The following is a 566,323-nucleotide window of genomic DNA, read 5'->3' on the forward strand; positions in this document are numbered from 1 at the left end:
GCACTTTAGCCTTTTGGCCCCATGCACTGATCAAGCAGGCTCATTCATGAAAAGTCGATCAATATATCAACTTTGCATAAATGGGAATGGCCATACATACTGTAGATTAAAATTCACTCCTGCTTAACTGGGTGAATTTCAATCCATGTATGGCCAAAACAATGAAGAATTTTACTTTTTGTGGTGCAGAGTTTAGGATAGTTATTTTATTTATTTATTTTTTTGCTTTTTGTGGGTTTTTAACGAGCTTATAAAAGGCAATACTGAAAAAAGGGAATCTCCCCCATATGGGGTTTTCAGGGCAGTGGGGTGGAAATGCGTCAAGATTCGTACACCATCTTTACCTAAGCGCTTGAGCACTGTGTATTATTGTGTACAGTTACACTAGTGATGTTGTTGTTTTTATCCTTTGTACTACAGCTCATGTTTTGACCATTCCTGTCCAATTTTTGATACTTTGTCATATTAAAATTCATAATTAATGATACTCCATGTAGCATGTTCCAATCTTTTTGCTGCCCTGAAAACCCCATATGGGGGGCATTCCCTTTTTTCTGACATTATCCGGGGTGTGCAGCTACTTTCTTTTCTCCCATAAGTGTCTTCCCCTTCTACATAAAAGGCAATACTGAATATATTCAAAGCTGAATATTTCCAGTCATGTCTTGTAAGAACAGATTTGACAAACTGGGCAAGTGTAATATTTTTTGGCAGCAGGAGCACATCTCATCAATGGGTATATAAGTACTTAGCCAAAAAGGCACAACAGAAAATGCCCTCAAATGATCCCAGTTTAGTCACCCAACAATTATCTTATTTAAAAGTAAAATTATTCTTATTTTCTGTAATTTGATGTGTTTTTGAAAAATTACAAGCACAAAGACCAGAGTAGATGTACCCAGGGTGGACTTCAGACTATGATGAGATTTGAATAATTGAGTTTATAGAAAATCTTCATTTCAGAACCTCCACTCTGGACAGCACCATTTGGCACTGCAGCACAAAACACTTGGCTATGTACCAGGAATCTTCACATAATGCAGTAGCAGACCGTTCCAATGGCACACTTGAAAGCTTTGATGAACTTTCTAAGAAGCTGCTGCAATTGTCCTTCATGTATATAGAGAATTATATGTAAAATGCCGTTAAAGTGTTTCCTTTTTATGTAGATTCACTAGCAAGGTTGTGCCAGGTCCTTGAACAGGGTAGAACTCAAAAGTCATAACACTTTGCTAGTGGTATTTATAAGACAACTGTATGATCATTAGAGGTATTGCATATCTTATGTACAGCACAGTGTACAGAGTATAGAGCATGGTGTATACTGTATAAAGTAGAGTGATGTGAAGTATGTAACAAAGTGGAGAAAATGGAATGTGGAAGCCTAGAACATGCAAAATACCTTCCCGTGGGCAATAAGTTTAAAAGGCTAAAAACAGAACATATGTGGCTCATTGCTAAAGTTACAAAAATGATAAATAATAAGAAAAAAGCTTTTAAAAAATATATATAAAAATTAAGGAACACTATCATTGTTTAAATGTTACAAAGAATATAACAGAATATGTAAAAAGGAAATCAAAGCTGTAAAAATTTAAAATAAATGAAACATTGCAAAAGATAGTAGGAAAAAACACCCAAAATTCATAACGTCTTAGTGCTGACCATACGCACATATGCAGCCTCGGCTTTAAGGGGTTATACCGGGATGATGCCTGTAGCTGCAGGCATCATACCGGTACCGTTTTTTAAATCGGTCTGTCGGCTCTTTAGAGATAACAACTGATGCGGCTAAAAGCCACTCGCCTGTTATCCCGAAGGACTTCCGCCGCGCTTCCCGGGCCTCCTGTCCCACCGGGAGACCTAATCCACTTCTGCCAGCTAGAGTGAGACTGGAAGGAAGCTGGAAATGGCTTCCATCAAGTCTCCTATGTGTAGACATGGAAGCGACATCACAACGTCACTTCTGGTTTATTCGGCTGCCAACGGCGGCAAATAAAAAATAATTACCTCCTTTTTCTTTAAAGCGTCGCCTATGGAGATTTTAAAGGAATATATTCTAAATATATATACTCGCACTAGAAGTAAAAAATATGAATGTGTTAAACCAAATAAAAATAAAATTGCAGCTGCTGTACACAAAGTGCTATACACTCGACAAATAAAATGAAATGAATATATTACAGTGCTCACAATAGTGTAAATAATATATCAGAAAATAAAGTGGAAATAATTCAAAGGTAAGGGAACATCTACCGTATATATTTGGGAATGATGTGCTCCAATTCTGGAGGTTGGAGTATGATCGCACTTTTTCAATTGGAGCATGTCATTCACCAAGATATGGACATTCACTTACTTATGAATTGTTTTCACTTTATTTTCTGATATATTATTTACACAATTGTGAGCGCTGCAATATATTAATTTTTTTTATGGACATTTTTAGCTACCGTAGTTTGTCGCCATTCCACGAGTGTGCACAATTTCAAGGCATGACATGTTAGGTATCTATTTACTCAACGTAACATCATCTTTCACATTACACATTACACAAAAAAATTGTGTTTGAAAGACCGCTGTATATAATATTCCGCTATATATAATATTTGGGGGTTCAAATCATTTTCTTGCAAAAAATACGGATTTTAACTTGTAAGCAACAAATGTCAGAAATAGGCTTAGGCATGAAAGGGTTCAAATATATTAATAGTAAATAGGTCAGGTCTGAGCAAGTAGGCCCTTTACAAAATAATCTAGAGTGGGTGACTTGGGACAAATAGAAGGGAAATTTAAATAAATACTTTCTTCAACACTGTGTATACAAAGGAGCATGGTGGAGCTCATGTCCATAATGGGGATGATGTTGACAAATGATCCACAATGGCTCAAAAGTGATATGGTCTAGAAATATTTAGACAACACAAAGGTGGATAAAGCACCTGGACCAGATGGCATACACCCACAGATCTCATTTTTAGGAACTCGTTAATGACTGGAATAGTAATTACCACTGGATGGTCGTAAGGCCAATGTGGTGCCTCTATTTAAAAAGGGGGCAAAGTCTTTACCAAGTCTTTACCAAGTAACTATAAACCTGTTAACTGGATCCCGACCGGCGCACGCTGATGTATGTAGGCAGAATGGCACGGCTGGGCAAATGGGCATACCTGTATGTCCCTTTGAATTTGCCGGCATGCCATTGCATGTGCGCCGCCAATGGCGCGCGCGCAAGCCGGGAGCTCCGTGAGTAGGATTGCGGGCTCGATGTCAGTGGGGATACCTGTGATTGTCTCACAGAGAGGAAGAATGGGGTGATGCTAATGTAAACAAGCATCTTCCTGTTCTTACTAGTGACAGTGTCACTGATCATAGCTCCCTGTGATCGGGAGCTATGATCAGTGATGTGTCACAGCTAGCTCATCCCCCCTACACATCTATAGGACACACTTAACCCCTACAGCGCCACCTAGTGTTAACCCCTTCACTGCCAGTTACATTTGCACAGTAATCAATGCAATTTTAATCGCACTGATCGCTGTATAAATGTGATTGGTCCCAAAATTACGCCAAAATTGTCCGACGTGTCCGCCATAATGTCGCAGTCATGATAAAGATCACTGACCACTGTCATTACTAGTAAAAAAAAAATACCATAAAACTATCCCCTATTTTGTAGACGCTATAACTTTTGCGCAAACCAATCAATAAACGCTTATGGGGATTTTTTTTTACCAAAAAATATGTAGAAAATTACGTATCGGCCTAAACTGAGGAAAATAAATGTTTTTTTATATCTTTTTGGGGGATATTTATTATAGCAAAAAGCAAAAAAGAATGCGTTTTTTTTTCAAAATTTTCGCAATTTTTTTGTTTATAGCTACAGAGATGATCAAATACCACCAAAAGAAAGCTCTATTTGTGGGGGGAAAAAATATGTCAATTTTGTTTGGGAGCCACGTCGCCTGGCCGCCCAATTGTCAGTTAAAGCGACGCAGTGTCGAATCGCAAAAAGTGCTCTGGTCTTCGGCCAGCAAAATGGTCCGGGGCTTAAGTGGTTAAACTTCTATAGTTGGGAAGATATTGGAGAGTTTAATAAAAGTCCACATAGATGATTTCTTGCTTCTGTGGAATATTTTGTACAGCTCAGCAAGATAGAGAACGTGTTGGGTTCATCAGTTATTTTCTTGGGGTAGCCCATAATCCTTTCACACGATCCCTGCTCATAATTCAAGTAAAAGCCTAAAAAGACACCCCCGGACTGTTCCATGTCAGCGGAAGTGGAGAAAATGCTATGTGCCTGGTTGTGTGTGCCCTAATCTCGGGCTAAAGTAGCTCCTTTAAAAAAAAAAGTAAGGAATGCCTAAGCATGAAGTAAGAGGTCCTTTTAACACACAAAGACAAAAAAAAAAGCTTATTTGAGCTGATAAGTACACATTTATTCTGTTTCAGGTACACAGTTCTAATCTTTTCTTCTTAATCATGAAAATCTGCCTATTCAAGGCCAGAATGAGATTTATGACAATCCATCTGTGCCCTGTGAAAATCATTAACCAACACAACTCTTTATTGTCTGGAACTAGAAGAATGATAAGATCTTAAGCACAAGCATGGTCCTTACTTTGTATTTGTGTAGCTATCAACCTATCAAGGGCTTAGAACATACTGGTGTCAAAAGGGAACTCTTGGTGCACAAGTGCCTCGTCCCCTCCCAATTTTAGTCCTGACAGTATACAACATGCTAAGACAAGCACATTGGAAGAGCACTGCCAGGAGATTCTTGGGAGAACTTGATGCTGCCAGCCTGATTGTTCAAATTTTTCCTGCAACAACCAGATTGTTTCAGTGCAGAAAAAAAATTGTTTTCATTGCTTTTTTTACAGGTTTTTTTATTGCTCTGTAAAATTGAAAGCCGTGTACACACGGGGCGGACTGTCTGGCCAACTTAGTCTGTCAGACAATCCGACGGACAGTCCGTCATACTTTCGAATGAACGGACTTGCCCACACACGGCACTTTTTGAGCGGACTAATACGGCGGGCTAAGTCCGCCATACTATCCGCCCTACTTTTGAAATGAACGGACTCGCCCACACACGCGGAGGAAAGTCCGCTCATTTCCAGCGCGTCTCCAGGTAGGCGGGGCCCGCGAAGGAGACGTCGCTGACCCCGCCGCCTGGTATGGACTTAAAGGGGAACCCCAACGCCGAAAAAAATCGGCGTGGGGTCCCCCCCAAGTCCACAACAGACCCTTGTCCGAGCACGCTACCCGGCCGGCCAGGAAAGGGGGGCGAGCGAGCGCCCCCCTCCTGAGCCGTACCAGGTCGCGTGCCCTCAACATGGGGGGTGCCTTGGGGAAGGGGGGGCCGCGCGGCCCCCCCACCCCAAAGCACCTTGTCCCCATGTTGATGAGGACAAGGGCCTCTTCCCGACAACCCTGGCCGTTGGTTGTCGGGGTCTGCGGGCGGGGGGCTTATCGGAATCCGGGAGCCCCCTTTAATAAGGGGGCCCCCGGATACCGGCCCCCCACCCTATGTGAATGAGTATGGGGTACAATGTACCCCTACCCATTCACCTGTGAAAAAAAGTACAAAAAAAACACAACACAGGGTTAAAATATTTTATTGCACAGCTCCGGGGGTCTTCCGTCTTCGGGGGTCTTCTCGCCGGACTCCTCCGCTATCTTCTTGTAGCTCTTTTGCTAGCGGAGGAGTCCGGCTTTCTTCCTCGCCGCCGGCCTCTTCTCCCGACTTCGGGGGTCTTGTCCCCCTCTTCGGTTCTTCTGCCGGGCCACCACGCCTTCTTATAGCTCTTTTACAGGCGGTGGCCCGGTCTTCTGTCGCCGCCGCCTTCCGTTCTTCTTCTTCTTCTTCTCCAGGAGATGTTGCCTCGACGATCTCTCTGGCCGGAATGCCAGGCCCGCACTCCGCTGCCACTTATATAGGGACAAGGGGCGGTGTCACATGGCTTTATGTCACATGGGTTGGTCACAAGAAGAGCTACAAGAAGATAGTGGAGGAGTCCGGCGAGAAGACCCCCGAAGACGGAAGACCCCCAGAGCTGTGCAATAAAGTATTTTATCTCGTGTGGTTTTTTTTTGTACTTTTATTTTTACAGGTGAATGGGTAGGGGTACATTGTACCCCATACTCATTCACATAGGGTGGGGGGCCGGTATCCAGGGGCCCCCTTATTAAAGGGGGCTCCCGGATTCCGATAAGCCCCCCGCCCGCAGACCCCGACAACCAACGGCCAGGGTTGTCGGGAAGAGGCCCTTGTCCTCATCAACATGGGGACAAGGTGCTTTGGGGTGGGGGGGCCGCGAGGCACCCCCCCATGTTGAGGGCACGTGGCCTGGTACGGCTCAGGAGGGGGGGCGCTCGCTCGCCCCCCCTTTCCTGGCCGGCCGGGTAGCGTGCTCGGACAAGGGTCTGTTGTGGACTTGGGGGGGACCCCCACGCCGATTTTTTTCGGCGTTGGGGTTCCCCTTTAAGTCCATACCAGGCAGCGGGGCCAGCGACGTCTCCTTCGCGGGCCCCGCCTACCTGGAGACCTGCTCGAATGAGCGGACTTTTCTCCGGGCGGGAAAAGTCCGCTCATTTCAAAAGTACGGCGGACTGGCACACACACGGGCGGATTGTCCGCCGAAATGCGAGTCCAGCGGACAGTATTTCCAACATTCCGAAATACTTAGTTCGCCAGACTGCACGCTGAAAAAGTCCGCTGAAGCCCACACACGAGCGGACTGTCCGCTGAAATGTGTTTCGGCGGACTAAGTAGGCCAGACAGTCCGCTCATGTGTACGCGGCTTAACTCTGTGGGAATTAAAGCTGGCCATGTGGATTATCACTTCTCATCCCTTATGTTTAGGCCTTGTCCACAAGGGCGTACTCAAGGCCATGCTTGCCTGCACAGGATGCAGAGATGTTCCATTCATCCACATGCATTTAATCCTATGTGCAGTCAAGTCAATAGGAAACGCAGTGTGGGTTTACCGCCCAATCGTAGACAGCGTGAGTACCTGTGCATCTTGTGCAGGCAAAACATAGCCCACATACAGTTGTATGCTTTAGTGTGAATGAGGTCTAATGCCCTGTACACACGGTCGAACTTTCTGACGGAAAACGTACGATCGGATCGTGTTGTTGGAAAATCCAATCGTGTGGGCTCCATCAGACTTTTTCTGTCGGAATTTCCAACACACAAAGTTTGAGAGCAGGATCTAAAATTTTCCGACAACAAAATCCGATCTATTAAATTCCGATCGTGTGTAGACAATGCCGACGGACAAAGTGCCACGCATACTCAGAATAAATTACGAGGCGAAAGCTATTGGCTACTGCCCACTTTATAGTCCCGTCCTACGTGTTGTACGTCACCTCTTTCTGAACGATTGGATTTTCCAACAACTTTGTGCGACCGTGTGTATGCAAGATAAGTTTGGGCCAAAATCCGTCTGAATGTCCGACAGTGTTTATGGGGCATTATACTAAGGATTGTAAAGCAAATACAGGCATACCCCACTTTTAAGCACACAATGGGGTTTATTTATTATAGCTGGAGAGTGCAAAATGTAAAAGCTTGCTGGGACTTTGCAGGTGTTTCATAGAAATTTTTCAATACACCTTGTAACTTAAAGGCTCAGTTTACCCTTCAAAAAAATGATGGCAAATTTTCGCAGGTAAGAAAAATTTGCATTTTTTTTTTAAGTACGCCTACAGAGCATCAGTAGATCACAGGTGCAATGTCAGGCTCCTGTCTTTCTCTAGCTTTGTGCCCGTATCCCCCATACACAGGCTGTTACAAAGCTAGAGGAAGAATGAATGAACTACGAGCGTGCTGAGCAGCGCATTCACAGCCTATTCAAACTACAAGTATATCTGCTACGGTGACAGAAAATACCTAGATTGATAGTTTTTTTCATTCACACATTTCTGTGAATGAATGATACAGCTGTGTGGCTGGAGCTCTGCACAATCGCACTGTGTTCAAAAAGTGACAGCGGGTATGAGGAAAAGATCCTCTGTCTGCTGTAACAAAGAGGGGAATGCTGGCAGTAGGTGTATAGGAGCATGTAGCATGTTACACCCTAACAATGTGTGTAGCATAAAACATGTTTCTAAAGGTGAAAAGCTTTCTTAAAATAGGAAGGGCATATTTGAAAAACTTGGTGTTCAATTTCATATAATACACCTTTTTCATTGATAACTCTGGTTGCCCCTCCCATCAGAATTTTACACATACAGTATCAGTAATATATCAGTATGATCTTTAATACTGATCGCAGTGATGGGGCCTGGGAAAATTCTAAATGCGTTTCTCAAGTAAGTTGAATTGCTTCATTAGTAGCTGTGAAAACTGTATCATGTTGGATTGGTAAGTGCCACAATTGCAATCACATACATCGCTTATAAATACTACACAATAATACATAATCTTCATTTATATATCACTTACAGGTAAGTTGAACAATCAATAGAATGCCAGGGGGGGGGGGGGGGGGTCCAGTTCTCCTATAACCCCCCAGGAGAAAGCCCAGGGAAAGTCCTAATTGCCATCAAGACATAACACTTACAGGGAACAGCTGGAAGCCCCAAGCATTCTATTGACTGTTCAGCTTGCCTGTAAGTGACATATAAATTAGGATTTTGCGTCATTGTGTAGTACATATGAGATATATGTTGCTGCAACTTTGGTACTTACTTATTCGTTTTCACATCGCTCGATGAAGGTGGTCAACTGACTCAAGAAATGCATTGAGAAGTTTTTCAAATGTACCTAGTGAAAGTTTCTTCTTCTGTACACCGTGCAGTTGATTTACTAAAGGCAAAGAGACTGTGAACTTTGCAAAGTACAGTTGCACTCTGCAAGAGTAGATGCTCCAGAGTAAATGAGCAGAAGCTCTGCGTACTTCCAACATTCAATCATGTGCAAGCAAAAATAAAGTTTTAATATTTTCCTTGCATGTGATTGGGTATCCTTTGCAAAGTGAAGCTTTACCTCATTTACTAAGCTCTGAAGCAACTGCACTTGCAGAGTGCAACTACATTTTGCACAGTCGATTTGCCTTTAGTAAATTTGTCCCTGTGCATGCAAACCCCCCCCCCGTAATCTCTTCTTTTTTTTTTTTTTTTTTTTTTGCATGTGTGATTGGTTTCCTTCTTTTCCAAGAAGTGTGCACACAGCTTGAAGTACCATTTCAGGCATCTGTAGCTCTGCTTTAGCCTTATCAATTATGGAATACAAGACAAGATGGCCCTAATTGTCTTCCACAACATATGGTAGTGCACTTCCATGCTTTCTGATGTACTGCTTTATGAAAAATACCACAGGTCCAATTTTCAGTCCATTGTGGTGCATTAGCAGCCCATTCAAATGAAGTGACTGCTTTACCTCAACGCATGTGACTTAACGCACATCAATGCTGTGACAGACTGAGGTGGACCCTTCCAGTCTGTTCAGTGAGATTTAGGCTGCATTCACACTGGGGTGGCGGGTCCATTAGTGGTAAAGCACTTCTAGTATTAGCAGCACTTTACCGTTGTTTATGCTGCGCTTTTTGGGCGCTAGTGGGGGCGCTTTTAGCCCCCAAGAAGGGGTTAAAGCGGAGGTCCACCCTAAAATGGACCTTCCGCTCTTTGGATTCCTCCCCCCCTCCGGCGCCACAATTGGCACCTTTCAGGGGGAAGGGGGGTGCAGTTACCTGGATAATCCAGGTAACTGCACCCACTTCCGGGCTAGCTCTCTGCGGAAAGGGGCGTACATTACGCCCCTTTCCGCAAGTGCCCGCCCCCTTCCGCAAGTGCCCCGCTGCCTGCTGGGAAACACACAGATCCAGGAGGCAGCGGGGACCGTCCTCATTGCGCAGCGCGGCTCGCGCATGCGCAGTAGGGAACCGGGAAATGAAGCCGAAAGGCTCCATTTCCTGATTCCCATACCCAAGATGGCGGCGGCAGCACTCGAGTGTCGATCTAGAGATCGGCTTCGGGTGCCGACATCGCGGGCGCGCTGGACAGGTAAGTGTCACTATTTTAAAAGTCAGCAGCTGCAGTATTTGTAGCTGCTGACTTTAAAAAAAAAAAAACGCGGAGTCCCGGCGGACTCCCGCTTTAAGAAGGGGTTAAAAGTGCTTGTGTTGCTGCGCTTCCAAAACACTTTTCAGGTACTTGGGAAGCACTGTCCATTCATTTCAATGGACAGGGGTGGTGCAGAAGTGCTGTATATACCGCTCCCGCACCACCCCAAAGATGCTGCTTGCAGGACTTTTTTTCCTGCCCTGCAAGCACACAGCTCCAGTGTATAAGCACTTGGCTTCCACACTGGGGAGGCATGAGAGGCAGTTTTCAGGCACTATTTTTAGAGCTAAAACACCTGAAAACTGCCTCAGTGTGAAAGGGGTCTAAAGCAATGACCTGTTGGACACTAACATGCTAATCAAGCTTTATTCCCTGTATGATTTTAAACATTCTAGAAAGAGTAAAAGTCACAAGGTGGGGCATTCATATAATATGGATGTGCAGAAGCATTCTACTGCACTGAACTTGATAACTTTCATGCACCGCACTAAAGTAATGTCCAATGATAAGATAATTGTACTGCATCCATCGTCCCCGTACTTTGTTCTCATTTATAGTTGCTACTTCTCCCAGGAAGTGATTTCAAATCAAAAAGCTGATCTAGACCTTTACTCTTATTAAAGTGGAACTTCACTCTCCCAATCATCATTCCTGTTTTTTTTTGCCTAGGCAAATGATGTCATACATCCCAGCAATGTTCAGGAGAGGTTTTCTTAGCTAAGCACACCCTCCCGTATACATGCCTAAGCCAAGGGCAAAATAGATTCCAGGAAGTAAATGCTACACGAATCATTTGCCCTTACTCACTTACTCAAGATGGCCATGGCCAGAAGTGCCAGGGAGGGTGTTTTTCAAAGTGATTTCTCAACAAATTAAAGCATGTAGACATAGATGGACGGGGGAGGATTGCTTTGAATATTACAAATAAGTTAAATTGTGTTTTTGATTTTTGGTGCTCAGATGCCATGAGGATCCACTTTAACTAGTTGCTGACCGCCGGCCGTCAAATGACGGCCAGGCGGGGGCACCTATTGTGGCGGGAGGCCGTCATATGACGGCCTCCCGTTTAAACAGGGAATGCGCGCGATCGTGCGCGCGCATCCCTGTTTCTTCGGTGGCGGCGTGTCACGGAGACACCGCTCGCCACCGAAGGGGGTGAACAGCCATTCGTTATGGCTGTTTACCACGTGATCGGCCGTGATGAAGTCACGGCCGATCACAGATGGTCACACCCCGAACGTGCACGGCGCATGCGCGCGATCGCGAGCGCGCTGCGCGTGCACGTCGGTGGCGGCGTGTTCCCCGGGAACACTGCTCGTCACCGACGCTGGTAAACAGCCATTGGCCGGCTGTTTACCCACGTGATCGGCTGTGATCCTTTCACAGCCGATCACAAAAATGTAAACAAACTGCGGTAACGGGATGTTACCGGGTTCTCCTCCTCACACACCGATCGTGTGTGAGGAGGAGATTGCGGTAACATCTCGTTACCGCATACAGTGTACACCAATCATACTGATTGCCCCCCCCCAATAAAGAGGACCTGTCACCACCCCTCATAGTACCTGTCAATCACAGTCCATCAGAGTACCTGTCACAGTCCATCAGAGTATTTGAGTACCTGTCACAGCACATCAGAGTACCCGAGTACCTGTCACAGCCCATCAGAGTACCTGTCAGCCCATCAGAGTACCCGAGTACCTGTCACAGCCCATCTGAGTACCCGAGTACCTGTCACAGTTCATCTGAGTACCCGAGTACCTGTCACAGCCCATCAGAGTACCCGAGTACCTGTCACAGCCCATCAGAGTACCCGAGTACCTGTCACAGCCCATCAGAGTACCCGAGTACCTGTCACGGCACATCAGAGTACCCGAGTACCTGTCACGGCACATCAGGGTACCCGAGTACCTGTCACGGCACATCAGGGTACCCGAGTACCTGTCACGGCCCATCAGGGTACCCGAGTACCTGTCACGGCCCATCAGGGTACCCGAGTACCTGTCACGGTCCATCAGGGTACCCGAGTACCTGTCACGGCCCATCAGGGTACCCGAGTACCTGTCACAGTCCATTAGAGTACCGAGTACCTGTCACAGTCCATTAGAGTACCGAGTACCTGTCACAGTCCATCAGGGTACCCGAGTACCTGTCACAGTCCATTAGAGTACCGAGTACCTGTCACAGTCCATTAGAGTACCCGAGTACCTGTCACAGTCCATTAGAGTACCGAGTACCTGTCACAGTCCATTAGAGTACCGAGTACCTGTCACAGTCCATCAGGGTACCCGAGTACCTGTCACAGCCCATCTGAGTACCCGAGTACCTGTTCCAGTCCATCTGTGTACCAGAGTACCTGCCACAGTCCATCTGAGTACCCGAGTACCTGTCACAGTCCATATGAGTACCTGTCACCGCCCTTCAGAGTACCCAAATACCAGTCACCAAACCATCAGAGTACCTGTCACCAGGCCATCAGAGTACCCGAGTACCTGTCACCAGGCCATCAGAGTACCCGAGTACCTGTCACCAGGCCATCAGAGTACCCGAGTACCTGTCACCAGGCCATCAGAGTACCCGAGTACCTGTCACCAGGCCATCAGAGTACCCGAGTACCTGTCACCAGGCCATCAGAGTACCCGAGTACCTGCCACCAGGCCATCAGAGTACCCGAGTACCTGTCACCAGACCATCAGAGTACCCGAGTACCTGTCACCAGACCATCAGAGTACCCGAGTACCTGTCACCAGACCATCAGAGTACCCGAGTACCTGTCACCAGACCATCAGAGTACCCGAGTACCTGTCACCAGGCCATCAGAGTACCCGAGTACCTGTCACCAGGCCATCAGAGTACCCGAGTACCTATCTCCAGCCCATGTCTCATAGAATATACGTTGGGGTGTTTGCTTTCCAAAATGGGGTCATTTTGTGGGTAATTTCACTGTCCTGGTGCTCCAGGACCTTCAAAAGTGTGATGGGTAGGAATGAAATGAGATGTGTCATTTATGCTCCTAGAACGCCTGAACATACTACTTCAATGTTCGGCCTCTCTATGTGGCCAGGCTGTGTAAAAGTCCTACACATGTGGTATCGCCATACTCAGGAGGAGTAGCAGAATGTATTTTGGGGTGTAATTTTTGCTATATACATGCTATGTGTTAGAAATATCTTATAAATTGACAATTTTGTGTAAAAAAAAAAATGCGTTTAAATTTTTTTCCACATATTCCAAAAACTTCTGGAAAAAAATTAACCGTTCAAAAGACTCATTATGCCTCACAGATTATACGTTGGGGTGTTTGCTTTCCAAAATGGGGTAATTTTATGGGAAATTCCATTGTCCTGGTACTCCAGGGCCTTCAAAAGTGTAATAGGTGGTTGAGAAATGAGATGCGTAATTTTTGCTCGTAGAACGTCTGAAGGTACTACATCAATGTTAGTGCTCTGTATGTGGCCAGGCTGTGTAAAAGTCCTACACATGTGGTATCGCCGTACTCGGGAAGAGTAGCAGAATGTATTTTGGGGTGTAATTTGTTGTATGCATATGCTGTGTGTGAGAAATAACCTGATAATATGACAATTTAGTAAAAAAAAATAAAAAATCTTCATTTTGCAAAGAATTGTGGGAAAAAATTACAACTTAAAAAAACTCACCATGCTACTTACTTAATACCTTGGGATGTCTACTTTGTAAAAAGGGGTCATTTGGGGGGTATTTGTACTTTCCTGACTTGTTAGTGTCTCAAGAAATGAGGTACACCTGATGTACTGAAGGCCTGATCAGAAGTGATCAATTTTCAGTGATTGGCACCATAGTTTGTAGACTCTATAACTTTCACAAAGACCAAATAATATACACTAATGTGGGTTATTTTTACCAAAGATATGTAGCAGTATAAATTTTGGCCAAAATTTATGAAGAAAAATTACTAATTAGCAAAAATTTATGACAGAAACGAAGAAAAAGGCATTTTTTTCACAAAATTTACGTTTTATTTTATTTATAGCACAAAAAATAAAAAACCCACTAGTGATTAAATACCACTAAAAGAAAGCTCTATTTGTGTGGAAAAAAGGACGCAAGTTTCATATGGATACAGTGTAGGATGACTGAGTAATTGTCATTCAAACTGTGAAAGCGCTGAAAGCTGAAAATTGGTCTGGTCAGGAAGGGGGTGTAACTGCACTGTACTGAGGTGGTTAAAGCGGGGTTCCACCCTAAAGTGGAACTTCTGCTCATCGGAACCCTCCCCCCCTCCGGTGTCACAGTTGGCACCTTTCAGGGGGGCGGGGGATGCACATACCTGTCTAAGACAGGTATTTACACCCACTTCCGGGCATAGACTCCCACAGGAGTCTATGCTTCTTCCTGTCCCAGCGCTCTGTCTGCTGGGACACACACGGGTCCCAGAGACAGCGCGGACCATTCCCATTGCGCTGCGCGACTCACATATGCGCATTAGGAAACCGGGAAGTGAAGCCCCAACGCTTCACTTCCTGATTCCCTCACCGAGAATGGCGGCTGAGAGCCAAGCGATCGATCGGCCTCGGCTGCCGACATCGCTGGACCCCGGGACAGGTGACTGTCCATTTATTAAAAGTCAGCAGCTGTAGTATTTATAGCTGCTGGCTTTTAATAATTTTTTTTTTTTTTCCAGCGGACCTCTTTAAATCCTGAGTTTATTTTTTAAGGGGCAGTACTTACATTCAACAAGAAGTGTTTTTCTTTGTGCTGATGGCTGCTCTCTTAGTTGAAATCTTCTGTCCTCTGCCCCCAATCCCCAATACCGTTGCGGCAGGAATCTTCTGGTGCTTCAGGGGTTAATATAGCTGCTGGACCTGTCAAAGACACTCATCATATGTGTTGACTAAGCCCGCCCTTTCTGCCCCCCCCCCCCCCTTCTACCATTTACAGATGTTGTACTATCACTTCCATCATATAAATGTACAGGCCTTTCATTCATCTGCCCATCCCCCATTCATTAAGCAATTTTTGTTACTTAAAACTATAGTACAGCATTTATGAATGGAGAAGGATGGGTGAAAAGGGCAGCCATAGCCCTCATTCTTGATGATTGCCTATGACTGTTCTAGGGGCACCAGAGGATGATTTTTTTTGGAGGGGGTGGGGGGTCAGAGGATTTCAGAATCCAACAAAGACAGCCAGAAACAGCGCAAAGGACACTTCTGATTGGATGTAAGTACTGTCCCTTGTGCTGATTAAGAATAGGATAAGGAATGGTTAAAATATCTCTTATTTTAACTTCCTATTTAGAGGACTTAGCCCTTTCCTGCCTTTCCAGTAGGAACAACCTGATGTTAAAGGAGACATCTCTAAACTAAGAGCAAGTCTTTCTTAAGCCCCATACTCACTATCAGTTTTTCTGCTGAGTTTTTCCTTCAGGTTTACCAAAATCATGTAGTGCAAGGGCCTGCCTGATTGCATACAAATTGGAACTCCTAAGGTTTGACCTCATATTATATGGTTTTGGTAAATCTGAAAGAAATACTCAGAAGAAAAACTGATAGTGTGTATGGGGGTTTAGACTGTTTTCACTGCGGTGAGTATCTTCATTGGAAGGCCTCCTTCCTGTTCCGGAGATGTTCCCTCATTTTCAACACCAATTACAGGGGTTATCAGGACAAATGAAAAAGACAATAAAAAAAAAAAACAAACAAAAAAAAAAACTTTACCCTTCCCTACACTATCAAAAATGTAAAAAAAATAAAAAGATTATGTAATCAACTTGTCTCTAGTACAGCTCCCAGACCCTTTTATTATTGTCTGTTTATAACAGCAATTACAAAATAATGTCCTAAGTACCTGTTTCCAGGGCTGGACTTACCATTGGGCTTGACTGGGCTCAAGCCCATGGGTCCCACCCAATAGGGGGCCCCGCCGAGATACATAACCGAGTGTACTTGGCGCGGCTCCGCTCACAGTCACGCCCAGTCCCGCTCTATGATGGACATAACACAGAGACTGGGCGTGACTGTGAGCCAAGCCAAGTACACTCAGCTACTCTCGGCTCCGCTCGGGACTGCGAGAGGACCCGAGAGCCGCCGAGATATGCAGGACTCTGTATCTCAGCGGCACCATTTTTAAACTTCAAGACTACAATGACAAGGCTGCAAATGACACTGGACAAGGCTGCAGATGGATGGGCAAGGCTGCAGATGGACACTGATAAGGCTGCATTGATGGGCATTTAAATGTACGTTTTTTCCTTAAAATTCCCTCCTAAACTTGGGGTGCGTGTTATACGCTGGCACGTGTTATAAGCCAATAAATATGGTAATGTATAGAAGGTAGGGCCCGAAAGTGACTCAAGCCCAGGGGCCCCCACCACCCTAAGTCCTGCCCTGCCTGTTTCCATCACTACCTGTTGCTTCTAATACAATGACTGGCTTTTCATATATTAACCAGTTGAGATCCGCGCTATAGTCAATTGACGGCTACAGCGCGGATCTCCTTTTCTGGGACTACGTCTATTGACGTCGTCCCGTGTACGAGCGGCCTGCGCGCCCCCTGAGGGGCGCGCGGCGCACTCTGTGATCGGCGAGTCCATGAGACTCGCCTGATCACCGATCCGTGCAAGGGGTCGATCCCGACCCCTTATCACGTGATCAGCTGTCAGCCAATGACAGCTGATCATGTGATATAACGGAGCTGGTAATCGGCTATTATTCCTCCTCGCGCTGACAGGGCGAGGAGAAAAAAAAAAAGCAGATCACCGGCGGCCGTGATCGGGACATCAGTCCCGATCACGGCCAGCCCTGCTAGCGACCACCTGCCCCCTGCCAGTGCCCACCTGCCCCCTGCAGTGCCCCACTTATTAAAAGTAAGTGTCCCCATCAGTGCCACCCAGCTGTGCCCACAGTGCCACCCAGCAGTGCCCACAGTGCCACCCAGCAGTGCCCACAGTGCCACCCACAGTGCCACCCAGCAGTGCCCACAATCTGCCTCAAAGGTGCTGCACCCCAGTGCCGCCCATCAGTGCCCAGCAGTGCCGCCCATCAGTGCCCAGCAGTGCCACCTATCAGAGCCACCTATCAGTGCCACTTATCAGTGCCCATCAGTCCCATCTATCAGTGGAACCTATCAGTGCCCATCCGTGCCACCCATCCGTGCCACCCATCCGTGCCATCTTATCTGTGCCCATCTTTGCCCATCAGTGCCGCCTTATCTGTGCCCATCGGTGCCGCCCTATCTGTGCCTATTAGTGCCGCCTTAACTATGCCTATCAGTGCCCACCAGTGCAGCCTATCAGTGCCCACCAGTGCAGCCTATCAGTGCCCACCAATGCAGCCCATCAGTGCCCACCAGTGCAGCCTATCAGTGCTGCCTAATCAGCGCACTTCAATGAAGGAGAAAAATGACCCGTTTGCAAAATTTTATAACAAACTATTAAAACATGATTTTTTTTTTTTGCATCTTTTTTTGTTTGTTTAGCAAAAAATAAAACTCCGAGCTGTAACTAAATACCACCAAAAGAAAGCTCTATTTGTGGGAAAAAAATGATAAAAATTTCATTTGGGTACAGTGTTGTATGCCCGCGCAATTGTCATTCAAAGTGCATCAGCGCTGAAAGCTAAAAATTGGTCTGGGCATGAGGGGGGTTTAAGTGCCCAGTAAGCAAGTGGTTAATAATTGAAAAAGCCATAAAAAATAATAGTGAGCGTTTTTAGAATACGGAACAAACCAACAGAAAATGCTGATTCATTAAACTTCTTTCTATTCAAGCTCCTATTTTCTTGGAATCAAATTAACATAAATACAATAATACATTTAAATAAATAATACAAAATACAATGGATTGTATATCTGTATATAGAATCATTGTATCATGTAGTGTGATTTGCATCCCCTTTTTTTTAAATTTGTGTTTGTTGTGAAGTGCGATAGGGCTCCATATATATGGTGTGCCTTTGGTGCATGGTTACATGTACTGCTCAGCGGCCAGTTGTTACAAGACATACTGACTCAGCCATAGGACCTTACGGAAGATTAATGGATTGCATAATATTGTAGCTGGTAATAGTTCCAACTGTACACCTGTTATCAGGAGACATTTATGGTTTGGTTGCTTTGTAAATGATTAACTTGGCACACCATTGTCTGGAACTTTCTCCAGCTAGTTGGCATTATGGAGAACTGTAAAAAAAAAAAAAGTTTTATATTTTGAAACCCTCCTAAGAAAAAAAAAAAGAGCCTTCATTCCGTTAACAATAAATCAAATAAAACTATGTATTCAAGCTAATGCTTTGAGGCCAGCTGCGAAATATGCTAAGTATATATAAGTATATGTATATGTATAAGTATATGCTAAGCATAAGTATATGCTATAAGTATATACAAGTACATATAAGTATATGCTAAGTAAAAAAAATAATAATAATAATATAATGGCAGATGCTTTATGTGGAATAATAAAGGCATCCACAAACCAACATAGGGGCAAACCTTTTCTAACATTTGTTGCTTACAAGTAAAAAATATTATTTTCTGCTAGAAAATGACTTGGAGCACCCAAACATGATTTTTTTTTTTTTTTTAAGCGGAGACCCTAGAGAATAAAATGGTGGTGGTTGCAATATTTTATGTCACACCATATTTGCACAGTGGTTTTTCAAACACATTTTTTTTTTAAAATACACTTTAATTAATAAAAAAAACAAAAAAAAACTAAACAGTAAAGTTAGCCCAATTTTTTTGTATAATGTGAAAGAAGATGTTACACCACGAGAATCGTGATCTTTATTCTAAGCAAAAAAATTGTGATTCTCATTTTAGCCAGAATCGTGCAGCTCTACTCTGTATTATTGTACCAAATTCCTTTGATACCTAAATAAAGAAAAAAAAAGGGTATTCTCCAGCTATGTAGCCTGCACAATAGAAATTAGCCTCAGAATTATTTGCTCAATTCTAGTGGACACATGGCCTTCCACTATACAAGTCCTGTGCACTGCTAGAGCTATGGGTGGATTAAAAGTAGTGGCAGCAAATGTGTGTTCGTGACATCGCTACTGGGCACTTCCTACTAAAGTAGGTGTAATGGGAGAGACTACAGGGAGGAAGCATATAAGGGTGACAATATTGTAACTTTATTCAATGACAGTGTGAATGTCACCTTGCCTACACTATCTTTGCGCAATAGCTGGATAGAAATGTAAGACTGATAATGCAATCCTTTAAAAGATTATTCACTTTAGAGTGGTATGAGCAAGCATATATATAAATTAAATTTTCGGGTTGGCATACACTTTAACTGCAAATAATAGCTTTTAATCATCATTTGCTAAACAATATTATTTATAGAGCTTTTACATTCTGAAACACTGTGAGTGTTGCAATTGATTCTTTATGTAGAAATTAAGATCTAAAATGATGCAATTATATAAAAAAAATGAACACTCCATTAATCATAAATATGTATACCCGTATGTTTGCACTTAAAATTGAGATATACTGTGGTAACTATTATTTTTTAGAGCTCTTTTACGCGGTGGTCAACATTAAACGCGATTTCAGCATGATCTACACTCTGCACATTTAGTTCTAAATTTAATTAGTGAATGCTATTTTTTTATAACTGGATTTGAATGTCCTTCGGGCCACCTGCATTTTTACTTACATTTCTTTTAATGTACTGATATATAGACAGAAATGTATTTCATTGATGAAGTTTAATGCATTGCAAGCCATTCAATGTCATCAACAGTTAAGAAAGTTAATGTTGTGTACATTATGTAAAAGCAAGCATTGTAATGAAAAAGTCATTAGAAAAGTTATACAGTAAAAAAAAAAAATATATAGATATATATTATATATATATATCTATATATATATATATATATATCTATATATATATATATATATATATATATATATATATATATATATATATATATATATCTCTATCTATCTATCTATCTATCTATCTATCTATCTATCTATCTATCTATCTGTCTATCTATCTATCTGTCTATCTATCTATATATATCTCTATCTATCTATCTATCTATCTATCTATTTATATATATATATATATATATATATATATACATATACATATATATATATATATATATATATATATATATATATATATATATATATATACATATATATAAATGTATATATTTTTTATTAACAAAGAAAGTGCTAGGGTGGACAAAATATAATCACTGAATTTTGTGACAACAATGCCTAAAGTGCCCATAAATGTGTAGAGTTTATAGTGAACAGGTTATTTTTATGCAATCTTTGTTAATAATTGGAACCTGTAATGATTCTCTCTGATCAGCTGATGATTATGGGTTCAGAAGTATCTCAGCAGGGATGGAAGATGTGATTTTTTTTTTTACATTGCATTGTTGAGTATATGTGGTTGTCCTACAAACCTTCCTGTTGTACCCCAAACAATAGATTGTCCATTTTTGTTAAATTTTATCAGCACTGCTGATGGCCAGATTTTCATACTTCGCTAAAGTACTAGAAATCTTGGGCTGTCTGCTCTGCCTATGTATTAGCAGATTCAATCTCCAGGCTGGGTTCACACTATTGCGAATTGGATGTGGCTTTCCCCGTATCCAATTTGCATAGCAGGAGATTGTGACCGGCTCTCTATGGAGCTGGTGAACATCTCCGCAGCGGCTCCGGTGTGAACTGCACAGGAGTCCTGTGTGTCTTTTGGTCGGTTTTAGGTCTGAATTCAGCCCAAAATTCAGGCTGAGAAATGCCCAATGTCCATTTCACAGGTTTTGCCAACATTTAAATGGACCCACCTATAATATGTGTGTATTTATTCTTCCATCCTCAGGGCCTGTACATGGTGCATAGTGTAGTCCACCCCCCTGTGTGATGATGTGTTGTACCTGGTGCCGGTGATGTGAATCTGGATGGTGGCTCTCCTGTTCGGCAGGCTGGCTCAGTGCTATATACTGAACTGAGAAGTCTCCTATAAATACATTGCTGAGACCTTTCCTGTGTAAACTGAAGGAGCTCTATAAACCCGCCCATTACACACATTGTCTGAGCTTATCACTACTACTAACAACTGTGAGCTTCCACCTTTGGACCGCCTAATATTAGTTCATTGATTTATCAGATGACTTGCAGTATACACACCTCAGCATTTTTCCATTTTTATTTCCTTTTATGTAAATGATCTTTATATCCTCTAAAAATCACATGTAGACCAGTGCGTTCTTTTCCTTGCTACGTTGCTTCCTAGGAAATATTAAGCATGAACAAGTTTTTTTTTCCCTGTATCTAAGGGCTAGAAATCTTGGGCTTCTATTAACCACCGTAATACTGGGCACTTTCACCCCCTTCCTGCCAAGGTCAATTTTCAGATTTCAGCACTTGTCGCACTTTGACAATTGCAAGGTCACACAACACTGTACCCAAATTCAATTTTTATATATTTTTTTGAGACAGATAGAGGTTTCTTTTGGTGATATTTAATCACCACCAGGGGCGTTGCTAGGTCTAGAAAAGATACGGGGCTAGAGCCCATAGCAGCGAGGTAAAGAAAGTCATACGCTTGTATAGAATATACTTGTGTGTTTGTGTGTGTGTGTACAGTGCCTTGCGAAAGTATTCGGCCCCCTTGAACTTTTCAACCTTTTGCCACATTTCAGGCTTCAAACATAAAGATATAACATTTTTATTTTTTGTGAAGAATCACCAACAAGTGGGACACAATTGTGAAGTGGAAGGAAATCTATTGGATATTTTAAACTTTTTTAGCAAATAAAAAACTGAAAAGTGGTGCGTGCAAAATTATTTGGCCCCTTTACTTTCAGTGTAGAAAACTCACTCCAGAAGTTCAGCGACGATCTCTGAATGATCCAATGTTGTCCTAAATGACTGATGGTGATAAATAGAATCCACCTGTGTGTAATCAAGTCTCTGTATAAATGCACCTGCTCTGTGATAGTCTCAGGGTTCTGTTGAAAGCGCAGAGAGCATCACGAAGACCAAGGAACACACCAGGCAGGTCCGTAATACTATTGTGGAGAAGTTTAAAGCCGGATTTGGATACAAAAAGATTTCCCAAGCTTTAAACATCCCAAGGAGCACTGTGCAAGCGATCATTTTGAAATGGAAGGAGTATCAGACCACTGCAAATCTACCAAGACCTGGCCGTCCCTCTAAACTTTCAGCTCAGACAAGGAGAAGACTGATCAAAGATGCAGCCAAGAGGCCCATGATCACTCTGGATGAACTGCAGAGAACTACAGCTGAGGTGGGAGAGTCTGTCCATAGGACAACAATCAGTCGTACACTGCACAAATCTGGCCTTTATGGAAGAGTGGCAAAAAGAAAGCCATTTCTCAAAGATATCCATAAAAAGTCTGGTCTAAAGTTTGCCACAAGCCACCTGGGAGACACACCAATCATGTGGAAGAAGGTGCTCTGGTCAGATGAAACCAAAATCGAACTTTTTACCCACAATGCAAAACGATATGTTTGGCGTAAAAGCAACACAGCTCATCACCCTCAACACACCATCCCCACTGTCAAACATGGTGGTGGCAGCATCATGGTTTGGGCCTGCTTTTCTTCAGCAGGGACAGGGAAGATGGTTAAAATTGAGGGGAAGATGGATGCAGCCAAATGCAGGACCCGTCTGGATGAAAACCTGTTGGAGTCTGCAAAAGACCTGAAACTGGGACGGAGATTTATCTTCCAACAAGACAATGATCCCAAACATACAGCAAAATCTACAAAGGAATGGTTCACAAATAAACGTATCCAGGTGTTAGAATGGCCAAGTCAAAGTCCAGACCTGAATCCAATCGAGAATCTGTGGAAAGAGCTGAAAACTGCTGTTCACAAACGCTCTCCATCCAACCTCACTGAGCTCGAGCTGTTTTGCAAGGAAGAATGGGCAAGAATTTCAGTCTCTCGATGTGCAAAACTTATAGAGACATACCCCAAGCGACTTGCAGCTGTAATCGAGCAAAAGGTGGCTCTACAAAGTATTAACGCAAGGGGGCCGAATAATTTTGCACGCCCCACTTTTCATTTTTTTATTAGTTAAAAAAGTTTCAAAAATCCAATAGATTTCGTTCCATTTCACAATTGTGTCCCACTTGTTGGTGATTCTTCACAAAAAATGAAAATTTTATATCTTTATGTTTGAAGCCTGAAATGTGGCAAAAGGTTGAAAAGTTCAAGGGGGCCGAATACTTTCGCAGGGCACTGTATATAGATATACAGTATATAATATTGGTACATATCTGAGTGTGGATTCCCCCTTACATAAGGGTCCCCAGAGAGCCCCCTCCCACTTACATAAAGGTCCCCCAGAGCCCCCCTTACATCAGGGTCCCCAGAGAGCCCATCCTTACATCAGGGTCCCTAGAGAGCCCCCTATTTACATCAGGGTCCCCAGAGCCCCCCTCATTACATCAGGGTCCCCAGAGAGCCCCCCTTACATCAGGATCCCCAGAGAGCCCCCCTTACATCAGGATCCCCAGAGAGCCCCCCTACATCAGGGTCCCCAGGGAGCCCCCCCTACATTACACCAGGGTCCCCAGAGAGCCCCCCTTACATCAGGATCCCCAAAGAGCCCCCCCCCTTACATCAGGGTCCCCAGAGAGCCTCCCTACTTACATCAGGGTCCCCAGAAAGCCCCCCTACTTACATCAGGGTCCCCAGAGAGCCCCTTCCTTACATCAGGGTCCCCAGAGAGCCCCAGGGCTCAGGAGTTGGCTACATAAAGAATGCAGGGCTCAGCTGTGCCTCACCAGTGCCCAGGATTGCAGCCCTACCTGTGCCCAGCACTGCACCCCCCCCCCCCCAATATAGTGTCCACTGTCCCTTGCACCCCACCCCACTGCACCACACCCATCCAGCCCTGTGATAATGTCCACAGGCTGGGTGCCTGCATTCATCGGTGGCGGGCCAGGTGCCGACCCATGCCCTAGAGATTCAGGGCTATGGGCCCCAGATTCGGGGCTATAGCCTCAATAGCCACCCCCTAGTGACGCCTCTGATCACCACAGTTTTTTTTTTTTGTTTTTTTTTTTGCTAAACAAACAAAAAAAAGACTGAATGTTTTTAAAAAAATAAAAATGTTTTCTTAGTTTCTGTTATGAAATGTTGTAAATAAGCAATTTTTCTTCTTCACTGATGGGCACTTATAGGCTGCACTGATGGGCACCAATGAACCTGCATTGATGGCCACTGATGAGGCAGCACAGGTGGGCACTGATGAGGAGGCACTGAAGAGGAGACACTGATGGGGCTGCACTGATGGACACTGATTGGTGGCGCTGATAGCAGCACTGATGGGCACTGATAATCAGGGCATGGATGATCAGTGCCCTGATTATCAGTGTAAACAATGTACTCACTGTGCCCTGTAAGACTTGCCAGTTATCAGCTCCCCTTTACTCATATAACCAGCAAATCTGTTTACATGGCAGTATTTACAGTCAGCTTAAAGCGGACCTTCGGTAATTTTTTCAACTTTCCATTTATTACATCTTCTGCTCTTGTTGTTTTAACTTTGGATTATAAAATGTTTTTTTTCTGCCAGTCAATAACTTATACAGCTCATGTCCTGTTTCTTGACTGGTCTTTAGCCTAGGCTAATCATGCACAGCTCTCTCTCTCACTCTCGTGAGAGTTTGCCAGGAAGGGAGGTGGGACGAGTCATAAAAGGGCCAATGGGAACTGCAGGGCTGCAGAGCTGGAGGTGTACCTCTGTGTGTCTGTGAAAATCTAGGAAGTGAACAGGCAGCAGGTTCAGCTGCCCACAGTTAAAATGGTTGCAGCCAGACTTGGAGGGAGATTTCTGCAGCATATTTGACAAGTACAGAATCACAGTATATATAAAATAATATGCAAAGTGGTTTAAGGGAAGCTTCAGAATGGCAAAGATGTTTTTATCACAAATTATGTGAGCAGACTGCAGTTCCTCTTTAACCTCCCTGACCGTATTCAGGGCACGGGGTGGATTTTCTTTTTTTTTTTATTCTTTATTTAAATTTTTCACTAATGTTGAATACAAAACATAACCAAGTATTAAAAGAAAACCATAGGACCAAAATACATTCATGCCCTTCAATTTTTCACATTATCCTAGTTTTCTTTCTTTACTTCTCAAATTCTTCTAAAATAGGGTTTTCTGGTAACTGTATTTTAGCTATTACTTCTATATATCTTATTATTTCTCTCCAAAATTCTTTAATCTTGGGACAGTCCCACCATATATGGGCCAAACTTCCCGTTTGTCCACAATTCCTCCAGCATTTCCCAGGTTGTCTCTCCTGGTACTTTGCCATTATATCTGGGGTCCTATACCATCTTACTAAAATTTTATAATTTGTTTCTATCATCTTACTGTTTTCCGTGGATCTGTGAACCATCTTCAATATTTTTTCTATATTTTGGTTTTCACCCCGTGCTCCTAACTCTTCTTCCCATTTTTTAATGAAAATTGGTACCTCCGCTTCACATTCCCATCTCAAGACCTTATAAAACTGGGCAATGCCTGCCCTTGGGGTTTTCCCCTCGCATATCCGCTCCAAAGCAGTCAGATTTTCTCCATCTCTAAGGGGTTGTGGTAGTCTTGAGACGAAATGTCTAAGCTGCAGGTATCGCCACTCATTCAAATCCATCCAATCATTTTCTTTCTGTAATATTGCTAGTGTTTTCAATTTCCCCTCTTTAATTATGTGTCGTAATTGCATATTATCTTGTTTTATCCATTTCCCTCCTATTGTACTTTTACCAGGTGAAAAAAAATCATTGTCTTTTTAAGTATATTAAAGGGGAATTATATTTCCACTTGTTATGTTTGTGTATTCCCTCCCATACTCTAAACTCATTTTTTGTGAACAAAGGTGTTGTCTCCCCTAGTGATCTATATTTTAAAGGAGTCCAAATTTCTCTACCTAAATTTGTGCCTGATAGACTATGTTCTATTTTTCCCCATCTTTTTTTACTTTCAAATTTTGCCCATTCCACCACCCGTGTTAACACTGCTGCTTCGTAATATTTTTTAAAGTCTGGGACATTCAGACCCCCCTCGTCTTTTCCCTTTTGCAAAGTCTTCAGTGGGGTTCTAGGTTTCTTGTTGTTCCAGATAAATTTAGAAATTAAAGAATTTATAATTTTAAAATATAAGGGGGGGATATATATTGGTAATAGCTGAAATTTATATAGAATTTTAGGTTGAATAATCATTTTTAAGGCATTAATTCTTCCCAACCATGACAGGGGCTTTGTTCTCATTCTCCTTATTTCTTCTCTCAATTCTTCTAAAAGGGGGATATAGTTTATTTGATATATTTTTTCTATTGATGCGGTCAGTTTAATCCCTAAATATTTAATTTCTTTCTGCCATAGAAATGGGAATTTTCTCTCTCTCTCTCTCTCTCTTGTCTAATTCTTCTCTCAAATTTATATTTATGTTTAAGATTTCTGACTTGCTTGGGTTAATTTTAAAGTTAGATAATTCCCCGTACTCCTGTAAGGCCTTTAACAAGTTTGGCATGGAAATTCGTGGGCTAGATACATAAAACAGAATATCATCCGCGAATGCGGCTGTCTTATGTATTTCCCCCTCTATCTAAACCCCCTTTATATCTGGGTTTCTCCTTACCGTCTCCAGGAGTGGCTCCAATGCCAGAACGAACAATAGGGGGGACAGCGGACACCCCTGTCTAGTCCCATTGTTCATTCTGAAGGCTGTTGATAGTACCCCATTAACTCTTACCACTGCCTTGGGGCTGTTATATAGTGCCTTTATCCACTTCAAATTTTTGGGTCCAAACCCCATTCCCCTCAGGGTACCCATCATGAATCCCCAGTCTACTCGATCAAAAGCTTTCTCAGCATCTATTGATAGGAGTAGACTGGGGGTTCTACTCTCCTTCATCCTCTGAAGCAACAATATTGACCTTACTCCATTATCTTTTCCTTCTCGCCCCTCAATAAATCCCACCTGATCTGCATGGACTAAACTAGGCATCAACTTCTTTATTCTAGCTGCCAATATTTTTGCGAACAATTTAACGTCCGTATTGAGTAATGAGATCGGTCTATAATTTGAGCATATTGTATTCTCTTTTCCCTCTTTCAATATCGTGGAGATTGTCGCAGTGGAGGCCTCCTCGCTCAGTCCATATTTTGTACCTAGTCCATTATAATATGCACATAGAATTGGAGCTAATATGTCTCCAAACTTTTTTAGATATTCTATTATATAGCCATCAGGCCCTGGACTCTTTCCTCCTTTGGTCTCTTTTATTGCCTGTATTATTTCTTGGACTGAGATTGGATTCTCCAATTCCTGCACCAATTCCCCCGGTATTTTAGGGATATTTGCTTGAGGTATATAATCTTTAATTTTTCCCCTTCTCTTCATCTCTTGTTTTTCTGTCTCTTTATTTCTCACGGAATATAACTGCCCATAATATTCTCTAAAAACTTCTGCTATTTCCTTCGTTTTATAGACCGGCTCTCCCTCGTTATTTAATATTTTCTCTATATAATTCTTCGATCTTTTTTTCCTCAATATCTTTGCTAAGATCTTACTATTTTTAATGCCGCTATAATATCTCTCTTTAGTAATCCTATTATATATCGTCCTCATTTCCTGTTCCATTAATTCCCCAAGTTCCTCTCTTTTAATAGCCAGTTTATGTAATAGGTCCACTACCTGTCCACTTTCCCTGCCATTTGCCTTTTTCTGGTCTTGCTCTAATTCTTGGATTTCCTCCCTCAACTCCCTGCTCTTTTTAATACCTTCTCTCTTCCTATTTGTACCTAATGAAATATATATCCCTCTTATATAAGCTTTATGTGTCTCCCAAACAATATTTTCCATATTCTCTCCATTTAAATTAGTGGCGAAAAAAAACTCCAATTCCTTTCTAATTATTTCCTCTCCCTTCTCATCCAACAGTTCCCTATTCAATTTCCAAGAGAAGTGAGGTTTCTGAAATCCTGGGATTTTGATCTTCAGGCATATTGGAGAATGGTCAGACAATGTTCTAATTCCTATATCTGTGGATATCACCTCATCCAAAACCCTGTGTTCCACTAACCAGTAGTCGATCCTAGTATACGTCCCGTGTACAGGGGAGTAGAACGAGTAGTCTCGTATCCTTGGATGCATAGTTCTCCACACATCCATAAGCTGATACTGATACAGCCTATGTTTTATTATTCTCCTTTGCTCCTTCCCAATCCCCTGTACACGGGACGAACTATCCATTTGCGGATTCATACAAAAGTTCATATCTCCAGCTATGATTACTCTTCCTCTCTTAAAATCCCATAATTTCTCCAATATTCCTTTCAGAAAAACCGTTGGACTTCTATTTGGGCAGTATATGTTAGCGAGGGTATAGTCTACTCCCCATAGTTTCCCCTTCAGAAAGAGGAATCTACCCTCCGGGTCCACTAATCTTTCTTCTATTTTATGGTATACCTCCCGTCCTATACCGATAGCTACCCCTTTTGAGTTCCTTGAATAAGAATCTCCATAAAACCATACCGGGAGCCTAGGAGAATATATTCTAATCTTGCTTTCATAAGATAGATGGGTTTCCTGTAAGAACACTATACCCGCTTCATATTGTTCTATTTCTTTCAAAATTTTAAGCCGCTTGCTGATTCATTTAGCCCCCTAAAGTTATATGACAAACAATTAACTATGGACATAGATTTTAGTCAGGCTGATTTTCTCACTTTTCTCACTTAGCGAGGTTCTCTGCTGTCGGGTCTTCTTTCTTCCCCCGCCCCTCCCGCCCCCCCTCCCAACCTCCTCCCAACCCTCCCAGACCCCGCTTTGGTCCTTGTACCTATATCCAGAATATATCCCCATCCTGGAATATGTACCTCACCCCTTGGGTTGAAGCTCCAAGCCCGGCATTCCGTGTCCATCCTCCCTCCCCCCGGCCATTAAGGCCAGGTAGACATAAGGGGGGGAGAGGAGGGAGCAGATAGTCCGGGGAGGCTCTCCCCGTTTCCACCCGTACCCACATTAACTTTTCTTTACTTTACATCTCCAATCTCGTTTCTTTTGTACTAAATTACACCAGCCCCCCTCCCCCTCCCCCCCATCCCCCCTATACATTAAGCTCTCTGCCATATTCCCTCTTCAATTAGTCTTTCTTCTCTTTCCGGTCGCTCGGGTATACTAATGGCTGGGATCTGTAACTTTGTGCAAAAGTCCTGTACTTCTTCCAGAAATTTCAATCGGGGTGGATTTTCAACACCAAAAGTGGTAACCCTGAGCCTCACTCCGGATTGCATCGCAGGATCCAGGTACAACAAATTTACCTTGTCCCCAGGATCCTGCAATGTCCTCCCTGCTCTGTGTGCGAGCTGTCCTCCACTCCATTCATCACAGCACCAAGCCCTGTTCCCTGACTGTCCTATGAGGCTGCAGGTTCCCTGACCCTCTGTCTGGTCAGTGCTGATTGGCCCTGTGCTGATCACATGCACCCTCCCAAAACGAACTTGCTAGCAACACAAACCAAACTGAATATTCGCAGAGTGCCCCCAAGTATCTGTACTATCAGGAGATGGATTGGGGACAGTAAAAGAAGGGGAAGACCAGAGAGGACAGGATCAAAGATCCTTCTTACACAATGCAGAGGGTTAACCCCTTAGGTTTCACATTGAGTATAACAAGCATGCTTTACTGCATATACAGACTGATTTTACTGTTGTGGGTTTCGTAACACTATGGGGTTGATTTACTAAAGGCAAATAGACTGTGCACTCTGCAGTTGCCTCAGAGCTTAGTAAATGAGGTAAAGTTTTACTTTGCAAAGAATACCTAATCACATACAGGAAAATTAAAAAAAAAAAACGCATTTTTGCTTGCACACGATTGGATGATAGAAGTCAGCTGAGCTTTTGTACGTTTACTAAACTCTGGAGCAACTGCTCTTTTCAAAGTGCACAGTCTATTTGCCTTTAGTAAATCAACCCTTTTAGCTCTTCAATTAGGCCCCTCTCACATTGGGGTGCTTTGCAGGCGCTACATCGCTAAAAATAACGCCTGCAAAGCACCCTGAAACAGCCACTGCTGTGTCTCCAGTGTGAAAACCCCAAGGGCTTTCACAATGGGGCGGCGCGCTTGCAGGACGGTCAAAAAAGTCCTGCAAGCCCCATCATTGGTGCGCTGTAGTAGCGGTGTATTTACAGCTCCTAAATTGCCCCTTCCCATAGAAAAAAATGGGGCAGCACTGCAAACCCGCCTGCGGGTGGTTTTAACCCTTTTTCGTGTGCTAGCCGGGGTTAAAACTGCCCCACTAGCGGCCGCATAGCGTTGGTAAAATGACGGTGAATCGCAGCTAAATATAGCGCCACTTTACTGCAACTGTCCCAAATTTCCCGGGACATTCCCAGGATTAGGACCCTTGTCTCAATTTAATTTTGTCCCGGGAAATGTCCTGGGAAATTCGGTTTGTCCCGTTTTTTTCGCCGCCGGCCACTAGAGGTCCGTGACTGGTGGGGGCAATGTCTCCGCCGGCTGCCATTTTAAAGAAGAACAGAAGCTGGTCTACAATAGAGATGCTGCGGTGCCGCCCCCTGCCAGTGTCTGTAAAGTGTATGGAAAGGGGGGGAAGGTGGGCGCAGTTCAATCCCTTTCCGCATGGCAACGACGGCATCTGGATGTCAGAGGCCAGTCAGAGTCTGGATGTCGGGGGCCAGTCAGAGTCTGGATGTCAGAGGCCACAACTACTCATATTGCACATGACATATGTACACGCCCCACCGCTGCATTTGCAGCTTAGGGGGGTGCAGCTGAATGGCTGCAAGAAATATGGCTCAGCCATTTTGCCCCCCCCCCAATAAAAGTGTAAACGAGTGTGTGTATAGTTACAAATTGATTGGTCTTCTGCTCCTTCACTGACAAAATATTTACAATGTATTGCAATTGTCTATTAGACTTTTTTAATTGTGTTAATTCATTACCCTGTAATAGATTTCAGTATTTTAAGGTAGAGTACGGAGCGCAGAATGCTAAGGTGGTTTTCCAAATAATGCTAACATGTCTGAGTGCTGAGGAATTTTCGTATTTAGTTCAATGTTTTATAATTTGAAGGGTACTTTCACACTGGGGTAGTGAGTCTGTTAGCAGTAAAGCACTGCTAGCTGTAGCGGCGCTTTACCATAGTTTTAGCTGCGCTTTTTCGGCTGCTAGTGGGGCGCTTTTAACCTCCCTGGCGGTATGATTCATTCTGGTTTTAGGTGCTGAAAGCGGTACAATTATTTTGCATGGAAATTTGGCGTTTTATATTGTAGTCCTGTAATTCTTAAGAATAACTCTCTTAAATCTGTTCAAACCAGAGTCTAGTAGACATCCCGGGTATGATAAAGTTTGTAATATAAGAAAGAATAATAAAAAATATTCAATAATGTAATCAAATCCAAAAACACTGAAATTTGCTCATTTGCAGAATTGTCGCTGTCATTAGATTTAGTGTTTGATGACGAATTTCCCCACAAATCGCTATCACTCAATTCTGCAAGTGATTATAATTTATTATCGCTGTTTTCTAGTTGGTCTAAAATCACTTTTGACATAAAGGGACACTTTTTGGTTGCTATGGACAATCTCCAAATTCCAGGTAGAAAAAGACTGTATTTAGAATATAAAAGTGCATGCAGGGCACTGCACAGACCACTAGGGATAAAGGGGGTGTGTATTTTTTTTTTTATACAGTACTGTAATCTGCAAGATTACAGTACTGTGTGTGCCAACATTGTAAAAAAAAAATCCGGGACACTTTTTTGGCTGTAGGCGGAATTGTATTAGAATTAGGGGGTGGGGCATGCAGTTCTAGGCGTTGGATAGGAAAAGGTGAAAATGCGGCGTGCGCAGCGCACCATGGTGAAATATGGGTGTGGTTTACGCAAAATAATGGGTGTAGCTTACATGGGCGTGGCTCAAAAGGGTGTGGTTAGAGTCTGAGATCAATGCGGGATGGAGAGGGAAAGGGGGGGAGGGATGGAGAGGGAAAGGGGGGAGGGATGGATGGACAGCAGCCCCAGATCCTACACCACAATAGCAATATTAAGGCCAGGTAGACATAAGGGGGGGAGAGGAGGGAGCAGATAGTCCGGGGAGGCTCTCCCCGTTTCCACCCGTACCCACATTAACTTTTCTTTACTTTACATCTCCAATCTCGTTTCTTTTGTACTAAATTACACCAGCCCCCCCTCCCCCCTCCCCCCCATCCCCCCTATACATTAAGCTCTCTGCCATATTCCCTCTTCAATTAGTCTTTCTTCTCTTTCCGGTCGCTCGGGTATACTAATGGCTGGGATCTGTAACTTTGTGCAAAAGTCCTGTACTTAGGGTTGCCACCCTTTGTTCAAGTCAAACCCGAACACTTTAGCGGCGCACAGAAAAGAGTCCCCCTTTACATCAGAGTCCACAGAGTTCCCCTTTTACATCTGAACTCACTGTAAGGGGGGACTCTGCAGACTCTGATGTAAGGGAGAACTCTGGGGCCTCTAACATAAGGGGTGCTCTGGAAAACCAGATTTGAGGGGGAACACTGAGAACTCTGATGTACGAAGAAGACTCTAATGTAAGGGGAAACACTGTGGCCTCTGGTGTAAAGGGGAACTCTGATGTAAGGGGTGCTCTGAGAACCCTGATTTACATTTGTGTACTTACTCAGAGGCAGGGGAGAGAAGGGGGGTGAGACTTCAATCACAGACAGGGATGGATGGTGAGCTCACTCACCCTTTGGCAGCACCTCTCATCCAGATGTATCTGAGGCTGCTTGACTTCAAATTTCCGGCCCCAACTTTCCTTTTCTGAGGCACAGAGCCAGGGAATTGAGTGAGAGAAGACAAAGAGGGGTAGGGGTGGGGTAAGAGTGTATCAGACACTCTCAGCTGAGACAACTGCAGCCAGCAATCCTGCTGGGAAGCCATAGTCCAGTCTAAATAATGTGTCCGGGTTTCAGACAGTCAGAAACCCGGACACATGATTCCAAACCCGAACTGTCCGGGTGAATCCTGGACAGGTGGCAACCCTACCTGTACTTCTTCCAGAAATTTCAATCGGGGTGGATTTTCAACACCAAAAGTGGTAACCCTGAGCCTCACTCCGGATTGCATCGCAGGATCCAGGTACAACAAATTTACCTTGTCCCCAGGATCCTGCAATGTCCTCCCTGCTCTGTGTGCGAGCTGTCCTCCACTCCATTCATCACAGCACCGAGCTCCGTTCCCTGCAAGCGTTGTGACGCACGGGGACGGAGAACAGCGCCAAATTCAAAAAGTAAAACACACAAATTTCTGTGTTTTTGATTTGATTACATTATTGAATCATTGTTATTATTATTATTATATTATTATTATTTGATATAATTATTTATAGTTATTTATTATATTATAATTTATGATTTTGTGTTTCAAACTTTATCATACCCGGGATGTCTACTAGACTCTGGTTTGGACAGATTTAAGTGAGTTAATCCTAAGAATTACAGGCCTACAATATAAAACACCAAATGTTCATGCAAAATAATTGTACCACTTTCAGCATTAAAAATCTGAAATAATCATACCGCCAGGGAGGTTAAAATGTTACTAAACCCAGGAGCCTGCATTCACTACATCTGGTCTCCCGCAGTACACAGAACATGGGAATGCACTTATTTTAGTAAATATAAACCACTAAATACCTTTTCTCATCAGCAGTTAGAGCAGTCTTGTGACATCTATCAGTGTCCGGCTGAGCATTGGTTAAAGCTTGTAGGAGGAATTTTCATTCTCCTCCTCTGACTGTCCTATGAGGCTGCAGGTTCCCTGACCCTCTGTCTGGACAGTGCTGATTGGCCCTGTGCTGATCACATGCACCCTCCCAAAACGAACTTGCTAGCAACACAAACCAAACTGAATATTCGCAGAGTGCCCCCAAGTATCTGTACTATCAGGAGATGGATTGAACAGTAAAAGAAGGGGAAGACCAGAGAGGACAGGATCAAAGATCCTTCTTACACAATGCAGAGGGTTAACCCCTTAGGTTTCACATTGAGTATAACAAGCATGCTTTACTGCATATACAGACTGATTTTACTGTTGTGGGTTTCGTAACACTATGGTGTTGATTTACTAAAGGCAAATAGACTGTGCACTCTGCAGTTGCCTCAGAGCTTAGTAAATGAGGTAAAGTTTTACTTTGCAAAGAATACCTAATCACATACAGGAAAATTTTAAAAAAAAACGCATTTTTGCTTGCACACGATTGGATGATAGAAGTCAGCTGAGCTTTTGTACGTTTACTAAACTCTGGAGCAACTGCTCTTTTCAAAGTGCACAGTCTATTTGCCTTTAGTAAATCAACCCTTTTAGCTCTTCAATTAGGCCCCTCTCACACTGGGGTGCTTTGCAGGCGCTACATCGCTAAAAATAACACCTGCAAAGCACCCTGAAACAGCCGCTGCTGTGTCTCCAGTGTGAAAACCCCAAGGGCTTTCACAATGGGGCGGCGCGCTTGCAGGACGGTCAAAAAAGTCCTGCAAGCCGCATCATTGGTGCGCTGTAGTAGCGGTGTATTTACAGCTCCTAAATTGCCCCTTCCCATAGAAAAAAATGGGGCAGCACTGCAAACCCAGCCTGCGGGTGGTTTTAACCCTTTTTCGTGTGCTAGCCGGGGTTAAAATTGCCCCACTAGCGGCCGCATAGCGTTGGCAAAATGACGGTGAATCGCAGCTAAATATAGCGCTACTTTACTGCAACTGTCCCGAATTTCCCGGGACATTCCCAGGATTAGGACCCTTGTCTCAATTTAATTTTGTCCCGGGAAATGTCCCGGGAAATTCGGTTTGTCCCGTTTTTTTCGCCGCCGGCCACTAGAGGTCCGTGACTGGTGGGGGCAATGTCTCCGCTGGCTGCCATTTTAAAGAAGAACAGAAGCTGGTCTACAATAGAGATGCTGCGGTGCCGCCCGCTGCCAGTGTCTGTGAAGTGTATGGAAAGGGGGGGAAGGTGGGCGCAGTTCAATCCCTTTCTGCATGGCAACGACTGCATCTGGATGTCAGAGGCCAGTCAGAGTCTGGATGTCGGGGGCCAGTCAGAGTCTGGATGTCAGAGGCCAGTCTGGATGTCAGAGCGGACTAGTATGGATGTCGGGGGACAGTCTGGATGTCGGGGGCCAGTCTGGATGTCAGAGGGGACTAGTATGGATGTCGGGGGACAGTCTGGATGCCAGAGGGGCCAATCTGGATGTCTAGAGGGGGGCTAGTATGGACAGGGGAGGGCTGGCAGCCTTAGGCCTGGGGGGCAAGTCCAGTCAAGTGGCCCATTGAACCACCGAATCAACTCACCATCCATGCCCACCTGGTTTTATAACGGATGATTATAATGGGGGAGGGTGTTAAAGTGGTTATAAATCCTTACAAACCACTTTGACCGACAGGTAAGCCTAGATTAAGGCTTACCTGTAGGTCCAAGAAATATCTCCTAAACCTACACGGTTTAGGAGATATTTACCTGAAGGTAGGCGCACTGGGTAAGCCGCAGATCGCGGCGATATGCCGCGAGTGTCGGCTCGCGCGCAAGTGACGTCATCACTGCTCCGGCGAATTACAGCGCTGGAGCAGCAAGACCCACGGAGACCCACCAAGAAGATGGACGCTCGGAACTACAGGGGACAGCGGTGACTTCGCTGGCTCCTGTGTCAGGTAAGTGACACATAATGCGATGCATAGTAGTCCATTATGCTTTACCTTTGCAGGGAATGAAAGAGGAAGTAAACCCATCACAGTTTTCTTCCTCTTTAAGTCCGCTGGTGGGGGGGTGTTAAGTCCGCTGGTGGGGGGAGGGTGTTGAGTCCGCTGGTGGGGGGAGGGTGTTAAGTCCGCTGGTGGGGGGGAGGGTGTTAAGTCCGCTGGTGGGGGGGAAGGTGTTAAGTCTGCTGGTGGGGGGGAGGGTGTTAAGTCCGCTGATGGGGGGGAGGGTGTTAAGTCCACTGGTGGGGGGGAGGGTGTTAAGTCCGCTGGTGGGGGGGAGGGTGTTAAGTCCGCTGGTGGGGTGGGAGGGTGCTAAGTCCGCTGGTGGGGGGAGGGTGTTAAATCCGCTGGTGGGGTGGGAGGGTGCTAAGTCCGCTGGTGGGGGGAGGGTGTTAAGTCCCCTGGTAGGGTGTTATGTCCACTGGTGGGGGGAGGGTGTTAAGTCCGCTGGTGGGGGGGAGGGTGTTAAGTCCGCTGGTGGGGGGAGGGTGTTAAGTTCGCTGGTGGGGGGGAGGGTGTTAAGTCCGCTGGTGGGGGAGAGGGTGTTAAGTCCGCTGGTGGGGGGGTGTTAAGTCCGCTAGTGGGGGGGTTTTAAGTCCGCTGGTGGGGGGAGGGTGTTAAGTCCGCTGTTGGGGGGAGGGTGTTAAGTCTGCTGGTGGGGGGGAGGGTGTTAAGTCCGCTGGTGGGGGGGTGTTAAGTCCGCTGGTGGGGGGGAGGTTGTTAGAAAAAAAACACGCTGCCACTGCCAAAATTTTTAATTGTCATGATGACTAACTTTTCCCATTCTGTGAAGGTTATTACAGATACCTTACTTCAGGCTGGGGAGCGTTGATTGAGAGCACTGGAGACATTGTGCCAGGTCCTTGCCACTCTTCGGGGGTGGGGGTGATGAAGCAGGTCTCGTCTTCTCTGCAGACTGCAGCTACCCACTCCTCCCAGCAGGTCACGTGCGACGAGACGTTCTTGACGCCGGGCGTCCCCTCCCCTGACGTGCCACACACACTTGGCCTGCCTCTGAGACTCCTGGGAGGTGGGAGTTGTAGTCTGCTGCGCTCACACCTCCAGGAGCTTTAGCGCAGCTGGACTACAACTCCCACAATGCAGCGCAGGCTGGGCAGCAGCATTGAGCCAGCCAATCGGCGGCGGCTGCGGCCAGAGTTACGAGAACTGTGTGACCCAGCCCGCCCGTCAAGGCATAACAAAAAAAAAGAAATGAACAAACAGCCAGCGGCCGTTTTAAACATAATCTAGGCACCGGCCTGGGGGGAAATTTCCACCCTGCCCCCCCGGCCCAGCCCGCCCCTGAGTATGGATGTCAGAGGGGGCAGTCTGGATGTCAGAGGGGGGCCAGTCTGGATATCAGAGGGGGGCTAGTATGGATGTCAGAGGGGGCAGTCTGGATGTCAGAGGGCCAGTCTGGATGTCAGAGGGGGGCTAGTATGGATGTCGGGGGCCAGTCTGGATGTCAGAGGGGCCAGTCTGGATGTCAGAGGGGGGCTAGTATGGATGTCGGGGGCCAGTCTGGATGTCAGAGGGGGGCCAGTCTGGATGTCGGGGGCCAGTCTAGATGTCGGGGGCCAGTCTGGATGGCAGTCTGGATGTCGGGGCCAGTCTGGATGTCAGAGGGGACTAGTATGGATGTCGGGGAAAAGTCTGGATGATAGAGGGGCCAGTCTGGATGTCAGAGGGGGCAGTCTGGATGTCAGAGGGGCCAGTCTGGATGTCGGGGGCCAGTCTGGATGTCAGAGGGGGGCTAGTATGGATGTTGGGGGCCAGTCTGGATGTCAGAGGGGAGCCAGTCTGGATGTCGGGGCCAGTCTGGATGCCAGAGGCCAGTCTGGATGTCAGAGGGGGGCTAGTATGGATGTCAGAGGGGGCAGTCTGGATGTTGGGGGCCAGTCTGGATGTCAGAGGGGGGCCAGTATGGATGTCGGGGGCCAGTCTGGATGTCAGAGGGGGACTAGTATGGATGTCGGGGGCCAGTCTGGATGTCAGAGGGGCCAGTCTGGATCTCAGGGGGGGCTAGTATGGATGTTGGGGGCCAGTCTGGAGTTCACAGGCCCGAAGCTTTATTGAACTGCCGAAGGATACATAGTGCTGGGGGGGGAAGGGGAAATCTTCAGACCTCCTCTTCCTCCTTAAAGTCCATCAAGTGATAGTCTCTGAGCAGACTGTGAATCCGTCTGCGACAGTCCTCGATGTACATCCTCTCCCTCTGGTGGATGAGGCGCTTTCTGGCACACCAAACAGCGTCCTTAGAGCAACGCAGCACCCGCCAGGCACTATCAATGTCCTCCTGTAAATGAGTTCCACAAAAGAGTCCGTTCAACACACCAAAGTGTGTGATAGCAGTCTGTGGAACAAAGTCTTTGAGATCAGGTTCCAGAGCCCTCAACAGGCCCTGTGCAAAGGGACACTCCCAGAAAACAGGCAGAGCAGTTTCCTCCTGGATGATGCAAAAGGGGCAGTGTCTGTATCTGCACAGGGTTCTGGCATGCATGAATGTCCTGAGTGGCAACCCCCCTTGAATTGCCATCCATGCCAGATCTTTGTGCCTGTTGGTGAGTCTCTTTGAAGAAACATTCCTCCAGACCACTTTACAAGTGGCTGAAGGGAGGCCTGGAATAGTCTCAACAATGTCCGATGCTCTAATCAACTTGTGGATAGTTTTTGGCTTCCACAAGTCGGGCTTCACTCCATGTAGCCCCAGCTCCTTAATAAACTTGAAAGTGTCCAAGTAGTACCAAGGAGTGTGCCAGTTGTAGGGGATGGAGCTGTCCCATTTGTCCCATCCAAGGGACCTCCAAAGAGGCAGGAGGAAAAAACGGGACATGGAGTTACCACCAGAGTCTACAGTTCTGTCCACCAAAGTTCTGCAGATGCAGTTACAGGCAAAGAACACCCTCAGTAGAGTGGCCCTTGAGGGGTTCCTTGAACATAACCGCCTGCTTTAATCTGTGCATTTTGGAGCTCTCTGATGGGGCACCTGATGTAAGGAGGCACTCTGCTGGGGAGCGCCTGATGGCATCTGGTGGCTGGCAACGTGGCCAGTGGCTCCCACTGATTCTGCATTATGGTGAGTTGAATGATTTCATTTTATATTACAATGTAATTATAGAAATAATGTGCTTCAATCATCCTGACACCATACCAGTCATGGCGCCAGGATGACTGAAGCGCTAACACCAGGTATTTGGAGTATCTTTATCTGCTGATTGTCAAACTCTGGAAAACACATATTGCTATTGTGGTGTAGGATCTGGGGCTGCTGTCCATCCATCCCTCCCCCCTTTCCCTCTCCATCCCTCCCCCCCTTTCCCTCTCCATCCCGCATTGATCTCAGACTCTAACCACACCCTTTTGAGCCACGCCCATGTAAACCACACCCATTATTTTGCGTAAACCACACCCATATTTCACCATGGTGCGCTGCGCACGCCGCATTTTCACCTTTTCCTATCCAACGCCTAGAACTGCATGCCCCACCCCCTAATTATAATACAATTCTGCCTACAGCCAAAAAAGTGTCCCGGATTTTTTTTTTACAATGTTGGCACACAGATTACAGATTACAGTACAGATTACAGTACTGTATAAAAAAAAAAATACACACCCCCTTTATCCCTAGTGGTCTGTGCAGTGCCCTGCATGCACTTTTATATTCTAAATACAGTCTTTTTCTACCTGGAATTTGGAGATTGTCCATAGCAACCAAAAAGTGTCCCTTTATGTCAAAAGTGATTTTAGACCAACTAGAAAACAGCGATAATAAATTATAATCACTTGCAGAATTGAGTGATAGCGATTTGTGGGGAAATTCGTCATCAAACACTAAATCTAATGACAGCGACAATTCTGCAAATGAGCAAATTTCAGTGTTTTTGGATTTGATTACATTATTGAATATTTTTTATTATTCTTTATTATATTACAAACTTTATCATACCCGGGATGTCTACTAGACTCTTGTTTGAACAGATTTAAGAGAGTTATTCCTAAGAATTACAGGACTACAATATAAAACGCCAAATTTCCATGCAAAATAATTGTACCGCTTTCAGCACCTAAAACCAGAATGAATCATACCGCCAGGGAGGTTAAAAGCGCCCCACTAGCAGCCGAAAAAGCGCAGCTAAAACTATGGTAAAGCGCCGCTACAGCTAGCAGTGCTTTACTGCTAACAGACTCACTACCCCAGTGTGAAAGTACCCTTCAAATTATAAAACATTGAACTAAATACGAAAATTCCTCAGCACTCAGACATGTTAGCATTATTTGGAAAACCACCTTAGCATTCTGCGCTCCGTACTCTACCTTAAAATACTGAAATCTATTACAGGGTAATGAATTAACACAATTAAAAAAGTCTAATAGACAATTGCAATACATTGTAAATATTTTGTCAGTGAAGGAGCAGAAGACCAATCAATTTGTAACTATACACACACTCGTTTACACTTTTATTGGGGGGGGGGGGGCAAAATGGCTGAGCCATATTTCTTGCAGCCATTCAGCTGCACCCCCCTAAGCTGCAAATGCAGCGGTGGGGCGTGTACATATGTCATGTGCAATATGAGTAGTTGTGGCACACTGGTGCGCAGTTTAAAGTAAAGTAAACGCTGTTTTGTTTTTTTCCTTATCTGCAAAGTAAAGGCATATTGTGCTAGTATTACATCGCATACTAGCACATTATGTGAAACATACCTGCAAACTAAGCCCTTGTTGTCACCGGTGGAGGCCGCATCTATCTTTGCTGTCTTTCTTCCGGGTCCAAGGACTCCGGCTGTGTGATTGGCCGGAGCCGCATGACGTCACTCCTGCATGTGGGAGCTGCCGGTCACCGCACTGGCCTCTGAAGAAACGGCATGGGTTGCCCTTCCTTCAGAGCGCATGTGCCAATAGAGACATCGGCGACGTATACAGTAAATATCTCCTATACAGTGCAAGTTTAGGAGATATTTACAGTACCTATAGGTAAGCCTTATTATAGGCTTACCTATAGATACAAACAATACAGGGAGGTTTACTTCCTCTTTAAGGGGTTGAAACAGGTTGTAAGTAGGCCATATAACACCTCCTCACTGCATTGTCAAATGCCCTCTGAAGAGAAATCTGAATGCAGATTGTTCCTCAGAGGGCACAACATGTGTGGTGGATGGCTGTAATTTCCCATTTAACCCCCCTAGCGGTAATCCCGAGTCTGGCTCGGGTTAGGATTTTACTAGCAGGAGTGGTAACCCCGAGCCTGACTCGGGATCGCATCGCTGGATGCAGAGGTGGACACAGGGAGAGTTACTTACCTTGTCCCCTGGATCCAGCGATGTCCTCCGCGCTGTGTGATCGAGCTGTCCTCCGCTCGATTCACAGTGCCGAATGCCGCCGAGCTCCGTTCCCTGCGACGTTTCGGTGCACGGGAGCGGAGAACGACGGCAAATTCAAAAAAGTAAAAAGACACAAAACACACACAGCACTGTAATCTTACAGATTACAGTACTCTATTAAAAAATTACACACCCCCTTTGTCCCTAGTGGTCTGTGCAATGCCCTGCATGCACTTTTATATTATAAATACTGTTTTTTCTGCCTGGAATTTGGAGATTGTCCATAGCAACCAAAAAGTGTCCCCTTTTCAGTGTTTTAGGATTTGATTACATTATTGAATAATTTTTATTATTATTTATTATATTATAAACTTTATCATACCCGGGATGTCTGCTAGACTCTGGTTTGAACAGATTTAAGAGAGTTATTCCTAAGAATTACAGGACTACAAAATAAAATGCCAGATTTCCATGCAAAATAATTGTACCGCTTTCAGCACCTAAAACCAGAACTAATCATACCGCCAGGGAGGTTAATAAACATCATTCACATTGGTAGACATTTTAAATAATATGTGAACATTACAAACATCTATCACTTTGCATAGGGGTCAATTTACTAAAGGCTAATAGGCTTTTCATAAGGGAAGTTGCACTGTACAAGGGAATTCCCCCCAGAGCTTAGTAAATGTAGTGCAGTTTCATGTTGCAAAACATACCCGATCACTTGTAGGAACATTTTTAAAAAACTGCATTTTTGCTTACACGTGATTGGATGATGGTAGTAGAGCTTCACCTCATTTACTATGCTCTGGCACAAATCTCCTTGCAAAGTGCAACTTCCCTTGTAAAGTGAAAAGTCTATTTGCCTTTTGTAAATCAACCCCATGATGTCCAGAGTGTATCTGTGCAGAACAGACTAGGCCTTTATTTAATGCCTATGACCCATGCCCAATATAAATATCTTCTTGATAGCATGCCAACTCTACAGATTGTCACCTCGCCCATTTAATTCCATTTACTGCCCCATATAAAACAGATTACTTTTACTGAAATTACTGCTTTCAAAAAGGACTCCAGAATAGTTAGGAACTTTGAATGGGCCTACTTATTATAGGCCAAATATCCATTGGGCCATCTGCTAATTTTTAAAGCAAAAACAGCCAGAAACTGCAACTGCACTTCCAAAAATTTTAGAAGTTACATGAAATGATTAAAATATTAATTTTAATCATCATATTGCTATTTTTTTTTTTTTACTAATGGACATTCTAATAAGACAATATTGTATCTTAGTAGAAATTATGGCAGAAACTTGGCATGTGTATGGGCAGCCTTTGTTCTTCATGAAGTCCACTAAGTTTTGTCTCTTACACACAATAACGGTGTTAGTGTCCCACCTTGCACAACAACCAAACTGTGGAGAATTGATAGGACACTTTAAACAGTCCCAACCACTCCACTCCAAGCCTCCCACCCCTGCTCCACCAACTGATGGGTGCTGGGTGGGTTTGTGGCCTACTAACAATTACATCACCAGAAACAAAAGTAGAGCCACTCACCTTCTATAAGATCAGAATAAACTGAAATGTTCTCCAGTACAAGGGTGATCCACCTACTTCACTCATGCGTTTCACTCCACTAAGAGTTTAGACATAGACTCCATGCAGGGCCGATCCTAGGGTCACAGACGCCTGGGTGCAGAAATATCTCTGGCACCCTCACATGGATATGGTCATCTTACTAACTCCTCACAGTGGCACTATTTGATGGGCACAGCGACAGTATTTGATGTGGCACTATTTGATGGGCACAGTGGCAGCATTTGATAGGCACAATGGTAGCTTTTGATGGGCACAGTGGCAGCATTTGATGGGGCACAGTGGCGGAGTTTGTTGAGCACAGTGGTTGCTTTTGATGGCACAATGGTTGCGTTTGATGGGCGCAGTGGCTGTGTTTTATGGCACAGTGCCTGCGCTTAATGGGCACAGTGGTGGCCTTTGATGGCAAAGTGGCTGCATTTGATGGCACAGTGGCTGGGTTTGATGGGCACAGTGGCTGAGTTTGATGGGCACAGTGGCTGAGTTTGATGGGCACAGTGGCTGCGTTTGATGGCACAGTGGCTGCGTTTGGTGGGCACAGTGTCTGTGTTTGATGGCACAGTGGCTGCATTTGATGGCACAACTTACTTGTAGAACAGCCTGGTGGCAGAATGAACAGGGTTCCGAGCTTCCAGAACAGACAGTGTCAGCTTGCAACACCAGGCTCAGACAGCGGCAGCAAACAGGTGCAGTGCAGGTGGACAGCATGCTCAGCTCAGTCACTCACAGGCAGGCAGCTCCCCTCCCTCTGGCTCTGAGCCACGCTGTCTGAAGAACTTGGAAGAGGTGGGCGGAGCTAGTTTACTAGGCACGGAGTGCTCTGAATGCTGGGGCGGCCCCGGCCTCTGATGTCACTATTTGCTAGACACCGGGCAGCAGGCGATTCTAGCAACCAGTGCAGCGTGCAGCAGGGGCAGCCAGCCAGGGCAGGCATTGTGGACAGGATGACTGGGTCTTGGGGCTGCACCGCTGCTAAGACAAATGAGTGCCACAGCACTGGCGCTCCTCCTCTGCAGCAGCTTGCAGCACCGGGGTACCCAGGATCGTCCATGACTCTATGACTAAGTTCTAGCGGTGTGAAATGTGTATGAGGAGCAGGTAAATTACCCTTGTACCGAATATCAAAAATAAAATCTGTAGCACTGCCCCTTGGGGACTGCTTGGAATTACCTGCTCATCTGCACTGCTATGACCCTGTGAACATTCCAACCCATCTGACACTCTGAGTTCAGACATCCTGGTACCGCTGTAAAGTAATGAATCCGACAACTCAGGGTATTTAGATTCTGATAGTATTTACTTGAATCAACTGGAAAGGGTGGTACGCAACAAGGAGGTAATAAATCTGCTGCGCTTTAGTGTTCACAGCGCCAACTCAGCAAAATAATTCCTCTGAAAGTCAAGAAACAAGGTAATAACAAATATGCCATGTTATAAACACTTCCTTTAAGAGGTAGTAATTTCCCCCTTGAGATGAATACAACTAAACAGACTAGACTAACTCTAAAAAAAAAGGTAACCTGGCTGAGCTACAACGGTTCTAGTAATGAGAGCTCAGGCCTAGAGATGATGGTACAAGGGCCCTTGTGTAACTCTAATGTCCTTGTTGCAGATCTGATTTTCTTCACTGGTACGTTGGACCTCCTTAATTGTAATCCATTTAGGTGTAATGGGGTGTATTAAGTTGCTTGTAGAGGGTGAAGTTAAAGCACTTAAGCATTGCAATACACTAAATTCAGGAAAGTGTTCATAGGGTGGATGTGTCTGATGCAAAGTGTCCCAGTGATACTGTGACAAGCAGTTAAAAGATGGGCAATCAGCCCTTTCACCGACAACCAGGTAGATGTGATGTCTTCCGAACAACTTCTGGGGTAGCGATGCTTCTACGGCGAATCTGCCACTTTGATCTTCCTGTTTGCAGCTTCACACACCGACTGGCTGGTCACTGTAGTGATGCGGTAAGGATGTCCCATGGCAACCCGCGGAGCTAGGTCCTTCTGGCACAGGTGGGCAGATGTTACACCATGTGGTAGGCCATGACCTCTCTCTCTGCACAGAGAGGTCCATCTCGTATCAGGCCCAGGAGGAAGAGAGCGACGGGCGGGTCTCTGGCTTCTTTTATAGCTCCTCCAAGCAATCCCTCTGATGGTAGCAAAGATCTCTGGGATATGTGGTGCAGATGCATAGGCAGACAGAACAGTTATCAGTCTGATGAACTACCCATCCCATAGTTCCTTTAACAGGACTCACAAATGTGTGTGTAATTTAACATCACAATTTTACATTGGGACATGCAATGCATAAAGATACCGTATGATTGCTGTACTTTGCAATTGTAATTCACATCACTACAAATCTTTTCTGGGCTTTTAGAAGATGAGCGACTGTATGGTTGTTTTTGGTACTATAAATAGATGTGTTAAAAATGAAGGAGATAATATGGAATAAAAAAATTACTTTATACCCAAATCATAAAAGTGCTTTTTCATCCCTTTAAATAAAAAATAATGTGTGAAAATTGCATGGAAAATGGAGCAAGAATTATTTTTTCACTTTTCAATAGACTGATAGACTTTAATTTTTTTAAGAACATCAGTAAAAAAATATATAATATACAAAATTATAGGTATCATGTTTTAAATAACATTGGTGCATTTTTGCACATTTTATAATATTTAATTGCAGAATATAATTTTTTGCAATATACAGTGGAAATAATGTCAGGTTTCTGTGATGTAAAAAAACGAAACAAAGAGAAATCATTTCAGAACTTTTTCCACCTTTAATATGACCTATAAACTGTATAACTCAGTCACAACAAACTGAAATCTTTTAGGTGGAGGGAATTAAAAATATCAAACTAAAATTATATGGTTGCATAGGTGTGCACACCCTATAACTAATACTTTGTACCTCTTGATTTTATTACAGCACTCAGTCTTTTTGGGTATGAGTCTATCAGCATGGCACATCTTGACTTATTTGCCCACTCTTCTTTGCAAAAACACTGCAAATCTGTCTGATTTTGAGGGCCTCTACTGTGCGCAGCCGTCTTCAGATCACCCCACAGATTTTCAATTGGATTCAGGTCTGGGCTCTGGCTGGGCCATTCCAAAACTTTAATCTTCTTCTGGTGAAGTCATTCCTTTGTTGATTTGGATGTACAGTACAGACCAAAAGTTTTGACACACCTTCTCATTCAAAGAGTTTTCTTTATTTTCATGACTACAAAAATTGTAGATTCACACTGAAGGCATCAAAACTATAAATTAACACATGTGGAATTATATACTTAACAAAAAAGTGTGAAACAACTGAAAATATGTCTTATATTCTAGGGTCTTCAAAGTAGCCACCTTTTGCTTTGATTACTGCTTCACACACTCTTGGCATTCTGTTGATGAGCTTCAAGAGGTAGTCACCTGAAGAGGTTTTCACTTCACAGGTGTGCCCTGTCAGGTTTAATAAGTGGGATTTCAAGCCTTATAAATGGGGTTGGGACCATCAGTTGTGTTGTGCAGGAGGTGGATACAGTACACAGCTGATAGTCCTACTGAATAGACTGTTAGAATTTGTATTGTGGCAAGAAAAAAGCAGCTAAGTAAAGAAAAATGAGTGGCCATCATTACTTTAAGAAATGAAGGTCAGTCAGTCCGAACAATTGGGAAAACTTTGAAAGTGTCCCCAAGTGCAGTGGAAAAAACCATCAAGCGTTACAAAGAAACTGGCTCACATGAGGACCGCCCCAGGAAAGGAAGACCAAGAGTCACCTCTGCTGCGGACGATAAGTTCATCCGAGTAACCAGCAGATTAGAGAACAGGTCAATGCCACACAGAGTTCTAGCAGCAGACACATCTGTAGAACAACTGTTAAGAGGAGACTGTGTGAATCAGGCCTTCATGGTAAAATAGCTGCTAGGAAACCACTACTGAGGACAGGCAACAAGCAGAAGAGACTTGTTTGGGCTAAAAAACACAAGGAATGGACAGTAGACCAGTGGAAATCCGTGCTTTGGTCTGATGAGTCCAAGTTTGAGATCTTTGGTTCCAACCACCGTGTCTTTGTGCGACGCAGAAGAGGTGAACGGATGGACTCTACATGCTTGGTTCCCACCGTGAAGCATGGAGGAGGAGGTGTGATGGTGTGGGGGTGCTTTGCTGGTGACACTGTTGGGGATTTATTCAAAATTGAAGGCATACTGAACCAGCATGGCTACCACAGCATCTTGCAGTGGCATGCTATTCCATCCGGTTTGCATTTAGTTGGACCATCATTTATTTTTCAACAGGACAATGACCCCAAACACACCTCCAGGCTGTGTAAGGGCTATTTGACCAAGAAGGAGAGTGATGGGGTGCTGCGCCAGATGACCTGGCCTCCACAGTCACCGGTCCTGAACCCAATCGAGATGGTTTGGGGTAAGCTGGACCGCAGACAAAAGGCAAAAGGGCCAACAAGTGCTAAGCATCTCTGGGAACTCCTTCAAGACTGTTGGAAAGCCATTTCAGGTGACTACCTCTTGAAGCTCATCAACAGAATGCCAAGAGTGTGCGGAGCAGTAATCAAAGCAAAAGGTGGCTACTTTGAAGAACCTAGAATATAAGACATATTTTCAGTTGTTTCACACTTTTTTGTTCAGTATATAATTCCACATGTGTTTATTCATAGTTTTGATGCCTTCAGTGTGAATCTACAATTTCCATAGTCATGAAAATAAAGAAAACTCTTTGAATGAGAAGGTGTGTCCAAACTGTTGGTCTGTACTGGGTGCTTTCGTCGTTGTCACGCCGAAAGATAAAGTTCCTCTTCATGTTCAGCTTTCTTGCAGAAGCCTGAAGGTTTTTTGCCAATATTGACTGGTATTTGGAACTGTTCATAATCCCCTCTACCTTGACTAAGGCCCCTGTTCCAGATGAAGAAAAACAGCCCCAAACCATGATGCAGCCACCACCATGCTTTATTGTGGGTATGGTGTTCTTTTGGTGATTTGCAATGTTATTTTTGTGGCAAACATATCTTTTGGAATTGGAAAAAAAAAAGTTAAACTTTGGTTTCATCAGACACATTTTCCCACATGCTTTTGGGAGACTTCAGATGTGTTTTTGCAGAATTTAGCTGAGCTTCGATGTTTTTCTTTATAAGAAAAGGCATCCGTCTTGTCACTCTACCCCATAGCCCAGACATATGAAGAATACAGGAGATTGTCACATGTACCACACAGCCAGTACTTGCCAGATATTCCTGCGGTTCCTTTAATGTTACTGTAGTTTTCTTCTCGTCTTTTCATCAATTTTGGAGGGGCATCCAGTTCTTGGTAATTTCACTGTTTTGCCATATTTTTTCTACTTGATGATGACTGTCTTCACTGTGTTCCATGGTATATCTAATGCCTTGGGAATTCTGTTTTACCCTTCTCCTGACTGATACCTTTTAACAATGAGACACCTCTGACGCTTTGGAAGCTCTCTGCAGAACATGGCTTTTGCTGTAGGATGCACAATGTCAGGAAAGACCTACTTGAACAGCTGAACTTTATTTGGGGTTAATCAGAGGCATTATAAATGATGGCAGGTGTGTACTGACTCCTATTTAATATGAGTGTGAATGTGATTGCTTAATTCTGAACACAGCTACATCCCCAGTTATAAGAGGGTGTGCACTCTTATGCAACCACATTATTTTATTTTTTTATTTTTAACCCCCCCCCCCAAGTTTGTTTTCCAACTGAGTTATACAGTTTATCAGTCCCATTGAAGGTGGAAAATGTACTGAAATTATTTATCTTTGTCTCATTTTTTTACATCACAGAAACCTGACATTTTAACGGGTTTGTAGACTTTTTATATCCATTGTATGTGGAATAGAACATATTTGTAGTCTATTAGTAGAAAATTATAAATAAAATATTAATTAAATTAAAATAATAATAAAATTATAAATAAATATTTACAGTATACTTTAAGTTTAGTCACTTACAGTGCCTTGAAAATGAATTCATACCCCTTGAAATTTTCCACATTTTGTCATAAAAAACTTAAATGTATTTTATTGGGATTTTATGTGATAGACCAACACAAAGTGGCACATAATTGTGAAGTGGAAAATGATAAATAGTTTTCATTTTTTTTTGCAAATGAATATGTGAAAAGTATGGCGTGCATTTGTATTCAGCCCTCTTTACTCTGATACTCCTAACTAAAGTCAGTGGAACCAATTGCCTTCAGAAGTCATCTAATTAGTAAATAGAGTCCACCTGTGTGTACTTGAATCTCAGTATAAATACAGCTCTTCTGTGAAGGTTAGTTAGAGAACCTTAGTGAATAAACAGCATCATGAAGGCCAAGGAACACACCAGACAGTTCTGGAGAAGTTTAAAGCAGGGTTAGGTTATAAAAAAAATATCCCAAGCTTTGAACATCTAACAGGCACTGTTCAATCCATCATCCAAAAATTGAAAGAGTGTGGCACAACTGCAAACCTACCAAGACATGGCTGTCCACCTAAACTGACAGGCCGGGCAAGGAGAGCATTAATGAGAGAAGCAGCCAAGAGGCCCATGGTAACTCTAGAGGAGCTGCAGAGATCCACAGCTCAGGTGGGACAACTATTAGTCGTGCACTCCACAAATCTAGCCTTTATGGAAAAGTGGCAAGAAGAAAGCCATTGTTGAAAGAAAGCCATAAGAAGCCCTGTTTGCAGTTTGTGAGAAGCCATGTGGGGGACACAGCAAACATGTGGAAGAAGTTGCTCTGGTCAGATGAGACCAAAATTTAACTTTTTGGCCTAAAAGCAAAACGCTATGTGTGGCGGAAAACTAACAGTGCACATCACCCTGAAACATGGTGGTGACAGCACCATATTGTGGCATGCTTTTCTTCAGCAGGGGCAGGACCGAACTTTCCGGCAGAAAAGGTCAGACTGAATCATCCCGTCGGATATTACGATCGTGTTGGGCTTCATCTGACTTTTTTCTTCAAAAATTCAGACGGACCTAGTAATAGAGCATGTTTCAAATCTGTCCAACTGAATCAATTTCTATCAGGAAAAAAAGTTTGTCTTTATTGAGACTGGGGCAGAGGTTCACCTTCCAGCAGGACAACTACCTAAACATACAGCCAGAGCTACAATGGAATGGTTTAGAGTCGAATATATTTTTATTAATATTTTGATAAAGCAAAATAACATGACATGAGTGAGAAACAGGAGATCAGTATAGAACGTATATAACATAGATCATATAATAAACATGTGGCAGTAGCCATCTCGGATGAGGAAGCAGATAGTCATCACCCAAGTCAAATATTGAAATCGGAATGTATCACAAAACTAAACATTATAACCATGTGAAAATATATATTGGTATAATATAGAGAGAAACAGACGTAGGGTGGGGTAGAAAGGAATAGAAGAAGAAGGTAGGGGAGAGGGAGGAAAGGGGGGAGAGGACAAGGAGGGGAATGCAGGCTAGCTGCAGGAGAGGGGAGGGTAGAAGGAGGGGTGCTGAGCAGACTTGGTGCAAGAAACCCACGTGGCGGAGTCAGGAGATAAGTCCGGGTTGGTTGTGAGGTGCTAACCTCACTTTCAGGGAGTCAGAGGTAGAGTAGTTGATCCAAATAAGCCAAAGGACCTTAAATTTGTCAAAGGTGTCATTGTCTAGGGCTATCATCGCCTCCATGCACATGATGTCATTGACCATGGAAAACCAGACTGCCAGGGGTGGAGTGGTAGTAGTTTTCCAGAACAGGGGTATAAGTTGTCTAGCGGCTGATAGGAAAAAAATGCAACAGGGTGCCCTTTTGAGAGACTATCGACCCTGAGAGCACGGACAGTAAGGCTATTTCTGGGGTGGGCGATAATTTCCGGTTATATAGGCTGTTGTATATGGCAAAAACCTGTGACCATAGGGGTTGTGTTGCTGCACAGTCCCACCAGACATGTAGATAACTTCCCTCCGCCACGCCACATCTCCAACATAAGGGAGTGTTGGAAGTGAATAAGAAGTAACGTTATATATCTAAAGTTCTACACATTTGTTGGTACAGCCGAACTCAGCCATATTGATGTTTGCATGACACATGTTTAGAATGTGTAGAGGAATGTGGCAGAATCTGCATAGCAAAGGAGTTATCTTCAGCCCACCTGGTGTACACAAAGCTTCAAAGAGATTGATGACGAAGACGGCCCAGGGCACATCAGATGCATACTGGCCACAAAAGCCAAGTATGGCAGGGCAGTCAGTAATATTAGGAGGGCTGTCATGTGAACACTGATTGGTCCAAACCAAATGGGACTGGCAGTAGGGTGTGGTATGGCTGAGGTATGTTTAACAAAAAGGATTGCAACCATGAGGTGGCCCTTTTTTTATTCCATCAGGAGACCCAGTCATGAGGATCGATAAGTATAAGGCTTATATTGCACTGTGATTGTATGCTATGTATTATTGTAACTTCTACTGATACTTGATGCACGTTTTCTTATTTCCTTGGGAAATAAATGAGATTTAATTGACCTTAGCCCGTGTATTGATTTCATAGCCAAGGGTGGTAGCATTGTGGTATTAACAATAACATGTGCTTGGCGTAATAGATTGATAGATTAGCTAAACTATAGGGACTAGCAAAGGAATACATAACTGATAATAGTAGTACTAGATTGAATTGATCAGTTACTTCATTTGGCACCCCAGAAGGCGTGTAAAACGTATTTTTACACAGAATCCACAAAAATCTAAGGTATTTTTGTTTGAGTCCCTGTAAGCACAGATGCTCAAAGCCACCCAGAACTGGAAGTCATCTTTAGTGTGGACAAGATTGGCGCTGGCTCGCGAATTCTGAAACCACGCTTGGATGAGCAGGAAAATTCTGTGAGATATTTCACTGGTATAAACGCACGCGTAAAACCTGGTGAGAACTGTGACTGATATATATATATATATGTACGTATTGTTGTGTTTGCAAACTTGTAACCAGAGGGCAAATTGGCGCACTGGCGAGATAAGGGACTGATCATCCCTGGTTATGTGATATAACCGCTGATTGACAGGATAAATCATACAATTTTGAGGGAAAAGTGGAAATATCCACGTGATTGTGAAAAAGCTTTCTGTCCCAAAAAGAAATTCCCTATGACCTGCTATCGTATAGGAGGGCATTGAATAAGAGTGTGTTCTCCTAAAGAAATTCGTGGGTAAACGGATTTGTATTTGTTTTTTTGTTTTTTGTTGGCTGTATTTGGAGTGGGACTACAGGTCAAAGCTAGCTTCTAAACAGCTTCATCTGTGTATTTGGGTGTTTGGTATCTGTTTGTTTAGTGTATTGCTAATGCACAGTGTTGGTTAGAGAGCGGCAGGAATTACCATACATCTTTGAGGAAAAAGGAAAAGTGGAGGAAGTATAGGTTTTTATTTCTACACACGTGAGAGTGAAATAGCTCTGGTCCAATAAAACCAAGGCATTGATTAAGAGTGTGCCTTGTGTCTTGTATGCTGTAGAACCACAAGTCACTGGAAATTTAAACGGTTCGTATCTATTTTTTTTTTTTTTTTGTTCGTTTGTTGGTAGGAATCTATCTTTGTGGGGGTTATATAGTTGTTTGTCTATTGTATAAGCAACTGGTGGAGCAACCTGGTGTGGATAGGCTAATTAGCATATCAATGGAAGCCATTGAAGGTTTCATTAGCAAGCATGGTGGGATTGGATTTCAATTTACTCACGAAAGTAAATTAACATATCAGTTTAATGAACTTTTAAAACAATGTAATACACATAACAGTCGCATATTTAATAAATCAAAAAAAGGCAGGAAACAGAGAATGGCCAATGCCTTATGCATGTTAATGAGAATGAAAGAAATTGCGGAACAAAAAGAATTAGAATGGTTTGCTGATAGAGAAAAAGTGATGGAACAGGTAAGTGATATATCAATGAGGATTGAAAAGGCTGATGCGGATGCTTGTAGTCGGATTAAACAATTAGTGGCTGAGAAATGTGTATTGCAACAGAGATTAGATGAATTAGAACAAACGTGTAAATTAAGAGAAAGTTGCATTGCCTCTTTGAATCAAAGGGAGGCTGAGAATTTGCAGGTTATCACAAAGCTTAAGGCACAAGCAGCCATAATGGAATTATCCTCCAAGTGTGCAATAGTGGAGGTACCCTCCACACATGCTCAGTGTATAGAAAAGCTAGAAGTGAAATATGAAGAAAACCCGTATGCTATTATCACTGCAAATGATAGTAATGTGATGGGAATCGATGTGGAAGAAGCAAATAAAGGTGGGATAACTGCACTTGAAATTGACTCAGGAGTTGACACTTCGGATGACTCCTCAGACAACGAAAGTGTAAAGTCTGTGCATTCCAATCGCAGTAATATTATCCAGCAATGTGGGTTTCCAGCGCCATATGCTAAAAAAATGGCCTATGCAGGGAAACCAGAACTAAAATGTTTTTTGTGTAAAAGGGGGGTTCACATTTCAAAATATTGTCGGGCGGCGAATAATGATATCGAAAGGAAATTATACCCGAAAACGACCCCAAGGCTTCAGGTGTGTTATTCAGCAAGGTGGGGTAGCCATCCAAAGCATGGAACCCATAGTAATCAAACCCATTTCCCGTGTAAAACGCAAATGCGGGGTCTAGAAACTAAAAAGCAATATGTAAGACAGTTGCTTAGAGTCAAAATGGAGATAGACGCATGGTTACTCAAATATAGCACTGGGGAAACAATGTTAGCAGAACTTAGTGAGCTGCAAGTATGGTAAGAATATTCTGGTCAATGTTTCCCGGCTATGAAAAAGGTTTGATGTAAGTTTCAGGTTCAGAATATGATAGAGGACCTTTGGTAGGTCAGGTATAAAAGATAGCAGCCAGGACAGATTACACAGTTCTGAAGGAGAGATAAAGAATGACAGTTCACACCCTAAGCACAGCCAGCAACAAGACTGCATGAACATTCCAATATTTGCGCCCTGGGCTAATCTACCATTTTGGCTTGTATGTAATTGGACACAAATGGCATTGACATTTTTCTTGGGTAATATGGCAAAGATTTCCAATACCACTGCGTAGTATAGAAAGGTATGGCAACTATATTGCATTAATGGGAAAGGCTTTGGGGACTTAAAAAGTCAATTGTCATGATAATTGTGTGTAATCACTGTCTTTGTGTTTTCTTTTTCCAGAGACCAGGAAGAAGTTAAACTGGTTCGTATACGGACATTTGCATTTGTTTGCAGGTCTCTCAAAGTGAGAACAGTGGGAAAAATATAACAGAACAGGGGTTAGGTTATTGTAAATGCATAATCGATTATCACATGGTACCATGAGCTCATTAGTTAGTAATTGTTTGCAAACAATGAAAAATAAATAGTACTAAAAAGAGTTACAAATGAAGCTAAAATGTTGTGATGATACACATGCTTTGTCTTGGTTTTCGTTTTCCCCATTAACTAATTGTATTTCAGATTGGAATAAGCACTCTTTGCAGGAGGAAAATCCATGGATGTTGTCAACTAAAAGTTGAGTGTTTGTCATTGTTGTATGATGGTTGTCTTGTCGTATGATGGTTGTCTTGTCATGTTATTTGTGTGATCATGGCCAGTTTTTTACGTTTTTTACATTTTTTTTTTATTTTTATTTTTTATTTTATTTTTTTTTTCTTCTAAAAAAAATTTTTTTTTTTGATATTGGTTCAGTCCTCTATGTTAGTTATATTTTTATTCAGGTGGAAAAGTAGTAGGTCTAATCCACCTGAAAGGGGGGGAATTGACAATGCCCTCAGTTAGAACCAGTCACCTGAAAAGGGGTAGTGCATACATCGTAAAGATACAGATAGATGCATTGTTTTTTTAGTTTGTAAAATTTGAAGTTTTTGAGAAGCAACACTGACGTTCAGTTTTAAACGTTTTTTGATCATACCATGGGGATCCATTTTACAGTGGGTGTCGCCTAAAGAGGTCATGGTTGTTTGGATAGTTTGGTCAGAGTTGCAGAAGCCAGGAATACTGAGGTCCTGGGCTCCAAGGAGGGAACTATAAGTAAACATGGTAAGCGAGCAGATATTGTGGATAAGAATTTGATACTGCTCTTGTTTTTCACTTCCAGAATCCAAGTGGAGCGAGAATTGGAGAGGCTTCTGGAACATGGATGACAGATGATCATCTGGTTGGCAGTTTGTCTGTGCCACACCATACCACAAATTAGTTCCGATAAACATCAGGAGAGAAGGAAAACTGAAAGATTCAGATTAATACCTGTTTTTTCGTATGGACAATTTGGTGCTAATGCTGAATCTGAAAGACTGTGCCTAGCAAGAGAACTTGTGAAATATTTTTGCTGAAGTCTCTCCTGATGAATGCAAACATGTTATTTATACATGTGCAATGGGTTGGAGGTTGGGGAAGAGTTATGACACATCCAATCCGTCAAAACATGAAAATGTAAAATATGTGTTTTTTTGTTGGAAGGAGGAATTGAAAGAAGAAAGGTTTTAATGTATTACATGTATTGGTGTAACGGAGTTAATATGGTGCAGGTACCCAGGAGGCATACTGGCGATTATGCATAATAAGGTAGCTGTTGGTCAGACTGAAGGGTGCCAGGTGACACATCAATGGGTTGAAAACTTCCTCGTAGGGGTGGTGTCTCAATCCTAGCAGTCCTAGAGAGAAGCTTTCGGTTACAGGACATGCGGGACACCAGAACTAGACATGAGGAAGATACGCCCGGTTGGTGTCTCACCTGAGAGGTTGAAACCCTGCACAGATAATGCCAGTGAATACACACAGGAGCATGCTCTGTTAAAATGAAGGGAACAAACGCTGGCTACCAGGGTACCGTAGGACTTCACCACATGGTGCTGCAACATCTCATGGTGGTTGACAAAAACCTATCACCCTATATGTGCTGAGTATACACTGAATCAGGTGCGGTTATTGTACCAGTGACTTACTCCCAGAGTAAGTCAAGTCAAGTCCATGCAGGAGGCTGCATCAAGTCCATGCAGGAGGCTTATTTCTGAGGAGTAACCCGAAAGAAGAGGGATGTATTCAGCACTATATTGGGGGGGGGAACCATAGCTGGGATGGGTGGTGTTAATGGAGGGGACATCAGCCTCCTGAGGAACAAACTCACAGCCATAGCTTCAGAGAAGGAGCGTGACTTTGTTAACCCAGGAGATTGGTGGTATCCTTGATAACATTCAATGAAGTCACAGAAACACTCAGGTTAGAGTGGCTCCGGATTTTGTCAACCATGTTGAGTGGTTGGTAGGGAGGACAGAAACCTGTCATTGGCTCTGGCGCGCACTCTGTGGCAGGTGGAAATATCAGCCAACATCAAGCTGATTGTACTGTCTCTGTATGAAGGGGCAGTGGCCTGATGAGTTAGCATCACCGCTCAGTAAGATTTTGCCAAAACACGTTGCTTACACTAATCCAAAGTAGTGGTCGAATGCCTGTATGGGTGGTGCTAAGTTGGATTGTGAAAGGTGTTATGCTGTATGTTCTCATATACAGAAGTGCAGACTTGGTCTGTATATTTGGTGGCATCAATGGGCTTACTGACTGGGGACTCTATCTTGTTGCATTTGAGGCTATATCACACATGTGATCAGAGAAGATGAACGCTGGAGGCAGGTTGATATTTCCCTTTGTCGGAAGCATGACCATGACGTCCTTTGTAGGCCAGGTCAATACATGGGGAGGAACGAATAATGTTGGGAAGTTATTTCTCTCTGTATTCTGGATGGAGAGGTCATTGCTGGGCAGAAGGCACCCAGGTATTATTTAGGACATAGGCGAGTTTTTGTTTCTTTGTCCTAAAGATACCGGTGTAGTGTTAGTCATGGAACTAGAGGGTTCCTTGAACCTAAACATAGGTAGAGGTGCATGGTATACAATGGGCATGATCTCTGAAATCCAGGCACAGGGGTGGAATTGTGTGGGTTTGGTAATTGTTGTAAACTTATATGTGTAGTTAAGCGATATTTATCTAGAAGGGTCTCCCATTTGTCTATGCAAGTTGAGGGATGATTTGACGGTGAGCTCTCTGTTTACAAATTGGAGACGTTGCTGCCAAGTCAGAGCCCTGCAACGCCGCTGCGAGCAAGCCTGCCTAATCCCGACCCATAGTTACAGTAAAAGGTTATAGGAGGTTGGGAGCGGGGTGCGTAAGTCATATATATGTATATATTACGGTAATAAGTTGATTTATGTTCGTGGTATAGTGTGACCTATGGGTATTGTAGGCTAGTAATATGGGCAAGAAAGGCCCTCCTCAAGACTCTGGGTCTGAAAGCTGGGTGATATGTTGCTCTGAATGGGTGCTGGTGAATGGTGAATGAATGGACACCCCTTGCCTGTACTGCCGTCCTGAAGATACCCAAGATACAGAATGGTGACATGGAAGCTGTCGCTGAAGAATGGTGGAGGTGTGTCACTCAGTGGCAAAGCGGCACGTGTTGGGAGACATCACATGGTAAAACAATTATGGACTGCGCCATAGGACCTGCTTCTGCACACGTTGAAAACACAGCGTGGTAAGACAATTGTGTACTGTTCCATGAGAGATGTCTCTGGAGCGCTCGTTGAAAACAACCATGCGTTACACAAGCTAAGGACTGTGCTACAGGTACTGGTTCGGAAGCACATGTTGGGGAACCACACACGTTAAGACAGTTATGGATTGTTCAAAAGGAGCCGTGTCTGAAGAAGGGTGGTATGCGCCTTTTAGGCGCAAAGCGGAATATGTTGGAAGTGAATAAGAAGTAACGTTATATATCTAAAGTTCTACACATTTGTTGATACAGCCGAACTCAGCCATATTGATGTTTGCATGACACATGTTTAGAATGTGTAGAGGAATGTGGCAGAATCTGCATAGCAAAGGAGTTATCTTCAGCCCACCTGGTGTACACAAAGCTTCAAAGAGATTGATGACGAAGACGGCCCAGGGCACATCAGATGCATACTGGCCACAAAAGCCAAGTATGGCAGGGCAGTCAGTAATATTAGGAGGGCTGTCATGTGAACACTGATTGGTCCAAACCAAATGGGACTGGCAGTAGGGTGTGGTATGGCTGAGGTATGTTTAACAAAAAGGATTGCAACCATGAGGTGGCCCTTTTTTTATTCCATCAGGAGACCCAGTCATGAGGATCGATAAGTATAAGGCTTATATTGCACTGTGATTGTATGCTATGTATTATTGTAACTTCTACTGATACTTGATGCACGTTTTCTTATTTCCTTGGGAAATAAATGAGATTTAATTGACCTTAGACCGTGTATTGATTTCATAGCCAAGGGTGGTAGCATTGTGGTATTAACAATAACATGTGCTTGGCGTAATAGATTGATAGATTAGCTAAACTATAGGGACTAGCAAAGGAATACATAACTGATAATAGTAGTACTAGATTGAATTGATCAGTTAGTTCAGGGAGCTACGGATGGGAATATCTTATGAAGAGTTTGAGGGTACCTGTACAATCAGGAGAGGAATTTAAAAATTTTTTCCTGGGTATAGCAGGATTTAGAGGATTTATGCGTAAAGTGGAATGATTTTTGCCAATCCACTAAAGAGAGATCCCTGCCCAGGTCTGTAGACCACTTCCTGGTGTAAGAAGGGGGTTGAACGTGTAGCACTGCATGTTGTAGTGAGTACAAAGAGGAGAGTAGGTGTCTAGGTGTTACTGAGAGAGAGCATAGTTGTTCGAATCCCGTTAGAGGTCTGTGAATTTGGGAAGAGGAGAACAAGTCAGAACAGAAGGAGGATATCCAGAGTTACCTCGGGCACCTGGTAAAACGGGGGTACCTAAAGAGGGATCCACAAATGAACTTGCTACAGGCCATGTTGATTGGGAGTATGGGCCTATTGTATTGGACCCCATACCTTGAGGCAAGGAGGGGTGGTCACAATGGAATGGTTTATATCAAAGCATATTCATGTGTTAGAATGGCCCAGTCAAAGTCCAGACCTAAATTCAATTGAGAATTTGTGGCAAGGCTTGAAAATTGCAGTTCGCAGACGTTCTCCATCCAAAATGTGGAAAATTTCAAGGGGTGTGAATACTTTTTCAAGGCACTGTATGTAGAAATACAAAGCCTTAAGCCATAGACCGGCCAATATTCAATCAATCTATGGGCAGGTTGGTTGTACACAAGTTGATCCATCAATCTACTTGTGTACAACCAGCCTTTTGGGTTTTCCCAAACAATCATTGTTGCTGATCATTGTATTCTGGTGGGGAAGGCTCCCCTCTGTCAGAATACAATACCACAGTGGGAGGGATTCTCCCATCCACATCAAGGGTGTCAATGGAGGATTCAAAGCATTTTGTTTTTCTTTCAACCTGTTGGAGTGCATACAGTATTGTTTGGACTGTCTTAAATCTAGTACACACGGGCCGAATGTCAGGCGACATCGGCCGGTTCAACAGAAACTGTCCAACATTCGGCCCATGTGTACTGCAGTCAGGGGCATGACCGAAAAAAGGTCGGCCGACCGGCTCCTGGTCTGCGCTCTCAGGCAGTTCTTGTTCAATTTTTAAAGCACACAAAATAGGTGTTTAAAGTGGTTGTAAACCCTTACAAACCACTTTGACCTACAGGTAAGCCTAAATTAAGGCTTACCTGTAGGGCCGCGTACACACGGGCGGACTGTTCGCCCAACCTTGTCCGCTGAACAGTGTTTGGGCGGACAGTCCGCCCGTGTGTGGGCTTTCAGCGGACAGTTTCAGCGGACAGTTGGACGGACAAAGTCTTTCGGAAATTCCGAAAAACTGTCCGCTGAAACTGTGTTTGAGCGAACAGTCCGCCCGTGTGTAGGCTACTTTCGAAATGAGCAAACTGTTCCCGCTCGGAAAGTCCGCCCATTTCGAGCGCGTGTACAGGTAGGCGGGGCCCGCGAGGGAGACGTCGCGGGCTCCGCCGCCTGGAATGGGCTTAAAGGGGAACCCCAACGCCGAAAAAAATCGGCGTGGGGGTTCCCCCAAAGTCCACACCAGACCCTTGTCCGAGCACGCTACCCGGCCGGCCAGGAAAGGGGGGCGAGCGAGCGCGCCCCCCCTCCTGAGCCGTACCAGGCCGCGTGCCCTCAACATGGGGGGGTGCCTTGGGGAAGGGGGGGCCGCGCGGCCCCCCCACCCCAAAGCACCTTGTCCCCATGTCGATGAGGACAAGGGCCTCTTCCCGACAACCCTGGCCGTTGGTTGTCGGGGTCTGCGGGCGGGGGGCTTATCGGAATCCGGGAGCCCCCTTTAAGAAGGGGGCCCCCGGATACCGGCCCCCCACCCTATGTGAATGAGTATGGGGTACAATGTACCCCTACCCATTCACCTGTGAAATAAAGTACAAAAAAAAACACAACACAGGGAAAAAATATTTTATTGCACAGCTCCGGGGGTCTTCCGTCTTCGGGGGTCTTCTCCTCGGACTCCTCCGCTATCTGTGTGTAGCTCTTTTACTAGCGGAGGAGTCCGGCTTTCTTCCTCCCCGCCGCCGGCCTCTTCTCCCGACTTCGGGGGTCTTGTCCCCCTCTTCGGTTCTTCTGCCGGGCCACCGCGCCTTCTTGTAGCTCTTTTGCAGGCGGTGGCCCGGTCTTCTGTCGCCGCTGCCTTCCGTTCTTCTGTCGCCGCCTTCGGTTTTTCTGCCGGGCCACCGCGCCTTCTTGTAGCTCTTTTACAGGCGGTGGCCCGGTCTTCTGTCGCCGCTGTCGTCGCCGCATGCGCCGTAGACAGAGGCGCGCAGGCACACTGAGCGCAGCATTTCCAACAATGGAGCTGCCGCGCGCGTCGGCTCCCGTGCGCATGCGCAGGAGTGACGTCATCGCGGCTCTGCCGAATGACAGCGGCGGAGCTGTGAGACCCCACCGAAAAGATGGATGCGCCGGACTACAGGGGACAGCGGTGACATCGCTGGCTCCTGTGTCAGGTAAGTGACACATAATGGGACATAATGGGACATACCACAAAGTAGGGAATGGAAACTTAAATGGAGACACGAAACACGTCCTCCTCGTGGGGCCACTAGCCTAGCAGCAAACATACTATGAAGCGGTGTTCCTAATTTTTATTTTTTTATTTTATATTTATATATTTTTTTGTTATTTTTTGGAGCACCAGTATCACTGAGATTGCAGCACCTATCCTATTAGCGTTTGTTTACAGTAATTGGTGCCATTTTATACATATTCTTACTTGCACTGTATGGGTATATGTTGCTAATGCATTTTCAATGTTGGGGTTTATGTTAATATTTTGTATAGCATTGAGCACCCCTGCACTTCAATGTTGGTTTTCACACCTTAATTTAAATATTAAGGATTGCGCAGTTCTATTTCTTCTTTTCTCTAAGTCATTCATATATAGTAATTTTTGGTATATATTTTGAATTGCTGCATGACACAATTTCTTGTTTTTTCACTGTAGCGCAGATTTCCTTTTCTGTTCTATAAGATAAATACTGCATTTAACTAAATCATACAAAAAAACAGAGCACAAAATCATCAAAGGTATCAAATTACAACAAACATGATCACAGTAAATGGCCACTGACAAATGACGCAGCAATCACTTGTAAACAAACCGGCATCATATCTGGAAAGATCAGGTGCAGTAGCGCTGTGGGCTGGATCTGTAGTGCCCACAGTGCTGTGACAATTCCAGCATCATCTATCCATCCATGCTCAGCCATCCATCCCTAAAAAGCAATACTCATCCATGCTCATCCATCCATACCTAATCAGCAATACTAATCCATGCTCAGCCATCCATCCATACTCAGCAATACTCATCCATCCATACTCAGCAATACTCATCCATCCATCCATACTCAGCAATACTCATTCATCCCTATTCAGCAATACTCATCCATGCTCAGCCATCCATCCATACTCAGCAATACTGATCCATTCATCCATGCTCAGCCATCCCATCCACCCTCATCCATACTCAGCCATACCCAGCCATACTCAGCCATATCCAGGCATACCCAGCCATACCCAGTCATACCCAGCCGTACTCAGCCATACCCAGCTGTACTCAGCCATCCCAGCCATACTCAGCCATACTCAGCCTTACCCAGCCGTACTCAGCCATACCCAGCCGTACTCAGTTGTACCCAGCCATACCCGGCCATACTGAGCCATACTCATTCATGCTCAGCCATCCCCATCCACAGCTCATCCATCCCCATTCATGCTCATCCATGCCACATCAGTTCTCATCCATTCCACATCCATACCACTAGAGTGCCTCCCAAACTTGTAATAGGTAGTCAAATTAGATTTGAATCTTATGCCCCTAGAACACCTGATGGTGCTGCCTGCATGTTGGGAATCTCTATGTGGCCAAGCTGTGTAAAAGTCTCCCACATGTGGTATCGCTGTACTCAGGAGGAGTAGGAGAATCTATTTTGGGGTGTAATTTTTGGTATGTAAATGCTATGTGTTAGAAATATTGTATAAATGAACAACTTTGTGCAAGAAACTGCGTTTTCATTTCCTTTACACATTTTCCAAAAACTTGTAGAAAAAAATGACATGTTCAAAAGACTCATTATGCCATACAGATTATACATTGGGTTGTTTTCTTTCCAAAATTGGGTCATTTTTGGGGGCGTTTCCATTGTCCTGGTGCTACAGGGCCATCAAATGTGTAAGAGGTAGTCAAGAAATTATATGTGTAATTTATGCTCCAAGAACGCCTGATGGTGCTCCCTGCACATTGAGCCCTGTATGTGGCCATGCTGTGTAAAAGTCTCACACATGTGGTATCGCCATACTCAGGAAGAGTAGTATAATGTGTTTTGAGGTGTAATTTGTGCTATGCATATGCTGTGTGTATGAAAAATAACCTGCAAATATAACAATTCTGTGAAAAAAAAGGGAAAAAAAACTTGATTTGCAAATAATTGTGGGAAAAAATTACAACTTCAAAAAACTCACCATGCCTCTTACTAAATACCTTGGAATGTCTACTTTCTAAAAAGGGGTCATTTGGGGGGTATTTGTACTTTCCTGGCTTGTCAGGGTCTCAAGAAATGAGCTAGGCTGTCAGTACATCAGGTGTGATCAATTTTCAGAGATTGGCACCATAGTTTGTGAACTCTATAACTTTCACAAAGACCAAATAATATACACCGATTTAGGTTATTTTTACCAAAGATATGTAGCAGTATAAATTTTGGCAAAAATTTATGAAGAAAAATGTACTACATTTTATAACAGAAACAAAGAAAAATTAATTTTTTTACCGAATTTTCGGTCTTTTTTCTTTGATAGCGCAAAAAATTTAAAATCCATCGGTGATTAAATATCACCAAAAGAAAGCTCTATTTGTGTAAAAAAAAAGTCAAAAATGTCATATAGGTACAGTGTTGCATGACTGAGTAATTGTCATTCAAAATGTGAGAGCACCAAAAACTGAAAATTGGTCTGGTTAGGAAGAGGGTTTAAATGCCCAGTGATCAAGTGACTAAAGTGGTTGTAAAGTCAAACACTTTTTTTACCTTATTGCATTAAGGTTAAAAACCTTTAAAGTGCAAACTCGCCTTGCTTTTTTCTTTTGCAAAGGAATTAATGTTTGTCAGTGACCACATGGAGTTGGCTGGTTGACAACTAAAACTCATACAGCATCAGAAGCAATACAACTATGGCTCTAACATGCATTGCTAACATCACAGAATGATAAAGAATAAAAAGCAATGTGGCTAGTAGTGACTAGCCAAGAACTATTGTTTGTGTCGTCTTTTGCACATCTGTAAGCCAGTGTGTGTGTAGTAAAATAAAAGAAGGACAGGGATGTTTAAAAGTAAATTTGGTTAATGCCTGCCCGTCCACTGTAAAAACCTTCAGTTTGCTTAGAGCAGAGTTTCTCAACCCGGGTTCCATAGTACTATAGGGTTCCTCCAGAGGTTGCTAGGGCTTTCTTAAGGCTGGGTTCACACAAGTGCGAATTGAATAAGGGTTCCCCCACATTGGACGGTGACAATCAGAACCCGCGTAGCCCATCCTGTCAGTGGGGAAGAAGACATGTGAATGCAGAGGGGATTTCTAAGCCCCGGATCCATGATGTGACTATAGCAGGGTTCAGAACGGGAGATCAGGTCAGTGGGACTGGGGGGGGGGGGGGGTTTGGGGGCATGAGGAGGGGTCCTGGGTAAGTTCATCTTACAGATTTTCTGTGGAGGTGAACTTACACTTTAGGGAGCATTCTTCCCACTGACACTAATGTATCATGAGTTGTAGATATCGTTATTTTGACCAGAAATGTATTTGAAGGGTTCCTCTGTGTTGAAAAGGTTGAGAAAGGCTGGCATATTTAGACTTAATTCTTTACTTGAAGATCCCCTTTGTGATGTTATCAGTAATACTGAGCTTCAAGGAGACTACTCAAGGTTCTATTAATAGTATCTATATCAATATTTAAAGAGATTGCAAACAGTAAAGTTTACGCACCCAAGAGCCACAGAATTCACCTTTTCTTTTGCATTGTTTTAATGCTTACCTTTGTAGAACATTTTAAATTATCCATCCAAACCCTGACAAGTTTCTATTGTTTAAGACTGGAGAAAAGATAATTGTGTTTGTAAATGGTAGATACTTTAAAGGACTTTAGACAAGAGATGATCATTGTCCAGTTCAACAAATATGGCCAGATCAGTTGTGGCATCTATTTGTACATTCCAATGGAGGCATCCATTTGTTCTCAGAGGAAAATGTATTGGTTGGATTTTCCAAGATGACCTTTTTCTGTTGCCCCAGAGTTAGTCCCTGCTTAATGCATAAACAGGCATACTTTTTAATACATATGTACGCCATTTTTTTGTATATATCATTCATTTTTATAAAATTTATATAAATGAACAAAAATACAAATATAAAACAGATCTGAAAAATGTGAATCCCATAAAAAGACCTAAGTACTTTTTGTCAGAAACGCCCAATGTTTTCCCCAATTGTATTTAATACATATAGTTTGTGTGTAAATCTTCTTTTCTGTAGAATGTCCCACACAATCACATCCAAAGCTTCGGTGGCTCCAAGCCATGGTACGCCCAACTTTGAAGGTCCTTTCTCAAAAGGGCCTCCCTAGAGAAGCAATGAAGATAAGTGGACCTGCAATATCCATCCAATCCTATTGAGGGGAAATTCCTATTATCCACTGCAACCTGAAGTTAGGAAGTGAACTCTGGAAAACCTGTCCAGAAAAAGGCAGAGAGCAAAGATTTGGCAACTAGTGTTGTCATTGGTTTCCCTGCCACTAAAGACCTGCTATTGCTGGCTTTCCATGCCTTGTTCTGCACTGTGTCTCTGTGTGGAGGTGGATATCTTGGTAGAGTCAAAGCTTTGCTCATGTTTCCTTTTCAGAGCCTCCAGCAAGGGGAACAGTGAACAGCACAGTAGTGACATCTTCCTGCTACTCTAAAGCTAGGCCTACACTGCTTGAAATTAAGCTGGTCCAATAGGGACTTGACAAATTTCGATCAGTGGCTCCCCCACTCAAGAGAAATCGATTGTTTAACCACTTCCTGCCCAGCCTATAGCAGAATGACGGCCAGGAAGTGGTTACGTTTTCCTGACTGGGCATCATATGACGCGCGGCAATTGGTGGTGTGGTGTGTCAGTCTGACACACCGCAACTCTGATCTAGGTAAAGAGCCTCTGACGGAGGCTCTTTACCACATGATCCGCTGTGTCCAATCACAGCTGATCACGATGTAAACAGGAAAAGCCGTGTATCGGCTGTTCCTCTATTGCATCTGACAGACGTGAGTAGAGGAGAGACGATCGGCTGCTCCCTTGACAGGGGGCGGGTCCGCACTGATTTATTATCAGTGCAACCCTCCTGAGGATGCCCACCCAGGACCACCAGGGTTGCCCACCATTGATGTCCACCCATGGCCACCAATGATGCCCACCCATGACCACCAGGGATGCCAATCAGTGGCCATAAATTATGCCAATCAGTGCCCATATGTAAGTGAATACTAATGCGCAAACCACACAGGGCAATCAATTCTAAACCTAAATACAGTAGCTGCCAACAAAAGGAGGTGTTCATACACTATAGAAATTGAAGGTAATAGGAAATGTGGTGCTTATTAAGCCTGGAAAAAAAATATATAAACTAATAAACTATACAGTAATGATAACTGTAAATATGAAATATGTACACCAAAGGGCTACATACATGAAGTGCAAATATAACGCTAAAATCTAGCAGAACAAACAATCACAATAAATGCAATATCCAAGTAAAGTGCCACAGACGTGACTTTTTCAAAGGGTTTCTTTGAAAAAGTCAGATGGACAGTGACGCAACGGAGAGAATGGAGCAGATTGCAAGTTTTTTCTGTTTTGTATGCTGTATTTTCATTACATCAACTGTAAGTTACTACTGTTTAAAATAAAAGTGTGAGCTTTAATACTACTCTATGGAGCCCTCCTCTTATTTTTCATGTTACTGAGTGGTGCTAGCCTGTTTGATCAGGGATTCCTCCTGAGTGATCAGGGATTCGTAGCTACCAGGGGACTGTCTGATCAGTGCGGATTGAGCCAGCTTTGGCTTACTAAAGCCGCGTACACACATAGCCGTCTGTCCGACGTACTTAGTCTGGCGGACTTCCCGCCAGACTGTCCGTCGGACTTTCCGAACGGGCTACTTGCCCACACACGGCACTTTTTCAGCGGACTAATACGGCGTACTAAGTCCGCCGTACTATCTGCCCTACTTTTGAAATGAACGGACTCGCCCACACACGCGGAGGAAAGTCCGCTCATTTCGAGCGCGTCTCCAGGTAGGCGGGGCCCGCGAAGGAGACGTCGCTGGCCCCGCCGCCTGGTATGGACTTAAAGGGGAACCCCAACGCCGAAAAAAATCGGCGTGGGGGTCCCCCCAAAGTCCACAACAGACCCTTGTCCGAGCACGCTACCCGGATGGCCAGGAAAGGAGGGGCGAGCGAGCCCCCCCACCCCAAAGCACCTTGTCCGCATGTTGATGAGGACAAGGGCCTCTTCCCGACAACCCTGGCCATTGGTTGTCGGGGTCTGCGGGTGGGGGGCTTATCGGAATCCGGGAGCCCCCTTTAATAAGGCGGCCCCCGGATACCGGCCCCCCACCCTATGTGAATGAGTATGGGGTACAATGTACCCCTACCCATTCACCTGTAAAATAAAGTACAAAAAAAAACACAACACACAAGATAAAATAATTTATTGCACAGCTCCGGGGGTCTTCCGTCTTCGGGGGTCTTCTCGCCGGACTCCTCTGCTATCTTCTTGTAGCTCTTTTACTAGCGGAGGAGCCCGGCATTCTTCTTCGTCGCCGCAGCCTCTTCTTCTGACTTCGGGGGTCTTGTCCCCCTCTTCGGTTCTTCTGCCTGACTGTGACATCGTAAGGGGGCGGGGTCACCATGTGACACCAACCCATGTGACATCAACCCATGTGACACCGCCCCTTGTCCCTATATAAGTCACAGCACGTCCCTGGCATTGCGGACGGAGAGAACGTCGAGTCAACATCTCCAGGAGAAGAAGAACGGAAGGCGGCGGCGGCGGCGACAGAAGACCGGGCCACCGCCTGTAAAAGAGCTATAAGAAGGCGTGGTGGCCCGGCAGAAGAACTGAAGAGGGGGACAAGACCCCCGAAGTCAGAAGAAGAGGCCGCGGCGACGAAGAAGAATGCCGGGCCCTTCCGCTAGTAAAAGAGCTACAAGAAGATAGCGGAGGAGTCCGGCGAGAAGACCCCCGAAGACGGAAGACCCCCAGGGCTGTGCAATAAATTATTTTATTTTGTGTGTTGTGTTTTTTTTTGTACTTTATTTTACAGGTGAATGGGTAGGGGTACATTGTACCCCATACTCATTCACATAGGGTGGGGGTCCGGTATCCGGGGGCCCCCTTATTAAAGGGGGCTCCCGGATTCCGATAAGCCCCCCACCCGCAGACCCCGACAACCAACGGCCAGGGTTGTCGGGAAGAGGCCCTTGTCCTCATCAACATGGGGACAAGGTGCTTTGGGCTGGGGGGGCCACGCGGCCCCCCCTTCCCCAAGGCACCCCCCATGTTGAGGGTACGCTGCCTGGTACGGCTCAGGAGGGGGGGCGCTCGCTGGCCCCTCCTTTCCTGGCCGGCCGGGTAGCGTGCTCGGACAAGGGTCTGTTGTGGACTTTGGGGGGACCCCCCCCGCCGATTTTTTTCGGTGTTGGGGTTCCCCTTTAAGTCTATACCAGGCAGCGGGGCCAGCGACGTCTCCTTCGCGGGCCCCGCCTACCTGGAGACCCGCTCGAAATGAGCAGACTTTTCTCCGGGCGGGAAAAGTCCGTTCATTTCAAAAGTACGGCGGACTGGCATACACACGGCCGGATTGTCCGCCGAAATGCGAGTCCGGCGGGAAGATTGGAGTGTAAAACTACATTCTAAGTCCGCCGTACTTTCGGGTCAAAAAAGTATGCCGGAGGCTACACACGGGGGGATTGTTTGGCGGACTTCAGTTTGCCGGACTTTTCCACCTGCTTGTTTGATCATGTGTACGCGGCATTACTCTGCATTGAGGTCAGAGGCTGAGGGAAATAGTATCCACATTGGACAGAGCTTGATAGATAGAGTGTGGCACTTGCACTTTACATCAGATGAATTGATCTGCATGTTGGGAGTCAGCACCTGTTTTGGAGCTTATTTGCACCTTATTAAGAGACTGTTTATTTACACATTGGACTTCTCATTTATTTGCACTTGGATTTTTTTTTTTATGCTCTATTCCTAGTCCTGAATTATTTGTTCTGAACTGTCACTTGCATTTTGTTTGGATATTGCACATACTTTTGCACATTTGATAGTCCTAAATTATTTGCTTTAAATTGTCACATGCACTTTATTTGGATATTGCACATATTTTGCACATTTGTCATTTGTACTGTACTATTGTTAGTTCAGAATTGTTATTTGCCTTGAATTGTCACTTGCACTTTACTTGGATATTACATTTATTCTGATTGTTTGTTCTGCTAGATTTTAGCGTTATATTTGCACTTCATGTATGTAGCCCTTTGGTGTACATATTTCATATTTACAGTTATCATTACTATATAGTTTATTCGTTTATATAGTCTTTTCTAGTTTGCCCTTGAGTAAGCACCACATTTCCTATTACCTTCAATCATAAATGATGCCAATCATTGCCCATCATAAATGCCTGCCAGTGCCTCCTCATCAGTGGCACCTATCAGTGCCATCTATCAGTGTTCATCAGTGCCAACCATCAGTGTCCATCAGTGCCCATCAGTACCACCTATCAGTGCCCATCAGTGCCACCTATCAGTGCCCATGAGTGCCCCCTATCCATGCTCATCAGTGCTGCATATCAGTTCCACCTATCAGTGCCCATCAGTGCTGCCTATCAGTGGACATCAGTGCTGCATATTAGTGTCACCTCATTGGGGCCACCTCATCAGTGTCCTTCAGTGCATTTTCTTTATTTCCAAAATTTTATAACAAAAACAAAGAAAAAAATTATTTTTCCAAATTTTCAATCTTTTTTATTTGTTTAGCAAAAAATAAAAACCCATGTGGTAATCAAATACTACCAAAAGAAAGCCCTATTTGTGGGGAAAAACGTATACAAATTTTGTTTGGGTACATTGTTGCATGACCACGCAATTGTCATTTAAAAAGCAACAGTGTTGAAAGCTGAAAATTGTCCTGGGCAGGAAGGGGAGAAGTGCCCTGTGTTGAAGTGGTTAATCGACTTTCGTTGAATGTATACGTTGGAAAATTTTCAGTTGCTCAGTAGATGCAGCCAATTAGTGTCCGTATGCAATGTCATGGTGGGATTCCTCCATCCACCTTCTTTAATCTCCTAAAACTAGCAACCAGAGTCATTAGTATCTTAAGCCCCTTAGACACGGGGTGAATGTCGCGAGACAAAGGCCGGTTAAACTGTCCAACATCCGGCTTGTGTGTATGTCGGACATGCATGCTGGAAAACCAGCAGCCAACCGACTCCACAGGGGGGGGGGGGGCGTCCCCCTGTCAGAACATAACAGCTCAGCGGGGGAGATCATTGAACTAACCACGCATGGTTAGTACAGCGATAGTTTTTTTTTCATCCAACCCGCGGAGTTGAACAAAAAGAAAAACAAATAGTGTGTACCTGGCTTTAGGCTGGCCATAGTTAACTTGTTTTTTTGGGGGTTTTATTCATCAGCCAGTAGGCAGGTGGAAAAAAATGAAGAGATTTACCCATCCACACAAGCAAGGTGGATGGAGGAATTCTCCCTGCTGTGCTATTGTATTCTGACAGTGGGGCTTTCTCTGCTGTCAGAATAAACTCATTATCAATGCAGTCAGTTGGCCACAGTCGCTGATCGAATTAAAACTTTCCAGCATTCCTGTTTGACATAATTTGCTTGTTTGATCGACTTTGTTTGAGCTGGAGGGGTCATAGATGGATGCAATTATAAAGGGGCATAGACCACCAACTTTTGATCTATCTGTCAGGAAAACTAAGTTCATGACCCAGCTCAAAGAACTGTGCACCGAATTGTTTTCAGATGCATGGGGGTGCAGTTAAGAATACAGTGCGTTTAGCTGGTGGGTGCGATAATGTGTGTAAATTACACGCATTCCTGCATATACAGTATGTGAACCTAGTCTTATAGACAGGGCCGTCTTTAAGGCAGGGCAAAAGGGGCAGCTGCCCTGGGCCCTGTCATTGTTGTGGGACCCAAAATAGCTGCTTCATACTTACCAACTATCCAGGTTTAAATTCCCTTGTCCCTTGAAGTTTTTATTCCTGTGCTGTGTCCCAATATGTTAGTGTGCAGTGCTGGTATTAATGCTGCCCAGCTCTGCCCTATTGTTGTGTGCAGATGACTCACCTGCAGATCCTTTACATGTAAATAACCAGCATTCTTATGTAAATAGCGGCGTCAATACTAAGTAAATAGCTGCGGGCAGTGGCATTGCTATGCAAATAAAGGCGGCATTCCTATGTATATCATGCTCCCCTGCTGTGAGGAGGTGATGTGCTGTAACCTCTAGCAACTAATCAGTGAGCCGTAACGTGTGCTGTAACCTCTAGCAACTAGTCAGTAAGCAGTAATGATATGCTGTAACTGCTGGCAACCAATCTCAATTGCTGCCTGATCTGATACAGAAAACTGATTTTAAGTCTAGCTGCTAGTTATTGTATGTCTCAGAGTAGGTGGAGAGGGAAATTGCATGGGGGTTCCCCAAGAACAATTTTTCCCATGGTCCAATCTATATTAAAGACGGCCCTGCTTATAGATGTAGCACCCTGATGTTTAGGCAGGGTTGCTATTAAATGTATTTGCCAAGTGATAGTTGCCTTGGCCAATTGATAGGAAGTCAATTGATTTCACCCTAATTCTGGAATTGCTGCACTTCTTTCTTCTGTCACTAGATGGCCAGGTATCTGCTAGCATTAGCTAACATAAGGGCATTGCAAAGACAGATTAGGAATGAATGGGGTGTTTCAGCCAATGGGCAGGGATTTTCTTGGATCCCTTGGCCTGCTAGGAGAGCCTGTTTATTTGGGTGGAGTCAGGTGATCAGGGTTCTGTGCCACCTGGATGGCTGTCTGGGTGGATGTGTGTTTTATACCCCCAGGCTGCTAGGCCAGAAACCTAAGGCCTATCTCGGGGACATGTGGCCATCTGAGAGCCTATCCAGAAGTAGTGCAGGCTTGTAGTCCAACCAAAAGTAACGGTTCCGCCGGCCGGGGAACCAGTTGTGGTCAACGGTAGAGGGGAATCTGACACCAGAAAGGGACCAGCCACCTTGCTACCAGAGACCACAGTGAGTGAGCTGAGGCAAGTACCAAAGCAGGCTTCTCGCCAACTGGTGAAGAAGTGGGAAAGCATCAGCAAGTGCCAAGTCAAGGACCCAGTGGGACAGCAGAGGTGACACTTGTGGAGTGCAAACCAGGGAAGCAGGGGTGAAGCTTGAGGAGCATCTGTGCGTGGCAAACCTGGGACCCAGTTGTGACGCTTTTGAATAAGACACTGAGTGCTACAGTGAAAGAGCTCAGGGGATCCAGTGGCTAGTGGATCTGAAGTCTAGTTAGAGAGACTGAGAGCACGTTGAGTGAAGACCCATAGTGAGTGAGTGTGGGATAAAGATGAATACCTTTACCGTTAGTAACAGCTACAGAATTGTTGCCATAGGACACGGAAAGTCCTACCTATACAGAAGTGGTGCCTGGCTGGAGGCCTTCACCTGTGTAGCTGTCTACCTATAGAAGTCTCAGACTCTGCCAATTAACATTGCATCTACATAAGGGTGCCCTGCCCTAACTTGCTCTCCCACAGTTCTGTTTAAGAGACAATAAATCTCTTTGCATTCAAAAAGTGCCTGTTCATCTTAAATTACACCCACCATGCCTTGTAACCCACTCTACACAGAAGGATGTCAGCTGTCCTTAACTCGGGAGATCACCATTGGGCTTCAAGGGCCCCGGGACTTTGCTACATATAATATTGTGAACTTACACAGTGCTTTACTTACAGTATATTCTCATCAGCCCTTGCCCTCAAGGAAATTCCATTCTAAGGTTTCTATCTTACAAGGATACACATAAAGACACGTACTAGGGCCAATTTAGACAAGAGCCAATTAACCTACTTATGTTTGGAGAGTAAATCTTCCTAATGGAAACACAGACAGCAATAAAAACCTGACCATGGATTGAACTCCTTATCATTCTATTCAAACCTAAATAAAACATTTTGCCTTTAATCTTTAAGCATTTTAATGTATCTTCTTCCATTATTATTAGTTTATTACACATACTACGGCAATCTCAGACAGGAGCCAATTAACCTACCGGCATGTCTTTGGAAGTGTGTAATTATTATTATACAGGATTTCTATAGCGCCAACAGTTTGCGCAGCACTTCCCAACATGAGGGCAGACAGTACAATTACAATACAATTCAATACAGGTGAAATCAGAGGTCCCTGCTCGTTAGAGCTTACAATCTAGGAGGGAGGGTCAAGAAATACAAAATGTAATAAGGGAGGGATGAGCTGATGGAGAAAATAAAAGTACAGTTGTTAGGTGGAGGCAGGTTAGGCTTCTCTGAAGAGAATTTCAGGGACTGTCTAATAGCAAAAAGAATGGGAGATAGTAGGGGGTAAGGAGTTCCATAGGATGGAAGAAGCTCTGGAGAAGTCCTGGAGGTGAGCATGGGAGGAGGTGACAAGGGAGCTAGAGAGCAGGAGGTCTTGGTAGGAACTAAGAGAACGATTTGGTTGGTATTTTCAGAGTACTTGAAGGAAACCTATACAAGCACATAGTAAACGTGCAACCTCTAAGCAGATGGTGTCCTGGCCAGGATGTCACCATTGGGCTAATTTGTGCCCAGGAAACCTTTTTTAAACAGTCCATTTACACCACTGAGCTGTCACAATGCATGTTACAGTATCTCACAAAAGTGAGTACACCCCTCACATTTTTTGTAAGTATTTTTTTATACCTATTAAAATGACAATATTGAAGAAATTACACTTTGCTAAAATGTAAAGTAGTGAGTGTACAGCCTGTATAACAGTGTAAATTTGCTTTCCCCTCAAAATAACTCAACACACAGCCATTAATGTCTAAGCCGCTGGTAGCAAAAGTGAGTACACGTGAAAATGTCCAAATTGGGCCCAAAGTGCCAATATTTTGTGTGGCCGCCATTATTTTCCAGCACTGCCTTAACCCTTTTGGGTATGGAGTTCACCAGAGCTTCACCAGTTGCTACTGGAGTCCTCTTCCACTCCTCCATGATGACATCATGGAGTTGGTGGATGTTAGAGACCGTGAGCTCCTCTACCTTCCGTTTGAGGATGCCCCACAGATGCTCAATAAGGTTTAGGTCTGGAGACATACTTGGCCAGTCTCAGCTTCTTTAGCAAGGCAGTGGTTGCCTTGGAGGTGTGTTTGGTGTCGTTATCATGTTGGAATACTGCCCTGCGGCCCAGTCTCTGAAGGAGGGGAACCATTCTCTGCTTCCGTATGTCACAGTACATGTTGGCATTCATGGTTCCCTCAATGAACTGTAGCTCCCCAGTACCGGCAATACTCATGCAGCCCTAGACCATGACACTCCCAACACCATGCTTGACTGTAGGAAAGACACACTCTTTGTACTCCTCACCTGGTTGCCACCACACACACTTGACACCATCTGGACCAAATAAGTTTATCTTAGTGTCATCAGACCACAGAATTCCAGTAATCCATGTCCTTAGTCTGCTTGTCTTCAGCAAACTGTTTGCGGGCTTTCTTGTGCATCATCTTTAGAAGAGGCTTCCTTCTGGGAAGGCAGCCATGCAGACCAATATGATGCGGTGTACAGTGTATGGTCTGAGCCCTGACAGGCTGACCTCCCCACCCCTTCAACCTCGGCAGCAATGCTGGCAGCACTCATACGTCTATTTTCCAAAGATAACCTCTGGATATGACGCTGAGCACGTGCACTAAATTTCTTTGATCGACCATGGCGAGGCCTGTTCTAAGTGGAACCTGTCCCGTTAAACCACTGTATGGTCTTGGCCTCCGTGCTGCAGCTCAGTTTCAGGTTCTTGGCAATCTTCTTATAGCCTAGGCCATATTTATGTAGAGCAAAAATCCTTTTTTTCAAATCCTCAGAGAGTTCTTTGCCATGGGGTGCCATGTTGAACCTCAAGTGACCAGTATAAGAGAGTGAGAGGGGTAACACCAAATTTAACACACCTGAGACCTTGTAACACTAACGAGTTGCATGACACCAGGGAGGGAAAATGGCTAATTAGGTCCAAATTGGACATTTTCACTTAGGGGTGTACTCACTTTTGTTGCCAATGGTTTAGACCTTAATGGCTGTGTATTGAGCTATTTGAGGGGACAGCAAATTTACACTGTTATACAAGCTGTACACTCACTACTTACTTACATTGTAACAAAGTGTCATTTCTTCAGTGTTGTCACATGAAAAGATATAATAAAATATTCGCAAAAATGCGAGGGGTGTACTCACTTTTGTGAGATACTGTATGTGTATTGATGCAGTGTTAGCACTCAATGTAAAGGACACCCCAATGCAGCTTAAAAACGCATGCCTGCCATTTTCACACACATTTCAACTCATTTGTTTTTTAATGTTTTTTTTTAATGCACCTCAGCACCTCAGCACAATGTGCGTCATCGTATGACAAAGTGTGTGTTGCAGCGTTGTGATGTATTTTACACAGGCTATTTTTTCCTGCATACAGTATGTTTGCAATGTAATTTCCAAAGGGGAAAAAAGCTCTATTTTATCCTTCACCTAGGTTACCAAAAGAAGAAAAATGTTAAAATGTTATATTGGGTAAAATGGCAGGAAAATGCACTTTTTTTTTCTAAGTTGCGCTATTTCCACTTTGCACTGAAAGTGCACTTGGAAGTGCAGTCGCTCTAAATCTAAGGGGTAGATCTGAAATGAGTGGAAGCTCTGCTGATTTTATCATCCAATCATGTGCAAGCTAAAATGCTGTTTTTTATTTTCCTTGCATGTCCCCCTCGGATCTACAGCGACTTTACTTTCAAGTGCACTTGCAGTGCAAAGTGGATTTTCCTTTAGTAAATAACCACCTATGTGTCTTATGGATGCATAGAGTGGGGCTCAGGAGCGAGCACCCACCAGTGCCACCAAAGCAAGCAGCACTGGCCGATGAGGAGGAGCCAGGAGCGACGGCAGGGGACCTGAATAGAGGAGGATTGGGGCTGCTCTGTGCAGTGGTTTTGGTAAGTATGACTTGTTTGTTATTTGTGGATGAGAAGTAGAGGAAGACACAAGGGAGTGAGTGTGGTGGGGGAGTACAACTGATATGTAGGGTTATGGGAAGTGGGAAGGGCATGTGTTTCATCTTTTCTTATACCTAGTGTCTATCACAAATTATCTTGTACAATTATTTCTACTGTCTCTAGTAGTTCATAGTTCATGTAATACTGAGGCAATTTATTACTTTGCACTGTTTCAAAAATTGATAAGGGCCCACAAAAGATAGTGACATACCCAGATTGTGGCATCAGCAAATTTCAGGAAAGAAGAATAAAAAATACAATGACATATAATAGTAGATCAGATTAAAACATTAAATAACATTAAAACTGGCCTTCTTGGTATTATGGATGAGAAATTATGGACACAGTACACTAGTATATTCCTAAAAGATGCTTATGGTGTGCAAAACAATAGTCCTTTAATGCAGGGGTGTCCAAACTTTTTTCAAAGAGGGCCGGATTTGATGAAGTGAACATGTGCGAGGGCGGACCATTTTGCCTGACATTCTTTGAATCGTTAAAATACGGTCTAAGTGTGTTCGTTCGGGCTCTAATACACTGCCCAACAAGAATTCTCTTGCCTTTGTGGCTGTGTGTGGGAAGAAATGAGCTTGGGCGTATTTGTACATACTGTATTAATTGGCGTATAACACACACCTTCACTTTAAGAGGGAAGTTTCAGGAAAAAAAAATGTTTAAATAAAGAACTGTGAAGCAACATAATGGTCAGTGCCCACCAATGCAGCCTAATCAGTGCACATCTTCAGACCCACCTTTGCCAGGAACACACCCACCACAGCCAGGAATGCACTCACCATAGCCAGGAATGCCCCCACCATAGCCAGGAATGCCCCCCCCCATAGCCAGGAATGCCCCCCCATAGCCAGGAATGCCCCCCATAGCAAGGAATGCCCCCACCATAGCAAGGAATGCCCCCACCATAGCCAGGAATGCCCCCACCATAGCCAGGAATGCCCCCACCATAGCCAGGAATGCCCCCACCATAGGTAGGAATTCCCCCACCATTGCCAGGGACGCAGCACCATTGCCAGGGACGCAGCACCATTGCCAGGGACGCAGCACCATTGCCAGGGACGCAGCACCATTGCCAGGCACGCAGCACCATTGCCTGGGACGCAGCACCATTGCCAGGAATGCCTCCCCAAATGCCTCACCATTGCCAGGAATGCAGCACCATTGCCGGGAATGACTCACCATTGCCAGGAACGCAGCACCATTGCCAGGAACGCAGCACCATTGCCAGGAACGCAGTACCATTGCCAGGAATGCAGCACCATTGCCAGGAACGCAGCACCATTGCCAGGAACACAGCACCATTGCCAGGAACACAGCACCATTGCCAGAAATGCACTGACGAGCGCCAAAGGAGAATCTCCTGTTTACACGGCGGTTTCTTTAATAGAAAGTCCCGCCTCCTTTGATGGACAGAACAGTCGTCCAATGGCAGTGCAGGAGAAGGACTTCCTATTACAGAGGCCGCCCGTAAACAGGAAATTCTCCTGTGTACGGCACTCGGTCCTGTCCTCTCTGTACCTTCCGAAGCATATATATCTTTTGTGGCCCCGGCGCTGGGAGATCGTCGGGGGCCACAAAAGATATGTATGTCCAAATAACCAGGCGGGCCGTTCAAAACCGGGCCGCGGGCCGCAATTGGCCCGCGGGCCGGACTTTGGACATGCCTGCTTTAATGGATGCAATCCACTGCTCCTACCTTAACCCAGTGAATAGCACTAGTCAATAAAATAATTCTGTATAAGATTATACTGTATATGATAATTGAAATTATTCACTTAAACATTACAAAATGTGGAATGCCTGGAATAAATCAACATACACTAATATAAACAGTATTCAGTAATTGTAAAGGGGTACCTTAAGGACCAGACCCATGGGCTTGGTACTATATGATATTTGCATTGGAGTAATTATCGTTCATTAAGGGGGCATAAGAGACAGATGGAGATCAAGGATGCAGATTGAGGGGCTTTAAAATGGCTATTATGAGTGGAGAAAGTTGTTTTCTTGAGTTCTTCTGGGTTTTACAGTATCTCACAAAAGTGAGTACACCCCTCACATTTTTGTGAATATTTTATTATATCTTTTCATGTGACAACACTGAAGAAATGACACTTTGCTACAATGTAAAGTAGTGAGTGTACAGCTTGTATACCAGTGTAAATTTGCTGTCCCCTCAAATAACTCAACACACAGCGAATAATGTCTAAACCGCTGGCAACAAAAGTGAGTACACCCCTAAGTGAAAATGTTCAAATTGGGCTCAATTAGCCATTTTCCCCCCCATGTGTCATATGACTCGTTAGTGTTACAAGGTCTCAGGTGTGAATGGGGAGCAGGTGTTTTAAATTTGGTGTTATCGCTCTCCCTCTCTCATTCTGGTCACTGGAAGTTCAACATGGCACCTCAAGGCAAAGAACTCTCTGAGGATCTGAAAAAAAAGAATTGTTGCTCTACATAAAGATGGCCTAGGCTATAAGAAGATTGCCAAGACCCTAAAACAGAGCTGCAGCACGGTAGCCAAGACCATACAGCGGTTTAACAGGACAGGTTCCACTCAGAATAGGCCTCGACATGGTCCACCAAAAAAGTTGAGTGCACATGCTCAGCGTCATATCCAGAGGTTGTCTTTGGGAAATAGACGTATGAGTGCTGCCAGCATTGCTGCAGAGGTTGAAGGAGTGGGGGGGCCAACCTGTCAGTGCCCAGACCATACGCCGCACACTGCATAAAATTGATCTGCATGGCTGTTCTAAAGATGATGCACAAGAAAGCCTGCAAAGTTTGCTGAAGACAAGCAAACTAGAGACATGGATTACTGGAACCATGTCCTGTGGTCTGATGAGACCAAGATAAACTTATTTGGTTCAGATGGTATCAGGCGTGTATGGCGGCAACCAGGTGAGGAGTACAAAGAAAAGTGTGTCTTGCCTACAGTCAAGCATTGTGGTGGGAGTGTCATGGTTTTGGGCTGCATGAGTGCTGCCGGCACTGGGGAGCTACATTGAGGGAACCATGAATTCCAACGTGTATTGTGACATACTGAAGCAGAGCATGATCCCCTCCATTTGGAGACTGGGCCGCAATGCAATATTCCAACATGATAACGACCCCAAACACACCTTCAAGACGACCACTGCCCTGCTACAGAAGCTGAGGGTAAAGGTGATAGACTGTCCAAGAATGTCTCCAGACCTAAACCCTATTGAGCATCTGAGGGGCATCCTCAAATGGAAGGTGGAGGAGCACAAAGTCTCAAACATCCACCAGCTCTGTGATGTTGTCATGGAGGACTGGAAGGACTCCAATGGCAACCTGTGAAGCTCTGGTGAACTCCATGCCCAAGAGGGTTTAGGCAGTGCTGGGAAATTATGGTGGCCACACAAAATATTGCCACTTTGGGCCCAAATTGGCCATTTTCACTTAGGGGTGTACTCAATTTGTTGCCGGCGGTTTAGACATTACTAGCTGTGTGTTGAGTTATTTTGAGGGGATGGCAAATTTTCACTGTTATACAAGCTGTACACTCACTACTTTACATTGTAGCAAAGTGTTATTTCTTCAGTGTTGTCACATGAAAAGATAGAATAAAATATTTACAAAATTACTTTACTCAAATTTACTCACTTTTATGACATACTGTATAATGGACTGAATTCTGGAGTCCAGAGACTTCAGAGTCTTAGATGGGGTGAAGTCTTTAAAGAGGAAGTAAACCCTGATGGGTTTACTTCCTCTTTTTTTCCCTGCAAAGGTAAAGCATAATGGACTACTATGCATCGCATAGTAGCTCATTATGTGTCACTTACCTGACACAGGAGCCAGCGAAGTCGCCGCTGTCCCCTGTAGTCCGCCGCATCCATCTTGCTGGTGTCGTCTCGCAGCTCCGACGAATGACAGCGGCGAAGCCGCGATGACGTCACTCCCGCGCATGCGCACGGGAGTCGCGTCTCGCAGCTCCGCCGCTGCCATTCGGCGAAGCCGCGATGACGTCACTCCCGCGCATGCGCACGGGAGTCGACAAATTAGGCAAATCCATTCTTGGACTTGCCGCATTTAGTGCGCCTGCGCGCCGCTGTCTACGGTGCATGAGCCGTAGACAGCGGTGCCCATTTTCGGGCAAATATCTCCTAAACCATATAGGTTTAGGAGATATTGCTTGGACCTACAGGTAAGCCTTAATCTAGGCTTACCTGTAGGTCAAAGTGGTTTGAAAGGGTTTACTTCCTCTTTAACCCTGTGTCCAGGTCTTGACTGAAACCAGCAGGCTGTGTGTGCAAGTACGCACAGTCTTTAAATCAAAGGACTGTCTGCAGTTCAGGGCTCCACCTGGAAGACAGGAGGTCCCCTGCCAGGAGGCCAGGGCAAGGCACAACCCAGCACTGGACAATATACTATACTCTGTGCCTGCTGTTGTGTCTGGTAGTTCAGGAGGCAGATCTTTTCAAAGCATCCCATTAGTTGAATTTTATGACATTGTGCATATTTTACATGGCATGCAGCATAGATTACAATGTCTTGTGTTGAGCCTACCCTGAAGCTGTACTTGTTCAGAGTATGTGCAAGTCTTCATTGACGTTTGGATGAAACGTATATATATATATATATATATATATATATATAATGTAGTATTATTGGATTGGGTTTGAATATATGCCTTAAGAGAGATTCTGAACTCACAGCCTTGTATGGTGCCAGTGGTCACCTGACTGAGGGTTTTTGCCTCAGCGACAGCGTTTCGCTTTGGTTTGAAAAAGTAATAACCTTTGCTAGCTAGCCTCTGATCATTTCATGTGTAAGAGCAACGGTCTCCAACCTGTGGCTCGCGGGCCAAATGTGGCCCTTTGCTAGCCTTTATCTGGCCCTGGGGCACTATTTTTCCCATTGACACCAAGAGTGGAGCATAATTCCTGCCACTGACACCAACGATGGGGCACTATTCCTCCAACATGATATCAATGATGGGGCACTATTCCTTCTACTGACCAAAGACACTGTGTAATGTGTATACTCCCACTGACTACAAAGCCTGTGTCATTGTTTATTCCCACTGAATCCAGGACAGTTTCTACCCCCCACTAACCACAATCTGGCCCCCCTAAAGTCTGAAAGACAGTAAAGTGACACTTTGTTTAGAAAGTTTGGAGATCTCTGTGTAAGAGCATCAAACTCAAAGGTAACAACCAACTTTCCAAAAGCAGATATAGATTGCACTATGGATTCATCATTATGCTGTCCATGTTGCCACAATAAAGATTCTGCAACCATATTTGCTTTAGGAATTTTTTTTTTTAATAAAGTGAGATTTGTATCATGCTTGTCATTTGCTACCGGTAAAGTACAGGAAATATGTTGCCCCAACAGTGAATAAGTAGAGCATGTTTTCTAGCAGTAGGCAAGTTCCCCCGATTAGCAACAAGTATATAATTCTCAAATAACCTGGATATGGATTCAAATCTGCAGGTTACTCTAGAGCAGTGGTCTCCAAACTGCGGCCTGTGGGATGGATGCAGCCCTTTGCTTGCCTTTATCTGACACTTGGGGTAATATTTCCCACTGACATGAGGCACTATTCCTTCCCCTGACACCAACAGTGTGGCATAATTCCTGCCACTGACACTAATGATGGGCCACTATTTCTCCCACTGACACCAATGATGGGGTACTATTCCTCCCAGTAATACTAATGATGGCCCATGTTCCTCCTCCTACTGACCACAGGCGCTATATAACTGACTACCAACCCCGAGGCAATGTTCATTCTCACTAATGCTGGGCCCAGGACATTTTCTTCTCCCCACTGGCCACAATCCAGCCCCCGTAATTCTGAAGGACACTAAACTTTACTTGAAAAGTTTGGAGACCCCTTATCTAGAGGTAGAAGAGACAATTCTGTTGTGTCTTGTAGTCTGGCAGGCAGAGCAGTTATAAAATGCTTTATTTAAAAGCTCAGGCATCTATAAAACACATTCAGCCTTCTGAGGTATATTATAACATGAACAGGAACTGGATAAAACTTGTACAGAGTGTAGAAAGTATTATAGATGATACTGGGGAGGATGTTCATTTTGATTGTCCGTTGACCTGTGAAGTAAGATTTGACATTTCCTGTGCACTTCAAAGTGAAACTTTCTCTCTGGGTCTGAGTGGCTGGGGATTATATCTCCCTATTGAGCCACAGATTGGCCATGGTCGCCTTCCCGTTTTGGTTTATTTATTTATTTAATTGATTCTATCAGACTGATACTTTGAAGATTCTCTCTGCAAGCAATAAATATCCGGATGCTCCCCATTCATTCATTATTGAGGCTTTCAATTTGTTTGTTATCCTATTTGGTTATCATTGATTGAATTATCCCTTGAATTCTCAGCGGTATTACATATGTCATTGATATTTAAAGCTCCTGAAGAAACTCGTCAATGAGTGAAACATGTCGAGCATCATATCATAGTGAGTTCTAAAACGATTCTTCAAAATCCTCATGTACTGGATGGATTTGTATATGTGATGGTGTTTTTTTAGCAAAATCTGTTAATCTTTTTTTGTCTGCAATAAATTTCTAAGATTTTTTATTCATAGTTTATTGTGTGTGATCCCTATATGGTTCCTTCTATATTATGTAATTCAAGATACCGTTAAAAGTCCAGTGAGGTTGGTTACCTCTTCCCATGTTCTATTTTCAATATTAAATATTTGGGATGTGGTATTCGTTTTGTTTTGGTAGCTTCACTTCGTTATTTAAATATAGATGATACTAGTGACATCTTCAGACCAGAGGTATGAACGCCACACCTGATAAATATAAAGTACGCCACAGTGTGGAGCCTGCAGTGTCTCATGAAATTCTTTCTGCATAACATTGCAGAGAGCACTCCATGATTAGAGGAGAGGCCAGTCACATGACCTTGACCAGTACCAGGACTGGGCTTGCCAAATCTGACTTTTTTTCCACATCGTTTAATGTAAGAGAACCTTTGCTTGTTTCAAAGTCCCACAGTAATTGAAGTGCTAAACACATTTGTGAAGAACACAGATGTTCTTAACAATTGTACACTTTTTTTAAAGTCACATTGCTGCTTTATAATCACTAATCAAGTGATGCTTCCATAATCTGATCAGACTTAAAGACCCAGTGTAACAACAAATTTAATTTCTTCAAGAATATAGATTGACTTGCTCAAGTCTGGTGTCCTTAAAGCTGATACTGCAATAGTTTTTTTCATAGTTAGGGTCAGAACACAATGTAACAGTGAGCTGATGTTGAGTTTCATTCTAGGTCTCAAGTGTATCTTTCAGTTTTACATATGTATGGTCTACACCAGTGGTCATGAATCCTGTCCTCAGAGCCCACTAACAGGACAGGTTTTATGTATTGCCTTGGGGAGATGCAGACTAGAATACTGCAATCACTGAGCAGCAAATTATATCACCTGTGATGTATTTCAGTTATCTTGCAAACCTGGCCTGTTAGTGGGCCCTGAGGACAGGGTTGATGACCACTGGTCTAAACCAGCCATTCTTAACCAGGGTTCAGTGGAACCCCAGGGTTCCTCCAGGGGTGGATAGGGTTTCCTTGAGCTGTGGTTAACTGACCTCCCATTTTATGGTGCCTGTATAGTTCCAGGCCCAATGCCACCTGGCAGAATCAGCATGTCCCTAGGGCTTCCTTGAGCAGTGGTTAACTGACCTCCCATCTTATGGTGTCTGCATAGTTCCAGGCCCAGCATGCTGACATAATCTGAGCAGATTATGGAAACATCACTTGGTTAGTGGCATTTGTTCCCAATGACCGCCATGATGGACTAATCTTAGCAGGGGTTCCGCGAGACCTGAAAATTTGTTCAAGGGTTCCTCTGGGTTAAAAAAGTTGGGAAAGGCTGTTCTATACCTTTCACTGCAATTATTGGATTTACATTCTGCAGACATAAGAAGGCTTCAAGCCAACATTTTTACACATACATGTCCATACAGGCATTGACACTGTACTGGAGAATCTTCACCCTTGCCTGGGTACCACAGAGGTGTTAGATATATTTTTTATATCTGCAACATCCCCTTTAGGATAAACCTTTGCAGTACAAACTAATACTATTATGAAAAATATGAGGAAAAATGAAGTTCTCTCCAGTAAAATCCATATGTCGAAAGATGTAAACTCAGAGATAAACTTTATAAGTAATGATTCCGATAAAAGGCGAGCTTGATTCTACCTTCTGCACCCTCTTGTTGGACAGGTGTAAACCTTATATTTTACCAAAAAAGTCGAGATATACATATAAATTCAGCTGCCCTATCTCTGCCTTGTCTTGATTTACACTGAAGGGATACTTTCCAACTGTTTCATAGTTGGAGGAATTGTCTCTGTTTTGTAACTGAATCCCTCTGTCCATCTTTCCTCCTCAGTTGACCCTCTCTTTGGCCAGATGCACAGATCCCTATAAAAATGTATTATTTGATTATCAAAAGTGTTCTATTGTGCTCAACATTTTTATATAACCTTTTAACTATTATATTTGTTGCTTTGAAAAGCCAAAAATAGGTACTTGGGCTGTGGTTTTAATACCCAGCTGCAATTTAAGATGGACACAGGCCATGCTAGTACACACTGACTGATGCGGCATAACAAAAATGATATGTTCTGTGGGCAGTACAGCCGCTGCCAAACGCAACCCATTCAAGAGAATGGGGCTACTCCACAATCATACCTTGGACATTTCTGAAACAGGAAAGAAGGACAATCTTTAGCATAAAGTAACACAGGCAGGTAACACAGGCAAAGGAAACAAAGGACATTCACCCTGCCACACCCCCAGTTAAGCGGCCCATGTAGATTTAAAGTGGAAATAAACATTCCATAATCACCTCTTTTCCAATAGTATTATGTACCTGAGGGGTCCTACACCGGCATCTTCTCCCTAGGTCCTTCAGGTGCAAGTCTCTGGTCATCTTGATTCTTTGGTGCAGGATGCTGTACTCCTCCCACACAGGAACCATGCCAGTGATGTAAACTGTAACAGGTAGGTAGGTTTATCGCATGTCTCTTCTGTAATAAATAACACGCCTGCTTGTAAGATTTTTAATGTTGCCTTTAATTTCACTTTAATAAGCAAAAATGAATTGGCTAAATTCACAAGTGTTTTTTTTTTCATTGTTATGTTTCCTTTATACTGGCTTTTTAAAACAATAATGTAATAATAAAAAGAATTGTGTGAATGATTTAGTGTAATGTAACACTTTAGTAGTTAAAAGAGAAGAATGGGTTTAAGTAAAAAAAAAAAAATGATATGCACCTAGCTGGATGCAGAATTGATCTGAGGTTGTATCTGTCCCCCGCTGGGGATAAGACCAAGAACTGAGTGATCAAGATCACTAATCACTCAGTTCTTGGCATTCAGACTGCAGAGAACTGGGGACTGTCTTTCAGCGGCTCTCTGACCTGCCCCTTCAGCAGTCAATGGAGTGCTGGGCTGTGGAGATGACGGGAAGGGTTGGCTCAGGCTCTCAATGATCACTGAGATGCTGAGCCAGCTGCCGGTCCAGGCACCTGGGTGGAACCCAACCATAAGGTTGGGATCTTTTCAGAGCCTGGACCGGCTCTGTGCCATTAGCCGACAGTGGGCTTTAGCCTGCTGTCGGCTGAAAATGGGTCACAGGAGTGCAGAACTAACTGCACTGCTGTGATCCGTAGAAGTACAGCTAAAAAAGTGTTGGCCATACTTCTTCTTTAAGTATTGCATTTATTATAGAGTTTTACACATTTGTCCAAAATGAGGGCCAACTGAGAAGTCAAGAGAGACATGGTAGGGATTTGGTTCTAAAAGAGGGACAGTCCCTCCAAAGGAGGAATTGTTGGGAGGTATGCACAACTGTCCTGAAACCATGTGTAATGCACATGTTTGTGCACGCAGTGCCGCCTCCTTTCAAAAGTTTAAATAAGCCGCGAAGAGGTGAAATATCAAGATTTGTGCTGTTTAAACTAAATGCAATGGATTCTAAGGTCTGTGGGGACCTTAAACATTCCAAAACTTCTTAATTTAACTAATGCAAAATAGACATGTAAATGTCACATGGCTGTGTGTCAGACATGTATGTATGGTTCCTATACATAAGCATGTATAAATACCATGCTTTATTTATATGGGCATGTTTAATCACCAGTAGGTAGGTTAGTAAGAGTTAAATGCATGTCATATTTTTTCTTAAAAGCACAAAGGAAATGTAACTCCACCTGTTGTTGTCTTAGTAACAATCACTAATGTTAATTTACTCACCTTAAGCAGTACCAAAGGTCACAGGTTTAGTACTGCTACGTGAAAACCTGCACTCACTAAACGCCCAACAAATCTCTTCTGGAGAAGTGGCTCGGTAATGTATATCAAAAACACTATTAAAAAAATCATGTAATAAGAACGGGTATTTAAGCAGAAATACATCATACAACTTGCATGCAGGACTAAACAATCATTCTAGTTTTGCACACACAATAAAGGCATCCGTGTCATCGGGAGTAGAGATGAATGAACTTGCATAGCCCGTTCCTTACCTTCCTCAGGCCTTATGACCCCAACAGCAGCTTCACCCAACAGTTATACTTCCAGTACACCACCAGGAAGTCTGTCCGAACCTCCTCTCCCGTACATTCACAGAACGCTTTATATTCTGTGATCCCATCAAAAAAATTGAAAGCCCAATTCTTGGACTCTTTAACCACTTTAAGACCGGGCCTATTTTTCAAACTTGTTGGTTACAAGTTAAAATAATTTTTTTTTAGCTAGAAAATTACTTAGAACCACCAAACATTATATATATTTTTTTCTTCTACCCATGAGAATAAAATGACAATTGTTGCAATACTATTTGTCACACCGTATTTGCACAGTGGTCTTAGCCCTTGTACACACGGTCGGACATTCCAACAACAAAATCCGTCGGATTTTGTCCGACGGATTTTGTCCGAAACTTGTGTTGCATACACACGGTCGGACAAAGTTGTCGGAAAATCCGATCGCTCAGAACGTGGTGACGTTATTTCGTTACGACGGGACTACGTTCAGGCTAGTAGCCAATAGCTTTGGTCTAGGAATTTGATCTGAGCATGCGTGGCACTTTGTCCGATCGGAATTCTCTACAAACGATAGGACAAAGTCTCATCGGACCATGTTGTCGGAAAATTTTTTTATAGCCCAGCTTTAAAATTTTGTCGGTCGGATATTCCGACGGAAACAGTCCGATGGAGACCACATACGGTCGGATTATCCGACAACAAGGTCCGATCGGACCTTTTCTGTTGGAATGTCCAACTGTGTGTACAAGGGCTCACAAGTGCACTTTTTTGGGGAAAAATTAGCTTTTTTGAATTAAAAAATAAGACAACAGTCAATTTTTTTTTTTTACATTGTGAAAGATGATGTTAAGCTGAGTAAATTGACACCCAACATGTCAAGCTTCAAAGTTGCGCTCACTTGTGGAATGGTGACAAACTTTTACCCGTAAAAATCTCCTTATGCGACGTTTAAAAAATTCTACAGGTTGCATGTTTTGAGAGGTCTAGGGCTAGAATTATTGCTCTCTCTCTAACGATCGCGGCTATACCTTACTTGTGTGTGGTTTGAACACCGTTTTTGTATGCGGGCGCTACTCATGTATGCGTTCACTTCTAAATGCAAGCTCGGCGGGACGGGGCGTGTTTAAAATCTTTTATTGTTTTTCTTATTTATTTTAACTTTTATCTTTAAATTTTACACTGTTATTTAAAAAAAAACAAAAAAAAAATGGTGTCACTTTTATTCCTATTACAAGGAATGTAAACATCCTGTGTAATATAAAGAAAAGCATGACAGGACCTCTTAAATAAGAGATCAAAAAGGCCTCAGATTTCATATTCACACTAAAATGCAATAAAAAAATTAAATTAAATTAAATGTCATTTGAAAAAATAAATCAAATAATATGTTGCTTTAAAAGCTAAGCTGCAAGGCAGAAGTGACATTTTGATGTTGCTTCCTCCCTGTAATGGTATGGAGATGGGTGGGGGCTATCTTCCCCTCACTCATCTTCATACCTAACAGGAGACAGGACATGATCGCTGCCGGCAGCTCCGGTAAGCTGCGGAGGGCCCCGTAGAACGGCGGGGTCCCTCCTTCCCGCCACCGATAAAAGTGATCTTGCAGCGAATCCGCAACAGAGACCACTTTTATCTGAAAGCGGACCGCCCACTGAAGAAGAGGATACTGGGATTATGGTAGCTATCTGCTGCTATAACAACGATATCCCTCTTCAAACAGCTGATGTATAATGACGATGGGCAGTCCGTAAGTGGTCAAAATTATCCCTTATGCCCTGTACACACGGTCGGACTCTCTGGCGACAAAATCCGTCTGATTTTCTCCGATGGATTATGACCCAAACTTGTCTAGCATACACACGGTCGCACAAAGTTGTTGGAAAATCTGATTGTTCTGAACGTGGTGGTGTAGAACACGTACGACGGGACTATAAACGGGCCAGTAGCCAATAGCTTTCGTTTCGTAATTTATTCTGAGCATGCGTGCCACTTTGTCCATCGGAATTGTCTACACACAATCAGAATTTAAACGATCGGATTTTGTTGTGGGAAAATTTTAGATCCAGCTCTCAAACTTTGTGTGTGTGGGAAATTCCGATGGAAAAAGTCAGATGAAGCCCACACACGATCGGATTTTCCAGCAACGCGATCCGATCGCACATTTTCCGCCGGAAAGTCCAACCGTGTGTACATGGCATTATAGTGGAGCTGTGCCTGCACTGCACAGGTTAACTGCTTGTTTTATCCAGGGGAGAGAAGAAGCACTTTAACTAAGCTGATCCTCTGCTCCCCCTGCAGGCAGTGCTCCCCCTCATGATCTAGAGGTTGACTGCCCCTTGGCATAATCACGTCCAGTGCAGGGCACGTTTTCAAGACCATATATTGGTCTTGATAACGTCATGACCTTAGACATCTGAAGCATGGGTGAGAAGACACCTCAGGGGGAGGGGAGGACTGGTTTGTTTTGTACTGTCAGCGCAGGTAATTTTAGGCAGGCCTATGCTTTGAGCTAGGCCTGTTTGTTTTGATCTGGGGGCAAGAGAGTGGTTTAGTGTAGCAGCAGGTGACTGACATTTGCTTCAGCTGTTGGGCGCCTCCTCTGGTTTTCAGAAGGTTCTGTAAAAGAGGCAGAGCAGAGAGCTGGAGACACATGGGGTGTATGTGGGAGCCCTGACCAATCCCCAACTAGGATTGGCAGGGGGCAGGCCTATATATACTCTTGGTCAGCTTGTGGTGGGAGGAGTTGTTGGGTGGAACAACTGAATGATGGAGTGTTAGCCCTTGTACACACGGTCGGACAAAGTTGCCCTTGTACACACGGTCGGACAAAGTTGCATACACACGGTCGGACAAAGTTGTCGGAAAATCCGATTGTAAGTAACGTGAAGACGTTATTTGGTTACGACGGGACTACGTTCAGGCTAGTAGCCAATAGCTTTGGTCTAGGAATTTGATCTGAGCATGCGTGGCACTTTGTCTGATCGGAATTCTCTACACACAATCGGACAAAGTCCGATCGGATCATGTTGTCGGAAAGACTTATAGCCCAGCTCTAAAACTTTGTCCGTCGGATATTCCAATGGAAACAGTCCGATGGACCCCACACACAGTCGGATTATCCGACAACACGGTCCGATCTGACATTTTCCCCCGGAATGTCCGACCGTGTGTACAAGGGCTTAGACTGTCATGGTCTGAGGGAACCCACTTTCTGGAGGGGAGGGGGTGAACTCAGGCCTGGAGCTCGGGAGCTGGGAGGGAGCCTTTCTCTGTCATTGAGAGGTGTCCTGGAACAGGAACAAGAAAAGGACAGTTGGGAGGACTGCCAGGAAAGTCATTCAGGAAGGATCTATGCCGGGGTCAGTGAGTGAGAAGCAGAGTGAGAAGCACAGTGTGAAGCTCTGGGAGAAACATGCCAGGATTTGAATATGGAGCCAGAGGGAGAGATTGTGGTGTTGTTTTGGAGTCAAGTCGTTGCAGCCACAAGGGCTGGCAGGATTTGCATTGGTCGTGCTGGGATCAGTAGTCAACCAAGTGTCAATTAGCACATTTATTCTTCTCAACTAAACGGTTGCTACCTCTAAGGGTACTGCAGACCCATGCCTTTAAAGGGCTACTAGGAAAATGTTAGGACTTATTCAGAGTGAGGACTAGCCATGTGCTAACGGTAACAGGAACCTAGATTCGGACAGTGAAGTGAAGCAAGTGATCTCAAGTAGTGTGCTGGAGGAGATGTGCAGAGGAAGAGACTGTCAAATTTAGACTTAACCAACATTTATTTCATTGAGAAGTATTCATCATTTGGGCATCCCATGTCCCTTTTCCCATTCAAGTTTAATCCCCTAATTAAAACAACAAAAACAAGCAAGAGACTGTTCATTGTCTGGGAAAGTGTTTCGAAAATGAATGTCCGACCAGCAGGGTGAAATGTGTGGATGTTGAAACACGTGGCTACCCCACGGCGGCACCACTACACAAGGCATGTGGGAATTTCATATTATTAAAAATTATTTTCTTTTCAGCCAGCAGAGCTGTAATTTTCTTTAAAATTCAATACAATATGGCAACATGGTAGTGTACAGAATGTCCCCAGAAATGTAATTTCCTACCTGATTTTCCCAGCAGTCTGTAGTAAGATACAAGTCATATTCTAGGCAATAGTGTTAAATATTTTCTAAAGGGATGCAGACACTGCAGCTTTTCTCATTAGAACACCACCAAGTGATTTTAGTGAACCAGACCCTCCCATTAAGAACCTGTATCTAAAGGACATGGTGAAACAAGAACAGGGCAAAGCTCAGAGAAACAAAAGGTAGAAGTCTACTATAAAGCCAGTCCCTGCAATTGACATAGATCACCCAGAGGGGATTGTTTTTTTCTCAACGAAAGGAGTTATTCTTTAAAAGTAAAAAAATACCCAGCTGAAAGCAGTTTCTGCTTTTTTATAGGATTAGCAATCTATGGATACAAAGATAAACTAGTGTAAAATATATGCTTGATATCTATGGATCATCAACAAGTGATACATGCTGAGTCGGCAGAATCATGTACAAAAAAGGTGAGTTCAACACCATCTAGTGCCTGAAACCATTATTGTCACACACTCCTTACAATTATGTCATAATGGCTGAAATGCATAGTGTTCATAATTTCAGTGGACAGTTTAATGTTTTGAACATTTATTACTGTAATAGTTTTGCAAATGTGCCCATCTTCTGCAATAGCCAATTGCATAATAGTGTTCCCATTTGTCTGTAGGTTAGATCTAGTTGTTATTATCCATTAAAATTACACTAGTTTTGCCAAATAAAAAAAAATAAAAATCAGATCAACTTTATACAATCAGTTTAGGATTGTATACTGCACATCTTTACCTGTTTTTGCTTTGTAATATTGGCAGACAGTGCACTGCTGCAATGCATTCAGTGCAAAGTCAACTTCAGTCACATGATGAATTCGTATTGTTGGAATATACCGTATTTATCAGCGTATAACTTGCACAGGAGTATAACACACACATTCATTTTAAGAGGGAAGTTTATGAAAAAAAACATACATTTTAACTAAGGAACTTTTAAGCAAAATAAGGTGCCCATCTGCAGCCTCACCATTGCCATCAATGCAGCCTGATCAATGCCTATCTACAGCCTCACAAGTGCCATAGATACAGCCTCATCAGTCCACATCAATGCAGCCTCACAAGTGCCATCAATGCAGCAGGCTCACCATTGCCATCAATGCAGCAGCCTCACCATTGCCTTCAATGCAGCAGCCTCAACATTGCCATCAGTGCAGCCTGATTGATACTCATCTGCAGCCTAGAAGGGACAGGGAGAGGGATGGGATGAGCGCAGACAGATTACATACAGTAAGAATCTCCTATGATAGATAGAACAGTGGTCCAATGGCGGCGCAGGAGACGGGACTTCCTATTACAGAGGCCGCCAAGTAAACAGGAGATTTTCACTGTATGTAATCTGATGGCGCTCATGCCCCACCCCCCTTCCTGTCCCCTCCGAGGCAGCTAAAATTGAAGTATCAGCATATAACACACACGCATGCTATTTGCACCCAATTTTCAGGGTGAAAACGTGCGTGTTGTATGGCAATAAATACAGTAATAACAATGGGGTTAAGAACGTTTTATCCCGTGGATACACTTACTATAACATATGCCTTAAATACACTACATTCAAGTTAGGTTCACATTATTGTATGTCGGGAATGCGCACTAAATCGTGCGTGTTCCTGACATGCAAAAGAAACACGCTGCTATTTAGCAGACACTTGGGAATTCCTAAAGGCACCCCCATGCATCAACAAAATGCACGCAATTGGTGCGACACAATTTTAAAAAGAGGGCTGGGGACTTCTTTCCCTGTGTTTCTGAGAATAGGGCAGCCTGTTGAAATTAAGAGGCTGTCCTACTACACATGCAGAACCATGCCTTAATCATACAAGTCTTAATTATAATAAAACCTAAAACCATTTTAATCTAATTTTATAAAGTCCTCACTAAGGCGGGGAAACATGAAAGCGAAATGACAGAAAATCTGTTTGGTTTGGTATAGAGGTGATTTGCTGGAAATCACATCAGCAAAACCAATTTGCCAAAGTGAAATGGTAAAGTGTTCCAAGGCACAATCAACCAGTTTACTTCTGGTCCCTCCTAATAAGGAAGTATTGTGCTTCCTTATTAGGATAACACATAATGTATCTTACAGGGGGTCTAAAAGATGTGACTAGGGCTGAAACGATTAATCGATAATAATCGATAATGAAAATCGTTGTCAACAATTTTCATTATCGATTAGTTGGTCCGCACCATGTGATCCGTGAAGGGGTGAGAAAACCCGAGACACCGGAGGGGGGGAGGGGAGCACTGAGAGGAGGTGGGGCATTGACACCATGTGAGAGGGGAGGAATGTCTCATCTATACTTGGGGGACACGTGTGTGTGTGTGTGTGTGTGTGTGTGTGTGTGTGTGTGTGTGTGTGTGTGTATATATTTCTCCCCTTTTTCAGTTTTTTTTTAATCCGATTAATCGATTAATGGAAAAAATAATCAGCCGATTAATCGATTATGAAAATAATCGGCCGATTAATCGATTATGAAAATAATCGTTAGTTGCAGCCCTAGATGTGACCCATTGGATCCTTCCCTCTGGGACTGGGAGTGGGGATCTGTGCCTTTGCGTGGTTGCCTCTTATTGGGGGAGGGGAGACAGTGTTAATTCAGCTCTAGAGTGAACTAATAAGAGGTCTTTAGACCATTTTTTACCAGGTCACTGTTACGCCAGGCAGAATGGGCCCTCACCTGAGCAAAAAACGGTCAACCATTGATTCAATTAAGTCAGTGGTTCCCAACTCCTGTCCTCAGGACCCACTAACAGGCCAGATTTTAGGTATTACCTTGGGGAGATGCAGACTAGAATTGTTAGGTGTGACTACAGCAAGTCACCTACTCATCAAGTTATGTTACCGTTTCCCAATTATTATTAGAGTTCTTATCTAAGCAAAGAGACACGGAAAGAAGTTCTCAGTATTTCTGCTCAGAAGACTGCACCCAACTCTGAGACTCTTTATTAACACAGGTCTCTTATATACACAAAAGACAGGCTTTCAGGAATGTTGAAACACAACAACAATTTCCATAAAAGGCAATTCTCTAGGCGTCTTCTGCTTTTAGAGCTGATGTGGCAGATGGTCCTTAAGATAAGGTTTCCTCTTATGTGTACGTGACTGCACCCACCCGGACTTAAGGATGATGTGTCTTTAAGATACTGAGAATGAAACAGACAAGATAAGCATTTAGTAAAACATACTGTCAACCATCTTGGTTTTCTTATACCTTGATCCTCACAATTTCCCCCTTTGACATCACCCTTCCCTCTTACCCTGGGTCCACCTGAACAAGTTCTAGTCGGCCTATGTCCAAAGTACTCTCCCTGACCGCGAGTTGTCAGAGGGGTATACACCCATCCCCCTGGATAGTACCAACATCTAAAATTCAGGAAGAGTGGCCTTTCTGAAAGATGGGTGATGTCAAGAAACTAAATCCATCTATCTTATCCAACTTATCAACTTACAAAAGTTCCATCTTTTCTACAGCATTTACCTTGGCTTTCTTGCAAAAACACATAAACAACTTAAAACACAAATAAATGAGAAATATGAATATAAGCACTACTATAATCGTCATTGCTGCCTTCTTGAACCAAGAAAATAACCCTGAGAAACTAAAAGTTCCACCAAAAGGATCCCAGTCACGGCCAATATTACGGGCCTTCTCCTGTAGATCCTTTACTTCCATGCGGTGTTGTGCAATGATGTCATAATAATCGGGTACTTCGATGCTGGTGTTATGTATCCAAGTACAACATTCATAGTCTTCTGTGGTCTCACAGAGTCCTGTTAATGCTGCACTCATACTTTCAATCGCTAACTCATGTAATTCTATTTGTTTTGTGATGGCTCTGGTCTCTAGATTTAACTTAGTAATGTCATCAGAGTTTTTCTCCAAAATATCATTAATTATTCCAGTCTAGTTATTTAGTCGCTTCATTAAGTCTATACCCCATCCTGTCCAGGACGGGAACCAAGCCCATGCCATGTCCTGCTCTAAAAATATTTCTCTTTTGCTACGATATCTGAGGGGATATCTGGGGTGCATACTAGCTTCTAGTAGGTGATCACCTCGTTCATCACCCACTACTCCCATTACTGGTACCAAACTTGCGAGGTAGCACCATCCCTGAGCCCTTCTAGGTATCCAGGTATAACACTTATCCCCACAACAGATGTATATATTGTTTCCTAAGGCTACTGGACTTGAACTGATGTTACGTCTATAACGAGAGGTGTATCCATAGAGGGAAAGGTTGGACACTAACCACCTAACCTTATTATCCACAATGTTAGTGAGGAAGTCAGATAATGTCTGGTGTGTACTGGTATTACTGGGGTAGAAGCTTCCATTTAATACGACAATGGACAAGTTAAACTTGCTGTCTTGGCATTCTCTATTTCCTCCCGTTGTGTTCCCTAGGTTGAAACACCAATCAGGGGGAAAGGCGAGGCCATTCGATTTAAACATTACTGTCTTGCTGGTATTTGTTCCAATTATGTTAATGCTACTGTTAGCAAGATCAGTATAATTTATAGGAACTGCCATCAGTGGTATTTTAGCCGTGCTGGGGTGTAATTTACTGCAAACCCAACATTTCTCATATCCTGACTTCCGAGCATAAGCATATTTAAACTTCAGTAATAACATTTTTTTAGAAAATCCTTCATCCTTGCGAATTTCATTCTGTGAGGCAACCAAACTATTGGCCAGGATTACTGAAACAAAAAGAATAAAAAGATACATGTTGTCATTTGCCAACTGGCTCCTTTTTACAGTGTGAAGCGTGGATCCAGGTAGGTTTCCCTTCCAATTTCACTGAGGTTGCTGTAGTCAATAGCACCTGGAAAGGACCCTCGAACCTTGGTTCCAGTGTCTTCCTGGTATGTTTCTTTACATACACATAGTCTCCCGGTTGTAAGTCGTGAGTACCTGTGACAGAATTAGGGTCTGGAAGAGAAGAATACACACTCTTGTGGATTTTAGTTAGACGCTGTTGCAATTGTATCACATATGTAGTTAAACTATCACATTGCAATTGCATACTTTGAGGAAAATATAAACCTAATCTGGGTACACTCCCAAAAAGTATTTCATATGGGGATAACCCGGTATTTCCTGTTGGAGTGTACCTAATAGAGAACAAAGCTAAGGGTAGACACTCAGGCCATGGTTTATTTAACTCTTGCATGGCTTTTTGTATTTTTAGCTTTATTGTCCCATTTACTCTTTCTACTGATCCTGAACTCTGTGGGTGGTAAGGGGTGTGGAAACTTTGTTGAACCCCTAACATTGCCATCACATTTTGCATTATTTCTCCCGTGAAATGTGTCCCCCTATCCGATTCTATTGTTTCTGGGAGACCAAACCTAGGTATCAGCTCAGTAATCAGTTTCTTGGCGGTGGCTTTTGCCGTAGCTGATTTCACAGGATAACTTTCTGGCCAGCCTGAAAATAGGCAGATGCACACGAGAACAAATTCAAAAGGGCCGCTCTTGGGCATTTGTATGTAGTCAATTTGCAGTCTCTGAAAGGGATATTGGGCCCGGACCTGATGTTTACGTGGGGTTTTCACTCTCTGTCCTGGGTTATTTAACAGACAGATTTGGCATGCAGCACAGTAGTTCCTTGCAGTACTACTGAATCCAGGGGCTAGCCATCCTTGGCTTACAATCCTATACATAGAATTGGAGCTGACATGAGTGGGCAAGTGGACAGCCGCTGCCATTGCGGGGTATAGAGAAGCGGGTAGACATATTTTTTTTCCCTCTCTCCATACATTGTCAAGGCCTGGTGCAGCTCCCTCCTTAACCCAACGGTCCTTCTCAGTAGTCCCTGCTTGTTCCTGTAGTTCGATCAGCTGCTGCCATGTGGTTTCGGGCATACTCACCTGTACCGTGGCTAAGGTCTCAGGGCTTACTTCCCCTAGAGCTGCCTTCTTTGCAGCTAAATCTGCAAATGCGTTTCCTTTTGCCTCAGTTGTTTTTGCGCTCGTGTGTGCCGCTATCTTCATAATGGCTACTCTTTTAACTTTTTGAAGATTGTTCAGGACTCTTTTGATTCCTTCACCATGTTTAACAGGTGTGCCTGCTGCTGTAAGGTAACCTCTAGCTTTCCATATGTGGCCATAATCATGTGCCACACCGTAGGCGTATGCAGAATCAGTGTAAACGTTCCCTTCTTGTCCCTCTAAGTGTTCTAAGGCTTTTTCTAAAGCTGTTAGTTCCGCTTCTTGTGCAGACATGTGTGCTGGTAGTGATTTTGCCTCAATTACCTGTGTGTCCGTTAGCACAGCATAACCTGTGTGATATTTACCTTTGTCATCGGCAAATCTACTACCATCTATGTACAGTGTGTGTTCTGCATTTGCAATGGGTGTGTCTGTGACATGTGGGAACCCCGTGGTCTCTTGTTCCATAAGTTGAAAACAATCGTGTTCATCAGATGTTATGTCATGAAATGAAAGTGTGTCAGAATCCTGAGTTTCTTGTGCTGTGCCTTCACCATTACTCCCCCCTGTCAAATCTGTCTGTAAGGGTAAAAGTTGTGCTAAGTTAAAAGAAGTGCATCGCTGGAAGGTAACATTGGGAGGTAGGAGCAAGGTGCATTGCAGACGCAGCTGCCTCGCCATTGATATGTGTTTTGGCTGAACCTGTGACAAGATGGCGTGTATGTCATGTGTGGTATGTACCACTACAGGATTGTCTAAGACAATTTCTGAGGATTTGTCAATGATAATTGACACTGCTGCGACTGCTCGTACACAGGACGGTGATCCTCTAGAGACAGGATCGAGAGCCGCTGAGAAGTATGCTACCGGCCTTTGTTTGATGTGTTGTTGTGTCAACACCCCTGTTGCGTGTCCCGTGATTTCAGCAATGTACAAATGAAATGTTTTGGTATAGTCAGGAATCCCGATCGCAGGTGCCGAAATTAGTAACTTTTTTAAGGTGCTAAAAGATTTATGACCTGCTTCTGTGAGTACATAGGGTACTATTTTCAAGCAATCATATAATGGCTGCATCAGAGAACTGGCATGTGGTATCCATTGTCTACAATATGACACTATTCCCAGAAACATACGAAGTTGCTTAAAGTTGCGTGGGACATTCATTTGTCTTATGGCCTGGACTCGTTCTTCAGTGAGGTGTCGAGTCCCCTGGGATATACAGTGGCCCAAAAAGACAACCTTTTTCTGGCATACCTGTAACTTAGTTCTATTCACTTTGCACCCTTTTTCAGCCAGGAATTGTAACAATGATAGAGTGGCTTTTAAACAAGTATCGTTATCCGGACAACATAACAATAGGTCATCTACATATTGCAACAATACACAAGTGTCAGGTGGTTGCCATTCCCTATTTTTACTTTTAAAGGTTTAGTCAGTGGGGCATCGGACAAAAGACCGTCATAACCACTTATGGGTATGGTGTCACGGGAGGTCATGTGTGGAGGGACTACTGAATCAGATAATAAGCTGCGTGATGCTCCTGTGTCAACTAAACAAGGAATATGTTTACCTTCCACCTTCATCAACATGTGGAGCATTTTATTCTCTGATTCAGCTAGGACTGGGGCAAGTCATGCTGTCGGATCGTCCCTATCGTTGGTACGCCTCTGTCTGTTGTCCCTCGTGTCTCTGTCCGTATTTCCTTCCTGTTCGTCTTTTATTCTTTTCCTACAGTCTCTTTTTATATGTCCCACCTTGTTGCAGTAATAACAGGTAAGAGGTTTACGGGAGGTATTCCCTCCTTCATTGACCCGGGCAACAGTGTTAACTCCCGGTGTCCTTCTGGGTTTAGTTTCTGCTAAATCAGCCTCTATGCCTTGTGCTTTCTGCAACAATGTTCCTCTGTCCCGTATGGCTCTCCATTCGGGAGTACATGCCTTCAATTTGTCACCTATTTGGGGTACTAGTCCTTCCATAAACTGTCGATTGAAAGCCCTAATGGTGACGGGTAAGGCTAAATCTAGACCTTCGTCAGCCATCATGCTTTCCATGTTGAGGTAAAATTCTGTAACAGTCTGACCTGGGGCCTGTTTTATGGGCGCTGTCGAACCCCTTTCCTGCTGTTTCCCTTGGCAAAATTCTCGTAACTGATTAATAAACAGGGGTCTAGAGTCTATGTGACGGGGGTGTATTCCTGGTGGATCTGCCGCTGGATCCCCTTGTGGTCTATGTGGAGCAATTTCATTCATAAATTGATTAAACATCGTCAGTGTCATTTTATGTCTACACAAATCTTCCCCATCTTGCCAAGCTGCTTCATGTGTGTCTAGTAATTGTGTCACGAATCTACAGAATGCGGCAGGTTTTGCTACGGGATCAGGAGCATTCTGTATTAATGCCATAAGAGTGTCAGCCGACCAAGGTGTCCATGTCCTCAGAACGACTTGTCGAGTCACTGTAGGTGGCTGTCCTGCTTGACCCGCATTTGGATTATTTACTTGTATTACCCTAGTCCGACTGTGGACTGGAGCTACGGGCTCTGGTCTTTGAGCTCCGCAATGTACACATTCCTGTGCCCAGTCTGTATTCTGGGTACCGCATACTCGGCATACCCATCCTCTTCCTCTTAAGGAAGGATAAAGTTTTGGTCTTTCATTACCCGGTTTGGTAGTGCTATAAGGAGGTGGAGTACCTTCCGTTTCTACTCCATCCTCGGGAGCTGAAGGGAGACTCTTGCGTCGGACCTTCATGTCCCATCCACCCTGTTCATGACAATACCTCCATCCCTCCTCTTTAGCCCTGTTGGAAACCTTAATTAAACATTGTATTTGTGATACCCATCTGTTCTGCAGGACCTCTCCCTGTCTGTCTCTCTTTATATTCTCCCAACCTTCTACACTTAGCCCATTTTCTCCATCCATTCCAAATTTCTTGAGAACTCTATTCGTGCCCTGTGCCTTGTCCTTCCCATACAACATTGTAATTATGTCTTTAACAGCATAACATTTCTGAGATTCCTCCTGGGGTTTACCATGTGTCTGGCCCATTTTGACAGTCTTGCCTAGGTGACGTTTGGATCACTTACTAAGTGTCTCGTTGCCTTCTCCTCCTAGGGTGCCAAAATACTAAAAACCTCTCCTGGATGAGATTTCTGAAATCGAATTACTTTATATGCTAGCCAACTGACAAATATTATGACCAGACTGACGGCTACAACATATACAAGCATTCCTTTTGGTGGCCAAACACATATAACTAGATCTCCGGACTTTGTGGAGACCTTATTCCCTTCCCATTACCATGGAATCTCTCAGCATTCGTTTCTTATTCCTGCTTTATCGAGGTAGTCAGGACTTATACTTTCAACCCGTTTTTAGGCTCATGAATCAAAAAGCGTATATCAAACTTAAGTGTCGGACCCCCAAAGTACTCTTACGAGTTAAAGGCGCATTCCGTTACTCATTGGGATGATATATGTTTCAATTCACACCATACAAACAGGGCTTATCTCAGTCACAACAGACAGATGACAAGGAGACAGACAAGAAACAACGGTAACATAAGTCAAATATTAAATTCAAGACTCGCTTACTACAGAGGTTGGTTTTACCTGAAGAACAATTCAGACAGATCAGGTGGGCACAAATCTAAGAAGCACAGAGTTTATAAGAAAATAAAGCTTTTCTTACCTGCGCAGGTTTTGTCTGTGGTTCCTGATGTGCCCGACCTCTTCGTTCCGTCCTTATGTTCGTTCGCCTCTTGTAGTTTCTTCAGCGAGTCCCTGTTCGGGCGCCAAAATGTTAGGTGTGACTACAGCAAGTCACCTACTCATCAAGTTATGTTACCGTTTCCCAATTATTATTAGAGTTCTTATCTAAGCAAAGAGACACGGAAAGAAGTTCTCAGTATTTCTGCTTTTAGAAGACTGCACCCAACTCTGAGACTCTTTATTAACACAGGTCTCTTATATACACAAAAGACAGGCTTCAGGAATGTTGAAACACAACAACAATTTCCATAAAAGGCAATTCTCTAGGCGTCTTCTGCTTTTAGAGCTGATGTGGCAGATGGTCCTTAAGATAAGGTTTCCTCTTATGTGTACGTGACTGCACCCACCCGGACTTAAGGATGATGTGTCTTTAAGATACTGAGAATGAAACAGACAAGATAAGCATTTAGTAAAACATACTGTCAACCATCTTGGTTTTCTTATACCTTGATCCTCACAGAATACTGCAATCACTAATCAGCAACTTATATCACCTGTGATGTATTTCAGTTATCTTACAAACCTGGCCTGTTAGTGGGTCCTGAAGACAGGAATTGAGAACCACTGAATTAAGTGGATTCTGCATTATTTACTAATCTCTATACCTTCTGGTCCCCAGTAATCCAAAAAAGTATAAGAATGCAGACAAGGAAACTTCTCCTTTTAGGTGAAGTTCTACTTTAATCACTGAGGAACAACAACCTGTGTGTTAAGCAACACCCTGTTAGTCCTGAGAAAGTGGTTCAGAGCCATAAAATGCATATATCTGTGTTTTGTGTTATCATGCATTGTATATATAAGTTGCAACAAGGATATTATAGTTTGCTATGGGGGGGGGGGGGGGGGAGATGGGAAGTAGAACTGAATCAATCAATTCCGAAAAAGCTGAAAGGGAAAGTTATGTCCACTCCACTTCAATGGACACAAGGATAAAATAAATTAATTATAAATTAATGGTTAAGTGGTATTATGTCCCATCCAAAATGCATAAAATGAATCATGACTTACCGTATATACTCGAGTATAGGCCGACCCGAATATAAGCCGAGGCCCCCAATTTACCCCCAAAAAAACTGGCAAACTTATTGACTCGTGTATAAGCCGAGGGTGAGACATGCCTGTCCATCCCTGTGTGTGTGTCCGTCCCTGTGTGTCCGTCCATCCCTGTGTGTCCGTCCATCCCTGTGTGTGTGTGTGTGTGTGTCCATCCATCCATCCATCCCTGTGTGTGTGTGTGTCCATCCATCCATCCATCCCTGTGTGTGTGTGTGTCCATCCATCCATCCATCCATGTGTGTGTGTGTCTCCATCCATCCATCCCTGTGTGTGTGTGTCTCCATCCATCCATCCATCCCTGTGTGTGTGTGTCTCCATCCATCCATCCATCCCTGTGTGTGTGTGTGTCTCCATCCATCCATCCCTGTGTGTGTGTGTCCATGTGTGTGTGTGTGTGTGTGTGTGTGTGTGTGTGTGTGTGTGTGTGTGTCCAGCCTACCTGTGTCCCGAGCCTCCGTCCCGTGCCTTGCCTCCTTGCCTCCGTCCCGTGCCGTGCCTTGCCTCCTTGCCTCCGTCCCGTGCCGTGCCTTGCCTCCTTGCCTCCGTCCCGTGTCGTGCCTTGCCTCCGTCCCGTCCCGTGCTGTGCCTTGCCTTGCCTCCGTCCCGTGCCTTGCCAGGATCGCCGCTCTTCGTCGGCGCCTCGGCGGACATACTACAATTCGAAAGCCGCGCCTCCGCCTTCGCCTGTGATAGGCGGAACACTGAATTTCCCAGCAGCCTGTGTTCCGCCTATCACGGACATCGTCTCATCCTCGTACTACGGACGAGGATGAGACGATGTCAGTGATAGGCGGAACACAGGCTGCTGGGAAATTCAGTGTTCCGCCTATCACAGGCGGAGGCGGAGGCGGAGGCGCGGCTTTCAAATTGTAGTATGTCCGCCGTCTGTCTGCTCGATACGCTGATCGAGCAGTCAGACGGCGATGACTCGAGTATAAGCCGAGGGGGGCACTTTCAGCCTCAAAAAAGAGGCTGAAAATCTCGGCTTATACTCGAGTATATACGGTATCACCTCTATGCTGGAGAGAATGCGGGAAGGAGGGAACTCATGCCCATACATGGTGGCAGTGTAGCTCAATTCAGTCATATTGGGAAGAAGTGCTGGGCCTAATTAAAAAGATTGATGGGACAGAAATAGAACTGCATCCCTGGAAATGCCTGTTTCATGCAACCGGGGGCCCTAGGGAAAAATACAGGGCAGCACTTACTCCATTCTTGCTGAATGCAGCGAAAGCATTAATCCCAAGATGTTGGAAAATAAAGGAAATACCAGAGATAGGGGAGTGGTTTAGAGAAATAGATAGAATGAGGACTATGGAAGAATTAATACATCTTTAAAAGGGAGTAGGAACAAGATTTCCGGATACTTGGAAGAACTGGTTGGAATTTAGAAAGTCCACGACTTATTCGGGAATTATGGGGGATGGAGAGAGCGCCTAAGGGTTTGTCGCTGGACGCTTCTACTCCATTACCCATGTTTTTTTTTGGGGGGGGGAGGGGAGGGGGGAAGGATATTTTCCTTTTTTTTTTTAAGATAATAGACACATAAATTTATGGAAGAAGGGAGTGGGGATAGAGGGAGAGGAATTCCCACCTTACACATATTACATATTGACATTAAGAAAAATAGTCACGGGGAAGAGGAAATAGTAAGGTCAAGATAGGATTTATAAGGTCACAGGGGTGTAGAAAATTTGTCTCCCCCCCCCCCCTTTTATTTTTTTATTTTTTTTCTTCTCTTTCTTCTCACTATGGAGGTATAGTAAGGATCGATCCAGTCAGGTACCCAATGTAAACCCTTTCTCTTCTTGTTTTTATATGAATTTTGAAAATATTCAATATCATTATGAATGTTATGTAAAGCGATTCGTAAAAGTATGTACAAGAAAATTTTCATTGTTTTTTGTAAATGTGGAAAATTAAATTAAAAATATTTAAAATATATAGTTTGCTATAGCATAGTCAGTCTCACACAAGTTATTAGTGTGTAGTGTTGAACTTATATTAATTATATGAATTCTGAGAATATTTTTATCATTATGTAGTCAAATCTTATTTTTGTATATTTTTTCGTTTGCTATTTTTGTGTAAAAAAAATTCTTATGCTAGATTTTAAAATCCTTGAAACTATGAACATCCTAACTAAAGGGGTGGACCTGATGGTCCAAATGAAACTGAGACCCCATTCACTCCCAAGCTATTTGAAGATTGTTTCCTGAAGCACTTCAATGATCTTCAGCGGGATTCCCATATTATTCAGTGATGTCCACTTACAGTACATCTAAGCATCATGTCACTTGAAGATGGATAAAGTACTGGAACTTCTTTGGGGCAGAGTCATGAGTTTCTGGACCCTACAGACTATAATAGGAGCGCGTAAAAATGCATTTTTTTTAAATCTCTGCCTCCTCCCAGTAACTAGCTTTTCATCATTAGCTAAAATAAGCCGTGATCAGGGCAGGACTTAGGGTGGTCGGGGCCCCTGGGCTTGAGTCACTTTCGGGCCCTACCTTCTATACATTACCGTATAACACGCGTCTGCGTATAACAGGCATCCAAAGTTTAGGAGGGAAGTTTGAGGAAAAAAAACCTTTACATTTAAATGCCCATCAATGCAGCCTTGTCAGTGTCATTTGCAGCCTTGTTGTCATTGCAGTCTTGAAGTTTAAAAATGGCACCGCAGAGATACAGAGTCCTGTGTATCTTTGCGGCTCTCGGGTCTGCTCGCAGTCCCGAGCGGAGCCGAGAGTAGCCGAGTATACTTGGCGGTACAAGGGATGGTCAGAGACTGCAGACATGGTACATGGGATGGTCAGAGACTGCAGACACGGTACATGGGATGGTCAGAGACTGCAGACACGGTACAAGGGATGGTCAGGGACTGCAGACACGGTACATGGGATGGTCACAGACTGCAGATATGGTTGAGCTCAGTGTACATATATATATAGTATTGCAGGACTGTGACACTCTATATAAACTGGTTCTGCAAGATCAAGTCAGTAATTCTTCTTTGAAAAGTGCAACCAAGTGACAAGGCAGCAGCACATTTAATTTCCAAAATAAAAATTTTCTTACAAACAGTGATCTGATCAGGGTTAGTGGAGGACAGTAAACAGTTAATGGGTCTGTGAAACTTCTAGCCTGAATCAGCAGGAAATCCTTCACAAAAACATTAAACTATGCAGCACATAGAGAGCTCTGGCTAAATAGCTGAGCTGAAATGGTTAACAATCAACCAAGTGTGACCTGTCACTGGACACACAATGCTGGGGGGCTGCAGGGTCTTCCAGAGATCTGATCTGTGTGCAGCTATAAAGAAAAAACAAAGATTACAGAGGGAGGGGGAGGCTGATCAGTAACTTTGCACTGTATAAAGACACATTTCTGGACACTGACCGGCCAGCATTACATGTGACTGTGCAGCACTCCCCACCATCTTCTTCCCATTCAGCCAGAATGATGTGTGTGCTCAGTGCTGCAGGATCTTCCTATAGTCATACCTTCCTCTGCTATGTCCTCCTGGGGCTTCAGGTACTGTGTATCTCCCTCCCAGCTCCCCATTCACCACCTGTGTAGTCCAATATGGCGGGCTGGAGAGGGGGAGGGCAGTTACACTCTGTCTGCTGCAAAATACACTGACTTGCTCCTCCAGCCCTCGCTGTTTTCCTCAGCCCCGCCCCCTTTTCACAGCACAGCCCCACCCCCGCATCTCTCGCTGTTCCAAATCTCCTAGGCTAGCAGCTGACAGTGTCCCTCTGAGTTACAGGTTCAGCTATGTATCTTGGCAGGGCTGCGGGGCCCCCTATTGGGTGGGGCCCCTGGGCTTGAGCCCAGTCAAGCCCAATAGTAAGTCCGGCCCTGGCCGTGATGGTAATAATGTCTGGGAAAAGATGGTGTCATAATTAAGATTTATATTCTGTCAGAGCATGGGCACATTCCACAGGCCTTATCTCCCTGATATATATATATATATATATATAAAAAACTTCCAGTATGGTCCTTTTCGTCATCAATGGTAGAGTGAGTTGGGGATGGAGTTGGATCCAGCAGATTATTATTATTATTATATGGGATTTATATAGCGCCAACAGTTTACACAACACTTTACAAAATGTTTACGCAGCGCTTTACAATACTGGAATATTATGACCTTGGCTATATCCAAGAGCTCCAAGAATCTACTCATTCAATAAAACACATATAGAATTCTAAACAGATGTTATTATACGTTGGCTCGTCCATCTTATCCATCAACCTGCTTCCGCAGTTGTTCCCAACTGGGGACATTGGCACACATATGGTGGTCATGTTCAAAGGTGTGTAGACTATTGCCCCGTACACACGATAGGACTTTCCGATAACAAATGTTGAATGTGAGCTTGTTGGTGGAAAGTCCGACCGTGTGTATGCTCCATCGAACATTTGTTGTCGGACTTTCCGCCAACAAATGTTGGCTAGCAGGTTCTCAAATTTTTCGCCAACAAATCTTTGTTGACGGACTTTCCAATTGTGTGTGTACACAAGTCCGTCGCACAAAAGTCGGAATCAAGTACGAGTCGGAAGTGCTCAGTCTTGTAAAACTAGCGTTCGTCTTGTAAGTCACTACGTTCGTAATTATTGGCCAACATTTGTGTGACCATGTGTATGCAAGACAAGTTGGAGCCAATAACCTTCGAACGAAAATCCGCGGTTTTGTTGCCGGAAAGTCCGATCATGTGTACGGGGCATATGGGCATATGAGTTCGGGTTTATGCTCTTCTACACACATTGAGGAGTTATCCCGCCCGGAGCGGCAACTAGTGCCACATCTTTTTGCAGCAACCAAACTTACCAAAGTGAGAGCCTGGAAAACCCCAATTCTCATTTTCGAAGCAGTCAAGCATCATATGACTGACTTCGTGGTCAACGAAAAATTGACGGCCGTTTTACTTGACTCCCATGAAAAATCCCTCAGAGTCTGGCAGCCCTGGATATCATCACGCTTTGATAACCTCCTTATGTCAACCTGAGGACTAAAGTCCACAGTTCCCTGAGACCTCTTTATCTTTGTCTCTGCTTTCTTTTCTTTCTGGAATCTTCCCCTTGTTTCTAGCTCACCAGCCTTTCTCTTTCTTTAATTCTGTATTTCTTTACTTTGCATGTAAATCTATAAGGCCTTTAGATTGTGGCCTGGTTATGACATACTTGAGCTTGCAACTATTCTCTGTTTATTTTTTTTATTCTACTCTCTCATTGTGGATTTGCAATTTCTTTGGCTTGATATTTCAACTAACCTTAGAATCATCACTCCATCCAGATGGAGTGTACCTTTCCTTATTATGACGTTGTGACGTTCTAATTTACTTGCTTTCTTGTACGAATCCTCGTCAATGTTATGTTTGCAATACATGTGTACAGACTGTATCTTATGCAATTGTCATCCTATCGACTCTGTTGTGTATGTCTTAAAGTGGTTGTAAACCCTTACAACACACTTTGACCTACAGGTAAGCCTAGATTAAGGCTTACCTGTAGGTCCAAGAAATATCTCCTAAACCTACACGGTTTAGGAGATATTTGCCGAAAGACAGGCACCGCTCCGTAGACAGCGGCGCGCAGGCGCACTGAGTGCGGCACCATCAACGGCGAATATGCCGCGCGTGGAGGCTCCCGTGCGCATACGTGGGAGTGACATCATCGTGGCTTCGCCGGATGACAGCGGCGGAGCAGCGAGACCCACCGAGAAGATGGATGCGCCGGACTACAGGGGACAGCAGGGACATTGCTGGCTCCTGTGTCAGGTAAGTGACACATAATGGACTACTATGCGATGCACAGTAGTCCATTATGCTTTACCTTTGCAGGGAATGAAAGAGGAAGTAAACTCATCAGGGTTTACTTCCTCTTTAAAGACAATAAAACCTTTTGTAAAAGATTTAAACTGTCATCAAATTCTTAGATTGAGTGTTGGCAGCTCTGCAACACTGTATGCCGTCTAAAGTTTGTTTGTCCTATCACAACCAGCCAGCAGGGACCGCACCTCCATAGAAGAACACCAGCTAAGCAAAATATACAAAGGCCTTTCACTTAAGCTCAAAGGATTTTTCTAAACAGGCCAGTGGGACTTTTAGGAGAAACCTCTTAGCAGAAATCTTGCAATCAGAGCTCTAATGGCATCGTAAACAGCATAGGGTTGCAAATAAGCTACACCATAAAACAAGCTTAACAGACCTCAATGCTGGTCCTAATTGACCGTCATAAACCATTTAGAGTTAGACCAATTCAAAGTTAAGTCTGGCTTTCTTTGACCCCAGATTGCCCTTTGAAACATCCCATAATATACACAATTTTCATAATTCCTATTATAATTGGGATATCATTATAAAACATGTCTACACCACTATCTAAATCTATCCCCCATTTTTTAGACGTTATAACTTTTGCGCAAACCCATCAATATACACTTACTGCGATTTTTTTAAACATTTTTTAACATGTGTGCAGAAAATACAATAATTTGTGGACAGGTGGTTAAAGTGTTACTAAACCCACAACAGTAAAATCAGTGTGTATATGCAGTAAAGCATGTTTGTTATACTCACTGTGGAACCTAAGGGGTTAATCCTCTGCATTGTGTGAAAAGGCTGCTTGATCTTGTATGCACAGATCCTTCTCTCCCTGTACTGTCCCCCTGTACACGTCCGGATAAGACAGAGCCTTTGGAGTCACTCTGCACATGCCCAGTTTTGTGTGTGTAGCACTGACCCCCGAAGGAGCGGCTGAATTTTTCTGGGCTTACCGATTACCTCCTCCAGCTCGTACTTGTTGTCCTTGTCTAGGGGTTCCCAGGGTTGATAACCCAGTAACTGTAGAAACCCACACTTGAATTCCTTGTTAGAATTTTTATTTTGCATAAAACGGTTGAACAAACTCAGTCTCTAAATTGGGAATAGAGGGTATCAGGGTAGAGTTTAGCTCAGGTGATTGAAACTATTGACTTCAATAAAAGTCTCTCTCTATGTACACAATCCAGGAAACAGCCACTTACAACTGGACTCTTTAACTGTTGGATAAATCCTTAAGTTTTGGGTTGAGCAGCCAACAGGTAATTCTAGCTTTTCAAAGTCTTTCACGCAGACTTGGTTGGAAACTTGGAAACTTAGTTACAACTGGAAGGGTAGAAGTAGGAACTTTTCTTAATGTACCAGAATCTTTCAGCAGGTCCGGCGATACTGTAAGAATTAGGGATTCAATCAATGTCCATGGCAGCTCAACTTCCAAGCTCTTACCGAGCAGCCAGCCTTGTGCGTGGCTCTCTTACCGAACAGTCCTCCCCTGGTCGCATGTAGAGTTGCTGGGCCTCTCCAAAATCGGAACACCTTAGAATCTTCCTTCCAGTTTCTGCGCCTCGAACTAGCCAATTTTGAGGCTCGGGAAATGGATGGATCTGCACCCCAGGCCATGGGCCCTGGGGGCTGGTCAGGTGGACCAGGACCACAGAGTCAGCAACAACTTCAAACCCCGAACCACGTGACTTTGGCACCTTAAGTACCCCTTCCCGGATTACGCAGTGAGACAAACTCCCACTGATTGGTTCCAAGACAGAGATTGGTACCCAATGCGTCCAATCAGACTGTGTTCTATAGCCCCCCACAGGTGTACAACCCCACCTATGACCAGGCAGAACTTCTATACAGCCCAGCCAAACTGAAGCCAAAGTACAATTTAGCACAATTAGCCCCAAAACTCATTACAGTTTTGGGCAAAAAACTAAATTTAACATATAGCACGTACTCGTTAGGAGTACCGGCGCTACATGTGTATTGCTAGAGAGGATTTTTTTTCTCGGGAGAGTGCATGTGATCAGCACAGGGCCAATCAGCACTGTCCAGACAAAGGGTTAGGAGCCTTGCAGGCTCACAGGACAGCTCAGTGCAGTATGAAAACTCCTCCTACAAGCTTTAACCAGACACAGATAGAAGTCACAGGACTGCTATATACTGCTGATGAGAAAAGGTATTTAGTTTATATTTACTAAAATCATTGCCCATGTTCTGTGTACTGTGAGAGATCAGATATAGTGAATTCAGGGTCCTGGGTTTAGTAACACTTTAACCGCTTGCTGACCAGCCGCTATCATTATACTGTGGCAGGTCGGCTCTCCTGTGCAAACCACCATAGGTGTATGTCGGTCTGTGCAAGGAGGATAGCAGGCATGCGTGCGCCGTGGGAGCGTGCCCGCAGGTCCCCTGGACTCAATGTCTGCCGGCGACCCGCGATCTCTGTGTACAGAGGCAGAAGGGGGAACTGCCTATGTAAACAAGGCAATTCCCCATTCTGCCTAATGTCAGAGATCTTCTGTTCTCAGTGATCGGGAACAGTGATCTCTGTCATGTCCCAGTGAGCCCATCCCCCTTACAGTTAGAACACACCCAGTGAACACGTAACCCCTTGATCGCCCCTAGTGTTTACTGCTTCCCTTGCCAGTGTCATTTTTACATTGATCAGTGCATTTCTATAGCACTGATCAATGTAATAATGTCACTGGTCCCCAAAAAAGTGTAATTTGGGGTCAGATTTGCCTATTGCAATGTTGCAGTCCCACTAAAAATGGCAGATTTGCCGCCATTACCAGTAAAAACAATAAAAAATAAATAAAAGTCCCTAAATCAATCCTGTAGTTTGTAGATGCAATAACTTTTGCACAAACCGTTCAATATACTCAATTTTTTTTTTACCAAAAACATGTAGAAGAACATATTTTGGCCTAAACTGATGAATACATTTGTTTTTTATGTATAATTTTTGGATATTTTGGATATGTATTATCGCAGAAAGTAAAAAAATATTTTTTTTTTCAAAATTGTCTGTCTTTTTTTGTTTATAGTGCAGCAAGGTGCAGAGGTGATCAAATACCACTAAAAGAAAGCTCTATTTGTGGAAAAAAAGGAAGTCAATTTTGTTTGGGTGCAGTGTCACACGACCGCGCAATTGTCAGTTAACCACTTTAGCCCCGGAAGGATTTGCCCCGTTAATGACCAGGTAATTTTTTGCGACACGACACTGCGTTCCTTTAACTGACAATTGCACAGTTGTGTGACGTTGTACCTAAACAAAATTGACGTCCTTTTTCCCCCCACAAATAGAGCTTTCTTTGGGTGGTATTTGATAACCTCTGCGGTTTTTATTTTTTGCACTATAAACAAACAGAGCAAAATTTTGAGAAAAACATTTTTTTTTTTTTACTTTTTTCTATAATACATATCAAAAAAAATATATATATATCTATATATATATATATATATATATATATATATATATATATCTATCTATCTATCTATATATATATATATATATATATATATATATATATATATATATATATACAGTGGTGTGAAAAAGTGTTTGCCCCCTTCCTCATTTCCTGTTCCTTTGCATGTTTGTCACACTTAAGTGTTTCGGAACATCAAACCAATTTAAACAATAGTCAAGGACAACACAAGTAAACACAAAATGCAATTTGTAAATGAAGGTGTTTATTATTAAAGGTGAAAAAAAATCCAAACCATCATGGCCCTGTGTGAAAAAGTGATTGCCCCCCTTGTTAAAACATACTATAACTGTGGTTGTCCACACCTGAGTTCAATTTCTCTAGCCACACCCAGGCCTGATTATTGCCACACCTGTTCACAATCAAGGCATCACTTAAATAGGAGCTGCTTGACACAGTAAGGTCCACCAGAAGATCCTTAAAAGCTACACATCATGCCGAGACCCAAAGAAATTCAGGAAAAATTGAAAAAGAAAGTAATTGAGATCTATCAGTCTGGAAAGGGTTATAAAGCCATTTCCAAAGCTTTGGGAATCCAGCGAACCACAGTGAGAGCCATTATCCACAAATGGCGAAGACATGGAACAGTGGTGAACCTTCCCAGGAGTGGCCGGCCGCCCAAAATTACCCCAAGAGCGCAGCGACGACTCATCCAAGAGGTCACAAAAGACCCCACAACAACGTCCAAGGAACTGCAGTCCTCACTTGCCTCAGTTAAGGTCAGCGTTCATGCCTCCACCATCAGGAAAAGACTGGGCAAAAATGGCCTGCATGGCAGAGTTCCAAGGAGAAAACCACTGCTGAGCAAAAAGAACATCAAAGCTCGTCTCAATTTCTCCACAACACATCTTGATGATCCCCAAGACTTTTGGGACAACATTCTGTGGACCGATGAGACAAAAGTGGAACTCTTTGGAACAGAGGCGGCTCTAGACTTTGTGAGGCCTTAGGCAAAACTTAGACATGAGGCCCCATTCACGCCCATAATGGGAAAAATATTATAAAAACAATAAAAATTAACTGTATAAATGTGCATATATTAACTTAAATCCTATGAACCATGAATTCACAGTTTCTATAAATTTGTCTAACCAATTATTCTTTAATCAAATATTAAACATATGGTGGGTTGGTGTGTGTATATATATATATATATATATATATATATATATATATTATAAATATATATGTTACACGCACACAGATATAGATCAAATTGTGCAGCTGCCTGCTTATTATGCTCTGTGATGGTCATAGACTGCGGAAAATTATACAGGAGATGGTCAGAGCCTGCGTGTGGACAATGATATAGGAGATGGAATATGAATCACAAAAATATCTGCACAGAATTATATATCTTTTGGTAGAGGAAACATTTCACATATGTGTGTGAATAGATGTTTGCCTGGCGTTAATTTTGAAAGCAGAATGAGCAAGATAAGTAGCAAGATAAATAATTAAAATAATTAAAATTAAAAATAAAATAAGCCCTCCAGTTTGAACAACAGCCAGCCTCATTAAATGGCATTCAACTGGAATGTACATGCCCTCAGCCTGTCATTCAACAAGTAAGGAGAAGGGCACAATGATGATCCCATCCAGTGGTGGCTGGCGCTCAAAATTTTTGGGGGGGTGCAAACAAACTGTGCCATCAAACGCAGCCACTGTGCCCATCAAACGCAGCCACTGTGTCATCAAACGCAGCCACTGTGCCCATCAAACGCAGCCACTGTGTCATCAAACGCAGCCACTGTGCCCATCAAACGCAGCCACTGTGTCATCAAACGCAGCCACTGTGCCCTCAAACGCAGCCACTGTGTCATCAAACGCAGCCACTGTGCCCATCAAACGCAGCCACCGTGCCCATCAAACGCAGCCACTGTGCCCATCAAACGCAGCCACTGTGCCAATCAAACGCAGCCACTGTGCCCATCAAACAAAGCCACTGTGCCATCAAAAGCTACTAAGGTCCAAAGAGAATAAGAGAACCAACCTTCAGTATGGTGGAACTATTTTAATCCTATTGATCCAGGCAAACCAAAACCTCAGTAAAGCAGATGACAAGTTATTTTTACAATATGGGAAAATAAAACTGTACATGATACATGAACTATTATTAATTTGAGAAAAGAAGCATTTTGCCATGAATGAAGAAGCTACTCCAAAAATTGATAATATGACCTAAAGCCCATGCAGAGATAATATAGTCTTTGACTTGGGGGTGCATTGTTGTAGTTATATATATATATGCACTATATTATATATATATATATGCACTATAATATATATATATATTATAGTGCATATATATATAAAATATAGTGCATATATATAAAATATAGTGCATATATATATATATATATAAAATATAGTGCATATATATATATATAAAATATAGTGCATATATATATATATATAAAATATAGTGCATATATATATATATATATATATATATATATATATATATATATATATATATATATATATATATATATGCACTATATAATATATATTATATATATATATATATTATAGTGCATAATATAATATATATATATATATATATATGCACTATAATATATATATATAAAATATTGTGCTTTCGGCTAAGTCAATGCTGTATTCTAACTTGACATTACATTGGAGCAAGTACAATTTACATTATATATATATATATATATATATATATATATATATATATATATATATATATATATTACAGTTATAGACACTACCTACCCCTGCTCCTCGCCTTGCTGACTAAAGGTGGCAGGATTTAGAGAAGCAACACACAATGCTCTCTCTGTGCCCTGCAGTGCAATCTGGGAGTTGTAGTCTCTGCAGAGCCCAGGCACCAGACGGCCATGTTGAAGACTGTGTGCCTGTGCTCTGTGGGAGAACTACAATTAGGGTTGCCACCTTTTCTTCAAGCCAAACCCGAACATTTTCACGGCGCATGGCAATTTTTTTGTAGTACATGCTATAGGATTGTAAAATACCTTGGGTTACCCAAAAAGAGTAGTAATGAAGTGTGCTACAGTGAACTGTGGCTATAGCCAAACTGCATTAACAGTGGGGGGACTTAAAGGGGCATGATTAAATAAAACAAAAGCATTTAGTGTACCCATAAAAAATGATTTGATTAATAAAAGAAATGTCAGTGAAAATAGCCTACCTTAAAAGTGGACACTGTCAGCCAGTAGAGCAGAGGACGGTGTCAGTAGAGCAGAGGACGGTGTCAGTAGGGCAGAGGACGGTGTCAGTAGGGCAGTGTCAGTAGAGCAGTGGACGGAGTCAGCAGGGCAGAGGGCAGTGTCAGCAGGGCAGTGTCAGTAGGGAAGACGACGGTGTCAGCAGGGCAGTGGACAGTGTCAGCAGGGCAGTGTCAGTAGGGCAGAGGACAGAGTCAGCAGGGCAGTGGACAGTGTCAGCAGGGCAGTGTCAGTAGGGCAGAGGACAGTGTCAGTAGAGTAAATGGTGTCAGTAGGGCAGTGGACGGTGTCAGTAGGGAAGTGGATGGTGTCAGTAGGGCAGTGGACAGTGTCAGTAGGGCAGTGGACAGTGTCAGTAGGGCAGTAGACAGTGTCAGCAGAGTAAATGGTGTCAGTAGGGCAGTGGACGGTGTCAGTAGGGCAGTGGACAGTGTCAGAAGGGCAGTGGATGGTGTCAGAAGGGCCGTGGAAAGTAACAGATTATATATCAGACAGTGCCTGTGCCCCCCCAATAGAGACCTCCATTACAGCGAGACAAAAAAACCTTACCTTCCAGGAGCCGCTGCAAAGATGTGTGTGTGTGAACCTGTTAGGGGGCGGACTCTGTAATACCATGCCTTCTCCTGCAAAAGCGTCCCTGGTTGCTAGGACACCAGTCTAGTGGCCCTCCATTCACTGTCTCTGGCGGCATCGTTGCTGGCGGCTGGGTGGGAGAAAGAGAGTGCACAGACAGTGCAGTGTGACCTGGCTGCAGGACATTAGCCCCGCTGGAGCAGGGGAAGAAGGGAGGAGGTGCGTGCTGTTTGGGGGTAGCTGACAGAGGAGCAGGGGGTAGCTGACAGAGGGCGCTAGCTGACAGAGGAGGGGGGCAAACAGAGAGGAGGGGGGTGGACAGAGAGGGGGGCTGAAAGAGAGGAGGGGGGCCGACAGAGGAGGGGAGCTGACAGAGAGGAGGGGGGGCTGACAGAGAAGGAGGAGGGCTGACAGAGGAGGGGAGCTGACAGAGAGGAGGGGAGCTCACAGGAGGGTGGCTGAGAGAGAAGGGTGGCTGACAGAAAGGAGGGGGGCTGACAGTGAGGAGGGGAGTTGACAGAGAGGAGGGGAGTTGACAGAGAGGAGGGGAGCTGATGGAGGAGGGGGGCTGACAGAGAGGAGGGAAGCTGACAGAGAGGAGGGCTGGCAGAGGAGAGGGGACTGACAGAGGAGAGGGGACTGACAGAGGAGAGGGGACTGACAGAGGAGAGGGGACTGACAGAGGGGGGGGCTGACAGAGGGGGGGCTGACAGAGGAGGGGGGTCGACAGAGAGAAGGGGGGCTAAAAGAGAGGAGGGGGGCCGACAGAGGAGGGGAGCTGACAGAAGAGGGGAGCTGACAGAGAAGAGGAGGGCTGACAGAGGAGGAGGGGGGCTGACAGAGAGGAGGGGGCTGACAGAGAGGAGGGGGGCTGACAGAGAGGAGGGGGACTGACAGAGAAGAGGGGAGCTCACAGGAGGGGGGCTGACAGAGGAGGGGGGCTGACAGAGAGGAGGGGGGCTGACAGAGGAGAGGGGGGCTGACAGAGGAGGGGGCTGACAGGGAGGAGGGGGGCTGACAGGGAGGAGGGGGGCTGACAGGGAGGAGGGGGGCTGACAGGGAGGAGGGGAGCTTACAGAGAGGAGGGGAGCTGACAGAGGAGGGGGCTGAGAGAGGAGGGGAGCTGAGAGAGGAGGGGGGCTGACAGAGAGGAAGGGGCTGACAGAGAGGAAGGGGGCTGACAGAGAGGAAGGGGGCTGACAGAGAGGAAGGGGGCTGACAGAGAGGAGGGGGGCTGACAGAGAGGAGGGGGGGCTGACAGAGGAGGGAGGCTGACAGAGGAGAAGGGACTGAAAGAGGAGAGGGGCTGACAGAGGAGGAGGGCTGACAGAGGGGTGCTGACAGAGGAGTGGAGGCTGCCAGAGGAGAGGGGACTGACAGAAGAGGGGGGTTGACAGGGGAGAGGGGACTGACAGAGGGGGATTGACAGAGCAGAGGGGACTGACCGAGGGGGGCTGACAGAGGAGGGGGCTGACAGGGGGGCTGACAGAGGGGGGGTTTACAGAGGAGAGGGGACTGACAGAGGGGGGGCTGACAGAGGGGGGGGGCTGACAGAGGAGAGGGGACTGATGGGGGGGGTTTACAGAGGAGAGGGGACTGACAGAGGGGGGCTGACAGAGGGGGGGCTGACAGAGGAGAGGGGACTGACAGAAGAGGGGGGTTGACAGAGGGTGGGGGCTGACAGAGGGGGGGGGCTGACAGAGGAGGGGCTGACAGAGGAGAGGGGACTGACAGAGGGGACTGACATAGGAGGGGGCTGACAGAGGGGGGGTTGACAGAGGAAAGGGGACTGACAGAGGGGGGGCTGACAGAGGAGAGGGGACTGACAGAGGAGGAACAGACAGAGGAGAGGGGACTGACAGAGGAGGACTGACAGAAGAGGGGGGTTTACAGAGGAGAGGGGACTGACAGAGGGGGGCTGACAGAGGAGAAGGGACTGATAGGGGGGGGTGGTTTACAGAGGAGAGGGGACTGACAGAGGGGGGCTGACAGAGGAGGGGGCTGACAGAGGGGGGGTTGACAGGGGACTGACAGAAGAGGGGGGTTTACAGAGGAGAGGGGACTGACAGAAGAGGGGGGTTTACAGAGGAGAGGGGACTTACAGAGGGGGGCTGACAGAGGAGAAGGGACTGATGGGGGGGTTTACAATCGAGAGGGGACTGACAGAGGGGGGCTGACAGAGGAGAGGCGACTGATGGGGGGGTTTACAGAGGAGGGGGGGCTGACAGAGGAGAGGGGACTGACAGAAGAGGAGGGTTGACAGAGAAGGGGGCTGACAGAGGGGGGGCTTACTGAGGAGAGGGGACTGACAGAGGAGGGGCTGAAAGAGGAGAGGGGACTGACAGAGGGGGGCTGACAGAGGAGGGGGCGACAGAGGAGAGGGGACTGGGGACTGACAGAGGGGGGCTGACAGAGGAGGGGGCAACAGAGGAGAGGGGACTGACGGGGGGGTTTACAGAGGAGAAGGGACTGACAGAGGGGGGCTGACAGAGGAGGAACTGACAGAGGAGAGGGGACTGACAGAGGGGGGCTGACAGAGGAGGGGGCTGACAGAGGGGGGGTTGACAGAGGAGAGGGGACTGACAGAAGAGGGGGGTTTACAGAGGAGAGGGGACTGACAGAGGCGGGCTGACAGAGGGGGGCTGACAAAGGAGAGGGGACTGACAGGGGGGGGGTTTACAGAGGAGAGGGTTCTGACAGAGGAGGGGGCTAACAGAGGAGGGGGCTGACAGAGGGGGGGGTGACAGAGGGGGGGGTGACAGAGGGGGGACTGACAGAGGAGAGGGGACTGACAGAGAAGTGGGGCTGACAGGGGGGGCTGACAGAGGAGAGAGGACTGACAGGGGGGGTTTACAGAGGAGAGGGGTCTGACAGAGGAGGGGTCTGACAGAGGGGGGCTGACAGAGGAGAGGGGACTGACAGAGGAGTGGGGCTGACAGGGGGGGCTGACAAAGGGGGGACTGACAGAGGAGTGGGGCTGGCATGGTGCTGGGAGAAAAGAGCCACTGTGACTTGCAGCGTTTATGATTCATTAGCCTAGCGCTGCATTGACAGGGGCGAATGGATCGGGGGACTGACTCACCGCTGTCGCCATTCACCATTGGCAGTGAGACTGCCAAAAATCATTAGCCTTGCTGGAGCAGGGGAAGGAGGGGGGCCCGGGAAGCGCGCTGCTTGCGGGAGAGAGAGCGAGCGCATGAAGAGCAGGCTGCATTTGCCGATCGGCACAGCCACACTTTTACTGGGGGAGAGGTGCCTGAGGTGGGCGGAGGAGAACGCTCACCACTAAAGCCACACAGGACAGGAGCTGTCAGGGGGGCAGGTGCTATTTTAGAGTGTATATCCAGTGACGGAGGTCGCGCTGCTGGAGGGATACAGGATGGAGCGCAGCTACAGGGGTGGGGGGCTATGCTGTTGGTGGACTGGAGGTATGATAAACTCTCACCTCCCACACTGGCTGGAGCCTATGCTGCTGTGTCCGGGTTTCAAGAGCAGAGAAACCCGGGCACAGCTGTCAAAATCCGGACTGTCCGGGTCATTCCCGTACAGGTGGCAACCCTACAATTCCCGCCATGCACTGGGGCCGCCGTTGCTGACTTTAGGGGAAGGGCTAGGACACGGAGGACGGCGCTGCAGCAGTGGAGCCTGCTATTGGACGCAGGCAGACTGACCATGCCCACACCATGTCGAGTGACTGTGGACATTAGTGTTATCCCCCCCCTCATCCACCAACGCGGAGCGCAGCGATGGATCAGCTCACTCTGCACCACAGCTGTGTGCAGCGTGCCCGCCGCCCACTCCACCTGCCGCTTGCAAATCCCAGTCCCAGTGTCCCACACTGAGACACAACAGCAGCACAACACCTGAAAGGCAAATTAGGCAATTGCGCGACGGCGAGGCCCTTTCTGTAGGCGAGGCCTAAGGCAATCGCCTAATTTGCCTAATTAAAGAGCCGCCTCTGCTTTGGAAGGTGTGTGTCCAAGTATATCTGGCGTAGAAGGAACACTGCATTTCATAAAAAGAACATTATACCAACAGTAAAATATGGTGGTGGTAGTGTGATGGTCTGGGGCTGTTTTGCTGCTTCAGGACCTGGAAGACTTGCCGTGATAAAAGGAACTATGAATTCTGCTGTCTACCAAGAGATCCTGAAGGAGAATGTCCGACCATCTGTTCGTGTACTCAAGCTGAAACGAACTTGGGTTCTGCAGCAGGACAATGATCCTAAACACACCAGCAAGTCCACCACCGAATGGCTGAAGAAAAACAAAATGAAGACTTTGGAGTGGCCTAGCCAAAGTCCTGACCTGAATCCTATTGAGATGTTGTGATATGACCTTAAAAAGGCCGTTCATGCTCGAAAACCCTCTAATGTAACTGAATTAGGACAATTCTGCAAAGATGAGTGGGCCAAAATTCCTCCAGGACGCTGTAAAAGCCTCATTGCACATTATCGCAAACGCTTGGTTGCAGTTGTTGCTGCTAAGGGTGGCCCAACCAGTTATTAGGTTTAGGGGGCAATCACTTTTTCACACAGGGCCATGATGGTTTGGATTTTTTTTTCACCTTTAGGCTGGGTTCACACTGCTGCGGGGGGAGATCCGGATGTGATTCGCACCGCAAATCACATCCGATCTCCGTAGTGATGCGAGTACAGCCATACAGATAGTATGGCTGAATTCGCAGCGCTCCCGCAGCAAACTCGCACGGGACCCTTTTTTTGGTCCGCAACAGAATCGGATCGCATGGGGGTTCACACCATGCGATCCGATTCCTGTGCGAGTCGGCAGATCGCACTGCGATATGCGGACGGATCTGGGGGTGTCATTAACATAACATTGACACTCCCAGCCGTCCGCATAGGGCAGTGTGAACTGCCGGCGGGAGGTGTGCGATGCGGGAAAACGCAGCGGATTCGCGGCGTTCCCGCATCGCAGCGGTGTGAACCCGGCCTTAATAATAAACACCTTCATTTACAAATTGCATTTTGTGTTTACTTGTGTTGTCCTTGACTATTGTTTAAATTGGTTTGATTTTCCGAAACACTTAAGTGTGACAAACATGCAAAGGAACAGGAAATGAGGAAGGGGGGCAAACACTTTTTCACACCACTGTATATATATATATATATATATATATATATATATATATATATATATATATATATATATATATATAAAATGTATTCATCAGTTCAGGCCGATATATATTCTTCCACATACTTTTGGTAAAAAAAATTGCAATAGGTGTATATTGATTGGTTTGCGAAAAGTTAAAGCATCTACCTTAAAGCTTCGGCCTTGGTACTTCTGGATCTGTCGCCAGCTTTTGATACCATTGACCACTCTATACTTATGGATAGGTTGAAGATGGTGGCGGGAATAGATGGTATAGCTCTGGCATGGGTAGCCTCGTTCCTGCGAGATAGGGTTCAGAGGGTAAAGTTGGGACCATTTTATTCCTCCAATAGTTCCCTGTCTTGCGGGGTCCCACAAGGATCGACTTTATTTCCAGTCCTGTTTAACATCTATATGAGGCCGCTGCTGTACATCATTCGCCGTCACAATCTCCCGTTCCATGTATGTGCTGACGACACCCAGATCTACTTCAAACTATCCAAGAAAGGGGAGGATCGGGTGATGCTGGCCTCCTGTCTGGAGGAAATCCAGTCCTGGATGGGTGCCAATTATCTAAAGTTAAATGGCACCAAAACTGAATGTATCATCTTTAGTAACCAAGTGTATCCCAACTTGTTCCCGTTATGGCCGGGATCTTTAAAACCTTTTTCGATTCCGGCCACTTAGGTCAGGGACCTGGGTATCATCTTTGACTCTAGGTTGAACTTGCGCCCTCAGGTAAATCAAGTGGTGAGTTCATGTCACTTCTACCTGAGACTCCCGAGGTCGACTTTTTGCTATTTCGCAGATTCTGATAAGATCGCCATGGTCAATGCCATTACCAGCAGTCGATTGGACTACTGTAATGCCCTGTATTTGGGTTTGCCTGCTTGTACCATTTACAAGCTCCAGTTGATTCAGAATGCCACAGCAAGGTTACTGATAGGTGTTGGTCGCCGTGACCACATCACTCCATCCTTTAGACCCCTTTCACACGGTGGGCGTTTTGCAGGCGCTATAGTGTTAGAAATAGCACCTGCAATCCACCCTCAAACTGCTGTTCCTTTGTCTCCAGTGTGAAACCCCAGAGGGCTTTCACACCGGAGCGGTGCGCTGGCAGGACGTCAGGAAAAGTCCTGCCAGCAGCTGCTTTGGCAGCTCTGTATTACCGCCGGCAAAATGCCACTATTGCAGCGTATTGCAGGCGGTTTTAACCCTTTCTTGGCCGCTAGCAGGGGTAAAAGCACCCCCCTATCGGCCGAAATGCGCTGCAAATCCGACGGCAAAACTACGCTAAAAATCGGCGTTTTACCGCCGACGCTATAGGCTCGGTGGTGTGAAAGGGGTCTTAGAGCCCTGCATTGGCTGCTCGTGAAAGAACGGGTTCTGTTTAAAACTGGATGCCTTGTCCATAAGGCACTGCATGGACTTGGCTCCAGAGTATCTGAAGGAAAAATTTGTCAACTATGTGCCTACCTGATCCTTGAGATTGGCAAACTTGGCCATACTGAAGATTCCAAAATGTAGAAAGAAAACATGTGGAGGGAGAACGAGTGAAGTACAAGGAGCTGTATTCTGGAACTCCTTGCCTCTTAAACTAACACTTGAGAATGACTTTTTGAAATTTCAAAAGAAATTGAAAACCGTACTTTTTGTACAAGCTTTTGGAGTCACCTAATTTTTAATTGGGGTGTGATGGACAGACTCCCTGGCTTTTATTCTGTATCTTGCTATGCTGGTTTGTTGGTTTTCTTAAGGTCTTTTAATGTCAATGTTCTTTTGTTTTTGCGTATCTAAGCCTTCGGGTAAGACTGCGTAGGTTAAGCATTTTAATAAATACAAAATAGGGGATAGATTTCTGGCATTTTTATTATTATTATTTTTTATTTTTACTAGTAATGGGATCTGCAATTTTTTAGCGGGACTGCGACATTGCGGCGTACAGATCGGACACTGTTTTGGGACCATTGACATTTATATATTGATCAGTGCTATAAATAGCCACTGACTACTATGTAAATGTCACTGGCAGGGAAGGAGTTAACACTAGGGGGCAATCAAGGGGTTAAATGTGTTCCCTCGTGTGTGTTCTAACTGTAGGGGGGGTGGACTTAGTAGAACATGACAGAGATTGCTGTTCCCAATCACTTGGAACAGTAGATTCCTGTTATGTCACCTGTCAGAAGGGGGAATCGCCTTGTTTATAAAGGCAGTTCCCCATTCTGCCTCTGTAACAGGTGGTTGCGGGTCGCTGGCAGACATTGGGTCCGGCCGACCAGTGGGCACGCTGCCACAGCGGGCGTGAACCGCCATACAGCTACGGCGATTTTCGCAGGAAATCCGATGTTCTATAATTTCTCCAACCCATCAGAAACTCGAACCACGTCACTTCTGGTTTATTTAAACCCTTAGTAATTGGAGATTTTGATGAATTGGTGGTTGGATACAACACCGACAATCAAATAGAGTCCGGTACAGGAAGATTGAGCTGTTTTGACAGCACAGCGGCTAACGAGGACAAAGTTGTCGCCACCTTCACATTTTGTTGGCTAATATCGGAGCGGAGTAAGAAACTCCACTCATAATATCCCGCACCGGACTCTATTCGGTTGCCGGTATTGTGTACAACCATCAATTCGTCAAAAACGCCAATTACTGCTGGTCTAAAGAAACCGGAAGTTAAGTGGTTGGAGTTTCTGAAGGGTTGGAGAATTGGACAGAATATCAGCGAACATCAAGTCCGCCCCACGCCCTGTGGACACACCCCCACAGTGGGCACAAACCGCCGTACAGCTATGGCGATTTGCGCAGGAGAGCAGATGTTCTGTCAATTTCTCCAACCCATCAGAAACTCCAACCATGTCACTTCCAGTTTATTTAAATCCTTATTAATTGTAGATTTTGATGAATTGGTGGTTGGACACAACACCGACAACCGAATAGAGTCCGGTATTGGAAGATTGAACTGTTTTGACAGCACATCGGCTAACAAGGACAAAATTGTCAACCCCTCAGAGGCGGCCATTTTGTTGGCTAATATCGGAGCGGTGTAAGAATCTCCGATCATAATATCCTGCACCGGACTCTATTCCGTTGCCGGTGTTGTGTACAACCACCAATTCGTTGAAAACGCCAATTACTGCTGGTCTAAAGAAACCGGAAGTTAAGTGGTTGGAGTTTCTGAAGGGTTGGAGAATTTGACAGAACACCAGCAAACATCGAGTCTGCCCGACCCGTGGATATACCCCGAACCGGCCTACAGCTACGACGGGCTGGAGAATTTCATAGAACACCCGTGGGCACGCTCCCTGGCCTGGTCATAAAGAGGAAAATCCTTTCCGGGGCTCACGTGGTTAAATGGCTTACTATTGATTTATCAGTCTCTTCGGTTTATTAAGCATACGCCATATTGCTAACGAGTTAGTGATTCCTTGCATGACATTTTTATTTCATCAAGTGTGCAGTCACAGCACCAGGGACCCCCAGGCCATGACTTCCACAGAGGGCTGTATTGCACTGAGAATGAACCTAGAAAGGGTGATGCAGTGAGAAGTAACTTATAAACAGAAGAGGTAACCCGTGACTGCACTATACTGTGTGAGTGGGATCTGAGCATGCGCAGAGCCACAGCGGCGTGATTTAGGCATGCGCACAGCCACCGACTACAGCGCCGGGCTCTGGGCATGCGTGGTGTCCGCTCTGCGACCAGCGCCTGCATCTGAGCATGCGTACTATCCACTCAGCTACAGGTCGCCGCTCATCTCTGAAGATTCGCTGTTGCGGTGATGACTGTATTGAGCGCGCAGCGCAGCCTACCTTGCCGGTTTCCTTGTTATGATTTTCCGGGCCTCTCATTGGACGAGGATGGGAGAGGGGCGGCACCCGTTGGCCGCTGTCTCCAGTCTTTGGTAGAGCTGGGTTAGGCTGGTCCAGGCGGAGGAGGCAGGTCAGTGACTGAGGTATGGCCGGTGTGTGATCCGTGCAATGACTGAGGAGCGGAGGGGAATGTCCTGCCAGTCAGGGCTGGGAATGTGTGCTCTGTGCTCCCCTCCATGGGTGACACCCGGGTCCTATGTGTGTGTGTGTGATGGCGAGTGGGGACACTTCTCATCTCTGCTGTCAGCACAAGTGTGTCTGTGAGCAAAATGTATGAGTGGAGTGGAGAAGGGTTAGCACCCCTGTCAGGTTTTACTGCTATCCATGACACCAATAGTAACATTCCCCCTCACTTCCTGTCCTGGTGACACCGCTTTCATTACACAGGAAGTGAGCTAAACGCTCCAATGGCAACACTGATACAAAAATAAAACCCCTCCCTTTTTTTTTCTTTTTTTTTTTTTTTTAATAGGTGATATCTGGAACTCAAGTCAGCTCTTTTTATTGTTGTCAGTTTCCCTGTTGCAGATTTTTCCTCACTTCCTGTCTGGTAAGAAAGATGCCACTAGAACAGGAAATGAGGGGAAATCTTTCTATGGAGCTCCGGATAGCAGTAAGACCTGACCGTCTCTTATATATGTGATTTGTGGGGATGAGCTCAGGCGTGTTCGCATGGAACACGTGCAGAGCCCGCCAGGAAGTCGGTGCAGTGCTGCGCTAATCACAGGCAGCGAGACATTGCCCCGATGCGTGGCTGCAGAGATTGGGCGATGTCTCGCTGCCTGTGATTAGCGCAGCTCTGCACCGACTTCCTGGCGGGCTCTGCACGTGTTCCATGCAAACACGCCTGAGCTCATCCCTAGCGATTTGAGGGCCGGTTCAGAACACCCCTTATAGTAGAACGCTGTCACTGCGAGGCCAGCTGTTCAATCAGAATATGTAACGGAAGTGACGCTCTGTCACCGCCATCTTGGTACACCTCGCACTCGGCCGCAGTCAGAAGGTGGAAAGCGGACATCTTTTTACACCCAGCGGAGTCCTGCCTTTCACACTTATTTTTGCCAGTAAACTCTACTTATATAGTGAAATACAGTATTCTGAACTCTGTCTGACTGTTTAGATGTCGAATTTTAAAAGCAGCGGCTGATCTTGCAGGTTTGATAATCTGACAGAACACGCTGCTTTTTAAAATTCAACATCAAAAGAATCCGATGGATTTCTAAATACTGTGTGGGCGGAGCTCCTCACATCCACACTGTTTTTGAATTGTGACTCCCGCCGCTGTCACTTGGCTTCAAGCGATTATACTGGGATGATGAAATAAGAGAGGGGAATAGATTTGGCGCTATACCATTCCTAATTCAAACTAAATGAGTAGAGGAAAAAATATGCATAAATTTTCCAGCGTTGCTGGCAAATATTTTAGAGTAGAAATTTAAAAATAAAAATAAAGATAAGAATAGAAATAAAAATAAAAGAGTAAGGATATAAAACTCTAAAATAATACTCCTATGTATATGTTAATCAATCAATCTCAATAGTCCATACAGAAAATATATATAAACAGATATACTATTCCTTAAATGCAAATATTAAAGTGCAAGTGACAAAAACCAGTGTCTTTTGTTTAAATGCAAAAAAACAGAACAAGTGTCCAATCATGAAGTAAGTGTCCAAACATAAAATGGTATGTGATAAAAAGTCTGTGAAGAAAAAGTGAAAAAAATGATCAAAACTTGATTATAAAAGTTGATGGAAAAATGTAAAAATTGATATAAAAAATTAAAAAATGAGAAAAAAGGGTAAGATGATGACAAAAAATATAATAGTAAATAAAGGTGAAAAATAGATGATAAAAATTGATGATAAAAAGTGAAAAAGTATGATGGTAAAAAAACACAGTGAAAAAAACAGTGATAAAAAATATATAAATAGAATCAGGTGGTAAAAGAATCTTCTATGTATGGGGGAGGGGTGGAGGGGGTGACTTCAATTTCTGTTCCCAGTGCTCGGTGACCACTTATGTAATTTGCTCTCACCAGAGGTATGACCCCATCCAGGGTGGATCAGCCTTCACAGTATAAGCCACTGTGTCGCTTCCTGGCCTGCCTCTGCTGTGGTGCTGGGGAATCCCTCGTTCCTCCGTGGGTATATTGTGCCTCGTTTACATATAACAGGGAAGAGGCATATCCATGGTGTAGTATGTTTAAAGTATAAATTTATTTAGATCAACATAAAACTACTCACAATCAGTAAGGTAAAATCACGTTTGTATTGCTGTATGTTTAAAAAGTCCCGCTCGGCTTCCTCGCCGTCTACGCTGAAGGTGTACGCTGTCTGGCCACGCCCTACGCGTTTCGTCATACAGACGTCACGGATCCCAGAGACGGCGGGGACCATCCTTATTGCGCAGCGCGACTCGCGCATGCGCAGTAGGGAACCGGCAAATGAAGCTGCAAGGCTCCACTTCCTGATTCCCATACCCAAGATGGCGGCGGCAGCAGCACCCGAGAGACGATTGAGAGATTGGCTTCGGGTGCCGACATCGCGGGCGAGCTGGGCGGGTAAGTGTCATTATTTTAAAAGTCAGCAGCTGCAGTATTTGTAGCTGCTGGCTTTAAAAAAAAAAACGGCGGACTCCCGCTTTAAGCCCCGAACCAATTTGCAGCCAAAGGACCAAGCCCCTTTTTTGCGATTCGGCACTGCGTCGCTTTAACTGACAATTGCGTGGTCGTACGACGTGGCTCCCAAACAAAATTAGCGTCCTTTTTTCCCCACAAATAGAGCTTTATTTTAGTGGTATTTGATCACCCCTGCGGTTTTTATTCTTTGCGCTATAAACAAAAATAGAGCGACAATTTTGAAAAAAATGCAATATTTTTTACTTTTTGCTATAATAAATATCCCCCAAAAATATATAAAAAAATTTTTTTCCCTCAGTTTAGGCCGATACATATTCTTCTACAAATTTTTGGTAAAAAAAAATCGCAATTCGCGATTATTGATTGGTTTGCTCAAAAGTTATAGCGTTTACAAAATAGGTGATAGTTTTATAGCATTTTTATTCATTTTTTTTTTTTTACAAATAATGGCGGCAATCAGTGATTTTTGTTGTGACTGCGACATTATGGCGGACACATCGGACATGACACATTTTTTGGACCATTGTCAATTATACAGCAATCAGTGCTATTTAAATGCACTGATTCCTGCATAATGACACTGGCAGTGAAGGAGTTAACCACTAGGGGGCAGTGTAGGGGTTATGTATGACGTGATGTGTGTGTGTTTTTTTTATTTTTTATTGTAGGGGGACGTGGCCTGGCATGGGACATCACTGATTGTCTTTCCCTACACAGATGATCGGTGACAGCCACAGTAGGAAGCACGGGGAGAGGTGTGTTTACACAGACCTCTCCTTGTTCTTCAGCTCTGTGACCGGATTGCGGGACACGAGCGGCGATCGTGTCCACTGGTCCCGCGGCCATGGTCACGGAGCTCAGGACCGGTTCGGGAGCTTGCCACCGGTGGCACGCTCCCGACCCACGGCTGAGCACTTAAAGAGCAACGTACAGATACGTGCTTGTGCCCAGCCGTGCCATTCTGCCAACGTACTTCGGTGCGAGGCGGTCCTTAAGTGGTTAAAGAAAGTTTAAAAAATATATTTCCAGTGGTAAGGCAGCGCCATCTTAAGTATTGTTTCCTGAGTCCACAGTAGTGTATTTCTGCCCTTACATTGAGCACTTCATAGTTTCATAGTTTCATAGTTAGTAAGGTTGAATAAAGACACCAGTCCATCCAGTTCAACCTGAGTGAGTGTCTACAATAGACCCTATCCCTGTACATTGCACACTCACATTGGTCCCTACCCTCAAGGCACGCACAATCCAAGGTCCCCATTCATATACTAGGGCCAATTTTGGACAGAAGCCAATTAACCTACCTGCATGTCTTTGGATTGTGGGAGGAAACCGGAGTACCCGGAGGAAACCCACGCAGGCACAGGGAGAACATGCAAACTCCAGGCAGGTAGTGTCGTGGTTGGGATTTGAACCAGTGACCCTTCTTACTGCTAGGTGAGAGTGCTAACCACTACACCACTGTGCCGCCCGTACTGTACTGTTAACCAAGCCTCCTTCTAAATCCAACGTTTCTTTGGCAACCCTGCTCATAGCTGACTTGTTTTATTTCATAGTATTTACTTGTGCCGATTATCTAGTGTTTGCCTGTGTCAGATCAGCTCTGAGTGATTATGCAGTCTAGTGGGATATCAGTGTTGTGCTGTAGGAAGTCCTGATAACAGACAGACAAGCACACAGAGTGTGCTGTATGCAAATCAGGAGAGATCTGGGCATGCTCAGTGATGTCATTCTAAAGAACAAAAAGGATTACAACAATACTAAGCAAGTAAGGCAATATCTACAAGCAGTGTTCATTATGGTTTTTTATGCTGATTTACATGGGACAACGTTGTCCACTTTAAAGCAGAGGTCCACCCTAAAGTGGAGCTTCCGCTCATTGGAACCCTCCCCCCCCCCTCCGGCGCCACAATTGGCACCTTTCAGGGGGGAGGGGGGTGCAGGTACCTGTACAGTACAGGTATCTGCACCCACTTCCGGCGTAGATTCTGAAGAAGCTACGCCCCTTTCCGCAGAATCTACGCCCCTTTCCGAAGGTCCCCCGCTGCCTGCTGGGAAACACACGGATCCCAGAGACAGCGGGGACCATCCTTATTTCGCAGCGCGACTCGCGCATGCGCAGTAGGGAACCGGGAAATGAAGCCGCAAGGCTCCACTTCCTGATTCCCATACCCAAGATGGCGGCGGTAGCACCCGAGAGACGATCGAGAGATCGGCTTTGGGTGCCGACATCGCGGGCGCGCTGGGCGGGTAAGTGTCATTATTTTAAAAGTCAGCAGCTGCAGTATTTGTAGCTGCTGGCTTTAAAAAAAAAAAAAAAAAAAACGGCAGACTCCCGCTTTAAGATAGGAGATCAATCAGCCACAGGTCGAGGAACCCCTGTTAGGCTCCTCTAACATGGGCGCCTCCATTTGACGGACTCTGCTTACTCAGCAGAGAGCTCGCTCCGCTGATCCCTGCTGATCGGGAGGATGACAGGTCTGTCTCGGCTCACTGTTTCCTCTATGGGAAAATCGGATGAAAATGGACCGCCTGTCCATTTTTCATCCGATCCACCAGATGGATGGAAAATAGGACCACCATCTGTCTGGATTTGGCAGACAGGATCGGATAGCAGCGGGTGTCAGCGGACATGTCACCACTGATATCTGCCGCTCCATAGGAGTGAATAGAGCGTCCAGTGAGGTTCCACCTGAAAAACCGACAGGTGGACCTGTTTGGTCAGCCCTTGTAAAAGGGGCCTTGGTATGTGGGCAGCTATCAGCTTTGTAGGTGTCAGTGGTGATGGCGGTGTATGTTTCAGCACATCAGTTTCCTTCTTTTTTTGTCCTTCTTTTTTGTTAACTTTATCATAACTGCACAACGTGACACTTCATTTGAATCTTCACACCACAGCACAGTGCATTGCACTTCTGTGTGGTGAAACATGATGCAGACCTGTGCGCTGCGGTGACTGCTGTTCATACTGTGAGGAAAAATCTCATTGCGATTGAGCATTAAGGCCCCTTTCACACATTGATGTCCGTTTTGACGGACTGCGCTTGTTCAGCGGGTGTTTGCTCCATTGATCCCCGCTGGGACGGCGGATGACAGATCCGTCTCCGTCCATTGTGCAGGGATGGACCTGTCAGAGCTCCGCTCTCCTCTATGGGGGATCGGATAAAAACGGTCCGCATGTCCATTTTTATCCGATCTGCCGGACGGATGGAAAATAGAGTTTCCATCCATCTGGATTCAGCGGATCTGAGCGTAGGGGATTGGATGTCAGCAGACTTGTCACCATTGACATCCGTCACTCCATAGACCTGCATGAAGCATCCGTTCGGGTCCACCTAAAAAACTAATAGGAGGATCTGTACGGTCTGCATGTGTGTGAGGAGCCGAACTGTATTCTGTCTTATGACAGAATGAGTGGAGTTCATAAACCTGAAGATATTGGTTTTTTGAAAAGCATTATTTTTGATTTTGCAGCATAATAAATACTGGAATTACAGTGTAGAATATTACCGGATGTTGACTAAATACAGGCATGTGTCCATATTAGGGCACTGACATCACCACCATCCCGCCCCTTTGTTTATGGGTGCTGTGTGGTGGGGAATGACCCGGCCTGTAGCTGATTGGACTAAAAGGCACAAAGTGGAAGTTCAGTTAGTAGTAAATCCGGAGGACACCGGAGCTCATTTTTGATTACCAACAAAACGCACTCCAAAGACATGCTGGTAGGTTTATTGGCTTCTGTCTAAATTGGCTCTAGTATGTGTAAGTATGAATGTGAGTTAGGGAGGGCAGGGACTGATGTGAATGTACAAAATATATAATATAATATATGTGAAGCACTGCATAAATTGATGTAGCTATACAAGTGCCTGTAATAAATAAAAATAAATAAAACAAAACAAGGGGTAGCATTACGGAACTAAAACTACATCTGTCTGTGTATGGATGCAAACACTGGCATGAGCCAGGAAGATCCGTAGAGCCGATGTGTCTCTCAAGCTGTCATTGATTTTGACAGATTGGCTGCACAGAACACCTGTCACTGCTCCGTCACATAACTACCACCCCCCCCCCCCCCCCCCCCCCCCTGCATGGAGATATGGCTCTATGTACCTTAGTGAATGAGGCCTTATGCCCCATACACACTATCAGATTTTCTGCTGAGTTTTTCCTTCAGGTTTACCAAAACCATGTAGTGCAAGGGCCTTGCCTGATTGCATACAAATTGAAACTCCTAAGGTTTGACCTCATATTATATGGTTTTGGTAAATCTGAAGGAAAAACTCAGCAGAAAAACTGATAGTGTGTATGGGGCTTAAGAGTAACCAAAACGATGTAATAAGCTGAGAAACCTAAACGATCCCTTCAAATCAGACCTGCCATTACACTGCATAGTTGATGGCAGAACTAATAAAGGAGATTGTGCAATCAGATTGGATAGTGTATGGTCAGCTTTTGATATTTTATGCATTTGGCCCATTATTAGATGTAGCTCTCAGATTTTCTTGGTTTTAAAATGATCATCATTTTCATCCTGTTGTATTAGGAAGCCTTTCTGGAAGAAGACTTCTGGCTAAAGCCCATATTTACTCAGCATGCTTGTAAATGAACAATGAATGGACAAGCATCACCATTAGGTCGTTTGAAGTAGAACTAAAGGCAGGACTTTGTTGTTTTTTTTTTTTTTTATAAAATAAAAGGGGTTATAGTCCTTGTGAGGTTTTTGTTTCCCTTCACATTCTGTCCCATAGCCAAAATAGGAAGTGAGGGATTCCCTGGTTGTCCCCATTGGAAGATTTCTCCTCTATTCCTGTAACGATAACAAGTTTTGGGAATTTCTTTCAGTTTCAGTGAGAATGGTAAACAAGACGTATAGAGAGGGTGACTCTCCAGGGGCACAGATGGCAATAAAAACTTGACAGGTGTTCTAACCCGTATCCACTCTGCAAATTTTATTTTAAGGCCTCATTCACATAAGTGTACCTACCTGTATCCGTGCCAAGGCCATCTTTGTCACACGAGTTGCACAGTTTGATCCCATGCATCCACATGCTGGCAATCCATTCAAGTCTTCTGGGATGCAGTGGTTGCATGGACACAGTCGCTGGTCCTGATTTGACAGCCGTGCGATGTGTGTCCCCGAACACAGGTAGTCTGCCTTCAGGAGGTTGAGGTCCATGGAGCTGCTGAGTCCCTGTAGACATGAATGGGACTGCTTGCATGCGGATGCTTGGAACGTATGGGTATCCCTTGCAGGCAAAGACAGCCCTTTGCATGGGTGACTGGCTAGGTACGCTCGTGTGAAAAAGGCCCTAATATACTCTAAAGTGGTTGTATAGGCTGAAGGTTTTTTACCTGTGAAACAAACCTGTGTAGGTGTTGGGTGTTACATGGTTACATAGTAGGTGAGGTTGAAAAGACACAAGTCCATCAAGTCCAACCTATGTGTGTGATTATATGTCAGTATTACATTGTATATCCCTGTATGTTGCGGTAGTTCGGATGCTTATCTAATAGTTTAAAAAAAGACTATTGATGCCCCCCGCTGAGACCATCGTCTGTGGAAGGGAATTCAGCATCCTTGCCGCTCTTACAGTAAAGAACCCTTTACGTAGTTTAAGGTTAAACCTCTTTTCATCTAAATTTAATGAGTGGCCACAAGTCTTGTTAAACCTCCTTCCGCAAAAGTTTTATTCCTAATGTGAGGTCACCAGTCACTGTATTTGTATATTGAAATCATATCCCCTTTCAAGTGTCTCTTCTCCAGAGAGAATAAGTTCAGTGCTCACAACCTTTCCTCATAATTAATATCCTCCAGACTCTTTATTAGCTTTGTTGCCCTTCTCTGTACTCGCTCCATTTCCAGTACATCCTTCCTGAGGACTGGTGCCCAGAACTGTTATACGATGACCCCTGGTAACTCAAATTGCATTGCATCAACACACTATTTATTATGCCGCGTACACACGGCCGGACTTTGTACCGTCCAAAACTCAGTCGGCATTTCCGACGGAAAAATTAAGAACAGGCTCTCAATCTAAAGTCCGTCGGAAATGCCGACAGAAAAAGACCGATGGGCATACACATGGTAGGAAAAGCTCCTATCAGACTTTTTCCATTGGAAATTCCGGCCGTGTGTACGTGGCATTAGAGTGCACGATTAATCGTTAAGAATTGAGATTGCAAATCTTTCCCCCCCTCGAGATCTTAAGTATTTTCCCGGATCTATGCAGAGTTCTCTGCTCAAGCTGACAGCTGTAAAAAAACAAACAAAAACAAAACATGCAGTTTTCCAAATTTCACACATTCCTCAGCAGCTGAGTTAACTATAAACATTGTATTTCATTCTTTTAGATAAAAGGAATGAACTTCAATCTGTAAAGGAGGGAAGTTTAACCACTTAAACACTAAACCTTTTTTCTGACACTTGTTGGTTTCGAGTTAAAATCATATCTTTTTGCTAGAAAATTACATTTATATAGGTTTTTTTTTTTTAGCAGAGCCCCTGGAGAATAAAATGGTGGTTGTTGCAATATTTTATGTCACACTGTATTTGCGCAGCCGTCTTTTGAATGCAATTTGTTAGTATAAAAGTACAAAATGAATTAAAAAAAACAAAACGGTAAAGTTAGCCCAATTTTTCTGTATAATGTGAAAGGTGATGTTACGCCGTGAGAATCGTGATCTTTATTTTAAGCAAAAACATGGTGTTTCTCATTCTTCCCAGAATCGTGCAGCTCTACTATTTCTATGTAATAAGTTATTTCTTTCTTGCAAAAAGTTATTAAAATACAACATATCATCACAACATGGCCACATGCTAGCCCATAATGTATAAAAACATGATAGTGGTAAGAGTCAGATATTGGAAAAAGCCTACATGTTACGCAGTATAAGCCGCTTCTTCGGGACTGCAGTCTCAACCTCTGACTAGATACCTAGTATTAACAAACATATATGATCAATGCAAAGGAAATTCAGTGAAAACAATTCAATACAATTCTGCTTTTTTTTTTTTATTATTGTTTTGCATTGAATTTCCTATGCATTGATTATATGTGTTTAATACTAGGTATCTAGTCAGAGGTTGAGAGAATGCAGCCCTGAAGAAGCGTCTTGGACTGCATAACATGTAGGCTTTTTCCAATATCTGACTCTTATCATGTTTTTATACATTATGGGCTAGCGCATGGCCCTGTTTTGATGATATGTTGTATTTTAATAACATTTGGCAATAAAGATATAACTTTTTATATATAGTGTGTTGATGCAATGCAATTTGGACTACCATGGGTCATTGTTTGTTTCACAATAATACAATACTGGGTTGATGACCTCATGGTACCTAGCTGGTTTAGCATGCCCCCCCCCCCCCTCCTCCCTTTCATTTGCCCTTTCCATATATCACTCCATTATTACTATTAAGACCTTCTGTGTGCAGCAGCCCCTCCTAATACCTGAGCCATTTGTTCCCGCTATTGTCGATCACAGCCAGTGAGCCAATGAGGAAGGAGCCAGGCTGAGCCTACTCGGGTTTCCCCACAGCAAGCTGCTTGCTATGGGGGCACTCGACAGGAGGAAGGGGCCAGGAGCAAAGAAGAGGGACCTGAGAACAGGAGGATCTGGGCTGCTCTGTGCAAAACTACTGCACAGAGCAGGTAAGTATAACATGTTTGTTATTTTTTGAAAAAAAAAATCTCCCTTTTTAAAAGCTGTATTTCTGCAAAAGGCACCTATTTTATTTTATTTTATTTTATTTTAGGGGTGCACCGAATGGGTTTTTTGGTGCCGAAACCGATACCGAAAATGAAAAATACACTAGGCCGAAATCCGATACCGAAACAACATATTTAAAAAAATAATATTTTTATACAGGAGATGGTCAGAGACTGGGGACGTGGTACAAGAGATGGTCAGAGACTGGGGACGTGGTACAAGAGATGGTCAGAGACTGGGGACGTGGTACAGGAGATGGTCAGAGACTGGGGACGTGGTACAGGAGATGGTCAGAGACTGGGGACGTGGTACAGGAGATGGTCAGAGACTGGGGACGTGGTACAGGAGGTGTCCCCCATTGCAGCCAGAGTGTGCCCCCTTTTTTGCAGCCAGTGTGTCCCATATTGCAGCCAGCCTGTGAAGGGGAGAGGAGAGCCGCCTACGCCGCCTGTTTGATTACAGCGCCGGGAACATCACAGCTTTCATTTCAATAGCTGTGTGTTCCCAGCCGCGCCGTCACACACGGCCCCTCCCCCTTGTCCGGGCACTTTGATAGACAGATCATCTGTCCAATCCTGCGGGTGATCTGTCTATCAAAGTGCCCGGACAAGAGGGAGGGGCTGTGTGTGACGGCGCGGCCGGGAACACACAGCTATTGAAATGAAAGCTGTGATGTTCCCGGCGCTGTGATTAAACAGGCGGCGGAGGCGGCTCTCCTGCGCTACAGGACACCCCCATGATGGGCGGCACCAGGGGCGGGGCCGGAGCCCCACCCAGGCCACGCCCCATTTTTGGCTCCATTATCGGCTGTTTTTCTCTTTCGGTAAATTGCCAAAAAGGGCATTTTCGGCCGATATGTTTCGGCGGCCGAAATTTCGGTGCATCCCTATTTTATTTTTTAAATATTTATAGGGGGCACATTTCTAGTATTGACCTCCAAATGGGTCGCCTTCTCTCCTACTCACTCCCTCTCTTCTGCCTCTTCTGTGTAAATATTCACGCTGTGCCCTTCCCTTTTATTATATAAGTAGCCAGTAAATTGATTTTAATAATCCACTAATAATAGAAACTTACTGCTAAAAAAAAAAAAAAAAGAAAGAGAGATTCCGACGGAATGTGTCTGATCGGACCGTTTGGTCGGATATTCCGACTGTGTGTGGTCTGCATCAGACTGTTTCCGTCGGAGTATCCAACGGACCAACTTTTTCAACTTGCCGGTAAAATTTTCCGACAAAATGCTCCGATCGGACATACTCCGATCTTGTGTAGAGAATTCCGATCAGACAAAGTGCCACGCATGCTCAGATCAAATTCCAAAGCTATTGGCTACTAGCCTGAACGTAGTCCCGTCGTAACGAAATAACGTCATGATTTTCCGACAACTTTGTCCGACCGTGTGTATGCAACAGTTTCGGACAAAATCCGACGGATTTGGTTGTCAGAATCTCCGACCGTGTGTACAAGGGCTTAGAGTCTAGACTAGCCTTTCTCAACCTTTTCAACACAGAGGAACCCTTGAAATAGTTCTCCGGTCTCAAGGAACCCCTGCTAAAAATTAGAGATCTACAACGCATGATGCATTAGTGTGATGGTCAGTGGGAAGAATGGTCCTTACACTTGTGGTCATTGGGAAGAATTACCTCCTTACAGATGGCTAAAAGATGAATGGTGTCAGTGGGAACTTATCTGAGAGGCAGAAATGGCCCAATGCTGAAGGAACCCCTAGCAACCTCTGGAGGAACCCTAGGGTTGCACGGAACACTGGTTGAGAATCACTGCTCTAGACTGATGCAGTCTGCATGTTTAAGCACATTGTATACATAATGTATGCTGTGGAACAATTACAGAAAGATTATAAATCTATTTTTAGAATGCCATGGAAAACTACCTATGTCTTTTGCTTGCTTGCAAACCAATAATCACATTTTACTCAAATTTAACCTCTTGTGAAAATCTAACCTCTTGAAAACAATGGACCATTTGTAGACAGCACTGCCTGGTGATGTAGTGCCCTGGGACCCAAGCTTTATCACTCTCGTCAACATGGACGCATGATTGGGAGAACTATTAAATCGCTAGTTTTACTCTTTTAATAAAAATAAGAAGGGGAGCCAACTCACAAGACTCCCCTCCCTTCAGTCCTTGCTGCATTTAACTTAAAGCAGTGTTTCTCAAATCCAGTCCTCGGGCCCCCCCAACAGGTCATGTTTTCAGGATTTCCCTCAGATGAAACGGCTGTGGTAATTGCTAAGGCAGTGAAACTGATCAAATCACCTGTGAAAAATAATGGAAAACCTGAAAACATGACCTGTTGGGGGGGCCTGAGGACTGGATTTGAGAAACACTGACTTAAAGCGATATTAAACAAAAGAAAAAAAAATATTTTGCAGCTTACCAATCATTAGATGTGGTGGCTGCATTCATTTTATTTATTTTGGCTTTTCCCCTGTTTTTCTCTGGTGATCTGCCCAGTAACACACCTCCTCTATTAGAGTGCCTCCACTCTGGATGAAGGAGCACAGGGGACACCTTTTTTGGACAGTGGCACTGTCAGGGTGGGGGAAGGGGGTGCTAGTTAATACCAGATAAAAATAGAAGAAAGAAACCCTAAAGAAGAAAACAAATGCAGCCAATACTTCTAAGAATTCTTAAGCTGCAATGTCATATTTGCTTTTGGGTTTAATACTGCTCGAAGTGACCCCCATCTTCCCATGCTTTTTCCAGGTGCTGTAATGGCCCAACATTTTAAAACTACACTATGAAGTGGCAGAGACTGTCGCCACACTGACCAATCCGAATCCTTTTGTGCCTCCTTTCTTCTTGGATGACGTCCCAGAGCAAAGAGAAGATTCTCATTGGTCAGCACGGTCATGTGGCCAGCACTGAAAAAAACCTGTTTGATCCTTTGCCTGCCCCCTAGCTCATTTTATCCTGCGTTTCAGAGAGCATTAGAAATGTATGCCAGACTTCTGACACCCATGATGGGGACCCAGTAGGGGGTCAGACAAAATAAATAAAAATGATGTATATAACTGACTATAACCATACAGTCATAGAGGATAGCAACATTACAACTAAAGTTTTTTGTTGAGCCATTTTTTTCAGTTTGACTCAAGTATGTGATTCACAATTCCAAGCAACAGTCAGAAGTCACATTCTACCACCGTCTGCCAACATAACTTGAGCATGAGATGGCAAAAATAGATCAGAGTTATGAGATTAGAATGGGAACAGGATATATGCTGTAATGGTAGATGGATTTTCTTACAAGGAAGAGGACAGCTGCATGCTTGCCGGGTATTAGCCTATGTAGCAATGAAATGGTTAAATCCGTCTTTAGTGACATTGCTATATAACACACACATACAAGTCGTATAGCTGCAATAGCCAGTGTAAAAAAGCTTGGGATGGAATCAAAACACACTGAGCTTGAAGGAACAAAGTCATTGTCAAGCCAACCATAGACACTTCAAATTTGCTGAACAGATTCAAACCATGTATTGGCAGGCAACTTGGGTAAAACCAGCCTGCTGGGTTTTACATGCGATTATCACTAGCCGCTGTTATAGCCTTTAGCGTTAATTGCTGTGTTCTCCATCCTGACACACCCAGCCCCCCCCCCACCGGAACACAATGGCTCGTGGAAGGGATTTCCCTTGGCAACGCTGTTTGCCGGCCTAAGCCCTTGTACACACGGTCGGAGATTCCGACCAACCAAATCCGTCGGATTTTGACCGAAACTGTTGTCGGAAAATCCGATCGTTCAGAACGTGATGACGTTATTTCGTTACGACGGGACTATGTTCAGGCTAGTAGCCAATAGCTTTGATGTAGGAATTTGATCTGAGCATGCGTGGCACTTTGTCCGATCGGAATTCTCTACACATGATCGGAGTATGTCCGATCGGAGCATTTTGTCGGAAAATATTTCCGGCAAGTTGGAAAATTTGGTCCGTCGGATATTCCGACGGAAACAGTCCGATGCATACCACACACAGTCGGAATATCCGACAAAACGCTCTGATCGGACACATTCCGTCGGAATCTCTGATCGTGTGTACAAGGGCTTAAAGGGCAACTCCACTTTTGTGGGGGAAAAAAAAAAAATATATATATATATCATATACAATTGCGACAGAAGTCATATTGTAATTGAATGTTATTCAAAATGACTTTTCCTTTTTCAATCTGCAGTGCTGTAATTTTCTGTGAAATACAATGCGGTATGGATACCTGGAGGTGTTCTGTATACAGAAGGCATTCCAGATATGTCATTTCCTGCTTGTTTGGCTCACTGACTTTCCCAGAAGTCTGCATTAAGATACAAATCAGATTTCAGGCATCCCCTGCAACAAAACAAAAAATCATTTTTGGTGAGATACTCCCAATCGGAATCACATCTGTAGGGATGCAGGCCCAGCAGTTTTCCTCATCAGATCTTTGCAGGTGCAGCACCTGATTGATAATTATGAAACCACTCCCACTAAACTAACTTACCACATGGACATAGACAAATGCACATGGATTTCTTCAGAATAACAAAAGGTAGGAATCTGCAACGGTTTGTCAAAATCCTTGCAATGTACACCAATCACCCAGAGGGAAATAGTGTTGTTTTTTTTTTTTTTTTTTTATGGAGTTACTTTTCCAAGTGATACTAAAGACTTTTTTTTGTTTTAAAATTAAAAACGTTGTTATACTCCCCTGCTCTGTGCAGTGGTTTTGCACATGTCAGCCCCGATCCTCTTCTCTGGTTTGTCGCCTTCCTGGCTCCTCCCTCCCGCCGAGTGCCCCCACAGCAAGCAGCTTACTATGGGGGAACCCAGGCCGAGCCACTGCTCTGTGTGTCCATTCATACATGGAGCCGCGGCTCAGCTCTGCCCCCTCTCCTCCTGGCTCAGTGACTTTAGTTGACAGCAATGGGAGCCAATGGTGCTCACTGCTCTCCCAGTCGATGAGGAGGGAGAGTCCTGGATGGCCGAGGCCCTCATGCACATGGCTGGATCAAGATGGGGCTCAGGTAAGTATTAGGGGGGGCTGCTGCACACAGAAGGTTTTTTATCCTAATGCTTAGAATGCATTTAGAGAAAAAAACCTTCTGCCATTAGAACTACTTTAAAGTGGAATGCCTTAGGGTTGATTTACTAAAGACAAACAGACTGTCCTCTTTGAAATTGCAGTTGCACTCCTTTTCTCCAGAGATCAGTAAATAAGGTGAAGTTCTGCTGATTTCCATCATCCAATCGTATAAGCAAAAATGCTGTTTTTTTTTTTTGTTTGTTTTTTTTCCTTGCGCTTGATTGGATATTCTTTATAAAGTGAAACTTCACCACATTCACTAAGATCCTGTGTAAAATTAGTGCAACATCACTTGCAAAGTGCGCGGTCTTTTTTTTGCATTTAGCAAATCAACCGCTAAGTTTTTGTTTTCTTTTACCTCCACCTGTATTAAATGGGGGGGAAAAAAATAAAAAATAAAGTATTTTTAAAGGAAATTGTAAAATAGGTTAAAGGGTATACAGTGGGGAAAATAATTATTTGATCCCCTGCAGATTTTGAAAAGTTTGCCCAGCCCCCAGTGCCACCCTTTTAATTACCTGAACCCGGTCTTTACAGCGACTAGGACGAGCACACAAGCTCCAGCCGGTGTTTCAGGTCCATTGGCTCCTACTGCTGTCAATCAAATCCAATGATGTCCTGCTGTTGTGTCAATAGATGCAGCAGCAGGACATGGGAGCGTGCCCGCACGAGTGCCCCAAGGGAAAGTGACTCTAACGGGGCACTCGAGGACAGGAGAAAGAGGAGTGCCACTGATGGAGCCTAGAAGAGGAGGATAAGGGCCAATCTGTGCAAAACCAACTGCACAGAGGAGTTAAGTATGACATGTTTGTTTTAAAAAAAAACTAAACAAAAAACACAAACCTTTTAGTTATCCTTTTTAAATGATAAAGACAGAATATGAACCAAAAATCCAGAAAAACACAAAAGTTGTTATACATTGAGTTGCAGTTCAGTGAGTAAAATAAGTATTTGATCCCATACCAACCAACCATAATTCTGGCTACAGAATGTGCTCATGTGGTACACAGATTAGTCCTGTCAATTTAAGAAGGTTCTCCTAACAACAAGTCTATATGTGTATAAAAGACACCTATCCACAGAATCTTTCTTCCATTCACACATAACCATCACGGGCAAGACCAAAGAGCTGTCCAAGGATGTCGGGGACAAGATTGTAGACCTGCACAAGGCTGGAATGGGCTACAAGACCATTAGCATGGAAGCTTGGTGCTAAGGAGACAACTATTGGAGCGATTATTTGCAAATGGAAGAAATTCAAAATAAGCATCAATCACACTCAGCCTGGAGCTCCATGTAAGATTTCACCTCGGGGTCATGAGAAAAGTGAGGGATCAGTCCAGAACTACACGGGAGGATCTTGTGAATGATGTGAAGGCACCACAGTCACCAAACAAACCATTGGTAACACAATATGCCTCCATGGATTGAAATCCTGCAGCACCTGCGAGGTCCCCTCCTCAAGAAGTCACATGTACAGGCCCGTCTGAAGTTTTCACATTTAACATCTAAATGATTCAGCAAAGAAAGTGCTGTGGTCAGATGAGGCCAAAATGTAGCTCTTTGGCATTAGAGAGACTCGCTGTGTTTGGAGGAAGGAAAATGCTGACTATGACCCTAAGAACAACATCTTAGTCAAGCACGGAGGTGGAAACATTTTATGCTGTGGGGCTGCTTCTCTGCTAAAGGTACAGGCCGACTTTGCCACATTGAGGGGCCAATGGACGGGGCCCTGTATTGTAAAATCTTGGATGAGAACTTTCTTCCCTCAGCCAGAACACTGAAGCTGGGTCCTGGATGGGACTTCCAGCATGATCCAAAACATACCGCCAAGACAATAAAGGAGTGGCTCAAGAAGAACAACATTAAGGGCATGGAGTGGCCTGGTTAGTCTCCAGACCTTAATCTCATAGAAAAATTATGGAGGGACCTGAATCTTCGAGTTACCAAGCGACAGCCAGGAAACCTTAAGGATTTAGAGAAGAGGTATAAAGAAGAGTGGACAAAAATCCCCCCCTGAGAGGTGTGCAAACCCGGTAACCAACTACAAGAAACGTCTTACCTCTGTGCTTGCCACACTGTATAAACTCTTAACACATTTCCCCTATTTGCTCCCTTTTAGTCTGGTAAATTTCCCATTGAAAGCATTTTTATTAAATCTGTTTGAAAAGTGCAAAAAAAAAAATAGCTTTTTGTCCAGCCAGAAATTTTGTGGGCTGATAACTGCCTGTGTGTTATCTGCCTCTGGGCAATTATCAGATGGACTACAAAACACCACCAAGTCCAATCCCCACCTAAGGTTGCCACCTCATCCCTTTAAAACTGAACACATGAATTATACAGCTTCTGAGGCTAATTTAATGCAGATAAGGCACCAAGTGAGTTTAATTACCACCTTGATAAGCCACGGAACCTGTGTAAATAATGTGTTCAGTTTTAAAGGGGTGAGGTGGCAACCCTATCCCCACCCCCCACTCGTTATGAAAAAGAGAAGGAGGTGTTATGTAGTCCTAACATGCTCCCTTTCCTAGGCTGGCAACACAGGTCTTAATGGCAGGATTACCAAGTTAAATTAAAGGAGAAACGTTTGAAAAAAAAAAAAATCAAATGCAGCTACCACATCTAAGGACCGGTAAGCTGCAATACTATCAATGTTTTTTCTCAATTTTATATACACATTAATGATATGCCTCTTGTAGACCGTGACCGTTTTCAAGTGCTCTAAAGCCTTAAGCCCCATACATACTATCAGATTTTCTGCTGATTTTTTGTGTTTTAGATTTACCAAAACCATGTAGTGCAAGGGCCTGCCTGATTGCATACAAATTGAAACTCCTAAGGTTTCACCTATTATATGGTTTTGGTAAATCTGAAGGAAAAAATCTGCATAAAATCTGATGGTGTGTATGGGGCTTTAAAGTTTTTGATCCATTCTATGCATTAAGGTTAAAATACCATCTGTTGCAGAGGGTTCCCCCCCATCCCCCCTATACTTACCTGAGCCTGGACTTGATCCAATTATCAAGCAGCAATTCTGTCCCTCATCACTGGGCAGAATGCTAGCAGCGGGAGCCATTGACTTCCGCTCCTGTCAATCAAATCCTATGACAAGGGAACAGGGTTGGGGCAGAGCCCTGCTGTCTGTGCTAGATGCAGACAGGGAGGCTCGGGAGGGGGCCCACACGAGTGCCCTCATAGAAAGCGACTTTCTATGGGGGGGGGGGGGGGGGCATGTAGTTGGGAAGAGGAGACAGAAGTGCAGGCGGGCGGACCCTAGAAGAGTAGGATCGGGGCTGCTCTGTGCAAAACCATTACACAGAGTAGGTAAGTATTACCTTTTTTTTTTTTTTTTTTTATTGAGGTATAACATAAAAACAGGGTGTACAGGCACCGAGAGGACAATAAGTACATTCGTGAGATAGGCTAAAACTGCTTACATGTATATCTCTCATGTTGCCTTTGAACAGAATAATGAAATAAGCAGTGAACCCAATAATTGGAGAGGAAAAGAAAAAAAAGAGAAAACTAGAAACTGTTAGATTCAAAACAACACAAATGTGGGGGTTGTAATATCATTAGACCAGATTATAGCAGCGTAATGCAACCGTAAAGGTAAGTACCGTACGTTTTTTTTTTTTTTTTTTTTTTTTTTAAAGAGAAGCATGGCTTTTTAAATAAAATCATACTCGCCTAGATGGCTTTAGCACCGGTATCATCTGCAGCTGTTCCCCGCTGCCTCTTAAGACCAGTAACTGAGAGATCAAAGACTGCTGATCGCTCAGTTTTCTGTCTTCAGCCTGCAGAGAACTGGTGAATGTCAGTCTCTGGCTCTCTGCTCTACCCTCCAGCGCTCCCTGGAGCTCTGGGCTGTGGAGGGGGCGGGAGCGACTGGCTCAGCGTCTCACTGAGAGCCTGAACCAGCTGCCAATCCAGACTGGAGACGGGACAGGTGGATCCCGACCATATAGTCGGAATCTTTTCAGGGCCTGGACTGGGTCTGTGACATCAGCGCACTTTAGCTTGCTGTCGGCTGAAATTGGATCACAGAAGTGCAGAACTACTGGCACTCCTGTAAACCATAGGAGATGTATAGCCAAATAAAAGCTTTGGCAAAAGGGCTCCTTCATTATCCTGTTATGAACCATGTCCATTTTAAATGAATTCCTGCAGCTCTAATTACTACATTGGCTTCCTAAATGCACAGAAAAAGGTATTGGATTTTTTTTCTTTTTGTTTTTAAATGATGGCTGTTATCCACTCCTGTCATTTTTGGTCCGTATCCTGCATCCAACTTGTAGACACATGCTCCTGGGGGGTTCTACTTTAACTTTTGCAAAATGAATTCTAATAAATAAGGTAAAACTATGTTCACTTTGAAAATATACAATCATGTGTGCAGGGAAAAAAAATGAATGTTTGCTCCTATGTAATGCTAGCAATGAATACAGACTTCATATTATCCACTTTGTAGAGTAAAGGGTCACTGAGCTCAGTAAGCAGTCTGTATTAATAAATCGGCCTCATTGTCTATAACCTGTTTGATATGTGGTTTCAGCCGGATTAATCCATCTATGAGCGGCTTCAATCCAGTGTGTCTGTTCTGAAGGAGAACACTAGGTGTGTACAAATCATATCCACAAATGATGTTTTAATAGGATATTTACTCTTGTGTTCCTAGGGTAGACACAGATATTATTGTTACTTCCATACGATTCTCGGTTAGATATGATGTAGTAATGTTGTTTTTTTTTTTAAAGTCATTGGCTGGGATTGTAAATCTCAGCTCCTTGTCTGAGCTGAACCTTGTCCTCTCTCAGCATATTGAGCTGTGGCTCCAGCAGCGGCATAACAATGAAGTTGGCAATAATAAGAGCCAGCCTTTCTTCAGCAGTGCACAAAGCAAGTCCAGTGCTGCTTGAGTTTCATCTTTTTCTGTAGCGGTGTTCTAATTATTCTGAAAAAGTGATGTTAAATTGATACTAAACACACTGTTCAAAGGGGAATTTCAGTCATTTCATTTTTCCATCTGTTAAATCTTCTGCCCTTGTTGTTGTAACTTTGGATACTAAAACATATATATATTTTTTTTTCTGCCAGTAAAAATACCTTATACAGCCCACTTCCCGTTTCTTGTCTGGTAAAATACCTAGGCGTATGAAATTATGTATAACTCTCACGAAAGTTTGCCAGGAAGGGAGGGGGGATGAGTCATAAGAGGGCAAATTAGAGCTGCAGAGCTGGAGGTGTGCGTCTGTGCAAATCCAGGAAGTGAACAGGCAGCAGCTTCAGCTGCCCACAGTTAAAGAGGAGGGTCACCCTCAAAAAGAAATTACATCAAAATGTTCCTAAAAATCTGAATAAAAAAAATAATATATATATATATATTTTTTTTACTTATCAGAAATGGCTGTTGCTAGGCAGATTGTTCTAATCTGCCACTTCCTACACCACGGTGATCTTCAGTCTTCTCTCCTCCTTGTGTTGTCTTCTGGGGAATGTGGTGCGCTGTGTTCTGGGAACTGTGTGTGTCCGACAACACAGCCGGACATTAACAAAGCACTGCAGGACCCGCACATGCGCAGTAGAAAATGGGCAGTGAAGCCGCAAGGCTCCACTGCCTGTTTCCCTTAGTACGAATGGCGGTGCCGGGACCCGATAGCCGAGGGACGGGTCGGCCTCGAGCGGCCGACATCGCGGGCGTCCCTGGACAGGTACGTGTGCTTATTAAAAGTCAGCAGCTACAGTGTTTTGTAGCTGCTGATTTTCATTTTTTTTTATAAAAAAAAAAAACATTTTCAGCTGGCCCACCGCTTTTAAAACGATTGCAATAAGACTCGGTGGAGGGAGATTTCTGCAGCATATTTGGCAAGTACAGAAGAATTTGCAGTATTTATAAAATAATATGCAAAGTGGTTGGAGGGAAGCTTCAGAATGGCAAAGATGTTTTTATTACAAATTATGTGAGAAGATTGCAGTTCCACTTTAATTTACATTGCCTCTTCTATTTCTATATGTGGATGATGGCACTCTAATTTTTATTTATTATTATTTTATTTTTTTTAGTAAATAAAAACATCTAAAATACCTTCTTTCCTAATTGCTATACAGCTGTCACATGACCCAGCTGTTTCTCAGCCTGTCTTCAGGGAAACATAAGCATGAGGAGCTTCTAGTCTTCTGCTGCTGGTCACATGTTCAAAAAAAAAATGTGTTTGGAATACAGAGTAAAAATAAATATCAACTGTTTTAAATGGTCATACAAATATATATTTGAAATCCAATCTTTATTATTTTGTGGAAATAACATGGTGTGAGTGGATTTCTGTCAGTCACAGGCTGTGTCATGCCCCTCCAGCTTGTGTCTTAGAATAAGAGGGAGGTGAAGTCGCCATTAATCTACATGTCATAAAAGATCTTGCGAGCTACCAATAATAATATATTAGGCTAAAAAGCCTTAAAGTAGCATTCTGATGCAAGGAAATGTAATAATACCTTTCAGCTGCTGACACCAGTCACACTCCCATATGTTTTGTTAACCTCCTTGGCGGTATCCCCGAGCGTGACTCAGGTTTGATTTTTTTTTTTTTCTTGCAGGAGCGGTAATCCCGAGTCACGCTCGGGGTAACATTGCAGAGCTGTCCTCCCCTGTGATTGCCGACGCGATCGCTGGCGAGATCACCGGCATCTCACTTCCTGGTTCCGTTCCCTGCGAACAGCAGCGGCGCATGGGAGCGGAACTGGGCGGGAATTTCAAAAAAGTAAAACAACACAAGCACATAAAAAGAGGAGATACACTGTAATCTGAGAGGATTACACTGTATTATCTCTTTATCTGACTGATAACTGTACAGTGCCCCTTGCCTCCAATAAAATAATCTAACATGGCATCAAAAAAGCGCCACTTCGCTACAAAATCGCCTTTGGACCAGCTGAGTGACAGCGGCAGCGACATAGAGTTGCTCGCAGAACTTAGCGATAGTGAGTCGTGGGGAGAATTGTCGTCTGACACTGACACGGATCTGACAAGTGACAGCGGTGATGATCCTGCACCTGACCTCAGCGATGTGCGCAATTTTTGCCCTATCCACTGCGATACGGACCAGGTAGCGCCGCCAAGATTCCCCTTCACTGGATCACCTGGGATGAAGGTAGATGTTGAGCGTGACAACCCTCTGGCATACCTGCAATTATTCCTCACTGAGGAGGTAATTGAAAAAATTGTCACAGAGACAAATCGCTACCAAGAGCAGCAATCCGCTACACTGCATGCCAGGTTTTCCCGAAGCAGAAAGTGGGAACCGGTGACCAAAGAGGACATCTGGCAGTTTCTGGGACTCATTATTCTTCAGGGGGTGGTGGGGAAACCGCTCCAGAAATGGTACTGGACCACCAATAAATTACTGGCCACGCCGTGATGTCCGAATACCGTTTTTCATCACCCTCATCATGAAGTATTTCCACTTCACAAACAATGAAGAGTTTGATGAGGCAACGCATCCTGCACCCAAACTAAAAAAAAATCCCGCCAGGGAGGTTAAACTAAACAATTATATATAAATGCATTTACATGTAATCTCCCGCCCCCATTGTGTTTAGCTGGTTAGTGAGCATGGAGGAGGAGGAAGGAAGTTGCCTGCCATTTACCACTGTGTATACACCCACATGTGTGACTCTCTAGTCACGTGGGCTTGCTCAGATGTAATGGGGAGGAAATGTTCAGCATAGAAACCTTTATCGCCTCTCTCCCGCTGCGCTCCGGTGCCCTCCGCTGTTTTCTGGAGCTGTCGGCGGAGGCGATTGAGGGGAAGATGGCCCCCACCCATCTCCATAACAATGCAGGGCGGAAGCAACGTCAAAACGTCACTTCCGCCCACAGCTCTTAAAGGGCCATTTTTATTTTATTTTTTTAAATGACAGATTTTTTTTTTAATTTTTTTTTTAATTTTTTTTTATTTTATTGCATTTTAGTGTAAATATGAGATCTGAGGTCTTTTTGACCCCAGATCTCATATTTAAGAGGTCCTGTCATGCTTTTTTTCTATTACAAGGGATGTTTACGTTTCTCTTGTAATGGGAATAAAAGTATATATATATATTTTTAACCACTTTCAGACCGGACCATTTTGCTGGTAAATGACCAGAGGTCTTTTTACACTTTGGCACTGCGCTGCTTTAACTGGTAATTGCGTGGTCATGCAATGTTGTACCCAAACAAAATTTGCGTCCTTTTCTTCCCACAAATAGAGCTTTCTTTTGATGGTATTTGATTGCCTCTGCGATTTTTATTTTTTGCGATAAAAACGTAAAAAGACCGCAAATTTTGAAAAAAAATGATATTTTCTACTTTTTGTTATTAGAAAAATCCAATAAACTCAATTTTAGTCATACATTTAGGCCAAAATGTATTCAGCCACATGTCTTTGGTAAAAAAAAGTCAATAATTGTATATTTATTGGTTTGCGCAAAAGTTGTCACATCTACAAACTAAGGTACGTTTTCTGGAATTTACGCAGCTTTTAGTTTACGACTGCCTATCTCATTTCTTGAGGTGCTAAAATGGCAGGGCAGTACAAAACCCCCCCAAATGACCCCATTTTGGAAAGTAGACCCCCTAAGGAAATTGATAAGAGGCATGTTGAGCCCATTGAATATTTTATTTTTTTGCCTCAAGCGATTGAATAATGACAAAAAAAAATATATATTTTTTTTTTTACACAAAGTTGTCACTAAATGATATATTGCTCACACATGCTATGGGCATATGTGAAATTACACCCCAAAATAAATTCTGCTGCTTCTCCTGAGTACGGGGATACCACATATGTGGGACTTTTTGGGAGCCTAGCCGCGTACGGGGCCCCGAAAACCAAGCACCGCCTTCAGGCTTTCTAAGGGCGTTACAGTTTTGAAGGCCATAAAATGCCAAGATGGCACAAACCCCCCCCAAATGACCCCATTTTGGAAAGTAGACACCCCTAAATTTAGGGGTACACTAGTGAGACTAGGTAATAAATGGCGGGTGCCCTGAAACTATAAAAAAATAACTAACCAACCATCGTCACCTGTAACAGTTATATGGTGATCACTGGTGAAAGGGTTAACTAGGGGGCAATCAGGGGGCTTTATGCGGTAGTATATGGGGGTCCCTGGCGCTATAAAAAGCTGCGGCGAACCTAAATACCTACCTGCCTAACTAGCGTCACCTGTGACACTAATACAGCGATCAGAAAAACGATCGCTTATTAGGCTGGGTTCACACTGGAGCGATGCGGGAACGCCACGAATGCGCGGCGGGTTCCCGCATCGCATGCCTCCCGGCGGCAGTTCACACTGCCCTATGCGAACTGCTGGGAGTGTCAGTGAAATGTTACTGACACCCCCAGATCAGTTCGCATATCGCAGTGCGATCTGCAAACTCGGATCGCATGGTGTGAACACCCATGCGATCCGATTCTGCTGCGGGCCAAAAAAAGGGTCCCGTGCGAATTTGCGGCGGGTGCGGCGGGTGTGGCGGGTGCGGCGAATGGCTGAACTCGAATCGCACAGAGATCGGATGTGATTTGCACTGCAGTGCGGTGCGAATCACATCCGTTCTCATAAACCGCTGCAATGTGAACCCAGCCTTAGTGACACTGGCGACGGGGGGTGATCACGGGGTTAAACCTTTATTGGGGGGGTTAGGGGGGTACCTTAGAACTAAAGGGGGCTAACCCTAACTGCCCTAACAGTTATTAGTCACAAATGACACCCGCCGGGTGATCAGGGGGTTAAACCTTTATTAGGTAATAAATGGCGGGTGCCCTGAAACTATAAAAAAATAACTAACCAACCAGCGTCACCTGTAACAGTTATATGGTGATCACTGGTGAAAGGGTTAACTAGGGGGCAATCAGGGGGCTTTATGCGGTAGTATATGGGGGTCCCTGGCGCTATAAAAAGCTGCGGCGAACCTAAATACCTACCTGCCTAACTAGCGTCACCTGTGACACTAATACAGCGATCAGAAAAACGATCGCTTATTAGGCTGGGTTCACACTGGAGCGATGCGGGAACGCCACGAATGCGCGGCGGGTTCCCGCATCGCATGCCTCCCGGCGGCAGTTCACACTGCCCTATGCGAACTGCTGGGAGTGTCAGTGAAATGTTACTGACACCCCCAGATCAGTTCGCATATCGCAGTGCGATCTGCAAACTCGGATCGCATGGTGTGAACACCCATGCGATCCGATTCTGCTGCGGGCCAAAAAAAGGGTCCCGTGCGAATTTGCGGCGGGTGCGGCGGGTGTGGCGGGTGCGGCGGGTGCGGCGAATGGCTGAACTCGAATCGCACAGAGATCGGATGTGATTTGCATTGCAGTGCGGTGCGAATCACATTCGTTCTCATAAACCGCTGCAATGTGAACCCAGCCTTAGTGACACTGGCGATGGGGGGTGATCACGGGGTTAAACCTTTATTGGGGGGGTTAGGGGGGTACATTAGAACTAAAGGGGGCTAACTCTAACTGCCCTAACAGTTATTACAGTCACAAATGACACCAATGCAAAAAAAAAAAATGACATTGGTGTCACTGTGACTGGGGGGCAGGGGTAATTGGGGGGGTGATCGGGGGGTAAAGGGGGGGTGTGAGTGTGCCTGGCATGTTCTACTGTGTGTGTAGAGTGTTGGTGCAACTCACCGATCCGCTCTCCTCCGTGTCGGAACGAAAAATACCGACACGGAGGAGAGAATACATCACTTCCTCTCCTGTGTTTACATTACAGGAGAGGAAGTGATGTCACGGGGGATTTCTATTCGTCGGGAGCGATCGCGAGGGGGTGGCCATGAATGAATGGCCGCCCCCTCATCCCGGATCGCTCTCGAAGGAATGCCGACCGCCGCAGGCACCGGGCGGGGGGCCCGATCGGGCCCCCCACCCGCGGGCAGGCAGGGACTTATATATACGCCCATATGCCTGCCCGTGCCATTCTGCCGACGTATATCGTCGTGCGGCGGTCGGCAAGTGGTTAAACAGTGTAAAAATAAAAGGTAAAATAAAAAACAAAACAAAAAAAAACACCCTTCTTAACTACGCTACATCCCAATGAGCTTGCATACAGAAGCCATTTTGTCGCCATTCAATGAGTGGGTGCAATTTTGAAGCGTGACATGTTGGGTATCAATTTACTCGGCGTAACATTATCTTTCACCATGTAAAAAAAAAATTGGGCTAACTTTAACCTCCTTGCGCCCGCCCTATAGCCGAATGACGGCCGTAGAGCAGGGGCTTTCGTCCGGGAGGCCGTAGAGCAGGGGCTTTCGTCCGGGAGGCCGTCCCTGGACGTCCTGTTATTAACTTCCGAAATGCGCGCCGCCGCGGGCGCGCATCGGGGAAGTTCTGTGTTTGCCGTGTCTCCCGGAGACAGGCAAACACAGATCGCTGTACACGGCCAATCACAGCGGCCATTTACAGTGCGATCGACGTGTCCAATGTGAGATGATCTCATCTGTAAACATGTGAGATGATCTCATATGTCAACATATGAGATCATCTCTCAGCGCCGCTCTCCCTCCTCACACAGAAAGCGTGTGAGGAGGGAGAGATGAACGGCTGCAGCGGCCGTGAGTGTAAAAAAAAAAAAAAAGTTAAAAAAAAGTGCCATCCACCCCAGTGCTATTTGTCGTCAGTGCCATCTGTCGTCAGTGCCACATAGTGCCATCTGTCGTCAGTGCCACATAGTGCCATCTGTCAGTGCCACATAGTGCCATCTGTCAGTGCCACGTATCAGTGCCACGTATCAGTGCCATCTGTCAGTGCCACGTATCGGTGCCATTTGTCGTCAGTGTCACGTGCCATCTGTTGTCAGTGTCACGTGTCATCAATGCCACTTATCAGTGCCATCTGTCATCAGTGTCATGCGTCATCGGTGCCACGTATTAGTGCCATCTGTCATCGGTGCCACGTATTAGTGCCACGTGTCATCAGTGCCACGCATAAGTGCCATCTGTCATCAGTGCCACGTATCAGTGCCATCTGTCATCAGTGTCGCGTGTCATTGTCCTGGTGCTCCAGGGCCTTCAAAAGTGTAATAGATAGTCAATAAGTTAGATGTGTAATTTATGCTCCTAGAACACGTGATGGCACTCCCTGCATGTTGGGCCTCTCTATGTGGCCAGGCTGTGAAAAAGTCCCACACATGTGGTATTGTAATACTCAGGAGGAGTAGCAGAATTTTTTTGGGGGTGTCATTTGTGGTATACACATGCCATGTGAGAGAAATAACCTATTACAATGACAATTTTGTGAAAAAAAATGAAAAATCTTAATTTTGCAAAGAATTGTGGGAAAAAAATGACAACATCAAAAAGCTCACCATGCCTCTTACTAAATACCTTGGAATGTCTACTTTCCAAAAAGGGGTCATTTGGGGGGTATTTGTACTTTCCTGACTTGTTCGGGTCACAAGAAGCGAGATAGGCCACCAGTACATCAGATGTGATCAATTTTGTGCGATTCGCACCACACCTTGTAGACTCTCTAACTTTCACAAAGACCAAAATAATATCCACTAATTTGGGTTATTTTTACCAAAGATATGTAGCAGTATAAATTGTGGCCAAAATTTATGAAGAAAAATTAATAATTTGCATAATTCTGTCACAGAAACAAAGAAATATGCGTTTTTTTTCAAAATTTTCGGTCTTTTTTCATTTATAGCGCAAAAAATAAAAACCCCAGAGGTGATCAAATACCACCAAAAGAAAGCTCTATTTATGGGAAAAAAGGACAAAAAATTCATTTGGGTACAGTGTTGCATGACTGAGTAATTGTCATTCAAAGTGTGAGAGCACCGAAAGCTGAAAATTGGTCTGGGCAGGAAGGGTGTTTAAGTGCCCAGTAAGCAAGTGGTTAATGTTGCCTTATTTTTTAATTAAAAAAAGTGTATTTTTTCCAAAAAAAAGTGCGCTTGTAAGACTGCTGCGTAAATACGGTGTGACAAAGTATTGCAATGGCCGCCATTTTATTCTCTAGGGTGTTAGAACCCCAAAACATTATACATTTTTTTTTTTCTAAGTAATTTTCTAGCAAAAAAAAACAGTTTTTAACTTGTAAACAACAAATTTCAGAAAGAGGCTCTGTCCTTAATTGGTTAATCATTAGAATTGGTTGGTGATTGTACAGTTACTTGTCAGCACAGATATTTATTTCTCTACCACTTTTGGAAACTTTTTTTTTTTTTTTTTCTTCTCTGGGAGTGGTTACCTAGTTTTGACAAGTACCCACTCCCCTTTCTTCTCAGATCCCCTAGAAATCCGTCCCCTCTCCTTCCCTGGCCACAAGCTCCTGGGACATGTCACAGGTCCCAAGAGGCTGCAGGTCCATTCACAAGGCACAGAATGAATCGCTGTGGAAAGCTGGTTATGAAGCCGCACAAAGTCACAGGGGGCTTCCCACAAGCAAAATGGTGGCACTGGGATCCGAAGACTGGCAAAGAACTGGTCCAAGTGTTCGTGGCGCTGGATCTTTGGATTGGTAACCATGTTTATTAAAATCAGAAGCTGTAGTATTTGTAGCTTCTGACTTTTATTATAATAAAAATATAATAATATTATATTATAACTAGGAAGAGCTAGGTCAGTTACCATTAGAGTACTGGGCAGCTCGGAATTAGACTATATCATAAGTTGATGGAATTGTTTTGTATTGATTGTACTACTAAAGGTAGGGTCTCGTTAACTACTTGCCAACCAGCTGCCACATTGCCGGAGCCGATGCGTGCGATCGCTCCACAGAGAGGCAGAGCGGGGATCTGCGAGGGTAAACAAAGCAGATCCCCATTTTGGCAATGGAGTACAGAGAAATCGTCTGTTCCTAGTAAACAGAAACAGCGATTTCTCTGTACTCAGTCAGTCCACTCCCCCCACAGTTAAAAAACACCTCTCTAGGACACACTTAACCCCTTGATCGCCCCCTAGTGTAAACTCCTTCCCTGCCAGTGTCATTTATACATTGATCAGTGGCTATTTTTTTTGTGTAATAATATCACTGGTCCCAAAAAAGTGCTAAGTGTTCAATCTGTATTGCGCAATGTTACAGTACCGCTAATAATCGCTAATCGCCGCCAATAATAGTAAAAAAAAAAAAAAAAAAAAAAAAATGCCATACATCTATCCCCTATTTTGCAGATGCTATAACTTTTGCGCAAACCAATCCTATATATGCTTATTGAGATTTTTTTTTATCAAAAATATGTAGCAGAAAACACATTAGTCTAAATTGATGAATAAATTAGTTTTCTTATGACTGTGTGTTATAGCAAAATGTAAAAAAAAATTTTTTTCAAAATTGTCTGTCTTTTTTTTTTTTTTTTTGTTTATAGGGCAAAAAATAAAAATCGCAAAGGTGATCAAACACCTCCAAAAGAAAGCTCTATTTGTGGGAATTTTTTTTTTTGGATGCAGCGTCGCATGCCCTCGCAATTGTCGGTTAAAGTAACTCAGTGCCGTATCACAAAAAATGGCCTGGTCATTAATGGGGTAAATCCTTCGGGGGCTGAAGTGGTTAAAACAACCTGAATGGATTCACAGAAGCCTTGCTACAGTTTTGTTAAGGTTTCCGACTCTTGTCACAGATTCAGGTATTACTGAAAGCGGACCTCCAGTAATTTTTTCAACTTTCCATCTATTAAATGTTTTAACTTTGGGTAGTAAAACATTTTTTTTCTGCCAGTAAATATCTTATACAGCCCACTTCCTGTTTCTTGTCTGGTCACTAGCCCAGGTTTATACACGGCTCTCTCTCTCACTCTCCTGAGAGTTTGCCAAATTATGTGAGCAGACTGCCGTTCCTCTTTAAACTGTTACTAAACCCAGTAGAGCTGCCACGACGCGTCGACGTAATCGACTACGTCTACTAAGAAAATACGTCGACGTGCGTGCAGGGCGTCGATGCGTCACAGTGGGGGCAGTGCTTAGCATTTACTGCTCCCCTCCGTGCCGCCGTCCCCCTCTCTTCTCCCCCTCCGTGCCGCCGTCCCTAGGGGTGCAACGGATCGTCACCGATCCGTGCGCACATGCCGCGATCCGCGGAGCGTCGGCCTTAGGAGAGGCCGCGGCTTCGGCCTAGCTCCGAAGCGGCGGCCATCTTTCTACACCCAGGCGTTTACAATGTGATCGCTCCGATGGAGCGATCACTTGTAAACAAACCGGCGTTTCTCTCTCCCCTCTCTGTACTGATCTGTGCAGTGGAGGGGAGAGGTTGGATGGATGCAGCCATCCCTCCATACCCTGCCAATGCAATACTCTGCCCTGCAATACTATACTATACTCTGCTCTGCCCGCCAATGCTCTGCAATGCAATGCCCGCCAATACTCTGCCCTGCCCTGCAATGCCCGCCAATGCCCTGCAATGCAATGCCCGCCAATGCCCTGCAATGCCCGCCAATACTCTGCCCTGCTCTGCAATGCAATGCCATACAATACTCTGCCCTGCAATGCCCTGCAATGCAATGCCATACAATACTCTGCCCTGCCCTGCAATGCCCGCCAATGCCCTGCAATGCAATGCCATACAATACTCTGCCCTGCCCTGCAATGCCCGCCAATGCCCTGCAATGCAATGCCATACAATACTCTGCCCTGCCCTGCAATGCCCGCCAATGCCCTGCAATGCAATGCCATACAATACTCTGCCCTGCCCTGCAATGCCCGCCAATGCCCTGCAATGCAATGCCATACAATACTCTGCCCTGCCCTGCAATGCCGCCAATGCCCTGCAATGCAATGCCATACAATACTCTGCCCTGCCTGCAATGCCGCCAATGCCCTGCAATGCAATGCCATACAATACTCTGCCCTGCAATGCCCGCCAATGCCCTGCAATGCAATGCCATACAATACTCTGCCCTGCCCTGCAATGCCCGCCAATGCCCTGCAACGCAATGCCATACAATACCCTGCCCTGCAATGCCCGCCAATGCCCTGCAATGCCATACAATACTCTGCCCTGCAATGCCCGCCAATGCCCTGCAATGCCATACAATACTCTGCCCTGCCCTGCAATGCCCGCCAATGCCATACAATGCAATGCCATACAATACTCTGCCATACAATACTCTGCCATACAATACTCTGCCATACAATACTCTGCCATACAATACTCTCAAGGTTATCCAAAGGATTAATTAGCTAATCAAAAAAAAAAACAACTAGATTCATTAAAAAATAAAAATAAAAAAAATAATCGGATAGTCGTTGACTAATTGAAGAAATAATCGATAGATTAGTCGACAGCCAAATTAATCGTTAGTTGCAGCTCTAAAACCCAGTAATATGAAAATGGTTCATCCTCCCCAGTGCCCACAGCTTATAAATATTCTTTTTACATTACAATACTGCCACTATATACCCTTTTGGCTGATCTGTATACCACGGTCACGTGATAAACTGCATGGTCTATGCAAGTGCTGAGAGCTCAGGTAGGAGGAGATTTCCACTACAGCCTGTGTCCTCATGCTGTTATGGGAGGCGGATCATCCATCAATCAATCAAGATGTGACATCCCACACACTGTGTTCTTTTTTTAGTTACTGTGCATGGAGGAGGGAGGGACTGGGCTGTTTTCTAGGATCTGTGTGATGTCAATATCGTGACCTGAAAAGCTTAGCTCAATCGGGAAATAGTCCCTACTGCAGTGGTCATCAACCCTGTCCTCAGGGCCCACTAACAAGCCTGATTTTAAAAATAACCTTTGGGGAGATGCAGACTAGAATACGGTATGGTATTGCACAGAGTGGCACCAAAAGTCCTCTTTTCGGGTCCCCCGCCAGCGCTTCTGGCTGCTCCTCGTGGTGCCACCATAGGAAGTTGCTTCCTATCATGACACATCTGCAGCTCAATCCTGAGCCACACTGCCTGTGTTCCTTGTTACCTTGTCACAGGAATTAACTGACAGCAGCAGGAGCCAATGGCTCCCGCTGCCTCAACAAGGCCTATGAGAACAGGAACTGAGAGGGGAATGACTGCAGACAGGCACAGAGCCGGTTTGAGGGAGGGCTCGTAGAAGTATTACGGGGTGAGGGGTGATACTTTTACCTAAACATTTTTACCTTAATGCAAGGAATGCATTAAGGTTAATACCATTTAGGCTTTAGAAACACTTTTAAAGATTAATTTCAGGCAGGGTATATTTTTACACGGTTACATTGGTACAAGCTGGACCAGTGCAACTATGTATGTGCAATATGTGGCCGAAGTCTCCAGATCGTAGAGGGGACCATGCTAGGGCCCCTACTGCTGACGCGTTTTAAATGATTCTCCTCCTTTCTCAGAGCCTGACGAACCGCTCTCTGTAAACCCGAGAGATGGCTGTGTGTGAAAATCCCCAATAAATCAGCAGTTTTTGAAATACTTAGACCAGCCCGTCTGGCACCAACAACCATGCCACGTTCAAAGTCACTTAAATCCCCTTTCTTCCCCATTCTGATGCTCGGTTTGAACTTCAGCAAGTCGTTTTTACCACATCTAGATGCCTAAATGCATTGAGTTGCTGCCATGCGATTGGCTGATTTAGCAGTTTGTATTACCAAGCGATTTAATAGGGGTACCTAATAAAGTGGCTGGTGAGTGTATTTGTGATCCATGGATCCCACCTCTTGTCAAATTTCACGGTGGTGTAATTGAGGGTACAGGTGAGCCTATCACTAAACATAATCTAGTTAAAGTGTTACTAAACCCACAACAGTAAAATCAGTCTGTATATATATGCACTAAAGCATGCTTGTTATACTCTGTGGAACCTAAGGGGTTTATCCTCTGCATTGTGTAAAAAAGCTGTTTGATCCTGTCTTCTCTGATCATCTCTTTATTCCACTGTCCTCAATATAACTCTTGATATTTCCAGAGCTGGCGGACAGGCTGTACATTCTCCGTTTGGTCCGTATTGCTAGAGAGTTTTTTTTTTTTTTTTTTTTTTTTTTTTATTCTTGGGAGAGTGCATGTGATCAGCACAGGGCCAATCATCACTGTCCAGACAGAGGGTCAGGGGTCCTGCATTCTCATAGGACAATTGTGGGAAAATGAAAACTCCTCCTACAAGCTTTAACCGGACACCGATAGAGGTCACAAGACTGCTATATACTTCTGATGAGAAAAGGTATTTAGGAGTTTATATTTACTAAAACGATTGCATTTCCATGTTCTGTGTACCGTGGGAGACCAGATATAGTGAATGCAGGGTACTGGGTTTAATAACACTTTAAGCTTGCGTTTGACTTATTCAAGTGGTATCACAGGCCACTGCGACCGTTTTCACTATCATCCTAGCTCAGTGATGGCGAACCTTGGCACCCCAGATGTTTTGGAACTACATTTCCCATGATGCTCATGCACACTGCAGTGTAGTGGAGCATCGTGGGAAATGTAGTTCCAAAACATCTGGAGTGCCAAGGTTCGCCATCACTGTCCTAGCTGCTAAAGGCTGGCCATGCATGATACAATTTTCTCATACAATTTTCCTTTAGATTTACTAAAACCATATAATATGAGGTCAAACCTAAACACTTTCAATTTGTATGCAATCAGGCCCTTGCATTACATAGTTGAAGGAAATTGAACAAGGAAAATTGTATAATGTATGAACTGCTAAAGTCATATACAAAAGCAACCACCTAGAGTTCTTTGGAACCTCGGGGGGCGGGGTGGGGGTAATTTCCGGAATAACGCCAATTCAGGAGATCTGAAAATATATACCCCCGTGACCCCTGTGAATGGATGAGGCCAAAGATTCTGATCCAAGATCTGAGTACTTTGGGCAGGGCTCGACAAAACCCGGGCGCCAGGTCGCATTGGCGACTAGAAATAGCGACCTCGCGCCTGGGGCAGCACAGCTGGGGGTATCCTGTCTGTGGACCCTCCCAGCGTGATCGCGTCGGGCCGTTCCGCCGGCGGCCGAAAATTTAGGCCGCGGCTTTGAGGCCTTCTGCGGTCCTATGATTCCTTATGGAATCTGGCGCCCTCTTGTGGTCACCGTTGGTATGACAAACCAGCAATGCTAATGACTGTTTTATATTACCTGCCTCTTCTTCCCTTTATTTAGAACCCCCTAAACATTATATATATTTTTTATTCTAACACCCTAGAGAATAAAATGGTGGTTGTTGCAATACTGTCTGTCACACCGTATTTGTGCAGCGGACTTACAAGCGCACTTTTGTTGGGAAAAATAATTTAGTTAATAAAAAAATAAGACAACAGTAAAGTTAGCCCAATTATTTTTTATATTAGGAAAGATAATGTTACGCCGAGTAAATTGATACCCAACATGTCGCGCTTCAAAATTGCACCCGCTCATGGAATGGCGACAAACTTTTACCCTTTAAAATCTCCATAGGCGACGTTTAAAAAAATTCTACAGGTTGCACGTTTTGAGTTACAGAGGAGGTCTGGGGCTAGAATTATTGCTCTCGCTCTACCGATCACGGCGCTACCTCCTATGTGTGGTTCGAACACCGATTTTATATGCGGGCAGGACAGGGCGCGTTTAAAAATTATTATTTTTTCTGCTTATTTTAACTTTTTTTTTTTTTCCACTGTTCTTTTAAAAAAAATGTTGTGTCACTTTTATTCTTATTACAAGGAATGTAAAAATCCCTTGTAATAGAAAAAGCATGACAGGTCCTCTTAAATATGAGATCTGGGGTCAGAGAGACCTCGCATCTCATATTTACACTAAAATGCAATTGAAAAAAAAATTGTCATTTGAAAAAAAAAAAAAAATGTCCCTCTAAGAGCTATGGGCAATGACTTGGAGACGGGGGGGCGGCGACGGCGCTGCTATCTTCCCCTCACTCGTCTCCATGTCAGGCCAGGGACAGGTCCGGATCGCCGTCACGGACCTGGCTCCTAACTTTTTAAGCTGGCTCCTAGATTCCAAGCAAATTTGTCAACCCCTGACTTTGGGGCATTGCCGCCAGATGTGGTACACGGTCCCAAGTTTGCCACAATGCCTAAAATAGATGAGGCCTTCAAGTGCATTTTTGCAATTTTCCTGGGCACCAGGTACCATCTTAGGAAAGTCTTATAGTTCGATTCTATCAATGACGTGTTGAGTGAGACTTTGGATTGGTCGTTGGCGATTTCCTGCCATTGGGTAATTCTAATGAAATGTTCATATCAGTTTCCCAGAGCGTCATATAGGGAAGCTTGCAGTTCGGGTCAATCGGGATAAGTATAATGGAGAAATACGGCCTTTCCAATTATTGTTTTTTAGGGCATAGCTATAACTATTTTTATACCGTAGTTTTACACTTCTCAAGAACACAGAGATAAAGTGGAAAGATTTTTTTATTTTATAAAATTTGCTCCGTATCAGCAGAATATTGCACTTTGGTAATGGGAATTGTGCACTTGAATTTTAGTGTGCTTTTGGATAGGGGTGCTACTACTTTATTGTGATATTTTTGCATCCCATTGTTGTCTGTTGGGACACGCGGCTGCACGAGCCCAGCTCCTGTGTCCTAATATGACAGGCAAGTTCGGGTCATTGAGCGCACACATAGGGTGAGTTCAGGGACTCACACAGGCACGTCATATTGGGATGCAGCAGCTGTGTCAGTGCAACCACATGTTTCAATAGACTTCTATGGGACTGCCAGCTACAGGAATGACCAACGCCTGGCATCCCTGTGCAGGCAGAACACTGTTTGCATGACACATGGAGAGAATTGGCCATGTAAATGGGGCCTTAGTTGCTCTATTCTGGATCCCCCAGCAAGGTTTTCTTGTTTGAGGGGGCTGTGCAGCTGTGTTTGCCCATAATTAACCCTGTCTGTACTGTACAGCCAGGTTTTCAATATCAACTAGATGTAAACACTATTGAAGAAATGGATTCTGGACAGCCGCACTTCGATAAAAGAAGCCTTTATTATAATGAACAGTCAACGTTCATGTGACAACAGAAGCAGGACAAACAGTTGATGCGTTTCCAGTGTTAATTTAGTTGACTAAAACATTTTAGTCGACTAAATGAATCCTATTTTAGTCAACTAAAATACGACTAAAACAATTGAGATAACTAAAATACGACTAAAACTAAAAGCCATTTTAGTCAAAAGACTATGACTACAACTAAATTGCAATTACTCAAATGTACTGGAGATTTTAGTCAACTAAAATGTAGTTAAGAGGGATTCCGCCCAAAAAAAAAATATTAAAAGCCAGCAGCTATAAATACTACAGCTGCTGACTTTTAATAAATGGAAACTCACCTGTCCCGGGTTCCAGCGATGCCGGCAGCCGAGGCCGATCGACCGCTCGGGCCACGGCTGCTGCCGCCGCCATTCGAGGTGAGGGAATCAGGAAGTAAAGCGAATCGGCTTCACTTCCCGGTTCCCTACTGCGCGAGCGGCGCCGCGCAATAGGAAATCTCCGCGCTGTCACTGGGACCCGTGTGTGTCCCAGCAGACAGCGCGGCAGGGCAGGAAATGGTGTAGACTCCCGTGGGAGTCTATGCCCGGAAGTGGGTGAAAATACCTGTCTTTGACAGGTATCTCCACCCCCCTCCCCCCTGAAAGGTGTCAATTGTGACACCGGAGGGGGGGGGGGGTTCCGATCAGCGGAGGTTCCACTTTAGGGTGGAATCCCGCTTTAGTTGACTAAAATGTACTGGAGATTTAGTCGCGTAAATACGACTACAACTAAAACAATTGCAGAAGACTAAAATGGGACTAAACCTAAAATGCCATTTTAGTCCTAAGACTAAAGTTAACACTGCACGGTTCACATCCTTGTTCCTTAATCATAGCTATTCATTACAATAAAGGCTTTTATCGGAGAGCGGCTGTTCAGAATCCATTTCTTCAATATTGCTCGTGCTGAGCCTGCACCTGGCTTTTGGAGGGCGTTTTGTTCAGTACATCACCTGGAGCAGTTCACTCTTTTGTAGATGTGAACACTATCTGTCCTTACAAAGTGTTAAAGGTGTAGAGGCTGGATTCCTTGCATTGTATATTAACCACTTGCCTACTGGGCACCCTCTTCCTGCCCAAGCCAATTTTCAGCTTTCAGGGCTATCGCTGACTTTTTTTTTTTTCACACAAATAGATCTTTCTTTTGGTGGTATTTAATCACCACTGTTCTTTTTTATTTTTTGCTAAAGAAACAAAAAAAGACCGACATTTTTGAAAAAAAAAAAATAATTTATTTATCGGACATCATAGGACACAGAGTCTCAAGTAATTGCTTGGTGGGTTATAGGCCTACCTTCAGGTGTTGACACTGGTATAACCAATACAGGAAGTTGACTCCCCTATATAACCCCTCCTCCTTCCGGAAGCACTCAGTTTTTTTCGCCTGTGTCTAAGGTGTTGGTCACGAGTGAAGATGTGCTCTGTGGAGCTCCAGGAGGGATCCATGCTGTATTTAAAGAAACCTCCACAATCAAATCCATCCTCACCACTGAGGCCATAGGATGGTACCTGGACCTCGATGCAAGAACGAGGTTTTGCCTGTAATGCTTCTCTTTGAGAGCTGGACCCTAGGAACCAGGGCTCTTTTTGGTCTTGCTACATTTCCTAAAGTTGTCCTGAGGGGTGCTATACAAGGCCCAAAGGAGCGGAACCCCTTTTAAAAGGGCCCCAGTCTTTGAGCGTGTTTAAACACAGCCCACCGTGATGGGTGAAAGTTGAATCTGTCTGTTAAAGGTAAGGGAAGAAGCTTTGCTTTTTCCTTCAATATACCTTATATGCCTTATAAATGTCTCCTCTATAAGGAGTAACTTACACTACCTATGATGCGTCTTAGTGCAGCTCTGTCTCAGAACATGTGTGGTCCCAGCGGCAGAGGGGGTTCTTACTTAAATTGATCTTGTGGGATTTGGTAAAAAGTACAGCAGTTGCTAATACAGAGATGTGTATAAACTTCTATATGGGCGGTGGCTGATTGGTTGACGCAGCTGCTTTAGCTGCATGGTTTAATTACAACCCAGCACTTCCACCTAGTAACATTGGGGAAACACCCTATGCTTCTGTGGTTTAAAAAAAATATATATATAAATCTGCTGACAGAACCACCCCTCCCCTTCCCCTCCCCCTTGTAGAGGTGTATAGTATGTTCACCTTACTTTGTGTTGGCCATTCAGGTCCCTAGCAGGGCCTGAGAACGCAGAGGATCATGTCCGCAAGGTCACGTGGCGCTGTGTATGGATGTAACGTCCACACACACACACAGCACTCGCTGCATAGCTGAGGGGAAGCGCTGAGGATGCCAATCGGGTTCCACCTGAGGCTTAATATCACAGACACTCTCATTTCAGAAAGACTTTTGAACTGAAGAGAGGCAGTCTGTCACACTAAGAGACACCAGAGCGCTGGGCACGTAAGGGTGTAAACAGGCATTTCCAGTGTGTACCTCTGCTTGTGCTTTGCACTATGTCTTCCAGACCTACCGTAAAGGTACCTAAGGTGTCACCCCCCAAGCGCTGGGAATCCCAGTTATGCCTCCATACTGTCTTCCTCTTCGGAGAGATCAGACATGGCAAGCCAGAGTGAGTCATTGGAAACTAGCGGTGGTGCAACTGCTTCACACACTTCAGCCCCTGTAGAGGTGACTGAAGATGCATTTACCTCTGCCTTTCAAGGCTTAGAAAGAAGATTAGCAGCTTTAATTGCATCCTCCATCGAGTGTATAGGAAGCGTCCTAGATCCCCCTCCCCCACCTTAGACTCTTTACAGTCAGTGGAGGGCCCAAGAGAATTATGGGGACAGGATGGGGAATTGCCCTCAGATGATCGGGAGGAAAGACATGCGATTATTTCTCTGCGGAGGAAACAATACTTTAAGTTCCCAAGGATCCCTACTTCACAATCTGAAGTACAGAGGCTTGCAAAGATGGTTCGCTCTACTTGCATGCTACCCCTAACAGAGTTAGCTGAAGGGCAGGTCCCTTCCTTGGGTTCTTTGAAGCCTTTACAGCCTTTACATGCGTTTCCCGTCCACGCATTACTAAAAAAGCTTATTTATACCGAATGGGATCATCCGGATAAGCATTTTTTCCCTTCCAAAGAGACTCGCAAAGCTCTATCCTATGGAAGAAAGATTCACTAAAAGATGGAAAGTTCCAGCAGTTGACGCTGCGATTTCCAATGTGAAAAAAAAAAATAATAATAATTTTTTGTTTTAACTTACACAGTGGACAATGCGCTTATGCTTAAAGATCCAACAGATAAGAAGTTGGAAGGTCTGTTAAAATCCCTTTTTTTTTCTTAGCATGTACTGTTGCTCAGCCTGCAATTGCAGCTATAGGCATCTGTCAGTCCTTAAAGGACCAGTTCACAGATGAGCTCCCTGCACAACAAGCACAGGAACTGGCCGAGCTACCTAAAGCATTATGCTTTGCTGTAGACGCTATGAAGGATTCTATTCACCAGGCATCACGCCTTGCGTTTGTACTTGTACATATGCAAAGGACCCTTTGGTTAAAGGGCTGGTCAGCTGAGACGCCTTGTAAGAACCTTCTAACTAGTTTCTCTTTTAAGGGAGAACAATTATTTGACGATAGTTTGGATAAATACATTCAAACAATTTCCAGCGGAAATAGTACTCTTTTGCCAGTCAAAAGAAAATATAAGCGTCTTTCATTTAAACTGTTTGGCCTCTGCCATCAGACCAGGCATAAAGGAAGACCTGGGGCTACATGTCTGCAAAGCACAATACAAGACCTCCTCATGAAGAGGCATCTCCCCTCACCAAGGTGGGGGGGGGGGGGGGGGGAGAGACTTCTGATGTACTCAGAAGTCTGGCAAAGGGAGATTCAGGACAAATGGACTCTCTCCACAGTGTCTCTAGGATACAAGCTAGAGCTTTGAGAGTTTCCACCATCTCGATTTCTGAGATCAAACGTTCCCAAGGATCCAGGGAAAAGGCAATCCCTGTTGCAAGCATTAGACCGATTATTGGCTCAAGGGGTGATCAGACAGATTCCCAAACAAGAGCAAGGTTTGAGGTTTTACTCAAACCTAATTACTGTGCCAAATGGGGATATCGGACCAAGTCTAGATCTACGTAATCTAAATCGGTTCCTGAAAATCCGCTCCATTTGCATGGAGTCAATCAAGTCAGTCGTTTCCATCCCGCAAGGAGAAAAACTTCTGGCGTCCATCGACATCAGAGATGCATAGCTGCTTGTCCATATATTTCCTCCTCACCAGAGGTTTCTGCGGTTCAAAGTAGAACAAGCATTTTCAGTTAATAGCCTTGCCCTTCGGGCTTACTACAGCACCTCGGGTATTCACTAAGGTTTTAGCCCCACCTCTAGTCAGGTTAAGGGCACAGGGCATAACTGTCTTGGCTTACTTAGACGATCTATTGTTAATAGACCAGTCAGTGGCTTGCTTGAAGCAAGGTGTAGCCATCACAAGCAGTTACCTGGAAGGTTTGGGTTGGATTCTCAACCTTAAGAAATCCTCCTTAAAGCCACTAACAAGGCTGGAGTATCTGGGCCTGATCATAGACACAGCCCAGAAAAGGGGTGTTCTTGCCTCCTGCAAGGATCAGCTCCATACAGGAGCTGGTGAGGATGATCAGGTCGAAGAGAAATCCTTCAATTCGCCTTTGCATGAGGTTGTTAGGGAAGATGGTAGCTTCATTCGAAGCAGTTCCCTATGCTCAATTCCATTCGAAACTGAAAGCAGTATTCTGTCTGCTTGGAACAAAACGATTCAAGCTTTGGACTTGCCAATGTTGCTGTCCCCATGAGCGTCCCAAACCCTCAGTTGGTGGTTACTATCTTGGAACCTGCTGAAGGGAAAGTCCTTCAGATCAATTATCTGGAAGGTAGTAACGACAGATGCCAGCATTTCAGGCTGGGGAGTAGGAGCCTTGCCCATCGACATCCTAGAGATTCCGGCAATGTATCTGGCTCTAGAAACCTGGACCTCCAGGCTAAAGAATTGTCCTGCCAGGATCCAGTCCGACAATGCTACAGCTGTGGCATATATCAATCCACAAGGGGTCACCAAGAGTCTCTCAGCTCAGAGAGAGGTGAACCAGATTCTAACTTGGACAGAAGAGAATGGTCTCTTCCCCCCAAGGTGTTTCAGGCTGTTTGCCAAAGATGGGGGACTCCGGACGCAGACCTTCTAGCGTCCAGATTCAACACTAAGCTAGTCAACTTTGCATCCAGGACAGGGGACCCACTCGCATACGGAACAGATGCGTTGGCGACCCCGTGGGATCAGTTTTTACTGATCTATGCACTTTTCCCCGATTCAGTTGCTACCTCAAGTTCTTTGCAGGATCAACCTGGAAAGAAAATCGGTAATACTGGTAGCACCAGCATGGCCCAGAAGGTCATGGTACGCAGAGATTGTAAGGATGGCAGTGGGGGGTCCAGGGCTCTTCCCACTAAGGCCAGACCTGCTATCTCAGGGGCCGATTATTCCATCCTACTTTATGAACCCTAAATTTAATGGCTTGGCTATTGAGACCCACATTCTGAGTAAACGTGGGCTTTCCAGGTCAGTTATCTCTACTTTGATTAATGCTAGGAAGCCAGCTTCTAGAGCTATATATTATAGAGCCTGGAAAGCTTATGTTTCCTGGTGTGAGTCCAAGGGTTGGTACCCTCGAAGATATATCATAGGCAGAATTCTTATCTTTCTACAGTTAAGCGTAGAGATGAAGTTGGCCCTGAGTACTATTAAGGGCCAAGTCTCAGCCTTATCAATTTTAATTTCAAAGACTGCTTGCTATGCATTCTTTAGTTCAGGGTTTCATGCAAGGAGTGCTGCGGATTAATCCGCCAGTTAAATCGCTCTTAAGCCCTTGGGACTTAAATTTAGCCTTGTCAGTGTTACAAAAACAGCCATTCGAACTGTTGCAGCATAGTTTCATAGTTTGTAAGGTTGAATAAAGACACCAGTCCATCCAGTTCAACCTGAGTGAGTGTCTACAATTGTCCCTATCTCTGTACATTACACACTCGCATCGGTCCCTACCCTCAAGGAGCCCACAATCCAAGGTCCCCATTCATATACTAAGGCCAATTTTGGACAGAAGCCAATTAACCTACCTGCATGTCTTTGGTTTGTGGGAGGAAACCGGAGTACCCGGAGGAAACCCACGCAGGCACAGGGAGAACATGCAAACTCCAGGCAGGTAGTGTCGTGGTTGGGATTCGAACCAGCAACCCTTCTTGCTGCTAGGCGAGAGTGCTACCCACTACACTGTGCCTACTAGTGTCTTCACTATCTGTCATGCTCAGAAACGTGTAGGCCTCTTCACTAGTGTACCTTCAATTTGCCATTTTGGGCTCTAAATTTTGTGGTACGCTAGTGAAATTCACAGCTAAAAAAAGCTGACTGTTAGCGACAGATTCAAACGCTACCAAAAAAACTGTTAGCGATCGCAGGGATCAGGCCTGACTTTGCGAACGCTGCAGTTATGTGTTTAGTGTTTTGTAAGTGACAGTGATCGATCGATGCTGCACTTGGGTGGGCTGGGCTGGGCAGAGGGGAAAAACGCAGGTGCTAGAAGCTATCTGGGCTGATCCCGCTAACACTGCATTTTTGGGAACCCTAAACTGCTGGGGACGCTAGTATAGATCAGATCAGATATTGATTTGTTCAGATACTATACCACTAAGGGAGGTGTGTACTGCGTGCGTGGGTGTTAGCGGTATTGGCACTAACTTGATGATACCTGGAGTGACGTAGACCCTATCTGACCATAAAACCTAACTTAGTCTAACGCTTTAGACCAGGCATGTCCAAAGTCCGGCCCGCGGTCCGGTTTTGAACGGCCCGCCTGGTTATTTAAACATATACATCTTTTGTGGCCCCCGGCGATCTCCCAGCGCCGGGGTCACAAAAGATATATAGTCCTGCTGCCTCAGAGGGAGGAGGCAGGACGAGTGCCGTGCACACAGGAGGAGAATTTCCTGTTTACACGACAGCTGTAATAGGAAGTCCCATCTCTGCCATTGGACGACTGTTCTGTCCATCAGAGGAGGCGGGACTTTCTCTTAAAGGGGCCGTTGTCTAAACAGGAAATTCTCCTGTAGGATGTGTTTGGCTCTCGTCCTGCCCTCCATGGCTGCACTGATGGTAATGGTGGCTGCATTCCTGGCAATTGCAATTGTGGGGCTGCATTCCTGGCAATGGTGAGTGAATTCCTGGCAATGGTGAGTGAATTCCTGGCAATGGTGGGTGAATTCCTGGCAATGGTGGGGCTGCTTTCCTGGCAATGGTGGGGCTGCGTTCCTGGCAATGGTGGGGCTGCGTTCCTGGCAATGGTGGGGCTGCGTTCCTGGCAATGGTGGGGCTGCGTTCCTGGCAATGGTGGGGCTGCGTTCCTGGCAATGGTGGGGCTGCGTTCCTGGCAATGGTGGGGCTGCGTTCCTGGCAATGGTGGGGCTGCGTTCCCGGCAATGGTGGGGCTGCGTTCCCGGCAATGGTGGGGCTGCGTTCCCGGCAATGGTGGGGCTGCGTTCCCGGCAATGGTGGGGCTGCGTTCCCGGCAATGGTGGGGCTGCGTTCCCGGCAATGGTGGGGCTGCGTTCCCGGCAATGGTGGGGCTGCGTTCCCGGCAATGGTGGGGCTGCGTTCCCGGCAATGGTGGGTGAATTTCTAGCAATGGTGGGCGCTGCGTTCCTGGCAATGGTGGGCGCTGCGTTCCTGGCAATGGTGGGCGCTGCGTTCCTGGCAATGGTGGGCGCTGCGTTCCTGGCAATTGTGGGTCTGCAGATGGGCACTGGCCCTTATTTTTCTTCACAGTTCTTTATTTAAAATTTTAATTTTTTTTTTCCTGAAGCTTCCCTCTTAAAGTGAAGGTGCGTGTTATACGCCAATAAATACGGTGTATCCAAATAATACACTTGAGTTCATCTCTTCACCACACACAGCCACAAAGGCAAGAGAATTATTGTTGGGCAGTGTATTAGTGCTCGGACGAACAGACTTGGACCGAATTTTAATGATTCAAAGAATGTCAGGCAAAATGGTCGGCCCTCGCGCATGTTCAGTTCATCAAATCTGGCCCTCTTTGAAAAAAGTTTGGACATCCCTGCTTTAGACTAACGCTTTACAATCTCTTTAATTACAGCTTTATTGAAATATCTTAATTTTTGACAAGTTATTGAAATGTCTACATAGAGGATATAACTTTTTTGGACCTTTAAAAAATGTTGATGCTTGCACAAAAGTTAAAGGAGAAATAGGGCCAAAGCTCGTTTGGCCCTACGTCTCTTGTGGATCATTGGAGTGCACTTAGTTCTGCACCTCTGTGACCCGTATTGAACTGACAGCAGGCTAAAGTCTGCTATTGGCTGACATCACTGAGCCGGTCCAAGCCCCCGGAGAGATCCTGATTTTAATGTCTGGATCCACCCAGATCCCTGACTTGCAGCTGGCTCAGACTCTCAGCGCTTCAGTGAGAGCCTGAACCAGCCGGTCCCGCACCCTCCCCAGCCCAGCGCTCCAGTGTGCTGGAGGGGCAGAGCAAAGAGCTGGTCACTGACGGCCACCGGCTCTCTACTCACTAAAGACTGAGAACTGAGTGATCAGCGTTCTTTGATTTCTCATCTCTCTCTCTCTCTCTCGGTGTGGAGGAGGCAGGGGACAAATGCAGCATCGACTTTGGTGAGTATGACTGTGTTTTTTTAATTCCCGCACTTCTCTTTTAACCACTTCAATATGGGGCACTTATACACCTTCCTGCCCAGACCAATTTTCAGCTTTCAGCACTGTCGCACTTTGAATGACAATTGGGCGGTCATGCTACACTGTACACAAACTACATTTTTTTTTAATTTTGTTCCCACAAATAGAGCTTTGTTTTGGTGGTATTTGATCACTTCTGGGATTTTTATTTTCTGCTAAACATAAAAAAAGACCGAAAATTTTGAAAGAAAAAAATGTTTTTTTTTGTTTCATTTACAAAACCTTGTAAATAAGTAAGTTTTCTCCTTCACTGATGGGGCTGCACTGATGGGAACCTATGAGGTGGCACTGATGAGGCGGTATTGATGGGCATTGATAGGCGGCATTGATGGGGCACTGATAGGTGTCACGAATGGGTACTGATAGGTGGCACTGATGTACTGTAATGGATGTCGCTGATGGATATCAATCAGTGCCAAACAATAATGCCTGCCAGTTGGTGATGCCCATTCTGGTCACTGATTTGGCATCCATTGTGGTCACTGATTGGCATACCTGGTGGTCCCAGTGGCGTCCCTGGTGGTCCCGGTGTGGGCATCCCTGGGGGGGCTGCGCTGATAATCGGCACAGACCCCCCCCCCCCCGGTCAGAGGAGCAGCCGATCGGCTCGCGCCTGACAGACGCGAGTGAGGAAAAGCCGTTTACCGACTCTTCCTGTTTACACTGTGATCAGCCGTGATTGGGCACGACTTATCACATGGTAAAGAGTATCCATCAGAGACTCTTTACCTAGTTCGGTGTTGCGAGGTGTCAAGCTGACACCCCACAACAATGATTGCCGTGATGCGTGCCCCCGGGAGCGTGTAGTGGCTTGATATCCTGCTGGACTTCGTATGACGTCCGGTCAGGATATTGAAACCACTTTGCCTCCATCATTCTGCTATATGGAGGGCAGCAAGTGGTTAAAGAAAGTATGTGGCTGTGAATATATTGTGTAGGTTTGCTCTGAATTCATTATGACCAACCGGTTAGAAGCAAGCAAGTTTAAGATAAAGCAGAAAGATCCATCGTGTTTTGTAAATAGTAAAGTGACGTTCAAAGCAAATATATGACTAATGAACTTTTTTCACACTGATACGTTTTTTTTTTCTTCCATTTTTGCCTTACCAAAAGCATAAAAAAAATGCATGACCATAAAATCCTATGGAAAGCAACTCAAAGCGGTGGTACCTTTCGGGGGAGTGAATTCCTGTTTTTGACATGTACCCGTTCCCACCGCTAGGCCATTCAGAAAGCACAGCGCGCTTCACGCACGCACAGTAAGGAAGTCGCAAAGCTTCACTGCCAGTCACCCTTACAAGGAATGCCGGCGGCAGCACCTGAGAACCGATTGGAAAATCAGCTGGGATGCCAACATTGTGGGATCCCTGGACATGTAAGTGTCCTAGTATTAAGTCAGCAGCTACAGTATTTGTAGCTGCTGACTTTTAATTTTTTTGATGGGGGGGGGGGGGGGGGGGGGGCTGGAGCTCCTCATTTAAAACATCTTAGAAGTACCTGAAGGTTTACCACAGTTGCTTCAGTACTCAGGCAAATGCTCCCGATGCTTCACCCGATACCTGGGCAGTCAGCGGGGACCAGTGCGTGGGGGAGTTGCAAGCTTCTCCTCCCCTGGATTTCAGGGGCTTTAGTGAAAGCAATACAGCGGTGATCGGTGCTTGTAACTCCCCCACACACAATCACTGCTGACTGTCCCCACATCCTCCTCCAGTCCCCCTCCATGCCCCCACCATTCTGCTGTCCCACTCCTTTTCTCCTCCGTGTCCCCCTCCATTCTTCTGTCCCCCTCCTTTTCTCTTCCGTGTCCCCCTCCTTTCTTCCTCTGTGTCCCCCCCCCCCTCCTTTCTGCTTCTGTTCCACTCCAGTTTTCCTCCGTGTCCCCCTCCATTCTGCTGTCCCTCTCCATGTCCTCCTCCTTCTTTTTCTATATGAACAGAGTCAGTAAACACTAACTCTGTCCATTCACATAACTGAAACATTGTAACCTCCTGTGATTACGATGACTCGGTTTATAAACGGAGAGTCTTCTCGCCATTCATTTTCAGTGCAGCTGAGGCTGCAGAGAAAGAAACTGGGGAATCTCTATCCTCGGTCTCTTTCTCTGTCTGAAGAGGGAGATATCAGGGGTGTATTAAGACCCCTGATATCTCACCAAAGCCCCCCAACAGGGCTGATTAAAAAAAAAAGTATTGCAATAAATAAAAAATTGTAAAAAAAATAATAAACACACACACTGTGAACCCCCCCCCCCCCCTTAAAAAACAAACAAAAAAAAAACACTGTAACGTGACATTAAAAAAAAAAGTATCGGTAATCGGTGAGTACTTGAAAAAAGAATTGGTACTTTTATCAGTCTTAAAAAAGTGGTATCAGGACAACCCTAATCATAACCTCCCAGCATTGGTGTCCGTGAGCCTCTGTATTGGAGTCATTGCAATAATAGCCCCTCAGCATTGTGCCAATGAGTGCAATAATAACCCTCAACATTGATGTCACTGTGACCCACGATAAATGCTTAGTGGTCCCCGCTCAGGCTAACAAGGTTGGAAGATTTAGATGCCGCTGACTAGTGAGGGCACGGGCTGGGGAGAGGTTCATTCAGAGCCAGATCATGCTGCAGAAATAGGAAGAGATAGCCGGCCGCCGCAAACCTTACCCGGCCAGAGCAGTTAGCAGGTAAAAACAGCCTCAGGTCGATTCATCCAAGCCTGGCCTCCCGAGGAGAAACATGTTGGGGACATAGTTTGGATGAATCAAGCTGAGGCCGCTTTGACCTGCTAACTGCTCAGGCTTTTTGAGGTATGCGGCAGCCAGGCTATTTCTTCCTATTTCTACATTGGTGTCAGTGGACGTAATAAAATCCCCCATCATTGGTGTCGGTGAGGTATAAGATATGCATATTTAAATCCAAGGTCACAATGCAATTAAAGTCATACCTGCAGTTCAACTCGAATTGCTTTGACGTGGTGAGGGGTTTTTATGTCTGTTATAATGAGCAAGCAACCTGTTGTTTTCAGCCCAAGATGAGGCTGGCACAAGGGACACTTAAACATTTCCCCTCTTGTGCCAACATGTACTGGCAGGCAATACAAGCCTGAACTTTTATACAGTGTTTGGAACAATCTAATGCTTTTAGCTAACTTCACCAAAAAGGATAACGGGAAGAGAGGACGGTATGTCTGTTTTTTTTTTTATACAGTGTATATAAATGAACTTGCTGAAAGCCGTGGGATGGGTGAGATACACCGAAGTGTCACTGCTTGAACGATATAGGAAACATTAGACACTGAATTTATAATGTAACAGCTTGGAGCTTGTTCTTTTCGCCTGTGAAGTGCTGAGACAGCTGCCTTGTATGGGTGGAGCAATGAGCAGAACAAGTCATAGGTTATTGGGGAGGCAGAACTTTATCTCACCTCTGTGTTCTCCTTGAGTGTTGTGTGCAGTGCTCTGTACAATGACTGTTTACTGATCATCAGTTTAACAATCTCTTGGCTAACCATGCTGTATTTGGTAAGCCCTGCTTTTAAGGATAAGGAACAATGTCTTTTTTTTTTTTTTTCTTTAAAAGGCACATAAAGATGAATTTCCTTCTGGTTGCTCATGGGGATACACTGTCTTAATTTATTGCATGTGTCAGCCTCTCATTCAAAATATGATGCCTGAAGATGAATAAGCAGTGCTGGCAAGAGTATTAGAACACTCTTTGATTAAAATACGATTTTTTGTTTTTTTCTAGGTCCCTGCCTCAAGAAGACCAAGTGGCAGAATACCAGCTTAACATTCACAGCCTCTTGCACTGGTGCTCCTGCATTCTGATTTTCAGGATCACAGTAAACTCTGAATGACTGTTCATAGAGCATTCTGATAAAGCTGCTTGTTTTTGTAGATACATTTTTTTTATTTTTTATTATTGCATCTCTATACTGTACCTGTTTTTTCTTTGCTGCTGTGAAACCCTTTTTTATTGAAACTGGAGGCCTTAGAAGTGGCTCCTTCTTTCCTCAAGATCTCTCTGATTTTTACGTGATGGTTCCGGAGCGTGATGTTAGGCCCAATAGTTTGTGATGTCATCCCTGACCCCACCCTGCGAGGGCAACTGCTCAACACCCAGATTTTTTGTTGGTGCCCGAGATGATGAGACAGACTTCCTGGAATCAAACATGAATCCTGACGAGGTTGATTTCTATGAAGAAGAGGAAGATGAGGATGAGGAGGATGCGGTAAGGAATGCAATACTTTTTATTATCTAAACATGAGAGAGACTTTGTTATTGCAACTATGTCCAAACAGGGGTGAACTGACGATTTGGCCCTGGGCCACTAGGGGGCCCCATCAGGGTTGCCAGCCTCAGTAAAACCAGGGACAGTATGTAAAAATCAGTGTTCTGTTTTTTTTTTTTTTTTTACATCTGTCTCTGAAATGTCCCTTACCGACATCCTTTTGGTCTAAAAATCCTGAGATTATAGCTGCCCCACCTCTCAAGTACCTTGTCAGCCAATAGAAACATGTCTGTGTATACTGTTTGTACATGTATGTGTATACTGTGTGATTGTATACTGTGTTTGTGTATACTGTGTGGCTCCATAATCTCCTATTGCCCGGGGGCCCCATGAGTTGTCAGTCCGCTCCGTGTCCAAAAAAAAAAAATATATATTTTACTTAAACGAGTTTTAAATCACATTTATGGACCCATTGCAAGCAGGAAAGGAGATGAATAGAAGATATTTAACACTGAGAATGACATATCAGGAGGCAATATTGTTCTTTCCACAGGTTACTTTCTGTTCAGTAATCCCATAAAATCTGTTGTTTTGTTGCCTCTTTTGTCTTCATCATTAATTTTTTTTTATTCTTAACCAGTTGCCGACCGCCGCACGACGATGTACGTCGACAGCATGGCACGGGCAGGCATATTGGCGTACATGTACGTCCCTTGCCTCCCGCGGGTCGGGGGCCCGATCGGGCCCCCGCCCGGTGCCTGCGGCGGTCGGTTTTCGTCCGGGACGAGGGGGCAGCCATTCATTCATGGCCACCCCCACGCGATCGCTCCCGACGAATAGGAATCCCCCGTGACATCACTTCCTCTCCTGTAATGTAAACACAGGAGAGGAAGTGATGTATTCTCTCCTCCGTGTCGGTATTTTTCGTTCCGACACGGAGGAGAGCGGATCGGTGAGTTGCACCAACACTCTACACACACAGTAGAACATGCCAGGCACACTCACACCCCCCCTTTACCCCCCGATCACCCCCCCAATTACCCCTGCCCCCCAGTCACAGTGACACCAATGTCATTTTTTTTTTTTTGCATTGGTGTCATTTGTGACTGTAATAACTGTTAGGGCAGTTAGGGTTAGCCCCCTTTAGTTCTAATGTACCCCCCTAACCCCCCAAATAAAGGTTTAACCCCGTGATCACCCCCCGTCGCCAGTGTCACTAAGGCTGGGTTCACATTGCAGCGGTTTATGAGAACGAATGTGATTCGCACCGCACTGCAGTGCAAATCACATCCGATCTCTGTGCGATTCGAGTTCAGCCATTCGCCGCACCCGCCACACCCGCCGCACCCGCCGCAAATTCGCACGGGACCCTTTTTTTGGCCCGCAGCAGAATCGGATCGCATGGGTGTTCACACCATGCGATCCGAGTTTGCAGATCGCACTGCGATATGCGAACTGATCTGGGGGTGTCAGTAACATTTCACTGACACTCCCAGCAGTTCGCATAGGGCAGTGTGAACTGCCGCCGGGAGGCATGCGATGCGGGAACCCGCCGCGGATTCGCGGCTTTTCCGCATCGCTCCAGTGTGAACCCAGCCTAATAAGCGATCATTTTTCTGATCGCCGTATTAGTGTCACAGGTGACGCTAGTTAGGCAGGTAGGTATTTAGGTTCGCCGCAGCTTTTTATAGCGCCAGGGACCCCCATATACTACCGCATAAAGCCCCCTGATTGCCCCCTAGTTAACCCTTTCACCAGTGATCACCATATAACTGTTACAGGTGACGCTGGTTGGTTAGTTATTTTTTTATAGTTTCAGGGCACCCGCCATTTATTACCTAATAAAGGTTTAACCCCCTGATCACCCGGCGGGTGTCATTTGTGACTAATAACTGTTAGGGCAGTTAGAGTTAGCCCCCTTTAGTTCTAAGGTACCCCCCTAACCCCCCCAATAAAGGTTTAACCCCGTGATCACCCCCCGTCGCCAGTGTCACTAAGGCTGGGTTCACATTGCAGCGGTTTATGAGAACGGATGTGATTCGCACCGCACTGCAGTGCAAATCACATCCGATCTCTGTGCGATTCGAGTTCAGCTATACAGATAGTATGGCTGAATTCGTGTCGCACCCGCCGCAAACTCGCACGGGACCCTTTTTTTGGTCCGCAGCAGAATCGGATCGCATGGGTGTTCACACCATGCGATCCAAGTTTGCAGATCGCACTGCGATATGCGAACTGATTTGGGGGTGTCATTAACATTTCACTGACACTCCCAGCAGTTCGCATAGGGCAGTGTGAACTGCCGCCGGGAGGCATGCGATGCGGGAACCCGCCGCGCATTCGTGGCGTTCCCGCATCGCTCCAGTGTGAACCCAGCCTAATAAGCAATCGTTTTTCTGATCGCTGTATTAGTGTCACAGGTGACGCTAGTTAGGCAGGTAGGTATTTAGGTTCGCCGCAGCTTTTTATAGCGCCAGGGACCCCCATATACTACCGCATAATGCCCCCTGATTGCCCCCTAGTTAACCCTTTCACCAGTGATCACCATATAACTGTTACAGGTGACGCTGGTTGGTTAGTTATTTTTTTATAGTTTCAGGGCACCCGCCATTTATTACCTAGTCTCACTAGTGTACCCCTAAATTTAGGGGTGTCTACTTTCCAAAATGGGGTCATTTGGGGGGGGTTTGTGCCATCTTGGCATTTTATGGCCTTCAAAACTGTAACGCCCTTAGAAAGCCTGAAGGCGGTGCTTGGTTTTCGGGGCCCCGTACGCGGCTAGGCTCCCAAAAAGTCCCACATATGTGGTATCCCCGTACTCAGGAGAAGCAGCAGAATTTATTTTGGGGTGTCATTTCACATATGCCCATGGCATGCATTAGCAATATATCATTTAGTGACAACTTTGTGAAAAAAAAAAAAAAAAAAAAAAAGTTTGTAATTTTCCCGCAACTTGTGGCAAAATATAAAATATTCCATGGACTCAACATGCCTCTCAGCAAATAGCTTGGGGTGTCTACTTTCTAAAATGGGGTCATTTGTGGGGGTTTTGTGCCATCTTGGCATTTTATGGCCTTCAAAACTGTAATAGGTAGTGAGAAGTGAACTCAAAAATTTACGCCCTTAGAAAGCCTGAAGGCGGTGCTTGGTTTTCGGGGCCCCGTACGCGGCTAGGCTCCCAAAAAGTCCCACATATGTGGTATCCCCGTACTCAGGAGAAGCAGCAGAATTTATTTTGGGGTGTCATTTCACATATGCCCATGGCATGCATGAGCAATATATCATTTAGTGACAACTTTGTGAAAAAAAAAAAAAAAAAAAAAGTTTGTAATTTTCCCGCAACTTGTGGCAAAATATAAAATATTCCATGGACTCAACATGCCTCTCAGCAAATAGCTTGGGGTGTCTACTTTCTAAAATGGGGTCATTTGTGGGGGTTTTGTGCCATCTTGGCATTTTATGGCCTTCAAAACTGTAATAGGTAGTGAGAAGTGAACTCAAAAATTTACGCCCTTAGAAAGCCTGAAGGCGGTGCTTGGTTTTCGGGGCCCCGTACGCGGCTAGGCTCCCAAAAAGTCCCACATATGTGGTATCCCCGTACTCAGGAGAAGCAGCAGAATTTATTTTGGGGTGTCATTTCACATATGCCCATAGCATGTGTGAGCAATATATCATTTAGTGACAACTTTGTGTAAAAAAAAAAAAAAAAAAATTTTTTTTTGTCATTATTCAATCGCTTGAGGCAAAAAAATAAAATATTCAATGGGCTCAACATGCCTCTTATCAATTTCCTTAGGGGGTCTACTTTCCAAAATGGGGTCATTTGGGGGGGTTTTGTACTGCCCTGCCAATTTAGCACCTCAAGAAATGAGATAGGCAGTCGTAAACTAAAAGCTGTGTAAATTCCAGAAAACGTACCTTAGTTTGTAGATGTGACAACTTTTGCGCAAACCAATAAATATACAATTATTGACTTTTTTTTTACCAAAGACATGTGGCTGAATACATTTTGGCCTAAATGTATGACTAAAATTGAGTTTATTGGATTTTTCTAATAACAAAAAGTAGAAAATATCATTTTTTTTCAAAATTTGCGGTCTTTTTACGTTTATATCGCAAAAAATAAAAATCGCAGAGGCAATCAAATACCATCAAAAGAAAGCTCTATTTGTGGGAAGAAAAGGACGCAAATTTTGTTTGGGTACAACATTGCATGACCGCGCAATTACCAGTTAAAGCAGCGCAGTGCCAAAGTGTAAAAAGACCTCTGGTCATTTACCAGCAAAATGGTCCGGTCTGAAAGTGGTTAAAGAGTTTTTTTTTTGTTTGTTTTTTAAATGACAACTCAAAATACCTTATTTACAGTGCCAGGTATTTCAATTTTTAAAAAACACAGCTACTGCACATTAGATCTCGGTGTAAGGAAGGGAATTACATATTTTTTTACCTATTATTTTAAACAGCTAGTGGCAGGAGGGGCGTGCAGTAGATGGCTAACACTGACACACTTAGCTGATGAGCAGAGAAGGAGGGGAAGAGACAAGAGCTGCGGATGATGGAGGCACATAAAGTGACCATGGTAATCGGGGATCAACAGCCATGATTTTCATGGTCAGTACACAGAGGGGGACACAGAAACTGGCAGGATCACACAGATTTTTTTATAGCTTACAGAGGGACAAATGACACGGCACAATCACTGTGCTGTATAACATGCTGTAAAGGATCAGAATTTTTTTTTTTTTTTCGGGTTAGTTACAACCACTTCAAGTAAGGCGCATGAACATTCCAAAAATAAAGAAAAACCCCAACACGGATCTCTGGCCTCTTTTTTGTCTTTAATGGCAACTTGCATAGAGCAATAGGCTGCTGGTCAAATTATAAAGTTGTACATTTCTGTAGCTGTATAGTATAATGTAATTTTTTTTGTTTTTGAAGTATAGAGGTCTTTTAATATGTTCATATTTCTTGCAAATTTAAATGTTTTGTCTAAAATAAACTTAAAGTTGTAAACCCAGAAATTTGTCCCACCTTGAATATACAGGGCATACCTTAAAGTGGTTGTAAACCCTTACAACCAACTTTGACCTACAGGTAAGCCTAGATTAAGGCTTACCTGTAGGTCAAAGAAATATCTCCTAAACCTACACGGTTTAGGAGATATTTGCCAAAAGATAGGTCATAGACAGCCGTGCGCTGGCGCACTGAGCGTGCTGCAGTCAACAGCGATATGCCGCGAGTGGCGGCTCCCGTGCGCATGCGCGGGAGTGACGTAATCGTGGCTTCGCCGAATTACAGCGGCGGAGCTGCGAGACCCACCGAGAAGATGGATTGGTCCGGACTACAGGGGACAGCAGTGAGTTTGCTGGCTCCTGTGTCAGGTAAGTGACACATAATGGACTATTATGCGATGCATAGTACTCCATTATGCTTTACCTTTGCAGGGAAAGAAAGAGGAAGTAAACTCATCAGGGTTTACTTCCTCTTTAAAATGGAAGTAAACCCTTCCAAACAACTTTGACCTACAGGTAAGCCTAGATTAAGGCTTACCTGTAGGTCCAAGTAATATCTCCTAAACCTATATGGTTTAGGAGATATTTGCCCGAAAATGGGCACCGCTGTCTACGGCGCATGCGCCGTAGACAGCGGCGCGCAGGCGCACTAAATGCGGCAAGTCCAAGAATGGATTTGCCAAATTTGTCTACTCCCGTGCGCATGCGCGGGAGTGACGTCATCGCGGCTCCGGCGAATGGCAGCGTCGGAGCTCCGAGACGCGACTCCCGTGCGCATGCGCGGGAGTGACGTCATCGCGGCTTCTCCGCTGTCATTCGTCGGAGCTGCGAGAGACGCCACAACCAAGATGGATGCGGCGGACTACAGGTGACAGCGGCGACTTCGCTGGCTCCTGTGTCAGGTAAGTGACACATAATGAGCTACTATGCGATGCATAGTAGTCCATTATGCTTTACCTTTGCAGGGAAAAAAAGAGGAAGTAAACCCATCAGGGTTTACTTCCTCTTTAAGGGGTCAATTGATAAACATTAAAAGTAGAGTTTTTTTTATTTATTTATTCTATTTAACTTTATTTCCTAGATCATGTTACTGTGTTTCCTCTATAAAGCCCAGGAATGCCTAAGTAAGGGCTGGCCTAAGCCGAAACAAGACACATATCCGGGTAACATTACTACAGCTATTGCACACCTCCCATCCCATTTGGAATGAAGTGTGTTGTCACTCAAGTGTCTGATCCACCTGTGGGGAAGATCAGGTTCTTAAGTGACAGTGCTCTCCAATCTGAGTGACCTGGAAGGGAGGGCATGTAATAGCTACATCACTGGCACCTGTGATCCACTGCTGCTTGGCATAGCCCACGACTCCAGCATTGCTGAGGTGTATAAGCTTGGTGCTGTTTATGCCATGCCTTAATCCTCAGCCCCATCAACCCAACATATTTGTGATGATAGAAGTGGTTTCATACTTAAAGCAAAACTTTACCCATAACAACTTGATAAAAAATGTTTTTCGTTAGCAAGAAACATACATTCCACATTAATAAATATGCTGCCACAATTGGTGTGTGCTGTAAACTGCCTCCAGCATTGTTCCTGTTTCTTCTTGCCGGACGCTACCATTTTGCTGAAGCCCATAGACCCTGACCGGCAGTTAAACATTAGGCTGTCAGCAGATCAGGCTCTAGTGATCAGCACAAGGCCAAAAATGGAGAGCAACGCATGTGCAGAGCAGGGTGAGACAGGGTGTTACTGGATTTTTGCATACCTATACCTGCAAAAGGGCCCAGGCTGAAGTGATCTAGCAGGACTTCTGACTAAAGTTCCACCTTAACTTGACTTACCAGAGATGAGACTTTTAGAAAACATGCATTACATGCGAGTCAACTAATTGGTAATTTTTTAAACTAAAAGCAGTTTTTTGTGGTCAGTCCTGAAAAATAAATTCAGTTCAGTTTTCTCTCCTAGGTAAGAATGGCGGCGGAGGGAGGGGCAAAACCAAAAATGAAAAATAAAATGTTAAATTAAAAGAAAAAATTGCATTTTATATTGAGGAAGGGACAGAGTGTGGGGAGGTAAAGTGACTCTGAGGAGTGAAGGTCTTCTTTCACTTAAAAATACATTTTAATTATGACTGTATTGTGACTGGAGGGTTCTCCTCGCTTCCTCTGCTCAGGAAAGCCTTTTTTTTACTGCGCAAGAAATAAAGGAGCCTCTGCAACACAGTCATTGACTGCAATTAAACCTGACAGCATATTCCATACATTGTGGAAGCTGAGAATTGCTGTAGTAGTCTCCTCTAAAACAACTGTCAACTACAGGGTCAACCCTTGCATATAGCCATGCAGTCTGTTTACCTAAAAAAATGAATTCCAGTATGGAGTTTTTATAGTTACATTGGTTCAGCTTGGACCAATGTAAGTATGCTTTTGCCCTACCTGTGAGATCCATGTGGAAGCTGAAAATCCCTGTAATATTTTCTGCTTCTACTGGTACTTCACACTGGTGCAGCTTTGGAATCGTACTACTTCAGTGAGATTTGCACTGCCGATTTCATTGCAGCTTGTGACTTAATTTAACAGAAGTCTATAACAAAAGTCTCAATGAAATCGGTGAAAAGTAGTACTGGAACCTTTTTCATAATCGTTGTAACATGAGTTGCGGCAATATGAATGGTTCCATTGCTGGCAATTAGGTGTGATTTGTCATGTGATTTGGAAATAAGGCTGCAACTAACGATTATTTTCATAATAGATTAGTTGCCCGATTATTGCTTCGATTAATCGGGTTAATCACCGTAAAAAAAAAAAAAAGTGGACCAAATTGACGTTCATTTTCAACCACAGTGACGTGAAAATTTGGAAATAGAAATCTTTCATTCAGCAAATGTACAAAGATTTTTCCTCTGAATATTGTCACCTGAAAATTGATCGGTGAGGCCAGCATAAGGCTCGGTACACACCTATGCAGTTTTTGCTTTTGATCTGTTTCTGCAGTACTTTTTGCTGTGCGTTTTTGATTTTTGCGCACGTGATTTTACTGTAATTTGCGTTCTTTGCATTTTTTTTTGGGGCAGATTAAAAAACACAAATTGCTGCAAAAACGCATTATTCTTTTCTGCAGCTTCTCCATTGAAGTATATTGAACCAAAAAAGCACCGTTTTGCGTTAAAAGTCCCTGACCCTTTCCAAATATGCAGCGGCTGAAAAAAGCACAGATATGAACGTGTCCCATAGGAAACCATGTAAATGAACTGTTTCTACAAAAAGCACCAACAAACATATAGACGTGAACCAGGCCTAAGCCCTTGTACACATGGTTAGAGAATCTGTCGGAATGAGTCTTATCGGTCTGTGTCGTCAGATAATCTGACTGTGTGTGGTATGCATCGGACTGATTCCGTCCGAATCTCTGTCCAACCCAATTTTCCAACATGTTGGAAATATTTCCCGACCAACTGGGCCGGACGGACCTACCTAGGTGGGCATGAAGCCATAGACTAACATGGACAGCCGTTTTTAAGCTGCAAAAAAAGCTCAAAAAAGTGGCTGTAAAAACGTCCGTGTGCATGAGGCCTTAAGCTGTAAAAAAAACCCAGGACCAGTGCGTTCCGTGGCGTGGAGCTAGAGCTGTAAAAACGCGAATCGCGGGAAAACGTGCAAAAACGCGCATAAACGCGCAACATATTTTCTTTGTTTTCTGAGTGCTATAGCCAAGAGATGTGTTTCTTAAAAAACGCTACTTAACGCTAACGCTAAAAAACGCGCAAAAACGCCAATGCAAAACGCTGTAAAAATCACGTTTTTAACAACAATTTTTCCAGGCATCGGAGCTAGCTTTGCAGCCAGTTTTTTTAAAACGTCCGTGTGCATGAGCACTCATGCAGAATGTACGCAGACCTATGTTGTTGTGAATATTGAGGGGATCTGCCCTTCCCAATGGGTGTGAAGATGTCTTTGTTAAAATAGATCAATTTTTCACCTTATGCTAGGAGCCTAGACACTACACTGAGAAAATTATTACTGTATGTATTTTATTTGGTAGAATGTGGAGGGATAAGAATTGCTGTCAGGTTTAATTGCAGTCAATGCCTCCGTTGCAGAGGCTCCATTTTTTTTTTCTTGTGTGGTTAAAAAAAATTCTTTCCTGAGGACAGGAAGTGAGGGGAAATCTCTCCAGCCACAGCAGAGACATAATTAAAATTTGAAGCTAAAGGAGAACTACAGGCAAATGTTTTTTCTTTCATTTGGATAGAGTAAGAGAGAGCTATATAACGCCTATCAGATTTCTTTTTTTTTTTTTTTTGGACCATCTGTGTTCCGTTTCATAGATTTCCCTTCTTTTCCTGTCCCATTTCCAAACAGGAAGTGAGAGGAAATCCCTGAAAATTCAGGGAATTCCTTGGGGACCCCCAGGTCACCAGACTAGTGTCCCCATTGAAGATTTCCCCTTTATTACTTTTCTGGGGACAACCCAAAATTGGGTTTTTCGTTTACTTTTACTTTCAATGATAATGGTAAATGGAACAGAGAGGATGAATCTCCTTAACGGGGGCACAGACAGCAATAGAAACTGATAGGGGTCCTAATCCATCTCCACTCTATCCAAAAAAAAAAAAAAAAATAATAATAATGTTTTGCCTTTTATTTGTACTTTAAAGCACACCTTTACTCCTTAGCCCTTGTACATACGGTCGGAGATTTCGACAACCAAATCCGTCGGATCTTGTCCGTCGGATCTTGTCCGAAACTGTTGCATACACACGGTCGGACTAAGTTGTCGAAAAATCCGATCATTCAGAACGTGATGACGTAATTTTGTTACGATGGGACTAGATTCAGGCTAGTAGCCAATAGCTTTGATGTAGGAATTTGATCTGAGCATGCGTGGCACTTGGTCCGATCAAAATTCTCTACACGTGATCGGAGTATGTCCGATCGGGCCAGTTGGTCGGGAAATATTTCCAACATGTTGGAAAATTGGGTCCGATGGATATTCCGATGGAATCAGTCCGATGCATGCCACACACAGTCGGATTATCCGACAACACGGTCCAATAGGACACATTCCGACGGATTCTCCGACCGTGTGTACAAGGGCTAAGAGTTACTTTACCTCCCTGCACTCTGTCCCTTGCTCAAAATGAAATGGCTTTTTTATTTATTTTTTTATTTTTTTGATGTGTTTACATTTTTTTTTTTTTCATTTTTGGTTTGGCTTCTCCCTCTGCCGCCATTCTCGCCTAGGTAAGAATAATGTGTTCTGGCTCCCTGGCTCCTGCAGACTCCTGGATAGCAGTTAAACACAACAGATGTTCTATCCTTTCCCCATTCTATCCAAAACTAAAATAAAATGCTTTAGGTGTATATAGACTTTAATAGAGAAGTGTGGACTTTTTTTTTTTTTTTGCAGAATTATACTTGCCAAGCTATATGCAGGTCCGATGTTGCATCTGTCCCCCACCGGCTCTAACGATGAGAACCGAGTGATTAAACACTTTTTAGTCACCGGCTCTCTGCCAGGATTCAAGCCGGAGTAAAAGTAAAAGTGTGGACACCCTGTGTTTTATGCTGTAGAGGCTGATCCCGGAGACAACTGGTAGATTCTTTTGGTGTATTCGTAGACTGGTGATCAATTGGATTATAATATCCACCCTATACCTACACCTGCTTCACCTTTACTTCCCTGCTGCACACCATCTTTATCCACAGGAGCTCCTCTGCCTGTTGGCTTTGCTCTGCATCAACTCGGCCTTTAAATTTCTGCACATAGAGCTTTGCCTCCAATGTGGATTCTTATCGATCTACGGCCAAGGATCTAACCCAGCATTATCTATCAGTTTTGATATCGAGCAGAATCCCTTCACTTCACCCACCTCATCTAGTTACTGATTAATTGGATTTTGAACCCCTGGATCTGTTAATTCCCCACAGACATTTTTTGTCACGTTTCTATTGTGGACTGGGACAGTTTGTCATCAATTTCATCAATCAGCAACATTCCCCTAATGGGGATCTAGGTGTGTGTGTAAATATGGAGGCATGAACATTGTGACTGCTAGTCTGATCTGTCAACGTTGTCATTTTTATTATGAAATGGTGAAGGTTATGTGGTTTTATTCATGTTTATTAAATAAAGCAATTTATATTTTTTCTACTACCTGCTATTTTTTACTCCATGATGATGCTTCATACTTGATGTGGTGAGAGATTGTTTTCACTTATTAGACTACTGTTTAGGGATTTGCACTTTTAGGCCTCATGCACACAGACGTTTTTACAGCTGCTTTTTTGAGCGTTTTTTGCAGTTTAAAAACGCCTGTCCATGTTAGTCTATGGCTTCATGCCCACCTAGGCGTTTTTGAGCTGTAAATGGCATAGGCGTTTTTAAGCTGTAAAAAAAAAACCCAGGACCAGTGCGTTCTGAGGCTCCAGCGTTAGAGCTGTAAAAACGGCAGATGTCGGCAAAAGGTGTTTAAACGCGAATTAATGAGGCTTAACGCTGTGTTAAGCCTCGTCCGGCGTTTCTGTCTCTATTCAAAAACCAATGGTTCCCAAGATGATCCGACTTGCGGTGCGACTTGTGTGCTGAGAATCTTGAAGGGGAAGTGGAAATTAAAAAAAAAAAAAAAAAAAATTGCGTGAGGTCCCCCCCCAAGACGATACCAGACCCTTTTGTCTGGTATGAATCTTGAGGGGAACCCCCCACACCAAAAAAAAAAAACAGCGTGGGGGTCCCCCCACGATCCATACCAAACCCTTATCCGAGCACTCAGCCCGGACGGTCAGGAAAGGGGATGGGGACGAGCGAGCCCTCCCCCCCCCCCCCCGAGCCGTACCAGGCCGCATGCCCTCAACATGGGGTGGTGGGTGCTTTGGGGAAGGGGGGGCCCTGCGGCCCCCCACCCCAAAGCACCTTGTCCCCATGTTGATGAGGACAAGGGCCTCTTCCCGACAACCCTGGACGTTGGTTGTCGGTGTCTGTGGGCGGGGGGCTTATCGGAATCCCGGGAGCCCCCTTTAATAAGGGGGCCCCCAGATCCCACCCCCCACCCTATGTGAATGAGTATGGGGTACATCTTACTTTTTTCCCAGGTGAATGGGTAGGGGTATCAATAAAAAAACACACATACAGGTTTTTAAAGTAATTTATTAATCAGCTCCGGGGTCGTCTTCCGACTTCGGGGGTCTTCTTCTGACTTCTCCGCTCTGTTTGGCCTCTTCTCCTGCTCTCTGGTGTCTTCTCTCGCGCTTCTGGGCTCCTCCACTATCTTCTTCCAGCTCTTTTACAAGTGGAGGAGCCCGGTCTCCTCCGTCCTTCTAACTTCTTCCTCCTTCAGTCTTCTTTCTTCTTCCGATGTTGACATGACGCTCTCTCCCGCTGTAAGGGCTTGTGTGACGTGTAAGGTGACTTATATAGGTATGCGGCGTGGTCACCGGGTGATGTCACACGTGATTCCGCCCCTTATGGCGTCACAGTCCCGGCATGCCCCGGGGCTTGATGTCATAAGGGGCGGGGTTGCCGTGTGACATCACCCAGTGACCACGGCCCATGCCTATATAATTCGCTGTACAAGTCGCACAAGCCATTACAGCGGGAGAGAGCGTTGTGTCAACATCGAAAGAAGAGGCAAGAGGGAAGATGGACAGAGGAGACCGAGCTCCTCCGCTAGTAAAAGAGCTGGAAGAAGATAGCGGAGGAGCCCAGAAGAGCGGGAGAAGAGGCCGAACAGAGCGGAGAAGTCGGAAGAAGACCCCAGAGCTGATTTAATAAATTACTTTAAAAACCTGTAGTGTGTTTTTTTTATTGACACTTTTTTTCCCCAGATGAATGGGTAGGTTTACGATGTACCCCATACTCATTCACATAGGGTGGGGGGCCCCCTTATTAAAGGGGGCTCCCGGATTCCGATAAGCCCACCGCCCGCAGACCCCGACAACCAATGGCCAGGGTTGTCCGGAAGAGGCCCTTGTCCTCATCAACATGGGGACAAGGTGCTTTGGGGTGGGGGGGGCCCCCCTTCCCCAAAGCACCCACCCCGCCATGTTAAGGGCATGCGGCCTGGTATGGCTCGGGGGGGGGGGGGCGGCGCTTGCTCGTCCCCACCCCCTTTCGTGACCGGGCGGGCTACGTGCTCGACTAAGGGTCTGGTATGGATCGTGGGGGGACCCCCACGCTTTTTTTTTTTTTTCTCGGTGGGGGGGCGGGGTTCCCCTTAAGATCCATACCAGACCGAAGGGCCTGGTGTCGTCTTAGGGGGGGAACCTTGCGCAAATTTTTTTTTTTTTTTTTTTTTTATTATTTCCGCGGGGTTCACCTTCAAGATTCTCAGCACACAAGTTGCATCGCAAGTCTGATCATCTTGATCAGACTTCTGTTACGACTTCTATTCAAATCAATGGGCTCCCATAGGGAACCATTGGTTTTTGAATAGAGACAGAGAAACATGGCTGAAAGCTAGCGCAGCTTAGCGTGCATTGAATTCAATGCACAACATGGAAAGAATTGTTTTTAATGCTGCTTTTTTCCTGGCGTCTGTACTAGCTTTACAGCCTGTTTTTTTTTAAAACGTCCGTGTGCATGAGGACTTATATTTATTTTTTATTTGTTTTGAACAGATAACACAACAATTAGTAATCCATCAGAGTTTTACAGCTTTATAGTGGTTCAGGATTTATTCACTTATACTGTCGTATACTCTCACCATGTTTGGGGGATATTTAATTATACAGATTATTGGCAGCGCCAACATCCCCATTTTTTTTTTTTGTTTTTTGTTTTTTTGTTTTTTTATTGATTACTTATGAAATGTAATCTAGCAGGTTTGATAGCTATCATCTAAAGCAGGGGTGTCAAACTCCATTTCATTGTGGGCCTCAGCATTATGGTTGCCCTCAAAGGGCCGGTTTTATCTGTAAGACTCCCTATTCAGTATCCAGAGCACCCCACACACCCTTAAAGAGGAAGTAAACCCTGATGAGTTTACTTCCTCTTTCATTCCCTGCAAAGGTAAAGCATAATGGACTACTATGCATCGCATAGTAGTCCATTATGTGTCACTTACCTGACACAGGAGCCAGAGATGTCACCACTGTCCCCTGTAGTCCGGCGTATCCATCTTCTCGGTGGGTCTCGCTGCTCCGCCGCTGTCATTCGGCGAAGCCACGATTACGTCACTCCCACGCTTGTGCACTGGAGCCGCTACTCGCGGCATATCGCTGTTGACCGCGGTGCCTGTCTTTCGTCAAATATCTCCTAAACTGTGTAGGTTTAGGAGATATTTCTTGGACCTACAGGTAAGCCTTAATCTAGGCTTACCTGTAGGTCAAAGTGTGTTGTAAGGGTTTACAACCACTTTAAGTCACAGCTCACCCTCTTTACCTTGTGCTGCTGCCAGGAAGAAAATGGGAGCAGAGCTGAGAAGCAAGAAGTGACGGGTCTGGAGGAGGACCAGGAGAGGGCTGGCGTCAGCTGCTGCAGTATACTGAATGCTGAGACCAGGGGAGGCAAAGATGAGGGGGGGTGCTGCATCTGCACAGAGGATGTGTTTGAAGGAGTTCTGTCTTCCTCTCTGCTGCCAATTGCTGAAATGAGGTGGGGACAGAAACAATGGGTTGCTGTAGGTGCAGGGAAGGTGCAGGGGCCACGTGAAATGGCCACGGAGGGCCGGATTTGGCCTGCGGGCCTTGTGTTTGACACATGTGATCTAAAGAATCCTTAGGATTTAGATGTGAAGTACAATGTGTTGGTTTCACTGGCATGTTAGATAACAAACTGATGGATTAAGCAGAAATCTTGGACTCTGGCCTCTAGTTTGCCATTTCAAAGGAGAACAAGACTAGTGTTGACAGCTTAAATTGTTAGCAATGTGCCAGTCCAGGGATTTCCTACTAGAGAGCTGCTTGAGGGTTACATTCATGTTGCATAGTTCAAGGACTTCCCAGGGCTTTTAAATACTTTTTTTTTTTTTTTTTTAATAAGAGATGTTGCACTCACTTGCTTCCACACTGGCTAATAGACGATTCCTTCAAGATAAAATGGATTTATCATTACAGGTAAAGTTACACATTACAGGTATATGGATCAGAGCTGTCACCTGGATTGTCTGTGTACAACATTGTGAAAGTCTGATTACTCTGTTATAGTTGTATACACTAGTTCCAATTCATTTTAAACTAGAGATAAACACTAATAACTAACTAACAGCCAAGCAAGCATGTTTATGTAGTATGCAGACACTGGCCTGCCTTGTATTTGAGGAACAATATTTAAAAGCTGTGTTGGCCCTGGGTTGTCTGTACCCATCAGGGGTGTCCCAGTCATTTTCAAATGATGTTCTGAGCTGGCAGTGTTTGTCTGGATTAGGTTATAACCATCTTGTATCTCTGGATACCTCCTGCTGCTGTCATTTACTATTGCTTCATCCACTTAAGACCAGGCATTCCCTGACACTTTTGTTTACATGTAAAAAGCAGCTTTTTTTTTTTTTTGCAGAAAATATTTGGAACCCCCAAACATTATATATTTTTAGAAGAGGCCCCAGAGACTAAAATGGTGGGTTTTGCAATTTTTTTATGCCGCATGGTATTTGCTTTTTTTTTTTTTTTTTTTTATTCTTTATTTTTTTATATATACTCTTGGTAAAAAAAAACACACTTTCATGAATTTTGTCGCACACGAACACAATGGGGTTTATTTACTAAAGGCAAATCCACTTTGCATAACAAGTGTACTTGGAAGTGCAGTCACTGTAGATCTGAGGGGGACATGCAAGGAAAATAAAAAAAACAGCATTTTTGCTTGTACATGATTGGATGATAAAATCAGCAGAGCTTCCCCTCATTTAAGATCTTCCCCCTCAGATCTACAGCGACTGCACTTACAAGTGCACTTGCAGTGCAAGTGGATTTCCCTTTAGTAAATCAACCCTTATATAATGCCCATTTTTTTTTTTTGGTAAAATATAAAAAATGGTGTTACATTGAGTAAATAGATACCTAACGTCATGCTTTAAAACTGCACGCTCGCAGAATCGCGCCAAATTATGGTATTTAAAAACCTCCATAGGCAACGATTTAACGCTCTATTCACACTTATGCAACTTTGGACAAGTTGTTCCCCATGTTTTTCCAATGATAACGATTAGGGCTGAAACAACTAATCGATTAATCGATTATGAAATTAATCGATTACTATTTTCATAATCGATTAATCAACCAGTAACATAATGAGGTTAAAAAAAAACTAAAATTAGCCCTTTATAGTACAAAAAGAGCAAATAATCGCTACTGTAAATATTACTTTCACAGTTCTACAGTAAAAAAAAAAACTCCTTACAGTAGTGATTATCTTTTTTTTTTTTTTCTACTATAAAGGGCTAATTTTAGTTTTTTTAACCCCATTATGTTACTAAACGTCTTTGACCTAGTTCACATCTATGTGTTTATTGGTGCTTTTTTGCAGAAATGCACTACAGTTCATTTGCATGGTTTCCTATGGGACACGTTCACATCTGAAAGGGTCAGGGACTTTTAACGCAAAATGGTGCTTTATTGGTTCAATATACTTCAATGGAGAAGCTGCAGAAAAGCATGTAATGCGTTTTTGCAGCAATTTGAGTTTTTTAATCTGCCCCAAAAAAAGGCAAAAATGCAAATTGTAGTAAAATCACGTGTGCAAAAATCAAAACGTACAGCAGAAAGCACTGCAGAAACGGATGAAAAGCAAACTGCATAGATGTGCACCGAGCCTTATGGTGGCCACATGGATCAATTTTTGAGATGAGAATATTCAGACGAAAAAATATTTGTACATTCGCTGAATGAAAGAATTTGGTTTGAAATTTTCACTTCTTTTTAACATTCTGTTTTTAAAATTAATGTAATTTCTGAATGAAAACCACATACACTGCCTGAAAATTCCTTTGACTAAGAAGTTTTCTATTATTTCCAAATTGTCCCGTCACTGTGGTTGAAAATGAACGTCAATTTGACCCACTTTTTTTTTTAAGGTTATTAACTGATTAATCGATTAATCGAAACAATAATCGGCCAACTAATCGATTATGAAAATAATCGTTAGTTGCAGCCCTAATAACGATTCATATATGTGTATGTATACTTAAAGCTGTAGCAACTTCATGCACTACTTTGTTCCGACTTTCATGCAAATTGAGGGCCATAGACTTCAATGTTAACCACCAAAAGTTGCATGAAAGTTGTCATATTCAAGTTGCACCCAGCCAAAGTTGCGTCAAAGTTACACCAAAGTTGCACTCCAAAGTTGGTGTAACTTTGGAGTCATACAAGTGTGAATGGAGGCTAAAAGCTTTTACAGGTTACCAGTGGACAGTTACACAGGAAGCCTGGTGCTAGAATTATTGCTCTCGCTCTGTAAATGCCTTACATGTGTTGGGAGATCGCTGTTTACGTATGTGTGTGGGACCAACGCATGTGTTTACCCTTGCGTGCAAGCATGTGGGATGGAGGTGCTTTAAAAAAAAAATTTAATTATTTTTTATTTTTACACTGTTTCTTAAATTGAGCGGGTGAGGTGTGACTGCATGTTAAAGCAATCCAATGGCTAATTAGCCTCTAGGATGGCCTTTAAAAAAAAAAAAAAAAAAAAAAAAAAAAGCTGAGAGCCCACAGAAAAAAACAATGGGATGATGCCTGTAGCTGCAGGCATATTCCCGGTATACCACTTGAAAGCCACAATGTAAACATACTTATTGCAGTCTTCAAGTGGACTTCTATTACTACTGAGTTATACTCGACATGCTTTCTGATCATGGTACTCGATCATACTTCTCGATCATACTTCACCACAGACTTGTTGATTTCCCAATGATGTAGTCACCCGCTTGACAAGACATACACTGGCACAGGAGCCTACCCATCATCTCATAGACTTCTATATCACACACAATAAAATGTAACATAGATACAACCATTTGTACTTACTGGCTAAATAAAGTCCAATAACCACATCACCTCCATGTCGTTTAATTAAACAGAGTATCTTAATTACTGTCAGTGAGACTATCAAACATTTGACAGTTTGCTCATTTAAATTGATCGATATATTCTACATTGTTGTATACACATTGGAACACAAACTTAAATGTTTGCCTTTTTGAAGATAAAGAGAGAACTCGCTCTAGGCGTCTGTACCTGAATAACACCTTCCTTGCCAAGGGTGCTGGTTCGGTATGTCGAATGCATATGAGCAAATAAAGATCTGGAAAGCCGCATTCCAAAAATAGTTGTTTCCTTTATTGTAGACACAGTCCGTACAAAAATCTGATTCAAATTGCAAATGCCTAACGCGTTTCCCACCACTCTCACTGGTGCTTAATCATAGCTTTGATTTGATGATTAAGCATCAGTGAGAGTGGTGTGAAATGTGTTAGTGGTTTGCAATCTTAATTTGTTTTTGTACGGACTGTATCTACAATAAAGGAAATTACTATTTTGGGAGTGCAGCTATCCGGATCTTTATTTGCTCATTTGCCATCTTGAAAGTTATTAAACGGAAGACCCCCAGGCTGGATGGACTACCCGTGGAGTACTATATGGCCCACGTGGACCTGCTTGCCCCCAGATTAGCTCAGTTGTACCGGGCCGGTCTTTGACAGGGCTCCCTGCCGCCCTCTGAGAGAGGCACATATTGTTCTCATTCCAAAGCCTAATAAGGACCATAAGTTGTGCGCATCTTACAGGCCAATAGCACTCCTAAACTGTGATTTTAAAGGAATGTGGGAGATGCGCTGAGGGCACCCCTGTCAAACTCCTGGTCTCCCCACACCCCCTTATGGTTGAATCCTAACCTATGACAATTCAATACCATCCCTGACCCACAGGCCTGGGCCAAATACAAAACATTAACACTGGAATATATTATCACCAATGGAGAGCTTACTCCCTTTCACGTATTGTGCACCAAATTTGAATGTGCCTGTGGGGGCCCGTTTCAGGTATCTTGAAATCTTGCATGCCTATAGATGTTAGTTTTTGAGTCAACCGGTTATCCTGGAGTATTCTGAACTTGAATCCACCCTTCGGGTAGAAGACCTGGAGAAACCTACGTCTCAGGTTTATGGGTCCCTGCTGGTTGCTGCCATCCCTGAGCTGTCCTCCCTCCACAGGGAATGGGTGGTAGACATACCGGGGTTGGATGAGGATGATTGGAGGGGGATCTGGGATTTACCGTTCTCCTCTCTGGTTTCAGCCAGGGATAAACTGGTTCAATACAAAATAGTACACCGGGTTCATTACACACTCCGCAGGCTGCACCAGATGTCGCCGGCACATTCCCTGGCGTGCTGGCGCTGCTCCTATCAGCCAGGGGACTTCTTTCACATTTTCTGGGCTTGCCCAGCAATTGTACACTATTGGAAGGAAGTTCTCCAAGTGATCGCTAAGATAACCAAGACTAGTGTCCCTGAGGATCCTAAATATTGTCTGCTGGGGCTGGTGGAGCAAATGTCAATCCTCAGAGCTAGAAAGATACTAATATCTCTACTACTGTATTATGCGCACAAGGCCGTTACGATGAGCCGGAAGCAGCCATCTTCCCCCTCTGTCAGGTTCTGGAAGGCTCTAGGGGAACGCCAGTATGCCCCTTTTTATAGAGCCACCTACTACGGGCAGGGGTTGCCCACAAAAGTTTGTAAAAGTGTGGACCTGTTGGTTGGATGACAATACTACGGCAACGGATGCAGTAACTACTCCCTAGATTAACATTATGCGTATAATGTGATAGCAGATTGACCCAGGTATTTTCATGTCTTGCTATCCTACCATTCTAATAGTAAGCACAGAGTCTCCTGCAGTAAACCTCTCCCCACATAGGGGTATAGTTAGTTAAGGTTGTGTTTGTTAATGGTCTGACCTGCTGCGGCATGTTGCTGCTGCCAGAATGGGCCGGTGTGTTACAAGTTATGCTCCGGTGTGGTTCTCGGCTGCACTGGAGGAATCCCCCCTGCGTGGGTAATGTTTGGCCCCTGTGTGGGCAAGTTTGTATGTCAATGAAAAACTTAATAAAAATGATTTTGCAAAACAAAAAAATATGCAGCATGTCCCCTTTAGCCTCCCCACATCTTCAGCACAGGTCTGAGGACGTTGGATACCATTTATTCACTTCATCCTGAGTGGCATACCATTGTGAAAGTAGTTTATATGAATTTTCCTGCAACCTTATGCTGATGGAGCACTTGTGGGCCAAAATGCATGCATTCTGCCACTGTATGTCGGAGAAGTGCGTTTGAAGTGTTTTCTCCCACTGATCCCTGAACCTGTCTGAATCTGTGACCTCATGCTGCTGGAGACATGCATACATGAGTGAGGTTGTTTTCTCAATAGCTTCACTTTTGGAACATATTAATTCAAAGGAGGTGAGATCTCTTGTCATCTCCTTCTTTCTTATGGGAGCCAGTATGTAGTGACAAGCTTGTCTATAGTTCCAGAAGGCTAATGCAGAAGGTGAGAGACTACCCAGCAGACTATCGCATGGGAGAATTTGTCCAGCCTGTGTAAAATGTGAGGCCAAGAGGAGAATTATGTCCTAGGGAGAAGAGTTTGGTGCCCATACCCGGGGGGAAGTCTCTGTTATTCAATACCAACGTCAGAGGCCCAGGTGAGGTAGCAATCTGGTAATTTGATGCAGCTTTATGAAAAACTTTAATGGTCACGCTAATGAGTGGATGTTGTGTAAGTTCTGGAGGACATTTTGCCCATGGTATCCAAGGTGGGTATTTTAGTGGGGTATTTGATATGCTCTACTCCAGGGAAACCCAGTCCTGGTTTCCAGCATGGCAATGCCAGTCGATCCTTGCCAGATGTGTAGCGTAGGAATAATATGCGGAAACGTATGCGTGGCTTTTTGTGGGCCCACAAGAATTTCCAGAGGATGATTGCAGCTGTTTAAAAAAGATGGCCGGAACATCGACAGGCAGTGTGTGGAAAAGGTAGAGTAGTCTTGGGAGCATAACCATTTTGATTATGGCTGCTCTACTGAACCAGAAAAAAAAATTTGAAAGACCATTTAAACAGATTTATTTCAATCTGACGTAGCATAGGTCCGAAATTCTGCGAGAAAATCTCACTAAACAAGGGCGTAAGCCGTATTCCTAGATATTTGAGTGCTCTTGGTACCCACTTGAAGGGATTGTTTCGTTGTGCTTGTATCAGGACATCGGTGGGGAGGGTGAGGTTCATAGCCTCCGATTTATTGTAGTTGATCTTCAGGTGTGAAATAAAGCCATAGATGGAGAAGGCATGCAATAGATTGGGAATGGACGTATGTGGATGCGTTAAGAAAAATAGTAAATCGTCTGCATAGGCAGCCGTTTTGTACATTTTAGAGCTAACTTTAAAGCCCATGATTGAGCGAGTTTTTATTGACTATGCAGATAAATGGTTCCAGGGATAGTATAAAAAGGAGGGGGGATAGTGGGCATCCCTGTCGAGTTCCATTCTTAATAAGAACTGGCTCAGACAGGGTTCCATCAGTTTTTAATTGCGCTGTTGGGCTCTGATACAGGGAGGAAATCCAGGAAAGCATACAAGGTCTTAAGCCTATATAGGAGCATGTAGCCAGTAAATAGTCCCATGCAACCCTATTGAAGGCTTTCTCCGTGTCAGTAGACAGGAGAAACCCCTCGAGACCCGTGCTATGGCACAGATGGATTAAGTTCAGTGTCTTGGTTACATTACCTCTGGACTCCCTCCCTGGTATAAACACGGCTTGTTTCGGACCTATTAATTGGGGTAGGAAGGTGCATAAACGGTTCGCTAATATTTTGGCAAGTAATTTCAGATCTAAATTGAGTAGGGAAATGGGCCTATAACTAGCGCAATCCGTGGGGTCCTTTCCTGGTTTGAGCAGCACCGTAACATGTGCCATCAAAAATTTATTTGGGATTTGGTGTGGGTCCATCAAGAAATTAAGCATGTTTAGAAGTGGGGTCTCTAATAAGTTGGAGAATGTCTTGTAATAATGGGCCGTAAGCCCGTCCGGGCCAGGACTTTTTCCAGGTTTAAGGTTTTTAATTGCAGTCAGCAGTTCCTCTGAAGAGATCGGACTCTCCAAAGACTCCGCATCTTCTGGGGAAAGTTTTGGCATACCGCTTTCCTATATGATTTGCCCTCTGTCTCTTTGGAGCTCCCGAGGTTTACTATGTGGATGTGGGATACCGTAGAGCTTGGAATAGTATTGATGGAAGCTCACAGCTATCTTGTCTGTTTGATTGGTTAGGGTGCCTTCTGCTGATTTAATTGCCAGGATATTATTACTTAAATAAGCCTCTTTCAGAGCTCTAGCCAGAAACTTCGCCCCTTGTCCCCATGCTCGTAATAGATTCACTTTTTTTGGAAAAGGGCGCGTTTACTTTTTCCATCAAGCAATTCCTGGGTCTCTTGTCTTGTCTCCAGAAGTTCTTGTGCCACTTGTAAGTGTAAGGACCTCTTTTATGTTGAGACTCAAGAAGTGCTATTCTGGACAATAGTTTCCAAACTGCTTCTCTGCTTCCTTCTTACGGTGTGCCCCCCCCCCCCCAATCTGATGAATTCTCCTCGCATTACGCACTTGTGTGCTTCCCAAATTGTTAAGGGTGAGAGCTCATCTGTGCTATTGTCTACGAAATAATTACGCAGTCAGTTATCTTGGGGAGTATTTCCATGTCTGTTAGCAGAGAGGAGTTCAGCCTCCACATGCAAGGTTTAGGTCGCAAGTTAAATCGTTCAAACGCGAGATGGGCATGTGATCAGAAAAAGTTTGTAAACCTATATGTGCTTCTTTTAAATCTAGAAGGTCTTTCTGCGTAATGAAAATATAATCGATACGTGTGTATTTATTGTGAGGAGCAGAATAACAGGTGACGTCTTTACCTGTGGAAGTGTCTTGTGAAGGATTAAGTGGTATGTTAAAATCTCCGCCTAACAGGATACATCCTGTGACAAAGCTTTTCAGTTCCTCAATCAAATGTCTACAAAAGGGGATATGTGCCTTATTTGGAAAGTAAACATTGGCTAGGGTCAGTGGAATTGTTCTCCATGTCCCCTTCAGGAACAAAAATCTGCCTTCAGGGTCTGATAACTGCTGGGTAACCTCAAAGCCTGCCATTTTGTGTAGTAAAATTGTAACCTCGTTAGTTTTGGCTTAGGGATTAGTGGCATGGAATGCCAAAGAAAATTTTTCATGAAATAGCTTGGGAATTTTATTAGCCTGGAAGTGTGTTTCCTGTAAAAAAAACAAACAATGGTTTTACCTTGTTCAATTCCATGAGTAAAGAGTTGCGTTTCTCGGGAATGTTCAGTCCTCGAACATTATGTGATTTCAGTGTAGGACCGCGGCCTAATGATGCGTAAAGCCATGTCTTAGATTCGCCTCTCCTTTCCGGCGACCTCCTAACCTGGAAAAAAGTAGAGAGATAGAGAGAGAGGAAAAAAGCAGTAGAGATGGAAAAGGGGTTGGTGTGGGGAAAGGGAAAAAACAGGGGGAGTTTCCCTTGATGTAGGGCCTTATTCAGGGGAGAATATTTTACAGAGATCTGCCTGCAATTATCTTGTCCGCAAGCTTTAAAGTATGTTGCTGGCAGTACCTGTGCTGCAACCAACAGCACAGCTCTGCCCACTTGTGGGGGTAAGGGGGAGGAACTCCACTTACGGAATGAATGTGTAGATGTGAACTTCGCTCAGTCCACCACAATCGTGTGGGCTGTAAAATTGGTTTTCAGATATCAGAGCTATCATCAGGGGATCCCACAGCCCTAAAAAACGTTCTATTCTGAGAGGCAAAACATATTTTCTCTGACATAGCCATATATGGATGAGACCATCCACACCTTAGGAACATTAGAAGCTAAATAAACAGAAACGTTACGTCGGCCTTAAATTGTGACCACTACAATAATAACAACAGTTATAAATGCAGCAGGAACATCAAAAACATGTTGGTAAAACGTCTTCCGGAATGATGGCTCCCTGGGTAGGCATTTGTATAGGGGGAGAAGGCATAAGTCCATATCAAATCCTGGGTGAGAATCCAGTGGGACCACAGAGCCATAAAACCTCCCTGGGGTTAAAAAAAAAAAGGGAGGGGTATGGGATGGTGAATGAAAAGCATGAGACTTTTGTCCATCTATATCTAGAGTAAGGAGCAATGCCCCTTTATATTGTCCATTGTCTGTCTATAAAGTTGGTGGTCAGTAAGCCCTAGCCACATCCCCCTTCAGGTCGGCTTTCGATGCATGTACATCTGGCTACTACGGCAGCCGGGGACAAAAAGTGGGGTGTGTGTGGGGTGTGTGTGGGGGGGGGGTGGGCATATAGAGTCAGAGTTATAAATGCCCCAAGGGGTTCATAGGTCAACCGCATAAGCAATAAACGCTTTATAGTAGTAACCCAGGTTTCTTAACATAACTTGGATATTAACCGGGCAATGACCTGGGAAAGGGTCCAAATAGCACAACGGTCCAATGCAGTGATAAGTCCCCCCACACTTCGATATGGAGTCTGATATCTCCTCATGGCAGAAAAGAAAAAAAGAAAACATGACCTGTCATGCTGGTCTGCGTTATTCCTTCAGGTTTGGTCACTGTTCTTCAGTTGTCTGGTGGCATGCGATAAGCGACCCACATTTGGGTTTCCCTGTTTGCCCACTCTGCTTTTCTTCAGCGGGGGTTTAGTCGGTGAAGAGCGGGGTGTGCTGACAGGGCTACGATCCGGTGGGGGGATTTTGAACTCTGCATACCAATCTGCCAGATCCATACATGGGATGTATAAATTTGCACAGAAATCAGGGAGTTCATCTGGCATCCATAGGACAAATTGCTTCCCGTTTGATGTAACCTGTAATGCGAAGGGAAATCGCCACTTGTAGACAAATCCTTTCTCTCTAAGCACCTCTAACAGTGGACGCATCGTCCTTCTATTTTGCAGGGTAATGGGTCCTGGAATAGTGCGAGTGTACTTTCATTAAAAAGGATTCGGTCATTTTTCCGTGCTTGATTTAGAATCTCTTCCTTTAGCGGGAAGTTCTGGAGGCAGCATATGATGTCTCTGGGTGGTGCAGAATCAGGGGGTTTCGCTCTCAGGGCCCTGTGAGCTCGTACAAACTCAATGGGGGATCTATTGGCTTTTCCAGGATGTTGTTGAAGATCGATCGTAAGGCAGAGAAGGTATTTGATCAGAGTTGACTGTCTCTGGGACTCCCCTCACTCTGATATTATTCCTTCTGCCTCTAATATCGAGGTCTTCTAAGTGTCTATTAATCTCTATCAGATGTGCTGAGTGGGAGGCAGCCGTGGATTCCAGTCTGTGAATGGCTCTGTCTCTCCTGCTCTCTGCCCTTTCTAAAGTAGACATCTTTTCAGTCGGGGACAGGAGATCAGCCTTCAAGTCCGTTATGGCTGTAAATAGGGTATTCTTTATGTCTGTGTCTATGGAAGTCATGTCCCCCAGCATCAAGGGATGGTCAGGGTTTCCCAGCCCGCTTACCAGATCCTCAGCTGCAGGCTGAGAACCATCGCTGAGTTCTTCCTCCTCACCTCGTGCCTGCGCCATCTTGAGCGGTGTGCTGCAGCCTGTTCGGGTCTGATTTAAGAAGATGTCCTGGATGCCCTGGGTGTGTGAGGAAGCTGAGGGTCGGTGTGCTCGAGTCCCGGTGTTGTCTCGCCAGTCTGCTCATTGTAAGCGCGAAAGATGCCAAAGAAGGGGCTGTCGGGCTGCGGGTCTCTCTGGGAGCTCAACAATCAGGCGTCCATTCCCTTCGCGTGCCAAGCCACGCCCCGAGATTATTATTATTTTTTTTTTTTACCAAAAATATGTAGAAGAATATATATTGGCCTAAATTGAGGAAAAATGATGTTTTTTTAAATATATTTTTGGGGGATATTTATTATAGCAAAATGTAAAAAATAATGTGTTTTTTCCAAAATGGTTGCTCCTTTTTTTTTTTTTATATTGCAAAAAATAAAAACCGCAGGGGTGATCAAATACCACCAAAAGAAAGCTCTATTTGTGGGAATGGAGCTTTTTGTTTGGGAGCCATGTTGCACGACCGAGCAATTGTCAGTTAAAGCGACGCCGTGCCGAATTGCAAAAAGTGTTCTGGTCAGGAAGGGGGTAAAATCTTCTGGGGCTGAAGCAGTTAAAATCCAGTAATACACTGTCTCACCCTGCTCTGCACATGCTCAGTTGCTGCCCATTTTTGGCTTTCCGCTGAAAATCAGAGGCACTAGAGGCCGATCTGGTGACAGACTAAAGATTTACTGCTGTGTAGGGGCACTGGGCTTCAACAAAATGGCAGCCTCTGGCAAGAAAAAACAGGAGCAATGCTGGAGGCAATTTACAGCACACACTAATTTTGGTAACATAATTATTAACGTGGAATGTATGTTCCTTGCCATAGAACATATGTCTTATCAAGTTGTTATGAGTAAAGATCCGCAATCATGGAGACCTTGTGGGAAAATGGCCTGCCAGTGACATACAGCCTTTCATTTTCTTCTTGTAGCATCTTTGCTCTTGTATCGTACATATAATACATGTAACCACATTTGTGGGTCCCTTTTTTTTAGATTTGTAATAATCATGGGAATATTTTTTCTATGTGGTGTTGCCAGGGGATTGTTAGGAAGAAATTCTTTGCAGTGTGTTCTAGTTCAGCATGAGGTTTGCATATTTGACTCTATACACATCTACACAGAGGGCTGCAACATAGAAAAGCTGGAGCATTTTTTTTAAGATATAAAAATATTTTTGCGAAAGCCTTGAGGCCCTAGTCATGTCATTGTGTTCATAGAAAATAGGTGTAAATGATAATGGATCATGGCAAATGGTATTGCTATTACTATAACCATACAGCAAGAAGACATATATGATACAATGTTAAATGTTTTCAGTGACAGGTTTACATTAGTATAGCAAAAATGCACACAGAAATAAATAGACACAACAAGGGAGGCTGGCAAATGTCGATAGCAGCCTACAGAACAATAGGAGTAAGAAGATAATACAATCCATTTTGATTGTTATCTGCTGACCAACATCACTAATTACACACAGCCGTATCTATGAAGTGCTTTTTTTTTTTTTTTTTTTATCTTCTAGCATTGCTTGTATATATGACTACCCCAGCCATTTAAGAAATAAGGCAGGCCATAGACGATGCAAATTTAGTTCCTGCAAACACAGGTTGCAGGAAAGCAGTTTACAGGATTCCCCCAGGAATCCCTCCTGCCGGGACAATGTATTTTCCAAGTGGGGCAGGTGTGGGAAGCCGTCCCCGCCGGGAGAAGACCGTGATTGTTGCTAGCGGCTGTAGCAGGCGTGTGTGATAATTGCAAGTGAATATGACAGGATGGTTGAACCCAAGTTGATTGATCGATCAACTTGGTACATTCCACCTGCATGGTTTAGGAGCTATCCCTGTATTGCATGTGCCGATGTCACGCGGCCGTCGTACGTGCTGTTGCTTCAGTTGTACTGTGCCATTCCCGGCGTCTCCCGCGCATGGGCGGGAGTGAGGTCATTGTGGCTCCGGCCAATCACAGCGCTGGAGCCGCGATACTCGGAAGTAACCTCCGGGATAGATGTCGCTGGCCGAAGGGGGAGACGAGGACGGCTGCGGGGGCTTCGTTCTCGTGTAAGTAATTCATAATGAGCTAGTATGCTATGCATACTAGCTCATTATGTCTTTATCTTGCAGGGTGTTTTTTTCTTTTTCCCCAGGAAGGTTTACAACCACTTTAATGATTTGAATCTTGGCAGTTTCCTACTGATCCGGCTGAGATTCAAACCGTCTATGGCCGGCCTAAGATGTAAAACTTTTAATTGGGTTGATTCTTCCTTATTTACCTTTTTTGTATCAATAATTTTTATTGAGTTTAGTTGACAAACAGACAATCAACAAATATACAGTATATTGTTAGCAGTGTCATCATTATTAACGTTGGCGTTCCTCGATTCCTATATTCCCTGCAAACTCGTATTGCATTATATTCTTCTAGTATCAATAGTCAAAGTATTAGGTAAGAGGTAGCGTATTAACATGTTGTTGCACAAGGTTTCAATGAATACCCGCTTGCGATCACTTTATTTTGTCGCCGTGGACATTCTACTAGTTGGTTTTGTTAACCCCTCATTGTTTAGCTATCACTTATTTACCTTTTTTAAGAGATGCATTTGTTCTTACATGCTAGCCCTTTATAATGGAAATAATGATTTATTCTTCCAGCCTCCAGAACGTCAGATTGTGGTGGGAATCTGTGCCATGACCAAAAAGTCCAAGTCTAAGCCCATGACCCAAATCTTGGAGCGCCTCTGCAAGTTTGATTACATCACTGTAGTGATTATGTCCGAAGATATCATTCTGAATGAACCTGTGGAGAACTGGCCTATTTGTGACTGCCTGATCTCTTTTCATTCTAAAGGTAACCCTCCCCTGCCCTTGTCTCTCTCCAACAGCTGATGTCATGTTGTCACTGCACCTGACAGCTTCTGCTGAGCTAATTCATTGCAACTTCAAAGATAAACCACCCTTTTCAATAATTAAATGCTTTCTTCCTGCTCATGAGTTTAATGAATGAAATGTTAATGAGGGGGATATCTAGCAACAGCCTTTACTATACCCTATTAAACTGTGGCATAATGGCTGGCTAAACATATACATAGTGCATTCATGTTCTGAGGGTAGAGCGGTTTTTATTTTTTTGTGCATTTATAGTTTACGTGAGCAAAATATTTGGGTTTAGTATGTAGTAAAATCTAAAAGTGTACCAGATTGTTTAAAGGGTAATGCCCTGTACACACGGTCGGACTTTCCGATGGAAAATGTGCGATCGGATCTTGTTGTCGGAAAATATGATTGTGTGTGGGCTTCATCTGACTTTTTCTATCGGAATTTCCGACACACAAAGTTTGAGAGCTGGATCTAAAATTTTCCGACAACAAAATCCGATCGTTTAAATTCCGATCGTGTGTAGACAATTCCGACCGGCAAAGTGCCACTCATGCTCAGAATAAATTATGAGATGAAAGCTATTGGCTACTGGCCTCTTTATAGTCCCGTCGTACGTGTTCTACGTCACCGCGTTCTGAACGATCAGATTTTCCAACAACTTTGTGCGACCAAGTTTGGGCCAAAATCCGTCTGATAAAAATCAGACAGATTTTGTAGTTGGAATGTCCGACCGTGTGTAACGCCACTTTTGTGGGAAAAAAATTAGCAAATAAAAAAAGAAATAATATAGCATATAAAGTGCCTTAAAAAAGTATTCATACCCCTTGACATTTTCCACATTTTGTCATGTTACCACAAAAAACATAAATGTATTTTATTGGGATTTTTTGTGATAGACCAACACAAAGTGGCACATAATTGTGAAGTGGAAGGAAAATGAATGTTGTTTTTTTACAAATAAATATCTTAACACCCCTTTCACACCAGGGCGTTTTGCAGGTGCTATAGCGTTAGAAATAGCGCCTGCAATCCGCCCTAAAGAAGCTGCACGATTGTGTGTCGTTTGGAAGCCCCAAGGGCTTTCACACTACAGCGGTGCGCTGGCAGGACGTCAGAAAAAAGTCCTGCCAGCAGCTTCTTTGGAGCGGTGAAGGAGCGGTGGGTTTACCGCTCCTCCACCGCTGCTCCCCATTGAAATCAATGGGGCAGCGCTGTAATACCGCCGGCAAAATGCCGCTATTGCGGCATATTGCCGGCGGTTTTAACCCTTTCGCAGCCGCTAGCGGCGGTAAAAGCGCCCCACTAGCGGCCGAAATGCGCCTCAAATCCAGCGGTAAAACGCTGCTAAAAATAGCGGCGTTTTACCGCTGACGCAATGGGTGGTGTGGTGTGAAAGGGGTCTAAAAGTGTGGTGTGCATTTATATTCAGACCCCTTTTACACAGATACCCCCTAACTAAAATCTAGTGGAACCAAATGCCTTCAGAAGTCACTTAATTAGTAAACAGAGTCCACCTGTGTGTAATTTAATCTCAGTATAAATACAGCTGTTCTGTGAAGCCCTCAGAAGTTTGCTAGAGAGCCTTAGTGAACAAATTGCATCAAGAAGTCCAAGGAACACACCAGACAGGTCAGGGATAAAGTTGTGGAGAAGTTTTAAAGCAGGGTTTGGTTATAAAAAAAAAATATCCCAAGCTTTGAACATCTTACAGAGCACTGTTCAATACATCATCCGAAAATGAAAAGAAAAGAGTATGGCACGACTGCAAACCTACCAAGACTTGGACATCCACCTAAACTGAAAGGCAAGGTAAAGAGCATTTATCAGAGAAGCAGCCATGGTAACTGGAGGAGCTGCAGAGATCCACAGCTCAAGAGTGGCAAGAAGAAAGCCATTGTTGAAAGAAAGCCATAAGAAGTCCGATTTGCAGTTTGTGAGAAGACATGTGGAGGACGCAGCAAACATGTGGAAGAAGGTGCTCTGGTCAGATGAGACCAAAATGTAACTTTTTGTCCTAAAAACAAAATGCTATGTGTGGCGGTAAACTAACACTGCACATCACCCTGAACACACCATCCCCACCGTGAAACATGGTGGTGGCAGCATCATGTCGTGGGGAAACTTTTCTTCAGCAGGGACAGGGAAGCTGGTCAGAGTTGATGGGAAGATGGCTGGAGCAAAATACAGAGCAATCTTAGAAGAAAACCTGAGACTGGGGTGGAGGTTCACCTTCCAGCAGGACAACGACCCTCAACATACAGCCAGAGCTACAATGGAAAAGTTTAGATCAAAGCATATTCATGTGTTATAATGGCCCAGTTAAAGTCCAGACCTAATTCCAATTGAGAATCTGTGAAAATTGCTGTTCACGGACGCCTTCCATCCAATCTGACAGAGCTTGAGCTGTTTTGCAAAGAATGGGCAAAAATGTCACTCTCTAGATGTTCAAAGCTGGTAGAGACATCCCCAAAAAGACTTGCAACTGTAATTGCAGTGAAAGGTGGTTCTACAAAGTATTGACTTTTTTTTTATTTGTAAACATTTTTTTTACAACCACTTAGGATTTTTCTTCCACAAGATAAAATATTGCCACTTGTGTCCATCATGCCGTTTCTAAGCAGTGTTTGTGAAAACTGTTCAGTTCAAGTACCGGTAATTGAGAAATACAAAACACCACCACTGTTATTTTTTATTTACTCCATTTAATGAATTTGAAGATCAAAGGGACGACCTTTCTCTGGTCTCTCTTCTGTGCTCCTGGCCCCTCCTCCTGTTAAGTGCTCCCACAGCAAGCAGCTTGCTATGGGTGCATCCAAGCAGAGTTGCAGCTCCATGTGTCCATTCAGACATGGAGCTGCGGTTCAGCCCCACCTCTCTATCTCCTGATTGGCTAACTGACAGCAGTAGGAGCCAATGGTGCCACTGTTATGTCTCAGCCAGTCAGTAGGGAGAGTCCCGAAAGGCCGAGACACTCATGGACATCGCTTGACAGAGATAGGGCTCCGGTATGCATTAGGGGGTACTGGAGGGTGGCTACTGCACACAGAAGGATTTTTATCTTAATGAATGGAATTCATTAAGATAAAAAAACCTTCTAACTTTACAGTCACTTTAAAAGACTCCCATATTTACACAGTTGTATTTAAATTCTAAAACATATTCTGCAAGCATGTCAATATAAATAATTCCCCAGGAATCAAAGATGGAAATAATGCTTATTGGAGTATTGTTTATAGTTTTACATTTAATGTAAAGAAAAAGAACAAAAAGTCTATTGCATTATAGTTTACCACCTCAAGAACATATGTCCTGTGACATGTATTTTTATGCTAGGTTGTAATTTAAACATATTTCCATACTGTCGGCACATATTTATCTCCCTTTCTCTTCTTTGATGCTTTTTAGGATTTCCACTTGATAAAGCTGTTGCTTACTCAAAACTGCGTAACCCTGTTCTCATCAATGACTTGGATATGCAGTATTACATCCAAGACAGGTAAAATATATTCGGTGCCAATAATAGGTCAGCATATTTTGTACTGTCTTTAAAGAATTCTAGGCATGGTATATTTGTACATGGTTACATTGGCCCAAATAGAATACATTCCACACCTGTCCAGCCTCCTGTGTTCAGAATGCAGCAGAGTAGCTGCTCAGCATGGAGCCCAGAAGGAAATGGATATCACTGGGGTAGCAGTGGGTACTTCACTGATTTCCAGCTTCCAGGTATGGTGTGTACATAGTTAACTCTGGTCCATGTTAGACTATAATATTTGTGTAAAAATAGACCCTGCCTGGAATGCCTCCTAAATGAAAGGATTTGTGTTTTTAAAAACAGTACTGAAGTGTTAAATGAGGCATAATACATGTTTTCAAGTTACTCATGATTGTTTCATTGTCGTGTAAATAGTGGCAAATTAGTGATTAGATCTTTTAATAGCTGTGTGCCTGGTGACAGCCTGCATGGGTCATGCACAGAGTATGCTTGTAGTGTACCAGTTGTTGGTGTGGCATGCTTTTACAAATAACATAACAGCTATCTTCTTTTTAACCTCAGTAAACTGCTAGAAAGCAATATTTGGTTGCTGTGAGAGGCTCTTTGCTTTTGATCCCTGTGAATCCTGGATTAGGCTTGGCCATTAATGCATGAAGGGCATCTTGGTTGTGGTGGTATTTCATCACCTCTGTGGTCTTTATTTTTTGCGCTTTAAACAAAAAAAGACCGACAATTTTGAAAAAAAAAGACAATATTTTTTACTACATTTAATACATATCCAAAATAAAAAAAAAAAGCAAAAAAATCTAATTTCTTCATCCAGTTTAGGCCAATATGTATTCTTCTACATATTTTTGGTAAAAAAAAATCCCAATAAGCGTATATTGATTGGCTTACACCAGGGGTGCCCAACCTTTTGAAGAATAAGGGCCACTCAAGTGACTTGGTAACCAGTCACGGGCCACAATGAGTGGAGTGTGTGGACAGCAGGTCCGTGTACACTCCGCATATGCAGAGCGGACACGGACACAGCCCACTCTACTCTATGGGCCCACCGATCCGCCCAGATGGAAGGGGACAGATCCCCTTCTGTTTTTTTTCTTTTAGCGGATCGGATTGAAGGTATGCAGGTGTAAACAGACACAAGTCTGTTTACATTTGCCGCACCTTAGAGGTGAATAGAAGGTTTGATTGGGTTGGACCGATCATGTGAAAGGGGCCTAAGGCTGTTTCCACACTTATGTGCAGTGGTCTACCCAGAGCAGTGCATCTCTGGCTTTCCTGTGGGTTAGCTGCACTTTGCCATAAAATTCTATTATATCCTGCAGGTGTTGTGCACTTTCTAAAAGTGCACCAAACCCATAGGTAATAACAGAGGTCTATGGCTCAGTGCAGTTTGAAAGCAGCCCCATAACCACTGCAGAACAGATATGCCCATATATACACTGTTATGATAGAATTAAACATACTTTTAATAACGGTCTTCAATTTGGGTATTGCCAGCTGTTGCTGTTCCAGGTAGTGTACATTTGGTATCATTCCGGCTGTGACAGGAGGTGGCGCTATACAAGAAGCATCGTCTTATGTGGCTCTGCTACGCAACCGCTGGCTTCCTCTGCCATCGGCTTCATTCACAACACTGCTGCTCTGGGATGCTGGGTCGGGAACCCGCGATCTGGGCTTGCCAACCAGCTCTGTTCCCGCTTACAAGGAACAGAAGATCTCTGTGTACTTCTCTGTCAGAACGGGGGTCTGCCTTGTGTACATAGGCAGATCCCCGTCCTGCCTCTCTGTGGAGTGATCGTGGGTGGCCAGCAGACTTTGGGTTCGGCAGGCCCTCTTATTGGCTCCTGCCCCCTGCAGCACACGCCCACCCACAGTATTTATTGCACAAAATTATGTACAGGTACGTTGTTTCGTGTGATAGAGCCACCCTGCCACAGTATATATGCGATGGGGGGTATTTAAGTGGTTAATGTATACACGTGCACTTTGTACCATGCTGTAAGCAGTAAGCTGGGCTTCTTTTTCTCAATGTGGGGTTTATTTACTAAAGCTAGAACATGCAAATTCAGGCTCACGTCTGCGTATTAACCAATCCGTTTCTAACCTCACCTTGTTCAATTTAAGCTTTGGCAAAAAAAAAAAACCTTCATTAACTCTTTATTTACTATCAAATTGAACAAAAAAAAAGGTTAATTACCGTATTTATTGGCGTAAAAAACACGCATCTCAACTTTAGAGGAAAGTTTCAGAAAAAGACCTTCAATTTTAAAATAAGGGTCAGTGCCCATCAATGTAGTTTGTCAGTGCCCATTAATGCAGCCTCTAATATGCCCACCTGCAGCCTCTAACATGCCCATCTGCAGCCTGATCTATGCCCATCTGCAGACTCTAATGTGCCCATTATTGCAGCCTGTTTAATGCCCATCTGCAGTCTCTAGCATGCCCATCATTATAGCCTGTTTAGTACACATCTGCAGCCTCTAATGTGCCCATTATTTCAGTCTATTTAGTGCCCATCTGCAGCCTCTAACATGCCCATCATTGCAGCCTGTTTAGTATCCATCTGCAGACTCGCCTTTGCCGATGATTGCAGATGTGCCAGTGCTGGATTACACTGATCCACGATCTCCTGTGTATCCGGTGCTCAGTCACTCACAGTCCTGCCCGGCTTATGTGATGGACAGAACAGTGGTCCAGTGGCGGGCCAGGGGGTGGCACAGTGTGTGACGGAGCGCCGGATACACAGGAGATCGCGGCTGTGTGCAATCCAGCGGCACTCGTCCCCTCCTTCCACCCCTCAGGGGGAAAAAGTGCATGTTATATGCTGATAAATACGGTAAAAGGCTAATTTACTAAAGCTGGAGAGAGCAAAATCAGGCTCACTTCTGCAGAGAAAACAATCATCTTTCAAGTTTTTAGTGCCAAAGCTTATATGAACAAGTTGAGATTAGAAGCTGATTGGTTTCTATGCAGAAGTAAGCCTGATTTTGCACTCTCAAGTGCCATTTATATATATATATATATATATATATATATATATATATATATATATATATATATATATATATATATATATATATATATATAAAATATAATATAATTTTTCTTATTTGATAGTAAGTTAAAGTTATTGGACCCCTTGCCTAAAAGAAGTTTGAATACTTACCTTTTTAAAGCGTATGTATAGGCAAAACTTTTTTTTTTATATTTCCTTTTTGATTGAGTAGGGAAGGATAAAACCCATATCAGGTTGTCTTTTTTTTTTATGCCTGTGTTGTGCTATGGAAATTTCCCTTCACTTCCTATCCTGGAGATTCAACAGGAAATTATAGGAAGTCAAGCCAAAGTAAGGGAAGTTCTCATCTAAGAAAATGGTCAGTGGACCGTCTGTTCTTGTTGGATGAATAACCTCACTTCATTATCTCATGGCAAATGTAACATTTTAGATTTCCTATCAAGTTCTGTTTGGATGACAGTGGCTGCCAGGTCACGGAGGCTTGTTAGGGGTGTTGAGGCAATCAGTGTAGACACTGAGATTGACTGTCACAGTAATCACAAGATTGGGAGCCAGTCCTACCTGCTCCTGATTGTTGCTATGTGATTAGGTGTGCGGTCACAGCACTGAGGGCATGCAATTGATTAAGCTTTCAGAGCTAAAGAGGTATGTACAGTATTTAATGCTGCAGCACAGAATGAGGCCCACCTTTGTGCTGCCACAGGTGGGTGTATATAGACAGTGGGAAGTGGTTAATCAGCGCAATGGGAATGATTCTCCTTAGGCAGCTCTTCCAGGAGTGGTGGCTGAAGGTCTGCAATTTGCTTAAATAGGGACTGCGCGTGCAAGGAGGAAGTGCAAAAAGCGGAACATCAAAAATACGAATTTCATTTTATTTAGGCTCTTATAAAATTAAAACGGGTTTTGGTGGTTCATAGCGTCTCCCTTCATCAGGGCTTGGACTGATAAATGATCAGAGTGGCTCTGAAAGTTCAATGTGGTGACGTGCCAGCACTGAGAGATAAATGCAGCCGGGCCCAGGGGGTTGGTAGTAGGGGTATTCTTTCACCCTATAATATTTTTATGTAAAGGTGAACTAACACTTTAAACTTGCATTTCCTATGAAGGTTATCATGTATTGTGAGTAGCTGAAAAGGGCTGAGAATCATCAAAGGGTGTGAGCTGCTGGTCAGTCTTGTTCACTAATCTGTGTTCTGCTTTATTCACTAAGCAATCGCAGGAAAAAAGCAGAATTCCTTCAATCACTTATATAAAATATGGGATGTTATGTAAGTAGTAGCACAATGCACAATGTCTGTAATGCTGTGTAAAACCTGACTTGTCTGTCAACTCCTCATCCCATAGGAGGGAAGTATACCGAATTTTGCAGCAGGAGGGAATTGATCTTCCTCGCTATGCTGTACTCAACAGAGACCCCGACAAGCCAGATGGTGAGTTTGATTTTGCAAATAGCCATGGCATGACTTTCATATTTACAAGGTACAAATATGGTGGGCTTAGGTGTGCTGATTTTAGGCAACATGAAGCCATTTGTCTTCATACTTTGTTTTATTATACATTTACAGTTTGGGGTGCAGTCCTTAAGGTACAAAAATAATGTTCATACTTCACAATTGACAAAGCACAGAAGAAGTAATTCACTCCCTTCTCTGAAGTTGAAATTTGCGTTGACTGCTTCCTTACTAAAGAAAAACGAACTAGCATCCTTACTAACAACCACAATAAGTTCCTCAAAAGTTGGAATCCTGTATCGCCATCTGACCTTTTCCATGGCAGACCTAACCACCGCATGCCAAAGCTTTTGTGATGATTTGAATATATCCTACATCATGCCGGTCTTCAGTTCTCTGCTTTGCCCCTCCAGTGCTCACTGGAGTGCTGGGCTGTGGGGGAGCTGGCTCAGATTCTTGGGTGGATCGCTGAGAGGATGAGCCAGGTGTTGGTCCAGGCTCCTGGGGGATTCCCAACTATATGTTCGGAGCCTTTTCAGAGCCTGGACCGGCTCTGTGACATCAGCCGAAGCCCGCTGTCGGCTAAAAACAGGTCATAGGCGTGCAGGGCGAACTGCACTCCTATGATCCATAAGGGAAGTATAGCCAAAAAAGCTTTAGCCATACTTCTCCTTTAACCTACTCGTTAGTAAGGATGAGCTCAGGCGTGGTCGCAAACAGCACACGCAGAGCCCGCCAGGTAGTCGGCACTGTGGATCGCTAATCACAAGCAGTGAGACGTTGTCCCGATGCGCGGCTGGAGAGATCAGAAAATGTCTGACACTTGTGATTAGCACTTCCCAGTGCCAACTTCCTGGCGGGCTCTGCACGTGCTGTTTGCGAACACGCCTGAGCTCATCCTTACTCATTAGATGATGTGCAGATGCCACATTAGGCGGTATCACTGCCTTCTTATTTAGACTGTACTGATGTTATTCCCTCCATATCCTACTATACCAACTATACATAAATGATGACAAATTACTGTATGTATTATCCTTTGTTCAACTGATGACTTGTTGTTATTTCATATGCTTAATTTGTGGACATCTATCTACATATAATGCTTGTTTTATTTTCTACGGTAAAACCAATAAACACATTGAAATTAAAATGAATGCTCATACCATCATGCAAAGATCCTATTTGAGTTAATTAATTGACTATTATATTGTTGTTGTGTGTTTATGTACCTGTTTGTAATTTTCATTAATTCAGATACAGGTTAATATTTTGAGCACAGAATATGTTGACTGTTATTACTGTTTCACAGAGTGTAATCTAATAGAAGGCGAGGATCAGGTAGAAGTGAATGGAGAAATCTTCCCAAAGCCATTTGTAGAAAAGCCAGTAAGCGCAGAAGACCACAACGTATATATTTATTACCCCACGTCAGCAGGAGGTGGAAGCCAAAGGCTTTTCAGAAAGGTATGCCACTTTTGATAATTCCATATAAGCTTAAAAAATCTCTTTCATGTGTGCTGCCTGTATACTGGCCATATCTTTCCACAACTTCCTGGATTCTTTGCATGACTCCTGGACAAGACCTCCTATTTCTTTTGGGTGGAGCCGGGAGGTATTCCCAAACCTCCATACTAAAGCCTTGTACACGCCACTATTTTTTTATTTATTTTTTTGTTCAACCCAGCGGGCTGAACAAAATAAAACGGACAGCTCAGTTCGGAGCCGCTGTACTAGCAATTTGATGTTAGTACAGCGATCTCCCCTGCTGTTCTATTGTGTCCTAACAGGGGGACTCCAACCCCCCACTCTGGTCAGAAAACTCCGGTCAGTGCTTTCATCCATTGGCTGAGAGTGGTTATTGGGAGCCAATTGGCAGATTTTTTTTGGTAATGCCCCTACAACAGAAGCCGGCTGAACGACCGGTTTCTTTCGGACTGGCTGCAGTACACACAGGTTGAATGTCGGCCGGTTTCCATAGACATTTGACCCGCATGTAAGGGGCTTTAGGCCTATATCACCTGAGCACACACCCTGCTGGTCCTCCAAAAAACCCAGACATTGGGTTGGAAATTCTGTCCCACCCAAGACACTATGGAATCTCCAAACTATGGAGCCCCATCCAGGAATTTCCAAACCTGAAGTTTTCTCCACTCAAAACAAAGGCTCCTTAGTTCTGCACTTAACAAACGTGCAAATCATATGTCCTTTTCTTGACCAATTCTGCATTGACAGAGCTTCGTACTGTCACACTGTATATAGTAGTTGGGCATCATGCCAAACATACTGGAGATGTATGGGTTTTGCTTTTTTTCCCCATATTCATACTTGCCTAGGTGGATGCACTGAGAACCGAGTCATTTAACATCGAAGATGGCTCCGTTCTCTCACCTCCCCAAGCAGAGAGCTGCTGACTGTCAATCCGCAGCTCTCCTGCTCTGCTCCGCCACACTCACTAGAGCGCTGAGCTGTGGAGGGGAGGGGAGCGGCTATCTCAGCGGCTCGCTGAGAGGCTGAGACTATCATCAGTCCAGGCACCTGGCGGATCCAGACTTCCAAAGTTGGGATGGCGCGGTGCCTGGACTGATCTGTGTGACGTCAGTGGACTTCAGACCGTTCTCTACTGAAACAGCTCACAGGAGTGAAAAACAAATTGCACTCCTGTGACCCTTAGGAGAAGCCCAGCCAAACAAGCTCAGACTGGACTTCTCCTTTTAAGGCTGATAAAAAAAAGCTGCTAAATCAGTTCCAGGAGATACAGTGTACTCTCTGCATGTAAATTCATGTGCATTACATAAAAAAAAAAAAAAAACACTTGTTCTGGTTATCATTTAAAATACTATACACTGCTGTAAAGGCTTGTTCACACCAGGCTGCGGCCGTCTTTTTGAACGTCACCCCAACACACTACCACTATGCACTGCAGCGCAACAAACTGTACAATGTGCATTGCAGTGTTCTGCAAAAAATGCTGCAAGTCCTATTTTTTCATGCATTGAGGTGCAATGCACCTCAGAGCATGAATGTTTGTGTTGCAGTGCAAGGCACGGGCCCCTAATGTTGGATGTGTTCTTTTTGGATGTTTTTTTAGTTTTTTGTTTTTTTTTTCAATACAGATTGGCAGTCGTAGCAGTGTTTACTCCCCAGAGAGCAGTGTTCGCAAAACGGGATCCTACATTTATGAAGAGTTCATGCCGACTGATGGCACTGATGTTAAGGTACAGCTAAAGGATCTGTCTGACTTGCAGTCTCTATTTTTGTTTTGCAGTAACAGAGTGACAAATGTAATCTGCTCATATTTGTTAGGTATACACTGTAGGTCCAGATTATGCCCATGCAGAGGCCCGCAAATCTCCAGCTCTGGATGGGAAGGTGGAGCGTGATAGTGAGGGCAAGGAGATCCGCTATCCTGTCATGCTCACTGCCATGGAAAAGCTTGTGGCACGGAAGGTCTGCTTGGCATTTAAGGTTTGTATCTATTTTATAAGCTACGAATTAAATGCTGTTTTACCTTCTTCCAAATTATTATAGGAGTTTTAGATTCCATAAATGTGCATGTTATACTTGTAAATTTGGCACCATTTATTCAGGATGACATAAAATTGCAGGCCATTTCTGTATGCCTGGATATGCACTTGTCTATTGTACAGCTTATGAGCATTATAAATCGTTTGAACAGCAGGAAGTTGTCAGTATGGCTGACAATTTCTTAAACTGCTTTGCTATACTCTGCATTTTTACCATAGGCAATGCTTGAATCTGGTATGTCGTTTGTCAGACATGATGTATACATAGAATAATCCACACCTGTTTAATCATAACTTTCTGTGCTGCAACAGTGCATAGATCGAGATGTATACAGACACATTATGAAACGAATGAAGCCAATATTAACCTCATAGAACAGTGCTAAAGATTTAACCTTTCTATTAAAGCGTTTGTTAACCCCAAAAAAATAAATACAGATCCTGGTCCCTTAAACCAGATTTAACAGCACAGTGCTTGTGCTGTGTAATCTGCCCCCCTCTAAACTGTAAAAAACTTGCCTGAACCTGTCACTTCCTGTATCCCTGTACCGACCACGATAACCAGGGCTGGTCAGTTTGCATCCCTCCGTCATCTGCAGCCTGCTCTCAGCTCTCCTCTCTGCCCCTCACCCCCTTCTCCCCGCCTGTCAGCTCTGTGTCTGCCCCCCCCCCCCTCATCCCCACCGCTATTAGTACAAATAAAAGTTTATATATGGCCACTGCCAGGCCCTCCTATTATAGCCTGGTATACCACACTGTATAAATCTTTTATGAAAACGAGCATTGTAAATACTGATTTAGCGTGATTTTCAGGCCAATCACGTGACTCCCGGACGATTTCTAGAGCTACTACAGGAGAGACTAAGCGGCCATGTGATCTCCCCGGGTGACACGCGAGCCATGTGACCGGCCTGAAGATTGTTCCAAACGGGTATTTACATGCCTCGTTTTTATAAAAAAACTTCTACAGTCTGCTTTGCCAGGCTCTAATAGAGGGGGCTGGCATTGAGTGTCATATCTGAGTTAACAAATGCTTTACTAGTTTATTGCTGTGCTATATGAGGTTATTGTTGACTTAATTTGTTTCATACGTTTTTGGGCTATTAAGTACAGCATCTATTGTTTGTAATTTTCACTTATTTTTTGACTATCATGCAAATTTCCAGTCCTCAAGGCACCCCAACAGGTCATGTTTTCAGGATTTCCATTATTTTGCACAGGTGATTTGATCAGTTTCACTGCCTTAGTAATTACCACAGCCATTTCATCTGAAGGAAATCCTGAAAACGTGACCTGTTGGGATGCCTTGACTGGAGTTGAGAAACACTGGCCTAGAGCACTGCCGTTGGCAGCTACAATCTAGCCGCCAACACTGCTGCAGACCAAAAGCATCAAAGTGAATATAAAAAAAGTGTAGCGCTATGTTAGAAAAATTGCCACAATATGAATATAACCCCCTGTGGATATTATATATAGTGATATAGACCTGAACCTCTATAATACATAATATAAAACTTGTATAAATGATCTGTAAGGAATAAAATAAACCATATATAAAACACCCAAAATAAAGTGAATGTGTGTTTATATATTCAAACAGAAAAGTCCTGAAAGTCCTTTAGTGTATATTGCTAAATTTGCACAAAGTTATTCAAATCCGAGTGACTTCATACGATGTATAAACAGATGTAAATGTTCATAGAAGATAATACGATGTATAAACAGATGTAAATGTTCATAGAAGACAATCCAAAACTTGATTCTCTAAAGCAAGAAAACACCACCACTGCCACCGTTGTAGGGAGGAGGCTTACCAGATAGTTTGAACCTGGTGAGGCATACACCACCCAAGTCAAACAAGCTTTATCAATTAGATGAATCCGTCAGATAAATTCATATCCCAAAATCCCCAAAAGCTGACACCATACATTTCCCGGACGCCAAATGGGGAGTAAACATTTTGGAGTTTCACATGTAAACCATAAAAATTTGAAAAGTCACATAGCTTAATCCCGTTTTAAAATTCTTTTAATGTAAAAAAAGTAAATTACTCACATTTCCATAATTGTAAACAGCATATAAATTGATAGTAAAGCGATGTCTATTGGTAGGTTCACCCTACGAGTTTCGACTCGCATAATCATCATCTGGGGTGTGGACCCCCCCAAACACCATCGCTTAAATAGGAACAATGACCCCAAAATGCTCTAAGTACCACCAAATTGTCATATGATATCACTTCCGGTATGAACTCCGGAAGTGAAATCCAGTGGTGTGAAAAAGTGTTTGCCCCCTTCCTCATTTCCTGTTCCTTTGCATGTTTGTCACACTTAAGTGTTTCGGAACATCAAACCAATTTAAACAATAGTCAAGGACAACACAAGTAAACACAAAATGCAATTTGTAAATGAAGGTGTTTACTATTAAAGGTGAAAAAAAATCCAAACCATCATGGCCCTGTGTGAAAAAGTGATTGCCCCTAAACCTAATAACTGGTTGGGCCACCCTTAGCAGCAACAACTGCAACCAAGCGTTTGCGATAACGTGCAATGAGGCTTTTACAGCGTCCTGGAGGAATTTTGGCCCACTCATCTTTGCAGAATTGTCCTAATTCAGTTACATTAGAGGGTTTTCGAGCATGAATGGCCTTTTTAAGGTCATACCACAACATCTCAATAGGATTCAGGTCAGGACTTTGGCTAGGCCACTCCAAAGTCTTCATTTTGTTTTTCTTCAGCCATTCGGTGGTGGACTTGCTGGTGTGTTTAGGATCATTGTCCTGCTGCAGAACCCAAGTTCGTTTCAGCTTGAGTACACGAACAGATGGTCGGACATTCTCCTTCAGGATCTCTTGGTAGACAGCAGAATTCATAGTTCCTTTTATCACGGCAAGTCTTCCAGGTCCTGAAGCAGCAAAACAGCCCCAGACCATCACACTACCACCACCATATTTTACTGTTGGTATAATGTTCTTTTTATGAAATGCAGTGTTCCTTCTACGCCAGATATACTTGGACACACACCTTCCAAAGAGTTCCACTTTTGTCTCATCGGTCCACAGAATGTTGTCCCAAAAGTCTTGGGGATCATCAAGATGTGTTGTGGAGAAATTGAGACGAGCTTTGATGTTCTTTTTGCTCAGCAGTGGTTTTCTCCTTGGAACTCTGCCATGCAGGCCATTTTTGCCCAGTCTTTTCCTGATGGTGGAGGCATGAACGCTGACCTTAACTGAGGCAAGTGAGGCCTGCAGTTCCTTGGACGTTGTTGTGGGGTCTTTTGTGACCTCTTGGATGAGTCGTCGCTGCACTCTTGGGGTAATTTTGGGCGGGCGGCCACTCCTGGGAAGGTTCACCACTGTTCCATGTCTTCGCCATTTGTGGATAATGGCTCTCACTGTGGTTCGCTGGATTCCCAAAGCTTTGGAAATGGCTTTATAACCCTTTCCAGACTGATAGATCTCAATTACTTTCTTTCTCAATTGTTCCTGAATTTCTTTGGGTCTTGGCATGATGTGTAGCTTTTAAGGATCTTCTGGTGGACCTTACTGTGTCAAGCAGCTCCTATTTAAGTGATGCCTTGATTGTGAACAGGTGTGGCAATAATCAGGCCTGGGTGTGGCTAGAGAAATTGAACTCAGGTGTGGACAACCACAGTTATAGTATGTTTTAACAAGGGGGAGGCAATCACTTTTTCACACAGGGCCATGATGGTTTGGATTTTTTTTCACCTTTAATAATAAACACCTTCATTTACAAATTGCATTTTGTGTTTACTTGTGTTGTCCTTGACTATTGTTTAAATTGGTTTGATGTTCCGAAACACTTAAGTGTGACAAACATGCAAAGGAACAGGAAATGAGGAAGGGGGCAAACACTTTTTCACACCACTGTATATATGTCTTTCTTAATCTCCATATATAGTATTTAAACCATCCAGAGATATTCAAAAATGATTACAATAGATTCTTATAATATATTATGTATAATGAACAGTAGGGATGCACCGAAATTTTCGGCCGCCGAAACATATCGGCCGAAAATGCCCTTTTCGGCAATTTGCCGAAAGGAAAAAACGACCGATAATTGAGCCGAAAATGGGGCGGGGCCTGGGGGCGGAACTCCACCCCGCCCCTGGTGCCGCCCATGATGGGGGTGAATAGCGCAGGACTGATGCAGCCTGCGATGCCCCTCTGCAGTGAGGAGAGCCGTCTGGTTGAATAGAGCGCCGGGAACATCACAGCTTTAATTTCAATAGCTGTGTGTTCCCCGTCGCACGCCGTCACACACAGCCCCTCCCCCTTGTCCGGGGAACCTAGATAGACAGATCACCTGTCCAGATTGGACGGGTGATCTGTCTATCAAAGTGCCTGGACAAGGGGGAGGGGCTGTGTGTGACGGCGCGCGACGGGAAACACACAGCTATTGAAATTAAAGCTGTGATGTTCCCGGCGCTCTATTCAACCAGACGGCTCTCTTCACTGCAGAGGGGCATCGCAGGCTGCATCGCAGGCTGCATCAGTGGGGGGCATCGCAGGCTGCATCAGTGGGGGGCATCGCAGGCTGCATCAGTGGGGGGCATCGCAGGCTGCATCAGTGGGGGGCATCGCAGGCTGCATCAGTGGGGGGCATCGCAGGCTGCATCAGTGGGGGGCATCGCAGGCTGAATCAGTGGGGGGCATCGCTGGCTGCATCAGTGGGGGGCATCGCTGGCTGCATCAGTGGGGGGCATCGCTGGCTGCATCAGTGGGGGGCATCGCTGGCTGCATCAGTGGGGGGCATCGCTGGCTGCATCAGTGGGGGGCATCGCTGGCTGCATCAGTGGGGGGCATCGCTGGCTGCATCAGTGGGGGGCATCGCTGGCTGCACTTATCTCTTTTATCATGTCGCCAGTCTCTGACCACCTCCTGTACCATGTCGCCAGTCTCTGACCACCTCCTGTACCATGTCGCCAGTCTCTGACCACCTCCTGTACCATGTCGCCAGTCTCTGACCACCTCCTGTACCATGTCGCCAGTCTCTGACCACCTCCTGTACCATGTCGCCAGTCTCTGACCACCTCCTGTACCATGTCGCCAGTCTCTGACCACCTCCTGTACCATGTCCTCTGTCTCTGACCACCTCCTGTACCATGTCCTCTGTCTCTGACCACCTCCTGTACCATGTCCTCTGTCTCTGACCACCTCCTGTACCATGTCCTCTGTCTCTGACCATCTCCTGTACCATGTCCCCAGTCTCTGACCACCTCCTGTACCATGTCCTCTGTCTCTGACCATCTCCTGTACCATGTCCTCTGTCTCTGACCACCTCCTGTACCATGTCCCCAGTCTCTGACCACCTCCTGTACCATGTCCCCAGTCTCTGACCACCTCCTGTACCATGTCCCCAGTCTCTGACCACCTCCTGTACCATGTCCCCAGTCTCTGACCACCTCCTGTACCATGTCCCCAGTCTCTGACCACCTCCTGTACCATGTCCCCAGTCTCTGACCACCTCCTGTACCATGTTCCCAGTCTCTGACCACCTCCTGTACCATGTTCCCAGTCTCTGACCACCTCCTGTACCATGTCCCCAGTCTCTGACCACCTCCTGTACCATGTCCCCAGTCTCTGACCACCTCCTGTACCATGTCCCCAGTCTCTGACCACCTCCTGTACCATGTCCCCAGTCTCTGACCACCTCCTGTACCATGTCCCCAGTCTCTGACCACCTCCTGTACCATGTCCCCAGTCTCTGACCACCTCCTGTACCATGTCCCCAGTCTCTGACCACCTCCTGTACCATGTCCCCAGTCTCTGACCACCTCCTGTACCATGTCCCCAGTCTCTGACCACCTCCTGTACCATGTCCCCAGTCTCTGACCACCTCCTGTACCATGTCCCCAGTCTCTGACCACCTCCTGTACCATGTCCCCAGTCTCTGACCACCTCCTGTACCATGTCCCCAGTCTCTGACCACCTCCTGTACCATGTCCCCAGTCTCTGACCACCTCCTGTACCATGTCCCCAGTCTCTGACCACCTCCTGTACCATGTCCCCAGTCTCTGACCACCTCCTGTACCATGTCCCCAGTCTCTGACCACCTCCTGTACCATGTCCCCAGTCTCTGACCACCTCCTGTACCATGTCCCCAGTCTCTGACCACCTCCTGTACCATGTCCCCAGTCTCTGACCACCTCCTGTACCATGTCCCCAGTCTCTGACCATCTCCTGTACCATGTCCCCAGTCTCTGACCATCTCCTGTACCATGTCCCCAGGGGGGCATCGCTGGCTGCATCAGTGGGGGGCATCGCTGGCTGCACTTATCTCTTTTTTATCATGTCGCCAGTCTCTGACCACCTCCTGTACCATGTCGCCAGTCTCTGACCACCTCCTGTACCATGTCGCCAGTCTCTGACCACCTCCTGTACCATGTCGCCAGTCTCTGACCACCTCCTGTACCATGTCGCCAGTCTCTGACCACCTCCTGTACCATGTCGCCAGTCTCTGACCACCTCCTGTACCATGTCCCCAGTCTCTGACCACCTCCTGTACCATGTCCCCAGTCTCTGACCATCTCCTGTATAAAAATATTTTTTAAAAACAGTCATTTTCGGTATCGGTGCTGTTTCGGTATCGGTTTCGGTTTTCGGCCTAGTGTATTTTTCATTTTCGGTATCGGTTTCGGCACCAAAAAAACCATTCGGTGCACCCCTAATGAACAGGCATCCATATTTTGACATTAACATCCATTCGAGATATAACCACTGTTGCTGCGCTGTCATAAACATTAACCAAGCCTCACCATAAAAATGAGGCTTGGCTGTGTATAGAATGCGCTATTCTAGCCCTGTCATAAACCAAGCCTCGATATAAAAACGAGGCCAGATATCAAACACCCGCAAACCAGACCTCACTATAGAAACTAGGCCAGGCCACACTGCAACTACAAACCAAACCTCGCTCTGAAAGCGAGGCCAGACAACATGCCACCCGGGGAACCAAGCCTCACTCTCAGAGCAAGGTGCGGACCTCCCGGCGTGTGCTTAATGCTCTCAAATGTAAACAAAACATATTACACGTAGACGGGCCGGAACTTGGCTGTCCTTCCGCAATTAAATGCGAACCCTTTATCTCCAACAATATAATCAGAAGATGCCTGTCCAAATAGAGATGCCATTACAAATAAAAAAGAGAATTCATAAGAGATAAAAAATGAAGTAAAATTTAAAATATTCTAATTATGATACTTATACAGAAAGGGGTCTTTATTTTAACATCAGTTAAAACATTAACTAATCAAAAATAAATAATCCTAAATTCAATATATTATACATTAGGGATATCATAACAACATAATCTTAAACTCAGTCTATTGTACATATCATGTAGATATTACAATAAAGGCTATTAATGTGAAAAGGGTGATAAAACCTTCATAGTTAAATATATGATAATCATCCCAGAGTGTGTGTGTGTATATATATATATATATATATATATATATATATATATATATATATATATATATATATATATATATATATATATATATATATATATATATATATATATATATATATAATCTCTATCTCAGAAAAACTTTTTTAAATCATATAGTAATGTAAAATCATTCTTTGAAAATGCATACAAAAATTTTATCTAATGCCAAAAAAATACAAATAACAACCAATTGTTAAAACCGCAAAGTTTTAAAACGACTATTAATTTTTACGCTCCATTAATAAAAGCATTTATGTCCCACTCAATATTCGTCCCAAAGCCTATGGCTACCGATAAATAGTATAGATGTAAGAGTTACATTAAGTAATGTTCACCAGTAAGCTATTACAAGTTTGCAAACCTAAAATGTTTTATTTTAAAACAAAGAATTTTGTTTAGTGCATTATAGACAGTACTGTATTGTATGTTTTTTGTACCTCCTAGCATATGATTAATTCTTCATATTTGTCATTTTCAGCAAACGGTTTGTGGTTTTGACTTGCTAAGAGCCAATGGGCACTCATTTGTTTGTGATGTCAATGGTTTCAGTTTTGTGAAGAACTCCATGAAATATTATGATGACTGTGCCAAAATACTGGGGTATGTTACTATTGCTTTGTTTTCTTTGTAATTATTCCCATGCTTTCTTTATTAGTTTGTAACACAATGCAGATTAATCTATCATTGTAATTTAAACTATGTACTATAGTGTATTTCCCCATGCTTTTGGTTTCCTTCCTGCACTGTGCACATCCTTTAAGGCAAGGATGTCCAACCTTTTGACTTTCCTGGGCCACATTGGAAGAAGAAAAATTGTCTTGGGCCAAACATAAAATACATTAAAGTGGATGTAAACCCATTTTTTTTTTTTTTTTTTTTTTTTTTTTTTTTAAATTAAGGCTCGCACCTTTTACAGTATAGGATTTCATGTCATCTGTGCCCAGTCTTGCCAATAAGAGTTAATCCAGATCTGAGCAAATCCTCTTAGCTTTTTTTCAAACTGATACAGAGAAATAGGAGTCAGTTCTTCCACCTTTCTGTGAGTGACAGGTGATTTACATATCACATGCAGGAGCCTGAGAGAGGCATTCTGTGTACTTCAGATCCCCTCCACCTTTCTTCTCCTGCTCTCCCAGGATTGGTTGCTCCACACCTCAGCATGATTGGGTATGCTGAAGTCGTGTGGTGACTTTTCTGGGTTTTGACTGGATGTTAGTGATCATAAGTGAGCAGAAGTTCAGTGTAAGAAATACACAGGAGAAAATTCATGTTGACAAGGGGAGTGTAGAGGAGAGCTGGGAATCTACTGACATCACGACTCCACCCACCGAATCTGCAGTTTTTCGGGTCTCATAACAGACAGAGGGGAGACATTTGACAGATGAGGATACATGCAGGAGGCATGTATATCCTTATAGATAACCATTATGGCAGTAGTTTAGAAAGGATGAGAATGAGTTTACATCCACTTTAACAATAAGGATAGCTGATGAGCAAAAAAGTCAGGCAGATCACAAGTTAAAATGGGCCCCAGGCATGCACACGGGAGTCCCTGTTTACAGCTCGGGGCCCTGAAGGAACAGCACGGGTATGCTCCGGTGACGTCACTGGCTGCTTCTAAAGTAAATATTTTCTAAACCGTGTTCGTTTAGGAAATATTTACTGTACCTACAGGTAAGCCTTATTATAGGCTTACCTATAGGTAAAAAATCAACCAAGGAAGTTTACTCCCACTGTAACGATCACTGATATAGATAATATAGCTGAGTAATAAAACTTCATAAAAATAAATAAAATTAGTGCGATATTTGACACTTTTTGATAAACTGACACATCAATATCTGGTTCGATGGATGGAGTAGCAATTTTCAATGAATTTTCAAGGTGTTTATCAGACATTTTGATTCTAATTTTGCCCTTGGTGTGCTTCATCCTTGAAAATAGTTGCTCACAAATATACAGTAAACAGAACAAGGGTGCATACACGGTTTCAGGCAAAAAATGGACACACCCGGTCCAAGGTGCTAATTCCGGCTCATCACCGTTTTTTGTTTTTAATACATGTCTTGCTTATACGTTTACATTATTTCTTGCTTTGACCATTTCATGATCAGATGTTTTAGCATTTAACTGCTTGCCGCCCGCCCACACTCAGATGACGGTGGGGCGGTGCAGCTCTTGTTCTGGGCCGCCGTCATATGACGGCGGCCCAGAACAGCAGCTCCCGCGCCTGCGTGGGTGCGCATCGTGGCGATCGTGGCCGCGCCGTGTTGCTTGGACGTGGCGCGACCCTGATCTGAGTAAAGAACCATGTGATTGGCCGTGTTCAAACACAGCATCTTCGTTCTACAGCATCTTTTGGATTCAGGTGTGCGATCAACTGTTTATTCTCTTCTTCACAAATATACAGTGCCTTGAAAAAGTATTCACACCCCTTGAAAGTTTCCACATTTTGTCATGCTACAACCAAAAAACGGAAATGTATTTTATTGGGATTTTATGTGATAGACCAACACAAAGTGGCACATAATTGTGACGTGGAAGGAAAATGATAAATGTTTTTTTAAAATGTTTTACAACTAAATATGTAAAAAGTGTGGAGTGTGTTTGTATTCATCCCCCCTGAGTCGATACTTTATAGAACCACCTTTCACTGCAATTATAGCTGCAAGCTTTTTTGGGGATGTCTCTACCAGCTTTGCACATCTAGAGATTGACATGTTTTCCCATTCTTCTTGGCAAAAATAGCTCAAGCTCTGTCAGATTGAATGGGAAGCATCTGTGAACAGCAATTTTCAAGTCTTGCCACAGATTCTCAGTTGGAGTTAGGTCTAGACTTTGACTGGGCCATTCTATCACATGAATATGTTTTTGCTCTAAACCATTCCATTGTAGCTCTGGCTGCATGTTTAGGGTCGTTGTCCTGCTGGAAGGTGAACCTCCACCCCAGTCTCAAGTCTTTTGCAGACTCTAACAGGTTTTTTTCTAAGATTGATCTGTATTTGGCTCCATCCATCTTCCCATCAGCTCTGACCAGCTTCCCTGTCCCTGATTAAGAAAAGCATCCCCACAACATGATGCTGCCACCACCGTGTTTTACGGTGGGGATGGTGTGTTCAGGGTGATGTGCAGTGTTCGTTTTCTGCCACACATAGCGTTTTACTTTTTGGCGGAAAAGTTTAAAATTTTGGTCTCATATGACCAAAGCACCTTCTTCCACGTGTTTGCTGTGTCCCCATATGACTTCTCGCAAACTGCAATTGGGACTTCTTTTAGCTTTCTTTCAGCAATGGCTTTCTTCTTGCCACTCTTCCATAAAGGCCAGATTTGCGGAGAGCACAATTATTAGTTGTCCTGTGGACAGATTCTCCCACCTGAGCTGTGGATCTCTGCAGCTCCTCCAGAGTTACCATGGGCCTCTTGGCTGCTTCTCTGATTAATGTTGTCCTTACCTGGCCTGTCAGTTTAGGTGGACGGCCATGTCTTGGTAGGTTTGCAGTTGTGGCATACTCTTTACATTTTTTGGATGATGGATTGAACAGTGCTCTGAGATGTTCAAAGCTTGGGATATTTTTTTATGACTTACCCCTGCTTTTAACTTCTCCACAACTTTATCCCTGACCTGTCTGGTGTGTTCCTTGGCCTTTATGATGCGGTTTGTTCACTAAGATTCTCTAACAAACCTCTGAGGACTTCACAGAAAAGCTGTATTTATACTGAGATTAAATTATACACAGGTGACCTCTTTTTACTAATTAGGTGACTTCTGAAGGCATTTGGTTCCACTAGATATTAGTTAGGGGTATCGGAGTAAAGGGGGCTTAATACAAATTCACGCCACACTTTTCAGATATTTATTTGTAAAACATTTTGAAAACCATTTATCATTTTCCTTCCACTTCACTTAATTATGCGCTGCTTCGTGTTGGTTTATTACATAAAATCCCCAAAAAATATATTTACACTTTTGGTTGTAACATGACAAAATGTGGAAAATTTTCAAGGGGTGTGAATACTTTTTCAAGGCACTGTAGGTGGTCACATAAATAAGGCGTGATTGTGAAGAGTGGGATATTTTTCGTTGGGAAGATAAAACTGATACAAGTCCTGTAAAGAGACACTGTCAAATGTTTCTTCGCCCACGTGTGTTTTCTAATTGAAAATGCATTTTTAAAAATAAAACCCCTGCCTTAGGGTCTTTGTATGAATTTTCGGAAAAGGTGTGCACATTCCAGCAGCAGCTGAACATCACCATTGAACTGCAGTAGATTGTGCCAATGCACTTTGCATTGGCACAGATGCTTGAAGTCTAATTCATAAATGTTCAGAAATAGGTGACAACCCTGCAGCTATATTCATTCGGTCTTGGAACTCTAGGGAAATAAGTGCCTGTGCCTATACTTTGTGCAGGGATGTGTTCCCTGACTGCCTTTATGTATTTTGTATTACTTTAATTTGTGTGTTGTCTTGCAAAGCATTGTACTAGGGCTGCAACTAAAGATTATTTTCATAATCGATTAGTTGGTTGATTATGATTAGTTGATTGTTTTCATTAATCGGTTAATAAACTTAAAAAAAAAGTGGTGTATCATTTAGTTAATATGTAAAGTTTAAAAAAAAGGCAACTTATCCACTGGGCACTCAAACCCCCTTCCTAACTAGACCAATTTTCAGCTTTCAGCGCTCTCACATTTTAACCACTTGGCGCCCACACTACGTCTATTGACGTCATGGGCTTTCGGTGGTTGTATCTGAATGAGGCCACAGACATCATTCATATATCAGCGTTTTCAGCCGGCGATTCCCTGCACCATAAGAACGATCATAGCGGCGGGACGCCCCCCCTCTCCCGCTGCCCTCCGGTGCTTGTACCGACTCACCGCTTCCATCGGTGAGTCGGTCACAGGATCTGCCAGCCCCCGCCAGTCACTATAGAGATTTCCGGCGGACCAGATCGTCCCCGGAGTCTCTATGATCGTTCGGAGGCCGGGCGCGATGTTATGACGTCACGCCCGGCCTCGGTATTCAAATTAACGGCGCCGATTTGGCAGGGAAGCCAGGATCGTTTTTTTTTTCTTTTTTTTTTTTAAATTATTCCCAGCCTAGAGGTGAGATGTGGGGTCTTATTGACCCCATATCTCACTGTAAATATGTTCGATCGTGCCATATTCCTATTACAATGTACTACAGTGTATTACTTGTAATAGGAATAAAAGTCATCAATTTTTTATTTATTTTTTTTAAGTGTAAAACTAAAAAAAATAAAAATAAAATTAACAATAAAAAAAAAAAAAGTAAAGCGCCCCTGTCTCCGTAAGCTCGCACACAGAAGCGAACGCATACGTAAGTCCCGCCCACATATGAAACGGTGTTCAAACCGCACATGTGAGGTATCGCCGTGAACGTTAGAGCGAGAGCAATAATTCTAGCTCTAGAGTTCCTCTGTACCCCAAAACATGTAACCAGTAAAAAAATTTAAAGCGTCGCCTATGGGGATTTTTAATTACCAAAGTTTGGCGCCATTCCACGAGCGCGTGCAATTTTGAAGCGTGACATGTTGGGTATCTATTTACTCGGCGTATCCTCCTCTTTCACATTATGCAAAAAATTGGGCTAACTTTACTGTTTTTTTTTTTTTTAAAGCATGAAACTGTTTTTTTTCTGAAAAAAACGTGTTAGAAAAATTGCTGTGCGAGATAAAAAGTTGCAACGACCGCCATTGTATTCTCTAGGGTCTTTGCTAAAAAAAACATATATAATGTTTGGGGGGTTCTATGTAATTTTCTAGCAAAAAAATTAGGAATTTTAAATGTAGGAGAGAAATGTCAGAATTGGCCTGGGCGCAAAGTGGTTAAATGACAATTACTCAGTCATGCAACACTGTACCTATTTGAATTTTTTGTTCTTTTTTTTCACAGACATAGAGCTGTCTTTTGGTTGTATTTAATCACTGCTGGGTTATTTATTTTTTGCGCTATAAAAGAAAAAAGACAGAAAATTCCTTTAAAAAAAAAAATTAATTTTTCTTTGTTTCTATTATAACATTTTGCAAATTAGTAATTTTTCTTCATATATTTTGGCCAAAATTTATACCGCTACATATCTTCTGTGTATATTATTTGGTCTTTGTGAAAGAGTGCACGAGCTATGGTGCCAATTTCTGAAAATTTATCACACCTGAAGTACTGATGGCCTATCTCATTTCTTGAGACCCTAACAAGCCAGTGAAAGTACAAATACCCCCCAAATGACCCCTTTTTGGAAAGTAGACATTCCAATGTATTTAGTAAGAGGTATGGTGAGTTTTTTTGAAGTTGTAGTTTTTTCCCACAATTTGTAAAATCAAGATGTTCACAAACTTGTTATAATTAGCAGGCCATATCTCACACACAGCATATGCATAGCACAAATTACACCCCAAAGCACGTTCTACTATTCCTCCTGAGTATGACGATACCAAATATGTTATGCCGCGTACACACGAGCGGACTGTATGGCGTACTTAGTTCGTCATACAATCCGACGGACAGTCCGTCGTACTTTCCACTGAACGGACTTGACCACACACGGATGCCCAAACAGTCCGTCGAAAGCTTGCGCGATGACGTGTACAGCACGTACGACGGGACTAGAAATAGGAAGTCCAAGACACAGCAAAGCACCCTTCCGCCGTGTAAATCCTTTCTGGGCATGCGCCATTCTTAGTCCGTCGAACTAGCATACTGACGACCGTACTGTCCGCTGAAACCAAAGTACGACGGACAGAATTTCGAAAAAACCGAAATTCTTAGTACGCCGGACTGCACGCTGAAAAAGTCAGCTGAAGCCCACACACGAGCGGATTGTCCGCTGAAATGTGTGTAAGTACGCCATACAGTCCGCTCGTGTGTATGCGGCATTAGACTTTTACACAGTGTGGCCACATACAGAGGCCCAACATGCAGGGAGCGCCATCAGGTGTTCTTGGAGCATAAATTACACATATAACTGTACTGTAGTGGCATGGATGAGCCGTGTATGGGGATGACTGAGCATGAATGAGTATTGCTGAGTATGGCTGAGTACGGATGGGTATGACTGGGTACGGCTTAGTATTGTTGGGTATGGCTGAGTATGGATGGGTATAGATGGGATGGCTGGGAATGGGTGAGTATGACTGGGTACAGCTGAGTATTGCTGGGTATGGCTGAGTATGGATAGGGTGAATGGGATTGCTGAGCATGGATGGATGGATGGCTGAGTATGCCGAGTATGGATGGCTGAGCATGGATGGATGAGTATGCTCAGTATGGGTGAGCATGGATTGGCGAGGATGGATGGATGGATGAGTATGTGAAGTATGGATGGATGGTTGAACATGGATGGATGAGTGTGGATGGGTATGGAGGAGGCTGGAATGGGCACTGAGCAGCGCTGTGGGCACTACACATCCAGCCCACAGCGTTGCTGCCACCGATCTCCCCCCTCTCCCCTCGCACTGTACCAATAGGTACGGGGAGGGGAGAGAGGAACCGGATGTGACGCCAGTTTGTTTACTAGTGATCGTTCCATCATTTGACGGAGCGATCACTTGGTAAACGGCCGATATCAGCGGCCGTTTACCGTGACGCTCCGGGTCATGGATGTTTTCGGGTGCGCTCAGATATTTTTTTATTTAAAGAAAAAAAAGTTAGACTGTTTTGCAGATTTTCAAACAGAACTGTAATATATTATATGCTGGGCATACAAAAACAATGTCTTCCTTCAAAAAAAAATGTAATTTTAAGAACGTTCGTTCAATTTTCTAATCATTAGTGGGGTCAAGTCGACTTTTGTTTTCAACCACAATGACAGGAAAATGTAGAAATAATAGAAAACTGCTTGGTCAAAAGAATTTTCAGACAGTGTATGTGATTTTCGTTTAGAAATTACATTCATTTTAAAATAGAATGTTAAAAGCAAGTGAAAATTTCAAACATTCTTTCATTCATTGAATGTACAAAGATTTTTCGTCTCAATATTTTCATTTGAAAATTGATCCATGTGGCCAGCATAAGGCTCGGTACACACCTATGCAGTTTGCTTTTAATCTGTTTCTACACTGCTTTTTGCTGTGCGTTAAGTACAGTATAGAGAGCCCCAATAGCAAGGTAAAGAAAACTTTTGCCTTTAGAACTACTCACTTCCTGCCCAGGACTACATGTCCCATGAGGCATTGCTCCTCACACACATTCAAGTTCTCAGGCACTTACTGACCTGTATGGATGATGTACTGAGCTGTATGTGTGCTGCGCTGTATTTCCTGATATGTAAACAAATAATGTATTCTGTATGCAGGCCAACTAATCGGCTGGGTGATTAATCGATTATGAAAATAGTAATGGATTTATTTCATAATCGATTAGTTGTCAATTAATGGATTAGTTGTTAAGTTGTTTCTGGAATTTAGGGGAAATATGGTAACTTATTATATTTGCTTTCCATAGGAATATAATTATGAGAGAGCTTGCTCCACAGTTCCAGATTCCCTGGTCTATCCCAACAGAGGCAGAAGATATTCCTATAGTACCAACCACATCTGGAACAATGTAAGTTTTTTTTTTTTTTATTATATATATTATATATATATAATTATATTATACAGAGGAGGGTTTCAAAATTGATCATTACTAGTTACAAATACTAAATCAGCATGTTTACAAAGCAGAATGTTTTATTTCATGCTCATAAGAATGTGTTATTTTGCGTTGTCCTAGGATGGAGTTGCGATGTGTAATAGCTATTATACGACATGGAGACCGCACTCCAAAGCAGAAGATGAAAATGGAGGTTCGACATCCACGGTAATAATAAAAGGAGGTAGCTAAATGTTATGCAAGCAGTGTATAAAATCGCTTTTCCCAAGTCCTCCTCCAGAACGGTCACATGAGATAGGCTCCACCTCCTACAGGAAACACACAGGTGTAAAAAGGCAGCCCAAGAGGCTGACCCTCAGTTCTTGTGTTTCCTGTGTCTTGCAAAACAACAGTGAAGCATCCCCAGGTTTTTGTTTTTCTTTTGGGATTATTTTGGGCAAGTCATCCTGAATACCTCTCACCCTCTCCTGTCTTCGGAGGACTAGGTTGGATTGTTGCAGGAATTTGGGGCAGAGGATAAACTGCAGGTCCTCCCAAAGTTTCCCCTTTCTTTCTTTTTTTTCCCTTTTGGGAGTTTGATATCCTCCAGCACCGTGGAGTGTGTGTTGCTTGAAGGACCAAGGAAGGGGACTAACCTGGTGCCAGCTTGGAGGTCCCGGTCTCCCGTGCCCCATCCCGCCAATTTTCCTCTGCTAGCTCACATGGGCAGACAGGGCAGGGTGCCGGTGTTTTTACCAGCACAGTGACACACTGAAGGGGTCATTTTATCCCTGGAGAGCGGGTGGTGTCCAAAGATGGGTGCTGGAATGGATATAACGTCACTAAAGGTGGCGGCTGAACTGGAAGTGACCTTTTGGAGGCCACCTTCTTATTTCCCTCGAAATAGGACAACTTCCTCCATTTATAATCTATTATTGCGTAATATTTTATTTTAAGTTTTTGACTAAAGGAATGTATTTACAGAAAGGTAGAGTCCTTGGTAATAAGACATGAAGTTAACTTTACGAAACCTTTGAAGAGTTGGGTGCTTTCCCTTATAAAAAAAAATAAAATAAAGGACTTGAGATTTTATTTTTTATTTTTTAAGAGAGTAAATGTAAATTTGAGTTTTTTTTTTTATTTTTTTTTTTTTTTTTTAATGCATAGGTTTTTTGAGTTATTCGAACATCATGATGGCTATAAAACGGGAAAGCTAAAGCTTAAGAAGCCAGAACAACTACAGGTATATTTTGGTGAATTTTTTGGAAATGTGAAGTTCAAACGCACTAAATGTGCTTCTTAATTTTGCTTCTAATTTTGGTGAGAAAGTTTAGAAAAAAGTACTGAGACTTCCCTCAGTCAGTTCTTAGAGATCAAGCACTAAAGGTATGGCGAGGCCAAAACGAGACCAAAAAATTCCTCCAATGGAAAAAATATTGTTCAAAAAATGTATTTACATATTATAACTAGAGATGAGCTTGGGTTCAGTCTAAACCTGAAAGAAAGCTGTCAGCACAGGCCCAATCAGCAGTGGGCGAGGAATTTTGCTCCCTGCGGGTGAATGTACACAAAGGGGCGTGGGTGCTTGTCACACCATTGACCTAATAGATTGCCATATTATGTCAATGAATTCACAAGCATCCCTGCCCCTTTGTGTGCATGCAGCTACAAGGTAGGGAATGCCTGTGCTGCAGCTGATTGGGTTGGTACTGACAGCTTCCTTCCTGATTCGCTTAAACTTGAGTTCAGACCGAACCCAAGCTCATCCCTAATAATTACTTCCTTACAAATCCAAATATTTATTTGAAAAGAAAAGGGACTGGTGCTTCATTTAGGGATAATGGACAAAGACATGCACTGCATCCCTTTATGCTACTGTAGTCAAATGCATAACTAGAATTAACAACCTAATTAAGTCCCACACTTCACTATATAAATCCTCCTTAATAAAAAATGAATATTGTCCACCATAAACTCTGTGATTTCAAAGAAAACCTAAAATGTAGCTTCTAAATTTATAAGATAAAAATTATGAATGTATATATCCATTCCATGCATGAATAGCTAGTCCTTGCATATATGTGCCACAGAATATCCACACAATATTAATAAAATGGTTCTTGTAAGTAAATCAATGCGGATTTCTTGTTATATGCCACAATGCTGTGTTCATATTCCAATCCATGCTAGCGTGCACTCGTCACCAGATGTGCTCTGACCACACTTTTGCATATGGTCAAGAACAGCTTATTGTCCTTTGAATAAGGACTAGGTGTGCTACCTGAGTGGATGAGCTCAGTCAGAGTTTTGGCTTTCCTGCCTCAAGCATCGATGCTCCCATCCATCCGGGCATGAAAAGAAGAATCACTGGACATAGTGACACTGCACTGGACGTTAAAAAGTTTATTCTACAAAAACTCTTACAAATGCACGCTCACTTTTTTTCACAGTGCTTCCAGAGCACCACTCACATGTATAAGATATGCTGCAATGTATAACAAATCCTCACACTGGTATAGTTACCACTTGATGTGTCTTGAAGAACAGTGTGACGTCGTCAAAGCCCCTCCCCTACATGGTCACGTGGCTTCCTCAGGGGGATAAAACATGCTCTATCATCGAATGGTAATTATGCCAGTATGAGGATTTGTTAGAGGAAAGCCAAAACACTGTGACTGAGCTCATCCACTCAGAGAGCACACCTAGTCCTTACTCACAGGACAAAAAAACGTTTATGGCCATATGTAAAAGTGTGGTCATAGTCTAAGGTGAGAGTACACCTGGCGGGAGGGTGCACACTAGCACGGATTGGAATATGAGCACAGTATTGTGGGACATAACAAGAAATCCTGCACATATTGCTTACAAGAACCATTTTGTTAAAGCGGAGTTCCAGTCCCCCAAATACTTTTTTTTTTTGTTAAACACTCCACCATACTTGTGTACACATATACAGCAACATTTAGATAATGTCATATGCTCTTTGTAGTTTATGTGAAAATAGTGGATTACTAACCACATTTTAGAAGCAGTGAGATTCCATGCCAGCTGGGGGCATCTAAAGCCCTCTTCTGTTCATTACTTGGATTCAGTGCATCTGGCTACCCAACATGCACCTCCCGATCTCGCTCCTGCCCAGTAATGCCACTGTGCTGCGCTTTTTCTGGAAATAACACAAGATTCTGCCACTAGGCGATTCACATGGATAGATGACGCTGATATCCCAGGAGTCCTTAGCGAATCGCCTAGTAATGTAATCGACTTGCCGGCTTCAGCCAAAAGTGCTGCAGAAAATCAAAGAAAAAAGGTATTTACTTTAAAAAAAATTAAAATTGCCATTTGTAAGAGAATTCTTCAAGGCAATGAGATTGATTTCACATGCACAAATTGGGTGGAACTCCGCTTTAATGTTGTGTGGTTATGTGGCACATATATGCATGGACTAGATATATGCATTCATAATTTTTATGTTATGTTATGAATTTAGAGGCTATGTGTTAGATTTTCTTTGAAATCACAAATTGTATGGTGGATTATATTTGTGTATTATTAATGAGGCTTTATATAGTGAAGCGTGGCAATTATTACGTTGTATCTCATCACAGATATATAAGCGTGTGCAAGGTGTGGGTGATTCCACATATTATTAATCACATAATTGTTTTAAAAATAATATTTTGTTATAGCACTTAAGCCCCATACACACTATCAGTTTTTCTGCTGTGTTTTTCCTTTAGGTTTACCAAAACCATGTAGTAGAAGGGCCTGCCTGATTGCATACGAATTGAAACTTCTAAGGTTTGACCTCATATTAAATGGTTTTGGTAAATCTGATGGAAAAACTCAGCAGAAATACTGATGGTGTATATGGGGCTTTAAGCTGCTTGCAAGAACTTACTTTTATTTTTGCATAACTAGAATTGCTTGTTAAGGAATGTAAATGCTTGAATTCTCATAGCCTGGGCACAGTACTCTAAATGAGAAATGTACCTATTATTTTAAACAGAAAACTTGTATACATGACTTTTTTCTGAGCAGGTTAGTATGGCGTAAAGAAGTCAATAAATACTTTAAAATTTCATGAATGTATTTATATTGAAGGGTGTTTTGCGTTATTTTGGCCCACCTTCTTGATATCTTTAAAGGATGTCTAAACCCCACAACAAAACTGGACTATATTGAAGCGTACCATTCTATAAGTGTGAAGGCTGCATTTGTTTTAATTATGCAGGTTAAGAATTTCTTTAGCAAATACAAAAAAAAGTGGTTTCTGGTATGCCAGAAATACTGTGTCCTTTTCACATCCTGTGATCTGAACTAAAAGGAAAAATGGTTATCTTTTTTCTTTGTAAACTAACACCTCCAACTCCCATGTAAAGAAGATGAAGCGAGGAAGACCAGCCTGGGTGATGACTGTGCCCCCCCCACCCTTCCATAGGTACAATGAAGTGAGTGAGCATAGCCACCAGGAAGTGTTATTTGCAGGATTACCTTAAAGTAGGTGAACATAAAGGGGGGGGGGGAAGCTTACATCGGTAGTACACTGCAAAAAATATTCTAAAAAATGATGTGCTAGTATGCACGTAGGCGTCACATTTCTCTCAGTGGACAGCACACCGTCCATTGAGCGTGCAGTGCGAATGCATTGGTGACGTCACCGGCTTCTGCTATAGTAAATGCCTCCTAAATGGTGCATGTTTAGGAGATACTTACTGTACCTACAGTAAGCCTTATTTTAAAAAAATGTGTACCACAAAATGGCGCCTTGTGGGGATGAGAACATATAAACAAACAGCTGTCCCCTTTAAAGTGCACGAATCACTGGAACTGTGCGGAATTATAAAATAAAGAATAAGGCGCTCTACATGTTCATATAAAAAAAAACTGTCACAAAGAAAAACACTGCATCAAAAAAATAAGCAAGCATGCAGTCCATAAGTGAATAAATCCCAACACCAAAATGGAATACTCTTCTAGATCTTCCACCACGAGTGTTCAGTATGAAGATGGCCACTCACCAGAGCAGTTTGACCCCTTTTTACAGGATGGTCAAGAAACACTTTGGGTAACCCAAATTGGTTCCACTTATGGCATGAATCCACTCCAATGGCCACTCAGGAAGGAGCTAGAATGTAAAAAATGACTCCACAGACTCCACAAGCCTTAGTTTAGGCTTACCTGTAGGGTACATGTTAACAATGGGGGCTTTACTACCACTTTAAAAAGGAAAACAAATGTAGCAACACATCTAAGGTCTGGTAAGTCTCAATATATTTGTTTTTTTGTTTTTAGGTTTAGAAACCCTTTTTAATGGTTCTTTTCAACATTGCTGCACATATCCTGCTACAGAAGCAATGCTTTCCATATAGTGGCTAAAGCTGACGAGATCAGAACATTTTCAAACTGGATACATGTCTATGTGTTTAGGCTTTAAGTATGATTTACACCTGGATAGGGTAGAACATTTTACAGAGTAAATGATTGTATAAAAACTGCATTCCTGGATGATTTTGAGCAGGAAGTGCTTGACATAGCAAGACTGCTGCTATCAGAACTTGGAGCGCACAGTGACTGCGAGATTGAAGAGAGGAAATCCAAGCTTGAACAGCTGAAAACGGTCCTGGAAATGTAAGTAGAAGAAATGTTCACAGATCTTGATAATAGAAGAAAAGTAGGTACAGTGCCAAATGAACTATATATGTTATAATAAGTGAATTTCACTGTTCAGGGCAGTCAGAACAGTACAAGGTTTTGTCAATATGTTTCTGTGGCTTATTACACTTATCCAGTTGCTCTTTGTATTGTGTGGGGTCCCAATGTTATACAAAACCTTTGAAGTTTTAAATGGATTGCAGGAAGTTTAAACCTTTTTATTGTGTTATTATTGCTTTCTATATCCCACTGAGAGGATTTTCATGTATTTCCTATCTGTCTGACAGATGTTAGGAAGTGAGGGGAATGAGTGGGTACATAGGCGGGAATAAAAACTTTTTTTTCTAGTAAAGTTTTTTTTTTTTTTTTTTTTTTTTTTTAAGTAAAACCTTAGTTGTATCATTATCTGTGCTTAATTGGGAAGGTTTCTTCTCACTTAGGCTCCATTCACACTAGTGCGACTCAATTCTTCGATGTGATTGGACACAGGGGGAGCCGGGGAGCCTATCAGTGGGTCTGGCAGCCTTGATGGATGCCGGGAACCCGGCAATCGTTTGCAGAGAGGCAGAATGGTGTTCTGCCTATGTAAACAGGGCAGACTGCTGTTCTGCCAAAAAAGAAAATGGAGATCTCATGTTTCTGCTAAGCAGAAACGTGAAACTCTGTTTTCCTTTTAGTCAAAGCACTCCCCCCTACAGTTAGAAAGCACACATAGGAAACACGTTTAACCTCTTCCCTGCCGGTGTCATTTACATAGTGTCAGTGCATTTTTATTTATTTATTTTTTTTAGCACTGATTACTGTATTGGTGTCACTGGTCCCCAAAAAAGTGTCATTTAGTGTCCAATGAGTCTGCCTCAATGTCGCAGTCGCACTAAAAATTGCTGATCAACGTCATTACTAGTAAAAAAAAAAAAATCCCTGAATCTATCCAATAGTTTGTAGTCACTATAACTTTTGCGCAAACCATCAATATATACTAATTGGGATTTTATTTTTTACCAAAAATATGTAGCAGAATACATATTAGCTTAAATTTATGAAGAAATTCGATTTTTCACATTTTTTTTTATCGTAAATGTTTTATAGCAGAAAGTAAAAAATATTTATTTCAAAATTGACACTTTTTTTGTTCATAGCGCAAAAAATAAAAAGCGCAGTGGTGGTCAAATAGCACCAAAAGAAAGCTCTGTTTGCGGGGAAAAAATACATTTATTTGGGTACAGCGTCGCACGACTGCATGATTGTCCGTTAAAGTAATGCAGTGCCGTTTTGCAAAAGAATGGCCTGGTCAGAAAGGAGATAAAATCTTCAGGAGCTGAAGTAGTAGTGAAGAGAAGTGGAGCTGAAGTAGTGCAGACACCTTTTCAAAGTGAACGGGTGCCATTGAAAAGAATGGGTTTCATCTTGTCATGTTACTTTGATGTCCAAAGTCGCATGAAAAGTTGCACAAGTATGAATGGAGCCTTGTGCACAGTTGTCTGTTGTCAGAACAGAATGTGAGTGAAAATCTCTCTGCTGGGATGCAAGATAGCAGTGAAAACATTAACAGAGGTTCTGTTACATCACCACTCCTAGAAGGAAAAGATGCTTGGTGGGAGTTAGGCCGGCTATAGATGGAGCGATTTTCTTTCCTGCAACAATGGGTTGCAGGAAAGAAAATCACTAGATTCCCCCATCAACCCAGCCGGTGTTCATGGGATTGCCGCAATCCCTCCCACAGAGCCTGAAGGGATGACTTCCCCTGCCCCCACCCCCCATTGTGTTCTCCCAGCAGGGATGGCTTCCCCCACCCCTCCGCCGGAAGAACACAGTGATTATTGATAGCTGCTGTTGGCAATAATCGTATTGTTGACTAGTATTTATGATTATGTACATACCCCTCAATCATTGTAGTAGTATGGACATATACATATCTAGATCTGAGAGATCTTGTACAAAAGAGATAGTTCAATCAGCAATACACATTCATTTATAGGGTTACATAATATATATACAAATTACACACCAGACAGTATGTACATCACAATATACAGTGTAGGTCCCCTGGCTTACATGATATTTACAAATTACTCACAGAATCGTATTTACAATACAATATAAGGTGCAAGTTCAGAGTTAGGTTACCTGTTAACTTCAGGTCAGCCCATGGTGACTGCCGTGTGCTCCCACACCAGTGTGTCTTGGCTTGCTCACAAAGCATTATATCCCCCCCCCCTACTTTCTGTAGTGTGGCTAATACATTCTCCCTAATTGGTCACTGTACCTAGTCAATGTATATTGGGAACAGCCTGATTGGATGAGTCAACGAAAGCTGTTGTTTACTTCCCAGGTGAGATGTTATCAGGGAAAACAAAAGGCCAAGCTTTGAAGTTGAACCAATTACAGTAACACCAACCCAACACTCAATACTTTACATATATATTTAAATCTAATGGAAATATATTTCTAATTACAATATTGTACAGGTATTAATGGAGATTTCACATAAACTCATAAGGCTACAGATGGCCCCTTGTGGCCAGTTGAGAATATGAGACTCGGCCACACATAGAATAATGGTTTATGTGCAATCTTCTTTAATATTTTGAACGTTTGGCTTTGCCCTCTGAAATGAAATAAAACTCTTTGAGAAGAAAAAAAAACTTTTAAAATCCCCATCTCTACAGTTCACATTTCTGGATCCCAGTATCGGTAGTCCTCACTTGTTCTGAATGTAATAAGTCCATAATAAAAATCATAGGATACAAAATACAATAAAAAAAACAAGAGGGATAAAAAAAAACATGAGGATCCTTGTTCTCAACCGTCCAATAATGTTAGTGCGAAAGTCAATAATGTCAATCTGGTCATGTTGCCCTTGCTTCTGGGACAGCCTTCCATGGTGATTCCCGTTGGATACCGCGTACAGTAATGGCCTTTGGATCAGCTTTCCCGGCTAAGATTATACTTTGTTAATGTGGACAGAGGTAGAGAAAGAACACCACAAGTACATTTGAGTCACATGCATTCAAATTAATGCTTGTCTGGTAAGTCTGAGCAGTTAGGACCTTTTATTAGAATTACCATAGATATACTGCGACATATTAATAAGACCCCTTTCTCAATGACGTGTAACAATTTGGTTACGCCCTTCAGCCAGGTGTCTGATTTCCACCCCCCATCTTTCTTCCTCCATGGTCATATGCCTGCAAGTAACTTCTGCCGTATACCACTGTGTGTCTGTGTATGACCCTTCAAGTGTGCAGGGGGTTCTTGTTGCCATCGCAACTCACCACTAACTCCTGTTACTGAAGCTATGTTCAGTGCTGGTCCCAAACCTTGGGCACCGTCCTTGGCTACCATGTGTAGCTACTGCACGAGCCCTGCCTTTAGCAGGCTACGGAAGAGGTCATCACTTTAAGAGTTCTCATTGCAGATTAGGCAGTGTCGCCTACGCAGACAAACATGACTGGATTTCAGAATACAGATAGGTGTGATGTCACCAGTCACTAGTGGCTTCTGGAAAAATCTAAATAAAATACTCTTAAGTACAAATGTACTATACTCCCTGCTATTTGCCAATCACTATGAGTCTCACCAGTCCCAGTATATCTATATGATATTGACGCAATGCTCTTTGAACTTATTATGGCACAAAAAGAAAGAAATGAAAAAGAAAAATATATATCAATGACCACATCTGATGACTGCCCAACATTAGAACTGTAGAGAGGATTGTATGTCACATATACACAGAAAATAGTCACATGGCTGTTGCTAAAGCCTTATGTTACTATTGTCATGATAATAGCTACAATGACCTAAAATTATATAAAACAATTATCCAATGTCATAAGAGAAAAACAAAAACTGTTGGATACTCGACCCATCCCCAAAATGCTAAAGGGAAGCTTTTAATATTCTATATCAACATTTGTAATTGCTTTAAATGTTCTCCATACTCCCCTCTTTTTTTTTTTTTTTATTTCACCATAGGCAAGCCAAACTGAAGAATCACCAAAAAAATTAAAATAAGGTGATATAGGCAGTAAAGAAAAAAAAAATAGTTTTCTTTAAGAGAAAAAGTTGAAGGAGAAAAAAAACAATAAAGAAAAAAAACTATTCAGATTGAATGCTGCCTCAACCTTTAATTTGTTAAAGAGCCTTGAATCTGTAATTGTGTTAAACAAAATGATTGAATCTGCTTTCAAACATTGCGCAACACCCTCTCTCGGTGGTGATTAACATATTAATTGACTCTTAGTGCAAAACAATTTGCAAGTCAAGCAGGCCACAAAAATTTGTATTAGAGAGAGCAGGACCTCTGTTTATTGAAACAGACCGCCCTAAAGAAGTTAGAATTTAGTAAGGCCTGACTGTAATTAATTCCATTCAAGGCTTCTCCTTAAAACCAACATAAAATTGTTTTAAGGTCCTCATCTGTGTTTCACAATACTTTGCCCCATCTGCGTCCGATCATCCATCCTTGTTTGGGCAATTACCCTAAAATACAAAACTTAAAAATCATTAATAACACCTCACTGTACCTCTCTGAGAGGTTCATAATGGTCTACAATAGTAGTGGATGCTTGGAACAGACTTCCAGCCAAGGTAATGGGTCCATTAACCGTAAGTACAGTCAATAATGTCCAGGACCCACCCCCATATCTATACTCGGACAGACCAAAAATTATGGAAAAACTGGGAGGGTTTGTAAATACTTAAATTCTAAACGACAACATGTAGATCTATAACCTTCACACATATTAGCATCACATGAGTTAATTTGGAAGGAAAAACAAAACAAAACACAAGACCTACTGAATCCATAAGATGCCACAAGGTGCAAAGTAATGTATCGTGGTAGTTTCCGAGTGTCAGAGTGAAAGAACCTTCACTCTAAACCACAGGAAAGGAGAAAACCAAGATCTACACAACATCCCTACAGTTCCTCATAGTTATAGGGATTGAAATTTCATATTTTTGCACAGGTTATTTATTCGCAAGTACATTTAAACTTGTAAAAAAAAAATTATAAATTTAAACTGGTACCAGTATTGAGCTCATTTCCAATGAAAAAAAATAAATTATAAACAGTACAACGCATGCGCATTAGTGTGATCACACTTATTTATGGCCATAAAGCAATGTTAAGTACAAAAAAGAAAAATATCTTTGTTTACACATGGACCGTTCATACCCATGCATTCCATCACTCAAACATACACATTCATTTCGATTGCATCCCATACATCCTGGATAGCACCTTGGTAATTGCAAATTAATTGTTATGTGTTTCTGCAAACGGGAGAGAGAGAAAAAAAAAAAAACAACAACCAAGAACAAAAAATAAAAATAAACTGAAGCAAGAGTAAGATTCTGTACTAAGCAACACTTGTACCCTATACCTTTGAATATTTATGGCAGTCTTCTGATCCTTTGGGGAAGATAAACACCTATATTACAAATAACCATGTTTGAATACCTAGCCTAATATACATTACCTTAGGTGTATGTATTTATGTATATACATCTATATTGATACACCTGCTTAACATGTAAATACTTTTTCATGAGCTCCCTGCACCTGGAAAATATAACTTATACAAAAGTTATTACCCTTTTCCCTTTCGTTGGCACAAAGAAAGCAAACACTACCACATTGTTACATTTACATATTTACATTGTTATATGTTCACTGACATCCGCACTTGGATCTGGTGAAAATAAATTACTCAGATCATAGACATCTGAATGACACATTAGATCTGGTACTTCTTTCACTGTTTCTACATTGCTTATATTTAAGTTTTGTTCCCCGTAAGGGGAAGTCCTAGCAGATAATATAGATAGATTGGGCCTCCCTCCTGTATTTTCTGTTTGAATGGAATAGACGGTTTTCTGTGGGGTCTTAACAATTTGATCAAAAGATTGTTTTATTTCTTTCAGTTCTTTATTACACTGTACCACATCTGCATGGCATGCTTCATATTTTTCCTTAAGAACATGTTGTGATGTTTCCATTATTTTATTGGTATTTTCCCAATTATGAATATGTGCCTTCAATAGCTTAATCTCATTTTCAAGAGACGTAATTGTGGTTATTAACTTAAGTTCTTTCAGAACTGATCTCCTGTGCTGTAATCTGAGATCGCTTTCCATGGTATTTACATTCAAAGGGGAGCATGAGGCTATTTGCCTTTGACTAGTAACTGTGGAGCCATGCCTATAGATCTTATCTTTGGAGGCATTGTAATTGTAATGATGTCTCTTTCTGTTTGAAAAGGTGGCCAATTCTCCTGTAGTGTGGCTTGCTAAATAGGTATTTTTGTTTGTAGGCTGGTGATAAATCTTTGATTTCACAGAATTAGACCTTCTGGCTACATGAAAATAATTGTGCATACAATCCATGATACTTTGATATGAATCTTTAAGAGGATTTATAAAAAATCCACATTGACTTTTAAATTTTGGATGGGCATTAGATATTAGGAGGGTTTTGTACTCTGGGTCCTCTCTGTTTACATTTCTCCGTTTGCCTACATAGTAAGCTGACCATAGCCTGTTTGCATAAAGAAGTGGATTCTCATTATTTTCCTGTTTTGTTCTAAACGCTGCTATTAAGCCTAGGTCAAAGGGATATAATATTTTTAGCAGTTCATCTACAGTTTCATTGTAATCTGCTCTTCCTTCTTTAACATGGTCTGGTAAGGAAGACCATGTGTCTAATTTAACTGTTAATAGTAAAACTTTAACCTGATCTCTGGAGTTGGCAACTCCCAGCAATTTACATCGTTGCAAGACATTATCTGCATGAAATGTTATGTGCACTCCTGGCAATAGTTTGCCAATATTGTTAGCTACAAGTAGCACATTTTCTAAAGACTGTCTGTCCTCCCTATCCATCTTTTGTGCTGTACTCTCAATTCCTGTTACATGCACTTCATCCACTGCAGGAATCATCTTTCAAACCTTTTTTTTTTTTTTTTTAAATAGACTGAATCTTCATGCATATAAACATTGGGCAACAGCTCTTTTCATCTCCTTCTAATGTATCTGGACTCTTCATGTACAAATTCTATAATATATTTAGCTTTTAGCATAAATGATGTGTTCCTTAGTATACTAACAGTAGGCTTCCTAATGATTACACACTGTACAACACAGCTATTTTTTTATAGCCCATTTCTATATTGAGCACCTAGATCACCCAATGTTACTTTTTAGCATTCAGATGAAAAACCCTTTCATAGTGTGCCTTTTGTAGATATTGCAACCCCTTGAGATATTGCTGAAAGATACCACCAATTTTTCCTGTCCCATCGTGGTCGCCATTTGTTGACTAGTATTTATGATTATGTACATACCCCTCAATCATTGTAGTAGTATGGACATATACATATCTAGATCTGAGAGATCTTGTACAAAAGAGATAGTTCAATCAGCAATACACATTCATTTATAGGGTTACATAATATATATACAAATTACACACCAGACAGTATGTACATCACAATATACAGTGTAGGTCCCCTGGCTTACATGATATTTACAAATTACTCACAGAATCGTATTTACAATACAATATAAGGTGCAAGTTCAGAGTTAGGTTACCTGTTAACTTCAGGTCAGCCCATGGTGACTGCCGTGTGCTCCCACACCAGTGTGTCTTGGCTTGCTCACAAAGCATTATATCCCCCCCCCCTACTTTCTGTAGTGTGGCTAATACATTCTCCCTAATTGGTCACTGTACCTAGTCAATGTATATTGGGAACAGCCTGATTGGATGAGTCAACGAAAGCTGTTGTTTACTTCCCAGGTGAGATGTTATCAGGGAAAACAAAAGGCCAAGCTTTGAAGTTGAACCAATTACAGTAACACCAACCCAACACTCAATACTTTACATATATATTTAAATCTAATGGAAATATATTTCTAATTACAATATTGTACAGGTATTAATGGAGATTTCACATAAACTCATAAGGCTACAGTATGTAAAATCTGACAGGCTCGTTGTACTCAAGATGATCGATCAATCAACTTGGGTACATTCAGCCTGTCCATATATGGTTTGAATCTTGAATTGAACGGTCTATGGCCGGCTGTAGGATTTATCAAAGGAGTGATGTACAAAGTGCATTAGCAACCAAACAAAAATTATTCTGCAATGTTCTGATTACTTTCACTGCTGAAAACTAGAGATTTAATTTCTACTGCTGAGAAGTTAGATACCACCCCTGTCTGTTGTGGGCTCATATTCACTGTATCCATTCACTGTTACTTCTGTCGTTTATCTACTTCTCCTTTATTAAGTACATTCTAATATATCTCCTGTAATTTAACTCAAACAAATCCAAACAGTATTGGCTTTATTTAAACAGATTTAAGTGATTTTTTTTGTTATTGTTTAGTTCAGGCTTTCTCAACCAAGGTTTCGTGCAACCCTAGGGTTCCTCCAGAGGTTGTTAGGGATTGAATAGTAAACAATGAAATATTGATTTCCCAATTCCATTGACCATCAACATACAGGGGCAATTTCCCACAGACAGTTAATGTAAGGGGTCACTTCTGCACTGATCACCAATGCAGGGGGGTATTTCACCATTGACCACTAATATAATCGGAAGCTACAATTTTCTGGTCATTATTATTCATTTTCATGATGATTATTATTGACATACAGAGGAAGGGAGTGTTGTAAAATAATGAAATTGTCTCTGGTTGTCAGATATTTTAGGGGCATCATATTTTTTTTTTATTAAAACGTTCAACAGCTTACTGCTCATGCAGTTTTTATCTGTTATGTAGTCACTTTGCGCCCCCTGGTGGAGTTGTTCACTGCATTTTATTCCTAATTAGCATGAACGTGCTTTGGAAAAAAGATAATCACTTATGTTAACGATAATCTTGTTTACTCAGTGTATGATATATTTTAATTCATGGCAAATAATACATGTTAGTTTTCATTAATTAAAGATCTTCTTTGTCAGTTCCTATTTATATGAGTGGTTTTGTGCTTTGCCCATATTTTGGACACAAGGAAAATAAAAAAACTGTGATTTGCTTTTTTTTGTTTTTTTTCCCAGGTACGGCCATTTCTCTGGTATTAATAGGAAAGTACAGCTGACTTATTTGCCCCATGGTCATCCAAAAATATCCAGCGAGGATGAAGGTAAGATGGGGAAGGTTTTATTAAGTATAACACTGATTTGCACAGTATGAAGAGTTTTCATGCATGCAGCAACTTGGAGATTCAAGTTTTTTTTTTTTTTTTTATAATGTAATGTCTTCATAGATGCCCGAAAGGACTCCCCATCTCTACTTCTAGTCTTGAAATGGGGTGGGGAACTGACACCAGCTGGGAGAGTGCAAGCAGAAGAGCTAGGACGGGCTTTCCGCTGTATGTATCCTGGAGGGCAAGGTAGGTTTTATTTTTATATATTTCTTCTCTTCCACTACCCTTCTGTCTTTTTCCAAACCTGAGCCCCCCACCATGCCTTTCAAAGTGTAACATCTTCATTGTGCTTTGTGATTCTTTGTGATTTGCAGCTGTAATTGCAGTGAAAGGAGGTTCTACAAAGTATTGATTTGGGGGGGCTGAATACAAATACACGCCATACTTTTCACATATTTATTTGTAAAAAAGAAATTGAAAACCATTTATCATTTTCCTTCCAATTCACAGTGCCACTTTGTGTTGGTCTATCACATAAAATCCCAATAAAATACATTTATATTTTTGGTTGTAACATGACAAAAAGTGGAACATTTCAAGGGTATGAATACTTTTTCAAGGCACTGTATTTGGGGGAAACTGCATGCAGAAGGTTTTTTACCTTTAGTGCATGTAATGCAAACCTTATTCCTTTACAACCACTTTACCAAGCTTACACATAGGGCATAACTACAAAGCATTGAATGAGACTTTCACCAAACATTTACTGGTGGTGAATTAATCATCTCTATGTAAAACACATGCACCTGGAATATTCACCTGCATTGAATGTCATATTCGCTTATAAATTTGCCTCAAGGTATCAGTGTTTTTCTATACCTGCTCATATTTACTGGCACACTCACTTACACAGTTGACACTAAAGGACATAAACTGAGCATCAGAGTCACTTGTTCTTGTTGAATGTTTGAACTTAATCTCAGTGTGTACGTAGTTCCATATGCCTTTTGTCTGCAAGAAAGAACGCATAAAGCTTGTAATAACGCTGTATCTTTTTTGCTTAGAGCTTTCTAATTCTAAGTGCAATGTTTTTCTCTGTATGTTATGTAAATGTAATTCATTCTCATTTTGTAACCTGTCCTCTGCGTTTATAATGCCTTTGGCCCTGGTTAACCCTCTGTCCTCTCTGTTGTGTCAACGTATCATTCTAGTGAGTGGTAAAATCCCGGCTTTGGGCTGTAGCTCTCCTATAGACTGTGGTAAGAGCCCTGATTGTAGTGTGATTTGCACTTTTCCCATGATTGCATTGGGAAAATCTTTTCCCTTGACCCTCTCGAGTAACAATTCAAACTACTCTTCAAAAATGAACTAACAAGAAGATGGTCTAGTTCAGGGATATGCAATTAGCGGACCTCCAGCTGTTGCAGAACTATAACTCCCATGAGCCATAGCAAGACTCTGACAGCCACAAGCATGACACCAGAGGCAGAGGCAGCATGATGGGACTTGTAGTTTTGCAACAGCTGGAGGTACGCTAATTGCATATCTCTGGTCTAGTTGATAACAATTAATCAGATATTTGTTTTATGCTGCAAGTGATACTAAAACGTTTGTCATCTTCTAAAAAAAAAAAAAAAAGTGTTGCCAGAGGCAACTTAGAAGAAAGTTGCCTCTGGCAACACTTTTTTTTTTTTTTTACATAAATGTCCACCTGTGTGCCAGACTAAAGTCTTTAGGACATTTCCATACTTGAAACCTCTTAATTTAGCTGGTGTACTGGTTATCTAAACATTACAGGACATTTATGTGGGGCTGTTATCAGTGGACACATTAGGCATCTGTAACTGGTAGCATAAATGTTTAGAGCCTTATAAATATTTGATGATTTGGCTTTGGTTTACCTAGCAGCAAATTGGATCATGGCTTCATAAATCAGAAGTTCCTATGATGACACTGATGAGGTCATAACATAAAGGAAAACAGCTAGGAGTTGTGACATTGTTTTCCTGCATTAAGCACATGTCAGCCACAGGTCAGCAAATTGCCATTAACTTGAATGGAGTAGAACATGTGGCAGTGTAAAGACTGCGTTTACCCTACTTTGAGTTGCTCTGCGTTTCATAACTAAGTGTGCATTCTAAGCAGGTCAAATGCAGCCTATTCTTGGCAACACAGTGTTTGACAAGAACACCCCTTCAACATGAGCCCTTAGTTGAAAGCAAAGGACAAGACAGAAATTCGGGAGAATGACTGACCCAGCAAGCCTTGAATGGGGGTATAATGAATTATACATCTGTCCAAAAAATTTCTATTGCTTTGCTTCTAGCTCTGTGGTACAGTACAAACAGATAGCCACTGTCCTTACCTATAACTGGCCTTTGCAGCAAGGAGCACATGGAAGGGCAACACATGCAAAACAAAACCAAAGAAATTCCCAGCTCGACTTACAACTTACAAACCAGCCTGCAACCAACCAAATTGTTCCGTCTTGCAGTATGCATTAAAAACATGCATTAAAAACAGGGGTTTTGTTCATCAAGACACCCCAGTATTTTTTGTAGCCCTAACTAAATTCCTAACTCCCTCCAGGCTCACCTGCCCTCTGCCTATCCATTATAATGCATGCGCTTCCACTGTAGAGGCTCTCAAAATTTTGAGTTAGGACTACAGAAAATACTGGAGTGCCTTTACGTGCTCTGTAGCTTACGCATGTATTTGAAAATGTGTACAAGACAGGACAATTTGGTTGGTTGCAGGCTAGTCGGTAAGTTGAGCTGGGACTTTTTTGATTTTGTATTCTAGCTCTGTGGTACAGCATTTTTTCTTTTTTTTTTTTTTTTTTTTTTTTTTTTTTTAAGATTAGAGAGTTCTGAGGGCATGGTTAGAATTTTATCATACATTAATGAATATTTAACAAATGAACCATTTTGCTACCAAAATGAATTTTGCAGTGGAAGATCTTTAGCAGGCATTGATCTCACTTTCAAGGACTCACTCATACTGGTCAACCCAAATACCCAAACTAGGGCTAGTTTCTAAAGAATGGAGGGAAGAAAAAGTAGAGAAGTATCCACTTACCAACTGTAATCATTCATCTCCTAACCTTCTTTAAAATGTTAGCCATTTAGTTACGCTATACTGAAAGATGGGAAAGAGACTGCACAATGCACGCTTTTGTTCACCCAGTTTTACTGGTACCACATCCTCTCATATAAGACACTGAAAAATATTGATTCCTTAAAAAACAAACAAATGGGGCTTTAAGGGGACAATAAAGACCCCTTTTATTTGTACAACATTTTTTTTTTAGAAAAGTTTAAAACACAATGGGCCTAACACATAGGTGTGATTATAAAAAACTGCAGTTACAAAAATATGCCAGTTAACTATATCCCCAGATGATCACGTGGGGTGTTCCATGCAGGAATCTCTCATGCGTTTTGCAGGGACAAGGCCCACTTCCTCCGGGAGAACCGACATAAATCTGTCTTGGATGTTCAATGTACATGCAACTTGGAAAAAAAATTTGGAACTGTAACCACTGCACATCAAGGGAAATCAGCTGTACTAAAATAAGTTTTTTGTAATGGGAGAGATTTGATACAAAAAGGAAAACTATATCCAAAGAAGTCCCAAAGGTTTCCTCCATCATAATAATCTATTCTTCAGGGTCCCCATAGATGTTAAAGTGTTTCCAAGCAGCAGCTCCAGCAGGCATTCTTATGCTCAGAAACACCTTCACATTTATGGAAACCCTAAAGGATAGAATGTTAATAAGGAGGAAACCCTGTGCTAGTTTACTGGTAACAGATACAAGAAAATGATTTGAATGTGTATGGAACCCTTTTCCCATCAAAAAAAAAACTAATGGTTTGCCTTCCAAGGAATGTTTTGTGCCTTTGGATGTCTTTTTGTTTGGCTAACAATGTAATGCAACACTTAAAACTTTTCAGTATATATGTTTTTTGGAATATTGTTTTATTCATGATAAAATACAATTTTCCTATTAAAAAATTAAATCCTATTTATGCTTCCTAATTTACGGTATACGATTTGATTTAAGTGAATTGTTCAGGAGATTAATTATTACAGGAATCAGAAATCGACAAGATCTGCGTTTCTACAGCTATTCCCCATGGGCATGCAAAGTCAATCACCCAGACATTTTTTGTCAGGTTTTCTGCACAAAGATGGTCAGGTTAAACATCTATATGCTTGAGAAGAGAATAAATGGGGTACAGAGCAGCAGCATCTAGATCAGCCTTTCTTAAAGTGATTATAAATGATCACTTTGCAACCCATTCAGTTTAAAATAGAAATGAAAGACAGAACATTTGTGTATAGATATAAAAAAACATCAATACCTTTTTATCACTTTTTTTTTTTTATAAGAGATTACCGTATATACTCGAGTATAAGCCGAGATTTTCAGCCCTTTTTTTTTAGGCTGAAAGTGCCCCCCTTGGCTTATACTCGAGTCACCGCCATCTGCCTACCTGATCAGGCATGTCATGTAGACAGACGGTGGCCAGCGTGTCATAAAAACATACAGCGGCCATTCCAGTATTTAAAAGCCGCGCCTCCTCCTCGTCTGATAGGCAGAACACTTAATTTCCCAGCAGTCAGTTTTCAGCCTATCACGGACATCCCCTCATCCCTCAGACGAGGATGTCCGTGATAGGCTGAAAACTGACTGCACAGTGAGGTAGGCAGATCTGCACAGGACACAGGGAGGCATACACAGGACACAGTGAGGTAGGCAGATCTGCACAGGACACAGGGAGGCATGCAATAGACACAGTGAGATATGCAGCTGCAGATGGGCATTGTTGACCCTCTTTGCCACTTACAGTAACTGCTGCATTTCCCACCCCCGGCTTATACTCGAGTCAATAAGTTTTCCCAGTTTTTTGTGGTAAATTAGGGGCCTCGGCTTATATTCGGATCGACCTATACTTGAGTATATACGGTACATTTCCTCTGTTCTCAGCTGCATAACAGCTGGGGGAGGAGGAGAAGCAGCAGTACACTGAGCTTCCCAGTGAATGGCTGTGCAGAGGGAGCATGTCCGTACAAGTCTGATCATTGGAAGAGAGCAGCCTGAGTTCCCAGCACAGCTAGGGAACTGACCACGCTGTGTTTTCCTGCTTAATGTGGTCAGTTTTTAATAAGAAAGCAGAGGGACTGGCAGGAACACCAGAGATTTTACACAAAGGAAGCAATAGAAAGAGAACAGGATACTTTTTCATACAAGTACATGGTACAGCAGGGACATATCAGGAATATGAAATGTTGGGTTTACATAATCTTTAACCTTTTTACTCCAGAGAAACCCTTGCAATGATTTCCAAGTCCTGGAGAAACCCTCCAAAATCAATTCGTTGTTGGTCAATGAGGAAAAATGCCCCTTACATTGGTGGTCAGTTGGAAGAATGTGCCCACCTTGCCACGTGGTCAGAATTACACCCTTCTGGACAGTTAAAAAGTTAATTGGTGTCTTGCTGCTGGCTCTGCCAAATGGTGTTGGATCTGGAATTATGCAGGCACCATCAGATGGGAAGTCGATATAGCTCAAGGAACCCCTTCCTACCTTTTGAAGGAACCCTGGTTAAGAATGACGGATCTAGATGTTCTCAGGCTGTCCTGACTAACATACATTACCAATAACAAAAATTGCTAAAAATCTTTATATTTTTTAATGCTGTTATTCTTTTTCATACATCATGGGACACAGAGTCAGGCTAATATTCATTACCTGCTGGGTTATACTTCATCATTAGGTGAATGGACACTGGTAGACCAGGTTTCAGACAGGAAGTGATTCCCTATATAACCTCTCCCATACAGGACGTACTTTCGTGTTTTTTTTTTTTTGTTTTTTGTTTTTACCAGAATCTGCAAGGTAGATGGCATGGTTTGTTTGAGCTCTCTGAGCTCCGGGTCCTTAGTCCCATGAATGGTTCCAAATTGAATCAAGGGATTGACCGATCAGATCCATTTGGCTTTTATGCTTAGATAAATGGTACCCAGAAGACTCAAGACCCTGCAAGCTTTTGCCTGTAATGTGGCCTTCAGACGCTGGAACCTGCGGAGTGGAAATCCTGGACACTACAGCACTAAGGCATTTCCTGGAGGGTGCTGTACAGGTCCAAGGGAGTGGAACTAACATGAAAGGGTACCCAGTCCTTGAAGGTCCAAGTGACAGGAACCCGCCGTAAAGGGTGAAGATTGGGCCCTTGGTTTCTAAGTGGCCCTGCACCTGGATGGGTAAGTGAAACCCCTTTACTCTATTATTGTGGGGTGTCCCATTGACAATTAACAATCAGTCAAGCTAGCTAAAAGCTGGACACCTATGTGCGGTGACCATACGGGGGAGTTCTAGGCTAGCAGAGTGTGCTTTTTTGCTTATGTCTGGCTGTTTTTTACCTGTATGATGCTACAGTGCACCATTTCGCCTTGGTTCGCCATGGCGCAAGAATGCCGCTGGGCTCAGCAGTTTGTTTGGCGGCCATGGAGCATGCGGCTTCCCCGCACATGCAACATAGCCTTTATCTGGGCACACGAAGATTTGCGTTGTACGTGTATACCGTCGTTCCCGGAGCGCACCCAGTTTATTTAAGCTGTGTAGGTCAAGCATGTGGTGCTTCCAGAAGGCAACTGTGGGACACAGAGCGGGCTCTGAACAGACACTTGCAGTGGTTCATTTTTCCTTTCCCGGGTCACGTGAGTCACCAGGTGTTGCTTGGCAGGCCAAAGGTGCTTAGCAGGATTGTTACATAGGGGCTTGGTGAGCCCTATTAAATGGTCTCCCTTCTAAGGTGTTTTAATACTACACCCAAGTACTCTGTTTGTGGCTATTAAATGTCTTCCAAAAAGAGGAGTGGGACTAACACCACAGGGAAAGGCACATCTATGTCACCAGTAGTTCCTGATGAACCTAGTCATATCCCTAGTGTTGTATCCCCTGAAGAACCAGAGGCTTTCGAGCAATCTGAGCCGCTGCGCCTATCTGGTATTGTGCCTACAGTCAACGCTGCTGCTTCACCCTTTATCACTAAGGATGAACGGTCCTCATCCCTAGCCAGATTAGAGCACAAGATTGATGGCATGATTGTCTCCACCCCGTAGGGTGGCAGGAAGCTTGACAGATTCCCCTCCCCAGAGTCTCCAAGTCTGGAGCAGGAATGGGTTGAGGATGGGGAAGAGCTTAAAGCTCAGCATTCGGTGGAGTGCCCCACAGATGGGTCTGCTCCTGAGCAATCTTGACGAGAAGATATCCAGTCAATGTCTGCCTCTCAGTCGCAGAGGCTTTGATCCTGGTCCTGACCGAAATGGTTTGTTCTGCCTTTAAGTTGACTCTTGCAGAGGTGACTGAGCCCCCCTGGTCCTCTTTGGGATCTCTGAGGCCTCTTCAGGTCGCACAGACTTTCCCTCTATACCCCCTGTTGGAACAGGCAGTGTACGCTGATTGGGAACATCCTGACAGGACTTTTGTTCCTTCTAAGCCCTTGTACACACGGTCGGACATTCCGATGGACAATGTCCGATAGGACCGTGTTGTCGAGTAATCTGACAGTGTGTGGGCTCCATCGGACTGTTTCCGTTGGAGTATCCGACGGACCAAGTTTTCCAGCTGGGCTATAAAATTTTCTGACATGATCCAATCGGACTTTGTCCAAACATGTGTAGAGAATTCCGATCAGACAAAGTGCCACGCATGCTTAGATCAAATTCCTAGACCAAAGCTATTGGGCGTAGTCCCGTCCTAACGAAATAATGTCATCACGTTAAGTACGATTGGATTTTCAGACAACTTTGTCCAACTGTGTGTATGCAACAGTTTCTTACAAAATCCGACGGATTTGGTTGTCGGAATGTCCGACCGTGTGTACAAGGGCTAAGATTTTCCCTTTTATATACCATGGATGAAAAGTTTGTTAAAAAATGGAGCATGCCAGCCGTAGATGTAGCAGTCTCTTCCTTAAACAAGAACTTAACTTGTCCAGTAGATAATGCACAGGGCTTGAAAGACCCTGTTGACAAGAAATTGGAGTTATTATTAAAGGCTTCCTTTTCTTTGGCCAGTTCAGCTATTCAGCCAGCTGTTCTAGCAATTGGTATTTGCCAGTCCATAAAGGATCAGGTAAAACGGTCTGATAGGCTTAACCAGGAGGATGATCTGCCTGAAAGTAAGACAGATATTCCTCAAGCGCTATGTTTTGCTGTTGATGCTTTAAAGCGGGGATATACAATTAGCAGACCTCCAGCTGTTGCAAAACTACAAGTTCCATCATGCCTCTGCCTTTGGGTGTCATGCTTGTGGCTGTCAGAGTCCTTGCTTTGCCTCGTGGAACTTGTAGTTCTGCAACAGCTGGAGGTCCGCTAATTGCATATCCCGCTCTGTACACACACGTCTGTGTGAAGGAGCCCTTAAAGCGTATAATACCATGTACTCCTTTTTTTTCCATGCTGTTAACTGGTACAAAGAGTATCTGTGGTCTGCAAGGCACTGTTTTGTAATTGTAGAGAAAATACAGAAGAAAAGAGAGAAAATAGAGCCCAAGGCAACTTGCAGTGAGCCAAAAGAGGGGAGACTACATAAGGGGTAGAGGAGGAGAAAAAGAGAAGGCTCCGGAGTTGCAATACGTTCCTCCCAGTATTGGTGTATTCTAAATTAATATGACTATTAAGCGAGGCATGGGGATATTGGATCCATGGGGACCACACATTGGGAGATTTCTTGTGGGTATCCATGTAAGTTTCTCATTGGTAAAAAAACAAGTAGATGCATTGCTTACCTTCCGTAAAATATACAGATGGCTTCTTCCTTGCTTTTAGTGATGGTTTGTTTGGCCACTAAAATCACATACTAGATTTAATTTGGATTTAATGAGAAGGGGAGATTTGAGGTGGAGAGGTGCAAAGTTCTTCAGGAAAAGGACAATTAAATAGGATGTGTTGGTTTTTAAACACCTTGGTCTAAAATTTGCCTAGCATGGGGCAGGTCCAGATGAAGGAGAGGCTCTGGAGAAGCAGTTCTTCTTGAAGATCATTAAACTCTTAGCTGTGTTACCATTACCATTAATGTTGTTATCTTCCATGTTATACTTAGATTTGTTGAAACAACATGTGGTATTGGCAATGCCATGTTTGTGCCTGCCTCTAACTCTTTTTGCCTGATTTCTAAGACTGCAGTTTCCTTTTCTTCCACCATGGTTGTGTGGTGATGGGGTAATACCTCCTGCAGAGCTTTTGTGTTCTGCTGGAGAGCAGCCTTCCCTGCTGGCAGAACACAAAGATCATTGCTGACAGCTATAGCTGCTGCCAGTGATTGCATGAAAAAAAAAATTAACAGGCTGGTTGTACTGAACTATGGGCTGGTTGCCCATATATGGATCAAACTGCTGAACTGGCCTGAGATTTGATCCATGTATGCCTGGCTTAAAGTGGTGGTAAAGGCACAAGGTTTTTCACCTTCATGCATTCGATACATGAAGGTAGAAAAAATCTGTGTGCAGCAGCCCCCCTCAACCCCTCCTAATACTTACCTGAGCTCCCTCTCAATCCAGTGATGTCCACAAGAGCCTTGCCTCTCTGGGGACTTACACTCCTAATTGGCTTTTTGTCAATCACAGCCATTGAGCCAATCAGGAGATGAAGGGGGCGGGGCCGAACCATGGCTCAGTGTGTGAATGGACACACAGAGCTGTGGCTTGGAAGTGCGCAAGATTGGGTGCCCTCCACAGAAAGCAGCTTGCTGTGGGACCTGAGAAGAGAAGGATCTGGGCTGCTGTGTGCAAAATCACTGCACAGATCAAGTAAGTATAACATGTCTTTTTATTTTATTTTTTTAACAACAAGTCTTTAATATTGCTTTAAGTAATATCATTTGGACGGTGTTTTCTGGAAGATTTTCTGGGTGGATGTTAGTTGAGCATATGGGAGGCTCCAGAAGGATCTCTAAAGCTCCTCCAATGGTCCTGCTAAAAATGTTCACCATTTTATAAAAGTATTATTTGTACAGAAAATAAGTTTCCAGTACTTACACAGCATTTGTTTTTGTGTTTTTTTTTTATTTTTTTATTTTTTTATAAATTCTTTTTGAGTTTTGCAAAATAGAAGAACCACTACAGTTCTCAAGACACAGACATCAGCAATAGATAGATGAATAAACTAGCTGCACTCCACTCCCTCCCACACCACCCTCAACATCATCCACAGGATTAAAGACAATGTATTTGACTTCCAAGCATTCTTTTATAGCATTATGTTTAACGGATCCATTCTTAATTTCTATTTGGTTTTTATTTCATGTTATGCTATTTACTTTGCATTTTTGTTATGGTCTAAGAAGTACTGTCAACAAGAAACTTAGCTTTTGGAGCCGTACAACTAGTAAATTTGAGCTAACTCTTGACTTTTTTAATTTATACATTTCCATTGACTGATTTATGCTTTATAAATAAAGACTTTGCTAATAAATTGCAGGAGATTATGCAGGGTTTCCAGGCTGTGGACTTCTGCGACTGCACAGCACTTACCGTCATGACCTCAAGATTTATGCATCAGATGAGGGTCGAGTACAAATGACTGCTGCAGCTTTTGCAAAGGTGATTATATTAATAACACAAAAAGGTATAAAAAGCAGGGAGCGATATTTATTAATCTGCAGTGTATGTCCACAAAAAATGGTTATCAGTAATGTTTTTTTCGATGAAACCAAAACATCAGACACATACTTATTATGAAAGCTAGTGATTAACTGAAAACCACATATAATGTATCGATTATATGCTATATGACCAAAACACCCCTCAAAATGATTGAGTTTAGGTATTTCCAATGAAGGTACTTTTAATGCCGCAGCGTCCAAAGACATCGTGGACAACCGTGTGCTTACAACTGTGTAAAAACCTTGGCAAAGTTTCTTTATTATTCCAGCATGAATGTAAAGGCCTAAAAAGACAAGGTTTGATGGGATTGGTGTGGAGAAACTCGAGTTTCCAACAAAGAACTCCGACATCAAACCTATAATCAATACCTGATCCCAAATATCCCCAGTGAGGGGGGTGTCAATTCTATATTAATGCCCATGGCTTTGGTACGGGATGTGCAACAAGCTCAAATAGCTGTGATGGCCAGATGTATACAAATGTTTGACAATATACTGTAACATTGGTATAATGTGTTTTAATCTTTTTACTGCCACCGCTGTAAAGCTTGCGATAGCTGCAGCCATCAGGGATGTGTGTTCATTTCACAAGTTATTGGCTTTCTAATGAAAGTAATCCAGGAGCTTCTCATCTCCATCCTTTACGCTTCCCTGAATAGTAGAGTGTCCCCTACATCTTTCTCATATGTTTCTCAGTGGGAACAGGACTTGTTATCTGAGATAAACGTAGCAGACTGGAGCAAAGCCTGGTCCTCTGTAGCAAAATGTTCATTTAACACTGCCACCCCCGGCATATATAGTACTCCTACAATGGTATTGGGTCTCGGCTCATACTGCCCATGCCAATCCTAGCTCTAATCGCCGCTGTTTCCGAGGCTGTGGCCATCGTGGGGACATCTTACACATATGGTGGAACTGTTCACATCTGACAGGCTTTTGGTCCAGAGTCTTTGGCCTACTACACACTCTATTTCATCTGACTATCTGAAAGGATGCTAATTTAACCCTGCTCCACTGCCCTATCCCAGGCCTCTATTCTTGTCAGCAAAAGTTGGCAACATATCTATTCTTGTCTGCTAAAAGGACAATTTCCCAGGCAGGCCTGGAAGAAGACTACTGTTCCTTTCCAGGGCGTTAGAGATTATATGATGGCTCTAATGCTCAACAAACAAATGTCTATCATTCTTAAGGATGCTCTTGACAATTTTTTGAAGATTTGGGTGGGAACCGTGGCTTTAATACACCTTGCCCTCACTTCCTCCAGCTAGCATTGGATGCTCATGACTGACCTTCCTGACTATCTCGAGTCCATGTCCCCTTTGTCCTCCTTTCTCTCCTTCTCTTCTTTCTGCTAGACCCCCCCCCCCCCCCCTTTCTTTTTCGTTTTGTCCCTTTTTTTTTTTTCCTACTCCTCTTGGGGCTTTTTTTTTATGGTTACTTTGCGCTCCCTGAGTTGCGTAATCCTACTGTATCATTCCCAGTGCTTTAGCTCATCCAGGTTTGACATTGATATCCTTGCGGATTTTCCCTGACCCTGCTGTTTAACTGTTTGGGTTTCTTGCATATAACCAAAGTTTTCTTTTACTTATTTGACAGTATGTGAAGCCTTACTCTGAGTTATGCTGTTATTCCAAGCCCATGCATGGGCAGATTGAATGCTTCTTCTTCTGTTTCATTAAATAAGAAAATTGAATAAAAATATTTGTGCCAGAAAGTAACCCGGCAGCTGTGGAGCCGCTGGATCAGTTTCTGTGAGCATAATTCTTCTAAATGTAATGTGACTGTCTTGCACGGCTGTCATATTCATATGTGTAACAACAGTACTTGGTATATCTGAGCTGCATTCCAAGCAGCAGACCCACTATGTTTTAGATCTCCACCAATATTCCAGTTGTACTTGGTGTACTGGATGTGCTTCAACAATTGCTCTGTTTTCATGTTTCTTTCATGTATGCAGCACAGTCAACAAGTATTGGAAAAACGGAAGATTCTATAAAATGGTACTCAATGGATTAAATGACAGGTTATTTTCGTGATTAGCAGTCGATAATCTCTAAAATACACCAAAGAATGTTCAGGAAGCTAAAAGCTCTGTTGTCCAATGTAATCCAAAAAATTCCAACAGGGAAAGTGAGATATCTCATGACTGCTGGCATTAAATTAAATAACATTTTTATTCTCAAATAACATTCGTTTAAATGCAAGGTTTCAAATTCAGTATTGGTAGAAAAATATCTAATTGTTCTAACATTGAATATGTCTACAGGGTCTCCTAGCACTGGAAGGTGAGCTTACTCCAATTCTGGTTCAGATGGTTAAGAGTGCAAACATGAACGGACTCCTGGACAGTGATTCTCTGAGCAGCTGTCAACAGAAAGTAAAGGCTCATCTCCATGAGATTATGCACAAGGATGCTGAATTCACCAAGGACGACCAAGAAAGGGTAGGGTACCTGTAGCCTAGTATTCTGAGATTGATAATTTGCTTTGCTTACACAAAAGTAGGTTGTCTTGGTCTTAAAATGTCTTAGTAGGCCATGAATTTGCTAGCACAAGGTTGCCTCTGTTTCTTCCCACATCACACCATTTAACCCCCTATTTATTCCAATAGCTTCTTCATGGCATCACCAACTTCTCTGGTAAACATTTTAGTCCCTCTGTAACAGGGGCATAGAAATTCATAGTTGAAAGGAGGATCCTCCACGTTGTTCAACCTCATGAAACATAACATTGTAGTCAGCAAGCTAAATACATTTTAATAACTTCCATACCACAGTACGTCATATGACATCCTGGGCTTTTAGTGGGGATATCTGAATGAAGTCTGCAGCTTCAGATATCCAGATGGGCCAGATGGTCCCCAGCAGTCTCTGTGACTCTCGGAGGCCTGGGTGCGATGTTATGCAACCACGTCCAGGCCGGCGGAATTAAACCTTGCCGGGGACTCGGCTGGAAAGGCCTCTACTGCCTAGAGGAGAGATTGGGGTCTTATAGACCCTACATCTCTCCATAAAGAGGACCTGTCATGCCGAAGTTCTTTACTTATCTTTGAATGTCAGCATTTAAATATAAAATGTCTGTGTTGCCTTTTCCTCAGTTAATTTTGTTACTTTTATAGCTGGCCCCGACTAGCAGCATATCTTTGATTAACTCCATGGAAGCAATAAAGAACCCAGTGAAAATCTGCGACCAGGTCTTCTCCCTCCTACAAAGTCTCACTTCTCAGATTCAGCAGCGTCTGGAGGATCCAAAATCTGCAGGTGAAATATAGCTACGCAACCATAGTTCTAGTTTTTGTATTAAAGAGAAACCATTTGATAACTTATAGTGAATCTGCCTCTTGGTTGAAAAAGCACCGCCTGCAAAAGAAGAAACTTTATGGTGATGTGTTCAAGAGCTGGAAGGGCCTAGAAATATCTGTATTTGGCCCTTCTGGAAGTGTTGTATACCTATGCCTCCTGACAGGTGCTGTGGTTCTTTTTGCTGACCCATATGTCACAATAAATAAAGAAAAACTGCGCAAGTGTTTAAAAAATAGGTGAACAAACAAAATTTAGCAGCAAACACGATAAGGGATATCACCTTATGTACACAAATATAAATGTAATGTGTTGTGCTACATATATAACCCATACAAAAAAGGTATAGACTTTGCAAAAGTGAATAAATCAATAAATGCAAAAAGACATGTATTATACGGAGTATATTCCCAAAAGGACAAAAAGTCCTCAGTGAAGTAAAAGCAGCTGTCATCTCAATTGGGGGAAATGGACCCCTCCTACCCAACACAGCAAGATCCCGTGTGGGGTGTTGGGATCAGGGAGTCCCCTCCTCCTTTAGAAGTTTTGAGCTTCAGCATGTTGCCTTGCCTAGTATTTATGATTCTGTGCATACACCTCAATCATTGTAGTAGTATGGACATATACATATCTAGATCTGAGAGATCTTGTACAAAAGAGGTAGTTCAATCCGCAATACACATTTATAGGGTTACATAATATATACAAGTTACACACCAGACAGTATTTACAACACAATGTACAGTGTAGGTCCCCTGGCTTACATGATATTTACAAATTACTCACAGAACCATATTTACAATACAATATAAGGTGCAAGTTTAGAGTTAGATTACCTGTTAACTTCAGGTCAGCCCATGGTGACTGCCGTGTGTTCCCACACCAGCGTCAGTTGGCTTGCTCACAAAGCATTATATCCCCCTACTTTCTGTAGTGTGGCTAATCTAATTCTCCCTAATTAGTCACTGTACCAAGTAAATGTATATTGGGAACAGCCTGATTGGATGAGTCAAACAAAGCTGTTGTTACTTCCCAGGTGAGATGTTATCAGGGAAAACAAAAGGCCAAGCTTTGAAGTTGAACTAATTACAGTAACACCAACACAACACTCAATACTTTAAATATATATTTCCCTCTAACTGAAATATATTTCTAATTACAATATTGTACAGGTATTAAGGGAGATTTCACATAAACTCATAAGGCTACAGGCATTACCTTGTTGAGACCACTATGCTCTTTTTCATCTTGAACATGTACTAAGTCCTTTAATGTATTACTTTATCTGATGTTAGCAGATGGTTTTACCTGTATCTTTGTCAATATATTATTGTTACTCATCAATAAAAACTATTGAAAGTAAAAGCAGCAGTCATTAAAGGAGTACAGCTAAAGCTTGTATAGCTGTACTTCTTCTGTGGAATGAACTGCACTCCTGTGACCTGTTTTCAGCAGACAGCGGGGTGGGGGCAGAGCAGAGAGACAAGACTGATCGTCACCAGCTCTCTGATCACGAAGCTCTAAGAACTGAGGGATCAGCGGTCTTTGATTGCTCGGTTCTCAGTCTTAGAGCAGGCGGGAGATTCTGCATCTACATAGGTAAGTATGATTTTTAAAAAGAGAAAAAGCCCAACTTTTCTTTTAAGTGTAATAAAAAACAGTGACTCCAAACAAAAAGTGCCTCAATGGTTCCCCAACCTTCACCCAAAGTGATGAGATATAAGCTTACCAGATATGACCCCATAATTAAAGAGAAGTCATCTAAAGCATAGCCACAAATGAGTAGATGTTACTGGTGCACTTTTATAATCCTAGCGAGGCCGTCACCCCCCTGCTGGCATCCGGGTCCCTGCCTCTGATGGGCTGCAGCACAAAGCTCAGGGAAAAAGTTGGTAGAGAATGGCCCATATATCTTTTTTTTTTTTTTTTAACTCTTTATTAAAAATATATTGCACTTACATGTGTTAAAATTAAATAATAATTAAGAGTACTCAAACTTCTGGGTTGACACTAAAGTTGGCTCCACCATGCAAGTTTCATCTCATGCCACTTGTGTCCTGTTCTGTAACCAGCAGGAGAAGCCACATCACACAGCAGAGAAGACTGGGCATCCGACACAGCTGGATGGTGTGTTGGATGTGATGCGGCTGTTGATGTGTAAGTCTGGGTTCACACATATGCAAACACAGACATTGCATGTGATTCGCACCTGCATTGCTGTTTCCCGATCACATGCGATGTCCATACAGTTTGTATGGCTGAACTTGCATTGGATTCGCACAAAAAAGTGCAGGGACTTTTTTTTCCATACTGGAATCTGATTGCATGGGTGTTCACACCCATGCGATCTTATTCCTGTCCAAATCCACAGTTTGCACTGCGATCTGTGAACCAATTTGGGTATGTCATTAACTTTGTATTGACACTCACAGAGGTTGACAGAGGGCAGTGCGAACTGCCTGCGGGGGAGATGCGATGCAGGAACCAGCACTGCAAACGCACTGGTTCCCGCATCACAAGAGTGGAAAACCTAGGCTAGAGAAACGGATGGTGGGACAGGTGTGCATACGCCTTTTTTTTTATTTCATTATTTATTTTGCAGGTGGTGCTGTGTTGCTTTTTATAACTAAACATTTGCTTTAACAGCCAAACAAAGTGTAATAGGTCTGTGTATATAGACAATTTCAAGAATTTAAGCTTGACCCTAAACTGCATAAATTCCACAATTTTTTTGGACTAAATGATCATACATGAAAGAACTACAGGAATGTCTTACAAACAATGCCAAAACTCCACAAGCCACATGCCCTGACATGTTTCACCCCACCCCCCTGTGCTTAGTCATGGGGTCCTTTATGACTAAGCACTGAGTTGGGGAAACATATCAGGGGGCGTGACTTGTGCAGTGGTGCAAAGCTTAGGCCATCTTACGCATGTTATAAGGGTGTATTCATCATAGATCTAGAATAAAAAAAATGAAAAGAGGAGGGTGGTCTGAATACTATCTCTTAATATGATACAACTCCATCCCTAAAATACAAATAATACAAAACGAGTTAGCCCATGGGACTTTAAATGAGTTGTTCATAGAGGTCAAAACAATAAGTATAATGAATTAATAAAGGTTTTATTAGAGTTTCACAGACATAGTCATGAGTCAATATATATAAAGAACCATCATGAATCTTAACTTGACCATAAACATGTTTGCCATAATACTAAAAGTACATAGTATACATATACAGCCTATATACTCGACGCATTTTGCGAGCAGTGCTCGCTACCTCAGGAATAGATGTATATGTGGGATATCTAAAAAGACAATAAGTATCGGTAAGATGTGGCATACAATGATGATTTTATTCGAGAAAAAGCATGTGGCCTCAGAGGTACTCCATACTCACATTATGGTCTGTTGATCCAATGGACTGATCTCCAGAGGTAAAAGCGGTAAGTGCCTCCACCGGGAACTGAAGAGGCATGGTTTGCAGCAACCACATAGGGAGCAGGTGGAGGGCAGACATGGCGACAAGAAAAAAAAGAGGGGTGAATGTGGTGTATCCTAGAGTGCCCCGTGGCCACATATGTCGTAACAACTGAAATAAGAATATATATGTATCTAAATCAATTAACAAAGTATTTAATAATAGTCTAAAAGTATAAATGATGTGATGTCACTATTGTAAAGTGAAATCCCGACATTGTGGCGTGGATGCAGACAGGTGATAGTGTGCAAGAAAGGGATGCAGAGAGTGCAGAAATGTGAAAGAAAAGACCTATGGCGTGTCTCATTTCCAAACACAACGTAACAAGAAAGGTGCCAATAAATATATAAATATGAGTATAATAGTAATCACCGTAAGAGCCCATTCACACAGGGGCAACTCCTGATCCGACTTCAGGTCGCCCCTAGTCGCCTCAGGTCGCCTCAGGTCGGACAACATTTAAAAATCAATGTAAGTGAATGAGAGCCGTGTTAATGCACACTACTGAAGTCGCTCCGACTTCAAAAAAGGTTCCTGTACTACTTCTATCCGACTTGTAGGCGACCGGTACCCATTGATTTCAATGGAGGTCGCCTCCAAGTCGGATCTCTGTCTATACGGAGGCGACTTTGACAGAATTATCAGCTCTCAAGAGGGAACTCCACGGCAAATTTCTGAAAAAAATTCGGCGTGGGTTCCCCCTCCGAGAGCATACCAGGCCCTTAGGTCTGGTATGGATTCCAAGGGGAACCCCCTACGCCGAAAAAACGGCGTGGGGGTCCCCCCCAGATCCACACCAGACCCTTATCCGAGCACGCTACCCGGCCGGCCAGGAAAGGGGGTGGGGAAGAGCGGGCGGCCCCCCCCCTCCTGAGCCGTACCAGGCCGCGTGCCCTCAACATGGGGGGGTGCCTTGGGGGAGGGGGGGCGTGCGGCCCCCCCACCCCAAAGCACCTTGTCCCCATGTTGATGAGGACAAGGGCCTCTTCCCGACAACCCTGGCCGTTGGTTGTCGGGGTCTGCGGGCGGGGGGCTTATCGGAATCCGGGAGCCCCCTTTAATAAGGGGGCCCCCGGATACCGGCCCCCCACCCTATGTGAATGAGTATGGGGTACAATGTACCCCTACCCATTCACCTGTGAAATAAAGTACAATAAAACACACAACACAGAGAAAAAGTATTTTATTGCACAGCCGGGGGTCTTCCGTCTTCGGGGGTCTTCTCGCCGGACTCCTCCGCTATGTGTGTGTAGCTCTTTTGCCAGCGGAGGAGTCCGGCTTTCTTCCTCCCCGCCGCCGGCCTCTTCTCCCGACTTCGGGGGTCTTGTCCCCCTCTTCGGTTCTTCTGCCGGGCCACCGCGCCTGGTCCGGTGGCCCGGTCTTCTGTCGCCGTCTTCCGTTCTTCTGTCGCCGCCTTCGGTTCTTCTGCCGGGCCACCGCGCCTTCTTATAGCTCTTTTACAGGCGGTGGCCCGGTCTTCCGTCGCCGCCGCCGCCGCCTTCCGTTCTTCTCCTTCTTCTTCTTCTCCTGGAGATGTTGACTCGACGAGCTCTCCGGCCACAATGCCAGGGACGCGCTCCGCTGCCTCTTATATAGGGACAATGGGGCGGTGTCACATGGGTTGATGTCACATGGGTTGGTCACATGGGTTGATGTCACATGGTGACCCCGCCCCCTTACCATGTGACATCAACCCATGTGACCAACCCATGTGACATCAACCCATGTGACACCGCCCCATTGTCCCTATATAAGAGGCAGCGGAGCGCGTCCCTGGCATTCCGGCCGGAGAGCTCGTCGAGTCAACATCTCCAGGAGAAGAAGAAGGAGAAGAACGGAAGGCGGCGGCGGCGGCGGCGACGGAAGACCGGGCCACCGCCTGTAAAAGAGCTATAAGAAGGCGCGGTGGCCCGGCAGAAGAACCGAAGGCGGCGACAGAAGAACGGAAGACGGCGACGGAAGACCGGGCCACCGGACCAGGCGCGGTGGCCCGGCAGAAGAACCGAAGAGGGGGACAAGACCCCCGAAGTCGGGAGAAGAGGCCGGCGGCGGGGAGGAAGAAAGCCGGACTCCTCCGCTGGCAAAAGAGCTACACACACATAGCGGAGGAGTCCGGCGAGAAGACCCCCGAAGACGGAAGACCCCCGGCTGTGCAATAAAATACTTTTTCTCTGTGTTGTGTGTTTTATTGTACTTTATTTCACAGGTGAATGGGTAGGGGTACATTGTACCCCATACTCATTCACATAGGGTGGGGGGCCGGTATCCGGGGGCCCCCTTATTAAAGGGGGCTCCCGGATTCCGATAAGCCCCCCGCCCGCAGACCCCGACAACCAACGGCCAGGGTTGTCGGGAAGAGGCCCTTGTCCTCATCAACATGGGGACAAGGTGCTTTGGGGTGGGGGGGGCCGCACGCCCCCCTCCCCCAAGGCACCCCCCCCATGTTGAGGGCACGCGGCCTGGTACGGCTCAGGAGGGGGGGGGCCGCCCGCTCGTCCCCACCCCCTTTCCTAGCCGGCCGGGTAGCGTGCTCGGATAAGGGTCTGGTGTGGATCTGGGGGGGACCCCCACGCCGTTTTTTCGGCGTAGGGGGTTCCCCTTGGAATCCATACCAGACCTAAGGACCTGGTATGCTCTCGGAGGGGGAACCCACGCCAAATTTTTTTCAGAAATTTGCCGTGGAGTTTCCCCTTGAGCTCATTCTCTGCTTGGCCGCGGCAAAAGTCGCCTGGCCTGGGGCGACTTGTAAGTCGTCCCAAGTCGCGCTTGAAGTCATCACAAGTCGTTTTGAAGTCGTCCCAAGTCGCCGCTGTCAAGTCGTGTCCAAGTAGCCTGATCAAGTCGCCTACAAGTCGTGTTGCCCCTGTGTGAATGGGCTCTAATGGTTGTATGAAAATGTAGATGTCTTTGTAGCATTCATGTTACAAACTGGAATGGACCGAGAGCAACGACAGAGGTAGAATGTGAAAAGATAAGAATAAACGAAAAAATATAGATGAAGAGAGAAGGCAAGAAAATGAAAAGCTGTGTAAGCACCAAAAATCCAAAGGATAGTACTGGTGTTGAGAAGTGTAAAACAGATCACAAATTTGTATGACCTAGTGCAATGAAGTGAAAAGGAGTGACATATTAAATGTCTATGGTGTGCTTACCCCTGTATCAGACCTCAAGTGTGTAAAGCGGCCTTCAGAGTGAAAGAGAGAAAAAAGCGTTCGCCAAGTCAGAACCTTTTTTTCCCTCTCTTTCACTCTGAAGGCCGTTTTACACACTTGAGGTCTGATACAGGGGTAAACACACCATAGACATTTAATATGTCACTCCCTTTCACTTCATTGCACTAGTTGATTATGGCAAACATGTTTATGGTCAAGGTATGGTTCATGATGGTTCTTTATATATATTGACTCATGACTATGTCTGTGAAACTCTTACAAAAACATTATACTTATTGTTTTGACCTCTATGAACAACTCATTTAAAGTCCCATGGGGCAACTTATTTTGTATTATATAGCTCTAGAATAAAGGAAGCATCCACATTCATTGTTTCGTCACAACTGAGGTAATTGGCTGGCATGGGCATCTTACGCATGTTAACCACATAGACTGTATTTTAAGTTTTTTTTCTAAGTATGCTAGAAGGCGCATATGTTTTTCACAATTAGGTTACGTTTATTGAAACTGTGTTTACATAATCTACTTCTGTGTGTATTTTACCTTGGGCTGCATTCACACCTGAATGACTTGGTTTTAGGAATTTTTATTTGAGCGTGTTTGCACCCATAAATTAGTGTTTTGGAAGAAAATTTTAAGCACCTTACAACTGTATTCAAACTACAGTTGTTTTTGTTCTAGCCAGTGGAAAGCACTGTGGGAAGGGGACCAGTTCTTAACGGCTAAAAAATACTATGGAAAAAATGCACAAAAATGCTTTTTTCAATTGTTTATAGATCTTTCCATTTAATTCTATGGCACAAAAAAGGCCCTGTTAAGTTGCAAACGTAGCTCATGTGACTTTTGGAGCACCAGGTGACAGGCTACAGGAGCCTGAGCACTCATATGTAAACAATCACCATTTAAATACATTGGGTTTTGTGTTTTTTTAGAGTTTAGTAGTTTACAGGAGACTGGGGATGGGTCCTGGACAGGAGATATGTATGCCCACTTTTTGGGTTATGGTGCATTTAAGGGGGCAATTTGAATGCAGTCTTGGAGTACTCAGGGTTTGTCACCCATGCAGGATGAAGGGTTCTGGTTGGAACTGGGTAAACTGACTTACAGTCTGCCTAAGGTTGGCGCATCATTCTATGAATTCCAGAATTAGAAGGCTTGGAGAGATTTTGGGTGGGAAAGAGCCCCCAACCCTGATTACAGGGACTTGAAAGGGTTAATCCGCCTGCAGGTGAAGCCTGAAAAGCAACAGAAAGGAGTTGGCACCTGTCTGTGAAGTGGAGTGGAGCGGTACAAAGCTGTAAGAAAATGTGGACTGTCTTACGACATTGTTTGCTGTGCTCCTGTAGTCTTTCCTGTACCCTAAAGCAGACCGGAACCTTAAACCCTGGTGTGGGAGTAGTAATACTGGCGGTGAGCCGTAGTTTTATTTTCGATATATCAGAAATATGTACTGTTTGCGTTTGCTTTGCTAAAGAAAGCTGTTTTGTTTGCCTGATTTTGTAAAATCAGTAAATGCTTAAATTTTACAAGTGGCTGACAGGTAACTATAAGATTGAAGCCACACAACACGCAGATGTGAATGGGGCCTTAAGGCCTTGTTTGCGCCATAGCACAGAAAAGTCAGTTTTTCTGTATGTGTTCTGCAATGTGTTGTGTTCACACCACAACGCTGGCATACTGTGCAGATCTTTTCTGTACATGTATGCAGTTTTCTACACAAGAAAAAAACTGACATGACATCAACATTGGTGTGAACCAGGCATATGGTGTTAACTGACATGCATGAAAATTGATGTTGACGTGCATTAAAAATCACTGAAACGTGCATGAAAACTGATGTAAACTGTTGTGAAACTGATGTCCCACGCAAGTGAAATCTGTGCAGTTTTCCCATTAGTTCCTATCAGTTTTCATGCACGTATAGTGTGAGCGAGCCCTAAAAGAGAACTATGACTTAAAAAAAAAAAAAAAGTCATACGCGCCTAGATGGGGCACCGATCTCAGCTGCAGCTGTCCCCCGCCACCTATAAAGCTGAATACTCTCTATACAATTTTCTGTAGATTTTTTTCCTTCGGATTTACCAAAACGATATAATATGAGGTCAAACCTTAAGAGTTTCAATTTGTATGCAATCAGGCAGGCACTTGCACTACATGGTTTTGGTAAATCTAAAGGAAATCAGACAACAAAAGTGGTATAGTGTGTATGGGGTCTAACGCCGAGAACTGAGCGATCAAACACTGCTGATCACTCAGCTCTTGGTTCTCAGGCTGCAGCAGTCACCGGCTCTCAGCTCTGCTCCTCCAGCACTCTGAAGCTCTGGACTGTGGAGGGGGCAAGAACAGCTGGCTCAGACTCTCAGCGATTCCTGAATGCTGCACTCTGAATGTAACGCACTCCTGAACCCTCCACTCTGAATGTAACGTACTCTTGGGCTCTGCACATAGCGTACTCCTGAACCCTGCACTCTGTACGTAGCACAATCCTGAACCCTACATTCTGTACCTAGCACAATTTTGAACCCTGTACTGTGTATGCAGCACACTTTTGAACCCTGAACTCTGTACACTGCATACTGCACACTCTGTACCAAGCTCACTCCTCAACTCTGCACTCTGTGCTTAGTCTTAGTGCACTACAAAACGCTGTACACAGTATACTCATCAACCTTGCACTCTGTGCAGTGCACACTCCTCAACACTCCAATCTGTACATAGCACAGCATGCCGCTGCATTCTGCACATACATAGCACACTTCTCAACTCTGCACTTTATTCGCAGTGCACTGCTCAAACCACACACTTCATGTGTAAAGCCACATACACACTATCAGATCATCTGCTGAGTTTTTCCTTCAGATTTACCAAAACCATGTAGTAGAAGGGCCTGCCTGATTGCATACACATTGAAACTCCTAAGGTTTGTCCTCATATTATATGGTTTTGGTAAATCTGAAGGAAAAACTCAGCAGATAATCTGATAGTGTGTATGGGGCTTTATGCATTGCTCAACTCTGCACTCTGAAAATAGCGAGAGCTCCTGAAACTCTGCTATAAACTGCTGAACCTTGTATGTAGCACACTTCTGAACGTTCAGAACATTCTGTAGGTAGCACATTGAGGGTGGGGGGGTTTGATTATGTTGATGGCCGGTGGTGCAATGGGGGCGTGATATTTTCTGCACCTATTTTCTGAGTAAAAAAGCACTGTAGCCTTAGACCTCATTTGGACTTGTATTTGTAACTGCTCCCCCTTCTACTGCATGCACTTGAAGACAGAGTTGCATTTTATTTTAAAGCAGGATCAGGGGCATGGGGTGAGGGCGGGCCAGGGATAGGATTGAGGGGGGCTCCATCAGGTACGCTGTACGGGGCCCCATGATGTCTAACGGCAGTCCTGCCCAGCTCTGTTAGATCAATAGGGCCAGGGCTCCAAATTCTCATTTTATTCACATTAGTTGTTTATGCTTCTTTGTATTTACTGAAATGTAGATTAACAATGGGATGCTATACTTTTGCAGAGTTCTTGTTTAGTTTTGAAAATAGTATAGGGCTTTCCAGCTTGTGTGAGTTCATAGGCGTCTAATGATGTATTGCTATTTATGGCAACGGTAAGTTGTGTTATGTACCCTCTATGTTACCAACTTTTTTTTTCCATGATTGTAGTTCTCTGAAGTTTGTTGTTAAAATTTATTTTATTTTTTTCTGTAGACCTGCAGCTGTACCATAGTGAGACTCTAGAGCTGATGCTACAACGATGGAGTAAGTTAGAAAGAGATTTCCGAATGAAAAATGGACGTTATGACATAAGCAAGATTCCCGACATTTATGATTGTGTCAAGTATGATGTTCAGCACAACAGCAGCTTGGCCCTGGAAGGAACAGATGAGCTTTTCAAACTTTCCAAATCATTAGCAGATGTTGTAATCCCACAGGTACGTTTCATGGCCGAATGTAATCACTCATATGCTTTTAAAGTGTGATTTTTTTTTTTTTCTTTAAGTACAAACAAAGCCCAAACTCTTTGTTTTGGATATATGATAGATAAGAGAAGGGTTAAAACTGCTGTGAGTTGAATTTTTGCTGTCTGTTCCTTTTGGGGAAATGTCATCTCACTTCCTGTCTTTGTGATATAACAGGATAAGGCCCTTTCACACACGAGCGGACAGATCGGGTCCGCCTGTCAGGTTTTTTAGGCGGACCCTTCATTGCACTCAATGAATCAGTGGAGGTCAGTGGACATGTGTCCGTTGACATCCAATCCTGTCCACTAAAAACAGACTGAGATGAATCCATTCCCCATCTGTCTGGTGGATCGAATCAGATGATGGTTTGATGGAAACAGACAGGTGGTTCGTTTCCATCTGACCGCCCCATAGAGAACAGTGGGCTAATGCAGAGCGGACATGGACCTGACATCCGCCTGCTCAGTGAGGATCAATAGACAGATTCTCCACAGATTCTCCACTAAGCAAGCAGATCCACCCCGTGTAAAAGGGTCCTAAGAGAAAGTCTATACAAAGTGTCGTCTGAACAGAAATACCTATTGAAACATTTTCTATGATCTCTTGCTCTGGTGACAATTTTACAAGTTTGAATTTCTGAATACTTTCCATCTTGGTGATGGCATTCCTCAGGACACATAGAGAGGGTAAATCTGTCTAGACGCAGACAGTACTAAAAATTGTTGGGTGTTCTAATCCTTCTTACACTATCCAAAACCAAAACAAAGTTTTAGTTATAAATACACCTTAAATTTGCATTACAGGATAAAGTGATTTAACACTCATTACAAGAACAAGTGATCTATAGTGCTGCATAGACAACCTTCTATATATGTATTACAAGGAAATGAAAATGATAATAATCATTGCAGAGAATAGTCTGAGATGTGTGATATAAAATGCCTTGAAAAAGTATTCATACCCCTTGACATTTTCCACAAATCGCAAACGTGACTTCTTATGGCTTTCTTTCAACAATGACTTTCTTCTTGCCACAGATTTGTGGAGTGCACCACTAATAGTTGTCCTGTGGACAGATTCTCCCACCTGAGCTGTGGATCTCTGCAGCTCCTCCAGAGTTACCATGGGTCTCTTCGCTGTTCTCTGTTTAATGCTCTCCTTGCCCGGCCTGTCAGTTTAGGTGGACGGCCATGTCTTGGAAGGTTTGCAGTTGTGCCATACTCATTCCATTTTCGGATAATGGATTAAACAGTGCTCTGTGAGATGTTCAAAGCTTGGGATATTTTTTTTATAACCTAACCCTGCTTTAAACTTCTCCACAACTTTCTCCCTGACCTGTCTGGTATGTTCCTTGGCCTTCATGAACCTCTAGGGGCTTCACAGAACAGCTGTATTTATACTGAGATTAAATTACACACAGGTGGACTCTATATACTAATTGGGTGACTTCTGAAGGCAATGGGTTTCACTAGATTTTAGTTAGGGGTATCAGAGTAAAGGGGGCTGAATACTAATGCACACCACACAAGTTGAAAGCCATTTATCATTTTCCTTCCACTTCACAATTATGTGCCACTTTGTGTTTGTCTATCGCATTAAATCCCAATAAAATACATTAATGTTTTTGGTTTTAACTTGACAAAATGTGGAAAATTGCAAGGGGTGTGAATACTTTCTCAAAGCACTGTATGTGTATATGTTAGAAACATAGTTTTAGTTGGAAACTAGTTTGTTGGGATACATAGAGTATCTGGCACTGCATTCCTTCTGAAAATGCTGCTTGCCTGCCACTATGCTGGTTCTTTTACTTCAATACCTTTTAAGTCACTAACCTGGTTTTTATTTGCTCAATGATTATTTCAGGCCAGTGACTAAAAATCAATGAAGACAGGCAACTAAAATTTTCAGAAGGATGCCATCAATGGCAGACCCACTTTTTTCTCATGACAGATGAATTTAATCCATCATTCACACCTGATCGCTTTGCAGCTTGAAACTCAAAGCTCCCAAATGCCCTGTTGTTTAAATTGTGTCTGTTCACATACAAGTGCTCCGCTGCCTAAAGCTTTATAAGGTAAATGAGCTACTTTTTGAAGCAGAATGGGATGTTTTTGGCCCTATAGAATGAGATTCCAGAAAATGAGCATTTTCAAGCCTTAACAACCATCTCCTCTTCCCAGTAAATAGCTTTTGATTGGCTGAAACAAAGATGCTTAAGCCTGAATGTGCCTGAAAAAAACACACAAATATGCACAGAAAAAAAAAATCTCCACCCAAGCAGAGCGATTTTCAGAAAATCCAACAATACAAACTGCTAGAGATTGCGCTGGCCAAAAAAAAACCCCACAGCATGCTGGAAGTTGTAGCCAACTTAGTAAATACTCATCATTCACTGTGGTGCTGCAGCTCTCTATTTGTTTTTACACAGATGCATCCCCAGCACCCAGTGGAACATAAAAAGGGGAGAGTGCACATCTGCCCTAGTGCCACACTGTTTATTGAAATCCAAAATGAAAACCTTAAAGTCACAAAGAAGACCATGCCTCTGAAATGCATCATCATAGCAACCCTGACATCACCTCTCCCTTGCTCTCCGTTTTTCTGTGGGTTACTGACCGGGCGCATGCGCAGTGAATCCGACAGTCTATCGGCTGTTTGGCATGTCCCCCTGCTCCCAGCCAGATCCTACAGTGGCAATCCAGGAGAGGAGATTGAGGTGTTTTATATGCTTGCACATATATTACAAAATGTGAGTGTATGGATTGAAGGTGGTAATTTTGGATTTTAATAAACAGTGCCACGCTCTCTCCCTTATTTGTTTTACACAGATCGATTTTCAGACATTTTTATTTAAGCATTTTTGCTCAGGTATACAAGCATATTTGAAGCATTTCAAACTTTAGGTGTTTTCGTTTTCGCCAATGGAAAGTGGCGGGGGAAGCGATTTGTTCTCATAGGCTAAAAAAATGCCTGAAATGTAACTGAAAAGACTTTAAATTGCTTGTTTACAGGCTTTCTCATGTCAAGTGGGCCCCCACTTGGTGAGGCCAAAAAAGGCCCAGTTCTGCCTCAAAAGTAGCTTGAGTAGCTTTTGGAGCATCAGGCATGAAGCTGCAAGCACCCGAATGCTCATATGTGGCAACCACCATTGAAATACATGGGTTTACTGAACAATGCTCAGGTGTGTAAGGGACCTCAGTGCTCACACAAAAGTGTAAATACTTGTCTGGAAATGTGTTGGAGCATCCTAAATTTTAAGAACTTTTCACGCAGCCTTGATTAGTACTGTGGGGACAGTGGACAATGGCCGTCATGTGGCATCCTGGACTTGAAGTGGTTAAATCTGAATGATGCCAGCAGGTGCATTGAGGTCTGCTTTTAGTAATGGGATGGTCCCACTAATGCCGCGTACACACGATCGAATTGTCCGGCATACTTAGTCCGGCAAACAATCTGGCGGACTTTCTACCAAACGGACTTGGCCACACACGGAAAGTCCAGTGATTGCTAGCGCGATGACGTACAGCACGTACGACGGGACTAGAAAAAGGAAGTTCAATAGCCAGTAGCCAATAGCTTCCTTTTCGTACTTGCTTCTGAGCATGCATAATTCTTAGTCCGCCGGACTAGCATACTCACGAACGTATTGTCCGCTGAAACCCAAGTCCGCCAGACTTTACGCTGAAAAAGTCCACTGAAGCCCACACACGATCGGATTGTCCGGTGAAATGCGGTCCGGCGGACTAAGTCGCCGGACAATTTGATCGTGTGTACGTGGCATTTGAATAAAATGTTTAGTAGTGTTTTCAGTACTCTGGTTAATTTTATAGCTTGTATCATACAAATGACAGACAGATATATTTGTATATTTTCTTGTATGCTGGCAAATTTAATTTACTCTTTTGATGTCACAATGTTGTTTACAAACGTCACAGATTATTTTAGGTTTCTGTATATTTAATTATCTACTCTGGCTGCTTGTCTTCCAGGAATATGGGATAAATAAAGAGGAGAAACTGGAGATTGCAGTCGGTTACTGTCTTCCTCTCATTAAAAAGATCCAATTAGACCTGCAGAGAACCCATGAGGATGAATCTGTAAACAAGCTACACCCGCTGTAAGATCCAACATACTAATGTATTCTAGTTACTTTAACTACTTCATTTTACATTGCATTATGTAGTGTGCACTGTTATGTGCTTCATTCTATACTCATTCTGGTAAAATATATTATAAAGTTCTAAAGGCAGAAGGTTTTTTTTATTTTAATGCATTCAATGCATTAAGATAAAACTACCTTCAGTGTGTAGCAGCCACCCTTCAGCACCCCCTAATACTTACCTGAGCCCCATGTTTATCCAGCGATGTTGCACACGAGACTCAGCTGTCCGGGAATCTAACCCCTGATTGGCACAGAGGGGGTGGTATTGGAGCCTGCTGCTGTCAAAGTCATCTAATCAGGAGAGAGAGGGGAGGGGTCGAACCGTGGCTCTGTGTCTGAATGGACACACGGAGCTGCGACTTGGCTCAGGTATCCCATAGCAATCTGCTTACTTTGGGGACACTCCATGAGAGGGAGGGGCCGGGAGTGCCAGCAAGGGACCTGAGAAGAAGAGGATCTGGGCTGCTCTATGCAAAACCACTACACAGAGCAGGTAAGTAGAACATGTTTTTTATTTTTAAACTAAAAAAAAAAGAAGATTTTGGAATCACTTTAAAGCAAATTTCACCATAAAAAGGAAGTTCTGCTTTGTCTTCCTCCCCACTCACCCTACCACGCTTGGCAAAATAAACTTTTTTTTTGGGTAGCGGGTACCTAGTTTCAATAGGTGCCCACTCTCACATCTGTTTGGATTGCCTAGGCAATCTGAGCGGAAGCTCTGCTCTCCTCTCTTTGCCCACAGCCTTCTGGAACGCATCACAGGTCCTTGAAGGCTGCAGGACCATTCACAAAACTCAGCACGGTTCACGCATCCATAGTGAGAATCTGGCTGTGAAGCCACAGGAGTCATAGCCAGCTTCCTACAGTAAAAATCCCATGGACCTGTAGACCAGCAAAGAACCAACCCGGGAGAGGACATGGCTGGTAAATGTCCTTTTATTAAAAGGCAGCAGCTACAGTTTTTGTAATTGCTGACTTTTCATTTTTTTTCTTTCTGGGGTGGAGATCCTCTTTAAAGGGAAACTGACTTGTATTTTCCTCAAGTACACATCATGTTACTAATGTTAAATAGATTTGAAAATTTGTATTGGAGCAGACAGCGGTTGACTGACAGTCACCAGCCTTATGCTTGGGAAGCCCTGAGAACCGAGCGTTCGGTGGCGTTTGCTCCGTTTTCAGTGTTGGAGACAGTGGGGGACAGATGCAGCATTGGAGTGATGCTGCATCAACATAGGTAAGTATAATTCTTAAAAATAAAAATAAAATAAATATATATATATATATATATATATATATATATATATATATATATATATATATATATATATATATATATATATATATATATATATAAAATCTCTTTTAATCACTATGGGGGTTATTTAGGAAAGGCAAAGCCACTTTGCACTACAAGTGCAAAGTACATTTGAAAGTACACTTGGAAGTGCAGTCGCTGTAAATCTGAGGGATAGATCTGAAATGAGGGGAAGCTCTGCTGATTTTATTATCCAATCATGTGCAAGGTAAAAATGCTGTTTTTTATTTTCCTTGCATGTTCCCCTTGGATCTACAGCGACTTTACTTCCAAGTGCACTTTCAGGGAAATTTCAAGTGCACTTTAAACTTGTAGTGTAAAGTGGATTTGCTTTTATTAAATAACCCCCTAAGATACCCAAAAGACTTAAAGTGATGTAGTTGGAGCAGTAAAGCACAAACATTTTGCCAGCTGGATACCTAACAAGAAGTGACCCACTGTTAATCTCCGTTCACACCATGCAAGTGTGGTGGAATGTGCATGTATGTTTCCAAATGATTTCCACGCTTTCCCACAGATCGTATGCCATTCATTTCAAACATGCAATTTAAGTCCCTGACCCTTTTGCAAAATTGCGCTGCACATGTACACTAGCAGATGTGTGGGGTGCCATTAAGTATTAATGGCATTGCTTGTGCATTTGCTAAAAGGTGGCTCTTTTTGGTTTGTGTAGGGGAAAGCGCATGATTTTGCGGACATTTCCGACACACAAAGTGTGGTCAGAGCCTTAAGAAGGCATGTCCTTGTGACATAGTTTATCTGTTTGAAGTGATGTTGTTGGAGAAATTAGATCCTATCCAGTTTAACTGATGCCTGACATATAGCTGCTGTAACTCTGCAAACTCTATAGCCTGCCATAGACTGTTCGAATCTCTGCTGGTTCAGCAGGGACTGGCTGGGATTTAAACCATATATATGCAGGCTGATTGTACCCAAGTTGATCCTTAGATTGACTTGAGTACAACCAGCATTTTAGATTTTTAAGATGCGATTATTGCCAGTGGTTATAGCCGCTAGCAATAATCACTGTGTTCTCCTGGCAGTGGCAGCTCCCTGCACCCTCTCACTGGGAGGACCATTGGTTGCAGGAAAGAAAATCATATAATCTACGGCTGGCTTAAGACTACTACAGTTCCTCTCGTGAAGTGGCCTTACCCTTAGCTATGTTAATGTGTTTTAAAAGAAACAGCTATTTGATTCTTGTTCAATAACAATCGGTTTATGTAGAAATTAAGTGTATTATAATGTGCTTGTTTAAACAATGTATTTCTGTGACCTTGGTTCTTAGTTATTCAAGAGGAGTACTGTCTCCGGGTCGTCACGTCAGAACACGGCTGTATTTTACCAGTGAAAGTCATGTACACTCCTTGTTGAGCGTTTTTCGTTATGGAGGACTTTTAGATGTAAGTTGGATTTTAGAAATAATATACATTGAGGCTGTTTTAAAATTCATGCAACTCTGCACCAAGCCATAGAATATTTTATTTTTATTCATCCCATGTATAAATATTTCTGACACACAGACTCAGTCCTTTTCTGATGCTTGTTTCAAATGTAGATTGACCACTTACAATTTTATCCATGTCACTTGGAATTTCAGAAATTAGACCAGTTATTTCCATATTGCATGCCTTCGATCTTCATTATTTTGTAACAGTATATACTTGCTATTTTTTATGTCAAAACTGTTTTATCTTTAATATCAAACCATGGATGCTGAAGGGGAGGTTGCAGGCGCAGTAGGTGGTATGGGGAATATTGCTGTAGGCACATTGGGTGCTGAGAGAAGGCAGGTGTGACATGGCAGTTGGTGAGAGAAGAGGGTTGCAGATGTAGTGGTTCATGAGAAAAAGGGGTGGTGCAGATGTGGTGGGTTCTCAGAATAGCAAGGCTGGAGAAGCATTGAATTCTGAGAGAGAGGGCTGCAGGCATGGTGGATTCTAAAAGAAATGGGGGGCCTCCTTTGAATTACTCTACGGGGCTAACTATCCCCTGCTATTCACGGACTTGGCTGTATTCCTCGTCTCCTGGAAGCCCCCTCAATCTCCTGGTTTGTCATAATATATGCCATAAAAATGACTTACTTACCCATACACTTGTATTATTTCTGAGTTTTGGCAGTTCCCATACTGAACCACATTTTGTGAATATTACAACATAAACTGCTGTTCTTCGTGTGGTCCAGCACCAGGCTGAGGCTGTTGGCATCCACGTTATATTGCCATAGGCTAGCAGGTGGTTTAGCAGTATCCTCCCTTAAACACTATTTCATAGTGGCTCAGATTTCTTCTTTGGTGGCGCTGCATGCTACCCATGAGGCACCCATGTGGATCCACATCATTGCAGTAGACTATTCCCCATTTCCCATACACAGCTTAGTCTGGACTCCCCCCATCCCAGAGGCCCAGAAGTTCTGACCCAACTTTACAACAATCACTCCGGCAGTGGGATGTGGTAAAATACTCTAGTAACCTAATTCCCCCCCATCTGTCCTTGTCGGGGATAGTTGATACCATCTTTTTTGTTCCAGCCTATGATAATCCCCTTGTCTTCTGATGGTGGAGCACTAGAAGAGTCAGGTACATATATGAATTGCTGTTTATTGACGGCATAAAATCTTTTGAGTACTTATGAAAACACTGGAGTTGCCTGCTGGGGAAATCTTTTTTGCTAAAAGGAAAAAGGGTTGGGACTTTGCATGAGGCATAGGACAGTTACGTCACAATTGACTCCATCCCTGTCAAAACGAAGCAAGAGAAGAAGTTGGGACTTTACATGAAGCATGTGGATTTGGAAGCAAAAAATGGGCTGTATAGGTCTGATAATGTTGGATTTATTAAATATTACACAGTAAAATCCATAAAAAGCAGTGGTACATATTGCATCTTCCATCATGATTAATTGATTCATACATTGGCATATTACACATTGACAATGATATTCAAGTAAATTAGGTAAAACAGTATATACAGAATATGTTACAAAACTGCATGATTATAGAATTTAAGGCATCTGAAGCTCGATGTTTTTCGCAGCTAACTTGCCACTCATCAGGAGCTGATGTAAATTGGATGTCTATAAAATTAGAGTATTATATCAGACAATGAGTAAGTCTTGTATATAAAAAGTAAGAATAGAAATAAATGGAATTTGCTTGAATCAACCACCCATACTCACAGGTGAGGCAATGGAGAGGGCGTGGCAGTGGTTGCGTGGGCAGCCGGTGACCAAATCTGGCACGGGAGCTGAGGCAGCACATGAGGCAAAGCAGGGAAGAAAGCCATGTGCTAAAACAGTGAAAAACGATAATCAGTGAAAATTAAAAGAACAAACAAAAACGTGTGTGATGACAAAGTGATGGGAATCTGTGATAGTGAGACAGTGTTGCTATGTTCAAATACTGTACTACCTCTCCAGCTTAGTCTCTTGCATATTTGGTGATCTTGGCCAAAGGCCTCCCACTTTGGATAGGTCTACAACATGCTTCGGTTGGTTATAATAATCTCACCCTCAACTCTTGGGATGCCCTTCTACATAAACCTGTCTGCATCTAGACAGATATCAGAGTAAACTGGTGGGGTTTGTATTCCTGGCAGCCTGCCAAACACTAGTCAAGGCCTGGAGACAACCATCAATTCATTTTGCTGAGGTTAAACAAAGACTTATGGGGATTATGATGCATGCAAAGCTAACCTCTGTACTTTGAAGGTTTGGAGCCCATGGCTGGACTATAATTGTCACTTATCTCTTGGTTGCTACCTCCTCTCGCTGTAATTGACCACATTGTGCTAGCTCCGTACTACTGTTGCTGGGCCTCACGAGACTTTCCACTCTCGTTTCCCCTATCCTGCTGTACTGTCTCGAATGTCAACCCCTCGCACCCCTACTCTGCTTTTTTTTCTTTCCTCTTTCACCCTCCTACTTCTGTTCCCTACTACTTTGTCTGCCCTATTTTAACGTTACATTTGCCCGCAAGCACTTTATACTCTGTATAATGATATTGATCAGCTTTGTAAATGAGAAATCCACATGGGTCTCTCAACCCTTCGTTTATGCCTTCACATATATGTTTGTGAATCCTGCGGCTTTATCTGTCTTTAGGTTTGATATAATGGGAGTTTTTCCTCCCCATGTATCTCTTTACATGACTGCACACCCATGTTTTACATACTAGTTTTCTGTATTCTGCTTTAAAAAAAATCCAATAAATTGTGATATAAATGAAGTGTGTGGTGGGGCAGGGGGGGCCGATGCGGTGTAAGACTAGTGTGGCATTTGTGGTTGGTGAGAGCAGGAGGGCTGCAGTTTGGTTGAAAATGCAGTGGGGTAAAATACTAGTCCATGTAGGCAACGTACTCTTAACTTAATATCCGAGCCTTTAGTTGATTAAATGAATGAATAATCAAACCACCCTAGGGGATGGGATTACCCCCTCCTGCTCCCTTCCTTCCTAAAGAGATCCTCCCCATGCCCAACCCCATTGCTTGTCTTTTCATTTTATAGAGATCTTCCCTCATTTTCCCTGCCTACTCTTCTACGCTTACACTTTCTGCCCTGTTTGTCACACGACTTGACAGTAGCATGCATGCATCCATTATTCTAGTCCTTTGCTATGAGACTTCAGTCTATACTCATATTTAAATATTACAAATGGCCAAGTAGATAGTACATTCATTATTTCATTAGCGCGTATATGGTAAAATATATGCCAAAAGTTATATTTACCTCTTATAACATTCTTTTGAATGCTTACTAGTATTTGTCTGATGCCCATTTTAAATGTGTGTAGCACAGTCCTCTTTTCTGTATTGTAAATTTTCAATAAAATTGAACACAAGGGAGAGTGAAGTTGAGTGTCTCTAAGAGTGTGGGGTGATTGTTGAGTAATACTGGGAGAGAGACTTGCTGATGTTAACAGCAATCACTTGGAGACTCTTGAAAAATTAGCTCCACCTAAGAGCGCTTGGGTTGTTCTGATTGATTCTTTAGCACATGGGAAAATTTTAAATGAAGAAGGAATCATGTTTGTAGGCATAATTAAATGCGTTTTTACATCATTTTTATTATAGCAAAAAAATGTTTAACATACACAAGTATAAAAGCACATATACCATAGATTGTGAAAAATTACACTGACCATCTAGTGGTCCAATAGATTCTCAACAAATATAGAGCTAATCTATATAGGGTCATAATATCCCTGAGACTGGTAAGTAGCCCAATATAATGACACAGCAGGTAACTTGTCATTATATTGGGCTATATCAGGGATATATTTGTCGAGGATCTATTGGACCATTAGATGGTCAGTGGATTTTTTTTTAGCTTACAATATATGATATATGTGCTTTTATACTTGTCTATGTTTAAAAAAAAAAAATGTACAATAAAAAATTATGTAAAAACGCTTTTAATTATGCCTTCTTCTTCATTTTTGATTTTCCTTGATAACTATTAGGACGTGGCATAGGGTATCTTCTTGGTGTCCACAGTACCACAGGCTCTGAGGAAGAAGGCATTCCTTTGAAACGCATCAGCCAGCAGTGGTTCTCGTATCCTCTCCCTTATCACCTGGAGACTGTTGATACCAGACTGATTAAGGCTTTTACATTGTGGTTTTCCTTCACATGTTTGTGAGTAGTTTTTAATTAATTATTTTATTAAACTTATCAAAGGATAATGCATAAGGCTGGTGCATCCTCCTTTCTTTTTTCTTGTTTGACTGCTAGGATATCCCTATCCTGGAGGGCAGCAAGGCCTGAGACCTTATCCATATCGAACTCTAGATCACCTGATCAATACACTTGTGCGCAAGAGTATTTGCTTGTTTGCTGTCCACAGTACCACTGTCAGAAACCATGAATCAGACTGAGACAGAAGTACAATTAAATCACACTTGTTTATTAACCACTTGACCACTGGGCACTTAAAGTGGTTGTAAACCCTTACAAACCACTTTGACCTACAGGTAAGCCTAGATTAAGGCTTACCTGTAGGTCCAAGAAATATCTCCCAAACCTATACGGTTTAGGAGATATTTGCCCGAAGACGGGCACCGCTGTCTACGGCGCATGCGCCGTAGACAGCGGCGCGCAGGCGCACTGAGCGTGGCATCCTCGATAACGAAGATGCCGCGCAATGCCGCGCGTCTCGGCTCCCGTGCGCATGCACGGGAGTGACGTCATCGCGGCTTCGCCAAATGACAGCGGCGGAGCTGCGAGACCCACCGAGAAGATGGATGTGGCGGACTACAGGGGACAGCGGTGACTTCGCTGGCTCCTGTGTCAGGTAAGTGACACATAATGGGCTACTATGCAATGCATAGTAATCCATTATGCTTTGGCTTTGCAGGGAATGAAAGAGGAAGTAAACTCATCAGGGTTTACTTTCTCTTTAAACACCCTTAATAACCAGACCAATTTTCAGCTTTCGGTGCTCTCACAATTTGAATGACAATTACTCAGTCATGCAACACTGTACCCATATGAAATTTTTGTCCTTTTTTTCACACAAATGGAGCTTTCTTTTGGTGGTATTTAATCACCGCTTGTTTTTTTATTTTTTGTGCTATAAAAGAAAAAAAGACCGAAAATTCTGTAAAAAAAAAAAAAAAAAATTCTTTTTTTCTGTTATAAAATTTAGCAGATTAGTAATTTTTCTTCATAAATTTTGGCCAAAATTTATACTACTACATATCTTTGGTAAAAATAAGTACAAATTGATGGATATTATTTGGTCTTTGTGAAAGTTATAGAGTCCACAAGCTATGGTGCCAATATCTGAAAATTGATCACACCTGAGGTACTGACGGCCTATTTCAATTCTTGAGACCCTAACATGCTAGAAAAGTACAAATACCCCCCAAATTACCCCTTTTTGGAAAGAAGACATTCCAAGGTATTTAGTAAGAGGCATGATGAGTTTTTTGAAGTTGTCATTTTTTCCCACAATTCTTTGCAAAATCAAGATTTTTTTTTACTTTTTTTTTTTCACAAAATTGTCATATTATCAGTTTTTCTCACACACAGCATATGCATACCACAAATTACACCCCAAAACACATTCTGCTATTACTCCTGAGTATGGCAATACCACATGTGTGAGACTTTTACACAGCGTGGCCACATACAGAGGCCCTACATGCAGGGAGCACCATCAGGCGTTCTGGAGCACCCAGGCCAATTCTGACTTTTCTCTCCTACATGTAAAAATCATCATTTGCTAGAAAATTACATAGAACCCCAAAACATTATATATGTTTTTTTTTAGCAAACACCCTGGAGAATACAATGGTGGTCGTTGCAACTTTTTATCTCGCACGGTATTTGCGCAGCAATTTTTCGAATGCTTTTTTTTGGGGGAAAAAAACAGTTTTGTGCTTTAAAAAAAACAAAACAGTAAAGTTAGCCCAATTTTTGCATAATGTGAAAGATGAAGTTATACCGAGTAAATAGATACCTAACATGTCACTCTTCAAAATTGCACACGCTCGTGGAATGACGCCAAACGTCGCTACTTAAAAATCCCCATAGGCGACGCTTTACATTTTTTTTTTTACTGGTTACATGTTTTGAGTTACAGAGGAGGTCTAGGGCTAGAATTATTGCTCTCGCTCTAACGTTCGCAGCGATACCTCACGTGTGGTTTGAACACCGTTTTTATATGTGGGCGGGACTTACGTATGCGTTCGCTTCTGCATGCGAGCACATGGGGACAGGGGCGCTTTAAAAAAAAAATATTTTTTTTTTATTGTTCATTTTACTTTATTTTAGTTTGATATTTTTTTCCCCAAAAATACATTTTTTGATCACTTTTATTCCTATTACAAGGAATGTAAACATCCCTAGTAATAGGAATATGGCATGACAGGTCCTCTTTACAGTGAGATATGGGGTCAATAAGACCCCGCATCTCACCTCTAAACTGGGAAGCCTGAAATAAAAAAAAAAAAGTAAAAAAGATTCTGGCTTTGATCGTATTGGCAAGTCGGTAGAAGCACTGAAGGGCGGCGGGAGGGGGGGGGATGTCTATGGCTGGGTATTGCAGGGTATCACCGACTATGGCTGGGTATCTCCGGGTATGGCTGGATATCTCCGTGTATGGCAATTTATGGCAGGGTATTGCAGAGTATTGGCTGGAATTGTACTGCAGAGTATTGGCTGGAATTGTACTGCAGAGTATTGGCTGGAATTGTACTGCAGGGTATTGGCTGGAATTGTACTGCAGGGTATTGGCTGGAATTGTACTGCAGGGTATTGGCTGGAATTGTACTGCAGGGTATTGGCTGGAATTGTACTGCAGGGTATTGGCTGGAATTGTACTGCAGGGTATTGGCAGGGTATTGGCAGGGAATTGAGGGGTTACATTTTGGTGAGCAGCAATGTGGGCACTGCAGATGCAGCCCACACCGACAGTTCATATATTACAAAAGTGGAGCTAATTAGAATCCGCTTTCTTTTGGCGTACAAAGACAGATGATTAATATTATTGCTGCATTGGAACATCTATGTTTGTCTGGTCCTCCTCCACTTCCAATGGTTTTGTTGGCCTTGGACTCTGAGAAGGCGTTTGACAATGTTCATAGGGTTGGCTCAAAAAGGTGATGTGCTGAATGGATTTTACTGGGCGATTTTCTAGATTTAATATCTACACTTTTTATTTCTGCTCAAAGGCTCAAATTCATAGGGCTCTTTCATTTGTTACAAAATGGAAATCATCAGGGATGCTCCTTTTACCATTTCTGATTAAAAAATCCATTGAACCCATTACTAGGTCCCTGCCTTCCTCCTCCCTGAATAAGAATCCTTATGAATTTAAAGTCGCTGCATTTGCAGATTATATAATAATGTTTCTTTTAGATTCAGTCCATGGGGACTACACATGAATTCATCAAGTTTTCAGGTCTGAAAAAAAAAAAACATAGTTAAAAGACGCTTACTCGCCTTATTGCTCCCAAGTGACCTGCTCGCTTCTTGGTCTTGATGCCAAAGCCCAGGAGCCCTTTCATTCTCTTTGCTCCTTTTCCATATGAAAAAGCAAGCCACACACCTATGACATCTTTTAGATCCAATATTATTTATCAGGCAGACAGGGCTGCCCCTCTAGCACTTCACCTATACAGGGCTTAATTGATTAAAGCAAGACTTAACTTTATCTGGGAACCACAAACCAAAATCGCAGTCTAATTAGTTATAATACAGTATTCAAAGCAAACGCACGTATCCATCCATGTTTTCATGCTTTATTTTGTTGAGAAATCACTTTGAGAAAAACCCACAGAATTTCTAGCTGTGGCCATCTTGAGTAAGGGCAGATGAATTATGTCACATTTACTTCCTAGAATTCATCTGACATTACTGTGACAATGCCCTGGAAAATCTTGTGTGTGTGTTTGCGGTACAATATACACGGGCTACCCCAGTACACTTCGCAAGGTCAGGCATGCAGGCAGGAGAGCATACTTCTCCAGATGAAGTCTGGTGAGATGTATGACCAGGAAGCAACTGAGGGAATGTAAAAAAAAGCTTAAGAGCACCGAATGTAACTTACTTTCCTATCTATTTACTAATGCTAGCATCATAAAGTTGAAAAATAGTTCATGTTGATTGAGAGACTAAAGTTCTGCTTTAAGTCCTGTATGGGTGAAAAGTGTAAGTGGGACGGTTCTCTATGGAAGGATGCAGTGTGTGTTTTCTGCCTAATTAAATTAAGGTCGGATCCTGACTCGAAAGGACATCATAGGTGTGTGGCCTATTTGTATGGATTAGTTTAAAAAAAAATGCTATTTGCATGTCTGTACCCCATCCAGAAAATATCATTGCTGCTCAGACACAGACATCTAGAAATAAGAAAAAGTATTCACTGCCTAGTATCACCATGATTACTGGCTGGGGTCCTGCACTAATTCTTTCAATCGTCTCCCTCAGTGTATCAAACAGAATGTGATTCAGAGAGAGAGAAAATAATCACATGCAGGGAAACTAGGGCATTTTTAACCAATTCTCCTCGCTTGTCCTGGACCTCATCCACAGCTTTCCTACAAGGGGCAGATTCCATAGCATTTCAATTTTGGCAGGATCAAGGTATCTGCATTAACCAAAATCTGTTGTCTTTGCAGGGCATGTGCTTAACTTTTGCAGAATTGTGTATAGTGTATACCCCAAGCCACTAGTTCAGAATGAACAAGTCTGCCACTTCCTCACCAACTACCCTACTACACCAAAACCAGAAGAAATTGCCCCAGATACTCCAACTTAACACCATCTCAGAATCAATGTTCTTTATTTATACACCCTCTAGTTGGCTGGCTAACATACTCTATCCTCAATTTCAAACATCATATTTAAATGGGCCATGTTGACACAGAAAATACCAAAGCGGCAGAAGCGAGCATACCACAAGGTTACTACCACTGGAGTTGGGTGGTGGTGGGTCCTACCAAGAAATTAAATTTATACATACGGCCTACTAAACCTTCAGCATTCTTCTTCTGTCTCCTCATCCCCATTGGCTGGTCTCTTTCCTGAAATGTAGTTCACCTGACCCAAATCTTGTCCACCTTATGTGGTCGTGTCTGCAAATTCACCAATTTCAACTTTACAATCCATAAACAATGTAACAGGCTACTCCAGAATTTTTCATCTGGTATTTCGCTTGTTCCATAAAGCATTTCCTGGGAAACACTATTGTTTTCTGCATGTTAAAAAAACAAAACATAAAAAAAAACTATAATTGTTACTCCTGTAGGTCTTAGCAGATCTCAGAAATCTACTATCCTGCATTTTACTGACATATTAAATACTGTAAATACTTGATGTATATCAGCAACTGCTTAATTGATTAAATCAGAGCTAATTATCGTAGAACATATGTGGAATTAGTACTACTTTAAGTAAACCCTTAAAGTGGATGTAAACCGTTTCATGAAATTTGAGCTGGGCATATATCTGCATTTTTTGGGTTATCTCTCTTCAAAGCACTATGTCCCGTAGCTGTCTCCTGCTCCTTCTGTTATCAGCCTAATAACTTCTGACAAATTCTCTGTCACATATGATAAAAGCAGCAGGAATTTTGTGTTGGGGAGGATGCTATAGTGCTGAACTATTCAAGAGACAGAGCTGAAAGTATCTACTTATGAGGGTAGGGAGTGTGTGCTTTTCGTCTGTCTTGGCTGTATGCCCAGACTTCACTGCAGTGGTAACCAGGAAGAGAAAATCTCCTAGCAAGATGTGCACTTTCTTAACAGTATATAAAGCTGAAGACAGCAGATATACAGGTAAAACTTATGTAGGAAGATTTGTTTCATCCCTGTGTATCATCTGAAGCTGTTCACTTCACTGGGTATATGCGAGGCTTTACATCCACTTTAAGTAAATGTAAACTATCACTGCAGATTAATCTAGGTCATACATAATGCATTCTTATCAATGGTCTATTGCTTTGTATTTCTAGGAGTCTAAAGATCAGCAGTGGAAAAGAGCGATGGATTATTTAAGTGCTGTGTCAGAGCTAAACTACATGACACAAATTGTGATTATGCTGTACGAGGACAACAATAAGGTGAGTTCATGATAAAGCTGTCAAAAGCATTCTTGATGTAGCTGTGGTATAATCAAAGGCTGTTCTAGGATAAATTCTAGGTCTTTAGTAATTGAAGCTTGCTGGTTTTGACATTCTTTTAGTTATCACCACCCAGGTTCCTCCTGTGCTTTCATGTACATCATTTAGTTCAGATATCATCTAAGCAATTACATACAAATACCAACCCTGGCCACAGCCAGTGGAGCCAGTTTTGACGTCATTATGACGCCAGGGTCGGATCTGGGCTAGAATTCTTTGCACTGATTGGTGGAATGTCTGTTAAAGGGGAGGGCCACCCTGAAAAACAAAAAAATGTTAAAAATTACAAAAAATCTAAAATAAAAAAAAATGAAAAAAAAATTTTTTTTTTTACTTACCAGAAATGCCTGTTAGTCAAGTGCTAGGCACTTTCTCCTAATCTTCCTCTTCCTCCTCCGCGGAGATCTTCTGTCTTCTCTCTTCGTCGCGGCGTCTTCTGGGTAATGAGCCGCGCTGTGTTCTGGGAACTGTGTGTCCCAGAACACAGCGCGTCCCATTCAGAAAGCGCTGCGGGACTCGCGCATGCGCAGTAGCTGCGGGACTCGCGCATGCGCAGTAGGAAACGGGCAGTGAAGCCGTAAGGCTCCGCTGCCTGTTTCCCTTACAAGGGATGGCGGCGCCGGGACCCGAGAGCCGAGGGACGGGTCGGCCTCGGGCGGCCGACATCGCGGGCACCCTGGACAGGTGAGTGTGTTTATTAAGTCAGCAGCTGCAGTGTTTGCAGCTGCTGACTTTTTTTTTTTTTTTTTTTTTATAACCGGCCCTCCGCTTTAAATACTTGTTGGTTTGCACTGTACATTGCCACTTGCCTGATGAAGGGGCCCTGCATGGCTCTGAAATGTTGCTGTATATTTATCATGTGACCATAAAAATAAAGCTTTGCGCCTGTTCGAGTAATCCTTGGTGTGCTGATGACATTTTCTTCACTTTGATCATCTATGGTTTCCAGCCTATGGTCATTACAGCACCCAGCCTTACTGAACAGCCGATTTCTTGAATGTGTTCATGGGGAATATCCAGGGTCAGCGTTCCTGCTGAGTTTTGGCTTGGCTGCATGTTATAGTCCAGTTTGTATGTGGCCATAACAGAGACTGAAAATTCGGCTGGTTGAGCAGGGACCGGACAAATTTTGATCTGTGTGCGGCCCTCCCTGCTTGTTAGATCGACTTCTGATGAACAGCCACTGTAGAAAACTTTCAGTGCATTCTGACAACAGAGTTTCCCTGCTGTCAGACTACAATGTCATAGCATGGAGGCCTCAGCAATCAGCAAAAAAAACGAAGCAGCTTATTTCAATAGTAGAAGATTCAGTATACCATGTTTTTTTATTTTATTTCAGTATACCATGTTAGTATGTCCACATCCAACTAATATATATATAACAGAATGTGTGTTGTAGAAAAGCAACTGTACAAGGACATACATGTAGTGAGCAAACCCAGCTTAAAGCCTTGTATAGACAAGCCAAAAATCGTCCTTCTGGCCAGTGTATTCAGCTGTCTGTTCTACAGAAGCCGGTCTTATGACTGGCTTCTGTTGAGTGGGCATGCTGGAAAACCAGGCAGTCAATGGCTTCTAGCGCTGATCAGTGTATTCTGGCAGGGGGGGGGGGGGGGATTCCACTTCACAGCACCCTAGTATTATCTGCAGTCCTATTTTTGAGAGCCTCCATAGTAGAAGCACATGCATTATAATGGATAGGCAGAGAGCAGGACAGCCTGGGGGGAGCCCACCCCTCCTTAAAGGCACAGGGGTGCACTGGACACTAGCATATACCTCAATGGCAGCAAAGTGTCCAGTGCGCCCCCTCACCAGTATTCCAACAGTACAAACCATGTTCTTGCATCACCCTTCCATGTGCTGCTTGCTGTAAAGGCCAGTGCGAATGTGCGAATGCTGTTTAATGTTTGCCATGGTATGTGTACAGCCCTAACAGCTGCATAGTGCTGTTTAAGTGGGCAGTTGGGGGGGGGGGGGGGGGGTTATCATCCCCTGGCCGCACGTGTGAATGAAGCCTTACAGGGTTAAATCAGGCGGTGAGGAGGTGACATATCACCTCCTCACCACTTGTCACCTCTGAAAAGTGATCCACTGCAGTTCACTTGTTCTGAGTGGGGCAAGGGCTGGCAAACATGTGAACGAGCCCTTAATCCCATGTATAGTATCAAGTGCCTGTTTAATGGCTATTATTGTTTATGTACAGCTTCAGCAGTCTATAAAATTATAGCCTAGCCACTTGCCAAAGGTAATTTGCCCTGGGTACTATTTTGGCCAGACTTGCTTGTAAATTCAATGCACATTTTGTGTAATAATTGGTATGGTTGGTGTATAGTTATGTTTTTTTGTTCTGCATTGCAGGACCCATCTTCAGAAGAGAGATTTCACGTAGAGCTTCATTTCAGCCCAGGAGTCAAAGGCTGCGAAGAAGATGAAAAGGCTCCCCTGGGATTTGGATTTCGACCAGCTTCAGCTGAAGTAGGCAGATATACATTTCTCTAAATGCTTATGATGCAATCTAACATGCTGAAAAACTGTTCAGTGCGTGTATTTAGAACCATGCCATGTTGTTTATTACTAACAAAATAATTCTTTAGGCTATTTTCAGTTTCCCAAACAGCATTCATTGCCGCAGTAATACTTAAAATATATGCGAAGCCTCACCTCAACTCATTCAACATAAAATAGAAATGAAAGGCAAAATTATATATATATATATATATATATATATATATATATATATATATATATATATATATATACACGCATACATACACATACAGTATCTCACAAAAGTGAGTACACCCCTCACATTTTGTAAATATTTTATTATATCTATATGTGACAACACTTTGCTACAATGTAAAGTAGTGAGTGTACAGCTTGTATAACAGTGTAAATTTTCTGTCCCCTCAAAATAACTCAACACACAGCCATTAATGTCTAAACTGCTGGCAACAAAAGCGAGTACACCCCTAAGTGAAAAAATATCAAAATTGGGCCCAAAGTGTCAATATTTTGTGTGGCCACCATTATTTTCCAGCACTGCCTTAACCCTCTTGGGCATGGAGTTCACCAGAGCTTCACAGGTTGCCACTGGAGTCCTCTTCCACTCCTCCATGATGATATTGCGGAGCTGATGGATGTAAGAGACCTTGCGCTCCTCCACCTTCCATTTGAGGATGCCCCACAGATGCTCAATAGGGTTTAGGTCTGGAGACATGCTTAGCCAGTCCATCAACTTTACCCTCAGCTTCTTTAGCAAGGCAGTGGTCGTCTTGGAGGTGTGTTTGGGGTCATTACCATGTTGGAATACTACTGTTAGGTACCTGGTGATGAGCCGCGACTTGGTGGAAGAAGACTTCTCTTACAGCTCTGGTTCAGGGACCACTGGAATGGAGACAGTGGCCCCTGTGAGCGCAGTGGGGTAGGAGTGTCTGACTGGAAGCAGCGGCTGGTTACTTCTGGATGCTGGAACTGCAAAGAAGATGGTAGACAGGCAGGCAGCGATCAGCAGGCAAGGCAGCAGCAACAAGGACCGGGTGCAGCACACGTGAACAGCAGAAGAATGGTCAGGCGGGTCGGGTCACAATGGATAAGCAGACAGGTAAGTACAGCAGGCAGAAGAGAAGTTCAGGCAGGCAGAGGTTCGGCAACGGAGGTACAGGTCAGAGCCGGAGAGGTCAGCGAGGTCAGACGGAAACCGGGTCAGATATCACAACAGCAGGCAGATAGCAGGTAGTTCGGGTACAGAGCTGCAGACAAACAGCACCGAGTAGATGCAGCAGCCTCCTTTAAATAGGGCCACTGGCGCCAAACAGCGCTAACGCATGCACGTGCCTGCCGTGCCCACGCATCCGCCCGTTCCGTGCGGGACAAACCCTGACAACTACCCTGCGGCCCAGTCTCCGAAGGGAGGGGATCATGCAAACAGTTTGTGGGCTTTCTTGTACATAATCTTTAGAAGAGGCTTTCTTCTGGGACGACAGCCATGCAGACCAATTTGATGCAGTGTGCAGCGTATGGTCTGAGCACTGACAGGCTGGCCCCCCACCCCTTCAACCTCTGCAGCAATACTGGCAGCACTCATACCTCTATTTCCCAGAGACAACCTCTGGATATGACGCTGAGCACATGCACTCAACTTCTTTGGTCGACCATGGCGAGATGATGCACAAGAAAGCCCGCAAACAGTTTGCTGAAGACGAGCAGACTAAGGACATGGATTACTGGAACCATGTCCTGTGGTCTGATAAGACCAAGATACATTTATTTGGTTCAGATGGTTTCAAGTATGTGTGGCGGCAACCACGTGAGGAGTACAAAGACAAGTGTGTCTTGCCTACAGTCAAGCAGGGTGGTGGGAGTGTCATGGTCTGGGGCTGCATGAGTGCTGCCGGCACTGGGGAGCTTCATTGAGGGTACCATATATGCCAATATGTACTGTGACATACTGAAGTAGAGCTTGATCCCCTCCATTTGAAGACTGGGCCGCAGGGCAGTATTCCAACATAACCCCAAACACACCTCTAAGACGACCACTGTCTTGCTAAAGAAGTTGAAGGTGATGGACTGGCCAAGCATGTCTCCAGACCCAAACCCTATTGAGCATCTGTGGAGCATCTTTAAAGGAAGGTGGAGGAGCGCAAGGTCTCTAACATCCTCCAGGTCTGTGATGTCGTCATGGAGGAGTGGAAGAGGACTCCAGTGGCAACCTGTGAAGCTCTGGTGAACTCCATGCCCAAGAGGGTTAAGGCAGTGCTGGAAAATAATGGTGGCCACACAAAGTATTGACACTTTGGGCCCAATTTGGACATTTTCACTTAGGGGTGTGCTCACTTTTGTTGCCAGCAGTTTATACAAGCGTTGTCACATGAAAAGATATAATAAAATATTTACAAAAAAGTGAGGGGTGTACTCACTTCTTTTGTGAGATACTCTGTGTGTGTGTGTGTAGAGAGAGAGCGAAAAATATGCATACACACAGTTACAGTTTACATACCCTGGCAGAATTTATGATTTCTTGGCCATTTTTCTGAGAATATAAATGATAACACAAACTTTTCTTTCACTCGTGGTTTGTGTTTGGCTGAAATCATTTATTATCAATCAACTGTGTTTACTCTTTTTAAATCATAATGGCAACAGAAACTAGCCAAATGACCCTGAGCAAAAGTTTACATATCTCACCACCCCCCTCCGCCCCCCCCTTAACATCAATGACAGCTTGAAGTCGTTTGCGGTATTTGTGGATGAGGCTCTTTATCTACTCAGATGATAAAGCTGCCCATTCCACTTGGCAAAAAGCCTCCAGTTCCTGGCAATTATTGGGCTGTCTTGCATGAACTGCACATTTGAGATCTCCCCAGAGTGGCTCAATTATATTTTTTGATAACATACTGCATTCATCTTACCAACCAAATTCCCTGTACCTTTGTAGCTCACACAACCTCAAAACATCAGCGATCCACCTCCGTGTTTCACAGTAGGAATGTACCTTTCAACATAGGCCTTGTTGACGCCTCTCCAAATGTAGGGTTTATGGTTGTGGCCAAAAAGCTCAATTTTGGTCTCATCACTCCAAATGACTTTGTGCCAGGAGGTTTGAGGCTTGTCTCTGTGCTGTTTAGCATATTGTAATCGGGAAACTTTGTGGCATTTGCATAGTAATGGCTTTCTTCTGGCGACTCGACCATGCAACCCATCTTTCTTCAAGTGCCTCCTTAACCACTTGCCGACCGCTGCACGACGATATACGTCGGCAGAATGGCATGGGCAGGCATATGGGCGTATATATAAGTCCCTGCCTTCCCGCGGGTGGGGGGCCCGATCGGGCCCCCCCCGGTGCCTGCGGCGGTCGGCATTCGTTCGGGAGCGATCCGGGATGATGGGGCGGCCATTCATTCATGGCCACCCCCTCGCGATCGCTCCCGACGAATAGAAATGCTCCGTGACATCACTTCCTCTCCTCACAGGAGAGGAAGTGATGTAATCTCTCCTCCATGTCGGTATTTTTCATTCCGGCACCGAGGAGAGAGGATCGGTGAGTTGCACCAACACACCACACGTACAGTAGAACATGCCAGGCACACTCACACCCCCCCTTTACCCCCCGATCACCCCCCAAATTACCCCTGCCCCCCCCAGTCACAGTGACACCAATTGCATTTTTTTTTGCATTGGTGTCATTTGTGACTGTAATAACTGTTAGGGCAGTTAGGGTTATCCCCCTTTAGTTCTAATGTGCCCCCCTAACCCCCCCAATAAAGGTTTAACCCCGTGATCACCCCCCATCGCCAGTGTCACTAAGGCTGGGTTCACATTGCAGCGGTTTATGAGAACGAATGTGATTCGCACCGCACTGCAGTGCAAATCACATCCGATCTCTGTGCGATTCGAGTTCAGCCATACAGATAGTATGGCTGAATTCGCGCCGCACCCGCCGCAAATTCGCACGGGACCCTTTTTTTGGTCTGCAGCAGAATCGGATCGCATGGGTGTTCACACCATGCGATCCGAGTTTGCAGATCGCACTGCGATGTGCGAACTGATCTGGGGGTGTCATTAACATTTCACTGACACTCCCAGCAGTTCGCATAGGGCAGTGTGAACTGCCGCCGGGAGGCATGCGATGCGGGAACCCGCCGCGGATTCGTGGCGTTCCCGCATCGCTCCAGTGTGAACCCAGCCTAATAAGCGATCATTTTTCTGATCGCTGTATTAGTGTCACAGGTGACCCTAGTTAGGCAGGTAGGTATTTAGGTTCGCCGCAACTTTTTATAGCGCCAGGGACCCCCATATACTACCACATAAAGCCCCCTGATTGCCCCCTAGTTAACCCTTTCACCAGTGATCACCATATAACTTTTACAGGTGACGCTGGTTGGTTAGTTATTTTTTTATAGTTTCAGGGCCCCCGCCATTTATTACCTAATAAAGGTTTAACCCCCTGATCACCCGGCGGTTGTCATTTGTGACTGTAATAACTGTTAGGGCAGTTAGGGTTAGCCCCCTTTAGTTCTAAGGTACCCCCCTAACCCCCCCAATAAAGGTTTAACCCCGTGATCACCCCCCGTCGCCAGTGTCACTAAGGCTGGGTTCACATTGCAGCGGTTTGAGAACGGATGTGATTCGCACCGCACTGCAGTGCAAATCACATCCGATCTCTGTGCGATTCGAGTTCAGCCATACAGATAGTATGGCTGAATTCGTGTCGCACCCGCCGCAAACTCGCACGGGACCCTTTTTTTGGTCCGCAGCAGAATCAGATCGCATGGGTGTTCACACCATGCGATCCGAGTTTGCAGATCGCACTGCGATATGCGAACTGATCTGGGGGTGTCATTAACATTTCACTGACACTCCCAGCAGTTCGCATAGGGCAGTGTGAACTGCCGCCGGGAGGCATGCGATGCGGGAACCCGCCGCGGATTTGTGGCGTTCCTGCATCGCTCCAGTGTGAACCCAGCCTAATAAGCGATCGTTTTTCTGATCGCTGTATTGGTGTCACAGGTGACGCTAGTTAGGCAGGTAGATATTTAGGTTCGCCGCAGCTTTTTAATAGCGCCAGGGACCCCCATATACTACCGCATAAAGCCCCCTGATTGCCCCCTAGTTAACCCTTTCACCAGTGATCACCATATAACGGTTACAGGTGACGCTGGTTGGTTAGTTCTTTTTTTATAGTTTCAGGGCACCCGCCATTTATTACCTAGTCTCACTAGTGTACCCCTAAATTTAGGGGTGTCTACTTTCCAAAATGGGGTCATTTGGGGGGCGTTTGTGCCATCTTGGCATTTTATGGCCTTCAAAACTGTAACGCCCTTAGAAAGCCTGAAGGCGGTGCTTGGTTTTCGGGGCCCCGTACGCGGCTAGGCTCCCAAAAAGTCCCACATATGTGGTATCCCCGTACTCAGGAGAAGCAGCAGAATTTATTTTGGGGTGTCATTTCACATATGCCCATGGCATGCGTGAGCAATATATCATTTAGTGACAACTTTGTGAAAAAAAAAAATAAAATAAAAAAGTTTGTAATTTTCCCGCAACTTGTGGCAAAATATAAAATATTCCATGGACTCAACATGCCTCTCAGCAAATAGCTTGGGGTGTCTACTTTCTAAAATGGGGTCATTTGTGGGGGTTTTGTGCCATCTTGGCATTTTATGGCCTTCAAAACTGTAATAGGTAGTGAGGAGTGAAGTCAAATATTTACGCCCTTAGAAAACCTGAAGGCGGTTCTTGGCTTTCGGGGCCCCGTACGCGGCTAGGCTCCCAAAAAATCCCACACATGTGGTATCCCCGTACTCATTTCACATATGCCCATAGCATGTGTGAGCAATATATCATTTAGTGACAACTTTGTGTAAAAAAAAATTTAAAAAATTTTTTTTGTCATTATTCAATCGCTTGAGGCAAAAAAATAAAATATTCAATGGGCTCAACATGCCTCTTATCAATTTCCTTAGGGGGTCTACTTTCCAAAATGGGGTCATTTGGGGGGGTTTTGTACTGCCCTGCCATTTTAGCACCTCAAGAAATGAGATAGGCAGTCGTAAACTAAAAGCTGCGTAAATTCCAGAAAACGTACCTTAGTTTGTAGATGTGACAACTTTTGCGCAAACCAATAAATATACAGTTATTGACTTTTTTTTTTACCAAAGACATGTGGCTGAATACATTTTGGCCTAAATGTATGACTAAAATTGAATTTATTGGATTTTTCTAATAACAAAAAGTAGAAAATATCATTTTTTTTCAAAATTTGCGGTCTTTTTCCATTTATATCGCAAAAAATAAAAATCGCAGAGGCAATCAAATACCATCAAAAGAAAGCTCTATTTGTGGGAAGAAAAGGACGCAAATTTTGTTTGGGTGCAACATTGCATGACCGCGCAATTACCAGTTAAAGCAGCGCAGTGCCAAATTGTAAAAAGACCTCTGGTCATTTACCAGCAAAATGGTCCGGTCTGAAAGTGGTTAATGTACATCTTGAAACAGCCACACCACATGTTTTCAGAGAGTCCTGTATTTCACCTGAAGTTATTTGTGGGTTTTTCTTTGCATCCGGAACAATTTTTCTGCCAGTTGGGGCTGAAATTTTAGTTTGTCTACCTGACCGTGGTCTGTTTTCAATAGAACCCCTCATTTTCCACTTCTTGATTAGAGTTCTCAATTCCTTGGATATCTTTTTATATTCCTTTCCTGTTTTATACAGTTCAACTACCTTTTCCCACAGATCCTTTGACAATTCTTTTACTTTCCCCATGACTCAGAAATGTCAGTGCAGCACTGGATGAAAGATGCAAGGGTCTGTCAGGAGTCCAGAAACACATTGACCTTTTATACACACACACACACACCAATTAATTACAAGCAAACAGATGACAGGTAAGGATAGTTACCTTTTAATAGCCATTGAAACCCCTCTGTCAACTTGTGTGCATGTTATCAGGCCAAAATCACCATAGTATGTAAACTTTTGATCAGGGTCATTTGGGTAGTTTCTGTTGCCATTATGATTTAAAAAGTAAAGACAGTTGAATGATAAAAACATGGCTTCAGCCAAACACTAACCATGAGTGAAAGAAATGATTTTGTGTTATTTATCTTTGAAAAAATGGTCAAGAAATCATAAATTCTGTCAGGGTGTGTAAACTTATGAGCACAACTGTGTGTGTGTGTGTGTGTGTGTGTGTGTGTGTGTATATATATAATATATACACACACAACGCTCACTGGCTACTTTATTAGGTACACCTGTTCAACTGCTTGGTAACACAGACTGCTAATCAGCCAATCACATGGTAGTAACTCAATGCATTTAGGCATCTAGACATGGGAAAGACGTCTTTCTGAAGTCAAACCGAGCATCAGAGAGGGGATTTAAGTGACTTTTAATAATCAAATCTAATCTACTGGGATTTTCATGCTCAACCATCACTAGAGCTTACAGAGAATGATCAGAAAAACTGAAAATATCATTTGAGAGGCAGTTGTGGGGACAGAAATGCCTTGTTGATGTCGGAGTAGAATGGGCAGACTGGTTTGAAATGATAGAAAGGCAATAGGTAACTCAAATAACCACTCTTTACAACCAAGGTATGCAGAATACCATCTCTGAACACACAACACATTGAACCTTGAAGCAGATGGGCTACAGCAGCAGAAGACGACACTGGGTGCCACTCCTGTTGGCTAAGAAAAGAAAACTGAGGCTACAATTTGAACAGGCTTACCAAAATTGGACAATAGGAGATTGGACAAACAATTTCTGCTGTGACGTTCAGATGGTCGGGTCAGAATTTGATGTAAGCATGAAAGCATGGATCCATCCTGCCTTGTATCACCAGTTCAGGCTGGTGGTGTAATGGTGTAGGGAATATTTTCTTGGCACACTTTGAGCCTCTTGGTACCAGTTGAGGATCGTTTAAATGCCAAGGCCTACCTGCGTATTGTTGCTGACCATGTCCATCCCTTTATGACTACAGTGTACCCATCTTCTGATGGCTCCTTCCAGCAGGATAATGCACCATGTCATAAAACTCAAATCATCTCACCACTGCTTTCTTAAATGTGATAATGAGGTCACTGTACTCCAATGGCCTCCACAGTCACCAGATCTCAATACAATGGAGCACCTTTAGGATGTGGTGGAATGGGAGCTTCGCATCATGGATGTGCAACCGACAAATCTGCAGCAACTCCGTGATGCTATCATGTAAATATGGACCAAAATCTCTGAAGAATGTTTCCAACACCTTTGGACAGGTTTGATAAGTGCTAACTTTAGCGCAAAAGGCGTTGCCTTTTATGTTCTTGTCATACCTGTGATGTGATTTTAATGTTTCAATAAAGACATCAAGGAGTGCAGCAATACTCCGGATTTTGCATGTTACTGTTTCCAACACCTTGTGTATGCCACAAAAAGCTAAGGCAGTTCTGAAGGCAAAAGGTGCACTTAATAAAGTGGCTGGTGAGTGTGCTTATGTGTGTGTGTGTATGTGTGTGTGTGTGTGTGTGTATATATATATATATATATTGTATGTAGATATATGCATATACAGTGGATATAAAAAGTCTACACACCCCTGTTAAAATGTAAGGTTTCTGTGATGTAAAAAAATGAGACAAAGATAATTTCAGAACTTTTTCCATCTTTGATGTGACCTATAAACTGTACAATTCAGTTGAACAACAATCTAAAATCTTTTAGGTGGAGGGAAGTAAAAATAAAATAATATGGTTGCATAAGTGTGCACACCCTTAAACTAATACTTTGTTGAGGCACCTTTTAAATTTTATTACAGCACTCTTATTTTTCTTTTTGGGTATGAGTCTATCAGCATCATCTATGACTTGCCAATGTTTGCCCACTCTTCTCTGCAAAAACACTCCAAATCTGTTAGATTGCTTGGGCATCTCTTGTGCACAGCCCTCTTAAGATCACCCCACATATTTTCAATGGGATTTGGGTCTGGCCTTTGGCTGGGCCCTTCCAAAACGTTAATCATCTTCTGGTTAAGCCATTCCTTTGTTGATTTGATTGTATGATTTGGGTCGTTGTCATGCTAAAAGATGAAGTTCCTCTTTATGTTCAGCTTTTTAGCAGAAGCCTGAAGGTTTTGTGCCAATATTGACTGGTATTTGGAACTGTTCATAATTCCCTCTACTTTGACTAAGGCTACCTTGACTCTAGCTGAAGAAAAACAGCCCCCAAAGCATGATCCTGCCATCACCATGCCTCTCTCTGGGTATGGTGTTCTTTTGGTGAAGTGCAGTGTTGTTTATGCGCTAAACATATCTTTTGAAATTATGGCCAAAATGTTCAGCCTTGGTTTCATCAGACCATAACACATTTTCCCACATACTTTTGGGAGACTTCAGATGTGTTTTTGCAAAATTTAAATGAGCCTGGATGTTTTTGGTAAAAGGCTTCTGTCTTGCCACTCTACCCCATAGCCCAGACATATGAAGATTACGGGAGATTGTTGTCCCATGTACTACACAACTAGTATTTGCCAGATATTCCTGTAGCTCCTTTAATGTTGCTGTAGGCCTCTTGGCAACCTCCCTGACCAGTTTTCTTCTCGTATGTTCATTCATTTTGGAGGGACATCCAGTTCTTGGTGATGTCACTGTTGTGCCATATTTTCTCCACTTGATGACTGTCTTCACTGTGTTCCATGGTATATCTAATGCCTTGGAAATTCTTCTGTACCCTTCTCCTGACTGATAACTTTTAACAATGAGATCCCTCTGATGCTTTGGAAGCTCTCTGCGAACCATGGCTTTTGCTGTAGGATCCGACTAAGAAAATGTCAGGTAAAAACGACTTGAACAGCTGAACTTTATTTCGAATTAAAGGAGACATATGGGAATGCATAAATAGGTAGTACACGCTACCCTCATACCGGCATTGCATTTCTTTCTTTCCCGAGCCCTTTAGCTTTTGAAGAGTGCAGAATCTGCCTCCTAATGGTTCTTTCTCAGTTCAAAAGTTTCCAGGGAGTGGATACAGCTCCACAATCGAGCCACTTCTTCACTCCCTCCCTCTGGAGGACAGGTGGGTGGGATTGATGAAGAGGTGCACACCCAGGCTGCTATCTAGAACGAGCACGTTCTTTACATGCCTCTGTTTCCATGGCAGCGTGTCCCTAGCTAAAACCCGGAAGCAGAGACAGTGTGATATTAACAGTGAAATCCTCACCTGTCCCTGGCTGTTATCTGCAAGCTCTCTGCGAGATTCCAACACCTCTCCCCTGAGCTTTGATGTTCTTTCCTGTGTTGTCTGAATCCCCCCCCCCCCCCCCCCCCCACTGAAAACTTCTGTGAACACAGGTAATCTCTCTACACACAGCACTGTGTTATATCAGAAGAAGACACATGGTGAGGAGCATAGTGACACGTGCCTTGTGTCTGTTCTCTGAAATGAACAGAGTGCTATGTGCAGAGAGCATACCTGTGTACAGTACATGGGAGAGGAGACTGACAATTAACCCACATCTAAAGTGACCCCCGATATGTACCCTTTTATTGTACATATAAATCATCCCTCTGTCACTGATGTCACCCCCCCTCCCCCCCCACCACCATCCCTCTGTTACTGATCCCATCCTTATCCCCCCATCCGCTGTACTCCTATACAATTTATCATCCCCAGTGCCATCACATGGCGTACAGTGCCATCACATGGCGTACAGTGCCATCACATGGCGTACAGTGCCATCACATGGCGTACAGTGCCATCACATTGCGTACAGTGCCATCACATTGCGTACAGAGCCATCGCATCCCGTGATATACAGTCCTGTCATCCCCATCCCATGTACCCCTACAATCCTATCATTCCCCCTCCCCAGTACTCCTATACAGTCCAGTCATCCCCATTCCCTGTACGTCTATACAGTCCCATTATCCCCATTCCCGCACAGTCTGTGATGACACTGTATGGTCTGCGATGGCTCTGTACGGTATGTGATCCTGTAATACTCTATTTACAATGAAGGAAACATTATTACTATAGGGGTACTGGGTAATGCACCAAATGTGGGGGAGCAAATCTCTGTCTATGTCTGAGGAGCTCTGGGCTTCAGTATGAAAATACAAATAGATGTGAATAGAAGGTTTCATTGTCTCATATAAAAATCCAGATAGTCAAAAAAAGGAATCGTTCACAATGTTAGCTCTGATGTTATTTCATTTTATTATACCAATAATGCATGGAATGCCTGTGTGCTGTCACATCCATATGTGTATTCCTCTTTACAAATATATTGTTTTCACTTTGGTAGATAGTGCTGTGTATGTAAATCTCCTCCTACATATTACTATCAGTGACTTCTACCATAATCACTGACTGACGTGCTGTTATCTTTGCTGGATTTGTCTAATGATTGGAGCATGCTGCAGGAGAGGTGGGAGCAGGGAGAAGGTGGGGGGAGTAGCTGCCCTCGGGAGCAAGCAGAAATCCAACATTAATCAAGCAAAATGACAGGAAAGTCACTCCAGACTCCGGAGCCAGACCATTGTCAGTATTGCGCAGTATGAAAGTCTGTAGACCTTCCCACAAGTATTTTGCTTGATTTTAACAGAATGGGGGCACTTCTGAGAGGGCTGGAAGGATTTATAGATATCGGCAGCTCACATAGAATAGGTGTAAGCAAAAAAAAAAGGAAACCCATACTTCTCTTTTAATCAGAGGCACTTTAAATGATGGCAGGTGCGTACTGACTCCTATTTAACATGTGTTTGAATGTGGTTGCTTAATTCTGAACACAGCTACAGTGTCTGTTATAAGGGGGTGTGCACACTTATGCAACCACATCATTTTATTTTTTTATTTTTACTTCCTCCCCCTAAAGGTTTCAGTTTCTTTTTCAACTGAGTTGTATAGTTTATAGGTCATATTAATGGTGGAAAAAGTTATGAAATTATTTATCTTTTTCTGATATTTTTACATCACAGAAAACCTGACATTTTAACAGGCGTGTGTAGACTTTTTATACCCACTGTGTGTGTGTGTGTGTGTATATATATATATATATGTATGTGTGTGTATATGTATAATATATATATATAATAAAATTTCCTTGTAACTACCTTTTTTCTTTTTTTGTAAGTGATTACATTATTCTCAGCTGCATTAAGGGACTTAGATTGGAGAGGTGTGGGTGGAGAAACAGTAGGCCACTGATCTTCCCAGTGAATGACTGTGTGGGGGGGGTGTCAGCACAGCACGTCTTGGCTATTAACTAACAGTCAGACAGTTCTCCCAGCACACCCAGAAAACTGACCACGCTGGGAAGGATGTGCTCTTGTGCCTAACGTGATCAGTTTGAATTAAGAAAGCTGGGAGGACTGGCAGGATCACCAGGTATTTCACACAAAGGAAGCAATGCAAACAGAACAGGATACTGTAGCACAAGTACATGGTATAGCAGACCTATATCATGAATATGAAATGTTGGGTTAACATATTCCTTAAAGTGGTTGTAAACCTTTGAAATTAAAAATGAGCAAGGTATAGTTTTGTCTGTGCTCTTTTCCCTCAGCTTTCTGCATAAATCACTTCTGACAGGGTATGCCAACACAACAGAATACTGGGGGGCAACCGGACCCCCCCCCCCCCCCCCTCCGGCACACAGCATTTGATTGACCGCCTCAGCTGTAGAGGGGAAGTGTCCATTCCCTACACTCAGGTCTTAGATTACACTCCACTGCTGGCTGTATGCTGTGCAGTGTGTGACATGAGGTTCCCACCCCCTGCCTTCTGGAGCTCAGAAATGCTGTGTAAAATGTGTGATTTAGGTGGTTGTAGAGGAGTAAAGGCTGCAGGTAAAAAGGTACAAGTTATGTAGGAGGATTTGTTTAATCTCTGGGTATCATCTGAGCCTTTCCACTTCGGTGAGTATCCCTAAGTGTTTACAACCACTTTAAAGAAGAATTCCGGGCATGGTATATTTTTTTGTAGTTACATTGTGCCAGCTTGTATTTACCATACCTGGCTGAAGCCCCTGGAAGCTGTAAATCACTCTACTCTAGTGATCTCCACCTGGGTACTGTCCTGAACTCTGGCCTGATGCATTGCGAATACAGGAGGTATGCTGCTTGGTACAGGAGATATTACCATCATTTTCTATTTGTTTTTCTGAATGTGCATCAAAGGTGCAGCATGCAGGACTTTTGGTGCACTTTCAGAAAACGCACCAAGAAAAAAAAGTCTTGGCAAAACTGTGTGTAACTCACACGAAAACCACAGTTGCACTGCGTTTTGCCCACACTGCGACCAAACTTCAGAACAGCCGTGTGAGAGCGACAATATACAGCATATAGTTACTTTGGTTCAAGCTAAACTAATGTAACTATAGAGAAATACCTGTATACTATGCCTGTGATTCTTCTTTAACCCAGAACAGTTTTAAGAAGAGGATTATATCTCATTTCCAAAATGTTTTAACATATAATGGTATAAGTCAGATATTTTTATATATATATATATATATATTTTTTTTAAACTGCAATAACATAGTACCACAGTAACAGGTTAAAGAGGCAGATCTTCACTCTAATACTGATTTGCAGAATCGCATAAAATGCAGACATCATTTTATACATACATGTAAAGTACATACTATCTTTTCTTTAACAAACTTCTCCTGCACACCCTAGGGGGCTCTTAAACCCAGATACATACTATATGTAAATCTGGACTTGCAGCCAATGTAGAGAGCTGTGGCAAGCCCCCGCTTCCCTCACTTCAAAGTGTTTGCCTGTCAGACTGAGCTCTAGGGAGGCATCCACTTTGAATTGTAAAATCCAAGGACGTTGCCACAGCTCTCAACCTTGGGCTTTAAATGATGTATCCCACCCCCAAGTTCATGGATCCTTAGGGTGTATAGGAAGAATAATTAAAATAAAGCTTCCACAGTGCCTTCTGTGAAGACAGTGATGCCCTTTTATTTTGGAGACAGTCTGACGTTAACCTCCTCCCACCCGCCGCATAGGGAAAGGACTTGGGCCAGGATCTCCTCTCGTTCTGGGGCAACAGCATATGATGTCACCACTCTCACGTGCCCGCGGGGCTGATGTGACCCTGATCTCGGTAAAGAGCCGATGATGCGGTTCTTAGAGGGATTCCACCTGCAAAAAAAAATATTAAAAGCCAGCAGCTATAAATACTACAGCTGCTGACTTTTAATAAATAGACACTCGCCTGTCCCGGGGTCCAGAGATGTCGGCAGCCGAGACCGATCGATCGCTCGGGTCTCGGCTGCTGCCGCCACCATTCTAGGTGAGGGAATCAGGAAGTGAAGTGTTGCGGCTTCACTTCCCGGTTCCCTACTGCGCATGCGCGAGTCGTGCAGCGCACTAGGAGTGGTCCGCGCTGTCTCTGGGACCCGTGTGTGTCCCAGCAGACAGCGCAGCGGGACAGGAAACGGCATAGATTCCCGTGGGAGTCTTTGCCCGGAAGTGGGTGCAAATACCTGCCTTAGACAGGTATCTGCACCCCCTTCCCCCCTGAAAGGTGCCAAATGTGACACCGGAGGGGGGGGAGGGTTCCGATGAGCCGAAGTTCCACTTTAGGGTGGAACCCCGCTTTAACCCATGTGATCGGCTGTGTCCTGGTGGGAATCATGGCACTGATTACAGTGAAGCCAGTCTGAGCCCTTTAGTGACATCAATCAGTGATGCCTTTCAGTGACTGCTCATCATTGCGGCATATTGGTGCCTCCTAATTGGTGCCGCCTCCTCCGTGCCCATCAGTGCTGCCTATCGGCGCACATCCGTGAAGGGGAAAAATTACGAATTTACAGCATTTTCTGACACAAACTAAGAAACTTTTTTTTTTTTTTTTCTACATTTTTGGTATTTTTTGGATCTTTTTTTTGCAAAAAAACCCCTCAGTAGTGATTAAATATAACCAAAAGAAAGCTCTGTTTGTATACAGTGTTGCATGACTGGTATTGAAGCCGTTAAAGACAGTTTAAAATGACAAATATGCTCGTTACCTTGCCTTCAGATTACTGGGTTTGACACAATGCAGTCTTTACCTTACTTTTTTTTTTTTTTTTTAAATACCCTGTTTTCAATAGAGTGAAGACAAAAAGACAGACCAGGGTAGTCTGGAAGACTTGTCCAAGGTGAAAGGCACAGATGATGTTGACAGATTCATACTGATGTCACCACTACCAACTGAGCTAATTGGCGTCCACAGAAGGTCTCCCCTAACCCGTACACGGAAGACTGGGTCAATGGAGGTAAAACAATTTGAATGGGCTATACAGAGGTTGATACTGTTTTAGAATTCAATCTGAAATTTGTAATTGTTCATTTACAAATGATATGCTCTTTTCTTTCCCTGTTCTCAGTAAACGATAGAAATGAATAAGTGCAAAATATAATTGAATAAAAAAAAAACTGTGTAGTAGATAGATCATAGTAGTATAAATATTGCTGATTAATTTGATTACATTTATTTTTTACTTGTTAGATAGTAAAAATTTACTTGTTAGATAGTAAAAACCCTAAAGTGGACCTCCGCTCATCGGAACCCTCCCCCCCTCCGGCGCCACAATTGGCACCTTTCAGGGGAGAGGGGGGTGCAGATACCTGTACAGTACAGGTATTCTGCACCCACTTCCGGGATAGCTCTCTGCGGAAAGGGGCGTAGATTACGCCCCTTTCCGCAAGTGCCTGCCCCTTTCCACAAGTGCCCCGCTGCCTGCTGGGAAACGCACAGATCCCAGAGGCAGCGGGGACCGTCCTTATTGCGCAGCTCGATTCGCGCATGCGCAGTAGGGAACCGGCAAATGAAGCCGAAAGGCTCCATTTCCTGATTCCCATACCCAAGATGGCGGCGGCAGCACACGACAGACGATCTAGAGATCGGCTTCGGGTGCCGACATCGCGGGCGCGCTGGACAGGTAAGTGTCACGATTTTAAAAGTCAGCAGCTGCAGTATTTGTAGCTGCTGGCTTTTAAAAAAAAAAAAAACGCGGAGTCCGGCGGACTCCCGCTTTAATTTGGGGATATTTTTTAGCACAAAACAAGCCCCTGGATTAAATATTCCTAATTAATATTGTGATTATATGGTCATTACTGAAAAGAAGGTTAAGCATATAGTGACTAAATTCTTGGCAAACAAATTTGTATATTCAGAAGATTTTTTAGTTTAGTTGAAGTTCAGACTATTGCCATTTTTTCCTTTTGTTGTTTTCTCGACATGTGAAGAGCAACCGTGTTTGTAATAAAGCTTTTGTGTAATTATATATGTTAATTTAAGAACTTGTTTCTCCTAAAGCTGGATATTTAGTATATTGTAGGAAGTACTTTAGTCCTTAATTAAACAGAGTCATAATACCGGGAGTGAATTTCATTCCAGGCCTGGGTGGTTGTTCCTTTTTTTTTTTTTTCTTTTAGAACCCCTTATTTAGTCTACTTTCATAGGATATGTGACGCTCAGCTAAGTGAAGCTTTGTTTACACTGCACTCTTAGCTTTCTACCATCTCACTAAATAGTTATGTATGTGTCCATTATTTGGAGAAATTATAGACTTTTTATTTTATTTTATTTTTTCTTTTTTTTTAGAGGAACAGTAAATTTATTTTTCAAGAACAGCTGCATATTGCTATGTAACAGTAAATCAAATTGCTCAAGGGACACATCCTAAATATAGGCCAGTACATGCATTTCTTATGGAAATTTTTATGTGCAATTTGACACAGTTTTCTGACTTCTTGATATAAAATTCTGTTTGTACCACCTACTACAAACAGAATGTCTTCTACATTTTTGTTGTCTGTTACGATTAAGATCACCCCATGTCTTCGTGTGACCCTTCAATTACCACAGTGGTGTTCTGAACCCAAACACAAAGGTCTGTTTCACACAGGTTTCCGCTTGTATAAGAGCATTCCGAACAGCAAGCTTTGACAAAGCATTTGCAGAGCTTTCAGCAAACTTTTTTGAAACTTTAAAGTACCATTCAGTTCCAGTTTGTAAATATTGAACATGGATCCTATTAGGAGTGTTGACCGTCACTTAAACTGCTTCTGGACCACCCACCGCACATTTACTGTGGCAGGGCGAGCCAACTGTGCAAAACAACATACCTGTACATTGTTTCCTCTTCTGGGTCAGGGGTGCGTGTGCACCGCGGGTGACCTGCTCTGGCTGTGATTGGACACAGCGGAAGCCAATCAGCGGGTCTGACAGCTGTGCTTGCCTGCCAGGACCTGCGGATTGTTCGCTGGAGAGGCAGAACGGCGGTCGGTCTATGTAAACAAGGCAGACCACCATTCTGTTGGAGAGGAAGAGAGAGATCTTTTGTTCTTTGCTAATTCAGGGACACAGATGTCGCTTTTCCACCAGTTAAACCATCCACCACACAGTTAGAAATCACTCTCTAGGAGCACACGTAACCATTTGATCGCCTCTGATGTTAACTTCTTCCCTGCCAGTGTCATTTATACAGTGACTGTGAATTTTTTTTAGCACCGATTACTGTAACGGCCAGTCAGGAAAGGGGGTGGGGACGAGCGAGTGCCCCCCTAACCCCCCCCCCCCCGACCCATACCAGGCCGCATGCCCTCAACATGGGGGGTGCTTTGGGGAAGAGGGGCCGGCATGTTCCCTTTAATAAGGGGGCCCCCAGATCCTGGCGCCCCACCCTATGTGAATGAGTATGGGGTACAATGTACCCCTACCCATTCACCTGTGAAAAAAAGGTAAATAAAACACAACACACAAGGGTTAAAAATAGTTTATTGCACAGCTCCGTGGGGCTTCTTCTGACTTCGGGGGTCTTGTCCCCCTCTTTGGTTCTTCTTGCCTCTGCACCTTCTTATAGCTCTTTTACGGCCCGGTCTTCTATCGCCGTTGTCTTCGATAACTTCTGTTCTTCTCTTCTTGAGCTGTTGACTCATCACTGTCTCTGGCCACAATGACAGGGACGCGGCATGCGGCGACTTATATAGGGACTTCGCTGGATGGTGTCCCCACCCATTATGATGTCACAGTTCCAGCATCCTCTGGGTCTGTGCCATAATGGGCAGGGACATCACCCTGCGATGTCCCTATATAAGTCGCCACACGCCGCATCCCTGTCATTGTGGCCAGAGACAGCAACGAGTCTACAGCTCAATAAGTAGAAGTACAGAAGGCGGCAAAGACAGCGGCGATAGAAGACCGGGCCACCGCTTGTAAAAGAGCTAGAAGAAGGCGCAGAGGCCCGGCAAGAAGAACCGAAGAGGGGGACAAGACCCCTGAAGTTGGAAGAAGACCCCCGGACGGCGGCGAAGAAGAAAGCCGGGCTCCTCCATTAGCAAAAGAGCAGAAGATAGCGGAGGAGTCCGGCAAGAAGACCCCCCAAGACGGAAGAAGACCTCCGAAGCTGTGCAATAAACTATTTTTAACCCTTGTGTGTTGTGTTTTATTTACCTTTTTTTCACAGGTGAATGGGTAGGGGTACATTGTACCCCATACTCATCCACATAGGGTGGGGGGCCGGGGGCCCCCTTATTAAAGGGGGCTTCCGGATTCCGATAAGCCCCCCCCCCCGCACGCAGACCCCAACAACCAACGGCCAGGGTTGTCGGAAAGAGACCCTTGTCCTCATCAACATGGGGACAAGGTGCTTAAGGGTGCGGCCCCCCTTCCCCAAAGCACCCCCCCATGTTGAGGCCACGTGGCCTGGTACGGCTCAGGAGGGGGGGCTCGCTCATCCCCACCCCCTTTCCTGACTGGCCAGGTAGCGTGCTCGGATAAGGGTCTGATATGGACCGGGGGGGACCCCCACGCCGTTTTTTCAGCGTAGTCCATACCAGATGATGGGGCCTGTGAGGCTTCCTTCGCTAGTCCCGGCTACCTGGAGCCGAGCTCAAAATGAAAGGACTTTCCTGCGTGTGTGTGTGTAAAAGTACGGCGGATAGTCCGGCGTACTATGTCCCCCGGACCTAGTCCGCTGGAAAAGTCCCGTGTGTGGGCAGGTCCGCTCGTTCGGACAGTCCGGCGGACTTTATGGTGGTTTGTGCGCCGGATAGTCTGATCGTGTGTACGCAGCATTAGAGAGCCTTGGTAAACAAACAGCATTATGAAGGCCAAGGAACACACCACACAGGTCATGGATAAAGTTGTGGAGAAGTTTAAAGCAGGGTTAGGTCATAAAAAAATATCCCAAGCTTTGAACACCTCACATAGCACTGTTCAATCCAGTATGGTACAACTGCAAACCTACCAAGACATGGCCATCCATGTAAACTGACAGGCCGGGCAAGGAGAGTATTAATCAAAGAAGCAGCCAAGCGGCCCATGGTAACTGTGGAGGAGCTGCAGAGATCAACATTTCATGTGGGAGAATCTGTCCACAGGACAACTATTAGTCGTGCAGTCCACAAATCTGGCCTTTATGGAAGGAAGCCATTGTTGAAAGAAAGCTATAAGAAGTTCTGTTTGCAGTTTGCAAGAAGCCATGTGGGAGACGCAGCAAACACATGGAAGAAGGTGCTCTGGTCAGATGGGACCAAACTTGAACTTTTTGGCATAAAAGCAATACACTATGTCTGGCGGAAATCTAACACTGCACATCACCCTGAACACACCATCCCCACCATAAAACATGGTGGTGGCAGGGACAGGGAAGCTCGTCAGAGTTGTTGGGAAGATGAATGGAGCCAAATACAGAGCAATCTTAGAAGAAAACCTGTTAGAGTTTGCAAAAGACTTGAGACTGGGCGAGGTTCACCTTCCAGCAGGACAACGGTCCTAAACTTTCAGCCAGAGCTACAATGGAATGGTTTAGATCAAAGCATATTCATATGTTAGAAGGTCCAGTCAAAATTCAGACTTAAAGAGGAGCTGCACCTAAAAAAAAAAAATATTAAAAGCCAGCAGCTACTAATATTGCAGCTGCTGACTTTTAATAAAATCACACTTACCTGTCCCAGGTTCCAGCGATGTCGGCGGCAGATGACGAGCGATCGCCCGTCTCGCTGCCGCCACCGCCGCCATCCTCTGTCAGGGAATCAGGAAGTGAAGCATAACGGCTTCACTGCCCGGTTCCCTACTGCACATGCGCGAGTCGCGCTGCGCGTCTCTTATGGTCCCCTGCTGTGTCTCTGGGAACTGTGTGTCTCCCAGAACACAACGGGGGGGCAGAGCGTCTGCGGGGGTCTGCGGCGGTCTGGCCGGAAGTGGGTGCAGTTACCTGGATTATCCAGGTAACTGCACCCCCCTCCCCCCTGAAAGGTGCCGATTGTGGCACCGGAGGGGGGAGGGATAAGATTAGCGGAACTTCCCCTTTAGGGTGAAGAACCGCTTTAAATCCAGTTGTGAAACTGTGGCAAGGCTTGAAAATTGCTGTTCATAGATGCTCTCTATCCAATCTGACAGAGCTTGAGCTATTTTTGCAAAGATGTCACTCTCTAGATGTGCAAAGCTGATAGAGACGTCCCCAAAAAAAATTACAGCTGTGATTTCAGTGAAAGGTGGTTCTACACAGTATTGACTTTGTAGAAGGGGGGGGGGGGGGTGGAACACAAATGCACACCATAAGTTTCACATTTCTTTATTGTACATCACGGGACACAGAACACCATAGTAATAACTATGTGGGTTATAGGCCGCCTTTAGGTGAATGGACACTGGTATAACCAAAAAGGAAACAGGAAGTGCCCCTCCCTGTAGAACCCCTCCCATACTGGGAGTATCTCAGTTTTTTCACCAGTGTCTAAGGTGTTGGTCACGGTTGATGAAGTGCTGAGAGAGCTCCGCTAAGTAATCCTTGACGGGATCAAGGAGCCTGTATTTTGCCACTAGAGGGTATAAAAGCTACATACCTGGCTTCCAGTATTCCATGCTTCCCCTGTGATGTGATGTGCTCAATTGTCAGCAAGAGGTCAGGTTCCCCCCTGCAGAAGACCCCCCTGCCCTCCCTCGATCCCCCCTCACTATAGGGCCAGCTATCTCCGCGCAGAGGGTGGGAAAGGGATCCTTTAAAAAAAATGGGGTGGGACCTAAGTGTGTGGGGGGCATGGCTGAAACGCTGCCCGGGGTGCACGTGGAGCACAAGGCTCACTGCTTAAAAGCTTTACACTCTGGAAGTGTCTGGTTGGCTGACAGAGGGACACAGAGCATACAAGTGGTATGTAAGCTGTATGGGGGGTGGGGGGGGGGGCTGAGACTGAGTATTTATAGCAGCATGTTATGTAATTGCTAGACTAAAGCTCGACAGTAGATGTATTTTGTTTAGTACCTCTGCTTTTTTTGTGCTTAGGACTATGTCTTCCCCCCAGGAGGGGTAATTCATCGGGGAGGGGGGGGGGGGGATGCCAAGTTGTTGTGGTCAGAACCTGAGGCTCCTAGTCACACACCCACAGTTTCTTCCTTCCCTGAAAGATCTCAAGCATCTGGTGAATCTGAGCCATATTGACTCACAGGCATGGTGGCTACCTCCAATATCTCAGCCTCTGCATACGTCACAAAGGACGCTTTGGCTATGGCAATTTTGGAAGGGAAAATAGCCGAGATGTTAGCGTCTTCCACCCAGGAGGTGAGAAAACGCAGAAGACCCCCTTCTCCTGCCCTTGACCTTCCAGGATTGGAGCAACAATGGGCAGATGATATTGGGGCATCTTTGAGAGACTGCAGTTCAGGTGACCCCTCTTCGGAGGATTCAGCGTCTGAAGAAACGTTCTCAATTTTGCAATCGCAGAAATTGCTAATCCAATCCCTTACGGACTTGATTCATTATGGATTTAAGTTGCCTCCTGTAGAAGTGGAGGATGTTTCCTTCCCATCCTTGGGTTCGCTTGAACCCCCACAGGGTTCTCATGTTTTCCCTATGCACCCGTTACTGGAGCAACTGATTTATGCTGATTGGGATCACCCAGATAAGCAGTTTTCTCCTCCTAAAGGATTTTCAATTCTGTATCCTATGGAGAAAAAATTCTCAAAGAGATGGTATTTGCCAGCAATAGATGCGGCTATCTCCTCTGTGAACAGGAGTTTAACTTGTCCAAGTGGACAGTGTACAAGTATTTAGGGATCCAGCTGATAAGAAGTTGGAAACTCTACTTAAGGCCTCATTTGCTGTAGCTGGTGCGGTAGTACAACCTGCAGTGGCAGCAATAGGCATCTGTTAATCCCTTTGGGGTGAATTCAAGCAGGTTTTAAAAAAATAAAAAAGTTCCTGCTCAAACTGAAGAGGCCCAAGGTTTAGCTGAGCTATCTAGGGCCCTATACTTTGCAGTGTATTTTATCCATCAGGCATCTCGCCTTGTGCTCATGTTGATACATATGCGCAGACTTCTGTAGTTAAGCAGATGGTCAACTGCGTTACCATGCAAGAAGCTCTTGGCTATGAATAAAGGTTGTAACCTTCTCCTTAGATGTCTGGGACAACAACCTCCAGGCAGTCTTGATGGTCTCCACCGTCGGGGGCAGAGGATAAGCCTCATAACCAGACATAGGGCTACAAAAAGCCCTGGAGTCAGAAGTCCCCAAATGGAGTCCCAAGGCTTCCTTGTGAAGGGGTGCCCCCGCATGATCGAGTGGGGGGAAGGCTGCGGTGGTTTTCAGAAACTTGGCAAGAGGAAATCCAAGACAAGTGGGTCCTTTCTGCAGTAGTCCTAGGCCACAAACTAGAGTTCCAAGAGTTTCCACCATCGCAATTTCTAAGATCAAACGTTCCCAAGGAACCAGTAAAGAAAAGGTCCTTATTTCTGGCACTGAAACAATTACTGTATCAGGCGGTGATAATAGAGCCTCCCTCAGAAGAGAGGCACATGGGGTTTTATTCAAATCTCTTTATGGTACCAAAACCAAATGGAGATGTCAGACCCATTCTAGATTTCAGGAATCTGAATCACTTCCTAAACATCCGCTCCTTTTGAATACAGTCAATTCAGTCAGTTGTTTCCACCCTATGGGAAGGAAAAGTTCTAGCATCCATAGATATCAAGGATGCATATCTACATGTGCCAATATTTCCCGCTCACCAAAAGTTTTTGCAGTAGAGCAGTGCTACTTTCAGTTCATGGCCTTGCCTTTCGGGTTAGCCACTGCTCCCTGACTGTTTACAAAAGTGTTAGCCCCAGTACCAGCAAGACTAAGGGGCCAGGGTATAGCAGTAATAGCATTCCTAAATGACCTGCTACTGGTAGATCAGTCAATAGCAGGATAAATCAAGGGGTGTCCAGAACAGTCAGTTATCTGAGACATCTAGAGAAATCATCCTTACAGCCGGTAAGAAGACTGCAGTATTTGGGCCTGGTCATAGACACAACCCAGGAAAGGGTGTTCTTGCCTCAGACAAAGGTCAACGCTCTGAAGGAGCTGGTCCAGACGGTCTAGGCAAAGAAGGGTCCTTCCATTTGCCTTTGCATGAGGTTACTAGGGAAGATGGTAGCTTCTTTCGAAGCAGTTCCCTATGCCCAGTTCCATTCAAGACTGTTACAACACAGTATTCTGTCTGCTTGGAACAAGCAGATCCAGGCCTTCAATTATCCAAAGAATCTGGCTCCAAAAGTATGCCAGAGTCTCAACTGGTGGTTGATAACCAGGAATTAACAGAAGGGGAAATGCTTCATTCCAGTTTCCTGGAAAGTAGTAACTACGGATGCCAGCCTGTGGGGCTGAGGAGCAGTTCTAGAAGAGACCACGGTTCAAGGGAAGTGGTCAGAGTCCAAGAAGACCTTGCCCATCAATATCCTAGAGATTTCAGCAGTACGTCTGACTCTAAGCCCTTGTACACACGGTCAAAGATTTCGACGGAATGTGACCGATCGGACCGTTTTGTTGGATATTCCGACTGTGTGTGGTCTACATCGGACTGTTTTCCAACTTAAAAAACATACCGTATATACTCGAGTATAGGCCGACCCGAATATAAGCCGAGGCCCCCAATTTACCCCCAAAAAAACTGGCAAACTTATTGACTCGTGTATAAGCCGAGGGTGAGACATGCCTGTCCATCCCTGTGTGTGTGTCCGTCCCTGTGTGTCCGTCCATCCCTGTGTGTGTGTGTGTCCATCCATCCATCCATCCCTGTGTGTGTGTGTGTCCATCCATCCATCCATCCCTGTGTGTGTGTGTGTCTCCATCCATCCATCCCTGTGTGTGTGTCTCCATCCATCCATCCATCCCTGTGTGTGTGTGTCTCCATCCATCCATCCATCCCTGTGTGTGTGTGTCTCCATCCATCCATCCATCCCTGTGTGTGTGTGTCTCCATCCATCCATCCCTCCCTGTGTGTGTGTGTCTCCATCCATCCATCCCTGTGTGTGTGTGTCCGTGTGTGTGTGTCCGTGTGTGTGTGTGTGTGTGTGTGTGTGTGTGTCCAGCCTACCTGTGTCCCGAGCCTCCGTCCCGTGCCTTGCCTCCTTGCCTCCGTCCCGTGCCGTGCCTTGCCTCCTTGCCTCCGTCCCGTGCCGTGCCTTGCCTCCTTGCCTCCGTCCCGTGTCGTGTCGTGCCTTGCCTCCGTCCCGTCCCGTGCCGTGCCTTGCCTCCGTCCCGTGCCTTGCCAGGATCGCCTCGGCGGCCATTCTAAAATTCAAAAGCCCCGCCTCCGCCTCCGCCTGTGATAGGCGGAACACTGAATTTCCCAGCAGCCTGTGTTCCGCCTATCACCGATATCGTCTCATCCTCGTACTACGGACGAGGATGAGACGATGTCCGTGATAGGCGGAACACAGGCTGCTGGGAAATTCAGTGTTCCGCCTATCACAGGCGGAGGCGGAGAAGGAGGCGCGGCTTTCAAATTGTAGTATGTCCGCCGTCTGTCTGCTCGATACGCTGATCGAGCAGTCAGACGGCGATGACTCGAGTATAAGCCGAGGGGGGCACTTTCAGCCTCAAAAAAGAGGCTGAAAATCTCGGCTTATACTCGAGTATATACGGTAATTTACAATCACTTTAAGGCCTCTTTGCAGGGAAGATCCGCATCTGAGTCCAGAGAAGGTGGAGGCTGATAGACTGGAGATAATATAAGGCATTACAATTACATTTCAAGTAAAAAATTACCAGTATTGTGCATTATATGTAAAATGATTATATCCATGGAAAAAAGTTTGTCATTAGTACTACTTTATTATAAAATAAATAAATCCCCTCTACCATTCATGTAGCTTCATGTCTGACTCCTAGATAAAATACTCTGTATATCTGACTTGTGGATATATTTATTATTATATATGATTATATATTTTTGCCAACCAGTCAACCTTTATTACCTCCTGATTGCTAATTGAAATCCACCCACACCCCACCCCTATCAGCATAAATATAAGCTTCTTTTGGGGGGAAGCATTTGCAGGGGGCACACATCGGCAACTGGGGTTATTTCTCAAAGTGGGGCTATTTCTATAAGTGGGAGCACTTCTGACTCTGCACTTCAGCAAATGCACAAAGCGAATGGACACAAGAAAAATCTCCAAGACCCTGGGGCATGTCCCATCATATAAATCCCACTCCCATATTACCTCCCTCACCCTCTTGCTTCTGACCTCTGGAGATATATTCCCAAACCCTGGGCCTCCACCATGCACCCATCACCCTGCACCCTCTGGCAGCAGCCGCAATCAACACAATTTAGTTCCCATTTCTATTCTTCCCAAGACCAAACTCCCTTTCTCTTGTGCCTTTGGAACTTCAGCTCTGTCTGCAACAAACTCACCTCTCTCCATGACCTCTTTATCGCCAAATCATTTAACCTACTTTCCATTACCGAAACCTGGCTCCACGAATCCGACACTGCATCTTCTGCTGCCCTATAACATGGTGGTCTTCTCTGGACTCACTCCCCCAGTTCCAGTGGACATAAGGGAGGAGGTGTCGGAATCCTTCTAGCCCCACATAGCACCTATCCGGTACTTCAGCCACCTCCCTCTGTCACTCTCCTCTTTTGAAGCACACTGCATTTGTCTCTTCACTCCAGTTTCTCTAAGGATAGCTGTGATCTACAGGCCCACTGGACCAGTATCAACCTTTCTTGATGACTTCTCTGCCTGGCTACCCTACTTTCTTTCTTCTGAAATCCCCACAATCATTCTCGGGGACTTCAACATCCCTATTAATACTAACACTCCTGCCACTTCCAAACTTCTTCAGCCTAACCTCCTCCTTTGACCTAAAGCAGTGGATACATGTTCCTACTCATTCCATAGGCAATACCCTTGACCTCGTTTTCTCTCACCTTTGCACTCCATGCAACCTCTCTAACTATCCATTCAGAAGCCACTTCTGTCCACAACGCTTCACTCACTGGCCCCACTCGCTACACACAGAATCAGGCCCGACCCCTTTAATCTTGGCAAACAGATGATACTAGAAGTCTGAAAAAAATGTAGTCGTGCTCATGAGCGCCTAAGGCGTAAGACTAAGGCCGCGTACACACGGGCGGACTGTATGGCCAACTTAGTCCGTCAGACAATCCGACAGACAGTCCATCCTACTTTCGAATGAACGGACTTGACCACACACGATGAACAAACAGTCCGTTGAAAGCTTGCGTGATGACGTGTACAGCACGTACGACGGGACTAGAAATCGTAAGTCCAATACACAGCAATGCAACCTTTCGCCGTGTAAATCCTTTCTGAGCATGCACCATACTTAGTCCGTCCAACTAGCCTACTCACGAGCAGACTGTCCGCTGAAACCAAAGTTGGACGGACAATATTACGGAAATTCCGAAATACTTAGTCCGCCAGACTGCACGCTGAAAAAGTCCGCTGAAGCCCACACACGAGCGGACTGTCCGCTGAAATGTGTTTCGGCGGACTAAGTTGGACGGACAGTCCTCTCGTGTGTACGCGGCTTAAGTCTCAGAGAGATTTCAACCAATATAAATCTGCCCTCCAAAAATACAATTCCAGCGTCATCTCTGCCAAGCAGACCAGAGATCGCCAATCACTTCAAACAGAAGATTGACAATTTGTGAGGAGATCTCTACTGTTCTGATACCCTTTACACTTCATGCCCACAGGCATAATCATTACTTCCCTCTTTCAACCCCACCACTATAGACGAGGTTGCTAAACTACTTGGTAATGTCCACCTTAGCACCTGCCTTCTGGATCCTGATCCCACACGAATGCTACGTTCACCCTCTGGCTCTATGCTACACTCTCTAACCCACATCTTCAATCTCTCCCTCTCCTCTAGCATCTTCCCCAACTCTCTAAAACATGCACTTGCCAGACCCATACTTAAAAAGCCCTCACTGGACCTATCCAGTCTTAACAACCTATGCCTATCTCCTTGCTCCACTTCTTATCCAAACTCCTCGAACGTCTGGTCTACAAGCGACTGAGCGTCCACCTCGCTGATAATAGCCTTCTTGATCCCCTTCAGTCTGGATTTCGTCCTCAACACTCCATAGAAACTGCTCTCCTAAAACTAACAAATTATCTACTAACAGCCAAAACCAATCAATACTATTCTGTACTCCTACTCCTAGACCTCTCTGCTGCCTTTGACACGGTTGACCACCCCCTCCTCAAAAAAAAAAACTCCACACTTTTTGTCTCAGTGACTACTCCTCGCTGGTTCTCTTCCTACTTATCTAACCACACATTTAGCGTTTCTTACAACTCTACTTCCTCCTCCCCTCTTCCTTTCTCATTTGGGGTCCCCCAAGGTTCTGTTCTTGGACTTCTCCTATTTTCAATCTACACCTCCTCCCTGGGTCAGCCGATACCACCTCTATGCTGACGATACCCAAATCTATTTCTCTGCCCCTCAGTTCACTCCCTCTGTCTCCTCACGTATCACTAATTTACTATCAGATATCAGTCTGAATGTCACACCACTTCCTCAAACTCAATTTATCCAAACCAAACTTATAATTTTCCCTCCCCCCATATGCCCCTTCTCCTGATCTCTCTATCAAAATCGATGGCACAACTATAAGCCCATCCCCACATGCCAAGGTTCTAGGTATACTCCTGAACTCTCCTTTATGCAACACGTTCAACCACTGTCCAAATTCTGCTGCCTCAACCTCCGCAACATCCCCAAAATATGCCCCTTTCTAACCAATGACACAACAAAGCTCTTAATTCACTCGCTGTTCATCTCTCGCCTCAACTACTGCAACTCCCTTCTTATTGGCTTACCTCTACATAGTCTATCAACTCTTCAATCCATCATGAATGCTACTGCCAGACTCATCCATCTTACTAATCGCTGTGTCTGCCACTCCTTTCTGTCGGTTTCTGCTCAGCCAAAGAAAACTATGGAGAGTACCGAATTTTGGCACCATTCCACGACCGTGTGTAATTTTGAATTGTGACATGTTAGGTATCTATTTACTCGGCGTAACTTTCTTTCACAATATGTAAAAACAATTGGCTAACTTTACCGTTTTTTTTTTTTTAAAGCACAAAACAGTTTCCTTCCCCAAAAAACACGTTCGAAAAATTGCTGCGCAAATACCGTGTGAGATAAAAAGTTGCAACAGCTGCCATTGTATTCTCTAGGGTCTTTGCTAAAAAAAAAAACATATATAATGTTTGGGGGTTCTATGTCATTTACTAGCAAAAAATAATAATGATTTTTACATGTAGGAGAGAAATGTCAGAATTGGCCTGGGTGGCAAGTGGTTAAAGCAACCTGCCTATGACAAGGGAGTCTGTCATGCATATTATTATATTACTGTCCTATCTGAAAATCTGCATAACACCATTTTTAGGTCTGATAATATGTACCAGATTCAACCTCTAACAGTGTGTATATATAGATATCTATTGCTATAGCTAGAATTAGATATTTTGTTCCCTAACCATATAGGTGGTTATTTAAATTTACCCCTGCCTATAGATATTCAAGAATAAATTGACTGTTTAAACTTATATATTAACTAAATTATACACCACGCTTGAGTTTGGGGTTTTTATCTGATTAATCAAAACAATAATTGGCCAAATAATTGATTATGAAAATAATCGTTAGTTGCAACCCTAGTTGATACGTTGTCTGCCAAACACCTTGACGTAGATTAACATGTTGCAGTTCTTCACAATTTTCCACGATATCTAAATCTTGCTGATCCTGTTGTCTCAAAATAAGGCTACTTATAATAACGTAGGTATAAAATATGATTGGATTATGAAGAATTGTGCAACTGGATGCAAGGTGTGTGTGCACGCGCCACCTTGCATCAGTAAATCATAACTGTGTCAACATTATTAATTAAACTTTATTGGCTTTTATTATTACATTTTTTTTTTCTATGTCTTCATATTGTTTTATCCAACTTCAGTTGCGTCACAAATACGTGAAAGTTTTTCATCCTAGTAAAAGGGTTTATTCACATGTGCAGCCTTTGGTACCCCTCTGAAAAGCAATTTTTGTTAGATTACTTTTCAGAGGCGTTTGACAGGCGGCGAGGAGGTGATATTTTGCCTTTTCTCCATCTGTAAATGCCCATAGACTTGCATAAATCGTGCTCTGCAGTAGTAACGCTCGCTGCTGCAATTCTTTTTCTGCTTTAGTTTCACTTTAACATCGAAAAGGGTGCTTTCAATGCTCAGCTTTTACACATTTATGTAAAACCTTTATCCCATCTTCTTGAATTTTATTTTCTAAATTTCTTCTTCTTCTTGAATTTTATTTGCTTTAAGTATTTGCTGGAGTTCAGTTTTAAGTTGGCTATAAAGTGATGTACGGCTTTTGGGACACAATGCTCACTCACTCATCGTAAGGTGAATGGCAGTCTTGCCCTCATTGGCTGAGACTACCATTCACCTTACGACGAGTGAGTCGGCATTGATGTGTGACTTCCGGGACACACTTTTGCTTAACCTATGTTTGGAGCTGAGATGAGCTCCTTTCCTCGCCGGTACTTACAGCGGTGGGAACAGGATTATTGTCCCTTAGCCCTTGTATACACGGTCGGACATTCCGACAACCAAATCCGTCGGATTTTGTCCGAAACTGTTGCATACACACAGTCAGACAAAGTTGTCAGAAAATCCGATCGTACTTAACGTGATGACGTTATTTCGTTAGGACGGGACTACGTTCAGGCTAGTAGCCAATAGCTTTGGTCTAGGAATTCGATCTGAGCATGCGTGGCGCTTTGTCCGATCGGAAATCTCTACACATGATCGGACAAAGTCCGATCGGATCATGTTGTCGGAAAATTTTATAGCCCAGCTGGAAAACTTGGTCCGTCAGATACTCCGACGGAAACAGTCCGATGGAGCCCACACACTGTCGGATTATCCGACAACACGGTCCTATCGGACATTGTCCATCGGAATGTCCGACCGTGTGTACAAGGGCTTACAACTTGAGTGGCACACATTCTCCTTTATTGGTTCAGTTTTAAGTTGTTAGTCAAGTCCAGCTAAACCTGCTAGTCCATCTAACACTACCTTCTCAACAGATTGACAATGCTGCTGTCTGAAGGTGTCTCCATTGCTCCTCCAGTGGAGTGGAGGACATCCTAAGACAGATCTTATGAAAGTAAAGGATACACATCCTGAAACAAGGAAACAAATGCAGCCACCACATTTAAGGTATTTGGAAACCCCTTTTTAGAGCTTGTACCTCCTAGGCAAGCCTAGAATAAGGCTTACCTATATGTACTGTAAATATTTATTAATGTGCGCCGTTTGGGAGATATTTACCTTTTAGTGCACTGATGATGTCATTGGCGCATTTGCTGTGAAGAAACGGCACTCCATGCCCTTTCTTCCCGACTGAGTGCTGTGACTGGCGGCTCCGGCACGCATGTGCGGGAGTGACGTCACGTGGCTCTGGCCAGTCACACAGCCGGAGTCCGTGACCCAGAAAGAAGAGGGGTGAAGCTTCGGGCTTAGTTTGCAGGTAAGTGGCACATAATGGGTTAGTATGTGATGCATGCTAGCGCATTATGCTTTTACTTTGCAGGGAACAAAAGAGGACATAAAACCCATCAGGGTTTACTTCCTCTTTAAGGATTGGCTACAATGTATATATTTTTTTACTTATTACTACTTTATTTAACTTTTTAAATCTTAATCTGTTTACTTGGCATGTCTCATTTTCCTTTGGAAAACCACATTTTGTTTTGTTTGCTCTTTCTATTTCTGCCTAGGACATATGCCACTTTTATGCTTGTGTGAGTCTTATTAAATATTCATTACTTGCATTTACATTAATGTGATAGTTATTCAGTAAGCTATAGAGAAGCTTTATCGATTAGGTTTACTAGCAATAACACAGCTATGTTTGCTGAAGGGTCTATCACCAATGTGAATGAAATGTTACATTTTTTTTTTTGTTGAGTCAGTAATTATTGTGCAGAACAAACAGAATGTATTTCTGCCCCAGTGTTATTAATAATACACGTGTAATTACTAGGACCAGAGACAGATGCATTTGCCATTTAAATACTTCTGGAAGAATGCATCTGCCTTGTGTTAAAGAGTTCCAATATTAGTCATATTTTTCACTTCTCCCTAGAGCAACACTTTTTTAACCTTTTATTACACATTATCCCATGCTATGTCTTTTCACATCACTGGATTCCGGGACAAGTGAGTGTGTTAAAAGTCAGCTACACTTTTTGTAGCTGCTGACTTCTAATAAACACAAACAAACTGGAGATCCTCTTTAACCACTACAGATCCGCGCTATTGCCAAATGACGGCATTAGCGCGGACCTACATTTCCGGGACTACGTCTATTGACGTCGTCCCGGATACGAGCGGCCTGCGCGCCCCCTGAGGGGCGCGCGCGGCGCGCTCTGTGATCGGCGAGTCCGTGAGACTCGCCTGATCACCGATCCGTGCAAGGGGTCGATCCCGACCCCTTATCACGTGATCAGCTGTCAGCCAATGACAGCTGATCATGTGATAGAACGGAGCCGGTAATCGGCTATTATTCCTCCTCGCGCTGACAGCGCGAGGAGAGAAAAAAAAAGCCGATCACCGGCGGCCGTGATCGGGACATTAGTCCCGATCACGGCCAGCAATACAGCTGACCACCTGCCCCCTGCCAGTGCCCACCTGCCCACCGCCGTGCCATCCTGAATAAAAGTAAGTGCCCCCCATCAGTGCCCCCCATCAGTGCCCATAGTGCCCACAGTGCCACCTACAGTGCCACCCACAATGCCACCCACAGTGCCATCCAGCAGTGCCACCAACAGTGCCACCCACAGTGCCCACAATCTGCCTCAAAGGTGCTGCGACCCAGTGCCGCCCATCAGTGCCCAGCAGTGCCGCCCATCAGTGCCCAGCAGTGCCGCCCATCAGTGCCCAGCAGTGCCACCTATCAGAGCCACCTATCAGTGCCACCTATCAGTGCCCATCAGTCCCATCTATCAGTGGTACCTATCAGTGCCCATCCGTGCCACCCATCCGTGCCACTTATCCGTGCCACCCATCCATGCCATCTTATCTGTGCCCATCTTTGCCCATCAGTGCCGCCTTATCTGTGCCCATCGGTGCCGCCTTATCTGTGCCTATTAGTGCCGCCTTAACTATGCCTATCAGTGCCCACCAGTGCAGCCCATCAGTGCCCACCAATGCAGCCATCAGTGCCGCCTAATCAGCGCACTTCAATGAAGGAGAAAAATGACCCGTTTGCAAAATTTTATAACAAACTATTAAAACATGATTTTTTTTTTTTTTTTTTTTTGCATCTTTTTTTGTTTGTTTAGCAAAAAATAAAACTCCGAGCTGTAACTAAATACCACCAAAAGAAAGCTCTATTTGTGGGAAAAAAATGATAAAAATTTCATTTGGGTACAGTGTTGTATGCCCACGCAATTGTCATTCAAAGTGCATCAGCGCTGAAAGCTGAAAATTGGTCTGGGACTGAGGGGGGTTTAAGTGCCCAGTAAGCAAGTGGTTAAAGTCTCATGCACATGGGATGTTTTTTTTTTAACTCTCCTTGAAGCCAGCATCATTTTAACAGAAAATATGCCTGATGTTGGTAAAAGCGTCTTAAATCTTTGACAAGCTTTTAGAAGCTTTACAGGAGTTAAGCTCTTGGGAGTTAAATTATTTAATTGGCCAAAATAAATAATTAATTCTGGCTATTAAAATGAATTTATGCTCAAGCACTAGCGTTTAGGTGCGTTTAGCAGGTTTTTAGTAGCATCAAGCATTTTTTCTGCCCAAACTCTGCTGCTCCTGGACACGCTGGCAGTGTTTGTTTTTGTTTTTCCTATCTCTAAAAGCTTCTAAAGAAATTGCATACTAGCTCATTATGAAATACTTACTTTGAACAATGCCCTGCAGTGGTGTCTACAGTCCGCTCCCACAGCAAACCTCTTTCCCAGAGTTACTTCTGGCTTCATGGGTTCCGGCGCTGTGATTGGCCGGAGCCGCAATGACATCACTCCCGCACATGCGCGTGGATGCCCCTGGTCACGGCACGGGTCCTGAAGAAATGGCACGAGCGGGCTGTTCTTTCAGTTCGCATGTGCCAATGACGTCGACAGCAGCGTATATAGTAAATATCTTCCAAACGATGCAAGTTTAGGAGATATTTACATTACCTTACTAGAGGCTTACCTGTAGGTACAATTAAAAAGGAAGACTTTACTTCCTCTTTAAAAAGATTACGTATAGTAACTCTACAATACCAGGTAGCTGTGCGTCAGAAAAGTGTATCATATTACAAAAATGCAGAGGAAAGGGTACCTGTTTTTTTTTTGGTCTGAGAAATGCCAATGTGTGTATTGTTACGTTACTTCTATGTTTGAAAACCTTTATTCATTTGATAGAGATGTAGGTCTGGTGGCTTTTTTTGTTCATCTGACCTATGGACTTGTTTGCCTGTGTGTTTAACCATACTGATCTTTTCTGGTGGATTGCTGGAAAGACCAGTATGAAGGTCCATTAAAGTGGTTGTGAACCCTTACATATAGCCACTGAAGTGACTGGCCTCAGGTGATGCACAGAGCTGAAAAAAAAATATCCTACAAAGGTTGTACCTGTTTATCTGCAGCCCTCTTTCCTCTACAACCTCCCAAAGCACACATTTTACACCACATTTCAGAGCTCTAGAAGGCAGGGAATGGGGATCTGATGTCACACACTGCACAGCATAGAGTAGGGAGCTGAGTGAAATTTTAGACTTGAGTGGAAGTAAAGGACATACCCCCATCTACATAGTCTCCTAGAGAAACATGCATAGCTTTGGCTTGCAATCACATGCTGTGTGCTGAAGATGGGGCGGCCTGCCCCCGGCATTCTGTGGTGTCAGCATAACCTGGCAGAAGTGACTCATGCAGATAGCAGGGGAATAAGAGCGCAGATAAGAACCATGCTTGGGTGTCATTGATTGGGGCTGATACATACTATAACAGGATGGGCTTTTTTTTTTTTTTCATTTCAGAGGCTTTTAACCACTTTCAATTGTTCTAAAATGGTTTCATTAATGTGAAACTGAGTTTAGCTGATTGTCTTCATTTCCGTTCTCTCATAGTATTCATAGTTACATAGTATTTAATCTGGTTGAAAAAAGACACAAGTCCATCCAGCCTGTAAATCCATCATGTAACTCTCTTACTAAGAAACGTAACAAAATAGTTACTGTCTACTGAATTGTTCTCTTGATTCAATCTTTACAGTAGAAGGAAAACTCCGGCCGTCACCATCAATTACTACGATATAGTAAATTTGATGGTCTGCTGTCATAGTGAGTGAATTTTGAGTCAATGTTTAACATTTGTCTAGTTCAGTGTTTCCCAAACAATGGTCAGTTGTGCACTATCATGTCCTTTGCTCTTTCAAAGTACCACCTGTAATCCTGCCATTCAGAGTAGGATTTATGTGCCATGTAACTACACTGTGACTACACAGGAAGTGGTCTTTCAGTGAGCGTCATCCAGCTCTCCTCTAAAGGATAAGTTCACCTTTTGACAAAAAAGTAACAAATGTCCATATTTTTTATTTATTTTTTTTGCAGGTATATGTGCATTCATTATTTTTTGTTTTGGGAGCCTGTAAAGCATTGCACCAGCAATCAGCAGATCACTGATACCATGCAGGTCTCCTGCAGATCTATCAGTGTATCGGCTTCCTCGTACTTGGAAGCTGATACATTCTGACAGGAAGACTTCATGAACTACCACAGCGCCATGGTAGTTCATTGAAAACTACAAGCCAACAGCTGCAAAGGCTGCCAGACTTTGTAACTTTCCATTCACAGAGGACTTTGAATGAGTGACATGACCGGTTGGGCATCTTTTGTGAATCGTGGCAGCAGACACGGAGAGAAGATCCCTGGTCTGCTGTCACACCGGGGATGGGGAGGTGCTTGGGGGTAGGTGCATTCATACATAACCTGTTACACCTTGAATATGGGTGTAACATGTTATGAAAGGTGAACTTATACTTTAAGATAACGTGTTTTGCTGTTGTCTGCTCACAGTGAAGATATGATGTACTGTTGCACATGTACCACCCTTTGGGAAACATTGTCCTAGTTAAAAGATTTGGTGTTTTGACCCAACAGTAGTGTTTTACAATGCAGTTAGCTGTATGTAGGCTGAAACCTTCCTGTCCACGGGTTTGATTTCAGGTGATGAATGCCACTAACACAGGGAGTTTGGAATTCATGTCAAATAAAGGGCGTCGGAGGAGAAGATCAGGAGAACCCCATCACTCCCCTTGTTCCGTCACTCTACATTCCAGGGCCATGTCCATCTCTAACCTGGCATCATGGCGACAGGTGTCTTTTTTTGTTTTTGTTTTGTTTTTACAGTTAGTTGTCCATCACCCACCCAGCTCCCGCTACCTTCACTCCTGAATTGCCTTTTTTTCTTAGATGCTAGATTCTCCGCTTTGCTTGTTTTTATTTGATTATCTTCAGTGCCTGTGTTGTTCGAACATAATGCAAATAAGTGACTATTGTATCATTTGCGATTTACTGATTTTCTTTCTCTTTATAGGTAAATATTTGTTTGGTAGGTAATAACAATTGTTTTGTCATAGTATAGTTCCATATGCAGTCATTATTACATAGGGATCATGATAACGAGGATTCATAATTCTATGGTGAGGCACAAGTTGTGTTCATGTGCTATACTTTCAACAGCTTCAGTATTCTGATGTTTGAAGTTTGCTAGCTGCAGCATGTCTTGCTTCAAAAGCTCTTGAAAATGAGCATGATGTCAAATCAGTGCACTTATTTTTCTTCTAAGAAAACCAGCATCATAAAAAGTCTAAACTGATTTGGAGAATTGAAAAGAGAACATTTCTTCCCGGTCACATGCCGAAACCCTAATGATGGTACATGCAGCATCATGAGAGCGGACAGCACAATTGAAATCACAGAAATAGATATTCAGTCTTTGTTCAAACAACTTCTATTTTTAGTGCCTTCCACTTTTCTGTTTTAGAGCTGCTCATTATGTCTATATATGACTGAATCCATTATCTCAGTAAAGATTCTTTTAAAGGAATTTTCCATTATACAGAGAAAGAACCAATCTACATCTGACCGTTATTTTTTTTTTTCTACTAAATGGAGGGTCTGCATTTGCCTATTCAGGACCAGGAGCTACAATTCTAGATTTCATTTGCAATATCTCCGATTGATGATCTGTGATGCTGCATAGTGACCATACAGACGCAGTGCTAGTATATTATCACCACTTTGATTAAGTTATTTATATGGTCTCTGGAAGCTCACCCCCTCATTCCCTCTTTATTACAGTATGGTGATGTCAGAGTAAAATGGGGGATTTCCATTTGGTCTGAAAATCATTTTTACTAATTCATATGAAAGGAGGGGGGTCATCACGTGTTTCCTGCAGACATAAACCTGTGTGACATCATGTATTTGCGCTACTCATTAATAGCACATGAAGCCATAGCATGCAGTTTTCTATAGTCATAAATGCACCATTGGAATAGGTAGACTAATAAAGCTATTATCTGATAATCTGATCTTTTTGCACATCTGTGTGCTCTGTCATGTAACAAATCCCTTATCTTGCCAGCATTTTCACAATTGCCTTGATGAGAATGCTGGCAACTGTATTGTTCCTATCCAGTTTCTATGGTTTTTGTATTTATTGCAAGGCAATTGTCTATTTTAACGAGATTTGTAATTGTTTGCTGTACTGTATGCTTATAGATATCACTCTATAAGTGATATCAGTATTCAGCATATGTAGTGATATTTATTACTATCCTGTGTTTGCAGTATGTTGAGTAGGCGTTATTTAAAACAACAATAGCTGATATACATATCATTTTTTTTCTCTAGGATATTTTCTGTGATTATTACATACTAACTCTCATCGGAGTGTTTTTTGTTGCTACATGTTTGCTACATGTCCCTGACACCTGTTTGAATCTTTGGGGTGTTCAGGAAACAAGCTGAATGCAAAGAAGCACAGTAGCACTTTTATTTTATTTTTTCTATTTATTGCTTATTTGCACATCTTTGCGAAAAGTGCACAATTGTGGGTTTGCACTTTGTTAAATTGATTACACTAAATCCTTTATGCACATTAAACTACTCAATGTTATATGACACTATTAGAATTTTGCACAATACTCTTCCCCTGAAGTAGTTTCGGGATTGGGAGCTTTGCTGTTCATGAACTAGGTGGAATAGCAATTGCCACAAATAGCACTTTGTATTGGATGTGAAGGAGGTTTGTTGCCAGTGACATCCATTATGGTTTACTTGCACATGCTTTTGTGATCAGTGCTGAGTATTTTTCGTATTTTTTGGTTAGTGCACATATATTTGTTAGCACTTTATATAACTTATACAACCTTTTTATTGTTCACATACTATTATTGCAATTTTGCATAGCTGGTGTTCAGCGTTTATCCTCTATAGTAGTCTCAGGACCAGTATCCCTGTTTTTTCCATTGTAGATTGTGTAAAAGGAAGTTGACCAGAGCGCACGATTATACATAAATGTATATATCATTCAGATATCCCCACTCAAAGTCAAGGACGTCCTATGATGTACGGTGGGCGGGAAGTGGTTAATCAAACATTCAGTATTTGTGAAGATATGTTTAATGTGTATTTGATGAATGTAATTTTTCTTGTCAAAAAGATTTTATTGAACATACAATAGAGTATTTGACAATAGGTTAAGTACATAATATACAACAGAAGTAATGAAGCTCAGAGTTATATATTCAATACAATGTAAATGATATATTCAACTATAATTACTACTATAACAATAACGCATATTAATGGTATGGTTTATTATAGGAATTAGCTTCTTAAGTAGGAAAGCGCTTCAAAATCATAATATGAATAGATAGAGAAGAAAGGAAAGATAGGAAGAGAAGAAACTAGGAAGGGAAGAAGAGAGGTCCGCAGGGTCGAGACAAGGGCTGCCGTACTTTTTCAAATTTGATAAGCATGTCAGCTTCAAGAGCTGCCATTTTGGCTTGCGTCATAGTGTTGTTCATTCTATTCACTACCTCATCCACACTCAATGAAGGGGATTTCCAGGCTCTTGCAAGTGTTTGTTTTGCTGCTGTGAATAAATTAACAATTCATTTAAATTGGGTGTGTGTTAGAAAGTTTGGCTTTCGATTGGTGAGTGCCATTGAGGGATCTGGGGTAATGGATATTCCTATCATTTTAGATGCTATAGTAAAGATCTCATTCCAATAAATTTGAGCTTTGGTACATAACCACCAAATGTGGAAATGTGTTCCTAACTTAGCGCATCCACGGTAACAATCATATTAGTTATGCGCGTATTTCGCCAATCTAGCCGGTACAAGGTACCATCTTATTAGTACTTTATAATTCGCCTCTACCGCTAATATATTGGGAGAGGCTGTTTTGGTTGTTAACCAGACTTGATTCCATTCTGTGGTTTCCAGTGTTTGTTCTAAGTCCACCTCCCATTTCTGGACATAAGCTGGTTTTACTGTTTCAGGTTTAGCTAACCATTGAATATATAAGGTCGAGATTATACCCCTAGGTTGTTTTTACAATATTTTTCAAAGTTAGTTAAATTAGTTAGTGAACTGTCTGTGGTTAAAAGAGGCATAAAGACATTTTTAATCTGGAGGTACCTAAATAGTTCTGATTGCGGTATTCCATAATTATCACAGAGGGTTGGGAAAGGGATAAAGGACGAGGAAATCACAAATTTGTGTATCTGCAGCATATCACTTCTAGCCCGTGCTCTGAAAGATCTAGGAGATATCCATGCTGGGTAAAATGCAGGATTTTTGTAAAAAGATAGTAGAGGATTATGTAATGATTGCAACTGATTTCTGAATTTGTATTTGACCCATGGGGAAACAAAATGTTTTGTAATTGGTTAACGCAACCCTCTATGATTTCTCGGTGAGAGCCAAATCAGGTTTGCTATTGGGATCACATTCAGCAGCTTTGATCGATACCCATAGAGGGGATTCTTGTAGTGCATGATATTTAGTTAATGATGCTCTATGTGCTGCTCTATAATAAGATGCAAAATTAGTACAACCTAGACCTCCATTTAATTTAGGGAGGTAAAGTGTGTGTTGCTGTGTACGTGGTCTAGAAAAACCCCATATAAATGCATTTGCCTTTTTCTGTATAATTCTCAGGTAATAGGCAGGAATTGGAATTGGTAAGACTCTAAAAAGGTACAATAATTTGGGTAAGACTGTCATTTTTATTGTGTTGATTCTTCTGAACCATGATAAAGGAAGGTGGTTCCAAGATTTCAACATATTTGTTATATTTTTTAACATTGGAGGGTAATTAGCTGAAAAAATATCCAAAAGTGATGCAGTGAGGTGTATTCCTAGATATGGAATGGATTTATCTACCCAGGTAAAGGGGAGACCTACCTTAGCTGAACTTAATTCTAAATTTGAAAGAGATACATTTAGTGCTACACATTTCTTGGGATTAATGAAAAGGCCAGAGAAGGTAGCAAAGTCATCAAGTATTGGCATTAGGTTAGGGCCTGATACTTGTGGCGATGAAAGAAATAGGAGGATATCATCCACGAATAGACAAATTTTGTGTTGAAATCCCCCTACTTCAATACCTGTTATGATGGGATCTGATCTGATCCATTGGGCAAGTGGTTCTATAAGAAGTGCAAATAACAGGGCTGAAAGCGGACACCCCTGCCTAGTGCCCCTTTCAATATTAAAGGTATCAGATTTATAACCTGCATATTTAACATATGCTTTAGGTTTATTATATAGTGCCCTGATCCAGTTAGTAAAATTTGGACCAAAACCCCACTTCTGTAATGTGTAATGCAGGTAGGACCAGGATATATAATCAAAAGCCTTTTGAATATCAAGTGAGAGAAAGCAGAAGGGAATGTGACGTGTTTTGGCAATTTGTCCTAAAAGAACTGCTCGGCGTACATTGTCTACTTGTCGTGTTGGCATAAAGCCAACTTGATCACGATTTATAAGTGTACCAATGAATCTACTTAGATGGGATGCTAAGATCTTTGCAAGAATTTTGATATCAAGATTTGGCATTGATATAGGTCGGTAGTTAGTACAAGAAGTATCATCGGAATGGGGTTTGGGAACCATACATATGATTGCCAATAAGGATTCTTGTCTAAATGATTTATTTTCGAGTAAATCATTGAATGCCTCTGCCAATATAGGGGAAATAGAGTCTGAAAAGGTGCGGTAGTATAATGCAGAATAACCATCTGGTCCTGGTCTTTTATTAATTTTCAACTCTTTGATTACTTTTTCTGGTTCCTCTGCCATGATAGGTATCTCAAGTTGTGTTTTTTGTGAAACAGTTAGTTCAGTTAGTTCAGGTAGGTTCATTTGTGAGAAGAAGGAATCTGGTTCGTTTGAATTGAATGTATTTGATTCCGAGTATAGTGTATTTAAATGAGAACGAAATTTGTGAACAATTTTAAGGGGGTTGCTTGTATATATGTTTTTAGATAGTTTTAATCTAATTGGTTTAAATGAGTTATTTGTTGATCTGAGTGCCCTCGCCAGATATGTGCCTGGTTTGTTAGATTTCATGAAGAAAGCATGTCTGGAACGACGCAGTAATTTATCAGATGATTCTGTAAGAAAAAGATCATATTCCAGGCGTGCCTTCTCTAAATTATTTCTAGTAGTTGGATTAGGATTGCTTTGGAAAGCTAAGAAAAAGGAGTTCAATTGTGTTTATAATTTACGTGCAAGATTTCTGCGTTCTCTATTGAGTATTCCATACTGCTGCTGAAGTGTTCTCCTCAAGACCGGTTTATGTACTTCCCACAATGTTATTGGGGAAATTTATGAGCTTTTGTTGAATGTTAACTATTCTTTCATAGCATGTTCAATTTTGTGACAATATAAAGGGTTTTTAAGTAATATCTCTGGTAAATACCATGTTTTATCTTGTGCTTTAGGTATGGTTGATGCAGTAGTTGTTAGGACTGCTTTATGGTCAGACCATGGGATGGGGATTATATTTGATGAGAGAATCTCAGGTATCATTCCTGTGGTCAGGAAAGTGTGGTCAATGCAACTGAATGTTTGGTGAGGGTGTGAAAAGTAGGTGTAATTTCTTTTTGTTGGATTATTCTCTCTCCATGAATCAATTAAATTGTGTTTTGGAAAGGAGTTGAGAGAGAGATATTTTAGAGTGGTTACGGGGTGGAGTATATGGTGTTTTGTTGGAATCGCCACATACAATTCTTGTTCCCCGTCTATGTGCATTAACTAATGGTAATAGATGTGTTAAGAATGGAATTGGCTGTTAGGTGCATAATAAGATACCAGTTACTTCTGTGTCCAAAATGTGTCCCGTAAGGATTGGCTATCTTCCTTCCGGATCCTTAATTTCCGAATGAATTGTGAATGGAGTGGACCGGTGGAAAGCCACAAGAGTTCCACATTGTTTAGTGTTGGCCAAGGCAGTGAATATTTGTGGATAGTATGAACTAAAAAATGTAGGCGTTAATTTTACTGTAAAATTAGTCTCTTGTAAGCACACAATGTGTGCAGTTTTTGCTTGGAATGACCTAAACGCTTTAGTGCATTTCTGTAGTACACTGAGTCCCTGTACGTTCAGGGATAAAATGTTTAAGGGGGCCATGGTAGCTGAGTCAATAGGCAGCACTCGCCCGTCACCCGTTGTTCCGACCTGACGATTTCTCGACTCAACCCATATGGACTTGAAAAGGGAAAAAAGAAAGAAAAATCCAGATTAGATTATCTAGATTAGGAAAGAAGAAAAAGACAGATAAGTTTACATTACCTAAGCTTAATAATATAATATGAAGGTATTCAAATTGTACCCGTGGTGAAAGGTAAAACCCCCCCCAACAGGGGACAAGAGGCCCTCGTCGAGTCCCCCCATATTAAGGGAGGGGATCCGAGGAAGACTAGGTGAGGCACACGGAACTTCCATGAAGACAACCGCTTTGTTAAACAAGAAACAAAAAATATAAAGAAAAAAAAGGAAAAAAACCCTTTTGCATCGATAGGATGCATGTTTATAGCCCTTATGGCTTAATGAAAGTATTATCTATTTTCTATAATAGGTTTTCCAAGAAAAATTGGGGAAAAGAAAATAATAAAGATTATTCCTGCAATACTTAAGAGTAGTCTGTCTAATCTAAAAAAGGTAAATGGGATATGTCTTTTATCAAGAACTTAGACTTCTCTAAAACTTTGTTTGTAAAGCCTATATAAATACATCAACCCTAGTAATAAATTCTATCTTTTCAGTCATGAATGAGTCTCCTTATTTGTTTAACCAGTTGAGATCCGCGCTATAGCCAAATGACGGCTACAGCGCGGACCTCCTTTGCCTGGACTACGTCTATTGACGTCGTCCCATGCACGAGCGGCCTGCGCGCCCCCTGAGGGGTGCGCGAGGCGCGCTCTGTGATCGGCGAGTCTATGAGACTCGCCTGATCACGGATCCGAGCAAGGGGTCGATCCGACCCCTTACCACGTGATCAGCTGTCAGCCAATGACAGCTGATCATGTGATACAACGGAGCCGGTAATCGGCTATTATTCCTCCTCGCGCTGACGGCGCGAGGAGAAAAAAAGAGTCGATCACCGGCGGCCGTGATCGGGACATCAGTCCCGATCACGGCCAGCCCTGCCAGTGCCCACCTGCCCCATGCCAGTGCCACCTCATCAATAAATAAGTGCCCATAGTGCCACCCATCAGTGCCCATAGTGCCACCCATCAGTGCCCACAGTGCCACCCATCAGTGCCCGCAATCTGCCTCAACAACGGTGCTGCACCCCAGTGCCACATATCCGTGCCCATCAGCGTCATCTACCAGTGTCCATCAGTGCCGCCCATCAGTGCCCAGCAGTGCCACCTATCAGTGCCACCTATCAGTGTCCATCAGTCCCATCTATCAGTGGTACCTATCAGTGCCCCTTAGTGCCACCCATCCGTGCCACCCATCCGTGCCATCTTATCTGTGCCCATCTGTGCCGCCTTATCTGTGCCCATCAGTACTACCTTATCTGTATCTATCGGTGCCACCTTAACTATGCCTATCAGTGACCACCAGTGCAGCCTATCAGTGCCGCCTCATCAGCGCACTTCAATGAAGGAGAAAAATGACCTGTTTGCAAAATTTTATAATAAACTATTAAACATGTTTTTTTATTTTTTTTTTGCATCTTTTTTTGTTTGTTTAGCAAAAAATAAAACTCCCAGCTGTAATTAAATACCACCAAAAGAAAGCTCTATTTGTGGGGAAAAAAAATGATAAAAAGTTCATTTGGGTACAGTGTTGTACGGCCGCGCAATTGCCATTCAAAGTGCATCAGCGCTGAAAGCTGAAAATTGGTCTGAGCAGGAGGGGGGTTTAAGTGCCCAGTAAGCAAGTGGTTAATGATAATATTATGCAACTCTAGGTGGCAAGTAGTAAATAACGAGAGCTCCTTTAACCATTCTATTTAGGTAAAGAGAAAATGAAACTGTCTCATATATTGGAGATAGCTGATGAAAATTATGTTCCCATATGATTGTGCTCAGCATATTCAGGTTTAACCTTAGTAGGGGATTTCCCCTGACCCATAATGTATTCTATTCATAGGATACAGGTGAAGGCTGCAATTTTGGGTCAAATGAGCATAGTTAATGAGTTCAGTATGTTATGTTTCCTCTGGGAATATATCTCCCATATTAGCTTATAACTGTATTTCTTAAAGAATAGCCTGTCAGTCCATTGGATCTTCTTGGCCCTGTCAGGGGGAAACATAGCGACCCCCTTTTATGTGTGATGAACCCCATTTTTCCCGGTTGCATGGGATGAGTTAGGTAGGAAAGAGGTAGATGCTGTTCTTCTACGTGAGGTTGTAGCTGCAGATGTTCCATCGATCAATTTAAGGTCAAGTAAGGCTTGTTGAAGTTCGTTCAATGATCTACAGATGTGTTTGGTACCTTTGTAGCTGAAGCGTATGGAGAATGGAAAACCCCATTGGTATCTGATGTTATGACGTTGTAATTCCATGAAATGTGGTTTCATGGCACATCTTCTAGAAATAGTTACTTGAGAGAGATCAGCGAAAATCTGAAAATTTTGACCCTGGAAGGTTAGGTTGTCTTTCTCTCTGGCTGCAAGTAAGAGTTGTTCCTTTGTGCGATAAAAATGGAACTTTGCTATGATGTCACGTGGGGGTCCATCTGCTTTTTTAGGCATGAGAGCTCTGTGCATCCTGTCCATTTCCAGTCTTTCAATTAGTATTCCTGGTTGCAATTCTTGGCATAATGCTGTTATTGTGGCAGATAAGTCAGTGATCGATTCAGGTATGCCTCTGAATCGCAAATTGGACCTTCTTGCATGGTTCTCACAATCTTCCAGTTTATTTTGTAGTGTAATGTTTTCTTCTTTAGGCCGGGTTCACACTGCTGCGGGGGGAGATCCGGATGTGATTCGCACCGCAAATCACATCCGATCTCCGTAGCGATGCGAGTACAGCCATACAGATAGTATGGCTGAATTCGCATCGCTCCCGCAGCAAACTCGCACGGGACCCTTTTTTTGGTCCGCAACAGAATCGGATCGCATGGGGGTTCACACCATGCGATCCGATTCCTGTGCGAGTCGGCAGATCGCACTGCGATATGCGGACGGATCTGGGGGTGTCATTAACATTTCATTGACACTCCCAGCCGTCCGCATAGGGCAGTGTGAACTGCCGGCGGGAGTAATGCGATGCGGGAAACCGCCGCGGATTCGCGGCGTTCCCGCATCGCAGCGGTGTGAACCCGGCCTTAAGAAGATCTATTTCATTCAAGTATTCAAATGTTGAGTTTTCTATTTCTTCAACGTTAATTTCCAGCGCAGCTGTGCGATTTCCCAATTATATGATTTCTTTAGTCAGGTTACTGGTTATTTGTTCTGAGGTAATTCTTAATTCTTTGTTCAGCATCTTCTCAAATTGTTTCATAAGGCTTTGGGATGCAGGTAATTCATGTGAAGATTTCTGTGACAGAAATAATTCAGTGTCAGATTCTTGGGAGGAGACTTGCTGAGACCGCTGTGTTTTTATCCTTTGTGCTGAGGTGATTGTGCCTGTAGCTGAGGAGACTGGTGCCATTTTCACTGCAGTCTTTGCCTGAGTGCCTCCTCTGGGGGTATTTTTAAACGTATTCCAGGCTCCCCCAATATCATTTTTAGTCCAAATGATTCTCTCACCTCACAGGAATATTCAGACAGAGTTTCTGTAAGAAATAATTTGGCGGGCTGTCTTTGTTTAGCGGTTCTCCTTCTTCAGAGCAGAGCTCTAGTGGGACATGTCCATTGAGCTAGACTCCACCTCCTAAGCCGATGAGTGTAATTTTTCAATTATTTCTAGCTTTCCTTTATAGTCTTGGTATTCTTGTATGGCTGCCTTGTAAAAATAGTTATTATGTAGGGCCAACATCAAAGTTAACTTCCTGTTAAACTGTGCATGATTCTATAGTGCAATTGGTAAACTAAGATTTACCTGGGTGTCAGCTTGCTTTTCTTTGTTCTGCTAAAACATGTAACCACCACATAGAGTAGCTATTCATCTACTTTGACTGTCCAGCTGAATGAATTACATTTTGGCATTTGCCAGAGTGTTTTGCATAAAAATGGTTACTTTCTTACCTCATTGTTTTAAGTTTTTTTTGACAGATGGCTGTTTTGTTATTTTTATTAGTATACAGGATTTATATAGCGCCAACAGTTTGCACAACGCTTTACAAAATGTGGGCTCCACACGTATTTTTCACGGCAGTGACAAGGGGCACCCAAAGAAGATGCCCGCCCGCTGTCACTGGGGAGAGGCTGTAGTGCTGGAACATGTTACCTGTTCCACACCAAATACAGGTGGAACATGTAATGTGTTCCAAAAGGTGAACTTCTCCTCTAAAACCAAACTTCAGGCAAAAAAAAAAATTATCCCTTGCAGAGGCAGTGTGCCCGCATCAAAAGGATTGGTTGTTTATGTCTAGGGAGTTACCTGATCCTCTGTTCCCTGCAGTTTCTGCACCCCCTGCGCTCTATTGATCTATTGTCCTGATGTCATCAAGACCAGAGCAGCTCTTCTCTGGGCATGAGGACCCCAATGGAAAGTCCACTACCGGACCGTGGGGGAGCGGAAGATAGGGTAAGTAAAACTGTTTCTATTCTCCCCTGGGCAAATGGAGCTGGCACAACCCCACTACAAGGGAGTGTTTATTTTTCTACCCGGAGTTGTGCTTTAAGTTTGGGTTAATGAGACTGAACCCATCTATTGTTAAAGCATCACTAAAGGCCTTTTTGGATAGAGTCCCATAGCCAAACTAGAAAGTGAGAGAAAATCGCTCCAAAGTGAGGGAATCCACTAGGGTCACTAGAACTAGTGTCCCCATTTGAAGATTTCCCTGTTACTATCCTGATGTCCACCCAAAATTTGGGATTTTCTTTTACTTTCAATGATAAAAACAGATAAACAGGACAAGTAGAGAGGATACATTTCTCTAACAGGGGCACAGACAGCAATAATACCTGACAGAAGTTCCCTGTCCACTTTATCCAAAACTAAAGAAAAAAAAGTTTTGTCTTTAATGACACTTTAAGCATTTGTCCTACATAGTTACATAAGTTGGTTGAAAAAAAGACACAAGTCCATCCAGTTCAACCAATGAAAGGTTGAACAAAAAAAAAATTCAATCCTATATGCACAATTCTATACCCACACTTGATCCAGAGCAAGATTAAAAAAAAAACCCAGGAAGGCATGATCCAGTTTGCTCCAGCAGGGGAAATAATTCCCCCAATAGGCAATCGGATATTTCCTGGATCAACTTTACCTGTCAACATTAGTATCCAGTTATATTATGTACATTTAGGAAAGGATCCAAGCCTTTTTTTTTTTTTAGTCTACTTAGCTGGACAGAACTAGCTTTTGAGGGAGTCTATTCTACATTTTCACAGCTCTTACTTTGAATGAAGCCTTTCTGTATTTGGAGATGTAATTTTCCTCCAGACATAAAGAGTGCCCCCTTGTCCTCTGTGATGATCTTAAAGTGAATAACTCAACACTAAGTTCATTATATGGACCACTTATGTATTTATACATGCTGATCGTATCCCCCTTAATCTCCTCTTCTCAGGAGAGAATAAATTCAGTTCCTCTAATCTTTCCTCATAGCTGAGCTCCTCCATGCCTCTTATCAGCCTGCTTGTCCTCCTCTGCACTTTCTCCAGTTCCCTGATATCCTTTTTGTGAGCTGGAGCCCAAAACTGAACTGCATATTCCAGATGAGGTCTTCCTAATGATTTGTACAGGGGCAAGATGATATAGCTCTCTCTGCATGCTTTACTTCTCTTAATAAAAGAAAGGTCTTGCTCGCTTTGGAAACTGCAGCTTGGCATTGCATTCTATTATTGAGCTTATGATCTACCAAAACACCCAGATCCTTCTCCACTATGGATCCCCCCAGTTGTACTCTCCCTAGTATGTATGATGCATGCATATTCTTATCCCTGAGTGCATAACTTTACATTGATCAATATTAAACCTAATTTGCCACATCATTCATCATGCCACAACCTCCATAGACCGGATCCATCCAAAGTGCTACTGTGGTGGCAGAGGTGGATGGTACCCGGGCCTCGTATTCAAAGCACAAGGATTTGCCTGTAATGCCTCTGTTTGCAGGGCTGGACCCCAGCCTCATTATAAAGAGGCGCCCCCCCCCCCCTCATTAGAGTGGGGGGAAGACTTCTGCAATACTCTGGCAAGAGGAAATTCAGGACAGATGGGTCTTGCAGCACAGACAGAGGTGAACCATATTGTAACTTGGGCATTCTTCATTCTGGGTGTCGAGAATTGGCAGGCAGACTACCTGAGTGGCCAGCAGTTATTTCCAGGGGAATGGTCTCTTCACCCGAGCTGTTTGCCAAAGATGGGGGACTCTGGACATAGATCTTCTAGCTACTACTACTAGTACTATTAAAGGCCAAGTCTCCAAGATATTGACCTGCCATGTTTTTTTCCAAAACCATGTTCCAGGGAAGAAAAGTCACTACATTGTCTTGATGTGGTGAGAGCAGTCAAAGTCTGTTTAAAGATGACTGCTCAGATTCGGAAGACTGATGTCTTATTTATTCTGCCAGGGGGTCCTAAGAAAGGACAGGCAGCGTCGAAATCCACCTATGTGGATTTGGCAAGTTATAATTCAGACTTATGATTTAAGGGATAAGATTCCCCCTTTTCAAGTCAAGGCGCATTCTACCAGGTCAGTTAGTGCTTGTGCAATGCGTCACCAGGCCTCCATGGCTCAGATCTTTAAGGTCGCAACTTGGTCTTCAGTACATACATTCGCCAAATTTTATCAGGTGGCTGTAAGGAGGCATGAGGATATCGCCTTGGGGCGCAGTGTGCTGCAGGCAGCAATATAAGTCTTCAAGTCTGGGGGTACCCTGTGTGTTGTCTCTCCCTTCCCTCAATAGCACTGCTATGGGACATCCCATTGAGTGAATAACTATGGCTCTGTGTCCCATGATGTACGATAAAGAAAATAGGATTTTTATAACAACTTACCTGTCCATCACCTGAAGGTGCTTATATACCATTAAGTTAATAACTATGGCCCTCTGTCCCATGATGTACTCCAAGAAAAGGGTTTTACAGGTAAGCTGTTATAAAAATCCTATTTTTCCAATCCTGTAGACTTAACCTTTACATGAGCCATGTGTGGGGAACTGTGAAACGCTTCTGTAAAATTCAAGTATACCACATCCACAGCCACCCCTCTGTCAAAGGTTTTACTTGACTCCTCATAAAATAAATCAGATTTGTCTGACAACTTCTGCCTTTCATGAACCCATGTGGTCAAGAACTCATCTATGTGGTCTTTTATTAAACTCTCTCCATTATTTTCCCAACTATAGAAGCTAAACTAACAGGTGTATAGTTGCTTGGTAAAGACTTTGATTCCTTTGTAAATATAGGCACCATGTTTGCCTTACACCAATCAAGTGGTACCATTCCACTCATTAAAGATTCCCTAAAAATTATAAACAATGGCTTTGAAATGACAGAGCTCAATTCCTTTAGGACCCATGGGTGTATACCATCTGGTCCATGTTCTAAACCTTTGTTATTTGCTGTTGAACATATATTTAAAGAGAAACATTGCCCGGTTATAGCAAAAATGAGAATCCGCAGATACAAATACAATACCTCTGTACTTTTCAGAAACTGATATTTATCAGCCCATGGAGACCAGTGCTATCTTCACCACAGCAAATTCTTACCAGGGCTTTTGATATTCTGTGCCACCAACTTGGTTTTGTGAGCTGGCTGTCACTTCTTGATGTCTCACAGCCAGCTCCCTACTCTGCATGCATTTGATACATATTAGTACAGGTAGACTGGTCCTGCAGCCTCCTGGGACCAACCGAGCGGAAGTCATCCTCGCCTAGGCGAGGACTGAGAGAGTGGAAGTGAGCACCAATAAAAAAAGATACTTGATCCCCCAAGGTTCGAGTGAAGGTCCACTTAACTTTTGTGAGAAATAGCAGTACCTCAGAAATAGTATGCAGGCATGAGGGTGAAACATGGCAGGTATTAGGTTTAAAGGATAAGCCTGTATAGCATTGCACCAGCAATCAGCAAATCGCTGATGCCATGCAGGTCTCGAGCACACTGTACAGTGGGGCAAAAAAGTATTTAGTCAGCTACCAATTGTGCAAGTTCTCCCATTTAAAAAGATGAGAGAGGCCTGTAATTGTCATCATAGGTATACCTCAACTATGAAAGACAAAATGTGGAAACAAATCCAGACAATCACATTGTCTGATTTTTAAAAGAATTTATTTGCAAATTATGGTGGAAAATAAGTATTTGGTCAATATCAAAAGTTCTTCTCAATACTTTGTTATATATCCTTTGTTGACAGAGGTCAAACGTTTTCTGTAAGACTTCACAAGGTTGTCGCACACTGTTGCTGGTATGTTGGCCCATTTTTCCATGCAGATCTCCTCTAGAGCAGTGACATTTTGGGGCTATCACTGTGCAACACGGACTTTCAACTCCCTCCACAGGTTTTTCTATGGGGTTGAGATCTGGAGACTGGCTAGGCCACTCCAGGACCTTGAAATGCTTCTTACGAAGCCACTCCTTCGTTGCCTGGGCGGTGTGTTTGGGATCATTGTCATGCTGAAAGACCCAGCCACGTTTCATCTTCAATGCCCTTGCTGATGGGAGGAGGTTTGCGCTCAAAATCTCACGATACATGGCCCCATTCATTCTTTCATGTACACGGATCAGTTGTCCTGTTACTTTTGCAGAGAAACGGCCCCAAACCATGATGTTGCCACTCCCATGCTTCACAGTAGATATGGTGTTCTTTGGTTGCAACTCAGCATTCTCTCTCCTCCAAACATGACGAGTTGTGTTTCTACCAAACAGTTCTACTTTGGTTTCATCTGACCATATGAAATTCTCCCAATCCTCTTCTGGATCATCCAAATGCTCTCAAGCAAACCTCAGACGGGCCCAGACATATACTGGCTTAAGCAGGGGGACACGTCTGTCACGTACCTTACAGTGGAGTCAGACTGCTGAGGGTGGCCTCTCGCACGGTTCCGGTCTCCACGCCCCTGAGGATGGGGACAGGGAGCGTGAGGACACGAAAGGGTGCAGGTGCCTGAAGGTGGAAGTAGCAGACCTTGGAGATGCTGAGTCCTCACGGTAGAAGAGATGTTGACTGGTCACGTAGGTAGGCACCGGAAGATCAGCAGGTGTGCAGGAAGCACTGCGTGTCTGTAACAGGCAAGGTCGGCAACTGGCAGGCAATGCGGTACAATAACAGGAGGCAGGTGCGTAATCAGGAACAAGCAAGGGTCTGGCAACGTGCAAGCAAACGAGGTACAGATTCAGGAGACAAGCCAAAGTCGAAGTCCAAGCCAGGGTCAAAGGTAGTCCAGGAGATAGTAGCACAGGGTATCCAAAGAGCGGGTGTCAGGAACGGGTCACAGGAACAAGGGTCACAGGAGCAAGGTCACAGGAGCAACGATCAGGTCTACAGGAGTAGCTGAAGACGATCCAGCACTGATGTCAGGCCAGGATCCTGTTTATATAGAGGTTCAGTTTGCGCGGGTGTCTTCGCGTGTTCGGATTGGCGTACGTCCACGTGTTCGGATTGGCGTACGTCCACGTGTTCGGATTAGCATACGTCCGTTCGTCCTGGAATTCGTACGCCTCTGACGGGGACACCGCGCATGCCGCCTGGAACGAAGGGAAACTGTCGCTATACGGGGACGGGGATACGTATGGTGAGTTCCCTGACAGTGCCCCCCCCTTAAGGGCAGCCTCCGGGTGCCCCTTAGAACCGACCTTTGAGAGCGATGAAAAGCCCGTATAAGCCTCTGGGCAGGAATTTTCTTCAGGGCCAAAGCCTTTCCACTTAATCAAGTACTGGTTTTGTCCTTGACGCTTCCTGTAATCCAGAATGGCTTCGATTTCAAACTCCTCCTCCCCGTCTACCAATATAGCTTCTGGAGGGCTTAACTCCCGACCTGGAAAGGAATTAGGTACATCAGGCTTAAGTAGAGAAGTGTGAAATGCAGGATGGATTTTAAATGAGCCGGGAAGTTCAAGTTCATAGGCTACTGAATTAATTTTCTTCTTAATTGGAAAAGGTCCCAAATATCTGGGTCCCAATTTTTTAGAGGGACACGCCAGTTTCAGGTTTGCAGTTGACAGCCACACACGATCACCGATTTTTAAATCCAATTCCCCCCTTCTCTTCCTGTCAAAAAATTTTTTATCGTCCTCCTGAGCCTTAGAGAGGGTTTCTTTAAGTACCTGATTGTTGATAACAAAGAAATTCAGCCTATCCTGGATGGCTGGTACAGGAGAATCCGGTAAGGATGTTGGCAGGAAGGAGGGATGAAACCCATAGTTGGAGTAAAATGGTGACTGGTTTGTGGCGGAATGAGTAGAGTTGTTAAATGCAAATTCTGCCAAGGGTAGTAACTAAGCCCAATCCTCCTGGGAAAAAAGTGAAACAACGTAAATATTGTTCTAACGTTTGATTAGTGCGTTCAGTCTGCCCGTTTGTTTGGGGATGGTAGGCTGAAGAGAAATTTAACTTGATACCCAGAGCTTCACATAATGATTTCCAAAATTTTGACGTGAATTGGACTCCACGATCAGAGACAATATCACCGGGAATTCCATGGAGTCTGACAATTTCTTTAATGAATACTCTGGCTGTCTCGGTTGCAGATGGAGTTCCCTTCATGGGGATGAAATGTGCCATTTTGGAAAAGCGATCCACCACCACGAAGATAGAGGAGAATCCTTCAGAGGGGGGAAGCTCAACAATAAAGTCCATTGCGATCTTATCCCATGGTCTTTCAGGGATAGGTAATGGCCTCAACAATCCCCAAGCTTTATTCTTGCTGTTCTTATTCCGGAGGCAGGTTGAACAAGAGCTAACATAGTTCCTGCAGTCTTTCGCAAGGTTTGGCCACCAGAAATGCCTTTGAACTAAATTTATCGTCTTGTGACCCCCAAAGTGACCCGCCAGGGGATAGTCATGACAAGCCTGTAGAACGGAGGTGCGAAGGTTTTGAGGAATGAATAGTTTACTTCCTCGCCAGAGAAGACCATCTTTTTCTTGGAGGTTAATATCTGGAGGGACTGATGCACCTTGAGACGACTGCCGAACCTGTGACAGAAAACTGGTTTGTGTTAACAGAAAGTTCCCGGCTTGCAAAATGGTGTCCGGAGGGGATGAGGCTTCGGTTTCAGAGAACATACGGGATAATGCGTCGGGTTTACTGTTCTTGGATCCTGGTCTGTAGGTTATGTGAAAATTAAAACGGGAGATGAAGAGAGCCCATCTTGCCTGCCGGGGCCTGAGACGCTTAGCTGTTCTGAGATATTCCAAATTTTTATGATCTGTAAAAATTAATACTGGATGTGTTGCCCCCTCAAGTAGGTACCGCCATTCTTCTAAAGCCAGTTTGATTGCCAGGAGTTCCCGATCTCCCACATCGTAGTTCTTTTCTGACGTATTTAGTTTTTTGGAGAAGAATGCTACAGGATGCATTAATGATTTAGGTCCTTGGCGTTGGGACAGGATGGCGCCTACAGCGTTCTCTGAAGCGTCCACTTCCAGAGTGTAAGGTAGAGCAGGATCAGGGTGTTTGAGTATTGGGGCCGACGTGAATAGCCCTTTTAGTTTGTCGAACGCAGCTTGGGCCTCGATGGACCATCGGAAGCGGTTTTGTTTGCTGGTGAGTTGCGTGATGGGAGCTATAACACTGGAAAAGTTTTTAATAAACTTTCTATAAAAATTAGAGAATCCAATGAAGCGCTGTACCCCTTTCTTATCAGTTGGAGGTGGCCAGGATAAAATGGCTGAAACCTTTTGAGGATCCATCTCTATTCCCTCCGTTGATATTACCAGACCCAGAAAGTGAATGGTCCGTCGCTCGAATTCGCACTTCTCGGCCTTGGCGTAGAGCCCATGTTGTCTTAACCTCAGGAGAACTTGTTTCACATGGTCACGATGGGTTTCTAGAGAGTCTGAAAATATCAAAATGTCATCTAAATAAACAATTACAAACAAATCCAAAAAGTCCCTGAAAATGTCATTAACAAAATGTTGAAAAGTAGCTGGTGCGTTGCAGAGTCCGAATGGCATGACCAGGTACTCAAAGTGGCCAAAACGTGTCCGAAAGGCCGTTTTCCATTCGTCCCCCTTACGGATTCTGATTAGATTATAGGCCCCTCGTAAATCCAGTTTCGTAAATATTTTGGCTGATCGAAGTCTCTGGAATAATTCTGGAATCAATGGAAGGGGGTAGCGATTTTTAATCGTCACTTTATTTAAATCCCTGTAATCCACACATGGGCGGAGCGAATGATCTTTCTTTTCAACGAAAAATATTCCAGCACCGGCTGGGGAAGAGGAATGTCGAATAAATCCTTTCTTGAGGTTCTCATTGATGTATTCTTTGAGGACCAGGAGTTCAGGTTCCGATAGAGGGAATATCCTCCCGAATGGAATTTCGGCTCCAGGTAGTAACTCGATTGGGCAATCGTAGACCCGATGAGGAGGGAGTGTGTCTGCCTTTCTTTTGTCAAACACGTCCAGGAATCTGTGGTATGTGACTGGGACCAACCTCTGGAGCTCAGATGTAGAACCCGAACAGGCAATGACCGGAACCAGGTGGTTTGAGGTCCTGACACAATTTTGGAGGCAGTAAGTGGATCGAAACACGACCTCACCGGTTATCCAGTTTATTTGGGGATTATGGGCTTGTAGCCATGGCATTCCTAAAATAATTGGGAAGAGTGGTGAAGAAATGACATCCAGGCAGATTCATTCTTGGTGATCGGATAGAATGTTGGCAAGTAGTGGCTGAGTCTCATGGGTAATAGGACCTGATCTGATGTTGGATCCATCTGCTAACCTTATAGAAAGTTGGCGTTGCTTGGGTACCAATGGAATGTTGTGTTGTAGAATGAGAGTATGGTCAATGAAGCAACTACAGGCGCCCGAATCAATTATAGCTTGGACCTGGAGTGTTCCTCCTGGAAGCTGTAAGGAAAAGGGAACAGCTATATGAATTGATTTTGTCAGAGGTAATGCATTGGATACAAGAGGTGAGTCTTTGAACTTACGAATCTTATTTGGACATGTATTCGCATAGTGACCAGTTTCCCCGCAGTAAAGGCAAAGGTTATTCTGGCGCCGGCGTAGCTTCTCTTCAGGAGACAATGGTGAGCGAAGTAGCCCTAATTGCATTGGCTCTGGAGCTTCGGAAATGGGAGCAGGTGTGGAAGCAGGAGGATAATTCGGAGCCTTGGGTAACATCCAAGTGGGGCGAAACTGGCCAACTCTTTCAGACCTCCGTTCCCTAAGACGGCGGTCAATTTGGATCGATACCTGTATGAGGCCTTCCAAAGAACTGGGAACTTCGATACGGGCCAACTCGTCTTTTAATGATTCGGACAATCCGATGCGGAATTGGTAACGTAGGGCGGCGTCGTTCCATTGAGTGTCAGAACTCCACCGCCTAAAGTCCGTCACATAATCCTCTACAGGTCTGCGACCCTATCACAGGGCATGGAGACTGGCCTCAGCAGTTGTGGCACGCTGAGGATCGTCGTATAATTTAGCCATCTCATCCAGAAAAGAGTCCATGGTATCAAGTAAAGGGCTGGCCTGTTCCAAGAGGCGATGGGCCCAGGTCTGAGGTTCCCCCAGAAGCAAGGAGACGATGAACCCTACTTTTGTGCTTTCCAAGGAGAAGGTGCGAGGCTGTAGCAGGAAGTATAGTTGGCATGCATTACGAAAAGCACGGAATTTGCTGCGATCTCCGGAAAATCGCTCTGGAGTAGGAACTCGAGGCTCCGGGGATGGCACCACTATTGCAGGCATGGATGCTGGGGTTGCCGGACTGATGGACCGAGATGCTGTAGCCCCTTGGGAGGCAGTAGTGTTTGGAGTTAATGTCTCCACCCTCTGCTCGAGTTGATGGTAACCATCCTGCAGGCCTTGAACTGCTTGGGTAAGGGCAGAGATTTGTTGGCACAGAGCTTCCAAAGGTGAGGCCCCCCTGTCTGACTCCATGTTTCTGGCTGGATCGTACTGTCACGTACCTTACAGTGGAGTCAGACTGCTGAGGGTGGCCTCTCGCACGGTTCCGGTCTCCACGCCCCTGAGGATGGGGACAGGGAGCGTGAGGACACGAAAGGGTGCAGGTGCCTGAAGGTGGAAGTAGCAGACCTTGGAGATGCTGAGTCCTCACGGTAGAAGAGATGTTGACTGGTCACGTAGGTAGGCACCGGAAGATCAGCAGGTGTGCAGGAAGCACTGCGTGTCTGTAACAGGCAAGGTCGGCAACTGGCAGGCAATGCGGTACAATAACAGGAGGCAGGTGCGTAATCAGGAACAAGCAAGGGTCTGGCAACGTGCAAGCAAACGAGGTACAGATTCAGGAGACAAGCCAAAGTCGAAGTCCAAGCCGGGGTCAAAGGTAGTCCAGGAGATAGTAGCACAGGGTATCCAAAGAGCGGGTGTCAGGAACAAGGGTCACAGGAGCAAGGTCACAGGAGCAAGGTCACAGGAGCAAGGTCACAGGAGCAACGATCAGGTCTACAGGAGTAGCTGAAGACGATCCAGCACTGATGTCAGGCCAGGATCCTGTTTATATAGAGGGGAGTGAGCCAGGATTGGTGGAAGTGGCCGTCCGTGCGTGAATACGTACATCCGTTCAGTTTGCGCGGGTGTCTTCGCACCCAAACAGGGATCTGTCATTTTTCATCAGAGGCTTCTGTTTGTAAACCAACCAGTGGCATCTGCAGGATGCCAGATGATATCATTGATCAAACATGGTCAGAGCTTTTTCTATTAAATGACACCTCCCAGGATATGTCAATTTGTGATGGCCGTCATGCCATTGGGGCAATATTGTCAGGTGGCAGATCATTATGATTGATGCTTGATGTACTCTGATTCTTGGGAATGAAGGTTGGATATCTGGGGCTTCCTTCTCTACATTCTATTTGGGCGATAGGATGTGGGTATATAGTTCTTGTTTCCTTAAATTACCACAAACCTTCTTTGGTGAACCAAACAAGAATTTGATGGAGAGGGCATTCTTATACATTATGGCATTAAATGTATATAAACATTGATGCCTTTTTTTGTGTACAGCATATTTATGTGTTAATTGATTTGGTGATGATGTTTTGTTTATAATTGTTCTTGGTTCTAAAAAAAATTTTGGCATCTATTCAATGGGACACCTGTGGTGCTATGATATGCAAGTAGCAGCAATCGTTACAAAAGTTGTACTTGACTCCACCCCCTCCTGCCTCCCATACCTGATAGTTGAATTGTTATTTTAAGTGCCCTTAGGCAAGGAAGAGAACAGAGGCAAGCATGCACAGATTCAGGAGCTTGTGTCACCCTTGCATATTGGAGTTAGCCACTCTGCAGGGTCATTAAGGTGCTTTGAATGGCATGTCCGTATACCTGCAGGCAGCTATCTGCAGTTCAGTAGCTTTCAAGAGAGCACAGGTTTCATTTTAAGGTTAGCATTTGTCTATTTTTAGCACCATAAACACTTTGCATAGAATGTACAGAATGTGTGTATTGGTCCATTTTTATTGCACTTATGCTATTCCGACAGTTTAGGAATATATGCCTTTGGCAATCGTCTATAAGCCGTTAATGTGTAGAGCAGTGAGGCTTTAAATGTGGTCACTAATTTCCGTTATGGGTCACATATATTATTATCTATATTTCCTTTCAATAAAGTATATTTAAAGAATAATATTATTTTAGCTTCACTGGAACCATCACGTTTAATTCCAAATCCAGTACTTAAAAGCGTGCTGTCCTTGTGCTAGGTATAAGTTAATAAATCACATAAGAGACACTATAAAAGTACATTTACCACTTCAGCCCCAGAAGATTCATGAAGAGTGAAGGGGCCGTTTTTTGTGATTTGGCACTGCATTGCTTTAACTGACCATTGCGTGGTTGTGCGACGCTGCACCCAAGCAAAATTTACGTCCTTTTTTCCCCACAAATAGAGCTTTATTTTGGTGGTATTTGATTGCCTCTGCGGTTTTTATTTTTTGCGCTATAAACAAAAAAAAAAAGCATCCATTTTGAAAAAACACACTATTTGGTACTTTTTGCTATAATAAATATCCCAATTTAAAAAAAAAAAAAAAAAGCTAATTTTTTCTCAGTTTAGGCCAATATGTATTCTTCTACGTATTTTTGGTTAAAAAAACGCAATACATGTATATTGATTGGTTTGCGCAAAAGTTATAATGTCTACAAAATAGGGGATAGATTTATAGCATTTTTATTATTAATTTTTATTTTTTGCTACTAATGGTGACGATCTGCGATTTTTATGAGGACTGTGACATTATGGCGGACACATTGGACACTTTTGACATTTGTTTTTGGGACCATTGGCACTTATACAGTGATCAGTGCTATAAAAATGCACTGATAACTGTTAAAATGTTACTGGCAGGAAAGGGGTTAACACTAGAGGGTGATCAAGGGGTTAACTGTGTTCCCTGCTATGTGTTTCTAACTGAAGGGGGAGGGGACTGACTGGAGGAAGTGACAGATGTGGTTCCTAGCTAATCTGACACGATCTGTCACTACTAACAGAACAGGGAAATGTGTGTTTAAACACACTCGTCCCTGTTCTGTCTCTCGCGCTCGCGATTGCTCATAGCCGGCGGTCATCGTGATCGTCGGCCACAAGCATCGGCACCCCCACTGTGCAGCGGGCTCGTGCCTACGAGTAGAGCCAACATATAGCTACAACAGCTCGCCGGATTGTGCTGACCTGCCACAGTAAATTGACGGCGGCTGGTCGGCAAGTGGGTAAACATATGATGAACTCATCCTAAATTGACATATCTGTGCAAATAAAGTACATACAAATTGTGCATACACTGCAAAAAAGTTATAAAAAAATATATATCTAAAGTGCAAAAAGGTGCTCAGATTTAGTAAATATCAATAGTTCCTCTGTTTTTTTTTTTTTTTTGCTGTGAAGGAATGATGATAAACGCTCACCACCGAAGAAAAAGTGCTCCCAAAAGGAATCGCCACAAGCGATTAAATGAGTTCCCTACTAGGTGCTCTGAGATCAAGTGCCTTGCTGCAAAGTAGCCCATATACACCACGATCTTGCATGAAAACTTTCCACGATCTCCTAAGCCACGATGGCTTCCTCTCCTCCACTCTACGGAGGAAGTTAAAGTACAGAGGAACAGTCAACAGTGTAGTACAGGGGTCCTCAAACTACGGCCCTTCAGGAACTACAATTCCCATCATGCCTAGTCATGTCTGTGAATGTCAGCGTTTTACAATGCCTCATGGGATTTTTAGTTCTGCAACAGCTGGAGGGCCGTAGTTTAAAGATCCCGGGTGTAGTATTTCACCAAGATTTTAATAAAATTATAAAATTACACTTACAATGTTTAAGGAATTACATAGCATGCATTACAAACAACCTGCAGGTCCAAGAGGTCAGGCCAACTTGCGGAATAACGTTACGTGTGAGGCCCCTCCAAACATGTTTCTCTGTAACCAGCGTCATCTGGGGATATGAGGCTCACGCGGGATGGTAAAACTGAAACATATATAGCCCAAAAGGTCATGAGTTTAGTAACATTAATGTTTAATACCCCTGTCTTACCACCTGTCAAATGAATCATTATCCATTAATTGCAATATGTGCAATGCACTGCATGGGTTCTGATTCAAGCTGAACTCCAGGAATACAGCCAATCTAAAATGTGCTGGCATACTATTAATCAAAGTGGATGTAAACCCTCACATATACCCAGTCAAGTGATCAGCCTCAGATGATACACAGGGATGAAACAAATCTCCCTACATACGTTTTACATGTATATCTGTTGTCTTCAGCTTTATATACTGTTTAGAAAGTGCACATCTTGTTGGAGATTTTCACTTCCTCATTCAGCAGTAGCAGTGTAGTGTTGGATTACACTGGGAGACAGCTGATTGGAAGAAAGGCACACACCCCCTCTCCAGATGGGCGGAGACTTTCAGAGCTGTGCTGTGAGTAGAGCAGCTTTCTGCTAATCTACTTATAGCACCCACCCTGGCACAAAATTCAGGCTGGTTTTATCACGTGTCGGAGAACTTGTCAGAAGTTATGCTGATAACAGAAGAACGGAGTAGGAGAAAGCCATGGCGCTTAATGCTTTGAAGAGAGAGAGAGAGAAAAAAAATGCATATATATGTGCCCAGCTCAAATTTTATGAATCTGGTTTACATCCACCTTAAGTCAAATAAGTCCATGAGGTGGCATGCACCTTATCTCTTTAAGATCTGACAGTTTTATGGAGCTCTAGGAGCACACCTATCACTACACTTCAGGAGCTCTGACAGAAGAGACATAGTATACTCAAAAAGGCAGCTCTGCCCACTCTACCTCTATGCTACTCATTCACAGCAGCATTTTGTGAATGGGTTCACATAATGCAAAATACTCTGTGATTGGGTAGGGGCAGAAGCTGGCAGAGCGACTGCATACAACTTTGCAGCTGCTGAAGCTGAGACTAGAAGCTCGAGCATCACAACACTAGAAGTATAGTGATAGCCATTTTGCTGGCGGTATGTACATTTAAAGAGCTAAGTCCATGAGTTGGCAAACACCTCACTGGACTTGACCCCTAGCAATCCACGACAGGACAGAGTTCAGCTTAAAAATTCTCAGCTCCACTTTTACAGAATATTTTTATGCAAGAAGTTTGAATTATATTTATTGTGTGGGTTTTTATTTATTTTTCTGCCAGGACCACATGGTCCACCAAGGTAGCACTCATAGACTATGCACTGCTGATATAGAGATCTATAAGACACATAATGATGAAGATTGAAAGGCCAGGTTTTAGAATCGTTGACAGTTCTTGCTTCGCTTAAAACCAGCACTGCTGTTATGGATAACCTGTCCTTCTCTTTCCTTCTGTTCCGGCTTCTGCCTTTCTCCTTAACACCAAGGCCTATTTTTTATTTTCCTCTGTAAATGTACACTATTGGATCCCTTGTCTATTGCAATTCTAAGTGGCCTGTTTTTTTTTTTTTTTGTTTTTTTTTGGACAGAAATCACAGTTGTGATTTTTGTTAGCTGACCTGTAGATGAAATCAGTCAAAATTGTTTTCTCTTTTACCAGGTACTCTCAGAAACCTCCTCAAAGTCAGGAGGCTACCGTCTCTTCACTTCATATCCCAGACAAACCTCAGAATTGAAACAAAGTGGTCTAGGTATGTTGGGCCCTTTCTCAGTTATTTTATTGTGGGTATCGTAAACAAGTAGGTATATGTTTTATATTTAAATATTTACTTCACATGTGATAAGAGCAATAAAGCTAACACATCTCAGGTGACCTGTTATAAAGGTTGGAGAACTTTCCTCTGTTAGGAAGCCAGTGTAGCTTAAACCATGTGTATATATTTAGTTTTTTTGTTTTTTTACATTTCTTCAGGGATTTTATATGTAAAATGGTTTTAGAAGTTGATGCCGATTATAGTGTATCAGTTAGTAACATGTTCTGCGGACTGCAGCAACAAGGCAATTAACGTTTAAAGTCTGCGTTCTTTAACCACTACAATACAGGGCACTTTCACCCCCTTCCTTCCCAGCCCAATTTTCAGCTTTCAGCGCTCTAGCGCTTTCAGTGACAATTGCGCGGTCATGCTACACTGTACCCAAATGAAATTATCATTTTGTTCGCACAAATAGAGCTTTATTTTGGTGTTATTTATTCACGACTCCGTTTTTTTTTTTTTGCGATATAAGCGCAAAAATAGCGGAAATTTGGAAAAAAAACAATATTTTCTTTTTTCTATTTGAAAAGAAATCCAATAAAATTAAATTTTGTCATAAATTTAAGCCAAAATGTATTCTGCTACATGTTTTTGGTAAAAAAAATTCCGTTAAGTGTATAATAATTGGTTTGTGTGATCACGGACATATGTACGCAAATGATCATGTACATATGTGTGCAGGTGATCACGTACATATGTGTGCAGATAATCATTGGGACATGTGATTTTAGTGGGACATATGTGGGGGACATGTTTTTATTATTAGGGACATGTGTTTTTATTATTTGGGGACATGTATGTTTTGGGGACATGTGTGTTTTGGGGACATATGTGGGGACTGTGTTTGTACTGTGTGGTGTGTTGTGTGTTTACACTACACTGATGATCAGTGAGTAAAAAGCAGCCCATACTCACTGATCATCAGCCAGCTGCAGCGTTCTGCTCTCCTCTCCTCAGCGGTGACTTCCGTGTGAGGAGAGGAGAGCCGATTGCCTAGCAACCGGCTGTTTGTTTACATCACATGACGGCCGTGATTGGACACGGCCGTCATGTGATCAGGAGGGCCAATCACAGAGCCCTCCTGCCGATCTGAGATGTGCCGTGTCCGGGTGACACGAGCACATCGGGATCGCGCCGCTGCGCGGGCGCGCGCGCGATCCCGCTGCTCCTGAATGACGTTCCTGAACGTCCTATCAGGAGTAGACGGCTCCCACCCGGCCGTATATATGCATTGGCCGGGTGGGAAGTGGTTAAGGACCTTAAGCTGGCCATGCGCAGAGTGGATTTCTGTGGGCTCCTAATGAACCGGAAGAAACTCGAGTTGTGGATGGCCTTATTGGCATGCTTCTTGCCTCGACATCACTCATTCTTAAAATGGATGGAGCCTGGTGAAAAATTGCCAGTCTAACTGGCTGAATCCAATAAGAAACAGTCAGGGCACTTTCACACTGAGGAGCTGGGGCACTTTTAACCCCTGCTATCTGCCGAAAAGGGGTAAAAGGTGTCCGCAAAGCAGCGCTTTGCCAGCACTGTCGATTGATTTCAATGGGCAGGGGCACTTTAGGAGCAGTTTATACACCGCTCCTTAATCGCTTCAAAGATGCTGCTTGCAGAACTTTTTTTTTAGCGTCCTGCCAGTGCACCTTGGGCTTTCACACCGGAGTGACAGGAGAGGGGCTTTGCAAGCGCTATCTTTAGCACTATAGCGCCTGTAAAGCGCCTCAGTGTAAAAGTAGCCTCACTCTTTAGATCTTCTCACAGCCACAGGTGCTGGTTGTCACAGTACAGCTCCTTGTTCAGCCTGCAGGGCTAAAAAACAAAATATATATATATATATATCTTTATAGTGTATGGGCCAGCTTTATGCCAAGTACACACGGGCTGATTATCGGCCTGTTCCACAGAAACCGGCTGACATTCGGTCAATGTGTACAGTTGTCCTTCCAACACATAAAAACTTTACTTGTGGACCCAGCCTTAGAGGCAAAGCAATCTTTTGCCCAGTGTCTTTTTATTTTCATTGGCCATTAAAAAAAATGTCAATGCAGTCTTTATTTTAATTCTTATATATTTTAAATAATATACTTTTATGTGTGATACATTTTGGAAGGGTCCCAATAACATTTTAAAAATGTTCACATTGTTTGATTCTTCTGCTCTCTTCCAGGAATTTCTGCCTGACAATAACTAGAGTCTTATGTAATAAAGCATTCAGTAAAACAAAAATTACTATTCTAAAAACAGTACCTACAGTAATTGTATAGACTGATCTTGGCAGATTTACTTCATTACTCTTTGTTCTTAATTAAATGCTTAAGAGTGGAAAGTGGCTAAAAAATAATAATTGTTAGAAATTACTATTGATAGGTTAGGCATTGTTTTAAATGTAAAAAAATAAAAATGTTGTCACTCCAGACAAGAGCTCCTTGAAGCACACGCCCTAACAAGGCACACAGGTGCAGGGTCTACAATGGATCAAGAAGCAAGAATAAAGAGTCCTGGATGGCCACACACCGATACAACACCTTTATTGGTAATTTAAAATCCAACAATTGTCCATATGATGTGGAGGCAGAGACGGATATATAACACGTTTCACACTGTTTTTTGGTGCTTAATCATAGCTATGATTAAGTACCAGAATACTGTGTGAAACACGTTCGTATTCATCTCTGCCTCCACATCATATGGACTGACTGTTGAATTTTAAATTGCCAATAAAGGTGGTCGTCCAGGACTCCTTGCTAATTGTTTTAAATGTGGTTACATTACAGTATGTCCTTGCAATTTTCAATTTACAGTATTTGCAAGTAAATATATTGAGTTTTATTAATGCGTATTTGTATTTCTGTATTCAAGTTACAATTTTGGAAAATCAACAAAAATATTCTAAGTAAGGTCAAGTGGTCAGAACTGTGAATTATGCTAAAACAATGAAAAAGCTGTAAAAATAGATGCACTTAGTTCAATGATTTATGAGATGATGATAGAAAATCTTTATTGTGTTCCCTCTTGATACATCGGAGGATTCATTAAGTTCTTGTAACATGGTTTTCTGGTAAGTTATTTCATATGTTGGCTTAGACATAGAAGTATGGTTTTGGCCACCTAAGTTCTGGAACCATTAATGTAAAAAAAAGGTAAATTGCCTATATGTATGAGTATGTATTTTTGCATATTATGGCACACTTGCCTGTCAGTGTGGCCTCCTCTGGTGGTGACAGGTCAGGGCTGCAATCACTTTTCTGCCATCTCCCCTGCTGTTTTTTCCAGGTCCTACAGCAATCCTCTTTGGCTATTAGTTACATGATTTTATCCCTGATCTTGCACACAATACTGTTTCTAGCTGGGGAAGGTTTTTTTTTTTGCCCGTCTCTCGACAAAAAAAAATTATTGCTCTTAGCAATTTTTATTTTTAAGTGGGACATTAGTTCAGCTTTAGAACATATAAATACAGCGCTCGCAAACATACTAAATAAAAGTGAAAAAATATATGTGAAAAAATATATATAAGATGAACCAACACAAATTCCAAAACGAATGACTGAAGGTGCTCCAATCCAAAGTGAATAAATGAAAACTTCAGGTGTGCAACACCCCATTAAGAGTCCCCACTCACCAGATCCGAGTGACCCCCAGCTTTTCAGTCTGGAGGGTCAGTTAAGGCTTGGTATGGATGACTTTAAGATGTTGTGTGGAAAACCAGGTCAGCAGATCCAGGGTTCCTCAGTGAAGATTTAGAGCCAGATAGACACGTACCCAGAAGTAAAAAAGGAACGAATTGTGAAGTACCATCAAAAATTTATTTATTTAAACAAAAGATGGGGATTAAAACAAGCGTTAAGCATGGAACAGATCACGTGAAACCGTCGTTGGTGGCGTGCGTACCAAACATGCATTCCAAATGACCGGAACTGATGTCATTATTCCCGGAAACTGCATCAGTTCAGTTAGTTCAGCTTTATTTCAGTTTTAATTAAAGGCTGTAATATACTTAGGCCTCATGCACGCTGCTGCTGCTGCTAAACTCACGTTTATGGAGTTTTGGTGTGTTTTTTTTTTTGCCCAAGCTTCTGAACACAACTCATTAAAAGCCTATGTGTCAATGCACACACAGACTTTTACCAGAGTTTAGGAGCAGCTGTGTTTAGGGGCAGTTGAATGCTCCTCATCTGAACGCAGAAGAATCGTGTTCAGAAGAAGAGAGTTTTGCCAGAAAAACACTAGACACGGCAAAAATGTGTGAACACTTGTCTAAACACGTTAATGCTAGGTGAGTTTATTGCTTTCATTTCAATGACCATAATAAATTATTATTCTGCCCAATTAAAGCAGAACTCCGGGCAAAACCTTTTTTTCCATGTTCTTGTTGCTAATCTACCTTCACCAACTATGTCAACCATGTTCTTCTGAGCTCTGTAGTTCCTCTTCAATAGCCTGCTGAACTTGCTGAAAAAACTTTTTTCCTGGTGATTTCCTGTTTGTAAAAACTCTAGCTCCTATCCCTCCAGTAACCTCAGCGATCTGACACGCCCTCTTGTGGTTCTCTGAAAGCAAGCAGAGACTTGTACTTCCGCCTGGCTCACTGTAGTGGGTGGAGGGGGTCTCACAGCCTCCAGTCTGTGCCGCCCATAGAGGTGGTGTTCTCCTCCTCCTTTGCTCCCTCTTCCTCCTCCCAGCCAGCACCGCCCCCTCCTCACCGCCCACCCGCCATCTCTCTCAGTGCAGAGGGGAGAGTTACATATTCCTCCGGATGACAGAGCGGGGCTCCGTCTGACAGGTATGTATGTGAAAACACTGCTCGTCATACAGCCCCACCTCCTTGCATATTAGAACAGTGCACTCTGAGCTGTCTGTCACAATTCTGGTGCAGGGAGACGGGGCTTTACCACGAGCAGTGTTCTCACATACAGACCTGTCAGCCCGAGCCCTGTTCTGTCATACGGAGGATCTGTAACTATCCCTGCTATGGTGACACCAGCACTGATGGGCACTGAAAAGCTGCACTGCTTACACCTGCACTGATGGGCACTGAAAAGCTGCACTGCTGACACCACACTGATGGGCACTGAAAGCTGCACCAGTAACACCGGCACTGATGGGCACTGCTAAGCTGCACTGGTGAAACCAGCACCAATGGCCACTGCAAAGCTGCACTGGTGATACCGCACTGATGGGCACTGATAAGCTGCACTGATGGGCACTGATAAGCTGCACTGATGGGCACTGATAAGCTGCACTGATGGGCACTGGTAAAACCACATTGATGGACACTGATAAGCTACATTGATGGCCACTGATGAGCTCCACTGGTGAGCACTGGTGGGACCGCACTGATGGGCACCAATAAGCTGTGCTGAAGGGCACTGATAAGCTGCACTGGTGGGAACTGATGAGACCACACTGATAGGCACTTATAAGCTTCACTGATGGGCACTGATAATTGGCACTGGTGAGATAGCACTGATCTGCACTGATGAGGCTGCATTGATGGGCACTGATAAGCTGCACTTGTGGGAACTGATGAGACCACACTGATGGGCACTGATGAGCTGCACTAATGGGAACTGGTGAGACCGCACTGATAAGCTGTACCGGTGAGGCTGCACTGAGGCGGCACTGATGAGCTGCACTGAGGCGGCACTGATGAGCTGATAAACTATCAAACGAACACTGCGCAATTCTTATAAATAAATACAGAGCAAAAACCAAAAATAAGCTGCTAACACACCACAAGGGTAAAAAGTGCAACGTTGTAAATTCTATATAAAACTGTAGCGCTTTAGAAACCAGGCATGTTATACCATCCTTACATAAAATGATATATACTTATATGTGAAAACCTGTGTGTATATATATATTCAGTGAATATTGCCAACGTGAAAACGTGCGATGACATATAGATTCTTGTTATAAATCACATATAAATATTAATTGCTGTATATGTGTATATATATATATATATATATATATATATATATATATATATATATATATATATATATATAATAGCTATAAAGTGATTCTAATAAAGAAAAAAAATTCAAACAAAAAAAGTCCAAAAAAGGAGAAAATCCAACAACAAAAAATGCAAAGTCTCTTGTATATAATATCCGTGTATAGTCCACAAGTGTGCAGAAGATACCATACACCTTCTTTATACATAAAAAATCATGCAGGCACCACGTGGTATTCCCTTCACCAAGCGAAATGGGCGCTTACCGAATTTATTGGATCCACACAAATTTATATTTGGAGGATCACAAGAGCTCATATGGATATATGCAAATTCCTTCAGCAGTGCATTTTCCAAGGGGATTTCAAATGTAGCTATTCCATTCATGTACTGGGAAGTGAATTATCTCCAGCCATACACATCCATAGGAGTAATTGAACACATATAAAGGAAAGCAGGGACCAAAATAGTGTAATTCCGTTTTATAAAAGAAATTTAATAAAAAAGTAGTAAACTCACATGTGTACAATAGGTTAAGCGCTTTTCAATATAAAACACGGCTGCAGTGGAGTCCCGACGCGTTTCATCTTAGAAGACGTCATCTGGGGTACTACTCCACCGCAGCCCACTTACTTATATATCCAGACTCCCAATTAGGCGCAGATTTGGTCCATCCGTGTCACCGCATCTTACTGATGAGCTGCACTGAGGCGGCACTGATGAGCTGCACTGAGGCGGCACTGATGAGCTGCACTAGTGGGCACTGAAAAGCTGCAATGATAAGGCTACACATATGGGCACTGATGAGGCTGCACTGATCAGCAGTGAACACCATCCACTGCTTTACTGACACCAGCCACTGAAAAATATCTGTAGGAGAGGTTTCCACCATCCCTGCAAGTTGCAATCCCTGTTTGTAGCAATTTTATTTATCTTATTTTCAGTGTGAAATGTATTATATGTGATATTATATATAAAAAGTCCGGTATTGGGGCAATATTGAAGCTTACTGAAATTGCCACACATTAGAGGTTTCCACCATTATTGTGGTATTGATTAGTAAGTTAACGCTGCACTTTTTTAGTTTTTTTTTTCTCACGCCGACATTTACTTGTGTCACGCGCTGATGTAAAGTGTCATGGCCCGGCTCTTTCTGTGTGCAGTGTGCATAATACAGAATTATGGGATGTGTATACACTTCAGTACTGATTACATAAAGCATGTAAGGGAAATATGTTTATCTCCTGCTGTGGCTGGAGGGAAGAGCACAGACATGCTTTACAATTATAAGCATTTCCCCTCACTGTCTGTGTTGTGCTCAGCAGTGTGGCTGCAGAATGAGGGGTGTGATTTATGGTGAATTGGGTTTGTTCACATTTAGTGTGCACAGGCTTAGTGTACCTCCCACATTCAGTGCAATATGCAAAGCATGATGGGAAATGTAGTTTAATGGCAGTATAAAGAGAGGGGGGAGGATATGATGCAATCCCTGTTCTAACACCTCCTCCTTGCCAGAAAACAGGCAGCATTTTTTTAACTGCAAAGCCGACTTCCTGAAAATTCAATTCAATGATTCTCTTGATTGGTAAGAAATTTCACAAATGTAATTTGTGTTTTGTGGGTGGGGAGGGGGGGTGTACTAATGGGGGGATTTTTTTTGCCAATCCCGGAGTTCTGCTTTAAATGAATTAACGCCCGAGCCCTGGATGCTGCTAAATGTGGAAAAATGCTGCTAAACGCGGTACGCACATTTATCAGTATCCAGCGTGCATGATGTAGCCTTAAAGCTGCAGTCCTGATTGGATCCAGTTCTGAAGTTACCCTCGTGATCTCCTCTCCCTATTGATATATCATGCAGGAGCTTGTGCCTTTCTCGTTGAATTAACTGGGTAATTCTTTAATAGCATTTAACAGTAACAAAGAGGAGAGGACTTCAAACGCAGAAAAATCGAAATTAGTCGTTTTAGCTGAATGTGTTTTCAGTGTAGTATAGTATCCATAAGCTAATTGTTAGCAATGAACAATTATTTTCAAAAGGTTAAAACAATAAGAAATATATAGCAAAGAACGGTATCAGGTTGTAGGTTTGGAGAAAAACAGATCACTAGCTATACAGCTTGAAATACTATTGTCTACTTTCTGTCAATACTAACATTGTACTGTATTGTATTCTAGGACTTGCTTTGGCTGCTCACTAAAATAAACAATGCATTCTCTGTCATCCACGCAGCCTCCAATTATTTATATGCTTACACATATGTGAATCAATAGGACACATGTCGTCATTATCAAATCTCATGTTTTTTTTTTGTAAAGTAACTCTTTCTTTAGTAAGGTAAAAGGAAAACTCTTTAAATGTACTCCGTGAGTCACTGGGAGGAAGGGACACATCATAGAGTACAAGCACATAGAGATGTCTGTAGCAACCTCCCTCTTCTGCCAGGCAAAGCTCTGACACATCTCCGCTATGGAGAGCCCCATTGGCCAAAAGGAATGTACAGGAGGCCTATCAAAGGGGCAAAGCTTTGTATGTCTGCACCAGAGAATCAGTCATGCCTGGAATATTTGGAATGCGACCTCTAGATGCCTACACTTCCTATATACAGCCATGTGCCCCCATCCAAGTGACAAGAGTCACTTGACTGCCAGGAGCATTTTAGATGTTTTGTGAAATTCTTAAACAGATCATGCTTGCAAGATTAGCAATATATGCAATGATCAAATATACATTTTATAAATTTCCCTTTGTGCATATATTTAAAACTTTAAATAGAAACTGTTTTTACATTAACCCCTTAGAGATGGCCCTTTAAGGGGTTTAGAATGCCGGGGGGGAGGGACTTATGGTCATGTGACCACTGTAATTAGCTGTCCATTTAGCTTTCCGTTGGCCACTGGTAACTGTGTGCCAGGGGGCGCACGCTCTCGGCACGGCTCTATTGGCGCTATATTGCACATAATTTTGTGCCCGCTCGCTGAGAGGCTGCATACTTGCGTGCGCTCGGCACCTAAGGATTCACACACTTTGATAAAATTATTTACATAATGATCTCTTAAATTAATAGCTAAATGTCATTAAAAAGACCATAGTCCCACTGTAATTTGCCAGATAATAAACACATAATTGTTATGGGGGTTCCTACCATTGAATGTATATTTTCTTCATCAGTAGATCCTTTTTACTTATAGTTTTATTGCTTGTGAGGATGTAATTTTAGTTGTTTTCTGTTTTACATTTCATTTGCCAGTATTCAACTTTGCGTGTACTTTTGATACATCCATTTTTTGCAAGTTTTCCACACTTTGTTTTTGGTGACTTGATGAAGCATGATGGTACACCACTTCATGTAATATAAAGGGGTTTGTAGGGGCTCTGAAAATCACTTGTCTGTCATTTTGTATTTACCGTTGCTTGATTTTATTATTACGCCAGCAAACATCTTTCCTTCATGTTCCAAAAATGCTGCTTTCCTCCCCTTGATTTTGTTTTTGGATGCCCCCATGTAGAACACCTCTTATCTCATTTTAGTTTGGGTTTTCCTTCATTTTGGGCTTCATCCTTCTTTACCTCCTGTATTCTGTATTGTGGTCTGTCATTTGCTGTTTCATTGTACTTGTGTACTTAACTACACATACAACCAACTTATCTTCATAGGTGCACATCTGCTACGTAAGCTTTTATTGCATCTAAAATGTTAGCCGATTCAAAGAGATTGGCCTAATAAAAATATTTGTTAAACAATATCACATATATACCCAGAGGAGTATTTAAAACTCTGAAGTATATCATGTCTTATGTTACAGAGAAGGTACATTTTTGCCTTTTTTTTTTTTTTGGTAATTCCTTTTTTCCTATGTTTGAAGCTGTGAAAAAGACAAATGGTCTCTTATAATGTGCTCCTCGTGACTGATGCATCATACATGATCTGATCATGAACTTACAATCTCCAATACTATCTTAAACCAGTACATTACCGAAAAGGGAAAGTCCAGCTTGTCTGCCTCCTCCCAAACCTCCTCTTTAGGTTTTGGCACTTTGTTTTTTTATTTTTGAGGGGAGCGGGTAACTGGTTTTGACAGGTGCCCGCTCCAACATTGGGTCGAATTGCTGCGGCGATCCGAACAGACATTTCACACTGTTTTCTAAATTTAGTGGATGACACCAATGCATTCCACGCACAAACTTTTTTTTATAGGAATTGATTCCTGCCCAGATAACATCAAAACACCATTGTTCTGTAGGGGAATGAATATGTATTTTCAATTTTACTGAAGCTTGACATTCTCTAACTTTGTAGTTTAAAATCTGGCAACCACCATTGTACTGTTAAATGAGTTTTCCCTTACTGACCACTGAGGAAATTTAGTTGGATATTGAAATGAAAGTTGGCAGGACATATCTATAAGACCAGGGGGATCAAACCCCAGTAATAAAGTGAGAATAAATCAGACAAATAAAGCTTTTTAGGCCACTAAAGGTAACAGTCAGGCTGTTTTCTTTTTGTTTGTTTTTTTCCAACAGCAATTTTAAAAAGTTTTTTTAAAATGGAGCTCATGTTCATTTTCATGGAACAGTTCATGACTGCATCAGTTGATCCCAATTCTCTAAATAATATTATGTAAGCTTGTGATTTGCATGCAGAGATCTAAAATTAACACCTTGCTAATTACTCATATTCTATGTGCATGTTTCTTTCCTTGATACATTTGTGAAATGTGTAAGCACAAATGTACATTTCCAAATGATTGGTTGACTTCTTTAAAGGCTTAGTTCACCCAAAACTGATATCACCCTCATGTTCCCAGGCTTTTTGTTATATGGATGAAGAAGCAGAGAGCTCCAGTAGTCAAGAAGCCCAATGAGCCAGAAATATAATAGACTTGCTATGAATTAAAGTCCACTTTATCAAATATGGTAGCACTATATTTACAATTAGAAATCATATTTATGAAATATGTATACAAAAAATCATAATAATCATATTTTTTTTCTTATGTCATAGAGAATGACTGCTCTATCAGGAAAATGTATCTGTATGGGAAGAGAACAATGTTCTATTTAGACCATTTTATGATGAGTGGTCATGTCCTCTTATGCCGCGTACACACGATCGGAATTCTCGTCGGAAAAAGCTCTGATGGTTTTCCTGACGGAATTCCGCTCAAGCTGTCTTGAGGAAAAGGAAGTTAAATAGCCAGTAGCCAATAGCTTCCATCTCGTAGTTGAATCTGAGCATGCGTGATTTTTGGCATGTCTGAATTGCATACACACGTCAGGAAAATTGAGAACATGCTATCAATATTTGGCTGGCGGAAATTCAGGCAGCTAAATTCCTATGGAGTATACACACGGTTGCATTTTCTGATGAAAAGCTCTCATCTGTCTTTTTCTGGCCGGAATTCCGATCGTGCGTGTACGTGGCATTAGTTTTTAATTTAATGTTAATCTTTTAATTTACCTATCCATGCCTTCCAGTGATGAACTTTACTTAATGCCATATGTTTTATTATATTGCTGATACTGTGGAATAATTTTGAGGATTCCTGGTGCGCTGTGACCTTCCATTAAAACTGCACTAAATCAACTCGATGATTGCAATGTTTAGCACTTGCATATGAGAACTGACGCTACTGCTGATGGAATGATGGCCGTCATTAACCCAGGTGATTGGTCTTTAATGGCATGTTGTAGATCTGTGTGCATACTAATCCCCGATCCCCACCTTTCAGGATCACAGTGCACTGGTCTGTTCAGCACCACAGTGCTGGGAGGCTCCTCCAGCGCTCCAAATCTACAGGACTACGCACGCAGCCATCGCAAAAAAATCAGCGCCGCTGCCAGCTTGACTTACAAAGACGGTACGTGTGTTCAAAGCCAGGTGCACTTTGTATCCCAACTCTTTATTGTATTTAAATCCTATACTTTTGGGCAATAAGGGGCTCTTGCATGTAACATTTGATTGTCAAAATAATGACTGATTCTTTGTAATAATTCTTTTAGGATAAATGATAAATGGTTATCTGATCACACAGGGATATTTCATTTGTTCAAATGGAAATATAAATGGAGATATTGTACTGTCATCTGGTGAAAAAAAATATGGACTCTCTATTTGTTCTATGAACAATATTTTTCTTTAATGCACACAGTCACTCTATTTAAAGATTTGTTATGACCAGCATGCATCAGTTCACACGTTCTTTAAAGAATCCACTACTTGTGTTACCTGATGGCACCTAATAGTTGTATGATACTTGAAGAATTTGCACTCAGTTCTGCATCCCACTGCACATGAAACACTTCTAAAAAAAAAAAAAAAAAAAAATGGGAAAGATACAGGACATATGTTATGGGAAGTACTTATCAATAACATTAGGACCCTATGTATGTTGCTGTATCCAAACCAGGTGGGCTTACTAATCCTGCTAAACCAGCATATATGTATTGTTTAAGTAAGGCACCAGGAAGACCAAAATTCCTGTGTTACGTTTGTGTTACAGTGCTACCTGTATCATTTACAAATATTTATGTAAATGCTTGCATATTTTGTAAAAATTTAGACATTTGGAATGGCATAATAACATATTATCGGGTACAGAAAAAGCCTTTCATGAATTTTCAGCAATGCAATTGTGTCACCTATAGCAGACGCACAAATGTAAATTCTCATAGATCCCTTTCACACCACACCACTGATAGCGGCGGCTGTAAAACGCCGCTATTTTTAGCGGCATTTTACCGCCGGATTTGCGGCGCATTTCGCCCGCTAGTGGGACGCTTTTACCCCCCGCTAGCGGCCGCGAAAGGTTTAAAACTTCCGGCAATACGCCGCAATAGCGCCGTTTTGCCGGCAGCATTACAGCGCTGCCCCATTGATTTCAATGGGGAGCAGCGGTGGAGGAGCGGTAAACACACCGCTCCTTCACCGCTCCAAAGACGCTGCTGGCAGGACTTTTTTCTGACGTCCTGCCAGCGCACCGCTGTAGTGTGAAAGCCCTCAGGGCTTTCACACTGCACACAATGGTGCAGCTTCTTTAGGGCGGATTGCAGGCGCTATTTCTAACGCTATAGCCAGTCAACATCCGCCTGGAAGAAAATCACATGGCTTTTAGGAAAAAACTCAAGGCCTTCCTCTTTTAGCAGATGATCAAAGCTCGCCACAGCGCCTAGAAGCGATTCAGTTCGCATTGTGCGCTATACAAGTATTTCATTGATTCATTCATATCGCCTGCAAAACGCCCTGGTGTGAAAGGGGTCATACTGCCAGCATGTTCTGGCACCCAGAGGGCTATTGGACTTTATAATATGTGTGCATTGTGTTGGCTGAAGGGGAGTATGATTTTAGAAAATTAAAATGCCAGATTCGCAACATGGTGGATTGTTATGATCTTTTATTCTAAGCTATCAACCATTCTGGCTAAAGGAATCTTACCACAGTATTCTTCCATCACTGAACTGAAATATAATATGATATAGAAAATTATCCCGCCTAAGATTTATGTTTTTGTTATGATATATTATTTAACCACTTACCTACAGGGCACTTTAACCCCATTCCTACCCAGGCTATTTTTCAGCTTTCAGAGCTGTCGCAATTTGAATGACAATTGCGCGGTCATGCTACACTGTAAAACCATGTGAAATTTGTATTATTTTCTTCACACAAGTAGAGCTTTCTTTTTATGGTATTTAATCACTGCTGGGATTTTTATAAAAAAAAATGTTTTTCTTAGTTTCTGTCATTAGATTTTGTAAATAAGTAATTTTTTTCCTTCATTGATGTGCGCTGATGAAGCTGCACTGATGGGCACTGACAGGTTGCATTGATGAGGCAGCACTTATGGGCACTGAGGAGAAGACACTAATTATCTGCACTGGTGGGCACTGATAGGTGGCATAGATAGGCGGCACTGATGGGCATTAATGGGTGACATTGATGGGTGGCACTGAAAGCCAGCACTGGCTGGCATCACTAATGGGCCCTGATTGCAGGGTCTGCTGGGCACTGGTGGCTGGCACTTCTGGCGCTCTAATGTAATCAGGGCATTGATGATCAGTGCTCTAATTACATCTCTTACTGTCCCCTGCGAGGAGATGTCACTCACTGATCGGCTCTCCTCGCCACACACTCTGTCAGTGTGAGGTGAGGAGCACGATTACCGGCACTTGTTTACATGTGACCAGCTGTGATTGGACACAGCCGATCACATAATTAAAGAGCCGTGTCAGCAGACTGCGATTGGCACACGGGAGCGGCTATTCGGGTGCGCAGTTTAATGACATTCACCCAGAACGAGAGCCACACCGTCCCTCCGTCATTTGCAAGCTGGTATGCAAATACATGCCTAAAAAACAGTGCGTGAATTGTCCACAACTACCACACGCATATATAATATATCCGAAACAACAGGTGGGTTACATTCCTTTTTTAGATTTCTCTATAGTTAGAGCAATGTCAATGCAGGCTCCCAATATATCCACTAATCAAATAAGGACAAAAGACGGGACAAATGCTCCAATCCTGCAATCCATTTACTGAAACAGTCCCGCTCTCCCCTAAGATGAAATTGGATGGAAACGGATGGCCTATCTGTTTCCGTCTGATCTGCTGGATGGATGGAAATAAGACCACCATCCGTCTGTTTTTGGTGGACAGGATTGGATGGCAGCGCATGTCAGTGGACATGTGTACGTTGACATCCGCTGCTCCTTAGACAATGCAGGGTCCTATCAGGCCCACCTGAAAAACTGACAGGCAGACCTGATTGGACAGCCCAAGGCTTAACTCCTGGCAAACGGTTAAATAATAATAAATACATATATGGGAGCTGTTTTATGTGCACAGAGCACAGAAGAAGGCCGGAGCACTGATTGACCAGTGAAATGAAAAGCAGTAGACGAATGAGCTCATCCTTCTGTCATTCTGCTTTCTTCTACTATCAGCGTGCTCCTTGTGATTGCATTAGTACTGTAACGCAGCTGACTTGTTCTTTATGTTGCTTTACCCTCACCTAGTTTGTGCTCTATTATACAGCTGATAAGTCCAGCTAACATTTAAAAAATGTAATTTCTTAGTTGCACAACATTCCTCCTGTATATCTGGCACAGAAACTTCTGCTACAATGTCTGATTTCCTAGACATAATTTTAGCCCTTTTGGAGGCTGTGAATAATGGGTCACAAGGGCGTCCCTCCATTCTCCACTTCTGGATTTCTCTCTGACTTTGCATTGGCTGCAGACACGCAGCCTGAGGCCGCGTACACACGGGCGGACTGTTCGCCCAACCTTGTCCGCTGAACAGTGTTTGGGCGGACAGTCCGCCCGTGTGTGGGCTTTCAGCGGACAGTTTCAGCGGACAGTTGGACGGACAAAGTCTTTCGGAAATTCCGAAAAACTGTCCGCTGAAACTGTGTTTGAGCGAACAGTCCGCCCGTGTGTAGGCTACTTTCGAAATGAGCAAACTGTTCCCGCTCGGAAAGTCCGCCCATTTCGAGCGCGTGTACAGGTAGGCGGGGCCCGCGAAGGAGACGTCGCGGGCTCCGCCGCCTGGAATGGGCTTAAAGGGGAACCCCAACGCCGAAAAAAATCGGCGTGGGGGTTCCCCCAAAGTCCACACCAGACCCTTGTCCGAGCACGCTACCCGGCCGGCCAGGAAAGGGGGGCGAGCGAGCGCGCCCCCCCTCCTGAGCCGTACCAGGCCGCGTGCCCTCAACATGGGGGGTGCCTTGGGGAAGGGGGGGCCGCGCGGCCCCCCCACCCCAAAGCACCTTGTCCCCATGTTGATGAGGACAAGGGCCTCTTCCCGACAACCCTGGCCGTTGGTTGTCGGGGTCTGCGGGCGGGGGGCTTATCGGAATCCGGGAGCCCCCTTTAAGAAGGGGCCCCCGGATACCGGCCCCCCACCCTATGTGAATGAGTATGGGATACAATGTACCCCTACCCATTCACCTGTGAAATAAAGTACAAAAAAAAGCACAACACAGGGAAAAAATATTTTATTGCACAGCTCCGGGGGTCTTCCGTCTTCGGGGGTCTTCTCGCCGGACTCCTCCGCTATCTGTGTGTAGCTCTTTTACTAGCGGAGGAGTCCGGCTTTCTTCCTCCCCGCCGCCGGCCTCTTCTCCCGACTTCGGGGGTCTTGTCCCCCTCTTCGGTTCTTCTGCCGGGCCACCGCGCCTTCTTCTAGCTCTTTTACAGGCGGTGGCCCGGTCTTCTGTCGCTGCTGCCTTCCGTTCTTCTGTCGCCGCCTTCGGTTCTTCTGCCGGGCCACCGCGCCTTCTTGTAGCTCTTTTACAGGCGGTGGCCCGGTCTTCTGTCGCCGCTGTCGTCGTCGCCGCCGCTGCCGCCTTCCGTTCTTGTTCTTCTTCTTGTTCTTCTTCTCCTGGAGATGTTGACTCGACGAGCTCTCCGGCCGGAATGCCAGAGCCGCGCTGTGCGGTCACTTATATAGTGACAATGGGGCGGTGTCACATGGTATATGTCACATGGGTTGGTCACATGATGACCCCGCCCCCTTACGATGTCATAGTCCCCATGTGACATCAACCCATGTGACATATACCATGTGACACCGCCCCATTGTCACTATATAAGTGACCGCACAGCGCGGCTCTGGCATTCCGGCCGGAGAGCTCGTCGAGTCAACATCTCCAGGAGAAGAAGAAGAAGAACAAGAAGAAGAACAAGAACGGAAGGCGGCGACGACAGCGGCGACAGAAGACCGGGCCACCGCCTGTAAAAGAGCTACAAGAAGGCGCGGTGGCCCGGCAGAAGAACCGAAGGCGGCGACAGAAGAACGGAAGGCAGCGGCGACAGAAGACCGGGCCACCGCCTGTAAAAGAGCTAGAAGAAGGCGCGGTGGCCCGGCAGAAGAACCGAAGAGGGGGACAAGACCCCCGAAGTCGGGAGAAGAGGCCGGCGGCGGGGAGGAAGAAAGCCGGACTCCTCCGCTAGTAAAAGAGCTACACACAGATAGCGGAGGAGTACGGCGAGAAGACCCCCGAAGACGGAAGACCCCCGGAGCTGTGCAATAAAATATTTTTTCCCTGTGTTGTGTTTTTTTTTGTACTTTATTTCACAGGTGAATGGGTAGGGGTACATTGTACCCCATACTCATTCACATAGGGTGGGGGGCCGGTATCCGGGGGCCCCTTCTTAAAGGGGGCTCCCGGATTCCGATAAGCCCCCCGCCCGCAGACCCCGACAACCAACGGCCAGGGTTGTCGGGAAGAGGCCCTTGTCCTCATCAACATGGGGACAAGGTGCTTTGGGGTGGGGGGGCCGCGCGGCCCCCCCTTCCCCAAGGCACCCCCCATGTTGAGGGCACGCGGCCTGGTACGGCTCAGGAGGGGGGGCGCGCTCGCTCGCCCCCCTTTCCTGGCCGGCCGGGTAGCGTGCTCGGACAAGGGTCTGGTGTGGACTTTGGGGGAACCCCCACGCCGATTTTTTTCGGCGTTGGGGTTCCCCTTTAAGCCCATTCCAGGCGGCGGAGCCCGCGACGTCTCCTTCGCGGGCCCCGCCTACCTGTACACGCGCTCGAAATGGGCGGATTTGCCTCCTCCTTACGTGGGCGAGTCCGTTCATTTCAAAAGTTGAGCGAACTGTTTGGCAAACAGTTCGCTGAAACAGTCCGCTCGTGTGTGGGCAAGTCCGCTCATGCAAATTTTGAGCGGACTGTTTGCCGAAACTGTTTGACGAACAAGGTTGGGCAAACAGTCCGCGCGTGTGTACGCGGCCTGAGGAGGAGGTAGATGGGAAAGATCCCCCTCTCTTTCTGAGATTTTAGATGAGCCATCTTTGACTGATATTTCATCCAAACTTGTATATCATTGCTACCCCTATTGATGCTCTGTGCTCTTGTTTAGATTTGTAGCAGCCTGAGTTTGCTTACCCCAAAGTCTTCTGCATTGGGTCTTTTGCATACAGTTGTCCAATTGACCTTCCCAGTCAACTTGCTCTTAGGCCCTGTCCTGTATGGTGACTGACCTCACCCTAAAAAAAATATTTGCTCCATTAAAAAGTTTTGCTCAGCAATATCAAGGAGAGCTTCATATGAAGTTGACCCCCCCCCCCGTTCCTCTAGTGGACCCTGTCATCTTTTGTTTTACCAAGATGCTAACTGTCCCTGAGGAGAAAAATCCTGTGTGAAGAAGTGAATAAATGGTTAGAGACCCTATTCAGGATCCTTCCTTAGTAGACACCGCAATGCAGCCTGCGGTTGCTACCATGGCAATTTGCCAGACTCTAGCTGTCTGGGCTAAGCACATGACACGATCTTGACAAATCCCTCTGGTCTCCACCAACTGGAGTTTGCACCTGTGACCTTATGCTACTGCATGAACAGCTTAGCAGAATTACTTTGCCAGATATCCAATGAAGATCCCTCCATCCATAAGACTTTTTGACTTAAATGTTGGTTAGCCGTCCATCCATATTAGAAGCATCTCAAGCATCTGCACTTTGAGGGAGAACATTTATTTGATTCCTCCTTGGATAAGTACATCAAAGAGGTCACAGTGGGTAAATGAACACTCCTTCCTCAGAAAAAGAAGGCTTCTGCAGGTAGACTCCTGAGGATAGGAAAAGTTCTTCTTATCCCCCTCTGGCCTCTAGCTCCCAGTCCAAGTCCCTCCATGCCAGCAAAGTCTGTCTCCAAGCCCGCTTTCCAGTGGTAGGAGCTCCCACTTGTCCGATTGGGGGGACATCTGTTGGCCTTTTATTTTTTATACATTTTTTCCAGGAAATTTTAGATGCCTGGGTCCAGCGTGGCCTTTCTAGGGGCTTTATACTGGAGTTTTGGACTCTGCTTCCTCTTCACTTCATGCTCTCAATTTGTATTACCACTTTGTTGCCCCCCCCCCAAGTAGCCTTGGTAGGTCACTAAGATAGCATTTACTTTTTTTCCCGCCAACAAAAGCATTTACTTATTTTACTGACCAAAATCTTTTACTGATGGCTTGTATTTTTTCCTTTAGCATTTAATAGTTACATTTTAAAAGCACTTGCAAAGTTTCAAAGCCAAGCCGGTGGCTTCTTCATGATTGCCTCACTTTTATGGATCACGGTTTATATTTACATTTTCATTGTAGATAGAAGGCATCCTTTGATTTTCTTCTCTGGGTCTGTTCGCTGTGCGAGTAAGGTGCATTCCAACACTCTGCTGCAGGGGCCACTACATTAATGGAACCCCAAACTCAAATCGTAAATGCAGTGCATTTGCAAGCACCCATGTGATTTGGTGCTGCATGCTTTTCAAAAGTTCAAAAATTTCGACCAATTTATATGAATGGGCAGAAAATTGCACTGAAGGGGAACTCACAGGAATGTGCCCCACATCCCTGTTCAATTCTGCTATGAGTCAGCCCAAACTGTAAACCTGCTCAGATGTTGGAAATTAGGTGAAATAGGACCTTAGCCCATCCTACAATTTTCCAGTGCTCAGGGGTAGGCAAGTGGAATCCAGATGGCATCTTGCTGAATTCCAGCTTTATAAAACTCACAATGTGCTGTACAGTTATTCTAGTTTTTTTTTTTTTTTTTTTTTTTAAGTGCTGATTCTAATTGTTTTAGTTTTGCAGGCTAGACTTTTGTGATGTTTAGCAACTAACCCGTTAAATCGCCCGTTTTTAAATGTTGTTAATGTTTCTGATTGCCAGTGCAGTTTGTCCATGTATAGTTTATACTGTCGATCATTTAAAAAAAGTTCTCCTCGCTTTGTTGAATAATTATTGTTTTGCTTTGTGTATATCTATTAAGGTTCTTGCCGTAAAACCAAGGAAGCTTAGACTTCTGTAGTGTATCAATGCTTTATTAAACAGAAAATCTGCAAATACAACTCTAGGATTCACAATACAACACAACTCATAGCTTACAGAAAATATGCCTACAACATGCACAAGCCATTATCCTTTCCAGCAAAATATAAGCATGTACAATATGTATGCATTAAGTAAACTAAACCGTTACTCAACTTAGGGTTCAAGATGTAATGTGCTTCATGTTTCCTTGGTCAAAGTCCATACTCAAAACGTCTCCAAACTCTCTATCTTCTGGCCGCCATGTCTTGCGCTTTCTCCTTCCAAAACAACTCCCTTTGTCTCTTCCCATGCTTGTTTCCAAAGACCCCACGCCCCTCCCACCAACTTCCTGTATACACCAACTTCCTGTCCTCTGCTCGTCTCCAAAACCTATCCAACTGGTTTATTTACATATCAATGGAGGGGGAGCATGTAAGAATACTTTAATACGTTTAAAAATCTAAATCCATATTATAAAATCAATACTAGTCATGGCAAAACATACCAACTCCTGACTTTATAGCATAGTATAGGAAACTTCAACTTTGCAAAGCATTTTGTCCAGGAAATGCAAAAAAAACTGTATTGTAAACTGGAGGAAAAAAAATACTTTTTGACCACAGTATCTTCTGGGTGGTCAGACTAAGTCCATGGAAAGCTCCAACATTCCTTAGAGCAGGGTTAGCATTGCCCTTGGCAGTCTGTGGAAAGAAAGTCTAGATGATGAAAGTATCTTGTCCACTTCCTGGTCATAAGAAAATGCTCAGATGAAAGTCCACTCCAATTCAGCCACTATCAGGAAATCATCCGCATCTTCCTGAGACTGTCTTCTGGTCTGCCTCCTCCCATCTAGCATGGTCATCTGCTCTGCCTGTTCCACCTCTCAATGCTCAGTACCTGAAAAGAGTAAGAGACAAAGCAGATTATATGTTCCAACTGTGCTAAAAACATATTTCTCTGCTCACATTTCTCTATCTCCCCAGTTCTAACTGTAAAACTATTGAAGGAGGCCCACTGTTTCCTTGAAACACAAGAAAGGCATTGAATTCCAGTGGAATGAATAAACTTGCATGTTTCTCCGTGTTGTCCTGGAAACACAGGCCTGCTGTTGTCCAGTCTTTACAGCATGGCAAAATGCCCTATTTTATGGCTACAGAAACACTTAGCCCTTGTACACACGGTCGGACATTCCGACTGAAAATGTCCGATTGGACCGTGTTGTCGGATAATCCGACTGTGTGTGGGCTTCATTGGACTGTTTCCGTCGGAATATCCGACGGACATAGTTTTAGAGCTGAGCTATAAAACTTTCTGACAACATGATCCGATTGGACTTTGTCCAATTGTGTGTAGAGAATTCCGATCGAACAAAGTGCCACGCATGCTCAGATCAAATTCCTAGACCAAACCTATTGGCTACTAGCCTGAACGTAGTCCAGTCGTAACGAAATAACGTTGTCACGTTACGTACAATCAGATTTTCCGTCAACTTTGTCCGACCGTGTGTATGCAACACAAGTTTCGGACAAAATCCTATGGATTTTGTTGTCGGAATGTTCGACCGTGTGTACAAGGGCTTAAAGTGACTGAATCTACCATTCCCAACCACTTGCTTCCACTTCTTATGCAATGCTGGAGTAGGAATCCCATCCATTTCCTCTATAGGGACCCCCACCTTAAGTAAATCACTCCACATGTGTCTCCTGGAGACCATGGACCTTGCCTTACTTTTATCTGACTCAACTCGGCCATCTCTATTTAGCTGATCAAATTTCCAGCTTCCCGATTATGGGAGGTAACATTGGCAAACATCCTACTCTTGCTTACAGGCTTAGGGCCTTTGTTAGGGCATCATTAGACTTGTTTATGAGGGCTGCACACCTCTTATTCAAATCGTCAGCTCTGCCTATAGGGGTTTGAACACACTTCGAAACCACTGCAGGTTTAATTTGAAATCTTTTTGCCTTGCTTGCAGTTTCTTCTAAACACTTGGATGCCACTGCGAGCTGCTCCTTCAGTAAATGTCTTTCCAATTCTGCCCTTTCCTTCTTTTTATATTCAATATGTAGAGCATGCAGGAAGTGCAAACTAAGCACAGAAACTGTCCGCATCTCTTCCTTCTGAACCCAACATTTTTAAACTAAAATCTGAGGATAGATAAGAGACTTCATACCCCCAAGCTCTGTTCAAAGGAGAAGCATTTCTAGCCAGCTCCTTTGGTACAGACATCCACTGGCTATTTCTGGCCCAGGTAGGAAGGGTGCAGCCCCTCAAGTCCTCCTGGACACCAGAAAGCTTTGCAGCCTTACTCTTCCTAAACAGTGTGCGTAGCCTTTTTCTTCAGCACAAGCTACAAAACACACCACAGAAAACAGGTCTGCTTCAGTTGAGCTTTTAGCGCAAATCCTGGACAAGCCACCAATGTTTTGCTTTGTGTATCTCTATTAAGGTTCATAGGGTAAAACCAAGGAAGCTTAGACTTCTGTAGTATACCAATGCTTTATTAAACAGAAAAGCTGCACGTACAACTGTAGGATACACAATACAACACAACTCATAGCTTACAAAAATATGCCTAAAACATGTACAAGCCAATTATCCTTTCTAGCAAAATATAAGCATGTACAAAATGTACGCATTAAGTAAACTAAACGGTTACTCAAATTAGGGTTCAAGATTTAATGTCTTTAATGGTTCTTTGATCAAAGTCCAAACTCTCCAGCTTTTGGCAGCCATGTCTTGCCCCTTCTCCTTCAAAAACAGCAATACCCCAAGCCCCTCCCACCAACTTCCTGTATACACCAACTTCCTGTCCCCTGCTCAGCTCCCAACCCTATCCAACTGGTTAATTTACATATTGGGGGGGGCTTAACAACACATGGTTTAAAAATCTATCTCCATGTTATTATAAAGTCAATACTAATAGTAATGGCAACACAATTATGCATTTATTATTTTTCCTAAGTGACCTGTAAGTCCAGCAACAACATTTTGATTTTCTTGGTCTTGCGTTGTTTGGATAACTCACATCTCCACGTGCTACTAAGCATTGTTTGCCAGCTATAAAAGAATGTTAATTGGCAGTTAGCAAATTAACATGGTCCACATTTGCAGCTATATTTTAAAAGTAGTTTAGTTACCTGAAAGTAAACTTTTCACAACCCTGGACAATCCAAACTGAGCATATAATAAAATAAAGCATGCACAGAGATTGCCTTCAAATGAACACTGGAGTTCATTGATGTAGGGAATGGTGGATAGAAACCATAAATCTTCACTAAGTAAAAATTGAAGTTGCTACCCTCCAGACAAGTAAGTATAGCTTCTTCCACTACAGGGTTTGTGTGCATTTATTTCTTTTTCACTACTAACAGGATCACTTCAAAGCAGCAATAAACTGTAGCAGTGGGTGGCATGACTGAAAATCTTTATTTTTTTATGGGGTTCATCAAGTTATCCTGCATTATACTCTGTAATGCTTTATATGGGTAACCCACATGTATATTTGAAGAGGCAGCTTTCTGCTGAGAACGATAAATATGGAATTTACTGTTGAATGCCCTACAGTGTTGTGCTTGGAAAATTTGTGGTTTCTGATAACTCAGAGGTAGTGAGAGTTCTTTGTCAGAAAGTCAAAGTAAAGCTATATGCACAGCAAACATGCAACTTCTTGCAGACAGGAATTGCGTTCAGAATTGGATGCACAAACAACTTTTACTGCAAAAGTAATAGCCTCTTCTACAGCACCAAAAATATTTTACCTTCTCTATGCATAAAATGTTTCAGTGTTTTTTTTTTTTTTTCATTTAGCACTAAGGCAAAGATACAGGTACAGAGTCACATACATAATTAACTGAGAATCAATAAAGCAAACTGATAAACATACCCAGGACAAAATTGCAGCTCTGCATAACCAGACATATAGTTAAAATACTGTCATTTTAGCCAGTCCTTTTTGGTCGCACCTAGAGAAAACTCTGAGCAAATCAAGCAGTGATCCTCTCTCACCAGTGCCATCTGTTTTTTGTCCGAATAAAAGGGTTAGGGATTTTGAACTTGGGAGATACACCCAACGGTTTGGGATCTGCCAGTCCTTAAAGGATCAGATCAGACGGCCTGATAGGCCTAACCAGAAGGATGATCTGCCTTAAAATAAGACAGATATTCCTCGAGCGCTGTGTTTTGCTGTTGATATGCCGTAAAATGATTCAAAGCAGCAGGTTTCTTGGTTGGCTCTCTTGTCTGTACATATGTGCAGACTTTTTTGGCTTAAGAAATGGTCAGCCGAGCTTCCTTAAGAAAAGGTATTGGCAGGTTTCCTTTTTCATAAGGAACATTTATTTGGTGATCATTTGGAGAAATATATCCAAAAGATTTCCGGAGGGAAGAGTTCTCTACTTCCTGTGAAGAAAAGCACAAGGCATCCCTCATTAAAAACTTCAGGGACTGCTTCCTCAAATTTATCAGTGCCAGGGCAGTTCCACCGCCAACAGGACGCTAGGGCCAGGGGCAAGCCGCAAGGCCAGGGCCAGAAAAAGCCCTGGGTCCAAAATTCTTCTAAACCCAGCACTAAGCCCTCCTTTTGGGGGCACGCCCCCCACTCCATCAAGTGGGGGGAAGGCTGCTGCACTGTGCGGACATTTGGAGAACAATAATTCAGGACAAGTGGGTCAGTTCAATAATAACTCGCGGTTAGAAGCAGGAGTTGCGGGAGGTTCCCCCTCAGGTTTTTAAGATCCAACATTCTTTCGGATTCTCCAAAAAGAGAATTATTGCTTCAGGCACTACATGATTTAGTGCATCAGGGAGTGATTGTACAGGTTCCTGAATCCGAAAGAGCGAACCTGTTTTACGGTTTAAAAACCAAGCAGAGTCTCAAGGCCCATTTTTGGACCTAAGATCTCAAAACCAGTATCTATTAATCCAGTCCTTTCGAATGGAGTCTGTTCAATTGTAGCCTCGCTCCAGATCACTCATTACAGGCTCTAGAACAGAGCATAACATGCACAGTGCAATATTTGAAAAGTTTAGGTTGGTTTAGAAATACCAAAAGGTCAGCCTTGAAACCAGCTCAAGTATTTAGGTCTGATCCTAGATACGTCCAAGCAAGAATATTCTTGCCACCCGCAAGGATCTGTACACTGAAAAATCAGGCAAGTCAGATAAGGGGCACCAGACAACCCTCCATTCAGCTCTGTATGAGTCTTCTATGGAGGCCAGGCGGTGCCCTATGCCCAGTTTCATTCCAGGCCTCTACAACAAGACCCCTTGTTGGCCTGGAACAGAAGAGGACAAGCCCTGGATTATCCAATGTGGTCATCTCCTCTGGCACTCTTAAGCCTAAACTGGTGGTTGCAGGATAAGAATCTGCGAAAGGGAAAATCCTTTCTCCCAATAAATTGGACATTACTGACTACAGATGCTAGTCTCTCAGGCTGGGGAGTGACCCTAGAAGGGGTCACAGCTCAGGGGAAATGGTCAGGGACAGAGCAGACCCTTCCCATCAACGTCCTAGAATTACGGGCAGTACGTCTGGCCCTACGGTCCTGGATGGTGAAGCTTCAGGACTGTCCAACAATGCCACTGCAGTGGACTATAATAAGCCACCAAGGTGGTAACAGGCGTCGTTCAGCTCTAAAGGAGGTGAACCACATACTGGCCTGGGCAGAGGGACATGTGTCGATTTATATTGGCAGTCCATATCCTGGGAGTAGAGAACTGGAGGGCAGATTATCTCAGACGCCAGCAGATCTGCCTAGGGGAATGGTCCCTACACCCAGGGGTGTTCCAGGAAATTTGCCAACGTAGGGGATAGCCAGAGGTTGACCTGTTGGCATCCAGGTTCAAAAACAAGCTACAGCAATTTGTGTCCCGAACAAGGGATCCTCTGGCAATCGGAGCAGATGTTCTGATAGTTCCATGGAGCCAGTACTCCCTGGTTTATGCTTTCCCTCCAATTCCTCTCCTTCCACATTTGTTGCACAGGATTCAGAAAGAGGGGGTTCCAGTCATTATGGTGGCACCAGCCTGGCCCAGAAGGCCCCGGTTACCAGAGATTGTGAGACTGAGAATAGACAGGCATGGACCCTTTTTTATGTTGCCCCTATCTGCAGTCTCAAGGTCCTATATTCCACCCCCAATTTACAGTCTCTAAATTTAAAGGCATGGCTATTGAAGCTAGGGTGCTGAAGGTTCGTGGCTTCTTGGGACCAGTAGTGTCTACCCTAGTGAATGCTAGAAAAGCTGCCACTAGAAAAATTTATCATAAGGTCTGGAAGACTTATATTGCTTGGTGTGAAGCTAGAAAATGACATCCTCGGAAATTCATGATTGGGAAAATTCTCTCCTTTCTACAGGCAGCTGTGGAAATCAAATTGGCTTTTAGTACAATCAGATGTCGCGTTTATGCGGGGTAACTTGCTTGCTTCCCTCCCATTAGGTCCCCTTTGTGTCCTTGGGACATGAACTTGGTGTTAAAGAAACAACCATTTGAACCTATCAAAAAAATTCCATTAGACTTGCTGTCACGCAAGCTAGCCTTCCTGAGGGCATCACCTCAGCTAGAAGGGTGTCGGCCCTTTCATGCAGGGAACCATACTCGATCCTTCACCACTACAGGGTCGTGTTACAACCTCTCGCATTCTTTTTGCCAAAAGTGGTGTCAGCCTTTCATTTAAATCAGGACATTATTTTAGGCCTTTAGGGTGAGAGCACATTCTACCGGGGTGTAGGAACCTCCTGGGCTTTTCGCCATCGGGTATCTGTGGCTCATATTTGTAAAGCTGCTACCTGGTCTTCAGTGCATACGTTCACAAATTTTTATCAAGCTGATGTTCGAGAATTTTTGGCCGCAGTGTACTGTGGGCTTCCGTATAAGTCCTGATGGCTATTGTTTGGCAGGATGTCTCCCTCCCCTCAAGGCTATTGCTCTGGGACATCCCAGTAGTGAATGAATATTAGCCTGACTGTGTCCCTTGATGTATAAAAAAGAGAATAGGATTTTTTTAGTCAGACCTGTAAAATCCTCTGTGTGGGAGGGGTTATATAGGGGATCTCTTCCTGTCTGAAGACCTTTGGGCTACCAGTGTCTATTCACCTGGAAATGGAGTATAACCCAGTAGGTAATGAATATTAGCATGACTCTGTGTCCCATGATGTTCTCAAAGAAAAGGATTTTACAGGTAAGTATGACGAAAAAATCCTATTTGTTTTTTTTTTTGGACTTGTCAAAAACTTTTATGTTTTTATTTACATTTTCTTTTGGTGAAACGCTCTTACGTGGAGGGGGGGGGCGGCGGCATCTGGAGACCTCCTTATTGTTAAAGGGGCTTCCAGATTCGCATAAGCTCTCTGCCAGAAGACCCCCTCAAACAGCCAAACATTTGACTATTATATTTTAAACACTGATTGCTACTACTAAAATAGTGGGTTCGTTCTATGTCTGGCTTTGTAAACCGTCATCTTTCTACTGCTCCAGCATGCACAAATGTTATACATATATATATACAAAGTTCCAAAAGTCTAGGTGTTTTAAGACGTATCATTCTTCAACCTTTGTACAAAAAGCTGAACTCCTGGCAAACCACACACATACACACACTTCATACACTGTATATACATATAAATGAATATATGTGAACCATGATACCTGCCAAAGGATTTGTAAACCTGATCAGCCGGTTTTTTGACACATGCATAAGGTGAATTCCCCTAGCCTGGGGAATTCACCTTAAAGAAAGTGAAACATCTGTCATGGTCTTGTTTGAGGTGAAAGAGACACAAGCTTCTTTGGTAAAATCTTGTATGGGAGTTATGAACAGCAGGACACTGAACCCTACTATCCCCAGTAAAAGCTTCATTTCAGGTGGAATTGGATTTTAAAACAAAATGCAACTTTGTAATGAGACCAGAAATCCTTCGGGAGATGGTATTAACCACTAAGGCCGCGTACACATGGGCGGACTGTCTGACGGACTTGGTCCGCTGAAACGTGTTTCAGCGGACAGTCCGCTCGTGTGTGGGCTTCAGCTGACTTTTTCAGCGGACAGTCTGGCGGACTAAGTCTTTCGGAATTTCCGTAATACAGTCCGTCCAACTTTGGTTTCAGCGGACAGTCTGCTCGTGAGTAGGCTAGTTGGACGGACTAAGTATGGCGCATGCTCAGAAAGGATTTACACGGCCGAAGGTTGCATTGCAGTGTATTGGACATCGTATTTCTAGTCCCGTCGTACGTGCTGTACACGTCATCGTGCAAGCTTTCAGCGGACTGTCTGTTCATCGTGTGTGGTCAAGTCCGTTCATTCAAAAGTAGGACGGACTGTCTGTCGGATTGTCTGACGGACTTAGTTGGCCAGACAGTCCGCCCGTGTGTACGCGGCCTAAGAAGGACTAGGTAAATTCACAAATATCCCCTTGCAATAAATTAAGGATATATAGATATACAGCGCCTTGCGAAAGTATTCTGCCCCCTTGAACTTTTCAACCTTTTGCCACATTTCAGGCTTCAAACATAAAGATATAAAATTTTAATTTTTTGTGAAGAATCACCAACAATTGGAACACAATTGTGAAGTGGAACGAAATCTATTGGATATTTTAAACTTTGTTAGCAAATAAAAAACTGAAAAGTGGTGCATGCAAAATTATTCGGCCCCTTTACTTTCAGTGCAGCAAACTCACTCCAGAAGTTCAACAGAAGGATTAAAAGCCATTTGGTATACATATAATTTTGAGGTAACAAAACCTGCACATAATAATCAACAGATTACATTCTGGGTGTGCATCAATCTAACAGGTTGTGCATAAATTTGATTACCATGTATATTGTAATATAACTCTAAGTAGATTGGTAATAAAAAATGATAAATACATTCTGACTGGGGGTTAGAGGTAGGGGCCTGTGGCTCCCTCTGGACCAGGGTTGCCTACTGTAAGTATATTTACAAACAGTTTGTAATATTTATAATAAAATATAAATATCTGTAATATTTGCATCTGCCCATGCAAATATATATGTGGAAACATATGGGAAGTCCCTGTCCTGCTGCCGGAACATAGCAATGTATACTGTGTGTACAACATAGCTGATGCTAAGCACAATTTGTACAGCACTGACTGCAAGCAGATCTGTTCATAAAGTAAATAGTTCATTTGGACCAGCTTGGCCCAAATTAACTATTTAAAGTCACCGTAAACATGGAGTTAAGCTTTAACCCCTCCACTGCGCTCCACTGCTCTCTCATCTCCACCCAGACTTCTGGATTGGTCATCAGGGGATGGACTGCTAAGCCAGGGGACCATGTGAACACAAGGCTTGAGAGGGAGACACAGAGCATTGCTGAATAACATTCACTTGGTTAGGACAAAGTAGTGGAGATTGATCACCATCAAGAGGTCATCTGAAGTATCACTGTGGTGAGAGGCCATCAACTACCCTTATTTGTTACATACTTGTTTGCTGTGACCAGTAGAGTTTTGCCTGAAGGAGATTGCATATGCTAGGCTGTATATGACATACACCTGCAATATTTATGCTGTATTGTATTAATGCTGGTTACTCAGTAGTCACTGCTAATGAAGTTCTTCTTCAAGGTAGGCTGTGTTCAGAAAAGCTTATGTAATGGTAGAGTTTCATATTTTACAAATCATTGTGCTGAGGTTTGCACATGTCTTTTCTTACTTGTAGCATGGTAATTAAAGTTAATTAGGGCTACAACTACTGTGGCATATGTTATGAACATAGTGAGCAGGGTCAAGTTTTAGTCACACCCACAATTTATCACAGGCAAGTGTGCTAATTATTGTCCCCTGTGTAACCTAGGCTGAACCCCCCCCCCCCCCCCAAAAAAAAAAAGAAACAACATTATCTACGGCCCAGACGCTAAGACATAGAGCAGTCTCATCTTATCCTGGTGTAGCACCCTCTACTTAAGGGTAGATGTGATATTGTAGAATTGTTGGTGTAGGATCTAAGATAGGTAAATTTAGCCAGGTCTGCGGTCTTTCTACCAGGCCTGATTGTTTTGATTCCGGGTTGGAAGTGTTAGAATAGTAGGGGGTGTGGCCACCTACACTTGGGCTCAGAGATACAGTGCCTTGCGAAAGTATTCGGCCCCCTTGAACTTTTCAACCTTTTGCCACATTTCAGGCTTCAAACATAAAGATATAACATATTTTTATTTTTTGTGAAGAATCACCAACAAGTGGGACACAATTGTGAAGTGGAAGGAAATCTATTGGATAATTTAAACGTTTTTAGCAAATAAAAAACTGAAAAGTGGTGCGTGCAAAATTATTCGGCCCCTTTACTTTCAGTGCAGCAAACTCACTCCAGAAGTTCAGCGAGGATCTCTGAATGATCCAATGTTGTCCTAAATGACTTGGGTGATAAATAGAAGCCACCTGTGTGTAATCAAGTCTCTGTATAAATGCACCTGCTCTGTGATAGTCTCAGGGTTCTGTTGAAAGCGCAGAGAGCATCATGAAGACCAAGGAACACACCAGGCAGGTCCGTAATACTGTTGTGGAGAAGTTTAAAGCTGGATTTGGATACAAAAAGATTTCCCAAGCTTTAAACATCCCAAGGAGCACTGTGCAAGCGATCATTTTGAAATGGAAGGAGTATCAGACCACTGCAAATCTACCAAGACCTGGCCGCCCCTCTAAACTTTCAGCTCAGACAAGAAGAAGACTGATCAGAGATGCAGCCAAGAGGCCCATGATCACTCTGGATGAACTGCAGAGAACTATAGCTGAGGTGGGAGAGTCTGTCCATAGGACAACAATCAGTCGTACACTGCACAAATCTGGCCTTTATGGAAGAGTGGCAAGAAGAAAGCCATTTCTCAAAGATATCCATAAAAAGTCTCGTCTAAAGTTTGCCACAAGCCACCTGGGAGACACACCAAACATGTGGAAGAAGGTACTCTGGTCAGATGAAACCAAAATTGAACTTTTTGCCCACAATGCAAAACGATATGTTTGGTGTAAAAGCAACACAGCTCATCGCCCTCAACACACTATCCCCACTGTCAAACATGGTGGTGGCAGCATCATGGTTTGGGCCTGCTTTTCTTCAGCAGGGACAGGGAAGATGGTTAAAATTGAGGGGAAGATGGATGCAGCCAAATACAGGACCATTCTGGGTGAAAACCTGTTGGAGTCTGCAAAAGACCTGAAACTGTGACGGAGATTTATCTTCCAACAAGACAATGATCCCAAACATACAGCAAAATCTACAAAGGAATGGTTCACAAATAAACGTATCCAGGTGTTAGAATGGCCAAGTCAAAGTCCAGACCTGAATCCAATCGAGAATCTGTGGAAAGAACTGAAAACTGCTGTTCACAAACGCTCTCCATCCAACCTCACTGAGCTCGAGCTGTTTTGCAAGGAAGAATGGGCAAGAATTTCAGTCTCTCGATGTGCAAAACTGATAGAGACATACCCCAAGCGACTTGCAGCTGTAATCGCAGCAAAAGGTGGCTCTACAAAGTATTACCGCAAGGGGGCCGAATAATTTTGCACGCCCCACTTTTCATTTTTTTTTATTAGTTAAAAAAAGTTTCAAAAATCCAATAGATTTCGTTCCACTTCACAATTGTGTCCCACTTGTTGGTGATTCTTCACAAAAAATTTAAATTTTATATCTTTATGTTTGAAGCCTGAAATGTGGCAAAAGGTTGAAAAGTTCAAGGGGGCCGAATACTTTCGCAAGGCACTGTAGATTATATATATATATATATATATATATATATATATATATATATATATATATATATATATAGATAGATAGATAGATAGATGGATAGATATTAATAATATAGTATTAAATGACACTTTGCTACAATGTAAAGTAGTGAGTACACTGCTTGTAGAACAGTATGAATTTGCTGTCCCTTCAAAATATCTCAACACACAGCTATTAATATCTAAACTGGCAACAAGAGTTAGTACACCCTTAAGTGAAAAAGTCCAAATTGGGCCCAATTGGCCATTTTCCCTCCTCGGTGTCTTGTGACTCATTAGTGTTACAAGGTCTCAGCTATGAACGGGGAGCAGGTGTGTTTAAATTTGAGGTTATCGCTCTCATTCTCATGCTGTTCACTGGAAGTTCAACATGGCACCTCATGGCAAAGAACTCTGAGGATCTGAAAAAAAAAGATTTGTTGCTCTACATAAAGATAGCCTAGGCTATAGGAAGATTGCCAAGACCTGAAACATAGCTGCAGTACGGTAGCCAAGACCATACAGCGGTTTAACAGGACAGGTTCCATTCAGAACTGGCCTCTCCATGGTCGACCAAAGAAGTTGAGTGCACATGTTCAGCGTCATATTCAGAGGTTGTCTTTGTGAAATGGACTTATGAGTTCTGCCAGCATTGTTGCAGAGGTTGAAGAAGTGGGGGGGGGGGGGGGGTCATCCTGTCAGTGCTCAGACCATACGCCGCACACTGCATTAAATTGGTTTGCATGGCTATCGTTCCAGAAGCTTTCATTAGAATTGCTGATTGTTCCCCGCATTTGCTGTCACACACAGCCCCGCCTCCTAGCCCTGGTACTTTGATAGACAGATCACCCGTCCACTGCCGGGATGTGTGACATGTATCAAAGTACCCGGGCTAGGAGGTGGGGCTGTATGTGACAACAAGTGCAGGGAACACTCAGCAATTCAAATGAAAGCTGTTCCAGCGATATTCCTCTGCGCTCTGATGATCCAGCCGGCAATCCTCTTCTTCTCCTCTTTTCCCCTGGACAGATAGGCTGCATTTTTGGGCACAAGTAGGCTGCGTTTTTGGGCATGGGTAGGTGGCGTATTTGGGCATGGGTAGGTGACGTTGTTGGGCACAGGTAGGTGGCATTGTTGGGCACAGGTGAAGCGACATTGTGTTTGATTATTTTCCCCTTACAGTAACAGGCCAGCAGATTCTGATGCTACTTACAAGCTGAAAATTAATTAAGCAACTGTCATTTCGTGTCTACTAGTACTCGTACTAGTAACAGTAAGATTCCATCTGTCACATTTCTAGTGCAGGTTAGAAAATAAAAGCTAGCCTTTGAGTCATTGCTGTATGCAATGCTGACAATTTCAACCATTTTTCATACTTGAATCAGTTGTCATTTTTTTTCCAAACAATTGGTAAAGTGAAAGTTGTCACTACATTTTCTCATTTCTTTTTCTGTTCTGTAGTCCACAGCTGAAGCTGATCCATGATTTGGGAAATTAGAACACGCAGTAACATCTTTGGATGGATAACCTATGCATGAAAAGCATAACGTTATAAACTGATCTTTTTCTGAAACTGATTTTCTTCTGTGTGTGGCTTGTGATAATAACCACAAAGCGAATGGATGATGTTTTGGCTTTAACACAAGTTGCTGTTTGTTGTCCCAGGATCCTTTTGGTGTGTATATGTGCTTGTCTTGGTGGCCAAAACCAGGATGTTAATGCCAATGCCTGTTTTCTTTTATTTCCTCAGAACTGTTGTCTATGCCAGCTGTAAAGCGATTTTCTGTGTCGTTTGCAAAGCATCCGACTAATGGTACGTTTGCTTACTTGATTTGAAGTGTTGCCTCACATTATTAACCCCATTTTTATTTTTACTTAAATTCTTTTGTCATTCCGACATCTTTTGTTCATATTGATGCTATGATGTGGATCCTTCCTTTCCTCTTTTCCATCATTTTACTTCTTCAAGTGATTTATTTTCCTCTTTTTGTGTCGTATCGTGCTTCTCATCCATCTTCCAACTTTGTGACGTTGCAAGATCCAGTTCTTGCGCGGTCGTCTGTGTGGTAGATTCCTGCAAGGGCGTTCTGAGATGATCTTGTAAGCATACATCATTCAGATAAAAAAAAGTAGTACAAATTACATCATATTTTTTGAATTGTCTCACTTCAATTTTGCTTAATTTCATAAAATCTGTTTAAATTTTCCCCGGAAAAATATTTTTAATAGACTAGATAATTGTTTCTCAAAAGCAGTGCATTCTCTTTTTCAGTAAACCCATACAATATGGATTTCTTTTGTTCTAAAGCATTCATTACCAGACTATCTGACTTTTAGTCTGAATATTGTATAACTGTCATCAAAGCTCAGAGGTGGTTTTGGATTGCAGTCTAGATTTTTAACAGAAACTCCACAAAAGGAAAGCCAAAGACAATTTAGACTGTGGGTTCTATTTATAAAAAAAAATCCGCATAGCTATACGTCCAGTGAAATTTTAAATTCTACTAAACCCACAACAGTAAAATCAGTGTGTGCAGTGAGGAAAATAATTATTTGATCCCCTGCAGATTTTGTAAGTTTGCCAAATAAGTATTTGATCCGCAAGCAAAACATGACCTACTACTTGGTAGAGAAACCCTCGTTGGCAAGCACAGAGCTAAGGTGTTTCTTGTAGTTGGTTACCAGGTTTTCACACATTTCATAAGGTATTTCGGTCCACTCTTCTTTACAGATCTTCTCTAAATCCTTAAAGTGGATGTAAATCTGAAAAAAATATTTTTTTTTCTCTGGCACAATATAGAGTATGGGATTTCAGATCAGCTGTGCCCAGTCTTGCCACAAAGAGTTAATCCAGCTCTGAGCAATACTCATCTTTTTTTCAGTGAAATAAAAGGACAAACTGTGAAATCTTTGTCTGTTCTTCCCCCTTGCTGTGATTGACAGTTGATTTACATATCTCATGCACTAACCTAAGACATGCATTATTTTTTAATTCCCACCCCCCACTCCTTTCTTCAGCAGCTCTGCAAGGATTGGCTGTTCCACACCTCAGCATGATTTGGCATGCTGAAGCCATATGGGGACTTTTCTGGGTTTTGTCTGGATGTTAGTGATCATAGCAGAAGTTCAGTGTAAGAAATACACAGGAGAAAATGCATGTTGATAAGGGGAGCGTAGCGATGGGTGGAGAGTCTACTGACATCACTACTCCACTGAGCCCTGAAAAACAGACCCACCCACAAAATCTGCAGTTTTTTTCGGGTATCATAGCAGACAGAGGGGATACATTTGACAGATAAGTATACATGCAGGAGGCATGTATATCATTCTAGATAACCAATATTGTAGTAGTTTAGAAAGGATGAGAGTGGGTTTACATCCGCTTTAAGGTTTTTGGTTGTCTCTTGACAACTTGAAGTTTCAGCCCTGTCCATACATTTTCTACAGGATTGAGGTCTGGAGACTGACTAGGCCACTCCATTACCTTAATATGCTTCTTCTTGAGCCACTCCTTTGTTGCCTTGGCAGTATGTTTTGGATCATTGTCATGCTAAAAGACCCATCCACAACCCATCTTCAGTATTCTGGCTTAGGGAAGAGGATTCTCATCCAAGAATTTACAATACATGGCCTCGTCCATTGGCCCCTCAATGCGACAAAGTCGGCCTGTACCTTTAGCAGAGAAACGGCCCCAAAGCATAATGTTTCCACCTCCGTGCTTGACTGTAGGGATGGTGTTCTTAAGATCATAGTCGTCATTTGTCTTCCTCCAAGCACGACGAGTCCAGTTAATGCCAAAGAGCTACATTTTGGTCTCATCTGACCACAGGACTTTCTCCCAATCCTTCTCTAAATCATTTAGATGTTCATTGGCATCACTGTACATGTGCCTTCTTGAGTAGGGGGACTCGCCGTGTTTGGTGGGAAGAAAAATGCTGACTGTGACCCTAAGAACACCATCCCTACAGTCAATCATTGAGGTTATGTTTGGGGTGGTTTCTCGGCTAAAGGTACAGACCGACTTTGCCGCATTGAGGGGCCATGTATTGTAAAATCTTGGACCTTCTTCCCTCAGCCAGAACATTGTAGATAGGTCTTTCAGCATGACAGTGACCCAAAACATACCGCAAAAGCAACAGAGGAATGGTTCAAGAAGCACATTAAGGTATTGGAGTGGCCTAGTCAGTCTTCAGATCCTAATCCTATAGAAAACCTATGGAGGGAGCTGAAACTTTGAGTTGCCAAGCGACAGCCAAGAAACCTTAAGGATTTAGAGAAGATCTGTAAAGAGTGGACCAAAATCCCTCCTGAGAGGTGTGCAAACCTGGTCACTAACTACAAGAAATGTCTTACCTCTGTGCTTGCCAACAGGGGTTTCTCCACCAAGTACTAAGTCATGTCTTGCTTGGGGATCAAAAACTTATTTTACTCACTAAATTGCAACTCAATTTTTAACATTTGTATCATTTGTTTTTTCTGGATTTTTGGTTGATATTTTTATCATATAAAATTCACCTTTGATAAAAAAAAATTATAGACCCTTAATTTTTTTTGTAAGTGGGCAAACTTGCAAAATATGCAGGGGATGAAATAATTATTTTCCCCACTGGATAAGCAGTAAAGCATGCTTCTTATACTCGCTGTGGAACCTAAGTGGTTAATCCTCTGCATTGTGTATAACGGCTGTGGGATCTTGTCTCTCTGATCCTCCTCTTCTTTAACTGACTCCCAACACATCTCTTGATAGAACAGAGCATTAGGGGACAGGCTGCACATGCTCAGTTTGGTGTGTATTGCTAAAGAGTTATTTTTTTTCTTGGGAGAGTGTATGTGATCAGTACAGGGTGAATCAGCACTGTCCAGACAGAGGATCAGGGGAATGAAAATTTCTCCTATAAGCTTTAAAGCGGGAGTCCGCCGGGAGTTCCGCCATTTTTTTTTTTTTTTTTAAAGCCAGCAGCTACAAATACTGCAGCTGCTGACTTTTAAAATAAGGACACTTACCCGCCCAGCGCGCCCGCGATTTCGGCACCCGAAGCCGATCTCTCGATCGTCTCTCGGGTGCTGCCGCCGCCATCTTGGCTATGGGAATCAGGAAGTGGAGCCTTTCGGCTTCATTTCCCGGTTCCCTACTGCGCATGCGCGAGTCGCGATGCGCAATAAGGATGGACCCGCTGCCTCTGGGATCTGTGTGTTTCCCAGCAGGCAGCAGGGGACTTTCGGAAAGGGGCGTAGATCTACACCCCTTTCCGCAGAGAGCTATCCCAGAAGTGGGTGCAGATACCTGTACAGTACAGGTACCTGCACCCCCCTCCCCCCTGAAAGGTGCCAATTGTGGCGCCGGAGGGGGGGAGGATTCCAGTGAGCGGAAGGTCCACTTTAGGGTGGACCTCCGCTTTAAGCAGACACTGGTGCACAAGACTGCTCTAACTGCTCATGATAAAAGGCATTTAGCAGTTTATATTTACTAAAAGTATTGCATTTCCATGTTCTGTGTACTGTGGGAGATCAGATATAGTGAATGCAGGATCCTGGGTTTAGTAACACTTTATTGTACATTCAGTCTATGTAAAGTAACCAGCTGTTGTGACAACGAGGAAATATAAAATGTTCTTGGGCCTAGATTACACTTGCGGTTGGGGGTCAGGGGGGCAGCAAAAATAGGCAGTTAAGCTGCAGTTTTACCAACTCCTGACCACTTCCAACTCCTTAAGCTGCAAAGGCAGATGAGGGTTGTACATATGGCACTGCAAAAATTGTACCCCCTGTAATATTCTGCAGGAAGCTCTGCCACCAAACAACCTATTCAAGTGCTTGGGACTGCACTACAGCTGCCCTGCAATTGCATGCAATGCACTCAGTTGCATCCAAGCTGGTGTGGTCTTACAGGGTTAAAACAGGTGCTTAAGAGGCAACCTATTGCTTTTCCAACCGCCTGACAAATGCCCTCTGCAACGCAAGAAAAATGTTCTCCAGTGATATGTGTAACAGGAAATCCTGTTGAATGTAAATTGATACTTGGTGCAATCTATTCCCAATGGCCTGACGTGCAGCCATTCCTTTTACACATATCACTGGCGAGTTCTCTTCTCTATTTCACAGAGGAGAAAGTAGCCTAAGACCATTTGCCCAGAAGATAAACCACCATAAGAATATTAAATTTTGTCCCAAACAGCTGGTTACTTTGCACAGAACAAATGTACATGCATTTTCATTGGGGGAATAGCCTGTACCAATGTTTATACATAGACCCTATGAGGTCTTACCATAAGATTTTTTGCTCAGCTTCTATTTTTTTTTTTTTTTTTTTAATCAAGTGGGGCATTAAGAGTAATATGACATAGGATAATAAGCTAAATTGCAGGTACACTAACTGGATGCATATAGGAGAATGTTTTTTTTTTTTTTATTCAGTCAGCGTTTCATTCACCAGATATTTACTGCAGGGGAATCTTAAATTATGGGGAATGATAAACCACTTTGAATGTTGGGTGAATGCCACTTTCAATGATTTATAACCATGCAACTTATTTTTTTTTAAAAGCACCGTGTATCATTAAAATTGCTGTGTTATTTCTTTTAGAAAGCACTGGATTTTGACAATTTTTCATTCTTTTTTGCCATGTCAGCACTGCTGATCTCCTGCAGCCTTTTCCTGTCTTAAAGCAGTGGTCATCAACTCCTGTCCTCAGGGCCCACTAACAGGCAAGATTTTATGTATTACCTTGGGGAGATGCAGACTAGAATACTTCAATCACTGAGCAGCAAATGATATAATCTGTGAAGTTTTTCAGTTATCTTGCAAACCTGGCCTGTTAGTGGGCCCTGAGGACAGGGTTGATGACCACTGTCTTAAAACATGTACTCAAGTGGTGGCTGCATGGGATTTTTGAGGATAGGTTACCTAGCTATTGACAATATTGCACATTGTCACAGCCACTAGTGAAAATGGCAGGCTCACAATGCAGGATAGTAATTAATAGACGGGGACCCTAATAATAAAAACATGTCCCCCACATATGTCCCACTAAAATCACATGTCCCAATGATTATCTGCGTACATATGTCCGTGATCACCTGCACACGTATGTACATGATCATTTGCGTACATATGTCCATGATCACACAAACCAATTATACACTTAACAGAATTTTTTTTACCAAAAACATGTAGCAGAATACATTTTGGCTTAAATTTATGACAAAATTTGATTTTATTGGATTTCTTTTAAAATGGAAAAAAGAAAATATTGCTTTTTCTTCCAAATTTCCGCTTTTTTTGCACTAATATCGCAAAAAATTAAAAACGGAGTCATGAATAAATAACACCAAAATAAAGCTCTATTTGTGCGAACAAAATAACAATTTCATTTGGGTACAGTGTAGCATGACCGCGCAATTGTCACTGAAAGCGCTAGAGCGATGAAAGCTGAAAATTGGGCTGGGAAGGAAGGGGGCGAAAGTGCCCTGTATTGTAGTGGTTAAGGACAGTTTCCCACACAGTATTTATTAAGTAATTTTTAACGAGCATATTTTTAAGATACAAAATTAATCTATATGACACAGTCTATACATGTGAAACTTATTCACAGAGACAAGTGATCATAAAAAATAGTTCCATTTATTGGTTGACAAAAACAAATATTTACACAAAATTAAAAATGCAGATTGCATTACATGAACATCTTGACAATTAATGGAAACCCACAAAATGGGAGTGTAGTACCTTGGACGTAATATCACCATGATAAGTAGATTCATATAGTAGAATCAATAACCTTAAGATAATTGACAATTAAACAGAACATCTGTATTTCACACGTCCAACCGTTGCTATACTGCAAGTAAGTAAGTGGTTAATAATGTGAAATAAATTAGACGATTGTTTGTCAATAAAAGTGGCAACTATGCAAAAAGATATATTGAAAAATTTAATTTTAGAGAAAAAAAAAATCTAAAAGGCGCTTATTGATTCGGGAGAACGATTATCAATAGTAGAATATTCAATACATCAATACTTGAAAGAACATACAAGATATAATTGCCTTGGCATATTTACCCATTCCACAATGGCTATTAGTCTGGATTTCTGGTTACCAGGATTTAAGATGGCTGCCGTGGCTTTCAACATGGATACTCTTAAAGAAGATTTACTTCTTACAACCTCCAAGTTCCAAGGATCAAGAATGTTTATGAATGTAAAAATATGTATTCATGCATGGTACATGAGTGTCAGTCTGTCTGGGAGTGTGTGTATCTACCAGTGTGCCTTCTCAGGGTGGGTCCCCAATCTTCCTCCCTGTGGCATCTTTCTTGCTTCTTAAATATCCTCTTAAACAATAAGATCATAACATTATACTAAGTTCTGCCCAAAAGGCATGTGTTCCCTCCTCAATGGCAGGCAAAATGTAATAATTAATCTTTCCCAGGAGCCTAATGATTTAAAGGTAATAGCACCTTCAACCACCAGGTGTCTCACATGTGTTTGGAGTTTATATTTGTTAATATATTCTAATATATATGAATCAATATCACATACAATTATTATCTATATGGATACATGTATAATTCGGGTATTCGATTGATATTTGTTTATCTAAACCTAGGTTAAATTCTTATATGGTTATAATTACGATTAGGTGTCTCTCATAATATTGATTGGCATCTTAAACAATTCTACTTCTAATTTGTCCAACATCACAACCTGATATTTTTACCTTATAACAGATGTATTTTAAAACATAATACTGACTGTACATATTTCAAATCTTTCCCTTCCTGTTAGACAATTTAGTCACATATTATTCAGAGATTTCAGTTTGTGCATGTCAGTTAGTGGAATATTAACACTGTCTCAGAGCCTTTGTTCTGGGGAACAAGTCTGAGTCAACATCATGGTTTGACTAGGAAAGCAATATCATCCTCTGATACAATAGGACATATTTACCTAAGCATTCCTTGAATTAAAAGTTTTGTAGCTTTTATTTACCCCCCACAGATAGGAACCCATCCTCTTTGTTTGTGAAGTGGGACCTTATTGTTCCTGCAATTCTGTCTCAATGCAGGCTTGTAAAACTTTAAAAGACGGTTGAGCATTAAGCTTTGTAAAGCATATGAGTTCACCTATTTTGGTAAATTAACCACTTGCTTACTGGGCACTTAAACCCCCCTTCTGCCCAGACCAATTTTCAGCTTTCAGCGCTGATGCACTTTGAATGACAATTGCGTGGCCATACAACACTGTACCCAAATGAAATTTTTATCATTTTTTTCCCCACAAATAGAGCTTTCTTTTGGTGGTATTTAATTACAGCTGGGAGTTTTATTTTTTGCTAAACAAACAAAAAAAGATGCAAAATAAAAAAAATAAAAAATCATGTTTAATAGTTTGTTATAAAATTTTGCAAACAGGTCATTTTTCTCCTTCATTGAAATGCGCTGATGAGTCGGCACTGGTGGGCACTGATAGGCGGCACTGGTGGGCGCTGATAGGGACAGATAAGGCGACACCAATAGGCACAGATAAGGCGGCACTAATGGCCAAAGATGGGCACAGATGAGATGGCACTGATAGGTGGCACGGATGGGTGGCACTAAGGGGCACTGATGGGTACCACTGATAGATGGGACTGATGGGCACTTATAGGTGGCACTGATGGGCACTGATGGGCACTGGTAGATGACACTGATGGGCACGGATATGTGGCACTGAGGTGCAGCACTGTTGTGGAGGCAGATTGTGGGCACTGATGTATGGCACTGTGGGCACTGATGTATGGCACTATGGGCACTGATGGGTGGCACTGCTGGGTGGCACTTTTATTAATAACTGGCTGGTACTGGCAGGGGGCAGGTGGGCACTGATAAGTTGGCCGTGATCAGGGCTGATGTCCCGATCACGGCCGCCGGTGATTGGCTTTCTTTTTCTGAAATAGCCGATTACCGGCTCTGTTTTGTCACATGATCAGCTGTCATTGGCTGACAGCTGATCACGTGGTAAGGGGTCGGGATCGAACCCTTGCTCGGATCCGTGATCAGGCGAGTCTCATAGACTCGCCGATCACAGAGCGCACTGCGCGCGCCCCTCAGGGGGCGCGCAGGCCACTCGTGCACGGGACGATGTCAATAGACGTAGTCCTGGCAAAGCAGGTCCGTGCTGTAGCCGTCATTTGGCTATAGCACGGATCTCTAGTGGTTAAATGGTTCCCAGAGGTGAACAGTTCAACTATTGCCAACCACAGTTCATCTACTTTTTGAGGCCTATTGAAATTTTAAATTTCTTCCAGTAAATATTAAATGTATTTCTTCATGAATTCACAATACTGCTTTATTTATTGAGTAAAAACAACACAGAATTGCACTTACATCCTAAATGCAGCATAAGACTACAACCAGAATGTGGGAATACACTGCTCTAGCTCATTCTCAAGTGTCTCACAGCACATTGAAAGCACATCGGCCATCACACTCCTCCAGGCCTTAACGGACATTAGGGTGACTGATTAGTTCAGTTTCCGCAGAATCAAGATGGAGATTTTCATCACACCAAATTAGCCAAGGAGGATGTGGTACTCCATTGGCCCTTCGGGATCACCTGGATCTTCTGTCCCAAGAGCCAGTTTTCCATCCTGCTTCTCACTTGCTAGAATCAACGGCATAGCTGTTGAAGCCACTGTCTTGAGAGACAGGGGCCTATTGGACTCTGTCATCCATACCCTCTTAAAGGCTAGAAAATAAACTTATTGCAGAGTTTACTATCGCACCTAGAAGGCATATTTTACTTGGTGCGAGTCTAGGAATGTTTATCCTAAAAAGTACTCAATGGAATATATTCTGTTCTTTCTCCACTCTGGTCTGGATCAGCATCTGGCTTTGAGGACAACCTTGCCCTTCCACATTCTGTTTATCATACTTCTGGCTACTCTCTCTTAAGTTGAGGCCTTTTTTTTGGGATATTGGGCACATATCTCCTCATTCTGCCTTGTCGCGTGTCTATCTAGGATCTGAATCTGGATCTCTTGGCTCTTCAGAAGCCATCTTTAACCTATTAGTGATATTACGCTGTCTGACCTCACTTGCCAGATATCCTTTCTTGTTGCTATGACCTCTGCATGGAAGGTCTTTATATTAACAGCTTTATCCATTAGGGAGCCCTTATCCGTATTGCACAAGGGCAAATTTGTCTTGAAGCAAAAAGCCATCTTCCTTGCTAAGGTGGTCACTTCCTTCCACCTCACTCAGGTTATTGTTATTCCTTTATGTCCTGCTCAAAAACATTCCAGGAGCAATTCTCTTTACTGTCTTGATGTGGCAAATGCTGTGGGAGTCTTTCTCTCAGCTACTGCCTCTTTTAGGCAACCAAATTCTTTCTTTGTACTTACACAGGGTTCCCACAAGAGCCTCCCTGCTTCTTACTCCACTGTTGCCAGGTGGATCAAAAAATTATTATCTAAGCTCTTGAGCTGAAGGATGGAGCTTCTACCTTCACTGTTAAGGCACAACCTACCAGATCTGTCAATGCTTATTGGCTTTTCAGCATCAGGAATCTGTTTTTCATATTTGCAGTGCTTCTTTTAATACGCTTAAGTTCAACCAGGTAGATGTTCAGGCCCCCTCTGCTGCCAGTTTTGGGTGTAAAGGTGCTACAGGTTGCTTCCCAATTTTGGGAAATCCACAGGATCCAAAAACACTGACTCCACTCTTGTCCCTACCTCTGCGCCATAGTACTAAATTACAACTTAAACTCCAGCTACCACTTTAAAAAAAATCTACCCGTAGTTACTATTAGGTAAACAGTTTCCTGGTATATCTGTTATTTGCTTCCCAGTATAGTCAAGCTTTCTTGTCCTGTTGCTTTGTGGGCCAGTTGGCATTGTTGCTGTGTTGCTCCTCCTCACCTCAGTCGGGCTGATTTTGACATCCTAGTGGTAATAACTTAAAGGATAAGTTCACCTTTAATTACAAGTTACACCCATATTCAGGGTGTAACGTGTTTTTTAAGAACTGCCCCCTACGCTGTCAGATAGCAGGGATCTTCTCCCATTCCTACTGTCAAAATGTAAAAAAAAGGTTTGTCTTCCATTCACAATGTTCTGTGAACGGAAAACCACAAGTTCCTGACAGCCTTAGCGGCTGTCAGCTTGTAGTTGTTATTGAACTACCATGGCACTGTGAGCACTGTGGTAGTTCATTGATTCTTCCTACATGATCAAGCAGACACTCTGAGAGGTCTGCAAGAGTCCTGCATAGCATCAGCGATCTGCTGATCGCTGGTGCAATGCTTTACAGGCTCCCACAACAAAAAATAAATACCGTATATACTCGAGTATAAGCCGAGATTTTCAGCCTCTTTTTTGAGGCTGAAAGTGCCCCCCTCGGCTTATACTCGAGTCATCGCTGTCTGTCTGCCCGATCAGCGTGTCGAGCAGACAGACAGCGGCCATTCTAGGATTCAAAGGCCGCGCCTCCGTCTCCGCCTTCGCCTGTGATAGGCGGAACACTGAATTTCCCAGCAGTCTGTGTTCCGCCTATCACGGACGTCCTCTCATCCTCGTCCGTAGTATGAGGATGAGCGGACGTCCATGATAGGCGGACCACTGACTGCTGGGAAATTGAGTGTTCCGCCTATCACGGACATCCGATAGGCGGAACACTCAATTTCCCAGCAGTCAGTGGGAAATTGAGTGTTCCGCCTATCACCGACGGAGGCGCGGCTTTTGAATCCTAGAATGGCCACCGACGAAGAGCTGCGGGACGGGCCGGGACGCAGGCCGGGCCGGGACGCAGGCCGGGCCGGGACGCAGGCCGGGCCGGGACGCAGGCCGGGCCGGGACGCAGGCCGGGCCGGGACGCAGGCCGGGACGGGACGCAGGCCGGGACGGACACAGGCTGGACGGACACAGGCTGGACGGACACAGGCAGGCTGGACACAGGTAGGCTGCACGGACACACACACACACACACACACACACACACACACACGGATGCATGCACACACAGGGATGGATGGACACACACGGATGCATGGACACACACACACACACACACACACACACACACACACACACGGATGCATGCACACACACAGGGATGGATGGACACACACACACACACGGATGCATGGACACACACACACACACACACGGATGCATGGACACACACACACACACACGGATGCATGGACACACACACACACGGATGCATGGACACACACAGGGATGGACGACACACAGGGATGGACAGGCATGTCTCACCCTCGGCTTATACACGAGTCAATAATTTTTTCCAGTTTTTTGGGGGTAAATTGGGGACCTCGGCTTATATTCGGGTCGGCCTATACTCGAGTATATACGGTAATTGCAATTTTTTTATCTGAAAAAAAAAGTACATTTTTTTTTTTTTTAAGATCCAGTGACTAGTATATGACTAGGACAAAAGTATTTATTGGGAGTACAGTATAGAACACAGGTCCCGCCCTTCTTTTCTTATGATCTCTTGCTTGGTACAAAACAGGCTAGCTGGGAGTGGGAGGGCTTATATAAGGGAACATCCCTGCAGTGTCTTTTTGCCAGTGTCCAGTCACCTTAGGTTGTTGCATATAACCCAGTGGTGTAAAAAAAAAAAAGGCTTTATTGTATCAAAGCATATATAAACAGTCCAAACGGGCAGGGGAACAAAAAGACAGACGCATTTCACACGTGACCGTGCTTTGTCATTATCATATGGAGATGCGAGTGTTGTCCCAATATATATATATATATATATATATATAGTGAAAAGATTTCAAAATTAAATTTCAAGTTCCCATCATGTACAATCAAATTTAAACAACAAATTATATAATGTGAACGATGCGACTTGACAAGCATCACTCTAAAACCATAAACCAGTACATGATCAAGCTAAAAGCATTTATAAGCATGGCATAAATGCAACTGTGGAGGATCTATCATGAGGACATCATGTGGAATAACAATATATACGAGAACACAAATACAGGTATGAATACCTGAATTTATATATACAGATATACCACCATGAGGTTCATATCAAGTGAGAGGAGGTGAATTGTAGACTATGAACTATAAATGTTATTGATCAACACCAACACTCACATGTCGAAACATTTACATGTGTTCATGTGTACACATATTAATCAGTTAACAGACCTGCCAATATGAATCAATGCCATTGGTCACTAGTCTATTATATACCATAGTCAATCATAATAATGGGTTAAATCCCATTCAAAGTTTAAACCCTTTGCAATTCTGGTTTGTAAACTAAATATAGAATATACTTCACACTTACACAGTATCCCAAAACTGTCACCTCCTCATATACCCTGTATTTGTAACAAGGAAGTGTCACCCTTGTGAATCTAATTGAAATGTCTGGCAATGTTAGTGACATGCTCCTTTTCAGTATTGCGGACGTGGTCATTCAATCGATCTTAATCTTCTGGTAGTACAACCAACATATTAAATATTACACTCTTTACATGTGATTAGATAAATCAAATGTCTGGTGTTCCAAAACAGCCTGGAAATAATTAAAATGTCTCAATGGGCAAAAATTCAAACCTTTTCGCAAGCAGGGTGACATCAGAGGATGTAAGCAGTCTGTGATAAATTCAACACATTTAGAGGTTTTTCTGCTGTTGTCCTCTCAGATTGTAAGTGCTTCTTCCCCCCGCCTCCTCTCCTTGTTTTACTGTGGGATGTCTCTTTCTCTATTTCTTTTTGGGTAGAGGGTCATGAGAGGCGTTTAAATGAACGTCATTAGACAGCTGTGTATCTCTCCTAGCAGTGGTCTCAGTGGATGAATCTGAACCTGATCCAGCCCGCGTGTAAACCAACACCTCTGTGTCAGTGTCAGAAAAACTGACATGTTTCCCCACACTATTAGATGTCTTGCGAAATGTCTGTGCTGGAATTGGGGTTTCTTCCAAATGTACACTGTGTTAGCTTCATAATCAAATCAGTATTGTAATAACTTAGATCTTTTATTAGTAATAATTTCTCTTTCCATACAATCCAATTTGTCACTCAATTTCAAATCAAGATCTTTGAACAGCGCAATTCCAATTGACCAGATATCCTTTTTTATGTTGGAGATCTCCAGCTGTAATCTGTCAATCTCATCGTTTTAGAACGGATGATAATCCTCATGAGCTTAAATGAGCAATTTGTAAGGGTATCAGTCCATTGTTTTCTCAAACTATCATCAGTTAATTCAAACGTTGGGAACATTTTTTTATCCTCAGTCCTCGTGGGACCCGTTCTAGAGTCAAATATTCCATAAGGGTGTTCTTGTCCCAAAATGCTTTCATTTCTTTAATCATTGACCTCTCCATTTTACAGAATAGTAATCTCAATGATCCAGATCTATCCTCCACAGTGTCATGCAGGTTCTGGCTGGTTCTGGCCGGCAGCTCATCTCAATTCATTGTCCTGAGCCGTGCCCAGAGTTCTGCTATACATATCCCATGCCGACCCATTGGTGTTGTCTGTAATGCTCATGATGAAGATTAAAAATGAAACAGCAGCCAAACATGCAATATCCAGGTCAGGTACTCACCGAGCTAGTGTAGCAAGTGAAAGTCAAAGTAAATGTAAAAAAGCCACTGCTCCCAGGTGATGTGTACCGACTTTAAACTCCAACGCATGCTGCAACCATGAGGTGCACGCCCTGCCACTGCAAAAAGGAAACATTGGACGACTGGCAGCACTCCCATATATTGCAAAAACGGCTTTATTGTATCCAAAACATATAAAAGCAATCCAAATGGGCAAGGGGACAAAAAGGCAGATGCATTTCACACGTGACCGTGCTTTGTCAATACCATATGGAAATACGAGTGTTGTCCATATATATATATATATATATATATATATATATATATATATATATATATATATATATATATATATATATATATATATGTGAATAGATTTAAAAATTAAACTCAGGTGTGTCCAATTCCACACTTGCATTTCCTGTTTCAAGTTCCCATCATGTACAATCAAATATAAACAACAATTAATATAATATGAATGTTGCGACTTGACAAACTCTAAAACCATAAACCAGTACATGAGCAAGCTAAAAACTAAAAACATTTATAAGCATAGCATACATGAAACTGTGGAGGATCCATCATGAGGACATCATGTGGAATAACAATATATACACAAGAACACAAATACAGGTATGAATACCTGAATATACAGATATACCACCATGATGTTCATATCAAGCGAGAGGATGGGAATTGTAGACTATAAATTATAGATGTTATCGATCAACACAACACTCACGTGTTCGTGTGTACATATATTAATCAGTAAACAGCCATGCCAAGATGAATCAATGGCATTGGTCACTAGTATATTATATACCGTAGTCGATCATAATAATGGGTTAAATCCCACTCAAACTTTAAACCCTTTGGAATTCTGGTTTCATCTCAAAGTGAGCTGTGCTCTTATCTGGCCTAATCTATTTGTATGGATCATTCATATTTCATGTTTTATCCCAGATACCAGAGATAACTTGACACAAATTTGCCAATTTTGCCAAGTTGTACACTTGCAGAGGACTTGAAGCACAAGCTCTAGTTGACACTTTTCCAATTTTAGCAAATTTGTGTGCCAAGTCTCTAGCAAGAGAAACGTTGCAATGGTGAGTCTACAGCAAGAGGTCTACAAGTCTACAGCATAAACATTCAGCCACATTTACCTCTGTAGTGGGATGACTATTGCACAACATAACTGAACTAGAACTTGTGGAGATGTGCAAAATGTTTGAAAAGTAAGTTGATCTGGAGTCATACAATGCAGACTTGCTGGAATTGTGCAACAAACTTGTGAAACTGGGGTGGCACAGTGGTGTAGCGGTTAGCACTCTCACCTAGCAGTAAAAAGGGTCGCTGGTTTTAATCCCAACCACGACACTACCTGCCTGGAGTTTGCATGTTCTCCCTGTCACTGCGTGGGTTTCCTCCAGGTACTCCGGTTTCCTCCCACACTCCAAAGACATGCAGGTAGGTTAATTGGCTTCTATCCCGAATTGGCCCTAGTATATGAATGGGGACCTTGGATTGTGGGCTCCTTGTGGGTAGGGACTGATGTGTGCAATGTACAGGGATAGGAACAATTGTAGACACTCACTCAGGTTGAACTGGATGGACTGGTGTCTTTATTCAACCTTACTAACTATGTAACTATGTAAAACCGGGCAAGTCTATCAGTAGTTGAGCAAGTCATTTTCAAACTTGCAGCACAATTACTTGCTATCTGGGATATGATATGTATAAAGCCATGTAAGCAAACCTACAACTATACATTAACTGTAATTATAACAAAATAGTTGTTAAAGGAGAAATCTGATTCAGTGATAACACTGTTCCACTGAAAAAAATGAGAAGCAATTTTTTTTAATTCGTTTATCCTTACAAATTTATTGGTTTCCTATTTTTCTTGCTTTCTCTTTTCAAGTATTTATTACAAATGCAATTTGATTTACTTTCATTTTCTCATTTTTTTTCATTTTAGCTTTTTTTTTTTTTTCTTTTAAAATCTTATATATTTCATTTGTATTCTTGCTTAACTTTCTCTAGTTTTTTTTTGCTTGCTTTATTTTTTTGCACCAGAGGTTAATGCTTTAGCCCTCTGGGGGCTACATAAAGCATTATTATTATTATTATTATTATTATACAGGATTTATATGCGCCAACAGTTTGTGCAGCGCTTTACAACATGAAGGCAGACAGTACAATTACAATACAAGTCAATACAGGAGGGATCAGAGGGCCCTGCTCGTTAGAGCTTACAGTCTAAAAGGGAGGGTCAAATGGAAACAAAAGGTAATAACTGTGGGGGGTGAGCTGAGGGGGAAAATTATAAAAACACTTGTTAGGTGTGGGTAGGGTAGGCTTCTCTGAGCAGAAGGGTTTTCAGGGATCATCTAAAAGCTAATAGAGTAGGACAGATTGGGGTAGGGCATTCCTTAGGATTGGAGAGGCTTTGGAAAATACCTGGAGGCGAGCATGGGAAGAGGCAACAAGGGAGTTAGAGAGTAGGAAGTCTTGAGAGGAGCGAAGCGAACGAGTAGGTTGGTATTTACAGACTAGGCTAGTGATGTAGCTGGGGGCTAAATTGTGGATCGCTTTGCTAAAGCATATTTTACCAACATTTTATTGTGAGGCCCTGTTTACTTTATGAAAATTTGAGTTTAGTTGGAGAGCATTTTCAGTCCTTGGGAAACTTTAACTTAGCATGAGAGGTTATCCGATTTCGATTGCATAAGCATCGCCCATTAGGACCTCAGTAAGTTTTAGTGTTCATAAGTATTATTCATTTTTGATTTTGTTAGTGTTCAAATTAAAGTAAATCGGTTACCAGACATTAGAAATCCAGTATCTCACAAAAGTGGGTACACTCCTCACATTTTTTAACTATTTTATAATATCTTTTCATGTGATAACACCGAAGAAATTACACTTTGCTACAATGTAAAGTAGTGAGGGTACAGCTTGTATAACAGTGTAAATTTGTTGCCCCCTCAAAATCACGCAGCCATTAATTTCTAAACCGCTGGCAACAGAAGTGAGCACACCCCTGAGTGAAAATGTCCAAATTGGGCCCAAAGTGTCAATATTTTGTGTGGCTACCATATTTTTCCAGCACTGCCTTAACCCTCTTGGGAATGGAGTTCACCAGAGCTTCACAGGTTGCCACTGGAGTGCTCTTCCACTCCTCCATGACATCATGGAGCTGCTGGATGTTAGAGACCTTGTGCTCCTCCACCTTCCTTTTGAGGATGCCCCACAGATGCTTAGTAGGGTTTAGGTCTGGAGACATGCTTGGCCAGTCCATCACCTTTGCCCTCAACTCCTTTTAGTAAGGCAGTGGTTGTCTGAGAGGTGTGTTTGGGGTTGTTATCATGTTGGAATACTGCCCTTCGGCCCATTCTCCGCAGTGAGAGGATCATGCTCTGTTTCTGTATGTCACAGTACATCTTGGTATTCATGATTCCCTCAATGAACTGTAGCTCTCCAGTGCTGGCAGCACTCATGCAGCCCCAGACCATGACACTCCCACCACCATGCTTGACTGTAGGCAAGACACAGTTGTCTTTGTTCTCCTCACCTGGTTGCCGCCACACACACTTTACACCATCTGAACCAAATAAGTTTATCTTGGTCTCATCAGACCACAAGACATGGTTCCAGTAATCCATGTCCGTAGTCTGCTTGTCTTTAGCAAACTGCTTGCAGGCTTTCTTATGCATCATCTTTAGAAAGGACTTCCCTTTGGGACGACAGCCATGCAGACCAATTTGATTCAATTGTGTGCGGCATATGGTCTGAGTACTGACAGGCTGACCCACCACCCCTTTAATCTCTGCAGCAATGCTTGCAGCACTGATACGTCTATTTCCCAAAGACAACCTCTGGATATGATGCTGAGCACGTGCACTCAACTTCTTTGGTCGACTATGGCAAGGCCTATTCTGAGTGTAACCTGTACTGTTAATCCACTGTATGGTCTTGGCCACCGTGTTGCAGTTCAGTTTTAGATTCTTGCCAATCTTCTTATAGCCTAGGCCATCTTTATGTAGAGCAACAATTATTTTTTTTCAGATCCTCAGAGAGTTCTTTGCCATCAGGTACCATTTTGAAATTCCAGTGACCAGTATGAGAGACTAAAAGTGATAACACCAAATTTAACACACCTGGTTCCCATTCACACCTGAGGCTTTGAAACACTAACGAGTCACATGACATCGGGGAGGGAAAATGGCTAATTGGGCCCAATTTGGATATTTTCACTTAGGGGTGTACTGATTTTTATTTCCAGTGGTTGAATGAATGAATGAGTGACTTATATAGCGCTACCTATGCAAACTGAATCGCCTCGGCGCTTTTTGCCGCCGGTGTCCACCTGTAGTATAACACGGCCCTTGCCCCATTTGGTTCCAACATGCTTGCAAATACATAGACATAAACATATTTGGACAATTTTTTCAACAGGACCTAATTAACCTTCCAGCATGTCTTTGGTGACCCTATTGCTGCTATGTGAATGTACTAACCACTACACCACTGTGCTGCCTTTAGACATTAATGGCTGTGTGTTGAGTTATTTTGAGAGGACAGAAAATTCACACTGTTATACAAGCTGTACATTCACTACTTTACATTGTAGCAAAGTGTAATTTCTTCAGTGTTGTCACATGAAAAGATATCATAAAATATTTACAAAAATGAGGGTTATACTCACTTTTGTGAGATACTATATCAGCTGCAAAAAGTTTTTTTTTTTTTTTCGTGCGGAATGCGCAGGGTATACAAAACAGAAGTTATACAAGTACTTCAAAACAAGAGCAATGTTTTCTTGTGCTAAACATTTAGGCTGGGTTCACACCTCTGACAGATGTGGCTCGCAGCAGGGGTCCGGTGCGTCCCTGCTCTCCTTTTCGGGGACGAATCAGGGCTGAATTTGGCCCTGAAATGGGGCCAAGAGACGCACAGCGTTCCTGTGCAAGCAGCTCCACAGCCACATTGGAGATATGGGAACTGGCTCTCCATACAGAGCTGGCCACAATCTCCTGTCATGCAAATTGGAATGGGGGAAACCCGCATCCAATTTGCATAGGTGGGAACCCAGTCTTAAGTCATTCAATATCATTATGGATTTGTGAGAGCCCAAAAAAATTGGGTATTGCCCATACATCAGTCATACAATTATCTTTCAGAATTTGCATAATCTCACCCAGCCCACAACAATAATTTAGTATTTAGAAGATTAACCATTCTGACTGCCCAGAGCCCATCTTCTTTTGCAAGCTCAGATGGCGATTGGATTGTTTTATTGCAGTTCTCAGTTTTTATTAAGAAGATAACTCGGCTTAGTAATACAGTCTATGAAAGCCAAATTCCTAAAACAGAAACTGCAAAACATTTAAGGTATTGTAAAAATTTTGATTGACTGCCTGACCACCTCACCCAGTGCCAGCACAGCGACTCTTTGAGGTTGATTACTAAAGGCAAAAATTCAGTGCACTATGCAAAGTGCAGATACCCTCTGCAAGTGCAGTTGCTCTAGAGCTTAGTAAATGAGGTAAGGTTTCATTTTGCAAAGAATACCCAATAATATGCAAGGAAAATAAAAATAAAAACTGCATTTTTGCTTGCAGAGTTTCTGCTCATTTACTAAGCCCTGGAGCAAGTGCACTTGCAGAGTTCAACTGCATTTTGCAAAATGCACAATCATTTTCTCTTTAGTAAATCAACCCCTGTGTGTCTCTGCCAGTGGTCTTTATGTACACTAACTAATTGTGTCCCTGTTTCTTGATGTGCAGTCTGATTTAGCTGTGTTGCTTACAATATATTTCAGTTATTAATACTACACTGTATACTACTATACATTTTGATAAACTCCAGAACTATAATGCAAAATGCTTCATTTGCAATAGAGCATATAGCATTGCTCAGTAATCTTTTTGTTTTTCCCAGTAAATGTTTTCTAAAAAAAAAAAAAAAAAAGCAAACTGTGCCGCAAGTAAAAAATTACAAATAGAACAATTATACAGTCGCAAATGTACAATAACAAATGGTATCTCAGCTTTACAAAAACACAGTATCATGAGTTGTATATTGGCACAGATGCAAGGCACCAATGTAACACCATAGTCATCATCCAGCAGAGTAAGTAGGATCTTGGTCCTCCGCAGGCGAAAAATGGAAGGGAAACAAAAGAAGAGAGGGGGTGAGGGAGGATCAGGAAAGGGTAACATAAATGAAGGGGGGAGGTAAAGAGCAGAAAAGCAGTGTATGGATACAGTAAGAGGCTATATATATGGGCTATAGGTAGGTATCCCCTTTAATCACTCTAGAAGAAACAAAGGTTTAAATGGTAACACCTTGAGCATCAATCCAATGGTTCCAGATCTTGGCAAACTTGTGAGGGCAATTCCTACTGGCATATGTCAATTTTGTAAAGAGGCAGGGTCCCATTATTTGCTGCCTTCCAGCTACACACCATAGGGGGAGCAGGGATTTCCACTTCAGGAGAATTTCCATCCGTGCATTACAAGCCAAATAAAATACAAAATAATCTTTCATGCTTGTTAACTACAACACCTTCTATAATGCCCAGGAGCCAAACAGTGGGATCTAATGGAAGAGAAAGGTTACCCACTGCATTAACAGTGTTAACAACACCCCTCATAGCCTTGTAGCTTGGGACACAGCCAAAAAACATGAAAGTGAGTACCTTTTATGCTTACATCTAAGACAAATATGTGAGTTGTATAATAAACTCGATGAAGGAGTTTTAGTTGGAGAAACCGGTCCCTAGAGGAAATCATAAGTTTCAGAAATTGAAACACACAATCTTTCCAGTCATCATCTGTCAACGTAGGGATGTCCATCTGCCATTTGTGATAAAGGATCTTGGAGTAGGGTTAGGGAGGACAGTTGAGAATATAGTGCTGGGTAGATGATACGTAGCCCAAACTTCATCAAAAGGTAGTAGAGTGCCCTGCAGCGTGATTTTAAGTTTTTTCATTTTTTTTTTAAGTTTAAGTAATGTGATTGTGTGTCTGGTGCAAAGGACAGGATTCAGGATGGTGCAAAAGAGGGAGAGATTAGGGTTGCCCCATATGTGAACACATATCAGCAGTCCTATATTGAATTCCAGCCTGTTTCCAAACCAAAAGGGTAGTTCTCATTGGGGTGGTTACTGCAGGGTTTGACTGGGGTCCCTAAAAAGGGCAAGTTACTGAGTTCCGCATAGGAGTCCAATAGGGCAGCCTCGTGAGGCACGGTCGCATTATCTCTAGGTTGTGCAAAACACCAGCGAACCGTCACAAGAACAGCCACCCAGTAGTACAGTAGAAAGTTTAAAAGAGCCAAACCTCTATGACTAAGTGGCAGATGTAAAAGCTATTTAGCCAGCTTAGGGGGTTGTGCAGCTGCTCAGTAATCTTTAGTGGGCAATTTGCAAGATTTTCTGCTCTTCTATTACAGCCTTCAACAGCTTCAATGAGAACCACACATACGGTAAAGAGAAACACAACATAAAACTTTCAGTACACACCTTGTTTTATTTACCTTGGAAGTCCCTGCAGTACTTTCTTGTCCTGTACCACGTTCTCTGGTATGATTTGACTGCATACAGGAAGGCCTCTTTAATTTTAACATTACAATGAATAGACAGGTAAGAGAGTAATGCAGGCCATAGACAAGTCCAAAACCATTCGGTTGATCGAAAAATGAAAATGGCACATACAATTGTGCCATCATTTTTTTTGTTTTTCTAAAAAAAAGAAATCCAAAATGTTGGATAAGGCACTTTTCCGGCACAAAAACATTCTGTTGGTTTCCCATTCTTCTGTTTTTAGGGTACAGGATCAGATGTCTGCGGATGTCAATGGACACATGTTGGCATCCGACATGATAGAGAGCTATGGATTGTCCAATTGGGTCCACCTGAAAAACTGACAGGCAGAACCCCGTCCAGTCTTTTTGTGTGAAAAAGGCCTTAGGCCGCGTACACACGCGGGGACTGTTCGCTCAACTTTGTTTGTCAAACAGTTTCAGCGGACAGTCCGCTCAAACTTAGCATGGATGGACTTGCCCACACACGATGAACGAACAGTCCGCTGAAACCGTGCGCGATGACGTGAACGGCACGTACGACGGGACTAGAAAACAACGTCCTATACACTGCAATGCAACCTTCGGCGTGTAAATCCTTTCTGAGCATGCGCGGAACTTAGTTTGACGAACAAGCCTACACACGAGGGGACTGTTCGCTGAAACAAAGTTTCAGCGGACAGTTTTTCGGAAATTCCGAAAAACTTTGTTCAGCAGACTGTTCGCTGAAACTGTCCGCTGAAAGCCCACACACGAGCGGACTGTCCGCTGAAACACTGTTCAGCGGACAAAGTTGAGCGAACAGTCCCCGCGTGTGTACGCGGCCTTAGGCAGTCTCTAAAGATCAAGTTGTGTTTTATATTGTGAGCAGAGAAGTGATGTGGACCACAAACTGGTTTTAATGGAAGAATTGCAAAGGTGAATATGTCTTCATCCATCCAATTGCAAGTACTGTATTTTCAGTATTGGATGGAATTCTGTAATGTGTGAGTCTAGGTTAGTAAAGTGTTGAGCAATTACATTACATTAACCACTTCCATACCGGCACTTAAACACCTTCCTGCCCAGACCAATTTTGAGCTTTCAGCGCTGTCGCACTTTGAATGACAATTGCACCGTCATGCTACACTGTACCCAAATGAAATTTTTATAATTTTTTTCCCACAAATAGAGCTTTCTTTTGGAGGTATTTTATCACCTCTACGTTTTTTATTTTTTGCTAAACAAATAAAAAAAGACTGAAAATTATGAAAAAATATATATTTTTTTTGTTTCAGTTTCAAAACTTTGTAAATAAGTCAGTTTTCTCCTTCACTGGTGGGCACTGATGGGGCTGCACTGATGGGCAATGATACAGCGGCACTGAGGGGCACCAATGAAGAGGCACTGATGATGTTGCATTGATGGGCACTGATAGGCGGTACTGATAGGTGGCACGGATGGGCACTGATAGGTGGCACAAATTGGCACTGATAGCTGGCACTGATTGGCATGGATAGGCGGCATGGATGTGATGCCCATTGTGGGCACTGATTGGCATCCATTGTGGGCACTGACTGGCATCCCAGTGGTCTAGAGTGGCATACCTGGTGCTGGGCATCCCTGATGGTCTGGTGGCGTCCCTGGTGGTCCAGTGTGGGCATCCTCGGGGGGCCTGCCCTGATAATCGATCAGCACAGATTCCCCCCTGTCAGAGGAGCAGCCGATCGGCTCTCCTCTACTCGCGTCTGACAGACGCGAGTGAGGAAAAGCCGATCACCGGCTCTTACTATTTACACTGTGATCAGCCGTGATTGGACATGGCTGATCACGCGGTAACAAGTCTCCGTCGGAGACTCTTTACTGAGATCGTAGTTGCGGGGTGTCAAAATCCTGAGGACATCATATGACATCATATGACGTACAGGATACAGATACAGGAATACAATAAAGAAAGATGTGGTTTCCCATCTAGAGAAGCAGCTGCAGAGCACAAGTCAGGTGGGGCACACCCATTACAGAAGAGGAACAGGGAGCCCAGCACAGAAGGGGGTCTGAAAATCACCCCCTACACAAGCACCAGTCACTGTGTAATGATATCTAAAAATCAAAGGCAATAAGTAGTCCTCATTGCATGCAAGAACATGAAAGCATCTAAGGAGATTGTAGAAGATCAATGATAGAATGGCCTGGATGAGATCTATATTGGTAGGCAAATTAAGTAGATAGAACTTTTAAAATCATAAATGTACAAGGATAAGTCCCTGGTGGTCCAGTGTGGGCATCCTCGGGGGGCCTGCCCTGATAATCGATCAGCACAGATCCCCCCTGTCAGAGGAGCAGCCGATCGGCTCTCCTCTACTCGCGTCTGTCAGAATATAACAGAATATAACAGAATATGTAAAAAAGAAGTCAAGGATGCAAAAATTCAAAACGAAAGACAGATTGCAAAAGATAGTAGGACAAACCCCAAAAAATTCTTCAATTATATTAATAGTAAAAAGGTCAAGTCTGAGCATGTAGGCCCTTTACAAAATAATCTAGAGTGGGTGACTGGGGACAAAGGGAAGGCTAATTTATCAAATACTTTCTTCAGCTCTGTGTATACAAAGGAGCATGCCCCAAATCCACAATGGCTCAAAAGTGATATGGTCCAGAAATATTTGGACAGAATAAAGGTGGATAAAGCACCTGGACCTGATGGCACCCACCCACAGATCCTAAAAGAATTGAGCTCTGTCATTTCAAAGCCATTGTATCTCATTTTTAGGGACTCATTAATGACAGGAATAGTACCACTGGATTGGCACAGGGCCAATGTGGTGCCTATATTTAAAAAGGGAACAAAGTCTTTACCAAGTAACTATAGACCTGTTAGTTTAACTTCTATAGTTGCGAAAATACTGGGGAGATTAATAAAAGACCACATAGACGATTTCTTGCAGGAAAAAAATATTTTAAGCAACAGACCGCATGGATTCATGAAAGACAGAAGTTGTCAGACAAGCCTGATTTATTTTTATGAGGAAGTAAGTAAAACCTTGGACAGGGGGTTGCCGGTGGATGTGGTATACTTGGATTTTGCAAAAGCGTCCGATACAGTTCTGCACACACGGCTCATGTGTAAGGTAAAGTCTACCGGTTTGGAAATATCAGTTTGTAAATGTATAGAAAACTGGCTAAAAGACAGAATTCAGAGAGTAGTGGTTAATGATTCTTACTCTGAATGGTCTAAGGTTATCAGTGGTGTACCCCAAGGTTCAGTGCTGGGACCCTTACTTTTTAATATCTTTATAAATTATATTGGTTCTGGGATCAAAAGTAACATTTCCGTATTTGCAGATGACACTAAGCCATGCAGTGGAATAACGTCCTTACAGGATGTCTCCAATTTACAAGCCGGCCTCAATGCTCTGTTTAATTGGGTGTCTATGTGGCAGATGAGGTTTAATTTTGACAAATGTAAAGTTATGCACTTGGGGGCTAAGAATATGCATGCATCATACATTCTAGGGGGAGTACAACTGGAGGGATTCATAGTGGAGAAGGATTTGGGGGTTTTGGTAGATCATAAGCTCAATAATAGCATGCAATGCCAAGCTGCGGTTTCCAAAGCGAGCAAAGTCCTTTCTTGTATTAAGAGAGGTATGGACTCCAGAGAGAGAGAGATATCGTTTTGCCCCCATTCAAATCATTAGTAAGACTTCATCTGGAATATGCAGTTCAGTTTTTTGGCACCAGTTCTCAAAAAGGATATCGGGAACTGGAGAAAGTGCAGAGAAGGGCAACCAAACTGATAAGAGGCATGGAGGAGCTCAACTATGAGGAAAGATTAGAGGAACTGAATTTATTCGCTCTTGATAAGAGGAGATTAAGGGGGGATATGATCAACATGTACAAATATATAAGGGGTCTATATAGTGAACTTGGTGTTGAGTTATTCACTTTACAGTCAACAAAGAGGACAAGGGGGCACTCTTTACATCTATAGGAAAAGAGATTTTATCTCCAAATATGGAAAGGTTTCTTCACAGTAAGAGCTGTGAAAATGTGGACTAGACTCCCTGCAGAGGTGGTTCTGGCCAGCTCAGTAAATTGCTTTAAGAAAGGCCTGGATCATTTCCTAAGTGTACATAATATAACTGGGTACTAACATTTATAGGTAAAGTTGATCCAGGGAAAATCCGATTGCCTCTCGGGGGATAAGGAAGGATTTTTTTTTCCCCCTGCTTTTGCAAATTGGATCATGCTCTGCTGGAGTTTTTTTTTTTTTTTTTTTTTGCCTTCCTCTGGATCAACTGTGGGTATAGAATTGGGTATATGGGATTGTATGATATAATTTTTTTTTTTTTGTGGTTGAACTGGATTGACTTGTTTTGTTTTTCAACCTAACTATGTAAGTATAATATCTTGGAAGGAGCAAACAGCATGCCCACCCATCGTCTGCAGGCTCAAGACTGAGACAGACAAGCAGGGTGGCATGCTGTAATTATAGGGGCCATATTGGGAGGAACACCTCCCTTGATTAACCCCTGAATGAAAAAAAAATGTGGAAGTGATGTAATGTGTTGTAGTGGACTTGTATTGTATTGTTGAACACAACTGTACTGATTAACCGAAAATCGTACGATACTGGATCAAAGAAAAAATTTTGTGCTTGTGCCAACGGATAGTTTTGCATGATTTTTTCCTGATCGGCTCATAACGGCATACTAATGACTGGATTATCTTGCGATTTGTTTGAAAGCAGTATTTTTTGTACGATTTTCTGATCGTGTGTACGATAAAGATAAGAAACCATGCACACTTCTCACCCTGTGATACCTTTTGAAATGCCCAAACATCAGAGAAGTATTGAAATACAACCACTGATGGAATGCAACTATTGTTCTTGACATACTTGGGACATAACACATTCTCTAGCTGAGGGTATACAGATAGGTGCAAACATAAGCCACAATTGACCTTTATTCAAATTTGATATCTTTATGCATGTAGGAACCAAATGATGTAGTAAAATCTAACAGATGAAATGTATTGGTAATGTGCCATTTTTGATAAAAGAGCAGTACTTTTCATAATTTATCATCTTTTTAAAGAACAGAGGTCCTAGGGGGTTAGCCAGATAAGTTAAAAAGAAAAGAACAAGATTCGTATAACAGAAGTACTATTTCTACATTTTTCTATCAGTGTGGCAGTGTTGGAGAACTTGGGTATCTGCAAGCATGTGTGAAAATAGTAAAAGTTCAAACTTCACTTTCATTACATGCATTCTGGTACAATAATTTTTATTGTAGTAAGCAAAAACAACATGACAACTGATCACCCACACAAGGGGTACACAGCAAAGAGCATGGCATAAAGACATGAGTAATATCTCGTGCAACTAAACATCTTAGTAATACAAAATGTCCATTGGACGACCTTACGGTCTGCGTAAGTTGCCTAAGCCCGAGGGCCAAGAGAGGTAGTCCATTTTCAGGTGCAATAGTATGTTTTGAAGGATTCACAAAAGCAAATCAACAAGTTACCCACACATGGGGTTTATAATGAAAAGTTGAAAATTATGCACTTGTAAGTGCACTTATATATAATGTAAACTTTCTGAGGTAAATGCCAAAAATTGAGATGCATAAGCCGCATGACCTAAGTCTGGGGGCTTAGGAGCATACTGTGGGGGGGGTCCCGAAGATTGGGACTTATGTAAAATCTATTAAGGTAGGCCAAAGCTCATTGGATGCAGTGTAGGGAGAGCATAAGACCACCATGGTGTCCATTTTTTCATTTACCATGAGGTCGGTCAAGATGCTCTTCACCACAGTAAACGCCAGGCTCTGGTGATTGCACGTTTAGCAGCAATAAACAAATAGGTCACCAGCTTTTGTTGATAAGAAAACAAACCCAGAATCAAGGCAATGTACCAAGGCCACAACTTTAGCTTCTTTGCAATCGGGCATATGAAACAGTATAGAGGAGACTGAACACCCTGGTCCAGAACCCCGTTAGACAGGGGCAGGACCACTAGGTATGGACAACATCCCCTTATTGGCTGCAGCCCCTAAAACACCTGTCACTATAGGATGGGTTCAAGCTCTCTATAATGACCCAATACCATCTTAGGAGGACCTTGTAGGCAGCCTCTAAAGTTGCAGTGTTAAAAGAGCATTTTACAATAGAGAACCAGGCTTTGCTCCACTCCTCGGGGTCAATGGATGTCGCCAAGTTGTGCTCCCATCAGGATTTAGAGGAGGACAGGAGGGTCTATGATGAGGGAGAAAAATAATCCTCAAGATGATCCTCAGTGCCTGGAGAGCCAGGAGAGTGAAGGCAGATGGGTTTGGAGGCTGTTTTTGAAATGGATAAGAGTTTGAACTCTGCTATGACACCCAACGGCGTGTCATAGTTGGCCATACTGGAAAAATACCACGGACAGCACCTTGTGTGCTTCCTGAAATGAAGGCCAAGAGGGGAAGGTGCAGATCTCCGTGAACCTGTGGGATGACCACCAGGAACATTATCCTCGTTGTTCAAGGCCCAATGGAAATTAAGGGTCATTGAAAAGTGGAAGGAAAGGAGACATAAGGTTACCTGGATAGTGGACCAGGTCCCAGAGTTTAAAGCTATGAAGCATAAGGGGGCTTAGGGCAGGAGGGCGGAGCCTATGGGAAAGCCATAAGAGGGCCGGATTGGGAATTGGATTGCATTTGGGGAGCTCCAGGAGCAGCCACCTTGGGGGCGTCCATGGTTGCATGGAGTAGTTAGTTGGGAAATCTGAGCTGCCTGAGTCGAGTGAGGGACCCTGGGGTGCTTGTAGGCCAAGATAAAGGATAAGCTCTTATTTTAAAGTAGCGTAGAAAAAAGAAGACATGGACCCGTAGGCTTCAAAAATAGTAAAAAACTTTGGGAAGAATGTTCATTTTTACCGCATGAATGCCACCAAACCATGATAAAGAGGGGAACTGCCACTATTGCATGGGAGAAGTAAGGCTTTGCAACAATGAATAGTAATTGGCCGCAAAGAGGAATGAATAGGAGAGGGTTAGTTTGACGCCAAAGTAATCCAAGGAAGAGGTGTTTTCAGCAAACGGCAAAGAGGTTTGTAGCTGTGATACAGTCGAGGGCGGCAAGGTGATATTTAGTGCAGTGATTTTTTGGGGGATTAATCCAGAGACCTGAGAGGGATGAATGGCGAGAAAGGAGATGCTGAAGGTTGGTTAGTTGTCAAGGTCAGAAAGGTGTCCACAAAAAGGCTGACTAGACTGTAATGTACGCCCGTGTATTGGATATCAGTAACATTAGGGTCTTCCCTGAGGGCTATGGCCAGAGAGTCTATAGCCAATAAAATTGGGGATAGGGGGCAACCCAGTCCCTCAAAAAATAGGGAAGGGAGCAGAGAGGCAACTGGCGTATATAACACTGGCGGAGGGGAAGAGCAAAGGACTGAGATCCACTGGAGAGTCGCCGAAGCCCCAGAGCTCCAGGGCATAGCGCAAGTAATCCCAGGATAGTAAGTGAAAAGCTTTATAAATGTCAAGTGAAAGGAGAAAGCCTTCATTACATAGATTCAATATGTAGCAGCATAGTGTCGACTCTACCAGTAAATCTCTTTAACCAGTCACAATGTGGCAACAATTATGTACATGCTCAACTCACTATTTTTGGCTCTTAGAAACAAAGCAATGTGCTGCATTTGACTTACAATTGAAATCACAGAAATCAATATGCAAGCATATAGGCATTGTCCTAACAATGGACATTCTCTTAGTCTTGCCTCTGATTTTCTGTTATAGCAGTTAGGCAGGGTGTCTAAATATGGCTATGCAGTCCAGTATTCACCAGAGTTTAGCATACTTTAACAGACCTAGACACTTTAATTTCTTTCTCTACACTATGGGATAGATTTACTAAAGCTGGTACACTCATAATCAGGTGCAGCTGTGCATAGTAGCCAATCCGCTTCCAACCTCAGCTTGTTCAATTAAGCTTTGACAATAAAACCTGGAAGCTGATTGGTTTCTTTGCAAATGTGAGCCTGATATTGCACTCTCCAGCTTTAGTAAATAAAACCTTGAACCTAAAAAAATTGGGTGTAGTTTAAATGGACAGTATACAGTGCCTTGAAAAAGTATTCACACCCCTTAAGATTTTCCACGTTTTGTCAAGTTACAACCAAAAACCTGAATGTATTTTATTGGGATTTTATGTGATAGACCAACACAAAGTGGCACATAATTATGAAGTGGAAGGAAAACGATTAATGGTTTTTAAAATGTTTTACCAATATGTGAAAAATGTGGCATGCATTTGTATTCAGCCCCCTGAGTCAATACTTTGTAGAACCCCCTTTACAGCTGCAAGTCTTTTTGGGCATGTCTCTACCAGCTTTGCACATCTAGAGAGTGAACTTTTTATCATTCTTCTTTGCAAAATAGCTCAAGCTCTGTCAGATTGGATGGTGATTGTCTGTGAACAGCAATTTTCAAATCTTGCCACAGATTCTCAATTGGATTTAGGACTGAACTTTAACTGGGCCATTCTAATATATGAATATGCTTTTATTTAAACCATTCCATTGTAGGTCTGGCTGTATGTTTAGGGTCGTTGTTCTGCTGGAAGGTCAACCTCTGCCCCAGTCTCAAGTCTTTTGCAGACTCGAACAGGTTTTCTTCTAAGATTATTCTGTATTTGGCCCATCTTCCCATCAACTCTGACCAACTTCCCTGTTCCTGCTGAAGAAAAGCATCCCCACAACATGATGCTGCCATGGTGTGTTCAGGGTGATGTGCAGTGTTAGTTTTACGCCGCACTTGGCGTTTGCTTTTAGGTCAAAAAGTTAAATTTTGGACTCATCTGACCAGAGCACCTTCTTCCATATGTTTACTGCGTCCCCCACATGGCTTCCCACGAACTGCAAATGAGACGTCTTATGACTTTCTTTCAACAATGACTTTCTTCTTGCCACTCTTCCATAAAGGCCAGATTTGTGGAGTGCACAACTTATAGTTGTCCTGTGGACAGATTCACCCATCTGAGCAGTGATTCTCTGCAGCTTCTCCAGAGTTACCATGGGCCTCTTGGCTGCTTCTCTGATTATTGCTCTCCTTGCCCAGCCTGCCAGTATATGTGGACGGCCATGTCTTCGTAGGTTTGTGTTTGTGCCATACTCTTTCCATATTTAAATGATGGATTGAACAGTGTTCCGAGATGTTCAAAGTTTGGGATATTTTTATATAACCTAACCCTGCTTTAAACTTCTGCCCAACTTTATCCCAGACCTGTCTGGTGTGTTCATTGGCCTTCATGATGCTGTTTGTTCACTAAGGTTCTCTAACAAACATCTGAGGGCTTCACAGAACAGTATTTATACTGAGATTAAATGACACACAGGTGGACTCTATTTAGTAATTAAGTGACTTCTGAAGGAAATTGGTTCCACTAGATTTTAGTTGGAGGTATCAGAGTAAAGGGGCTGAATACAAATGCACGCTACACTTTTCTTTTCCTTCCACTTCACAATTATGTGCCACTTTGTGTTGGTCTATCACATAAAATCCCAATAAAATACATTTAAGTTTTTGATTGTAACATGACAAAATTTGGAACATTTCAAGGTGTATGAATACTTTTTGAGGCACTGTAGTTCAAATATGCTATCAAAAGCAAAGAGATGATACATTTAGGAAACTTCTATAAAAGGTAAGCTCTGTAAAGCGGTAGGCTTCTGTCTCCTATACTGTCTATTATATTATGTTGCTGCAATAATCTGTTATCACAAAAATCAATATGGAATTACTAGAACATGGGTTCCACAAAAGCTTTTTTTAAAGGCAAATTCCCCCAGGTGATGTCATATGTCTATAAGCACAAAATGTTTTAATACACATTGCTCCCTTCCCTCAGGAAGCTAGGTAGGCAGGTCTCTAAACTGCACTAGTCCTTAAAATTTGTCTGAAGTTGCTTACTCACTATAAAAGAGAAACACTAAAGGAAGGAGCTTACTTGGGATAATCTAGTAGCGATTTGAATCCAGCAGACACGGGTGGGTTCGTCAAAGCGGACCTAAATTCTAAAAGTAAACAAGGCGCAGTCAATGGGTGGCCCTCACAAAACCCTGTGAAATGTAGCAGATTATGGAAAAAATGTTCCTTATGAAGTTGCCTAGGCCTTCCAGGTTTAAGTTTTGAGGCTTGATGTCCTCATTCCTCAACCTCTTAATCTATCTGGTTAGACACCTTAGTGGGAGCAGACCTGGTGACATCAAGCTTGCAAGATCCTTAAAATAATATGATTGAGAACCATTTACTTATATATAATATATAATATATAATGTTTTCTTTTTTTTCTGCACACTATTTTGCTTTTTAGGCTATGTGAGTTTACTTTGAAACTTTAAATCTGCTTTAGCTTACATGTTGCAGCAGGTTATTGGGATAAATCAATAGGTAATGCAGAAATCCTTTTAACTGTTCTACAAACTAAATATAGAATGTAAACATCCTACAAGTGTAAACTCCGAATATCAATGTATTCTGCTTTGACCACCTCAATACAAATATATATAATTTTTTTTTTTTCATTGTATTTACTTGTGCTTGATATGGCTATATAATAGAAAGTTAACTATATGCACTGCCTTTATAGGCATAACCAATAATAGTATACGATATGAAGTTTAATCATCTCAGACGCCTTTTAGAAATTAACATGAGGCTTGATACTTGGAGCAGGAAGTTAACATTAAAAGCTAATCTGAACGTTGCATTTTAACTTCATGTTTCATATGTTCAAATTCACTTTTCTATTTAGTTGTCCTTTAATCCTACTAGCAACTATGTTAACTGCAAAATTTATGAAGAAAATGTATACAAATATATTTAGGTTTCCTAAAGTTGCTTTGTGTAGCTAGTGTTAAATGCAATGACAATTAGTGTTTGTTGATCAGTAGATATTAAAATATGCAAATATAGGTAACATTTTACAAAGTATTGTATATAAATTATACCAATGAAATGTTAAAGTGGTTGTAAACCCTTACAACGAACTTTGACCTACAGGTAAGCCTAGATTAAGGCTTACCTGTAGGTCCAAGAAATATCTCCTAAACCTACACGCTTTAGGAGATATTTGCCGAAAGACAGGCACCGCTGTCAATGGCGATATGCCGCGAGTGGCGGCTCCCGTGCGCATGCGCGGGAGTGACGTCATCGCGGCTTCGCCGAATGACAGCGGCGCAGCAGCGAGACCCACCGAGAAGATGGAGGCTCCAGACTACAGGGGACAGCGGTGACTTCGCTGGCTCCTGTGTCAGGTAAGTGACACATAATGGACTACTATGTGATGCATAGTAGTCCATTATGCTTTGCCTTTGCAGGGAATCAGAGGAAGTAAACCCATCAGTGTTTACTTCCTCTTTAAGCAACAGTAGGCCAAATATAGGCCAAATATAAATTCTGAGCACAAATGGTAGCTAAATACAGCACACTGTAATGAAGATATTCATCTATTCTTGTATTTTTCTAGTGTCTTTAAAAACAAACTAAAATTCAATGCTAATGAATAAATAGCATAGGATATACTTCAACATTGATATCTTTTATCTTAATGCATTAAACTACAACAGATGTGTTTTTTTTTTTTTTAAGCGTAAGCTAATAGAGATGTGTTTGTTTAGCACAATGTCTTCTTACAGTGAGTTAGAATTGTTTTCTAATTAGTGTATAAAGGCAGATAACATTATTCACAGCAATATCTAGTTTGTGGGGCTCATTTAGATGAGTGATGAGCTGCATTGTGCAGCCACAACTCCATTTACTGAGCATTTAGATGCTATGTTCAGTGTAGCTGCTGTTCCTACACAATACAAGTGATCACTGCTATGGGCATTGGCCTTAATTCTTCAAGCAAAACACACATAAGCTTCTCAGGAAATGCAGAGCTGTGAGCTGCACCTACAAGACACAGCTCACCTCTCATCAGAATGAGCCAATAGATATTATTTAATCCTGTATTAGCTTTATTTAAGTGTTGGGTAGAACCTGTAATCCAAAACAGTCAGGGTAATGTATTTCCATAGCCTCTGTGGCATAAGCTGTTAACATTTATTTTTCATTCTAGCATGATTTATCAGGATCTTCCATCTGCTGTTTGACACATTTCAAGATGCTTCATCACATGTTTATTTTGCTTATTTTTTTTTCTCCTTTTCATATCGCCATCCTCACGCTTTTCTTTTTCCTTGTCGCTTGTTGTGGGCCACTTTCCTGTAGAATGCCTGGAAGACCACGAGGTCACCCAGCTGCTGCGCTGCTTTTCCTCTGACTACCCTCAGACTCGGAACATCTGTCTGGATGGGGCCATGGCCCACCATCTGCACCAGTGCTCCTACCACCTGCGTCTCTTCAAGAACTGGCTGACTTCGGGCCAGGACGATTTGGAGTGCCTCTACGGTACTGCACGCTTGACGCTGTGCCCTCTGCTATTATGGCAGGGACAGTTCTACTGTCTGCTTTATGGAATGCTATGTGCGCTGAGAAATAATTCCAAACAACTGCACTACAGTTTCAGACAACTGCCTTTAAATGTCTGTCTGGTTATTAACCTTCCTCAATCATCCTGCAGTGGTTTGCTTTTTGTGCATTTTCTGTTGCATTCAGTCATATTTGGCTGCTCAGTTTCTAAGTTTGCACCTCATGAGCTTTGCTTGATTGCTGTGTGTAATGAAAGAATATGGCAAGCAGGTATTTTTTTTTATATTTCTGTGTGTTTCAGTCTGTAGGTCAGGTGTAAGTTGCTAGATTGATTAGGTATGAACATAGCCTCCAAAAAGCTGAAACCTCCAAAAAAAGGGTAACACAAAAAGTATTGAAAGAAGACAGTCTAAAACTAAACTAATGTTCAGCTAAAATTACGTTTCAATTTCATTCAGTTCAGTCAGACACTGTTACATCCCTTGGTGACACTTCAACAGAATTCCTTCCTTCAGCACTTTACACAATGTCCATTACAAACTTAGCAAGGGGATGTCACATGTGGTGCCTTGTCTGTGAAAATATGAGGACTCCAGCAACAAAGTCGGCTACCTTTTAAAAGCAGCAGCAGGTGGGTGGAGCTTGGATATTGAGGACTCTGTTACAGGTCTCCAAGATATACAATATCTCACAAAAGTTAGTACACCCCTCACATTTTTGTAAATAGTTTATTATATCTTTTCAAGTGACAACCCTGAATAAATTACACTTTGCTACAATGTAAATTAGTGAGTGTACAGCTTGTATAATAGTGTAAATTTGAGGTCCCCTCAAAATAACTCAACTCGCAGCCATTAATGTGTAAACTGCTGGTAACAAAAGTGTGTACACCCCTAAGTGAAAATGTCCAAATTGGGCACAATATTGTGTCAATATTTTGTGTGGCCACCATTAATCCCTAGCACTGCCTTAACCCTCTTGGGCATGGAGTTCACCAGAGCTTTACAGGTTGCCACTGGAGTCCTCTTCCACTCCTCCATGATGAGATCACAGCTGGTGGATTTGAAGATGCCCCACAGATGCTCAATAGGGTTTAGGTCTGGAGACATGTTTGGCCAGTCCATCACCTTTACCCTCAGCTTCTTTAGCAAGGCAGTGGTCATCTCGGAGGTGTGTATGAATACTGCCCTGCAGCCCAGTCTCTGAAGGGAGGGCGATCATGCTATGCTTCAGTATGTCACAGTACATGTTGGCATTCATAGTTCCCTCAATGAACTGTAGCTCCCCAGTGCCGGCAGCACTCATGCAGCCCATACACGATGCTTCCACCACCATGCTTGACTGTAGGCAAGACACACTTGTCTTTGTACTCCTCACCTGGTTGCCGCCACACACACTTGACATCATCTGAACCAAATAAGTTTATCTTGGTCTCATCCGACCATGGGACATGGTTCCAGTAATCAATGTCCTTAGTCTGCTTGTTTTCAGCAAACTGTTTACAGGCTTTCTTGTGCATCATCTTTAGAAGAGGCTTCCTTCTGGGAAGTCAGCCATGCAGACCAATTTGATGCAGTGTGTGGCGTATGGTCTGAGTACTGACAGGCTGACCCACCATCCCTTCAACCTCTGCAGCAATGCTGAAAGTACTCATAAGTCTATTTCCAAAAGACAACCTCTGGATATGATGCTGAGCACGTGCACTCGTCTTTGGTCAACCATGGCGAGGCCTTTTCTAAAAGGAACCTGTCCTGTTAAACCGATGTATGGTCTTGGCGACCGTGCTGCATCTTGGTTTCAGAGTCTTGACAATCTTCTTATAGCCTAGGTCATCTTTATGTAGAGCAACAATTTTTTTTTTTTTACAGATCCTCAGAGTTCTTTGCCATGAGGTGCTATGTTTAACTTCCAGTGACCAGTATGAGAGAGTGAGAGCGATAACACCAAATTTAACACACCTGCTCCCCATTCACACCTGAGACCTTGTAACACTAATGAGTCACATGACACCAGGGAGGGAAAATGGCTACTTGGGCCCAATTTGGACATTTTCACTTAGGGGTTTAGACATTAATGGTGTGTTGAGTTACTTTGAGGGGACAGCAAATTTACACTGTTATACAAGCTGTACACTCACTACTTTACATTGTAGCAAAGTGTCATTTCTTCAGTGTTGTCACTTGAACAGATATAATAAAATATTTACAAAAATTTGAGTGGTGTACTCACTTTTGTGAGATACTGTATATGGGGATTAGTAACCAATGAAAGCATTCTGGATGTAGATACACTTTAAACTGTTTTGAAGTTATGTAATGAAACTAAGCGTTCAGATAAATATCCTGTGTGTAGCTCATACTGTATGCCCAGGCCTACTTCTCCAACTGCACCCATGCCCGATAAAGTTAGTTGCGTTGTCAGAATATTAATACAATGTATTCTGTTTAATGCTTTTATGTCCAGTTTAAAGGAGTGTCCTTTGATCTGCATATAATCTGAAAACCAGTGGGAAAATTTTTTATTCATCCTTTAGTGGTTGTAAAGGCTGAAGATTTTTTACCTTAACCTCTTGCTGACCAGCCGCCGTCATTTTACTGCGGCAGGTTGGCACAATCCGGGAACCGTCTTAGCTATACGCCGGCTCACGGAATAGGGATAGCAGGTGCGCGCCCGCTGCACAGTGGCCAACGGTCGCGGGCAGGAGACAGAACAGAGACGAGTGTGTGTAAACATACACTTCCCTGTTTTGTTCTGAGAGGAGTGACGGATTGTGTGTTCCTATTAGCTAGGAACCATGATCCGTCACTTCCTCTAGTCAGTCCCCTCCTTCAGTTAGAAACACATAGCAGGGAACACAGTTAACCCCTTGATCACCCTCTAGTGTTAACCTGGCCAGTGACATTTTTACACTAATCAGTGCATTTTTATAGCTCTGATCGCTGTATATATGCCAATGGTCCCACAAATGTGTCAAGTGTCCGCCATAATGTCTCAGTCCCGATAAAAATCACAGATCGCTGACTAGTAAAAAAATAATAAAAATGCTATAACTCTATCCCCTATTTCGTAGGCGCTATAACTTTTGCACGAACCAATCAATATATGCTTATTGTGATTTTACCAAAAATATGTAGAAGAATACATATCGGCCTAAACTGAGAAAAAAAATTCTTTAAAAAAAAAAATGGGGATATTTATTATAGCAAAAAGTACAAAATATTGTGTTTTATTCAAAATTGGCGCTCTTTTTTTGTTTATACTGCAAAAATAAAGAAAGCTCTATTTGTGGGGGAAAAAAAGGACGCCAATTTTGTTTGAGAGCAGCGTCGCACAACCACGCAATTGTTAAACCAACACAGTGCCGAATCGCAAAACATGGCCCGGTCATTCAGCAGCCAAATCTTCCAGGGCTAAAGTGGTTAAAGGAAAAGTATAGCCAAAGCTTGTTTGGCCCTACTACTCCTGTGGATCATAGGTGTGCAGTTCGGTTTGCACTCCTGTGACCCATTTTCAGCAGAGAGCGGGCTGAAGTCTGCTCCTTGCTGACATCACAGAAGTCGTTCCAGGCTCCACGTCATGACAATGGAGTCTGAGCCTGCCAGATACCTGGACCAACACCCAGCTCAGCCTCTCAGCAAGCCTCTGAGAGCCTGAGGCGGCCACCCCCTCCACAGCCCAGCACTCCAATGAGCTAGGAGGGAGCAGAGCAGAGAGCTGTGACTGACAGCAGCTCTCTGCTTGGGGAGCTGTGAGAACCGAGTGATCGGTGGTGATTCGATCACTTTGTTCTCAGTGTAGAGGCGATGGGGGACAGATGCAGCATTGGACCGATGCTGCATCCACCTAGGTAAGGTGTGATTCAGGAAAAAAATACTTCTCTTTTAATGCATTCTCTGCATTAAGGTGAATAACCTTCAATTCCCAGCTCTAGCGCGAGCCCACACAAGTGCCCCCTAAGCAAGCGGCTTGCTATGGTGGCACTAACTAGAGGGAAGGAGACAGGAGTGATGGTAGGGAACTTAAGAGGAGGTTTGGAGCTAGTAAGTATAACACATTTGTTTTTTGTTTTTTAAATGTGTACAATCACTTTAAATGTAATCAGTCCTAATTGGCTCCTCAGTTTCCTTCCTTTCGCTATTACTTCATTGCTATATTTTTTTCCATTTTAGTTTGCTTTGTTCATTCATAAAATACCTTTAAATGAATTAGTCACAATCTACCCTATACGGTGGGGTTCCCTGAATTGGAATGGTGAAATACTCATTTGGTTTAGGAGTGCAGGGATAGGGTTTAATTCATACTTACCTTATTCTGGGCTCTGATAGGCTTCTTCCATGGGAATGGTCCAATGCAGCATCCTCCCGTTTCAATGTTTTTATTGAAATTTTCACAAAAAAAAAAATACAATCTTTACTATCCATAATAATTGAGCTAACCTCGTCCATATGAGGTATCCTCAATTCTCGTTTAGAAATTCAGACGTGGTTTAAGGCTAATACTATGTATCTGTTATATACAGTTAGAGCCTCTATGTTTTATAATTCAAGGTCACTCTTCTGCTTATAACTTTTATATATATTATAGACTCTCATTGACCACTATAAGTATGAGTAAAAGGGAATGGATAGCTGTATAGTGAGACTGCCACATCATTCAGCTCCCTGAGATCAGAATCTATTCTTCAGGGGTACTCACTGTTCAGGGATTATAGGGAACAAATCGGGCGACTCTCTAACTACGGTAAAGACCAAAAGAGAAAAAAAAAAAAAAAAAGGAAAGGATGAAGGAAAAGTGTGAAAGTAGAAAAATAGAAAGTGAACCTGTGCTCCAATTCCCACCATTCAGAGACCGCTCTAATCGGGCAGAGATCTGGGATCTCCCGTCAAATATTCAACCCAGGGGTCCCAAACTTTCTTGAACATCTGCACTTTATCTTGTAGTATCGCTGTCATGCGTTCATTAAGCATAATCCAGGAAAGTTTGTGCTTACGTTGTGCAAATGGCAAGGCTGCAGTTTTCTAGGATTTTTCAATAATATTTTTGGGGTTTTGACGCCATCTCCACCTTACTGCCCAGCAGTGCCTGTCTCAGGGATTTCACTAGATTTACCTGGATGAGGGTATAGATAAAATTGTATACCCTAATCCAGTAACCTCTTACCTTAGGACACTGCCACCACACATGCTACATGGTGCCCTGCTGTCCGCATCTGCGGAAACATGCAGCATCCTCTCAAAGGCATTTTGGGCCTTGGTCACAAGCTTGCCTCCTTGCATACAATTCATGGTTAATAGCCCTGAACAGTATGTGATGAGGCTGAGGGACTGCCCAAAGTCCAGAGCTTTGGGCAGAAGAGAACAGTACTGGAGAGAGAGATGAGCTAATATGGTTTTCCCTGCACCCTTAGTCTTTACAAGTCTTTAACCCTTGCAGTGGGGCACCCCTGTACTTTATTGAGTTTAATTCCTTGAGTTCAGCTTTGAATTCATTTTTAAATAACATGCCTTGCTTTGTACCAGAAACACCATTTTAGTGAAATTCTAAATAGGGCAAATCACATGATAGAGTTTGCACCATTTATTTACAATAACATTAGTTGTTTTAAAATTAACCTGGTAAAACTAGACAAAAATCTTATGTGTTTCATTTTGATATATCAGTATAGATTATATAGAAAAAATATATAGAAAGCTATATTTTCAAGACAATACTACCTAAATAAAGTACCTAAATAAAGTATTTTTTGTCCCCCAAAATAGAATATATTTATTATGCTACTACCAAGAAGAATGGGAAACCTATTTACAAATGAGTCGCATTTAAATTGATTGTAAAGGCAGAAGGTTTTTTTATCTTAATGCATTCTATGCATTAAGATAAAAAGTCTTCTGTGTGCAGCAGCCCCCGCCCCTCTAATACTCACCTGAGCCTCATCTAGATCCAGCCAAGTTGTAGGATTCTCTAGGCTGCTTAGGGCTCCCCTCTTCATTGGCTAAGACAGCAGCGCAGATGCCATTGGCTCCTGCTGCTGTCAATCAAAATCATTCAGCCAATGAGAGAAAGAGGTGGGGCCAGGCCATGGCTCCGTGTCTGAATAGCTGCGGCCCGGCTTGGGTGCCCCCATAGCAAGCTGCTTGGTGTTGGGGCACTTAACAGGAGGGAGGTGTTAGGAGCACCACAGAAGGCCAAAAGAAGAGGGTGATCGGGGCTGCTCTGTGCAAATCCACTGCACAGAATGAGTAAGTATAACATGTTTGTTCTTTTTAACTAAAAAAAAAAATTACTTTAATAGGCTTAAATGCTAAAAAAAAAGTATATACAAAACTACAATGTCCTATATTTCAGGTTACCATTCCTTGGACATATTGGCGGCATTAGTTTTCTTTTTTCAGACTTTTCTCCTCTTTATTTTAAACTGGTTTTCCTGTGATTAGCACACTTACATTCTTAGGGTGGCTACACTCTCCATTGTATCTATTGAGTGAGACCGCTTGTCACCTTAGGACAGAACTGCAAACACCTGTTACTTTATTTACACAATGGGAAAGGCATTAGTAGTTTACAGACAATATCTTGGAAAGGAAGATAGAATTGTTTGTTGATTCAACGTCCAGGAGGTGTCCAGGCATTTCTGGTAGCATCAGCTGGCATTTTCTGTAGCTGCTGAAAATGTTTTTAGCCTGAAAAATGAAAACTAGATCAGCCACCACACCTAAGGTCTGGTACACTGCAATACATTACATTTTTGATTTGGGTTTAAATATCCTTTACTGTTAGCTTCCAACATTAGGCTAGATCCAAACAAAGATGTCTCTCCAAGACCTGAAAAAATGCACTGTGATATTAGCATATGTTCAATTAAAATGTCTTAATTAGGGGTTTCATTTTATTTAATCATTTTAGATTTTTAACCACATGTACTGTACCAACTCAACCCATATTTTTAATTAAGGGGAAGTTCTGTAACATTGTTGGAAAGCATGATATAACTGTAATCCGCCTACAGAGCAACTATTCGTGTTTAGGGACATGGTGGCCAAGACAAATTCCTGAATGTGGTTGCATGGTGCTTGAACATTCAGCAGTCTTCTAATGCAGCTGTCATCAACCCTGTCCTCAGGGCCCACTAACAGGCCATGTTTTATGTTTTACCTTGGGGAGATGCAGACTAGATACTACAATCACTGAGCAGCAAATGATATCACCTGTGATGTATTTCAGTTATCTTGCAAACCTGGCCTGTTAATGAGTTGAAGACCACTACTCTAATGGCCAGCTTAAGGATCGGTTTTACCCTTCGTAAATAATTGTAGTTTAGAGAGAAGTCAGAAATGTATTCAGAAATATAGTAGGTATTATTATTTTGTTAATTCATCATATATTTTGATAAAAAAATAGGCCAATTTATGATTTTAAATAGATGGACAGCCTAGCTTGGTGTTTTAGGGTTACACTTAGAAGTGCTTTATACCAGTGGTTCTGACAACAACCTCGGTCCTCAAGAACCCCCAACAGGCCACGTTTTGGGAATTTCTTTTAGATAAAATACCAAACCATTGACTTGCAAACTTGCAAACATGGCCTGTTGGATATACTTGAGGACTGAGGTTGAGAACCACTGCTTTATATTACCCACAGACATGAGATGACCGCTTCTTGATCCAGCTGTTTTTTAGATTATCAACATAACTGGAAGTAAATTGGGGTGTTGAATTCTGCAGGTTCTTCTTTTCTTAAGGACTGTGGGGGACATTTATCAAAACTGCCTTATTGTTTACAGTTACTAATCTGTCGATCAATTGCAGGTTTGGGACAGATGTCATTTCTGTTCCCAATTTACGTAAAAATGTGGCGATTGAACCTTTCTGCGCATGTACCCCTTAGCTCTGCTAAGTTTTGCAACAGTCCCGAGGCTGATTTTCATCACTAAATTAGTTCTTGTAGATGCAGCACAAGGGAGAAAATAAGCAGATAGTTTTGGTCCCAAAAAAATTGTAATCATCTGTTTTATAGGTACCTCTAAGTTATTTGATTTGGGAATGTTTATAGTGCCATTGATCCTTATAGGCTTCCAGAACAATCACAAAATTAACATTTACAGTCCTAGAGCAAGGAAACCCCAGCTCTGAAATAACTTTGGCCGTATATTTAATGTATACTGCAATCAACATTGAAAAGTAAATCTTTAGATAAACGCAAGTATTACTGACTACCTGCTTTGTGGTTCCAGGCATTGCTGTACATCCAGGGCCGTCTTTAAGGCAGGGCAAAAGGGGGAGCTGCCCTGGGCCCTGTCATTGTTGTGGGGCCCAAAGCAGCTGCCTCATACTTGCCAACTGTCCCAGTTTACATTGCCTTGTCCCTTGAAGTTTTAGTCCTGTGCTGTTACTAATGCTGCCCAGCTCTGCCCTATTGTTGTGTACAGATGACTCACCTGCAGATCTGTGTTTACATGTAAATACTGGCATTCATATGTAAATAGCAGCGACATGCATATGTAAATAGATGAGGCCAACTGCATTGATATGTAAATAAAGGCAGCATTCATAGGTATACCATGCCCCCCTGCAGTGAGGAGAAGATGTGCTGTAACCTATAGCAACCAGTGAGCAGTATTACTGTACAGCAATCTCTAGCAGCCAATCAACAAGCAGAAATGTGCTGTAACCTCTATCAACTAATCAGGGAGCCTTAAGGAGTGCTGTAACCTCTAGCAACCAGTCAGTAAGCAGTAATGATATGCTGTAACCTCTGACAACCAATCGCAATTGCTGCCTGATCTGATACAGTAAACTGATTTTAAGTCTAGCTGCTATTTATTTTATGTCTCAGAGAAGGTGGAGAACGAAATTGCATGGGGGGAGGGGGGCCCTAAGAAAATTTTTGCCCAGGGTCCAATCAATATTAGACAGCCCTGTGTAGATCATTAGTCCCATTCCAGTCTATTTTGTCAAAAAATTGGTTATCTTAAACCCCTGCTTTTGATGCAGGAGAGGAATCTCTAAACACACAACAGGTTCTTTGCAGTGATACAAAAAGCCAAGGGCTGGATACAAGACCAGAAAGCAAGTGAGTGGTCTTTATTACAGAAAGCTCCTGCACACAGGCAAAGTATAGTTGGTATTTGCTAGATTACTACAGTTATGGAACAAATACACAAATAATACCACAATGAAAATAATCATACAAATCCCCCTTGTATTTAGACCATATTCATTTAGTACTTATTTCAGCTTTAAGGGAAGTTTAGTGAACTTTCTGATTTTAGTGCAATGTTTCTTGCATTTAGTAAAACATTGACTGGCTTGCCTTTTAGCTTGAATGTGGGAGTTTTACTGTCTCTTACCGCATGCATATCATCATATTCCTTACCTAAATAATGTTTTTAATTACCGTATATACTCGAGTATAGGCCGACCCGAATATAAGCCGAGGCCCCCAATTTACCCCCAAAAAAACTGGCAAACTTATTGACTCGTGTATAAGCCGAGGGTGAGACATGCCTGTCCATCCCTGTGTGTGTGTCCGTCCATCCCTGTGTGTCCGTCCATCCCTGTGTGTCCGTCCATCCCTGTGTGTCCGTCCATCCATCCCTGTGTGTGTGTGTGTCCATCCATCCATCCATCCCTGTGTGTGTGTGTCTCCATCCATCCATCCATCCATCCCTGTGTGTGTGTGTCTCCATCCATCCATCCCTGTGTGTGTGTGTCTCCATCCATCCATCCATCCCTGTGTGTGTGTGTGTGTGTGTGTGTGTGTGTCCAGCCTACCTGTGTCCCGAGCCTTTGTCCCGAGCCTCCGTCCCGTGCCTTGCCTCCGTCCCGTGCCGTGCCTTGCCGCCGTGCCTTGCCTCCGTCCCGTCCCGTGCCGTGCCTTGCCTTGCCTTGCCTCCGTCCCGTGCCCTCTTCGTCGGCGCCTCGGCGGCCATTGTAAAATTCAAAAGCTGCGCCGCCGCCTTCGCCTGTGATAGGCGGAACACTGAATTTCCCAGCAGCCTGTGTTCCGCCTATCACGGACATCGTATCATCCTCGTCCGTAGTACGAGGATGATACGATGTCCGTGATAGGCGGAACACAGGCTGCTGGGAAATTCAGTGTTCCGCCTATCACAGGCGAAGGCGGAGCCGGAGGCGCGGCTTTTGAATTATAGAATGGCCGCTGTCTGTCTGCTCGACACGCTGATCGAGCGGGCAGACAGCGATGACTCGAGTATAAGCCGAGGGGGGCACTTTCAGCCTCAAAAAAGAGGCTGAAAATCTCGGCTTATACTCGAGTATATACGGTATTTCTTTTCTGTAGGAAAACAACATACTTTTCACTCAAATCTTTTTTTATCATAAAAAATTACCCACTATAAAAAAATCTTTATTAGAGAGGTAATTTATGTTTAAAGATATTGGCAGGAAACCTACAATACAGTATGCCTCCAGCAGTTAAGGAAATGCAAGTTTCAGTCTTATAAAAGCACGTGTACACCAGACTGAACAAATCCAAGGTGCAAGGCAGCCAAAATTGTAGCTGGCATTTTGGAGTTCCCAAAGATTGCTTGCCAGCATTCTCCTAGATAGTTAGACACATAAACTCATACAATGGCATCATGTTGAGATTATGGGGCAAATTTGCAGTCACAATCACTAGATTTTCTGACATTTGAAAGCAATAACTCTGTTTTCCCAAAATTTGCAGTTGAAGAAACGTCATTGTTTGTATGCATGTCAGCATTTGTCTGCATTTTGAATCATAGGTAAAGGACTTTGGAGCACTTATTTGCTTATGATGACTTTGCTACCTAAAGTGTAGACCAGTTGCATGTGCAAAAAGCATGACATTATGAAAAATGAATAGAGTTTCTGTATGTTGTGATGTACTTGCAAATCATTTTTTTTTTTTTTCTACATCGTACTGATGATTTTACATATTTCATCTACTGTTTGTTACTGCAGTTGATCTTACTCAATCATCTGTGAATTTGTTTTTGTTTTTCTTTTTGGATTCAGTTTGTGCGTATGTTGGTCATTGTGTTTATTGGTAAAACGTTAATACTCCATATAAATGTGTGTTTCATCACTGCAAACAAATGAAGACCAGATAAACAGTACGTGTGCAGTCAGTTGTGTGGTGCATAGAAGAATAATATGGTGCATAATGCAAACCAGAAGTAGCTATATTGGTCATTTGTTTTCAAAACTTCTTTTTATATTCAGGAATGTTTGTGCATGTCTCATGTCTACATTTCAAGGCTCCCATTAGCGTAACACAATGTGCTGAGAATTTGTTCTTTAGTTACTTTTACAGGTTAGGCCCAAATGACAGGCTAGTTGAAAAGGCTAGGCAAATAGGCTTACAACGTATAGTAATGTGCTGACATTGAAAAGGTAAATTGTTTGCTCTAAGGCAAGGCTACTGTGAACTTTTGATTTATACAGGTTTTTTACCATTTAAGCAGGGCTTTAGAATTTGCGAACCAGCCCGAATCTTGTCCACAGTAGAGATTTGCTTTCAGTTCTGGGTCTCTTGAAGAGAGGACTCCTTAAGCTTATAGGAAAGACAAAAAATAGAAATAAATTCCACACTCCTAAGTCCCAAATGAAATAAATATTCTTGGGTTATGGATCCCCCTATTTATTATAAATAGGTATTGAAGTCTCTATACTTATGATAAACTAATCTATCAAAGCTCTTATATAGTTAATGGTGATGGTACAATAATAAGGTTAGCTATTAAAAATAAACACACTGCTTAAATAAACAAGGGTCTTATACATTTCCCAAGAAAATAGGAATACTAACATAAAACACTAAAAGAAAATATTAGAGCATATGAAACAAAAGAACATCAATAATAATTTATGTAAGCTCATCCTCTTTGGTCAGTATCTTCAGCTGGGTTCAATGGCAAAGTAGTTAAGAGAAGTATGGGATTTTTTTCCCCCATAATCCCACTTACCTAGGTGGATGCAGCATCGGTCCCCCGCCACCTCTGCACTTAGAACCGAGCAAACGCCACCAATGGCTCAGTTATCTCAGCTCCCCGAGCAAAGAGCCACTGAGAGGTGGAGACTAGCATCAGTCCAGGCACCTGGCGGATCCAGACTTTATTGTCGTGATGATGCAGTGACTTGACTAATTCCAGTGACGTCAGCAGAGAGTGGACTTCATACCGCTCTCTGCTGAAAACAGGTCAAAGGAGTGCAAAATGAATTGCACTCCTGTGACTAATAGGAGAAGCCCAGCCAAACGAGCACAGGCAGGACTTCTCCTTTTAAAGAGGAAGTAAACCCTGATTAGTTTACTTCCTCTTTCATTCCCTGCAAAGGCAAAGCATAATGGACTACTATGCATCGCATAGTAGCCCATTATGTGTCACTTACCTGACACAGGAGCCAGCGAAGTCACCGCTGTCCCCTGTAGTCCGCCGCATCCATCTTCTCGGTGGGGTATCGCAGCTCCGCCGCTATCATTCGGCGGAGCCGCGATGACGTCACTCCCGCGCATGGGCACGGGAGCCGACACGCGTGGCAGCTCCATTATTGGAAATGCAGCGCTCAGTGCGCCTGCGCGCCGCTGTCTACGGCGCATGCGCCGTACACAGCGGTGCCTGTCTTCGGGCAAATATCTCCTAAACCGTATAGGTTTAGGAGATATTTCTTGGACCTACAGGTAAGCCTTAATCTAGGCTTACCTGTAGGTCAAAGTGGTTTGTAAGGGTTTACAACCACTTTAAGGTAGTTGCCATGTTTTTAGATCTTCTGTCATGTTTCTATTGGGAGAACTTCATCTTACTGTCTGGTCATCAGGAGAAGAAGTAAGAAAAATCTTGACAATAAAAACTGACAGAAGGTACCAACACGACCCTGTTCTATCCAAAACAAAAGTTCTGGCTGCTGTATCATTTGGAGTTGCATATTTCATTGTGTATCATTCCATGCCAAGCCATCATCAACCCAGGTGATGGCCTTTTGCCTTTTATCTGCTAGTGTGGCGAGTCTGTGCTACCTCCCATCCTGTTTGTCACCTGACATTAAATTTTTCAAACCTGATCAGGCAGTGATCATCTAATGGCAGTGGGTACTTTTTCACTTAAGAGTTAGTAGTGTAGTTGATGATTTTATTTTTTGTAAAAATCCATAGTATGTTTTACTTTTCTAGTAAATTTGCTATGTCAGCCCAATTACAGGTTCTTCTAGTAAACATCTCTCCTTCCATCATAATATGGGGACCATGACCATCTGAACACAATATAGCCTGCTTGAGAGCTATTTTATCTTAAATTAACTCAAAACACTATATATGAGAACAGCACTTGTAACTATCCATCCAACATGCTGAATGTGAACAAAAAAAATCCTTTTGTAAACAAGTGTCCAAATGTGATAAAATGTAGAGGTTTGCTTCTTGAAATAACAATCACTACTGTGACATCACCTCATGGAAAAACAGTCACCAAATGTGGCCTTTTGGACATTTGAACACTTCTTGCTTACAAACTGACTTTTTGTTAATTTTTCAGCATTTTGGATGGACAATTATAAGCACTGCTCCCATATATAGTGTTTTGGTTTATTGCAGTTTGCAGTGTTATCACAATTTAATTATCTTAAATGAACTGCCTATTATCAGTCTGCTGTTTAGTTTAGTCTTAATGACAACTCATAGGTTTCAGTGTGCTACAAATAAGAAGATTTATTCTGATAGGTTGCTATGAACTTTACTGGGGTTTACCATAATGCCCAAAAATTTAATTATTTAAATTTCTTTTGTGTAAGTATTTAAAATAATATAAACATTATATATTGTTCATCTGACTAGGTAGACGGCATAGAAGATATAATGTGTTAAGTACAGTTCTTTAACCACTTCAGCTCCGGACCAATAAACACCTTAAGGACCAGAGGTCTTTTTGCAATTTCGCACTGCGCTGCTTTAACTGGTAATTGCGCGGTCATGCAATATTGCACCCAAACGAAATTTGCGTCCTTTTCTTCCCACAAATAGAGCTTTCTTTTGATGGTATTTGATTGCCTCTGCGATTTTTTTTTTTGCGATATAAATGGAAAAAGAGCGAAAATTTTGAAAAAAAAAGATATTTTCTTCTTTTTGTTATAAGAAAAATCGAATAAACTAAATTTTAGTCATACATTGAGGGCAAAATTTATTCAGCCACATGTCTTTAGTAAAAAAAATGTCAATAAGCGTATATTTTTTGGTTTGCGCAAAAGTTATAGCGTCTACAAACTAGAGTACATTTTCTGGAATTTACACAGCTTTTAATTTATGACTGCCGATCTCATTTCTTGAGGTGCTAAAATGGCAGGGCAGTACAAATCCCCCCCAAATGACCCCATTTTGGAAAGTAGACACCCCAAGGAAATTGCTGATGGGTATGTTGAGCCCATTGAATATTTATTTTTTTTGTCCTAAGGGATTGAATAATGACAAAAAAAAAAATTTTTTTTACAAAAAGTTGTCACTAAATGATATATTGCTCACACATGCCATGGTTATATGTGGAATTGCACCCCAAAATATATTCCGCTACTTCTCCCGAGTATGGGGATACCACGTGTGTGGGACTTTTTGGGAGTCTAGTCGCGCACGGCACCCCGAAAACCAATCACCACCTTCAGGATTTCTAAGGGTGCAAATTTTTGATTTAACTCCTCACTACCTATCACAGTTTCGAAGGCCATAAAATGCCAAAATAGCACAAAACCCCCCAAAATGACCCCATTTTGGAAAGTAGACACCCCAAGCTATTTACTGAGAGGCATGTTGAGTCCATGGAATATTTTATATTTTGCCACAAGTTGCGGGAATATTACAAACTTTTTTTTTTTTTGCACCAAGTTGTCACTAAATGATATATTGCTCACACATGCTATGGGCATATGTGAAATGACACCCCAAAATACATTCTGCTGCTTCTCCCGAGTACGGGGATACCACATGTGTGGGACTTTTTGGGAGTCTAGTCGCGCACGGCACCCCGAAAACCAATCACCACCTTCAGGATTTCTAAGGGTGCAAATTTTTGATTTAACTCCTCACTACCTATCACAGTTTCGAAGGCCATAAAATGCCAAAACAGCACAAAACCCCCCCAAATGACCCCATTTTGGAAAGTAGACACCCCAAGCTATTTACTGAGAGGCATGTTGAGTCCATGGAATATTTTATATTTTGCCAAAAGTTGCGGGAATATTACAAACTTTTTTTTTTTTTTTTTGCACAAAGTTGTCACTAAATGATATATTGCTCACACATGCTATGGGCAGAAGTCAAATTACACCCCAAAATAAATTCTGCTGCTTCTCCCGAGTACGGGGATACCACATGTGGGGGACTTTTTGGGAGCCTAGCCACGTACGGGACCCCGAAAACCAAGCACTGCCTTCCGGATTTGAATATAAAATGCTATAAAAAACAAACTAACCAGAGTCACCCGTAACACTTATACGGTGATCAGTGGTGAAAGGGTTAACTAGGGGCAATCAGAGGGTTCAAATTTTTATTAGGTAGTATATGGGGGTCCCTGGCGCTATATAAAAACCTGACGGGGAACCTAAATAACGAACTGGCTAACCAGCGTCACCAGTGACACTTATACTGTGATCGCTGGTGAAAGGGGGTGAAAGGGTTAACTAGCAGCAATCCTGGGGTTAAAACCATTATTGGGTAGTATATCGGGGTACCTAGCGCTATAAAAACCTGGCGGTGAACCTAAAAAAATAACTAGCTACCTAGCGACACTAGCGACACTGATGCAGCGTTCAGAAAAATTATCGCTTAGTGACACTGGCAAAAGGGGGTGAAAGGGTTAACTAGCGGAAATCAGGGGGTTAAAACCATTATTGGGTAGTATATCGGGGTACCTAGCGCTATAAAAACCTGGCGGTGAACCTAAAAAAATAACTAGCTACCTAGCGACTGTAGCGACACTAATGCAGCGATCAGAAAAATGATCGCTTAGTGACACTGGCAAAAGGGGGTGAAAGGGTTAACTAGCGGCAATCAGGGGGTTAAAACCATTATTGGGTAGTATATCGGGGTACCTAGCGATATAAAAACCTGGCGGTGAACCTAAAAAAATAACTAGCTACCTAGCGACACATGCAGCGATCAGAAAAATGATCGCTTAGTGACACTGGCAAAAGGGGGTGAAAGGGTTAACTAGCGGCAATCAGGGGGTTAAAACCATTATTGGGTAGTATATCGGGGTACCTAGCGCTATAAAAACCTGGCGGTGAACCTAAAAAAATAACTAGCTACCTAGTGACTGTAGCGACACTAATGCAGCGATCAGAAAAACGATCGCTTAGTGACACTGGCAAAAGGGGGTGAAAGGGTTAACTAGCGGCAATCTGGGGGTTAAAACCATTATTGGGTAGTATATCGGGGTACCTAGCGATATAAAAACCTGGCGGTGAACCTAAAAAAATAACTAGCTACCTAGCGACACATGCAGCGATCAGAAAAATGATCGCTTAGTGACACTGGCAAAAGGGGGTGAAAGGGTTAACTCTAGGGGCAATCAGGGGGTTAAATCTTTATTGGGGGGTGATAGGGGGCTACCCTGGACCTAACACTAACTGTCCTGACAGTTTTTACTGTCACAACTGACACTGAATGCATTGATCAGTAAAGAAATGATCAATGCAATCAGTGACACTGTGACTGGGGGGGGCGGGGGGGGGATCGGGGGGGGGGTTTGTGTGCCTGTGTGTACCTACATGTCAGTGTAGTGTTGGTGCACACTTACTTTTACTCTTCTCCTCGTAGTCCGGTCAAAAAGACCGCCCCGAGGAGAATGACATCACTTCCTCCTTCCTGTGTAAACAATACACAGGGGAGGAAGCTTCTCATTGGCCAGGAGCGATCCAGAGGGGGTGGCCGAAAACCAACGGCCATCCCCTCATCACGGAGCGCTCCTGGACCGAATCGGACCGCCGTAAACAGCGGGAGGGGGTCCGATCGGACCCCCCACCCGCTGGAAGGCAATCACGTAGATGTACGTGATTGTGCCTGCCTGTGCCATTGTGCTGACGTACAATGGCAATACGGCGGTCCTTAAGTGGTTAATATGTAGTATTTGCTTCCTTAATTGTAAGCAGGGAATTCATTTAAAGAATTGTATTTCAAATTTAAAAAGCTTCCCTGTACTGGTCTGATATTTATATGGTCCAGCTTGTCTTCTGTAGGTACAAGACAAAAAAAACGTTGTTACTTAGGTTTTTGCTATGTAAGTTCCATACCTTACATACACAGTGCTTTGGGTATGGTAATGTTTTGAGGGTTAAGTATGGTCAATGTGTAAAAAATAAAAAAATAAAATGCAGTATACCTTTTTCATGTGATTTGATTAGTCCTTTGCAGCTCTGCTGTAAACAGATTTTCTTCATTTTGAATGGTGCAGGACTTCACCCAACTGGCCTACCCCGGTGGATGGTGGATTATCCCTCACTTAGTCATAGTAGGCATTGAGTAAATATGAGCCTATATACCTTCCAATTCACTTAAGCAAGCTTGGGAAGCATACTGAAAGAAACAGAGTCTGGCATTGCGGTTTTATTTCTTAAAAAGTCCATGGTCCAGCTTCCTCTGGCATCAAAAAACAAAAACATAATTTAGTGATTCAAAATTAAGTCAGAAAGTATAATATGATATCTGTGGTGATGTTTTCTGTAAGATAGATTACTAGTTCATAAATACCTGGTGATTCTCCTGCCAGTTCATCAAAGCTCCTTTTTCAAAAGGAAGGTCAGCAATAGTATCCTAATTATTCCCATTTTTAAGAATATATTTAGCACCCACGGAAGATCAAATACATACAAATATGAGGACTCCTCAAAGGTGTCTTGCAAGATCTGAATGATGCATTGGAGATGCAGGCTCTGGCTGGCAGCATTGTTTGCAGTGCATTGTCTTCTGTGAAATAAAGCTAACTGAGAAGAAAACAAAGGATTTGGCTGTGGTGTGGCATCTTCCACTTTTGAAACTGGCTGCATACCATGTGATTTAAATAAAACACCCACCAATATAACAAGACACCTCTGAGGACTTATGTTTGTATGTATTTGGTAATAATGGGACCTGCCAAGATCTGAGGTACCGGTTGAGTCAAGTGCATGTATGATAGGAATGATAGCTGGATCTCCTTAAGGAAAGCATTGATGAAGATAAAGAGGTTCATCTGTGTGTCTTCAAAAAATTCACCCTTGGAGAATGTTGATATATCTGTTAGTGTGGCCATATATATGCATTATTCATTTAGAGGAGCATGTACTGTAGAATTACATTGGCAATGGTATTTAAATCCTTATGGAGCTGTTGAAATATGTGTCAGATTTGAATAAGGTTGATCTGTTTGCAATAAGATGTGCCACCTCCAGGTAAGCAGATTCATTAATGTTGGGTAGTATGTCTTTTAATGCAACAAGAGTAGCAGACCATTTACTGTATATACTCCAAAAGAATATAAGATAATACACATGTTGGTTGTGAGCAGCAAGACAAGAACCTCTTGTTCAGAAAGGAGGGCCCAGTGAGCAATTGAGGCCCAACCCACTCCATGCAAAATTAAAAATTCCCTTTTCAGTGGAATTTAACATCTTTAACTTTTTTTCCAGTAATTTCATGTTAAACTTTCTTCTTTAGCTTTCCTAGTATTAACAGAGAAGATCTTTCACCTATAAATATTTCATTTTTTAATATACTACCTCTCAAAGGTTCTCTGTAGTATACCAGAGTTTCTGTATCAGATGATCGTTCTGCTTGAGGCAATTGTATACTAGCCTTAACAAACTTCCTCTTTAGTAAGCAGTAGCTGTTGAGGGAGTAGTCCATTCCTAGTGTTTAGGCTGGTGATGGATTGGAGGCTTCACCAAAGGTTAAGCTGGATGCAAAAATGTGTACAATGTGAAAAGCTAAGGTAATACCCAAATAGTCCAAAGGTGAGGATTTAATCATATTTTCTGTCTTGTGTTTTTTTTTTTGCCTGATTCAGTAGTCTGTTGGTATAGAAAAGACAAAAAGGATTTTTCTTAGTTTACAAGTCAATATAATATCTTTAGTTAATTATTAATATCTGATATTTTGTTTTAAAATAAGCCATTACTTTAAGGTATTTCATTCCAATGGTGGGAGCGAGCTATAAACATAATAGCATACAGTGATTTTTATCACTCTGATGACACTATATAAAAATTAAATTGGAGGTGCTACTGACATCGAACAGTCAAATTCAACCTTTTTTTTTCCTGGTGTGGATTTTAATTTTAGCATTCTATTTTAAAAAAAATGTTTACCTTTTAATTTTATAAATGGAATATACTTTATTTTCTGTTGGTATAAATGTATGTGTTAATATTTTAGTGTTTTTGATTTTGACAGGTTTTGAGGGGTGCTCTATGGTTCCAACTATTTATCCACTGGAGACTTTGCACAATTCTTTGTCTCTCCGACAAGTCAATGAATTCTTGTCTGCTGTATGTAAAAAGTTTGCTGAAACCCATTCAAGAAGCACTTCAGGTACAGTAACATTATTTATTAAATCTTTAGGCTGATGGCTTGCTGTAAAAATAAAACAGAACAATGTTCCCTTGAAGAATCTCATGCCAGTCAGCACTCTTTATATACCATGTTATAACACAGGGACATGATCTAAAACTAACTGGAGGAAACAAATCTTTGAAAGTATAATGTTACTAAAAGGTTAATGTCATTTTAAATGCCAATATAGTAATTATTTGAATCTATTTTGGTATCAACCTATTGTAATCTCCTGTGCAATAGATTGGGAAAAGGGAGACTGGTAGTTTGAACCAGTCTGTGCTTACAGGGGAAGAGAGATGATAACATCGGTATACTGTGTACAAAAGGGGCTCCTGCGCTCTATGACAAAAAAATGGAAGATAGCAAAAGGAATGTTCTAGCAGGAGCAGCAAACACTCTATGAGTGAACTCTCAATATTAAAGACAAAAAGCAGGGGAGGAGGGGTGTGTTGCGCTTCCTAAATACCAACAAAACGCTTACAATAAATATAAATCACATAGTATATAAAAAAACTTAAATCACATAGTATAAAAAAACTTATAAATAATTCTTAAAGTGTTCAGTGAGCAGTGCTTAAAGCTTAAAGGGTGTATTACATTGAACAACTAATGTATAGTGTTCATATGTATTATTCCTGTGTCTTAAAATAAGCAGAAACAGTGCTTAAGACCATAAAGTGCATGAATTAAAGTTAAATAGACATCTGTGATATCAATGCAGCAAAATAATAGAAAGGATATATGTGATAATTTAAGTGATCAAAAAGCATATAAACACATAAAATCGGTGATCTAAAATGTGTAGAACAAATAAACACATAAAATCGGTGATTTAAAATGTGTAGAACAAACGAAGGAATGTCTCAATTACATTCCTTAAAAAAATATAAAAAGTAGCAGCAAAAAACGTGAATTTCAATCAAGTGTCCCATACACAGTTCAATCATGCAATTTTCCGATGTGATTTCACAGCCGCAGAAAAAGTGCAATGTGCCGAGGCAACTCTCCTCCAACGGTGTTCCGTGCCAGTGCTGGTTATATTAAACAATTACCTTGCAGCTGCAAGGTATGCAGCAAAACAGCAAATATTGCAGGGAAGACTCAGGGGGGTCAGCAGGGCTGTGGATGGGAGCTTCTAACGGTGCAGTTCACCCTTGTAGTTATGGCCAGTGTAGCAATGCTCAAAACAACAAGTAAAGGAGAGCCTCCATGGTGTAGTATTTTAGTCAAATATTTTATTGAAATAGCTAAAATTACTCACATAAAGGAACGAGTAAACGAGCACACAGCTTAACAGATCTGAACGATTTCCTTAGGTACAGACGTCACTTCCGTTCTCCTACGCGTTACGTCTCGTAAGGACTTCAACTGGGATCCCAGTTGAAGACTCCCAGTTGAAGTCCTTACGAGACGTAACGCGTAGGAGAACGGAAGTGACGTCTGTACCTAAGGAAATCGTTCAGATCTTCAGATTTTTCTGCGGCTGTGAAATCACATCGGAAAATTGCATGATTGAACTGTGTATGGGACACTTGATTGAAATTCACGTTTTTTGCTGCTACTTTTTATATTTTTTTAAGGAATGTAATTGAGACATTCCTTCGTTTGTTCTACACATTTTAAATCACCGATTTTATGTGTTTATTTGTTCTACACATTTTAGATCACCGATTTTATGTGTTTATATGCTTTTTGATCACTTAAATTATCACATATATCCTTTCTATTATTTTGCTGCATTGATATCACAGATGTCTATTTAACTTTAATTCATGCACTTTATGGTCTTAAGCACTGTTTCTGCTTATTTTAAGACACAGGAATAATACATATGAACACTATACATTAGTTGTTCAATGTAATACACCCTTTAAGCTTTAAGCACTGCTCACTGAACACTTTAAGAATTATTTATAAGTTTTTTTTATACTATGTGATTTAAGTTTTTTTATATACTATGTGATTTATATTTATTGTAAGCGTTTTGTTGGTATTTAGGAAGCGCAACACACCCCTCCTCCCCAACATCGGTATACTGCTGCTCCTTCACTCTCTAGTCACAAGCTAGAGGTGAGGATGGTAACTGCTTAAATGCAGTAGAAAAATCAGGTCCGTTTTTTGACAGGGCTATGTAATTTGGAAATAGATGGACAGCAAAAAAAAACCAAATCTCCAACAAGGGAGCCTGGAGTAGGAGGATGTTCGAATGTCACACAATACACGAAATATAAGTGATATTTAAAAAGAAACAATACATCTTCATTAATATTTAAAACACAATTGTCCCTATCAAAATTGGTTCCACATGAGTATATAGGATACAAAATATTGAGCCCGGTGATTAAATATAATTTCTATTTTGTGTGATACTCTAACATCCCCCTACTCCAGGCTCCCCTATCAGAGACTTGGGGTTTATTTTTCCTATTTTTTGTTTATAAGGATCTAAAGGGGATGGTGTCGGGTTCTTTTGATTGGGACACTCCTCCCACTTGTATAACTCCCCGTATGTTTTTCAACTGTGTATTTTGTCGGTTTGTCTGAAGTTCAAATTTAACAACATATTATAGAACATTTGCTAAAAGTGTTGGTATTGTCGATAAAACAAATCAGCTTGTACATATACTTTTCCTAATGCAGGTTAGAAATCATACTTGTGATGCATGAAGTCTAATATTCACAGAAAATATTGTAGAAAAACTGTTATAAAATGTATTGTAGGAATGCACAGCTGCAGTCTTATAGTAACTCTTTCCATTTGAGTAATTTTGGTTAAAAAGGGGGTTTTAGTTTTGGTTCACACCAGGAATCGGGGTTCAGTACGATGCCATTTTTAGCCATTCATTTGAATAGGCTGATATTGCACTGGATTACTCCAAAAGAGGTGCATGGGCTTCTTTGAAAAAACGCACTGCAACCAGATTGAATTTGACTGCTGTGCCATGCAATCTTTTACAGGCAAATGCACTGCATTTGTGATCTGTTTGGGGTGTTGTTAGGAATCTATTGATACCAACAGCAGATCACACACCCAGTGCATTCAGTACGCAGTACTATAAACGCGCATAGAAGGTAGGTTTCTCGGACCTCGTTTTGGTATGAACCAGCACTTATCAAAGCAGTCTCCATTGAAGCAGTAAATCAATGACTATTATTAACAACTGGAAGAAAAATTGAGCTTTTTCATTTATTTGATATTGCAAGATAAAAAAAATCATATATTGATGTAATGCAGATTGGTATTAGAAGGCATGTTATTTGTGCAACTAATGATGTTTTCCATATGTTAATACTGTATGGACTTCTTGTATATCATTAAAACACCATACCCTTATCCAGGCATTTAGCCTGGCTAGGCAGGAAAAAGGGTGTTAGTGAGCATGTGACACCCCCCCCCCCCCCCCCATCTCTCCTGAACTATACCCGGCCATATGCCATTAACATTGGAAGGGCAGCTTGCAGAGGAAGTACTTTCCTCCCTGCACATGACTTTTTCTTTATTGTACATCATGGGACACAGAGCCTAAGTAATTACTTCATGGGTTATAGGCCACCTTCAAGTGTTGACACTGGTATACCCAATCAAGGAAGTTCATTCCCTATATAACCCCTCCTCCTACCAGGAGCACATCAGTTTTTTCGCCAGGTGCTGGTCACGAGTCTAAGGTGTTGATCACGAGTGAAGATATGCTCTGAGGAGCTCCAGGAGGGATCCATGCTGGATTTAAAAAGCCTCCACAACCAGATCCATCCACACCACTGTGGCCACAGGATGGTACCCGGGCCTCACATAGAAGAACAGGGTTTTGCCTGTAACTCTTTTCTTTGAAGACTGGACCCTAGGAACCAGGACTCTTTTTGGTCTTTCTACATTACCTAAAGTTGTCTGGAGGGTGCTATACAGGTCCAAAGAAGTGGAACCCCTATTAAAGGGATACGATCTTTGAAGGTTTAACTACCCTGCCCATCATGATCGGTGAAGTATGGATATGTCTTTTTTCAGCAGTATCCTGCAGCAAGGAAAAGGTAAGAGAAAAGCTTAGGAGCTGCAAAGTCCAGCTATGCCTTTTCTTTCATATGTAAAATTGAAATGCTTTAAAGTCTCCTCTAGAGGGAGTAAGAATACACTTACCCTTTCAATCTGTACTACAACAGCTTGTGTCCTAGCAGCTGGAGGGGGTTCTTTATTTTCTCTCCCCCCAATTGGGGAAAGCTGAGTGGCTGGGGGTACATGTACATATTATACCTTGTAAACAGTTTTGGGTGATCTAAGCTCATTGCAGTGTGACCAGCCCTAAAACCGCTGATTCACAAACTGCTAAGTACCCCCCCTGCCCGGCCGTCCCGCCGCATGGCGGCTGCAGCCTCCTCTCCTCCTCCTGGTCTGTGTCGAAGACCCAAATTCTGTGGTCCGCGCATGGGCTGAGGTTTTTACTTTTGAAACGAGGAGGAGGAGGGTGGGTCGAGGGAAGGAGCATGGCTAAAGCGGTCAGCATCGCGTGCGAACTCAGCGTCCTTGTGAAAGCACAGGCAATCAGGTTTACAACTGAGAGGGCTTAAAAGCTGATGCTCTTATAAACTAAATGTGTCTACCAGAGCAGCTAAAGCAAGAGCTGACACAGGAGCGCTGGAGTACATGAGGGGTGTACATAGGCATTTCCAGTACAGGAAAATACATTATTGTTTAGCATCAGATCAATCTATGCTGTCGTTTTTTTCTTTCTATTGCTCAGCAAATAGAACATTTCTTAGAGTGCCTCTGCTTTTGTGCTTAGCACTATGGCTTCCAAGGTTATTACTAAGGCACCAAAAGTTCCACCCTCAGGCGCTGGGAACTCCAGTCATGACTCCACACGGTCATCCTCTTCTGAGCTACCAGATATGGCAAGCCAGGGTGAGTTTTTGGAGCCGATTGGTGCAACTGCTTTTCACACTTCAGCTCCTGTATACGTGAATGAAGATGCTTTTTCCTCTGCCCTGCAGGGCTTATAAGGAAGATTAGCGGCTTTAATCGCATCCTCCATCCAAGGAGATATGAAGCATGCTAGATCCCCCTCTCCCAATCCAAACCCTTTACCAAGGAAACAGTGGACACAGGATGAGGTATTACCTTCAGGCAATCACGTGGAAAAACAAGCCGATTTTTCCTCTGCGGAGGAAACAGTTGATGAACCTTATGCAGCCTTGCAATCTGATAATTTGATGGTATGAACTCTTATGGAGATGGCTCGTTCCACTTTCATGCTACCCCTAACAGAGCTGAAAGTTTGGTCCCTTCCTTGGGTTCTTTAAAACCTTTACAGCCTTTTCATGCATTACTAGAAAAGGTTATTTATGCTGAATGGGATAAGCGTTTGTCTCCCTCCAAAGAGTTTCTCAGTTTGCTATCCCATGGAGGAGAAATTCACAAAAGATGGAAAGTACCAGCAGTAGACGCTGCGATTTCCAGCACCAATAAAAATGTAACTTGTCCAGTAGACAATGCACAAATGTTTAAGGATCCAATAGATAAGAAGTTGGAATTTTTGTTAAAATCCTCTTTTTCCTGGCAGGTGCCGTTTCTCAGCCTGCAGTCACTGCAATAGGCATCTGTCAGTCTCTAAAGGACCAGTTCAGAGGTCCTTGCACAACAGGCCCGTAAGTTAGCCGAACTACCAAAGGAGCTATGTTTTGCCATAGATGCCCATAAAAGACTCTATCCACCAAGCGTCTTGCCTTGCACTTGTGTTAAAACACATGCGTAGGACCCTGTGGTTAAATAGTTGGCCAACCGAAGCATCTTGCAAAAAAGGATAGGGGGCATGTTGGATTTCCCTCCCCCACCTTAGACCCCCTTATCAAGGGAACAGTGGGTAGAGGATGAGGGGTTACCCTCAAGTGGCCCCGAAGAAAGGAAAACCGATTACTCCTCTGCGGAGAAGACAACTGGAGTTGAACCTTTTTTTTCAGCCTCGCAATCGGAGAGATTGGTGGTACAAATCTCTTACAGACATGGTTCGTGCCTCTTTCAAGCTACCTCTAGTAGAGTCAGCTGATAGTTCTGTTTCTTCTGTACATATCCATTCTAGATCTAAAAGAATCTAAATCGGTTCCTGAAGATCCGCTCCTTTCTATGGAGTCGATCAGGTCAGTAGTTTATATCCTACAAGAAGGAAAACCTCTGGCGTTTATGAGCATCAGGGATGCATATCCATTTCCCGCTCACCAAAGGTTTTTGCGGTTCGAAGTAGAACAACAGCATTTCAGTTTCTAGCCTTGCCCTTTGGGCCAGCTAAAACACCCCGAGTGTTCACAAAAGTGCTAGCCCCACCTCTAGCCATGTTAAGGGCACAGGGCATAAACGGTCTTGGCATACCTAGACGATCTATTGCTAATAGACCTATCGGTGTTCGGCATAAGGTGTATGCATTACAACCAGTTACCTGGAAAAGTCTGGGTTGCATTCTTAACCTAGAGAAGTCTCCCTTAAAACCGATAAAAAAAGCTGAGGTATTTGGGTCTGAACATAGATGCAGCCCAGAAAAAGGTGTTCTTGCCCAGGCAAAAAATAACTCCATAAGAGAGTTGGTGCGTATGGTCAGGTCAAAAGCAGATCCCTCCATTTGCCTTTGCGTGAGGTTGTTGGGAACGATGGTGGCTTCATTCGAAGCAGTTCCCTGTGCCCAGTACCATTCGAGACTGTTGCTAAACAGTATTCTATTTGCTTGGAACAAAACGATGCAAGCTTTGGACTTGCCATTGTGGCTGTACCCAAGGGTGTCCCAAATCAGCGGTTACTAAAGAATCTGCTAAAAGGTAAATCCTTCAGACCAGTTATCTGGAAAGTGGTAACAACCGAAAAGACAACTGTCCAAGGACAGTGTTCAAGAACCGAAAGAGCCTTGCTCATCAACATCCTAGAGATTCGGGCAGTGCGTTCGGCTCTGAAAGACTGGACTTCCAGGTTAAGGGATTGTCCTGTCAGGATCCAATCCGTCAATGCCACAGCTCTGGCCTATATCAATCACCAAAGGGGGCACCAAGAGTCTCTCAGCGCAGAGAGTGGTGAACCATATTCTAACTTGGGCAGAAATAAATATTCCGTGCCTATTGGCAGTCTTCATTCCGGGGATAGAGTATTGGCAGACGGACTACTGAAGGCACCAGCAGATTATTCCCATGGGAATGGTTTCTTCACCCCAACATATTTTCTGGCGGTTTGTCAAAGATGGGGAACTCCAGACATAGATTTTCTAGCATCCAGTTCAACACAAAGTTAGTCAACTTTGTGTCCAGAACAAAGGATCCATTCGCATGCAGAAAACATGCGTTGGGGATACCATGGGATCAGTTCTCACTGATCTATGCATTTCCCCCTATTCAATTGCTGCCTCAACTTCTTTGCAGGATCAAGCTGGAAAGAAAACCAATAATCCAGAAGGCCAGACCTGTTCTCACAGGGACCAATATTCCATCCTACTTTACGAACGCTAAATTTAACGGCCTAGCTATAGAAACCCACATTCTGAAGAAACGTGGGCTTTCCAGGTCAGGTATCTCTACTTTGATTAATGCAAGGAAACCAGCTTCCAGAACTGTACATTATAGTGTCTGGAAGGCTTATGTTTGATGGTGTTGGCACCCTCGGAGATCTATCATAGGCAGAATTGTTGCCTTTCTACAATTAGGCGTAGAGATGAAGTTGGCCTTGAGTACTATTAAGGGCCAATTCTCAGCCTTATCGATTTTATTTCAAGGACCGTTTGCTACACATTCTTAGTCTGGGATTTTATGCAAGGGGTGATGCGGATTAATCCTCCAGGTAAATCACCTTTAAGCCTTTGGGACTTGAATTTAGTTTTGTCAGTGTTACAAAAACAGCCATTTGAACCTATACAGCATATTCCCTTAGTCCTTCTGACAAGGAAGCTGGTATTTTTGGTTGCTATATCCTCAGCAAGGAGGGTTTCGCAAATGGCTGCTCTTTCTTGTAAAGAGCCATATTTGATTATTTATGAGGACAGAGTGGTGTTATGCCCTCATCCAGGCTTTTTGCCAAAAGTGGTTTCAGGTTTTCACCTCAACCAAGATATTGTCCTGCCATCGTTTTTTCCAAAACCATATTCCAGGGAAGAAAAGTCACTACATTATCTTGATGTGGTGAGAGCAGTGAAAATCTATTTAAAGGCAACTGCTCAGATTCGTAAGACTGATGTCTTATTTATTCTGCCAGAAAGGACAGGCAGCGTTGAAATCCACTGTCGCTAAATAGATTAGACAAGTGATAATTCAAACTTATGATTTAAGGGGTAAGATTCCCCCGTTTCAAGTTAAGGCGCACTCTACCAGATCGGTTAGTGCTTCTTGGGCAGTGCGTCACCAGGCCTCCATGGCTCAGATCTGCAAGGCCACAACTTGGTCTTCAGTGCATACATTCACAAAAATGTTATCAAGTGGATGGAAGGAGGTATGAGGATATCGCCTTTGGGCGCAGTGTGCTGCAGGCAGCAGTATAAGTCCTTTAAGTTTGTCTCTCCCTCTCCTCAAGCAGCATTGCTATGGGACGTCCCATTAAATAATTACTTAGGCACTGTGTCCCATGGTGTACGATATAGAAAATAGGATTTTTATTACAGCTTACCTGTGAAATCTTTTTCTTGGAGTACATCATGGGACACAGAGGTCCCTCCCCTCTTTTGGGATTTAAGTATATTGCTTTGCTACAAAAACTGATGTGCACCTGGAAGGAGGAGGGGTTATATAGGGAGTGAACGTCCTTGATTGGTTATACCAGTTCCAACACCTGAAGGTGGCCCATAACCCATTAAGTAATTTCTTAGGCTCTGTGTCCTATGATATACTTCAAGAAAAGAATTTTACAGGTAAGCTGTAATAAAAAATCCTATTGTTCCTATGTTGATGGGGAGAAGGGCATCATTCCTGACATCCCTGTAGAAGTCTGCAGGTGATTTATCGGAATCCGTAAGCTCCTTAGTGCAAGGAGGCCCTATATCCAGCCCTTCTCCCCTACATGAATGAGCCATGACTGTGCTTTGTTACTCATTCTCAAAAAAGTTAAATGGCAAATAAAAACCCCCACACTGTGAAAAGCTCTTTATTAGAAAGTAATGTCCCACAATGTAAACCTAAAGTCAAACGCATCATCCAGTGATGTAGATCCAACGTCAATCACAAATGATGCCCTGATTATCTATTTACAGAATGATCTGTGTTGCAATGATCCTCTTTTACTGCTACTCCTGTCATAAATTACAGTTCCCCAGCACTGCTGGAATGTCAATACAGTACCAGGAAACCTAGGTGATATTGACCATTGAATATGTGATGATATTGCTTCTGTTCTAAGAGCTAATCTAATGCATGTTCTGTGCAGATTTCTGGGAGAGGAAATTGGCTATTTATATAAAATGGGTTGTGGATTCTGGGGAATTCTGCCTGCAAAAATATTTGATTTCTTGTAAGTTCTCTAAAATTGAAGCTTGCTGCACATTTAAATGGAAACATAATTTTTGATTACAGTAGAACTAAAGGCAAAACTTTTTTTTTCATTTTGGATAGAGTAAGGGAGGGTTATAATCCCTGTCAGGATTTTATTTTATTTTTTGCCATTTGTATCCCATTGCAGAGATTTCCCTTCACTTTCTGTCCCATAGTCAACCAGGAAGTGAGAGGAAATCCCTGCAAATTAGGAGAATTCTTTGGGGACCCCATAATGACCAAAACTAGTGTCCCCATTGGAAGATTTCCCCTCTATTACTTTTCTGTGGACCACCCAAAATTTGGGATTTTCTTTAACTTTCATTTTCAATGATAATGGTAAATAGGACAAATAGAGAGGGTGGTGAATCTCCTCAATGGGGGCACAGACGGCAATAAAAACTGACAGGTGTTCCAATCCTTCTCTACTCCATTAAAAAATTGAAAAGAAAAGTTTTGCCTTTTAGTTACACTTTAAATTACTTAAATGATTTTGCCTGCAACTTTTAATCTGTATTTCAACAAAACTTGTGTTTTTCTTTATGGTTGAACTCCAGCCAGAACTTTTTTAGTTTTGGTTATTGGGCAAGGTTCTGAACTGCTGTAATTTTTATATGATCTTTGCATTCTGTTTGTTGCAGTTTGGTCACTAGAACAAGAAGTGAGGGAAATGTCTCTAATTAGAATGTGGCCAGCAATAAAAACCTGATAAAGATTCTAATTCCTCTCGACTCTATGAAAGCAAAATGTTTTCATCATTGTTTGTGTCACTGTTAGGCTGCTTTCACACTGGGGCGGTATTCAGGCGTTACAGCGCTAAAAATAGCGCCTGTGTAGCGCCTGAAAAAAACCGGCCCCTTTCACTCCAGTGTGAAAGCCGGAGGGCTTTCACACTGGAGCGATGCGCTGGCAGGACGGTGAAAAAAGTCCTGCTAGCCGCATCTTTGAAATCAATGGGACACCGCGGCAATACCGCCGGCAAAGCGCCGCTGTAGCGGCGCTTTGCGGGCGGGTTTAACCCTTTTTCGGCCGCTAGCGGGGGTTAAAACCACCCCGCTAGCGCCCGCAGACCGCCGCTAAAACGAAGGTAAAGCGCCGCTAAAAATAGCGGCACTTTACCGCCGACGCTGCTCCCGCCCCAGTGTGAAAGCAGCCTTAGAGAGATTTTTTTCCCACATTATGTTCTGTGACTACTCTAGACATTAAGGGGAATTTCCCCAGTGTGGTTACCAATTGCAGTAAGGACCTTGTGGGGATACTCTTTGCCAATCTATCCAAAATTAAAAAGTATCTGGAGTCGCATTTTAATCATTTCTATGCTTCATATCTATCCAAATGGAGTGCCTTGTTTGTCAAAACTTTGTATTATTTATCCACTTTTATCAGCTGGATGTGATTCACACCGCCATGCACCTGGCGATGCTTGCCTGCCTCACAGAATCCTCTCTTCTTCTTCGCTTCCCCTGCGCCAGCGTTCAGAGAGGCCTCCCTGGTGTAAGTGCTTTGTATCTCCATTTTGTTTACATGCACGTGGTCTAAGCCAGTGGTTCTCAAACTTTTTTTCAGTCAAAGTTGGAAAGTATGCAAAATCATGAGGCACCCCAGTGTCCTTCACATCAGAGTTTTCAGTCTCCCCTCCCCTTTTCCACTGTAGAGTCTTAGTTCCCCCCCCCATCTTTTGACATCCACTCCCTTTGACATCAAAGTTCCCCAACCCCTCCTACCTTTCACTTCAGATTCCTCAGCCCCCCACCCCCACCACCTTTTTACAGGAGAGTCCTACCTTCCGATCTTCACCACAGCATGGCAAATGGTGGAGCAGGTCTAAATGGAGGCAGACTCCACTCTTTCTGAATGCTGGGGGCTGTCTTAATTGCCGCCCTGGATTAGTGTCTTGCGTTTCCATGGTGCCAACCTGCTTTCACCATGGGCATACATGACCTTAAATCCCAGGCGTAGTACTGCACCTCTGACAAACCCAGACAGCACACCAGGGTGCCCTTAATGAGAAACTCTGGTCTAAGAATTAGCTTTGCTTGCACTATATTCAGCTTTTTTCTTACTCCGTTTGCTATCATGTGCTACCACACATCTACCAAAATTGGCCAGAATCTCCACTATTGTTATACATCATCACCAATAAATATATGCTTGTTGTTAAAAAAAATAAAATAAATGTATTTCTGTTTTTTGCTATACTTTAACAAAATGTCATGACAAATTGGAAGGTTTTTAATTATACAAATTATTTGTAAAAAATATTTTTGTTCCCAGATCCTGATATTTTCCCTAGTATGTTTTTTCTCTCCTCCTTTTCATTTGATGCCACCCACCTCAGCATTCAGCTCTACCCCTTCAGTTTGCAGTCACCACTCCCATTTCTTCCATCATTCTATTTATAGTAGAAACCCCTTGCTCTCTGTATAAATCTTGTAATACCCATTTAATGCTGAACTGTGATTACAAAAAAATGTTAATGGGTATACTTTATTGGTAGAAGAGAATTTGTTACATCTCTTCTGCAAACAAAAAACATTTATCTGCCTGTAAATTTTATTTGTTCATACACTGCGGTACATGCAATGTGCTGTATACAGTTCAGGCTCCCAGTGTACATAGAATAAAAAGGAGTTTATGTCCACCCTATATATATATAGAATGCCAAAATGAACCCACTTCCCTATAATCATAGAAACAAAAAAACACCCAAAAAGGAATGAGTGTATAACCTCTATGGGAATTTAAATTGGGTCGCTGGCATTATATTAATAGATAAGAACATTTTTTTAATATTTGAAATTATTTATTCAACAAAAGAGAAAAAAGCCACTAAAAACAAGTACCGTAGCATTACACATAAAAAAATTGGATGTATACTAGAAGTACATAACATATATACTCATAGAACAATGAATGAGCAGGTCTATTGCAAGAGATGATCTTTACAAAAAGTAACCCGACGTTTGGAGGTATATATAAACAGTTGACCTCTTCTTCAGGGTTAATTCATGGTCAAATCAAGTAGATCTGTAGTACGAAAAAAATAATAATTATGTGTAAAGCCGCGTACACACGTAGCCGTCTGTCCGACGTACTTAGTCTGGCGGACTTCCCGCCAGACTGTCCGTCGGACTTTCCGAACGGGCTACTTGCCCACACACGGCACTTTTCCAGCGGACTAATATGGCGTATTAAGTCCGCCGTACTATCCGCCCTACTTTTGAAATCAACGGACTGGCCCACACACGCGGAGGAAAGTCCGCTCATTTCGAGCGCGTCTCCAGGTAGGCGGGGCCAGCGAAGGAGACGTCGCTGGCCCCGCCGCCTGGTATGGACTTAAAGGGGAACCCCAAGGCCGAAAAAAATCGGCGTGGGGGTCCCCCCAAAGTCCACAACAGACCCTTGTCCGAGCACGCTACCCGGCCGGCCAGGAAAGGGGGGGCGAGCGAGCGCCCCCCCTCCTGAGCCGTACCAGGCCGCGTGCCCTCAACATGGGGGGTGCCTTGGGGAAGGGGGGGCCGCGCGCCCCGCCACCCCAAAGCACCTTGTCCCCATGTTGATGAGGACAAGGGCCTCTTCCCGACAACCCTGGCCGTTGGTTGTCGGGGTCTGCGGGAGGGGGGCTTATCGGAATCCGGGAGCCCCCTTTAATAAGGGGGCCCCCGGATACCGGCCCCCCACCCTATGTGAATGAGTATGGGGTACAATGTACCCCTTCCCATTCACCTGTAAAATAAAAGTACAAAAAAAACACAACACACGAGATAAAATACTTTATTGCACAGCTCCGGGGGTCTTCCGTCTTCGGGGGTCTTCTCGCCGGACTCCTCCGCTATCTTCTTGTAGCTCTTTTGCTAGTGGAGGAGTCCGGCTTTCTTCCTCGCCGCCGACCTCTTCTTCCAACTTCGGGGGTCTTGTCCCCCTCTTAGGTTCTTCTGCCGGGCCACCGCGCCTTCTTATAGCTCTTTTACAGGCGGTGGCCCGGTCTTCTGTCGCCGCCGCCGCCTTCCATTCTTCTGTTCTTCTCTTCTTCTTCTTCAGATGTTGCCTCACCGAGTCCTCCGCTCACAATGACAGGGAACGGGCACGCGGCGACTTATATAGGGACAAGGGGCGGGGTCTTCGGTGGATGTCACATGGGTTCATGTCACATGGTGACCCCGCCCCTTACGATGTCAGTCCCGGAGGATGCTGGGACTGTCGCCATGTGACATGAACCCATGTGACATGAACCCATGTGACATCCACCGAAGACCCCGCCCCTTGTCTCTATATAAGTCGTCGCGTGCCCGTTCCCTGTCGTGAGCGGAGGACTCGGCGAGTTAACATCTGAAGAAGAAGAAGAGAAGAACAGAAGAACGAAAGGCGGCGGCGGCGACAGAAGACCGGGCCACCGCCTGTAAAAGAGCTATAAGAAGGCCCGGCAGAAGAACCGAAGAGGGGGACAAGACCCCCGAAGTCGGAAGAAGAGGCCGGCGGCGAGGAAGAAAGCCGGACTCCTCCGCTAGCAAAAGAGCTACAAGAAGATAGCGCAGGAGTCCGGCGAGAAGACCCCCAAAGACGGAAGACCCCCGGAGCTGTGCAATAAAGTATTTTATCTCGTGTGTTGTGTTTTTTTTGTACTTTTATTTTACAGGTGAATGGGTAGGGGTACATTGTACCCCATATTCATTCACATAGGGTGGGGGGGGCGGTATCCGGCGGCCCCCTTATTAAAGGGGGCTCCCGGATTCCGATAAGCCCCCCGCCCGCAGACCCCAACAACCAACGGCCAGGGTTGTCGGGAAGAGGCCCTTGTCCTCATCAACATGGGGACAAGGTGCTTTGGGGTGGGGGGCCGCGCGGCCCCCCCCTTCTCCAAGGCACCCCCCATGTTGAGGGCACGCGGCCTGGTACGGCTCGGGGGGGCGCTCGCTCGCCCCTCCTTTCCTGGACGGCCGGGTAGCGTGCTCGGACAAGGGTCTGTTGTGGACTTTGGGGGACCCCCACGCCGATTTTTTTCGGCGTTGGGGTTCCCCTTTAAGTCCATACCAGGTGGCGGGAACAGCGGCGTCTCCTTCGCGGGCCCCGCCTACCTGGAGACCCGCTCGAAATGAGCGGACTTTTCTCCGGGTGGGAAAAGTCCGCTCATTTCAAAAGTACGGCGGACTGGCATACACACGGCCGGATTGTCCGTTGAAATGCAAGTCCGGCGGGAAGATTAGAGTGTAACATGGCATTCTAAGTCCGCCGTACTTTCGGGTCAAAAAAGTATGCCGGAGGCTACACACGGGGGGGATTGTCCGGCGGACTTGAGTTTGCCGGACTTTTCCACCCGCTTGTTTGATCGTGTGTACGCGGCATAATGCTACTTGTTTTTAGTGGCTTTTTTCTCTTTTGTTGAATAAATAATTTCAAATATTAAAAACTTTTCTTATCTATTAATATAATGCCAGTAACCCAATTTAAATTCCCATAGTGTACATAGAATAGAGCCAGTTGCTGGCATAATGTACTTCCAGTGCACATGCACAGTTACATCATTAATGGCTGAACAAAGAAAGACCCTGGACTCGGCACAAGAACATAAGATAATGCCTTGCTGGAGGAAAGCAAACCCAGAGGTAGGTGTACCATAATGTGCATGCATGCTGTGCATACTTGTACATTTTGACAAATGCCATCATGGCCAACTCCCACTAAAATTTCCATTCGTTTTAAGGCTAGCTTTTGTCCATGATGTATTTTTATGATCTTCCACATAACATTACCCTGCATTGTTTCATCCCAGTCTTTTTAATCCTGTAACAGGTAAATGCGCAAAAAAAGTATAATGGTAACATCTTCAAATAGGTGTGACTTTTTGTAGAAGATTAGATAAGAGTACTGTTTTTGACTGGACTTTAGATTTTTAGAATATGCCAAGTTGTTAGCAAAATGGAAGAATGTAATTCTAAACTATTTTGCTGTTCTAGATTGCAATGATTAAAATGCACCTGCAATCTTAGCAAAAAATATGCTTTAAGCTAGAGGGAATGGTAAACACGACAACTGTTTTGTTAGGCTGGGTTCACATATGAGTACGCAGTGGCTCACAGCAGGAGTCCGGTGCTTCCTCTGTCACTGTTTCAGGTCCGATTTTAGCCCACATTTTTGGCTGAATTCTGACCTGAAATGGACCAAAAGATGCATAGGGCTCCTGTGCAAATTGCACCAGAGCCGCTGTCGGTGTGAACAGGCTCCATAGAGAGCTGGTAACAGTCTCCTGCTGTGGGAATTGGATGTGGAGAAACCCCACATCCAGTTCGCACTAGTGTGAACCCAGCCTTAATAAAGGATAAGTTCACCTTTGTAAGATAAAAATAATAAATGCACATCTTTTTGCAGGTAAAAAAAAGTTATGCATTTATTTATTTTTTTACTAGGATCCTGCTGGGCATTGCACCCACAATCAGCAGATCACGGGTGAAATGCAGACTCCTGCAGACTGTCAGTGTAAGGCCGCGTACACACGGGCGGATTGTCTGGCCAACTAAGTTAGTCAGACAATCCGACAGACAGTCCGTCCTACTTTTGAATGAACGGACTTGACCACACACGACGAAAAGACAGTCCGCTGAAAGCTTGCGCGATGACGTGTACGGCACGTACGACGGGACTAGAAATTTGACGTCCAATACACTGCAATGCAACCTTCGGCCGTGTAAATCCTTTCTGAGCATGCGCCATACTTAGTCCGTCGAACTAGCCTACTCACGAGTGGATTGTCCGCTGAAACCAAAGTTGGACGGACAATATTACGGAAATTCCGAAAGACTTAGTCCGCCAGACTGTCCGCTGAACAAGTCCGCTGAAGCCCACACACGAGCGGATTGTCCACTGAAACACGTTTCAGCGGACTAAGTTGGACGGACAATCCTCTCGTGTGTACGCGGCCTAAGCTGTCTACTTGTACCTCGTATGAACAGGCAGTTATGCAATGACAGGAAGAAACAATGAACTACCTACAGTGCTCAACAGCACCTGGTAGTTGATTGAGAACTACAAGCCAACAGCATCAAAGGCTGCCTGTACTTACAGTTCTCCTATTCACAGAACTCTGTAAATGAATGATGCAACCAGGTGGGCATAGCCCTCCATGACCATTTTTTTTTAAATTGTGACAGCAGGTAAGGGGAGAAGATCCCTTACTCACTGTCATTAGGGGTGCTGTAGCAGTGGGAATGTTACATGTTCCACCCTAAAAACGGGTGGAATCTGTAACATGTTCCCAAAGTTGAACTTATCCTTTAATGTATTTTTGGAACAGTGTTAATCCCAACTTCATAGAGCTGTCCTCCTCCTTCACATATTTAGGTTTATTGTTTTAAATGTGTTTTAAACTTCAGGTGCCTCCCTAAAGGAAAGTGTTCCTGAATTTAAGAGCTTGCACATGCACGGAATCTATGACAAACATGTGGTCTCCCAGCTGGTAATCAAGTATGACACTGGTCATCTGATAAAGCTGTGTTTCTTAAAATAATAGTAAAAAATTCTCTTCATTTACCAGCTATTGTCAATGTTTAGAGAAATGCAGATGCAGCTAAACTGTAGACAGGGTGGGCGCACACTACTAGTTCAAATGAAGTTCAGTAAGTTGTAATGTTTGTACTTGTAACCAAGCAAAAATAAATGACCAAAGCTGCGTGACCAAAAATAGCTGAAACCATGTCTATAAAAGGTTTTTTTTTTTTTTCATTCAATATTAACAAAGCTTTTGTCTTGCCATTTGTAGACAGCAGTGGACCTTCCAGCACTGTGTCAAGTGCTGGTCCTTCATCTCCAACTACTCTAGATCTCTCATCACGTTTCAATTTCAATGAGAAGACTTCACTAACTGAGGAGCAGAGAAGAAAGTTGAATCTTGATGACAACCTTCAACCAAATCAAACACAAGGCGAGGAGACTTCTAGCAGTCAGGAAGCATGGCAGGACTCGCCTCCAATGGAAGAACCATCGAGTCATGACTCTACCTACCTAGCACAGCAGTCTCTGTGTGATCTGGCTCCTACATCACAACCCAGCATGGAAGAAGAAGCGATTGTTGGTATAGAAGCACCAGGCTACCCTTCCTTGCCGTATCCACCACCTGCTGCATCAGGGAGCATGGTCTTTGAAAACCTGACACATCAGCGGTCGGTACTGGATGAACAAATGCTAACAGAATTATCTTTACATGGACAAGAAACGTCATTGTAGGTGATAGGTGGAATAATGAAAGGCTGAGCATTTGTGGATGGCTCTACAAACCACTTAAAAACACTCTGCCAGCATAAACACTGTTTTTTTTTCCAAGAGAACTGCCAGGGTATTTACACTGTAATATGCATGGATTGTGTTCCATTATACCAACTTGTTGAACACAATTCTCCATCTGCATCAAAGCCTACTAAACATGTAAAATTTTAGATGGAGGATTATTTATTCATCACCATTTTTATTTACCATTCTAAACAAATAATGAAGATGCTCATTCTTAGGAATAACTGGACTCAAATATCAGTAATGAGTTTGGTATTTTACAGATAATAGAATACTGGTAGTCAGTTAATACGGGCAATCACTGCACAATGAGCCTTCCATTATTATGAATCCATCCTGCTGTTTTGGATATTGTTACATATTTAGGATTAACAGATTTGTTGTAACAAATGACCTTGTTCAAAAAACTTCCCATGTGGAAGTTTGCCAGTCCACACTCTCTGAAGGGAATGTTTTAAGATGTTGTCTGGGAAATAGGTTTTATTTTTGCATTACAAAGTCCGTACCAGCAACTATGACGATCCTATCATAGAATATTCTCAGTCTCAGAATGAACTTTATCTCAAGTCTCACTTGTCCGATGTCTTGGATAGAAATTGACATTAATATGCTAGCGAAGTAAAGGCCAGGACAATCTGTGCAGCTGGATCCTGGTTCCATGGATACCCTTGTATCAGATTAAGAGGAACTTTTCTTTTCAATAAAACGTTATTGGAACAAAAAAAAAGGGGGGGGGGATCTTTCAACCACAGACTTTTAATTTGTTGGTGTTTTTAATGCACTAACATTTTTAAATTCTTAATGCTTGTAATGTTTTGGCCCACCAGCACTAAAGAACTAAGATTTAGGAGTAATATGTTTGAAGACATCAATGGATGTATATGCACAGTTTTCAAATGCCGGAATGATGATAGTTTCTTGCAGATACGGTTTTTCATTTTGCAGTAATGGTATTGTAAACCTACCAAATGCGGTAAGTACAGTACTTGCGTAGTTCCAATCCTACAATCAATGTGCTGTACCACAGCCATGTAGGTGGTGATTTCTTAATTTGTTGGGTGCCATCTGGACCGCTTTATACTGCCATAGGGGGGTTAGTCACCACTGTTTTTGGAACTCTTTTCTTTACAGGTGACTGGTTAATTGACCAATAACCCTCCTGTTTTTTTTTTTGTGTTTACATCCTGCTCCATTACGTGTTAAGTTAGTTTCCAGGAAAACAAGAGCTTAGGTTATTCTCAATGGGATCTAGTCATATTCTTTCTGTTGTCATCATACGCTGCAAAAAAAAGACTGTAAATTAGGTTAAAAAAAGAAAGTACAGTCCTGCAACTAAACATCCACTTGATATTTTTTAAGCTGGTGTCTCCCCAGCTAATATTTGGTAATTGTGTGTCCCTGCTGCTGACATTTTATACTATGTGCTAATACAAATATATCGTTAAACTAATCAACATAAGACAGATTACTGACATTATGCTAACCTTACCCACTGACCTCCCACGTCATAGTCCAGATTTAATCTGTGGTTGCTAGGAGAAGCAGACCAGCGAGACTGTTTCTTTTGCAAAGCATTTTGTGCTGTCTTGGAAGGAAAGGGTTTTATTAATTTGCACTTGTTCTTAATGGTACAGATTGTGCCGCAAAGCTGTTAAAATAATTGTGAAAGAAGGTATTTATAACCTTGGGTATATTCTTTTTATTCTGGCTAGAAGACTGTATGTAGAATATACTACCATGGGTGTCACTTGTTTGGACACTGAAACTATATATTAAGCAGAAAAGAGCAGCTAAGGCTTTATTTTTTGTATAACTATTAGACTTTACAGGGTGTATTTTAGTCCTGTAGGATACTTGAAGATACACAATGCAGTAAGGATATTTTGCTTAAATGTGGTTCGCTCACAGGACAAAAGTTAAATGTAGGTGCCAAAAGGTAATAGAATTTTATAAAAGATATTTTCATTTCTTGTGTAGTTTTATAAGAAACAGCAAATGGTCATCAGCAGTTGGAAATCTAAGCAGTGGATGTAAACAAGAATCATGTTGAAGAATGCAGATAATGGGATATGGTTTGTCCTGCCCTCGACTCGTTTTTCCACAGATTTTGTAAACTATTGGTTATCTTTTGTAACTAAATCTATATTTTCCACTTGTTTGATTTGTTGCTTGTGGAAAAAAAATGGGGATGGAAGACTGATGGAAATTCTTTACTTTAAATGATGTTACTGTAAATAATAATAAATACTGTGGAAAACAAAAATGGGGGATCTGGCGAAAATAAATGCGTTTAATCGATTTTCTAATGTACAATTGTTTGCAGAATACCTTTAGCTGTCACTTTTATAGAGATCAATGCAAAATCTGTATGGTTAACAGAAGCTTTTGGGAGAACTTCAAATGAAAGCTATCAGGACAGAAATGCGACAACTGCCCTTGCTGACTTGTTTTTCAATGTGCAGTTGCCAGGCTGTCTACTTTATTCTTTCTGTTGCTACTTTGAGTTGCTGACCTTGAACAAGAATGCTGCAAGGGAAGTGTTAGTATACCCTCTAATAATGATATAAGGGTCACAGCCCCAGTGCTTTCCAAAACCAGTTCCCAGTAACTGCTTAGTTTTATTCGGAGAGTTCCTATGAAGCTTTGGGAATGTGGTCATGGAGCTGAATAGTATTTGTACATTATATCCACTTAAGACCACTTTACCAGTTATGCATAGCAGAGTTTTGTTTTGACTCCTTATAAAGTATATGTAAAGTATAGCATAGAGAACAGCTATCTACTACATTATGTCACGTTCTCATACTTGACTGGTCCTATTCACACCGATGTACCTCAGAACCACAGATAAAGGTGCCTTGTGGTTCTACAACTGTTTTTAGAGCACTGAAATACATTTTTCCAAAGCCTTCTTTCTTCTAGCTAACCCTATGCTGTGTATATATGTCACAGAAATTAATGATTTTTTTCTTCTGTAATGCCACTTCCATGTGCCCCTGATTAATGCCTTGGTGTGAATTTGACCTTAAAGTGGGGCTTCTGGTTTTTATTTGATGAAATATCATTTTATATACAAATGTTCATTTTATCCAGCATTTTAAATACTTTCATTTTTTTGTTAATTTCCACTTTTCTATGCCGGTATTTAAATGTATTAAAAAAATAATTATTTATGGTGACAAATGCAAAAAAAATAATAATAATAATAATGTGAAAACACATAATTATAAATGTTTTATCAAACCAGAAGCCCTAAAATTGGGGAGTAGGGAGGTGACTTGTGAGTGCAAAAGTATTACTGCATTGGATGTGTAAAAGGAAGATGATATTTTTCAAATAATCTATTAAACATGTAACAAAAAAAATCTATATTGTATACAAGTATATATATATATATCTATGTAGAACAAACAGCTCTCTTATTTAATTATTTATCAAAACTGTTTGGACCATGTACCACTGTGCTGAATACAAGATATTCATGTCCGCTGTTATGCTCTCGCTATCTCTCCCTTTGCATTAGTGATCACTGGGTGGTTTATAGGTAAACCCCTAATTGTAATTGAGATTCAAACACCTGCAGGACATGCTGTTTTTGTAGTTCATTGTAAATTTTGCGGGGTTAATGTGGAGTTGTTTGTCAATTTTTATTATAGTACGGTTTCTAAATGTTTTGCTAGTGTATGTATAAGATTTACATGTTTTCTACTTCTTCAGTACGGTTTAAAACTCTATTTATTAACGAATTCCAAATATATAAGGAAACCAGGGGAAATATAAAAAGTTTATCTATTTTCTAACATATATCAAGTCGTTCATATTTTTTTTTATTTAATATGGAAGTTTGCCCTAGAATTATTCATTAAACATTAAACCTTATACCAGATGTCCCTTAAAGTGATTGTAAAGTATTTGTTATTTAAAAAAAAAATTGTATTCTCACCTGCTCTGTTGCAGTGGATTTGCACAGGGCAGCCTGGATCCTCCTCTTCTTGGGTCCCTTTTTGCTGCCACTGGCCCCTCCCTCCTGTCGAGTGCCCCCACAGCAAGTAGCTTGTGTCCATTCAGACACAGAGCTGCGGTTTGGCCCCATCCCCTCTCTTTCCTGATTGGTTAACTGACTTTAATAGCAGCGGGAGCCAATGGCGCCGCTGCTATGTCTCAGCCAATCAGGAGGGAGAGTTCTGGATGGCCAGGGGACTCGTCGACATCACTGGACAGAGATGGGGCTCAGGTATCAGGGGGGCTGAGGGGGGCTGCTGCACACACAAGGCATTTTATCTTAATGTATAGAATGCATTAAGATAAAAAAACCTTCTGCCTTTACAACTCCTTTAAATGCATAGCAACATATTTGACCTCTGATCACACTATGGTTTTCCAGCAATCAGCATCATACTGGCTATTGCCAGCAACACCATGTAAGTCACAGGGGTTGATTTACTAAACTCAAATAGACTGTGCACTTTGCAAGTGCAGTTGCTGCAGAGGTTAGTATACAAGGAAACACTTAACTTAAGGGCCGGTTCACACTGCGGCGCGAGGCGAGGCGACACGGCTCGCTTCGCCTCGCTCCCGCAAGTCGTCCCCATTGAGTACAATGGAACCGTTCTGAGAGGAGCGACTCGAGTCGCTCCGACTCAGAAAAAAGGTTCCTGTACTACTTCGGGGCGACTTCGGGGGCGACTTGCATTGACTTCTATGCAGAAGTCCTCTGCAAGTCGCCGCTGACCCCCCCTGCAAGTCGCGGCGAGGAAGTCGGAGACGCCTCGCCGCGGCTCGCAGTGTGAACCGGCCCTTACAAAGAATACCGTCACATGCAAGGAATAAAAAAACTATATATATATATATATATATATATATATATATATATATATATATATATATATATATATAATATATATATATTTTTTTTTTTTGCTTGCACATAACTAAATGTTGGAAGTCAGCAGAGCTTTACCACATTAACTAATCTCTGGAGCAAACTCACTTGTGGAGTGCAGCTTTCAAAGTGCACAGTCCTTTGTGTCTTTTGTGAAAAAAAAAACATGGTGTCACTTGGCCCTCTTCATTTTATCTACATCTTTGACAGCATCAGGGCACAGAGGAAGCGTGTTCAAGCAATTTCTAGAGAGGCTTTGTAATCACAAGACCTAGATGGCATGAGTTCCACAGTGTCACTTGTAATAGCGGCAGTTTTCCATTGTTGGACAACTGGAGCACAGACTGAAATCAAACATGATAGATACTATGCATTTATTAAGGTACACCTGCTATATTACAGTGTAATATTTATTGAGTAATTCTGTGGTGAACTTCCACTTTAAGGGCTCCCATCCACATTCTGCTACCTAATAATAGATTTTTTTTTACCTGCGACCTAAATTTTTTCTGAGCTTTGATTTCTTGAAACAAGTCATGTTGTTATTTTTTATTTTTTTTTTATTTTTTTGTGGTTGAACTAGATGGACTTGTGTCTTTTTTTTCAACCTGGCTAACTATGTAACTATGTCTTGACAACCCTAATTCAATCAAAGGTAGGTCAATTTCTATGCCACATCTCTAAGTATGGTGCATTGAGACTATAATTATAGTGTGGGACTTTTGAGGCACAGCATCTTGGTAAAAAATATAACATTTTGTTTAATTTCCTTAGAATCTAACATATAATAATAACAGGCTTATAATAAAAACCCAATTATAAAACATATATATATATATTGATATATATCAATTCCATATTTATAGTTTTTTGGTCAACGTGTTTCTTGGACATGTCCCTCTTCATCAAGAGCTAACGGACTTTTGTTGCTGCCATCTAAATAGAGTGACAAGATTTGTTTTAAATAAGTAGTTATGTTTTATTATATGTCCAATTTTAAGGAAAATTAATAAAATATTATATTTTTTTTACCAAGATGCTGTGCCTCAAAATGCCCACACTTTTTACTATAATTATAGTCTCGATGGATGTATCTTGACAATCCTACATAATGCAGTAGGTCTCACAGTTGTGTTATAATTGGCTTTCTTAACAAAAAGTATAGACAGCTGAAAACAAAAAAGCCAAGAATAAAGGCTCCTTAGGATTCATCCTATAAAATTAGAGAACAACTTGGATCTGTTTCAAGAGGAAATTTAGCTAGGATCAAGAAATTTGCTGTTGGGGGAAAGACATTAAAATAAGGCAGCCCATAGATGATTCCAGTTTCTTTCCTTTCACCACAGATGGAACAAAAGAAAATTGCTTAATTCCCCCCAACAACACATTCAGTATTGATGGGGAAATGCCTCCCTAGCTCTATTGTGTTCTGCCGGCAGGGGGGGGGGGGGGGGCAGGAAGCCCTCCGGGCTGGCGAAACGCAATGGAGACTGCTAGCGGCTAGAGCCATCGGCAGTAATCGCATGTCAAAAATCCAACAGGTTGAGGGTACCCAAGTTAATTGATGGATCAACATGGGTACAGTCAGCCTGCCCATAGATGGATTGAAATTTGTCCGATCCCTGCTGAAACGGCTGAATTTCTATCCATGTATGGGTGGCTTAAGGATGGCACAAACCCGGCCAATTCATACCAAGTAGACATAACTTTTAGTGTACACTGCATTTCAAAATTCCCTGTAGAGCTGGAGATTGAAGATTCAGAACTAAACTTGGCCCCTTGCCTTTCACTTCCTATGTTCCTTTAAGGGGTCTGTAAAGAGACACGGTTTCTAGCTTAAAGTGGAAGTAAACCCATCAATTTAAACAGTTAAAAAAAAAAAGGCATGCCGAGAATGCTAACTGCACATTGGCTGTGCTCTCAGCCAAACTATCAAACCATCCAATGGCTGGTGTCATAACGAATCACATGTGCAGTACCATAGCAGTTGAAAATTAAACAGAGGCAAAGATGGCAGCTTCCTTGGCTGAAAACGATAGGGGAGTTTACTTCCACTTTAAAACAAAAGCAATTAAACGCTGCATTTCATAATATTTACTAGTATCGCATTCCTTGCAGCTGATGTTTTTTCTCTTGCAGAAATATAAGTTCCAGTAGAAATGTCATCTTCCTTAATGTCCAAGTGTATGTGTTGGTTACCTACTGCTATTTACTGCTTGCTTTGGTTTCTTCCACCAGCTACTACATTACAAATGTGTCCCTGCAGCTTGGATGTGCTCAGTGGTGGCAAGCAGGCATCAAACACAAATGTGCTGAAGAAAAGCAAGGGAAGCATTAGTGGTTCATTATTATTCTACAGGATTTATATAGCACCAACAGTTTACGCAGTGCTTTCCAACATAAAGGCAGACAGTATATTTACAACACAATTTAATACCTTAGGAATCAGAGGGTCCTGCTTGTTAGAGCTTGCAATCTAAAGCCCCATACACAAGATCAGAAATTCTGCCAGCAAAAGTCGGATGTGAGCTTTTGGTCAGAAATTCCGACCGTGTGTAGGCTCAATCTGGCTTTTGCTGGCAGAATTCCAGCCAGCAAAAGATTGAGAGCAGGTTCTCTATTTTTTTCGGTTGGAAAAATTTCACTCGTAAATTTCGATGCTTAAAATTCCTACGCATGCTCGGAAACAATTCCGAAGCATTGAACGTCTTGGCTCGTCGTAGTGTTGTACGTCACCGCGTTCTTGACAATCGAAAGTTCAGAGAACTTTTGTGTGACCGTGTGTATGCAAGCCAAGCTCGAGTGGAATTGAAAATCCGCTCATGTGTATGGGGCATAAGAGTCAGGGTCAAGAGATTCAAAAGGTTATAACTGTGGGGGATGAGTTGATGGAGAAAATAAAAGTGCAGTTTAGGTGGAATAGGAATAGGCTTTTCTGAAAGGAAGGCTTCTTGGGGATGGTCTATAGGGTTCAATATACAGTAGATGTCCTTTTAATAGGTATCAATAACCATTATAAAGGCTTGAGAGGTGAAAGGAGGCAATGCCAAACTCGTTCACCTTGACCTCCAGTTTTCATTGATGGTAACCTCTTACTGTGCCATTTCATCGTATCTAGTAGTGGTAATTAATTACTGAGCTTTAGTCCTTAATATGAGGGTTTTTTGAAGAAATGTATGCAAATGCATCAGCATTGCGTGGCTTCCACTAAATTAACCTTCTGCCAGTTGGATAAATCTCATATATATATATATATATATATACTCATATTTGAGCTTTTTTCCAAATCCGCTTTATTTTCAGAAAATAGATATTCGTACTTAAAGTGGAACTAAATTCACTGTATTTCCCTGGACCAGTTGCCATGAAGTACACATGGAATACTTATTCACTAATTTGGTCTCCTCCAGCATCTTCTCTAGTCTTCCAGGGCCTCCTCTCTTGCCATTGGGCTGCCACTGATAATGTAACTTTCGAGCATGTGCTCTGAAGTTGCATCATTCCAGTACCCTTCTTCATTCTCAGCTGTACAAGAATTGCTAACATACAAGTTAGTGTTTGTTTACCTAAAAAAATGTAAAAAAAAAAAAAACACAGATCCTGTTTCCTTAAAGCATTTTATACAGCACAGTGCCTGTGCTGTGTAATTTGGCCCCTTCTGTCACCTAAAAAAAACTGTCTGATCCTGCCTGGCTATACCCTCCCCCTGTAAACTAACCACGGTTTATCATGGCTGCCGAGCCCTGACAGCATGGTCAGTTTATGTGCCTCCATCATCCGCAGCCCTGCTCTGTCCTCCTCTCCCATCCCCTCCCTGCCTGCATGCTCTGTATTAGTGCCCGCCCCCTCCCCTCTTGTTGCCATCATAACGACAATAAAATCCTCTCATCCCCTCTGTAACATAATGATGTGACCCTGTGTTATATAAAAAATCTGCCAGTCTGTACCTATATCAGAGCGTCTCCGAGCGATCACGTGACTCCTCGGCTCTCTTTCCTGTCTCCTCCCCGGCTGACGTTAGTGGAAGTGCTCGGCTCCACTCGCTATAGCTGTTTGCCAGGCAGAGAAGAGAGCCAAGGAGTCACGCGAGTGTCAGGAGACACTCTGATATAGGTACGGATTGGCATAGGCACAGGGACACATGATTATTTTACAGAGGGGATAGGATGATTTTATTGTACTGTGGTAACAACCACTTTTTTACAGATTTTAAAGCTGAACTTCAGGCAGACATTAAAACAAAGCACCTAATTCAGGTTTTTTTTTGTTTTTGTTTTTTTTACTTGCATACATTATCAAATACTTTTAGTTGGCTAGATATCATACTTTTTAATCCCCTGCACAGAACCCATATTTGGCAAGGAAGGGCCAGTACTAAGGAACCAGTTTCCTTGCATGAACATATGCTCAGTAAAATGATTTGAACTCTGGGAAGTAAAACAAAGATTAGGTATATGAATATAAGTAGAACTTAAAAACATTGATTCAGAATCATTTTCATTCAAAATAATTTTTTATTTAACTAGAGAACAGGGAATGGAAAATCTCAGGGCTGGCTGGATAAAATAACATACTTCGGGAGGTAAAACAGATCCCCTTTAGATAGTTGAAGCTGCTTGCCTGAAGATCTGATTTAAGGATTTTTGTTCAGTTTATTGTATGAAGAACTGCATAAACATATAAATTGAATAAACATTTGATGTAGTTCTAATGTCCATGGACAAACAAAAGGGAACTTGTTCAGTAAATCAAAATGCTGTAATCCATTACGTCACACGTAACGTTGATTGCTATGGGTACTGGATTTGCATGTGTTCTTTGCCTCCAGTGCCATATTAATGTAAACCTGTCTCCCACCCATAGCCCCTGCCAAACATAGAGATTATTTGTCTAAGTTTGTGAAGGCAAAAAAAAAAAAATGTTATTCATTGAAGTTCTCTCCTACATCCCTCTATTCCAAACTGGAAAATTAAAATGTAAACCTTAAAGCAAAAATTAATCAAATATTGTCTTACCCTGCACACATTAAAGTGAGCACATTTTTTCATGTTGTGTTTCTGCTTGATCCTGACAGTTTTAAACCTGGCTGACAATGCTGGTAGGTCATTCACCAAATTCCAGCAGCATTGTCATCCTTTTCCCACAGGCTAGGCGTATCATAGCCCAGGCATTGTTAGCCTATAGGGTTTGCGGAACATGCTGGTCCTTGTCTGGGACTCCAGAAAGTGATATGAAAGCCCCCTTTGTATACACCATGCCAGCCACTGTAGCACCAAATGTGAAAAGGGCTAGTGTAATTATATGACTGCTAATAAAACTGATCAAAAGAGTTATTTATACCATTTTGTTTTGTCATTGTTGCCCAAATGTCAGTATAGTGCTTAGCATGCAGTACATTAATATAATTTTTGTGTGCTAGTATTTACACATACTTTAAGTAGGGAACCTAACTGGTTGAAATAGGCAACATTAACAGTACCTAAATTCATTTACATGGTGCAGAGGGTAACCATTGGCACCGCATCCCCAAACTTAGACAAAAGCTTTGATAGATCCCTTAAATAAGGTTGGGGCTTAGGTTGTTAAGGGAGTTAGTAAAGCACAAACAATACTTTAAACATTCTTGATCATCAGTATTTTAAGTATTGTTCAACTCTGTGGATCTACTTTTTTCTCCCAAGATTCACACACATTTTACCCAGAATTCACAATTTAATCCAATTAGAAAGACAAGTAAATTTTGTTTGAAAAGTTTGTAAATCTCTGTAAAACATTATAAATAGATCTGTGTTGCAGGTTTTATAATGAGGAGGAAGGACAGTTACATTAAATTAGGCAACATGAGAATATCTTCTTGGGCCACCAGGTAAAATGAGGAGAAGTTCACATTTTTATTTGCCCCTCATCTCAGTTTGTTTAGACACAGGAGAAACAACACAGTATGAGCCCTTCTGCTGTTTTCCCTCTTCCAAGATCATGGAGGAGCCTTTCAGAAGAGTTCCAGGATGTCACTGAGTGTTTCCTCAGATTGTGCAGTGTGTTATTTCCCTGGTTATTAGCTATGCTATTCTAAAACCTGTCCGAAAGGAAATATGGAAGCTGTCCTTACTGACTTGAGGGTGTAAGCGCTGACATAAGAAAGGCATGTACAAAAAAGTATTGTTATCGCTCCACTTTTTCCCCCATAAAATCCCAATTTGCTGTGAAAGAAGTTGAAAGTACCTACGGTAAGCATCATGCTCTATTTATTCCATAGTCAATAGAGAGGACACTCTACTTTATGGTTTAGCATAATATTTAAAAATGTAAAACAAATTTCCATAAACTGACATAATTATTGGTACCCGTAACTATTTGGAAGCACACCCTTTGAAGTAATAACAGCAAACAACCAATTTCTACACCACAGAATAAGACTTTGACATTTCTTATTTGACAATTTCACATGCGTTTTTTAAGAAAATTGCTCTAGTTGTATTTGGCTTGGTGGGCTCCTTCTCCCAACTGTGAGTTTATCATTTTTCATAAATGTCCTATTGAATTCAGATCAGGATGCATAGCAGGCCAATTCAGAATGGGCAATAGTTTGCTCTTCAACCATTTCTGGGCCTGCTTAAATGTATGTTTTGGAACAGTACCCTGCTAAATTCCTTATTACTTATGATTTGCTCCAGAATGTCTTATTAATCATATAGTGCCATGTACATATTCAAGGCACCTGGTGCCAGAGGCTGCAAAGCAACCCATACCATTACAGAAGCTCTTGCATATTTCACAGTAGGGATGTGTTTTTCTACTGTAAATACAACGCTGCTATGACTTGCCAAAAAAGTCTAAATATGTTTTATCTGTCCAATGAACATTCTAGAAGAACCATGGCCCGTCCACATATGTTATAGCAAACTACAGTCTGTTTTTTTTTTCTGTGCCTCTTAAGGAAAGCAGGGTTTTTCTACTGTGGAGGCCACTTTCATTTAGATATGCAGCTTTGATATTGTTGTTTTGTTGACATTAGAGGTTTGCCAGGGTCAATTTTGCAGTTGTCCTTGGTTCTTTCTTCACCATTCACAATATCCTTCTGTTCAGTCACAGGGATGTTCCTAATGGGCCTATGGACGTTTAACTGCTTGATAATATCAGAGACAATGGTCACACAAACCTTTTCAGAGCCCGTGTTTACTGTGCTGTACATAATTACACAAAACACCTAAATGTGTACTTTTCTCTATTTATATAGGCTAAGTAACTGATTGAAGACATCAATGATGCTAATTAAAGTGAATAGTCTTCTTAAAAAGTGGTATGTTGGGGTAGAGTGTAAAACAATAATTAACCTAAGGAGATGCAATCCCTATAAAAGTGACTATTATGGTACATAAATGTTTGGGACTTTAAATGCATCTCCTTGGTTCTAATGAAACACTAACCAATTGATTATAAAAATTCAATTAACTTTATTCAAAGTATTATGCAATTTCTAGAAATAGGTTTGTTCTTTTAAAAAAAAAAAAAAGTTCTCAAACTTATTATCCAGGGTCATGTACTGGGTTTAAGATCCGACTTGTACGTCCAACGCGTTTCACAGGCTAACCCGCTTCATCAGAGCTTCAGATACAATTAATTACTGTAATAGTACACAGAAAAAAAATCACATAAACATTTGATATTTAACAGCAGCTCATATTCTATTCTAGATAATGTGATATCAAATCTCAAAAATATTTAACAAATATTGTATCAAATGAGTCTATCCATTGCGAAGATTCATAAAAAGGGTATGATGTAAAAAAATATAAACAATCACCTGTATATTGTGTAGTGGTTGGTGATAAATAGCCTGGTTGGCCCATGGGAAATGTCTCCAAACCCTCAAAAGACTTGCCCACATATGGTACTGGACAACACCAGAAATCTAAGTATTGAGAAAGAGGGGATAATAGTGTTATTTCTGTGTACTATTACAGTATTTAATTTGATCTGAGGCACTGACATAGCGGGTCAGCCCACGAAAACGCGCTGGCAATACAAGTCAGATCCTAAACTCAGGACAACACCCCCTGGATAATCAGTTTGAGAACTTGTATAATACTTTGAATAAAGTTGTTTTTGTAATTGATTGGTCAGTGTTTTATTAAACCAAGGAGATATATTTAAAGTCCCAAACATGTATGTACCTGAATAGTCTTCTTAAAAATTCGCAAAAAATCCAGTAGCATCTTCTAACTTCTACATCTGTTTTATTATGTTATAAATATGTCATAGTCATTAAGTGTTATGGATGATGGAATAATGACTGACACCTATCTGTCAGTTTTAACTTATTTCACATTGAATTGCGATTCTTTGGGAAAAAGTGGAGTGCCAATGCTTTTCTGCTGCAAATGTATATATCGGGTATCCGATGCCTAGACAAGGCCTGAAGGTAAAATCGGAATGACCACTTGCCTTCAAAAACAAGCTATACATGGCAATACCTGTATTTTCTGGCAGGTTTACTTTAAAGGTAAGGCCATGTTGGCTGTTGCTGACCTCTACTTGTGAAAGTGCTAGTTTTCTTGCTATCATACTAATCCAGTGTCTTGAATATTTTGAGTCACTGACCTGGAACAAGTATACAGTTTAGGAGTTTGGACTACACTATAACTTTCAAATCCACATGCTAGTTTCAGGCCAGTTTCTAAAGAAAAAAAAAATAGGTATTGAAGAGCATGGCAATCAGCAACTAGTACTGCAGGAGGATGGCAATAACAGCCCTCACGTGTATCCTTTTAAGATATGGTCAACTTGAGGAAGGTCTCCCTGCTGCTATACTTTTACTTGCTCATTGTATTATTGTTAAATGTTGCATGTCATTTTTAGCCTAAGGAGGTTACCTGTGTCATGCTGAAGCCATACATAATGAATTCATAATTGAATGAAAGGGAGCTTTATAGATGTTTTTAAAATGTGTTTAGTCAAAATGGTTTTCATAGTCTTTAAATAATTAAAGACTATTTATGTACTGAATGTCGTCCTGTTCTGCATTTTAAAATCTCATCACAAATGGTACAGTATTTCTTGCTAAAACAAAACATACAGGTTTTTTTGTAACCATAGAAACATACAAAAACCGCTTGCTAGTTTGCAGCACGTGTGTAAAAGCAATAAAGTTGTGTTTGAAAGAAAACATAAAGTTTCTCATGTCATATATGAACTTTTCAGCTGCTTTACACTTAGAGGAAGTAAACTCAGTTTTCTTCATTTTTTTTTTTTTTTTTTGCTTCTTGCCTTTTAAAATAAAGGCATAATGTGGGCATACTCCTGTAGAGCCCTTCAGGAGTATGCCAACCATGACGGGTGAAGCTAGGACCCATACGGACATCAGCAAAAAGTGAAAAGGTAAGCAAGCCTAGACTTCAGAGGAGGATTAGGTTTTTTGACGGCAGTAGCAGAAAGCAGGTGCACGGGAACCATGGCAAAAAAATTGGTCACATTTTTGTTAAACCACTGAAGGTAACAATGCTTCCTTTGCACCATAGGAGGACCCACGCCCTCGTTAACACTGGTCATTTCATCCAATTTTACCTCTATAACAGGCACACAAGAAGCTTCTTGCCTGAGCAACAAAATTTTTTCTGCAACTATGTCAAAATTTCTCAGACAGCTAACAGCTTTATTATAGCCATCCCTGCCCAGACCCAAAAAGCACCAGGCTTCTTCACTTCAATATAGTCACACTTGATTCTCCTTTGGCTACTAAGAGCCCGGCAAAGTCTAAAAAGACATTCCACATTCATGGACACATAGAATAGGCAAGTTAAGATAATTTTGTTTCTTCTTAAAAGATTTTCACCCTTCCAAGTATCACTACAGAGCTACAGTATATGCAGTTGTAAAAAAAATCACTGAAGTGGACTGTTCTGGTAGTAGACCCCGCCATCCTAAATAAACATCTCGCTGTGCCTATAACTGAAGGTTATTCTGCAGAGAGAAAAGTTGAGGCACTTAAAGCGGAGTTCTGCCCTCGTCCACCACCCCCCCCCCCCCCCCCCCCAGAATAAAACATCAGCAGCTACAAATACTGTAGCTGCTGACTTTTACTATTAGTGCACTTATCTGTCCAGGCTAGCGCTGTCCTCACCCAAGCCTATTCTTGAATCGGCTCTCGGGTGCTGGTGCCGCCATCTCAGCTTAGGGAAACCAGCAGTGAAGCACTGTGGCTTGATGACCCCTGGCCACTTCTAAATAGATCAGACCTGCTGTTTCAAGGCCCCTTGCTCCATTTGGCTTCTCTAGTCACTGGTTTGGCATGACTGTTGAAACACAGGTTTTGAATCACCAGGATATATCTGACTTTGGCATTTCCACATTACTCAAAGCCAGAAAAGCAAATTCACCCGGTGCGAACGCAAGGCATTTCAACAGTCAGGACTCGACCTAAAACACTTGCCAACCGTGCCAATTCTGACATTTCTCTGATATGTAAAAAAAATTTTTTTCTTTTGCTAGAAAAGTACTTAAAACCCCCAAACATATTTTATATATATATATATATATATATATATAATATAATATATGGTAGTTTCATTTATTAAGATTATTAAAAAAGCTGTCCAAACTTGCCTGCATTTTTGATAACTGGCAATGAGTCTTTCACATTGCTGTGGAGCAATTTTGGCCCACTCTTCTTTGTAGAATTGTTTTAATTCAGCCACATTGGAGGATTTTCCAGCATGAACGGCCTGTGTAAGGTCATGATACAGCATGCCAATTGGATTTAAGTCCGGGCTTTGACTAGGCCATTGCAAAACCTACATCTTGCTTTGTTTGAGCCATTTGGAGGTGGACTTGCTGTTGTGCTTCCTATCATTGTCCTGCTGCATAACCCATATGCACTTGAGCTTGAGGTCACGAACTGATGGCCGTACATTCTCCTTTAGGATTTTCTGGTACAGCTCAGAAATCATGGTTTCATCAATTATAGAAAGCCGTCCAAGTCCTGAAGCTACAAAGCAGCCCCAGACCATCATGCTACCACCACCATGTCTGACTGTTGGTATGATGTTCTTGTTATGAAATGCTGTATTAGTTTTATGCCAGATATAACAGGACGTGCACCTGCCAAAAAGTAATTTTTCTTGTCTCATCAATCCACAGAATATTTTCCTAAAAGTCTTGGGGATAATCAAGATGTTTTTTGGTAAATATGAGATGAGCCTTTGTGTTCTTTTTGGTCAGCAGTGGTTTTGGCCTTGGAACTCTCCCATGGATGCCATTTTTGCCCAGTCTGTTTCTTATTGTTGGATCATGAACACTGATCTTACCTGAGGCAAGTGAGGCCTGCAGTTCTTTAGATGTTGTTCTGTATTATTTTATGACCTCTTGGATGAGTCGTTGTCATGCTCTTGGAGTAATTTTTGTAGGCCAACCTCTCCTGGAAAGGTTCACCACTGTTCCAAGTTATCTCCATTTGTAGATAATTGTCTCTCCCCATGGTTTACTGGAGTTCCAAAGCCTTAGAAATGGCTTTGAAACGCTTCCTAGAGTGATACATGTACATCACTTTGTTTCTAATCTGTTCTTGAATTTTTTTAGATTGTGGCATGATGTGTGGCTTTTTGTGATCTGTTAGTGTGCTTCACTTTGTCATACAGCTTCTATTTATGTGATTTATTGATACAACAGGTCTGGTCTAACTCGGCTTTCCAAAAAATTGTGGTTAATCACAGTTCAATCATGATTCAGCATGGGAGGGGGCAATTACTTTTTCACATGGCCAGGCAGGTTTGAACAGCTTTTTTCCCTATAATTTAAATAATAAAAATTTAAAACCTGCATTTTGGATTCACTCAGGTTATCTTTGTATAATATTAAAATGTGTTTTGCAAAAAAATAAAATAAAATCAGGAAGGGGGCAAATGCTTTTTCACACATCTTTGTGTGTGTATGTATATATATATCAACAAGAAAAGTGCAGCGCTAAAACAATAATATATAATAATAAGTCCATAAATATAAAGTCCCAGGTGAATCAAATATACATGTCTTGAGCTTCCATAAGTCTGTGACGTCCGTACAGTGTGCCAAAACACTCACCAGATCATGCATGAATAAGTGCCTGGATTTCAATATAGTCCTCGGTGCTTCTTAGTGACAGTAACTCTTCACCAATACTAAACCCTCACCAGAGACAAAACCTTTAAAAGCCTTGTATCCATATCCTGAAGCTTGGCACCATTGGGCGAATGGGTAGATCACCACAAAAAGCCAGCACTAGGTACAAAAGCTCATTCAAATGAGCCCAAAAAAATCTTATATGGTGTAGAGTTTATTAAAACAAAATTGCTGCAGCATGAAAACCTGATGCAAGGCTTCTAAAGGTTTTGTCTCTGGTGAGGGTTTAGTATGGGTGAAGGGTTACTGTCACTAAGGAGCACTGAGGATATTGAAATCCAGGAACTCATTCATGCACGATCTGGTGAGTGTTTTGGCACACCTTACTGACGTCACAGACTTTTCTGAGCTCAAGACATGTATATTTGATTCACCTGGGACTTTATATTTGAGGACTTCTTATTATGTATTATTGTTTTAGCACTGTACTTTTCTTGTTGAGAGTGTTGGATTAAAGGTTGTATATTCACCTTTAAAGAGGAACTGCAATCTGCTCACATAATTTATAATAACATCTTTGCCATTCTAAAGCTTCCCTCCAACCACTTTGTGTATTATTATATATATTAATATTGTATATACTGTGATTCTGTATTTGCCAAATATGCTGGAGAAATCTCCCTCCACTGAGTCTGGCTGCAACCTTTTTAACTCTTCTTTTTTTTAGGCTTCATGCATACTGGAGCTCAAAAAAGCTTTTTCTGGGCGCCAGCTTGCAGGCAGAAATCGCTAGTTGAAAATAAGGCTTTTAACGGCATTTTTGTACTAGCGTTTATGGGTGTTTTTAATAAAAATAAACAGAGGACACTCCAAAAATCCCACAATGCATTCCCAAACTCCCATAATGCATTGAAAAAATAGAACGCTGAACACTAATTAATGCGCATTTACCGCAGAAAAACGCCACTTTGAACACGATTTTATGGCATTCTGAGAACATCCTATAAACTCCATTGCTGATAAAAGCTAAAAAACATCCAAGTGTGCATGGACACAGGAAAACACAGAGTGGAGTTTATGGGCTGTTAAAAAAAAAAAAAGCCCAAACTCCAAAAAATGGGCATTTATGAGCATGGAGACTTATTATTCCTTTATTTTCTGAGAGTTGCAATTCACAGTTGAACAGAAACGTGAAAGGACGAAGCATGGTAAGCATTTAGCATAGACATTGAAAACCTCTCAGTGAAATACGTAGGTCAGTAGACCTATCAAAACAGTCTGAATAATCACACATGAGAATGCACTATTAGTAACAAAGTATATACAACAAATAGAGTAACAATGGGGGAGACCACACACACCAATTTGTAGATTAAAAGCCGTGCAACTATGTTTTTAACAGAATTATGTATTGTACAGGGAAGCAGACCTCCCGGATGCCAGTTGGGCCCAGAATGGGAAAAGGTAACCAATTTAATGTATAACAGATATCTGGAAGAGGACCTGAGGGTAAAAACGGTGTTGAGCGACAGGGACCCTGTACCAGCAAATCCAAATCTTGTAGCTAGTCTCTTGGATTTTAGTAGCCATGGAGGACTTTTGGGCAAAGGGAAAAATCTTCTCCCTCTGTGCGTCACAAAATTTGGTTTCAAGGCCTGATTCCCATTTTGAAAGGAACCCAAGCTCATACCTTGTCGCCGGTCAGATCGGGAACTCTTAAATCAACGAAAGACAGTGACAGATCGGCTCGTTCTTGTGGCAAATACGCTCCAATTCCATAAGTTGTGGAGATATACCCGGGGAGCATGAAAATCAACGTAGAAAGTTACATGGCTGCAAACATTTTAGCTGTGGGCAGCTGAAGCTGCTGCCTGTTCACTTCCTGGATTTACACACAGAGGCACAACTGCAGCTCCGCAGCTCTCATTGGCCCTCTTATGACTCCCACCTCCTCCCTTCCTGGCAAACTCTCACAAGAGTGAGAGAGAACTGTGCATTTTTAACAGACGAACATGAAGTGGGCTGTATATTTACTGGCAGAAAAAAAAATGTTTTACTATCCAAAGTTAAAACAACAAGAACAGAAGAATTAATAGATGGTAAGTTGAAAAAATGGCTGAAGGTCCACTTTAAGTGCCAGCTGCATGATTTTGATTAGTGCTCACTTTTTGTACTGTTTGTCATATATACAGTTGTGCTTATAAGTAGGGCTGTTACTGATTAAAATTTTCGTGTTCGATTAATCAATTTTTTTTCTATTAATCTACTAATTTCGATTAATTATAATGCACATACAGATTCAACTACTTTTAGCTGATCTCTTTGCATTGCAACTCTGCATTAGTCAGTGGTAAATGTGGTATACACTATATACACTCACCCGACACTATTTCGTTTCCACAATCCATGACTTAACTTCACAGTTCACACGAATACGTTTTAAATTCAAACTGTAGCACTGACGGAAGTCATTTTTTTTCCACGGTAGTGTGACAATCCCTCCACCTCTGATCTAACTAATCACTCTCACCTTATGGCATGGACCCCTGTGCAAACAGGTGGTCATGCAATCGGGTATCAAAAGGGTTAACACGGACCATAAACTTCTCTCACATCTCCTTAGATCTCAGCAAGGATGCCAGGTCATGGGTAGAAAGTATAAGATTTAATTTTTGTGTTCAAACACAAACTACTCACATGAAGATGATAAAAACACAGCATGTAAAGCCGGCAATTGTGTTCCGTAGGGAAGCAGCGGGTGATGTCATGTGTAGCTCCTTCCCTGTATGCGTTACGTTCAATCAGAACTTCAATCTCACCAGACCCTCCCTCCTTCCCTTCGTTAGCAGACGGAGGCACTTGGGGAAGGGAGGAGTCGTCCAGTGACATTGATGTCCGTGACGTCACTGGATCTCCAACGGAACTCCCTGAAGACCTGGAAGCCGGCGGAGAGGTGAGTACAGAACAAAAGCATTTTGATTGATAAACAAAAAATGAATCGATTAATCGAGGAATTAATCTTAATTTCCACAGGCCTACTTATACGTTTACATAACCTGAAAGAATTTATGATTTCTTGGCCATTTTTCAGAGAATATGAATGATAACACAAAAACTTTTCTTTCACTCATGGTTAGTGTTTTGCTGAAGCCATTTATTATCACTCAACTGTGTTTACTCTTTTTAATTCATGATCACAACAGAAACTGCCCAAATGACCCTGATCAAAAGTTTACATACTTCAGTTCTTAATACCGTGTTTTGCCCTCTTTAACATCAATGACAGCTTGAAGTCTTTGTGGTAGTTGTGGATGAGGTTCTTTATCTTCTCAAATGGTAAAGCTGCCCATTCCTCTTGGCAAAAACCCTCCAGTTCCTGAAAATTCTTGGGCTGTCTTGTATGAATGGCACGTTTGAGATCTCCCCAGAGTGGCTCAATGATATTTAAGTCAGCAGACTGAGATGGCCACTCCAGAACCTTCACTTTATTCTGCTGTAGCGAATGACAGGTCGACTTGACCTTGTGTTTTGGATCATTGTCGTGTTGGAATGTCCAAGTACGTCCCATGTGCAGCTTCCTAGTTGATGAATGCAAATGTTCCTCCAGTATTTTTTGATAACATACTGCATTCATCTTGCCATCAATTTTGCCCAAATTTTCTGTGCCTTTGTAGTTCACACATCCCCAAAACATCAGTGGTCCACCTCCGTGTTTCACAGTAGGAATGGTATACCTTTCATTATAGGCCTTGATGATTCCTCTCCAAATGTAGTGTTTATGGTTGTGGCCAAAAAGCTCAATTTTGGTCTCATCGCTCCAAATGACTTTCTGGCAGAAGGTTTGAGGCTGGTCTCTGTGCTGTTTGGCGTATTGTAAGCGGGATACTTTGTGCCATTTATGTGGTGATGGCTTTCTTCTCATGACTCGACCATGCAGCCCATCTTTCATTAAGTGCCTCCTTATTTTGCCTCTTGAAACAGCCAACCATATGTTTTCAAAGAGTTCTATATTTCACCTGAAGTTATTTGTGGGTTTTTCTTTGCATCCCAAACAATTTTCCTGCAAGTTGTGGCTGAAATTTTAGTTTTTGGTTTCAACAGAATCCCTCATTTTCCACTTATTGATTAGAGTTCGAACACTGCTGATTGGCATTCTTAATGCCTTGGATATCCTTTTTCTATCGCTTTCCTGTTTTATACAGTTCAACTACCTTTTCCCACAGATCCTTTGACATTTCTTTTGCTTTCCCCATGACTCAGAATCCAGAAACATCAGTGCAGCACTGGATGAAAGATGCAAGGGTCTGTCAGGAGTCCAGAAACTTTTATATACACACACTAATTACAAGCAAACAGATCACAGGTGATGGAAACAATATAACGACCGGGGAAACTGGCGCTACCTATTTACCATGAACCCAAACAGGTTCTCATTCCACCTAAATAAAAAATAAACTTTTACCAGAAGGCCCCAAAACTTATAGACTCCTATTACTATTGAGGCCAGGAAGGAATACAAGAACAGCTCCACCCAGAAGCTATTAACCACTTTCAGACCGGACCAATTTGCTGGTCAAAGACCAGACCACTTTTTGCGATTCGGCACTGCGTCGCTTTAACTGACAATTGCGCGGTCGTGCGACGTGGCTCCCAAACAAAATTAACGTCCTTTTTTTCCCACAAATAGAGCTTTCTTTTGGTGGTATTTGATCACCCCTGCGGTTTTTATTTTTTGCGCTATAAACAAAAATAGAGCGATAATTTTGAAAAAAACGCATTATTTTTTACTTTTTGTAATAATAAATATCCCCCAAAAATATATAAAAAAACATTTTTTTCCCTCAGTTTAGGCCGATACGTATTCTTCTACATATTTTTGGTAAAAAAAAATCGCAATAAGCGATTATTGATTGGTCTGCGCAAAAGTTATAGCGTTTACAAAATAGGGATAGTTTTATAGCATTTTTATTAATAATTTTTTATTATTTTTTTTTTTTACTAGTAATGGCGGCGATCTGCGATTTTTATTGTGACTGCGACATTGTGGGGGACCCATCGGACATTTTTGACACATTTTTGGGACCATTGTCATTTATACAGTAATCACTGCTATATAAATGCAGTGATTCCTGTGTAAATGACACTGGCAGCGAAAGGGTTAACCAGTGGGTGGCAGTGTAGGGGTTAAGTGTTCCTAGGGGTGTGTTACTAACTGTGGGGGGGTTGGGCTTTCATTTAGTGTACACTGATCTCTGCTCCAATCACATGGAGCAGAGATCAGCGTCACTAGTTGCTAGGCAGAATGGAAAAATGTTGTTTATACAGCATTTCCTCCATTCGGCCGCTCCGTGAGATGATCGCGGGGATGCCCGCGGCGATCGAGTCCGCGGGTCCCGCGACCGGACTCACGGGGGTCCCGACCAGCGCGGGAGCGCGCCGGCGGCAGCGCGCTCCCGATGGCACGGCGGCAACGAATATTGGACGTACATGTACGCCAATATGCCTGCCCGTGCCATTCTGTCGACGTACATCGTCGTGCGCTGGTCGGGAAGTGGTTAAGTAACATAGATTATATAGTATGTTTCCAAACCAACCCTAGTGATTGTGATAAGTCTCATATAGTCCCAAACAAACCATACATAAATCCTGTGAAAGAAGCTGAATATCGAAAAATAATAATAATGCTAGCTGCGATTATTCGCAAAAACACATCAGTGCTAAAATTTACCAACAGTCTCCCCACTAGAGTATAATAGTGAAAAAACAACAACAACCTTGGTTCCAGAATGTGAAGAAAAACATCCAGTGAAAGAAAGGGAGAATTATCATGAAAGTATCAGAAAAATGTAACAAAACTTATATATAGCTCGGTGCGATTTTCCCCTGAAATCGCATCGATGCTAAATTATAGTTGTGTCAGTATATTAGCATATGTTAGTGAAAATATATAGCCCAATATCTGAATGTGAAAAAATGCAATTGCTAATATTTCTATAAGAGCATAAAAAAATTTCAAGTGAAAATACAAAAAAATATATGTATATATGTGAAAAATTAATATAAAAGACAACCGATCATATAATACAGCACCTAGTAATATAAGTGCAACAATACCCTTGAATAATAAAGTTGATGACAATCGTGAATAAAGAAAAAATATATATAAATGTAATAAAAATCAAAAAAATATATAAATAAAAACTCAAACGAAAAAAATATATAATCCAATAGTCCAAAATATATATTCAATATATATATAAATATAATATATTATATTAAATTATAGTATATATATATATATATATATATATATATATATATAATGTTCTCCTATCTTTTAGATCACAGGTGATGATGGTTGCCTTTAATAGCCATTCAAGCCCCTTTATGTCAATTTGTGTTCATGTTATCGGGCCAAAATCACCAGGGTATGTAAACCTTTGATCAGGGTCATTTGGATAGTTGCCATTATGATTTAAAAAGAGTAAACACAGTTGATTGATAATAAATGGCTTCAGCCAAAAACTAACCATGAGTGAAAGAAATTCTATTGTCTTATTCATATTCTCTGAAAAATGGCCAGAAAATCATAAATTCTGCAAGGGTATGTAAACTTATGAGCACAGCTGTATGTATGTGTGTAATATTTATATAATATATAATATATATATATGTGTGTGTGTGTATATGTATGTGTGTGTATATATATATATATATATATATATATATATATAATATTACCAGAGACCCAAGGGAATAAAATGGTGGTTGTTGCAATTTTTTTATGTCACATGGTATTTGTGTAGCAATTTTATTAACCACTTGCCTACTGGGCACTTAAACACCCTTCCTGCCCAGACCAATTTTCAGCTTTCGGTGCTCTCACACTTTGAATGACAATTACTCAGTCATGCAACACTGTACCCAAATGAATTTTTTGTCCTTTTTTTCCCACAAATAGAGATTTCTTTTGGTGGTATTTGATCACCTCTGGGGTTTTTATTTTTTGCGCTATAAATGAAAAAAGACCGAAAATTTTGAAAAAAAAAAAGCATATTTCTTTGTTTCTGTGACAGAATTATGCAAATTATTGATTTTTCTTCATAAATTTTGGCCACAATTTATACTGCTACATATCTTTGGTAAAAATAACCCAAATTAGTGGATATTATTTGGTTTTTGTGAAAGTTAGAGAGTCTACAAGCTGTGGTGCGAATCGCACAAAATTGATCGCATCTGGTGTACTGGTGGCCTATCTCACTTCTTGCGACCCGAACAAGCCAGGAAAGTACAAATACCCCCCAAATGACCCCTTTTTGGAAAGTAGACATTCCAAGGTATTTAGTAAGAGGCATAGTGAGCTTTTTGCTGTTGTCATTTTTTCCCACAATTCTTTGCAAAATTAAGATTTTTCATTTTTTTTTCTCCACAAAATTGTCATTTTAATAGGTTATTTCTCTCACATGGCATGTGTATATCACAAATGACACCCCCCAAAAAATTCTGCTACTCCTCCTGAGTATTACAATACCACATGTGGGACTTTTTCACAGCCTGGCCACATAGAGAGGCTCAACATGCAGGTAGCGCCATCATGTGTTCTAGGAACATAAATTACACATCTAACTTGTTGACTATTTATTACACTTTTGAAGCACCAGGACAATGACACGTGACACTGATGACAGATGGCACTGATACGTGGCAATGATGACACGTGGCACTGATGACAGATGGCACTAATATGTGGCACTGATGACAGATGGCACTTATACGTGGCACTGATGACACGTGGCACTTATACGTGGCACTGATGACACGTGGCACTAATATGTGGCACTGAAGACACGTGGCACTAATACGTGGCACTGATGACAGATGGCACTAATACGTGGCACTGATGACAGATGGCACTATGTGGCACTGATGACACGTGGCACTGATGACAGATGGCACTTATACGTGGCACTGATGACAGATGGCACTGGGGACAAATGGCACTGGGGGCAGGTGGCACTGGGGGCAGGTAGCACTGGGGGCAGGTAGAACTGGGGTGGATGGCACTGGGGCAGGATGGATGGCACTGCTGGGGGAGGATGGATGGCACTGCTGGGGGAGGATGGCACTTTTATTTTTTACTTTTTTTTTTTTATCAAAACAAAGGAAAGCAGAACGGCTACCGCTGCAGCCGTTCATCTTTCCCCTCTCACACTCGGTCTGTGTGAGGAGGGAGAGCGGTGCTGAGAGATGATCTCATATGTTTACATATGAGATCATCTCCCATTGGACACGCCGATCGCGCTGTAAACGGCTGCTGTGATTGGCCGTTTACAGCGATCTGTGTTTGCCTGTCCCCGGGGGACACGGCGAACACAGAACTTCCGCGATGCGCGCCCGCGGCGGCGCGCATTGCGGAAGTAAACATTAGGACGTCCAGGGACGGCCTCCCGGACGAACGCGCCTGCCCTACGGCCGTCATTCGGCTATAGGGCGGGCGCGAGGTGGTTAAACAACAAAGGCAAGACACATACCAATACAGGTTAGAGAGTGCTGTTCATCCCTAAGATATGATAAATGGGAAATGCTCCCCCAACAGTGGGATTTTTAGGCAGCAGAGTTGATGGGTCGAATCACCAGTATATAAGTAATTCAAAATGATTTTATTTTTAAAAAGATTTAACAAGGTAGTTAAAAAATGAGCTCCAGCAGGACAATAATAATATAGAAAATATGGATATACAGTACAGACTGAGATTTCAAACAAATACATAGAAATTGTATACAATATGAAACATAACCCTGATGCGTTTCAACCCACACTCATGGGGTCTTCTTCAAAGGGGCAGTCTGCCAATAGTGTATATCCAAAACAAAAGATCCTTGCATGCATGGCCACACAGAGCTGGCTTGGGAGTGAGCATGCACGAGTGCTTCCATAGCAAGCAACTTGCTATGGGGGCACTTGGTGGGGGAAAAGAATAGGGTCAGGGCTGCTCTATGCAAAACCATTGCGCAAAGCCTGTTTGCTATTTTTTTTTTTCTAAACTGAGCCTTTAGAATTTCTTTAATGTGCTACTGCATATCATAATGTAGATTGCAAAAATAATTATGTACAGTACTTGTGTGGTTTTCATATGCATTAATGTACAGGAAAAAATGCTAATCCAGAAGATATAATGTAATTGATTTTTTTTGACCCAGCAGTAGGGATGAGCCCACGGTTCGAGTCGAATGCAAGTTCAACTCAAACCATCGGGTGTTCGTTTGTTCTAAAACGAACCGAATATATGGGGCGTTCACAGAAAATTTGAGCGCCGCGGAACACCCATAATGCACTGCGAGATCGCAGTGCATTGCTGTATGATGATTGGCCAAAGCATGCACTTTACGTGCATGCAATCACAGAGAGACATAATTGGCCAAAGGCAGGGTGCCTTTGGCCAATCATGGCTCAGGGGGACTAGGTCCACGCCCCACACTATATAAGGCTGCTCACAGAGCGGCTGTGTGTAGTGGTGTTGGCATGGACAGAGAGATAGCTTGAGTTAGATTAAGCAGGCAGGTTATTCAGTGCGTGGCAGTGTATGTGATTATATATATACACACACAGTCAGGCTAGTGTATGTGTGTGTGTATGTGTGTGTGTGTGTATATATATATATATATATATATATATATATATATATATATATATATATATATATATATATTCTGCACATAGCATAGACTATATATTCAGTGTTCTATGTACTCGATATTTAGTCAGTGCAGGCAATGTATTATATATACTCTGCATCCAGTGTAGCCTATATCTACAGTGTATTCTGTGGTGTACCGTGGTGTTGCAAAACAAAAAATACATCAGGCCCGGTAGGCCACCAAGGAGAGGCAGGCGCTCACAGGCTGCCAAAAGAGGGAAAGCAGCCTCTGTGTTTACAGTCAACAGTGGTGGTCATGGACATGGTGCATCCTCTGCAGGTGGCTATGGGGCACGCTTGTCCTTTTTTGCTGCTGCTGGCCATGTTATTGAGCCACAAGATGCAGAAGAGTTGGTGAAGTGGATAACAAAGCCATCCTTATCTTCTGTCACTCAGGCTCAGAGTAGTTTGCCTTCGAACGCAGCTGCCAAAGCGGCCTTGTCCACGGTTACTCCTTCCGCAGCCTCACCATCATGCACGGAAGAGTCCCCAGAATTATTCCACCACAGTGTCAGTTATATGCTGCTGGAGGAAGAGCAGCGATTTGTAGGCTCCAAAGTTGGTTCCCAGGTTGAGGAAGGGAGTAATGTGAGCCTAGAGAGAGGCAGATTGGCAGTAATGTTTCACAGCAGGGCCCGTTCCAGCGCCAAACACGAGTATCTGTGAGGGGTTACAGTGTTGTGGCACCACCACCACCCAAGGCTCAATTTTTCTGACCGTTTAACAGGGGCATGTAATTACAACTTTTGATATATTTCGCAGCAGGGCCAGTTCCCGTGCCCAACAAGAGTAACTGTGAGGGCTTAAAGTGTTCTGGTACCACCAACATCTAAGGCCCAATTTTCTGCAGAGTATATAGGGCAGGCCGTATAGTGTGTATATATATATATATATATATATATATATATATATATATATATATATATATATATATATAGGTATAAGGAAATACAAAAAGCTGCGCCAACAGGGAAATAATTTATACCTAATTACCCAGATTTTTTTTTTTAAAGATTATAAATGGTTGATACATTCAAAATAAAAAAAAAAAATGACAATTAATATGATTTCTTAATTAGAGAGTTCATAAAAAAAGTCCATAAACAATCCAAAGTCGCGATCCTTTATGAGGACACCACGGTGATTACACTTACACGAGATGTGCACAAGTGCCCGTCACCATAGTGAGTGCGCTTACCAGATGGAAGCTTAATTAAAGCGTTGTAAGTAAATCCTCAGTCTCCTCAATCTACTCCTCCTTATAGTGGATCAGCTGACCATAGTGAAAAGCAGCATTCACATATAAACATCTCATTCCACGATCCAAAAGAATACTATCAATGGCTCCAGGGAAGAAAGGGAAACCAGCATAGTGTATAGTTGTTCCCCATTGACGACGTCATTTGACGAAACGCATCTGGGAAGGCACGCAGTGACGCCATCACGTTGTAGAAGGGGAGGACGGGCTCCCGAATGCCATCCAGCTTTGTATGTTCTACTCTGCACGTTGTATCTGAATCGATGCTTATGTAAGTGCACTATTTTTTTGCTCTAATAAAATTTACAAACGGTGTTACACTATGCTGGTTTCCCTTTCTTCCCTGGAGCCATTGATAGTATTCTTTTGGATCGTGGAATGAGATGTTTATATGTGAATGCTGCTTTTCACTACGGTCAGCTGATCCACTATAAGGAAGAGTAGATTGAGGAGACTGAGGATTTACTTACAACGCTTTAATTAAGCTTCCATCTGGTAAGCGCACTCACTTTATGGTGACGGGCACTTGTGCGCATCTCGTGTATGTGTAATCACCGTGGTGTCCTCATAAAGGATCGCGACTTTGGATTGTTTATGGACTTTTTTTATGAACTCTCTAATTAAGAAATCATATTAATTGCCATTTTTTTATTTTTAATTTTGAATGTATCAACCATTTATAATCTTTAAAAAAAAAAATTCTGGGTAGTTAGGTATAAATTATTTCCCTGTTGGCGCAGCTTTTTGTACTTCCTTATTGTTGTTAGGTGTGTGTATCTCACTTACTGCTGCTGCCTTTTTTATAGATTATTGCACCCTTTAGCTGTTTCACTCAAGCGCAGTTTATTTTTCCTATATATATATATATATATATATATATATATATAGGAAAAATAAACTGCGCTTGAGTGAAACAGCTAAAGGGTGCAATATGCTATGCTACCGTATGTCCACTTGGATGGTGGGGCTTGAACCTGGACCCAGTGCGCAGGCACCGTTCATCTTCGGAGACTTTCGGAGTCTCCTTGTCCTCTGTACTGCGCAAGTGCTACGCCTGCGCAGTACGGGGCGGACACTATCCGATGGGGGGACAGATTTTGGCAAAACACCAGTCCCTTTTGGCACTCACAAGCTGCCTAGCATAGCAAAAGTGTTCCCTTATCCCTCCTTTTTTTGACAAGTTTGTCTATAAAGAATGGGAGCATCCAAAATGCCCCCTTGTGTTTCGCTGTGCGTTATCCCTTTGAGGAGAGTCTGCTCAAAAAATTAACTCCACTGGTGGTGGATCTCCCAGTTTCTCGGTTGAACAAAACCACTATGATTCCAGTTGAGGACTCTCCGGCCCAGCTGACAGGAAGGCAGAGTCTCTGAGCCGCACTGTTCTCTATTGCAAGTTCCGCACTTCGGCCGGTTTTGGCTATTTCTCTGGTGTTGCAAACGCTGACAGAATGGGCGAAGCTGTTGCGCCATGACCTGAAAGGTGACCAGTTTCCTCCTGCTTTCATGAAATAAACGGATCAACTAGTCCAGGGGCTGCAGTTTGTCTGCGATGCCTCTTTGGATGCAGCTCCCTTGCTTTCTAAGCTATCGACTTCAGTGGTAGTGCTTCGATGGGTATTGTGGTCGAAGTGTTGGACTGCGGACCAGGCCTCTGAAAAGGCCCTAGCTCATCTGCCTTTTCAAGGCGATTATTTGTTTGGGGCCACTATTCATGATATCATTAAGAGTGTCACAGGGGGAGGAAGAGTACTTTTCTTCCACTGTCAAAGGGGAAGGAGCCAAGTTGCAAGCATGGCCCTTCCTTCTCAGCACACAGAAAATATTTTCTTTCAAGCCCCCCCTCAGGAGGTCCCAAGCAGCCCTGGTCGGGCAAACCGAGAGTGGGCTTCTTCAGACCCCCAGATAAGGCTCCTTCGGCATGAAGAGGCGCCCTCACCCGCAGTCTGGCTGGGGAGACATATTCGCTGGTTTCCACGCCCGTGGACCTCTCTGATAAATGACAAGTGGGACCACAAAGTGATTCTGTCTGGTTACAAGATTGAGTTCCAGACTTGTCCCCCAAGCATATTTTTTCCATCCAATTTGCATCTGTCTCTGGACCGCTTGTTAGTCCTCCGGGGTGCGGGCTAGGCCTGTTGCTCCAAGGGGTGATTGTCCTGGCTCCGGTGCATTTCCAGGAGGAATCCAGGTTACCTGTCAACATCTTAGAACTCCAGGCAATCAGACTCTGTCTGGATCATTGGACGGATTGACTTCAGGGGCCCCCGATACAGATCCAGTCAGACAATGCCACGGCAGTCAACCACCAGGGAGGAACAAGGAGTGTGTTAGCCAGCATTCTACAGTGGACAGAGTGTTTCGTCCCGGCCATCTCTGCTGTTCACATTCTGGGGGTGGACAACTGGCAGGCAGGTTACCTCAGTCGTCAAGAATTGGACCAAAGGGAGTGGTCCCTCCATCAGGAGTTATTTCAGCAGATCTATCTACACTGGGAATTTCCAGAGGTAGATCTGATGGCATCCCGAATCAACAAGAAGGTGCAGAGGTTTGTGGCCATGTCTCAGGACCCTCTGGCGGACGCCTCAGATGATCTGGTCATTCCGTGGGGCCAGTATTGTCTGATCTACACCTTTCCTCCTCCCAAGCTTCTGCCACAGCTGTTGCGCAGGATCGAGGCTGAAGGAATTCTGGTCATTCTAGTGGCCCCTGACTTCTTTGGCCCTGGTATGCCAACCTGGTGCGTCTGGACGCCCCCTGGCAGCTGTCTCTCGGGAAGGATCTGCTATCCCAAGGGCCGATCTTCCACCATGCTTTACCGTCGCTGGCTTTAACGGCCTGGCTATTGAAAGTCAGTTGTTGAAAGATAGGAGCTTATCTGCGTCGGTGATTCTGACGCTGTTCAAGGCTAGAAAGTCTACTTCCAAGAAGGTATATTATCAGATGTGGAAAGCATACATTTCATGGTGTGAGTACGTGAGGTTTCACCCATGTTCCTTTTTGGTGACTTGGATTTTGACTTTTCTTCAGAGGGGCGTTCAAAAGAATTTGGCCTTGAGTACTGTAAAGGGCCAGGTGTCGGCCTTGGTGTTTTCTTTTAACGCCCCCTGGCTTAGCATTCCCTGGTGCGTAACTTCATTCAGGAAGTGCGACATGTGGTTCCACCGGTGTGATCTCCCTTGCCACCATGGGACTTGAATCTTGTACTTTCGGTTCTACAGGAGCCTCCCTTTGAAAATATTCCAGAAATTCCCCTGCTCACGCTATCACAGAAGGTGGCCTTCTTGGTGGCTATTACTTCTGCTTGCAGGGTGCAGAGTTGGTGGGGCTATCCTGTTGTGCGCCCTACTTGGTGATTCATAGGGACAAGGTGGTGCTTCGTCCTTGTCCTTCTTTCCTTCCAAAGGTGGTCTCTGATTTCCATTTAAATGAAGACATGTGTTGCCTTCTCTGTGTCCCAGGCCGCAACATCTTGCCTTGCACACCTTAGATGTAGTACGGGCTGCCAGGGTGTATTTGGCACCAACTGACTCTCTTCAGCGGTTAGACTCCCTGTTCGTGATCGCGGACAGACCAAAGAAGGGGCTATCTGCTTCCTCTGCGACCATTTCTAGATGGATCAGGCAGATGGTAACTCAGGCTTATTCTATCAATGGTCGGGTTCCTCCCTTCTCGGTGAAGGTGCTAAGTGCCTCCTGGGCCTTCCGCCATCATTAGTCGTCAGTAATGCAAGTTTGCAAGGCGCCACCTGGTCGTCTGTGCACACTTTCACAAAATTTTACCAAGTGGATGTGCTGACATCTGCGGATGCTTCTTTTTGCCGCAAGGTCCTGCATGCTGCGGTCTAGAGGGTTTTTTCCCTCATGAAGCAGTTTTCTTACTGTTCAGGTTATGCTCCAATTGTTCTCACTGAGCTCCAGGTTGTCTGGCTGGTCTAGTTTTTTTTGTTGGCTGCCCCACCCCTCATGTTTGGCACTGCTTTGGGACATCCCTATGGTTCTGAATAAAGAAGGCTGTGTCTGTCAATGAACAAATGAGAAAATAGGATTTTTGACTTACCATAAAATCAGTTTCTCTGAGTTCATTGATGGACACAGCACCCGCCCCTCTATGGAGTTTCAATACTTCCGATACTGCTTGTTACATAACTGAAGGCCTATAGCAGAGAGGGGGGTGTATATCACCTAGGACTGCCCATGGGCGTAGCCAAGTCTTTTTTCTGCCTAGTGTCCTACTCCTGTAGGGGGCGATATAACCCTAGGGTTCTGAATAAAGAAGGTTAACGAGAAACGTATTTTACGGTAAGTTAAAAATCCTATTTTTTTCCTTTAGAAATGTAATTTTGCTGTGGCACTATTATAAATATAGGAAAGATGCGCTATTTTACAGGCATGCTAAGGACACCCCCAGGCATGATATTTAAGGAATATTTCATTTTTATTGTTTCACTTTAAGCATTATTAAAATCACTGCTCCCAAAAAAAAAAAAGGCTGTTTTTATAACTTTTTTTTTGTATTGTCCCCTGGGGCAGGACCCGGATCCCCAAATACTTTTTATGGCAATAACTTGCAAATAAGCCTCTAAAATTAGCACTTTTGATTTTTCACGTTCACATGTTTGAATACATTTTTTTTGCCTGTTCGCATGTTCTGCTGCGAACCAAACCGGGGGGGTATTCGGCTCATCCCTACCGAGCAGTTGTCTAATCGCTCTTCATACTGAAGTTCTGCCGCTACAAGTCTAGCTTTATATTCATGTAATATCTAGAAACCTACAAGCCTTGGCCTAGAAGCAGCTAAAGCCTGCAAGTGTGAATTCGGCACTTGAGTAGGATTTCCTGACACAGGAATTAAGTGACTTAACATTTAGCCATCCATAGTAAATTATTTATTTAGGAATTGTTTGGTCTCAGAGGCATTTCTTTCTCCTCGGTTTATCTAAATCTCCATTTCTGTGAAGAATCTGTATTCATGTTGCTAGGTCACCAGTTGTCATGGTAATGGTTATTTCTCCTGCTGTACTAACGGTACTAGCAGCAGGAAAATATCCATCTTCCCTTTAAGGGAATGGAACAGGATGCCTGTCCTGCCAGACTCCTTATTGGCTCCCACTATTGCATAGCAACTATGTTTAAGTCCATAGGGGATTGTGCGAAGGAAGTGCAGATGGAATGGAAGCGTTGCACAATCAGCGCTAGAGGGAGATGTTTCCTTAAACAATACAGTGAGTCAGCAAGTACCAATACTACAACTGCTTTATTGCAAAAATTGTGTTCTCTAATATATGAAGACATACATTTGTGTTCTATTGTTGGTTTTTTTTTTTTGTTCTTTTGTTCTGTAAAACTTAGGCTTGTTTATCCACTTGTATTAGAAAACGTCTCATTTAATTCTGTGTCAGCACAGCTTTGTTTTAGCTGATCTTGAACACTCAAACCCCCCCCAATCAAATAAACTCAACCATCCCTCCTAGAGATACTGCCAAGTTGCTATTTTTGCATAGGGTAGCTTTTAGCAGCGTAAAAAACAGCTTTTCCTCCATTTATGCTTTGTTGTTTCATAAATAAGACTTCCAGTCTATATCAGCGAAAGGTCAAATTCCCTCTTAAGCCCCTGTTCCCACCTGTGCGATTTGGCATGCAATTTAGCAGTTCCAAATCGCATGACAAGTTGCATCCCATTGTCCACAATGGAATTGTTTAAATTTCTGTGACTCATGTAGCAGCGACTTTGTAAAAGGTTCCTGCTCTCCTTTTTGACAGTTTCATTGCAGCTTGCTAAGACTTTTGTTATATGAAGTGGCAAGACGCAATTAAATTGGCAGTGCAAATCGCACTTATGTGCGGCTTTGAAATTATGCTGAAATAGCGTGATTTCAAAGCCACACCAGTGTGAACGGGGGCTTAAAGTGTTACTAAGCTCAGTACACAGAACATGAAAAGGCAATTATTTAAATAAATATAAACCTCTAAATACCTTTTTCTCATCAGCAGTATATAGCAGTCTTATGACGTATATGAATGTTTGGTTAAAGCTTGCGGGGGGAATTTCCATTCTCCACTGACTGCCCTATCAGGATGCAGGACCCCTGACCCTCTCTCTGGTCAGTTCTGATTGGCCCTGTGTTGATCTTATGCACCCTCTCAAGAAAAAGAAACACTCTCGAGCAACAGACACCAAACAGAGCACGTGCAGTCTGTCCCCTGGCTCTGTATTATCAGGAAATATTTTGGGGACAGTGGATGGAGGAGAGGCTCAAAGGAGATGGGATCAAACAGCCTTTTTACACAATGTGGAGGATTACCCCTTAGGTTCCATGTGAGTAATAAAAGCATACTTTACTGCATACAGTGAGAGAAAAAAATTATTTGATCCCCTGCTGATTTTGTACGTTTGCCCACTGACAAAAATATTATCAGTCTATAATTTTAATGGTAGGTTTATTTTAACAGTGAGAGACAAAATAACAACAAAAATACCCAGAAAACCGCACTTCAAAAGGTTATTCATTGATTTGCATTTTAATGAGTGAAGTATTTGACCCCTTTGCAAAACATGACTTAGTAGTTGGTGGCAAAACCCTTGTTGGTAATCAACTCAGACATTTTTTGCAGTTGGCCACCAGGTTTTCACACATCTCTCCCGATTCTCCCAGGTGGTTCTGGGCTGATTCCCCACCGTTCTAATGATCATTGAAATTCCACGAGGTGAAATCTGGCATGGAGCCCCAGACTGAGGGAGATTGACAGTTTATTTTGCGTTTCAACCATTTATGAATAATCACACCAACTGTTGTCACCCTCTCACCAAGCTGCTGGCCGATGGTCTTATAGCCCATTCCAGCCTTGTGTAGGTCTACAATCTTGTCCCTGACATCCTTGAACAACTCTTTGGTCTTGTCCATGGTGGAGAGATTGGAATCTGATTGCTTCTGTGGACAGGTGTCTTTTATACAGGTAACAAGCTGAGATTAGGAGAACTCCTTATAATAGTGCTCCTAATCTTAGCTTGTTACCTGTATAGAAGACACCCAAGAGCCAGAAATCTTGCTGATTGATAGGGGTTCAAATACTTATTTCACTCATTAAATTGAAAATCAATTTATACATTTTTTGACTTGCATTTTTTGGATATTATCTGTCTCTCACTGTTAAAATAAACCTACCATTAAAATTATAGACTGATCATTTCTTTGTCAGTGGGCAAATGTACAAAATCAGCAGGGGATCAAATACTTCCCCCCTCCCCTCACTGTATACAGACTGATTTTACTGTTGTGGGTTTAGTAACACTTTAAGGCTAAATCCTGAGCAGGTGGCGCAATGAAAACAAACTTAATTTGTGTCAGGCGCGTATGGTTCTATAATATATGATCTACAATAATTATTATTGTTGCTAAGGTTTCTTGTGGGGAAGGGGACAATGCTGTACCTATCTTCCCCCCTCTCTCTTCCCAAAAACACTTTAAAGTGGTTGTATAGTTTTTTGGTTTTTTTTCCTAAATAACAAACATGTTATACTTGCCTCCACTGTGCAGTTCGTTTTGCATGATTTTGGCCACGATCCTGCTGTTCTGGGGTCCCACGGCAGCTGTGTTGGCTCCTCCCCGCAATAGGTAACCCCCTCGGAAAGCTCTCTCCCGAGGGGGTTACCTTGCGGGCACGCTCCCGTCTCATACACTCTGCGTCCATAGACATAGAGTGTATGTCTCGGTCCTGCCCCCGGCGGCCATATCATTTGGATTTGAATGACAGCAGCATGAGCCAATGGCTGCGCTGCTATCAATCTATCCAATGAAGAGCCGAGAAGACCAGTCCCAGATGCCAGCGTGTTCTCGACGTGGGACTTTCGAGGGCTCAGGTAAGTAAACTGGGCGGCTGGGGGGCCTGTAACCATCAGATGTTTTTTCACCTTAATGCATAGAATGCATTACGGTGAAAAAAATGGAAGGTTTACAACCCCTTTAAAAAATTTATGGTGTTATTCATACTTCTTTTACATTTCTAATAGTGAAGGCAAACCTTAGTGTAGGGTCATGTTAAATGGGTGATTCTGCCATCTGTAACATTTGGCCAGCTATAGAATCACAATAAACTTAAATTATCACCTGTGGAATTAGCTTTGTTGCAACCTCAAATTCAGGTTGCATAAGAGCCACTACCTTGGATAATATATGTAAGTATAATTTTTGTGATTCTGTGACTGATGTACTGTTTCCATTCACAGAATGATCCACCTGTCATGGTTCTATGGCCCCTTTCACACAGGCAATATGATCAGGTCCACCTGTCAGTTTTTCAGGCAGACCTGATCAGACCCTCCAGTCTCTTCTATGGAGCGGCGGATGTCAGCAGACACATGTCCGCTGACGCCCACCGCCATCGGATCCCATCCTGTCTGCCAAAAACAGATGGATGATGATCCTATTCCCCATTCGTCTTGCAGATCAGATGGAAAAAGGTGGTCCATTTCTATCCAATTACCCCCATAGAGGAGAGCGGGACTGTGTTCGTGTCTACTCTACATAGCGGAGCGGACACGGACCTGTCATTAGCCTGCTCATCAAGGATCAATGGAGAGATCTCCCGCTGAGTAAGTTGATTCCACTTAGCAGAAGCCTCTTTGTGAAAGTGGCTTGGTTCTTCTGCCACCTGGTAATGGGTATGCATAAAATTAAATGTTCGCCGACTTTTTCGCACGTTATTGTTTATGCCCCCTTCTCCTAGGTCTGCAGTACCAAAACGAGTGGGTTTGTTTCAAAAGGGTGAAGGTGATACATTATGGTAGCACCACTCCTTTAGGCACCTGATGGTTTCAAAGTGTACTGATTAAACAGGCTGCTGTGGATTCAGCATAATAGTTACTTGGTCGGTATTCTTCCAGTTCTGGTTACTGCACCCCACCCTCATGGACATTTGTCTCTCTGCGGTTTGTTCTGTGCCTCATGGTAAGATGAGCACAGATGCCTTTCAGTATTAGGTAGGTGTTTGAAGTCTGGGGGCCCTGCATACCAGTTTCCTGGTATCCCCCTATTTATCAAATTATTAATATACTATAAGGGCAATTTATATGAATGCTCTCTTTTCCCAGTCCCATGGTGGGTTATTCCCCCTTTCAACCACCAGTCAATGCAGCTTTTTTTTGTGGACCGAATTAATCGCACGAAGAACGAGGGATTCTTGGAGATTCCCATGCTCTCATTTACTTATTGATTCACACTAAATACAAATTTTCACTCTTTGTTTACATAAAGAATCTCAGTTTCCAAATCAAACCTTATGAATCCCATAGGAATCAATTTAGGTGCTAAAATTGGGCAGAATAGTTGCCAAACATCCACAATGCCACATGCTTCTCCATACCTGGAAGTTCTGTATCTGTTTCAAATGCCACTTTATGCATTGACATGATTTAGACTCTGTCACTTGCTGACCTGGCACCATCCACAGCTTAACTCTTTAATAAGACACAGAGGTTGAATCCAACGTAACTTTACTTCAGCTAATTGCAGTACAGGGGATGTTTTTCCAGTCTTTTGACGTGTAAGAAAACAATGGCTTTCCTAAGCCTTGTCTCTGGCACAAAAAGTGAGTGAAAATCATCCAGTGGGGTAAACTGTTCTAGTAACAACCTTTTCTCATTTTCCAACATGTCATTCTGTCAGGGAGGTGTGTCATTGGCCTCAAATGTATTCTGCAGCAGGACAACAACCCCAAACATATAGCCAATATCATTAAAAACAATCTTCAGTGTAAAGAAGAACAAGGAATTCTGGAAGTGATGGTTTGGCCCCCACAGAGCCATGATATCAACATAGTTGAGTCTGCCGGGGATTATACAAAGAGACAAAAGGATTTGAGGCAGCCTACATCCATAGAAGATCTGTAGTTAGTTCTTCAACATGTTTAGAACAACCTACCTGCTGAGTTCCTTCAAAAACTGCATGCAAGTGTACCTAGAAAAATTGATATTGTTTTGAAGCCAGAGGATGGTCACACCAAATATTGATTTGATGTAGATTTTAAATCTGTTCGCTCACTCTAGATTTTGTAAAATGACAAAAATAAATGATTAAAATATATATATATTTTTTAAATTCTTACTTTACAACATTTCTTCACACCTGCCTAAAACTTTTGCACAGTAATATTGATATATATACACATACATTGCTCAAAAAGATTCAAGGAACAATTTTAATCAGACTATGGCATCAAGTCAATATTCTTCTGGGCAGTGGTGGCCGATGATATATAGAGTAGCTTCTCCTTTTGGCCTATCCTGAAACGGGTCTCAGGACCCGCTTACTGATTGGCTGGGAAGCAGAATCAGCATTACAATAGTGAATATTCATTCGCTATTGTCACACAACTGGGTGGGCTCAGAGGTGCACCATGAGTCCACTCTTTTTTGAAGCCTTTTAGAGCCTCCGTCTCTAATCATGTGCGTAAATAAAAACACCATCCCCCTCATTGGAATCCATGCATCCGTCACCCTGCATGTAGATTAGGGGGCCGGACGCAAGGATAGAGGGACAGTACCTGTGTGCCACTTATGGATGGGCCGTCACTGCTCCTGGGATATTGATCTGGTAAGTTAAATAGCAGAGGGGGTTGTTAATCAGTTTCAGCTGTTTTGGTGTTAATGAAATTAACAGGTGCGCTAGATGGGCAACAATGAGACGACCTCCAAAACAGGAATGGTTTTACAGGTGGAGGCCATTGACATTTTTTTCCCTGCTCATCTTTTCTGGCTGTTTTTCACTAGTTATGCATTTGGCAAGGGCCGGTGTCACTACTGGTAGCGGTAGTCAATACCTGGACCCTATAGAGGTTGCACAGGCGGTCCAACTCCTCCAGAATGGCACATCATTATGTGCCATTGCCAGAAGGTTTGCTGCGTCTCCCAGCACAGTCTCAAGAGCATGGAGGAGATTCCAGAAGAGAGGCAGTTACTCTAGGAGAGCTGGACAGGCCGTATAAGGCCCTTAACTCATCAGCAGGACCGGTATCTGCTCCTTTGTGCAAGGAGGAACAGGATGAGCACCAACAGAGCCCTACAAAATGACATCCAGCAGGCTACTGGTATGAATGTCTCTGACCAAACAATCAGAAACAGACTTCATGAGGGTAGCCTTAGGGCCTGATGTCCTCTCTTGGTCCCTGTGCTCACTGCCCGGCACCCTGGAGCTCAATTGGCATTTTACATTGAACACCAGAATCGGCAGGTCCCCACTGACGCCCTGTGCTTTTCACAAATAAGAGCAGGTTCACCCTAATCACATGTGACAGAAGAAAGGATCTGGAGAAGCCATGGAGAACGTCATGCTGTTTGTAACATCATTCAGAATGACCGGTTTAGTGGTGGGTCAGTGATGGTCTGGGGAGGCATATCCATGGAGGGATGCACAGACCTCTACAGGCTAGACAATGGCACCCTGACTGCCATTGGGTATCGGGATGAAATCCTTGGACCCATTGTCAGACCCTATGCTGGTGCAGTGGGTGCTGGGTTCCTCCTGGTGCACGACAATGCCCGGCCTCGTGTGGCGAGAGTATGCAGGCAGTTCCTGGAGGATGTAGAAATTGATACCATTAAATGGCCCCCACACTTGCCTGACCTAAATCCAATAGAACACCTCTGGGACATTGTTTCAGTCCATCTGCCGCCAGGTTTCAACTCGGTCTGTTCAGGAGCTCAGTGATGCCCTGGTCCATATCTGGGAGGAAATACCCCAGGACACCATCCGTCGCCTCATTCGAAGCATGCCCCAACTTTGTAAGGCATGCAAACAAGCACATGGGGGCCATACAAACTACTGAATACCATAATGAGTTGCTGCAAAGAAATTTCAGCAAAATGGATTAGCCGGCTGCATAATTTTTTCACTTTGATTTTTGGGGTGTCTTTGAATTCAGCCCTCTGTAAGTTGATAATTTTCCTTTCCATCAAATGATGTGGGATCCTTTCATTCTTAACACATTATCCAGTCCATATCAATATAGATATCCAGCATCATATTTTTCTCCATTTTGAGTAGTGTGTGTGTGTGTGTGTGTGTGTATGTATATATGTATATATATATATATATATATATATATATATATATATATATTGTGACAGTACAGTTCCCTGTCCTAGTAATTGTCGCCCAGGGTTCTCAAATAGGCAGGTTGAGGGGCTCCAGGGGTATTTAATGTGGAGGAATCAGTTTCCTCCAAAGTTTGTAAAAAATCCACTTTGGGACCTGGAGCCCGGAGATTCCATATCGTTATGGGTGGGATGGAATCTCCAATCCTGGGACCAGGTTTTTGGAACAGCCAGGAGTCTGGCTGTTTGATTGAGCAGATGAGTCCTGGGCTTATAGCAGAGTCAGGATTAGGGTTCTGGGCTCCACCCAGTGAGACAGGAGGTCTCCAGGAGTGCAGATGTGCACTAGTGAAAGCCAGAGACCCAAGTCTGAGGATCACAGCAGTGAGGGGCTGCTTTCTAGATAGACGCTGTGTGTGTTGAAGATGTGTGCATCTAAGGAGACAGATGAGAGCTTGAAGTGGAAGGCCTGAGCAGCAAAGAAATTGAAAAGAGGTACAGTAGTTGTACGACAACCCTATTATATGGCCAAGAGGGCTGAAGTGTAAAGCCTAGGTGGCAGTACTGCTGAAGAGACCCAGGTGGCTTGGCATTTTTTATGTATTGTTTTTGGGAGAAGAACCCCTGTGTGGGCAACCAAGTGCATGTATGAACTTTATTTTGTTCCTTTTAATAAAAGTGGGCTCTACCATGCCCTTAAACTAAAGTTCCTGTTCGCTGTGAACTTACTGAAAAGGCAACTATCACTGAGTTAAACATCCCCCAATGTCACTATATATATATATATATATATATATATATATATATATATATATATATATATATATATGTTTTACAGTGTGTGTGTATATATATATATATATATATATATATAAAATATTTATGGTTGAAGCCCTTCAACGAGATGGATATGAACCACATAAACACACCACAAGACTTTACAACATGAAATGGACCTGAAGTATGCCCTGGTCTGCTGGTCGGTCGCAAAAACATTCAGATAGGGGTGAAAGCTCTTTATTGGTTTAGTGTTACTTACTGAGCAAGTTATGTAAATGCTTGCAACATTTCTACCTGAGGATTCGGGATGTACCGGGCAAAGCAGGTGTATTTCCACCTGCCTGATCTCTTGATGATATGGTCTGGCACCCTGTGCTGGGATGCGGCTGAGGCTGCTCCAATTTGGACGGATTGTCCAGAATACTGACTGAGGTCGAGGCCTAGGTTGTGCTGGAGGATCCTGATGTGCTTGATGAACTGGCAGCCACTCAAGGGGCTGGTCAGGATAGGTAGTAGGGGACTAAAGTTTGATTGGCTGGATAGGAGCAACAGTAGGCAATCGATTATTGCTACTGGGCACCGGATGTTGTTTGTCTTGAAAAGATGGATGTCGACCCCGGAGCCTGATTGCTGGATTTTGGCTACTGCGAGGTGGAGAATGAAATAATCTTGGAAGCGAGCCAGGTGACGTCTACACAGTACCTGGCCGACAGGGCTATTACAGGTAAACTCGCTAGGCTGCAAAAAAATGTACTAGGCCAGGTAGATGGCCGCTTGAATGACCAAGCTGGGAAGAAAGCCAAACGGGGAACAAGAGAGGATGGTCGACATGTCTCTGAAGGGGGTACTTGTGATGGGCAAGCGTTTGGAGTTGGCTGTGGGCTGTTGCTTCTGAATGGCGCGCAGGATGGCTCAGATTGCATGGGTTGCGAACAAGGTTGGCTTTGTGGGATCCTGTAAAGCCAGGAAGTGTTGGATGCTGGCTAAGTATAGTCTGATGGTGTTGTGTGATAGAGCCAATTGAGTGTGGCAATATGAAATGAAAGCTAGTATGTGCTTAGTGTCTGTTGACTTTGCCGCGGAGCAGGATGACAGAAACTTGCAGAAGGCATTCCAAGCTGTGTGGTAGGCTTTGAGTGTGTTGCGGGATAAGGATTGTTTGAGCTGGGTCGCGCTGTGAAAGTGCTGCTTTAATCCAATGTCAGCTGAGACCAAGGTGGGATAAGAGATGATGTAGGGTCAGCTCTGTGTATCTGCTGGAAAAATGAAATGAAGTTAAAACAGGACAGTGCGTCTGCTGCGATGTTGCACTTGCCTGGAACGAAGGAATATTGAACTGATGCTGCATAGATAATTGTACCAGCCTGTTTAGGAAGGACATAATAGAGAGCGACTTGGACCTGCCCTTATTAATGATATCAACCATAGCCTGGTTGTTGGTGACGAAGGCGATCGTTTGGTCCAGGTATGGCCCCAGACCTGAGCGGGATATAGTTCAAATAGTATAGTTCAAACTTGCAGTGGCCCGGTCTTCTGTTACCGCCGCCTTCTCTTCTTCTTGTTCTTCTTTTTCCTTGAGATGTTGACTCGACGCTCTCTCAGGCCGCAATGACAGGGACGCGGTGTGCGGCAACTTATATAGGGACATCACCGGGTGATGCCCCCGCCCATTATGATGTCACAGTCCCAGAGGCCCGGCAAGAAGAACCGAAGAGGGGGACAAGACCCCCGAAGTCGGAAGAAGAGGTGGCGGCGACAGAAGACCGGGCCACCACTAGTAAAAGAGCTAAAGGAAGAAAGCGGAGGCCCGGCAAGAAGAACCGAAGAGGGGGGCAAGACCCCCGAAGTCAGAAGAAGACCCCCAGGCGGCGATGAAGAAGAAAGCCGGGCTCCTCCGCTAACCCTTGTGTTGTTGTTTTTTGTACATTTTTTTTCACCAGGTGAATGGGTAGGGGTACATTGTACCCCATACTCATTCACATAGGGTGGGGGCCTGTATCTGGGGGCCTCCTTATTAAAGGGGGCTCCCGGATTCCGTTAAGCCCCCCGCCCGCACACCCCGACAACCAACGGCCAGGGTTGTTGGGAAGAGGCCCTTGTCCTCATCAACATGGGGCCAAGGTGCTTTCCGGTGAAGGGTCGCAGGGCCCCCCTTCCCCAAAGCACTCCCCCATGTTGAGGGCACGCAGCCTGGTATGGCTCAGGAGGGGGCCGCTCGCTCGTCCCCATCCCCTTTCCTGACCGGCCGGGCTGCGTGCTCGGATAAGGGACCTAGTCCGCCGCAAAAGTCCGGTTGTGTGTGGGCAGGTCCGCTCGTTCGGGAAGTCCGGCGGACCTCCGCTTCAAAGTCTGGCGGGTTGTCTGCCGGGCTAAGTCCGCCGGACAGTCTGATCGTGTGTACGCAGCATCAGTGGACATAACGTTATGGCTGATCATTATATATAGATATAAATAGACTATTTCTTTCAAATGAGTTTAGTAATAATTGTCAGAGTTACTGAAGTAAGTTGAAGGAGCAAAGCTGGATTTTCGTGTATTAAGACATTAAGAAACACAGTATGTTTCACCAGGTACATCTGCATGAGACACCAAATAAAGAGAGCAAACTCCATTTTACAGGCTGTGTATGGACTGTGCTTATACTGTACAGCATTCCTCAGCAGCCCTGTCATGCACATGCATTGGTTCCACCATATAGTACAATGGATGTCTGCAGTGCATGATGTGAGATTATACTCTCTGAATGGACATGTGCCACTGGTGGCAGTGAAAACACTTTGACGCTTGGCATCTGAAGCTTGGTCTGTATATATTTCAGAAGTACCCCCTAGTACCACTAGCTCAGAAACCGTTCTGAAATGCATTTCCATATATTCCTATGGAGAATCTAGTAGGGGATACTTTCACCAACATAACCAGTCCCTAGTAGATTCTTTAAATATATCAAAATATGTTCTAGATATAAGGTAGTTAAGAAGTTCAGTTCACAGCAGAGGACAGACTGCATGTCTACAATAACCAAAAGAGATAAAACACACTGTATCCTATACTTGGAAAAAGGAGCATTGTTCCACTTTAATTTGTAATGTAAAGATGCCCAAAGATTATATCTGAATGGAAGGAATTGAGCTCCAAACAATCACCTAAAAGTTCTTGTCATGTGCCTGGTAGGAAGAGCCTGATATGCAGAGGAAGGCTTCTCTTACCTCTCTGACTCTGGCCCCGGTAGAGCGGACAGGTGACACAGGAGTGCGGAGTCGCACGAGGGCCAGTAATCATGCTAGCTGCTAGGCTTCCGGTTGAGTGGTGTGCCAGATGACAGCGGATGCAGGTATGCTGTGGATGCAAGACAGCGGATGCAGGTATCCTTGCAGTTCAGCAGTACCGGAGCTACACAGGCAAGAAGCAGAAAACTGGAGCAGAGTTGGACAAGCCAGGTCATACCCAGTGCAGTCACATAAGGTACAGCTGCGGAGACTGTAGAATGGTCAAGGTTCAAGCCGGGGTCGGTGCAGGTGGAGAGCAGGAATATTCAAGCAAGCAGAGTAGGTAACTGGAATCAGATGCAGATAAACAGGAAACAGAACACTCACGGGAACGCTGTAAACAAGACGGCAATTGATCTGGGTACTGATCTGGTTTAAATAGCCCATTTGCTGCCCTCATCTCGCACATGCAGGAACGTACAATAGCACGCGCTAAAGCACATTTTCCAAGACAAGTTCGGGGAACAGGAGTTAGCCTGCAGGAGCCATTTATTCTGGTAAGGCTTTCCTGACAGTTATCTTTTAATCTTGATAACAAAGTCATAGCCAGTAGAGAATGGCCCGTGGGTTTTGGGGGACAAAGCATCCCCATTCATCGGAGCTCAAACTTGGTTGTTAAACAAGAATAAAGCAACAAGAATAAAGGATATATGGACTTTTGTGTGATCATGTGGGGCTTGGGTCCTTCCATTAATGCAAGCACCTCAAGTGGAGTAGGTCTCACCTTTGTGTCCCCCCAAGATCCATTTGACAATCTACCCAAAGAGACATGACAAGGGTATTAATTATTCCTTACTCAATTTAAATCCAAAAAAAAAAATGTTTGGGCTATAAATACTCTTTAAACAACCAAAGGCCCACTTTACTTTTGAGCATTAAGGTTTTTGAGATAGTTTACATTAGGCTTCCTTTGAATGCACACATTTAGAATATACAATGGCACAAAATATACTGAATAAAGACACATACATTTTTCCGGTACAAATGTCTCTTTCAGTGTGTGTTTATACAGAGACATATGGGAAGAGCTATTTGAGATCCGTGCAGATGTATGGCCTATATAGGCAAAAAACATGGCTCCCACATGTCTGCTTTTAAAAATGATTTAAAAGTTTACTAAATAAAATACAACCAACCTGTTTGGGTGTGAGAACATCCCCCTTTCCTTGAGGGACAGCAATTAAAAGAAAATAAGAGAAACAGTAAAAACTTAAATTGCAGTGGTTGGTAAAGAAACAACTGAGTACTGTCCATGATACTTTTTTTATTTGCACTAACATACATTTTTCAGGACAAGCTTTCGGTGGATGTCCCCTTCTTTAAGGTATTCTGCTTGGACCTTAAAGAGTGTGTGTGTATATATATATATAAAATATTTATGGTTGAAGCCCTTCAACGAGATGGATATGAACCACATAAACACACCACAAGACTTTACAACATGAAATGGACCTGAAGTATGCCCTGGTCTGCTGGTCGGTCGCAAAAACATTCAGATAGGGGTGAAAGCTCTTTATTGGTTTAGTGTTACTTACTGAGCAAGTTATGTAAATGCTTGCAACATTTCTACCTGAGGATTCGGGATGTACCGGGCAAAGCAGGTGTATTTCCACCTGCCTGATCTCTTGATGATATGGTCTGGCACCCTGTGCTGGGATGCGGCTGAGGCTGCTCCAATTTGGACGGATTGTCCAGAATACTGACTGAGGTCGAGGCCTAGGTTGTGCTGGAGGATCCTGATGTGCTTGATGAACTGGCAGCCACTCAAGGGGCTGGTCAGGATAGGTAGTAGGGGACTAAAGTTTGATTGGCTGGATAGGAGCAACAGTAGGCAATCGATTATTGCTACTGGGCACCGGATGTTGTTTGTCTTGAAAAGATGGATGTCGACCCCGGAGCCTGATTGCTGGATTTTGGCTACTGCGAGGTGGAGAATGAAATAATCTTGGAAGCGAGCCAGGTGACGTCTACACAGTACCTGGCCGACAGGGCTATTACAGGTAAACTCGCTAGGCTGCAAAAAAATGTACTAGGCCAGGTAGATGGCCGCTTGAATGACCAAGCTGGGAAGAAAGCCAAACGGGGAACAAGAGAGGATGGTCGACATGTCTCTGAAGGGGGTACTTGTGATGGGCAAGCGTTTGGAGTTGGCTGTGGGCTGTTGCTTCTGAATGGCGCGCAGGATGGCTCAGATTGCATGGGTTGCGAACAAGGTTGGCTTTGTGGGATCCTGTAAAGCCAGGAAGTGTTGGATGCTGGCTAAGTATAGTCTGATGGTGTTGTGTGATAGAGCCAATTGAGTGTGGCAATATGAAATGAAAGCTAGTATGTGCTTAGTGTCTGTTGACTTTGCCGCGGAGCAGGATGACAGAAACTTGCAGAAGGCATTCCAAGCTGTGTGGTAGGCTTTGAGTGTGTTGCGGGATAAGGATTGTTTGAGCTGGGTCGCGCTGTGAAAGTGCTGCTTTAATCCAATGTCAGCTGAGACCAAGGTGGGATAAGAGATGATGTAGGGTCAGCTCTGTGTATCTGCTGGAAAAATGAAATGAAGTTAAAACAGGACAGTGCGTCTGCTGCGATGTTGCACTTGCCTGGAACGAAGGAATATTGAACTGATGCTGCATAGATAATTGTACCAGCCTGTTTAGGAAGGACATAATAGAGAGCGACTTGGACCTGCCCTTATTAATGATATCAACCATAGCCTGGTTGTTGGTGACGAAGGCGATCGTTTGGTCCAGGTATGGCCCCAGACCTGAGCGGGATATAGTTCAAATAGTATAGTTCAAACTTGCAGTGGCCCGGTCTTCTGTTACCGCCGCCTTCTCTTCTTCTTGTTCTTCTTTTTCCTTGAGATGTTGACTCGACGCTCTCTCAGGCCGCAATGACAGGGACGCGGTGTGCGGCAACTTATATAGGGACATCACCGGGTGATGCCCCCGCCCATTATGATGTCACAGTCCCAGAGGCCCGGCAAGAAGAACCGAAGAGGGGGACAAGACCCCCGAAGTCGGAAGAAGAGGTGGCGGCGACAGAAGACCGGGCCACCACTAGTAAAAGAGCTAAAGGAAGAAAGCGGAGGCCCGGCAAGAAGAACCGAAGAGGGGGGCAAGACCCCCGAAGTCAGAAGAAGACCCCCAGGCGGCGATGAAGAAGAAAGCCGGGCTCCTCCGCTAACCCTTGTGTTGTTGTTTTTTGTACATTTTTTTTCACCAGGTGAATGGGTAGGGGTACATTGTACCCCATACTCATTCACATAGGGTGGGGGCCTGTATCTGGGGGCCTCCTTATTAAAGGGGGCTCCCGGATTCCGTTAAGCCCCCCGCCCGCACACCCCGACAACCAACGGCCAGGGTTGTTGGGAAGAGGCCCTTGTCCTCATCAACATGGGGCCAAGGTGCTTTCCGGTGAAGGGTCGCAGGGCCCCCCTTCCCCAAAGCACTCCCCCATGTTGAGGGCACGCAGCCTGGTATGGCTCAGGAGGGGGCCGCTCGCTCGTCCCCATCCCCTTTCCTGACCGGCCGGGCTGCGTGCTCGGATAAGGGACCTAGTCCGCCGCAAAAGTCCGGTTGTGTGTGGGCAGGTCCGCTCGTTCGGGAAGTCCGGCGGACCTCCGCTTCAAAGTCTGGCGGGTTGTCTGCCGGGCTAAGTCCGCCGGACAGTCTGATCGTGTGTACGCAGCATCAGTGGACATAACGTTATGGCTGATCATTATATATAGATATAAATAGACTATTTCTTTCAAATGAGTTTAGTAATAATTGTCAGAGTTACTGAAGTAAGTTGAAGGAGCAAAGCTGGATTTTCGTGTATTAAGACATTAAGAAACACAGTATGTTTCACCAGGTACATCTGCATGAGACACCAAATAAAGAGAGCAAACTCCATTTTACAGGCTGTGTATGGACTGTGCTTATACTGTACAGCATTCCTCAGCAGCCCTGTCATGCACATGCATTGGTTCCACCATATAGTACAATGGATGTCTGCAGTGCATGATGTGAGATTATACTCTCTGAATGGACATGTGCCACTGGTGGCAGTGAAAACACTTTGACGCTTGGCATCTGAAGCTTGGTCTGTATATATTTCAGAAGTACCCCCTAGTACCACTAGCTCAGAAACCGTTCTGAAATGCATTTCCATATATTCCTATGGAGAATCTAGTAGGGGATACTTTCACCAACATAACCAGTCCCTAGTAGATTCTTTAAATATATCAAAATATGTTCTAGATATAAGGTAGTTAAGAAGTTCAGTTCACAGCAGAGGACAGACTGCATGTCTACAATAACCAAAAGAGATAAAACACACTGTATCCTATACTTGGAAAAAGGAGCATTGTTCCACTTTAATTTGTAATGTAAAGATGCCCAAAGATTATATCTGAATGGAAGGAATTGAGCTCCAAACAATCACCTAAAAGTTCTTGTCATGTGCCTGGTAGGAAGAGCCTGATATGCAGAGGAAGGCTTCTCTTACCTCTCTGACTCTGGCCCCGGTAGAGCGGACAGGTGACACAGGAGTGCGGAGTCGCACGAGGGCCAGTAATCATGCTAGCTGCTAGGCTTCCGGTTGAGTGGTGTGCCAGATGACAGCGGATGCAGGTATGCTGTGGATGCAAGACAGCGGATGCAGGTATCCTTGCAGTTCAGCAGTACCGGAGCTACACAGGCAAGAAGCAGAAAACTGGAGCAGAGTTGGACAAGCCAGGTCATACCCAGTGCAGTCACATAAGGTACAGCTGCGGAGACTGTAGAATGGTCAAGGTTCAAGCCGGGGTCGGTGCAGGTGGAGAGCAGGAATATTCAAGCAAGCAGAGTAGGTAACTGGAATCAGATGCAGATAAACAGGAAACAGAACACTCACGGGAACGCTGTAAACAAGACGGCAATTGATCTGGGTACTGATCTGGTTTAAATAGCCCATTTGCTGCCCTCATCTCGCACATGCAGGAACGTACAATAGCACGCGCTAAAGCACATTTTCCAAGACAAGTTCGGGGAACAGGAGTTAGCCTGCAGGAGCCATTTATTCTGGTAAGGCTTTCCTGACAGTTATCTTTTAATCTTGATAACAAAGTCATAGCCAGTAGAGAATGGCCCGTGGGTTTTGGGGGACAAAGCATCCCCATTCATCGGAGCTCAAACTTGGTTGTTAAACAAGAATAAAGCAACAAGAATAAAGGATATATGGACTTTTGTGTGATCATGTGGGGCTTGGGTCCTTCCATTAATGCAAGCACCTCAAGTGGAGTAGGTCTCACCTTTGTGTCCCCCCAAGATCCATTTGACAATCTACCCAAAGAGACATGACAAGGGTATTAATTATTCCTTACTCAATTTAAATCCAAAAAAAAAAATGTTTGGGCTATAAATACTCTTTAAACAACCAAAGGCCCACTTTACTTTTGAGCATTAAGGTTTTTGAGATAGTTTACATTAGGCTTCCTTTGAATGCACACATTTAGAATATACAATGGCACAAAATATACTGAATAAAGACACATACATTTTTCCGGTACAAATGTCTCTTTCAGTGTGTGTTTATACAGAGACATATGGGAAGAGCTATTTGAGATCCGTGCAGATGTATGGCCTATATAGGCAAAAAACATGGCTCCCACATGTCTGCTTTTAAAAATGATTTAAAAGTTTACTAAATAAAATACAACCAACCTGTTTGGGTGTGAGAACATCCCCCTTTCCTTGAGGGACAGCAATTAAAAGAAAATAAGAGAAACAGTAAAAACTTAAATTGCAGTGGTTGGTAAAGAAACAACTGAGTACTGTCCATGATACTTTTTTTATTTGCACTAACATACATTTTTCAGGACAAGCTTTCGGTGGATGTCCCCTTCTTTAAGGTATTCTGCTTGGACCTTAAAGAAGGGGACATCCCCTGAAAGCTTGTCCTGAAAAATTGTATGTTAGTGCAAATAAAAAAAAGTATTACGGACAGTACTCAATTGTTTCTGTCATAAGTCTACTAATATGGCTACAATCACCTCAAGCATAGTGGTTGGTAAGAAATAATCGGTGGATTTTCATCTAGTAGTAGAATTAATATAAATGTGTATAGCAACAAAAATGGTATGAGCTGTCAACCAAGTGATCAGTGACCATTTTTATTTTTAATATCACCTATAGAAAATATAACTGTAGATTAAAAGAATGTTGAAAAGTATAATCATAAAAAGATATAGAAGAAAAAAATGTTCCAACAAATTTTAAAGAGAAAAAGCCAAGACTAACTTTAATGGTGTCGGATGTAATTAAACCTGGAGAAGATTAAGTAAAATGTCTGCTTTGAGGCTGAAAAGGCTGTAGAATATACCAAGTTGAGAATGAGAAGTGGAAAGTCAGAGGATGGGGGGGGAGGGAAGCACTGGGTGCTGGATAAGAGATGTAAATGGGCAGAGGGTTGAGCGGTCCCCTTTTACTGTTACTTGGCCGTGATACAATTTTTTATCATTTTCTTATAATATACAGTTTAACATCTCTAATATTACTCTAATACCAGTTATTTTAATGTTAGAGGTCTGTGCAGCAGTGCACAGAAAGAGGTAATTGTAGTGTGTAACAGCATTCCTCATGCATTTCCATGTGACATTTATTCTACATTGTGTACCATCAGTAATGATCAGAATCTTGCCGGTATCCAGGTTGCTGAATGCTGTAATATTCCCATTGTATAACACAGAAGAATTAGTATTCTTGGCATACTTCCTTAGTCTTCACAGCACCTCCCCCAACTCATTTAATTCCATATCACACTTCTGCTAAGAGCAGTCAGGCTCAGATGTCAGAGCTACAATACACACCCCACTGCCTTCATAACCGAAGACCTGGATACAGAAATCTGGCCATGTAACCCTTTAGATGGCATCTCTCCAGCTCTATCTGATGCACCTGATCTGTTGTAGATGCACCTGATACACCACCCCAAAGTCAGACCTGCTTTATTATAACTGAAGGGTTACCTGCCTTCTCCCTCTGATTTAACAACTTGCTGAGATCTCTCCACACCTATATCCAATGGCTTTGTACTAACAGAATTCATTTTCTCTGCTTTACATAATTCACGCATCTTAGGTGAGAAGTGGGCGTTCAAATGGTTATGTAATTTATTCCCAAAGGATTGTTATTAATGTTTTCTGTGCCTTAAGGAATAAAGACATGGAGATCTTCGATGCAGAAGCTTCTTCAAGGTTAATTTATCTGAGACATTTCCATAAGCACTCATTGCAGTTTTATCACTGTTGCTTGTTAATTTTCATAGCAAAGTGTTTCAGAGTATTAATGACACTTTCAGATTGCAGGTTTAGTAAATGTATGGATGGGTTAAAAATCCACTCAGTGACTTTCCTCATTAATGTCTAGGTATTTTCTTAAGCATTCACTCTCACAGCATGTGGCTGCAATGTTTGGCATTAGTAGTCACTATGTCTGGATAGGCATGCAGTGAGGTTAGAATGTGGCTTAGTTTTCTTTTTGCTGCTTGTGCTTTTATCTACTGCTGGTTTTGAAGGGCAAAATAATATTTCTTTCAGTTTACATACACTATATGGTCAAATGTTGGAGGACATCTGACCATCATACTTCCTACATAGCCAAACGTATATGGACCTACTCAAATTTTGTGTTCAGGTCTTTCCAGTGAAGGGTACTGTTGGGCCCATTACCACCTATCTCTTGTGGAAACTTGTATGTTAACACCATGCCTGTTAATCTACCATACATGCATTATTGCATTGGGGTGCCATTCATTTTTAATTACACCCAAACTCACTAAAGGAACTTACATGAGTTACAACACTCTACAATGCATGGTAATGGTGTTACTGAGCATTGTGGTTCACTTTTATTTGTGGTGTACATTTTCTTTTATATAATTATTCTTTTCCTTCTATAATGATAAATAAATACTGAAATTCCCCTTTGAAATATCTTTTGATTGCAGCTAATCCATGTATATGGAATGTGTAAAATGTAACCCTCACTAAGGTGCTGTGAAAGGCCATAATTGCAGAGATTCAACAAATGGAGCCTCTCACCTTGACCTCGAAAACCAGGAAGAGAAGTACTTCCACATCCATATGCTTCCATATCTTTTTCCCAGTAATTGTCCTGCAGCCAGACACATGATCACAGTCACTCTTTGGATTGATGACAAGTCCAGGGATGTTCTTTTTGGTGTTTGTATTTTTGGGGTAACTTGGATAGGGTTGAGAAATTGAGTGGGATACTCCAAAAAGAACTATGTATAAGATGAGGACAGTAAACATCCTGTGGAAATTAAGCAAAAGTCCTTGCAGAAGCAAACCATGGACTTGACTTTGTCTCTTTTGTGTAGCGGTACCCCCATGGGGGCTGCTGGGTTGTTCATTATCATCTTGTCAATCACTCCACTTCTGTGCTCCCATAACGCACACATCACACCAACAGACAAAATTTAAGTTTTGCTACTCTTTATTCATGGAATAAGTCTGGGGTTGTTTACTGCGAGATATGAGATGGTACACTAGACCCCTGTCAGAAACCATGAATCAGACCGAGACAGAAGTACAATTAAATCACACTTGTTTATTAATAAAAAAATAAAAAGGTAAATAGAGTAAGCGTAGGTAAAGCATAGCCAGAGTCCAGTAACCAGATCAAGTAGTCAGCCAGTCCAGAGTTCAATAACCAGATCAGGTAATCAGCCAGGCCAGAAGTCAGGGATCCAAGTGGAGCAGCAGCAAACTGGATAAGGAGCCAGAAGGGGTGTTAGCAAGCCAGTCATTACGCAGGAGATGGTTTCTTGTGATGTGACCAAGGCGAAGGCAGAGATGAAGTGAGCTGGACAGCTTTAACTAGGCAGGTCAGACAAGCAAGATCAGTAACAGCTGGATAACTGTGGAGAGAGATGAAAGCTGGCAATTAGCCGACAGCTAGGTAGCCAGCCCAGAAAAGGAAGGGCTAAGCCAGCCCTGACAACCCCACTATATAAGGGTGTAATCCATAGCCGTAGCTTTGTTACTGGACTCCCCTAAAGCGATCCTTTCCTGATTCTATTGTTTCCTTTAGTGCAGCACTCCCAAGCTAAGCAAAAAAGGCATTTCTCTGAATAATCCCCTCCTCCAAACTGATAGATTTCCTTTGGGTGTTGGGCCTAGAGCCACTGGCCATCAACGCCTATTTCCATGACTCACACGCCAACATCCCTCAGTCATTGGAAGTACTGTCTCATGATTTGTACTGTGGCCCTTAGACTCACAGTATATAGTTCCAAGCACTTCTGCACTAGTTTCTCTGGGCTTCCACTGACCTATCCTCCCCCAATCAATAGTCCATGTTTCACAGAAAGTTGATCACCCAGTTCTCTTCTTGCACTTGACTCCTGCTTCCTCCTCACTCGTCCAGCACATCCCCGCGTGGGAATGTCCGGTTCTCTCCCAGCGCTACATGCTTGACTCTGCTGTACTCCATGCATCTGGCCTGAACCTCCTGAAGCCCTCCTTGACTTCTCTCCTTGCTCTCCCAGGCCCGAGGCCCTCAGTCCGCGCTTGGGCCCTCAGGCCCTTCCTATTTTTAGAGGCATGTGACCCCCATTTATATAGGAGACCTCCTTTCCAACACACGTTAATAATTGGTTAGGACTCCTACATAAACTTCCTGACACTCAGGTTTCAACCCCTCCTCTCCTGCTGGTACAATTCACCATCAGGCAGAGGAGGTATCTCTGAGCCCAAGTGTAGGTGGCCAAACCCCCTACTATTCTAACACTTCCAACCCAGAATCAAAACAATCAGGCCTGGTAGAAAGACCGCAGACCTGGCTAAATTTACCTATACTAGATCCTACACCAACAATTCTACAATATCACATCTACCCTTAAGTAGAGGGTGCTACACCAGGATAAGACAAGACTGCTCTATGTCTTAGCATCTGGGCCGTAGATAATGTTTTTTCCTGGGGTGGGGTTCAGCCTAGGGTACACAGGGGACAATAATTAGCACACTTGCCTGTGATAAATTGTGGGTGTGACAAAATTTTGCTAATAGTTGAAGAGGCTTCAAACTTGACCCTGCTCACTATGTTCATAACATATGCCAAAGTAGTTGTAACCCTAATTAACTTTAATTACCATGCTACAAGTAAGAAAAGACATGTGCAAACCTCAGAACAATGATTTGTAAATTATGAAACTCTACCATTACATACGCTTTTCTGAACACAGCCTACCTTGAAGAAGAACTTCATTAGCAGTGACTACTGAGTAACCAGCATTAATACAATACAGCATAAATATTGCAGGTGTATGTCATATACAGCCTAGCATATGCAATCTCTTTCAGGCAAAACTCTACTGGTGGCAGCAAGCAAGTATGAAACATATAAGGGTAGTTGATGGCCTCTCACCACAGCGATACTTCAGATGACATCTTGATGGTGATCAATCTCCACTAATTTGTCCTAACCAAGTGAATGTTATTCAGCAATGCTCTGTATCTCCCTCTCAAGCCTTGTGTTCACATGGTCCCCTGGCTTAGAAGTCCATCCCCTGATGACCAATCCAGAAGTCTGGGTGGAGATGAGAGAGCAGTGGATCGCAGTGGAGGGGTTAAAGCTTAACTCCATGTTTACGGTGACTTTAAATAGTTAATTTGGGCCAAGCTGGTCCAAATGAACTATTTACTTTATGAACAGATCTGCTTGCAGTCAGTGCTGTACAAATTGTGTTTAACATCAGCTATGTTGTACACACAGTATACATTGCTATGTTCCGTCAGCAGGACAGGGACTTCCCATATGTTTCCATATATCCATTTGCATGGGCAGATGCAAATATTACAGATATTTATATTTTATTATAAATATTACAAACTGTTTGTAAATATACTTACAGTAGGCAACCCTGGTCCAGAGGGAGCCACAGGCCCCTACCTCTAACCCCCCAGTCAGAATGTATTTATAATTTTTTATTACCAATCTACTTAGAGTTATATTACAATATACATGGTAATCAAATGCAACCTGTTAGATTGATGCACACCTAGAATGTAATCTGTTGATTATTATGTGTAGTTTTTGTTACCCCAAAATTATATGTATACCAAATGGCTTTTAATCCTTCTGTTGCCCTCCTAAATAAATATTAATAATAACACAATTTGGTCCATTCCCAATTTTTGCTCCTTTCTGGTTCATTGATAACCCATTCAAATAAATGGGCTGCCTTAATTCAAAGCACTAAAACTAAAGGATGTGAATGGGCCCTAAATTTTATAGCATACTCATTTTAAGCAATTGTGGACTTCCAACCTTGTGACAACCGTATGGGGAAGACCCATTTCTGTTCCATCATAACTGTAGCAGCTTACTAAAAACATTGTTTAATTTGGTGTAGAGGAATTTATGTGGTCTGTGAAAAGCTCTAACCATCACCCCTCTGATCACCTTTGGGATGAATTGGAGCACAGCTTTTAACCAACATTAATACTTGATCTCACAAATGCTTTTTTGGCTGAATGTAAAAAACTTTCCACAGACACATTCCAAAATCTTGTAAATATTCTTCCCATTATGCTTTTTGGTCCTGATGAGCAAATCCTGTCAGAAGGGAACGAGGGCCAGGGCCAAGCCCTGCTATGTGTGTCAAAGCTCCTCCAAATTGGAATTGAGCCATAGCAAACAAGGGGGGAGGAACCAGGAATGTCAGCAGGACCCTCAGAAGTGGAGAATCAGGGCTACTCTGTACATAACCATTGCAGGGAACATATAAGTATACCATGCTCATTATTAAAAAAAAAAAATTACCTTTTACAATCACTTTATAATCATGGTTTGCTCTGCCATGGAATCCGATGAACCAGTAGCATTTTGGATTCACAAACTAGAGTGCTCTGCAAAAATCTTTCCATATATCTTCTGTTTTGATGACTTTATTGAGAAGTAGTGAAAGCGACAATCTCGCCCATTTAGCATGCCATAGAGCTTACAAAATGGGCGAGAATAAATCTCACAAGGCTATGTATACTTGGAGGAGCAGCTAGAACAAGGCTTAAAGTATGTTTGCAATGCAGTGTTGAATTCTGGTTTCCTGTCATATAGTCTACCAGCCTGTGGCCAAATGTTGGTTGGCTGAGCAAGCTTCTAAGAAGGCTGTCATGGATATGCTACTTAAACTGTATCAGGCAAACCATTGTAAAACATACGCCATCAAACTCCAAGAACTATCATTCTGCACAGTAAAAGTTCCATCAGGCATCAATTTTACAAGTTTGAAAGGTGGGCACTTGGTCTTCCATTCATATATTAAACAAATTTTACAAGGTGGATGCCAGTTTTGGGTATAAAGTTTTGCAGACAGCAGTTTGACTGGCCTAATTTTTTTTTTTCAAGATGATTAGTCTGATTTTTCATTCCATGACTTGCCGGTCCCATTGTGGCACTGCTTTGAAATGTCCCAGTTGGTTATGATTTAAAGCAGCCAATAAACGCAGAGAAAAAGATTTTACCGTACAAAAATCCTATCACTTTAATCTAAGGGGATTGATCCACTTGACCTTGTGGGGGTCATCAAATAAAAATGACCCATCTGTATGTTGTAAATTTGGAATTAACTGAGCTTGGACTTGATGGTCTTATCCTTTTTTTAAATTATAGTCAAAAGCTGTTAAATACAAAAAAAAATAAGTACTGAGATGTATACAAGGACCACATTATACAATCTTCTCTATTGCACCTATGCAATTTTGTATAAGATCTTTGGGCCAATGTTCTTCATTTTTTTTTTTTATTTCTAGTATGCAATGGTAAACATGCATTTTACAGTGTGTATCCACAACAGAAAGTAACACATAATTGGCAGTGTCATTCTTTTTGAATGACATCCCAACACACCTTGGAAATGTAACCAAATACATGTATTGCAGCGTGCCACAACACACAGATGGGAACCATATATGTGTAGTGTTGTGTTGAACAAAAATTCATGGCCAGTTTTAGGTGTCTTGTGATACTTTGATTTTGAATGGAAAATATACAAAATTGTTGTGCTCGGTTATTTTGACCATATAAGCTTGTGTCATCTGTGGGATGGGGGAGGGGTGAGATTGTCAAGATTATGAACATATAGTCCAAAAATCCAGGGGAAAATCAGAGTCAATAGTAGATTGAAATAAGTGGGACTTCTGATCAAAGGCAAGGAAGTTTTTGGTGGGATCCATAGCCTGAGTGGTTTACCACAGGGATGGTAGCTGGTACTGAGAAGGCAGCATGCTGAAGGATAGAAGAACCTCTGTCAGAAACATAAACAAGACAATCAGCGCCAGATCTAAGTGTAGCAATAAGTTTAAAATGTTTTAATATAAAGTAATACACTTACTACAAGCAAAGTAAAGCAGGCACATCTGAGTAAATATCCAATTTGGCGACAGGGTCCAAATATCAGTCTCTGGATCGCGTGCAGGGTCACTCTCTCGACGGCCCCGGTGTTCTCCGATGCCCCGGGCTTTGAACTACAGAACGCACAGGGAGGAGGTCAATAAGGCGATTCCTAGTCGCAGTGTGATGATGCACGTGTTCGAAGCATGCCTGATGAAGGAGCACGCATGCTGAGAACACTTGCGCCGCCAAGAGAGTGACCATGCAACGTGATCCGGAGACTGATATTTGGACCCTGTCACCCAATTGGATTTTTACTCAGATGTGCCTGCTATACTTTGCTTGTAGCGAGTGCATTACTTTGTATTAAAACATTGTAAACTTATTGCTGCACTTAGATCTGCCACTGTTTGTCTTGTTTATTGATTTTGAATGGGCTGTCTTAATGCAACATAGGTTGACGTGCATAATACCACACAATACTGTCCACACCAGAGCAGTTCTAAGAGGCTCTAAAAGGAAAAAAATATATATTTTTTTAATTAGTTTTTTTTAGACCACAAAGATTGGTTCTTTCAGAGACTTTCGTTCTTGATTTGTCAGTACACACTCCTAAACGTGCCTCCCTTGTGCTGAACCCTTCATTTGATACCAGTCTTGAACATGGGTTACAAATTGGCCTAAAAGCCCAGATCAAGATTTACAGTTGATAATGTGGTGTTTTTATTTTCCAGCATTGGTTTATCACCCCCTCCTCCGCTGTGTGGGGAGCACACATCGCCCTCTCTCCATTCTCTTTCCATTCTTGCGTCCAGAGTGTTTAAGGTTAAGGATGACTCACCTAATGACGTAAACGTTATTACTATGGCAACTTTCTCCTCTTCTTACACACATTCATTTTTACAGTAATTGTTCTGAAGTATACAAAACTGAAGGTTGTATTCCTTTTTAAATAGTATAATGGTAAGCGACATAATATAAATATACACACCCTTGTCTTTGGAGAGCATGAATCCAACCTATTTATTATACCATTTAAAGTACATTTTCTACTTTGCCCTGATACAAGGGTAATGATAGCTGCAGTGACCATGCATCTGCTTGGAAGCCCAACAGCACTGGGAGCATGGTACATAGTGTAAGTACACCTAAAGCCGCGTACACACGGGCGGACTGTCTGTCCAACTTAGTCCGCTGAAACACATTTCAGCGGACAGTCCGCTCGTGTGTGGGCTTCAGCCGACTTTTTCAGCGGACAGTCTGGCGGACTAAGTATTTCGGAATTTCCGTAATATTGTCCGTCCAACTTTGGTTTCAGCGGACAGTCCGCTCGTGAGTAGGCAAGTTGGACGGACTAAGTATGGCGCATGCTCAGAAAGGATTTACACGGCCGAAGGTTGCATTGCAGTGTATTGGATGTCGTATTTCTAGTCCCATCGTACGTGCTGTACACGTCATCGCGCAAGCTTTCAGCGGACTGTTTGTTCATCGTGTGTGGTCAAGTCCGTTCATTCGAAAGTAGGACGGACTGTCTGTCGGATTGTCTGACGGACTTAGTTGGCCAAACAGTCCGCCCGTGTGTACGCGGCTTAAGAAACTACATCTGCAGATCACAAAGGAGCAGAAGTCACATCCGCAACCGGATGTTCCTGAAAGGTGAAACTGATAGGTCAGGTCTCTAATCCTTACATTTCTCAGAAGACCATAACTCTATTTTGGGGTTTTTGTGATCCAATACTGCAAAGTCATATCCAAACAAAGACTGTACCCTACATTTTAAAGGTATAGTTAGAAAAGTGAGTACAAAAGATTGTTAGATAGATGTGGTAAAAAAAGGTATGGGCATTTTTTATAAGCTTACGTAATAGTTAGAACCCATGTCAGGTTTTTATTGCTGTTCCTATCTTTGCTGGGGGGGGGAGGGGTAGGATCTACCCTCTCTATTTATGCAGGTGGCAGAAAGTGGTGGACAATCCATGAATCCATGTGTGGTAGAGCTTATAAAGGTTTCATGACTGTCTACAACTCTTGTAATTTGCATTTACCTTCTTTTTTACTTTATCAACTAGGTGTCTGAATTCTAAAGGGCAGTTATGTCTCTGTATTGAAAGCTGACATCACACAACAATGCATCATTGTTTAAATGTTGCTAAAATAATCAACAAACGTGTATGTAAAGCCATTTCTTTATTGTTTATGGAGGGACACGGGCATTCTAAAGCAGTTGAGGTTATACTGCCACTCACAAGAGGATGACACTGGCAAGTAAAAAAAAAATGTAAGCCAGCCCCCTGTATAACCTTTTCTCTATCATCCACCCCTTTTTTTGTTAGTGTCCTAGGAGACTGGACATCTTTTCTTCAGCTCTACTGAAAACGTTTTAACCATATTTTTGATAGCACTTTATTTCTTGATATATTTTTTTTTTTTTAATGACTTCAAGATCCTAAATGCATCGGTGGTAAATTATTCTTTAGGGAATTTATTCAAGATTTCTACTCCACTGCATATGCTAGTAAATGGGCAGCTATATAAATAAATATAAATAGCAGCTGTCCAGATGGGCATATCCTCAGCAACAGCTTTGGAGGCAGAGTCTGCTAGACAGGTAGATTTCATGGCTAGCCTGGAATGTGACTTGAGCATGGTGCTCTGCATTTTTAGACCATTCTGTGTTAGCTACAGAGTACTTTCCAGGTCCAGAGCTGTGGCTACTGGTGAGAGCCTCAGGTGAGACCCCATCTTTGATGACTGACATAAGTAGAAAAGCCGGTCAGGCTGAAGCACTGGTATCCACCTTACAGTTGACACCATTGGGTGCCTTTTCAAATTTCGCACTGCAGCGATCTTCACTACAATAAGGGGTGTAGCACCCTCCTGGGTAGGTGCTATGATAGTTAGATACGTGTAATGCCCCGTACACACGAGCGGACTTTTCGACATCCAAACTCCGACGGACTGAGTCCGGCGGACTATCCGATCGTGTGTGGGCTGCAACGGACTTTAGCGAAGCTAAAGTCTGACGGACTTTAGAAATGAAGCATGCTTTAAATTTTCCCGACGGAACTCCGCCGGACGCGGTCCCCTTTGAAAAATCCGCTCGTGTGTGTGCTACTCCGACGGACTAAAACCGACGCTAGGGCAGCTATTGGCTACTGTCTATGAACTTCCTACGTCGAATCCAGTCGTACGTCATCACGTTCGACTCCGTCGGAGTTTGGTGTGATGGTGTGTGGTCAAGTCCGTTCGGTCGAAAAGTCCGCCAGAACTCCGTCGGAACTCCAGCGGAACTCCGGCGGAACTCCTTTGGAGGTCTGTCAGACTTAATTCCTCTCGTGTGTACGGGGCATTAGAGTGTGCTTTTGATAGGTACATTTAGTTGCCACACTGTAGGCAGTGTGGCTATAAATTTTGGGTAAGGTAAAAGCATCGTTTGGCTCAGTGTACCCAGTGAGCTCTTATTGTTTAGTTAGGTCTGATCTATGTGCTTTGCTGCTGCTGGTCTGCTGGATAGCTACCTCTGTATCCAGCAACTTGTTTCTGGATTATAGGTGTGGAGCTATGCGGATGGCAGCACGAATATTGATACAGCCCCAGCCTATCCCAGAGAGGCAGGCTCTAAAGGCATGCTGGGAAACTGTATTTATACACACAGAGCTCTGGGTATTGTCCCAGAGTGAAGGAGTCCAGCCTGAGGGGGGTACGCTGCCCTCTCGGGCACAAGCTGCAGTGAGGAGGCCTCAGGTGGGTGACCTGAGGGAGGAAAACTGAGACCCAGGTGGTTAGAAGAAACTGATTGAGGGCAGCTGTCTGCCATAGATCTGTCTGGTGTCACTGGAGGGCATTGATTGGAAGGGGGCTCCATCTGTCCTTGGGCTTTGTGAGTACTGACATTGTAAGATATTGGGGCCCTTGTGCTTTAGTTACCCCACTGGTGCCTTCTCATAGTAAGTTGTGGGTCTATTAAAGGGGACACCAGCTGGTGTCCTGAAGAGCTCTGTCCAGACATTTTCTACTTAAAGGCACTTTGCTCTAATGGCTACTTCTAATTAAGCTGAAGTCTACGGTTTGTTGCAAGCTTGGACTTCATCATAGCTTGTCCTGAAAGGAAATATATACACTTACCTGCCTCTGATCTGAACAGGTTCCATTGAAATGAATGGGCTGTGACTTGTCATGTCCAAAGTCGCACAAGTCTCACAAGTGTGAATGGAACCTAAAAAGCATAAAGGAAACATAGTGATGGAAAGAGCAATATTTAAGCTTAGCCAGTCATTTTTTGCTTATTATTTCTTCATGAGCCACATAACTGTGGGAATGGCAGGGAGTTTGCCCTTTGCCTACACACTTTGTGCTAAAAGATATCCTTTTTTGCCATGGCAGAAAGTTGGGACCCTGCATTTAGAGGATCAGCCTGCTTTTTCTGGCCTAGGGTTTATGCCACAGCTGCAAAGACCTTTCTATTACACCCACCATTTAAGATATCCCTCTAAAGCAGGGGTTGGCAACCAATTGTTTGCAATCAATTACCCGTAGATCACGAGTAGGTGATGGGTAGATTAAGCCCCTTCCTTGCCAACCCCTGAAACCTGAACAGAAACGGGTGGCATTTACAGGAACCAATCCACTGTATTTTCCTCCTGCAGCAGCTGAAAGCAGATGTCTCCCTCCCGCCAGCAGTCAGCTGCTGCAGGAGGAAATTGCAGGGGATTGGTTCCAGTAAATGCTGTCCCTCCTGTCCAGGTTCCCCTTCCTACTAATCACTCACTGAGTTAATTCATAACTGAAGCATATTAGACTATGTTTGCTAAATTATAAAAATTTAAAACTTCTGAAACAGCCCACTAACACCATCCACTGCTCTGCTGGCACCATCAACTGCCCTACTGACACCAACCTCTGCCCTACCACCATGTCCACTGCTCTGCTGACACCATCCACTGCTCTGCTGACACCGTCTTCTTCTGTACTGACGTTTTCCTTACATCTTAGTTAGGCCTTCCTAGTTAATGTTTTTTTTAAAGGGTTCCCTACCCCTGCTCTGAAGTTACCCTGTAGAATCCCTGCAGAGAATTTTTTCCATTAAAGATAAAATATTTTAGCTGGTGCTTTTCCTCTCCACCATAAATGCCCCAGTAATCCACCTTAACGGGCATACCAGACTGGTTGAAGGTGTCCTCACTTTTCAGGATTTCACTGACAAGCAGTTGGGTTCCATACCCTGTGTTGGTGGAGACCTCATTTTGGGAAACTGTCACTTTGGGTAAATCTTTTAAAGAGAACCCAGCCATTGCAAAGGTAGTGCAACAAGACTCACCCTAGCTCTATCACATGGCGAAAGTTAATGAGCTGAATATTGGTGCACAGGCTGTTATGCAGTATCTCACAAAAGTGAGTACACCCCTCACATTTTCGTAAATATTTTATTATATCTTTTCATGTGACAACATTGAGGAAATGACACTTTGCTATAATGTAAAGTAGTAAGTGTACAGCTTGTATAACAGTGTAAATTTGCTGTCCCCTCAAAATAACTCAACACACAGCCATTAACGTTTAAAGCGCTGGCAACAAAATTGAGTACACCCCTAAGTGGAAATGTCCAAATTGGGCCCAATTAGCCATTTTCCCTCCCAGGTGTCATGTGACTCGTTAGTGTTACAAGGTCTCAGGTGTAAATGGGGAGCAGGTGTGTTAAATTTGGTGTTATTGCTCTCACTCTCATACTGGTCACTGGAAATTCAACATGGCACCTCATGGCAAAGAACTTTCTGAGTATCTGCAAAAATTTTTTTTGCTCTACATAAAGATGACCTCAGCTATAAGAAGATTGTCAAGGCCCTGAAACTGAGCTGCAGCATGGTGAACAAGACCATACAGCAGTTTAACAGGACAGGTTCCACTCAGAACAGGTCTCGCCATGGTCGACCAAAGAAGTTGAGTGCACATGCTCAACGTCATATCCAGATGTACATTTGGGAAATAGACGTATGAGTGCTGCAGAGTTTGAAGGGGTGAGGGTCAGCCTGTCAATGTTCAGACCGTATGCCGCACACTGCATCAAATTGGTCTGCATGGCTGTCATCCCAGAAGGAAGGCTCTTCTAAAGATGATGCACAAGAAAGCCCGCAAACAGTTTGCTGAAGACAAGCAGACTAAGGACATGGATTACTGGAACCATGTCCTGTGGTCTGATGAGGCCAGGATAAACTTATTTGGTTCAGATGGTGTCAAGCACGTTTGGCAGCAACCAAGTGAGGAGTACAAAGACAAGTGTGTCTTGCCTACAGTTAAGCATGGTGGTGGGAGTGTCATGGTCTGGGGCTGCATGAGTGCTGCCTCCACTGGGGAGCTACAGTTCATAGAGGGAACCATGAATGGCAACATGTACTGTGACATACTGAAGCAGAGCATGATCCCCTCCCTTTGGAGACTGGGCCACAGGGCAGTATTCCAACATGATAACGACCCCAAACACACCTCGAAGATGACCACTGCCTTGCTAAAGAAGCTGAGAGTAAAGGTAATGGAATGGCCAAGCATGTCTCCAGACCTAAACCCTATTGAGCATCCGTGGGGCATTTTCAAATGGAAGGTGGAAGAGCGCAAGGTCTCTAACATCCACCAGCTCCGTGATTTTGTCATGGAGGAGTGGAAGAGGACTCCAATGGCAACCTGTGAAGCTCTGGTTAACTCCATGCCCAAGAGGGTTAAGGCAGTGCTGGAAAATAATGGTGGCTGCACAAAATATTGACACTTTGTGCCCAATTTGGATGTTTTCATTTAGGGGTGTACTCACTTTTGTTGCCAGCGCTTTAGACATCAATGGCTGTGTGTTGAGTGATTTTGAGGGGACAGCAAATTTACACTGTTATAAAAACTGTACACTCTGGCCCACTCAACCCAAATGTACTGTAATTATCTGATATTCTCCCAATATTAATAAAGATTTATTATGAAAATTATCGTAAAAAAAAAAAAAAGCTGTACACTCACTACTTTACATTGTAGCAAAGTGTCATTTCTTCAGTGTTGTCACATGAAAAGATATAATAAAATATTAACGTAAATGTGAGGGGTGTACTCACTTTTAGGGCTGCAACTAACGATGGGCTGCAACTAACGATTATTTTCATAATCGATTAGTTGGCCGATTTTATTGTTTCGATTAATCGATTCATCGGTTAATAACCTTAAAAAAAGTGGGTCAAATTGACATTCATTTTCAACCACAGTGATGGGAAAATTTGGATATAATAGAAAACTTCTCAGTCAAAGGAATTGTCAGGCAGTGGATGTGGTTTTCGTTCAGAAATTACATTACTTTTAAAAACAGAATTGTTAAAAACAAGTGAAAATTTCAAACAAAATTCTTTCATTCAGAAAATGTACAAAGATTTTTCGTCTGAATATTCTCATCTGAAAATTGATCGGTGTGGTCAGCATAAGGCTCGGTACACACCTATGCAGTTTTTGCTTTTGATCTGTTTCTGCTGTGCTTTTTGCTGTGCGTTTTGATTTTTGCACATGTGATTTTACTGCAATTTTTGCTTTTTTTTGGGGCAGATTAAAAAACACAAATTGCTGCAAAAAATGCATTACATGCTTTTCTGCAGCTTCTCCATTGAATTATATTGAACCAATAAAGCACCATTTTGCGTTAAAAGTCCCTGACCATTTCAGATGTGAACGTGTCCCATAGGAAACCATGGAAATGAACTGTAGAGCGTTTCTGCAAAAAGCACCAATAAACATATAGATGTGAATCAGGTCTAAGACGTTTAGTAACATAATGGGGTTTAAAAAAAAAATTAGCCCTTTATAGTAGAAAAAAAAGCAAATAATCACTACTGGAAGGGGTTCATTTTTTTACTGTAGAACAGTCAGACTAATATTTACAGTGGCGATTATTTGTTCTTTTTGTACTATAAAAGGGCTCATTTTAGTTTTTTTTTAACCCCATTATGTTACTACCCGATTAATCGATTATGAAAATAGTAATTGATTAATTTCATAATCGATTAGTTGTCGATTAATCGATTAGTTGTTTCAGCCCTACTCACTTTTGTGAGATACTGTATCCCAAAACATCTAAATAGCAAAGCATGTCGGCAACACGAATGCTGCTTCTTGTAAATCTTTTATCGGAGCTCAACAAGCAGTGCTATATTTGAAATGCTAACGCGTTTCAGCCATAGCCTTCCTCATAGGTATGAGGAAGGCTACAGCTGAAATGTGTTAGCATTTCAGATATAGCACCGCTTGTTGTGCTCCAATAAAAGGTTTACAAGAAAAAGCATTGGTGTTGCCAGCATTCTTTACTATGGCAAGGGTAGGCCCATGTTTAACTGAGTGTTTGGTGCCAATGTTTGAAGCTTTGCCCTGGTAGCTGTGATGGCCTGTTGCAAGCATCTAAGCTTGTTTCTCGTACACGGCACTTTGACTATGTGTCTGGAGTACCAATGATATGTCCAAAAGAATTGTGACTTGGTTGTCCTTCAAGGAAAATCACTTTTATAGGATTTTGCTTTTGAAAATTTCAACAATGCCAATGGCGGTCAGAGTGTACTCTTGCCTTAACATGGGTCTTCAGTGAAAAAAGCAAATTGGCCCCATTCTCCTTCATCTACTACAGTGGTAGTAGCACATAGACAGTCAGAGCTTTCCTCCTGCTCAGATCAGTGGGATTGAAGTCAGAGGTCCTCTATCTCTTCCAGAGGTCCCTCCTCACACTTTTGATTTTATTGCACCCCATTATGCATCTTTCTAGTTTTGTGACGTGTTCTCTGCATTCTATGACCTCTAATGTCTCCATTGGTGGGAGCCTATCCTTCTATCCCACTCAGATACCCATTCCTCCCCACAGGGTAATCCTTTTCCCTTAGATTTGGTTACGCCTCTTGTGGTAGTTGCCATTCATCAGCCTTATCTCTCTTCTGAGTAAACTACAGACAAGGTCCACAAGGGTCCTTTCCTTCTGCTCCTGTTGCAGGTAAGAATCTTATCCTTTAACATCCTGCAACAGTTCCAGACCCTGCTGACAACACTGGTCCTTATATCGATCCTTTTTTCTATATTGTGAAATGATCAGGAGACTGTCCTTACTTAAGGGGGTTGTAAACCCTTGTTTTTTTTCTCAATAAAAATAACAAACATGCCTATGCTTATCTGCTCCATGCAATCATTTTGCAGCCCCAATCCTCCTCTTCCGGGGTGCCCTGCTGGCACTCCAGGCCCCTCCCATTCATCAGTGCCCCCACAGAAAGCAGCTTTCCTTGGGGGCACCCATGAGGGCTCGCTCCCAAGTCCCACTCCTGCGTCCATTGACACAGGCAGCAGGACTTGCCCCCGCCCCCGCTCCTGTGCCACTGGATATGATTGTTAAACTAAGTGTATGCGTAGAGCAGGGGGCATGGTGGGGCCCATTCCGCTGCATGAGAATGGTAGCAGAAAATGCTGGACAGGTGACTGTGGACAAAACTCAGATTGCCCCCCCCCCAAATGCAAGTCACAGAAAAGTGTACATTGTCATGGGACCTGAATTAACTGGAGAACAGTTGCAGTGCAGTGTACATGGTGTACATTCATTTCTAACAGCAGAGGCCCTCCTTAAGGTCAAGTATTCCCCCCATGGCAGCCCCAGCTTTGTTCCAGGGCATTGATAAAAATGGCACAAGATTAAAGATACCCCACATGTAGCCAAGTGGACCTGTCTAATGCAGGCCAGAAGAACGCACCCCAGGACAGGCCTCTCATGTGACCCTTACTTAGCGCCCAATGAGGAGGGAAACAGAGAGGGTGTGATGACAACCCTACCCCCCCCCCCCCCCCCCCCCAAAGAAGGTCACTATATGACCTGATATCACAGGATGATTTTGTTTTTACACTATCTCCCCTGAACTATGACTTCATTCTGTTGTCTCTGCTTTCACTCTAACCCTGTGAATGAGTTTGTAGAATAGAGCACCAACATTTACTTGTAAAATGGTACCCCTACACAAACTTTTTGCAAGTACCCAAGCAGAATACTGTATATCCTTAAGCAAGTCTTCTCCTTTTCTGCATGTTTCTAACGTTAATAAATGGTCATTATATATTGCAAATTGTAAAAAGACCCAGCAATATGAAGCAAAAGCTCACAATAGAGTGGCAGCTGGGAGCTAAAAGCTAAATCTATGCCAGAGGTATACAGAGCTATGTGCTGCTTGATTTAGCCCAGAAATGGCATGTGCCAAACAAACACAGTATTTATAGTAAAGCTTAAAGTCATGTATCTGTGTATGTCTGCCTCTGCTTAAAAGTGCCTTGTTAGTTGACAATCGAGGGCAGTCATTACCTCCAGCTAGGGTTGAACTTCCACTGACCTGTTTTCAAAGCTGTGCTTTATGAGCTCCTATTAATATGTCCCTGCCTAAACTGTATGTAGTGATGAATGAATCTGCTCAGGTTAAATAATCCAAGAGTACAGTGAACCTTGTTTGAAATATTGGTAAACCTGATCTTTGAGGCGAAGCTCATTGAAGTCCATTGGGGGCGAATCTTGATAAAGTCTTGGCATTTTTAAGGCTATTAGGTCTACTATTGTAAAAAAACAAAACAAAAACAAAAAAACACGGTAAGCTGGACCACTGCCATGGGGCACATGGAGAGAGAATTTGCAGAAGTGTGCTAAAGAAAGTGAAACTTGCACAGGCAGGTGTCTTAATACAAGAACTAAAAAAAACGCAGATGGCACAGCTCTGTAAAACTGTCCGGCAGCAGGACAATTTTGAACAACAAGGTTAGACCTAAATTTATAGAGCCAAAGAGCTTTATTAGAAGCCAGCCAGCAACAGGACAGTTTTAATTAGGGATAACAGCCCAAAATATCCTAGAAACAAAGAAAATAGGAAGGTCTGTTATTGGGAGACACTGAATGATACAGTATTCTAAAACTGTTCGGCAGCAGGACAATTTCAATGAGCAAGGCTAGACTCACATATACTAGCGTACAGATTTTACTACAAGAATCAGTATGCGGCAGAGGGTGCAGCAGTGTAAAATTGACCCCAGAATACCATGCACTGAATAAAAAGACAATTTAAAAAAAAGAGAAACCCTACAGCAAAAGTTTGCTGTGGACGAGACAGCAGCTAAAAGTGATTGCTGACCTCAAATCAACTATAAAATGAAAGACCAAAACAATCCCAATAATCAGAGAAAAAGCGCAGTAAAGGAATTGCTTGCTCAAAGAGCTTGCAGTCAGAAAGAAAGTGCACTAACATAACTGATCCCAATCTTTCTCTATGCTGTTTGTCAGCTTTTTCTACAACAGCTGCCACTTCACTGACACTATGTATTTTCGTTGCCCCCCATTTTATAGCAAAGGGGTGGCTTATCCAAAAGCCCCTTATTGGTTCTTCTAAATCTGCTGGCCATTATTAAAAACCATGCCATGCATTATGATTTTAAAAATTCCCATAGGTGAACCTGCACAAAAAAAAAATCCCTGGGACGGTGAATCTCGAACCCTCAGGGTTCGCCTCAAACCCATGGAAGCAGGGAATCAGGACCTGTGTGGTTGTGTTTGCATCTGAACCAGCTGGTTTCTGCTTGATATCATGTGATTACCTTCCCATTAAAGGCTCCTGTATAGAAATAGGTCCAAAACCATTCTAGGGGTTAATGATGCAAACAAGAATTCTATGTATATTACCTGGTGTTCTAATAAAGTGTGCCCTTTCTGAGCCTGGGAGGAATCATAATTGCTAGAATTGAATAGCTGCCCATCAGATGTACAGAGCTATGAGCGCAGGCTACCACTTCTGCAATGGTTAACATTTTAGACATCTGTGTGCGATACTTTCTTGTTTTGAGTGATTTTCAAAGCCTTTCCATGTACTGCAAACACAATCAGCCATTATACCCTGTAGAATAGATCATCTGAGGGGTCCCCATCATTCTTTCAGGATGTGGCAGTAACAAGGTTTTCCCCAGGGTTCTTATGCAACCGTTAAAGAAAAACCGCTTCTAGTTACTGTGTGATGCACAAACCTTGTAAGTTAAACAAAAAAACTCCATTTACCTTCCCTGAGTGAGCCAAATCCTCCTTCATTTTTATCTCACGTACTCTCCCTCCCAGACACTGCAGCTCACAATGGGGGGAATTCAGTAACAGAGGCTGTCCTGTCAATCCAGGCAGCAGTGGGCAGGACCAGATGTGGCCAGGGGATGATTGACAGGCTACAGACTTGTGAATCAGAAGGGATAAGTCTGTAATAGCCAATTCCTCTGCAAAATGTATTTATCCCACTGTAATGGAGGTAGACTCTACTCTGAATTCAGGAGCAGTGCAGCATCGTTTCCACCCCATGACAGGAAGCTGCATTAGGTGGACTTCACTGGCAATCTCAACAGGTATATGTGGTACTTTGCCAGGGGGGACTAAGAGAAAGCTGTGAGTGCAAATGCAGTGTAGAAAATGTAGTTACACAATGAACAAAGAAGCAGAACAATTCACAAGGAGGATTTGGAGTTTGTGGGAATTTCAGAGACCTGGTTCAACAGCTCTCATGATTGGCTAGCAACCATTCTAGGGTATTCCCTTTATTGCAGGGATAGAGAGGGTAAACAATGGGGAGGGGTATGCCTATATATCAAGAATAATGTACAAGTGAGAGATGACATCACTAAGGGAGCTAGGGAGGAGGTGGATTCCTTATGGGTAGAGCTCCTTAGGAATGAAGGGGAAAATATTATTGGGAGTATGCTATAGGCCCCCTAACCTGAGGGAGGAGGGGGAGACAGATCTACTATCACAAGTTGGATTAGCAGCAACGATGGGATATGTTATCATAATGGGGGATTTTAATTATCCAGACATAGACTGGGCGGAGGGAACCAGACATTCGTCTAAGGCTTGCCAGTTCTAAATGTCTTGCAGGACAATTTCATGGTTCAGATGGTAGACGCACCAACTAGACGTAAAGTGCTACTGGATCTACTGATTACCAACAATACAGACATGATCGCGGATGTGGAAATACGAGGCAATTTAGGAAACGGCGATCACAGGTCAATTGGCTTCAGTATAAATCACACAAATAGGAAACATAAGGGGGATACAAAGACACTGAATTTCAAAAGAGCCAACTTCTCTAAACTACGAACCTTGTTAGAAGGCATGAATTGGGATAAAATCTTAGGAACAAAGAACATGGAGGAGAGATGGGTTTGCTTTAAGAGCATATTAAATAAGGGCATTAGCCAATGCAACCCATTGGGTAATAAATTTAAAAGAGTGAACAAAAGTCCTGGATGGCTTAACTCCAATGTAAAAATGCATATAATAGCAAAGGAGAAGGCCTTCAAAAAATACAAGGTTGAGGGATCATCATTAGTATTCAGACTTTATAAGGAATGCAACAAGAAATGTAAGGGTGCAGTTAGGGTGGCTAAGCTAGAACACGAAAGACCCATAGCGGAGGAGAGAAAAAAAATCCCAAGAAATTCTTTAAGTATGTAAACAGTAATAAAGAGAGGGCAGACCGTATTGGCCCCATAAAGAATGAGGAAGGACATCTGGTTACAAAGGATGGGGAGATGGCGAAGGTATTTAATTTATTCTTCTCCTCAGACTTCACCAGTGAATCAGGGGGGCTTCAACAACCAAAACTGCAGTGTTTTATTTTATGACACATCACAGGAAGCACCTCCATGGTTAACAGAGGACAGAATTAAAATTAGACTTGGGAAACTTAACATTAATAAATCACCGGGACCAGATGGCTTGCATCCGAGGGTACTTAGGGAACTCAGGTGATTGGAGAAAAGCCAATGTACCACCAATATTTAAAAAGGGCCCAAAATACATTCCTGGGAATTACAGACCAGTTAGCCTAACATCAATATTTATACAAGATTTTAGTAACGAGAACATTATCATTAGCAGTAATCATCATGGATTCATAAAGAATCGTTCTTGCCAAACCAATCTATTAACCTTCTATCAGGAGGTGAGTTGCCATCTAGATAAAGAAAGGCCCGTAGATGTGGTGTATCTGGAATTTGCAAAAGCATTTGACACAGTAAATGTTTACTGTACAAAATAAGGTCCGTTGGCATGGACCATAGGGTGAGTACATTGATTGAAAACTGGCTACAAGGGCGAGTTCAGAGGGTGGTGATAAATGCAGAGTACTTGGACTGGTCAGAGGTGGGTAGTGGGGTCCCCCAGGGTTCTGTGCTGGCATAAATAACCTGTAGGATGGGATAAACAGTTCAATCTGTATTTGTGGACGATACTAAGCTAAGCAGGGCAATAACTTGTCCGCAGGATATAGACACTTTGCAAAAAGATCCGACTGGCCAAATGAATGGGGTGGGCAACTACATGGCAAATAAGGTTTAATGTAGAAAAAATGCATTTGGGTGGAAAAATATGAATGCAATCTACTCACTGAGGGGAAAAACCTCTGGGGAAATCTAGGATGGAAAAGGACCTGGGGGTCCTAGTAGATGATAGGCTCAGCAATGGCATGCAATGCCAAGCTGCTGCTAACAAAGCAAACAATATTGACATGCATTAAAAAGAGGATCAACTCCAGAGATAAAACAATAATTCTCCCGCTCTACAAGACTCTAGTCCAGCCATACCTAGAGTATGCTGTTCAGTTCTGGACACCAGTCCTCAGGATGGATGGATGGACTGGAAATGGAGCAAGTACAAAGAAGGGCAACTAAGTTTGTATAATTTGTATTTTATTGTCATTTTCAAAATTGAACAACAATTGGCAACACCCCTCCCACCCCAGACATTCGATCCACATGAGCAGGCCCCTCCTCCATACCGGAGGAGGGTGGGGCGCCCCCCTGCCGCAGTTAAAGCTTTTACAAGTGGCTCCCGCCTCATAGTTAACAAAGATGGACTCGAAGTACCCAGAATGGTCCAGAAACCATCGACCACTCCGGTGGTACCTCAAGCGTAAAGGAGGGAGAAGAACATATTAAAACAACCAAAACCAAACATCTACCATTAGAGTATGTAGAGAAGCAAAGGGGAGACGGAAAGAGAAGAAAGTTGGGATGGGGGTGGGAGAGGAAGTGTAATCATCATGTCTCACCGGATCCAGTATTCAACTCACCAGCAGAAGATGCGTTTGGAGGAGGAAGGTTCGCCTGGACAAGTCTCCCAAATTCAGGGTCTGCTAGGGCAAGAAGCGCGATATCTAAACTGGATGTAACCACATTTGTGGTCTGGACATGGGTCTTCCAAGGTGCCCATGTGTGCTCAAATTTCTCCCTGGTATCCCTACATGTGGCCAGCCAACTCTCTGCTTCCATTATCTCCCTCACCTTCCCCAACCAGTCCTGCTCGCTTGGGATTTGCAAACTCTTCCAATGTAGTGGTATTAAGCGTTTGGCTGCATTGAGGAGGTGGGGTAGTACACTCCTTTTATACCGTGATGGAGGCATAGTGGGTATGTGGAGCAAGAAGTGCTTAGGCAGGGCCGGGATATCTATACCCAGACTATCTGACACATGTTTGCGGACCATAGTCCAGAATGGCACTAGCACAGGGCACTCCCACCAAATATGGAGGAAGGTGCCTTTCATTCCACATCCCCTCCAGCATACATCGGAGTGTTTGGGAAGATTCTGGCCAAGGTGACGGGTACCCTATACCACCTGGATAAAATCTTATAGTTATTTTCTTGGGTCTTAGAGTCTATCAAGCTGGTATGTGACAGGCGGTATAAATGATGTACTGTAGCTGGTCACCTGTGAATTCATGTTGGAGGTCTTTTTCCCAGTCTGTAATGTAGTGTGGCTTGGGATTAGGTGTGGTGGATTCTAACAGTCCATACATCGCCGAGATCACATGTGTCAGTGGCTCCGCGGATGCCCACATGTTCTCGAAGTCTGTCAACGTGGTCCTAAGCGGTGTTTGTCTACGGCGCATGGTTATGAAGGCCTCCAGTTGGCGATGCCTTCAGAAATCGAAGGGGAAACTACCATATCGCTCCCTCAAAGTAGAAAGCGGTATCACCGCCCCCCCCCTCTACAAATCTGTCCAGGCTGACCTTCCCATCCCTTATCCATGGACCGAACGCGGCCAGCTGTTCCCCAGGGGGGAACCACGGGTACCCACACACCGGTGTCAGAGGGGATAACTGTGGTGCCAGTGCAAGGCTTGTGTTAACCCTATCCCACGTTTCCAGGGAGTGGACTGTGAATGGGGAAACCCACCCAGAGAGCCCCCTGTCCCCTGCAGGGACCCAGGGTGCATAGGCCAAGTCTCTGCCCCCATAGTCTTTTCCAGGGGGACCCATAGCTTATTTGGCGTATGAAACTTCCAATTTAGAATGTGTTGTAATGCGATCGCTTGGTAGTATTGGAGTACGTTGGGTATTCCTAGGCCTCCTTTCAGCTTAGAGCGTTGGAGCGTTGCTATGGCCAAAGCGGCTTCTTCCCACCCCACACGAATTTAACAAAAAGTCTACGTAGGTCTGAGAAAAACCATTGTGGTAAGTGTATCAGTATCATTTGTAGGAGAAACAGAATGCGGGGTAGTATTGTCATTTTCAAAATATTTGTTCGTCCCACCCAGGTAAAGAGTGACTTGTCCCATGTTGATAAGTCCGTTGAGATCTTCTGCAGTAGGGGCAAATAGTTGTGTGCATATAGTCAGTACTATCCGTGAGCTGGACACCTAGATATCTCAAGGAGAGGGCAGCCCACGTGAACGGAAATTAGCCCTTCAGGGTGCCCCCCAAAGCCGGAGGAACGGTGATCGGCAATATCTCTGATTTGGAATAATTTATCTGAAAATTGGACACCTCTCCATACGCCTGCAATTCTCCCATCAGATTCGGCAATGAGACCAGAGGGTCCACCACATGAAACAATATATCGTCCGCATAAGCAGAAAGTTTGTGCTCTAGGGAGCCCGCCAACACCCCTTTGACACTGGGATTGTCTCTGACCCTCTGCAGTAATGGTTCCAATACCAGTGCAAATAGGAGGGGCGAGAGCAGGCAACCCTGTCTCGTGCCGTTACGAATAGGGAACGGCGAGGAGAGGCCCCCATTCACCTTAACCCGGGTGGTGGGAGACACATAAAGAGCCGAGATCCATCGCAACATACGTGGGCCCAGCCCCGTGCCCCGATGCACTGCGTTCAGGAAATCCCAATCCACGCGATCGAATGCCTTCTCCGCATCTGTGGACAGAACCAGGTATGGAGGCATCTGACCGCGTGTACGTTCCCAATGGACAAGCTGGACAGCTCGATTGGAGTTGTCTCTAGCTTCTCTCCCTGTTATAAAGCCTGTCTGATCAGCATGGATCAACTCCGGTAATAGCGGTTTCAGGCGGTTGGCGATAATTTTGGAAAAGATTTTAAGGTCCGTGTTCAGGAGGGAGATTGGACGATAGCTTTGCGGTTGGGATGGGTCTTTCCCCTCTTTCGGGAGCACGGTAATATGCGCCAACGAGGTCTCTTGTGGCAGATCCCCACCTGAGGCTAGGGAGTTGAAGAGGCCACATAGAGGGGAGTGCAGTTTGTTAAAGAACTTTACGTAGTAGGCCCTGGTAAAGCCATCAGGGCCGGGGGCTCTTGCCCGCAGGCATGGATTTAATCGTAGTTAATATTTCTTCCGCGGTAATTGGGCATTCTAAGTCAGTTGCCTGATCTGATCTGATAGGGGCAAGGGTGGGGAGCCCAATGGAAGTGAGGTATGAATGTATGCGTGTCTTCTTAAGGGCTATGTCGGCCCGGGGAGGAGGCGAGGTCTAAGTTGTATAAGTTCGCATAATAATCACGAAACTTGGAGGCTATCTTGGATGTGTGCTGTATAGATTCCCCAGTGGGAGAGCATAATTTATGTACATGGGCCAGAAGTCTCTTTTTGCGAAGCGCTCGGGCCAGTAGCCTACCACACTTGTTGCCATGCTCTTGTAAGTGTGGGCCAGATAACGCAATTTCCGGTTAATGAAGGGCAACTAAGTTAATAAAAGGTCTGGAGGATTTTAGTTATGAGGAAAGGTTGCGAGCACTGAACTGGTTTTGACAGGCACCAGTTCCCTTGTTCTGTCGAATCCTCGCGGTGATCTGAGTGGAAGTTTGGCCCCCCCTACCTTCCCATGTGGCCTTCTGGGACATGTCAGAAAGCTGCAAGACCATTCATGAAGTGCAGTGCAGCTCGCTCAAGCGTAGTGGGAAGCTAGATGTGAAGCCGCAAGCAGTCACAGTCAGTTTCCTAAAGTAAAAATGCCACCTGGGTTCACAGACGGCCGAAGAGCTGGCTTGGCTTAGGGCATTGCTGGATCCCTGGACAGCTAAGTGTTCTATTATTGAAAATTAACAACAACAGTATTTGTAGCTGCTGACTTTAATTTTTTTGTTTCAGGGTGAAGAACTGCTTTAACCACTTTCAGACCGGACCATTTTGCTGGTAAATGACCAGAGGTCTTTTTACAATTTTGGCACTGCGCTGGTTTAACTGGTAATTGCGCGGTCATGCAATGTTGTACCCAAACGAAATTTGCGTCCTTTTCTTCCCACAAATAGAGCTTTCTTTTAAAGGTATTTGACTGACTCTGCGATTTTTATTTTTTGCGATATAAACGTAAAAAGACCGCAAATTTTGAAAAAAAATGATATTTTCTACTTTTTGTTATTAGAAAAAACCAATAAACTCAATTTTAGTCATACATTTAGGCCAAAATGTATTCAGCCACATGTCTTTGGTAAAAAAAAGTCAATAACTGTATATTTATTGGTTTGCGCAAAAGTTGTCACATCTACAAACTAAGGTACATTTTCTGGAATTTACGCAGCTTTTAGTTTATGACTGCCTATCTCATTTCTTGAGGTGCTAAAATGGCAGGGCAGTACAAAACCCCCCCAAATGACCCCATTTTGGAAAGTAGACACCCTAAGGAAATTGATAAGAGGCATGTCGAGCCCATTGAATACTTTATTTTTTTGCCGCAAGCGATTGAATAATGACAAAAAAAAAATTTTTTTTTTTTTTTTTACACAAAGTTGTCACTAAATGATATATTGCTCACACATGCCATGGTTATATGTGGAATTGTACCCCAAAATACATTCTGCTGCTTCCCCTGAGTACGGGGATACCACATGTGGTCGACTTTTTGGAAGCCTAGCCGCGTACGGGGCCCCGAAAGCCAAGCACCGCCTTCAGGATTTCTAAGGGCATACATATGTCATTTTACTCCTCACTACCTATCACAGTTTTGAAGGCCATAAAATGCCAAGATGGCACAAAACCCCCACAAATGACCCCATTTTAGAAAGTAGACACCCCAAGCTATTTGCTGAGAGGCATGTTGAGTCCATGGAATATTTTATATTTTGCCACAAGTTGCGGGAAAATTACAAACTTTTGTTTTTTTATTTTTTTTTCACAAAGTTGTCACTAAATTATATATTGCTCACACATGCCAGGGGCATATGTGAAATGACACCCCAAAATAAATTCTGCTGCTTCTCCTGAGTACGGGGATACCACATGTGTGGGACTTTTTGGGAGCCTAGTCGCGTACGGGGCCCCGAAAACCAAGAACCGCCTTCAGGATTTCTAAGGGTATAAATTTTTGATTTCACACCTCAAACCACAGTTTTGAAGGCCATAAAATGCCAAAATAGCACAAAACCCCCCAAAATGACCCCATTTTGGAAAGTAGACACCCCAAGCTATTTGCCGAGAGGCATGGTGAGTATTTTGCAGCTCTCATTTGTTTTTGAAAATGAAGAAAAAAAAAATAATGTATATTTTTTTTCTTTTTTTCAATTTTCAAAACTTTGTGACAAAAATGAAGGTCTGCAAAATACTCACCATACCTCTCGTCAAATAGCTTGGGGTGTCTCCTTTCCAAAATGGGGTCACTTGGGGGGATTTTGTGCTATCTGGGCATTCCATGGCCTCCGAAACTGTGATAGGCAGTGAGGAATGAAATCAAAAATTTACACCCTTAGAAATCCTGAAGGTGGTGCTTGGATTTTGGGGTACCGTACGCGGTTAGGCTCCCAAAAGGTCTCACACTTGTGGTATCCCCGTACTCAGGAGAAGCAACAGAATGTATTTTGGGGTGTAATTTTACATATAACCATGGCATGTTTGAGCAATATATCATTTAATGACAACTTTGTGCAAAAAAATAAAAATAAAATAATAATAATGTATTTTTTCCACAACTTTTGTCAAAATATAAAATATTCCATGGACTCGACATGCCTCTCAGCAAATAGCTTGGGGTGTCTACTTTCTAAAATGGGGTCATTTGGGGAGGTTTTGAACTGTCCTGGCATTTTATGCACAACATTTAGAAGCTTATGTCACACATCACCCGCTCTTCTAACCACTTGAAGAAAAAGCCCTTTCTGACACTTTTTGTTTACATGAAAAAATATTTTTTTTTGCAAGAAAATTACTTTGAACCCCCAAACATGAAGTGTTTTTTTAAAAGCAAAAGCCCTACCGATTAAAATGGTGGGTGTTTCATTTTTTTTTTCACACGGTATTTGCGCAGCGATTTTTCAAACGCATTTTTTGGGGAAAAAACACACTTTTTTTATTTTAATGCACTAAAAATCACTATATTACCCAAATGTTTGATGAAATAAAAAATATGATCTTAGGCCGAGTACATGGATACCAAACATGACATGCTTTAAAATTGCGCAGAAACGTGCAGCGGCGACAAACTACGTACATTTTTAAAAGCCTTTAAATGCCTTTACAGGTGACCACTTTAGATATACGGAGGAGGTCTACTGCTAAAATTAGTACCCTCGATCTGACCTTCGTGGTGATACCTCACATGCATGGTGCAATTGCTGTTTACATATGACACCAGACCAACGCTTGCGTTCGACGTTGCGCCTTAGCAGGGGGGGACAGGGGTGTTTTTTTTTTTTGTTTTGTTTTTTTATTATTTATTTTGCTTTTTTATTTTATTTTTAAACTGTTCCTTTCATTTATATATATTTTTTTATGATTTTTATTGTTATCTCAGGGAATGTAAATATCCCCTATGATTGCAATAGGTAGTGACAGGTACTCTTTTTTGAAAAAATTAGGGTCTATCAGACCCTAGATCTCTCCTCTGTCCTCAAAGCATCTGACCACACCAAGATCGGTGTGATAAAATGCTTTCCCAATTTCCCAATGGCGCTGTTTACATCCCGCAAAATCTAAGTCATGAAATGCTCGTAGCTTCCGGTGTCTTAGGCCATAGAGATGATTGGAGCCATTCTGGTCTCTGATCAGCTCTATGGTCAGCTGGCGGAAACACTGGCTGCATTCTCAGGTTCCCTGTTGGGACAGGAGAGCCTGAGAAAACCATGGAAGATGGTGCGGGGGGGGGGACATTCCCTCCCACTGCTTGTAAAAGTAGTCTAGAGGCTAATTAGCCGCTAGGATTGCTTTTACATAAAAGCCGACCGCTGGCTGAAAAGAATGATACCAAGATGATACCTAAACCTGCAGGCATCATTCTGGTATAAGCACTCAAAGTCCCGCAACATACCAGTATGTTGCTGGAACTGGTTGGGCATATATTGTAATTTTTTTTTCATGCAGCCTGTGGGCTGAACGAAAAAAAAATATTGATCGGTGGGTATGCCCACCATTAGATACCTCCCTTCATCCACCCACTTCTAATGGTGGGCATACATGCACCATTTATATATGCCGAAGCATGGGGGCATCCTCCCGCAAAAGGTAGGAGCAGATCGCTCCTCCACCCCTTATGCCCCCATGCTTCGGCATATATGCTCTTTTTTAACTGTGGTGGTGAAATCACCCCCGACAGTGCTGGAGTCGCGGCTTTATGTATCGTGGGAGCAAACGCTGTTGCTGTCAAGATAAATAAATCCGCGCTGCAACTGAATGGCGTACCTGCTAAGCAAATGATGGTTAACAATAAAACAAAGTAACATTACAGTATAACAGTAAGACGTACCATACCTGCAACGCAAATACAAAAAAAATAGCAAAAAATAACACATTTAACACAATCTGTGCCTAAAATATATATATGCCGAAGCATGGGGGCATCCTCCCGCAAAAGGTAGGAGCAGATCGCTCCTCCACCCCGTATGCCCCCATGCTTCGGCATATATGCTCTTTTTTAACTGTGGTGGTGAAATCACCTCCGACAGCGCTGGAGTCGTGGCTTTACGTATCGTGGGAGCAAACACTGTTGCTGTCAAGATAAATAAATCCACGCTACAGCTGAATGGCGTACCTGAAAACAAAAAATGGTTAACAATAAAACATTGCAGAATAGAATACAGTACAAAGGAGCAGAACAATAGAGAGAGAATAGAGAGAGAGAGAACAATAAAACGACAACTATTTTTGGTTTTTTTATTTTATATTTTTTTTGGTTTTTTGGTTTTTTTACTTTTTTTTTTTTTAAACACTTTTTTATGTAACTTTAACACTTCTGTTGTAACAATTCCAGCGGTTTGGGTCTCTCAAAATGCGATGGCATCTTGGGAGACCCTGTGAACGTGTGCCTAGCCTGTGCAATGCTGTACCCTACTCTAAAACTCAACTAGTTCATGGTAGCGTTCAAAACATTCACCAATGCAAAGACCAGGATTGTCAGGACAGCGGGGACAATAATGACGGGTGTCACGCCTATATCCGCGCTTTCTGCAGACACGACATTTTCTTTGGGGGGCTCGTTGGGTAGGGGTACTCGGGATGACATAAGAATAATGCCTCTCATGCAGCCGGCTTACTGCATCTGGTTGGGGAACGTGAGGTGGAGCACCGCCTGGATACAGAAGGGCTCTGACGATATCCTCCTGGAATTTAAGGAAGGATCCAGTCCGTCCTGAAGCTTTGTGTAGTACATAAGCATTCAGTATAGCCAATTGGAATAAATAAACAGACACTTTTTTGTACCAGCGTCTGGCCTTACGGGCAACTAGATACGGCACCAACAACTGGTCATTGAGGTCCACCCCTCCCATGTTAAGGTTATATTTGTGGACACAGAGGGGTTTCTCCACAATACCAGTCGCCGTAGGAATTTGGACCGTCGTGTCTGCATGAAGGGAGGTAAGAACGAAAACATTCTTATTATCCCTCCACTTCATAGCGAGCAAATTATTACTGCGCAAGCAGGCTCTCTCCCCCAGCCTAAGACGGGACTCTACAAGCCGCTGGGGAAAGCCCCGGCGATTAGGTCGCACGGTGCCACATGCTCCAATCTGCTGATCAAACAAGTGACTAAACAGTGGCACGCTTGTGTAATAATTGTCCACGTACAAGTGGTACCCCTTTCCGAATAAGGGTGACACCATGTCCCACACTATCTTGCCAGCGCTTCCTATGTAGTCAGGGCAGTTCTCCGGCTCTACGTGACTATCTTTACCCTCATAAACCATGAAACTACGTGTATAGCCTGTGGCCCTGTCACAGAGCTTATACATCTTGACCCCGTATCTGGAACGCTTGTTGGGGACGTATTGTTTGAATGACAAGCGACCAGAAAACTTAATCAGGGACTCATCAACGCAGACAACTTGATGGGGAGTAAACAAGTCTGCAAAACGTTGGTTGAAGTGGTTTATGAGGGGCCGAATTTTGTAGAGCCGATCGTATTCAGGGTCTCCACGAGGACGACAGAGTTCATTGTCGCTGAAGTGCATGAACCGCAAAATCTGCTCGTATCGTGCCCTGGACATGGAAGCAGAGAACACGCGCATATGGTGAATTGGGTCAGTGGACCAATATGACCGCAACTCACTCTTTTTGGTTATGCCCATGTTGAGGGAGAGGCCCAGAAAGATTTTAAATTCGGAAACCGTAACTGGTTTCCATTGTCTGGCAAGGGCGGACTGGGGAATAGTGGCGATGTGTTGACCAGCGTACAAATTGGTTTGGTCCACAATAGATCTATAGAGATCTTCGGTGAAAAACAGTGAGTAAAAGTCAAGTGTCGTAAAATCAACTGTTTCCACGTTAATGCCAGGTTGGCCAGTGAATGGGGGAAGTACGGGTTCTGCAGAAGTGGTGGGCACCCAAATAGGATTGGCGAATTCTGCAGGAAGGGCACTATGGGTACGACGGGCCTGTCTTTGTCTTCTTCTTGGTGGCAGCGGGACACTACTTGTGCTTGCCACCTCGCCAGCTTGAACTGCACTTATGGGACTCGCCACGTCACCACGTGTTAGTGCAGTGCTGGATGTAGGTCCAGGGTGTACTAGGCCGCTGGTGCTTGCCAGTTCACCAGAAGGATGAGCGGCTCTAGTACGTCTCTGCTCCATACGAGTGACCTGCGGTTCCTGCACCTGAACAACAGAATACATTCGGGATCGGGCACACCTGTCCTTAACAGGGACCTCATCTCCGTCGTCAGAGCTATCTGTCATGGAGCCGCTGTCCTCTACAGGATCGTATTCTGAGCCTGAATCTGACAGATGAGTGACGTCCTCTTCACTATCTGTCATGCTCAGAAACGTGTAGGCCTCTTCACTAGTGTACCTTCGCTTTGCCATTTTGGGCTCTAAATTTAGGGGTACACTAGTGAGACTCACAGGTAAAAAAGCACCTAGCCTGTCAGCGACTGTTTCAAAATGCTACAAAAAAAACTGTTAGTGATCGCAGGGATCAAGCCTGACTCTGCGAACGCTGCAGTTATGTGTGTTGTGTTTTGTAAGTGACAGTGATCGATCGATACTGCACTTGGGTGGGGTGGGCTGGGCTGGGCTTGGCGGAGGGGCTAAACGCAGGTGCTAGCAGGTATCTGGGCTGATCCCGCTAACAATGCGTTTTGGGAAACCTAAAATGCTGACAACGCTAATATAGATCTGATCAGATACTATATTACTAAGGGAGGTGTATGCTTTGCGCGTGGGTGTTAGCGGTACTGGCACTAACCTGACGCTGGGGCGATGCAGACCTTATCTGACCCTCAAACTTATATCACCCGCCGGGTGATCAGGGGGTTAAACCTTTATTAGGTAATAAATGGTGGGTGCCCTGAAACAAAAAAAAATAACTAACCAACCAGCGTCACCTGTAACAGTTATATGGTGATCACTGGTGAAAGGGTTAACTGGGGGGCAATCAGGGGGCTTTATGCGGTAGTATATGGGGGTCCCTGACGCTATAAAAAGCTGTGGCGAACCTAAATACTTACCTGCCTAACTAGCGTCACCTGTGACACTAATACAGCGATCAGAAAAACGATCGCTTATTAGTGACACTGGCGACGGGGGGTGATCACGGGGTTAAACCTTTATTGGGGGGGTTAGGGGGGCACCCTAGAGCTAAAGGGGGCTAACCCTAACTGCCCTAACAGTTATTACAGTCACAAATGACACCAATGCAAAAAAAAAAAAAATGCAATTGGTGTCACTGTGACTGGGGGGGCAGGGGTGATTGGGGGGTGATTGGGGGGTGATGGGGGGGGGGGTGAAAAGTGTGCCTGGCGTGTTCTACTGTAAGTGTAGTGTTGGGTGCAACTCACCGATCCTCTCTCCTCGGTGCCGGAACGAAAAAGACCGACACGAGGAGAGATTACATCACTTCCTCTGCCTGTGTTTACATTACAGGAGAGGAAGTGATGTCACGCTGCCATTTCATTCGTCGGGAGCGATCGCGAGGTGGTGGCCATGAATGAATGGCCGCCCCCTCATCCCGGATCGCTCCCAAACGATTACGGACCACCGCAGGCACCGGGGGGGGGGCCCGATCGGGCCCCCCACCCGCGGGAAGGCAGGGACGTACAGGTACGCCCATATGCCTGCCCGTGCCATTCTGTCGACGTACATCGTCGTGCGGCGGTCGGGAAGTGGTTAAGCAATATTTGGTCAGTATTGTACTGCATGAAGTATTAAATTGCTCTCAAAAAGGTGAGAAAAGGGTAATTAAAAAGGAAGATAGACAGCCCATTATAACGCTTAAAAGTGTAGCTCTTTCCCTTAGAGAAATTGCAAAGAAAGCCAAGGTCTTCCTACTGTCAGGGAATAGGCCATGGAAGTACTGGCAATCTTGCCAGTAGAAGAAATGGACGCCATAGGCGCTTCATGTGACAGATGGTTCCCCCTGCTGGCCTATATAAGGCTGCCTGTGTCTGACCCAAGTTGCTGGATTGTCTTCAGCTCTCCCTGATTTCTTGAACCGGCACCTGTTTCCTGTTGTCTCGCTATGACCCGAATTGTTCCTTGGCCTACCCTGATCTTCTCTTGGCTCTGACCCAACTTACCCTAAGGACTACTCTTCTGCCTAATCAGCCTGCTTGCCTGTGTATGACCTTGGCCTGTTTAAAGGACTTGTTTCTATCAGTTGGGAAAACGTATAAGCCTGCGAGCTGTTGCAATTTGTGTCACACAAAGTTCGGTTGATCATGTGTTTTAATGACATCAATAATTTTTTATTGTATATATACAATAAATGATGTATTAATTGTTTGTGTAGCATAGTGTGTGTGTCGAAAACCTACTCTGGAGGTACATTTAAAATCCCGCTTTATTGTTCCAACCACACAAGAAGCGTCTTCTGCTCATTGTCAACCTACACCAGGAGGTGCCAGTATGCCAGTACAAGGACCTTCATATCTGGATCACAGGAATTATTTTTATGGAAGCTGTAATGTAAAATATTAAAACATTTTTACTTTCAATCAATTTTTATTGAGGTTTCTACAGGATACGAAGCACAGTCCAAACACGTCTAGGGGTGTCCCGTGGTAGATGGCCCAGTAACTTGAGAGACATGATGACAGATCCACTTAAATGGATTTTATTTGCAAAAACTTAGACAATGAAGAGTCTCTTAAAATGGGATCAGAGTGTTGGAAAGGAAGTTCAGGTGCTCTTAATGTCAAAGTCAATATTGAAGAACTTGCTTACTTTGACTGCATCCAGAGAATAGCCATTCGCAACTGGATGTTCACTCAAGTTGCACAGTCCCTCTCTCACAAGGCCTAACAGCCAACAAGGTGCTTACTCAGGAACAAGTCTCTGCCACAGACGTTGTAGAACATACAAGATAAGTCTCTGCCACAGACATTGTTGTAGAACACTTGTGTGATACCTGGATCTTTCAGCCAGCTTGGCGATATCCACAAGATCGGATTCTCTTGGGTACTCCAGCTCCTCCAGGCTTTTGCTAAGAAATCAACCCGTGCGTGGCCTTCTTCTGAAGAGTCTTCCCCTGGATAGCATGAAGTCACTGGGTCTCTCCCAAACTGGAGACAGCACCCAAACCCCTCAGAATCCTCCTTTAGTTTCCTTGCCTCGGGCTAGCCAGCCCCGAGACAACAAGATCGGGTGGATCCGCACCCCAGGCCATAACCTTCCTGGGGGCTGGTCAGGAGGACCAGGACCATGAAGTCAGTACATTCTTCTGGACCGAAACCACGAACCACGTGACGTCCGCATCTTAAATACCCTCTCCCAGAAAGCACAGCAAGAGCGCCACTCCCACTGGGTGGGCTCAGAGAGAGAGTAACTTATGCACCCAACCAGACCATAGTTCCATGCCTGCCAGAAGAGACAGTGCCCCCTGTGGTCAGGCTGAACATCTCATAGCCCAGTCAGACTGATGCTGAAGTCCAAATTTAGATAATTGTACCCAAACCAAACTGCAGTTCAGGTATAACCTTAACTTTGAATAACACATAGCGTGTGATCTTCAGGAGTCGGCTGTACATATGGATAAAATCAATGTGTGTCGTTTAGTTCCAGAATAATATCCACACTTTTTTTTTTATGTCCTAATGTAGAGTATAAGATTTCCTATCATTTGAGCCCTGCTGTATTGCCACAAAGAGTTAATCCAGCTCTGAGCAATCCTCTTTTATTGTTCAGTGAGGTAAATCTTGACAAACAGAGAAAAACTTTGTCAAATCCTCCCCCTTGCTGTGAGTGACAGGTGATTTACATATCTCATGCACTAGCCTAAGAGACATGCAATATTTTTTAATTCCCTCCCACGCCTTTCTTCTGCTGCTCTGCCCAGGATTTGATGTTTCACACCTCAGCATAATTGGGCATGCTGAAGTCATGTGGTTACTTTCCTGTCTTTTCACTGGATGTTAGAGATCATAGCAGAAGTTCAATGTAAGAAAAACACAGGAGAAAATGCATATTGACAAGGGGAGTGTAGAGGTGGGCAGGGAGTCTACTGACATCACGACTCCACCCGCCGAGCTCCAGACTCACCCACAAAATCTGCAGTTTTTCGGGTCTCATAACAGACAGTAATGCTAATGCACTGTTAAAATAACAATTTGTTGAAGGACCTTGCAGCAGTTTTCAGTCGAACAGGTGTCCCCATGTGAAAGTTACCCTTCACCATCTGTTCCAGTGAAAACTGCTGCAAAAGATTAAACCATTTTAGGACTGGAGTGTCTGTAGCTGTAACCAATATTTTCAGAAGTCAAACTCTTAAGTGGAACTGGTGTCCCCATGTGAAGGTTTCCACTCACCACCTATTCCAGTGAAAACAGACCATCTTTTGCAGAATGAATACACTAAGATAAGGGAAAATTACTGATTTAAGGGGGAACCTTTATATCAGTGCCCCCTCCCACCTTACTGTATTCCAGTGGCGGTGCATCCATTAAGGGCACCCCCTCTATGACCAATGGATAGATTCACGCATTGCACAAATCTATCCATGGACGCCGCTGCCACCCCCTATTCAGGCACCCAGCCCCTTTTCAGGTGCTGGGCGCATGAATTACAATGGCGGGGGTGTTTTTGAAGCACCCAATTAGAGCCATAGGCTCTAATAGGCGTCAAAAAAAGTGACCTGCGTGCCTAATGCTTGACCCTCGCAGTTCACCCAGGTGTGCTAGAACAGCGATTGAATATTTGCTTTCCTAACACTGAACCGCCTCTCCACCTATCAGGTGCTCAGGTCTGTTACCCATCATGATTGGCTGAAACAACAGGTGCTCTGATTGGACGCCTATCGGGAGGAGAGGACAGGAAGAGATGCATGGAGGACACCGCTCGCCGCCATGACCTGAGACAGGGTAAGTTATGGGCAGACACCGAGCGAGCGGGTGGTCACAGTGGCAACATTCGATGGTACAGTGGCAGCATTTGATGGGCACAGTGGCTGCATTTGATGGGCACAGTGGCTGCATTTGATGGCACAGTGGCTGCGTTTGATGGGCACAGTGGCTGCATTTGATGGCACAGTGGCTGCGTTTGATGGGAACAGTGAGGCTGCAATTGATGTTTTTTTTTCCAAATTTTTCAGTTTATTTGCACCCATCAAAAATTTTGAGCACCAGCCGCCACTGCTGTATTCACTCCAACCTCACGTCCATAACCCCCCCCCCAGACTGGCCTGGTGGTGCTGTCACTGACCTCTTCTCAGGTGCACCATACAGGGCTCAGTCAGGGAGTCCTCTCCAGGCTCCAACTTGGCTGCTCTAGTTTCATCTTATATTCTGCTCTCCACTGTCCACACACATCTGACTCCTCCTGTGATGCCCGTCCCAGTGGCATGCCCACTCTTGATGCCTCTCCAGGCTCCCTCTCAGAGACTGTAGACATGATACAAGGCAAGAGAAGTTCAGAGAGTGTGGATATGATACAAGAGGTGATCAGAGACTGCAGACATGATACAAGAGATGGTTAGAGGTCACAGACAAGATACAAAAGATGGTTAGAGGCCACAGACAGGATACATGGTACAGGAGATGGTTAGAGGCTGCAGACATGGTACAGGAGATGGTTAGAGGCTGCAGACATGATACAGGAGATGGTTAGAGGCTGCGGACATGGTACAGGAGATGGTTAGAGGCTGCGGACATGGTAGAGGAGTTGATTAGGGGCGGTGAACATGGTACAGGAGATGGTTAGGGGATACGGACATGGTATAGGAGATGGTTAGAGGCTGCGAACATGGTACAGGAGTTGCACTACACTGTCTTAATCAGACAGTCCCCCACCCGGACCGAGACTTCTGGCAGGTGGCTCTCCTGCCTCCCCATCCAGTCCTTATGAAGATTCATAAAAGGGCGCCTAAGCCCTGTCAAGCTTGCCTGATCCTAGCTTTGGAACTGCACATACTCAGTTGCAAAGTAGGCTTAAGGCCCTTTTTCTTCGGTCAGCCACTGTCCATAATTGGAAATTTATGGACAAGGCTGTAAATGGTTAAAATTTAAAGACTGTCTTTAAAATTACAGACATTTGGCAACCCTGGTTACAATGGCATCTAAAAGAGGGTGGCATATGTTAGGCAGCAAATAAACATGTTGTCCATAACATTCATGTGTTGAAAGCAGAGAAAACGGGCATCTCATTCTTTTGTGTATGGGGCTGCATAGTCACAGACCTGTGCTGACCCATGCGCACAGCCAAAGCACCTACTATGTAGGCCTGGCCCAAGACATCATGCTGCCTGGGTCCAAGAATGAAATGCCTCCCCCTTACAAAAAAAAATCACGCCTATCCAGCAAAGAGACATTTCCATAAAGCAAAAAGATATCCCCAAATAGTAAAGAGACAACCCAATCCAGCAGAGACATCCCCATATATTCAGCAAGAGACATCCCCATATATTCAATAAAGCAACATTTCCATAAATTCAGCAAAGAGACATCCCCATATTGTAAAGAGACAGCTCAAACCAGCAAAGAGAACTGCCTCCTTCAGCAAAGAGACATGCCCCCTCCAGCAAAGAGACATGCCCCCTCCAGCAAAGAGACCTGCTTCTTCCAGCAAAGAGACCTGCCTCCTCCAGCAAAGAGACCTGCCCCCTCCAGCAAAGAGAAATGCCTCCTCCAGCAAAGAGAGATGCCCCCTCCAGCAAAGGAACATGCCCAAAAACATGAGCTCAGCTCACAGGTATATTAATTGTGCAGCACCATAAAAGCTCCCACAGACATCAACCAACTACGCTCCAATCCAGGCTCAGTGATGCAACATGCGGCGACAGCAGTGCTGCAGTGGTGGCAGGCGCTTCTTCTATTGAAGCCTGTGCTGTTTCGGGACTGGGAGAGCTGCTCCACCTCCCACCCCACTTCGCTTCCTAGCCACGCCCGATTCGCAGCGGTACAACTTGTACTGCTGGGGAACATAGTGGGGGGGGGGGGGGCTGGGGAGCGGAGTATGATGCCAGGATGACATTGCAGGCTAGAGGAAGGGTGCCTCTGATCCTTGGGCAGTGCACCCCTGTTGTCGCCTCTCTTAAAGTGCCGCCTGGGTCCCATGGACTTACCGAGACCCATGGTAGGGCTGGCCCTGCTACTATGGGTACCTGAGCATCAGAACTGGACCACAAAGCAATGGAAAAAGCATTTAGCATTGGAAATTGTTAGGGCTTTACTGATTAAAATGTTCGATTAATCGATTTTTTTTTTAATCGACTAATTTAGATTAATTATAACGCACATACAGATCCAACTACTTTTAGCTTATCTCCTTGCATTGCAACTCTGTATTAGTCAGTGGTAAATGTGGTATACACTATATACAATCACCCGACACTAGTTCGTTTCCACAATCCATGACTTAACTTTACAGTTCACACAAATACATTTTAAATTCAAACTGTAGCGCTCATGTAAGTAATATTTTTTTTCACAGTAGCGTGACAATCCCTCCACCTCCGGTCTAACTAATCACTCTCACCTTATGGCATGGACCCCTGTGGTCATGCAAGCGGGTATCAAAAGGGTTAACACAGATCATAAACTTCTCTCATGTCCCCTTAGATCTCAGCAAGGACGCCAGGTCATGGGTAGAAAGAAAAGATCTAAGTGCTCACCACTTAAGTATAATATTTCATTTTTGTGTTCAAACACAAACTATTCACATAAAGATGATAAAAACACAGCATGTAAAGCCGACAATCGTGTTAGTTCCATAGGGCAACCGCGGGTGATGTCATGCATAGCTCCTCCCCCATACGCGTTACATTCAATCAGAACTTCAACGTCACCGGACTCCTCCCCCTTCCCTTCGTTAGCAGACAGAGACACTTGGGGAAGGGGGGAGGAGTCCAGTGGTGTCAATGTCCATGACGTCACTGGATCTCCAACGGAACTAACTGAAGACCCGGAAGCCGATGGAGAGGTGAGTACCGATCAAAAGAATTTTGCTTGATCAAAAAAATTTATCGATTAATCGAGGAATTAATCTTTAATTTCCACAGCCCTAAAATTTTTCAATAAGTGGCTTTGATAGCCTATTAAAATAACGAAATAAATCTTCCTAAAGCTAAATAACTGAAGGAAGTGAAGATCTATAATAAACTTTGATAAGATCCTTGTTGTTTCAAGAGCTAACCCTGCAGTATTTTTCTATCAAATGAACCACAGTTTAAGTTCTCATCTTCACGCCATAAGAAGGGAGAGAGCTGATTAGAATTTGGATCATGGAGCTGGCTGTGAACATCCCTCATTTGTTAGGATGTTGATTTGTTTTGCTGTGTGGATGCCACACCACACAGTCGGCTATTTGTGACTGAGCCCAAACAAGAGGCCAAGCGAACAGTGCTGCCTCTGAAAAGCCTCATTATTTAGAAGGAAACAAGAGAAAATACAAAGACTCATCAACATGCCATTAAATGGAATTCGTCTCCTTTGGGAGACACTCGTGATCCATGCTGTGATGTCACTGCCTGTATCCACACAACTGGAGGGTCTGATTTGCATTTTCTAGAAGAAATGATGGCTAGCCCTTATTTACAGTTATTAAAACAGTATACATATGCAACATCATTTTTAAACCATACCTTATTAAAAATGTATTTATGTAAAAGAAAACATCCTTTTTAATAAAAAAAAAAAAGAAGAAAAACATGTTTTGTTAGCAGCAATTCTAATGAAATGTAGGGCCCCTTGAGCTAAAGGAAAAATGAGCCCTGATTGACACATAGCACGAAGTTAGAAGATGCTTACCTGAATATGCTAAAAGACTTCTAATATATTTGGCTGTTCTGCTTAAAGTGGTTGTAAACCCTTACAAACCACTTTGACCTACAGGTAAGCCTAGATTAAGGCTTACCTGTAGGTCCAAGAAATATCTCCTAAACCTATACTGTTTAGGAGATATTTACCTGAAGACAGCCAGCCGTAGACAGCGGCGCACTGGGAAAGCCGCATATCGCGGCGATATGCCGCGAGTGTCGGCTCCCATGCGCATACGCGGGAGTGACATCATCGCGGCTCCGGCGAATCACATCGCCCACCAAGAAGATGGATGCTCGGAACTACAGGGGGCAGCGGTGACTTCGCTGGCTCCTGTGTCAGGTAAGTGACACATAATGGACTACTATGCGATGCATAGTAGTCCATTACGCTTTACCTTTGCAGGGAGACAGGGTTTACTTCCTCTTTAAAGCCTAAGCAAAATAAATCAGCTAACAGACATCGCATATGTCAAATGCTGCATCATTGTCCTGTCACCAACAGTGGGTGTAGAAAAGAAACACCACCTTTAAAATGATCACATTTTGTTGTTTTGCAGCCTGAAATGAAGACAGACACTGTTTTTGTGTTATCCAGTTGTATTTACTCACTGCAACTTATAACATCCAAGTGAAAGATACAACACCAACATGTCATAAAAAAAAAAAAAAATGTCAGTATTTTGTTGGACCAGATTTTGCTTTAATTACAGCCTGGGAGATGTCTCTACTAACTTTGCACATGTAGCACCCTCTACCTTAGGTAGGTGCTAGAATTTATTTTTTTTGTAAGTGCAGGGAAATGTAATCAGGCTATTTATTTTGATCTGTGTGGACTGGGAGTGGCTCAGTGTAGGCTGGTGACTCACAGATAGCATCATCTTTCTATTACCTCCCTTCTGCTTCTAGAGGATTCTAGAAGGAAGGAGGGGAAGAGAGGTGGCGGTGTCTGGGGTGTTCTAAGGAGCTCTGACCAATCCCCAATCTGAATTGGCAGGGGGCAGGCCTCCTTAAAGACCTAGAGTCAGCCCAGCTGAGGAGGAGTTGTCGGGTGGAAGAAGCTGGAGATGGAGCACTAGGGTGTCCAGGCCTTTGAGGCACTCCCAGTCTGGGGGTGACCTTGGGCCTAAGGGGTTCAGGTGCAATTTAGAGCCTTCCTGAGTAGGGATGAGCCTGATGTTCGCCAAACAGCAAACATTCTGTGGTGTTCACTGCAAATTTGAAAGCCACGGAACACCGTCACATGACGTTAGAAGGGGCGGGGTCACCCATTTATGTCACCGGATGGCCCCGCCCTCAGCTATATAACAGCTGTCATCGCAAAGAGGATTCAGTCAGCGAGAGCCTCCTATGGAGGTGGAGTTGTTGCGGTTTTTTTTTCTCGGTCCATCGCGCTGTGATCGAAGATGGACTTTTTTTTTAATAAAGGACTTTTTTTGCTGAATGAGTAAGGATACAATGTACTCAATATCCATTCACATAGGGGGTAGGCCATGATATGGGGGTCCCCTTGATAACGGGGGCTTCAAGATTTTGATAACCCCTTTTGCCCACAGACCCCACAACCACCGGACAAGGGTTGTGGGGATGAGGCCCTTGTCCCCATCAACATGGGAACAAGGTGTTTTGGGGGTGTCCCCAAAGCATCCTCCCCATGTTGAGGGCATGTGGCCTGGTTTGGTTCAGGAGGGGGGCGCTCTCTCATTCTACCCTTTCCTGCAGCCTGCCAGGTTACGTGCTCAGATAAGGGTCTGGTATGGTTTTGGGGGGACCCCTACACCATTTGTTTTTTAAATTTTGTCTCAAGGTTCCCCTTAATATTCATACCAGACCCAAAGGGCCTGGTAATGGACTGAGGGGGAACCCATGCCGTTTCTTTCAATGATTTTTATCTATATTTCCGGGATCCGACAATATATTACAGCCGCAAGCAGTTTTACATGACTTTTTTTTCCTTGCAAATGTAATTTTACTGTGGTATTGTTCTAAACACGGGAAAGATAAGCCTTTAAAATTAGCACTTTTGATTTTTCATGTTCGTGTCCCATAGACTTTAACGGTGTTTGCTTGTTTTTTTGCCTATTCGCTAGACATGTGCACTGCCGAAAAATGTGTTTGTTTTCATTTTATTCAGGGTTTTTTTTTTGTTTTTTGGGTCATTTGTTATGATTGCAATTTGTAAATTCAAAAAAATTGAAAAAAAATTGTAAATTCAAAAATAATTTGAAACAAATTTGTAAATTCGAAAAAAATTGTCAATTAGAAAAAATTGGAAATTCTGAAATTCAAAACAAATTGAAAATTCGGGAATTTGAAAACCCGAACTAAGTTCACCTTCACAGAAAACTCAGGTCCCCCTCCTTGGCCCCCCCCCCCAATCCCGCTGACCTGTACTGCGTAATCTCTAGGTTTTAAGCTCTGGTATATCCACGGTGTCCTTTTTTCATTTTTATGCTTTCACTTTAAAAATCACTGCTCATTTCAAAATGTCGTTTTTTTACACATTTTATTTTTATTGATGTCCCCCAGGGCAGGACCCGGACCCTTATAACCATTGTATGCCCAATTACATGCATATAAGCCTTCAAAATAGGCACTTTTTATTTTTGACGTTCGGGTCCCATTGACTTTAATGGGGTTCGTTATTCGGGTTCAAACTTTTGTTGTTCAAAAGTTCTGGGGCGAACCAGACAGGGGTCCGTTCAGCCCATCCCTACTCAGGTTCTCTAACAAACCTTTAAGTGAACAAACAGCATCATGTAGACCAAATAACAAACCAGACAGGTCAGGGATAAAGTTGTGGAGAAGTTTAAAGCAGGGTTAGGTTATAAAAAAAATCTCAAGCTTTGAACATCTCACAGAGCACTGTTCAATCCATCATACGAAAATGGAGAGTATGGCACAACTGCAAACCTACCAAGACATGGCTGTCCACATAAACTGTCAGGCTGGGCAAGGGAAACATTAATCAGAGAAGCAGTCAAAAGGCCCATGGTAACTCTGGAGGAACTGCAGAGATCCACAGCTCAGGTGGAGAATCTGTCCACAGGACAACTATTAGTTCTGCCCGCCACAAATCTGGCCTTTATGGAAGAGTGGCAAGAAGAAAGCCATAAGAAGTCCCGTTTGCAGTTTGTGAGAAGCCATGTGGGGGACACAGCAAACATGTGGAAGAAGGTGCTCTAGTCAGATGAGACCAAAATTGAACTTTTCGGCCTAAAAGCAAAGTGCTATGTGTGGCGGAAAACGAACACTGCACATCACCCTGCACACACCATCCCCATCGTGAAACATGGTGGTGGCAGCATCATGTTGTGAGGATGCTTTTCTTCAACAGGGACAGGGAATCTGGTCAAAGTTGATGGGAAGATGGATGGAGCCAAATACAGGGCAATCTTGAAACCTGTTAGAGTCTAAAAAACACTTGAGACTGAGGCGAGGGTTCACCTTCCAGCAGGACAAGGACCATAAACTTGCAGCTAGAGCTACAATGGAATGGTTTAGATCAAAGCATATTCATGTGTTAGAATGGGCTCGTCAAAGCCCAGACCTAAATCCAATTGAGAATCTGGGGCAAGACTTAAGCATTGCTAATCGCAGACACTTTCCATCCAATCTGAGAGAACGCAAACTAGCAATTGTTCCACTTTCTTTCTTCCTTTTATCTTGTAAAAATAATGTTCAACATCTCATGAAGTAATTTCTATCACTTTCTTTCACATTTTTTCCTATTTTTGGCTCAACATTTTAAAACCCCCTTTTGTGGTGTAGTCACTCACCATCCACTTCAATGATCTGTGGTATCAATTAAATATGCTCATTGTTTAAGGGTGGAGTCTGTGTAGGGAATATATAATATATATATATATATATATATATATATATCTTGCCCTATATATTTTCAAACTAGCTAGACTAATGCCCTGTAAATGCGATCGGACATTCTGACGACAAAATCCATCGGATTTTTTCCGACAGATTTTGGCCCAAACTTGTCTTGCATACACACGGTCACACAAAATTGTTGGAAAATCCAATCGTTCAAAATGAGGTGACGTAAACCACGTACGACGGGACTATAAAGAGGCCAGTAGCCAATAGCTTTCGTCTCGTAATTTATTCTGAGCATGCGTGGCACTTTGTCCATCGGAATTGTCTACACATGATTGGAATTTAAACCAATCAGATTTTGTTGTTGGAAAATTTTAGATCCAGCTCTCAAACTTTGTGTGTTGGAAATTCCGACAGAAAAAGTCAGATGGAGGCCACACACGATCGGATTTTCTGACAACACAATCCGATTGCACATTTTCCATCAAAGTCCGACCGTGTGTACAGGACATAAGGTTTCTGCCAAAAGGCTTCAGCGCTATTGCTTTATTGTCACTCTGGTGTACCAATGAACAACACTTCAAGGATTTCAGTGTTGTCGACTCTTTCTACTGTTTATGCCATACCCAAAAATACTTGCAACTGTAATTGCAGTGACAGGTGGTTCCACAAAGTATTAACTTGGGGGGGCTGAATACATATACATGTCACACTTTCACATATTTATTTGTAAGAAAGTTTGAAAACCATTTATCATTTTTCTTCCACTTCACAATTATCTGCCACTTTGTGTTGGTCTATCACATACAATCTCAATGAAACACATTTATGTTTTTAGTAGTAACATGACTAAAATGTGGAAAATTTCATGGGGTATGAAAACTTTTTCAAGGCACTGTATATGTCACAGCTAGGGTTATATTCTACTTGTTTTTTGGGGGGTATCATGAGTGTGTTCTGGTAATATATTTAGCTCCTGTGGATGGGTATTTATACACTGTTGTTGTAAGTGATATATGTATCTGATTGGAGCACTTATGGGATGTGAGGCAATCATTGACCACTACTGACTGCTACTTCCATTACTTACTCCTGATTCCATGAAAAGGTCCTAAGGAAGCATTCTTGTGAAATGTGTTGACCTTTTAGAGTCTTCAAAATTATGGAATCATTGTCAAGTACCATATGTGAATTATATACTTGATAATAAGAGAGGTAACCTTATGTGTGGAACTTGTTCTCTTCATTGTAATTTTTGTATGTTTTAACCATGGAATAAAATTTGAATATATTTTATATTATTATGTCCTCCCTGGTAGCAGTAAAGTCCAGTTTTTATTTTTTTTTTATTTTTTTTTATTTTTTATTAGTAGGATGACAGCAATAATCTATTAAATACTGCTACATTGAATACTTAAGGGAAAAGAAGTATAAAACCACAGTGATAATGGAGTAAAGGAGAGTATCATCTGCAAAAAGAAGGTGCAACCAGTTTGAGAGAGGTAGCGTTGGTGGCCAGAGATGGGGACCCTATCTTAGGGCCCACTGCAGAATAGAGCTTTCCAGGGACTACGTCTGGACCACTAATGTGCAGGGTCTTCCAGGTGTTCAGTCCCCTCGAGTTAAAGCAAGTACAGTGTACTGTATGTGTAAGAACCCTTGGAGGATTGTGGTCTGCACTGTCATCCTTGAAATACCTCCGTGCTCAATGCTGGGATAGGTGTTCCTGGTGGGAAGATGACGAGTTTCCTCTGATGTGAGGTCTGTTGTGGTGGTCTGGTCTGTGGACACAAAGCGTGGGAGTTCACACATTAAATAAGAAAACATTAAACATTATTGGATGAAATGTTATTCCACTGTGATGCCAACATCCTGGTTTCCTTTAAATTTTCCTCCATCAATTCCCTACCTTTAACCCTCGCTGCCATAATCTTCTGGTACAGTGGGATTTAAAATAACTGAGGGAGATGTCATTTGCACTCATCAAGAGTGCCAAACTATGCCAACCCTTTCCGCTCACCTCCACAATTTATAAAAGCTGTACTACAGGCTACAGCTTCTATGAATGAAGGACAGTCTATGAATAGATATGGGAAGATGATTGGTAGGCCCCTTCAATCATAGACCGTGTTTCAATCATGGAAGCTGTATTATAGCTTCCCCACTGCAAATACAAATGGCTGATCGCAAGTCATATTCAGGTATATACACCGCATGCATTAAAAAAAAGTATTAGGCTACATTCACACTAAAATGCAGCATTTCATTGTGCACTGTTGGTAGGGAGCAATGCAATGCTTGTCACTATATTGATGTCACAGCAATGTGATGTGTGGTACTGCTATGTGATAATGCCCAGTACAGAAAATGCAGAAATGCTGCACTGCAATGGGGTAAATAGAAAACAATTGTTATCTATGTGCTATAGGGTTGACTTGTTTTTTTCCAGTGCAGAAAAGGGGGTCTCTGGGGACCCTGATGCAAGGCTGAGGCTCTCTGGGGAATTTAATGCCCATGTTACTCAGCAGTCAGGATTCCTTTCATGGTGTCACCCATTTTACAGATACTCTAAATAGATGTAACATGGAAACCGTAAGTAGACCCTTGGCCTTAGAAACTGTTATTGCCCCCTTTTGCAGAAATTACTTCTTGCAGGTGTTTTGCATATCTCACTACCAGTCTCTGACATTGACTTGTCCATGAAAAGGACATCCCCTGAAATCTTGTCCTGAAAAATTGTATGTTAGTGCAAATAAAAAAAGTATCACAGACAGTACTCAATTGTCGCAAGTGCACTAATACGTCTACAATCACCTCAAGCTTTATTGGTAGAATTTCCTGGGCTTAGGCTACATTAATTTAGTTGTATACTCAAAGTTAATCAGGTTTTTTGTTTTGTTTCTACGTTGTTTGTGTTTATACTGGAATGAAGTATGCTGTTTAGTCCCAAGAAAGCTGTGGCCTTAACCTTTCCAGCATAAAGTAGCTTTGATGTCGTTATTTGGGCAAGGCTCCCATTTGGGTCTGTTGTGTGATAATTAATGCCCATGTTACTCAGCAGTCAGGATTCCTTTCATGGTGTCACCCATTTTACAGACACTCTAAAGGATTACAGTTCACATAACTCACCTCTTAAGCTTTCTCCAAACAATTACAGCAATTAACTTTTTCTGGAAGATCAAGTGCTAGAAGAGGAGATTTTTAAATGGGCTGTCTGGTGGCAGCTCTGAAACCTTGTGATGTCTCTCACCTCTTTACTAACATATTTGAAAACCGATGAAAACTCTTTACTGGCTGCAATATGTACAGCTTATACGATTTTAAAGTGTGATATATGATAATTTTCATGAGAGTGCTTCATTTTTTTACCTCCCTTACATTCTGTAAATGGGTCACATATTTGTAAATGTTATGATTTTGATGTATTATGTATTCTGCTTTTCAATACATCAGGTTTGGGTTTCTTCTCCTCCTGCCTCCTGAGCTTCTCCACAGACTGGGATAATTCAGATGAACTATCTAGGGCACAATTGTCCCCAGGAGGGGCGTCCCCAAAATGGTCTCACGGGTATCTGGTCATTTGGTGTTCCTTTAAGTTCACTTGGTTCACATACTCACTCCAAGTGAATTTAAAGGGACACCAAATGACCAGATACCCGTGAGACCATTTTGGGGACGCCGCTCCTGGGGACACACAAGGGTCCTATAACAAAGCCTATTTTCATGCTGTAACCTTACAGCAGCAAGGTAAGGAGACACCCATCCATTTAATTATGAAAAAGAGAAGAAAATCACCTATCACCAGCATTGCACTACAAAAACTAAAAACCTGTACCAACACTTTATTTGTGATATCCTTGGTCACTTTAAGTTTGCACATTTTCAGATTGTTTGCACGGACATTATTATCATTGCAATTATTATTACCAGCACTTTATATGTGTTATATTGGGCCACTATAAGTTTACACTTTATATTTTTTGCACGAACATTTTGTTGATCTTTTTATGGACTTTTTTCATGATTTACTGTAATCAAATGCTCCTCTTACTTTACTAAAGATTCCAAGATGATGCCCTCCAGCAAAAATTCTTTTAGCACATTTTCTCCAGGCCTTTGGCCCAGCACCTGCTGAGGCCAAAACAGTAACTCTAGTACACAGGTTGCATTCCAGGAACAACAGCCAGGACAAGAACACTCTGAGCCAGCCTCCCTGACATTTATCACCTCTCCAGCCATCTTCTGGCCACCTCCTTTCTAGGGATTGGCTTGGGTCTGATAAATATTCATAAACCAGTAGTTGACTTTCCTATTTTATTTTCTGGAAGCTTTCTCTAGAAGCAGACGCGAGCAATCAAACAATGGCCTTAGGAAAACCCTGACCAGACCAAAGAAAAACAGAGTACAGTGAAGCCAAAAAAAGGAAATGTAGTGTAACTTTTGGCAGAGCAATGCATTGGGAACTCTTATTCGTGAGGACCAAGAGCTAAAAAGTAATAAACCTAGCCTGTAGTAGGGGTGAAGCATGATACACTCATAAATTGACTATTTTCACTTATAGCCTTACTCCCCACTATTTGTCTCTCTCCAAGCGCCCCTATACCCCCCCCCCCCCCTCATTTGTTTACACTCATAAATTGCTTATTTCTGGATCATGCCCATTTGGGCACATCCATATTTCCCTTTTCATGCAACTTCCCTTTCCACCTAGTGTCAAAGTACTTTACTTTTACAATTCACATTTGTGAGAACCGACCTAAAAAATCTGATGCATTGTATAGCCAGGTTAGTTAGGAAACATTACAGAGATAAATACATCTTATGGCATTTATTTGTATGTATCAAAGACAACAGGGCATTCTGTTATCTGTGAAAGCATTTCACCACTCATCCAAATGATTTATTCTGTTCATCTAATAGGAGCCAGTTCCTCAACATTAATTGGTCATATTTATGGGTCAAATTCCATAAAGTTATGCACACGAGACAGGTGTTAGCCATAGTATGTAACTTGAGATATAATTATTGTTTAGAAACCTGCTTCAGCAGGATACATATGAATAAAAGGGGGCAAAAGGCTTTTTTCCATAAAATTCAACATCTGTATTAACTGAAGTTAACAGGAGTTGTAAACCTTCTTCACCACTTATGTCAATATACCTAATGCTCATGCATGGGTATTGGATTTTTCTGGCATACATACAGCATTTCTTTCAGAAGCATGATATGGGTTTGAAAAAACATGTTTGTTGAATATCCCTATTGAGTTTTTCATATACTCCAGCCACATTTTTAATTATATTGTTGGCTCTACTTCTTGTCTTCTTTGCTGGATCTTGTCAATTTTTTAACAAAGGCTCAGTCTGTGGAGTCACAAGTTCCTTCAAAGTGTTTGTATTCCATGTCTTTAGACATGTACATGGGTGTACCAACATGTAGTGTTGGTTGTACAGTACAGTCTTAGCCTGACAGTGAAGAACTGACCTGCATCTTGTATTCTAGTGGGTGCTGAGATTTCAAATGCAGATACTAGTCTGTATGAGTTTCCACATGCTTTTCAAACTTTATCTTTTCACCCTCTCTCATGCAACTGACATTGCTCGAAAGGTTCTTAAAACATCTTCCCATTTGAACAGGGACAGATTTCATATTAGGCCACACAAACCCCTTATTGTATGCTGCTCATATAGCTGGATGCTACTTCAAGCCTTACGGAGCAACCTGCTACCCTTCTCCACTTCCTGGGCACTGTAAGGAGGACAGAGTCTGCAATTTATCTACATCCATTGGTCCACGACAGAACCACAACTCGTTATCAATTACACACTGATGTTGTGCCTCTGAGCGTGGAGTAGGACATGCCATCTGCGTAGAAGAAGCTTGGAGTGAGCACATGATGACTATTTGAGCAGGCTGCTGCTAGCATCTGCATGCTGCCTGGCCTGTGTATAGATCTGGATGACCATCCGAGAGGTGAAGGTGCAACTTGAAGGAAAACAGATTCATGATTAAGGAAACTTGTAGTTAACTTGTGCTTTGCCCTTACAGGACAAAGCAACTTGACTACTACCCTCTGCTTACAATGAGCTAAGTTGGCTGAGGAGGACTCTGTCAATGCCCTATGTAACAGCACTGAGCTGTTAATTATCAAGGATAGTGTTGAAGAAACAGAGGATGTTACATGCCCCTAGCCTATATCTATAGGTAGAGAGTATTTATCTTCACCCCCAGTTATGTGTATCCGTTACCCAGCATTGGCAAAATAAAGGTCCACTCGAATATTGCTCTTGCAAATGCTTGCAAAAAGAAGCTTTGTGTATGCTTCAAGTCAAGAGCTGGAACTTGTATAGGACTGAGGTCTCTTGCTATCTCTATGTGACAGTACTTGGTGTACGGTGCCAAGCACCATTGCTATCACATGGAAGGAAGTCACATGCTTTTCATATTACTTTGCTTTGTCAGTCTAACAGTGTGGCAGGGAAGCAAATAAACATTTAGAATAAGTCATTGCAGGGCCCAGCATTCAAGGGACCTGCATAAGCAAAGCAAGGGTTAATTTTAAGCTGCCTCTGGATTTAAATCTACTGTGTGATTATTTTTTAATGCTAATGTGAAACAGCACACATGCTATTGGACGGACAGTTTTCCAAGCAGTTGTTTAGGGGAGGTATACAGTGGATAGATAAATAAATAAAACTCTGGTCCTATATGTGAACTTTGGGGTTAATGGGGGTGATTTACTAAAGGCAAATGGGCTGTTCACTTTGCAAGGGAATTTACTCTGAGCATATTGAATGAGCAGATCCTCTGCCGACTTCTATCATCCAGTCATTTGCAATATTCCTTATATTTTTCTTATGCATGATTGGGTATTCTTTGCAAAGTACATTTTCACCACATTCATTAAGCAGGGTGCTTATTCCTTTGCAGAACAAACATTCTATTTTCCTGTGTTCAGTGAAAGCTTGTAACTTTCGGTTTTTGATTTTGACCCAGGTATAATAGACATTTCTGAACCAGTGGCTTGGTGCTGTTCCTTGGGTAGTGTGTTCTCCTTTCCATTTCCGACACATAGAAAGTTGGCTGCAACAGGAGACATTGTTGAACCAATAGTACACCCATGTTCCTGTCTACAGAAATTATTCTTGTACTTGAAGTACGCGGCATACAGAAATAGAAACATTCTTTTGTGTTGAGTTCTTTTTTCTAATTTCAACCGGTTCTCGCAGCTTCAATTATCCCAGTAATAAGCATGCATGTAAATAGTGATTTGGTATCACAGGATAACATTATTTCCTTTTCTTTCTATTTTCACCTCACTACTTGAATGTGTGCTGCTTGACATGTTGGGCTAGTTGTATAAAGGCTATAAATTCAGTCACAGTAACAAGACTGAATCTAAGGGAAAGGCATTCAACTACCTTAGAGGAGTACTGAAATAATAAGCTGATTAAAGCCTAGTACACATGGGCCAAATATCAGCCAACATCTGCCGGTTCAATAGAAAACGGCTGGCATTCGGCCCGTGTGTACGGCAGCCAGTCCGACAGAAGCCGGTAGGCTTCTGTTGAAGGCTCCTGACCGATAAAGGTTTGTCGACTGCCTTCCTGTCAGCGCTTTCAGCCATTGGCTTACAGTGCTGACCGAAGTGTTCTGGCAGGGGGCCAGCCCCCCATTCAGAACACAAAATCTCAGTAAGGGAGATCACTGTACTAACATCGGATCATTAGTACAGTGGCTCCAACCTGAGCTGTCGGGGTTTTTTTTCGTTCAACCCCAAAAAAATAAATAGTAATGTGTACTAGGCTTTAGGTTGGATCATTGTGAATACAGCAACAAGATCCAGCTGGAGTAACAAGTCATTCTATAGGTGGGTGGAGTGTTGACAATCACAGGGTGACGTTTAACCAGCACTATATTTTTGTGTTTATCAAACTCAGTAACTAAGTAGCTTGTTCCTCTAAAATATTCTAAATCTTTGGCTCTATGAAGTCTAATGCAATGGGGAATGCAGACAACTATATACTGGGAAACAAAACATATGACCAACAAACACATGGCCAATCAGAGGTGATATAAGGTCTGGTCAAAAATCTGAAGTTTTTCTACAATTAAAGTGGTTGTAAACCCTTACAACACACTTTGACCTACAGTTAAGCCTAGATTAAGGCTTACCTGTAGGTCCAAGAAATATCTCCTAAACCTACACGGTTTAGGAGATATTTGACGAAAGACAGGCACCGCTGTCTACGGCGCATGCACTGAGCGTGCCGCAGTCAACGGCGATATTCCGCGAGTGGCGGCTCCCGTGCACATGCGCGGGAGTGATGTCATCGCGGCTTCGCAGAATGACAGCGGCGGAGCAGCGAGACCCACCGAGAAGATGGATGCGCCGGACTACAGGGGACAGCGGTGACTTCGCTGGCTCCTGTGTCAGGTAAGTGACATATAATGGACTACTATGCGATGCATAGTAGTCCATTATGCTTTATCTTTGCAGGGAATGAAAGAGGAAGTAAATCCATCAGGGTTTACTTCCTCTTTAAGGGACAATGTAGACTCCTTTGAGTACAGTATAGTACACATTTTTGAATGGTGAAGATAGTAAAAGGTGTTCAGGTGAATGTTGGGGACCTGGGAGACACCAATCAGCAACTTACAATATCCCTCTAACACGTGTGACGCTGCTTAGGTAAGGGTGTTAGAGACGATATACAGTTATGTGAAATAGTATTTGCCCTCTTTCTGATTTTTAATTTTTTTTGCATATTTGTCACACTTAAATGACTCAGATGATCAAACAAATTTTATAATTACATAAAGATAACCCGAGTAAATACAAAATGCAGTTTTTAAATTATGGTTTCATTTATTAAGGCAAAAAAAGCTGTCCAAACCTGCCTGGTTTTATGTGAAAAAGTAATTGCCCCCTAAACCTAATAACTGGTTGTGCCACCCTTAGTGGCAACAACTGCAATCAAGCATTTGTGATAACTGGCAATGAGTCTTTCACATTACTGTGGAACAATTTTGGCCCACTCTTCTTTGCAGAATTGTTTTAATTCAACCACATTGGAGGGTTTTCTAGCATGAATGGCTTGTGTAAGATCATGATACAGCATCTCAATTGGATTTAAGTCCGGGCTTTGGCTAGGCCACTCCAAAACCTAAATTTTGCTTTGTTTGAACCATTTGGAGGTGGACTTGCTGTTGTGTTTCGGATTGTTGTCCTGCTGCATAACCCAAGTGCACTTGAGCTTGAGGTCACGAAATGATGGCCGGACATTCTCCTTTAGGATTTTCTGATAGAGCTCAGAAATCATAGTTCAATTATAGTAAAAAGCAGCCCCAGACCATCATGCTACAACCACCATGTCTGACTGTTGGTATGATGTTCTTGTTATGAAATGCTGTATTCGTTTTATGCCAGATGTAACGGGACACACACCTTCCAAAAAGTTACATTTTTGTTTTATCAGTCGACAGAATATTTGCCTAAAAGTCTTGGGGATAATCTAGATGATTTTTGGTAAATGTGAGATCAGCCGTTGTGTTCTTTTTGGTCAGCAGTGGCTTTGGAACTCTCCCATGGATGCCATTTTTGCCCAGTCTCTTTCTTATTGTTGAATCATGAACACTGATCTTACCTGAGGCAAGTGAGGCCTGCAGTTCTTTAGGTGTTGTTCTGGGTTCTTTTATGACCTCCTGGATGAGTCTAAGTTGTGCTCTTGAAGTCATTTCGGTTGGCCGGCTACTCCTGGTAAGGTTTACCACTGTTCCAAGTTTTCTCCATTTGTAAACAATGGCTCTCAGCGTGGTTCACTGGCATCTCAAAGCCTTATACGTGGCTTTGTAATACTTTCCAGACTGATACATGTCAATTGCTTTGTTTCTCATCTCTTTTTTAACACCTTTAGATCACAGCATGACGTGTTGAGATCTTTTAGCGTGCTTCACTTTGTCAGGCAGCTTCTATTTGAGTGATTTCTTGATTCAGCAGGTCTGGCAGTAATGAGACCTGGATGTGAAATTTAACTCAGCTTTCCAAAAAATTGTGGTAAATCACAGTTCATTCATGATTCAGCAGGAGAGGTAGCAATTACTTTTCACATAGGGCCAGGCAGGTTTGAACAGCTTTTTTCCCTTAATAAATTAAATAATAAATTTAAAAGCTGCATCTTGGATTTACTCAGGTAGTCTTTGCATGTTATTAAAATATGTTTGATGATCTGAATCATTTAAGTGTGAGAAATATGCAAAAAAATAAAAAATCAGGAGGGGGCAAATACTTTTTCACAGCACTGTAATTTGATGGTACAGTGCAAATTTTGTAAGTTTTCCCACTCACAAATAAATGAGGGGTCTATAATTTGTATCATTTGATCCCCAAGCAAAACATGACTTAGTACTTGGTGGAGAAACCCTTGTTGGCAAGCACAGAGGTCAGACATTCCTTGTTTTTGGTGACCAGGCTTGCACACATCTCAGGAGGGATTTTGGTCCACTCTTCTTCATAGATCTTCTCAAAATCCTTAATGTTTCTTGGTTGTCACTTGGCAACTTGACATTTAAGCTGCCTCTATAAATTTTCTATAGGATTAATGTCTGGAGACTGACTAGTCCACTACATGACCTTAATGTGTTTTTTCTTGAACGACTCATTTGTTGCCCTGGTGGTATGTTTTGGGTCATTGTCATGCTGGAAGACCCATCCACGACCCATCTTCAGTGTTTTGGCTGAGTGAAGAAGGTTCTCATCCAAGACTTTACAATACATGGCCCTGTCCATTGGCCCCTCAATGCAGCAAAGTGGGTCTGTACATTTAGCAGAGAAACAGCCCCAAAGCATAATGTTTCCAAAAAAAAATCGTCGTGGGGGTCCCCCCCAGGTCCACATCAGACCCTTGTCCGAGCACGCTACCTGGCCGGCCAGGAAAGGGGGGGACGAGCAAGCGCCCCCCCTCCGAGCCGTACCAGGCCGCGTGCCCTCAACATGGGGCATGCCTTGGGGAAGGGGGGCCGCGCGGCCCCCCCACCCCAAAGCACCTTGTCCCCATGTTGATGAGGACAAGGGCCTCTTCCTGACAACCCTGGCCGTTGGTTGTCGGGGTCTGCGGGCGAGGGGCTTATCGGAATCCGGGAGCCCCCTTTAATAAGGGGGCCCCTGGATACCGGCCCCCCACCCTATGTGAATGAGTATGGGGTACAATGTACCCCTACCCATTCACCTGTGAAAAAAGTACAAAAAAAACCACAACACAGGGTAAAAATAGTTTATTGCACAGCTCCGGGGGTCTTCTGTCTTCAGGGGGTCTTCTCGCCGGACTCCTCTGCTATCTTCTTCTAGATCTTTTGCTAGCGGAGGAGCCCGCCTTTCTTCCTCGCCGCCGCCCTTCTTCCGACTTCAGGGGTCTTGTCCCCCTCTTCGGTTCTTCTGCCGGGCCACCGTGCCTTCTTATAGCTCTTTTACAGGCGGTGGCCTGGTCTTCTGTCGCCGCTGTCATCGCCACCGCCGCCTTCTGTTCTCTTCTTCTCTTCAGATCTTGACTCGTCGCTCCCTCCGCTCACAATGGCTCCCACGCGACGCGTGGCGACTTATATAGGGACATCACCGGATGATGTCCCCACCTATTATGATGTCACAGTCCCAGCATCCTCTGAGACTGTGACACCATAATGGACGGGGACATCATCCGGTGATGTCCCTATATAAGTCGCCGCACGCCTGGTCCCCGTCATTGCGAGCGGAGCGAGCGACGAGGCAACATCTGAAGAGAAGAACAGAAGAACAGAAGGCGGCGGCAGCGACCGAAGACCGAGCCACCGCCTGTAAAAGAGCTAGAAGAAGGCGCGGTGGCCCGGCAGAAGAACCGAAGAGGGGAACAAGACCCCCGAAGTCGGAAGAAGAGGCCGCGGCGAGGAAGAAAGCCGGGCTCCTCCGCTAGCAAAAGAGCTAGAAGAAGATAGCGGAGGAGTCCGGTGAGAAGACCCCCGAAGACGGAAGACCCCCGGAGCTGTGCAATAAACTATTTTATCTTGTGTGTTGTGTTTTTTTTGTACTTTATTTTACAGGTGAATGGGTAGGGGTACATTGTACCCCATACTCATTCACATAGGGTGGAGGGCCGGTATCCGGGGGCCCCCTTATTAAAGGGGGCTCTCGGATTCCGATAAGCCCCCCGCCCGCAGACCCCGACAACCAACGGCCAGGGTTGTCGGGAAGAGGCCCTTGTCCTCATCAACACGGGGACAAGGTGCTTTGGGGTGGGGGGCCATGCGGCCCCCCCTTCCCCAAGGCACCCCCCATGTTGAGGGCACGCGGCCTGGTACGGCTCGGAGGGGGGGCGCTCGCTCGTCCCCCCCTTTCCTGGCCGGCCAGGTAGCGTGCTCGGACAAGGGTCTGATGTGGACCTGGGGGGACCCCACGCCGATTTTTTCGGCGTTGGGGTTCCCCTTTAAGTCCATACCAGGTGGCGGGGCCAGCGACGTCTCCTTCGCGGGCCCCGCCTACCTGGAGACGCGCTCGAAATGAGCGGACTTTCCTCTGCGTGTGTGGGCGAGTCTGTTCATTTCAAAAGTAGGGCGGATAGTACGGCGGTCTTAGTACGCCGTATTAGTCCGCTGAAAAAGTGCCGTGTGTGGGCAAGTAGCTAGTTCGGAAAGTCCGACGGACAGTCTGGTGGGAAGTCCGCCAGACTAAGTCCGTCGGATAGTCGGCTACGTGTGTACACGGCATTAGGGTTATAGTCAGCATTTTTCTTCTGCCAAACATGCCAAAGAGATACATTTTGGTCTCATCTGACCACAGCACTTTCTCCCAATCCTCTGAATCATTTAGATGTTCATTGGCAAACTTCAGATGGGCCCGTATATGTGCCTTCTTGAGTAAGGGGACCTTGGGGGCGATGCAGGTTTCAGTCCATATTGGGGTATTGTGTTACCAATGGTTTGTTTGGTGACTGTGGTCCCAACTGTCTTGCGATCATTCACAAGCTCCTCCTGTGTAGTTCTGGGCTGATCCCTCAATTTTCTCAGATCATCTTTACCCCATGAAGCAATTGATTGATGGTTATTTTGTATTTCTTCCATTTGCGAATATACGCTCCAACAATAGTCCCCTTCACACCAAGCTTCTTGCTGATGGTCTTGTAGCCCATTCCAACCTTGTGTAGGTCTATGCTCTTGTCCCTGATGTCCTTTGGCAGCTCTTTGGTCTTGCTCGTGATGGTGAGGTGTGAATAGAAGAAAGAGATTCTGTAGACAGGTGTCTTTTGTACACATAACAAGTTATTGTTAGGCGAACCTTCTTAAATTGACAGGAATAATCTGTGTACCACATGGGCACATACTGTAGCCAGTCAGTAGAAGCCAGAATTGTTGTTTGGTAGGGGATCAAATACTTTTACTCACTGAACTGCAACTCTTTATGACATTTGTATCATATTTTTTTCTGGATTTTTGGTTGATATTCTGTCTTTATCATTTAAAATATACCTATGATAAAAATTATAGACCCTTAATTTCTTTTGTAAGTGGGCAAAATTACAAAATCTGCAGGAGGTCAAATAATTATTTTCCCCACTGTATGTGGTGTCCCAGGTCCCCAACTCTGTGTTTTCGCCTTCACACCTAATTTTAATCAACCATACAACTTACAAGGTAGTTATAAGACTCTTACCTGGGTACCTTTTACATTTCATGAAAATACATTTTAAGTTGCGGATACGTGATGTCGCAGGTCTCCAACTGTGTGTGTTGGCCTTTCTCACATCCCCTTTGCATTCCCTGTCTTTTTTATCCAAAGTCTGTATCTTACTTCCCTTTAAAGGGTGCATCTTGCCCCCTAGGTGAATGTAAACAGCTGCTTAGGTGACTCCAGTTAACACCTGTCTCTGTTGGGTAAACAACAGTCATGCATTGAGCCATGCCAGCACACTACCTCCTGTGCAAAACTTTATGGTAATGACCTAATGGTAATTGGACTACCCAAAAGTGCTTAGAAATTACCTCCCATCAGATCAACTGCAGGAGTCACCTGAATGACTGAAAAACAGTCATAGACAGATTCTTATGGCCTTTGTATTATTTGACCTTAGGAGGTTAAAACACTGTTCTTTCACATCTCAAAGCAGCTGGTATCTGAACTAAAACAAAATAAAGGTGCATACCATGTTTAGGATTGATTTATATGACTACATCATATCCTACATCATCTACATCATTTAATCCTATTAGTGGCAATTATATACTTAGCCGAAACATTACAATTGTCTTTACTGGACTATTGATGTAATGTAGTCATTTTCTGTTAAGTCTTCCCACTCAGTACTGAACATCCAAAGAATCTAGACATCAACAGAAATGCATCACAGAAGAGGGAGTTAGACTGCAGTCCTGGAATGCCAGCACTGTGCAGGTCATGCCCTGAATGGAACACTTTGTTACTTCAACATATTCAGAAATTATAAACTGCAGTCCGACAGACAGGATATAAACCTTATCATTCTTCCTTTAACATAAAATATGTAGAGCATGAATTAAACATTTTCTACTTCATAATATATTACAAGCCCTTTAAAACCCAGGCATGTCGCAAGGTCCGGTACACTCATAGAATAGGCTTCTTTAGGAAATTAGCTCAAAACCAAAATAGTGCAGTAATAATTCTATTTTTTTTATCAAATAGCTGCAAATATCTTCACAGTCACATCACCCCATTAATTTGTTCAGATCTTCTTGCAAGATTTCCACATCCTGTGGAGAAGATATTGCCCTGCTTAGCTTAGTATCGTCCGCAAATACAGATATCGAACTGTTTAACCTATCCTCCAGGTCATTTATGAACAAATTAAATAGGATTGGTCCCAGCACAAAACCCTGTAGGACCCCACTACCCACCCCTGACCATTCTGAGTACTCCCCATTTATCACCACTCTCTGAACTCACCCTTTTAGCCGGTTTTCAATCCATGTACTCACCCTATGGTCCGTGCCAACGGACCTTATTTTGTACAGTAAACGTTTATGGGGAACTTGTCAAATGCTTTTGCAATATCTAGATAAACATCTACAGGTCTTCCTTTATCTAGATGGCAACTCACCTCCTCATAGAAGGTTAATAGATTAGTTTGGCAAGAACGGTTCTTCATTAATCCATGCTGATTACTGCTAATGATACCATTTTCATTACTAAAATCTTGTATATAGCCCCTTATCATCCCCTCCAAGAGCTTGCATACTATTGATGTTAGGCTAACTGGTCTGTAATTCCCAGGGATGTATTTTGGGCCATTTTTAAATATTGGTGCTACATTGGCTTTTCTCCAATCCGCTGGTACCATTCCAGTCAGTAGACTGTCAGTAAAAATTAGGAACAATGGTCTGGCAATTACTTGACTAAGTTCCCTAAGTGCAAGACATCCGGTCAATACCTTCACCATCTCCCCATCCTTTGTAACCAGATGTCCTTCCTCATTCTTTATGGGGCTAATATGGTCTGTCCTCGCTTTTTTACTGTTTACATACTTAAAGAATCTCTTGGGATTTTTTTTCTCTCCTCCGCTATGTGTCTTTTGTGTTCTATCTTAGCCACCCTAATTGCACCCTTATATTTCTCGTTGTATTCTTTATAAAGTTTGAATGCTGATGATGATCCCTCAATCTTGTATTTTTTGAAGGCCTTTTCTTTTGCTTTTATATGCATTTTTACATTGGTGTTAAGCCATCCAGGACTTTTGTTCGCTCTTTTAAATGTATTACCCAATGGGATGCACTGGCTAATGTCCTTATTTAATATGCTCTTAAAGCGAACCCATCTCTCCACCAGATAAGTCGATCCAAGTGTACCAGATATTTATAAACTTTGAGTGGCATTCTTGTATGCTCCCTGATAGTTCCTCTATCCTCATGATTTGGTTGAGTTTGTCAACCCACTCCCTTATACTATATATAGTAGTCGTCTTCCAATGGCTAGGAATCAAGGCTTGACCTGCAAATAGGAGGAATCGGAGAAGGCTATTTATAACCGTTCTGGGTATAATGGATATTAAATTTATCTCTGGAGACTCTGGCCAAGCAGTTTCCATGATTTGGTGTCATACTTTAAAGATAGATCACCAGTAGGTTCCAAAAGGGAGTGGTCCACCAGATTTGGAGCTTTGTTCAAATCTCTTTTAAGCATCTCCAACAACAGTTGGGGAATCAATGGAAACATGCTGTGCAACATGGCAGGGGATAGTATACCATCTAGTTAGTTGCTTATAATTTCTTTGTTGTTTGGTTGGCTATACTTGATTTAAAGGTCAGGAAAAATTACTTCTCTCAATCATCTTCTGAGATGGTGCATCCCAGTTCCCTCTTCCAGTCTCTAATATAGTAAGGTCAGTTTGGAAATGCATGTGTTAATAGTATATTGTAAAGTTGAGATACTTCATGTGAACAGTCAGTGATGTCTAGGCACAGGGATTCAAAAGGTGTTGTCCAGTATAGCTGTATTTTTGGTTTGGCCCTAGAATTCACTACCATGACCCAGTTGCAGGGGTCAAGGTTGAGTTGACTTTCTTAATATGAGAACAAATTACCATTCACAAGTCATTGTTTTATTACCAGATAATTCTAACAAGCAATACAATCTAATTTTAGCTCAAATCCAGTTTGATTATAAACACATGGGTTCTTACCTCCGGGGACTCAACATCATTATCTACACAGTTTGTCACTCAAAATATATGAATAAAGATTAACAGTGAAGATGTCTATCAACACCAGATAAAGGAAGGTGGTAGGTTGCATGGTGGCATTAGACCTTTAACCAATCTTATCTGGGGTACTAATCAAAAATTGGGTCTGCCATACTTGCTCTCTTACCAAGTATTCACATATGCAGACTTCTAAGACCTGTTATGTCCCATTTCTATAAGGAAAATGGAACAGTTACCCTATAGTTTGTAAAATGTTGGAAAGAATGTGTTATTCAACAAAACAGTTCAAAGTTCAAAGTGCATACCCATAACAACCAATTAGGATCCATCTTTCTCTGGTTTTCAGTAAAGTGGTCTATGATTGAATGCTATTTATTGGTTACTGCAATTTGCACTTCATGCAATGTTCCTAGCATTATTTACTGCACAAGCCCAAAGGGGTACTTCTGATCCCCTGATATGTTTCTTATCACTTGCAAGTTAAAGATTAGTGCATTTTTTACGCACCAAAGCTGCTTTAATATAGGCAAAAAATCCAATAGGTTTGCAAACACAACTTTTTACCTTTCCATTTCTCCTGCTATCCTCTGAAAGCTCTGCTGGAATTTCCAAACTTCTGCTGATATAGATCTTCAGGATAGTTGATAAAGGCCTAGATATATCTTCAAGTTGGGAACTAAATTAAACTGTCAGCGCAATTTATGTTTCCCTATTAATTGAATGACAACATAGTGAACTTGCCTGTAAAATCTATCCATGAAAAGAAAGTAAATACTTCTCCTGTCCTTTCTGCCAAACACTGCTCCATTGAAAAGAAATACTCCCCTCCTGGGAGTGTTGATATCCTAGTCCTACATTGTACTCAGTGGTTCCTTCTACCAAATACATTTCACTGCTTTGTCCTGTAGCAATGTGAGGTCACTGGGAGGAACAACTGAGCACAATGGGGGACACAGGAGATCAGCACACAGAAATGAGATGAAACCTTTTTTCGCTTCTATCCTTTGAGGTAAGGAGTCACTAACTTCTTTTCGGAGGCATCTTTTATTGGCACTTTTAGTTTGGCAATGGAGTCAAAATAGGAAGCTATTTTCAGCAGATCCACTTGATTGATTTTCTAAAGGAGCAAAGTATGCTAAGGAGGTGCCCCATAGATGGCTCCTTTTCTTTTTTCAATCAGGGACTAAGAAAAGTTTTCCAACAGTCCCATTCTAACAATCTACATCTAACAATCGACTTCTGTTGAACAAGGACAGCTATACAAAGATCAAAATTTAGCCGGTCCCTGCTGAACTGACCACATTTTCATCCATCTATGGCCAGCTTTAACTTGAAAAGTGATTTATATTAAATAGGGTGAACCTGTATTCACTTTAAATACCAAATTATGTGCCAGGGAGATTAAAAAAAAAAAAATTTTGCTAGCTCATGATTGTAGATTAAAGTGAACGCAACTTTTTTACTAACCCCCAGTGAACATTCAATGTGCAAGCAAACAGTTACTGGTCCTTTAGTAAATCCATCCCTTTGTGAAAGACCAGTAAAGCAGAACCACTAACCACTGCAGAACCACTGCTAAACTGGAAGCAGAGCTGCATATGTACAGTAATAAGCAGGTACAGCTGCCACCATGTCCATATATAACTACAAAATTATACATTGAATTCTATTTACCATTGTCACAGACTGATAGAATTATTATCAAGCTCTCTTTATATGCTTTGTAAAATTGCCAACATTTACAAGTTCACAGCATTTTGATAGAATAGAAAATAATTACCTGTGTAACTACTAGCATAGCTGTACTTTCTAATGCACATTTTGAGATACTTGCAGTGATTTAGAGTCAGATAAGACCCAAAACATTTCCTAGCTGGAGAACATCCAATATCATTTATAGCAGACATTCTCAAATAGGGGTCCACGGAATCCTAGGATTCCTCCAGAGGTTGCTGTGGGTTCCTTGAGCTGTGGCTGATTGACCTTTCATTTAATGTTGCTTGTATAGTTCTGGGACAAAGGTCACTTGGCATAGTCAGCTGCAAGACATCAATGATGTTTGTAGCCTGTCTGTAAGGAAGGGGGGCATTCTTCACTTTGGCCGCCGATGTAAGGGGTTTTTCTTCCACTGTGTCCCAATTAAATTGGTTTAACAGGCATTACCTGAGACCTGAAAACTCTATCAAATTTTCCTCTGGGACAAAAAAGCTGATTTAGACCTTTCTTCCTCAGCCCTACTTTTCCTAGCCTATCCCTTTCACTCATT

At 43.1% G+C, this 566,323-nt stretch overlaps 2 protein-coding genes across 29 annotated transcripts in view; one reads left to right on the plus strand and one right to left on the minus strand.

Moving 5' to 3' along the window:
* CKMT1A (creatine kinase, mitochondrial 1A) overlaps positions 1-21,107 on the minus strand; it is a 78,488-nt gene extending 57,381 nt beyond the window's left edge. Inside the window, exon 1 of one of the 3 annotated variants that reach the window (XM_077470161.1) lies at positions 20,955-21,107. In XM_077470161.1, coding sequence (XP_077326287.1) covers positions 20,955-21,099 — 145 coding nt within the window. In that variant the 5' untranslated portion in view covers positions 21,100-21,107. Of the gene's footprint in view, positions 1-14,781; positions 14,916-20,864 lie in introns of those variants that run through there. The other 2 variants (XM_077470162.1, XM_077470163.1) reach the window with 2 other exon arrangements.
* Positions 21,108-122,997: 101,890 nt separating this feature from the next.
* Positions 122,998-455,488, plus strand: PPIP5K1 (diphosphoinositol pentakisphosphate kinase 1). Of its 26 annotated transcripts, none has more exons than XM_077473337.1 (33): positions 122,999-123,222; positions 172,003-172,486; positions 200,734-200,929; positions 204,364-204,454; positions 208,821-208,906; positions 210,240-210,394; positions 212,044-212,145; positions 212,234-212,395; positions 220,411-220,532; positions 228,398-228,499; positions 228,668-228,754; positions 229,694-229,769; positions 234,045-234,154; positions 243,250-243,335; positions 243,459-243,584; positions 244,550-244,597; positions 253,827-253,948; positions 256,277-256,453; positions 257,128-257,269; positions 267,677-267,900; positions 271,920-272,047; positions 274,696-274,810; positions 284,859-284,966; positions 287,385-287,501; positions 302,615-302,779; positions 323,041-323,190; positions 348,638-348,728; positions 360,478-360,606; positions 382,022-382,084; positions 415,681-415,860; positions 435,271-435,408; positions 446,296-446,403; positions 452,663-455,488. In XM_077473337.1, exons 2-33 carry the CDS (start codon positions 172,331-172,333, stop codon positions 453,124-453,126), a joined length of 4,326 nt encoding a protein of 1,441 aa, XP_077329463.1. In that variant the 5' UTR covers positions 122,999-123,222; positions 172,003-172,330; the 3' UTR covers positions 453,127-455,488. The 26 variants fall into 26 exon arrangements, with proteins under 26 accessions (XP_077329487.1, XP_077329463.1, XP_077329464.1 ...); XM_077473338.1 differs by having other exon boundaries at positions 122,999-123,209; XM_077473340.1 differs by lacking the exon at positions 122,999-123,222 and adding an exon at positions 143,171-143,190.
* Positions 455,489-566,323: the final 110,835 nt, after the last annotated feature.

Source organism: Lithobates pipiens, unplaced genomic scaffold (assembly GCF_037356315.1).
Source record: "Lithobates pipiens isolate NorthernLeopardFrog02 unplaced genomic scaffold, aLitPip1_a1.2 Scaffold_8, whole genome shotgun sequence".
In the NCBI taxonomy this organism is placed as follows: domain Eukaryota; kingdom Metazoa; phylum Chordata; class Amphibia; order Anura; family Ranidae; genus Lithobates; species Lithobates pipiens.

What these genes read in the sequence shown, in the direction of transcription:
- PPIP5K1 (XM_077473337.1), top strand. Translation starts at nt 172,331, where the DNA reads ATGTCATCCCTGACCCCACCCTGCGAGGGCAACTGCTCAACACCCAGA. An exon ending in CCAACCACATCTGGAACAAT is followed by an intron (nt 228,500 to 228,667) that starts GTAAGTTTTTTT and finishes GCGTTGTCCTAG; the next exon opens with GATGGAGTTGCGATGTGTAA. An exon ending in CTGAAAACGGTCCTGGAAAT is followed by an intron (nt 234,155 to 243,249) that starts GTAAGTAGAAGA and finishes TTTTTTTCCCAG; the next exon opens with GTACGGCCATTTCTCTGGTA.